Raw genomic sequence first — 496,276 nt, forward strand, 5'->3', positions numbered from 1 at the left:
GCCCCACGGTCCCACTCGCAACGGGGGGCAACCGGCAGCGGCAAGGCCCTCACAGCGTGGAGCAGGATGGCAACCCCCGTGGCAAGCCTGTCCCGAGGCGCTGCGGCGTGCTTCGCAAGGCGGCACGTTACTATAAACTCCGCTGCCCATTACAGTCTCTTTCTCCCTGTAATTATGACCACAGAAAGAACATAGTGTACAGCTGTATTGCAGTGGGGCGGGCGGGCGGGCTTGTGGGTATTTTTGGGCCGCAGATTTAGAGACAAAAAAATCAGTGGAAATGCACATTAGAGATAAAGTCCTTAACTATTCCTGAATGATGCTCAGGGACAGGACGTCGTCCCCTCGCAGAGAGCAAGCAAAGGGGATGACATTCTGAATCAGTATTTTCACAATCACAGGTGTGAAATCAAGTCAAAGTGGTCAAAGCATCCTTGGTGCCTATTAGCACACCACGGCAGACGCAATGCCAGCAGCGGAGCGGCAGTGTTGTAATGAAAGCATTTGGCAATTTCCTTGAAAGAAATGCTGATGCATCATTCAACTTAAATGTATTCTTTCAAACAGCCCACACTGGGCACGTTGACTATAGCAGCCCTGTCTGTTTGCTCGCCATCTGCCTGTAGGCCAACATATCGACGTGCCGCTAGCAGATTTGAGGCCAATTGCTGCATTAAAGCATAAGTTTGTTGAAGAACTAAACGTGCGTAATGCGGCTGTGCACGACAGGCAGAACTCCGCAGGCAGCAACAGCCCAGCCCAAGCCCCTCTGCGTGCCCAGCCCAGCCCCCCGCTCTCCCCTGGGCAGCATTTGGTAAATTCTGGCCCTCACGTCACCTTGGACAAAGTTAAGCCACAGTTTTGCTCCCCATTATAGCCTTCCTGCCTTACATAAATCCATCATTAGCCCTTTTGTTTGTGTTATTTCTCACAATCCCTCTTTATCTCTTCTCTAACCTTCGGGCTGTCCTTTGTCTCCTGCCACTTTCCACTTCCTTCCTGCTTCCCTGGTGAGAACTGGTGTGAAACTCCCGGCTGTTGTCTACCAAACGCCCTCTCTCTTGCTCCCTCTCTTAGATTCTTTGCTGAAATTAGTCCTACCCGCCTTGCTCGCCTCTGGTGAGTGCTCCAACCTGATGATTAATTTCCACTTGACAGAGACCTCTACCCAAAAATGATATGAAAATCTGGGTTTAGAAGTACAATATGGCTTGTAGTATTTGTGCAGGCATGTCTCATTATCTCTTTGCTACATGCTTTTATCACCACCTTTCATTGTCTTCCCTCCACTGAACCCTGCTGCTGGTAGAGTTTCTGCGGGTGCTCCAGTCCCACTTGCATCATTGCGGGCAGAGCTTCGTAAGCGATTCTTCCCTTGCTGCCGAAGGAGGCAGCGCATCTTTTCCCTATAAAGGCCTTGCAGGTCTAACAGAAGCAACAGCTGGTTTTGTCACTGATATTCACAGCAGATCTGTTGAGGGTGAAAACGCCACCAGGACCAGGCTACTTTTCAGAGTAGAACCAGATTTACAAGCCCCGAGTTCTTCATCACCAGCCTGATGACTGGTTCTGCAGAGACAGAAACTGTGCTCCAAGTGTCCCCTGCGGCCTCGTGCCCTGCTTCTGCTCCAGCCCTCCCCAAAGCACCGCACAGACGGGGCGTTTGTGCTATTGCTCTCTTGCAAGCAGGCTGTTACACCTTGCTCTTCTGCATGAAGCCACGTGGCAGAATAACTCCCAGGAATCAGGAAATTCAATGCCTTTGCGCAACCTGACTTTTAATAAACTAGAAACGCACATTCATCTTACCAGTAATAAAAAGTGAACAGGATCCCTTAAGAATAAATTCAATTTAAAAAAAAAAAAAAACAAAAACCAAAACACAACAAACACAAGGGACAATTAAATGCTATCAGTACAGCTGTCCTCTCCGACAGCCGTAGTCAAACCCCTGCAGCCAAATTCAGCAACCACAGACCTGAACATAAAAACCTTTCAAATGTCTATGTGCATGCAAAGGATGTTTTGTATTAAAAGGGAAGTGCAAGCATGAAGGGGGAAGAACTTCCTTTGTTTCAGCAAAGGAAATGCCATTGTACCCCAGAAGCATGGGGCTAATCCTGAGCTTTGCTCTCTGCATCCCACCCCCGCCCCCTCAAAACTCAGACTTGGGTCCATAATAGTAATTGCTATGAGTAATTACTAATAGTAATTGCCCCTGTCAGATGTGACACTCAGGAAAGGAAGAGAATGTTTAAAGCTGAGGCTCGAATTGACATGCTGGCTTGTTTCCTTTAGCTTTGTTTATGCTGGGGTCTCAGCTACAGGTGTGAAGCTGGCAGAGAAAAAAACAAAAAGATAACTCATCAGAGAACAGGATTTCCGGTCTGCAGGAAATAAACAGCTTCTTAAAATGTGCTTTCAGTCTGAATTGGACAAACTGACTCTTTTCAGAACTGTACATTCAGAGAAATTATCATTCAGAAAAACTCAGACACACAGGATCTTCTCCTTGAAATAATCCCCCGATGCTGCTGCGGGAATGCACATCCCCGCCACCTCCATGGCTGCGGGAACAGCCAGGCTCAGCACCTCACGCCACATCCGTGACGCCAGAGCCAACCTTCTGCATATACTTCCCAGCATTTTCAGGATCCAACTCCCAGCTCAGAAACCCCAGGAGCTCAGGGGAGCTCAGAAACCCCAAAGCTCAAGTTAGGCTCTCTGCTAGAGAGGTAGGAGGCAAAACCCCCTCTTTGAGCTTCTTGGTTCCCCCGCTCCCAGCTTCATGGCAGAGAGCTAGAGCCCGGCCCCTGCGTGCTGGCCTTCCCCAGGACTCCTCTCGGCAACGGCTCCCCAGCACTTGCTCAGAGTCAAACAGGATCCCTGTAAACACCAGCTTTCCTTGGCACCGAAACATCCCCAGAGAGATTTATTTTGCTAGAAGTTTTCTTACTTTCTGTAAGGAAACTGCATTCTGCCAGTGCCAGAGGTGCCCGATGGGACTGATGCAGGCTCTAATGCTCAGACATCAGCACCTTTCTCCCAGAATAAGAATCCTTTACAAAATTCCCCATGACTTCTGTTTTTTATATGAACTAGAGATTTTAGACATCTCTTCAGTGTTTCTTTAGGGCACAACCTTTAGCTGAGAGGCAGCCAAGTCACACAAAAGCCCATGAAATCTGCTTGTAACTACAGACTTCACCCTCCACTTCCAGAAGCTCTCTCTGGATTGCTCAAAGAGGAAGGCCAATCTTTTTGCCTAATGCTTTCAGAAACCATTTTGTCCTCATTTGGTTGCACCAGAACCAGAAGATTACCAGCTGTTAAAAGCTGATTACAGGAGAGTCAATGGGTGGCAATGGCCACCATGGTATTAAGCCCAACATTCATCCATGAGTAGGGTCTCTTGGCTGCTGCTTGGATTCATTGCCATTTACAGCATCATTCGGGAAGTGATTTATTGTTACTAATGGTTTTTATGAAGTCCTGGAGTACAAAAAAAATCTTGATTTATTAGGCCAGCCACTAACTTTAAAGTTGTCCCCTTCCATTTCCAATTATAGCATAGTTTAGTATCATGGGTGGCTTTGCTAGACTGCCAGCAACAAGATTACACATTAAAAAACTGTCTCGGATTGTATACCGCTTGGGTGTGTCTTCATGCTAGCTTGGTGGCAGTCACACAATGCCATGAGTACTATTTGATGAACACAGAAAAGTAGAGAATACTTTCATCAGGTCACACTTTGGAAAATACCGGTACAACTTAGCGCAGCTGCTGCAAAAATTCTTTGGGTTGCAGGGGAAAGATTTAAGTTTCAGGCTGTGGACACCCAGCTACTTATATTCCAATTTAGTTAAAAGATGCTAAAAGAGAGGAACTACCAACCCCTCCCCCAACCCAATCCACTTCATAACTTCAGTGTTTCTGTGACCCATCCCTGCAGTGCTTGGAAATCACAGTAAGATGTCTTTGTTTTCAGTGGATTGTTGGATCAGGCTCTGAATATTTCTCATGCTTTCTCCTATTTGAACTAAAGAAAATTCCTCTTCATTCCAAACACATCAGGGCTGGGCCAGAAAGTCATAGTTAAACGCAAATCTGTCTTCAGATTTGCACTTTGCAGAGGCTGCTGCATTAGGATTGAGAGACAGGGTTACCACCTCGAGTACACTGGGAATACGAGAAATCCAGACAAACAAACCAAAACAGTCATTTCTTGTACAATACTCAGTAGCACATACAGTAGTTTTCAGCTCTTTAAAAATCAAATAACTTTTTTCAGTTCCTGGCAGCCGTGCTAGTTCAGTTTCACAGGATATCCAAAATGAGACCAAACAGCTTCCTTCCCAAAGGATTCCTGAGCAGACAGGCAAGCTGGAAAAAGTGCCTCTCACTACTGTAATCACAGCCAGGATGTCCATCTCATTTCCCAGGGTAAAACTTAAAATATAGGTCTCCCACAAAACTTGCATTAGTCCGAATGCCGCTCACTGGGATTCTTGCAGAATTTTTTTTTTACTTTCCAATTGCACAAGAACGAGCCTGCCTGAGGAAAACGTCTCCCAGTACATTGCACAGAGAGAGCACGAGAAATCCTCTCCTTGCAGGACTGATAACCCTCTTTCACTGCATGACCCATGACTTCACAGCATTGTTTCAGCACAGCACTTCGGCGTTTCTCAAGTAAGAATGCTGCTGCTGGAAGTTTCCGTCAGGCCAGCACACATCCCTGCTACTCCTGACAACAGCCACACAATCACTTTCAGGGAGAAGAGTTGTCTTTTCTGGAATGATGATATTTTGCACTTCTGGCTCTTGGACTCCCAGTTCCAGCGCCAATTGAATCATCAATTGTGATTTTGTGCAGTAATATGCAAATCACACAGATAACCGTTTTCCTGGGTGAAAGCTATTTCTATTACATTGTCTCCCCATGAGAGTTTTTCCTACTCTGATTTTCTTTTCTTTCCTATGTCACCGGGTATTTAACTTTGACTGTACGCCTAGTACCTGAATACCAACACAGTATCTGCATGCTACGGTAATGCCATTGCACAAAGGCTGGCTGGTAGTTTTGCAAAATTAAGAGCAAGACGATTTATTTAAATAAATTGAACTCATAGATTTTGTATTACTGTTGTATATTACTGTTGTGCAGCCATCTGTCTAGCTATAAGTTCTTCCCTTCCCTCCCATCTCCTGCAAAGTTACTTCTTCATTCAAAGTGGCAACCATTTTAAACGCTTTGCAAGGAACAGTAGCTATATGTTACTAGGTCATCAGTTCCCAATAGGGTTTATGAATACCATAATGAATTTCAGCCCAACATCTGTCTGCTCTCTGAAACAGATGCAATTATGGGAAAAAATAGCTGCTGCCTCTTCACAGGCAGATTTCTCCATAAAAACCCCAAAATACAAAGAAAACTGACATAGCATAGTTTAATTGCTACCACATTAAATTTATCAGTCAAAATATCATGTGGTACATGCTTTTTTTGTGAAAACAAGACAAGCTGTGGTAACTTTTCTGGCAGAAAAGCAGAGGTTTTTTGACTTTTAGAAAATCTTGCAGGCATGGTTTTGGTTTTGCCAACCAAATGCTAACCTTGGATGACTCAGACCACAGTTCCGTTTTATCCAAACCACTGAAGTTTGGTGGTTAGCTAAGTAGGAACTGGTATCTGAATCACCTTTGGTTTGGAGGAATTGTCAGATAAAAGCCTTGGGCACAGGGTTTTGGGGGCAGGGTGTTTCTTGGGTTTTTTTGTTGCCTTCTTCCCCAAAGGAAACAAAAAAATTCAACAACTTTAAAAGCGGGGACACCTTTCAATGTACTTTAAAAAAAATTTTAAAAATCAACTTTATCCTATCTTTTTAACCTTTTCAATGTCATGTGTCAGTCTGGGTACATTCTCAGAAAATTAAACAGATTTTTTCAGTCGTGTTGCATGCCTAACCTGTGCCTCACAAAATTACACAATTTTAACCTTGTCTTGAGCTACAAGAAAAGCCTACCTCGTTGCTCAAGTCCCAGTTACATATCTGCAGTTCCCAGGCCCCCTGCTTCTCCTTTCCTTAGAGGAGGGGAAAAAAAGGCCAAAGAGGAACTACAATTTATGAGCCCCCATCCAGCCCTCTGGAACAAAACGTGCCCCCTGTGACCTATTAAACATCTTCAGGGAAGTCTCCTCTATTCTCACTCCAATTTCTATGTAGTTCCAAGTTGCTTTTCATCTCAGTAGTTTGTCAACTTCGGACATTTCAAACACACTTGGATGTCCCAGCGCAGTGCCTGAGCCTTTTAAATCCTCCTCTTTTCCTCAAGGGAAGCGTATCCTGTCTTTGGGATGTTGCCTAATTTGTGTGTGTGTGTGTGTGACTGCTGGATGGGAAAGGCAAGGGGAAGCTCATTTGAGCCTTGAGCAACAGAGTCCTCTTCCAACACTAACTCATGAATAAGTCTATGCCTTTTCCTGTATATCCTTGCCAGTCCTGTCTAAACATTCTCTATCTTTGTATATTAATAACCAGCATATAACTTCCAGCCAAGTTTCAATTATGTCTGTAACACCATGCTCAGTCTGTAACAGGCAACACGGCTCTCGTGAGGGTCTGTCAGTATTCTCACTGACTTTGCAGTGTATCTGGGAAAGCAGTGGGTAGGTGCACTCGCCTTGATGTTGCTGCTGCACAGTGCAGCTGTCAGCTGAGACTGTAAACATTTTAAAAATTAAATTTGACAAGTTGTTTAGTGGCTTGGGAAGAATGGGAAGTCTCTGTACATCCGCCAGTCATTCACCCATATTCAGTCATGGAAATTTTGTGGGCAAGGAATGTGTTTGTGCAGGTCCGAGGCAGGGTGTATTCACTGTTTTTACTGATAACCTGGAAACAAATACCAAATAAATCGCTGCTTCGTTCACAGAGGGCAGAAAGAAGCAGTGTGGCAAGTGGCACAGGGCTGCACTAGACAGCATGCATGGCTCAGTAACCTAAATCTATTTAAACAATATTCATCTTAATAGCAGCTCGTACCAGGTTACGTGCAAGCCCAGCTTGCATGCGGTGGGGTGGAAGGGCTGTGGCACAGACCCTCCTTCCCACGCCGGCCTGGCTGCGCTCAGCACAGCCTGGACACTGCCCAGAGCACTGAATCCCAGAGGCACTCGCAAACGGTATCAGACAGAGCAGATCTGTGGGAACATCTTGGTGCAATACTGTGGCAAAAGGGCCGACGGGATCATGGCTGCATAAGCAGAGAAGAAAGACTAGGGAAGGGACTTTACCTCGCATACAGCTTTGCTGAGATGGATGCTGGAACAGCAGCTCCAGCATCTTTCTAGTAATGTGCAGAGGAGAAATGAAGGCTTGGATTCAGTGCAAGGAAGTGGCACAAAAATTAACAACCGAGGACAAAATGGCTTACTGTGCCCACCTTGAATAGTTAAAACTCTTACCTTATTAAAAAGAGAAGTGACTTTATATTTTCTCCTAAGGAGAAAACAGTGGGCATTTTAATCAAAAAAGACATAATGAGAGCCAGTAGCTGAAGCAGAAACAAGACAATTAAAAACAAACAAACAAAACAAAACCCAGCAAAGTAGAAACAAAGGCACCACATGTTAACAGACCTGTTGGCTTCCATTTCTCATGAGTCTCTCACTTTCTGGTTCCTAGGGTACGTGAAGGAGTGCTCAGACCTCCCCAAATTACAGCTGCTTTCAGCAGCCTCTCAGACTGTTTCACTAGTCCAAAGTAACCGGTGAACAAGATGTCTGGACCATAGCAGCTTCTGTGCCACCCAGGAAATCCGTCCCCTCCAGAGGACTGCCTGGCTGCTTTACAGTAGCCGAGTCGCAGCCAAGCCCAGAACTGGCAGCCTACAGCACACTTGGGCTTAGCCTTCCAGCAGGGAGAACTGGGGATTTAAACCAGCTTCCCTTTTCACAGCAGCTTAAGTTCTTTAAGGAGTTTAGCTCCACAAACCAATTAAGCATCTTTAAGTCCTTGAGCTCTCATACCTTCTCCGAGCAGTTTGCATGCTTACATTGCTTTAAAGGCCGAAAGCTGATTTCGTCTAGCTGAGACCTGAGCATCTTACGAGGTCACGGGGCGAGCAATCCCAAGCAGAGTCAGTGAGTCTGGAATCCTCTGCAGCCCAAATCTGGGGTGCTGCACTCCCGTGGCCTTGTTTCTGCAAGCAAATTCTTACAGGTTTGGAAAAGGCCAACTTCACCTTTAATTCTCTGCTTTCCAGAAGTTCTAGGTTATAAAGTAATAGATGGCCCATGAGCTCATAAACTTTACATGCTAAGAGTGGGAGTAAAACAGCTATTATCTGCATTTACACATCCACTGTGGTAGTGTGGGCAGACACAACTGGTGTGTCACCCCCGCGAGTCCCATCCCAGCGCCTTATCTGCCCTTCCTGTCTTTTTCCTCTGGATTACTTAACACTAAAAGAAGGATAACACTAATACAGTCATTTGATATTTGAATATGAAAGTTTACAACCAAGTCTCTGAAGTACTGTTTTGGGCTTTTTTGTTTTTTTTTAAATAGACAAATCAGCAATATCTTGAAAGCCAGAAAACCACATCATAAAGTTTTATGTGAATCTATCACCAGCCCCCTTTGTCTCCTGTAGGACAAATCCCACGTAGCTAGATATATTTATATATAAAGTATATAGATTTGCATTATATATACATAAATAAAATTACTGCATATCTCCTAAATGCTGTAATTTTCATAGACACTCTTTTTAAGTTAGTTAATAACCATACATCATTATGTTATGTTAAAATACAGTTTTTAACTCCTGCACAGGAAAAGCAACATGCTGCAGTAACAATGTGATTCTGTAAACAGTTGTGGATTAACATGCAGTGACCACTCAATCTTCTGTGTGATTAAAAATCCCCACCAGCTGCCCAATCTGCTTTTGTCAGTAAACTCTGCGTCATTTTACAGCAATAAAAATACAGTTTGCCCACTCACTTGAGGTCAGTCATGTGCTTATGTCTGAAAAGGAGCATTTACACGAGCGTTATGTGAAGGGCAGACCTGCTCCATTGCTCTGGAGCTGCTACTGCTGTTGCTCGCTTACAAGGTCACCATCTCTGTTTCTTCTAAAACAGTGACAAATGATCCCAGAAAATGCCCCATCCATCAGCTCTGCCTGCTCAGCACCCAGGTAGTGCCCTCTGCATTGGGTTCCCCTGAGGAGGACGTGGCACTGGGGCACAGTCCCTGGACCCTGAAGCAGGTCTGGGGGTGCTGGATCTTTGCAGGGGCTTTCCAAGATGAGCCCTGTCCCTGTAAGGCATTTCATGCAATTCATCACCTGAACCCAGCTCATCAACAGGTCCAACGGCAGCTCTAACCATGGAATTTCCCAGCCTAACCCCCCCCCAAACAGGAGGCATCTCAGCAGTTCCTCCCTCCCTGCAAACACCAGTGTTTCCTGCGAACACAGATGGTATTTCAAAAACTTACTTCGCCTTTGATTCAAAATTCCCCAAGGCCACACGGCTCCTACTGAAGCATTTCCAGCATAACTGTACCTACCAGCTCAGACTGTGCACCCCTCATCACACAGCCGGCAGCACTTGCCCGATGCCTCGTGCCCCAGGAGTGGGAACATACAACCACCCACCCGCCCGAAGCTGAGCTCCCTCATCAGGCAGAGACCGAGCTGCCAGCAATCATGCCTGGTAGAAAAGCTGAACGCAAGTGTGGCTGGTTTGCACAGATTTTATATTCTGACTCTTTGATAAAACCTTTACACGGGCCCCTTCCTTGCAGAGACAAAGTGGGAGTGTCTTTGTACAACTTGGGGACCTACAGCAATTGCAGCTATTGCTTGCATTTTGCAATGTACCCCGCCTGCTGCAGCACAACAGGAGTCATGGCCTCGCACAGCAACGCCCTCCACCGTGGTCCATCACGCTTCCCTCAAAGCTTTCCACTCCATTAGTTTTCGGGCACCCCAGCTGTAACTCGGCGGACAGCCCTTGCCACACAGTTTCTCTTCCTCCGTGCGAGCACGCAGCTCCTGCACCCTGCCTACCCTGCGCAGGAGGCTTGTGCTCACCCTGAGCGACCAGAGCAGGAGTACAGCCCGAAGCGCTCCCAGCCTGCAGCCATGCTGCGCTCTGCTCGTGCTCTCGCTGTGTCACTAGTGCCCACGGGGAGCTGCCACAGCCCTGTGCCTTGCAGAGCCTGCCCTACACCATGGGCTGTCCACCTTCCTCCTCCACCCTCAGGCCACCACCACAGCTCCCATGGCCTTGTGTGTGGCAAGCTGTCCCCTGCACAGCCCTGGCCAGAGCCTTCACCCGCTTGCGTTTTGGAGCAGAGCACTGGCAAGGAGCCCGCATCAACACCTCATGTGCTCCCGACCCCCACGGGGATACATCCCTGCAGAGACAGGTCGTCGTGCAGCAGGCTGCGATGCAGCAGCGGGAGGGTAGTGACAAGTTATTTCACGGTTTTATCCAGCCCAGCACTGTTCCCCTCCGGCCTTGACCCTAGCTGTGCTGGGCCGTTTGGGACGCAGTGGAGGCTGGCTCACCAGCCTGGCGGCGCTGCAGGCTTCCCCTGGCGCAGATTAACACCCGTGCTCTGTGCATTTTCTCTTCTTTAATCTGCTCTCTAAAGCCAGAGATGTTCCTTGTGGTGACTGTGAATGACGCACGTGTGGTGACGTGGTGACGCGGTGATGCACGCGCTGTGGGTACTCACACGCCTCTTCTGAGCCGCATGCTTTATACCACCTCTTGCTTTGAAGCAGCAATAGCACTTCCATTTTTTTCCTAGGTGTTTTTTTCTTTAATTAAAAAAAACAAAACACCAGAAAAACTTTCAGTTTAATTCTGCGATACTTGAACCCTTTTATTCTTTTTGCTGGACTTAGGTTACCCCACAGAGATCAATTGTTTTCTTTCTTGTCCAGACATGTCTTCCTGCTCAGCCAGATAACAATTTGCTTTACTTTCGTGTGGCCATATGGGTTTGTGTTTTCCCTTGACATTTCTGTGACCAATGTAGCAAAGGTCGGTGTTGTGTATCCCCATTCCCTTTCTCTTCTTGGCTTATTTTGATGATTCTCCCATACTGATGCTAGCTGTTTTTCCAGTCATATTTTATCCCTTTTGTGGCCACCTCCACTTTTCCAATGCAGATGCTGGCATTAAATTGCCTGTTACCCTGTCCCAATTTCCATGTTACAGCTGCTGGGAGGATAATCAGAATTTATCTATCTTTTTCTTCTCTTTGCTCTGTCCCTTTGTATTGTTTATTCTTCATCTAGATTGGGAGGGCCTGCAAGTCCTTTCATGACTATTATTTTTTCCACATGTCCAAGCTCAAACTGAGAATTAGAAAGCTTCCAGGGCTGATCCTTACTTGGCCAGCATTTCTATCGCATTTTTCTTTTTAACCTTTTGAGAGCATTTTCTGCAGCTTCGCCTTCCCAGCTGATCAGACAGGGAACCAGAGGCAGCAGGGAGGGCTCGCCGGGGCCAGCCCCGGGGTGGCTCTGCACTGGAGATGTGCTGAGCCCTTCGCAGAGGCGCGGGCTAGGAGAAAGGAACTGAACTTTAGCTGAGATGAAACCCGATTGCCGTTGGGGTCAGGAGGGACAACTCTGGCCTCTGGGCAATGTTAACTTTATGCTGTGACTTTTGTGGTCTTTCACAGTACAGCTGACTCTGGGAGGGCTTGGTTGGTTTGAGTGGGGAGCGTGGTTTCAGCTCACTTCCTAAAATTTGGTGAAGTCCTTGATGTAAATGATGAAGTCCATGTAAAACTCGGGGGGGAAGGGGCATGGTTTTGTACTCCAGGTGGCAAACTGAAAATACTGCTGGTAACTCCCCTCCGTGTTAGAAGGAATCACAAGTTCTGTCAAGGCACATCACATTAACTAATCTAGTTACAAAAACACAGACCCTGTAACTCACAGGTTTTTTTTTCTCCTCGGTAGGAGCTGTTGGATCAACTGAAGCCAAATGCTCAGCGTTATTACAATCTTCCTTTTAAGCCACTCAGATTAATGGAACAAATTCTCATTCAGAGAAATCAGGTACAGATCCCTAGCAACTACACTGCTTTGACTCTGGCTTTTGAGTAGTACAAATTACAGCAGAATACTGTTATTAATTTCATCTGCCCTCTGTTCTGGCAAATTATCATTCATCTCCCAAAACGGGTATCTCAGCTGGAGACCTTTATTTCATCATCTTAGTGTAAAAAGTCCCCACTGCTTCCTCCCTCCAAATTAGCAGTCTATGATTTCCCTGGGGAAGTCTGTCTTGGGTGTAGTGCTATGACTTATGCTTGGCTAGTATCACCAAGACTAGACAGGGCACCAGCGCATTTTTACCTCCCAACACATACCTGAAATCTCTCACCAGGTCCATGACTGCCTGCTCAGGAGTTAGTCACTTCCTCCACAGCCTGTAGGGAAGACAGCAAAGTTAAAGAAATGTTGCTCTGTTCTAGCAAACCTTACCGTCAGTGGCTTACCACTCAGCCATACACTGAATTCATCTTACTCCGAACAAAAACTGCCCGGGCTGCAGGCTAGGGTCGGATCGTGGTGTCATTAGAGCCTTCGCCTGGTTTCTTGGTGTTACCTGGTAAGCTCCTGAATTAACCAAGTACCATAAAATGGAATTTCTAAATGTTACAGTGAGCCTCACTGCCCCAGCGCTGCGTTTCAAGCTGCCTGTAAGGAGCCTTTCCCTTCCCACAGCCAGGGAATCGTCTCGCACGGCTCAGTGCAAAGTATGAGTTAAACATGAAATCATCAGGAGAATGGTGTAGTGTCTGTGCAGGGTGGCTGGCGGGTCAGCAGTGATACCCCCAGTGCATGGCAAACCTGGGGAAAAGCAGAGCAGGCTGGGGCGAGGGAGGTCAGCCCGGGGGAGGCTTCATTCCCAGTGGTGCCAGGCAAAGCCGTATGGACACGCTGAGGCTGACGATTATCTGAGCTTGTTCTGCTTCAGCTATTTTGTGAAAACACGGCTTCCACATTACAATATTTAAGTACTGCTTAAGCAGCTAATAACTTGCTACAAGTTAAACTGGTCCTGACTAGGTTACCTGCTGATACTTTAGTCCCACTCTGACATTGTAGCTTTGCCACCAGCGCTACTCCTGTGGTGTTTGCTGGCTCAGGGGGAGTAAGTATTAGAAATCAGACACTTTGGTGAGGTTTCGGGGCCAGCGAGGCCTGGTGGACATGTGTACTGAAATGCTGTTGAAATGCTTGAGGAAGTGACAGTACTTGAACCCCTGTGACCTGGACGCTGGCCCCAGATGGGCATCCCTGGGCCATCCCTTGAACGCCGTACCCCTACCCTGCTGACACTGGACAATAATTCGGTCTTTGGGCTCGCTCTAGCCTCAGCCTGTTTGCCGAGCAAACAGAAAAGGCTGCCAAAGGAGAGGTCCAGGCCTGTCCACTAGAAACCGTCCCAAGATCAGCAACTAGCATGACAGAGAAGTGACCATCGGATGGCAGCAGCTTTGGGCAGTCAGCCCCTGGCAGGGTGCATTTTCCCATCATACAGAGGCTGCCAGCTCTGTCCCTGCAGGGCACAGTGTGAGACTAGTGTCAGCCATCCGTGTGGACACGCTGGTTTCTGCCCTTCTGCCCGCTCCCACCTCAACTTCTGTCACCGCCCCGCACAAGCCACCGCACTTTCCCCCAGCTCTTGGGGAGAGCTTGTGCTTTACAGTCTTACTGTAAAATAACAAGAATCAGGCTTCTAAAATCAGGAAATTTCTCTGACAGGCTTCTGTGCTTTTGCTATAATCGCTCCACATGCTCCTCTGACAATTTCTGTGACCTTATTTCTCAAAAAAAAAAAAGAAAGAAGAAAAGACAACTCCCATCATCCCTCAAGTCTCAGAAGAGCTCTCCACACACTAAAGGAGAAGCAGAGGCTGCCAGCTCTCTATCTGGAGCTCTTCTTACACATGTTTGTTAACCCTCAGGGTATAATGGATGCTGAGAATTACTCTTTCGTAACATTTGTTTGGCTGCCAAAAAGGAAAAATGATTAGCAGCTTGAAGGTTACGTTGCTGTATTTTGCAAGAGAAGCCCTTGTCATGGGCTGCTCTATTTTGCTGACTGTAGACGTGCCACCACGATGCTCGGCTGCCGGCGGGGTGCCGGGGTACTCTGCCCATCAGGCTGCGCTGCTCCAGCTCTCCGTCCCGGTGCTCATGGTGCAGTGCTGGAGATTTCCACCGCTGCCCTGCAGACTCACGTCCTCTCCTCCTCCCATGGACGGCAGCGCCCAGACCTTGCAAGTCGTGCCCAGCCCTTGGAAGCGGACACCTAAGGCCTCATCTCCCACTTAATCTGTATGACTGTGACCAGCTTTATACTGCACATAAACCACTCCCTAACACAGGCAATGCTATTTCTATACCCTCTCCAGGGGCTTCAGTATCTTAAAGACAAGAAAGATGATAAGCTTATAAGATATAGTTCATGGTTTAAGAAAGGGATTTAAAACAGATTGCTGAATTAGTGACTACTGTTATTGTTTCCTTTACTAGCCCCTTATTAGCCTGTTTCCTGGGGGCAGAGCTGTTTGGATAGGACTTACCTCTTACCTCCCTCTGGGGAGCTCAGGAATTGGGTACCATAAATAGTTTTGGTAGCCCCCTCGTGGACCTCAGAGCAAGCTGCAGTGACCACGAGAAGCTGAAGCCATTGTGTCCAAGCAGTGCCCATGCCCTGTGCATCCTCACCAGGTGCTGGCACGGGCATGTCTTCTAGGCAGGCGGTGGTGGGCTCCAGCCCCTCATGCACTCAGCTCCTGCCCCTCTCTACCCCGAATCGCCACCCGTAGCACCTCTTGGATACACTCACCCAGCCTGACTGCCACTGCCACGTCACTCTTCTTACAGGGCACTCGTGCTTCTATTTCACAGCTGGGGGAGTCTGCCAAGGACAAGCATCACGAACATCATGTTCATGAACATCCTCTTTTATTTTGCTGTCTCAGGCTCCTCTCTTTTGTTCCACAATAAAGGGACTGCTTTGAATAGCCTGTGCACTAAGATATACCTGTACCTGCATTGGTCTAGGCATTTTGCAAGGAGAAATTGTTCAGAAGGGTAACTGAAAACTTCTGGCCCTGGATTGAAGCCTTCCTCGCAGACTGGCGCTGTCATATCACAGATGCTTATTCTGTTCATTATGTTGATGGGTGTTAGCAATGAAGTTTGAACTTTGTTCAGATTTTCCCCGAGTTTGGCAGTATAAGAGCCAGAGCTCTGATCTGGGTTCAGGCTGGTTGTTAGGTACAAATTATCTGTTAGTCCAATTTTTTCCCCCGCTGTCTCCTTTTGCCAATAATTTGCTACAGCACAGAGATTTCCTGTCATCTCGTCAGTCTGCGTCCTTCCAAAGTCACTTCACTGCCAATGATTAGCTTCTGTCTTTTCACCTCTCTGCAGTGAGCTGCTGATCCCACAGGGAAGTGTCACGATTCGCTCCGGGAGAGCTCTCCCATGCCCCCCAAAACAGCCGTGGCACGACCCACTTAGGGGACATTCAGAGGTTGTTCACGCAGACCGGAACAATCTTTCTCTGTTGGTCAAGAGACGATGTGGCCCCAGAGCCAGGCCAGGGCAATCCGCTGTGAAGCTGTCAGCCTGGTCCAGGGAATGTTATCTGCTGGGCAGAGCTCCGGACTGGGAGGCTGTGGGCATGGCCCCAGCTCTGCCTTTGGTTTTTGGTAGGATCTTGGGCAAAATGGATCCTAACCCTGTTTTCCATTTGCTAAAAGGAGGATGAAAACATTTCCCCAGCAGAGTTAGGTGTTAGATTAATTGTTTCATGATCATAAAGCCTTTGATATCCTTTAATCAAAGAGCTGTTAAGAGTTTTAAAGGTTGTTATAATTTGTGGAATAGATGTTAATTTTCTGTGCGCAGTCTACACAGAATATGCACTCTCTTATGTTATTTGGGGACTAAGTATTAAATGCTCCCTCTTAGGTGCTGGCAGAAGTTACCTTTAAGCCACATACACACACTGATTAGAGTATATTGTGCTTTAAAAGCTTCTTCACATCTCATTAGACCTTCTCTTCTTGAGTCACCTCATAAGAAGCTAATTTAAGTCTAGGCCACGTCAGAGTCTGGGTTTCTCATGAAAATATGCCTCGGTAGTAAAAGCAAAGCCCCTCGTGCTCTCTGCATGAGAATCACTAATTCTCTCCTCCACATCATAAATCCCAGGGCATGCTCTGAATCCCAAATAATTTGGATTTAGAAAGAAATGAGGCGCACAGTTCTACCTCTGACAATTTTCATTTCCACCTTGGCTTGCCTACATTTCTCCATTAAAAGAGGGCACCAGAGATGTTGCAAATCCCTCTATACAGTATGAGCACAGTCTGAACTGGTGCTATATTCTCTAGGCATTGCCCAGCCAAACACTTGAGCCCACCCTGTCGTGGCTGAGCACGGTGCGTACCCCACTGCACTCAACCGTAGCCCCGTTGGTCTACTAGCTCCGACGGGTTCAGCAGTAGCTGCTGATGCTCTGACTCCAGCAAACCACTTTGCATGCCCATAGTGGAAACTTCCAGCCAGGAAAACATTTACCACCCACTGCTGTGTACAAAGGAATTATTTTACAGTCTTAAAAGAAATTGCAAAACTCATCTAGTATAAAATACATTGTTTTGTCTTTGTGTTTGTCCTGAAGAGAAGAAAGCTCTTAAAACCTTGTAAAGCCAATTACGCTCTATCAAAATGAATTAAGAGGAGCTTATAGAATACCTACTGTGAGAATCTGGCTCAGCTTGACAACTGTATTTTTATTAAAGAATTTATAAAATTAAAAAAATAAATAAAAAAATAAAATGAAAAAATTTATAAAAACCCTGTATTTTTATTATTATTATTTATTTGCTTTACTGCTTGGTCTGTAGCTGTACAATGATATTGCAATGAAGAGAAAATGCTGACAGGTCATGTTCTGCTTCTATTGGCAGTGCTACCGTTTTATATGTAAATGACAAATATCTTGGCAAAGCTCGGTAACTTTTATTTTATGTTTTCTCTTTTTTAGACATTGTTTTATACCTCTTTGGAGCAGCCCTATTAACCTCTGAATTTCTCCCGTGGCATTGAAATGATCAAATGGCTTCACGCAGTAAGCATTGCAAAGCTGTCCTTCCTTCACCATCACAAACACTTCATGTCATTTCTTTAGGGAAGCAAAGTACATTTCAGAACATTGTTCTTTGTGTTTGCAAGAATGTGACGCGCTGTTACTTTCCATTTTCAAATTTTGCTTTCCTCCTGTAACAAAGTATTCCAAAATCCTGTATTTTTAACATTTGCGGAAATGGAACTGTTTTAATCACTATTATTTATGACATTTCAAAACCTTGAATACTTTCAAGACCATGGAGGAAGGTACTTTTATGTATTTTTCATTATTTAAAAGCAAATAGACCAATATTGATTACATTAAATGAACATCATCGTAATGTTCAGGTACCCATTTTCCTCCTGACCTGCATGAGGAAGGGTCCGTTGGCTCACTGCCAGCTTGGTGTGGCTTTATTTCTCACAGTCCTAACTAACTAATGCTGGTAATACAAGAACTGAGGACCAGGACAAATTCACATGGACTTTTGCTAAGATCTGACTCCTCTGTGGCTTAATTGCTTTGGAAAAACAGGCTCTGGCTGTGATTGCACTGCTCAGCAGACCGCAAGAGTGAGACCCCCAGGGACGGCACCGATGCAAACTGATACAGCACCCAGCAACTACATGTTGCAAGAGCTGCAGAACTGCTGTCAGGACAGTCGTAAACAGTAATGTGTGGTACCCACTTCCCTCCTGACTCTGGACCACGCTTATTGGAAATGTACCTCTGGTAGAACGGGGCAACGGCAGAAGTGAGCAGTTTGGTTTGCTGAAATGCCAGAGCCAGAAGTTGTACTCTCCAGCGATGGGATCCACCGCACTGCAGAAGCCAGTTACCTCATCCACCTCACCAGAGCTGATCTAGTAACACTTCTGGCATTACGTGAGCGTTTCAAACCCACAGGACCAGCAGAAAGCGTGAGTTTTTACTTTGTGGGGTATTTCCAAAAATGTAAAGCAGCTGCTGTTTCTTTTTTCCTGTGGAAGAAATCAATAAAGTTTCCCATCCAACAGGAAACTGAAATTTAATTTTAAAATTATCAAGACAAGGGTTCTGAAGCAAGTGAGCTGGCAAGAGATGATATTTTTCTGGGGAACTTTGCCCAGCATCCATTGAATAGTGGACAAACATGATGCATTCATGCAAGAGCTGTCATTGTGCTATACTGCATCAGTGTTTCTGCCTGGAAAGCCTTTGGACTCTGAGTGCTCTCTTCTTCCTCTCCCTTCTTCACACTCTCCGCTTATCTCTTAGCGTCCCAGTAACTTTGCAGCCCCAGCATGAACCTCAAAGGGTCCACAAAAGAAGAAGGGTGCACAAGAGAAGATCCACAAAATGCTGCATGGAGGTAGAGGTTTCCTGCAGATAGTATTTGTAACCAAGTCATCCCATGGCCGCTGCCCATGGGGTAAGCTCCCAGTTGCCCGACTGGGACACAATGACAAAAGCCATTGTTCTCCCATCTACCACTGCGTTCCCAGGGAGATGTCACTGCCAGGCTAGCAAGCGTTGAATACTTTCTGTCTTTAACCAGGACAGTGAGACCTGACAGCTGTTCTGCCATAATACTCGCATCTATTCAGAGACCGAAATCGGAAAGCTGCTCTGAGGCTCTCCATAAGGGCACAATTCTAAAGGCTGCTAAATGCTGTGATTTCTGGCACTGAAACACTCTTCCAAGGCCCTGCTCAGTAAAGTATTTCTCACTGAATTAAGGAGAATTTAAGTATGTGCTTATGCATTTGGGTGAACAGAGAAAGCCTGTTGAATCAAATGAACTACTGAGAGCAGAGTAGAAGCCCTTAAAAGCCATGGGTTTTTTTTTTTCCTAAAAGTGTCTGTTATTTATTCCCAAGTCCTTATCTTGTTTATAACAAAGAATGAGCAAAATTCTTTTCCCAAGGCTGGACAGTCCTGGAGCATATCTGCACCAAACAGGGACAAAAACAAGCTTGATTTCAGGCAGATTAAATAAGCAAATGCTTCTTAGTCTCTTGACTTTCTCTCCCTTTTGTCTTTTTTATTCCTCTGTACACAGTAAACCTAAGGTTTTATGGCCTCATCCAAACTCTGCTGAATTTGATGGAACTCTTTCTGTTGGCTTGAATGGGTTTGGGAGCAGACCTATAGGCAGAGTATGACAATATCTTTATGCAGGTTTCTCATCCACTGTCTGGAGAAAGGAATATTAATTATTAAAACACTGGTCCAGCACACAGCCCCCAAGAAGTGTCAGAACTCACTCTACTTTGTTACTTAATTTAAAATTACCCTGTTTTCTCTCTGAACTTTCTTTAGGAACATAAAATCTGTAGAGGCTGAATAGGTTTCAAATTTCCAGCTCATTTTATATACAACCTTCAAACCATAATTGCCTCTGAAACACATTACACACAAAGGTAAGTATACAAACAGTAGTTTCCAAACATTATAATAAACCATCTTTAAAATGAACGTGCCCCAGATCAGAAGCCCCATGTGGTTGCAATAGGGATGTTTGCTGGGATTTTATCTGGGGAAGGCACAGCCTGACAAGCCGGGGGTGGCGAGGGCTGCACAGTCGCACAAGTGAGATGTAGCACCAAGCACTGTCAGGGTAGTGCCCTGGCCTCTTTGATAAATCCAGCTGAATAAGTACATGGCTTGGGTGAGACAGAGGAACGCAAAATGCCCTTATGCCCTTCTATTTCAGCTAATGAAGTTCACATGAATGAGCGAGAACATTTTTGCCACCAAGGCCCTGATCAGCTGCCGCTGCTGCCACGAGGGGCCCCGCTGGAGGGCTGCCACGGAGCTGATTTTCCCAGTGGGACAAGCTCCCGGTCTCTGTGCCACCCAAGTCCCACCGACAGATGCATTTCACTGTTTGACAGTATTTTTCCACACCCTTAAGTGCTACCTATGGAAACACTTGGCCTCTAGCATGTCGTACTGGTATTACATGAAACTGAGTCAACGAGACGCCTCCGGAGCTCAGGTCCCCACCCCCAAACTAAAAGCAGAGGGGTACAGGCGGTTCCGATTCATGTATATATTGTCGTCGTACTCAATACACACTTTGAAATCTTAAAGCAGATTGTGACTTGTCATCTATAACTAAAAGATATCGATACATAGACACACAATGTGCTTTTGCAAAATGACAGAAAAACTGTTCTTTTCATGTTACCTCAATGCAAACATGACTGCATTTTGCTTTTGAATAGCTACTGCTCTAACAGACATATTATCATCAGGTAAATGAATTTGCTACCCATATTTAGTCATTGTAAATAAAAGAAGCAGACCAACCTGCATATGGGCTTTTTTCTTTTTTTGGAGTTTGCATGCTTAATACAGAACTAGTAGGTGTAAAATCTCACTGAACATTCTATGTGAATTAACCAGATTCCAGAGTAATGTGGAAAGGAAAATAATGAAAAGTACAGCTTTTCATTTAAACATATGCAGCTCTTTTCATGCAGGGATTTCATTTAGGTTTTTTTTTTCCTTTTTTTCAATTACACTTTGCATTAAAGAACATAGCCAGTGTAAACACAGTCTGTAACACTTATAAAACAGTGCAAATTTTGTAAATTTCTGGGAGGAGGTTGAAATACATATATTTATAATGGAGGTAAAATCACTTTCTTTCCCAGTAGAAAAATACATATATTAAACACCTATATGTTTGGAACTTAACTTCACAAAAGAGCAAGTTATAGTCCTATACTGTGTAATAAATTAGTATCTTTCTAGATTTCCATTTTCGGTCTCAGTGGCAAATGCATAATAATGCTAGAAAAAACAAGAGAGATGTGTATTATTTAGAACCTAATGAAAATCTTACAGATAATAACTGGTGTAAGAGGGCACAGAATAAAGAACTGGGGAAAGAAGCAATGGAAAAATACCGACCTCTATGAATTATTGCACATTTGAGATCATTCTCATGGCCTTTGGGCCAATTCTGGATACTTTTAAGTCTTAGGTCAGTGTTTGTTTCCGTTTGACTGTAGGGTACAATTTAGGAACCACTGCAAAATGTCAAGGATTTACTGAACTTGTTTGCTGATGAAACCACAGGCAGCTGAGTGCAGAGTGCTAACTTTTATTCATGCAATCAAAGAGAACAACGCTAAAAACATACCGAAATACAGGCAAGGTTGCCTGCCATAAAAATATTTTTGGGAACTTGCTCCAGCAGATCTTATTGAGACAAAACTCTCACGTCTACTGTGTTTTCATTAAAGCCATGCCAAAAACTGCAAAACTGGCTTCTGTCTTCATCATGTAGAGCTTTTTCCTTGAATACTGTTGTCTCCATGGTCTGACTCTGCAACCCTTAATCAACTGAGTATGGAAATCTCCATGAAACATACTGGTCCGACAAAAACTCAACTCGCTGAGTAGTAAATGCCTGATGCTGAGTACCTGTATAACACTTCTCATCCACAAGCAGCAAGAATGCTTTCCATGAAAGACAAGTGACAGTACCCTATTGACTGATGGGAAGTGAGAAATGCAAGGCCTTACCAGCTGCTTAAAAATATTACTTCTTACTAGTTGCACAGCGAGCAGAAATATTCCTGCTTCAGCCATATTTAAAAGGTACATAAATTGACAGGTAGATAAACAGAGAGAGAACTGTCTCAGGTGATTATCACTGCAATTGAAGTCAGACTACTAGTAAACCTGAATAATTTAGCACTTCATCTCAGAATATTGCTGTAGTAATTATTTTCTATTGCTGATGTTCTCACAAAAAGGTTAATTTCAAATTAGAACTACTGATTTTGGAACAAAAATCCAATGTAAAATTACATTGCCTTTACTACAAATCTTAAAAGAGCTCAAGAGCTCTTAAGAAATTTCAAATTAATGAACTGACCGACAGACAGATAAATTTATACTTAAACTGGTTAAAAAAAGTCATTAAAAATCTGCAAAAAATTGTGAAATAATCTATAATCGACAGAAAAATTGTTTAAAATCCTCCTAAACATCTTCCAATATTCTGGTAAGTTGTTTAATAAAACCACATTGCTAACCATTGACTAGGAATACAACATGCCTCAATAATAAAATGAAGAGATGCTGATGTGAGCAGGTGATTTATTCTGCAGCAACTGTTACTATGCACTTTATTGATAAAGCTTCATCTGCATTGTTTCAGCTGGTCATCTTCTAAAATGCATTTGTGAGACAATGTTACCGGGAAGGTTTCCTCCTCCTTCCTTTTGAGAATGATTCACCCCTTGTGGTCTGTGCAGGAGATAATAATTTTCGTAGCGTGATTAGAATTTCAAACTGTACTGAAGTCTATATGAAAAACCCAACAACTTCCCTGTATTTCAAATACTGTTACTTAAATATGTATGGATGTTGGAGATCATATACAGTGACCTTTTAGCCATCCCAGATTGTAAACCTACTGTAAAATGATGGGATGTGTTTTTTCTATCCCCCCTCCTTTTTAAAGAAGCAATAAAACTGTACATTAAAAGACAGGAAGGACATTACTGACTTACAAAAGAATGCCCCCTTCGTCAATAATTTGTAAATGTAAACAAAAAAGTTCAAGTAGAAAAGCAAACAAGTGTGCTGCTGCTTCGAATATGTATTCTCACCCCATGGGGTTCGGGCAAAGTTCTTTAAAAACGTGTCTTCATGGCGGTCATGAAGCATCTCAAAAGACTCCTGATCTTCACTACCAAATATCACTGGTGAAGCTAAGCTCCTTTGCTGATAAAGGTAGCAATGGGTTGTTCCTGTGAAACTCTTGGGGATCCTTCATGGTATTGTTAAGAGGTAGCTGTCCATTTAGTAGTGTCAAAGGTATGTTACAGTATGTGTGATGGTTGCTTATGGAAGCTATTGGCAATGTTGCTGCCGACACATCGTATTCATATCCTCTGCAATAATGTCTCATTTGCACAGAGTCTGCTTGATGGTAATCAGTTAAATCAGCCCGCGATTCTACCAACGTGGCAGAAGTGCCTGTGACGGCAAGAGAGGGTACAGTCTGGAGGTCTCCAAAAAGGCCCTGCTCTGCAGAATCCAGGACCTGATGCCGAGACACCACCTCCTTTTTCTTCCCTGGCATTTCAAAGACTAGGCGCTTCCAAAACTTAGAATTCAGTTTGCTGCTTTTTGGTCCTTTCCACTTGACCACTGAGAGAAGTTTGATGGTGTGCTTTAAAGATTCCACTTCGTGATAATTCACTTTCCCTTTTAATTCAGTACACTCAATCAAAATAACTTTGATTTCTCCACTGACTAGCATGTTATGGAGTCTGTTTTCCATCTCAAAAATACTCCATCCTCTCCTGAGAACATAGTCTGGAGTTAACACGATAATGAGTCTTCTGCTTTGTTCAACACATCTTGTGAGATCTTCAATGTAGGCTACAAATTATAGAAAGAGAGAAAGAGTAAAGAATAAAGAAGTCTATTGTATCAAAACATCAGGCTTGCAATCAAGTATAACAAAATCCTACAGCTTACTGATCCACACCATTTAAGACAAGGGGCATTTCACAATATACTCCAACAAAAATAGGATTGTGTATCACAACATATTTCTATTTATGGAGTACATGTAGAAAACTCCTTAATATCACTCTCCATGCTTTGCTGTTTTTCCCTGTTCATCTCAACAGAATGACATTTACATAATATCCTCACTGTGTAGATGTATTAGTGACTAAAAATACGCAGTTCGCTTACTGAAAAAATATAGGTCAAGATCAATGTAATGTTTGTGTAAATTTTAACATTAACGCTGGTTAAGATTAACATCGCATTGAGGGAAGCACACTCTGGGAAGCAGTTCTTGTGTTTCAGATGCAAGGACATGAGGGTGCTGCAGGGTGTATGAACTGTAACTTGCAAGAGCTTAAAAAAAAATCAACCCTCATCACATGCAGAACTTGTGCTATTGCATAGAAGCATCATGGTAGCTCTTTCTTTAGGTATGGACCACAAACGCACAATAACATTCTTTGTGGCCCAATGGTCTGTTTTAATGTCACAAACCTGTGCTTCTATGTACCCCAAGGTATTAACAGAAACTTCACAAGTGACAGGAACAAATGGAAAATTTAAACATATTGGAGGTGTTTATTTGTTGAGACATCAGTGACAAAGAAAACAGTATTCTTCTTTTATTCATGCATGCCAAGTGTTGCAAACAATCAGTGTAAGCAGAAATGCCAGCCCCATCGTTAGCTCCATGATGTGGGCTTATTGAACTACAAAATATTCTTGAAGTTGGACTTGGATCCCTGAGTTTCACTTGTCCCAGGGATGGCAGGGAAGAGAAGCCAATCACACTGGTCTGACATGGAACAGGATGGGAAAGAGATCTACTTACAGACCTGATCCAAAACCCAATCAAATGAACAGACCTCAACAAATTTCAATGGGTTTTGGGTCAAGATCAGAAAAATGAAATCACTTGGAAAAAAACCACTAAGGTCAGAAAAGTGTTCATTGGTTGCATAGCATTGTGATTGCGAGCTTAGAGACAGGATATATATATATTTTTTTTTAAACTACGTGAACCTCTTGACCATGCTACTCAGAACGTGCCGCCTGACAACAGAGGAGAAGCATGTGTTAGAAATGAAGACTTGGACACAAGAGCTGCACAGAACAGATCTTTACTCAGCACAGGGCAGGGCCTCTCTTACACACACTGCCCTCTAGCAGGAACAACGATTACAAATAACATCATTAATCAACATCTGTTACTGCAAGACTCATTTTTATAGTCCCAGGCACCATACCACAGCATGCTTATTCACACCACTTCCAGTAAAGTAAATAGCTACAAAATAGGCCAACAGCAACATTCTAAAATAGCTTATTTTCATGAGACTGAAGGCATAGTTAGCATCAAATCTGCCTTTACCAATGTTTTATTTCACCACTTAGCAGCAAGAAGAATTTCTTTCACAAATAGAAAAAAGAGGCAATTGCAAACATCCCACAGACACACAAAAATTTAAGACATACACATACATTACAAATGTCTATGCAACAATCCTGACTTTTAGTAAATGTTTTATGACTCTTTAATCATGCAGCATTTACAGTTTGGGGTTTTTTTTCTTAAAATATTTCATGAGGAAAACCCCTACATTGCTCTGGGTAAAATAGTTACTCATTAATGAAAAAAATTCAACATTAAAATCCATGGGAGAGGCAGCGGAGAGGGGAGAGAGTCAGCAACAATGAGAAAATGATAAGCAGAACTGGTGAAACAAAACTTAAGGAAAGGTAGAAATGTTCAATACAATGGAAAGAGATTATCCCAATGTATCAACAGCTCAGACTCTTCATTTTCTTCCTTTCTTTCTGCTCCCAAAAAGAAAGAATTTAGGTGGGAAGCTTCATCATTAGAGGTTGAATCTGCAAGATAACAGTAAAACAACAAACTATCATGCATCTTTCCTGGGACATATTCATCCCTTCTTCAAACAACTCAGAACACGGCTATGTACAAGACAATTCTCTGCAGGACACAATACCGGTCAGTACCACATATCCAGGTTAGTGCTAAGCACAGCCATGCATGTACTATATGCATCCAATTTAAAACAAACAAACCAACCAACAAAACAAACAAAAAAATCACTCCACTTTTATCTCTTCAAATATCCAGCAGCAATAATTTCAATGGCAACAACCCAGCAATAATCCATTATACCATCTCAAGCAAAAACTCACCAGACTTTGATTTAGTCAAACAGGGAATGAGGTGGGAAGAAGACAGGAAAAATTCCCTGTTTTCTCAGATGGATACTTCTCCCCTCTGTGCCTCTCCCATACTTCGGCATGCCCACCTTACTTACTGGATATTGCAACAAGTTAGAGCTTTCTACAGACGACTACACAGACACCTTCACAAATGACCACTAGGTGCTCCTTCAAATTCCAAGTTTGCAGCTGGTTCACTGACAGACATGGCCAATGTACAGGGGGTTTGTTGGTGCACTGAGGATAAATACACTGTATTATAGGAAACTGGAAAGCCGAATGACAAGGCAAACACATTTTCCAGCCATCTGGTCCCTAAGTACTTGTACTCCCAATAACTTCAGCTTGGGACTACTACTAAAGGTAGGTGACAACTTCCCTGGAGCACATGGTTCCATTGGGTGCACTCCACAATACGTCCAACGTGCACAACATTTCTGCGAGGAAAAGCATGGGGGAATAGATTCCTGTCTGTGGAAATTCAAGCTTTATTTTTTCCAGTGGTACCAGACTGACTGCATAAACCTGTGAGTTGCTAAATCACCCACCCTCCTTTCCCTTCAGAATTTGAGACTGCTCAAAATACTGCAGGTTGAGTTCTCTGTCTGAAGTGTTCAGTCCATTAGAAGGTATTAAATCCAAGCAATCTATATTGCAATGTAGGATGGAGAAAGGGTTGTTTTCACCTTTCCAGTGAGCTAAGAAGTAATTGTCAGGCAATGGCTCTGTTTCAAGAAAAAAACTGAGCAGGGATTTCAGGAATGACATCACCAACTAGGATCAACTGTAAGATTCCAGACCAACATATTTCCATCAGATAAACATCATTTTGCTGAAACTTCACTTTTGCTGCAGGAGGTGTCAACTTCAATGACATTTCATTGTGAGGGGAGAAAAAAATCATCTTGACAAAATCAGTATGGAATTATTCGTTTTTAATTCCCAAAGATTGTATTTTATCATAAACTAGGATGTAAAAATAAAATGTCAGCATTAGATTTAACCCACTTGATTTTATTGAAAAGAACATTTTAAATTTTGACCCTTTTTTCCCCCTTGAAAGACCATTTTACAATATGGCACAAAAACCGTTCTCAAAATGTTAGCATTTCCCATAGGTCAAAAAAATTAGAATTATGAGTAGCTCTATTGGTAACTTACTTGCATCGTGTCCAATGCAATGCCCAAGCAGGCATGGACAGCAAGAACTTTTAGACCCATGAACATAGTTTTTGCATGGTTGCCCTTTAGTAATGAAGACAGATCACCTGACAGCAAATATGTGCTCACCAAACACTGTCAACATGTAACGATGCTGAACTGTAGTTTGAAGCACTGAAGAAGAGAAGTCCAAGACATGCATCCCATTTGCAGTTAAATAATGCATAACTGCCTATTGAATCTTGAATGAGCTACACTAACCACAGGCTGGAAGGAAATCCAGACAACCGAATATGCAAGCAGACTAAGAGCAAGGAAATTAATGATCACCACAGACAGAGTTGCTTACACAAGGAAATGGCTGACTAACCAGGTTCAGATGATTTGCAGAAGCAGTTGAGGGAGAAAACACCAGAAATCATATGAAGTCCTACAGATATTTTTGGGAAGCATGGTCTGCAGCACCGCAGGAACCAAACAGTATCTACCATCAACCCCATACTGGCTGGTTCCTAGCACTCTGAAAATAACCAGCCTTTCTGCGTTTGGCAATGTGACTATCACTTGAGAAAGTTATTTATAGAATAATAACTCGGTCCTGGTTTCCGAACTGAATAGTTCCCAAACCCTAACTCTGATTACTTTATTATAACAAAAACGATTGCATGTCTAGCTTTTCCTACTTATTAAATATCTGTTGCTTCTGTTAGCTCAGACCAGAACAGCAATGCAGTTGGAACTGCTGACACACAGAGCAGAGGGATGGCCCCTCCCCAGAGAGCGCCCAATCCCGGCATAAGCTAAGGGACGGCTGATGAGTTCAACATAAAGAAACAAAGAACACGGATCAGCATGACACACTGCCCTCGCAGCATGCCACTCTGAGCCACTGTCAGACTTTCTGTATCTGACATGGCAAAGGAAGGAGGGATTAAGAAGGAAAAGATGGCAGCTCTGGGGATGTCTCCTTGCAGATTGAAGTGTCTGAAGTGGGTGATTTTGGTGAGATTGGCAATAGATGTTCAAATCAAAATTCTGGATATTGAGAACCAAAGATTCATAGGCTCATACAGGTTAGAAGGGGGCTCTGGAGGTCTCCGGGTCAATACCCTACCCAAAGCAGGACCAGCTAAGATTGCTCAGGGCCTTGTCCCATACTGTTTTGAAGACCTCCAAGGTTGGACGTTTCTTCTCAGTGTTTCTGGGTTCTGTTCCAGTGTCTGACCACCCTCATGGTGAGGAAAATTTTCCAAATGTTTAAATGGAACTTTCAGTGTTGCAACTCATACCTGTGGCCTCTTGTTCAACAACTGTGCACCTGTGAGAAGAGGCTGTCTCCATCATTGTGCTTTCCACTGGAAAGACAGTAAGATTTCTCCTTGGCTTTGGTGGCCTTTTCTTCAAGAAACACAGTTCTTTTGGGGTCTCCTCTTGTACTGTGTGCTCCAGCTCCCTGAGCACCTCGGTGGCCTTTGGCGGACTGTTACAGGGTAGCCAGCCTTTCTGGCTTTTGTTCATATTTCTTCCACTTTCAACAGTCATTCCTCTGTATCCCTGCTACCCCCGCCCATGCCTGAATAAGATTCATACAGAGTAGGCAACCAGGGACTTCTGAAAGGAGTTTGTGGAGCTGGGTACTCTATTCCCATTCCACATAAATGGTGTCCCATACCTAATTAAGGCTCCTTGGGAACCCCAGGCACACAGTCCAACTGGGTTTTCTTCATCCAGGAACCCAGGAAGCTGCAGTTCACCAGGCAAAACCCACACAGATGGGCAGACAAAACTACAAAGTGCCAGAACTGCAATATTGACTGTTGGGTGCTCTTTATCACATGCCTTAGGTGCTCTCCTGTTGTGCTGACAACCTCTCATTTTTCAGGTAAAAGCAAAGATTTTTATTCCATCACTGTTGTTCTTTTCAGTGCCTGATCTCTATACCCTGGGCTGAGCTGGAGTGAATTGCTGGTGTTTTTTCAATCCTGTCAAGATCAAATGCACATATGCTTAGACAGCAACTAGATGATGCTCTAATAGATTTGTATTGCTAGTATTAAAAATCCAACTTGACAGTTTCGACCTCTTCACTTTCAGGATTTAAAATAATTTGCAGAAACCATGTGAGAAAAATATCTTCCTCTGATGTAGTCCCAATTTTAGAAGAGTCAAGTGCAAATAGATCTTTCTCTCTGTAGACACATCATCCTTAGCAAGACAGAAAATGGCCCAGGTAAAAACATAACTATTCCTATTTTCCCCCTCCAACTATTCAGTTTCCTCAGGTCTCCTAACACTGAATTAAAAAGCTCACAGGGCTTGAGAGTCTGCTTGCTGTGAGAAAGGGTTTGTTAAAAGAGCCCTGAAAACTAATAGGATGGAAAAAATGATAACTGCTAAGAAACTTTAGTAACAACTGCAACTGTATCTCAGGGCTCACAGTCTCCTTATACAGGCTAACATGTTCAATTATGCCTTAGGTACCTAGGCAGAAAGGTATATGTGCTGTCAGCTTTGACAGAATAAAGAACACTCACTCTGTTAAGACCAAAGAATATTCTTTAAGAAAGAATAGCTGCTATAGTACTTCCTGTAACATGCAACTCAAATCCTGGGTTACAAACTCGGTCTTGCTGCTTACACAGCTCAGTGCATGCCACGTCTCCCTGCCGCATTGCCCCTCTCATCTTCCAGCCCGCATGGCCACGTGGGCTTCTGCATGAGTGAGAGCAGAGCAGCGGTGGCTGCTTGAGCCCCGTTTCCACCTCGCCAGTTCAGGAAGCCAGGTCCGTCTGTACTCCTCTCAGGCGGCACCAAGAGTCACCGCAAAGGTCCTTGCTGGCCACCGCGAGGTGGGCATCACCGAGGCACCTGGCTTCCTTCAAGGTGGTTCTCCCACTAGGACAAAACATTCCACTGGGATAACATTTGTATCCTGGCAGGGCACAGAAACCAACACCTACTGCAAAACATGACTCGGCCCCATCTGACCTGAACTGTGGATGCCAGGAATCTGCTTCCCAACGGTGAAGAGGTGGCCTCAGTCCCCACAGCCATCACCTCTGTCCTCCTAGGGACAGCAACAGTGGCTCCATGGGCATCCCTGAAACAGACAGTCCTCAGCGCAGAGCCGAAACACAGAGCTCGGGTTTGCAGTGCAAAGGAGCTTGCTGCTGGGTGCGCACATCCTAGCTAAGGCACATCTGGCTGTAATCTCTCCCTCGGCTGCACAGCCTCGGTTGCAGAGCCTATCATAGCTTTTCCCCAGAGGTTAGAGGTGAACCAGCTGGACAAAAACATAATCAAACTTGTCCCTGAATTTTTCTGAAGTCAGCTTTTTAGTTTGTTCAGAGAAGCGTGCAAGAAAGTTAATGAAAAACTATTTAACAAATCTATTTTTTGCTTGCTCTCAAATCCAAGTAGCAGCTGTATGTATTGCTTCATGCCAGGAAGCAAGCACAATGATGCACACCCTCCTGTGGCAGCACCTTAAAATTGCAGAGATTATATGAAACAACCAGCCTTACAAAACACACCTTATTTGCTGTACTAGTGGAATGGCACACATGTAAGTACGTAAGATATAGAAGGAAACGCATCAGAATGGAGAGTGGGAAAGCATTACGTTACACTGGAAGTCATTTACACCAAAAGACTCGGAAATGCAGTACATGCGAGAAGAGATATTTACTAAAATAAAAAAGATAACTGTGATCAAACCCCCATTTTTCTATAGAAACCTACCCTGAAGAGCTATATATTTTGTTATATCTGCCACTTTTTGAGACAGTCACTCTAAAATATGTGATGTTTATCACTGAAGTTTCTAGCAGGTCCATACCACATCACACTGCTCTCTTCACTAGGCACTGCCAGTCCTTGTAAGACTGGTCAGCCCTAGGCAGAACACAGCCACGTTCCACTTCTCCAGCGCACACGGAGAGCTTACAAACACAGGAGTCTGAGTCCTGCCTCCTTCCCCATCACTTCTCCCTCCCTTTTCCCCCCCAAAATAAAGTGCCTTCTCCCATATCTTTTTCCAAGCTAAAGCATGCAAATCACACTTGTTTCAGTTCCACATTTTATTCTGCATTGTCATTATGTCTGATTAAGCGTTCTTGAAGCACCATGTGTTAGAATCAGGCCCTTTCATAATACTGAAGAAGTGAGTTTGAGAGGAAAAAAGAGGTATTAAATCTGTGAATGTTCATAAATGAGAACTGACATTTTCAGGTACCCTACATTTTCAGGAGAGGTTTAATGAATACCCAAAGCGATGACAAGTATTTGCTGAGTGTCTGACTGACAAAAATAGACAAAAATAAAATACCATGCTGGCTGGTACAGCAATTGGAAAGAAGAATCTAATTTCAGATTAATCTGTGCTTCAGTATAGTTAAATTCAGTATCATTAAAGGGCTAGCTTTAAGCTCTTTAATTCACTTGTATAATTGCTATGTATAACTCTGCTGTATTGTTGGATATGAAACAACTATTTACAACAGTTCTGCGATTTCTAGCACAAAAAGATGTATTTTCTCTTAATAATATCTAAAAATTCAGTACTACTTGCTTGTGCTGTCAGAAATAAGAAGGCTACGAGCCAAGGCCCCTTTCTGGAATATGTCACTAAGGGAGTAAAACTCACACCTTGCAGGGGCAGGGCAAAAGCAATAGGGGAAGCAGCTCTAACCTAGGAGCTGCAAATGCACATGATAAATTCAAGCCACTACATAGGACTTTGCACGATCTCTGACTAGGCTCTGACTCCTCTTTCCCAGTGCTACAGGATTCAGAGCTTTCTTTCCAGCTCCCTCAAATGTCAGAGAAGAAGCAGGCTCCAACTTCTGGGGAGGGCACTGGGATTTGGCAGCAGCAAGGCAGCAGTTTCAAGTCTTTTGGCAGGCAGGTTGTAATGCAGCCATGTTCTAGCTGTTTCATGTTTGGGGACATCTGCTCCAGCAGAGCCATTGCTTTGTTTTCTTGTTCATATTTCCTATACAGTAGCATATACAGAGATAAGTTCATATTCTCTTCTAATATTTTTCATGGAAGTGATTTGCAGACAGAATTCATAAAAAAAGCTTATTTTTCACAAGGGTAGCATTTCAAATAAATGCGATATTAAAGTGAACATACTGTGCATTCAAAATTCATCAACATGATGCATACGATTCATGGTATTTTTTGACTTGTCTAAAAATGAATCTGGAAGAAGAGATGCCATAACTACAGCTAGGGAGGCATTAACTGTTGGTACAGTCATCCAAAGGTGCTGCTGAATCTTCAGACAGGGCAGCAAAATTGATTTGAAATGGACAACTGTATTTCACCATCAGCATGGAAAACAGCATCGGATCACTGGGCTGTACATAGTCCTCTGAAGAATCAGTATTACTTACACAATACCAATTACACAATACCAACATTGCTCAGAAATGCAACACGTGGCCAAAACTCTAATGAAAAAATTGCACCTATACCATTAACGGGGAAACTACTGTGGCTATTTATGAGTTAGGGAAAACCTAACTCATAGGAAAACCTAACTCACCCTTGAATAGGGAAAACCTATTCAAAGTTAGGGAAAAAAACCAAAAGACAATGGGAAAGATGACTGTTACTTGTAAAGCTCCTGTAGACAAACAATTACCGGAAAAAAATAATAATCCCATTTTCAATGATAAAACAAAGACTACAAAACCTTTTTTGGAAGTTTCCTGCTTAGCTACCTGTGTCTGGTGTAGAGATTTTGGACTACAGTATTGCTTCCAGCACTGCAGCCTTCCCATAGGAAGGTCCAGCTCCTGCCTCCACTGAAATCGATGGCACTTCCCTCTGATTTCAGTAGTGCAGGAACAAGCTCTAACCTAGAGCTCAAATTTGCAGTACTGAGGAAACTCTTCCAGTCCTCACAACCAGTTCACAAAGAGAGGTTTCCCATATCTAGTACTTATCGCACAGTCCAGGCCTTCGTGACACATCAGAGAGAATTAAAACTGGAAGGTCAGAAATACTTACTTCCGCTAGGGATCAGGTCCCTATCCGGAATGAAGAGCTTATATCCATAGTGCTTTTCTAGAACATCCGGCAGAATTTCAAGTGCAAACTGCTCCTCTTCATTATTATCACAATCTAACGCATCAGGATCCACTTTGGTGTATGAAAGATACGCATCATATTCCTTGTTGTCTGCAAGGAAACAAATTCATGTTCAGCCTGCTGTTTGCAAGAGCACTATAAAGAATACAGGAAAGTACTAGGAAACTGTATTTTTCCTTGAAATGATCAAGCATTTCCCAACAAAATTGGGACTTTTCACAAGACCATATAATCTGGCTTCCACAGAGAAATTTTTCAGACCCAGACAAAGGACATCCTTTCAGTTGTCTTCTGCATGTTGAGCTAGTTAGTAACTCTGCTTCATGTGGTCAGCGTACACATTTAACATCTGAAAAGATCGTGGGCAAAATTTTGATACAAATACTAAAGCTGGAACTTTTTATTTTAATCCTTTACATATTGCTAATGGAAATCTTTCAACTCCTATGCCTCAAGAGTGCTATGATTATGTGAAAGTTTTGAGCTTGGAAAAGTTTTTGAGCCTGGAAAGTTTGGAAAGTTTTCAGCAAGAAAAACTTCCTTGCAGAAGTAATTGTGGAAAATACATGACTTAACTCAAATGAATATTGATTATCCAGAAAACAATGACAAATACAAACAGTCCAAAGCATTTTTTCAGAAAACCTTGGAGTTTTTAAAACCAATATGATAATTTTAGAGGTCACTTGATCCAGGACATTTTAAATACTTGGGGCTCACAGTATGAGAGAGAGAAATAACTCCAAGAGCGAATGGGGCACCGGGGGAGACTTGCCCCTCCGTTCTGTCTGCTCAGGGGTGGAGGCAAAGCCTTATCAAAAGGTGGAGGCAGGCAGTGGGTGACAGAGGGGACCCAGGCAATGCCACATGAGGACAGCGGGGCTGCAAAACAGTGGCTTGGCTAGAACAGGCCACACACCTCCTCCTCCTCCTGCACAGCACTGGGGCTTGTCTCCAGCTCTCTGCTGGAGGCTGTGCCAGGAACAGAAGTGGCACCGCTATCGAGCTTGGGATCCATGCTGGGATCAGACTGTCTTAGTGACATTTCTCTTCGCTATTCCTCTGCAGCAATGGAAAATTATATATTGAAAAAGTCAACCTTCAGCAATTCAGTCTCCAGGGAAGAGCACAGCTGCCATTATTTACAGAAAATGAAAAATCAAATAGTTAATGTTGTGAGGACAAAACTGCATGAATGGAGGATTGCTGAGTACCAATTATCTGTAAAGAATAGTGCATATGAAAGATAATTAAAGCAGTTAAAATCATCAATATATTCTGATAAAAAGAAAAAATAGCTAATCATAATACAATACATTCCTTGATGACCTTGAAATGATGGTTACTTTCTTATAATTCTTGACATAAAGCCAGACCCATGAGGGCCAGAGCTACAGACAAAGGATGTGAATAATTATACGTTTGTAAAAGGCAATTTGCCTAGTGTCACCATAGCTGTATGGGAGAATGTCCACCTGGCTTGCTGATATTTCTCTGAAATCAAAAGCATACAAAAATAGTAGTTACTGATGGAAAGATGACAGAAGAACAAAGAGCAAAGAAATAAAGGCCAGTCAGCTTTGGAGGCCTGTCCAAAACCTGCTCCCCTGTCTGTAATGAAGCCTGCCAAAACCTTTTAAGAGAAGCCAGCCACCTAGTGACCTGGGAGGCAAACATCCCTGCAAACTTTTGAGAGCTCTGCAAAGGCAGCAAAGCAAGCCCCAGAGCACTGACATGCCTGGTTATAAAGCAGTGTGAGAGCCACGCAGGGACTGTGTGCAAGCAGTCCCTGAGCTTCCTGCCCCTTCCAGCTGCGTGGGTACAACTGCCCTCTCCACTCACCTCTATTCACAATGCAAGCAAGCAAGGCATAGACAGAACCAGTTCCCTCGGGCTTCTGCGAGTCTGTACGCTTGTGTTACATCTCTACGGTCTCGACTCCCTCTTCACATACACAGGACATAGCAGAAGGACCTATCCATGCTTGCCCACCGCTTGCTCTGTGTGCTTTGGATGCAGCACTGTTTGGAGCCATTTTCTAAATGGCTTCCCTTAATCCTCAGTATCATTTTCTCTAAAAACAATGCGATGCACAACACAGGAAGTGAATGCATCCAACATTGCTTACATAGGATATTTTTAGAAATAGGAATAAAGCAAATCTGTTGAGTTCCAAATCTTCTGTTTTAAAGAAATACATGTAAAAATGGAAAATGACCCTGCAATTGCGTCTATACAGCTGACTGCTCATGGCAGCTCTGTATGTTCCCACTGTAGCCTACATAAGTAGAAACATCCCCATACATGCTTTGACTTCAGTAACATTCTACCTCCATCTTTCATTCTGCAGGATCAGAATGAGACACAAAGCTGCAATAGTTCTAAAATCACACACTGGAAAAATAAAAGGTTGTTTTCAGAATTAACACGCACACAAAATCCCCTATGTACTCATGGGGCTTCCTCTAAACAACTAGAAAATAATATTGTTTCATAAATTAAAAAGTGATTGAACCAAGGAATTGGCATGAATAAAAATGCAGCAGCTTCACACTGAAAACATGAGATAAATGAATCAAAGCAATCTGGAGGAAGTTACCGCTTTGGGTCACTTTTTGTTGGTGTGAACTAGGGATGTTACATTGGTATAATCCCAAGGTATCAGAGGTAAATTACTTCCAAAACCACATAATCTCACCCTTCACTTTCTCCTAGGTATCAGTATAAATATTGTGCAGTATTGTGTAGTATGAAAAAAGCATCTTTTTAGGTTTTCCCACTCACGCACGAAGATCGAGAAAGAGGAATTTTCCTGACCTCTATTCCTGCTATTTATCATTCCACATTCTAAAATCCCCTGGATGTCATTCCACCCGTTCTCTAAAACTCCTATGGTTTTCATTGTAGCAAAACATTTTCACACCATATCTACCCAGTGTTAAACAAAAATGCTTATTATTTTGATAACAGTAATGCTAAACTGCAGAAAGTAACAGGTCTGTGCAACTGCACATTGTTTTGGCACAGTAGGGGAAATATGTTCCGTGCTCTTTTTTCAAATACATTATTGTTCCTAGATATACCATTCCAGACTGCCGACGTGACTCATAAGTGTTGCAGTGGGCTACAAAAAGCACCTGTACTTGAATACTGTACTTCAGATCTTTAGCAGATACTAGTTATATGCATATTAATAACATATTAATTATGCTACAACAGAAGTGTTAAGAATATTATAATAATAGGATTTAAAGCACGTGGATTTAGTTTACCTGGGCTTACTCCAGCTTCATAGGAGCAGGAATGTTCTATATTCAGGAGAATTAAAGCTTCAATTTAAAAATACATGTTTAGCTTTAGGCACCAAACAGAATACATGCTAGTGAGAGGGAAGGGGGGGAAGAACACTGAAAACCAGCCTAGTTTATTCCTAAACATACTCCCCAGGCAAGCCGTACATTTTCCCTAAGTTGTTTACAGTCTCCCAATTAACTGAGGTAACTAGTTAGCCTCAATAACAATCGCCTCTCACTAGTTCCTGGAGTTAGTTGGAAGCCTAAAGACAATTCAATGGAAATGCTTAATGAAAAATACCTGGTGAAAGGGCTGCCCACATACCTGAGTATGGATCTCAGGAGAAGTGATCCTGGGCATATGTGGCACTGGGACACATGAACGTGAAGAGTTCTCCTGAGGAATCAGTTCTCAAATGACATTGAAGCCTCTATAACAGACTCACGAACAATTCTTCTGACTCCCATTTGCTTATGGCATGGCCCAGTGACGTTTCAGTGAAAAGGCTCATTGATTTCAGGGGGCTTTGGGAGAAAGTCTTAGGGCTTTACACTGTTGGGTGCTTAGTAGTCTGAACTTAAACTGGCAGCAGGTATCTTTTGGGATTCATTTCAGTCTAGAAGTTTCATCATTTTGGGTATCTGAAATATTTCCATTGCATATATTGAGTTTCCTGAGCAACTGCTTACCGTCAGCTGCTTCGTCTCCTCCAAAGTTCTGTCTGTAGAACAGCATTAACTCTATGTTGTAGCACTTATAGATGGTCACGAGCAAAATAAGCAGAAGAAGGATGGCTCCCAGTCCTCCAGCAAGCTCTATTTTGTAGATCAAATCTAAAATTAGCAAGGAAAGACAAAAAGGTTATGATCTTTCCGAGCTTTATTTGTTCTAATCCACTGTACAATTCCACATAAAATTGTGCGGCTTCCAATTATAACCACTGTAACATTAAGGATGCCTAACTTTTTTGTTCATTATCTATTACTTAACTTTACCCATTTACTCCATCTTCTGCCCATCTGAAATCGCCATCCAGAATGCATTTGAGGCTATAATCATAATTTTTCTACAAGGGAATTATGTAGTGATTTTACACGGAGGATTATCAACTTTTAATGAGCTTGTGGAGTTTGAAACTTCTGTATTGGCAGAGTGCATCAAATGCTGTATGCAGCATGTGAGAATAGATATACTAGACATATTGTACCCCATTTGGGTATACTAGACATATCATACCCCATTTGGGAGGCTCTAGTCCCCCAAATAATATTAAACTTTGGGTTTATATTTGTGAAGCCAGTGGATGAGCTGATGTGGCCTGCCAAGCCAGGACTTCAGCTGAATCACTGGAGAATGAATTGAGCATCCAGAATGCCCAAGATAATGTGAGAAGGCAGGAGCACACATCAGGCTGCTAAGGGCCCCTTTGTTTGAGTTGTGATGGCTACTAACCGAGTTCTCGCATGTTTGTTTACTACACATTATACTTTAATGGGAACTAGAGCTAGTTAAAATTTCCTACTGGGATGCTTTTGTTAGGAAACATCACAAGCAGTCTGCCTCAAAGAACTTCACAAATTCACCCAAATGCAATTATCCGTCTTTTACAGCTGGGGAAACAGAGGCATAGAAAAGTGAAGCAACATGTTCAAGGTCATTCAGCAAACCAGTGCCAGAATGGGATAAAAAAACCTTGAATACCAGTCCAGTGCTCTACCTGATGCAAGACAGACACTAACTTTAACAGCATTGTTCTTTAGCCTGAAGTGTCCTCTGAACACAGTATTGCTCATAACACCACTTGGCATACTACTTAGCCATAAAAGACAAAAGATGACAATTTGACAATAGCTACCTCTAACAGCCTATATTAGTTTAGATAAGACGTCATGAAGATATTTGCTGCTGTGACAAATACAACGTGAAGATGTAAAAACTGTAATACAGGCAAGACAAAGTTTTTGTGATCTTTACGCTTCTAAAACTTAGGTCAGAAAAAATTACTGGTATGTCATTTGTGTCATTTTCAAGATAAAAAGCACATTAGTTGTGTATCTTTCGGGGTTATTCTTGCCTCGCCATGCCTTGTATTTCAATAATTAACATCAGACGTCAAGCTATTCCCAGTTTACAGTATCTCTGATGTCTGTCTGGTAAGAAGTCATGGACTAATAGATGGAAAAAGTCTATTATAATAGCTATTTAATCTCTCTGAGAACACAGGGAATTCATGGGACTTTTATTATACTGCATGATAAAGTTAGCATACGCTCTGGGGATAAGTCTGGTCAAATGGAGAACAGAGTTGGTTAAAATCACTTTTCAGGGAAAAAACTATTTTTTTTTGTCGTACTGAATCTTTTTTACTAGGAAAGTGAGATGATGGCAAAGCTGCCAGCTTGGAAGGAGAGAAGATGCTAAGCCTTGATCACCTGCAGCCCACAAAGGAGTACAGACTTGTGTTCACCTGCTGGGGGAATGGCAGGGTATCGAGCAAAACCACAAACACCAGCTCAAAAGGCAGAATCGATCTGCTTTTGCATATCCTGTATTTATCCTACTGCCCCATAAACTCTCCTGGAGTCCAGATGTAAGGAGGCAGAAAGGCAAGGCTTTTGGGCTCCTTATTTCCATTCCAAGGTGGAGGCAATGGAGAAAAACCCAGAATGTTCAGTTTTCTCGCCTGCTCCAGCTCTTAGTCGCTGCCTCTGATTAGAGCTGTACTCCTCAAGAGGTCCTCACAGAGGTCAATAGGGAAGGCAGCACACCCAACATTAGGAAAGGAGTTGAATCAGGGCTTTGTGCTATAATAGTGACTGAAAACTAGTAAAGAATAATATTCTGATAGTTTCTAATGTAAAATAATGTAGAAGGACTTAGCCAGTATATATCACAGAGGATTATGGTCTTTAAAATACTAAAAGCCTCATAAACACCCAATAAATGAGACACAAACATATTTTAGAAGGTTCCTCATCATTTAGTACTATATCAGTACCAAACCCCCCCCAAAATTAGTTTCCTGCATGTCTTGAATAAAGGCAGCCTTCTTGAAATAAATGGTGAGCAAATATCATTATATTTACTTTTATCTAAATTCATTGCTTCTTTCCACTAAAAGCACAGCTTGATTTTGTTCTGCAGTTCCTGACACGTTATTCAGATTCCAGGACAGTTATATTATAGACTATGTAGACTTCAATCACTGAAATACTGGACTGTTTTCATATTCGTTTGAAGGGAATCCTGAACTATTTCTACAACTAGGGCACAAGTGCGTGTATATTGTGTTTCCACGTAATTTAGGCACCAAACATGCCAGGACAGCATGGAGAAAAAAAGAAAAGCAAACCCAGGATTGTCCAGAACTTATTTTTGGACTACTTGAAAGCAAATAAGAACGTGGTCTTGAATTAAGTCAGTAAAGAAGAATGGGATAGCAGAGAGTGGTATTCAGGTCTCAGGAGCACGCCTGATTCTGTCTTTGCATTGGTAGCTTTGGGTGTTTGAAACTGGATTTGGTTCTTTTTCAGTCAAAAAAAATTAAAAAAAATTTTCCTAAATGATGATGCATGCTCTGGGGCTATCAGTACACTGGTGCCGTACAGACAGCACTCTTGTATTCTCCAAAAGCATTTGTGAGGACTGTACCACTAATACAGCAAAAGAATTCAACATATTTTACCTTAAATATTTGAACAGTTCCTTTTTCTTCCTTAAAGCAAAGTATGTGCTTAAAAATAACCGCCTGATGTCAAAACAAGAACTAACTCTAGAAACTCTTATACTACAGCTATAACTTGTATTTGGGGTTTATTCCTGTTTTTTTATCCAAGCCTTCCTAGTTTAGCAGGACTCATGACTTATGCTAGCTTGCGTACACCTGATGCGCTGCAATCGCACCTTTGAACAGAGGGCAGACAAAACCTACAGCACTGTGACAATCTGGACACAAAACGGAGCTACAGGCACCTCTTGCCGAACAGGGACAACGCAGCCCTTAGCAGGTAAGACTTTGAAGGGAGCGGGATTTCTCTGAGAGATCTGTGCTTCCTCTTCGCCCTTCCCAAGTGCCCCAGCACCTGGAAAGCTGCAGCACGTTCCAATAGGAATCCACGATCCCCTCGGTGACATGCACAAAGGATGCTGCTCAACAGCTCTGCCCTAAAGCTTGTCACAGGTCAGTAAATACAGTAGTATTTCCTGGCTCATGAATATTCTACAGGCAAATCCAAGCTGGAGAAAGCTAGGATAAGTAATTATATCAAGTTGCAGAAAGGAAAAGTTTGGTCAAGTATTTGTAAGAACTTAATAAATAACAAACTGGACAATGGGACAGGCAGTCAAAGGACACAGTGAAAATACTGTGGTTATTTTAAATGACACTTTAGTAGCTTGAAAATCAACTATAGAGAATGCCTGAGGGGAATATAAGCTTTCTACAGCCACTGTGCAGAGAGAAATGAAATAGTAGCTGAGAAGTGATCCTTTCCACCTCCAAATTCTGTATTCAGCAGTGCTTCTTCCATAATTTCAGCAGAGCTCTGAAATGTCTGCATTTTCTTGTTATAAATAAACCTAGCTTGTTATTCTAATATATGCAACACAGCTGAACATTTAACAGTGTCAACATAGATATACTTACTATTAGTTGTGTATTTATTAGGTTCAGCGGATGGCAAAGGAGAACACTTTAAAGAGGCTAATCCTTCATCACGATGACCAGATTCCTTAAAGTTGTGACATCCTGTCAGTTTAGATGTTGAATATACATTCGTGTGCGTTCCACATCACAACTGTGGGCCCTTGTTTCTCAGAGTGGTTTGCACCTTCCATATTGTGTTTCTTTCTTATCACTTAGCGTAAAATATAACCTATGTTATGCCCTTCTTTCTGGGAGGACATAAAACTCTCACGTATAGAGGAAACTGTGTAAGTAGGACTTGATTCAAGTGATTTTAACAGGATTGCATACTGTACGTTCACACATATAACCTGTGGGTCACATAAACGAATAGCAAAAAAAGAGGACATTGACCCTAAAGTTTCCTCTCCCTAGTAGCCCTTTTTTGTCCCAATACCACCCCTCCCTCACCTTTCGTTTTATACAGATCATAGCCATGAAACACAGCACTTAGCGTCCAGCATGCCTTTAGGTGAACCGATGACTGTGGATGTTTTCCAGAACTGCGGTGCCCCATCTAGAGAGGCCTTGGCTGCTCTGCCTGTTCTTCCACCTGGCTCTTAGTTCATTTGTCCCATGGCGATTGCTACCCTAGGCTCAGAGATTAATCTGCAGCATGCTCAGGTACTAATAGTGTATTTAAACCTTCTCCAAATGGTGACACTGTTGTGGGATTTTGCTGCGAGTGTGACAATGGAGAGCACTGGCTTTTTTAACTGACACTAACGCTGCAACCCACAATCTGCTGAGAAGCACGTCCTTTGCCTTAGTGGGCTGAAAGCACATGAAGGACTGGAACCTCACTTGCAGGTATGCTTTGTGAAAACATTTCTTCTTCTCCTCTTTTGGTAAACTAATTTACAGCCAAGAATAATGGCAGAGATCTGGACAATGTATTAACTCTAGTCAATCTGTGCTGATGGCTCTGTGGTTTCACATTACGTCTTTATCCCAAGTGTGTAACCCAGTGTGTAACCTTCGTTTGCTTTCCCAACAGTTACTGTCTTACAGCTTTTGTACTACCTAATACACTGTATCTTAGAGAGATCACCATCGAATTTAAATGTCACCCTACTTATATATAGGAGAGGTGATTGAACAAACATAAGAACTGTAATGAGATACTGTTACGCTCCTTCTGATAATGACTTTTACAAAGAGCAGAGCATAGTAACACCTTTTAATGTGGAACATTCAAACCCAAATGGTTTCCTTTTTGCTACAAATAACTTGTCAGTAGTGGTATTCCCAATTCCAGGTACAGTACTGAGCAAAGCAACCATGATGGGGTAATTCTCCATTGATTTGTAGCTCCCATTGCAATGTCTTCATTCCCAATGCAGTTAGAAATCAAAATGCATGGCAACTGCTTAAAGCTTTCAATTTAAACAGCAAAGCCAGGAAGTGGAGAAATACGAGAACATCTGACCTCACTGCTGAGGTACCTATTCTAAGAAATGCACATTTTAACTCCATCACACAATCACCTCTGGTCGAGTCAGTCAACTCTGGGTCAAATTCATACGTTGTGTAGACCAAAATAGTTCCACTGATTATAGAACTTTATGGGTGACTGTATTCCAGGCAAGTGCATCACCTGCAAGGCTGATTCACTAGAGACTAAAGAACAATTCATGATTTTTTTTCCAAATGGTAAACTGAAGCTGTAACACAAACTTACTTCAGCTCCAAGTAGGCACACAGGAGTCCAGCCTGGCTCAGAGAGGTCAGCAGACCTTCGCTACTGGCTGACCTGCTGCTGCCGAGGCAGGCGAGAGTACAGATAATTAAATAGAGAGAATTACCTTTCTTGCGCAGAAGAACACTGGCATGTTTCCGACCATTTCTGTTTTCCACATGACACGTATAGTTAGCCAGGTCTGCCTCCTCTACAGCATCAAAGATCAGTGTCAATTCAACTTCTTTTTCTCCAAGATGTTCTCTGAGAAGTCTGAAAGGAAGGATGCAGTCTTTGCTTAACTGAATTAATATGGGTGGAAGATTCCAAAAAGAACCATAATTTGTCAGCACAAGATACACAGTGTTCCTGGTCTCCTTCACTCCTGGAGAAGGGCTTAGAAGGAGACTCGAGTTGCCTGAAAGAGACTTCACAGAGGCATCCTTCATGACAACCAAAAGCCTTTTTATCCCACCATGTCGGTAGCGAGGAGCTGAATCAAGTGCAGGAAGAGTGGCTACAAGCACAATGGTTGCACGCAGCTTGTTCACCTCGGCTCCACCAGAATTAAATGCTAAAAACAATGTTTCCTTTAAAAGAAGCAATAAATACTCACTTTCCAGAGAAGTAAATATGCACTACTAAGGCATCGCTGAGCAAATTATAAGGCAGTATTTTAAAGGCTGGGTATTGTGATACATTTTAATGGAGTCTGGAAAACCAATGAAAGGAGCTGTGCTACTCTGTGGAATTTTCCTCTATTTTTGGGGCTAGATCCTGACTTTAAAAGGGAACAGCGTCAAGAAGAAGAGCGCTCTGCTACTTTGAGAGGACAGAGGAGACATGCAAAATCCCCACAAAGGGAATAGAAAGTTCTAGCAGACTTTCAGGCCAGAGGTACAGTCTTTTCATGTCATTGTTCTAACATGAACATTAAAAAGAAAGCAAAGTAAACGCAAGTGTTTTCTAATGCTGACATTAAGCCTAAAAATACAATGCCCTATTTTCTCAAAAGGCTTCTTATCAGTTGCTCAAGAAAAAAGTTACCAGTCCTTCGAACAAGGAAATGTAATGTCAAGTAAAATCTACCAGATTCACTTGATCCTGTTCACGTACTGCTGCATAATGTGTACGGGGGTAAACATAAAACGTGTGATGCCCTCGCAGTCGCCCGTGAACTCACCATTGCACGTAGTACTTCAGTGAGCCTTTTCTCTGAAAATATAGTGTACAGCACTACGAGGTAAAGGTACAAATAAGATCCAGGTTCACCAAAAAAGAAATATTTCCTCTGGAGACTGGAGGGAGGCAACTGGGCACAAAGTAATTAACCAGAGCGCTCTTTGCCTGGCTGGAAACTGCTTCTGGAGAGCTTAAAATTTTTCAATAACACCACCAAACCCCAAACTTCTCTATTACAAACCAAAGTTGTTTTGGGGTTTCCAATGTGCACATACCTATTCTTCTGTACATAATTTCATATAACAAACATGGAACCCCAAATCTGAAAACAAATCATAAGTATGAAGGCATTGCACTAGATAATAAAAAATGCAAGCCTGACTGCTATAAACCACATATTTACAGTAAGATTTCATACAGCACATAGCCTTTAAAGGCTTGTGTGATCTGACAGAACTCAGAAGACGTACCAGAGCATCCGCAACAACTCAGCCTCTTTCACTAGGGCTGTGTAACTTGCAAAATAGCAAGTGAAAAAAGGTTAGTTTAAGAATAGGCATGTGTGCTGCCTTTGGAAACTTGGATTGCATGTTTTTTGCAAATTCGCTCTCATTTATTTTGTATTTTTGCATTTTTTAAATTCTGACCCTGAGTCCAAGTGCTGAAAATAATGCAAGAAAGGCTGAATTTGCATCATTTCTGGCCAGAAAAGAAACCTCCCAAGAGAGCCTGTTCTGTTTGCAGACTCAAATCAGTCTCAATCATTGGGGCTCAGACAAACCAATTCTCATTTACCTATTAATATTCCATATGTATACAGAGCAAAATATTTTAAACTCAGGAAAGTCTTTCTTCTCTCTTGGTAAACAATATCTTCCACAAATTTTGGCCTACAAATCATGCTGCAAGGAACAAATAAAATCATTAACAGAAAAGATAGCTGGGACACTAATCTGGAGCACTGTGTGAAAGTTCGGACTGTCTTCTGTTTACTATAATCAGCATATTTTACACAGAAAAAAATGAAGAAAGATTACAATGAAGATAAAATAAACTGTTATGCTGCATCTATTTAAGATAAAATAATTGACATTTAACCTAAATTTAAATAATACATGATCAGCTAAAAAGGAGCTTTCATAAAAAAGAATACGCGTTTGGACTCAGAATGTTTTTTCACTTATTTTCATGCTAATTGCAATCTTTAGGAAGAGAACTCTTTAGAACGGGATCTATCATGAAAATGCTGACAGACACTTAACCATTATGCTCGTAGCAAAGTGTAGAAAGCTCTTAGTGGTGTTGAACCTTTCATTCCGGCTTTCTTTTTCCTCTTTTTTTTCTTTTAGCCAGTACTCTACAGCTAATGAGTCATTATTGCCACAGAAATACACAGATGGTCACCTACATTTTTTTAATATGGGTGCAGCCTTTAATTGATTGCATTTTGTAGTTGGTTCAGAGAACATTGAGCACAATATTTTTGGGGAAGAAAAGGAATACAGTATCAAGAAGTAAGGTCTTAAAGCTGCAACAGTATTTGCTGCACACCCAGAAGATGAAGCTCTGTCTGTATCTGAGTTGGGGGAAACTTTGCCAGCAACACCGCCAACACATGCCAGCTCCCACAAGTTGAGAAAATAATGGCTCTTTTTTCTGGTTTGATGAAGAGTAATTACATCACTTAATACATAGGTAAATCAATGGTTCTTGACAACTCACAACAAACATGGAGGGAGGGAGAGAAGAGGTGGGTGAAGTAAAAAAAATACCCAGTGCTTTCTTTTTGTTCAAGCTTGCTTTCTTTTTGTTCAAGCTGAAGCATTTTATTTGATCTAAAACAAAACATTTTGTCTACTGATTATTTTTCAGTTAAGAAAATATGAATTAAGAACAAAAGTGTCATTTCAGAATACAATGTTTTCTTTGAAAAATATCCAACGTTTCAGATTTTTCAAATGTTTTGTCATGTTTTTCCAATGCATTTATGCACTAAGTTGAATCTGAAGTTCAAATACTTTTCCTTTGAAACCACATTTTCCTAAAATTTTCAGGCTTTGTATGATTACAGATGTAAAGGCCCTAAGAAAGCTTCAGCTGGGTCTCTTTGCAAGATTAAGGCATTAATTCCAAACCTTTACTAACCTGCATGTGAGTTGGAACTTATCAAAAAGGAAACTTTTATTCTTTATATAGTTGAAGATCTGGACTGTGAACAGGGATATGAACTCTAATCCCTTCTTTCTAGCCCTTAACAATAGTCTGTAGGTGAAAGGACAGATGTGTGTGTACAGAAGTACCTCTCCAAAGAAAAGTAGTTCAGCTAAGAACACAGCACAGCGATCTTCCTTCTCACTTTCCTGCACCATGTTTCTCATTCTCTGCCCAGAAATTCTCTACTTGAACAGTATAAGCTTTTCAGGAGAGGGCTGTCATTTCCATACTTCTCTGCAAAGTACCCAGCACATTAGCCAGGCAGGGATGGCAATTCTGCCTCCTTCCCTCAGCATCCCCCCCTAACAGAATACAACCTCCTCATCTTGTCTGAGCGTTTTGCAACCATCAGTTGACTTCTGTGGGTAAAAAGGAAGAATGTTAAATTAATCAGCAGGAAGAAATAAGGCTGCAGTTCAAGCTGTCTCCATTCACGTCTTTTCATGCCTCTAGAATGAGTTAAACTATTTCCACTTTAAAAATGGAGAAGAGAAAAAAAAGAGGACAAACATGATCTACAAGTTGAGCATTATGAGGCACCTGCAAACCGTTCTGCAGTGCTGCCCGAAGAAGGAAAAAGAAGCAACTCATGGGAGAGTGGCTTGGGAGAGTAAGATTTATGCCTGAAAATACTTTGTCGTGGCAGAGAGACGGTGTTGAAATTTGCTGTGGGCTCCTTTGATAATTAGGTACAACTGACAACTCTGCAGGCAGGCTTAAAGACTCTGATCCCTTCTTTAATAGCCCTGGTCCAATTTACAGGACATTTTTATTACTGCTGTGAAAAACCCACCTGGCAAGCAAAGTCCTTTTCCCCCTATGCATGTCTAACATTTGGGGATCTTAATTCAAGGGAAGGCAAGGAGGCAGGTTAGAGAGAGGGTCATCGTCCTGAGTCCTGCAATGCCGATTAGTTACTTTTTATTACGAGGCTCTGTAACAAGGTCTAATAAATAACAAGAAGCCCAGAGCTACATATATATTACTCATGGTGAAGTCTGCTTACCAAAAAAACTGTTCCATGGGCTTGATTTTAACAGAAATGCTCAAGTCACGTGCACCCTTATTTCAGTGCTTTCATAAAAGCGGACTAACTGACTGGTAACTCTGCACGCTAGAGGATGCAAACTAGGGATGGATGTTTTGTACTCCCACACTGCCTTGATCTGCAAACCTGAACTCTCATCATATACAGCGAATCCAGCGACACAATGGATGGGTACAGTCCAGGGTAAGGGCAAGCACCAAAAATTCAGAGTGCTACTAAATTTGTGAACTAATTTAAGATAGGGGATGCAGAGTTAAAATGTTAGATATTTGCCAAAGAAACAACCCATGGAGTATCCTGGTCTGGTTGTAACAATTCCCGATTACTTGTAGTTTCTCAATGTTAACAGAAACGTGCTGATAATACCACATAGAAGCAAACTGATGGGAAAAGCATCTAACCAGCAAGTTTACTGTGGCTCATCAAATTTGCAACATACATGACGTTTTTTGAAATACATCAATAAATACGACTGGGTGGAAGATGTGGGCTTGCTCAGGGCACTGACAGAACAGTTAGTGCTGCTTAGTTTCCCTGAAGCAGCATACCTGTAATGGGACACATAAACAAGAGCTGTTACTGTGAAAAAATCATCTGCAAAAAGTTACTACTGCCGTTGCCATAGCTACTTCTAAATGAAAAAAGGGATGGACTGTGGCACTGCTGGTAACGATGTAGTAGGTTTTGGTAAATGCTATGTTTTAATGCTGGCTATGATGCATAGAAGGTTAGGTATGTGATAAGTAGCTTTGTTGAAAAGAAGATTCACTGAACTGTGGTGGGTCTGTAAACTGAGTCAAAGCATTTTAACGGAGTGAGAAAAGGGAATTGTCACAAGACTAATTTGAAACATGAATGTGTAATGAGGTGGTACAATGAAGGACAAATACAGCTTTTTCAAACTCAATTTCACTAACAAATGCACAAAAAGCTGGAGTGCTCTTTAAATATAAACCTCAAATTGTCCTTCTGATGCACAGGAAGAACATGACCAAAGTCACTCTGTTCATATATATACACCAGAGAGGACACAATGTTGTGAAATGCTGATTACTTGCAATGGCAGAAGTTTCCAATAATTGTATTTTGTGGTCAGAAGCCCAAAAGAGGATTGTACACTCAAAGCCATCCTGGCAACATATGATAAATTTCATCTGTATGTTATTAGGGTGCAATGTTAGGTCAGTTATTTTAGTATATCTTAATAACTAGTGACTAAATGGCTGAACTTCAAATTATTGATCAAGTAATAAAGCAAAGGAATCTCACCCTCTCTCTGCTCTCCAAAATTACTTTTGCAAGGAACAAACAACTCAGAAATGAGTCAAAAAAAATATGCAATGGAAGGTGTAAAGACCTCAGCTTTCTTTATAATCTATATTCATTGTTTCTATAGGAGCTGGGACCACCTTGTCCATAGGATGACCGTAGCTTAGCCTTTGCTCAAAGAGCTATTAATCAGGTAATTATTAAACAAGAAAGACAAGAAGATGCTGTTAGGTGCAAATTCCATGAAAGTTAATGGAGATACAAGTGTTTGTTTTCTTTACAACTGGTACAGCAACTGATAACCAGCATCTGGAACAAGCCAAGCACAAGTTGGATATTGGACATCCCCACGCAGCAACTTCCTTGTCTCCCTTAAGTGTTAAACATGGAGGAACAAATGCTTTGAAAGCCCTGGTTAAGGCATACTGAGAGCTATATCACAGGCAAACAACACATTCAGTAGAAGAGAAAAAGTATGGTAACTTTGACAGGAGACCATTCATCTTTAAGATGAATACTGATGCTGAAATGAATGTCGTCTTGCCCAGGACTGCCACAAGGGGCAGCTGCAGTGGACAGCATCATTTCCACACAGGGCTAAAGTCAACCCCCAGAACACTCAGACGTTTCAGCTACCATCAGGGGAATTTGATAACAGATTTTCAGGCACATAGATAGCTACTATGTCTTTAGAGTTTATTTGCTAGAAAGGAGAGGAAGCAACTCACACTGCCCTGGTTCCAAGTCATTCATCACTCTTTAGACAGAAAACTATTTGCACTTCCAATTAAAAACCTGTTTAAAAAATGCAACAGGCTTTTGGGATATACCATGTTTTTAACAGTAAATACTCCAAAAAGTACCTGACTTCGCCTTCTCTAATGTGACCTTCTAATTCTTCTATGAATTTTTCCCCTTTCATCCAGTAGATCATGGGGCCTGATTCTCCACTGAATCCAAAGAAAGCTTTGCAGGCCACAGTCAGCGGGTTTCCTGAGGACAAGAAGAAAAGAGAGGGTTAGACACTTCGTCATGTCTACTAGTGAGAGCATGATCATGAGAAATCTCAACACCTCAGATAAACCTCCCCATTTAAAATTGGGGAGGGGGGAAGGAAGGAGAGAAGGAATAACTGTAAACCATAGGAAAAAGGGTAATGTTGATTTGCCTCTATAGGAAATAGCTGTGAAATGAAAATCCGAGGTTATCCATAATTTAATTTTTCCCAGAAAGACATTACATGAACAATGAGAAGGTATGGAAATGGTGGCAACATAAGGTGATGTCAGATTGGTTGTTAAAAAGAAAGAGATGACTTCTTTGTCAGACTCCTGGGATCTCTATCAGGACTGGGGAGTGTGCCCGAAGAGGCAGGTAAATCATTGAACTTGCTTACTGCCGCCTATCCACCCATAAAAAAGACACAGTAATAATTTCTTCCTCACTTAGATAGAAATCAAATGTTAATGAAGTCTTGGTAAGCTGTTCAGAGAGCTTTTAAAGATCCCCAAGTAATACATGATGCCAGTGAGCACCAACAACACTTATATTACTGTCAACAGGCTTTTGGCAAAGGACCAAACTTCAAAGCATTACTCAAGCAATAGAGTAAAGAACTCTCCCTTTCAGCTTTGCAAAAGTACTTCCAAAAGAAAGAAAATAGAAATTGTAAACTAATCAGATTTATTTTCTCTCCAATAATTCAGCATTTAGATGGGTTTTTGCTTGGCTGCAGCTTTAGCTGTACTAGCTAGTCCAGGACTGGCTTACACTGCCAGGACAGATGGTTGTCTGCCTGTAGAAGACAAAAAAAAAAGAACAAAAAAACCCCAAACAAGCCAGGAAATTCAGGAGAAGCATGCCCATTCCCTTAGTATGCAAATACAGCTGCTGCACCCACTTCTCTTTGCCTGTTTTACCCAGCATAGGTGGGCCAGGTTACAAAGCAGCTATAGAGTCAGCAGCTTACATGGGAGGACAGACCTCATTTAATGCCAGTGGAGACTCCTGCTGAATCTTCCAGGACTTGGATCAATTGTGGAAAGTCCAAATAATGCATTATACTATATTTGGAAGGAATGTTTTACTATGCCAGCCGTTTTCAGTGCCAGCAGGAGACTCTTCTGACGCAGAAATAGAACAAGCCTACACTTTTCAAAAAGGGCTAGTCATTTGGAGCACGTCACTTGGTTGAACATGGGCTAATGGTTTCACATGATTGACTTACTGTGCCATAATCAGCTACCTCTTGTCTGCTCAGCAGTGATAACTCGCTGTATGCATACTCAGAGCATATCAGAGCTGTGTGTTAAAACATCTTTGCCTAAACCCCCACAGAGCTGTCCTAAGTCAACTACTTGCACTTGTCTATCCATTATTTCAGTGCCCAATTTAAGACATGTCAAAAGAGTCTGATTAGTCAGGAAGTGCAGCATTTCCAGCCACTGAAAATCAGCCGCCTTTAAATTGTTTCCAAGTCAAGATCCAAAATTACAAGTCCTTTTGAAACATTAGGATACAGCAAGAAAAGGTTTAAAGACTGCACTTCAGTCTCTGTTTCTCAAATAGCAAAAGACAAAAATGGAAAATGTTTATCCTGAAAATGTTTTACAGAATCTTTCATTATCTCTGTATTCACTATGAACTCTGCTACCACAGCTGGCCACTGAACACGTACTGATGCTGAGAGATGATATACAACCAGTTCAAACATCTAAAATATAAGAAGGAGTGGATATTCAGTTATCTGTACATCCCACAACATTGACCACCATCATAAGAAAGTTCCAAACTTCATTAACTAATGAAGAGTCAGACACACTTCTAGGCAGACATTTAATTCCACTACAAGACAATATTGGAGCAGTCTGTCTCCTTCTGCTCCTAACCCATTCACCCAGCCCTGCGAGGTGCTGCATGCCCTCCACGGGTGGAGGGGAGAACTGGAGCCTCTGGCTGTACCCACCTCATGTTTTCCTTACATGCTGAATGCCTGTGTGGTGCCAGGCCTTTTGTGCCACTTGCCTCGGAGTCACGATACGCATCTATTTAAATACCACTTAGTGATTCCTAGCATGTGGCTGCTCAGCCCATGTTTGATTTTAATGGAAAAAGACAGTTGTAGCAATGTGAAAAAGAAAAGGGCTAGACGTGGCGTATCAGCATTGACAGTATATGCCCTTTTCCTGGCACACCATGCTGGACATTGAGTGTTACAGGCAAAATATATTACAGGGTGTGCTTTTCCTCAAACCAGCAGATTTTTACTTAAAAAACAAACCCTGAAGAAATGAAAATATTCCAAGGTGAGTCTAAGATTTCTATACATGCAGAGTAAATATCCTGAGGTAATACGTCTGGTCTGAAGAAATAAGAAGTTTTCTATACAAATAGGAAAACCTAAAAAAACTACCTGTTGGTACACAGCTGCTGTAATAAACAAACTCAATATAAAGCAGCCTTTACTGTGTCAGCCTGCATGCTTTGAACATGCCTGGGCAGATCTATTTCCCAGCTTTGCCACCAGGGAAAACCAGCAGAATAAACTAATACCGTCAATGGCAAACTTTAGAGCAAATTAGTATTTTCAGCTTAAAGTCTGGGACTGGCCACACCTGCAAAAACCCATGGTCCATCTCATCTGCAAGCCCATCACTGATCAGAGGGAGGTATAAGCAGCTGTTTCTCGTGGAACAACTACTTTTTATCTCAGTAGCAGAATGATGCACGTCTGGCTTGAGCTGATCTGTCCTGGGGTGGAAAGAGCTTGGGGCTTGATGACACTTCGAGGTCCTATCCAAACCCAAACTCTCACACTGTTCTACTCCTCAAGCTGGTAAGGACATCTCGCTCTTCTGTAGCTCTCGGAAGCAGCACTCTGGTTTATAACTCTCATCACTCCTTTGTGACGCTGGAAGCAAGACAAAGTCAGTAAAGGTAACATTGGCTCTTCCTTGCAAAAACACTTTACCTCCTCAAATAAGCCTCCATAAGGAAAGGAAGGGAGGTTTCCCCTCTCCTGCTACGTTAAGACACAGCTGGCCACAGCAGCAACCTGTTACTACTGGTTTTCAGGGAACTCCAACCAATTCCCACCCAGAAAAGAACATGGCATGTCTCACTGCATTTCCCCCAAGTACTGAGATCCTAAAACTGTAGCTGAATTCCCTGGTTCCTGAATGTACCCTTGAATATGAGGAGAAACAGGCACTAAGCATGGAAAGTGCCCTTTGCAGGTCCTGATTTTGGGGCTGGCTTCAAGCCACGTGGTATCACACTGAGTCACAGTTCCAGGCAGAAGGAACTAACAGGCAGTTTGTAACTGCAACAACTTATCTTGTTTAAGGCCCAAACGTTTGCTTATCGTTACTAACTGTTCCACTACTAACTGTTCTTATTAAGAAAAATTCCCCTTCCATCATTTAATTAACAACATCAAAGTTCCTAGAATGAATGGTATCCTAAAAGTTTTCCATTTATAAATGGTTTCTGTATAAATCAGATAGACATTTCAGTTGCATTTATAATTAATAAAATAATTTGCTGAGAAACAGAGAAAATGATTAGTGAGATTTCTAATGAATCAGCGCTTAAAAGAGAATGTTAAGAAACAAGGGAAGAAAGTAGAAAAGCCTGCTTGTAGACATCACTGAGTCTACTGCTTTGCTGGGGTCACCTTGTTACAGTAAAGCCTCAGGTTCCAGCAGAAGTCTCTGCTTTGGCTTTTTTCCCTACTCCGTCAATCAGGCAGGCTTGTTGCAAACTCCCAGCTGATAAGACACAACCGCTGGCAATAGGAATGACTTTTATTGCTAAATCTTACTGTACATTTTTCACCTGACCATTTTCACAATAAATCTGCGTGAACTCTACCATTTACCATTTTAGCAATTTCTTGCTAAAAATCTACCATCTACCATTCTATAAAATGATAGATTTTATTCTATAAAATAAAATCTACCATCTACCATTTTAGTAATTTTTTTCTGAAAATGAGAATTCCACAGAAATGCAATTATTCAAGCAAAATAGCTGCCTGATGGTGGTAGGAGTACTGGTTAAGGATGGAAAAAGGGTCTGCAAAAGAATTTAGCCAGGCGTGATTCTGAATGTGCTTACTGCAGGTCCGGCATGCTTTGAAAGAGAATGACAAATCCTGCAACACCGTCTCTCTTGAATGAGGCACACTCCAAGCATCAAGTAGATGAAGCTTAAAATAACTAGAAGTTGTTCAGTCTTTTAAAAACTTAAATGCCAAGGCTAGATGACTGACCAGCACAGAAGACAAAAGCTGTTCACAGATCATAAGATGTGGCTTATACCAAGGCATTTTTTCCGGGATTTTTTTGAAAATGTGGATTGATTATTTGTTCTTTTTCACTCATTTTGCACAAGTAGGTGTATTTTGTGGCTTTATTTGCGAGCATCTGTTCAAGGATGCAACACAGAGTCCATACTCTCTAATGTCCACATTCTGCTGGTTCTCTGTTCTTCCAGCAAATCAGGCTTTCACTCCCACAGCAAATCATCCCAGAGTAACCCCATCAAACAGCCAAAGTCATCTGTGAATCCTTGGGTGCTTCTTTTTTTTCCCTATGGCTTGAAACATTAGTGTTTTTTCCAATTCTTTCACATTTTTGTGCCAGATACAACACCACTCTCAACAAGCCTGAATTGAAGCAGATGATCCTTCCAAGCTAGTGGCAGAACCGACTGAAGGTGCCAAAAGAAGACCTCCTTTTGTACCAAGCAATGTCAAAAGTCAATCCTGCACACATTGCTAGCTGGATTTACATCTTCAGCTCCACCTGGGTGTTAATACTATTGACTGTAATATCATTGCTTTTATCTATTTCAGGGCTGGATGCTGTATATACATAGAAGGGAAGACAAGTGCACTGCTGCCACCAAAAAATCATTCCATCACCCCAAGTCTCTCTTATCGATGCATAGTATGCATCATGTAGCTCCTCTCTGATAACGGTGCCTGTGTTTCTTTCCCTATGAGACTGACAGAGAGAAGTGTTTGCAAAGGAGCAGCTTCCCACTCTTAACACATGCAGATGTTATGCAGGCACTTCATGGGCTCGGTTTCTTCAGTTTGCTGAGACAGAGGACGAGAAAGGCAGGTTACTTATCACATCTCAATAAGTGTATTCTACAGGCTGTCTGCAGAATCGAATCTGACTTTCCAGGCTGTGAGGTTTGCAAGGCAAATCAGCATGTCACTGACAAGAACATTATTGTTCTAATGTGCTTTACAAGTGCTAGAAACTGGCCAAAGAGCAGCAGAGTGATTTACATTCCCTTGGCAAGGCAGGCTGGATTGTATACAACCGTGAAGTAAAGAACACATTTTCTTTTCCTTCAGAAGAACATCCTGGATAAGAAGATATGGGAGACAGAGCTTATGCCTGCGATTTATCCACAAAACAAATGCCAGGGGCAACACAGACCTTGACTCAAGAAAAACAATCTCCGTGTGTGGTAGCTTCTATCTAGTTTGCAGAGAATGTCAATTTTCTCTAAGTCTGTTGCAAGGACGTCCTCTTAGCTGTTCTCCTATGCTCAGCAATAACGGGCAGAACCCAGAAGCACACTAAGGTGGTGCAGCCCAAGCCAAACTGTGGGTTTGGCTCAGCCGGCTGATGCTGAGCTGCTGCCTGGGATGCAAGGATGGCAACGGTAGCAAATGGTGCCCACTCAAGGTCACTTTTGCAATCTGAGAGCCAAATCCTGCAGCTGAGCTGCTGAGCCCTAGCCCTCTGCCTAGGGCTCATCTGCAATGGGATGACCTCCTAAAGAAGTCAGGAGGCATTTGGCAGAGGCAGCTGACGATATGCTTGGTTTTTGCTCATGTCACCCAGCAGAGCTGATCACCTGTGTTTCCCAGTCCTCTCTCAGCACAGATCTAGGGACTGCAGTACCACTTCACAACATCAGGGTCTTCAGCATCTGTTCCTATAATCTGCTAAGGCAGCACTGAAATTCTTCACAGATTATGAGCAAGTTTGCTGATGATACCAAACTAGGAGGTGCTGTTGAATCTCTTGAGGGACAAGAGGCTTTGCAGGGGCATCTAGATAGATTGGAGCATTGGGCTATGATTAGTGGGATGAAATTTAACAAGTCCAAATGCCAGATTCTGCACCTAGGACAGAATAACGCTGGGCACAAGTATAAACTGGGAGAGGAGTGGCTGGAGAGCAGCCCTACAGAAAGGGATCTGGGGGTGCTGGTTGACAGCAGGCTCAACAGGAGTCAGCAGTGTGCCCTGGCAGCCGAGAGGGCAAACCGCAACCTGGGTGCATCAAACACAGCATAACCAACCGGTCAGAAAAGGTGATTATCCCACTGTATTCAGCGCTGGTGTGGCCTCACCTTGAATACTGCATGCAGTTCTGGGACCCACAAGTTCAGAAGGATGTGAAGGTCCTTGAATGCGTCCAGAGGAGGGCAGCAAAGCTGGTGAAAGGGCTGGAAGGCATGTCCTATGAGGAGCGGCTAAGGACTTGTCTAGTTTGGAGAAGAGGTGGCTGATGGGCGACCTCATTGCTCTCTACAGCTTCCTGAGGAGGGGAAGTGGAGAGGGAGGTGCTGAGCTCTTCTCCCTGGTATCCAGTGACAGAACACGTGGGAATGGTTCAAAGCTGCACCAGGGGAGGTTTAGACTGGACATTAGGAAGCATTTCTTTACAGAGAGGGTGGTCAAACACTGCAACAGGCTTCCTAGAGAGGTGGTCGATGCCCTTTGGACAATGCCCTTAATAGCGTGCTTTAACTTGGTCAGTCCTGAAGTGGTCAGGCAGCTGGACTAGATGATCATTGTAGGTCCCTTCCAACTGAAATCGTCTATTCTATTCTATTCATCCACTACTGGATTTAGACAAAGCTACAAAACCCCACAAAAACCTCAGGTACATTATCACCTCCCTCCTTTATTTTTCCCTGGCGATTTTGCAGCATTACTTGATCAAAGGCTCCATGTTTTGTTTACTACAACAAGATTTGTAAAGTCAGTGCTAATTATTCCACCTGGGCTTCTTTTTCCTCCTCTTTTACTTGGCTGTTCTACAGAATACAAGCCTAGCTGTGTGCTAAACCGTGTTACCGCTATTTAGGCAAAAGTCTCATGGAGTTCAGTGATGAGTTTGAGCATTACTGGATCCAGGGAAAATAAAGCATACTCAAACCAAATTATTTTCTCTGACCAAAGGAAAAAAAAAATACAGAAAATCCTATAATGTTTCAAAACTCTGTTCCAGCAGCCAGTAGATTCATGACTGGATATGATCCTTCCAAACATTTGCATAATTAAAGATCAGCCAGGAATTAATGAACTGAAAGCATTTTAAATAAAATTAAGAAACCTGCTTTGGGTAGTGATAATAATTGCTTTAATAAGATAAATTTATAGTGAAATCCAACCTAACTAGCCTCCAGACATTTCAAATCAGTTTAAGAACATTTAAAAACACACACATACATATATATATATATTTTACTAGATTGTTCTAGTCTCCAATTTTCTACAAAGAAACAGACTAAAGGAGGTGCTCTTCCCCTAAGTGAAGCCCTGTGTTATGAACAGCATATGCTAGACACAAAAATAATATTCTGGTAGCTGTATTGATATGTAGGAAAAATAAATTGCGGCAGTACATGACATACATCAAGTTGGCTCTTCACTCATATAAGAACTTTTTGACTGAGGCAAGTCTTCGGCAATAAGAAAGAGCCCAGTAAAAACTTTGACAAGAAAAATGCAAAAGATCTTTAGGTCTTGTTTTGTCCTCTGTAGTTTATGATCTTAATTCTAACTTTCTTTCATGCTCTGCTCTTATTTCTTATGCCCTGAGACATCACAAAACACACGGCCATGAGATATTTGTGCTTTTCTGTCTCACTCAAGTGAGTAAATGGCATATATAAAAAGTAGCATAAAAATAACACTAACAGCAAGCAGCAAAACCCCAAACATGAAACAAAGCAACTAAGCCTCTAGATACTTTGTTGCCAAGAACACAAGTCAATGCATTTGCTGTCATTCTATACAGCCCCAACCATTCCTAATTTAAACAACACAGTCATGACCCACTGCAAGTGCTGCTTGTAGGTTTGGCTATTGACCGTGGCTCTCACAAAAAGAGAAAAACAAAACTAAAATACACACAAGGCTGAAATGTTGCTGATAAAAATTTATCGGCTGTTCCAAAAATTAATCAATCAAGGCAAAATCTCCTAGAGCAACTTTCTTCCAAAAATACAGCCAGAAAAACATCCCAGCCCGCCCCCCCCCCCCCCGCTCCCCCAAAGTAAACCTCACCTAAATCCTGTAAAATCCTTTATCCCATTTTCAGAACTGCCTTGGGGTCAGAATTTGAAGTCTCAGTCATTGAGAGCTCAGGTGTAACTGAAAGTCAAGGATTTTAGCTTTTCAGTTATTCACCTACAATGAAGACAGATGCTTAGTGGGATTTCCAGACGCAGCTTGACAGCTGCCTTGTGCTGACTTTAACTTGCGCTCAATGCTGAGGTCCTTCTGAAAAACTCGTTTCTGTGCATTTTGAGGCACAGAAATATTATTTAAGAGAAATGCCCTGTAGGTACTTAAAAAACGTCCCCTTGGTGGTAGGGTTCCAAGGGCTGGGGCAGCCCATCGGCAACAGAGCAGTGACATCCAGACTAAGGTGAACTGAACAGGGAATGAGATGGAACAGATCATCTCACTATGGCCAGGGCATGGGTATGGCCCCGTGCTGTCACAGCAATCATTTCTCTCTGTTCTGATACTGCTTTTTAGCATGGCCAAAATAGGTGGCAACACACAGGTGTGTTGCTCCAAGAGAAGAGCAGGAATGGAAAAATTATTCAGACGGACACTTGCTTTCTTAGATCACTTGCCCATGGTGAGAAGGGGAAACAGCCAACTGTTTGTTTGATCTACAAAGAGATGGACCACAAAGAGATGCTCCTGTCTCCTCCCAGCGATCTGCTGGCTCAAGGGGAAGGTAGGGTCCTGCCCCACATATTGCTGCTTCTTGCCAGCTTCAGGACTTTCCAACTCTCCAACTTGCCCCTGCATAAAATTTTCTACGGATATTCATGTCTTACATTTCAGTTTCTTGAGCAAGTACATCTTGGTCTTTTCTCTCAGGGGAGAAAGAGGATGAAATCCAGCTTCTCTTTCTAGAGAGTAACCTGGCTTCGTGTGAAGAAAGTGCATGGAGGGACCAACCTAACCAAGATCTGTGTTGTGGTTTAGCTCCAGTCGGCAATTAAGTACCACGCAGCCGCTCGCTCACCCTCCCCCCGGTGGGATGGGGGAGAGAATCCGAAGAGCAAAAGTAAGAAAACTCATGGGTTGAGATAAGAACAGTTTAATAATCAGAACACACACACACACACACAAATAATAATAAATTGTAATGGGAAGGAAAACAACAAGAGAGCGAGAGAGGAACAAAATCCAGGAAAAAAGCAAGGGATACAACCGCTCACCACCCGCTGACCGACGCCCAGCCAGGCCCCAAGCAGCGATCACTGCCCCCCGGCCAACTCCCCCATTTCTATACTGAGCATGGTGGAATAGCCCTTTGGCCAGTTTGGATCAACTGTCTTGGCTGTGCCCCCTCCCGGCTTCTTGTGCACCTGGCAGAGCATGGGAAGCTGAAAAGTCTTTGACCAGTGTAAACACTGCTTAGCAACAACTAACACATCAGTGTGCTATCAACATTATTCTCATACTAAATCCAAACTATACCAGCTACTGGGAAGAAAGTTAACTCTATCCCAGCCGAAACCAGGACAATCTACTACCATCAATGTGGCCAAATTCTGAACCTTACTATCATGAGTATGTAACGGGTATCCAGTCGTACGTCTTAGCGAGTTCCCACGTAGTACGCAGAGGGTATGTTCAAGGTTGCTAAGGAAACCAGCTGCAGGCTGCAAGAGACTGAAGAAATTACGCTAAACCTCTTCCAACTTCTGTGTTGATTTTTAAACAATGATAGAACTTCTTAAGACAACGACTATAGAATGGATAATTCTTCTTCACTTAGAAAGGACAAAGCAAACATGAACTTATGCTTCATGCTATGGATGTCCTGCTCTATAAACCAGGCGAGACTCTTTGAAATAAATGTATGCTTGAATCTAGGGAGTCAACTGGCGTATTTTCGTACTCAGTTTGTGACTGTTCGCTCAACTCCTGCTTAGATTTTGGCTAACCCAGCTCATGCTAAGGCCTGATGTGCGCTGGGAGCAGCACCATTAGGTCAAAGCGCGAGCACCACGTAGGCAGGCCCAGTGGCCAGACAGAGCCAAAGGGCCATTATGCACCATTATCACCTGCAAATTGCTGTCTCCAGCAGCCATTACCTTTTGTCTGGCAGTTTCCTCAGAATCCACTAACTTATGGAAATGGTAGAGACCAAACCTCCAAGCTGGAGGGTATAAAACATCCGTTTACCCAAAAAGCTTTTGAGGCATCCAACAGCAGTGGGACTGCTGAGGCTTTCATGCTTCCCGGTGTGAGACAGGGGACACCCGCGACTGGATGGAGGAGGAAGGATGAGCACTCTCACCATCGGCTAGGTAACTAATTCTTTTCTTTTGCTCATGATATTAAGAGTTATGGGTTATAAGTTCTGAAACCTTATGACTTGAATGGTGAATAATTGAATTCATATGATAGACTAGTCAGGGCAAAAGGGGATTGAGCCCGTTTGTCATGTTTGTTTATTATATTTCTTAATTAGCTCATGAAATAAAGTTCAAATCACAGAGTACATTGTCCTGTAAATTTGAAAGACCCGAACGGACTGTGACATCAGTTTTGTACAAAGATGTTAATGAAAAACCTAGTTCTCCCTGAACAGCTTGCTAATATCACCATAGTGCCCTGCAGCAGGCATGTAGGGCCAGAAATGTTAGTGTGGTTAAGAAGGTCCAGAATATCACCTTGATGCACGTATTTTGATGTTAGCGAAGTCCTTTTGTCTCTCTGCTGCCACGCTCCCGACGCAGTGCAGGAGAATGGGATGGGAGGGCTAAGAAAAGGGGGCAGACACAAGAGGCAGTAACTGCTGCAACCTCCTTATTTCTCCAGCTTTCCTAGCCTTCCTAAAATAAATCAAATGCAGTGCTGGGTCCTGGCCAGGGGGATGAAGAGACAGATATCAGTCACCTCTGATAATGAATGTAACCACAACTGTCACCTCACTTGGCCTCAGTTATGCAGGTGGCCTCGCATCCACAGGGGACAGGACTTGCCAGGGCTCCTGATAAGATGACGCAAGTTCCCACTTCCCCTGCACAAAGGGACCAACAGGGACAGAGCTACCGAGATCAGCTTGTACTCGAATGAGAATCTACAACTGATTGATGTGCTTGAAACTCAGCAAATGCTCAAACATTTTGCTGAATAGGGAGAGGGTTCCCTGTTGATTAAATTTAAGCATGTATTTAAGTGCTATGCTGAGTACAGGCAACAGTGAGTTCTAAGTAAAGACCATATTTACAAAAAAGATTCAAAAAGAAAAACAACAGCCACAGAGCAACATTTTCTCCAAGCTAACTCCAGTAAATAATTCCTATTTATTATTTACTTAAATTTAGAGATAACATTCAGAGAGAGTAGGAAAGTAAAACACAGTTCAATAAATACAACCTGTATTTTGCTTATTGAGTGAATCAATATTGTTCATCAGTTGTCCAATAAAGAATTTACAGGGAAGTTTAATCTCTTCTAATTTGTAAAAATTAAAGAAAACATCTTTATTTGCCCTTATTGTTAAAAAAAAAAAAGTCATGGTAAAAAAAAAAGTAACATTAAGGTCGATAGTATTTTAAAAAAAGTCAATCACACAGAAAACTCTCACTGTTTTATATATTTTTTTTAGTTTTGGGGTTTTTTTGTCTCCCCCCCCCCCCCCCCCCGCCCCCTTGGGTGAAGAACCTTTTAACCAAGACACAAGACCTAAAACAGGGACTTGTAACCTGGGTACAAGAATTTAGCAAGCACTTAAGGATGTAAGGATCATAAGAAATTTTATAAATTCAGACAACTTCTCAGAGTTAAAATTACTCCTTCCTAAAGAGATACAGTGGCATCCCCTTGTGCTCAGTAATTTGAGCCATAATCTCAGTTCAGGTAAGTGCCATGTTGAAAATGACTTTGGTTTTTTTTCTCTGACAGATGTGATTTACAGAAGTCAATAGACTAATTGCCCTAAACCTATTAGCAGTGAGGACTCAGATTTACCCTAAGCCTCTCGCCTTGCATTCAGTTGATAGCATTCACATTAACCACACATTAAATGTAATTTTAGTTGCACTGGAATCTAATAATCTCAATTTTCCCTAGGTGAGTGCCAAACCATGAAGTCTGTAACTCAGAACTCCTAAATTCTGCCTCATCACTTTTCTTCCCCTGAATCTTCACACACAGTGAAGGCACAGCTCATGGTTTCACCTTTCCCAAATCCACTTAATTCACTCTCATTCTCAACACTGCTGATTGACAATATTAAAAACACTCCAAAAATCAAAAAACACTTCACAGGCCCAAGCAGAAACTCCTGCAAAGGGGAACTACCCTGTTTAAATTCTTGGTGATGAGACATCTTTTCTTGCAGAAAAGAGTGGGAATTTCAAGACTTAGCAGGGAAATCATACAAGGATTGCGAAACTCCGCTGGGTAAACAGGGAAGGAAAGAGGTCTCTGCATGTACTAACACTGACCTTCTCCAAATCACAGCAGAGCACCCCTGAAGGAGGGTAACGTTGCCTCTGGCTCACAGCATCAGAGGAGCAGCCGTCAGCTTTTGTGGACTCCTGTTCCAGGCTTGAAAGGGGGCAACTGTCACCAGAGTTAGCTATGGATACAGACCTCTCTGAATCGTACCAGCTTTACCCGCCTTGCCACCAGCATGGGATGCAGCAAAGCCCACATCTCATGTGCCTGTGGGACTACACTAGGAAAGAGGGGAGCACGGATTCACCCTAAGGTGGTCCCATTGCCTTGGGGGTTTCCCAGGTGGCTACATGGCCTGGCTGTGGATTCCCCATGGCTAAGGCAAATGGCACAAACAGGTCATTCTATGAGAGGAAAACGGGCTCAGAGCAAGAGGTCCTCAGGCCTCAGTGTGATATGGAAAGCAAATGCAAGGATAAGAAACCTTTTTGAAAGAATAAAAACCACAAACCATAATAATAAGTAAATAAATAAAAGACCTGTCACCTCCAACACCCCCCCCCCCCCCCCTTGGGAAGGGGGATGTCATGTCTTCTCAAGACTTACAAGAAGATGTTATTTGAATCTGAAATATATTGAGAAGAGGGAAGCTATATTGCCCCGCTGTGGAGAACTCAGCGTGAACTCCTTCCATTTGGGAGAGCCATGTTATCAGGTCATTCAAAGCAACCTCCTGAGAATTTAGCGTGAACCTACGTGGTTGATCTTAAAAAGATCATTTGCTATTTGAAAATAAAGCGGAAGCAGGAAATAGGAGCCCTTCCTCTACCATGCGGGCAGGGCTGTCAGTCCTGTTACGTGGGCTACTGTCTGGCCCAGGTAAGAGCTCCAGCCCGCCCTTTCCTCCAGCACGCTGTGAGCAGCCGTGCAAGAGTATTCAGCACACAAAGCTGGCTCCCACAGAAAGCAACTTTGATTTCATACAGTCCTGGAGCCTCAGAATAAACCCCTTGTGTCTTGCCCACAGTGGTGTTTGGATATAAGGCAGTATCTCAGGAGCTCAGAGCAGGATCTTAAAAAAGCCCTCCTGAGAGAAAAGCTTTGCTCTTCATTATTGCTTATCTCTTTTCTTAGCTGTGCTAGTGCCAAGAAAGAAATTAAGCCGCTCCCTACAAGATCTAATGTGAAATCATGTCCACTTCAGTGTCAGGATTGTTATCTGAGCTTTTTCGAGTGCCAGAAACCTTTATGTGGCCTTCACCTCTGAATTAACCAGAGAAGGTTATAGACTTACTCTTCTCTCCCTTGGGAAAGCTCCTGCCACCATCCAAAATGAAGCAAGGACCCAGGTAATTGTGATCACCTGGAAGTGCGATGGTCTAACCACACACAGACATGCAGGAGCAAGACCAAAGGACTGGCCTTTGGAGATGTGCATCTGCTATCTCGCAGAGCACTAAAGCTGTGCCTGCAGCTGATAACAGGCTGAGGCAAACACCTGCCCCCAAAGTCTTGTGAATGTTTCTTTTAAGGATATTTAAAGGGATGCTGCATATGTTCTCGAAAGCTCATGTAGCAATACAAAATAGAGACAAACACAACAGAAAAAACCCCGGTGTAGTCCAGAATGGATTTTCAAATTCAGGAAAGCCACTATTGCTCCATGCACAGGGCGTCGTGACCATGGCAGCGCTTCGCTGTTATTTCCCACTCCAACACCCAGAGGAATACTGGCAGAGGGCACCCAGCGCTGGGTGATACCTGTGAAGAGTTGTTAGCTGCCCTGAGGGGCTGTTGCACTTTGAAGTCAGAGAGGTTTGTCTCTAGGTCTTTTTCTGCTGACTCTGCTGAGTATGAGACATGGAAAAGGCTGGGTAAAATTTTCCCTCTGTTTGGATAATTATCTTCTGTGCCACCTTGCTGAGAACCAAAGTGTCTGAACTAATTTCCTTCATTTACCTGCCAAAACCATAATTATTTCCTTAGCTGATTCATTCTTCCTTGGGCTAGGGCTCAGAAAAAGACACTAACAGGTCAGTTTGTCAGGAATCGTCTTGACTGAACCCTCTGCCCCTCAACCCTCAGCTCCAGTCAGCCTTCCTAAAGCCTGAATGTCCACCACTACATCTGCACTGACTTGGTGATGGATAGAAAGCTTCTTTTCTTGGCTATGGTTTATGCACTCTGTGATTTCACTGGAGGCCCCTAGTATTTTGCCTTATATGCTACTGCTGCTGCATTTCAGCCTAGTATTTCTCAGCAACATTTCCCTCTGGGGAGTTGTGCAGATAACGGGCAAGATGCACTTCTTGGGTCTGCCAGGTGGACTTGTCTCCAGTGGAAAGCCTGCCTGGAGGGAGACGGGGCTGGCTGTAGCATCTGAAAAATCCTTCCCACGTTGCAAAACTCAAACTGTGGGCAGGGCTGCCTGGAGAGCGGGGGAGTTGGGGCAGTGAGGAAGGAGGCTGAATCTTCACAGCTAAAGGAAGGGTGCTGTCGGCTCTGGTCATGGGGGACAGGGCTGACTTGAGGCTTGTTGAGGAGAGCCTCAAAGCAGCACTCCCTTGGGAAGGCCAGGACAGATTTGTGCTCTGTGCTACCTATACCTGTGTCATTTCTCATCTCCCCCTAAGGATAAGCTCACAGCCCGGCTCAGAGAACGAGCACAGATCCCTGCAGAACACTGTACTTCGTGCCTCGCAGTGTGCTGAAAAACAGGATCCCTTGGGTAGTTATCAGCCAAACAGACCAAATAATACTCACTATTCCCAAATGCCAAACAAATTAGCTACACAGACACTCCCATCCCCCTTCAGTCCCCCTAATGAAACCCACTTTAAAAGTCAGCTCCACACAGAAACATAGCTCTATTTGCTACCAAGTTGGGGTTTTTTTTCCTTTCTTTTCCAGTGAGTTGCTGAATGTTTCTCATTTTCCCAACAGACAGAAAAGACATTAAATACTTCTGTACTGACTCCTGTAGCACTAGTTTTTCATCCTTTTTAGATTACTGACCCCTACAAATTTTCTGTTGGAGCTGCTGACCTTCCCAGAGAGCCCTTGCCCCCACCGACATAAAGGTACAGCCTAACCCCCTTTCAGAGCCCTGAGGAGCAATCTCCCACACTCCAGAGTTACCAGCCACTGCCCTGTGAAGTTACTTGACAGCAGTACATATAGTGCTGTGTTCGCTGAGATTAGAGTGTGTGTAGCAGCTTACTGGGGATAGCTGTGGAAGGCAAAGAGCAATCTCCCTTTCAGAAGACTGCTTCAGAGAGACGGCTTCAAATGGGAGAGTAGTAAAAGGGCATTTCAATGAAAGGAGAAATTAAACCTCAGCATAGGCAAACGTTTCCCTTGTGTCTGGCACAGATACGCAAGGGGAGAGGGAATGAGCCTTTCAGGCAGTGAGAGACCCAGCTGGGAAAATAAAAGTGATAGGTTGTGGCTTCCCTAAAGATGTGACAGGAGGGCTCCTAGCGCGGCCGCCCCGGCACTATGCCTGCCGTGCCTGAAAGGCAGCGTTGCTGTTCCCAAGGTGCGGAGCTGGCACAGTGGAGGTCCTTGCCTGTGCTTCACCAAAACAGTCTCAAGTTCAGTTCCAGCAGTGCAAGGGGTAGTATTAACAGAGGCCAGGGTTCCCCAGAGAGGCTGGCTGAGGAGGGTTTCTCTTCAGCTGCTGGAGAAAGGTGACAGCAAAGTGTAGTTTTGTAGGAGAAAAAGAAAAGTAAAATCTGCCCCACTTGCCAATGGAAATGCAAACACACGGCTGGCAGCGCACTTGCTCTGTGCTGGGCCTGCAAAGGAAGATACAGCCAGGGGAACCCAATGTTGCTGCCTGGCAGGATTAGCCATGCAATGGCAGCAGCGTGCTTGCCCCCATGGGGCTGGCACCACCGTCTCTGCTGCCCACAAGCTCGGAGCAGCCTGAGGTGGTGGATGGTCCTCGGACCAGCCACCATCTCCTGCCTGCCATCTTCACAGCTAGCACTGCCCAGCCCAGGGACCCTGGGCTACCTGTGCTGCCACCACGCTTGGCAGGCACTCGAGCTAACGTGGCTTTTCTTAGGGGATTAAAGAAATCTCAGCCCCACTGTGCACAACCACTGCTAAAGTAGGCCTGCCCCACTGGGAGAAGGGGTCTGCAGGACCCACGAGGTCCCAACCAGCCTCGCTCCCTGATACTGCCTGGCCCACTTTTTTGGTTGGCTTTAGATGCAAAGGGGAGGACAATGTGACAGGCAGTTTGTGGGAGCTACTGATTGCTGGCACCCTGCACTTTGCTTGTGTCATGTCGAGTCATCTGCAAGCTGCTCAGACCCTACATGATGGTGCTTTTTGCTTGCTCAAATGGAAATGAAGTAAAAGCCAGGGTGACATGCACTACTGTGCAGAGACACAAATGCAGAGCCACAGAGCAGCACTTCCTCCTAATTTGAGGCCATGAGCTTCAGCAGTGCCTGGGGAAAGGCTATTTCACAGAAAGGAATTTCACTTTGGACTAAATGAAGACAAGGTTTATGTAACCTCAAACCCAAAAGCAATCAAAGGAGTGTGAATGGTCCCACAGAAGGTTGCTAGCCTGCTTCTGTCTGTGTTTTTCCTTCTTCAGTTCCTGGCCACTCTGAAGTGCTTCAGGGGGGTTGTTTACTACGCAGAGTTCACCAACCCTGACGGTCACCTGCCTTTTGTGTAAGCCAGCCCTGGTTCAGAGGCTCTGCTCATGTGCAGTGAAACCTGAGCATCTGGCCAGGTGTAAGCAGAGCTTATCTGCTGGGCTGACAGCTTTGCCAACAGCTGGCGGGCTGCAATGAAGCTGCACCCAGCTGCAGCGGGTACCGCAGACACCTGATGGTTTGTATCCATCCATACAGACATGCCCAGCCTCTCTCCCTCGGTCTCTTTCTTCATCTACCTCCATGTAAAGGGAAGGTGGCCTTTTGCACTGTTGTTTTAATACGTCCCTCACCCTGTGAAATCTGGGCTGCAGTAACTGAGAGAAACGCCAGAAGCACAAGGATACTACAAGTCACTCCAGAGCATGATGTGACCTATTTTAGATCAATCGAAAACATTGTAACTCCCCCACAGCCCCATAATCTTTTCATTTTCAATATGCTAAATTTCTGGAAAAGTCTAGTTTTTCAGTCATCACAAAGTATTTTCTTAATAAAATGAAAATACATGTTTACTCCCAAACAGCAAAATACATTGTTTGCACTTTGGGACCACAGCTTAACAGAAAGGAAGAGAAGCCTTATGAGGACAGTTGAGGCAACAAAGCTTTTGGTTGCAAACAGACTTTGAATGGTAAGATCTCAAAAGCATGATCACACTTTCAGTGAATTCGACTCCACATAAAAACCTGAGTAGTGAGACCTGCTGTGATTACAGGTGACAGATGGAACCACCATGAGTCATGCTAGCACTCCACTTCCCATGCGCAGACACATAGATGCAGTTGGCAGTTGATATTGGGTCCCTCCCAAATGAAAATATGCTCAGATGTCTCCATCTTGAAAAAGAGAATAGTAATAATCTCCCAAATACACTAATTTTAAACAGAAATGATTCAATTTTCTTTTGTTTTACACCAGATGTGCTCCAGACATGCCACCTTGGTCTCTAAAGACTTCCCTGCCTACTATGGTCTCCTCTTCTAACTACTCATCAAAGCACACTGGGTAAAAATTTCCTTCCTCCACATCACTAGTCACCAACGCAACCTTGTCATTTCAATTTCTCACACCTCTTATCTTCCCTTGCCCTATATCTCTGCAAAGTCTCATCTCCACAGCTTATTGCCATTGGCTACTAATGGTCAACAAAGCGCTCCCAATTTCAAACATAATGAAAAGAAAATTCAGTAACACAAAAGATAAAATTAACCAAGGAAACCACTCTCCAAGGGCTGGCCACGTTCTTTAGGTTCAACACCTGAATCTGCTTTACAGAAGCACACAGACTCCCCCGCTGCTGCTGTTCTTAATTTCCTCTGGAGTTTGTTCCATGGAATAATCTGCTCCCAAAGAGAGAGGAAGAGCACCGGGGCGGGTGCCAACCTGAGAGCCCCCCAGCACCCTCCTGAACAGCACAAAAGCACCGTTCTGCCCCCAAGATCTTCCTCGGGTACACACACAGGCACACATCTATATCACCCCAGCAGCCCAAGATCTGTTTTACAACAAGCAATGATTAGGGGACATGAATCATCCCCTCAATTTTTTTCTGTTACATGCACACGAGATGCACCTCTTTCCCCTGTTTCTGCTGGAACTCCAGCAAGCTGCTCCCATACCAGATTTTCACTTTAAAAAGCAATTTGTTGGCACAAATGATGCTTAAATTTTAAACGGTAGTGACTAGTGCTGGGATTTGGAATCTCAGTCCTGACCCAGCCAGACCAAATCAGGCTGCTGCCTTCTTGAATTGAGGGTTGCTAGCCAAAAGTCCACTTTGTGCTGATTGCTAGTATTTAAAATTTTAAAGTGTTAAAAATGGCATCTCAGGTTGTGGCTCTAAAGACACAGCCTGTGTTCAAGGGCACTTATGAAAGCACCAAAGCACACAACATCTGATTCATACCTACAGCCACTTGGCTATGGGACAGAGAAGGAAGACAAAAGCAAGCAGGCTTTCTTGTGGCACACTGTCTCTGCTTTACCCAATGTTTCCACATCTCCTCATTTTTCACCAGACCTTCCTCCTTCAAACTGTTGACGAAGATTTGGAAGGGCTCCCCACAGTGTCTCAGCAGGCAGGCATGGACTTGCTTACAAGCCACAGTCTGAGGAAATGATTATCAGAGAGGAGTTTAGGGAGGCATCCCAAACCTGTGAAAGAAGCAGCCTCCAAGGACAGGACATATCCAGGCTTGGAAGCACATGGTAAATGCTATTAACCATAAACCAAGAGGTGACGAAGACACTTAGGATCAGTGATTCTTGTTTAACAATTCTATCAAGCAAGAAGAAAGGAGGCTAAGGTACCGCAGAAAACGGTGACTTCAAGAGCTGTGGAAACAGTTCTTTAAGTCCCCGGAAACCAGAGAATCTCAAGCAAACTACTGAAGTGCCAGTGTATTGTCACCACTGCTGGTTCATCTTGTCATATTCCTTGATGGCCAATAGATGATCTGGCATGGACTTGCATGGCCAACTGTATCAGCAGTCCCACAGGGCTGCTCCTGACCCCTCATCCATGCAGGAGAGCAAAAAAGGGGAAAGCTCTGGGCTCTGCTTCAAAAAGAGAAGCAACTGCCTAGCTCCGTTGGTCCATGGACTGGTTCCAACAGCTGCTTTAAAAGGCAATGAGGAAAAGCAAGTTCCAGCAGCATTGTGGGAGGTTTTGCAACTATTATCTTTCCAAAGGAGTACCCACCTACTCTGAGAAATGTACTCTCTCCTTAGAGCAAGAGGTTCAGCCTCAGGGGACCTGGACTTGTACTTGTCTTAATCTTGCAGAACAATGCACCATTCCTTACTTCTGGTCCCAAGTAAACTCATGGTTTTATCCCAGAGCAGTACACAGTTAATAGATACAGCTAGTAAATCCCTCAATTCTTTAAATGATGCCTTGCAGAAAATTATCTTCTTATTAAAAAAAAGATAAAATTACATGAGAAAAGTCTCACTCCGGCTGATACTCATAAAGTAGACGCTACATACTTCAGAAGATTTGAAGATTACCTTCAAAGATTTGCAAGGCTTTCCACTTGACCCTGGCCCCAAGCCTACTATAGTAAATTTTGTATAGACCTTTTAAATGCGCACACACACACCTGCAACACACAAAAACATATACATGGGAGCTTGAAGAACATACTTGACAACTTGCTTTTGACTGTAGCCTTCCCTCAAAAAAGCTGTAGAATGGGGACTAGGCACAGTTAAATCTCCTTCAATAATGAGAACCCTTTTAATATTGCAGTGTACTGGTTTTGGCTGGGGTAGAGTTAATTTTCTTCCCAGTAGCTAGTATGGGGCTGTGTTTTGGATTTGTGCTGGAAACAGTGTCGATAACACAGGGATGTTTTCGTTACTGCTGAGCAGGGCTTACACAGGGTCAAGGCCTTTTCTCTTCTCACCCCACCCCACCAGCGAGGAGGCTGGGGGGGCACAAGGAGCTGGGAGGGGACACAGCCGGGACAGCTGACCCCAGCTGACCACAGGGACATCCCACACCGTATGGCGTCATGCTCAGCATAGAGAGCTGGGGAAGAAGAAGGAAGGGGGGATGTTGGGAGTGATGGCGTTTGTCTTCCCAAGTCACCGTTAGGCGTGATGGAGCCCTGCTTTCCTGGAGATGGCTGAACACCTGCCTGCCCATGGGGAGGAGTGAATGAATTCCTTGGTTTGCTTTGCTTGCCTCTGTGGCTTTTGCTTTACCTGTTAAACTGTCTTTATCTCAACCCACGAATTTTCTCACTTTTACCCTTCTGATTCTCTCCCCATTCCACTGGGGGGGAGGGAGAGAGCGGCTGGAGGGGGGGGGGCTTAGTTGCCGGCTGGGGTTAAACCATGACATGCAGGATGGCCCAAATACACAGTGAGCATCTGTCATTAACTAAATATATCTTCCAAGCAATTAATAAAGGTGACCCAATGTGTAAATGATTCAGAAAGTGCATTCCCAAGAATGTGTGTTCCCATTACAATCTCAATAATTATCAAGCACTTTCCTCTGTGCAGTTTAAGGCGAATACTCCAAATGCTAACACACATGAGCAGTTTGAAACACTGACCAAGTTAAGTACACATACATGCATTTGCCAGATTAGGGTGCTAGATACTATAGTGCTTTATGATTTTGAAAAAACACCTAGTGATTTATTTATTCACCTTGTATTTTGCAAGAAAACACAAATTTGAGCTTTATTTGTGCAGACACTGGGCTGTTCTGCACATTCCCAATGTCAGCGGTGCTAGGACACTCACTGATGTTGCACGTTGCCTTGCTTATTTCTTTAAACTGCAGATAGAGCAACCCTATTACTGCCGTGCCTTGTAAGACACTGACCTGAATTTTCCACACATTGTGGTGTAAAATGGGAATAATGGCGACAGTCTGTGAAATTACACAATGGGTAGAGAACAAGAACTGAGCATACTGATGCTCAGGTTGAGTCAAAAAAAGAGGTCTCGGAAACCTGCAGGAGTCTATCACATAGTATGCCGCCTCTCTAAGCCAGTATGATTCAAGCTGAAAACTGAACCTCTCTCCTGCTATTTAATGTGTTGTTTTACTAACAACCAGGATTTCACTTGTTTAATGCTAGTTTGCTTCTCTGTTAGCTGCATTGGGCTTTCTGCAGGCGTCATAGATTTTTAAGGGCAGAATGGGTCATCAAGACCATCTCTCCCCATCCCCGCTCATAATGGCGTTCTTACTGATCCTTACACTGTGCCCATTAACTTGTGCTCTGGTGAGAGCGCATTTGGAAAGAGGATGAGTATCTGTGTGCCTGGGAATGGGAAATGCTCTGCAATCTCTGATCCACTGCTCAGAAAAGCTGTGGTGTAAAACTGAAGACACAAAGGGAGCAGAGTGTTCCCTCAGCAGCTATCCCTCCTCCTCCTCCGTGGGCTAGCCTTGTGCACCCCTTGGCACTGCTACAGAGACTAGCACCTATTTTCAGCCCTACGACTCCTCATTTTAGGAACCTTGCAAGTAATGCATCTGTACCATCCTCTCCAGGGCTTGCAGATTTTTAAAGTGCTGGCTATGTACACACCCGATTTTTTAAAAGAAGAAAGACAACACCAGACTAATAAGGTAATCAAATGCAAACCTTCTAGCTTATTTTATCTGTTCCCAGAGAAAATACTTCCGTGACAAAGTTATATTTTCGAAGTAGTGATTAGGAAGGTATAAACCATCTGCAGTTCCTGTATTCTACAGTAAATATACTTTGGAAGAGAGGTACAGCTACATACTCGGACATCTAATATCACAAAGACCCTGTCCAGTCCCCAGCAGAGATTTGTAAATCTAGCAAATCTCAGCACAGCTGGCAGGCTCTGCTCAAGAGAGAACGTAGCGGTGACAGGAAGACTTCTGTCAGGATCAATTTACTTTGGCAAAATGTGTTTAAGAAGCCTTGCAGAAAATATTGTCCTGTTATAGATAGCTCTGGCTATGCCAGAAAGTCTCTTGCATGTAATTCCCCCAAAGGCAAGAAGGGTTTATGGCTTCTTTGTCCTCAGTAAGATAAAAGTCATACCCAACATCCTTTTCCTCTCTCCTCTCCTTTAGCACCCCCTCCTTCTGCACGCTACCCCTAACCCACCTTAAAAAAAACTTTGGCAGAGTCATCTATCACTTTGAATGTAAGAGCAGATATTTCATGAAACTTAATAAAAGTAATATTCATATTCTTCACCCAAACATAAAACGTGATAGATATGGATTGGTTGCCATTTTTTATGAATCTGCTTAGAGCGCTAGTGGATATAAATTATGGTAAAGGGCAAACTGCAAGTTCTACATGACTTGGCTTGTAGTAATGAGAAACCAATCCTGCACATAGCGTGTCACCAGAAGACATACTATTTTTCATAGTTATCGTTAGTATCCATTAACTTCTCGTTGGGGGAATTTTCCATGTATTTAGCTATTCCTGTTTGTCAGAGCCCTTGTTAAAAATTCAAGCTGTTATGGTTGTTCAGTCAAAATCGAAGGCCAGTGACCAGTTATAATGATCCTTGTTTTTTGAAACCTAATTTGCTTTTAAGGAAGGAAGGAAAAGGGGAAAAGAAAAGGTTCTTACTGCTTTTGCAGTGTGTCTGATTTCTGTCATTCTAGTATTTTCCAGAGGTAGGTCTTTAAGTCCAAGTAAGTTAGCTTTGTCTTTTTTGATGCATTCATGCCTTCTGTTACGTATGGCGGCAACAATTCTATCATAATGAGGCGTCAGAATGCCAGGCTCTGATTCTGTAACCAGGTGCTGGTGTGGGATGTGCAGAAGCCTAATACAACCTCGTCTAGGACTTAAAAAAAATAAAATAAAAAGGCAAGCAGAAAAAATATTCTCATTTAGAGAGAACGTGGCCTATGTGCAAATCACCACTGCTTTGAGAGTTCCTCCTCTTTGCATGAGATGGAGGAAAACAAGCTATTTCAGCATGTTTCGACCCACTTTAGTCTTACCTCCCTATCATGAGCACACGGCTGTTATTTAACCACTTCAGGAAGCTCTCAGAGAGTCAATGCATTGCTACCATGTTCTTCATAGCTGGTGCAAAATTTTCACATAGACTCTTCTCAGCAGGGACCTTCCACCGGGGGGGGCAGGTGGGGCATTTGCCATATCGGGCATTCAACCTCTATATTATAGGATTCTTTTCGGACCCAAATCTCCACAGTGCTGACCCCAAGAGGACAAGTGCAAGCGGTACACTGAGGTAAGCTAGACATGATTAAATCTGTTGGCTTCAGCAAGGTTATTCAAATGACAGAAGGGATTAAAAGGGATAGCAGCAGTCAGGCAATCAGGCAGTGGTAGTGAAGCGCAGGCTGCTGCTAAGGTTACTTTGTGACCGCAGGGAGCAGGAGGCTGCTCAGCATACAACTGCCTATCGCTTATCTTAATGATAGCAGCCAAAACCCACACTGCCTTTTGATATTTACTGCAAGAAAGACACAAGGCAGAAGAACTTCAAAGGGGACTGAAAAAAACAAGTGGAGTTCAAGAGCCAAGATCCTGTCCTCAGTGCACCCCAAAGCTTCCCTCTCAAACCAGAAGTTGTTTCTGCTACAAGAACAGCGTCTGATTGAGTTTATACTATAGTCTGTGATTAATAAGAGCATACAGGGCAGGCTGGAGTCACTTTTCCATTTGCAGATCTTATGGAACTTCTCCCATTAGTTGACAAACAAACCACAAGGGGAAGAGGCAGGCTGGGACAGCACCGTGCCTAGATCCTCCCTTAGCACTCCTGGGTACCTCAGACATGCAGCCTCTCCTTCACCCACCTTACCAACCCAGCCAGAGCCGGGGACAAGCTCAAGCTGAAGGGCAGAAACAACTTTGCTTTAAGTCATATTCTCTGCTGAGCAGCCGATGACGCTGAAGATTCAGAAGATGGGAAAGTGCCAATGCCAACTCTTGCAATTATATTGTGGGATTATAACCTGCTGTATAAGGTTTTGCATAGACTGATGCTCTAACGCTTTGCCTCCTTGCAGCATGGATCTGGAGGAGAATGCTGGATTTTATACTGATGTTTATAGAGAAAGCTGCACTTTAATGATCTAATTCAAGTATGATGAAGTGCCCAACAATGCCTGAAGACCATCCTGGCATTTATATATATTTTAAAACTATCTCATGTATTGTTGGAGCCTGACTTCTGTTTTCTTTTAACTCTTTGGGTTGGCCATAGGAGAAAAGAGTAATACATGTTTCAGCTCCCTTCAAGGAAGTATAATTGGCAGAGAATCAGATCAGGTGCTCTCAGCTTGGGGTTGGGGCATGGGTCTCAGGAAGGAATCGTGACTGATCCCTCTCTCTTCATTGCCAGACTGGATGGCTGAGGATGAAGAAGTCCTAGGAGGATTCATGCAAAGACAGTGTTGGTTGGGAAAATTACCACAAGCAACCCACACTGAAACGTAATGCAATTTACTATCTAATCCAAACTGGAACGTGTGTTTTTTTGAACATACTTCATTAGAATTCCCACCAAGCTGTTTTCCTAAAAGACTCTAGTTCTTAAATACAGGTGCTGCATTTCTTACAGGCCCAAGGGAAAGCAACAACTCTACAGGGACCAGAGGGATACATGTGAGGGGCAGAGAAGGCAAAGAGGGCTCTTCTTTCTGCGCTTTCAGAAAGGCTCCTGCAGTGCATCTGGCTGCTATGAGACATACAGCTTCTTCCAAGAGGTATCACTAAAGCACTATTTGGGAATGTATTGATCAGTGGACATGTACAATGTTGTCAGTCGCGGACAAGATGACCTAAGATCAATTATTATATTGGGTACTGCTTACAAATGTCAGGGGCATTACTCAGGAAATTGATCTTGACTTTATGCAATTTAAAGATCAATAGAAACCAGCAAACAATTAGCAGGCTATTAGTAAGGGTGCACTGATGCTCTTATCGACAGTTCCCTTGGAATTTATGCACTCACAGATACACATTCTGTGTTTACATACCTATCATCTACGGACTATCCGTACCCTCAACAGATGCACAAAGCTCGCACTGACTGGCACAGCTGCTCCAGAGTCTCATCCCTTCTGTGATTTGGACCCATCATTACTATTATTATCTCAGTACCATCATAAGCTTGTACATGTTCTCCTTGGGATACACAGGGATGCACTGGCAGCGCTCAGCAGCTGCCTTTCTTAACAAGTGCTTCAGGAGCCAATTTATTAAGAAAATTGATAAAGTCAATCACTAGGGGACAAAAGAAAAAGAGAATTCTGAATTGCTGTTTTTCCAAACACAAAATAATGTTTGTTTTAGTGTCCTGAAATAATCCTTCTGAAGTATAAAGAAGTCTAGGAAAGCACAGCATTTCTCATTCAATTGTGTTTGCATCTTCAGAACTGGCCTTTGCGATTAGAACCCTACCACCACCCATACGAAGGAAAATGGGGTTTTTTTGTCACACGACTTACAAGTGTCATTTTAAACCCCTGTTGCCTCCCTAGCAGGAAGGGTAAGCACAAAGCTGTCCATGAGACTACCTGTATTTTCTTCCAATCTGGCTACTTGTTAGATTGTAACTGCTTTCCTATTTCTAAACTGCCAGTACTTTGAAAATTCTGCATTTCATCAGGGTCTTACTCTAAGAATAGAATCCTCAAAAGGATTTAAGAATGTAGAAAATGTAGCTCGATTTCCTTTTCTTCTCTTAAAAAAAGACACTCATTAGCTAGCTTAGCTGCCAGCGTTTTGAAAGCAGATAATGACCGTCCAGTTGCAGGTGAACAGAAACCCGATATGCAAACCTCTCAACGATGTTTAGAACCCCTTGCTTCCATTTTGGGTGTTAAAACTCCACAAGTCCCAAGAGTGAGGAAAAAAATGAAAGGTCTCCTATGATTATTTATAGTTGTGTAAGTCACACCTGCTCAGTCACCCCATTCCCTCCCCATCTTCTTCCATGGAAGCTCTTCAGTTTTAGTCTGAATAGCCTGGAGGGGGGCTGCAGCATAGTGAACGCCCATGGATACTGAAGATCGTCAGAAATTCTGCCTGGGGTTTAATTGCAAGTGCTCTGCATCGCTAGCTTGAGAGTGGCTTGAAGTGACAGAGATAAGAAGGGATTTAGAAAATCTTCTTTATTGCCTTTCAGATCCAAAGCAGAATCACAGACAAGAAACCCCTCCATTAGGCCTATTCTCACTTTCAGGGTGGTGCTTTAGAGATATCAAAGAAAGCAAACAGAAATACAGGTGAGAAGCTCTACTTGGAGTCAAAAGAGGCTAAGGGGAGGAGCAGGGGTGCTTTTTTGGACAGAGTCTCTGAAAACCAAATGTCAAATCAAGTGACTGAAGCAAAAATACCACTGTTGCCTTACAGGCCATAGAGTCTTCCCATTTCCTTGCTGATTTGTCAGAAAAGCATTGATGTTGAAGGACATCAGGATCATCCTCTAATGTACACGACCCAAATACACAAAGTTGTTTTGGGGGTCTTCAGATGGGGGAAAACCCCATACTTCTTGGGGTAGAAGAGAGAACTTAAGATTCAAAACTCAACAAGGAGTTTGACTTTCTCACTTCCAACTTAGTTTTGCAAAACTACAGCCACTTATTCTCTTTCCTTGTCATTGACATTGCAACTGTCAAATGAATAAATAGTGATGTTTCAAAGGAACATCACACATTGGGAAGAGGACACCAAGGAAATTAGAACACTGAGCAGGAGCCCGACTGTCACAGGAGGCATGTCAAGAAATGACTTTGTAACTCTGCCTGTGAATGCAGCTGTGTGGTCAGTAAATACTGGCACAGCCTTTTCATTTTATTCCTACCGGCACAGCTGCCAAAGGAAGAGCTGCTAATTTAACAGATTCCTGCCAAGTACAGTAAGGGGAATAGCTCCATTTGTGGTGTCTGAGGATTTCGTTAGATGGCACCATGTTTTAAAGCCCCCAAAGATCTGCCTAATAATGAAGCCTACACACTCAGATGTTGGTATTGGCAAGTTCTTTGATTTAAGTGTACTTGCCCCTTTGTTGAGCTACAGTAAACAAGCTGTGCTTTTGCATTTTTGATGTGTGTGTAAAAGCAATGTGATATGACATCAAAGCAGCTCCCATAGCATTGCCCACAATCTCTCTTGCAAGAGGAGCAGAAGGCATTATCAGCACCTGGGAATAAATAAGAAAGAATCCTGCTGATGTGATCTACCCTGTGCCGAAAAAGTTAACTTTCCTAGAGATTAAGCACTCAATGATGTGACTCAGTGATTACATTTCAGCAAGTTGTGTGCAATTTCTTTGTATGCCAAATGTGGACTGGCTGACTGCAGCAAATTTAACTAAACTACTTGGCAGCATCCAGTGCTGAACAACACTTCTCTTTACTCTATGCCTGTGCAAAGGCACAGTCCAGCTCCCATCATATCCGATAGGAATTCAGTCAATGCTATTTTACCTATGTAGCCAAATCCTTGATTTACCATCTTTGGTCACAATTCTGTGAAAATTTCCTTAATTATGCAGCTAGTTCTGTTACAGTCACTGAGTCTGGAGATGTTGGTCTTGCCACCAGCTGAGAAAGGGATGCAGGCAGAACCCCTGGGAGGGCCAGGGAAAGGTCTTAGAGGAAGAATTCAAGTACCAATATGTTCCGTTTGTCAGTAAGAGGATTGAAAAGTGCCTGCATTACAGTGTACAAGGATTTCACTGGGAAGAAAAGCAAGACAGTGGAAGATTTCTTAGTACAGCAGAAAAGGCATTTCAAGAACTGAAAGGGGAAGCCAGAACAGTTTTAATTGCAAATAAAACACCAATTTGAAACAGTGAATCTAAACAGCAATCAGAAGAGGCGACTCTGGGAAACAGTGAATCCTCCAGCTCTCAGCACCTTGAGATCAAGGCAAGCTGTCTTCCTGAACTATACAATTTTTTAAAATACACTGTGTTGGGCTCAACACAGGGGGTGACTGAAAATTTAATTGCCCATAATGCACATGAGATGAAATCAGGTGAACTAACAATCCTGTCTCTTGAAGCTCTGTGAGTCTATGAAATGAAAAACTTGCATGAAAAATACCCAAATAAATGAGAATTTGCACGACTGGGTCAATTTCTAGTGAAAACTGCTCCCAACAGATATCATCTATGGGATATACTCCATGACAACAATGCAAGATGACCTACATCTTAATTTAGAGGAAAACAGTAAAACCCAGGGGACCTATGAAGACTTTTAGCAAAAAAGTTTGTGGTGTTGTCCCCCCCCCCCCATAATTTCTTAGTTGTTCAGGGTTTTTTTGTTTTCTGCAGACTTGACTACTGAAGTGCTGTTGTCCAAATCTAATCTCAGCACGTTTTTAATCTTTAGAATTTCACACATCTAATGAAATCTTCTTTCTCATGACTCTGCACACATTGTTTGATTTTTTTCCTGTTTTATGGATAGGAAGAAACTCTATTACCCCTTAAATGTAGAGGTCACTAATAGGATTTAGGGAAAGGTAATTTTAGCAATTTATCTGGAAGAAAAGTTATTCAAAATACAAAACATGAAATTCCTTAAATTAGTTTCAGGTTAAGAAGAGAAACAAACAAATACAAAAGCAGTCCCCAGGCTTAAACGAAAACCTGCTTATCTGTAAACTGGCCCTTTTTCAGAGTTCTCTTGGCAGTTTTGGCCTGAGGGAAGGTCTAGAATGATATGGCTGCTTTCTTAGTAGATGGGACAGATTCTCATTCACTGTATATAGACAATTCTCTGGGACTTACACTATCTGAGGGTCTAGCCCAACATAATTTCACAAATCTGGATTTCACATAGATGAACCAATTCTTAAAGGGGAAGGTTACTTTTTAAAGGCTCTGAGCAACCTGATCTAGTTGCAGATGTCCCTGCTCATTGCAGGGGCTTGGACTAGATTACCTTTACAGGTCCCTTCCAACCCAAACTATTCTATGATTCTACGATTTTGGCTGGTAATGCTAAAAATGGACATTTCCCCATCCTCCTCCTAGCAGCAGAAGGTAGTGGACATTTTGTGATTCATTTCTAATTCTGCAGTTCATCTGAGTCTGCTGTACTGCTCTGGGAATGTCAGCCCAAATTACACTGGCAATTATTTTGAACCAAGAGGACATCTTTAACGAGCCAGGACTCTATTGCTGACCTGTTTCCAAGTCATTAATGCTTTTAAAGTCTTTGCCATCTTTCACTTCCACATCAACTTCTTCACAGATGCGCTTACTAGTACACATGGCACTTTCCTAACAAATGATACAGCGCACAGTTCTCAGCCTGGAGAGATCTTACTCCAAAATTAAAGCCACACTTTAAAAGTGCATTTGGAGTGACAGTGAACTCCATCAGGTCTCGACTGCTTATTAAATCAGCAGCACCTCAGTCAAAACCTGTGCAGTAGTCTGAGTCTATTATCATTTTTCACTGATGCCATACTATTCTAAAGACTTTCTTCTTTGCTCTTGAATAATTAACAATATCCTTGCAACATAAAAACAGTCATACTGGATCAGGCCAGAAGTTCATCTGTCCTCCTACCTTTTCTCTGACAGTGACTGGGATGAACGCCAAAGGAAGACAACAATCCTTCCCCTGAAACACACTTCATCCTTTCAGCAATCAGCATTATAAGGATTTCCTGAGCTGCAGGTTGCATTGCATTTCACAGCTGCTGATGGTCATATACCCTACCAGCCTCTCTCCCAACCTGTTTTGACATGCTGAGCCTCCTCATAATAGCATCTAGGAGCAGAATGATTTTATCATCTGAGACTGTGACCAATCAATTGCACATAAACGCCAATAACAGCATATATTATCACACAATTGAAACTAGCTTTGAAAATGATCATTCTTCCTGCTTATATAATAGATGCATAATAATTACCAAAATACTTCTGATCTTGTCACACATAAAAGTCAGCTTGTGACAAGACAGAAATAAACTCTTCCTGGTGGTTTAAAATTTATTTACATACTAATCTCCCTTGTTATCATCTATTTAATTGTGCTAAAATTTATTAGACTGTAATTATTTGTACAGAGACTGAGTCATGCTTTCTCCAGAGTCTACATCCAGGTATCTTTGATACGTGTTTTGCTGCCTGAAAGAATACATAGTTTTGTTTCATATTTTTCCTGTATTTTGTAAAGTGGGTATCTTAAGCCTGCTGCAGGACAGGCAATCCTGGAGTTATGGGCTATTACGCAGCTAATCGCTCCTGGACTGAGTAAATAGTGATATACCGGCAGCACTGTTACACTGATGGGGCTGCTGAATTCCTGCAGTGCTGAGCCGGAGCTGCCAGAGCTCTGGCTCAGTATGAACCCAGGGGCTAGGTAAAAACCGCTTAGGCCTCATCCTCTGTAAATGTAGCTTTAAAGCTAAGGGTTTTTTCCTGCCTGAACACACAGTAGTGCCCTAGAAAAACACATCTCTCTTGAGGAATAGTTGGGATGGACATAGTGTCCCTTGCTGGGAGCTATGCCACACAGAGTACCTCCTCAGAGACTGACCTTGCACTGGGGAAGAATGGAGCATCCCAGGCAGCCTCAGAAGGGAAGGAGCTGGTTGAGGGCAAAATCCTGGGATGAAGGGTGGTTAGGTTATCCTGTGCGGGTCCTGTGGTTCCTCTAAGTCATGCCATGAATCTAGGACACGTTCCCTAACACGCCAAGGACGAGGGGAGTGAGTGCTGTTTCCCCTCGCCTCCCCTCCTGCTTCCTGCATGCCTGCTTGGAGGAGGGTGAGAGACAGGAGGGGCACGTGTGAGTGATGAGGGAATAAGAAGAGAAGCAGTTCTTCCCTACGACCTGAACAGATTATATGTAATCAGGGTGCTAAAGCTGTCACAAAGCAAATGTGCTGCATTGGTTAAGATGTAAATTGTCTGCGGAGAGTTACTTACAAATACAATAACAATAACTCACCAAGTAGGTGGGTGCAGTTGAAGGTGGAAACCATGCTAGCACCAAGGCTTGCCTGTCTCTCGGAGCTTTTACTGCCTGGATTTTGATGGTGTTCCTACGCTGACATGGCTGGTGCTCTACAATAGAGACGTGCTTTGTGAGAAGATTAATGGCATATTTATCCAAGAAGTGTCCTAGTAGCCATCAGTGGCGAGTCTCTCATTCATCATGCTGTCCCCTGTCGTACGGGGAAGTTCATCTGTCCCACAATATATTCCGATAACCTAGCAGTACTTTAAGCGCACACTCTACCTACTGGAAATCAACAGTGAAATACAGGTTTGTTGCCTCATACCTCCATCAGCAGAGAGCTGCCATCGCTTGCATTCAAGTTAATCTGCATGTCATTTGCAATACTCGGAGCCTAAGCAACCAAGGACAGAGCAGTTCCCGCAGAGAAACACGCTCCCGCTGCTCTCTCTGCAGGCTGACAGCTGCTATGTGTTTAGCTCTGCATTCTTGACACAGGACACACTGCTGTGTTAAAGTGGCATCTGTGGAGAGCCCATACAGTCCCAGGTGCTGTTCCTCGTTTTCTTCCTTGAAATGCAGGCCATTTATTATGTCTACACTAAGACCTAAAATTCTTAAATGATGTAGTGTCCCAAAACGAAGCCTTCCGTAGCCGCCTTCTATCAGATAGCAAGGACAGCACCCAGTTTGCACAAGGGCATAGTGCTATTCCATCTAAAAGCCCAAACACTCTGCTGAAGACCTTCCCAAGGCCAAATACAATCAAAAATCAGAAATGCCTTGGAAGTTGTAAATGCTTTTGCTGATACCTTCTGTTCAGGGTTTCACGTGATTTCTATTCCATGCAAGAACAGCTTCCCCTGAAATCCCTGTTCACCAGAGTGCTTAAAAGTATGTAAATTTAAGTGCCAACATCAATGGAGTACTTCCATGCTTAAAAGTCCTACTGAACAGAAGCCTTCGGCCATGCCTTACTGCAAAAACAGGTCTCTCTCTACATCAAGACTCCTGGGTCAGGGCACTTGCTTCAACAGAAATGCTGCTGGTGTTATGGTACAGGAATTCTCATGCTACTGTAACGAACAGAGGTCACCTTATTTCTGGACATAGGCTACACTGCAACTATCTGGATCAAGGTAAAAGCAAGCATCAACTATGGTGCAATTTTGCATGGACACTACTACAATAGGACAGTTCCCAGTTGTAGCAGGGTTGCAGCATATAGTTATTTCTTTTTGAGGTGAGAATGCCCCTCACCAGAGAAAGCAGACCAAGTAGCTAAAAACATCTGTCACTGATTTAACAAGGGAAGGAATGTGCCACAACCAAAAGTCTGACAAAAAGTTTCTCCTCCAGAAATAAAAAATAAGAAATTACATCAGTAGGGAATTTTACAGATCTCCTCTGTATTACAATAGAATAACAGACAGGTATAAAGTGAAGCAGCAGTGGGAAAGAGAGAAAACAGGGTAAGAAAGATGGGAGCTCCTCCCTTCCGATCAGAACGTAAAACTTCCCTTAAACTGTAGGTAGAGATGGATGAATTTTCCCCAAGGGAAAAATAAAGCTGAAACTATTAATGAAATCCACCTGAATTTACCAGTTAGTCATCACTTGAAATCTAAATAAAACAAACTTTATTTTCATTGGAATTCTGTAGGACAAAAGAAAGTCTTTTTATCAAAGAGCAAGGAATGCACATGGGGAGGAAGCACACCGTTCACCCTGCAAATCAGTATGGGAGAGCCATGGATGCTCGCGGAGGTTTCTGGTGCCTTTTCCCTTCCTTCATGAACCTAAAAAAATACAGCCACTGAATCTGAGCTGAAATTAATTCCTTTTATCTTTTGCTTTAACTACTAACCTTAAAAAAGGATAAAAATTATTTGGTCAATTATTTGTGGTGGACAGCATCTTCTTATGTATTTGGACAATACCTTTTGTAAATTGGATCTTGATTCATTATAGAAGAGCTTCCAGATACTCCCACAACACACACCAAACGCAGTCACAGAAAGCATCACCAAGAAACGAAGGGTGCAAAGTCAAGTGCTTGAAAGCTAGGCATTATCTGCAACCGTAATACAGCCTCCTTGTGCAGCTGCAGCACCAGACAGCCTAACTACATGGACACATCATATTTTTTCCACAGAGCCATTGCCTCATGCACTGCACAGGATGAATGCTGTCCATGTAAGGAGCAGCTATTCAATATTTTGTTTTCTCCCCTTTGCTCATTGTTTGGTCCCCTGCTTTATTTACTTCACATCATTCAAACACTACTCTGAAGACAGAATTATTAATTTCCTCCTCATCTTTTCTGTGGAGTTAATCTCTCTAGTTTCTAATGGCTTCACAAACAATAACAAATCTAATTTTCACAGCAACTCTGAGAAGCAGGGTGTGTGCGCCCTGAATTTGGTCCACATAAAATTACCATGCATTATGCAGAAGATCACTGCATGTTGGATTGAAAACTGCCTTAGGCAGTGACTTTTCCTTATGGTAAAGTGCCTTGTGTATCAATAAATCCATACAGAGCAGCTGTAACATTACAAGATGTCTTAGTTTTTCTGAACATCATGCCACAAAAAACTGCCTTAATGCCATTCAAAAAATACCTCATAGAAATGAGAAATTATTTCCTGTTACTTACATGGGTACAGACAAATCGATGGAGATGGGCTAGGTAGTAACGCGCAGCTGAGAAGGGCCAGGGCCAGATCCAAATTCCACTGAAGTGCAAGGAATGCCTACTCTCTGGAGGACTGACTGATCAGGCCATAAAAGCTAACAGTGTAGTTTTTGTTGAAAACAGGCAAACCCTTTTTCAAAGGCGTGTTTTCCACTAGTGGAGAGGTCTAGAGGCTTCTTTATGCAGGGTGGCCTGGTGTTCTCTGTTTTAAAATCTTTTTTGCAAGCCACGTAGAAGTGATGCTATAGATTGCCAGGGATTTATAAATATCAGTGGTGTTAGCACAGTTTTAATCACAGGATAAATGTGGTGCAAAATAGGATTCTTAGGTAACAGACTCTATTCTGGATGAATGTTACTGAAAAACTTCGCAGCAGGGTGATTTTGTAACCTCTTTGCAGAAACCATTTACAGTGTTTGATATATTTATATATGGTACCTCGGAGAACATTGCTTAGTGTCAGAGGAGAAAATCTTTTGAAGAGGGCTTGAGATACTGGTCAAACCTTGTTAATTAGTCAGGCTGTCAGCTTGTCAGATGAATTATACGGATTTGCAGGTAATAGCTCATTAGCAAGAAATAGCTACTGGTAATTATAAGGTCATGAAAGCAATATCATTCCAAATTTATGAAGGAATTAAAAATAATAAGGCAAGTGCCTTTTCATCTGAATGCAGATTAAATGAGTAGTAAATGTCTTTTCTCAGTATAAAGTAGTTAGTTCTGGTAGTTGAAGTTATAGCTAGGTATCTCTTTTACTGGAAGAGGAGATTAAATTAGAGAGGCCCCACTAATTTAACTTCACCCGTTATTTAACCATGCATATTGATTCACAACAAGCACTATTCAGCCCTTACCAGTTATCCTCTTAGTATTATTTTCTATGCCAAGACCTTTGTAAACAACCAATGTGTGCAATTACGGAATTTTGCTTTCCAGATTAGCTGGTAAATGGGTTTAACTGCCACAAAATATCATGTTTGTAATAAATTACTCTACCCTGCAATTTGGTTTAGCCTAAGGTAATGACAAATGTAACTTCTTTTGAACAAACAATTTACGATTTGCACTTAGACAAATGTTTGTATATTTAAATGCTCCTGGAAATTTCTGTTTGACATTCTGAAACTAGCAATATTGACTTAGCACAGAAAGGATGAAGCACTAGTATGGGTACACTCTGCTTTTTGGGGGATGGAAACAAAAGTCATTCCAGTCCCCCTTTCCTCCTGCACGACATGCTACTTTTGAATATTGTTGAAGTCCACTGCCTAACTCCTGTTCTCTTTTGCAGGACAAAATTTCCTGTGCATTAAATCCCACAGGAAATTTGCTACTGATTTCAGGAGGGCACAAAATTATAACAGCATAAACACATTTTATATCTTGCTGTGGGCAGAATCATAGATATCCTTCTAAAATCCACAACTCCTGGGCAGTTTAAGAGGTTACAGTCCCTAAATGTTTGCCTGGCCATCAGGCAGATGTTACTACCCTGGTAACAGAGATGACAGAATAGGTGGCAAGTCTGTGATTCTCCATCACATTTTACAGCCTGGCATATAACTTCATGTGCCACCAGCTTCCCTTTGCTTTAATAATACAGGCTGTGACTTGCACGAGCTGTTGTGTCCCCTCTTGCTGTGGCTCTGTCTCCAGCACTGGACAGCCTCGATCACCCAGCATCAACAGCCAAAACTCACAATTTGACAAAGAGAGCTCTAATTCTCACTCATGAACCAAGCAGCAAGCCATGCCCTGAACCATGCCTGCTGGCAGAAGAGAAGTAGGGCAGTGAAGTAGAAAGACTGATACACAGCAGAGAAAATTTTGGTCCCCAAAACAGTCACTGGCTTTTTTTCTACCAGACCTAACTGTGGGCAATGGTTTCTTCCTGGTGGCTAGTATGGGCAGAGACAAGTTGATAAAGCATTTTCAGGAGCAGTTTGTAATAGCGTGACAAATTCCAGCAGAATTAGCACAACAAAAGGCAGCTGTTATATGTATTTTCACTGCTGAACTTAATACAATATGAAGCAGCAAATTAGGACTTTCATATTGCCTCATGATTAAGGAAATTTCACTGCAATTCCTGTACCTGAAGGTCTTCCACTATATTGCCAAAACCCAAAGACAACACATTTCCTCTATGAAATGCAAACATAAAGCAGTTTAAAATCTGACCTGAAGTTCCAATCTGTAATATTTTTAACTGTCCCCACTGAACACAGAACGGTTTCCCTGCCAAGGAACTCTGCAGGGCAACAAAGCAAAAGAATAGCTTGTTTTGTATAAAAATAGTAACGTTTTTAGAATACGGAACCCTACTGGATAGTTTTCCATGAGGATTAAAATGTCTGTTTGGAACATACAAGCCTCTAAAATGTTTCTGACAGTAGTTGAGATAATTGTTCATTTCTGTTGCTTTGGTGGGAAGTATTCCCATTGAATTGAGTCTTAAATGCTAAGACAAAGAAAGCTGATAAGCACAATAGAAAAGCAGGCAGTGCGTGGACTTCAAAAACAAAAACAAAACTCACTTTACCTCTTAGGAAAAGCTTTGTAGAAATGTGCTTAGTGCGAGTTGCAAAAAATTACAACTACGCCAGCATTAGCAGCCAAGAAACCCTCGTTACTTTTAACGATGAAAAGGCAGAGCCAATTTCAAATTACACTTGTTGGGGTATAACGTATATAACAAATAAAGGAAAAGCAAGGGATTGAATTCATCCCTGGACACCACACATGGTGCACATTTCCAAGGTGCTTTTGCATGTACAGGACTCCTTTTATCCAGTCGCATTTCAGTTGTTTGAAAGGCTACCTGGTTTTGTAAGTTACTAAAATGGACAATGAGCACTGATGTTCTCTGCCAGTGATGATGATCTCCAGCGCAACTGAGCTCCCAAAACAAACTGGGAAAGTATTGTTCCTCCTGGTTATGCATCACGCTTCTTAAAGAAATTCAGTGCTTTACTTGCAAAACTTTGTTACATTTGAAGAACTATTATCTGGGTAACTTCTTCCACCACTACCTACCAAAAGAAGTTATGTAACCTGAAGCAATACCAATAAAATGAAAATACATGCTTTCTCTCTGCACTGCAGACCTACCACGGCGCATATCTTGTCCAAGTTGCACAAACTCCTCAAAGCATTATCACTTATTCTGCTTATGGATCTATCTGCATGATGACTGACAGACCACCACCGCTGAGGGCTAAATGTTCTCCAGGGCCAAACTGCCTTTTTTGTAAGTATCTCAAAGTTGAGGAGCTCAGCTTAAAGGAATTCACTGTCTGGATTTCACCCTACACTGCTGAACGCTGGAATCGCACTTCAGGCAAAACGCTGTGCGTTTTGGGTTGTGCAACCAACAGCCAAAAGGTAAAAAGAAATAGGGAACAATTTCTTTCAACATAAATATTTGAGGCTTTTCCATTTCCTTGAGTACCATCTTCTTGAGAGCAAATCACTTCTGCCAACCCACAGTTCACAAATGCCCTCCTGCATCCCCCAGTGCCCTCTCCCTGCCTGTGGTGGATCTTGCAATTTGCCTATAAAAGCAGAGCTCTGCTCCCAGCCAGAATCCCCCAAAAAGAGGCTTAAAGAAGAGAGGCTTTCTATATTGGAAGTCAGATTAGCAAAATGCTCTTAGTTTTTTATCTAGTCAGTTTTACAGTATAAATAGTAACATTTTTATCACTGCCTTTATCACAATCTGTCAAACTACCCCATACCTACTAAAAACTGCTGTAGCACGATGAAGTGGAATGAGCAGAAATAATTCCAGGCTTATTACTGAAGTGAGGGTTTTGTTTACACTTAAAGGCTCAGTCTCAATTTCGTAAAAGTCAGAAGCCTGAAGCCATCAAACATGCGGCAATTAAACATTTTTGGGAAAGAAGGCAAAGGTAAATCAGAGATTGAAGAAGACGTTTGTAGAAAACATGGTGAGTTCCTAAGGATTTCTATTTGCTCTGGAATTTTTCATCTCAGCAGGACTATAAGCACCAAAAGTTTTAATGAACATTAACAAACTATAATTCATGTCTCTATTTCATCTGCACAGCCCAACTTCACATGAGATTTGGCAACTGAGTCCCAGGCTTGGCACCAATCTATCGCGTGCTCTCTGCTCCGTGCACTGCTCACCATCTGTCCAAGCAACAGCCGGAAAAGCTCCCCTGTCACAGTCCTACAGCGCTCTGAATTATACATGCTGCTCGCAGCTGCCCCCGCCATGCTGGGACGAGGCAAGCGCAGGCCAGCGCTGACCCGAACCAAACAGTTGGCTGATCCATCTTGCACGTTTCCTACAAGAGTGTGGCTGGACCAAATAATGCTGCACTGCTGCATTATTGCTGGGAAGCCATGGCATTTTATTTAATGGCTGATTACTTAAAACATTAAATGTGATGAAAGGAGGACCTGTATACCCCAAAAGAGAAGTGGGACATATGACTTTCAGTGAAGTTATAATGAATATTCCCAGGACCATCTTGCCAATTTTAAGAAACCCCTCATTAAGCATTTAATTTCACAGCATTTTTTTTTCCTGGAAAATGCAACTCCAGTAAAGATATGATGTTTTCTTTAATTTATAACTTTATTTTGTACAGATACTACAGTGTGCTGGTATACCCACATAAACAGATGTACAATAGATTGTGTGGGTATACACGGATACTCAAGGGACGGGGGAAGGAAGGGAAACCCAATCATGAGAGTTACAACCAATTGCCAAAAGGACCACCAATGTATAAATGTAGACTAAATTAGTGATAAGGATTTATCTGAAATGGCTCTGCCTGTGAAAGGTAGTAATAGATAATACAAACACGTAAATATATATGTGTGTGTGTGTATGTTTTATCTGGGAAATTCACAATCCACTAACATTGGCGATTATTTTTCTCACTTAAGAAATGACAAAAGCAAAGCACAGAAGGATGATCAATGTGTCTCATGGCCTAATGGATAAAGCAAGGTAGAGTAATGGAAATCTGGGTTTTACTCCTAGCTCTGCCACCAGCCTGCTGCGTGTCCTTGGACAAGTCTGTGGGTGCCAGTTTCCCCATCTGTAGAGCACTGGGCGCCTTGGTAGCAAGCTTTGAGCTGGAGACACTGGAGCAGATTTGCCCTGAGCCAACCTATCTCTAGCACAGCTGGTGCCAAGCTGGAACTATGATGTCCATCTGGATTTTTCTTGCCCTTGCAGAATTGCCTGACTATCCCTGTGCCCTGCTCTGCAAGGCTCCCAGCAGAAGGCGCAGTATTTTGTGGGCTGAGCAATACAGAAATGCAGGACCAGCTTGAATCTGGTGCTGCTCCCAAGCTAGAAAGCTCTTCCGAGGCCTGGACGGTTGGGGAGCAAATACATTTACATCCAGATGGGCTTATTAGCTCTAACTCTGTATAGACCATCCCAAAATCTGCACTGCCCCCAGCAGAAGCATTCAGTGTGTCCACCCTAGCGTTCCCCAGGCTCTTCACTGAGGGACTGCAGCCCAGAAAAGCCCAGGCTGGCTCACCACGTGCCTCAGCTCTGTGCTGCACACAAGCAGTGAGACTGCATCCCACCCGGGCAAACCCGAGACCCAGCTCCATTTCTCTGCCTCCCTGCCACACAGATAAATGGCAGTGAATGTGTTACTATTTACCTCCTCCTGCTGAGCCCTACAAATGCCATCAGAGAGAAGATGTATAGGTTTGAATTATTGTATTGGGAGGAAGGAATCTGTTTTCAGTGCCTCAAAACCCGAGTACCGTACACTACATCCAAATGTACTCTGTCAAAGCCGTCTTGCTTATTCATACCAGCGGTCCCATTGAAATCAATAAGGCAGACAAGATTTGGCCTGCTGTTACTAAGCTAGAAGCAAAGAGAATGTCATTTTCAAGGACTACAACAAATTAGTCTCCAGTGAACCTGCGTACATTTGGGTATTTTGTTTTATTGATGGCTTTAGAAGTTGTTAAACACCTGGCTCTTGCTACCTAAAAAGATTTAAAACAGAATATTTATGGGAAAAAATAAATGATCATATGGATGAGTGGGGCCTTTGTGTGCTAACTAAGTAAAAATTTGAGCACTGCAGAACGCAGCTGCAAACTTCCTACTGACTTCAGGACTTAAATATGCAGGGATATGGCACAGAAACTCAACATGGCCTTACCAACCAAGTTTTTAATCTCTTAATTTCTTCTTCCTGTCTCCATAGTTCCCTTGACCAAATTTTCAGCTTATACTTTGTACGTGCGGAGTTCCCACTCTGCTTCAATCCTTAATGAATATCACTAACAAAAAGACTTACTATACCAATAAAAATGGAGATTTTAAAGAAAATTATAATATGTTCTCATTGATCAATTGATTTCTAACTGACTTATTTGGTTTATATTTAGGTGGACTCTCAAAACACATAAAGGGTAGCCAACCCTTCCTTAAAGATCACCATGATTTAGCATCGCATCTTTTAGATGCTTTGAAAGTCACACTTAATTCTTCATTTTAAATATTCAATAGCATGTATCTAGGAACATTTTTCACTCAGTTATATTAACATGCTCTGACAAGTGAATATAATAATGAGATTAACAGTCCAGCTGTGAAACAAAACTCAAATTCCGTAACCTCTGCCAGATGAGCAGTTATGTTTCATCAGGTTTGGTGAGCTGCTTTGGCTTGTCCGTTATCCACTCATCCTCCTGCAACAGGAATACGAGGAGTCTTCAAAAACCACAAGACATGTCTGTCTATTCAGGTCACTGTGAAGAGCCTGTGCCACCAAATCACAAGTCTCTGAGGATCTGGACTTTGACTATTTCCTCTCTTTCAGGAAAACGCAAAAGCTAAGAGCAAAACTTTGAATATGAAAGAACTCTTTACTGGTTTAAAACACGTAGACAGTTGCATAAATCATAGGGCAAGGGGACATCAACTATGGGCACGAATGCTTTGTCAGCTAGGACTGAGCCTTAAGAGTGGGTGCTCCATAGGAGGGGTTGCAAAGATGAGTACCCGTGCTACTCTAAGTTTTCATCAATGACCTGGAAGCAAACACAAGATCTCTTGCTGACATATTTGCAGGTGACAAATTGTGGCTCAGTGATACATCATGAGGAGGACAAGCCAGTGAAAATGAGGGGGATCATTGGCAAGCTGTGCCCAGTCAAATTAAGTACATTTTAATTTAGACAAATGCAAGGCCTTTAGAAACAAAAAATGCAAATCCACCTGCAGGAAGGGGGATGCTTCTGCGACTCCAGAAAAGATCTGCATTATTGTGAAGAACTATACACAGATATCTACACGTACACAACAGCTCCCAGTATTATCTTAGCTGTATGAAAACGCTAATTTATTCCTTAAATTTGAATACTGAAGGGCAACAAGAAGAAGTAGGGAAGTGTATACAGTACTTGTGAGACCTTGTGTTAGCACACAGTGTGTTCATGTCTTGTCTTAGAAAAAACTGGAGACAATATAGAAAACAGCCCCAAAAATTTGACTACTGGAGAAAATTCCATCTAGGGAGACTACAGAAATCTCAATACATTTCGTTTATAAAAAAGAAGATTGACAAGTGACTAGTTTATACAGTGTAAGCACTTTCCCAGGGAGAAAACAAACACTGTGTACTTACAGTCTCTCTTGTCTAGCAAGGAAATTACACAAGAAGAACTAATGGCTGGGAACTGAAGCCTGGCAAATTCATTTGGGAAACAAGGCATTACTTTTGAATGCTGAGCCAAGCAATATAGTGAGTTCTCCATTTCTTTACTTTGAAGTTGGAGGATGCCTTTGGAGAATAAGCATTGCACAGACACCAGTTCTTGGGCTCAGTCTGAGAGTACCAGGTAAGCTCACATACAGGGGATCAAATACAATCACCTTCCAGTTTCTTCTGACCTTAAAGTAAATAAATTTATCCGTGTACACAGACCTTTTGCAACTGTCAAAGAGATGTAATAGTTTCCTTCAATCATCAAACACCACAGTGCAGCGATGGGGACAAATTTGCTACTGACAGGTAGCGACACCTTTCACAATAACCAGACATGAAAATGGTCTGCTGTCGCTGCTGCTGAAGGGACAGGTTATATTAGTAAACTTTTAATATTATGCCGTGAAGGACAGCTCATTTAGTATTATTAGTTCCTCCCTGGTGATATTTCCCACAATATCTCATTGCAATTTCATGCTCTTCTCTAAACTGGATCTAGTTCTGCTTAGGAGTCCTTAAGGGGCTTCCCAAAGCTGTTCAGTTCACTTTCAGCACGCCAGAAGACCTGCAATACTACTATAGATTGGCTCCATTGTCAATCAACAACAGACACGATTCTGCCAAGTGTGGACAAAATCTACAGCATGCCACTGTAGAAAAGAAGGAAATCCCAAGCCTAAAAGCTCAAGAAATTATATTGGGAAAACCTGCTTCAGTACTTCAGGCTACTTGGGTAGCCTGTCTGTGACTAACACTATAAAAGATCCAAAAAGAAAGACTTGTGTCTGCACATATATTAGGTAGCACCTCACTGTGTTGGGAACGCTTTTAACTTGTATCCACGTTGCTTTTGTAAATCGTTAGGGATGTCCCTAAATTACCTCTCTTCAACAATTTTAATTTCTCCAATGAAACCCTTATGGACTTAAAGGTGATTTTACATGAGTGAAAAATCCAGGCAGATTTTGGAACAGGCCTTGAAATAGGAAACATCCACTTGTTTTTAAATGAGGCATTGCAAAAAGAGAAAAGAAATTAAATGAAACAGCATTGTCTCTGCAACATAAAACATGTTCTCATGTTCCAGCTCTGGCCATGTCTCCAAAGGCCTGGTAGCTGATTTCACTTGAATTAGCTCCATGTGAAAAAAAAAAAAGAAAGAAAACAAAAATCGTAACAAGCTGGCATGAGAGATCTGTAAGACAAGCTGAGAGTTTGCTTATTTATATTGCCTTATTATTAGGTATAAAACCTGAAGAATGGAGCTGCTCAAACATGCCTTAGACATTTCTCTGTCTACTCTGCCCTTATCAGCTGCTGGTAAGCAGAGTGACTGCAGTAACAGTGGTATGGCTTGCTTCCCCATCCCAGGATTACTGCAGCATGTTTTGCCATGAAATTCCTGAGGAGTGCTTACACTCCCCTGGGTGAAGTGCCTGAACAAAGCTTAACATGCCCCATGCCAAGTCCCCAAACTGCATTTCAATGATGCATGGGCTCTTGGCAGGTCAACAGCATGTGCCAGGTGGAAATCCCTCACACCTTATGTGCATAGGCAGGGTGTCACTGAGGACACCACCGTAGGACCTGACAGGGTTTGGCCTCTCACAACACACTTGTCATTGTAGCACCTGAGAGTGACACTGAAGAATTCCTCTGCTCCATGCAGCTCCTGAATCGTAAACTCTCGTGATCCTGATCCTCACTAACTAACTACTGGGACAACTGAATCAGATGACAAGAACCAGAATGATGGTGCTCTGTACTAATGTAACATTTCTTCCTCTCTCCCTCAAGCAGAGCAGAATTAGCCTTTTGTCACAGAAGCCAAAGCTATACTTTATTTAACTAAAGTAAGATAAAGAGCACTCTACAGCAAACATGACCTAGCACTCTAAATGGAGAGGTACTCCTTCAATACAAGGTACCATAGGCACCTGCAGACTCTCTCTGTCAAAGAAAACCTTAGCATGAGGTTTTGGAAAGCAGGAGGCTATGTATGTAAAAAGATAGGTTTCTAGTGAAATTGTATTTAAAAAAAGCCAAGTTTATTTTTATACAAATGGGTTTCCAAAGAAGAGGTTAGTCTGCAGTGCATGAAATGAATTAATAGATTTTTAAGTGCTGAAGCTAGCCATCACTATCCTCATCCAGTCTAGCCTCTGGTGTAACATAATGGTAGGATGTGGAAACGGAAAACACATAATCATTAGGGAAACTGCAACAAGAAAAGAGCTTCTCCATCTTTTGGGGGCTAAACCACAAGCAGTGGAAGCTCCTCTCGTATTGGGGAAGGTTGCAGCCCTGAAAACCTGTGGGTTTGGTTGGCTGATTGTGTCAGAAAGAGCTTTTGTTTCCATGAAGTTAACATGGGATTGCAAGGCCAGACTCTTCTTCCACAGGAAGTCCCTCCCTTGCGGGTGCACACACATCTCAGTCCCCCCCGGACCTCAACAATTACAGCCCACTGAAGGATTAGTAGCAGTAGGTGAAATCCTTACGGCGTCTCAAAGCCCTTGCTGGAGATGACCATGTTTTGTATCCGAGGCCTCAAATGAGCTCTCCAGCTCTATTTGGCAAGGCACAAACACGCAGGTAGCAACAGAAAGAAGCCCCAGATTTGATGCCTACCAGGGGATATAAGCACATGCTCAAGTATTTAGCAATGGACTTCAGCACAACCTTTGCCGAACTGAGCCCTAAAATTTCAACTTTTACTGACTCTGACATTACAGCAAAGAGCTAACAGATCACCTAATGCATCACACGCACCACCAGCAGTCTGCTCGCAGTCCCCCCTAGCTCTGCAGGCTCTGCCTGTAAACCCGCACAACTGTGTGATTCGAGGTAACTGGAAATTATGAGTGTCTGGTACTTGGGGAAGGGAGGGGGGGGAAGGGATTGGTTTTGAAAATACGTGATAATCAGAACTAGCACTCCAAGATGGTTTTACTAGAACAGAACAAGAGGATTTGACCTGAGCTGTTTCACTGGCACTAACTCACAGAGAGAGTAGATAAAACAACAGACGTCTGCAGGGCATCAAAATGACCGGTACTTCCACTACCCCCAAGCAATGATGGGATGCTGTTTTTCCTCTGGAGGAATTAGGGTGGCAAACCAGCACCCAGACAGTTAAAAAGGAGTTGGACTAAAGAAAGTGAGTTTCAGAAATTCCTGGAGTAGGCAGATAAATTTAGCAACTACAATTCAAACAGCCATTGATTTCAGCAGGACAAGAATTAAACTCCTGGCCACTGCCATCGTATTTTCCTCATCATTTTCACTGCCCTTGGAAAGCTGAATTTTGTGATGTGTGAAATGGCCAGGGCAATAGTGAAAAGTGGTTCAGTGCTGTGACCTCAGATGGTCCATTTTGGCAGTGGCAGGAAGGTAGAGCAGATATTTCTCTGACTTCTTTTCAAACGTGTCCCTAAAGCAGTATAATTCCTTTGGCTTCAGAGGTAGCAAAGGAAAACTATTTATTAGATCGACTGCTGCTATTTCATCTATTTAATGTTGCTGGTATAATGCCTCTACCCATTTTGTGACTTGAGTTCTTATTTATGCTTGTCAATCTGTGCTTAACATTTTACATTATTATAGAAATAAGCTTCTTTTAAATGTTCTGCTATTTTTTTAATTTATTTTTATTAGAACATGCAAATCTTCACTGCCTTAGTTTCCAAGTGAACACATCAACTCTCAACTCCTTTTTGCTTCTGAAATAATGGTTTTATTGTCTGTGGCATTTTGCAAGTTGTTTTTTTCTTACAGCCTGGTCTTTTTGGGCTACTTGTAATGTGCCATCTCAAACTCCCTTACCGGTCACTCAGGAAGATGAATTCAGCAATTACAGGATTTGTCATTAGTGGACTGAGGCACTTTTGAACCACCTCTTTAATTACATACCAGAGTTACCCAGGGCTCTGTCCTCTGCTAAGGCACCACATTCATGCAGAAGATGACAAACAACACCTGAATTCCTGTTCCTGCATCCTGTTGCAGGGAAAGTACTGCTGATGCCCAGCCACTGAGTTTACCTCGCCAGCCCTGTTCACATAAGCGTGGCACACGATTCCCCAACACGCTCTAGTCTGGAGCACACACAAAGATATCAGAAGAGCATAACCTGGCCCAACAGAATAATTGGTTTAAATTGGGTATGAGTTCCTCTCTAGCAGAAGGAAGCAAACACAGAATGACTAACTGCTCTGGCTACAGAATGTGGTCCTGCACCATGTAAAACAAGGGAAAGGGTTTATTTTAACTGCCATTAGGATCCGATCAAGCCTGCCATAGTCTGTCCTCTTTAGTCTGTCCATAGTCTGTCCAAGGTCACCTCCTGCTTTTACTTATCCCAAGAAGGGGTCAGTGCCTTATGTCCCAACAACAGCGGGATGTTAACAAACAAGTTCTTGAAAAACCCTACATCCAAAGCTATTCTTTTTCTTCTTTTCAGCAACTTCTGAATCAAACATGAGATTTTCAGTTCTCCCTTAAACTCTGGCAACAGGCTATATCCCTCAATCTCTATCTCCGAGGAAATTATTTTGTATAGCCTTAGTTCCCTTCTCCTTCCAGCCCTTTGAATAGCAAACCATAGTTAGTGTCTATAAAAGAAATATTTTTTCTAGCTGTTGAAGGCTGCAGCTCACCGTTTCTCTTTCTTAGGACTACTTATTTAGCAGCTCTCTTCCACCTACAGATTTCTTCTTTAAGATTATTCATATTTTTCTCTAGGGGGAATCATTTCAGAGGAGCTGTTCTTGACAGGAGAACAAATGTTTAAGACCTGAACCCATTACTTTCACATTCCTGGCAAGAATAAGAATTCAGTCACCTTTTGTAAAGTAGGAATTTAAATCTGACTTCCAAAAAGTAGAAAATATGTTAGAAAAGAAGAAAAAGCCAAGAAGGATGCTTTTTCCTCTTTAGTCTCTTTATTCATTTAACTACAGTGCATCTCAAAGCTTTTGAGCTAAATTTTGGCAGCATCAAAACTCAAGCTCCCAGAATCCCTAATTTGCAAAACAGTAATGCACGACATGGACAAACTGGAATTATGGAGTGCCACCAGCCAGCATGGTAGGAATTCATTTACATTACTCTAACATGAATTTAAATTAAGCAACACCTGATTATGCACATCCCAGTACACAATATTAATGCAGTGCTATTAATAACACCTAGAATCATAGAATCATGGAATCGTTTAGGTTGGAAAAGACCTTTAAGATCATCAAGTCCAACCGTTAACTTAGCACTGCCAAGGCCACCACTAAACCATGTCCCTAAGCACCACACCTACACATCTTTTAAATACCTCCAGGGATGGCGACTCAACCACTTCCCTGGGCAGCCTGTTCCAGTGCTTGACAACCCTTTCGGTCAAGTAAAATTTCCTAATATCCAGTCTAAACCTCCCCTGGTGCAACTTGAGGCCATTTCCTCCTGTCCTATCGCTTGTTACTTGGGAGAAGAGACGGACACCCACCTCGCTACAACCTCCTTTCAGGTAGTTGTAGGGAGTGATAAGGTCTCCCCTCAGCCTCCTTTTCCCCAGCCTAAACAACCCCAGTTCCCTCAGCCGCTCCTCATCAGCCTTGTACTCCAGACCCTTCACCAGCTTCGTTGCCCTTCTCTGGACACACTCCAGCACCTCAATGTCTCTCTTGTAGTGAGGGGCCCAAAACTGAACACAGTGTTCGAGGTGTGGCCTCACCAGTGCCGAGTACAGGGGCACAATCAATGCCCTAGTCCTGCTGGCCACGCTATTTCTGATACAAGCCAGGATGCTACTGGCCTTCTTGACCACCTGGGCACACCGCTGGCTCATATTCAGCCGGCTGTTGACCAACACCCCCAGGTCCTTTTCCGCCAGGCAGATTTCCAGCCACTCTTTCCCAAGCCTGTAGCGTTGCATGGGGTTGTTGTGACCCAAATGCAGGACCCGGCACTGAGCCCTGTTGAACCTCATACAATTGGCCTTGGCCCATCGATCCAGCCTGTCCAGATCCCTCTGCAGAGCCTTCCTACCCTCCAGCAGATCAACACTCCCACCCAACTTGGTGTTATCTGCAAACTTACTGAGGGTGCACTCAATCCCTTCGACCAGATCATTGATAAAGATATTAAACAGAACTGGCCCCAATACTGAGCCCTGGGGAACACCACCTGGGACTTATAAAGGTTTGGGCCAGCCTAATCCTAAGATTCATCATAACAAAACAGCATTTTGAACAACTCCAGGGTACATTTGTTAAAGTATCTAAGTGAATTAGTACTTGGTGTTCCACTGATTCTTCCAACAGATGTTTAAATCACTACTGTATATTGCCAAACACCATGTGGCTAACACATCCCAACACTGAGTAAAACACCAGGCACCCAGTTAGTCCTTTCAGTTCAAGCCGCCAAGAGTGCCTGATTCTAAATCTGTTTGAGGAGAGAAGTTAAACATGTGCTAACAACCTTTGCTGAGCAGGGAAGTACCTTCCTGACTGTCAGGGAGTGCCTCTGGATACATTAGAATGAACACATAAGATGGGAGGGAGGTCAAGGTCACACACGCAATCCCAAAGGAGGTGAAACAGTTAATTTGAGGGCACAGGGGTTTTATGGCATTTTGGTGAAATAACAATTTTATGATGTTTTAATATATCAACGCATACTCACTTGGGATTGTCTATGTTCTTATCCTCAAAATATGAACTGTGTCAGAAGGATGACTAATACTGGGTTGAGCATCTGGCTTGATATTTGAATGTCTTCCAAAACCAGAAATGAGGTGCCAGTTGCCTTCCCTGCTGATTCTGCACTACATAGTAGAGACAAAGGATACTCCACTACCTTCTCCAAGCTGTCGTGTCTTCTGGGAGCCTGAGCTGAACTGAGTGATGGGCTCTGCCTTGGGAGTACTTTGTGACTGCTGCCAGTCTTTTGTGATTACAGCTGCCGACAGGATATAATGGCAAATTCTTCTAGTGGAGATGCAACTTTTATTTGCAAGTGCCCAGTAGTAGAAGTATCCAGTATTTTCACATTAGAACCACGCAGAACCGATAAGCTACTCCATAACAGTAAAGGCGACTTTTCAGAATAATCAGACCTAGTTTAGGGCTTCCACTAGTACAAAAACATATTGCAATGTAGCAACTAATCAGTCACTTCTGCACCTCTTCCTCCACCAACCGTCAAAATTTAACTGTCAAAATTTTAATCGTCAAAATTTTTAGCACACGTCTGACTTACTCTGGGCAGCTTTTTTACATATTAGAAATCTGCTATGAGAGATCTCGGACTCAGTGCCTCTTTATTTTATTAGAGCAGTGGTGAGAGAGCCATCTAAAGCCTCTTCATATCAGCAGTTGTGTCAGTCTGTGTAGTTTTTATCTCCTCAGACAACTGCCACCGCTAGAAGAAGAGGCTCAGGAAAGATGACATTCATTCTTTAAAGCTGACAGCTGTAAAACAAGGTTCTTAGGACTGCAAAGAGAAAGACACCTCAAAGATTGGCGCACCCTAGTAATCAAGTGAGTTGCATTCTTTTTAATTCTCAGCTGTCTGTAGGCTTTTTCCTTTCCCAGCATCTCATCTGACAGCTGATTGATAGAGATTAGGTACCACTCACAATTAAAGCTGCAGGAAAACTATAAAGATCATGTTTCTTTTGACGTCTATCTCTTGCTCTCTGAGCTTGTAATCAAAAGCCCATTTAGTAGGTTACAAATATCTAGACAATTATGATAGCTTACCAAAAGCTTCACACTGTTGGGATTTAGCAGAAGACGAAAGCCTGCAAGTAAGAAGGTTCAGATCCTCCTCTATTGTACTCTACAAAATGCTTAAATGCCCTCTATGTACATGTGCCTCTTGACTCTGAGAGCCCATCTGGCCCGTTTGCTGTATGTTCTCCATGTCCTTGCCCTTTAAATGGTGACAAGGTATCAGGAGGACTGGGCAAAGAGATCCCACAGTGCCAGGCACCAGCCTGTGACTAAGATGACAGGGGCAAAGCCCGGACTGGTCTGATGGCCTTTCACTTCACCTTGAAACTTCAAGAGAGAACGGAGCTGGGATTCTGCAGACAGGCTGGGGAATGACAGTGTGGCAGGACAATGGGGCACTTCGGGGAGTTGGTGTGTGGAGGCTGAGCTGTGGAGAAGGAAGATCAAGTCAGGACTGGAGTTGCTGTTAAAGAGGGGGCACAAAACAGCTCTGGAGAACTGCAAGGGTATGGAAAGGGTACAGCTGTGCGCTTGCTCTTGCTACTCAGACAATGACAGCGGCAGTTGTGCCATTTCAATTGTTTTCCAGAGTCCTACAGCTCTGATTTGGAGTGGCGTCTGATCTCTCCCAAATCTCCACTGCAGCAGTTCCCACTTCAGCGTGCTACCGGGAAAGTTCAATCTTCACGTCAAAGTGGAGAGACGCTGTGAGGCTCAGATGCTCAAAATGCTACTGCAGAGGTGGAGACAGCCCTAAGGGCAGAATGAAGAGGAGCAAGGAGAGGGCAGAGACCTAGTCCGGACCTGTGCAAGCCAAGGGGAGCTTCTTCCATCAGCTTTCTCAAGAGCAGGCTCTGGCAGGGCAGATGAAGGACAGAGAGTTGTGAAATTGGCTTGAAAATTTCCTACTTGCACTATTTTCCTAATTGCACTGTTTTCAACTACTTTTTATTAGTCACCCTCGGATGACACATCCAAGTCTATTTTGTTTTATGATTCTCTTGGGATGACCTAATCGCATCAAAACCAGGGAGGTTGTTCATGTCTAATCAGATGGCTGTGTGATTAACTCATTCACAAGCATTTTAAAGGCAATTTTATAAATGCATGTAAAGGCCTTTGTCTCCAAACTTGAAAAGTCTATTTCAGTGTGTGTACACAGCCAGGCTGAGTCACTCCCTTTCTGCTAGTCAGCGAAAAGACATCCTATTATAGGACACTGAACTCTTATCTATTTGCTGGTTACATTTATAGTTCAGAAAGGCTCCGATTATTTATTTATTTTTGCCCGCCGCACAGATTTAGTGCCTGGGGACAAATGAGCTAGGTGACACCAGTGTCAGGCCCGCCCAGAAACTATTTTTAAAAACTAGGCTTTTAAGCCCAACTTCCTCCTGCATCGAGGAGGCAGCATTGCACAGTAATATCAAGAACTGGGGAGGCCTTGTTCCAAAGCGTAGCAGCTCAGGAAGAACAGATGCAGAGCCCGATCATGCCTTGTATCAAAAAACCTGTGCCCCTCCTCTAAAATGGAAGGGCAGCAGTTTCTCTGCCCTCGTCCACGTGTATGTGCCATACCCGGTGCACTGGCATCCCAGTCCTGCGTGAGGCTTTCAGGACACTGGAAGCACTACAATAGTTATTTGCACTATGGTAGTGCTTAGAGGTCCCATCCCACTGTAGAACAGTTAAATATTAAGAATGCTGCTTTAACACAGAAATGTCCTTTTTAAAAAAACTAGTAACATAATTCTTCCTCCAGAAGGAGAATGCATATAGCTATTCAACAGCTTTACACTAGGTTTTCCCCTGAGTTTTATAATGTGGCTGAGACTGTGGGTGAACGGCAGCATGCAGATTCCAAAGGGAAGGCTTATGAATCTGAGTAAAAAATAAGTTTGATTATGAGCAGAATGAAAGTGCTTCCTGAGTCAATAGCTCTGAGCTAAGTAAAGCAAATGTAAGGTATAATTCTGCCCGAGGTTATGATTAATTTTGTCGTAAGAACAAAGACAAAACTTACAGCCAGTGAGTGAAAGTACTATAACAAAACTTGACACTCAGCAGATTTAAAGTACAGATTTCCTAAATCCATTTTCCATGATTATTGTTGTTATTCTCTAGAAGCTGATTAGGCAATAGCAGATGTCACCACTGTACAAATCTAGATACACATGCACAAATATCATAATTAGAAGATTTCTTAGGTCTCACTAAAAGTTGTCTATTGACGAGTGAAAAAGAAGGTTTGCTCCAAATTTTTTTTCAACATTTAAACCAAAACCAAATCAACTTACTACCAGAATTAAACTGTAGCCCTCCACCACAGGGATTATCTGTAGCAAAAAATTCAAAAGGGCCTTGACTTGCAAACATTTTCGGTGCACAGGGGCATGCATACTCTGTGCAATGCAGCAGCGTACAGAGATCTGTGAAGCACCATGCGGATAGATCAGAACTGAATGCAGCACAGCTGTCACCACATGGTTTAATATCTCAGCTAATGCTGCTTCCCAAATTCAACCTCGCTTCTCTAGGTGGTGTTTGTATGACTCTGCCAGACTGTTCAGTGCTATCACAGAGCTGAGATAGCGCTGCTCTGCATAGTGACTGTAGTTATAGTATTAGGCATACTTCTGTATGGTGAACTACAACATAAGGGACCGCCTTGTGGTCCCAGAGCCCCATTTCAGCTGGGCAGAGGAGAGGTGGGACCAGAGCTCTTGCTCTGTTGAGTTGCTCTGCATAGGCACTTCTAGGGCACTCCTAGAGAAGACCAATTTTTAGATTAGCTGGGAGGAGATAGAACCTTGAAAGCACCACAGTTTGGGCTATTAACAACTTGCAAAAGATTGCTGAGGAAAACTAATCTTGACCCATTCTTTCCTCTCTGTATCTACGTTTCCTTGCAGCTCATCATCCCCCCGTGCATGCCTAGTTGAACTAATAAGGTCCTACAAAAAGCATCTGCTAACCAGACTGCCAGACAGCTCACTTCTTGTACAAGGTGCGCTTAATTTATGCTCAGCAAGCAGTGCTGCTGAAATCATATGGGGCAACTCAGTGTTTCAAGTGAAGCACGGGGGCCTAAATAAATAGGGCTTTACCATTAACCCTTCAAAGAGGCCGAGTCCAAACCCCACTGAGGTCAAAAGAAAGATCCTACGATTTTAACAGGACACGACAGTGAGTCACTGTCGTGGTTTAACCCCAGTTGGCAACTAAGTACCACACAGCCGCTCACTCACCTTCCGTGCCCGCCCCTCCCACCCCCTCCCGCCGGTGGGATGGGGGAGAGAATTGGGAAAAAAAAAAGTAAAACCCGTGGGTTGAGATAAAGACAGTTTAATAGGACAGCAAAAAAAAAAGAGAAAACAATAATAATGCTAAAAGAATATACAAAACAAGGGATGCACAATGCAATTGCTCACCACCCGCTGACCAACGCCCAGCAGCGATCGCTGCCCCCCGGCTAACTCCTCCCAGTTTCTATACTGGGCATGACGCCGTATGGTATGGAATAGCCCTTGGGCCAGTTTGGCTGTGCCCCCTCCCAGCTTCCTGTGCACCCGGCAGAGCATGGGGAGCTGAAAAGTCCTGGACCAGTGTAAGCACTGCTCAGCAACAACTAACACATCAGTGTGCTATCAACATTATTCTCATACTAAATCCAAAACACAGCACTAGACCAGCTACTAGGAGGAAAATTAACTCTATCCCAGCCGAAACCAGGACAGTCACCAAAAGTATTAGGCCATGTTAGCTACTGTCTCAGCACTTGTACGCTGGGGTATGCACAGCAGTAATAATACTATAATATACATTTCAGCTGTATTTGCACTAGTAGCATATCTATTTTGCGATAAAGGAACCTTCAACTTGTAAAAAGAAATTAGTAAGAAAAGTCAAAGCGTCTCCCCTCTGTTTAATAAATGTAAATTTATTTAGCACTAGTGAAATGCAGTTTGTACTATCAATCTGCATGTCTGACTAACACCAAAGGAACAATTTTTAAGACCTTTCCTTACATTATTAAATTGCAATAGACCTGGTAGAAGAAAACTGAAAACCAAGTCTCCTTATCTGGGGGTGGGGGGGAGGGATGAGTGAAATCCCAGAGTCACAGGATAACACAGAGGCCAACACCATACAGCTTGCAGGGAAGATGCTATTGTGTCCCATGTAAATGTCTTATAAGAGGATTTTCAAAAAGCACCTATACAATCTGAAGACTCGCTGGTTTCCATTGAAAAATCAGGGATATTTGTACTTCTACAGCAATTGAATTTACATTGAAAATCCCATCCCTCTTAGCCTGTGAGTTTCTCTGATAACAGTCTGTCCGATTTTTTCCCACTCCACAAGCCCTGTCTTTCCTTTTACTATCATTAGCTAAAACCAGTTCCTGCCGAGCAGTGTACTATCGCTGACTTCTGATACACGACCTGAATCAGCTCCTGGATGTCTACAGCCATTTTCTTTTTTAATTCCATTTCTCTTTTTGCTGAGCTGCTTCATGCTCTTATTGTTATTCCCTTCAACAATGGAGGCAGGACTCTCTGTATCAATGCATAATAGGTTTGTTGCGATAATAAACAGTCTTTTCAAGACATCCCAGCTTCATTCAAATGAAAAGTACCCACTTTGGAAAGACAAAACCCAAAGGTGATTATTACCTGACTTGAAAACAACAAAAAGATGAGAAACAAATTGCTCACATGGGATTCAACTAATATTTAGAAGGTAAAAATGCAGGAAAGATTGATGCCATTTAAAATTTTACTGGTTCTAAATGAAGTCTTAGACATTTAAATTAAATGATGCATTTGTACGCAGGAAATATCTAAGATTAATAACACGATGAAGACATCAGCTCTTGCCACAGCAATAAAATAAAGTTTCAAATGCAAACCACTGAATGACATTTAACTGTTGTGGAACTGATTTCAGCTTAAAAAGCTGGAGGAAGTCTATCTGCATAGCAAAAATCATCCTGAAGTTTACAGGCAACTCTGACCCAGGACAACGATCAGTGTTTACCAGGAAGGGAAAATGGACCGCTCTGCTCCCCACTGCCGGACAGTCTCCTCCCTGCCCTGGGAGGTGTTTCTAAACCAGCCGAGCCTGGGGTGCTGCGATCCCCGCAGTGGAGCAGAGCCAGGTTCACGATGCCACTGTGAGCAGCAGCCACAAAAAGAGTGCTTTTGAAAAAACAGATAATCCAGCTCAGGATTAACAACTGCTGTGTAGCTGTGGAATTTACTCAACTAAATAGAAGGTTGTCTGCCTTCAATCCAGCTTTTAAACAGTTTTTGGCTTTTGGCCCATTTCCACTTCAAGGCTATTTTTAAGACGATTTCTCTCTCCCTTAATGAAGACAAGCCCATTTCCTCATCATGAAAATTTTCTTTACATGGCCAGTGGGAACCCTCCACATACTTTCCTAGTGCTACAGAAGCATCCCAGAGACTAATGGGATTCGGCAAATTCACTCTGGCCAAGAAGGCAACATCCCCAAGTTTGTCCTTATCTGGGATCATCAGGTCTTTTTAAGAGGTATCTTGATTTGGCTCCAGACAGCAGATCCACTGGTGAGATAAATCACAACTAGCGCTAGCTGTTTTCTATCCTCTTCATAGGTCAGATGCTAGGATGAAGTACTTTTCTATAGACAGTGAAAGCAAAAGTGTAAGCCTGTTCTCTTACAGGTGACCTGCGGACCGGACTAACAGAGCTGTCTGTGCCCCAGACCACAGCCGGTCTCTGCCTGGCCAGCTGGGTCAGAGAGGTTGGACCCAACTGTGTTTGTCCACGTAGGCAAGCCCTAAATAATGACAGCAAACATAACACCTGTGGGAAGCTGGATGTTCATCTGCACTGTGAAGGCTTATAATTTGGTCAAATTGAAGATATTTTCTAGGGAATATCAAATGACACATTCCTGAAATCCATGTTAACTTCCCTCTCCAAACTAGCAAGTTTTTGTTTACAAAGCCCTAGTTAAACAGCATATTTTATTTTGCTTTGCTCCCAGATAGATCTGAGTTGCTTGGATCTAAATTAATTGTTTGTCTGGGGCACACTCCCTCACAATGGGAAATTTGAGTTCAAAGGTTACATTTTACCGAAATTAAATGAAGACAAATGAAAACAGTGTTTTATACTGGAGAGTGTCCAACAATCTTAATAAGACAATATGACCACTGCTTATAAAGCAGAAAGTCTACTACCACTTTTTAGCACCACGTAGTGAACAGCCACAAAGCTTACACCAAATATGCTGTAGTTGGAAAGAACTCGCAAGAAAAGTAGAAGATTTCATGTTGTTCATTCACATCTGAAAGAAAACAGTCCAGGACTTATTCCAGCTCTGGGGTAGGGGGCTGGGAGGATATTAATCATTTTGTCAGGTCATGCTGGACAGTCCTTGTGCTGTCAAATGAGCCAGGATACACTCCTGGTCCCAAGGCTGAGAGCCGAGTAAATGAGCCATGTTCCATAAAACTGGTTGTGCTGCCCTCGTAGACGGTAAACAAGTTTAACAAATTTAAAGTAATGAATTTGTCCTGGTTTGCAAATGCTAAATGTGGACTTAAAATCAGACAACTATGAATGTATGATATGCCTTCTTTGCTATCAGTGCAAATGTGTTGATAACATCAATTTTACACCAATTGTCTACACCACATTTGCGGATGCCAGAAAAAAACCAAAAAAACCCAAACCCAAACCACAGAACACGGGGGTTCATAGAAAACTGTGAAGTGATTGTCATTTCCATTAACAAAATTTGAACCCGGACCATAGGAATCACATAGAACTGGGTTTTAGCACACACAAAGAAATAGTTGTGAGGTGGGTAAGTCATGTTTTGGACTGTTACCTGACAGCACAAGCTATATTCCATTTGCAGTTTTCAGATAAAGGCAGATAATAAGTGATACAACACTGTATTCATGTGAACGTGAACTGAGCTAGTGTTCTGTGAGTAGAAATTAGGGTTCTGGATCAGGCAGCCTCAGTATTTCTGAACCGTGTCTTTGTCTTAAACTTTCAAGATCTGAAGATATTCTTCAGCTATAGCATTCCCAGTGATGTTGCAATATATGGAAATAATGTGCCTCTGTGGCATGGAGGTGTTTCAAAATGGGATTTCTAAATGCTCTTAAGCTTTAAATGTTCTGTCTGAATGAAGCACACCAATGTTTTCTGTAACAGTCCTGGCATCACCCACAAAGTACAAGAGATGCAGAAGAGGAGCTTCTGCTGCTCTATGTGAAAGCAGAAATACTGATTTCAGTGGACCCCAAGTTAGATCAGCTTTCCAAAAAAATCTACCCAGAGGCTCGATTTATCTACAGGACTCAGTCCTCAGGCATGCTTTCCAACATCAACCGTACATATCTCTGGGGTTTTTTTTTTGATTGAGAGTAAGCTCACATACTTACTGGTCAGATAATTATTGGTTCATCTATAAGCAGTGATTAGATTTGTAAATCTAACTTGCAGCATCTAAATCACTAGGGCAAATGATTTGAAAAACAAGCAGACTGTTAGTGCCGTAAAACACTGAGCTGACTGGCACATCCTGAAAGCATTTTGCATAACGCTAATTCTTTGAAAGCAGTCATTCCTGCAAGAAGCTACTACTTGGCACAATGTTAAACCCTTCTGCTTTGCCTTGGGCTGTTAGCTGACTAAATGATCATTAATTCTTTGAAAATAACAAATACCTCCGAGATTACCACTTTAATGTTGAAGGGAATCTATTTTGGTACAAGGAATGCAGAGAAATATGATGCCAGTTTTCTGTAGTGTATTAATATTTCTAATTTCCTTGAACACATATTTTAATGTGGTAGACATGGCCAGGATTTTAAAAAAATTAGTAATATCTATTTGGGTTGCAATATATCTACTTAAGCATCTGCTGTGGCTGAGGCGGCCTCTGAACTCAGGTCATTAGTTCTCACAATCTGCCACAGATCCAATGCCCCAGAGCTCACCCCACACACACTTTATGGGAAAAGATCCCATAAATTTCCATGAATGTGTTCATAAGTTGGGATGTTGGACCCTAGGTCTTTGGTGTGCTAGCTATAGCCATTACTAGAAAACGAAAGTCAAAACCTGCCTGCTCCACAAGGCCATGAGAAGCACGGAAGAGGAAGATCCCTCCTGCGGAGGAGGCAGAGGTCCTACATGAGGAGGATGGCTCATGAAGGCTAGGGGTGGTTATATACTCCACAGTGCACCATGCTGACTATTTGAAGAGAAGCACTTCCTCTTAGCCGCACACTATGTATATATAGGAGAGTTTTCATGGTTTCAAGTAGCCAAACCTTACTTCTGGAGAGGGACTTTTTACAAGGGCATGTAGGGATAGGACAAGGGGTAATGGCTTTAAACTGAAAGAGGGTAGATTTAGATTAGATATAGGGAAGAAATTCTTCACTATGAGGGTGGTGAGGCACTGGAACAGGTTGCCCAGAGAAGCTGTGGATGCCCCATCCCTGGAAGTGTTCAAGGCCAGGCTGGATGGGGCTTTGAGCAACCTGGTCTAGTGGAAGGTGTCTCTGCCCATGGCAGGGGGGTTGGAACTAGATGATCTTTAAGGTCCCCTCCAACCCAAACCATTCCATGATTCTTGAGTGTAGGATGCTACTTTAACTCGTAGGCTTTGTGCAGGGGTGATGGCATGGCAGAGTGCATAGGAAAAGACTGTCTTTCTCTCAGCCCCTCATTACAAGGAAGGTCAGGATTTAGCCTTTCTCAATTTGAATACAGTTCTCGAATACCTAAAACATCAAAATCTCTTTCTGGATTAAATCAAACAGAAATCGCTAGCTTTCTCAATTAATGATACTGATGACTTCCATAAATGTCACATTAAGATAAATACTTAAAGACACTATGATGTGTCTAATCTGCAAGCATTTTGCACCTTGTTAAAATGAGATCAAAGTGACACATCAGTAGTTTGCCTTTGTCTTTTCTCATTATAGCCAAAACTTTTTGTTACTTGTCACATCAGCTCACTGGAACATCGATGTCGTCAGTAGCTAATGGTTGATATAGTTGATTCCTTGAAAGTCATTCAGCATTCGTCAGCCTCCTTTGTTCCTTCAGGCTAATAAAATATGGCAGCTAAGACACAGGCATAATTATCCTGTGAGTTGGCTGCACTTCTAAATTCACATAGTCTTTTTGTGCCTTTTCCAAGAAGTCTTTGTCAGACATTGCAGATGATTCAAAGACAGTTTGAGAAAACTATCATCCTCTTCCCCAACAAATTTCATCGTCTGTGGATCTGGGCCCAGGTCCTTAGCAGGAACCTCAGCTCTACCACCACCTTCGGCAGCAAGGGCACAGCAGCAGTGGTGTAGCAGTTATGTCCTAGCTCCAATGAAATGCTATGAATATGGGTCCAAAGGTTTTCTCATCTTCTTATGGGCATCAAAAGTGGGTCCAAGTGAAGGAAACCACCACATCAGGACATGAGCTTTTGCTACCTGGAACAGCTGCTCAGCTGCCGGTGTTTTGCAGCTGACTGAAACTGGAGTTTCTTCAGAGTGGCCTCATCTCACTAACGCTGATACCATCAACGCTACTCTGTGACTTTAAAATGTATTTAGCATAAAAAGGAAAATAATCAGAGCCATGAAGTAACTGTCTGTCCTCCTCCCCCCCCAACAACTCCTTAGAGTTTGCAAAGGACTATTAGAAATTCAACTTGCATGAAACCTGCAGCAATTTTCTGTGAAAGCATAACAACTATTTTTACCAATGTCATAAACTATTCAAAACAATATGGATTACCACCAAATCCCTTTACAACTCTGCTCTCTGAAGTGCCAAATCTCCAAGGAGACACACATACCACATTATCTACCACTTTCATGCAAAACACTGGAAAATAGACGCCAGAGAAGAGAACAGGAACTATGTAATTAACAGTCACTGCGAAGTAAACGGGAGAAGAAGTTAAATGAGGGGTGGCAGCTGGGCGTGCTCAAAGTTTCCACTTAGTTTTGAAATGAAGAATAAGCTTTTTATTTATAGGACAGAATTCTGACTCATGTTGCAATAACCTGAGGGTTGACCTCAGTCCCACTGATGTGAAAGGGACTGTCTTTTCTTCAGTAAGTGGCCTGACTTGCAAAAATAGAGAGGTGCCCCAAGAGAAATACATCATGTCTGAGCAGGCAAGGCACCTAGCATGCACCAAAAATTGCTAACAGTTGGCAGACTCTTCCATATAGCCATGCATGCTGCACCCATCCACCCCTGAACCTACCTGCATTTTTTGGTACGTGCATGATCTTTGTAGGCATAATACTGTGGGATTCTGACAGAGTAATAGTGACAGAATCTGACTTACTACACGGCAAAGCAGGGAACTATGCTGTTTAAAAAAGAATGATGCAAACTAGGGTATCGCCAAATAACTAACACCCAAGATTTGCCCTAATAAATCCATGTATTACCAAACCCAGTAAACAGAAGCAAAACTCCATGTGTTCAACACCACTTTCCCATTATTGTCCAGAAAAATAACTTAGAAATGCAGTTTACTCTAAATTATGATGGTACGAGAGATAGCTCTCTTTCATGATCTGTCAGAGTGTAATATACATGACAAATGATATTGTGTCCGTTTGTAAAGGGCTTAGAAAAGAGTTAGTGGCTAAGATTATACTGAGGGATTCTAACTTCGGCCTTTATGGAGCATAACAGGGTTAGGCACCGTGGCATCTCAGCCAGTCATAACTATGACAGCGACACAATGTATGGGATGACATCAAACCGGAAGATTTTCAGATAGAATCAAACTGGGACAACTGAAACAAAGGCAAAAAATCAGCAAACACCTGCAGAAACGCTGCCTAACAGTATTCTAAACCACATGAAACAGACATGATGAGATTCAATTTTTAAAGTATTTGCAGGAAAGACTTCAACATTTAAAAACAATTAAAGTCTTTCATGCAGCAGCCTATAATAATTTCTCTTAGGCATGGAGGAAAGTATCTGCTGTAAGCATGAGTATTCACTAGTCCAGAAGAAGTAGCAGTACATATCTGTTTTCCAACCATTACCTGTAGCAAAGCCTTATTTTAAAAGACAACTATTTTTCTCATGCTGCTATAGTATTAAACTCAGTGATGCTGAGTTATGTAATGGGGGATTGAAAAAAAAAAGAAGTCTGTATCTAGAAATGCAGATAATCTATTTAGTACACATAATTTAAGGAGTAATAGTCCAATTCTCTAAATCCATGTCTCACAAGCATTAAAGACTTTCAAGAAAATAAAGCCAGTATCACTTTCTTCCAGCGGGATCTGTTCAAAGCATACTCGGATGGAGAGGGCATTCAGAGCAGAGTGCAATGATGTTTGCAAATTCCTCTCCTTTCTTCAGTATATTGATGTGCTGTGGCACAGATCATATGCCAATAGTTTTCCAAGGGTTTCTTTATAGCCAGACATTTACTTTTAAAAACCCCTGGCCTTTACAGCTGAGAGCTGTGTCCCTGCCCAGATCTGCCTCTGATGTGATGCCTGCAGGGGATGGGAAAGCGGGCAGCAGGGTGTGTGAGCTGATTTTGGCAGAAGCTTCCCCTGGGGTGCATGGATGGACTACGCCTTTTGGTTTAAAACGAAACAAGGGCCTCTGGTTAGGAGTCACCAACCCTGAAGGTCAAAAATGAGCAGACCAGATTTTGGAGGCTCTCCTCCTCCTTTCCCTTATGCTCTCCTCTGAACTATCAGCTGCTCTGGAATTACCTCTCTCCCTCAGAAAAACCTACCCATACAGCAAAACCCAAGCATACCAATACCCCCTTCCCCAAGCCTTTTGAAATCTCGCAGCTCAAAGCAGAATGGGAACCAGACATCCCAATGGACCTCTTTTCTCCACACCATCACATTTACAAAGGAAATTTAATAATCCTTTTCCAGAAAAGCTCGTGCAGCAGCAGCCCACCTTCAGCTTTGTTACTACACAGCTGAAATGGGGCAAATTGTCTCCAGAATTTTTCATTTCATTGAACATTAATATCATTTGAGAATAACCATGCACTCCTATTGTGTGATCCCTGCCCCTTATCTGAGTTGAAGTAAAAGCATTTGCACTTTCCACTTCTAGAGATCATGCAAGCTGGCTGGGGGGAAGCATGAAGGGGAACTTTCCGATTACTTCTGAGTGAGGATTATACAGATGAGACCATAAATAATATCAGAGCTATTGAAATGACCTGACAGGACAGTAAGATTTATTTCATAGTTTATCTGAACACTTTTGTGAGTGAGACGATAGAATGAAGCTTGAGCGTTCAATTTAATCCCTTCCTCCCTTTTTTATTGAGTCAGGAGATGTTTAAAGAAATTTATGTAGCTGTTTGAAAGTCAGAATTTTTAATAAGTGACACAGAAAAAGAGATTACAGTGAAGAAAAGACGCAGATAACACAATACTGTACATAAGAAAAAATGCCTTTGCAGTGACTTTCCCTATGAAGGCAGAGGGACAGAAGTTATTTTTTGTGATTTATCCATACAGTTTCGTTAACCACTATCTGCATTTGACTAAAGGAGGAAAAAAAAATATTAAAAAAATAAAAGGACAGGTCGGGAACCTTACTGTGGAAATACAATATATGGATGCAGAACTTTCCAGGGGCACAGCGTACATATATGAATATATGCATGTGCGACAGTGATCAGGAACAGTCAGGCCATGTATCGCTGACTTACTATCTGCCCAAAAGCAGAATCCTGTTGCTCAGCTGTCCATATGGATACATGGGCAGTGGAGTAAAATGTTGTTTCCATTAGTACCATCTTTATCCTTGACTTCTCCAGCGCCAATATTTCACCTTTAACATTGAATTCTCAGCCTAAATCAAGGTGAGGATAGCAGCTGAGAGAGTTTCATGAACTCTTACGCAAAATCTTTTCAGGGTTGTGGGCACCTCCACTTAGAAATGCATTTCTCACTCCGAATCTTTACTTTTTCTCCAGTTAAGAGGCTATTTTGAAATGGTTAAAAAGCCAAGTTCATAGTATCTCCCTCATTCACTTCAGATTTACTGTTGATAGCTAATTAAAAATTCATCTCGGATTTACACAAATGGAGAATAATTTAGATTTAAATCTCACGTAACTGTAGTTTTAAACACTTACTTGCAAGCTAAATATCATATATATGCAGAAATCTGTTTCCAACATTCTGCATGAAGCAGAAACAGCAATAATTCATCTCTAAAGGACAGCTAAAATATGCGCTGCTTTGAATTCTTTCAATATTGTGCACAAGGGATGGTGAAGAGAATCAAGTGCCTTATGCTGCTTGGTTGTACGTATCAGATGGATAACAACAAAATAGAAAACAAAATAATTTAGAACACTTTTAGGACCATATGCTCAACTTCACAGGCAATAATCAACGATAACTATAATCCTGCATGATTCAAGGCAAAGAACTGGAGAGATAATTCGTGCTCATTAGGAAGAGAGTTGCATAACCCAACCATATAAACTCTTGCTGCCCTACTTGTGGCACAGCTTTGTGCATTCTTGCAGATACGTATGTATGTGTAGACTCATCCTTTTACATACACTCAATACAGATTAATTCAGTCACACATACTTGCCAACAAATATGTAACAGAAGAGTCAAAGTCTGCTGTGAGTTTGAAAGTAATCCTGCCAGGTTTCAGGGAGTGGCAAGTATGGATGCCAGTGTTTGAATGTAATTGTAGGAAATTATTTAGACTTTAATAAAACATATACATCTGAGTAAATGGCTAGGAGAAGCGACATATCCTATTTACATACCTCATTTTTAGGACAGCTCTCCTGGGGCTGGATGCTAGGTAGAGACATTTCTTAATTCTCTCACTTTTTCTTTCCTTTCCTTTCTTTTTTTTTTTTTTTTAAAAAAGATGCTTTCTTCTCCCCCAGGACATTTTCATTTTGCTTTTCTTCTCACTGATAGCTGATGACTCTTTCTGTAGCCTTCTGTTTCCCTCCTCCTGTCTTTCTGCCATTTCTTTTTTTCTTTTTCCTCCAGACAGCTTTTTCCTTGCTTCTCTCCATCCCCTGCCCCACTTCTTATTGTATCTCCTCATATCCCTCTCTTTCTTTCTCTCCTGCTGTTACATCATTCTCATTTCACTACCTTTTATAGGCCATTCATCTCAGAATAGTTAAATTATACCAAAGAGACCCTGTGCAGAACCCTTCTTGGAGTCCCTGGAAAAGGAAAAATCCCCCAACCCCATCATTTTCACAACTTTTAAAACTTCATCATAATTTTTTGAGACATTTAGATGTTTTAACGCTAGCATTATCAATTCTTCATGCGAATCAAAGCGTACTTATTCTCTGAGTAGCCATGTGGAAACGCTGACAACTAATATAGGTAAACAGAGAGTGGCACTAAAAGAAGTGAACAGAACTACAGTTATGAAGGTCCCTGAAGAACATACGGTTGACTAGCCATTGTCTTTATGGTTGGAGCTGCAGGTTATATTTAAATGAAATCCCTTTCAAGACTGTTAAACATTTGATTGTACATAATTATTAAGCTTTAATTCCTCATCACTGGTTCTTCCTTTTTTGGGCTGGGAGAATTCCATTGAATCATACAATTCATGGCCAATACAGCAACGGATGTAGGATGTTCTGGGTCTACATAACAGCATAATTGCTCTAATTTATTCTTAATAATGACAACTTGGTCATAATGAATTACCCCTTTTGTCTGAGTACCCAATGACAGCACACTGCAGGCAAAGGGACAAGTTGTTTGAATAAGGCAATGGCTCTGCTGAAGTTTGCATTATTTTCTCCAATGGACGGTAATGTTGGGAAGTGGTAGAGGACTGGCTGGAAAAGCAGCAACTCACCTTGGGCAAAGTTCACCTGAAGCCAATAAAATTAGGTCATTAACAGCCCTGGATAAAATACCAGGTCCAGATTTAATGATTTCCCTGGCAGTTTGCCATACCTTTGAAAATTTGGCTCTTTACCTCTGAGAAATGGGGAAAAAGCATATTGCCTCCAGACACATGAAAGACTAACACTACTACATGTTAAAAAAAGCCACAGCCTAAAATGCAACAATTAAAAGTCAAGGAACTAAATGAGGAAAAAGCAGGTAAAAATCTATGAGCATCTGTTTTCATTTTATCAGGGTATCTCAGCACCTGAAGTTGCAGATGACAGTAAAACCATCAGGTACAATGAACACATCCATTCCCAGTACAGCTATTTATGAACTCATCTTTCAGGTAATACAGACCAAACTCGAGATTTACTAAATAGGATATGGCTTTATAGGCTCCTAGGCAAACCACAAGATTTATATATTACTTTTTTCTTGTAAGAGGCAGAATCAGACCATGCACCTCCACTTCCTTGGGAACAGCTCAAAAATTTTTCTTTTTAGACTCCTTCCTTCATAAAATACAGAACAGAGGAAAAAAGCAGGTTATTCTGAACACCAGAAACAGCTAACTTTCACAGTCTATTTTTCTCTCCTACATTAAAATGATTCAAAATGGAATTTGCTAGCAGAAAATCAGACCTAACTGCGTTACAACAACAACTTCTGGAATCGAATCCCTCTTTGCAGGCATTTAGGCATATGTAACTAGAGCTTAGCTCTTTATTTATAGAGAAATAAAAACAGAAATAGAGTCAGCACATAAAAAGCAAGCATAATCTGATATTTGTTTTGTGTAAACTCAGACCGTCAAAGGGGGTTATTAAAACGATATGTTACCTCAGAATCTTCACATACAAGCACAGACAATCAACACTAAGAACAAGAAACTATGTTGGAATATAAGATATCTTTATATTAGCATAACTATATAACACGGAGTGCACTGGCATAACTATTTGAATTAAAAAAAAAAACAAAACAAACTTATTAAATCACAACTTTGCCATGCAGGTGCACCTCCCAGATCTCCAGCTATTACAAGCTAGCTTGCAGCAAACAAAACTGGGGGTCTAGGAGATGTTTTGGGGTGGGAGTCCTATGGTATATGAGCCCTGTTTTGTTCTGGAGTAAGACAATCACTCAGCCTCTGAAATCTACATCTCAAACATACTCTGGTTTGACCAGTTAGTAGAAACAGGACATTTTAGCCTGAATTAGGCTATTTTCTCTCATGTACTGTTCCTCTACAGAGCGTACTTGTAAATAATGGAGCGTTCCCACAGAACTAACAATTTTAGACCAGAAATTTCACTCTGGCTATGTACCGAGGCCCAGATCCTGTTGACTTTGAAAGGGCTATGGGTGCTCAAAACATTTTGAAAATCAAGTCATTCATATAACTACAGGCTGAACAGCTTAACACTGGGCACCCAGCTTCTTTGGAGATGACAGAGGCAGAAGGGCCCACTGATCTCCCACTTTGAACTGTCTCATTAAATAAGCCACAGGATGAGTCCAGACTGCAGCATATCTTAAATTGGGCAAAGCCCAATTGTTGACCTAAGAATCAACACTGATGGAGAACCACAGGCTGATTAAATTGCTGTACTGCTTTATTACCTTCCCTGGTAAAAGCATGTGCTGTAAGTCTAGCATACACTCATCTAGCGTCAACACACAATAATCAGATCTTGTTATACACTTCAGCTTAATAGATACAAGAGCTCTCCATCACCAAATTTCAATTCCCTCTATATGTAATTCACAGACTAAGCTATTTGGCACTGTGTTGAACAAGGCCGCGTTCCTAGACCTTTTACTCTTCCCAGTTCTTTAGCCTTTCTTATGGGTCTCCCTTGATTGCTCTCCATGTACTCAGCTTCCTTGAAGTGCTAACAGCCAGACCTGGAAACTGTATTGCTGTAAGGATCCCATCAAGATGCCAGATACGGAAATATAATTTCTCCAGTCCTACATGAGTGTACTCCCTAGGGCTTGTATTAGTCCTTCTGGTCACAGTAGCACTCCCAAAGCGCTTCCCAAGCAGACTCCCTCATCCTTTTTCATGGCCTGTACTCTTATGCGCATGACTTACTTAGCTGTACTGAAATGCCTGTTGTCTGGTACCTCCGCGTTACTAAGTGATGTACTGTCTCCATTTCGGCGGTAACTCAGGAGCAAAGCCTTCTTCCCTATTGGCTTCTGAGGTTTTTACTAAAGTGTTCTCTAACTTTTCCCAATTCTTAGCCACAGTTTTTATGTGCTACAAACTGATTTGCCACATTGCTTTTGCCAACACTGAATGTGGCTCCTTTAAAGCCGCTAGTAGTCATCTTAATTTTGTCACAAGCAATACAACTAGAACTTTTCAACAAAATTGATATAAAAAAGAATTTCTCAATGCAACAACGCATCCCAGTGCTATTAACCGTTTGGATGACTACAGTTTCGGAAGAGCAGGGACTGGGGGCTCTCTCTTTGGTCTTTCTTGCATCCCCCACCCCTGACAATCTAACTTCTTGTCGTGGTTTAGCCCCAGCTGGCGACTAAGCACCACGCAGCCGCTCGCTCACTCCCCCCTGGTGGGATGGGGGAGAGAATCGGAAGAGCAAAAGTAAGAAAACTCGAGGGTTGAGATAAAAACAGTTTAATAGGTAAAGCAAAAGCCACGCACGCAAGCGAAGCAAAGCAAGGAATTCATTCACTCCTCCCCATGGGCAGGCAGGTGTTCAGCCATCTCCAGGAAAGCAGGGCTCCATCACGCCTAACGGTGACTTGGGAAGACAAACGCCATCACTCCCAACATCCCCCCTTCCTTCTTCTTCCCCAGCTTTATATACTGAGCATGACGCCATATGGTATGGAGTAGCCCTTTGGCCAGTTTGGATCAACTGTCCTGGCTGTGTCCCCTCCCAGCTTCTCCTGCACCTGGCAGAGCACGGGAAGCTGAAAAGTCCTTGACTAGTGCAGCAACAACTAAAACATCTCTGTATTATCAACACTGTTCTCAGCACAAATCCAAAACACAGCCCCATACCAGCCACTATAAAGAAAATTAACTCTATCTCAGCTGAAACCAGGACACTTCTCTTGGCAGAGCAGATAGAGTAAGCACAAAATACCACTGGATGCTTCTGTGGAGCTGAGATCCACAGGGAAGGGGAGCAGCAGCTACCGCAACAGAGCTGGTGATCGCTGACACCATCCAAATGTTGCATGACAATCAGACCAAACAATACTATGGAGACTTACCATAAATCAAGCTCTCTGGGCAATGGGAGTAGAGGGTTGGGTATGGCAGCAGAGACTATGGCATAAGATGAAACATAGGCATCACGATGTTATGACAGCATCAGTGACAAATAAAGCTGATATCATGCAGTACTTCTCATGTTTAGAAGGTTTTTTCAACCATTTGGGCTTTATATATATCATGTGGAAACAACATTGCCAAACCATAGGCCTTCTACATCTACTTAAACTCAACCAGCTTTTAGCGCTCTGGTCTATTTCTCTTGCCGCTTAGGATGAAGCTAACATATAAATCCCCTGGTAAGGATGTAGTACTTTAGGGGAATGTTTTATTGCTGACAAAGCGTGATTTCCAGCTTGCCGCAATGGGAATGAAATGCAACACAATGGAACAGTTCCCCCGGCCCTTAACTAGTAGGGAAAGGCTTCACAACAGGTCATCCTCTTCCCCACTGCAAAACCGCGGCCTGCAGACACCAGCCCGTTCCCCATCCTGCTCTTTCATGGCTACAGCACCAATCGATATGCATCCATCAGAAACTGCTTCTAGGTTCTCAGAAGCAGCAAATACCGCTTCTGACAGATGGCTCCTCCTCCCCTCATCTGCTCTTAAATAGGTTATAAACATGGATTTTAACACTCCCATCATGCAAGTCATTCCCACCAGATTTCTATTCTATAGACTAGGTTGAATTTAAGCCCATAAATGTGCCATTCTCTTTGTTGTTGTTTATTACCCAGGTTCCTTACATGGGTGTGTAAACATTAAAAAAAAAATTTAAAAAATCTTTACATCCCCTGATGGCTTGATTAATTTTCGTCTTGACATCTTGATTTTTTGCTAAATGAGTGCTCATTTGTTCCCTTTCCACCTTCCTTGTTTGTTGCTATTTTAATGCCTGCTAGACTACTTCAGTCATTCATCTTTGAATGGGGCTTATGAAGTCTCTGGATACGAAAAGCCCTCCGAGTCTCAAATTTCTACTGTTGTGAGGCTGAGCTTTGAAAAGAAGTCCCTGGAATCCATTTTCACAAGGAAAATGCACATCTTTGGAACACATTTACTACAGGGAACACAGAAGAGCCTCACAGAGACAGCTTTTCCTGATGTGCTCAAAGCGATCATCCCAGGACATACAGCAGGAGGACATAACCTCAGCTTTAAGCTGCTTGTAATTCAAAAGGCTGCAAGTTAGCATGCCTTAGGAAGTTACCCGCCTTAGCGGGACACAATAACTGGCAATATATGCACTTTCAGCTGTTTACAAATGTGATAGTTTATTTAAACTATCCTTAAGGAAAAAAACCCAAATAAAGCAAACAAAAAAAAACCACCCAAAAAATCACCAACAAAAAACCCAACACTGCAAGAGGAAAAACAAAGGTTTCTACTTACTAAAATTCACTATCTCCAGAAATGGCTCAGGGCACAGGTAGTCCCCATGCCCACAAAAAGGAAAAGGCCAAACCTACAAAGTGGTGCAGTCTTTTTTTTTTTTTTTTTAAAAGAAAAAACATATGGAATCACAAGACAGGCTGTGGAGTTCAAACACCCTTGCCGCACTGAAACCTGCCAGAGTCAGTAATACTAGAAGCCACAGAGCTGGGGGCGAGGGGGATCCAGACTGGGGAATATACAGGGACCACATCATGAAGGAATACTTGCAACTCCGGCCTGACTCTCTGGGCATCGGTCAATGTTTTATTAATTAAATTAATTAATTAATTAAATTCTCATTTAAAACACAACTGGACAACAAAAATCCATGAGGCTTTACGCACCATACCAAACGGTTTTATTTTCCCAAGGTTAAATGTACTAAGATTGGCTGATACACAGAACAAGAATGAATGAACATCAAGGAAATAAGTAAAAAGAAAAATCACTGAGTTTTTGATGGTGCAATTGTGTTTTCTCTTTGTGAACATCTGAGAGAAGCATTCATTCATATTCTGAATGGGAAAAGGCAACTGAAACAGGTGGTCTATTACTAGATCCATTAAACAAGAGATTTATGCATTACATATCCATCTTGAGGCAATTAGGCTGATCATTTTTTTCCTCTTTTATGGCTTCATTGAAAACTTCTGGCAATAAAGCAATTAAAAAGTAACTATCCAAGCATTTATCTATGATATCAAAGACAACGAGCCTTTCTTTTATCAGAAAAAAGCTGCTTCACTTTCCATCCTTAGAACGTACAAATTTAGAGGCAACATTCACTGTTAAGACAGTGACATAATGCTGCCATTGTCCAAAGTCTGAATGGTGAATGATGGGGTATGGACTTGCTAAATCATTGTTTGCTTTCTATTTTGGAAGATGATTCTTTTAAGTTTGACTTTAATCTCACGAGGCATGGGAAGAGCAAGCAGAGAAATGACGTTGCCATAAAATTAATCTTGAATTAACCTCCTTGCTGCACGTGCTGCAAGGGCACCTGCAGCTTTGGGTTTCTACAGGCACTGTCCTCATAGGTGAGCACAAAATCTGAAAGAAATTAGGATTTTCAAAACTCAGGTTGATGTGACATATGGAGTCAGTCAGACACTAAAACATAAAAGGATGTCTCCATCAATAAGGCGCAGGTGCCACAAAGCTGTCTTTTTGGAGGTGCTTCACATGCGTGGTGGAAGCCAGTCTGTGACGCAGGCCAGCAGGCCCCACAGCCTCCTCTCCCCCAAGAAGACGTGACGGAAAAGGGATTTGTGGACTGCAGTCCTCATAGTCCTCCACACAAAAAAAAAAAAAAAAAATTCTCAATTTGTAGATTCTTTCCTAAACTTAACCACTGAATAAGTCAAAGTTAGTTCTGTCTGTCAGTAATTTAGATAATCCAGACAGTGGGCACATGCTGATTGAGAGCAGACTACAGAGACTGATACAGTTGCTTCAGTTGTAAGTACCTGCCATGGCTGCAAGACTGTACCTGAGCATGGCCCAAAAGTGACTCTCTGGAAGTCATGGGACAAAATGGTTATTTCCTCATCCTCTGTAGCAACAACTCCATCTACTTTACAAAAGATAAAATGAGACTCTTCCGCACACAATGACTGCAGTGATTCAGGTGCTTGGTCAGATTCAGAGCAGGCACCCAGGGTGCCAAGTGGCTGTGCAAATCCTCATCTTTTCTTCTGCAAGCAAGATCTACAACTCAGTGACTTCTCTTCTCCAAAAGTGGCAAGCAAAGAAGGAAAAAGTGATGTTCAGAGAAGACTGAAACAAACATTAGCTTGTTTAAGTGAGCTTTTTCTGCTCCTAGGAGCTACCCTTCCCCTGCCCTCTTGCAGTATGACAAAAAGAAATGCTCTGTAATGCAGGAGCTCCAAAAAGCAGGCCAGAAACAGTCTGAGATGAACAGTCTGAATATCACAGTGACAGAAAGGTAAACTGTTTTCAGGCCTTTGGTTTGGTGCAGTTAAAAGCAACGTCAACATTGGGCTCAAGCAACAAATATGAACATCCAAACCAATGAACCCAACCAGCCATGTGCACCAGAAAGCCTTGCTCGTGCACAGGCACAGCTTTCTCTTTTAGGCCACTGAACAGTAGTTTTCTTCTGTTTGCTTTGTCCACCTCCTATGGATGATTGGAACTGCAATGTTGGAAATCCCAAGCATCTGAAGGGTTTGAAGCTCAAACACCAAGTCCCCAAAGCCAAACCCTATGATATCAGAAACTATACTTGCCACTTCTTGCAGTCTGGCTCATTCACTAGTAAAAGACAAATGCAAAATTACTTAAATCACCCAAATCCCACTGGCTCAAAGGTTGAAAAGTTCCCAGCCATATGTACATGTTTCATGATTTCCTTTTATTCCTTAGGGATCATAAACATTTACGGGACCTAAGGATGGAAGTCAAAAAAGCTTCAATGATTTTGGGTGCTGCAGATGATTACATCTGTCTGACCACACACACTGATACTTGCTAACAACAAAGATCAGAAGTGTACTTAAGAAGCAGACAAATGAAAGCTATTTTAATAATTTGATTATGGAATTTAAATTAACTGCAATTAAATGGTCTACAGAAAATAGGGAGAGAGAAGATGATTCATCAACATCTTGGGATTTTACCACAAGTCTCAACCTTTTTAAAATCTAAAATCATAACACAACAGATACTGAACCAGGAAGGGTCTTGAGAGATCAGCTCATCCATCCCTAGCTCCCAAGGCTGGTCAACTATTAGTAAGGTAGCAACACCCAGCTCCATTTTTCTACAGCCACTCTAAGTAAATGATTATACAGTCTGTTCTCTATTGTGTGGATAGTGAGAGGTGGGATGACCTGGAAAGCCAAAAATCCATTAACACGGGCACTACGGGATATACTGTGGGAAATGGAGAAGCTGGACAGTATTTTTCAAAGTGCAGTTCTAATGATGCTGTACAGGTAGAGTGCAATCTACAGTTACAAGAAACAAAAGGCAAAAACCCCCTTGAGTCTGATATGTAAGTCAGTCTTGTGATTTATAGATACTCAATTCATGACTTCTGAAAGCTGATAATTCTGTGTATCCTAAAAAGCAGTGTGCACAGCCACACTATATTCTATAGGACTCACCATGCTACTAGAACCAGCAATTACAAACCACCTTATCGCATTCAGTTCAGAGGTACAGTGATAGCAGAGCACACGTTGCAAACGGAGCTCTTCGTCTTGTTCCACCCTACATTAGATAAGTTCAGTAAGTTCTGGAAGTACTGCATCATGTTGTGAATGATGGATGAAATGAAAAATCTCTGCTCAGTGCACAGCGAGTAGCCAACTCCCTTCTGTGCTGCATCACTTGCTTTCAAGGTACTTAATATGCAACTTTGGTGAGAGACATTCAGAAAATCCCAGTGAGCCCAGATGTCTCAAAAATAAAAATAGAACATTGCAATTTTGTCCCAGGGCTTCAGTTGTTTTTATTCAATTTTAATTTTATTTTTGCCTAACTCTATCCAGTGACCTCCCTTGTCACAGTGCATTATGGACTCAAAACATAAACATCTACCACTGCTGGGTGCTCAGTTACAGAAGAGGTTTAAGGGTTTGGTTGCTTCATCTGTCACTAAGCAGACAGAGTTTGCACTGTACGAATACTTCTTTTTGAAAATGTAATGTAAGAATGAATAAGTGGTGAATAATCAGCTCCATTGCATTTTTTAATCAGGGGCTGCAGAAACACATTGTTTTCCTAGCACTTTGGGGTAAGTCGATGTCTATAAAACATAAATCAAACCACAAGCAGTTTGGATTGACTTCCACTGATCTGACTTACCATCAAATACAATCTGCTGGGCAGAATTACCATGGAGGATGAAAGATTTGGGAATTGTATCTTGTTAACAAGCAGCACAGGTTGGCTTACAAAAATTTACAGCAAGTTTTAAGTCATGGCTTCACTTTTGCTGGGTTGGAGATTTGCTTCTCCCTGACTCCATTATTATGCTGTTTCAGGTTATTGGATTGGGTAGATGGTCAGCTGCCTTATTGCTCCTGAAAGGTTAAAACTGCAAAAATCTTGCTATTTTTATTGCTTTGTCTCTCTAGTCACTCACTCCTGCCTGCTTGTTTGTATCATCAATTTATTATTACTTGTAATAACTGCATAGCAGACAATATGTTACTTATTACACGCATGGGCAGAGGTCAGAAGTTGCTTTATTCTTGTCTAAGTACAATGGCCTCTAGTTGTAACCCCATTAGGAATGTTTAATAAGAAAAGCAATAAAACAGTTTAATAACTGAATCCACTTCTGCTGCATCTCTATAGTTAATAGCGGGGCATGGAAGGAAGAGAAAAGGATTAGCTCTATCACCACTATTTCTCCCACTACACTGTTTCCTTCAAAGGAGAAGGCAGGATATTATTTAGAGATTACATAGAGTAATAGTTTTAGTTACTCCTTTATTGGCACCATAAGGCTGTACACACAGCAATAAGCCTTTATACACAGAATTTATTACTAGATCTGGAATTTCAATATAAAGATACAAAATTTTCCCGAGGAAGAACAGTGAGTGCAGTAAGTCTTTCCTGTTGCCCGTACGCCAGGCTCTCTTCAAAGCCCATAGGCAAACAGTGCAAGGCACATATTTAGTACACTGGAAATGTGTGATGCAAGGTTTGCATGGATCAGCTGTCCAGGCTCCTTTTAGCTGACAAGCTGGTGCTGAGTGCTAGGTGTCAGGAAGGTGTTTCTGTTTCTCCCTCACCGGCATCCAACCCCACTAAAAAGGTTTGGGCACTTTTCTGGAGCCAATATTAAAGTGATATCCACCGTGGGAATGCCCTGGGTGCTACACTGATCCATCACTATTTCCCATTCAGCCAATGTGGTATTTTAATAACACCCAGCTCTAAAAAATGTATTTATTTTTATGTACATATCAAAGCCCTGACTGCTTTATTTGCTTGGAAGGGAGGGCGGAACTGTTCCAGCAGACTTTCTATTTTCCACCCATTCCCTCAAGAAGGATATTAAGGGTAGAGAGCAGAGTGGGTAATTCCCATCTCTGGGTGGCAAATGAGTCAGACTAGTTATGCAATAGAGGCTTTCACTGATTAGGAAGGATGCTATATTCAGGTAGACAACCGGCCAGAAACAGATGCTCTTTGTAGGCATAACTGAGCATTAGCAAATTGGCTGTTTATTAAAACAGGTGTTTGTGGGGACTCACGTGTCTGACACTGCAGATGTGGTATTCTGCTGAGAGATCGTGTTAGAGAACATCGGTTTCCTTCTCAGTTACACTTACCCTTCAACTGAGTTGATGCAGGAACTAAATTAGATTCAATAGAGTCACCACTGGCTTTGAAAACTGGTTATTTCAATCGGGGATATAGCAAGAAAATACAAGTTTTTACTCATGCCAGCTGTTCTGTTGCCCACTTTTGATCTCATAATCATTCATTATTGTCTGTTTAAAAAACCTGTTTAAAAAAGTTTCTCTGGCTACCATTAAAACAACACCACCACCACCCACCAAGCAACTGCCTCACACTTCCAGAATTCCCAAAGATCTAGACAAAAAATACTCTATTCATACCATCAGAAACAGGAACACAAGGAAAGCAATGGCTTCACAGACTGAAATTTAGCTGGTGTCAGAGCAGGAACACTACATTGTCACTATGAGACCATGCATCCTTTCCTACAGGAGACATCATGCTTATCGATACTTGACTGCTAGGTCTGCTTAAAGTTTTCATCATTCTGACGACTTTAGCAGCAGGCTAGGTTGATCAGATATTCTGAGTTTAAATTACGTTCTGAGAATTGTTTTCTATTCTGAGTCAAAATGAAAAAATTCTTGAACTTCCAGTGACAAGAAGATGCCATGCCATTTTCCTGACTTGCTTCTACCCCAAATTAGTCTTAAAAAACCAACCAAACAAAGAATCTTCATTTTGGAAGTTTACATCATTGCATTATTTATTTATTTATTTATTTAAAAGACATGCCACAGTGGCAGTAGTGTATAATACCATGCCAAACATATCAGGTCATGTCATTTTTTGACACAACAACAGACAACAATTAATCTACATTTTTTTGTAAACATTAATCGTGGGTGCTTCTTCACAAGACCAAACGCACCTTCTCTAGAGAGAAGTACCTTTGGCTTGTCTTATAACAGAGCATTGTGAACTAGACTGGGCCTGGGTATCTCAATGCTGTTTTAGCATCTCTGTTCATAATGTAGACCCTCAGCTACTCCCATTTGTCACTTAATCCTTGCTGTGCCAAAAGTCAGTGTACACCAAACTTCTGATAACAGGTCCCTAAACATTTGAAGTGATGTTTCTGAATATGACGCACTTTTGAGATGGATCACAGTATCTCAATTAAAAAATACTAATTCCCGCAGAAATTCCCCAAAGCTCTCAATCAAGAGATTTTTGTAATTTTAATTAATGTGGTCTTAGAAACAAGATGAATGGAAACTCGGAAGGGGATTTCAGCACTTGAGACTGTAAGGTAAATAACTGTGGAACAGGAAACAAAACAATGGTATGCACCCATAGTTACAAGTTACTTATAGAGAAGCCTTACATCACACAGGAAAAAAAGAATCTGCAAGGTCAGGTTTGCAGAAACAGTGGTAAAACACCTCACTACACAGTTGGCACAGACTGTTGTACAAGGCAGGTGTGAACCAAGGACCTGATACAAAATTAGCACAGAAAACAAGATGCTTGCAAATTCTCAGGGAGGAATTCTTGACGTCTCTTCTTAAATAGATATTCTAAAATAATCTAAGACAACTATGCCTGTTATTATACACTACACGTTGTAATTCTCCTGTGGATTTCCTGTTTTTTTTTACAGGCAAAACTACGGCTCATAACCCCCAAACGCTTGCTGAAAATTTAGGTGTTTGAAATCACAAGTTTGTTTAAGAGTCTTCTGACTGAAGAGGCGTTTCATGAAAGAGAGGTCAGGCTGCGAAGGGAAGTGCTGGATCGTGAGATGCCGGGGTTTGAAATCCTGAAACTGAGAGAAGTAGCATGCTTGCCTGCATCTGAATAACTGCTCAAATGCAACAGATCCCTTCTCAGAGGCAACGTGCCCACAGTGTGAATAACAATTTGATATCTACATACCACTCGCTTTGCCAGATGATATTTAGAAAAGCTAAACCGCAATCCTAAATGAAAGCGCTTGGTCAGTGATCCTTAGTAAAGCAGATTTCTTATTGCATACAGTGCAGTCTCTACAACTTAGTTTCCAAAGTGAGTAAAGCATGGAAGGCAGATGAATTCAGATGAAATTAAACCACAAATATCCACTGCACTTACAAATGAAACTCTCTGCTTACTCTGTATGCATTCACTTCATTGGGGCAAATGCTCAAATGTTCCAGCAAAGCAGTTTTCTGCCTGCAATGTTTATTAATATCAACAATTTGAATGATAGGCTGCAGAATATTGTCTATAAATTTGATTTCAAATTCATCAATGCAGATCAGGAAATCATTAAAAAGAGTTAACAGTAATGTAATCAGGAAACAGAAAGCTTGATTTGATCAGCCTGCCCAATCAAAGCAGCTTTACTTTTCAAATCCTGCATATTCAGGGCTTAGCAACAAACTATTCAAAATAGTGTGTCAAGTCCAGAAGCATTTAGAGAATGTATCCGAGAAAAGATCCACATGGGCAATCTTTCCCTTCATAAAAAGAGACAAAATTCACAGAATACATTATTTGCTATTACTTACTCAGCTCACTAGCAGTGAAAAAGCACACTTAACACACCAGTTAAAAAAAAAAATTACTGCATCTGAAGTATTTAAATTCTCAATTCAAACCACTGAGCTTGATCAGAGAAATGTGGAAAACACTTCGAGTTTGCAAAGAATTACATAACACTTGACCAGTAAAGCATGTAGCACTATTTGCAAACTTCAGCACTGAGATTATAGCAGTGGCATATGCAGTTCACTTACATTTAGACTCTGCTAGATACAAAATGAAATTTACTTATGCCTTTTAATTAATGCAGTGTGCAAGACCGTCACTGAGATTTGTATTTGAGCAATATAAAGCATTGCTCGAAGAATTAAGTGTTTAATCCCATGCTCCTCTGAGCTGAAGTAACTGCACACCTGACTGCAGCAAAGAAATCTCAGTGGATGTTTTCATGACTAATCACATTCATTTGTTCATGGGACTAGGGCCAAGCATGTTAAAATTAATAAGCTTCCCATATAGTATAAGCAGATAACAAAAACATACTCAGTACTAGAAAATTACAGTCATCATGTACTGTGAGGCTGGTTTGTTAAACTAAAAATGTGTGGTAGAAAACAGTGTGCCTCTGCTGCCTTTCCACAGACTCCTGCTTTCTATATTTTTACTTTCCTGCTGATTAGGGCTACTGAGAAGTCATGTAACATGTGTCTTCAGTAGGTAATAAAGGTATCTTCATTTCAAGAGAAATCTTGCTTTGACTCTCCTTCATTTGGTCTTCACTGGACTGAAATGTCTAACATGAGTACAGTAAATCAACCTAGATTTAATGGTCAAAGTTCAATTACTTACTACAAGCTATTTGTTTCTGTAGGATAGAGACAAACGCAAGGGTATCGAGGATGAAGTTAAGAGCAACATTTATCAAACATGGATTAAATGAAGCAAAGATTTGGTGAGTAGAATTCCATCTCATTTCTTTTGAAGGACTACGACAGCTTTGATTTTGACGGCCTCTAAGATCATGACATTACAATGTTGAAATTTTAAGAAATAAAAATTATACCATCACTCTTCATTTTCTGCACTGTTGCCTTTGGAACAGATTACAAAGTACAATTTTCTATTATTTTTCAGTGAAGAAGGAAAAGTCATGAGAATGGCTAGTCTGGATTTTAATCTTCACTGCCCACTGAACAGTGGCACTGTGATGCATGACCCTGACCTTTCGCAGCCCGGTATATTTTGACTGTTTGCCCACTCGGCTCCATCCCTACATTTTAGTGAGGCCGTAAACAAGAGATGTGGAATGGCATGCCCAGCAAATCACAGAATGCTGAAAAGGTCAAAATAGTAGTGCCGAATGTTTCTACTCTGTAATTTACAGAATATATGAGGCATTCACAGCCTAATAACTCATTCATATGACAAACACTGTAGAGAGAATGTAAAATGGCAGAACATGAATTCCTTCCAGTGACAGTGTTTCTAACAAGCATGGAAAATGGTGCAAACTTTGCCCTGTGGTTCTCTTTTCTGGAACATTAATATTGCCTGACTTTCAATGCACAATAGCTTATGTCTGTGGACTGTGCAGTCAAATGTCTCTGTGTTTGCAGTCAGGCTCAGAACCCAAAAGGCAAGGTCCCTGAGGAAAAAATCCTGGTCAAAGCCTTCCCTACCTGTACTCCTTCTCACCCTTCTCAGAGCACTTCCCCAATACCAGGTGATTTTATTGTCACAACATTCCTTGAAACTAAAGAAGTACTATCCTCACTTTAAAAGAGGACATAGACTTCTGGCCAAGGTCAGGAGAACTATAGCAGAACAAAAAAACCCCACAGCTCTTATCAACAGCCCTAATCCCCTGCTCTCCGCTAAGACCATCTTTTCTACTTTCTGCTCCGTGGGCTGAACTTCATTTTTGCAGAAACAAACTTGTGCCTATTTCTCAGACACAAGTCAAATGCAGTAAATCTAGAAACCAAACGAGATCCTTTAGCCAAGTTCAGCGTAGCTGCATGTCTGTGGCAGTGGAAGTGATGGTTGTATTTGTTAATGACAGCTTAGTCCTAGTGAAGTGCTAAAGACGCATGCCCTGGACACCCCACACAATGGTCACCACCGTCAGAGAAAGTTTTACTGGTGCAAGGTGATTTGAGGCATTCCTCGATCATCACAAGTTAGCTAATGCCCTTGGATGAATGCTGTTGAACAACTGTAAGCCAGGACGTACTGGAGTGTTTCTTCTTTACTACTTTGTTGTAATAAAAAGAACACACCAGATTTATCTAAAGTGTTGCTATTTCAAACCCAACTGCAAGGGTATCTATCTGACATCAATTCATCAATTTTTTCTATAAAGACAGTGTCATTTTGTCCTCAGAGTATAGATAAAATTGATCTAACGACCACTAAAATCAACATAAGCAAAAAATAGTTTATAGAAGTACAAAAGAAAAATTTGGAAAGTGCTAAATCTTCCTTTCTGACATATCTGTGCCAATCCCACGGATCCCAATGGATGTAAAAACCATGGATCAGTAGCCAGAATTTGGCCTTATCTTTCTAAATCCATTAAAACGAAAGAACTGTGCGAACAAACTGTTCTCTGCTTCACAGATGTAAATCTGGATTAACCACACAAAAGGCAAAACAACTGTGGATTTACACCAGCTGAACAACAGATCCCAGCCGCAAGTCTCTGAAGTACAGCATTTCACCATTATCCCTGAGAGAAGCAGAGATATTAACAACGTACCAAATTAGCATCAAAGCATTAGCGGTAATACACTTAGGGTATTTAGGGAACTACTTCTAAACCTAAATGTCAGACAATTTGTCTCTAATATTCCCTGCAGATTAGTACAAAATGACTGTAATAGATGCAAATCCTGCCTCCTTTCATACAGGCACGTATGGCTGAAATAGCTGTGGAGCTGCATCCTTGTGCTGCAGAGGAAGGCAGGTCCTAAAGAAGATACCCCTGTTTCTCTTCATTCCCTAGGGAAAACTGCTCCTTCGTGTATTTCTGTGCAGGAACATGAAGCTTTTGGTATTACAGTCTGCACTGCTGGGAGGAAATGATTTTCCAGCACTGAGTCTGGGGTCATTTAGACAGCGAGTCTGTAACCTCTCGAAGGGAGGGGAACAGTGCATGAGGTTTGGCCTCCTGTGGGAAGAAAGGGGATCTCCCAGCTTATCTGTGGGAGGAGGTGGGTGCACTGGAGAGTCTTGGATGGCTGGAAGAAGGTGTGGAGGAGGCAACAGTGAGGGTACCAGCTTCCTCCTCTGGACAGCAACAGTGCATGGGGGACATGGCTGTGAGATGAAGGTGCAGCATGGGGAGAACTGGGGATGGAGGGGATCAAATTTTTGCTGGTGTTGGGGTGGAGGGGACACTAACCACGTGCCTTCTCTGCCTTTAGTCCCACCTCCCCCCTGCTCTGCCATTCAGTGCCCACAGACCCAGATGCCTGGTGTGGGGTTGGGGTTATTCCACCTGGACAGAATAAGGCAGTAGGATATGATTTGGGACAAGACTGTCACCCATCCCACACTCAGGCTTTGCATAAGGAAAGAGCAACTTAAGTCTCTACGGTCAACTTCCAGTCTCCTCTCTGTAGGGCACTCAGTGCACGATTTAACCGCTTGGATAGGGCACCATAAGCCACTACTCCACTGAAAGTACTATTACTTTTAATAATATTTACAGACTATTCTGACAGGAAAAGGAGTTGTATCTTGAAAAGTTGGATTCAACAGAAAAAAAAATGGTATTGCTGATTGTTATTGTATTTCCCAACCAGAAGAAATACAGTGTACATATAGGTAATATCATCTCCTATCAAGGCTGTTTTTTATAAGGCTCTAGTTTCATATGCTTATGACTTTGTACTGATTGATCTGTTAGGTGAAATCAAAGCTGAGATATTAGTTAATTATCTTAATTAGAGCTTTTTAATTTTGGAAGACAGGAAGAGGGAGGGATCTACATCAAAAATGTCAGGCATTCTCACAAAATGGGTGAAGAGAATGGGGAAAAAAGATATTTCCTTCCTTCTGTCCCCCTTCTTTTCACCCTAAGAGAAGGGACGCCCAATTTGATAGCCAATAGTCTCTATACAAGACATTCCCAGGAAAATCCTCCAGAGTCTAATCAGGCTTTAAGCTTTCAGAAGAGTTAGTCTGAACATCTTCTGTGGTGACTTGGGCATCAGCTGTAGAAGCCCAGCATGCTTCCGTGCCTACATCTTGCTCCCACTGGGCTCTGAGAACTCCTTGCAAATGTGTATGTGGGCTGCCAGCACATTTCATACAGAGTGACAAGAGCTACAAATCTCAACACGAAAAGCAGGGAGAAAAAAAATATATATAAAAAAAAAAATTGCAGCCCTGTCTCCTCCTTGCTCTCTAAGCTTTAATTTTATCTTCCTCAGACATCCCTTCTTGGTCTCAGCTTCACCTTTCTCCCAAGTCAGCCTCTTTGATCACTCAGGGCCCATTTGGGTCAGGTCACCTCTGATTCCTGAAGGCTTGTCTCTTCTGTGCTGCCCCAGCTGAGCAGAGGGAGCAGGAGCCGCACAGGGAGAGAGGGCTACTGCCCTCAGAGAGGTGCAAAGCTCTGGATTTGGCCCAGCTCACAGAGACCCAGGTCTCCATCTGAGACCCCCTGCTAAGCCCTAGGCTGAAGAATGCCCGGGGGGAGCTTAGGGAAAGAAAGGCAGAAGGGTAGCATGTAGCTACCAACATCTAAGATACCTGGTTTTCATACATGCCTGAGTAGTCATCATATGTGATCATTTAATCAGAGCAAATCGAAAGGCATGCGCACAACACTCGGAGGCCTGACCATAGAAGAGTATCAGTGCTCTTTTCACACTGCAAACACACTAATGAGCATTCCTTCCCAAGTTTGCTTTCACATCACTTGCTCTGTTTGAATTACTTTACAGTTCAAAATTTCTGTATTGTTTTTTGTCCAAGATCGCCACACTATTCAACTAAGATGTTTATCAAATACCTATATCTTTAAATATGAAGAAAGCATGATTTCATCAGCAAATCAGTAATGGCAGACACTGCTTGATTGTCTTGAATAGACAGGCTTGGTATGAAATTGATGTCTCCAAAAGGTCTTGCAGATTTTTTTTAAATCATTATTATTTATTTTTAAGAAGAGAAGCACGGTCTCAATGAAAATTAAGACTGTGGACAGTGTATGTAGACTGTGGACAGTGTATGTTAAAAATGTCAGCAAATGCATGGATTTTCACTTCCCGAATGACTCCTTCCACCCAGTGCTTCAAACAAAAAGGACCTTGTTTTTAAACTATTTTTATTCTATTCCCACACCTGTCAGCAGATGTAACTTTGTATATTCCCTTGCACTTGTTTTACAGTAGCTCTATTGATCTGCTTAATAACTAGTCCCAAGGAATTGCACTGTTAAATCTTCTAGGAACAAAATCTTTCTGAACAGGTCAGCTATTAGGAAAAATGAGAATCCTCATAAACTATGTGTTTTCTTTCCTCAGCATCTTTAGAAGCAGAGAAACTACCATGACAAAAGTGAGTTAAACCCCTTGACATTTTCCCTGTTCAGTAAATGAATTAACATAGATGTTTCTTGTTCTGTTTTCTAAGATTCCTACATTTCTTAAGTAAATGCCTGAAAACAAAACCAGTACATAGTTGAAAAGCAAATGGTACATAAATAATATATTCAATATAGACACAAACATGCAAACATTCATTCCAGTCTCAACTAACTCATTCATAAGGAAAAGACTAACTTAACATTGCAGTCACTGTAATACATGGTACAGAATTAACAGACAGACTTAGCTTCTATTTTGATACTGTATTTTTAACTTTTTTGATACTCTGTGGAATAAACAAGTGTAAAATAACAGCCACTGTGCAAGCTCGATGACTCTGGGAGCTGCTTATACATAGACTAGCTAGATACAGCTCCTACAAGATCTTTACAGAACCTTGTCCAGCCAAGAATCAGCAGAGCACAACTGTGCTTCCTTTCTTCCACAAATGCTTATGCCCCTGCCATGTTGCTTTTACACCAGCTGAGAGCTGGCAGTGCAGTAACTCACAGCTACCTACCTATCAGTCAGACTTTGGCTCCTTGGTGCTACCAGAACTGTGCAAAAGGAGCTACTCTGCAATCATGTAATCAAAACGCAAAGGATTGGTTATCTTTCTTTCTGTTCTCAAAGCACTAAGATGAACAAAGGTAGCTGGAAAAGAATTTAAAAAAATAAATTAAGAAATCAGCAGAGTGATGTACCAACAAGTTGTCTTAAGACTTACAGCACAGCATGCTCCACTTACTGTCAGAACAGCTGTATGTGAAAATAGATGAGAGATCTTTAAAACTTACTGCACCACAGCCTCAAGACTTCTGACTGGGGTTTTGATCTTTACTTTTCTAAATCACAGGAGGAGTTCTCTAACCTCAGGGATTTGGTATGAACAATCCATATACACACTTAGATTTGTATGGTCAATCAAAGCAACAGCAAGTTCCTGCTCTAAAAAAAGGGGTCTTTGAACAACTACTTTGAATCACACTGGCATAAGCTTTAATAAATTCACATTCAGAGCTTTACATGGGAGACAGTCACATTTTACAAGCACAGTTTGTAGGAATACAGAGTTATGGCACAAAACTCTTCAAAAGCAATCTTAAGGGCCTTCTGCCAAAGCCACACCATCTCCTGGGCAGAAGACCTGTATGTATTTTGGCTCATACTATCAAATTTGATTTTTGTCATGAAGACAACTCAGGGATATCTTTTTTCAGAAAGAACATGATATTATCAGATTAATGCCATATATTTGCAAAAACATATACTGTATAGTATGAGTAAACATTATTTGTTAAAACCAAGATACAATAAGATTAAGTGTGCTGCATACTATGCAATCAAGAACTATTACTACGCTGACCCCAATGCAAAGAGCTAAAAAACAAATAAAAAGGGGTGTTTTTTTGTTTTGTTTTTATGAAAAGGAGGCAGCAAATGAACAATTAAGAAAAATTCTGTCATTATTTTCTAGGTTGGCTCAGAGATGAAGTGATTAGCTGACCTGGTAAAGCAATCTGTGACAGTGAAATTGTTTTGGACTATTTCTCTAGTCCTCTGGGATGCTCTTTTGTCCTCCTGTCAACCCTCCTCTCTCTGGCTCTGTTTATCCAGCACAGGCATATACAGAAAACAAGAAAGAAGCAAATTCCAGTTTCTGCTTCTCTCTAACCTTGACGGGGTTGGTTTTGATCTGTCACATTCCAAAGGAAAAGGGAAAAGGCAAAAAGTACATTCATGCTCCTTAAGAAGAACAAGGCAGGCTCTGGGCCATGTCTGAAGCCTGAAGGAACTATTTTATCCACTGTCAATAAGAATTGTGCACACCTATTTTCATTTGAATCTTCTTATAAAAGCTGAAAGCCAAAAGGTGAATACTGAAGTCTGCAATCAGGTCAAGTAAGCTGCTGAACAGTTAGGCCACTGCCTAGAGTTCTAGGAAGATTTTGCATTGCATTGTGCTAATCATTAAGGATAAAGACAGTAAATAATTATTAATCTCCTCTGCTTATAGAGCAAAGACAGCTATTTCTTGAAAGATTAGTCTTCCAATAGAAATCTAAAATAATCTCTGCAGAACAAGTAGATGGATTAAACTCCATTTCTTTTGTAGTTTAGTGGCACGTTCATACTTGCACAACCACTGGAAAAGCAGGCATATTGGGTGATTTGACTCCATGGGCTAAAGGCCCTGTAAAACACAGAAACTTTGCTTTGATTTCTAATAAAATACTGAAGAATGTCACTTGTTCAAAACTCCTAGGAGCTTAACAAGATTTCAAAAAAGTATTCCAGCAGATGACCCTACATAAAACTTTCTCCTCCATTACTTTGCTGCAATCAAATGATTCGCTTTCCTGCAAAGCTCTAGTCCATAGTGAGGGTCTGCAGCATATTGCAGAGGTCAGCAGAACCTCCCAGCCCAAAGCTGCAGGTGGCCTCCACAAGATGAAGGTGCTCCCTGAGAATTTTCTAGCTCTATCTATTTGCCATTTAAAATCAAGAGGGAAAGCAATGAACTTCATTGTATGTCAAAGAAACAAGTTCAGGTTATTCTGTAAGCATTAATCTTTTACACATAATATGAATATGGTTTAGTGGCAATAACCAAACCCATTAACGTATCAGAAAAAAAGCACCACATGTAAATTCCCTGATCTTAGGGGACAACTAATGGATTACATTCCAGTATATAAAGATGCAAAATGTATATTTCCCTTTAGAGATATTCCAAAATCCTATTACTGAGCCATATCTCCAAGGAGAGGAGGAGGTTTGTCTGTTTTCTTCTTTTTTTTTAATCAAACCTCTTTTTAATCAGTCAGAACAAAATGTTTTCACGCAGGAAAAAAGTAGAAATTCAGTGCAAAAACAACAGAGTCCTGATGGAACAGGGGAACTTGGAAGAGAAAATGAAGATGGAATAAAAATGCAGGAAACAAAGACATGCACTCTTTGAGTGCCTTTATTACACAGATGTATGCAGGGACAGTTTGCTCCCAGAGGAAATCATTAGGAAGTTGACTTGTAAGAAGCTGGACCAGGAGACTCAATTCAGCCTTTTGGGCTGATCCAAACTTCGATGACTGTGTTTTGCTGTTAATTCTGCTGGGCTTTTGACTATGGCTTCAGACCCATTTTGTGTTTTCCCCTTTTAGGGCCAATTTCTGCTCAGCTACAGACACATGAGTCCTGGGAGGGAAACTTGAACATGCACATACGCAAATGTCTGCAGAATCCATCTGGCACTGGCTGCTTCAGAGATCCACTTCTCTCTTTCCTGTGCAAGCCCTTACAGACTCCTGAGTCAATTCAGGTATCTGAGAGAAAGCTAATCTTTAAGATTAGCTAAGGTCACAAATGATTCACATTCTCACCATGATTCAACAATCACATTCAAGAATTCAAGCCCCATTTTTAAATACTTCATAGAATTTTAAGTGATTCACTGAAATTGTTAGGCACCTGGTTTAAGAACAAGGATATGCCTTTGTACTCAGCTCAAGTAGAACCCTGTAGGGTTTCACCAAAACAAACAAACAGCTTTACTACAGTGTCATCAGCCCACTTAAAATGTTTCATTCTGACCCTGCTTGCCTTTACACACCATTCCACCACTGAATCCTAGCCAACTTTGGTATAAAAGGAAGAAGAGAGTCAAGCTCAAGATGGAGGAAAATGCCACAGCTTCAGCAGAGAGTGAATAATCCACATCTGCAACACATCGCTTGTAATCTAAGCTCATGGCACCACAGTCCTCAACAGCAACTCCAATTCTGCCTCTCAAAATCAGAAATCTATTTTCAAGTCACTGAAAAAAAACTCTTGAACTTCAAAGCTGAGCATCAAGATGCTCCACAGTTCCCCAAAGTTAGCAGAACTCTCTAACATTAGAGTTTCTCAACATGAGAGAAAATACAGGCTGCCAGCTGAGATTCGGACAGAGATGCGCATTCACAGAAGAATATATAACAGGAGTGAGAAAAGCATACAAACATTTTAGTCAAAAGCCCTATCTGGTAAGCATTCAGAACAACCTGAAAATGCACTGTTTGACATTAACTTTTAAAGGAATCAGCACTTCTTTTATGAGAATATTTGTCTTGGACAGGGTGAACATCAACTGATCAATACAGCACCAATGTAGACATATATTACTCTATCAATCATATATTAAAAAGAGCAGCAGCACTTCATATTTAATACCCAATGTAACCAATTAGTACTGCCGTCCCCTGATGTTACACAAGTTCATTCCCTTAAATTGCCATGGCAGTAAATTCTACAGTTATAAATGAGAAGCTGCAAATTGATTTGCATGTAATAGCAGTCCCACTAAACCTTTCTTACCACTTTCAATTTTTCCCATCTGCTACCAGAGTGGAAGTTTAGGATCTATTATTCCCAGAAGGGGACTTACCCAGCTGGACATCTATAACAGTTGGCTGGTTCTCCATGGGGAACAATGGCTTTGGAGGTTTGTCTGTGAGTAAAGCTAGAAAAGAAAATGAGAAAATGTAATGGAAAAATTGAGACCAATGACTGCAAAAGAAAAGCTCTGTCATGTAAGCACTCAAATGTTTGTACACCTGATGGCATGTAAACATTTATTACGTGATACGGCTGTTACACTGCCAATGTGTTACCACTTTCCTAGTGGCTGTGGTGGCCCACTGATTCAACAGAAATGAGCTATTTCAAGAACTATATTTTTAATACAAAACAGCAAAACAAACTCCATTTCTCACTTTTAATCTACATATAATAAGTAGGTCAAGCATTTTAGATCCTCACCTTGCAAAGTTAACACAATTAATTTGAAATGCCAACTAAATCTATTTCAGTGTGACCAGTCCCAGCATGTCTTTATGCTTGCCCAAAACAGTATTTAGATGCTCAAAGAAAACTTGCACAGAATTTTGTCTGATGAATCCCAGCAGCTTCACACCTAGCTTACATTCCCACCCAAGCGAGTGGGGCACCTGATGCTCTTCTCAAAGCCCAAGTGGAGACCCTGCCTTCTGCTCTACAGAAGTACCTCCATCCGAGAGCAGGAAACGTTACCCCAGCCTGGTCCTACCAGGTGACTGCTCCAGCCCGGTGACTAGGACAGACAGTCACAGATAATACTACTATTGAAAAGCACAGCTACAGGCGCAGGCTTCACGACCCGGTTTGAGAGCTTAGTGCCAGGCTGTGCAAATAGGTTTTGCAAGTTGGGGCTAGCTTGAAATAAATGACTGAGTATTCCTGGAGATGGGGAGAACAGCTTTTAATCAAATACTGCATCTTGTACTACATGAAATGAAACATTTCAAAACTACTTCAAAACTTTTCCAGTTAAAATTCATCACCTGAAATTATTTGATCTGAGTTTGTAAAATGAATTTGCATTTTTAAAAAAAAAGACTAAGGAAAAATTGTCCTGATCTACTCAGAAGCCTCAGCCCTTACTGATTTGATAGGAAACAAGTCTACCCAGCGGTTTGGTAGCTCAAGCTGAAAGTTGCCAGTGGCTGGGGCAGCAGGTCTCCCTGAACCAAGCAGAGTGAGCTTGAGCTCAGTAAGCTCCTGGCCTATGTGCCCAGCTCAGCCTGAGCTTCAGCATGAGTCAATGGTTCAACACACCTTCCCTAGGGCTTTAAAACAAGTCGGCTGAGTGGCTGAAGCAGAGGTGCAGCAGTCCCACGTTTCACTAATGTGGCCCTGACAACCAGCTATCAAGTAACAGCTGCATAAAATTGGAGGTAGCTGAATTATTCTGCTACCAAAAAAAAAAAAAAAAAAAGTCAACGTACAAAACAATCTACAGAAAATTACAAACTGTATTAAAGAAATTCCTGTCTGATTTTGCTTTACAGTTGACACTATTATTTTAAACTCCTTAAGAAGTGATTGTCAGCAGAATCCACTTCCCCAGTTCAATCTAAATGAAAATGGAGTTCCTTCCACTGATGCTACAGCCATCCTTTGCTTATCACAAAATAGGCATTTCGATAACAAGTCAGCAACCAACATTTCAGATCAAAATCATGTGTGTTTGTAAGAAGAACTCCTTGTACAGTTTACCCGCAAGGACAACACAGGAATCTCCGAAGCAATTTAAACAGCTTGTTATTAAGACTAAAACCACAAGCAGGACTCAGAATGAAAGATAAATGGGAAATTCGGTTAACAAGAATTCAGCAGTTCAAAAATGCTCATCCAATGCAAAGTCACAAGATTGACCCAGAAGCAACATCAAGGCTACCTGTACAATCGCATTATTTGGGGATTAGCCTGTGAGTAGAAAATTTCTGGCAGAAACAAATAATTAATTTGCTGTGCTAATGCACCTAAGTCATCTGAATGTCATTAGAGAATAAGAAGAAAGTACTGCCAAGCCTACACATGTAAGTACGGTCTAACTACTTACTTTTTAAGGAATTTCAATCCTAACTAAAGCTGAAAACTTCTAAGTAGGAGTTTTAGGCATCAGACCCAAGGGACTTCGGCAAACATTCCACTGATGATTTTTTAAGCAACGTATGCTTTTAAATTGCTAAAAGCTTTTGAGACACTCCTCCTCGTAAAATCCCATTGCATCCAAGGGGAGATGGACAACTATTTCTCCAGCTTCTCCACAAATCCCACCCTAATTCAAATAGTAAGTTTCTCATTTGAAGGTCACACGTGCTTCACGCAAAGCTCATTCCCACCACTCCAGGAAAAAAGTACATTCTCCAGGAAGTCCCAAGACACTGATAGCCAGAACATTTGGTAAGAGGGGACGTGAGAGTACAGTTTCAGTACTAACATTTTTCTGTTCAACATGTATAAGAGCTCTGCTTTTCTTATACTCTAATTCCTCACATGAAACCCCCCTGTCAATAAATAATAAGTTAGCAAGAAGCAAGAGCCATTAGACTAGAATTACATTAGTTGAACTGTAACCCGCTGCCAGCCGTAAGAAGGACCTCCTCACAGGTATTGCCTGCCACTTTCTCTCAACTCGTCACGGAAAAGCAGAGATAGTGTCGTCTGACCCTGGCTGAGGGGGAACCTCATCACTCGAGTCACAACCTGACAATATTGCTTTTCTGCAGTTTTGGTTTGGTTTCTTTATTGGTTTTTATACTGTCTAGGCAGACTTCCTCAGAGCACCTGCTGGAAGGAGGCAGGAAAAGGAAGTACTACAAAGGTATTAAAAATTTAACAATGTTCTTAACTGCCTCTGTGCAACTGAGGTCAGTAACTTCTTAAAAGAATGATCCAAAAATCCCTAGAAAATGCATTTTGGCCTAGGAACTGCACAATTCAGGCTTCTTAGGAATGTAACACGTTGGCCTGTATCTAAATGCAGGAGTGCCCCAGATGCTCAGCACAGAGAGAAGAGAACGGCTACTGCCAGAGACACGCAGCTATTTGCTGCAGCTTCCACACGGGCCTGCTGCAAAATGGGCTGGAGGGAGTGGAAAGGTCACAGTGGCTGCAAAGGGGTTTGGGGATTTAGCCCCAGTACTAACAGAATCAAGCCCTTTGTCCAGACTAGGTCAGAACAAGCAACACTCTCACCAACCCTTTACAGGACTCCTTCAAGAGACATTATGATGTGCTTAAAGCTCAGCACACACACAAGACCTCATAAGTAAAGCGAAGGCTGAAATGGAGAAAGAGATCAGGTTGAGAACGCAATTCTAAACAACTTGATATACCAGGTAAATCTTGTTTTGGGTAGAAATTTGATGGGAGGGGAAGCCCAAACCCCCCAAAACCTTGCATCCCAGTTGAGTGTGGTCCCTTGTACTTTGTGAGAGCATCAACAGAATTTCACTTTCTGGTATATTACCAACACTTTTTTCCTTAGTTTTTCAGGCTTTTGTTGCTACTTTTAGGCTTTTCTTGTACTATTATTTTTCATCTCTGGTACTAAATTGTACTCTGTGTGCATTGTAGGACGTGGAGAAAACTTGCTGGGGTAGCTGTGCCAGCATGCTCAGGCTTTCCTTACTTAATGTTCTTTTCATATCTCATTCCTACCTGCACCCCTTGCAACCCAGTCTGACCAGGGCTTCCCCCTGTTTCCCTTAGCATTTTTCACAGTCTTTGGATGTTTTCCAGATGTGCTCCTGTGTGTCACATTTTAAATGGTTATATTTTGCCATATTGTTCTTGGAGAGTAACCGTTATAATGAACTAGCAGCCTGTCAGAGCTCTTTACATGGGAACTGAAGTGGCCCAAAGGGATTTTGAGTCTAGAAGGGAATGAACTGCTGGCTCTTCAATGTCATATGAGTTTACAGAAAACAAAAGCCATTCTTATTTTAGAGGTCAGACATCAGATCACTTATTCACCCTACGAAATTCACTTTGGGTCCTTCTTAAACAGTAAGGCAGTACAAGATGTTCTCAGCTACAAGGGATTCTAATCTTTCGCGATCTCTGTACTTGACAGAAGTACACAAACAACCTTTATTCAAATGCCCATTCCTCTCAGAGAAGTTTCTTTAATTCTCGGAATAGTTTTATAGATGTGCAGCACTCTGATTTCCAGCCTTGCTAGAAGGGGAAGCAGAACAAAAAGTTAATGCTGTTACTGTATCAACATGTCTTTAATAAAGCTAACAGTATTATGCGTTCTTATCTAACTCTTACTTCACCTCCCAGAAAACCACTTTTAATTAAAACAACTAAATGCACTGCAAACACTCTTCCTATTATTAAAGGCACAGCAGTACTTCTGCAAAGAAATACGAATATACCTCATTAACTGTCACAGGAAGGGCTGGGATAGAGCTGTCTACTTTTTTTTTTTTTTCCAGACCCCTTGGAACATGCCATGCCCCCAGGCTGCTCTGAGCAGCAATACTTACATGGTGAAGCCACTAGAACAAGGATGATATTAGTTCTTCAAAGCAACAACTCCTGCAGCCAGACAGATAGACCTACCTTTGCAAGATACTAGGTCTGACAATGCAGCACGCTAAGGGGTTTCTTTGCCTTTACTTGCCATTCTAGGATTTCATCCCATGAACAGGCTAGGACAGCTTTGGCTGCATTTGTTTATGCAAGTGTCAGCTGATACAGTAGACTACTGAATTAAGACTGAGGAGGGCTCACACAGGGCTTCTGTGCTTTGTCCCAGGGTAACACCAGGCACGCTACCTGGGGCATTGCTTGAAGTCACAGGTACTGGATGACAAGCTGGAAAGACATTTCTTTACCCAGAGGCACCTGGCAAATGCATGTGCCTCCCATAAGAGCTTGGTGGACGTGAGCAGAGGCTGTTTAGCAGCCAGATTGCTAGGAGACTGCTTAAAGTGCTGTTTCCTCCTATGCTTATATTGGCCCCATTAGAAAGTAATACACAAACTTTAAAACAATAATCAAGTTGCTGTGATTTCAACAACACTTGTCATGTTTTTTTTCCATAGGAGATTTAAAGGCATGGTGTTGTACAAATCAATACTCTGATCTGATCCTCTGTAACTGTTCATCGAGGTGTATTTTCTTTCCCAGAACACAGGATACTTTTATTCTCTCTTTTTCATAGGCACAAGGAATATGCTGTCACAGAAGAAGCATCTCAGAAAAGCAGAGGAGAGACCTGCAAAAGATTTGATCTCTCCAATTAGTTACACAGTGCTCTTCAGCAGACAAGGGAGAGCATGACTTGCTGCACGGGGCAATGTCTACCTACCCACAGGACCAACAGAAGAAGACAACAGCCTTGAAGGAGCAGCTCCTGCTTCTAAGTGCCAGTGCAGCATAAGAGCCTAGAGGCTCATTTTTTCCCTACCACTGCCTTACTCTTTCAAAAATGTCTCATTCCATATTCAAACATATATCTGACACACTAATGAGTTCTCCTGAAAAAGCACAAAGCAGCTAAAAACATACAGCCTTAGGATATCATTACTTAGGGATAAGCAGTGATAACCAGTTAGAAAAACTACCAGGCATCTCAGTAAGCACCAGTTCCTTCACAGTTTGTTATTTTATTTAACACAGCTCTATTTCCCTATGCTATTTCCTACCTTCCCCCTGCAGCAGCCTGACAGTGCTCTCCCCACTCCAGTCAGACTTCTTTTACAGCAACCATGGTGAGAGACAGACAACCCAAGCTGTTGCTACAATGAACACAAGTCTCTTACTGCAGTTTTTGAGTGGCTCAGCTAAACACAAGTTCTGAATTTCACGCAGATCACCTTCCCCCTGGGCCATGCAAAGGCATGCTCTAAGTCAACGGGCATCGCCTGTGCTCCAAGGACCTGAATTGCTACCAGTGTGAAGCCAGTCAGCACCAGGGTCATGCGCTGAAATCCAGCTGCTTATGATTTGAAAGGCCTCTTTCTTGTGCCTCAGCACAGCTGGAGTGTTTTCCAGACCAGAACTCTTCTAAGGGAGATGAAGGCAGAAGGCTAAAAATGTTAATTCACATGTGACTAAGAACTGGTCAAATGCTGGGGAAGGCTTTTCTTCTTCTTCCTCAGGGTGGATAATGACTTTTCCTCTTCTTGTGATAAGCACCCAAAGTACATTTGCTGTTCTATAATTTTGCTATTGATGTACCTCCTGGACATTTGTTCATGTAATTTGCAATGATGAAAGGAACAATTATCCAAATATGAAGCAGAATGCAGGGAATCTAACGAAATAGTTTCAAATCTTCTATGAGACAATTACATGGCAACCTAGTTCCTTCAATCAAAGGATCTGGCATTTTCCCACCATTAATTAACACAGAGCCTCTAGTATCATTCAATCAAGAATCTGGCTAACCTTTTGACAGCAGAACCGATCTGTTTGAATAGCATCCTCTGGGGCAAATAACAGCATGCCAAATCCTTAATCTGAAACTAGCTCATACCCAAAGTTAAGCTTTTGTTGACTCCTAGTTCAAATACACATGCTTCCAGGCATGGCTTAGATCTACTCTGGCATCTAAAAATCTTGGCAGTGACATTGCAACTTTCACACCATAGATGAAGATGGAACTAACTGCATACAAAACGCTAAATCAATGTCAACCAGAGGGCACATGTTGTTAACAGAAGCTCAGCATACACCTTTTAAAAAATACGTACCTAACTCCCTTTGGCTCATCTGAAATCCCAGCTTGTGCCAACAGATTCCTCAATGGCTGACAGTAAAATGCTTCAGGCCTGACCTGCTACTGCTTTATCTTTTATGTTGCTGCTTACACCTAAGCAAATCCGTGAGCCAATTGTGCAGATGTAAATGTAAATGTGACAGCTATAGTCTTGGCTGCCAGGGACTGAACTGTGCACTTGCAGAGTTAAAAGCTTGTCTAAAGAGCCAAAGGTTCCCACCTGGACTTGTAATAAGTATACTTTGTGGACTGAGCCTCTAACACACATTCACAAGCAAGTCCCGCTACCAGATCAGAACGAATGCTTTTCATTTTCTTGGCACAGCAGTAAATTACCACACAAGGTGAAAAGCAGTGGAAAACCACATAAAGCAACTCATTCATAAAAATGCAGCTTTGTGAGGCTGTTTATATGGGGACACTGTTCCCTGATTAGCTGTATTGTAGTATGTTCTACCAGTCAGTCAAAACACACTTTTCCAGCATTCAGCTATTGTGCTGCCTTTCCTTTACTACAGTATCAAGCTGACAAAATGATTGCACCTCCATCCGTCATTTGCTGTAACAGAAATAAAGCCATTGCAACAAAATGTTGTCAATGTCTCCACCTTTGAAAATAAACACTGAACACTTACTCTCAATAAACTCAAACTCAATAAACTCAGAACTTGTGTGGAAGCCAGGAGTCATTAACCAGGGACAAAGAGTTTTTCTCTATTTATTACTATTCAAGCAGCAAACGCATCTTTTGGGACAATGGGGTGAAATGATACAGCAACTGGATGCCTCCCCCTCTGCCACCATCACCATGAATATCGCTTTTTGAAAACTCTACCTAGGATCAAGAGTGCCTTAATGCACTGTTTTGTCTGCCTCTGTGGGACAATTTTCTGCAAGAAGGAGTTTAGCATTTTTGTATTAGCAGTAAATAATTGGAATTCATCACATGAATTCTTTTTATGACATAGAAAGAAGGACAACACAATCACAGTTTTAAGGAAGATGCTGTGTCCATGCTGAAATGCAGCTCGCAAGGGAAATGAGTTTTGAGGCACTCGAATGCTCTTGGATCATTACTGGTGGTTTTGATTCTAACCCATTAAATCCTCAATGAGTTGGAATAGACCCGTGTTTGACAGGTCATACTACTGGCACCAAGAAGCTGGCCATGACTGTAGCCCCCTTGACTTTGAGAACAGTCAAAATCCTAACCAACTGGCTGTGTCTGTCCTGTTCTTGCCAGCTGCTCCAAACAGCTTCTGCTGCAGGCATGACCTTGCAGCCCATGGTAACTGTTTAAAACTAGTAACAGCAGCTGGCAATTCCAGGTGCGAAATCATCTCTGAACAAGAAGTCTTGCTGCCAGTCTTCTCACCTAAGATGTCTTCAGCTACTGCACACAGGATGCTATCAGAGTGCATGGAGATAGCCAAACTGCTTTGGAGAGAAGAGCAGGAGCATCAGGTAGTAGATGAACTCTGTTGAATTCATGGAAACGTTAAGAAGAGTAGAAATTAACTGGATTTTGGTTTTGGGATCTTCTAGTTTTCAGATTTGTGCAGGACCTTCTTCCCCCTTCTTACAAGGCAATCAAGTCATGCAGGGCTGTAGAAAATGAAATAGTGAGATCCTGGTAGAACTTATGCAACAGAATATGACTTAGGAGGACTCTGGTGAAGTGGAATAGAAACAATAGCATAGATCGCACATTACTGAAGCACAGATGGCAAAATCCCACAAGATGCCCATCGCAAAGTAATTACAACAGGGCTGAACACTTAACACTACTGCAATATACATGTTAAATGCCAGTGGCAGCTAACTGTTATGCCTCTCCTGATGTGAAACATTCAGTGACACTGATGGTGTGGGTTACTACCAGTGCTGTCACTAGAGTCATTGCAAGGTGGGTGCTGGAAAGTAGAAGAATTCTGTGTTAGCAGGGCTCTCACTGTACTGATGCTACTGAGTTTCCTTACTCCTACGGTTGCCAACACACCTTTCTTTTCACTGCTTTTCTAAATTTCACAGATTGGATTAGATTATGCATGATCATTTTATTCCTTTCCTAAATGTGGATCATGCAGCTTTCTTTTATGAAGCAAGCATGAGTTTCCTCCGAAGTAGAGAAAAAAGTGTAATAAATTGTTCCTAAATGTAAATTACATTTCCCTGCCATATAATTCAAGAAAATCTCAAATGGAGTGTGCTTTATTTAATGAACGGAGTGTATTTAACACAAAGGACACATCATTTAATCTGCACTCAAAATGTTTCTCTTGGACTCTGAGCAGAAATAAGATGCTTGAAATTACCCCCTATTTCAAGGAGATTTGCAAAGAACATTTTATGACATGTTATCTTTCGGGTTTTTTTAATTCTTTTTTCTTTCTGTCATATAAAAAAGTAAAGAAGTGGTGATGGATGAAGCCAGATCCCATCATCCATCTTGAAGGGACAGCTGGAGACTTTGCATGCAAATGAAAGCTATCATTCTTGTCAACCTGAAGCCAGAGTACCAAAAGCCTGCAGTCCACAACCAATTAATATTCCATGATCAATTTGACCACTCGTGCACAGTGAACTACTGCACCACAGCACAACCCCAGCAACATGAATTATCATGGAGTGGATTTTATGTGTTGTTTTAATAAAACTCAAAGCAATCCATTATTCTCTGAAACTAAAAACCTCATATTAAATATAGATAGTGTATCAAAAGGGAATTATTGTGGACGATGAATGCCACCTGAACTAAGTATTGAGCACCTATGGTACTATATCCAGGCAAAACAATGGGTGCTCTTTTTGGGGCTGCGAAAAGCCATCTCCAAGCTCAATAGCAGCCTCCAGCCAGTGCACACCACAATCTGGCGAAGGAGGAGCCGGTGCCATTTTGCCACCTCTCTTAGTTTGCTGTTTCAGGCAACTGCAAGGCTTCCCTGGGCCCTGAGATAGCCCTGAGTCAAAACCTTTGTTACAGACCAAACACTCCTCTGCAGTTTTTCAAAGAAGAGGACAGAGCTACTGAAGATCACATAAAAAATGTTTTTCACCTGAAGTCTCAAAGGCAGTAGAAACCATTTAAAACTTGTACTTTGGACATGATTAGATGTTGCACAGTGTAACAGCTTAGCCGGCTTTGATGTTCAGCAGGACCATTACAATTTCAAAGCTGCCACACCGCAAACAATTTTTAGATGGAATTTCCATTGTAAGTTTTTTAGATTAACGGCATTCACAAGTAAGAAACATGGAACTTCTGCTAAGTCATCTCTTGCCAATTGATTTCGCTCCATAGGGGGTTAATGAGTAGGTTTCACCCTGCCCCATCCAGCCCATTAATTCTGATGCATTCTTTGGATTAGCACCCTGGCTTCCAAAGCTTGCTGCAATGATGAAAAATGTTACTACACTTGACAAGGAAAACCTTTTCATAAAATGTTTATGCAATATTTATGTAGGTTTTTTGTCTCTAATTTGCCTTCTAAAGCTGCAAAATATATTCCACCAGGTTTTGCTATTATTTTTTCATTTTACTACTGAAGAAGTTTTGAATTGTATTATTCACTAAGCACATGTTGCATTGTTAAGATAAAATTGGGCCGAATCATGTCTATTGTTTGGATGAGCAGGAAAACGAATAAAAGCAGGCATCATATAGGCATGTAAAGAAATCATATATGCACTCACTACTGTTTATCCTGCCTCATCACCGAAGATCAAGAAAATGTAACTGTTCTGATGAAGGACAATGCTTTAAGAAATGAAGGAGATAGTTATCCCATGAAATTTGTCTTCTTATTTGAGACAACGGATTTAAAAGAATTAACAAAAAAAGTAGTATCCATAGAAACCTCTGGCGGGACGACCCATTTTCAGAGTCAGCGCTGCTGCCTTTCACCACTTGCATGAGAGTTTCTACCAGCTGATGGGAAGCAGAACAGCCCCCCGGTGATCAGCGTGGGACCCGAGACTTTCAGTATCAGCTGCTATCAAACACAGGGCAGTTTTCTGATCCGAGAATGCAATTTCTTTTTCACAAAAATACAAACATGTACAAAGCACTGCCTCAGAGAAAGATGCTATGGGAAACTTCACAGCTTTGATAAAACAAGCTCCAGATAAATGATTTGCATCCTAAGTCAGTGGGCACACTCTCATCCCCATGCATCAGGTTTACAGGAGGCAATGACTCAACAATAAACATGTAATATTTTAAGACTAACATATTACTTGAGAATGTTTAATGCTCAGTGGAGACACAAAGAATGGCAAGCAAACCTCCAAGGGGAACGTGACTAAAGGCTGCATAGAGAGCTATATGTACAAAAAGCACGAGGACAAATGCCATTCCAGTGCCCACTGGTGCATCTCTGCGCAGCACCGCTAACAAGCCCAGTGACACACAGCACAGTTGAGAGGAACAAATTAACTTCCCAGCGAAACAATTCAAAGACCTTGTGGCAACACTAAAAGCAATGAAAAAGGGTGATGCCATGGCCAAAAAAATGTCTTTGGGACTATACTTGTTTTGAATCTATGTGACCATTGCTAAGCAGGCTGTCAACACACCAGGAATTTATATCAAAGGAGCATAAAATAAACTTGACAGCAGAGTAAGCGATGGATTGTACCTGTCCCACAGGTCAATTTGGGCACAGGTTATACTGTATGCAGCAGAAACTGCAGGAGGGCCTAGCTTCCAAATCCCCTGAAATGTGAGATTAAACAGTCCCACAGGCACTCCAAATGGCTGCAGATAAGCATTTAATCCTTCAGTATATTTCCTCCACCCTTTATTAAAAGATGAAGATAATCTTTAAATCAGGAAAAAATTAGAAAGAAACAATGGAAAGAGCCAAAAAACATCAAGCAGAAAAAAAGGAGGAGAGGGAGAGGGAGAGGGAGAGGGAGAGGGAGAGGGAGAGGGAGAGGGAGAGGGAGAGGGAGAGGAACCCACCTTATTTTCATTACCAAATCAGTGCCAAGTTTCCCCTCAGCCAGGGCTATACACACCAAGTGCATGGGAAGGGGAACTCACTCCCCCCAGCCTTGGTGGAGAAGACAGTACAAGCTCTCTGTGAACAGTGCACGGACACGATACTGATGGACTGCCCAAATACCCAGATACTCTGCCTGCCTCTGCCTGAACTACTTGCACATATGCAGGCTCCTGGAGAGGGTTTTTCTGTTCTCCCACAATTTCTCCATCCAACTGCCGGGACAGAAATCACTGCTCCTACCCCTCAGCCACCGGGACACTGGTGGTGAAGGTTGGTGAAGCAGCTCAAAACAGAGATCACTTTCCTCAGCTTCTACATTTCTCTGCTGTTCTCAGAGGACACTTATTACCCAGCTTTTAGGTTTTCTGCTGCTTTTTTCCAGCAGCCAGATACAAGTTTTGCACCAGGAATGTAATTTCTGAGAAATTTTTCATGAAATTGTGTCAGCTTGTTGTAACGAACCTGCTTGACACTTCATTTTCCTGTTGAAAGTGTCTTCTGTTTGTCATGTGTTGAAGCAATTTAAGATTTTGCTTTGACATTTTCAACAAGAGAACAAGACGATTCAATCTGTTCTAGGTAGTAATTGCCATTACATTTAAACTACATCATTCAAATGAAACTCAACATACTATTTTAACTGCCATTTTATATCTTATCTATGATTATGTAGTACTACTGCCCCAGCTCATGGAATGTTCAAGCAACAAAGTAAGTAATTTAAAAAAGATCTCCCCCAAAATTTTCCATTACTGCCACCCTGAAACATCCATTTCTTTCTGAAACAGTATTCTCAAGTGGCATTCTTCAGATGTGCCTTTATGAGGAGAATTTTGAGAATTTTAGCTTTTGTTCCAATGTAGAATGAAAGCAAAATCTGAGGAGAAACCCCACAAATTTCCTCCCAAATAAAAAATATAAATTTCTAACCACCTATAATACTTCAGTCCCAAAGGATGGGATGACTGGCTGATGGAGAAACTGAGCACAAACTCAGTAGTGGCAGTGTAGGAAACGTTCATCATACGGTGAGTGTGATAACGTGCCCCGGGTACATGTGATTGTTTTACCTACCACCTACCCCCATTTGAAAATTGTTCTCCATTTTGTTGTCTGCTTTAAGATGTATTATGCACCATGTACAGTTCTCTCTCATTAACATATACATGTCCATCAACTCCTTCTGATGCACAATAGTTATCAACCATGTTTAATTTATTACAGGAAAAAAGATTATGTCTTGTTCATCATGTCTTTTACTTAAATTCTAAGGTCTGTTTTCTAGAAACGTAAGGCAACATTTTAAACTGCAAGATGTGAGATGCATAGCTAAAGAGCATGACAGTTTCTCAGGAGGTGAACAATATTTGGATTAATAATTACAGAGCAAAGTATTTTAACAGGGTAATATGGACATAATATAAATACAGGATTACAGGTGGGAAATATTATCACTTTCTCTCCCAGATTTTAATGAATAATTAAAGAAAATCTTTGTGTGTCAGCACACTTGTAAAATAGGCACTATATAAAGATCTATCACTTATCTACAAACTATATGATATCATTGCTTTTTACGGAACCAGTGGATTAAATAGAGAAAGGAAGGGCTGGGGGTTGTTTGGTTGTTGTTTGGGGTTTTTTTAGTACTAAAAGCATAGCGGCATCGTAAAAGGGTTGGATCACAGAAGCAAAACCACAGTGCAGCAGTAATGTTAGATACGCTTTTAAGGCAGAACGTCTGTCTTAATCTGTTATTATTCTCAGATTGTGTCTAAAGACTGCTTTTTGTACCATGCTTTTGTTGACTATTACCCGTCCAGAGATGGGTCCCTATACATGCATTACTGATCTCACAACAAAAGGGAGTATTCAAATGCAACTGCAGGATTGGGCTCCATTTCAGCTAATACACCAAAGTAAAAGTCAGAGACCTCTCCCAGCCCTTGGTATTATTCTGCAATGATGTGCTTCCTTACCAAGGTGCTGTAAAGGGATCTAATGTACCGTACTGTAAGGAGGCAATTTTGGCTGAACACATGGTAGCACTATTTTTTAACTGCTCCAGAGCTGACATTTAGGGAATTCTGAGTTGTGGCTGGAATGCTTTTTTTTCTCCTCCTACGTACTCTCAAGTTAGTATATCTCTTTCTGTTGGTAAATAAGCACCTTTGTGTTCAAAAGCAGTCTAATCTGGAGCTGCATAAAACAGTTAAACTATCATTAACACCATATACTGATCTTGCAAGGAGTTGAAAACTCCAACGCAGTTTCATATCAAAGCAATGGAGCCTTAAGCTTTTGCGTCTATGAATGATGAGCAACATTACTTCAAATGACATCTTTTGTCAGAGTTGCTTGAGCTAAAGACAGAGTGAATCCATTTGTATAAATTGTGGCTTCCCTGCTGAAAGATTACAAAAATATATGGTGCTATCCTTAAGTCTCAAACCATTAATATAGTTAAAATATGCCATCTTTTCCCAGGAAGAACTAGCAAGTCCTTAAAACGCTATCATCAATCACGACTAATTCACTAAATATACAATTCCAACAGCAATAGAAAAAGAAAATACAGTATAGTATATCAACTGTCACTACATGAAACATCTCTATTTTTCAATGGAAACTGCAAGTCAAGATTTCCAAGGTCTGTGATATAGATGTTCACAACTGAATTCCTGTTCCACTAGGATTAGCCCTTTGTTTTCCATTTGTCTGATAGATCCAAAGCTAGATATTTTTATTTGGAAAAGCAAACCAACATTAATTCCCCCCCCCCAAGAAAATATATGTCTGGATGCTATAGTTTAGTCATTGAAGTACTTTAAAAATTATCAGCAATCAAATGGATCTTATAAAAGATATTTTGGTTCCTCAAACCTACACATTAACTAATTTATTAGAATTATACAGATTTTATACTGACAGGGTGTCCAAAACCACTACAATGTGTGGGCCAGGAGTCCACTGTACTGCACAAAAAGTTCCTGCGCACAGGTACTATCTTGGTTGATTCAGATCATTGCTTTATCAGTTGTATTCTCATCATGTTATGTCATGGTTTGGACCAATAAGCGTTTCACTATGCAAGACTGAAGGTCACACTAAGGAAAAGGAACACTAATGGGGTGAAAATGAACATCGTGGGGACAGTAAATCATTCTTGGAATCCTATTTAATTGATCATTTTGTAGCTGACCTTGCTTCCGCGGAAGTCAATGGCAAAGTTTCCATTTCTGTGGATATGAACAGGATCAGGCCCTTTAAAGTATGGCATGTTTTATTAATGTTGAAGGTAGCATATTTTACACTAGAATTTTCTTTATTACTTCTCAACACAAAGACTTCACCAAGAGTGCCAAATTGCTGTATAAATGCACCCCATCATATGATACATTAATTTAATACATGATACATTTTCCTGCTAGTAATATTAAATATTGTCACTTTCAATACACAGATGTCTAACAGAGCAAAGTTTCTCCCCCGATCTTCCTCCCCAATATTTTCCTCCCAGATTTTACAAACATGTCTATCACAAACTACCATCTCTCCATCTTTGGCTGGCAGCCTGACATTTCCTTTAATAACATGCAAACTATCTCTGAGGCCATCAGAGCTCTCCCCGAGACCCAGTCCCCCGCAGCACAATGCCCACAGCACTATGACAGAGGACTTAGCAATGGGATTTATGCTTACTTGAAATGGAAACAAACCAACAAGGATTATTCTGCAGCCGTATTTTTTAGGCTAAAGAACCTGACTTAACAGACTCCGAGGCGAGTCATGAGAGAAGCAGGCAGCTTGGGGTCAGGAGTCTCTGTGCTCGCCTTGACCATGGTGGCTGAGGCAGATGCTCTTTACCGTGACCGAGCTGAGCTGGCCAGGGCAGGCAAACTGGCTTGGTAGGAGCTTAGGCTGCATCCGAGGAAACTTGCTCATTCTCATTCTCTCTCTCTCTCCTCACATTATCTTAACTCAAGAGATGTCACTGTCTCTTTTGTACACTGATCACTGTTAGTCATAACAAACAGGCTTTGATGAAGTCTTTTCAGAGGAACACGTGTTTCTGTCTGGTGCTTATCTCTGCTGTGTCAGCATGTTTGGAAAATCTGGACTGGGGCGAGTGGCACCCACCAGCGAATGCTCAAAACCTCCAAATCTGCACTACTGTGGGAGCAAACACCACAATGGAGTGTGCTCCTTCCATCTCTCTAACGGCACGCAAGCCCCCTTCCTCCTCCTTTCCATTTCCCTCTGCCTCTTAGAAAGATGATGTACCAATACCACACACTGAAATGTCTCCTTTGGGAAAGAAGCATGAGGGATCCGAGGTGGGAACAGGAGAGGCACGTACAGTACAAGTACAAGTACATGAGGACTGTCAGAGATGCACTGAGATAAGCATACAGATTTGGAGATGGAGCATTTCCTCGAGGGACTCTCTGTACAGGAAACTGAGACGTGAGATGTGGGCTTTGACAAGATGCCCTTACGGGAGCCTTTCCACCACCAATGAAGCCGTGCTTTCCTCATGCCCTCGGTAAAGGCCTAGTCTCGTATTAATTACTGCATTCTGGACTGCTGCACGGTTTTAAGAGCAGGGAAAAACCCTCGGATCAGGAAACTTTCCAGTGTGAATCCCTCCAGTGAAGTGAATTTCATCTGGAGATGTTTCCTTTGAGACATGAGGCTGCAGTCTCACAAGCAAGCACATTTAGGGCAAGCAGAATCTTTGGGCTGACTATCGTCATGCTGCTATTTATCTTGATCCTTTATGGTTTTAGACTCTCTCAGCTTTCTGTGGTGTGAGTGGGATGACTCTGCTGGCACAGCAGCCTGTCACACAGGAGAGTAAATTTGGCACCTGAATTCCAAGATCCCAAATTTTGGGGGTAATAGTTTGGCAGTAAGGTATCTGATTCTTAGTGTTCATTTTTGCTGATACTCTTGGCAAGCACATTTTTTTAATGAATAAATTTAATTACAAGTTTTGGGTGTATTACATCCTTTCTCAGATCTCACACCTCTCGGATTCTAATTCCTTTCTTTTTTCACTTCTACATATTGTTTGTTCTATTTAAAATATGATAGTAAGAAGAAGCAGAAACTAGGAGATTCCAATTACATTTTCACACTGAACACTGAGCAGTTCTCAAATATTCAAGGTAGGAGCCCAGTTAATTTTTTCAGACAAACGGTTTATGAAGGAAAAGAAATGTGTTATTGGTTGCCTGAAACTGTTTGTAAATTAATGTCAAATTCAGTTTTAGATGGAAAAAAAAAAGGCAAGAAAGAGTAATATACCTCTTCTCCCTAAATAGGAACACCTTGGTGTGACATTTTTCCTATAAGAAACATAGTTATATATTTTTCTTCAGAAAATTAAGACAATATCTTTGAAGCATATTTAATTTCCTCCAATCTAAAACAAATGTGTTGAGAAGGTTTGTAGGCAAAAAAAAAAGAAAAAAAAATCACATCACTTCTTTTCCCCAAAATATTATATTTAACTACTGTACTGAGAAAATTGCCATACAGCACTTCGCAAAGACTCATCTTCCCTTTCCAAGGCTCTTAAAACTCTACACAGCTGAGTTTCTACATAATCTCCCAAATGTGTCTTTTTATACCTTGCCATTAATTTGATTAATCTGAGTGTAGGGTTTCAGGATATTGAATTTCCCCTGGTTTTGCATAATTTCATATGATGCTTTCATTATTTCATTAAGCAACTGAATTGACTGAAATGTCTCTTACATTTTCAAGCTTCAGATTCAAGCAGATAAAACTTCCTAATTTAAACTCATGTTAGTTTTGAAAGCTTCTCTCACAGCTACAGCAGCTAGAGACTTAACTTTTACTTTTGTTTTTTTTAAAACCCCCTGAAATTCTGGAGGAATCTGGAGAAAACCAAGCTACTATCTGTATCTCATGTCACAGCTTTCAAAGGATGAATATCCCATCCCTCGAAGAACTCAGCTGTAGGTATTCTTTCTTAGGTGAACTGTCTGTTCCTGCACAAGTAGGCCTCCTTTGGGTTAGCAGACTGAGGCCTATAAGGCAACAGAAGAGCCATTCAAGATTTGATGTCTTGCAAGATATGATACTTATGTGAATGAGGTTCAAGAAAACTCAATGCTGAAATCCAAACCTATACAACAGACAAACAGATCTGAGGTATTGCCTGAACTGAAAGAGAAGATGGAAAAAATGCACCAAGAGATACAGTTTGAGAGTTCCTTGTTGACTTACCCAAACATACAACCTGTTTTATACCAAAATTTAAGGTAAATGGGTGAACTTCTGCTCCACTATGTGTTAAAGCTATGGCCAGGGGAAGCAGGAGTAAGACAACTGCAGTAGTATTTTGAGCCTGGAACAAAGAGGAGCACTTTCTATCTCTACTTAGTGATACCACTTAACAGATAATTTCTGCTCCTGAACACCACGGCACAGGGTTGCTCCACACTCATACCAGCTCGAATGAAATGACAGCTGCAACTGCAGCCTCCATGGACTTGGTATAGAAAATAAGCAACAAAACCAGCTTGTGAGCCAATGTCAGCCAAGACTGCCTGCCACGTAGCATTGTGCAGAACATGGTCTCTGTGAGAAAGGAGTCATCGGCACACACTGAAGGACAAAGCTCCAGCTCTGGCAAGAAAGTTTCTGATGGAAGCTCCAGAAGAATGGTCTATTTTCCTTTGGCAGCCCCTCCTCAGCCCCACTCCAACTAGAGCATTAGGCTTTGTCTGTGGCCTAACTCTATCCTACTCCTAAGACTAGTCTTCGGTTGAGCCTTAGCTCAAAGACCTGCAGCCATTGCATATGCTTGACATTTAGCGTGAGCATAAATCACTTCTCTGTTCTGCAAAGATCTGGCTGGGCTAGACAAGCACTTCATGTGCTGCTGAAATGTGTGGGGCACCCAAATGGTGACTCTCTTCGTTTCCTTTAATTCTTTTGCACATTTGAAATTTATAAATCACCAGCTTCCAAAATGTGAGCAAGCAAATGACTACTCCCAGGCTGAAATATGCATGTGCAAAATCCCAGGTCAAGCTATTGTAAATGGCACATTTATAATAAACCCATATGCAGGAGGAGTTTGACTCTGACACTAGCATGTCATACTAGCTATACCAGCATGACATACTAGCATGGCACGACTAAGGAAAAACAGACTCGCCATTCTCCTCTTCATTAGTGTTATTTCCCTTACAAGATCACACAAAAGTCATAAGGCCCATTTATATGGGGTAAAGGAGGCCATTACTTTGAACAGAACTAGACCCAACAATGCGGTACAACGCTTTGTCAAAGGATCTGGGGACAGGTAGGAAATTAACCCATCCTGGCTCTGCTGTAAATCTGGGTGACAGGTAGGAACACACAAGACAGGGTCATCAGAAAAGATCCACAATCTCTCCCCAATGTAAGCTATTACTTTCTGCTTGTTGATTCCTCTGTGAACCAAACAGAATGAGCAGAAGCAGAATGAAACGTCAGCTTGTGTCACTCATGAGCTATGAGCATGTCATAAACCATCTGTCCCTCTCTCACATGGAACTGTAAGGTCACAAGGATGGTCCAAATCACGTTCACCTTCACTAGGAAAGCTCAGCATTTTATTTAAATGTCTATGCCTATTTGCTAAAAGGACACATCTGTGGAACCCTTTTCCACTTGGATCTTGACAGAGGGATCCAAAATTCATCAGAGTGCCTGTCATCTCCAGCCTGCACTGGTTTGAATGCCTCTTGAGAAGTGGTATTCAGTCTTGGTGCTAGAAAGGATGGCAGGCAGGTACAAGGCCCGCACAGCTGATGAAAACTGCATAAATGTTCTCCCTACTGAGCGCTCCGGTCAGCAGCTCTCCATAGTCATCCCAGACACTGAACTACTGCAAGCTGGTTGAGGAATATTTTCAGTGCAATGCTCTTGACCCTGGTGGGCACCAGCTGTAATCAATGACACTGGCTTCTGTGCCTGGGGGCTGTGACGCCCTAAGTGGCAAATAATGATGATGGACAGGCTTGCAAATGATAAGTAAATATAATCCCACAGCCAGATGAAACATTTCCAGATGTCCCTTGTATGTTATGCATGCACAGAACCCAACATACCCTTAAATTGGTAACATCCCAAGCCTGGGCTTTGGATCTAGCGGATCTTCATTTTGAAGCCCAGTGCTTCTTGTTGAACACCATGGTAGGATGTTTGGCTCCTAAATAATCCAAGCTGGCCAGTTTGTATCGTGTACTTCCAGTATTCTCAGTTCATTACAATGACTTTTGCTGTGAATTTTTCTCCTCCTGCTGCTTTTTCTTTACAAACAAGGCCTCCTATTCTTCCACTTCCCAGTTAGCCCAAGACAATAGTTCATTCTCAGCCTCATCAGTACACACTGCCCACTTGTCAAGATCTTGCCCAACATTAAGCCCACTCCTCCAAGTCTCTCCAGCATTTTTAATTGTTACTACACAACTGAAAATTACCACATTTTCTAGCTATTCAAAAACCAGTGAAAATCATCACAACCCTAACTGCTAGGGAAGGCTTTCTAAAAGGTTTCCCCGGTGCCAATTATTGCTGCCTCAATGATCACTGATTCTTTGAAAAAATCATTACATATACACAAAGTCAACAGTCTGTTAGCACAGCAGAGTCAAAGAGCAGCAGCTGGCAAACACCAGTTACTTTGCACTCCTATACTAACAGCATTCCTCTTGTGTAAATGATCCACAATGAAGTCATGTTACATGTTTCTAATTTTGCTTCCTGAATGCAGACAAATCAAACAAGTACAACTTAGGAGACAATTGCCAGCTTCGCAGGTCAAAATCCTGACCCCAAGAAAGATGAACTTGGGCTGAATCGAGTGGTTGAGATGGTACTTTTGAGCTATTTCAAATGAAAATTACAGTTTTATATGTGAGAATTTGGGGTACCTGCCTATGGTTACAATCCTTTAATAGAACATACATAAAAACCAACAACCTGTAAATGTCTTCTTTAAAATGAATCATTTGGAAAACTGGACAAAATTTATACCATTGAATAGCAGAATGGGCAAAGATATCACCATTTTCTGAAATTCTTTTTATGGATATAAAATATGGCATAACTTCAAATTATTATTATCATCATCATCAAACCATCTAACTTTCCAGTGAGGGTGATCTCAAGACCCTAATGGATGGTCTTGGTGGTTTTGTTCTCTTCATGATTTTTTGTTTAAAAGGAAGGAAAGGCAATTTGGAAAATCTACAATCTGTCTGTCCAAACAAAATGGTTTATCCAAAACAGAAAATACATTACATTAACAGCTACTTTCTCCTCTTTAAGAGTGGGTAATCTCAGGTACAGTCACCCTGTCTCACAAAACACTTTTGTGTTAACATAATGCAGTATCACCAACCCCCCCACCCCAAAACAGCAGGAACAGGAAGAGGTGTAGTGCCTGACAATGTATGTTTATCCTCTTATAACCAAATTTAATTTACTGATCCAATATTCATCTTTTGGTTGGAAATCCTCCTGTATTCAAATTTCTGATTCTTCAGGACAGCAGCTTTCTAGACCTTGCTTTCAATAAAAGAATACAAATAACTCTGGGCACATTTCAGTCACCAAAGCCCTGATGACCTGCTGTTCTGACACTTATGCTGAACTGCTCTCATATAGCAGATGGAGGTTTCTGTCTTTTAACATAGCCTCATCAGATACCTGTGTGCAAGATCCAATATTTTCCCCAAATACACCATTATTCAATCAATTTACAAGAAAAACGTAGCTTTCTATCAACTGGTCTTCCAGCCAGCATAGTAAAAAGCCAACACACTCATACTATCTCCATGTAAGCGCACATTGAAGATGCCACACTGTCGGAGCTCAGGGGCTGGCACATGCTGATGCTCGTCTTCCCCCTCCAGCCAGGAGAGGCCAGGGGATGGGGACAGCACCGTCACATTCACCTAGACACTTCGCTCCAGTCGTGTGTCCTGTACGAACCTGTCTGGCTTCACTTGGCACCTTCTAGCTTCTGTTTTGTCTTTTTCAGTGACGGTCAGTGAGCCCTTCTATGTGAAAGCACCAAATACACCATCAGAAAGGCATCTTCCCAGTACTTTTATCGGTCGAGAAATTAAATTCTCTCAATATAAAGCTCTTTCCACAGGCTCTTCTCACCAGCCTCTTCCTGCCAACTGCCCTGGTCACGCACCCAGGAACCACTGTGGCTCCATCGGCACAGCACCACAACGTGCTCTCACCCCTGGGCCCCTGAAGGTGCTTCGGGTTTTCAGGATATACTTTGTACCTGTGCCTGGATCCCCTTCTTGCTGGGCACATCACTTTGTACCTGCTAGTGTTAAAACATATTCTGGTTTAATATATCCAGCTTGACAACTGATCTGGATAATGCTCTGAATTTTTAATAAGGCAAGGCCTGTTTTGATCAATAGGTGTCTTCTAAGAAAACAGGATCATAAATAAAACAAATTTAATTTTTAATAATAGAATTAACATCTAATGGAAACCCTAGCAAGGCAGGAGCAAAGCTATTATTATAACCCTTATTTTAAAGTCTTTATTGTCTTGGGAACTTTTAATAAATAATTCTTGCCTGTATAACAAATCTACTGCTTGCCCTTCGATTTTCACATGGTTTAACCTCCACTGTTTTGGGAGGGTGTTATAAAGACCCTGCAGTACCTTTGGAAAGCTGACAGTACATTTAATATTATTTACTTAACCACACAATGCCCTGACCCACTTTCAGATCCCCACTAAGGAAAGGGCTCCCCATACAGTGTCACACAATGGGAACATTTGTAAGGAAGGACTATGGCAACAAAATCCTATTTGGAAAGTCATCTTCATTTAAAAAAACAATGTTTCAGCTAAAGGACATTATTGGCACTGGAACAAGTGGCTATAATTGACCATGAATTCATTTAAGCTATGAAGAGGTATTTTAACCACCAGAAAAGCTAGCATTTAGAATAGGCTTTGACTAAAGAAAGCACGGGCAAAATACCTCAATTTCATTTAAAACAAGACTGACTAACTTATAATGGGAAATATTTGATGTGGTTATAAAGGAAATGACTGATACAGATGACCTGGGAAGTCCCTGCCAAATGCTGTTCTTGCTTATATCAATAAAGAGAAAAGAGTCTTGCTGTAGAAAAAGAAGGAATTTGCAAACACTGTAAAGCAGCATTTCATACCTTTACCATGTTGCTATTTGAAAGCAGACAAAACTTCTTGCTAAGTGGTAGAACCTCTTTTTCCATTAAAATGCTAATAGGAAGGTTAACTTCAGCTTAAAACCATTGCAAAAAAAGCAGCATAAGCAAAAGAGTTTAACTTGAGGTTATACTTTGGGAAAAAGAAAAGTTTAGGCTAAATAGTTTAGGCTAATAAGTTTCTTTCCACTGAGAAAGAAAACTCACTCAAACAGGAAAAAAACCCAAAAAACAAAGTGGGGAGCAATTCTAATACCTGCATTTGCTTATGTGACACAGCCACGAACTAACGTTTTCCTTTAACACACACAATTCTGTGGCAAAAACTAATGCCTCCTCAGTGGAAGTGTATCACACAGTAGCCTTGCCTTTTGGATACTGTAAAAATTACTAAAATATGTCACTCATCTATCCCTGTGCTGGAAAGAGAGCACTGCACAGTCCCTGTGCTGATTTACGTGGGCACGCAGAGAATGAGTCCTTAAGGTCTGTGCAGGAATCGGCAGCACAACGGTTTGCAGAAGCTTTTGTACATATTCTGCAGTATCTCAGAGATAAGGATCAAACTCCATAGTGATATGCCTGTGTGCGTGACGAATGCAAATCCGCCTTCACTCTTTCATCTGAGAATCGGGGCTCTTATTTCATGCTTGATTATGCTGATGTTTGTTCACCAGCACATGGGGAACATGCAGGTAAGTGAACATTTTGACTTAGCCAAAATTCAGCTGTGTCTACCAAATGGCCTCATCCTTCATGGGTGCAGATACAGACTTAGAAGCTCCTTTCATACAGATAGCTTCATCCATATTGAGCACATGCCCCTTCTTGCCCTTTTGACAAAGAACATTGCATGCAGTATAATAAGCGTCAGGCCATGGAGCTGGGAATCCCTAATTATATAGTGCACATGAGCTGCTGCAATATTCCAAACTAAATGCGAATTTCAGACCTGAACACAGTCAAGGGACAGAAGAAGGTAAAGGCGAAAGGAGGAAACATCTTAGCCCCAACAAATTTCCACTGTGCAGCCCTGAACTGTGCATCCATACTGGTCAGCAGGCAGTGGTTTCCATTTTCATTTCATGAGCAATTGCATCAAAGCTATGTGAAAACTTGTTTTTAAGCAAAGCCCAGCTAGCAGCCTCCAACATTCTTAGATTTACACAAAATCTGAACCCTGCTTGTAATGTGGCCTAAGTTCATTTCCATTTTACACTGAGGTCCCTTTTAGAATCTAGCTTTTATTCTGAGACTAACAAAATGAGTGGAGAAAGGATTCCTTCTGAGGACTGTAATCAGTATTTTTACTGTTTTCTACATCTGTCCAGGAACGGAGGTATCTGCATTCCCTGATATTAATTCTAGTCTGAGGAATCCAAATGGTAAAAGTTTTCTCAAGTTTGAAGACAAGATGCACTGATCTACACCAGAGTTCTATAAGCCTGAACCATAAGGAAGTTTTTATTTCAAGGATCTACCACAAAAGTGGGTGAGATAACCATGACATGTTCAAATCTTAGAAAGCAAACAACTGAGTCCAGGGCTGAGCAAATATTTTCTATAGCACAAGGATGCAATGCATTTCCTTGAGTTCAAAGTATTTCACACGCAGGAGGGAGGAAAATTGGCGTATTGTCAATATGAAGGCTACAAAACTGAAAAACTGAAGTGCATGTCCTGCTTTTCTTCCCATTTTTGTGCAACTGCTATGTGAAAGGCTTTCTCTTCATCTTGGTTTCTCACCGTTCCTCACTGTCAGCCTGAGGCTCCACAAACACAAGCACTCAGGAGGGAGGCATTCTCTCAAGCCATTTAGAACGGCAAAGTTCAGGTGCACATTGCAGTATGACAGCTAACCTCCCTGCAGACCAATGGAGAACGCAGCTACCTAAGGCAGAGTAAAACTATCCCATGAAAACAGTTTGAGTGGAGCCCACCCTTTCTGGTGGGCTCTTAGGCACACCATAGTACATGTTATAGCATGATATACAACATAATTTGTAGTTGGCTTAGATGCTCTTAAACCCCACAGATGAGAGATGTTACTTACTGAACTGAGGAAACTCACGTCATTCAAATGCATATATTTTAACTCAAAGCATAAGACAAACACGAATTCCCTCAATGGCTTTGTTTTAGATTGACAGAATAGGTGGAAGATTAAAGAAACGTAATATCCAATAACAGCCACCCTATTAGCTGTGACAGTGTGCAACTTTATGCCAATTTATAAAGTGACCTTTCCAATGGTTGGTGTAAATACAATATTACAAACCAGCATAAGACTAAAAATATCCAGAAGGTATCATTCTGCTATCTCTAACCATCTCTCACAGGCACAGGACAAAACTCAGAATGAAAAAACCTCACAATTTCAGAAGTGCCTTCCATAAGTGTTGCCTCCCCTAGTGAAACTGCAAATAAATAAACAAATGCCTCTTTAAATATTGTTTGACTTAAATTCTAAGAGACTATCCTGCATACTACTGTTAAACAATAACTTCCAAAAGATGATTAATGTGTTAGCCAGCCAAACTCGGACTCATAATCCTTTTGGGTTTGTTTTGAAGGTTCACACAGAGCCTGTCTATTTCCATGAACTTTTTAATATATCATGATTGTCTGCATGCAGGAGAACTGCAGCTGTAAATTTCATAAAATAGTTTCTCAGAGTCCAGAATCAAGACATTAATGTAACAGACAATGTTTTTGATTTTCTGCAATACTTTGGGTGCAGGGTCTTTCATACATTTTAAAATCTAATATTTCAAAATGTCATTTGCTTGCCTGAGGACAGTATGGAGAATGACGTTATTGACTCTCAACAAACTGTGCATTCGGATGTTATTCCTGTTAGTAAGATTTTTACAATAAAAAGGTACATCAATCTGCAACTTTTTCAAAGGGTCCCACTGTAAACAACTAACAGGACGTTCAAACTTCTAAGAACAAGGTACATCAAAATCAACTGTACAACTGTTGGTCACAATTCTAACTGCCAAATAACTGGGCAACTCAGTATACTGAGTATTATGACGAATTAAGTGAGACTGATGCGATCACAGATTGCACACACACACACACTGCCAAATCTTCATATATGGTGGAGTTCTCCTTGTGCTTCAGGGACCTTTAGTGCTTGAAAGGGTCTCAAGAGTAGAACTAATGACAGACAGAGAAATAAAAGCAGCTAGATATATTACCATTGCTACGTTTTACTGAGGGCCGACAAACCTCTTCGATAGAAAATGGCAAGGTACCCGTAAAGACCATCTTTACCATTCCCCTAATCCAAGGGAGGATCAGCTCCACCTTCAACAATCATCTACTACCACTGCTTTCCTGACAAGTGTTGATCCAACCTTTACTTCTTTATTACAATAAGATATTCAAGGTGACATGGAGCCACTGTCTGAAAGTGCTTTGGAAGCCTGTTCCATAATACTTCATACATTTTATACAAGCAAAGCTCAAGTATTCTCAAACTGAGCTCAGGTATTTAGCCCAAACTAAAGTACTCCCAGTGAGCTAGTGCAGGGTCAGAATCAGATAGTACACATATAGTTAATCAAAACCAAAAAAATCCTTAGGTCAACATTGATTCTCCCATAACAAGAACAAAGTCAGAATGGACATGCATTGCCTTCTTCCATTATCTTCTGACTTTACCCCTCCCAATGTATCTCGGTGTGTGGTTTGCCTTATTTGCAATCAAACACACCGCTGTCTCATTTTCAACTTGGCATCCACTGTAACCACCAGGCTCTTTCCAGCAGCCCTCTGTGCAGGAGTAAATTGCAGTCTCTGAGATTGTTCACACAAGGCTAAGCACTTTCAGCTCCCACTGGCATGAAACTACCTCAGTTTTTAGTGAGATGAGGGTATTGCATTCCTGTAAGTTTGGGTTCACTGCATGTCAAGTGTTCCCTACCTTCCCTTAGGCACCTCACTGAAACATCTTAATATTCTGAAATCTGTTTTCCCCCTCATATGCCACTAACAAACAACTGGGAATGGGTGGTTCCCAATTAAGTGTCTGTCTTCATTAGAAATGCTCGAGAACGGACTTTAACTGTATTTTTCCAACCATTTAGCCATGACGGGAAATAGCTGAAACTTTTCCAATTATTGAACTTCTAAAAAGTTATCTGAGGGATGGGAACTTGTAGCTACCTCATATGCAGTGATTAAGTACAATAGCTGGGTCAAATTACAATGGCAAAAGAGAAAGTTGGCTCGAGGCTTTCAAATCTCTGTTCTGTGGTCTTATGCCCAAGGCATATTTTTCAGGTCTTATTAAAAGAAATCCCCTGAAGTATTTCTTGGAGGGCTGCATCCTTATCTTATTCATGACAGTCTTCAGTTCAGGATTCATCATTTTTTAAATGACAGGTGCTAATGTATTCTTTTATAATCTTTTTTTATTATTATTTTACAAAACTGTGACTTTGTCCCGCACTGTGCTTAATTCTTTAGTTTCACTGTAAAAATGTTCTTAACTTGTTAGATAGGCAATCATTAAGATAAGGAGTCTTCCTTTGACAGGAGTTGTCCCTTGATGACACCTTTGCTTCAAATGTTAAACTATAATGCTCATTTTATGCACATACGTCCAAGTCCAGAACAGAAAAGAGACTCAGAAGGGATACAAAGGACCAGCCGTCTGCCCATTCTACAAGTTAATCTACTAATTAGCAGTCACTCCTGGATTAAGAGGATCTTTCGGTGACATTTTCTGTTAAACACTGCAGCAAGTTACACTCGTGCAGCAAGCACCAGCAAAAGAACAACATGCAGAGAACGGAGGCAGTACCCTATTCCAACCACTGCTTGGTTTGCCTCCACAGCATTTTCCATGTTTGGCTGAAGCTGCTCGGTGCCAGAGGTTTATCTCACTTTGAAAACCTGATTACTGAAGGTGTCTCACAGAAAGCTTCAAAGGAGAGCTTAAAAAGCACAGGTATTGTATATATTTCTCCAAAATACTGGCTACCCCACACTGATTTTCCTTTTTTTTTTTCTTTTTTCATTTTATTTGAAATTCTGTGCTCCAGCAGCAACAGCACTCACTAGAGCACACGCAACTGGAATATTCAGCACTGGAAAGAGTTAGTATGCCCACACCGGGTTGTATCTTCATTCAATTAGGGACTTCCAACTTGTAGCACAGAAATAATCTTTGAGAAATTGCCACAAATTGCCCTATTAATACAAAATTCAAGACCATAAGATTCACGACTTATTTATCACTATGGGCTAGAGAGTCAGCTTGAGCCAAGCAGCTTATCTCACTAGACTGTAATGGGAGCTACGCTGATTTTCACCAGCATGGTTTAAGATAATGAACTAAACACAACTATTCAGTTGAGAGCAGGAAGAGTACATGCATCTGCATATGTGTGAGCATTTGTGAGCGTCGTATCTTGCCACTCTGATTTATGAGTTCTTTTGCACTAATGGGAATAAATGCATTATTCTGACTACTGAGGATAAAGCTCATAACTCACAAACATTCAGTTTATGTCTTAAAAAATATTTCATTGTCAAAATACCTTATACACTATTTAAATCTGCATCACTTTGCATGCAGCATCTCAAAAGCAAAAAATAGTTTTGATGTGTACTGTGATTCTTCAGTAATTCAAATACCGAAACTATTTTAGACTTTGGTACATATCCTTGAGAAATAACACAGCATTATTTTGCAGATGAGTTCTGACCACCACACAGTAAAAGAGAATGCCCAGAGGTTAGCCTGTTTATAAGCTTGATTTCTTGTATTCCTATTTTTTAAAATCTGTTTGTTGTGAAATTATATTGCTCGAAAGAAATGGTAAAACTTACAAACTGTGATGTAAAGCTCCATGACCAGACCATGGTTCACACAGTATATTAGAGAGATTAGAGACGGAAAGATAAGCTGAAAGACTGATAAATTGGTACAAACCAGGTTATGTACTGTGCAGTGAAAGAACATAATTTTATGATTAAAGTTAGGATGGATTTTGTATCACAAGGCTCTACAGATTTGTACACAATGTGATCAATATCAATTGCAGGTACAGTGGATGCTTTTAAAAATGCTTTGCCATATGACCTAATAGCAAAGCTGTAGCACAGCCCATACTGCTGCCGACACACTTGCCTGCGGAGGGGTGTCAGCATCTGACTGGTACGTGTCCTCCCTCATGCAGGTACACACCGGATAAATGAGTGGAATTCAGGAATGGGAATACCGGAGCAACTGTACTGAAGCAAGCACACCCTGTGGATACCAAGAATGATTCCCATATGCCCGTCTTTGAATTTCAATATTTACTTAGATAAATCCTACTGTTTAGAGAACAAACAGCTAGGGGTCAATATGCAGAACTGAAGCTGCAGCCCCTTGAAAGGAAAAAGTCCCATAGGATTTTAGCAAGAGAGAGATCTGACCTTTCTGCAAAATTAGAAAGTCCAGCTATATAACTTAATAGAGTTAACCTGCTCCAGAATGCCCCTCCACCATTTCAAAGCAATCTTCAAAATAAATGTGATTCTGGGGAGAGTCACAATAATAATTTTTCTATGGGTGTTATTTGAACAGAAGAAATTTTCTGGTAGTTTTATAAAATTAATATACTGCTGGACAATAAAAAGCAAATCATAAAGTGGGGGGGGGGAGGGGGGGGGCATGTCTAGGGTCCATCCGTAATGTAAGGAAATAGAAAACAAGCAGTAAGCTAGCTAAACTACTAGCTTGGGACTAAAATAATTGACTGACTTTTCTGCTCTGCTCTGCAAAATGTCTGTTAAAGATACGCAAAACATTACAGTACTTGAGAGGAACATATAACCCAAGGATTTCTTAACCAAATATAGCTGAAACTGACATTTCTCTCTTACTTTTTTCAGGCTTTTTGCCCCACTTCTCTTTCATGTGGCAAACCACACTTAATATGTAAGACTACCCATACTACGCTCTCTCTGCTTCTTCCTTGGGAAAAGAAACATGTTAAATCAAAGCTCTCACCAAGATATGCATATCTCCCAGATCAGGATATCAAGAATATCCCCAACCCTTCTGCAAAGCAGTAATCTACATAATTATGAGGAGTCCTACTGAAATGAATGCACTATGCCAAGGCAGAGTGCTGCGAGAGGCTGTGCCTGGCTCCATCAGGGAGGTGCACGCAGGGAAATCCCACACTTCCACACAACCCTGCTGACTGTGATACAGCAGCAGGGACATTTGGCATCTCACTGAGCCCTGCGTGTTATCAAAACAAATAGATATAAGTATTTAGGCTACAAATAGACTAAAAACTCAGTTAGAGGTTACACATATATTCTCCCCCTCTGCTTGTTCCTGTTGCTTGGTTTAATGAGCGTACAAGAATAGTTGCCTTTCTCTATACAAACATACCAGGACAGCGAAGCCCTGCTGCAGAAGTGCCCGCTCTGGTCTGAGACAATTCTCCACTAGCGCTGGCCGAAAAACTGAGACTCAACTTCTCTACAGTTCAGTTCATCACTATACTCCCAAGGGCGTCTATATTCCCATTTTACAGAGGAGAAAGGAGCACTACCCAGGTCAGCGCATCAGAGCTGTAGCAGAGCGGGGTGGGAACACCAGTCTCAAAATGCTCCGTCTCCTAAGGTTTTGTTTGTTTTGATATGGATTAATGCTGTAAAGCATATGTCTGTCTCCCAGGAAAAGCACCGTGTCATACCAGAAAGTCAGGCAAAAAGCTTGGTTTGGGTTCAGCCTCATCTTCTGGGGTATGTCCCAGAGCCAGGCAAGCACAGAGGGGGTTTACTCCTTACACTCAGTTCCCATGGGTTCTCCCTCCTGAGCCAGGAGCAGCACCTGAGGTGAGCTGTGAGTGATACCACAACATGGGACCTTGGTCATCACCAGTGGGACCAGGTACAGAGCAATGACTTGGATTTTTGGTGAAATACAGGAGCATCCCCACTGATTTAAAGTAGTGCTACAACCTCACATCCCATTTCCTATTACCAGTTCTCCAGAAAACATTTCAGGTGTTAATGCTCTCCAAAGACCTTATAATATCCAATCCTATGACACAGCAAAAACCAGGACAGAATAAAGACAAGTGTGAAAAGCAATAAAAGTACTTTCTGCCATTTACAGAAGACAATTTTCTGAACAAAATAGCTCTCTAGCAACGAAGTAATGAAATCATAGAATGTAATATGGAAAGAAATATCTTGGAAAGGTAAGCTATGTTCAAACTAGTAACACAACTACAGGACAAAAAAAGAAGTCTTGTGAACAGCAGCTGGAAGAATCAAGAAGTACTGTAGTAAACACATACAAAACCACATAAAATATTAAAGTATCATCACTTATACTGACACGATTTCACGCTAAGAATTCCTTGGCAGCCAATTATTTATCATCAGAAATACAGCTCGCTTCTTGTGCTACAAATCTCAATTGACTCTAATAAGTAACTAATTAACAAAGATTAGCACCCTTTTTGTGTAACGAGCCACAAAGCCAATCAAGACAAGATAACAAGATGCAATCAAGAGGTATGAAAGACAACAAAATAGTGCCTAAGATTAGGGAGAAATATGCTGCAAGAAAAGAAATATCCAGCCATAGAGGAGTCTTCTTCCTAATTAATTGGTTGCTTCACATTTTTAAATATTCACTCAAAGTGTTGAAGAGAGGGCATGGTTTACTCTGATAATTGAGAACTGTGTTGAGTTACTGAGATTTCTGGACTCTGGTAAAATCTTTGTCCTGTTGTCATCCAACACCAGTAAGGGACTTGCTAATTCATTTTCCAGGGGACATAATACCCCTGCCCTGCACTACCATACACACAAGCTAGAGGACATACGCAACGGGCTCCTGTATCGGTTCCCAGGGCTACACTGCAATTCACAGCAGAAGGCATTTGTCCCTTTCCACATACCTCTGAGCTGTGTGGGGAGCAGCCAGCTCAGCCGTGCAGAGCGCTCAAAGATGCACCCGACCCAGAGCAGGGGTGGCACGAGGCAATTCCCCTTCCACTGCTGAGAGTGGATAATGAAACACTGCAATGGGGAGATGCTCATGATGTTAATCACCTGTGACAACAGCATTAAACAGAATGATTCTCAGACCTTGAAACAATTTAGGCTATGACACCAAGGGATACCCTAAGGGCTGTACAGCGTGATGTGTGTACAGCGTGCAAGCCGAGACTGAGAGTTTGGGTCAAACATAATTCATGTCCATTTTCCATTCTTTGCAATTGCAATGATTTAGGGATAATCAGAAAACAGCAATTCAATCTGGCAAGAAAGTAGGAGGAAACAGTTTTTTTCCAAAACTGCTTTTAATCTATAAGCAAATCCTGATCTTTCTTTCCCAAAACACTGAATAAACGTCAGAATAGGAGACAGCAAAACAGAGGCAGGAGTGGTCTGGTAGAAAGGGCAAATAGCTAATTGGAAATGAGAACTTCAGTCCCCCGAGGTGACTGCATGAATGATCAGCCTCCTGGCTGTTCCCGTAATGCACTCACTTTTGCCAATACCCTGCCATTTCCACCAGTATCCATGCATTTCCATGGGCAAGTCCACATTGATAAGACAGCATTTCACAAACCAAGAATAAAAGTTTTATGTGAAAGATTTTGATAGATTTTCTTGTCAATTAAATATGTATTTTTTAAAATTAGCTCTGTCTTTTAATCATGTTTAATTGTATGAGGCTGGGTCAAAACATAGCTGCTAATGTTAGGAGCTGAAACAATCTCAACTGTAAAGAGTTCTTGAGTAATACCTAAAGCTTCTATAAAAAGCAACATTTCCATTTTATTATAAATTTCTGTTAAAATGTAGATACAATAAAAAATAGGATATTTTCATACCTTGTCTGTGTGAAAATCTAAATCACCACAAAATAATTCACATTTGAATCTGAAAGTCATTTAATTACTTCTAAATGGAAATAAGATGGGAATTAAAAGGCACTGTATTCACTTAAAGGCCTGTGATCAGATCTGCTCTCAATAGAACATCTCAATCCTTCAAGTATTTGCCCTGTAATAGCATTAAGATTCAATTCACAGGACATACTTTATGAGCTTCCTTTGTTTCATCGAAAAGATGTTTCACATTTCCATTCCTCTATCAAAACCTGAATGCAGTAACAGCCTAGCTTCTGTAATGAATTCTACACCAATCTGCTTGCCAAACCTGCATTAAGACCCAAATGCAGAAAGATATGTCAGAGCTGAGATAAACCATACTGACTGCTAGAAAAATGCAGTGATCACTGACCCCTGCCGTACCCTCCTCCCTGCCCTACCTGATCTTGGTGGGGCAGAAACAGGCAGCGTGGAAGGCAACCCTGCAGCCATTTGCTAGGGAAGTGCAAAACCCCTGCTGGTGTAATATTTACCCGGGCTATTTTTAAGACAGATAAATTCTCTGATTGCATGGGATAGCAGAGCTGTTCCCCATCCTGTTCATGGCTGGGACCGAGGGGTTGGACAGCAGTGCCTTTTGCTGGTGCTGCACGCACCAAAGATGCAACAGCACTGGAAGGATCAGGCCAGCGACTGACCCACGTGCAGGAGTGCAAGGTGCCCGTGCACAGCAAGGTTGCACACTGCCTATGCACATCCTGCAGGCCTTCACACCCTCTGGCTAGAAAGAATTGCCCTAGTCTCTGCGTGCCATCTGTGCTGTCTGCCCAGGAGCCACCCGCTCTGGCCTCTTGTGCCCCGGCACTGATGTGACGCGCACTCTTGCCAGGCAATCACAGCCCCTCACCTGCTTTGTGGAACCTCCTGCTCAACCTTTAAAGTTAAAAAAAAGGTTTCCTAGAGAAAGAAGCAGCTGTGGATTTTATCATAGGCCTGTCTCAAAATAATAAATTACACAGTATAATTTCATAATTATGCATCCACCAAATTGCATAATGAGAGATCACTTCAGTAGTTCTGTAACTGCAGAGATAGCCAATGGTCAATGCAAGATAATTAAAATAAACTCACAGGATAAAAAGCACCTGAAGGGACCATAGTGCAAATGGGAACAGAGAGCCACTTACAGTCTAGAACACCTGTAGACCAGAATGAGAGCACAGCAGCCTTTCCTGGCATGCCACTGCATGCAAGAGCTCATTTTAAAAAGCATTATACCTGGGTTCAAAAGCCTCTATTCCTTATGGCAAATAATGAAGTTTTCTGTCTGAGTAAAGTTAGGCAGGTGCCAGAACATGTGTAGGCTGACAGCTTGTATCTGTGGAAATAGTTCCACTGTGGATGCCTGTTTCTGAGCCTGCAGTATTTAGTCATCGTGTTTTTGCATGCCTATGTCTGTGTGTCTGCCTGTACAGGTACATGAAGCATCCCCTCTAAGTCAATACTGGGGATGTAAAGAAATCATGCATTTACTCTCCTTGGTTACTCAATTGCAGAGAACATCTGGGGAAACGGAAAAAGCAAAACAAAATCCAGAACTGTGAAAAATGCCTGGAAAAAAAACATGGATTATATTGGTTGAGATCACTCATAAAGACAATGAAGAAAACATGCCCTCCTCTTTCTCTTTGCCTTGCCTCCCCTTGTCTGAGTGTGCTGGTTTTGGCTGGGATAGAGTTAATTTTCTTCCCAGTAGCTAGTATGGGGCTGTGTTTTGGATTTGTGCTGGAAACAGTGTTGATAACACAGGGATGTGTTTTGGATTTGTGCTGGAAACAGTGTTGATAACACAGGGATGTTTTCGTTACTGCTGAGCAGGGCTTACACAGGGTCAAGGCCTTTTCTCTTCTCACCCCACCCCACCAGCGAGGAGGCTGGGGGGGCACAAGGAGCTGGGAGGGGACACAGCCGGGACAGCTGACCCCAGCTGACCAAAGGGACATCCCACACCGTATGGCGTCATGCTCAGCATAGAGAGCTGGGGAAGAAGAAGGAAGGGGGGATGTTGGGAGTGATGGCGTTTGTCTTCCCAAGTCACCGTTAGGCGTGATGGAGCCCTGCTTTCCTGGAGATGGCTGAACACCTGCCTGCCCATGGGGAGGAGTGAATGAATTCCTTGGTTTGCTTTGCTTGCGTGTGTGGCTTTTGCTTTGCCTATTAAACTGTCTTTATCTCAACCCACGAATTTTCTCACTTTTACCCTTCCGATTCTCTCCCGCATCCCCCCAGGGGGGAGCAAGCGAGCAGCTGGGGGGAGCTTAGTTGCCAGCTGGGATTAAACCACAACACTGAAGCTGTGTGAAGTGCTCCCTGCCTCAGATTTTATCATGTATTTTCACTTCAGAGCTAGAAGTAGACTTGCTGGGATTCGCAGGCAAGCCGGCCTCCTCCAGCCACTGCCAAAACCTGCTGCTGCTCCTAATTCCTTATTTCTCCTTTTCCTCATCCCCCTCCCAGCCACAGGAAAGCTCTGTGACAGCTCTGCTCTAGGCAGACAAAGCTGCTGCCACAATAAGGCAGGATCATCTGAGGGTAAGCAGATTTCTGGCACTATAAATGAGCAGCGGCTCTGGTGAACTGCTCCTGCCACCAACACCCACATCTCCAGGCCTGGCCTCCCTGGTCTGTTTGACTGGACCAGCCTGTGTACAGAAGAAGCAGCAGCTTCCATGTCTTATTCCCAAGAAAATCAGGTTTAGGATTTAGACCTGCATGCACCTGTGATACCGTACCTTGCAAGCAGACAGCAAACATTACCTCTGTGCACACAACTAGAAGACAGACACACCCCAGAACACAGCACGTGGCACTGCGGAGAATAACAACTTCTTGTACGTTATGGACAGGCTGTTAGGACTGACAGGGAGTCTCTGGTTGAGCTACATGGTGAAGAACAAAAAAAATCTCGCAGTAACCAGAGAAGTACTGATGGGGAGGCTGCAAGATGGCAGGACCAGACTGCTGCCACTTCCAGCACTGAGGAGAGAGCAGCAACAAAAAGAATTTTCTTCACTAAAGACAGAAAAATTGCTTAATATAAAATCTAAAGGGCCAGAGGCAAATTTCATATTTCTTGCAGGTTGGGGAGGTAAGTACACTCTGCCCGGACAATAGCAAATAACAGTGAGTAAACAGTAGATATTACTTGGGAATGTCTCACCAAATGCAATAGCACTTTCATCAGGAGCAGAGAAAAAAAATTGGACTTCATTGAGTGCTTCATTGAGTCTCTACAAGCTTTGGCCTCTTAACTGCATCAAAGCAAGGAGAAACCTTTAATTTCACAGATCACCTTTAAGGAAACTATTCTCAATTCCTGTAAATGAAATTAATGCAAAAGTAACCCTAGGGGCAGGGAGACTCTGCAGAGATTTGGGATGTCTCTCTCTCATTTTGTGCAATCAAGATGAACGTCAGGTGTGTCCAAAACCAAGATGAAGAGAGATGCCAGATACAGTGCATGTCTCCAAGCCCTCTACAGTTCACTCCTGACAACTGGGTTAAGTCCATTTTTTACACAGTCCGATTCTCTTATAAATGGCATTTTTAAACACAGTTTTAAACGCACTCTTAATCTACAATCTGAAGCAAGCAGGCACAAGTGGGGCTTTGACACTGTCTCTTCCATTGAAAAGATGATAATCCAAATGTCTAAAAATCTACTAATATAAAAGCAGTTCTTGAAAAGGGGTGACTTCTCCTAGCAGCTACATTCCTGATATCTTTTCTATTATTTGAACCAGACTTCTTCTTGAAGCTAACAAGAAATAATCACAAAAACAGATAAAGAGCAAACCAATATGTTCCCCTCCTGTACACTACTGACCAGGGTTTTTTAGTAGCTAGAGTATATATAATCTCTGAGCTCATTTAGAGGAGTGGCAAGCTCTACACCAACTAAAGAATGAGCTCAACAGAAGCACAGTAGCCTTCATAGTTCTTCAGTGTTTCTGGCAAACTATACGAGCAAAATAACCCCCACACCTCCTCCTCCACCCCTCAAAGTACCACTTGCTATGCATCTACCGGGTAATGGATACACAAGCAGTAGGCAGCGTGGTACATAAAGAATAAACCATGCCAGACAAACTGATTGCTCTTTATAACAATTATAACAGTAAAGGCAGGCAGCAACACAGGTGATAAATTCAGATGTTAGCAAAGTACCTGATATTACACCTTATAAATTAATTATGAAAATGTACAGAATCATCCCAAGAAATGCATGCTGGCATGCAAGCTGAAATCCAGCTGTGAAGTTGGATGTAAAAGGGGAGTTACAAACTCTGCCGCCTGCCAGAACAAAGAACAGCCCCTTACAGAGATGGTGCGTGGAGTGGGGCATACACCATCAGAGAAGCAGGGCTCCTCCAAAGAGAAAAGTAGGGTTGTTTCTGTATTGGTTTTGTACTTCCTATGTCTGTAAGTAATTTCCAAAATGACAGCTCAGTCTGCCAGAGAATTGCCTGCAACCCAGTTGCTCAGGGAGGGCTTTCAGGGAGTAAACAAAAAGGGCAGGATTCTGCAGTCATGCTCATCCATCCCCACGGCACCATTCAGGGAAGGCGAATGAGCCTCCATCAGGTCGAAGGTTTGTCCAGTGAAACTGCCAGAGGAAAGAGCTCCCTGAACTAATCCCCAAAAACATAGCATGGCTATGTCCTGAGCAAAACATACTCCTTGCTCAGGAAGTTATTATGCCTTGAAAAGTGTGAATGTGGACACACAAATCTTTGGGATTGGATTTGCAAACTCTTACCAGGTGAGGTAAGCTCTAAAGCTTCTAAAAATGAGAAACCTGAGCCATATAAAATCTCCTCAAAAGACTATTTTTAAAGTATTTCCTATAAATTAATATTTTAACTCAGGAACTGCTTATGTGAGAATTATTTCTTATCTCATGGCCCTTCAGCGTGTCCGAATGGACAAATCCCTTTTGTCAGCTGAGCTCCATTACTCTCTTCTGAATGAATGCCTCTGGGATGGATATAATAGATATAATTTTTAACAGCATATCTAGTCTGCTAATAAAATGATGCCAGACACTGTCTGCACAGAGATTTAACACCAGTAGGACTCCCCAGCAAATTTTTGCTCCTGTTGTGGTGGATAACTTCCAAGTAGGCTTGAATCATATGGTTCTCATCCAGATCTTTTTATTCCCTAGGAAGAAAATAGCTAATATGGAACTACCTGAATAGAGCTGCCTTGCTAACAAAAGCGCTAATGTCACGGACACCACGATGAATAGATTCCTTGCTGTTATTTACCACAGTGTATATATATACCACAGCCCTGGGTTTTGTGTTACCACCCGAGAAGCTGGGGGAGTCCGAGATCAGGTGCTTTGCAGCATGGTACCTTTCATTTCTGAACCCGAAGTGACAGGCCAAAACTGGAAGGTCTGCACCAGTCCTCCTCACACTCCTGGGTAACTCATTTAACGTCTCTGAATCCATCACCATGTTTCTGATTTCAGGAGACACCTGAATTCAGTATGATCTGTCTTAGAAGTGTTTGGACGCAGGACAAACACTGTTAGACTTTACAGCAGTATAAGGCCACTATTCTTCCCCAGCTTCCATTTCTTAGGACTGGCATGAATCTAAGCTAGTCGAACACTGTCCTGCTGGCATATTAGCAATTATATAAGAGTTATCTGCTGGGGCATGGGCTTTCTTACAATCACCTCCACATTCCCAGCTAAAACACCCTCTGAGATTACATGATGACTTACCCAAACATGTGAAAACTTTTTAGCCAAAGCCAAGTGCAGGAAGAATTAGGAGCTACAGCCCCAGTAGATAACAACAACTATTATTTTTGCTTCTATCCTTCTACCTACAGAATATTGGAAGCATGAATTCACCAGTTATCCTACACTCTGCACAAACAGTATGTATGCTAGAGCTTTTTTTGGGAGGGGAAAAGGACATACTCCGAATTTAATAACTTGTTCAAAGCCATGAGTTGAATAGGGTGAGCAGCAGAGCTGAAGGTTTAAGTTTTGGCAGCTTCAGATCTTCATACAGAGACACATATCAATCACGGTAAGGGAGTACTGCTACCTGCAACCAGCTGTGATACATTTTTATCATCCTGGGTCAACCACTAGTGGGGGACAAAGACTCATTCTCCACCAGCGTGGATTACATCTGTTCCAATGTACTGATCACAAGCACCTCAGTAACAGATGAAGATTCATGTCCACTAAAACCAGAAGGACTTGCACCCTCTGGGAATGTTCATATTCTTTTTTTTCTTTTCTTGAAGTTATTTAAAGAATATTTAGGTAGACGCAGCGCTGGCTTTGTTACTGAAACAGGCCCTTGCATAGAAACTCAATATGTTTTTTCTAGCTCTGTTTTACAGCACCAAGTGTGTAAATCCTTCACAGCTTTCTGTAGAGTTTGGAATGCAGACTCCCAGCAAAGAAAAAATGTAATAAAATACACAACTGCTCCTATTTCTATGTCAAAAAGCAAAGCCAGCAAGTATGTATGTTAATTATAGGCTAAAAAGCTATATGGCTTTCTTCAGATCAACTAGAATCTTACATAATTGTTTTGAACAGATGATTATGTGTCTGCTGTTAAAGGAACTCTGTAAATGACATTATTATTTAGCAGTCAGCAAATTCACAGAAAGTTGCATGTGCTCTAAGAATACAACCAACATGGCATGGGAGCAGTGACAGACATTATGTACATATTTATATTAAATTTCTTTCTGCACTAATGCCAGAACTCAGAGTGCTTTGAATTTCAATGACCACTAGAAAAGTTTTATATTTCATTAAGCTATTTTGTATTTCACTAAAAATATCCCTCTTTAATTAAAGGCCATTGTTTTTCAAGGGCAACAGAACTAAAAATTTTCTTCCTCTTTCATCTGAATGTGAGCTGAGTTATAGCAGCCAGAAAGATTCTTGTTTGAAAGGAATTTTTGTTCTGCTCAGGTCATAATGGAAATAACCCCAAAATCGTACAAGTGAATGTGTAATTTTAATAAAAGTGAACAAAATATTTTCCCTGGGTTCCTTCCTTTGCAAACAGATACTGTGATTTTCCAGACTGAATTCTTCACTACTGGTTCATATCAAGGCATAATGGTTTCTACGATGACCTGTACTATTGCCTCCTCCTCTTCTGAGCATATTCTTTGGACAGAACTGGTGGTGTGCTTTAGAGAAAACCACACTTCCTCCTCTGAGCTCTCACAGGCACTCCTGTAAATTAACAAACTTCTAACTCTTAATTTCCTAGAGAGGAAGCATGCAACTGTCCCATCCTTACACTGAGATCTACTTGTGTAAAATCTCCAAAATCTGTACATGTGATTAGGTTTTATGTACTCACGCTAACCAACTCTTCCTCCCTCCTTTGCCTTACAGCAAATGACACAGCATCATGCAATGCTGAGGAACATGTCAGTGCTAAGGGAACCATCTCAGGTGATGGAGCCCAAGATCCAAATGCCCTTTTAACCTTACTTTGCATAATTACAACTGTGATTTGTAGTCAGAAAATTATTTCCTCCTCTTATTAACCTTGGTATTATCTTTAGCCAGCCAATTTCATACTGCACCTAAGCTTCTCATAAATCTTGTACCTAATACTTCCCAAACATCTCCCATACTTACAATGTGTTGTTTTATTTTCAATATCGAAAAAAGACTAATCCCAGTGATCTTGATTTTTACAATTGTCTTCTGAGAGCCATTATCTCCACGTCTTGTACAGAATTATGCAGTGTCATATTGCTCCCCTATTTTTCAAAACCAACAAAGCTAGTAAATAAAGTTTACTTTTTAACAGAAGGCTATTGATGGCAGAAAACAAGCGAAGAACTGCAGGAATATGCACAGGAGGAGTGTGAGTTACACTAGGGCACGCTCTGTATCTAATGCAACAGTGCTTTGCTCCCAAATTGTTGTCAGAGGGTACTACTGTACTGGATTGCCACTTCCATGCAGTTTGATAGCACTCCACTTGGCAAGGAGCTTTACAAAAGCTATTTCAAAAAGAAAGAAAAAAAAAGAGATACAGTAACCACAATCACAGAATCACAGAATCGTAGAATCATATAGGTTGGAAAAGACCTTTAAGATCATCAAGTCCAACCATAAACCTAACACTACCAAGACCACCACTACACCATGTCTATAAACACCACATTCAAATGTCTTTTAAATACCTCCAGGGATGGCGACTCAACCACTTCCCTGGGCAGCCTGTTCCAATGCTTGATAACCCTTTCAGTGAAGTAAAATTTCCTAATATCCAATCTAAACCTCCCCTGGCGCAACTTGAGGCCATTTCCTCTCATCCTATCACTTGTTACCTGGGAGAAGAGACCGACACCCACCTCCCTATACCCTTCTTTCAGGTAGTTGTAGAGAGCAATAAGATCTCCCCTCAGCCTCCTTTTCTCCAGGCTAAACAACCCCAGTTCCCTCAGCTGCTCCTCATAAGACCCTTCACCAGCTCTAGACCCTTTACCAGCTTTGTTGCCCTTCTCTGGACACGCTCCAGCCCCTCAATGTCTCTCTTGTAGTGAGGGGCCCAAAACTGAACACAGGATTGGAGGTGCAGCCTCACTAGTGCCGAGTACAGGGGCACGATCACTGCCCTAGTCCTGCTGGCCACACTATTTCTGATACAAGCCAGGATGCCATTGGCTTTCTTGGCCACCTGGGCACACTGCTGGCTCATATTCAGCCGGCTGTCGACCAACACCCCCAGGTCCTTCTCTGCTGGGCAGCTTTGCAGCCACTCTTCCCCAAGCCTGTAGCGTTGCACGGGGTTGTTGTGACCCAAGTGCAGGACACAGCACTGAGCCTTGTTGAACCTCATACAATTGGCCTCGGCCCATCGATCCAGCCTGTCCAGGTCCCTCTGCAGAGCCTTCCTACCCTCCAGCAGATCAACACTCCTGCCCAACTTGGTGTCATCTGCAAACTTACTGAGGGTGCACTCGATCCCTTCGTCCAGATCATTGATAAAGATATTAAACAGAACTGGCCCCAATACTGAGCCCGGGGGGACACCACTTGTGACCGGCCACCAACTGGAGTAAACTCCATTCACCACCACTCTTTGGGCCCAGCCATCCAGCCAGTTCTTTACCCAGCAAAGAGTACACCCGTCCAAGCCATGAGCAGCCAGTTTCTCCAGGAGAATGCTGTGGGAAACAGTGTCAAAGGCTTTACTGAAGTCTAGATAGACAACATCCACAGCCTTCCCCTCATCCATTAGGCAGGTCACCTTGTCGTAGAAGGAGATCAGGTTGGTCAAGCAGGACCTGCCTTTCCTAAACCCATGCTGGCTGGGCTTGATCCCTTGGTTATCCTCTACATGCCGTGTGATGGCACTCAAGATGATCTGCTCCATCAGCTTTCCTGGTACCGAGGTCCAAGCCATGCATGCCTGTGCAATGCATGCCTGTGCCAGAAGAATGAGAGAGAAGTGCATGAAGTCAGAGAGTCAGATTCTCTATCAGTCTCACTGTTAAAAACTTGAAGTTTTGAAGAAGTGAACAGGTGTTGGAAATCAGAAATAAGTTACACCAGAGCTGGGCAACGATTTACTTGTATACTATTTTGTTAAGATATCATCTCTTCTTTCAAATCCAATATCATATGCCTTACAATGATAGGAAACTCTTCCAAAATCTTTAGCTATTACATGCTCCCAGTGAAGAAAGTGTCTCAGCAGAAAGCAAAGTTGAAACTCATTCGATAGCCTTCGAATTCCACAGACAGTTGTGGGGCTTACTTTTCCCTTGTTCTTAACCTTGCAGAATTAATTTCTGACAAACTGAACCCACACTGTGTCCACATTATTAAGCAACACTTTTTCAAGCCGTAGAGATTTATTCATCAGGTGTCCCAATTAGGCACACCAAGTTAAAGGGCCAAGTATGTAACTGACTTTTATTGTTCTGTTCCTGTGTTTTGTTCCTGCTTTTCTCGTGAATCAATGGAAAAGTTCTGAGATAATCATGTTGTAGAAGTGATGGATGCCACCACTGTTAATTATTCCACCCATTACAAGACACAGTATAAATCACTTTTTGTCTGGTGACTGTCACACCAAATTTGTAGAGCACAAAAGACACTGCAGATCTGTGATATGGCTCTGTTCTTCTCATCTCATAAGAGATAAAGATATGCATACTTAATAAATACATTTATTTTAACGAGATGAAGACAGGCCTAATTCAAGTAGTAGCACTTTCTGAACAGCTTTTTTAATTATCATTATTGCTTGGTACACGAGTACAAGACAAGTTTTATTTTCAACATAGCCTTCACAACAGAGCATGTTTTTTGCCATTTATGTTTCTAGTAGCTGCAGCTAAAAATGCCATTCAGAGATGAAACTGCTGCACAAGTACACTTTGTTCAATACAAGAGCCAAACATTCACTTCCATCATCAGCTCTGTAAGAGAAGCTTCCTTCTTCATAAGGATTGATTCAGCATAAGTTTCCTATATACTTTCAAGTGTTTGGGATTAGAGGGCATTAGAGAAAGGGACTGGATGTTTTACAACAGTGGTAGTTGCAGTGCTGTCACAGCTGGACAAGCTGTGCTCTGACATGTGCCAGCCTCGTGTAGTCAAGCTGGAGGTGAACAGAGGCAGCCCTGGGAGACAGAAGGACCCTGTAAAGGTTTTCACATGCACCGCTTCTCTGAAAATCCATTCCTGTTCTGCCAAAGTCTTATACTATGTGACTGTCCTTAAGCATTGTGCTTAAACCTCATTGACTTCAACACTTGTTTATGTTTTGCTGAACAGCAACAGACAATTGGTTAAGGGATGGGCAACAGCCTCATGCTTAACATGGCTCCCACAGAAATCAATTAAGGCCAATGAGTACCCTCCTGACATTTCCAAGTAAGGGACTTAAGAGTCAGAATCAAGACCCGAAAGCTCAAGCAGCTCACGAAGTGTTTCTCCACACATGCAGCTAAACCATCAGGAAGATGAGGAGGTAGAGAATGAGGAGCTCTGAGTAAACTCATGCATGCAGTGTCATTTCCACAATACACAGCAAGATGTATGTGCATGCCTGCTCCTGGTATCAATGCATTCCCACCTCTACCTTTATTTTAAGGTCCTCGCATTTTTCTGCAGAGGTAAGAAGACAATCCAAAAATCGAGAGAATAAATTATTTTGCTGTTAAGAAACAACTGTTTCCTCCCTCCTCCTCTTTGTTTACCTTTTGAATGAACTGTTTAACATAAAATACATTTTTCATCTGTTAAATTCTTCAGGGGCATTTTTAAATGCCTGGGGATTTCACAACTGACTTGAATTTCAAAACTCGAAACTTGATTTGAACTTAGTCCTGGATGAAGGCCTTTGCTGTGATATGCTTCCAGAATCATAACTATGAAATGAAGCAGCAAAGTAATTTGAGACTAGTTTACTGCATGATAATTTTCACAGCTGGACCTGCATATGTTTCTTTTTAGAGGGGAACAAGGCATGGCTTGAAAAGCCTACTCTTCATGGCAAAGGAAGCTTAACACCCACCAAAAATTCACTCTCTTCCATAGAAATGGAAGCTCTTTTTTGCCTGCTCCCTTCACCTCTTACTTTTCTAACTCTTCAGCCTATGCATCCAAACAGCTGTTCTCCAGCATTGCCACGTATGTCTGCAACGGACCAAATGCTCAACTGTACACTGGTGGAAGACCACTAAGTATAACACAAGTTACTTTGATTAACATTAATAGAAGCCAGACTGTTTATTTCAGATGGTTTGCCCCTCCAGTGACACAGGGGAGTGAGTCTAGGAATGGCACACCCATCTAATTCCTATTAGATCAAAAAGACTACCCTAGATCAAAACAGCTTAATATACATGTTTGCTTTTGCATCCTACATTTTTGCTACTGATGTTAACTATCTAGAGCACAATCACCTTCATCTCAGGAAGCTGGCAAATACTCTTCTTTCACTTTCATGCTGCAGTGGATTTCTTGCAAACCATGTACTATTTACTCACTTGGTTGCTTTTCCATCTCCTACACTTCTCACATTACGTTTTGTCATCTTGAGTTTTCTTTGGTAGGCACAGGTTAGCCCTTGTTACAATAGTTACAGCTATACATAAAGTACACATACAAGGGTTGCACTTTCGTAAGAAGTCAGTGACTTACAAATCTTCCCCTTTCAGGCTGAAATTTCTCAGGCTTGATCAGAGGCCAGAGTTCATTTTGCTGTTGCCATTTTTGTTGCAAGAAAAATATCTGTTCAGATGCTCTTTTTCTCTTTTGAAGGTCAGAAACTCAAAACCAAGGTCAAATTTAGAAAAAATACTTTGAAAATATTCAAAGCGTAGCACCAGTTTCCCATGAATTTTATACCAATGTAACTATCAATTTCATTGACTTTGTTCTGCACACAAACCAATATAAAGGATACCTGCAGATCAGGTCTCAGCCTCCCACCTCTAATACAAATGACTGTCTTGAGAAAATCAAAATGAGGCTGTAAAAAACAACTTGCACTTACTTGTTTCATTTTAGCAGCTGCTCAGACAACAAGCACACTGTACGTGTGTCTACACAGTGAGATGGACCACAGAACAGAGAGCCTTCAGCAAGCAGTGCCTGCATTAGCAGCGCAGAAGCGCTCAGGCAGCCGGGGTGTGGGAGCTGTGCCAGCCAGCCCACCGCACAGTGCCCCAAGAATGCAGCACCATGTCAGCATGGTGGCATTTGCCCTTTCCCTTGGGACAGTCATCATGCCTTCTGACAGAGACAGAACAGAGCTACGTTCCTCCACCACTTTATATTACATGCGCATCTTGCCTCCAGGACAACCCTTGGAGTGATATACAGCACACATGACAACAACCCCATCACTACAGCAGTGCATCTGGTATGTTGACAAGTGAGCTTCATACAAGAAATAGCAGCCACGTGCTTTCAAGTGACTCCATCTCTCCCCCAGTTCTTGCTCTGGCTAAAAGGAAAATAGCATTTAGTATTTCAAAAGTGCTCCTGCTATGAAAGGGTTTATGACAAACACTTTAAATAATGATTGTAAATAGTAATTGGTACACTAGGTCTTCAGATGAGAGAAGAACAATCACTCTTGTTGTTACTTGTGTTATCTTGCAATGCCCTCTCCAGTGGCAAGGTCCTTGGCATATACGACAAGCTGCAAGCTGAATCTGAATGAACAGGAGCAACTTTTTAAACCCACATCCATAATAAGCAACTGAGAATTAAATATAAAGGCCCTCGGTCAGTATAAAGAAGCACTGTCTACTAGATTTTTACTGCTGATTTGTGCCAGTTGAGGCTCTGGATTGCTTTTAGGCACCTGTTTTAGCCTCCTCCTTCCGCGGCTCCACCGAGTCTTTGGACTACTGATGCTGGGTCACTGATTGCAGCTGCCCTTTGGAGACTCTCTCCTTCTCCCTCCACGACAACATAGCACAGCCTAGTTGTAAGTTCTCAGCTAGACACGAAAGCATGCATTAGAATGAAGGAGAACCTCAAACGCAAACATGGAAACAATCTCTGCTTGGGTTTAACTTTTATTTGGTTCAGGTTTAATGGACATAGCTATGTCATGGATTTGAGAATTCAAATTGCCACTTTCCATATTGCAGATGTTTCTCATGTCAGCTTCTGGGATTTGACTACGCCTTATATTTAGCAAACATAAGAACAACAAAAAGATTTGCTTTAATTTAGGCATCTTTTCTTGAAGATAAGGATCTGCATTTTCATTTCCTTTTCTTATTTTCATAATGTAAACCCATCAAGCTGTTATTCACCAAGCATGCTACCAACAGTGAAAGCAGAGAAACGCAAATGTCTGTGAATTAAAGCAGAATCAGAGCAGTACAAGCACCCTAAGCCAAAACCAATTCCTATTTAAAGGATAGAAACATGCCACGAGGTGTCCAAATATAATTGATAATATTCTTGAACTGTAGTATTTTTACCAAAATGAGCACTCCTCTGTTTTCCTTCATCGCCCAGAAATTCAAACAAAAGAACAGCCTGTAATGTTTAGATGAAAATGTATGCATTGCACAGTAACTTTTTTTTAACCTAGACTTTATTATCAATTTTTAAAATGTCATGTTTTAGCAATACTTTTCTATCCCACAGCTCAGCTCTTTTCAACCCGGATACTTCAAAAGAAATCCTAACAAGAGAGGTTGGTCTTTTTGTAATGTTAGGGGGGAAAAAAAAAAATCACAGTCTGTCATACTGGAAACATGAGAACAATTCAGAATCAAAGGAAAGGGATGTCATCAGAGGTCCTGGGAGATGATGAATAGCTTCAGGAAGGAAATGGGTTTTTTTAATGCACAGTTTAACATTGAGAATGAATGTAAATATCTAGCCTGGCTGTGCAGAGGGATGGAGGAGTTTGGGGAGAAGGAGAATGGGAGGAGATAGAACGTACACAGGAGGGTATACAGCAGTATACCGCAGATTGGGGGCTGAGTGTTTTCTTCCATGTTTTTCTTGAATTTTGACTGTCTGTCAAAGTAAACAGCCCCAATTATATTCAGCTGGATTGACACATAGAGAGCTGAAGGCTAGGGAGAAGAGTATTTCAATAAGCAGTTGAGTTACTGTAGGCATAAGGACATCAAGTTTTAGTCTTGCTTCCTCCTCCCCCTGACATTTTAAAATGTCAAGCTACTGTCCATATTGCTGCCTTATTTCCCACCTAATCTGCAAGTGAGCAAGGGAAAGTTACCTGTTTACTGCATAAAAGGAACCACAGTATCACTAGAGATTTTTAAAAGAGAAATATGCGACCAGAAAGTTGGGAGTAATGGCACAACTATAGGTCAGGAACTATAATGTGGTCAATTTAAAATTCTTATTTGAAAGGCATAAGTTTGCAAATAGCACAGTCCTGGGACAAATCGGTGCGGGCTCTGTGCTGGATGGGGTCTGTCACACAGCACGGCAAGCTCCTAGCTCCATCGATGGCTGCATTATGGTGTCAGGCAGCGCTTGCACCGCAGGGAGCTTCACTTGCATAGCGGGGCAAGTTACAAGCTCCTGTCACCTTCAGCTGAAACCCGCATGTCAGCAGCAGAGCCAGTGAGGAGCACCTCATCTTAACGAACAAAGCTCTTCTCTTACACCAGAAAAGCTGGTGCAGCAATGCAATATTTAAACTCTACAAAGTCCTTATTAAACGTGACAGCAACAGCTGTAGCAGCTAGAGCACTGGCAGAACAAGGAAAAGAATTAAAGCCCTTTCGAGGGCTAGAAAAAGAAAACAGGTACCATTTTAAATATTAAAATGAGGTCTGGGCTGATGAGGAATACAGATACGGTGGCAGATAGCCAGAGATCTTGGACGTGCTGAAAGCCATTGCTCTGACCCTCCCACAATTAATGAAAAGAAACCATCTTTAATTCTTTCCAGTCAATATCCTCTACATTAAACTAATATATATAATTTCTACACCTTATCTTCAGAGCATGATGGGTCACATTAACCTCTCCCCCACGTCATAAGCTCCAGCTGAAACAAACCTCAATATTTGCTTATGAAATACACAATTCCAGTTGCGATGCCAGAACAGTGGATAGTGGGGAATAGAATTATTCATGTTTGGAAAGTGAAGAAAAAGCAGAAATCAAAAATAAAACCCAAAAAAGGGACATTCTTCCCTACAGGTAGAACGATACAACATGTACATTTTAGATGTGCCCAGCTTCCATGACTGCTTTTCTGGAATTAATGCATTGATAACTACCCTTGAGGGAATGGAAAGGGAGGGGTTGGAAATACTTCCATGCTTTACTGTACTGCTTCAGTTGTGTTGGCATAATCTACAGGAGCTTGAATGGTCCTGTTTGGGAAGCCACTAACATGGAAGATAAATTTCTCTTTGATAAGTTTGTTTAAAACTAACAATCTCAAGTGAATTAACTTCAGTATATGAGTAAATTATGAAACATTTCTTTGCATAGGCTATATGAAACCTGTTAAAGATGAGGACATAACAGGCTTTGTCACTGCTGGAGGCGTAGGCACCACAATACTAACCCTTGAGCACCACCACCTTTCCAGACTGACCTCTCTACCATCTTTTCTTCCCACTCACAGACTGTGACCACAGTATTTCCTCTGAGTGCAGCATTGCCCAAAGCTCTAGTGCAGCTTCTTTGTCAAGTGATGGAAAAAGCCTTTTAGTTAGGAAAACAGTGACTTCTCTCCCTCTGGAGAACACCACAGAAAAGCTGCAGTTTATCACAGAATGGAATTTTTCCTACAAAAAGAAAAAAGTATTTCATAAGGGGGCAAATGCTATCATTCCTCTTTGACAAAACTCATTATTTTTTCAGAAAACTCACATTTCTTCATCAACCTGATGCTTTGGTTAGGTTTTTCACCAGTTTCAGACAGACTTTTATATCAGAAAACTCAACCAAGTACCAAAGGTCTTCCTCTCTGCCCATTCAGTCCTTCCCACGGTATTTCCGAGGCCCCTTCCTCTCATATTGTCATCCACACCATGCTGAAAAACTTACTGAGTACCTCTCATTCCTATTTTATTTACAAATTAAGTTGCCTGTATTTCTGCAACATCCTGTGTCCCAAGAGAAGCACAACTGAAATGACGTCTCTAAATCAGATCACTTTACTGCACAGTCACATGTACATACATATATTCAGATAACAATATTCTCCTTAAAAACATCTGCCTAAATACAGTTGCTACGGCCACTTAGAGGTTACAGAGCTGTCAGAGCCCTGGCAGGGTCACACCTCCCTTGTTCCAGATGCACCTCTTTTCCCATTTATGAAGAAAAAGCAGCATGTTAGTGTATTCCAGAGAAGTTGTAAGGGCATATACAGCTTATGGCAAATTGGTTCCTTCCCTGCCAGAAACTATAACCACTCATGGCCCAGGATGGGCAACTCAACTATCCACAACTACTAATGTGATATGTGCTCTATAAAGATGAAAAGCCATCTGGTGCTTGAATCTAGTCTGCTTCGATATAACCAGAGGCCTTTTATCATCTCAAGCCATTATGAAATTATCTCAGAGCAATTCCTGGCAGACAGGTACCCACACGAGAGAACCGGCACTAGTCAAGATAAAATAAAATCAGAGACCACACAGACCACACTGCCCTTTACTAGTAAAAACAGTCCTTTAGGTCCATAGCTGGGCTATACCAGAAAAAAATAGAGGATAAGAACCCAAGGCTGCCTTACAAATTTACAACTATATTGTTTATTAATTTTACTGTTAAATCATTTTGGTTTGCAATTCTGCGCTTTATAATTCCTGCGCTTTCTCAGAGTACTTCAGCCCACAGGGCTTGTCATAAACAATACCTTTGAGAGCTTTTCATTTTAACCCAAAGAAAAAGATGAAAAGTTAAATTACTTACTGTTCCCTTCCCATCGGTTGCAAATTGATTTTATTTACTGAAACATGCTTGCATTGCAAAACCCACTCAACACATACAGTAAATAAGTCACTACATGAAATTCTAATGTAACCTAGTAGCTACCTATCCCCTTTGAAATAGACTGGAGTCATAAACACCTACACACAAATTCAGTTGAACGCTTATTTTTCACCTGCTTACAAGAGGTCAATCAATACTATCAAAGACAAAAAATAGCTTGGTTGGTCCTGATAAAAATTAAGAACATATATTCCATGCTGCTCCATGGTATTAAAGATAGACAGGGTACTTAACACACCAACCATATTTTTGTATGTCCTTTCAACTTAAAAATTGCAAGGCACAGAACAAACATCGGTAAGTTATTAGCTTCAGTCTTCTGGTGAACTTCATAAGAGTAACATCAGAGCCTGAAGCAATACTACTACTGTCAGATCTCATAAGCTAAACAGGGTCAGGCCAAACAAGCACTTGAATAAGGCACCTTTGAGGCTCACATAAGTGCAGCAAGAAATAATGCTGACAATTCAGTAGTGAGCACTATTCCTTCCACAGCAGAACTTTTCATCTCAGATAGTCAGCCACAAGTGCTATGCAGTATAAACCAGCTCTGAAAGGCATCAACATAGTGCGGAGAAAACATAAGCCTAATCCCCAGCTAAAGTTTGCCTATTAAAATTTCTCCAGTCATTTCAAAGGAACTACATAGTCATTGCTTTCTATTCTGATGCTTTTGTTACAAGACAAAACATTAGTCAAGATTTGCAGTGTTTCTCTGGAAGGGTGGGAAGGCTGCATTTGTAGTGGGTAAAGCAATCTACTCACTCATGTGTATCTATTTTACCATTAGCAAAATGGTTTCAGGGGCAGCGTTACTCCGTGTCTGTGCATCTATCTGCCTATCTATTATTAATAAAGAAGAATGAGCATCCAGCCTACATTTTCATGATGAAGGAAGCCTCTTTTATATAGGAAATGAAAATGTACAGGTTTATTTCAGTGGCTGCGCTTTACCTCACTCTTGTGGGCAAAAAACCCACAATCCTATCATTTATACTAAATCACCTCCACTACTGAAATCACAATACACTTAGAGAATGTAGCTCAGCAGCTCCCAGAATAAAAGGCAATTCTTAAAGTGGGAGGTCATATCTGACATTTACAGTATATAGTAAGTGATTCAGCAAGCTACAGTTGCTGTGCACAATGACAGATCATTGGATAAATGAGCAACCGATAACAAGTGTGGAAGCCTTGGCTGTCCACATCAATAAATTATACAATACCTAATAATCAATGCTACAAACTGCAAACTGCTGATTTAAGGTTGAAGGAAAAAAATCTAGATGACGTTCAAGAACATGACAGAGAACTAGGGGGCATCACAGGTCAATAAAAACTAACGCTATTTGCCATTCTAATTACTTTGCATGTTCATGAGCTAGGAAGGCAGCTTGTGGAGCTGTAAGTAAAGCGCCAAGAGTACTGACACTATATATAATTCATAGACTGCAGCATATTGCTACATTTCTCATTGCCCTTAGAACTTGTACTTTCTCCAGGAAATATGGAGGTAATACTTAATGTTTATCTTCCAAACTCATTTTTCATGAGCCCTATATTAACAGGTCACTCTGGTGAATGGGAAAGTCATCAATCTGGATCATTTGAGGGACCGAAAATGAAGGAGCTTTTATCCTTGTGGATATATTGCGTTGTCACTTGAATGGCGACACAGTTCACACAGCAACCATGAATGGGCACGTGCATCCTTCAGATACTGTCCAGATCCTCAGCTTACTGACTTTGATGAGGTGCTCTTGAAACCAGCAAGTTGGGTCAATTTATCAAGACCTTGCTGGGTGGCAGGTGAAAAGGAGATGTTAAAAGACAGAACATGACTGGCTGAGTCACTTCTTCCAGGTGAATGGGCACCCCCATTGTACTGATACCTTGCTCCGGATTGAATTTTCCTGTTGACTCTTTGCAGACACAGAAGCTCCTGCAGATTAACGTTGGGATTTTTGCATGGGTGAACAAGGAACACTCTGAAAGAGGCAGAGAAATTGTTCCATTTTCCAAATGTGGTCAAAAGCAAATGACCACATTTCTCTTTCTGGATTGCATTGGGTTTGCCTGAGGTAGCTAGAAAAATTAAAGTCACTATAGAAATTAGTGGCTATTAAGTGTGCTTTGACCACAGAAGCATGCTTAGCTGTCTACAGCAGTTAATGGGACGCTGCTGACCAGACATGTAACAAGTCAGAATCCGAATTAGAGGTTTAAGATAAATACTTTACTGTAAGAAACAGAAACTTAATATTTACAAAACAAGGACCTTGATAAAAATTAATATAAATCACATAAAATATATATCAAAAGAAAACTCTAATTTTTGGCACTTCCTATAAGTAGCTTTAAATAGACAGTTATTTCGGCAATGGTTTGAGAACCCAGCTGTGAAATTCATTTCCTGGTCTTTTAGTACTGTATTTGTCAGCACTTAACCCGTTTCTGGTTTGGTTTCTGTCACAAAAAGGAAGGTTTCCTTTAGAAAATAAAAATACTAGACGATGCAATGCATCATTTATATGAAGATGCAGCAGAGGAAATGCTCAGAACGGTATCTCCTACTAAAGGTCTTTTAAAGTTTGGGACTCTCAGTAAAAACTTAATTTGGGCAGGTTTTTCTCTATCCTTTGCATTAATGAAAAAGTGATTCCCTGACTGTGTCAAGATATTGCAATCAGGGAGAAGAGACGAAGTCTTGCTATGGAAATGTGTATGTTATAGCAGAAAGAAAATGTCACTTCAGATATGACATAAATGTTATATACTTTAACATGTCAACATTGGAAGGGCACAGGAAGGATTTTCTGTTCCCAAACAATCTGTAGTGTCCCTCCCAGAAGTACAGAATTTCTGCAGATTTTATTTGTTCACGTTAAGATTTCTCTTCTGAATTAAAAAAGTATGTCCTTTTCACAGTCATTAGAACTGTAGTCACAAGCAAGCTGCTTTTCTGTTTGCCTTTTGTTTTTGTAAATATTTTCCCCCCAACAATAGGTTTCTCTAGATTTTTTTCATTTATTCTCTTTTGGACTCAAATATTGGTAAAAGTTATGTTACAAAAAAATGTTAAAAGGTGTAGTCCAGAAGGAAAGAAGGCCCTGCTGCCTCTACCACTATAAATACAGTCCATTGGCCAATGGCATGTACTAACACCATGAATTTAAAAGGAAATATAAGTCATTGCGAAAATCTTACCAGCTTATTATCCACCCTAACTGCTTACGCTATGTTTGATGAAAATCTGAGAATGCGTACTTTATTTTAAGCTCAGCAGCTCTGGTCGGTTAATCATTATATCTTACCTTGTGACACTATTAGAGAACGATGCCTAAAGCCCAATGCGGCACACAGGCAGACGTCAGGGAAGCCACGGAGTGAGCCCCCTTCTTCCTGCATCGTCCTGAGGCCGAGGCGTGAGATATGGCCTCACATCAGCCAAGGAAACAGGGTGCAAACATCTCTCACCCCCTTACTCCGGAAGCATGTTGCACAGTGATTCGCTGTCCGTATTACTAAGCACAGGAGGGAGCTACGGCTTAAGTATAAAATTGGACTCTAAAGTAGACAGTGCCAATGTTCTCTGCCTGCACCCCAGCAGCTCCCCCTGAAGTTACGGAGAGCACAAGTTGGGCCTTCAGCTGCAAACAGTATGTTTCCTGCCAAGACCAAGCTCTAGCTGGAGCACTCGCATGGGATACAGCGGGGGACAGGCACCCTAGGCCATATGTCGAGAGTGGAGAGGACTGCCAAGCACCGAGAGTGAACTGAACATTGTTCATGGTGGGGAAAGAAGGGCTAAAGCTGCCATGCCAGGAGAGAAGGGAAAGGAAAAGCGCGTTCCTGGGTCCAACAGCTGCTGACAGCTTCAACACCACTTTAGACGCAATACAATTCTGGTGAACCCTAAACAGGGGAAATTTTTCATTTGGAGATGTGGAGCTAAAGAAAGAGCTCTCTAGAAGGAGCAGCTGTTTCCAGGAAAAAGGAAACCGCTCCAAATGCAGCAAACACTTCCCATCCCCGTCAGCGCTGGCCATGCAAGTATGCGAGGAGGAGCAAACCCTGAAGGCCAGGCTAACTCCCACCACACACAAGTCACCACATTTTACCTTGGAGTGCTTTTCAGTCTGTTTCATCAGGAAAATTCACAGGCTGCTTTAGGCCTTCCTTGAAATGTTTTCTGCTTTATTTGAGACAACGGGCACTCTGACCCATGTTTGAAAATACAAATAAATAAGAGAGAGGGGAGCTAGCAGCTCTCACCAGATCTACTGGTCAAAATCAGCAATGAAAATATCCCTGCACTCCAAGCAATTCCCAGATCCCAGGGATTAGGTGAGATATCCAGTGCTGCCAGGAACTAGAGTCTTCATTTAGTGAAAATTCTGGCATTTGGTGAGAAATTTCCCGTGAAATATCAATTTAAAATTTTTTTTGAAATATCAATTTAAAAACATCTTTTAACAGGAACTGTCAAAACATCTAATTTCAGGAATGCTGAAAGATTCCAGTAATATACAGTAGTAGCTATATGTATTATTAAAAATTATACACCCACAAATCAAATTAAAATCTCTCGGCTCACAAAAAAGAAGTAATTTGACAAATTAAGAAATACAAAATGTTGCAATATGATCTTTGATGTTAAAATTACATAAACTGAAATGGATGTTATTTCCACGCAGTGCTCTAATTGACATGTTACTGACTTATTTGATGATAAAATGGTGGTAACAACAGCTATTTCATCCCACCCCCAACAAAAAGGCTCTGGAGCTTAGACTATGAAGCAATAACGGGAGGGTGAGAGCACGTCCAGCCTCCACCAGGACCCGGAGGCTCTGCCCTCTTTACAGAGCATAATGCCAGGCAGAGTTGTCAGAGTTACTTCGGGTACCAAAAGCCATGCAAACCTGTTAACTAGCTCTGCTGAAAAAGCTCCTTCAGAGTTAACTTAGGAATCCCTACAGACCAGAGCTTTGTGCGACAGGCATGTCCTTAGTATAGTACCTCTCGCTGCAGAAAACTGCTGAATACTTTCAGTTCATCTACTTTTATTCCTTAGCCACCTGCTTTTTTAACCTGTGTCTTATGTTGGCCCTGCTTTTATGTATATCCAATTCCCATCTGCACAATGATATTCAGAGCTCAGTGACCTTCTAGAGCTAAACTGTTTTTTTGGATAAGTAACTACTTAAGCAATACTGAAGCATTTCATAAATCCATTGCAGATTACTAAACTGGTTGTGCCAAAACATAATGCCGTTGGGATAGAATCATAATTAAATGTTTTCAGATTTTTAAGCAAATAGCAATTCTTATATTTTACATTATAAGAGTAAATCCCTTATAATCGTCTGAATTCCAAAGGTCATGTTTCAGTTCAGTTCAAAGAAGCTTTTAATTTATCTTAACATTTTTTGCTGTGGTTGTTCTGGAAACTGTCAACAGCCAAAAATGTTGTGAGTCAACACGTCATTTCTATGATTCTGTTGATAATACTTTATCTACTGTAAACTGATAAGACTTAGGGTGCATTTACAAATTACTGCAGGTATAAATTCATACTGATCAGCACCCATTGATTCCTGCCAATTTGTCACTAGGCTCCACTACAAATAATGTAAAATAGCATACCCAGTTTACAGAGGCTTAAAAATGTGCAGAAAAGCAACTACCCCCAAATAGTGCACGTACTTTTAGCTCACATCCTCACTTACTCTGTGGTAGCTTGTCTCTGTATGTCCCTAGAACTGCTGGAGAGTATGACTAATCGTTTGCATTTTTCAATCCAATTCACCCCCTTGGCTTAACAATAGCAAATCACCATCAATTGCTTGTGCTAATAAAGGGGTCCCAAACACACAAACAAAATCTAGCAACAGCAGCAGGTGTAATTTGAAAAGTGGGCAATGTAATGACACTGGAAGGAATTTAATTGAAAAACTATGAGCAAAGAGTGAATTCAGGCAGAATCATTCAATTCATGTAGCCATGTGGAATAATTTGTCATTTACGATGGTCAAAACAAATATTGCTGCATAAATGACTTTTAGGAACAGCTAGGCATTTTAGCAGCCTATGAAGAATATGACAGAGTAGAGGTTGAAGGAAACTGGGAGGACAGGGCTGCTGGACAGAGTGGTCCAGTAATGCCTCCATGTCTCTCCAATCCCTCACCAGCAGTTTATGAAGTTGGTCAGATGGCCACCTTCTGCTGTCAAAGTGGAAAATAATTCACCAGTACAAGTTCACAAATCACCTCTTTTCACTGGGAGCAGAAAGAACAAGGCAACCTCTCCCACTAGCATAGCTGTCCACGGAAAAGCACATCCCTGCAAGATAGGCCCATTTGCCAGGGGCCACCTGGGCCACCCCACGAGACTAGGGCTTGCTCCTTTCTCAGGGGGGTCACGCTTTCCCCAACCTCCAACGTACATCTGCTTACATCTTCTTCTAAACCTGTCTCCTTACAGACCAGTGTTCCAAAACAAAAAAAGAGTGCTGAAGCAGCAGGTAAACACAGCAGGTATTTTTCTCCATTGCACCTTTTCATCCCAAAAGCTATTGAAACATTGCTGTCTATCAAGACAGAGTGAACTGGTTGGTAGGGCCGGGGAAAGCAGGAGGTTGCCTAAATTGCCTTTCAAAAACAACATGACTTCTTATGATTGGGTTTTTCTTTTTATCTGAATAGTATAATTGTTTTTCAATAAACACTGGTATTTAACAATACTAATTAAAATGCTTATGATTTCTGATATTCCTGAATATCTGTAATTTTATTAAAAACTACTAAATTCTGATAATGTTGATTATCTGTAACTTTGTATTACTATGTTCATTTTTTCTATGTGGGTGCACTCTAATTTATTATCTAATTAAAAACTGAGTTTCTGTTACATTTTTAGGCTTTAGAACCCTGGATCACAGTTGCTAATCTCACTTGTTTGTCCACAACAAAACTACCAAGAAGCAAAGTGAAAACGTATATATATATATATTTTATTTTTTTTTTACATAGACTGAGGGGTTACATGTTACTTGCTACGAGATAACGCTGTTGTTGTGTTTCTTCAGAAAAAAAGGCTGACAAGACTTGTTTCACATCTGTCTGCATAATATAACAAACCCATGAAGAACTAGTGATGAAAAAGCTGTTTTGTTGACAATCTATTATTGTTAAATGCACCCAAACACCAAGATTTAGGCATTGCTCATTAGTGCTGTATTGTAGCTCAAGATTTTGTCCCTATAAATACTTTGTGTCAAAATATTTTTCGAATATATTCTAGGCTGAAAGTCTTTTCCTTACAACCCCAAAGAGCTATAGCCTCTGAAGTCTTTTATCATCTTAATCACACTCGCCCATGCCTGAAAGACTACAGGGAATCTAACCCAACCTCCTCTCTCTCCATGGCAGTGCAGCTCTCCTTGCTCAAGGGAGATGTGGAGTTTCCTGTTTCACTTTCAGAATAACACTTTACTCTAATAACAATTTCAGGTTACCATGGCTGCTAGCAGTGGCCAACAGGATCTTGCTGTTCAAAATCTGTATTGTTAGAGGAACTCAGGCATTTGCCTATAAATGCCAATTCAGGCATGTTAATAAGCAACAGCATTAGAAAGTTCCTGCAGAAGAAAACAGTAGGCAAGATCCTTTTCTCCACATCTGCATTGCAGGCTACCAGAGACAATTCTACCACAGCTTTGCTGGTAAGCCTTCAGCAGTATTTGCTAACAGTGATTTATAAAGACCAGCAGGTTCAGCAGTCTGAGCCCTGGTCCCACCCTAGCTCCTCCTGGTACAGTATTTTGATGAGAACTCAGTTTTCAGACAGGTGAATAATGTGGCCCAGTGCAACAGCAATCCCACTACAAGAAAGACATGGGCATACTGGAACGAGTCCGGTGAAGGGCCACGAAGATGATTAAGGGACTAGAGTATCTATCTTACAAGGAGAGGCTGAGAGAGCTGGGGTGGGTTGATCTGGAGAAAAGGCGGCTCATGGGGATCTTATCCATGCACATAAACACCTGGTAGGAAGGTGTAAAGAAGATGGATCCAGACTGTTCTCAGTGGTGCCCAGTGAAAGAATAAGAGGCAACGGGCACACAAACTGAAATAAAAGAAATTCTGTTTAAACATAAGAAAAATCTTTTTTACTGTGAGGGTGGTTGAACACTGTGGCAGCCTTGCCCAGAGAGGTATTCTCAGAGATAATCAAAACCCAACCGGGCATAGCCCTGGGCAGCCTGCTGTAGCTGATTCTGCTTGAGCTGGGGGTTGGGTGGGATGATCTCCAGAGGCACCTCCAACCTAGATCTGCACTAGCCCCAGGGAAAGCAAACTCTCAGGATGCGTGTCAACAACTACACCAGTATGTAGTATTCTTTCTGCCTCCCGTGAAACATATTCTTCAACAAAGTCCCTGAGTATGTCATGTACCTGCTCCCAGTCTGTGATCTGATCTGCCTCAGGACCCTCCACCTGACGTGGCCAGCCACACAACACAAGTAATCCTCTGCTGGTTGTTGTAGGAGTTTTCTTTGACCTCTCCCCCATAAAGATCTAAACCCACATGCATATAAAATCCACAAACTGAAACAAAACAGAAACAGCAGAAAGAAACTTGGTGAAGCACCGAGCTGTAAGATAATATGCTTTTATGGGTCTATGTATTACAGTCATAGTTCTAATCCATATTTTCAGGTCATCATCTACATAAACTTACTAGCCTGTTCCAGATATCTAGAGAGATTCAACCAGCAAACACATAATATCAGATATGTCTCCCAAACACTTAAATCTGGAAAAGGTGTTTACTAACATATCTGCTTTTATAAGCTAAAGGAAATTTAATTTAGTATTAATTTCACACCAAATTACAAGGGGAACAATCTCTTGGTTCTCAAGCATTTTGCAGGAGAACACTTGCATATTCCATATTTACATTTTTAATAATTCAGGTCATAAACATTTTAATAAAACAATTAACTTTAATACATACTATAGTTAGTTTAGGACAAATTAAATAAATTGTGAAGTATGAATATACCACACTGTTCAAATAATGAAGAGAATACATGAGTTCTAACAAGGTCATGATGAGAGGCAGAGCATAGAATATCTGTTATCTAAAGAATATCCATCATGGGGAATTTAATTAGATGCATCTCATTTTCACTTTGTCAAACTTAGTTCATATTCTGGTTGAAGACCAGCATGCTACCTAGGATAGCAACTATCTACAAGGCAGGTATTATATCTTCATTTGACAGGTCTGGGGTCAGGTAGGTCAAATCAATACTTTAGAGATCTGTCCATGGTCAAAAATGGACAATAAAGAATCACATGATATATGAATCTGGCACACAGGGAAAAGAACTCATTTAAAATGAGGAATAAGGATAAGAAAAGAAAAATTGATTTAACTCAAAATAAAGGAAAGAATTGTATTTCAAGAACACATTAGAAATATCATATGGACTAACTCAGTTTGATATAAGAAAGTAGAATTCTACTTATCACTGCTTTAAGTAGAACCCCATCTTAATCAGTACGTCAAAACACACAAGAAAATACCTAACCATTTGTTTATATGGTTTTGTGCGAAAGGCTGAAAAAAACTCAACTGTTTTCAGATACTTGCAAAGTTCCACAGACACTGAAGGCAAAATAATAATTATAGATGACATACTGTACAGTGGAATGGAAAGGGATCAGGAATATATTGGTAGGCAATAGTATTTTACCCATTCATTTTGGGTAGCTGACAAAAAGAGACAGAAAAATACTGTTGACTAGTAGATTACTAAGTGGACTCAGAAACATACAAAGTACGATCTCCTGATAAGCAGGTTACTTTCCCCTGACAGTCCAATGTTCCTAACTTCATTCTTGGAATAGGTTGTACAACACTCTTCACTATAGACAAACCCTAGACTAGAGAAGTTGATCATCATAAATTAAACCAAAGCTTAAAAATATGGAACAATCACTCAAAAAAATACTAAGGACTCAATAAGTCTCTTTTGGCTGTGTTTTGTTCTAGGACAAACCTCACCAAAAGCCTGTTTTACAGCTTCAGTTAACGTTCCCTCTGTTTAACATTGAAGACGAAACTGGAGTCTGAGTTACTTCCAGCATATAGGGAGGACTTAGGTCTGCTGGTCTGCTCTACCTTTTGCTTTATAACCAGCATTTCCAGGTTGTGTACAGAGCAAAAGATAGTAGTAGTCTTTTGTGGAATTTTATAAGATCTTGATATAAATTTCCCCTAGTTTGGGACTGCTTGGCTATTGGGATTTGGTTTGGACTTACTTCTATCAAATGGATTCACTGACATGTGAAAAACACTTTTTCTTATTATTTCAGAGCTTTATTTTTTCTATCAGCATAGAACAAAGATTCTTACCAGTAACCTTCAATTCAACTGTTCTTCGTATAAGTTTGCCTTCAAACTTCAGTTCACAGGTATAATTTCCTCCATCTTCTTCCTGGACCTCTTGTATTAAGAGAGTATTTCCCTTCTGAATTACAATGCTTCTCCACATTTTTGGCTTACATTCCTGCAGAAAAAAATCCATTCCCAAAATTACCCAGTTTGTATGACATAAGACAGTGTTGCCTGATCAGGTTTTTAGTATTATACATAAGTAAACAACCATCTCAATATATTTTGCAATTAAAATTCAAATATAATTTCCGAAAGCACAGAGATCTGAAACTGGAGTTAATCTGAAGACAGAAATTAAACACAAATGTTTTTAAGGTTCAGTAATTCCCACTGTATCACATGGGCCGTGTTTAATACATGGTGCCCTGCAGCAATGGTTAAGCATCTTCTCTTTTTCATGATGAACAACTGCCAAGACCTCAACTTTAGGATGGACCATTAAAACACATCTCTGTTTGAAGGGAGTAAGGGCAACATCTGTTAAGAGTTAGCCTGAAGGCAAACTTTACACGCAGTCTCAGGCTAGAACCATTTACCAACAGAAGAAAACAGGCAGAACAGCAGCAGTTTTGTGAGCAAGAGAATTCAGGAAGCCTGATTTCCTTATCGTCTTGTTTCTCATCACTGGCTTCTCTGGCACCTGATGAGCTCTGATTCAGCCTTTTCCCATCACTGGGCTCTTTGTAGCATCACCCCCATGTGCGTCCTCTGATGGAGTACACGGTACTGATGGCCTGCAACTCTCACTGACTTCACCAGCCAGACCTTAGCTGTTATTTAGCAGATATAGGTTCATCACTACAAATCATGGTCCTACTGGAAGAGCATTTGAGTCCTTCTGTACAGTGTGTGATACAATGAAAAAAGAGGCTCTCCCCTTCCTCACATACTGTACCCTTGCAGCCATATCAGACACCTTCCACGCTAACAGTACTCATGATTGAATGAGTACTGTTGGAATGCTCTGAACTAAAAGCAAAGGCACTATCTGATCATTGTCTCTTTAAAATAGCACCTTAAGATTATATATTCATTGTCTCTCAATAACTTTAACATCAAACCATCTGCCAGCAAACAAAATCACGCTTTTCTCAGTGCTCTAAAACAGTCAGTACTCCTGACAGTTCTGGAGGCTCTGGCTAATTCCGTACCCAGAGCACACAAAGCAACATAGGGCCCAAGTTCCTTTAATGCCCCTCTATTCCCTCTCTCAAGGTGGCAACATGGAATAAGCTCTCAGACTGCAGCTAACAATCTCACATCAGTTATATCAGGCTCAGCAACTTCAGAGATTCGCGTAAATAGCCCAGACCTATGCCCCATTTTCTGCTCATCTGCAACAGCAGTGTCAGAAATACAGCAAACAAAATAGAACAAAGCTTTATCTTAAAACAACCAAACAAGAAAATACATTGACATGCAAATATATTGCATGACAGCAAGAGATCAGAATGACACAAACATAATTTTTTCATGGGACTCCATACACATTCCAAATCCACAATGTCAGTTTCTAAATTAAAGGATAATAATAAAGAAATAAAAAGATGGGACAGCGAGCTTTTGGCCTTGCACTTGAAAATGGAGCACTGAAGCATTTATCCCTATCCCTAGTAGGCCAAATTCAGTTACAACGTGGTCAGATTTCAAACACTGAAACTGTGCAATTCCCCCACAGGTAACTGAGTGTTCAGGTTATCTTTCTGTTTCCAAAGTACAGATGTAAGGAAAGTGTAATCTTGTCTCGCATGTGAACTTTAGTTAACACTGATGACAGAGAATGATCAGAATCCAGATCCTATCTGCTGTGCTAAGGAGAATCACAGCTTATTTTTGTTACTAAATTACACTGATATCGCTTGAGACTCATACAGGACACAGATCTGAGCCAGAAAATGCCATTAAATCCTTTCTGATTTGCACGCAATTCTTTAGTCCTATTTAAAGGTGCATCAACCACCTACTTGGAGTAACTAAATCTGAACACTGGGCAAAGAATAAGATTCAGTTCTATTCAACCCTAATTTAGGAGGAATACAATTCCCAGAATACACAAGGTAAACATATTTCAGATATGCACCCTTTCAGTGCAGCACTAAAAGACCCTATCATACGTTACCAGTTTTATATTCTCTATTTTATTTTTAAAAGTATGGGAGCAAAGAGATCGAAGATACATTTTCATACGCTTTATATTTTTATATACTACATGTTTGTAATAAGAAGGGCGACATCTTTACTACTACAGATTAATGATTTAGCACAAACAATGTTTGTGCTATTGTGGTTTTACAGTGAGGAATTGTTCTGCTGGAATTGTACCATTAATTTCCTAATTGTTTTTCTGTATCTACTTAAAACACTTCATATTAAAAAGGATTTATAACCCTTTCTTTCCTAAATTTAGCTAATTAATTTTTCTTCTACTGATTATGCAGGCTAAACATATGTTGAAAATGCCTGTTTTATTCCGCCTGCTATATACAGACTAGTTCAAACCGCAAAACTAAAAGCAAAAAAGGGGAGAAGCTGGAAAATCATAACAATTTGTACTTTAAGCAACAAAAATGTCTGAGAAACAAACCAATTTAAAAAAAATCTAACTAGTCTTCATATTGTGGAAACAATCTATATTTTACTGTCAGAGGTCTGCTAATTTCTCTAAAAGGGTAAGTGCTCAATTGTATGACTGTTGCTTGTTTAACCAATTAATTGCTCTTTCCTGCTTTTGCACCATGTTTACCTGCTAGAAGAATCTGAAAGTTTCTTTTTCTAGCCTAATTATTCTCCTTAGACATCTTAAATATTTTGGGGCTTTTTCCTCCCAATAATTAAGTTGTGCACTATTATGCTTCTTTTTCTCTTCCCTGAAATTTAAGTGGCAGCACCTCAACAACTCTATTTTTTTCTAGGGTAGATAGATAACAACTACCTGTCCTTCACCTGACATTTTGATTGTTTCCACAGCCCTTCCTCCAAGTTTCCACGGCCCTTCCTCCAACCCAGTAGTACAAAAGAGATGGTGGAAATGCATTAAGACTCTGCATTCTAGATGTAATATACCTTTTTCCTCTGCCAGTTGATTTTTCATGAAACTGCTCTTACTGTTAAATCCCATTCATCCAATCATGCCTTGACATATACATTTATTTTAAAAAAATCCTTACACTACTTGTCAAAACAGTTCTAAGAGGCATAACAGAGCTGTGTGTATATCAATGGTATTAACTGTAGAAATCTTTAAAAATAAATATTTCATGCAGTGTAATTCCAGCTAGAAGTGAAGTTCATACTACTGTTAAAACAAATCCTCACAGCAAATGTTTTACTACTTATCTGGTGCATATGTGGAAATCTATTCAGGCATAATTATTTTAAGAGCGTGTTTAAATTACAGTTAACTCCCTGTAAATTGATGCAGTTATTGGCTCAGACTCATTAATCCCTCCACATAGAGAAGCCTTCTGGATGGCAGGGTGAGTCCTGCACACGGTGGGCTTGCACCATTACTGTCCTGTCTGATGGTATTTCATCGCTCACAAGTCCACTCCCCAACTACCAGCGAACTGGCAGGTTCTCATGAACACAAGGATTTCTCTTTTCAGCCAAAGGTACAAAGAAGGAACCTCGAGGACTTCTTCATATTTATGTATCTAGTGTTCTATTTTGGACAACTTATGCTCTCCCCCGGATGAAAATCTTCTCTAAAAATTCTCTAAATTTCACCATTGCTATTTCACCAATAGCATGGTGAAACGGAATTGCCCCCAGTGCCTCTGGAGCAGATTTACTCAAGAAGATGGCTGATTACACCTTCATGTACACATCAAACTCAATCACAACGGTAGAGGGGAAAAACTTGAGGATCCAGTCTGCCATGACTGGAAACAGATGCCTTCTTCAGAAAGTGAGGGTCAGATCCTAAAGTGGAATATCACTTTACACTGTTCTTTAGGAAAAAGGACTGACTTTTTGTTATACACATTGCCTTACACAGCATGATCTTAAGTCCCAGATTGCCGTTTGTAGGGGTTACCCCAGTACTCATCATATTATTTTGAAATCCAAGTAATTATATATTTTCTAGAAACTGGACTTACGCTCTTTTGAATAGGCAGACTTCTATTAACAGTTAGTACCACAATACCCTCTAGAATATTTTTCCAAAACCCCATTTCAGGAGTAAGTTTCAAGGGATAACGTGACATATATACCTTCTGCATAACATTAATATTGACATTTCACATTACTGAGCTTCCTGACTCGGGTCCAGATAATATAAATGTTGTCTAAGAACTGAACTGGTAGCACCTTATTGTTAATTATGGATAAGGAGGTATATGTAGTAGGTTATTCCATTAATGTCTCTTTTCATTATCAAGCCAGACTAAAGGTAGTCACCTTCAATTGTCTCACCATTATCATCCAACCACATCAATTCTGTTCAATTTCACCACGGTGATGACTTGTCAGTCAGCTGTCACACTCCAGCCTGGTGTCACACAACCTGTGTGTGCAACCCAGATAACACGTGCGGGTATATGGAAGAAAGACCCTTCCGTTCCCTTTCTTGGTCAGCACAAAGCATCATTGATGTGGGGTTGTACATGCATCTTCCTTAGACTGATTTCTGCTCCATGACAGCTGAAGATTATTCCTGCCAGACTATTTTTGCAGTGTGCTCTTGCAAAAAAATGAGATATTCAATGATCTGGTGTTCAGTAATACCTAGGTAGATAGGGTAAGAAACACCTTCTCTCTGGTACCCTCTTTTCTCCAAGATTTCAGTCTTAACTGAATACATATATTTTATGTATGAATAGTACTGAAGATATCCACCCATATGCTGAGAGAAACAGCTTCAATGGCTGAAAGAAAAACTTTGTTTATACTAACAGTGGGTTATGGCACACGTTTTGTTACTATAAAACAGAACATGTGAGATTTCTGTAAAAAATAGAAATAGATGACAACTTTTATAATTGCTCTTTTCTGATGCAACCTGCTAAGGAGGAAAAAAATCTGCAGCTCTACACATATTACTTATTTCACACAAAATAACTATCTTTAAAGAATGTTATTAAGGTTGGCAAATCAAGCACTCAAAATTTAGGATTTAACTAGTTTGTGTGTTTCTGTCTTCATTACCTGAAACAAGCTTGTCCTAAACTCATTCTGCCTTTATCCCTACAATCCAAACTCTATTTTCCACGGACCCCACTGAGCTCTTCCTCTTGCCCAACTATTTCTTGTTCCCTCTGACTCTCAGCTCTTTATTCTTCTGCATTGTTTCTTGCAGCAACTCGTACCCGAGGGCTTTTCAAATATCAGACTTTGGCCCAAGTCCAGAAAACAGGTAAAATTTGCCAGACCTTGCTACGGTCTTGGTACCTGATGTCTGCCTGACAACCCATAATTTAGCCATTCTCCTGTTTTCTTGGGGAGCTACAGAAACACGTCACCGATACATCTGCTGCTGAAAGTAGTGTGCGATACGTGACAGGCCTTGGAGAAGGTACAGCCAGCTGAGTTATCTGCCGAGTAGTAAAAGTATCTAACAGACCTCAGTTAAAACTAACAGACCTCAGTAAAATTACTCAATGAACCTCAGCAAAAGTAAATGCATCTCTGTGAAATTACCCAGCAGACTTTGGTAAAAATTAACAAGCCTTGGTGAAATTACCCAACAGACTTCATAAAAATTAATTGGGTAGTGCTACTGAAGCTGGTGGTGCTGATACACTTTTGGCTCCATTGTAGGTTGCCTCTCTTTGTTTCTACTACTGTATCAGGTAGGGAGACATCATACCAAGGTGGAAACTGGTACAGAGGCACAGTGGCTTGGGAAGGTGGTATTGCTGTTAGAAAAATCATGTGGCCTCCTGCACAGAACATCCTTATTGATGCTGATTTCTGTTGGACAACAACTATGCTGGGTAGTTTTGCCTGTACTTTAGTATTACTTCTGTAATACTAGGAGAGCATCCTCCAGACCAGTCACAAACCACTGCAGGCTCAGAAAAGGCCATCTCAGCCTCAGACAGAAAACAGTGGAAGTTTTGTATAGTTTCAGCACAATAGCAATAAGACAGCAATAGTTACCTTGTACCACACCACATCTGGCTCTTGACTGGCTGTTTTGTAATCCTCAATATCAGGACAGGAGATTGTCTTTCTCTTAGTGACTTCTGATTTTTCCAGATATCTGATCTTGCTGTTGTAGCAAAGCCCAGTTTCATTCTCAGCTACCGTCAAGGACATGGACACCTTCATGCAATACGTTGAGTTTCTGCAGGGACAGAAAGATGTTTTCATTTATCCTACCTCCTTTTTACCATGTTTGTTTCAGCACAGTAACTTTCTTTGTTAAGCTCTCATCTTCACAAACACTTCAGCGACACATTCAAATAGTGACTGTCCTGCTTTGCATTTCCAACACAGAGGAATTACTAGAAAATGTAAAGGCTCATTTCTGATTTACTATGAAGAGCCCTGTAGAAATTTTGTTGACAAGTGATCTAACCCAGCACAGCAGCTCTTTCAAGCTTGGAAGTCTACGAACACAGGAACCTGTTGGCATCTCAAACGCTGGTCAGGATACACTGTCCCATTTCCTCTGTGTGTCACGCACACTCCTCCTCTCCCTCTTTTTCTCCCATCTTCAGGAGATTTCACTCCAGTATGCAGTGCTATACATTTGAGAAGAAGGGTTACGTGCTGGATGTTAAAGCACATCATGCAGGAAGAATTCCTCCCCCTGAAGGAACTGCTATATAAAACCCTGCAGCATGTGATGTTGTGGTGGGTTGACCTGGACCAGCTGCCAGCCGCCCACCCAGCTGCTCTCTCACTCCCCCTCAACAGGATGGGAAGGAGAAAATAAGATGAAAAAGCTCATGGGTCGAGATAAAGACAAGAAGATCACTTACCAATTACCGTCATGGGCAAAACAGACTCGACTTGGAAAAAAATATTTTCATTAATTGCAAACTAAAATAGGTTTGGATGATGAGAAAGACAAAAAAGCTAAAACACATTCCCCTAACCTCCTTTTTTTACTCCTCTGCCTCTCCCTCCCCAGGTGGGATGGGGTGGGAATGGGGGGTTGTGGTCCGTCCGTAACGGCTCCTCCCTGCCGCCTCTCCCTCCTCACAGGTTCCCCTGCTCCCGCGTGGGCCCTCCATGGCTGCAGTTCCTGTCAGGAAGACCAGCTCCCCGGGCTCTCTCCACGGCCGCAGGGCAGGCTCTGCTCGGGGCCCGGAGCGTCTCCTCCCTCCTCCTGCCCGGCCCTTGGTGTCGCGGGGCTTTTCTCACACTTTTCCCCTCGCCGACCAGCAGCGTTTGGCCCTTCCTTAAACACTTTCTGCAAGGCACCGCCAGCCTCGCTGAGGGGCTCGGCTGTGCCCTGCGGTGGGGCCTGTGGAACCGGCCATGTCCGGCATGGGGCAGCCCCTCAGCTCTCCTCAGAGGGGACCCTGCAGCCCCGCTGCCAGCGCCTGCGCATGGGCACCCAGCACAGATACACAAGAAGTCAGACTGGTCAGACGCAGATACATTTTGGCCTTAAAATCTTGAAAAATGAAATCCCTTAGCACTTCAAACCATTGCCTGCTCTATCACCAAAGAACCCTGACAGAGCTAAATCCAGGAGAGAAGATTGCGGGCTACACCTAGTTTTTTGTAATATCGGGGTAGAACAAACACAACCAGCCCAGCTCCTGTGCCTCACAATCAAGAAAATGGGATTAAATTAAATTCCTTCAGACTTGCATCTTTAACAGAGCTAATCAGACACCCAATAAAAAACCCCCAAACCGGTGTTTGTCATGGTGTTACTGTGAAGCATTTGCGCTTTGCACAGGATCGTTGCAACCCAGACTGTCAGCTTCTGCCCTTCATTAGGTGTGACGGCAAACAGAGTCCTTTGAAAGCAAACTACAAAGTACAACCGACAATATAATGAGGCTCTTCCTCCCATCGTGCATCATTTTGTCATTTTAACTGACTGCACCACAACCAAAAAAGCCTGGAGTAAAACCGACGTGCTGGGGGGTTACTCCCATCAAAGGGAGCTGTGGAGAGCTCTTGCGGGAGATATTGCCACTTTGCCACTGCCTCTTCCATCGCAGCTCTGCTGCAAACTGGTTTAGCTGGGGCAAGAGGGTGGCACGGCAGACAAAAACTGCCCTGTTGTACCTGGGAAGTGGTCTGTCAGTGACAGCCTGACGCTAATGATACTGGCTGCTTACTCCGTCCAATTAGACTCATGACAATGCTTTTAATTTAAAAAAAAAAAAAAAATTCCAATACGCTCCATAACAAATCTTTTCTTATGCAATGTTTCAACATGTCACTCTGTCAAGTGAGCCTGTAGTTAGGAAGAAAATAAAAAGGTCTATAGGGACACTTCATCACGGCTCTAAGCTTCATGCGAAACAAGCGCTGACCAAACACTGTGCAAATGCTTCTTGTCAAAGGTGTGCCATGAGCAGGTATTTGCAGAAAGAGGTATTTGCAAGACAAATCAAGAGGCAATCTTCAGAAATCTCCCATTTTCAGCATTGTTAGTGTTACGTATTCAGCAGAACCACAGACTTCCCCCTTCCTACTCCCTTCTCTTCAAAATGCCCCCTGTACATTTATGTAATAAAATTGGTGGATATTTTCTCTGTCCCTCACCTCGGAGTGGAAAGGCTCACTTTGCACACCGCCACAATGTGTTTCAGTTGAGAGGCTATAAAAAAGTCTCATCTCACAAACTACACAAAACCTATTATTTTACCAGAAACAAAAGTTCTCTGGACTGAAAAAAATGCATCATTTTGGGTGGGCTTTTCAGAAATACGCATATGATTTAGGGAACACAAGTCAACTTTTTCCCAAGCTGCTTGCTTTTGAAAAGGGTTACCTTTTTTGTAGGAAGAAAACAAAACATATCCGGAAAGTTTCAATGCTTCCTAATACAGCACTGAAAATCCACAAAATATGGGTACAATCACCCAGTATAATCAATAGTCATTAATCAGCAATGATTATTTAACTTTCCTGAATGACTACAAGTAGTACTGAGTGCAAATAAGGTCACATGCGCTCAGTAATAATGATCCAGGCTAATCAAGAATAATGACTTTGAATAGTTGTCCATTACTTGGTGTTATTTAATAGTGCTGTATTTTCTGCTAACAATCTTGCATTATTTAGATTGTATTTTGAACAGCGCTGGAGGCTACTTCTATTTAAAATGCTTCCTGGAACCACAACCTAAAAATGTAGTATTCTTTTCATTAGTTACAATTAGAATTGAGTAGAATTGAGAAAACTAAGTGCCTGGTGAGCACTATCACTTTTGTCCACGCTCCACGACCGAGACAATAAATCTATTCAGGCTTATGATGAAGAAAGCCTTCACTAAGCCAACAGCAATCGACTTGAAAGCTTTATGAATGCTTCTTCACCAGCCACTCACATTAGTGCTACTGCTGGTAATTCAGAAAAGGGCAACTTCTGCAGGAATTCCAGTGAATGAAGCAGCAGCCTTCCTTTAATCAAGTCAGTTCGGGATAACAGTTTTAGTTCAGTCATGTGCAAAAGGAAACAGCAGTTTGATCAGCCTCACTGTTTTTCTCAATTTTGAGGCAGAAGTCTGGGAGCTGAAGTTTGTAGAAGAGGTGAGCCATTCCTCGCTGTGCTGGGCAAGCTGTTCCCCAGGATGGTATGCATTTCAGCAGTCAGTCCTCTGAGCAGGTGATGGCTCTGTGCTGACTTTTCCTTGGAGACTCCCATGCCTACCATTTTTCTGTCAGCTCAGAGGCTACGAGACAGAGCTTCCTAAAAAGATACATTCCTTTTGTTTTAACCAGAAGATTGCCATGGAATTGACCACGTTCATTTTATGCGGGAATTGTAGACAAACCAGTTAATTTTCCTACACAGAAAAAAACCTTGTAATTGGAACTGTAATTTGCAGAAACACGTGCATTTGGTTTCACTGGCACATGGGAACGTGCTGTCTTCCCTCCCTTATGGGGCCTGGGGCATAAAGAGACTCTGTAGAAGGTGACAGCTTGAGGGAAAACTCAGGAAGGGGATCACAAAGCAGTCAATGGCCACTACAGCATTGGTTTTACCACCTGGGTAAACAGACAGGAATATTATGGTGCCGGCCACCACGCAGGTCGCTGAGGTGATGGGAACTCACCTACGGAGGTCCCTCAGGAAGCCCATAGAGCTGCTATGCTGGGAGGGATCCAGTTCTTTTTTTCCAGTTGTTTTCAAGACCTCTGTGTCCTCAAGGGCTCTCCTTGATGAGCTGCATTTAAGTTGTTTATGTTAAGAGTCTTTTTAATTTATTTTTTTTTAAGGTGTGGAGACTGACTATCATGAATCCTACATTTATTGCTTTTCTTCTTTTAAAGCTAAACAGATGGCCTAGGAATTATAAAAAGGAGGATCCACTTTTGTTTTCAGTACATGGTCACGGAGCTTGGTGGGGGAGGTCAGTGCTCCCAGCAGTTTGCAGACTGGCAGGAAAGGTTATATGACCATATTTAATGAGGAAAGCTGGAACACAGGAAGAACTATAGATAACAATAGCAAAGCTGGTAACCTGGGTTTTGGTAACAGAATTGGTGGCTGAAAGCAATAAAAAGGAAGCATCTTCCAGGTGGATGAGGAAGATGCTGGAGGGCTTGCCGTGGTGATCTCAGTATTGTGAGGCCAGGTAAGAAGAGTTGTATATAAGTACAGAATATTGGAACGCAAATGAACCTGGCAGACTGCAGACAGCCAGTTTCCACATGTAAAGGAAATAAACCCATGAGTCTGAAAGTGGGTCTTTTAATAATTTGTCTTTTCTGAAAGGTTTCCAAGCCATTCATTTTCCAGGGGAGTTGATTTCCAATGGTTTCCATTTCTATAGATGGTAGCAGTGGTCATAAGGGGAACAGGAAGATGGAAGAAAAGAATCAGTCCATAGTACAAAGAAAAAGATTTAAGTGTCTTATGTTTTCACACTGAAACTAAGATTTGTAATTCCCTATTTCAAGGGAGTAGTTATAAACCAGGCCTACTCTCTCGACTGGAAATGTGAAGGGTTTAGCTTTGCCAGAGTTCACAAAGCAGTTTCCTTTGTTCTGGTGGCAAGGCTTTTGTAATCCCCAGGCCACCTGAAACTGGCTCTGAACCACAAACTGAAGCCAGCTCAGAATCCAATAGAAAACCACAGGGAAAACCAAGGAAGTTTAACAGGTCTAAAAACAAAAGCAAGCAAAATTGTGAGTTTGGCTTGATTTTGAAGCAAGGACAAGAGGGAAAAAGGAAGGATATAAAGAAATGGATAAGAAGGACATTTGAAATTGAAGTGTCAATCCCTAAATTATTTTTCATCTTGTTTTGGATTCAAGACAATTCATCAGCCCTAAGGCTGAATTCAAATTAGAGGAAATATTCACAACTTTGGAAAAAACTTTTTTCTTTGGCATTTCTGTTTCTGCTAGTGAAGGTGGTTTGTTAAAAGAGTCGAGTAAACCAGTTTTGTCTCTAGTATGCACGGAACCTTCCCCCTTGTTTATCGATTTTCTCAGAAAGAGGAAGGAGGCAGCAAAGTGATTGACTATATTATACCTATTAGATTGAAAAAATCTCTACATTTGAATTGCATCTTTATACAAGAGGATTTGTGATTTTTTTTTTTCTTGCAGGTTCATTTTTCATTAAGTGTTGAGGTTTTTATTACATTAAAGTTCTAAGACTTTGGTCTCAGAACTAAGACTATGGTGGTAGATCCAAAAGCTGGGAAGTGTTTTTATCAAAGCAGTGCTCAGGGAACAGCACAGCTCAGACTTACATCTCTCTCCATGTACCTAAACACTCTGGCTGTTTTAATGACATTTGCATTGGCTCACTGACATACTGATCGCAGGACTGTATAGGCCAACCCTTAAATTCATTGTTGCTTGTTCTGAGTTAAAGTAATAACAGCAATAACTACACCACCAACCATCTTTGTCCATCTGAAGGTCCACAGCAATTAATGCACTACCAGATCCACTACCAGCTGCTATAAGAATGTGCTATGTTATCAGCTTTCAGACTTAATTGAGCATTTGATTGTTTTCCTCTCTCTTCATGAGATTTTATAAATTTATTCTGATCTAAATTTCACACTTTGCATAACAGTTACCAAGCAGTTTCAATGGTATCTGAGCTTGTTTCGCTCAGATCAATGAGGTCATGGTTTAGTAATCTGCTTAAAGAAAAATGAGTTACTTATTATCATTGGTTTTTTCAGATCACACAAATGTAACATCTTTCCGAAAAACAAATGGATCATTACTCACTCTGTCAAGGTTTCATTCAAGTGCTAACTTATTTCTCGGTGACTACCACTGCTACATGGTTGGGGTCATTGTCTGGAAAAGATCAAATCCCTGCTTACGGTGTAAATCACTCTCGGAGATTACAAATCACAGATCCTTCAAAGTTTTTCGATTTTTTCTTCTTATCAATTTGTCAAGTGAGAGAGCAATGCCCAAAGAGGAACAATTCAACAGATGGCTGGCACTGCTGTAGTTGCTCCCTGAACCACAGGCCAAGAGGCACAGTGATTCTGCAGCTTGCGTGTGTGGTACCTGGCCTTGGCACAACTCCAAACATTCTTGTCTTGCATTTTGTTGCTCGTTGCTTTTATAACTGTAAATCTAATACCAACTCCTATGCATGATAAGGAGAAATCCTAATCCTGTGCTACCTCTCCTTTAATGTCTGACTGGTTTTCAAGATCCTACTAGTAAAAGAAAACAACATCATGGAAGTATGAACTCAGAAAGTGCTAAAACAGTACCATGTTACAAATCCAATGTTCTTGCTTTCTCTCTACTTCCTTTGATCCTCTAACAGAGACCTGCATTGTGAATCCAGATAGAGGTACCATTAAAGGCCCCATCACTCTTTAAGAATTTTTAGTCTTTCTATACTTTTCTCCTAAGATTTAATAGCTACACAAGACTCACTAGAAACAAGATGACAATTTGAGCTTGACTAAAACATACTAGATGCCCCAGAGGCCCCTGTTTTACAATGAAGAAAGGCTATACCATCACTATTCAAAAGAAACAACTTCTGAGCAAAGTCACTGAAAGGTAATTTTAAAAGGTTCACATTAATAACAGCTTGAAAAACAGATATCCAGGGATGTCTCCTCAAGTTAACCATCAGAATATAGTTCTCACCAGAGGGATGTAAAAGCAAGACCTGTACTCCTCACTGTGAGTTTAGCCCTGTTTAGGGAATTTTTAGGCTTTCTGGATACTGGGACAGAGAAGAAAAGGTGTTTGGCTCTGGCAGTTGGGTAGAGTTTCTCACAGTTGGGTCTCTCTCACCAAAGCTTAGATCTAAGTTTAAATTAAAGTTGGACTTCAGCTAACATCCTTATTAAGAGGAAAATATGACACAAAAATGTCAGGATGTGCCCAGCACAGTCAGTGATACAGCCTGTAACAGCAAGGCCATGATTTGAAAATTCAGGGATAATCTCTAGTATCATGTTTCTTAAGTCTCTCTGAGAATAGTAAGTGACAGCCAGACTGATTTGCACATGGTTAAGGGTCAGGAGGAGCTATTTCTTTTCTGGTTGCCTTCACACACACATGCACTGGTCCTGATGACCTCTGCATCATGACAGAAGCAATCAAAAACCAAACAAAACAGCAGTCAGTCATTCCAACAGGGACTACTCAGGCACAGAGGGAAAATCTCGTAGCATTTAAGTTGAATCACACAGGTCAACAGTGTTCCTTGGTTTTGGATATTTTTTTTTTTAAGTCTTAAAAAATGTTAGTTATTAGAAATGAATATATGAATATATAATACAGAACATAGAAGAAATGCAGAAGCCAAAAGAACACCAAGTTATCTCAGCATATCGCACCTAAGTTCATGAACTATATCTGGTCTCTATCAGCTTCAGCACATCCTGTTCCAGCAGAAGAAATCCTGTAATTGGCTGGGTTTGCTCTCAGGGAAAATTTCTTCCTTGCCCTTAAGAATTACAAGGCAGCAAGTTGCCCTGAAGTTTGCTACTGCAAATGCTACTGCCCTTTTCATTTATTTCCTAATAATTTTCTATTAGAACTCTGGATATTACTGTTAAATTATACTGTCTTACTGAAAAGCTCCTTTACAAATGACATAAATCTGAGGCACAGGGACAACTGCTCCCAGGAAAGTATTAAGAAATCCCCTTCCAATAATTTTGCATGTGCAATACCCTGTTTCTGAGAGCACTGAACACTTTCTTCTTTATTTCTTCCAACCCACGCAGTGGGTGAATTAGTGTATCTACTCTTCTATGCTTTTTTTTATTAGACATCTAGCACGCAAAACAAAAGTTGCGTTCAGGGTACCCATCAGACTTGTCTGCATTGCTGAACTTCACTGATTTTGTTGCCTCTGGGAAAAAAACCTGTGGAGCACATCCTTCTTCATGCATGTAAGTCCTATTTGTAGATGCAATGATGAAAGGCAAGCCCCCTCAGTTTGTATATGGGCGACTGAGCATGTAAACCACTAGATCAGTTATTATCTCATACGGTACGCAAGGAATGCTATCATGAAGAATCATGAAGTGAATGCCCTTATGCCAATTTGCAATGAGAGCTGTTTGAGTCCTGCAGCTGAGTCCTCCTGGCTGCGTCTTCCCTTACGGGTTTGCCAGAAAAGAAGAAATTCTCCTCCAGGATCACTTACCAAATACCAGCTTAACTCGCTGTGGTTCTGTCACCTTGGACTTTGAACATGATGGTTTCCTCAGGAAACCTTCCATTTGTCTGTCCACTCACAGGACGCATACAACATTGTCTACTGACGTGTTATAGTTACAGCTGGCTCAATGTGGGTTTCAACAGGAGCGGTACCTGGGTAAGCACATTCTCCTCTATTGTTATTTGGAGAACAGAAGGGAAATGAAAACTCCCTGACACGTCAGAGAGGAGATGGCTAAGGAGGGCTGAACAACATCTCGGCAATAGGTCTCCTGCATGCAAAACTGACTGTATGAGGAAGCAGACACTTCACTTTGCATCCTTTCTCTCCACCAGGCAAGGTTTGAAGCCCACCACGGAAGGCACTTCTTCCACGAGTGACAGTGAGCTGAAACGTTACTGATGCACTGCAGCACACGGAGCTTTCGCTATGACAATCTGTTGCGACTAGAAAATAATGTCAGTCAATTTAAAGGTATCTAAACCTGGGATTTTACTATTAGGAAAACTGAAGGATACAGAATATTCTCATTCCTGTGCGTGCTGCTGCAACAGGGAAGTCTCGGGATGCTCTCCAACCACAGAGCAACATGGGCATTTCTGCTTGAAGCCCTGACTGTTCCTACAGCTTCCCATCAACAGTAAACACTGGCTTTCAGAAAGACAGAGGATGCATATTTTCTCTTTCAAAGCTATGCAGAAGGAGGGTGAGTGAGCGGAAATATACATATCACCAGGGAAAAGAAACAAACCTTTGTTTTACTGCAAGTGTAAGTGTCAAAAGAACAAACAGAACTGATTTCTCTCAATAAAGACAATGTCATCAAAATGATTTGCAGGAGCACCATCAATTTTTACACAATTTTAGATAGAAAAGTAGAGGCATTCTGATTCTACTTTCCCCTGCATTTTGATAATGCCAAAACATTATATCTCAGTAAGTTAAATTTTATTTTATCATGAATCATACTGACTTTATATTGTATCCGCTCTAACACCATATTCAAGTATTGAATACCATATATCACAGGGATTCTGTTTATACAGAATCAGTCACTTTTAATGTGGGAAATGTCACACACTTCTAATATGTGACATTTAATGTTAGTGTCATACAGAGCCTGGGAAGACTATGCCACGCTGAATCCATGCACTTGCTCTAAGTGTGAAATTTAGCTGGCTTCTACAGACATGCCTGGGACAGTACAGCCGTGAAAGCTGATCACGTACCAGTGTGCAAGTCTGAGAGGTAACTATAAGATGTGTAATGTAAACTACTTAGATGTGCTCCTCTTGGACTTCTGATGATTTAAGACACTGGCCCACTCGAAAGTATCATCTTTGGATCTTTTCAGAGTAAGTCTACGAGAAAAAAAAAGCACTTGCCAGTGAAGCATATGGAAGGGGGTATTCTATGACTAACCTGGAAATACCACACTGCGTTCAAAGTGATTTGAGATACAAAATCACCTTTGTCATGAGCAGCTGAGCACTGAATAAAGCCAAAGCACCTGAACATGAAACATTCTGTAATGAGGATATCGCCACCAACAAAACGAATGACTGTATTAAAACACATATTGTAAGAACCATGAGAGATGGCTACAGAGAAAGCGACCCTACCCCTACACATTGTCACATCATGATTTAGTCCAACTCTCGTGTTTGGTCTCTGTTTGGACCTGAAAAAAACTCCTCTTTCTTTTCGCTTGGAAGCCAGACTTTCAGTGCTCAGAAAAGTGGTGCAACTTTTCCTGGGATGATGGGTGCATACTGCAGTCCAGGTTGTAGGCATTAGAAAAAAGTTCCTCAGTCCTCCTAACACACACTGAAGCGAGAGCACAAAGGTTATGCTGCAAATGAAGTTTTACTGACAGCCCCTCCAGGCTGTCTAAATCTGATTTCGATTTGCTGGTCATGCGCTTCACGGACATTCAGAAGCCTGAAGGCTTAAAATCTACTATCAGTCTGTTTTATTACTGCTCAGAAAGTAATATCTCAATATTTCACCAATGGCTCAGCAAAGGCTTGATTCTTCTGTGCATGTCCATAGCAATGCTGCTCTCCATTAAGAACTGTGCAGATAGGGACAAAGTAAGAGAAAAAGGATACGCAGATTTCCTAACTTGATTTGTTGGCAGTTCTCTGGCATCAAATGCTGGTATTAAAGATCTGCAGACTTATTGCCTCATAGGCATTCAAGGCACTCACTCCCTTCTTATTCTGCATCCTGTACAAAAATCGAGGCTTAGCTCCGTCAGCCAGGCTGGTGACCACAAACCTCCACCTCCTGCTTTCCCTGCACCCCTGCAAGGCACAGACTTTCTACCCTCTTGATTCACATCGTAGGAATTGTGTTATTTTATTTCATCAACAGCTAATTAACAGCAAATATGCACTCATGTTTTACTGATCTTGTTCATAAAGCATTTATTCAGTACTTGAGTTTATTTCAGAGCTGGGCCCAGTTAGGAGAAAGGGCTCCAGGAGTAGTCCCTTGCTGAGGGCAAACGTGTGGCTAAACTTTGCTGAGCTTTCTTCCCTAGCTCATCTTCTCCTCTTTCATCAGGCTACGAAGATCTAAGTAGGCCCAGTTCTTGTTCCCTCTTTAAAAAACAGGGGCTTTTAACACAGAAAAACAAATGTATTTGTTTAGAGAGCAAAAGCAGCACATGATCTGGCAAATGATTGTCTCACATACTCAGAACTTTAAGGTCACCCTGTGCATTTACATCTATTTTACTTTCCATGGTTCTGGTGTTCTCATCTCTGAACCCTTCAGTGAAGATGCTTCGATCCAGAGTGCTGATGCAAAAATCCCAGAACACCAAACCTCTGGAACAGAAATGCTGACAGCTTTATCTGAAAGTAGCACTGGCAGGTGCTGGAAGATTAATGGCATATCCAGGGCCTGTACTGCAGAGACCTCCAGAATGCAGCATTTCCATATTGGGCAGTAAAGTCACAGTACAAATGTCCCAGCATTTATCTGGGAACTGTAATGAAACACACATCTATCCATTAGTCAGGATCCCTTTTCGATGTTACTGGATCTTGCTGTAGTAATATCCTTGATTTGGCACAGAAAAGGCACGTGAGAACAAAGCAGATCCATGGAATTCACATGGATTAGCTAACACAGCTCAACTCTGCACTCTTTTAAAAGTCCCTGCAGAATCAGGACCCCTTAATATGTTACAACCATGCTTAACACTGGAGACAAATGCCACACTTTGGTTTGCATCTGAGTGTCAGCTCAATGTCAAAATGTATTGTGAGAAGAGAGAAGTAAGTTTTAATGTAACAATAATTTCCTCCTATTATACACACACCCCCACACCTACCTATGAACCAATGTCTAATTGGTTAATAAATTATGGTATCAGACCTCTTCAGCCTGGAGATACAATCTCTTTCATTAAGGCTGCTCTAAAATTCCTTAATTTTATTCAGTATTACGGGTTCATTTACAAAACACACATTATGATTATTGAAATGGCAATTCTGTCTAAGAAAGAATTCACTGGCACATTTAATTTTTACCCATCTCCAAATCACTGTCATATCAGCCTATCCTTCACCTGCTCATGCCCACCCTTTTCAAGCAGCTTCCAAAAAATTCCTTCCCATTGCTTCAAAGATACTCATGCCTTGATCCTACATGCACCAGAAAATGCAGCTTCTTGAAAAACAGATTTTTTTTTTAGAATTGTGAAGAACCTTTTCAACAAATAGGAAATTCAGTGAAATGTGGAGTTGTCATTTTCCCCATACAGTTTTCTTATTTGCCACGTTGTTTTGACTGGGGAAAAAAGTAACAAGTTGGGGGAGAGTGAATTAGCATAGCTCTCACTATTGCCTGTGACATCCTTTATGTATGACTTGCTAAAAACCCTTGGTGTTCAATTCCCTTCTATCAGAGAAGATCTTCCCAGCTTGAGAGTGTGTCCTTCCTTTAAAGTCATAAACTTCTGGGACAGGGACCTCTTGTCCCCACTTAGCCTTAGCACCACATCCAAGCATCTCACTCGCTTGCACCCTTTTGCATAGACAAGTATGGATTTCAGACAGAACGGTTCTAAGGCAAGAGACTTGAAGTGGTTGAATGCAGCACACCTTGGCCACTGGGACACGCAAATGTGGGGTTTCACCCTTCTGGCAGCACAGGGAATTGCACCAGGGCTTCCCACGTCCTTGGTGAGTGGCTAGAAAGACATCAATTTAGATTTGAATTGCTTCTGATTTTCTCTTAGAGAACCTAAATGAAAACTTCTTTGTTGAGAAAAAGTTCAAAAGTTTTACATTTATCTTGAATCAAAAGCATTTTCCTCCCCAATTTTTGTCATTCAGCTACCAAATCAAAAGACTCAATTATGCTTGCAACCCTAAACCCAGGGTTGCACACTGATAGACAGAGTCACCTCTTCATTTCCACTGCATTGAGTTCTCTCTACCAGTCTCTATTCATTCAGTCTACAAAAGAAGACATTTGTAACAGAAATCGTTAATGTTTCTAGAAAATAAAATCATATTCTAGAATTACTGCTCTCATTTGTGACCTCTTCTCACAAAGCAGGTGATCCTGGTTAATGACTAAAACGCAAACATCTGCTTATCCCCCTCCAAAAAAAAGGATTAATAAAGCTGAAATTACACAGTTAATGGTGTGGATAGTCTACCACAAAAGTGTGATCATATTTCAGAACATTACATCTAGCCCAATTTTAATGCAATTAAAATAAATTACTATTGCTATTTCCTCAGCTATTTTAAACCACCTATGATTTCATAAACAATAACAGCAAGGATACATTACCAAATTTTTGGAAGAAAAAATTAATTCAGTAAAGGAAGAAATATAGTCTTTTATGTGTAACCACTATATATAACATTCTGCACTCCAACATAAAATTTGAAAAAGGCAAAATTATATAAGAAAGTTCTAGCCAAAGCAGGAAAACATCGTAACTGGCAAGGAAGATCTTATTGCTGTGTAATGCCTTCCAAGAAGCATGCCATATAGTTTTCATCTGAAAATGAGGAGAATGCATGAATTATTTAAGAACTTTCCCATTTGTTACCAAAACTACTTTGTCATGTAAATGAACAGAGTTTTGAAATTTCCTGGAAGAAAGTAAGTTGCAGAATTTGATCCAAGATCAATTCTTCATTGTTCACATAAGATTCGCATTAAAATTTCCTGAGTATTAAACTTGATTATCACAACAGTGACTTCTTATGAAAAAAGTATAGCTCATTGAAACATGTAAATCACTGTCTTCCCTTAACATTTCAAAATCATGGAGTTCACATTACACCAAACCTGTGACAGAAGAGCTAATAAAAGAATAATTAACTCCAAAAGCTGCAACACAAACTTAATAGGGAGTTTGGCAGATGCATCTGATATTTAAACTGGACATTGGTCCCCAGTACAAACCGCCATGCACCACAGCACAATCTTTGACTTTAGTAGCATTCTTCAAGATCAAAATGGACTGAGGCAGCTGAGACAAGGCAGCAAGACTTAGCAGAGATGGAGAGAGAGCAAATTCTGGGCTCTGAACAATGCTCTTATTTTGCTGCAAATATTTGATATTAAATTCATCAAACTTGTGTATAATTTCAGTATGGAACAGCAGACAAGGATGAAGCAAGCTTCATTCTCTGAAACTAACTACTTTAAAACCGAATCATATAAAGTATCTGTAAACTCCTTTTAATTCAAAACTGCATCATTTAAGGGATATTTATGCATCCATTCTTAAAGAGTCCTCCTTTTTTATCTTCTCATTTTAGGCATAGAGCTGACATCAACATCCACATGATGGAAATCACGAGCTCCAGTACATGCTTAATTTAAGGCTCATCCAACAGTACCAAAATACATCTGAGACACGCATTTCAATGCCTTACCAAACAAGGTCTGCTTAAATTTATGACAAATCATAACTGTATATCAAAATAAACATTTCTTCAAAACCAGACAGAATTGTAACTCCCCATGGCCTAACCCTATCAGAATAATTCAAACTGTGTCTAACTCTTGAATAACTCAGAGGATTTTAAAAAGAGCATTACTTAAACAAAATAATTCATGATTTAAGAAGTATCCAGTTCTGAAGGTTTATGGCAAATTGAGAATTTGCAAATGTTGGACTTAAAAAAAACCCCACCATAATTAAGTGAAAGTGCATGTTTAATTATAGCTATTGGAAGAGGTAACTATAATTACTAGGGAAACTAATTTTGAGACAAAGCATTATGTGACATATATAATAATGAGAATAAAAATAATGAGTATATATTAACTGGAAGAATATCTTAATCCTGAGAGCTAAATTTAAACATTTTTTTTTAACCAAGACAATCTATACATTCTTAGTTATACTTTTAACACAATACCCACCTTAGAACACACGTGTAGAAACCACTGTCTTGCAACTCAACCGAGTGAAACCATATCGAATCTTCATCCTTGCTCATCCTAACTTCAGAAAATATAATGGGTTCTTCTAAATCTCCTTTGTTTTTGTACCACATAAGCCTAAGACCTGTGCTTTGGGCCATGCTATAATTAGTTCTGATATAGCTGTAGAAAAGGGCACATTTCACTCGGACTGGTTCACCTGCCAAAGCCATGTATGTCTTGAGATCCACTGACCAGTCAATGCAACCATCAACTGAAAGCAAAACAATAATAAAGAAATATTAGATACAAATATATTTTTTCAAGATAGCGAAAGGCAGCTTGTGAAATGCAATGCAATTAAGTAAAACAAAAGAAGCTTTGTTTCATAGCAATGTGAAAAACCTGAAGCAGCTATTGGCAATTAAAGGCTTTTATACACCTTTTTCAGTTACATGTAAATGCGAATGTGCAGGCAATAAGTAGAGCACATTGGGCCTGCTCAATTCCATTTCTTTAGAATATCATTACTTTCATCCCCAAAATGCTAATTCTTTAAGAAATAAACCAAGTGCTTTCACCTTAACTACTTGCCCCAGTAAACCAGTTTTGAATTGTTTAATTTCCTGTTGGAGGAAAATGTACACTGGCATCTGATCCCAATCTTATACCTTAAAACTTTTCCACCCACCTCTGCTAATTATGTTATGTAAAAAAAAAATAAATAACACATGTGACATTTATCATTTTCTTTTCAGGGCAGTTCCACATAGCTTTTTTTTTTCTACAGCCTACTCAAACTGTAGAGATATGTGTTATATACAACAGGATACAATTACAACATGCTGCCTATGCCATCAAGCTTAATACAGGAATTGTACAAGTATGAAAAGGGATCTTTTGATGTTCTGTTTAGCAAAAACTTTTGAAACAGTTTTCTTGATACTTCACTTTAAAAATGAACCTATGTCAGCCAGTTTAATAAAAGATTACTTCTCCTTACAATTTTTTCTCCCATTATTTTAAATCATCTTAGTTACAATATAATCCTAGAACATGCATACATATCAACATGTAACTCCCCCTCACACATCAGAGACCTTTTAATTCAATCTTTTTTATTGCGGGAAAAACTGTAAGCCTGAAAGTCAACCAAGAATATAACCAAAGAAAAAGACTGCAAAGGCAGATCATCAATAAGCAAATATAGTACCTAAAATTAATAGACTTGAGGAAATGTGTAGCTTTTAGAATTTGTTGATCATATCCAACTACATGTAAGTGGAAGATCTTTACCCTTGATGTAGCTACCTCAAATTCAACCAAGTAAGGTTCAGGTTGCCTCTTCTGCATTTACAGTATCAATTCTCAAACTCTGAGTGTTAGATATTCTCATACACTCTTCATTTCATATACATCTTCAACAGCATTCACTCCTTAAGTGATTTTTTTTTTCTACACATAGTGGAATATCAGATCTAGTCCTTTTGTTTTAGTGACTTTTACTGCCTCTAAATTATGTCTACCATTTTTTCAGGCTTTGCTTGAATCCTTCAAAACTAACCATGATAAATGGAAGGTTTTAATTTCCCCATTGCAGTAAATCAGCTTTAATTGTACTGCGACCACATGAACCATGCAACTGAACCATATTTTAAACCTCTTGACATTGTCCACTTTCATACATTTCTAATACATAAACTTCCATGTAACATCTTGTTGTAAAACAAACTTTACTTGTAAAACAAACCAACATAGGCTCAAGAGGAAAGGGAAACCCATTACTCAAAACTATACTTTTAATGTATCTACTGTCATGAGAGTATTGACAGGCAAAGGGAGATGGTGCAATACCTTCACCCCAAGTGGTGCGGATCAGGCTACCTGCTCCTGCCACCCACCCCACAGGCAGACCCAAACGCAGCAGCTGGTTGTGCCAGCTGACTTCTTTCTTCAACAAAAAAAGCCCCAAACCCAAAACATTCACCTGAAGTTAGGTACACACAATTTTGGTTAACTTCAACTTTAATTTCCATACTCATTTTGCTGAAAACATCCTGCTGATTTAAATTAAAATTCATTGCTTCTTGCTTTTAATGGCTACTGTTAATAACATAAAAAGAAAGGGCAGTAGCCATTTACTGACTTCCCTTTTTTTCACTGCTGCAGCATCACTTCTTCCTCTGTGTTCTCCCTCTCATAGCTTAGTGCCACACAGAACAGGACAAGTTTGGATAATCGTTACTTGAAAATCATGTACTGAAGTATTTGTTCTCAGTGCATCCCTTCCAGGTTTATAACAACCTTCACCATGACCAAAGCCGCACACTGTAACTCAAACATTCTCCTGCCAGGACCCCATGAAACACTGCATTCACCTCTCTCTGCTATGGTGTTATACAGACATGGGCAACCAGCAGCAGAGCTGGAAAAACAACCCATACCTCCCAGTCCTACAAACCCATCCAATCCACTTTTGCATGAAAGCCTGGTTCTGACATCATAAATTATTTTATATAGGTGGCTTTGAGGGCTTTTACATCGAGCGGGTACCAATGTACTCCATACAGAGCTTCCTCACAAAAGCTCTGCTTTTTTTAAGCCCTGCTCTTTAGGCTGATGTGAATTCACAGTTAAAGAGCAGTGCAGAGCTTACAGCTGCCTTCTCTCAGCAAGGGATGTGAAAGGCAACGCTGAGCTCTCCAGATGGCTCATCCCCATTCTCCAGGACATACAGGTATTCTCAAAGGCACCCTTCCTCCTGTGCTTTAGCAAAGACACAAAAGTCTAAGTAGGGGTGTAAGCTGAAGTGAATAGGGGTGCCCAGAACTGGAATTTAGATCCACACTAACTCAGCCAAACTAATTAATTCTGTCACTCTTCTGTCAATCTAACTCTGTCATGTCATCTAATGCTTTTGAACCTGTGCTGGTTCAGCAAAGTTAAACCACGGTAAAGAATAACTGACATTGACACATATGGAAAACTTGTGGGTCAAGCAGAAAGGTGCCAGTTTTTCATTTATTTCACAGAGCAGAGTTGCAATTAGGAAGACTTACGGAGTTACGTACTGACCCAATATGGAAATCCAGCTTTGGAAGCTAAAAATGCCTCTGCTTCCAATAAAATTTCTCCCACATCCACACCAAACAACTTGTCAAAGCACAGCTCAAACGAACACTAAGCATCCCTCAGTGTCATTCAATCTGCCTCATCTTCCACTTTCATTTGAAAATTTCTTCTCCCCTCTGGTGTGCACTCCCCTGCTATTTTATTTTCAAAATTACAACTGATGGAGTATATAAAGCACAGTGGAATAGGTGAAAGACATTTGAATGGTCATTTACAGCCAGGTCATTAGAGTGGCTAAAACCCATCTCCAGCTGCCCCCAGTGGAGAGCGAGACTGGGGCCGGTGCAGCGCTGGCCATTGCCAGCACTCCAGTGGAGGCACCCGGCACGGTGACCTGACCCCAGCCCAGCACCTGCATCTCAAAAGAAGAAAAGAAAGAAAAGGAGATTTACACTAGAGACCTTTTTCCCATTAACAGTATCCGAATGGAAGAATTTCAGCAGCCAGAGGCGAGGCGGACCCCAACACAGCGAGCGCGGTGGAGGGGGAAGGTGCAGGCAGGCTGCCTGCCCGTCACCCCTGCCTGCCCCAGCTGCTGCCCTGCAGCAGCTCACTCCCCGCAGCATGCCAGGAGGTGGTAATTACGGAGAGGAGAGCATCCAGGGAACGGAGGGACCATTCATTATAGGGTTGATGACATCTGCGGAGGGGAGAAGTCTCACAGAGCGCCTTGACTAAATCTTAATTATTGAAGAAAGACTAATCAAACAGGAGACGACTTTTTCCCCTTGCTCTTTTTTTCTTGTTAAATACACAGTCAAGAATGTTTTCTCTTATGAAGCTGTAGAGGCTAAAATCTAGGTCAGGCTCCCCGTGCTCACGTGGAAGCCGGAATTTTTCCTCTTGCCGCGCCATCAGTCACTGGAGCGTGAGCATTGTTAGATTCCTTCGGAGTATTCTCCAAGCTGTCATTACAAATGACTGGAGCTGCTTAGGTGAAGTTTAGCACTCCATTATCCAGAACAAAGTTTGCTGTCATTTTTGTTGGGCTGGGTCTCAATATGTAATATAATCAGGGTGGTAAGAAGAGGAAAAGAATGGCATTAGAGAGAGGCATTTATTATATAATAAATGTATATACATCTTTTTGCTGCTACCCAATAATCAGCCAATCCGTAATAAGTGCCTGATTGAAAGCCCAGTCAAATTAAATCCTATCTACTGTGGGTGTATTTTAGACACTTTCAATAAAGACAATTATTTGAAATATTTTCTAAAATTTGGAGCATTGAGAGGATATGGAAAATATTGTCCCATTTTTAGCCCAGCTTCCTAAGGAAAAGAGGTTTGCCCACCTATCTGTGAGTCCCCCCACCCAGTTAGCATAACTTCTGACCCAACTGACTAAATTCAATCCTATTTTGTAGAACATGAAAGTGTTCAGGTACACGAGAGCCCTACATGGGTGCAGGAGAGAGTCCCGATGTGTCCCCTGCAGGCAGGGAAACACAGCAGCAGTTAATCACGGTGGGGCCCCACTGGGCCCATCCCAGTTATCTACCCAGGCTAACGCAACCTGAGGAGACAGTGAATTGAAAATTAAGGTTTCAGAATTATTAAGCAAACTATAGATTAAGTTGGTTGACAGTAAGCTACTGTACTTTTATGTTGGCAATCACCCAAAGCATGTACTGCATCTCCTTCCCCAACATTTCCTGGTAATTTCCCATTATTCTTATTTTAAATAAATCTAGTTGTCTAGGGAGTCTAGCTGCATTTTAACATGAACCATAATAATTTATGAGCAATTATAGAAGAGCATGTACATAGTCTCTGAGTAATTTGTCTTTCTGCTTGCTGTCATATAAATAATTTTTTGCATTGCAAATCTGCCTGTAATAATTTTTGCAGGGATCTGTCACATACAGCAATTTATATCATGGCATTGTTAAATATGTTTGCCTACCTTGTTACCTGAAAATATCATTTTAAATTGAAATCATCGACAAATAAATAATTAAAAAAATAATATACTAGCTAATGTATTAAATTTATTGCTCCACAAAGCAAGCAATGCTTGTGACTGTAAATACATAGCCAGGAAAAAAAAATATTGCTCTGATACAGGAGTTATATTTTTATTTATATATTAGCCATTGAACAGCAGAGTCCAGAAACTGATACCCATCATGCTCGGGGTTTGCAGACATGTAGCAACAATAGATGTACTCCATTAAGGAAGTCCAAAAAGGGATGCAATTTTTTTAGACTCTTAAAGGGGAGAAATCAGTTACAGCCCATGAATTTTAGGCAACTTGGTATTTTCAGATCTTGATTCTGGAGAAAAGGGAACACACCCTACATTTGAGCGAACACAGTAATGCCTTTAATAGCTTTGGCTGGACGTGATTTTCACAAAGGGTCAGGGTGTTAGATCAGGCTCACCATTTATAATTGGTTGCACATCTCTGGCTTTCTGGCTGTGCTATGCTAACTCTGCTACGGCGCTTGCAGACCCCTGCCAGCATCTCATCACAGCCCAGCGCTGCCATATGAGACCTGCCCGTCAGCTGAGCCCAGTGCGTGGTCCCCTGCCACCCTGCCTCCTCTCTCCTACCAGAGCCCTTCCCTGCTCCCCACACCATGAGCCGAGTCAGGGAGCTGAGCCACATAAAAACTGACAGCAACCACCACCCCCTACCCCTATCTGTGATTCTCTAAATACTCCAATATTCAGAGACACATTTGCTGGTCAGAGAATACATTTCAAACCAAACAGTCTATTGACCATTTTGCGCACTCTTCAAAATCATGGATGTCACCTCCAAAGCAGGCAAGATCTTTGCTTGTAGAGCTCCCTCAGCTTAGCTGACCTACCAAACTGGATGGTTGAAGGACACTCTCATAACAATTAATAAAAATCCACTCTACCGAAAGGCATCTGAGCTGAGATCTCTGATGTGGGGACCAAGTTACCCAGTTTTACAGCGGAGAAGGAGAAGCCTACACTGGCGGTACTTCGGAAGGGAGCGGAGGGTGGTCTTCCCCAGCAGCCGGGGAGCTGATCTCAAACAGCAAGCAGGGAGGAAAGGAGAAGGAAGTTCAGGTAAAGTGTCTGTGATGTTTCTTTTCTGTGAGCTACAGTTTCACTCTTCTTTGAGTCAAGTGAACACTATTTTTTGACTCTGAATATGCTCATATTTTAAACTGCATTTTAGAAAAAAATCAAATAGTTGTCCCCTGAGGGATACAGTGAATCAGAAAAATGTATCTGTTAGAGGTGAAGACCACTTAGAAAACCACTTTCGATCTTGAGAAAAAAACAAGTTTATCATGATTCAAGCTGGGTGAATTCTCCAATGTTTCCCCTACTACCCTGTTAACAACTTTAACTAAATAATTCATTTCTATCACTGTAACATCTAGATTCAGCAATCATCAACCAAGACTATTTTGCTGTAGAAACACAACATCTAAGAAGAGGATCACTCACGGACTTTGTAGTTTCTCCACTCTGATCTCCATTTTCTGAATGTTTTCTAGCGAGATTTAGACCATTCAGACTTACTGGTGAAAAAGTTCGGGACTTTCAAGACATATAAAAGTGCAAATATTCCAAAATTCCTAAACCAAATAATGAGGAGTGCAAAAAAACTTCATTAGATTTAGCAACATGGAAATGTTTCTCCAAATCTGGCTCATAAATAAGGAAAAATACATTTACTTATCCTTATACATTGGCTGATTTTTTTCTACATTTTGATCAAAGCTTCAAATTTCTATAAGATGGGCTAAAAGGTTTTTAAGACTTTTATATGCTTCATTTTTTTTTGGCCAGCTTTTCTTATGAGCCACAGCTAAACAACCCAACTCAAATGTCAAATATTCCAGCCAAACACTAATAATTTCCTTTGATGTCAAACAAACTGTAAATATATACTGCCAGAGGTCCAAATAACAACGGATTGCTCTGTCCTGACTTACATATGCATATGGAGCCAGAAGCATTTTAGACTTATATTGAAATGCAAAAGAAAGAACATACTAGTAGATCACCAATCTGTAAAATTCTCTAGGGAGAGAAAAAAACAGCTTGGACCCTGAACAAATTCTCAGCTTCCAGGAGCAATGGCATATTAACGAGGTCGAGACTTAGAAATTATACTTTAAGAACAAAAATGCTAAAGTAGTGTCAGTAGAAGTTACTGGACAGAGGCATTTCATCCTGTAGCACTTGTCAGAGCCAGCTTTTCAGGTGGCACCTTATCACAGGGATTTTCGGGAATGCTTGCTGATGGAGAGAAGAGTAAATCGCAGCTGGCAGGTTAGATTTTGCTGGAGACAGGGATCTCTGAAACACATTCTGTGATGGAAAGGAAATCTCTGGTCTCATCAGATTCTTTGCTACCTCTTCCAAGTCAGATGTTCCTGGAGACAGATGGACCTGAACTGAAGTGTCCTTCTAAAGCTGTGCTCTTTTTGCTTTGAGCGGATTGCTCTGCTGAGCACAGAGAAAGAGAAGAGGAGGGGACTAAAGCAACTGTTTAAAATGCAGCATATTTACCCTAAAAATGAGTGTTTGGTGACCTTGATCTCCTAATCACTTCAATATCTGGCAGGTTTTTAAAGAGTTTGTGTTGAAGTAAACAGAACAGAAATTGGAACTTACAAAGCGGTCTGGTTTTAAATATTCAGTGTAATGCCTTGATTCTCCGTGGCTGTCACCACATTAGAAAACAATGTAAAAGGCACCTTGAAAACCAACAGCAGTACAGCCAGGACACGAACAATAAAGAAATCATACTTCATGGCTTTATGCTTTCATATATTTGGTGACGTCCCAGACATGGGTTCAAGGACTGTGCCCCAGCCTGTCCTGCCTTCTCAGCCCCTCCTGCAACACCTGGCCCCTGCCCTTCCTGCTGCGGTTCCCCTCCCGCAGGCAAATTTGGAAGAGTGGTGGGAAAGTGCATTTACAAAGCTCTTGCCTCTGCCCAGCCTCCGCCTTTCTTTTTATCCCACTAGCAAGGGAACATTGTTTTAAACAAAAAGTATGTTGCTCTAGGTTGGAGTGGCCAAAGGAGTTACATGACATTACATCTGCTTCTTGGACCAAACAAGTAACAAAACGTTCCTGTTAGATACTAAAATTTAAATTCCATAAACAAACAACTCGGGCACCCAACAACTCAGTGCAAACACAGGTATGAACTCAACAAAGACTGAAATTAGCTGTCCACCCAGCTCTGAAACCCATCTGAACCCCAATATTTTTTTCACATAATGCCCACAAAAACTAGTAAATAAAAATACTTCCACTTTCTAAGCTCCAGAAAGGATAAATTTTTTTTTCCTAACATCTTCCACAATGAATATTGCCATTTTTATTAGCTCTTTGGATTCCTGAGGAAGTCAATGAACGATGGAAAAGCACAAAGAGAGATTTCCCAGCGTCTCTGATACTTCTTTAGTGCACAGAACTACCTTTAGACAAATTAGATAGAAAAAGAAAACAAGAAGAATCAGTATCTATGAAAAGGGAGAATAATAACTGATTTAAGTAATGAGTAAAACAGACTGAAAATATTCCATTGCATTTATAAATACAAAATTTTATCCTAATATTTTGGATAAGGAGCAACAAACTGGAAATACGCTTTATACCCAAAGGTACATGCAATTAATATTTTAAGTGGTGTTGACTATACCCAAGCTCTTTAAGGACACTCTCTGAGACGGTTTTAATGTTCTCCAGCCAACCACATTAACCCACGGAGACTTTCACACATCTCTGTTTTCAAGTCTTTAGCACCGTGCAAACTTTGGGAACAAAGCTGAATTCGTTTCAATAATTGATGAGTCTCTTTTCATTAGTCCCTTTGAATAAAGTTACTGAAGGTAAAGTAAATGGAAACTAGATCCCAGATCAGGTAGTTGCAGTCTCAAGTAATCACGCAATTAGGAAACTGTATATCCACTGCTTGTTATTCCCAGGAGGGAATTGTAGGAAAGAGCTGTGAATAATAAGAATTTAAAATTAAAGAGAATGAAACTCTGTTAACTTGCTTGTCCCTGTGGGGCAGAGGGACTGGTGTACATGCACAAGATTATTTTATTTTTCATCTGTTTTTCAAGTATGTGGACAGTTTGAGTTGGCTAATCTGCTTTGAGGGCACAGTCCTCTTGAGTTTGGATTAGGTTAGGAAGACGGACTCCCTGTTGAATACACCAGGCTAAATTCATTTCTTCTACTGTCTGCAGAAGGGAATCCTTGAGTAACACAGGTCTGCTGTAAGGGCTCTTACTACATCTCACTTGCGGCACACGCAGACTGCTCGACAGAAGAAGAGAGCAAGGAGACTATCAGAAGAGCCTAGGGATAGTATCACACCCCACCACAAGAAGAAAGGACGACTCAGTTATTCCTGTGGATGAGCTACATGGTATTTGTGAAAGGTTTAAGCAATTATTCACTGGGACACCTCAGCAGGGACACTTCTGGTAGTCCAAATTCCCCATTTACCATGGACAACACATGCCTGACCAATGCGCCTGCCCTGCCCGCACAGCCGTCATGCAAGGCCTTTGAGCAGGAGCCCAGACTCCGGGCCTCCAGAGGCCTCTTCCAACCTACCTGACCCCAACGATTTGGTCCTACCACCGACACAGCCCTTGCTGGTCACAATTCGCAGACACATAAAGGAAGCCTTTTGGATGAATGCCCATATCTGGGTGTGCGCGCTCTCTACCCTACTCATTAATCATTTATTTTCTAGCTTACAAAGATGCAGTCAGTCCATCAGAAGATTACCAAATGCTTTACAAAACTCCTTCCCCATCATAAACACATTAGGTAGAATGAATGTTTTGGGCCTTGGACATTTGCAAACTATATGATGAACACATTGCAATGTTAAAAAAAATAAAAAGAAAAGAAAAGAGAGAATGCACAACTTTAAATCAGGATATGCTCATGAACCAAAAGGAACAAGTCAAGTTCATCTGAATTTACTTGCAACAAATAACCAGCTTTGGTAATTTGCTTTGTCTCTACACATTTACCTTTGGATATCTAGACATACTTCCCATTTTACAATTGCTATGCTTTCCTCCTGTTATCTGGCACAGATAATTTCAGCTGCATTGAGCCAATTACCATTTCCACTTGCATGACAGGTGGACCTCTGTTTCAAAAGGTTGTGACCCACACTCTAACCTAGGTTGTAATTCCTCCGCTCGTTTTAATTCATTAGCTGCACGTATGCAGGAGAATTTAAATAGGAAACTCTCCTGACTGCAGAACACACCAAATTTCATTTCAGTAAAATGAACACTCACAAATCAAAACAATATTTGCTTTTATAGGGCAACCATGAATAGAATTGTTAGAGGGTTGACTAAAATGTGCAACTGATGAATTATGAAGTGCTTTCAAAATGAGATATTTTTAAACAGTAAATGTTGTTCTTAAGACTTTTGTTTCTATCTAAAAGAAACAAACAGAGTTATCCTTATTGCAAGCTGTAATTACATGTAAGAAAAAAAAAAAGAAGGATGATTGAAAAATGAACCATTACAAGAGCTACCTGTGTTACAGACGTGTCTCTCTAGGTAAAGCAGCAAGCGGTAATGCAGTGCTGTGCTCCGTAACACAGCGTTGCACAGTCGTTTAGGTACACCTTTACCATTTACATATAAATTTTCTAAAACCTGCCTTTCGCAACGTCCTGCAGCACTGCATCCACCAGCAGCTCCACACATCCCAGTAATGTATCTCCAGTGAAAACAAGGGCCACGTTTATGGGACCACATGCACTTCAATTTCTCAAACACAGACTGTGAAAAGGGGGCTGTGATGGCAGCCCCCCCCATCTGCAAGATGCCCCAAAATCCCAACCTGCTTCCAGATCGGTTGTGAGCGGCAGCCCTGAGCAGGCCCTGTCACCAGCACCCCGACTCCTCTCGGTCCCCTCTTGGGCTCCCATTCCCGGGGCCTCGCTCTGCCCCAGCCCCAGCCCTGGTGACAGCCCCTCGGTGGGGCAGAGGGGCCATTTTGTCATCACTGGGCCTGCACCTCCCCACATGGGCATGATCACAAGGGACTTCATCCGCTTTCTGGTCGTTTTCCCAAGTCTTGACTCAGGAGACTCAGACAAGGACCAAGGGCCGACTGAAACCCCACAGAGACCAGCACTGCTTCGAGCTGACACAGAGCAGCAACTATTTATCTTTAAATAAGAACCACCATAAAGCAGACAGACCCCAAACCAGCCCAGTTACAGCCTTTTCCTCACACTTCCCTGTAACTTCACGAGCCAGAAACAAAACTGGTGGCAGGAACATTTCATTTATTAGTAAGCAAAAGCGACTAACTGCAAATACTTCATTACTAATGCATCATTTGCTCAGAATGGCACAAAACAAACAGGTCTGTGTTTTATTCATGGGCCTCCTGTCATCCTCAATGGCCCCAACTCACTCTCCAAAACACGCAGCTGCCGCGTGTTTCACCGAGCAGCGCCCAAGACGGGGACGGGAAGATGGAGAGATGTTTGAGCTCCGGGCTGAGGCCGGGCAAAGATGGGAGTTGGGATCCAGGATGCGGGAGGGGAGCCGGGGAGCCCTTGGCACCTGAGGCCTTTCTTTGGACGTCACCACGTCCTCCAGCTGGCACATGTCCTGCAGCCCCACCATCCATCAGCTCATCGTTACTAAATCATCACAGCTCAACGTTAAAAGACAACTCTGAAAAATCATCATAAAAGCCTCCACCTGAGCTACTGATAAACCAGAAAAATTTTATAACTGGAGTAACTTTTTAAATTAATGCCTCCCCCCTTGTACTGACTGGTTACTCAACACTCAGAAAGCAATGTGGAGACTGCTCATCTTCTGTCATGCTCTTGCTCACTCCCAGTTTCTTGACCTTATCTCCAGCCATCATTTACTTTCCCAGCCTTGGGAACTGACTGCCCTAAAAGTTTGAGGACAACTATTTAAGTAGTATTTTAAAACGATTAATACAACGAAGTGTTGAGGTGACTACACCTGGATTGGCTTCTGTAGAGATCACCTCAAAGAAAACCAATATGTTTTCCACTTCGGAAACCATGTTTTAAAATACGGAAAATCAGTACTTAAAACTCTTAAACAGAAAAAACTCACAGTGATTAGAGAAGACAGGACAGAAATATAAAGCTGGATACCTTATTTTTCCATCCACCTTCTTCAGAAAGAGGGTGCTCATTTCCAAGCCTGGCTGCAGTTATCTCAATGCGTTTGAGGGGCTCCAACTGCTCAACTCCAACTCCTGGGGACTCCCGTCCCTGCTCGGGGCGGGCAGGCTGTCCCCGCTCCTCTCGGCAGGCTTGGGGAGGGCTCCTGGCTCCCAGCGCAGGGCTGGGGCTGTCCTGCCCCCCGGTCCCCTGTCCTTCCCTCACCGTCCTTGCTAAATGCAAGTTGAATTCAGCAAATAGTGTTCAGTGGGGAAGCTGGGGATGGGGGGGAGGATTAATTTTGACAAACAGTGTTGTGAGTGGATGCATTCCAAGTTCAAAATGTTCTATTTAATTCAACCTAGTCAATTTTATTATTATTTTGACTTCATTATTTTTTCAGTTCATGATGACAGATTTTTCAGTTCAGATGACAGTTCTGTCATCTGTCCAGCTCTACATCTGAAGGAAAAGGAAAATGACCATTGCTGGCCAGAGGGGAAAAAGCATACAGGAGGCATGTGACCTCAGGCTAGGGATTTGGGGCTACAGACAGGGAAGGGAAGTGAGAGGTCTCTGACAGTATAACACCTATTCCCGGGGCACAAAAAAAGCACTTTGAATTGGCTGTCATCAAGGTTAAAAGAGAATTTGATGGCAACAAATCAGTCTTGTTTTCAAAAGATACAAGGTCCAGCCTTAGAGGTGTCGATGGCGTTCAAGTCCCACGGAGGACAGTGCGCCCTCCGCAACCTCTGCACCCTAGAGCACTGGGTGCCGATACAGCTGGGAGCACATCCCTACAGCAAACCTTCTCTGTGAAAGCGGAAGGAGGGTAAAACAGAGAGAGAGTGTGTTAGAACCAGGGGTATGAATCAGAAACAAAGAGATGAAGACGTCATACAAACTACGTTAAGGGAATTGCTGATAAAGAGAAGTTCTTCGAAGATGAAGACACTGTTGTATTTCTGTTAAAAATAAGAGTTTCACAAATGCAATCATATTTTTTCATGTGTCACTTGTGAAATAAATGATATTTCACTGTGAGGTTGACAGTGTAAGAAATGCAATTAGAATGATTTGCATATTAAAGACATTATTATGTCTTTATTGTAAATATTTCCATCATGATGACTTTGAATAGAATCTTTGCAAACAGAAATATAAATATCCTCATGCCAGATTTCACATAATCTGAAATCATGCTGTGTCAAGTTGTCAATTTTAAGAATTCTCCTAAGCCATTACAAATCTCATTTTAATCTCTCTAAAGACTCATCTGATTTTACATAATTGAAAATAACCACTGCTTGTAATGTCTTAATTTTGATGTGCAGTGAATAACACGGTGCCAGAACCCTTCCAGCCAACCACTGTTTTGAAAAGCTGTGCTAAGTTTTCCATCTCCAGACTGCCCAGGGCTGCATAAACCTTTACAATGCAATTTTTTGTTATTGTTTAATACAAAATATTCCAAAGTATGTCATCAAAATGATGAGAACTGCATTTTTTTTCCTCTTCCATGGGACTGATCAGTCTGTCTTCAGTATGAAAGATAAATAAATACAACCTCATTAATGAGCTACAAACTTGAGATAACAAAAAGCATCACTAATAGCCCAGTTGCTATTGGATTGCTCCTCTGTGTAGTAGCCTCCTGTTAGAAGAGACAAATATACTCAGCAGGCATAAAGGACCCTGCACTTCTTTGCTTCTATTTGCATATATTCAAAAATAGTCTTGGCACTCCATAGAGCACAGATAACACACTTGAAGGATGGGAGGAATGACAGCAGTGCCCCACTAGACCCAAACCAACAGACATGCAAACACCGGCATGGATAGAGGGGACGGAGGTTACAACCCTGAGTCTCAAGAATATTCACAAACTTTCACTGCACGTGCATGTACATAAATCAAAAGAATATGATCCGGGAAAGAGTGACTTTCAACCTGCTTTTGCAAACTTTACATTAATTAGGAAAGGATTTCTCAAACGCCCATGCATCTCCAAACTTTGTGCTGGGAAGACCATTTACTTCTAAATGACAAGTGTAGGCTGCTTGCAAAATATTCTGAATTTTTGGTTCTCTAAATTACTGTTAACCCAACATTATTCCTGCCTACCTTGGGTTTTTAAATGGAATTACATGTGGCCTGCAGCTTCAAATCTAAATGAAAAATGTAGCTCCAATTGAACCTTAGGAAAAAAAAGGCAGAAGTTAATGAGATTTAAATTAGTAACAGCCAAAGCTTTCCCTTAAAGAAAACATTATCGATTTTAAAGGGCTACCTAATGAAAAAGAATGGCACTCATTTAGACTTTGCATGAGCTACATTAGAGATTCATTTATAATAATAAATAAGGACGTGCTTTACAGTGCAATGAATCAGCAAAATTTATGTACATGTTTTTATGAGTTAACTACACATTCCTTAAGCCTTTAATCACAGTTTTGGGTGAATTGTTTATGGTAGTAAAGAAATTACAGTTTCTAAGGCCCAGACCATCAAAGGTAATTAAGTATCCACTCCCTATGGCTATGTGTATGTAAACCTACACAACTCTGGCGTTTATAATCTAGTCTTCATTTCTAAAATGGAAATGGATACTGTTTCCCTTTATTCTTTATTAAACAATGTTTCTATTTTAAGTTCAAGTAACTAAGTATTGGAAAAATTCTCCTCCTATGAATGTTCTGCAGTTTTTATATTGTAAGTAAAAAAAATGAGTATTGCCAGGAGAGGGTATATATATGCACTTTTTGTAAATTCCTTAAATAGGTAGGAAATTTGTCAAGCTGCTGGTTTTCATATATTTTCATTCAAACACAATTTTGTACAAGCGCAAGATACTTCATCATATCAGTACAGTTCAGGAATATAATATTGTGATCCTATAACATTTAAATATGGAACACTGGTGGCCGTGCACAGGTAATTATCTGGTTGCGTTTCGTCAGCTTACCAAATCCAGTTACTTCTCTGAGAACTGCTAAGAAAACAGATGAAGCCCAAGGTCCTCCAGGCAAGTTTCAAATTACTTTTAAAACTAAACTACTTATACAAAAAGTAAGCATGCCTGGACCCAGTCCAAACAGAATTTCACCTCATAATTAATTAAAGCTCCAGACAAAACCCATCACAACAAAAGGAACATTCCGTTCATTTGCTGAGATAACTGAAAGTGCTAAAACTTTAAACTTCATAAGTGGTCAAATTCCCTCTATCTCAGTTGCTGAAACCAAGCTTGCTTGGGGGAACCCAAGCCCCCAGCCTGGTTCTCCAGCTCCCACCCTGGTAGGTATCTGCTCAGATTCACTGCTTAAGCCACAGAGCTGCTTAGAAGCACCTCAAGGAGCTGTCACGGTGCTACATATGGGCAGACTGACCTTCATGTAGTACTGATGACAAAAGGTAGTGTGTAACTCCTCACAAACTCTACAGATGAAATTTCTCCCATGTACAGCAAAACCAGGGAGAAAGGTAACTACAGTTCTCTCATTAAAGCACGAAACACATTCTTATGTCTCAAACTAAGCTTGTGTATGCCAAGATAATAAAGAACATGTAAAGGTCCCCCATACAGTACCAACACGTACCACAATCCCAGTACAGCACTGTTGTTGCAACGCAGTTCACCAAGACATCATTTCACAGGGGAGATAACACGTCTGAAAGCATGTCTAAACAGTTGGACTTCATTTTTGCTTTGTTAAAGCAAAAGATAGAGTCGCAAAGAGATACATTTATTTTTAATAAAAAACACTAATACACATTAATTTCACCTGCCGCAAGACTGTGCCTTGAAGAGATTCTTTGAAGTAACTGAATAAAAGTTAATCCATCTGTTTCACAGAACTAAGAATTACACCTGCCTATTTGTGAGCTGATTTACAGATCCCTGTCAGTCCTGCTCCCCTACCTTCAACATCCTGCTGTTGTCCACCTTCACGTGATTTTGGTCATCTTACCCACATTATCATTACAATTCAGAGCAGTAGTGCAGCTTTGAATCAAATCCTACTGTTGTCCTCACTTACCTCCCTCAGTTCAATCCACAAAGTGGGTTTTGGTGTATAGAAACTACATTTCAACAGGAGGATATTACCTCAGAGGCTCCACTGCAGGTACACACACATGCACTCCCGCCCCGAATGGAGACAAACAGGTCCAAGTCAATGGCTGGTCTTCAGATCGCTCCAAAGCAGACATGAGGTTGGGAGACATTCAATCCCAGGGATCCCAGGAGTCAATCTGGTTTGAAGCAACCCCCCACAAACCACATATCGTTTAGATGGGGACGTTTTTGCCCCATATCCTTTGTTCTAATGATCTGCTCCTGCTGCACCGAATTACGTGCTAATATAGATCTAGCCCAGGGTGCCTTGAGATGGGACTTTCCATTCATTTTGAAAGTAGTATGCTTCAGACCTTGTGCATGAAAAGAAGAGCTCCCACAGGCAAGCCAACTCTCAAATACGTAATCTTTGGGGAGAACTTTTGGTGGAGAGAAGGAAATTGTAATTGAAGTACACTAGGCTGGTTTTGTACTTTGTTCTGCCTTTCTTTAACTATAAAGTAAATTAATAATCGTGAGCATTGTGTTTAACTGTGGTATTCCCTAAGGCATGACAAAAAAAATTGAAACTGCAGGAGTTGCATCCCTGAATGGATCTTAAGGGAAATAATTAATAAAATCTACTCTTATCATTGCTTGTTTCTCTAAACTATATATTCTAGTAATGTTCAATAAAATTCCTTGAAGATCCACATAAACCAGCCCTTTCTACCCCACCAAATGTGACCGGAGTACATTGTACATGGGCAAGATGCACCACAGAAGAACCACGATGGCTTAGGAGAGCGATGCGGATGGGAACGGTCACTTCTGTAAGCCAAGCTCTGCTTTAGATCTAAGCCGAAGGGACTAAGAATTACCAGTGGACAGAGGGCATCAATCAGCAGTTGAAACAGTCCTAAATTGAAGAATAACCTAAGCTAGGTCTGAGGGAAGCAATAAACAGCTGTTACTCTGCTACCATAGTGATTTTCACATCAAAATAAGCCTAAGTTTTAAAATGTTTCTCTTGCTTTTGTTTGATTCCACTTTATACTGCACTGTTGCTTTTCAGTCTTTTCATAGCTGATGCAGGGATCACTTTCTGATGTGTTATGGACCACAGCTCAAGAAACCCCGATTTAAAGCCTACTTCGCAGCAAACCAGTTTGTACACAGCTCAGCCTCCTTTGACAGTGTGCAGCCTTGTACTTCTTGTTAATATCCTCTAGATTTTAATTACCACTGCCTACATTCAAAGAAGAAAGCTTAGCACATCACCTCTGACTTCCAAACCTTTCACAAGTAACAGGCTTCCACAAGCTTTTTTTTTTTTTTTTTTTGCCTTTTTTTTTCCTTGTGTCTCCTACAGGTTGGGTTTTTTGCATTGTTTCAGCCTGCAGAGTTTAACTAGGCTCATATGCACTCTGTACACCAGTAAAAACTTCGAAACTTGGACATTTAAAGTTTGCCTTCCTCCCCAAGAGCCTTCAGATGAGTGTTTGCTCTGTTTTAAACATTCTAGTGGGAATTCGTACAAGCACCTTGCCCTTTCCTTTCTGCCTGCAGAAGCATTGCCGCTTTCGTTGCAGGGAGACAACAACTAAAAATATTCTGGCCATACACACCCAACCTTCCCTAGTGAAATGCTGTACAAGAGAGATGGTATTTCTTTGGGGATGGAAAAGACACTGTTCACAAGGAGGTGGCTGAATCATTCAACCATTCGTTATGTCTGTAACTTTAACAAGTCTCTTTTGAGCTTTGACAAAAGTTTCATAGTCAGGTGAGAGCAAGCACTGTGCTTTTTAAGTTTCAAGCTGCAAATGAAAGAAGACCTCTTACAAAAAGTATGTGAAGATAATTTCTTCCAGGTTTGCCAAGGCCAGGCTTTCTCCAGTCTTATATCTCCCCAAAAGGTGAAGGCTATCTTAGGACGGCCTTCTCGAGGAGACAAAGTCTGCCCACCATTCAGAGGCAAGATTAATATGCTAACAAAATCCCTTGGTCAGTGAAGATGCAGTTTCAACTCTGATTTTCTTTCATTAGAAAAAATTATCTAGTATAGACTTTGTCAAAAAAGATTTGTTAACACTAACACTTGTGAAACAACTATGCCAATACAACATTTTCCACCTGCTTGTTCTGTACTTTTATGCCACTTTTCAAGGAACTATAGCAATTCCCTCCCAACCCCTAATATTTGCCAATGTGAGCATGTGGGACGCCACTTTTTTATTACTTTTACTGTGATAATTTTTTGTCATTTATTACTTACATAGAGTAGACCTGCATTTTAAACCTGACTAAATTTGCCATCTGGCCAATAGCCTTGTTGACACGATGTTGGTTTATTAAAAATTGTTATTATACTAGTAAACTAGTACACTAGAAAAAACATTTGGGGAAAGCTCATTTCTACGCATGCAACATCTCCATGCTTTCATACAAAATATGCCCTGGCAGTCATTTGAGCACACAGAGCAGCTGTACCTCTTACTCATAGTCTCAGTTTAGAAACCTGAACGAAGCTGAAAAGGGAAAGTCTTGGGGACCTCTGGCAATTAAAAAAATAATATCTTGCTGGGACACCAGAACCACAATTAGCAAGGGGACAAAATGGCCATCCTCTCCTAAATAGCATTTTGAAGATGCACAAGAGTTTTCAAAAAGCCTCAATTCTGCAACTCAACCATACAAGGAAACTGGTACTTGTACAGCCACCCAGGTTTAGCCACACAGCACTTGGTCATCTCCTCTGTGTGATCGTTATGCACGCTCACCACTTAGTATGATGAATAAAAATCACAGGCCATGCCTAGCTGTTTATCAAACAGATAAAAATAGGCTTATCCCCAAGAATATACAAGCTTGATAAGAAAAGTAGATAAAAGGAAGTAATAATTATCCCTGCTTCCTAAAGAAAACAGAAATATTGAAGCTGCAAGGCAAGAAAACATTTTCATACACAGTAACTCTTTTTTAAAGACACTTTTCAGACAGTTCCTGATGAAGTAATGGTAGTGAAGGGATCTAAACACAAACCTGCAGTCCACTGCTTTCACTGCCTGAGCATCCTGCCCATGGCTTGCTCGGTCTCCAGGTTAAAAAAAAAAAAAAAAATCAAAATTAAACCCAGACTGAAATCATCAGCCTTCCACATTATTTTCACCTCAGAGTTGTCAGTCCAAGAGCAAAGGCCACAACTTATCCTTCCACCACAGATGTCTCTGCTAAGCCCTGAGCACTGAAGGACCCCCAAGTTGTGAGAGTCCCTTGCTGGAGCCCTCCTCAGAGGAGCTGTGTGCACCTAGCAGCACTCACGGGGCACCTCTCCCCACCAGCATCCCACACACACCACCCTCAAGCTCTCTGAAGTTGTGGGTTTGCTATGCGACGCACTTGCGATGATCCCTTAAAAGGTTGGTTGGTTTGTTTTTTTTTCCCATCTTGGCTCCCCACTTTTTCCCCAACAGCTTTTCTTTTTCAATCTACGAACAAGAGTATTCTAGCTGAACTTTCAACACCCCAGCCTGCTTCTGGAGACAGCTGGCTACACAAGTCTGCCTATATATAACTATTTTTAAAATACAGATGAAGAGAGAGGCATTTAGATTAGAGGGGCTGGCTAAGGACTTAAAGTGCACTGTTTTTAAAAAAAAAATAAAAATCCCCAAGAAGCTATAGCTAACCACCTCTGCATCATTTATCTGTTTGATTTCCTTAACAGCTACTGTGATTTCTGAATTTAGTTTTTCTTTTCATTTATAAAAGCCTGTTCCTGCTTGTACTCAAAATAACATTATTTTCTCCCTGGAAAGACCTGGTGCTACCTTTTTTGACTTGCAACTTCCTTTCCACTCAGCCCCAGCTTTTATACAATACCTGCCCCAACAGCTCAGCAAGGAGATCTTGAGCATTCCTATTTCTAAGGAGATGAGGTGAGGACTGCGTGGGGAAGTGATGTGACTCAAATACATGGCCCCAAACCATTCTGCAACGGACAGATGTCCGTAACATCATCACCAGAAGAGACACTGGTCTGCTGCGGGCTGGACTGAAGCTTCAACGGTGAGCCAGCCCATACAGAGATAACGGTGCTGTCACCCACGCGTGAGCCAGCAAGGAATGTTTAGTGCCATATGGCCACATCACATTGAGAGTGATGCTCATTAAGGCGACAGTGCAGCACTTGCTTTTATTCTCTGAACAGACAGAGCCCTAAAATCTCCAGGCTGTCAGTTCAGTAGCAAAGAAGAAACTTGCTTATTTGGCCAATTGCTTCACACTATGTTTTTTATTTGTATTTCAAAGCTTTCATCCCCACATTACATCAAAGGCCAAGCATCCCTGTCTGTCCCTTAAAAAAATAGTAACTGGATTCCACCTGCACCTGCAGTGCATTGTATCCATGAAGTTATAGCTCAAAAAAGGTGAAGTTTTTCTACAAGTGATATAAAAGATCCTTCACGCTACAGTGGAAAATCAGTGATGTGCACATTTCATGCAGCTAGTGGGTGAGTCAGCTGCAGTACAAGCCTTCCACAGAGCCGGGACGCTTTGCAGGACTCCAGACAACTGTTCATAGATCCCACAGAGCCAAGTTTATGGTTCAGGGCAGAGGTTGCCAAAAATTTTACTTGTGGCCACACTGAATGGGTGGTGTCTTCCAAACAGGCTGCTGTATCTCCGCATTTATCACGGTGGAGTTCAAGGGCTGCAAGCCAGGTCTTCACACGTCACAGCAAGCTATTTGCAAAACTTTGCTTTCATTTGAGAGCAGGAAGAAACCTAATAAGCATCACCAATTGCTCTCACTATCCTATCAGACCGTAGCACCAGGAGCATGAAGCGGTGGCTTGTCTCGGCTGTCAGCGGTTCCTCGCCATGCCCTGCAGCTTCACTGCTGCCCTCCACCGCTTGCTTCTCCTCCCACCTGCGCTGCCCTGCTTCAGAGCAGGCAAGGAAAAAAATGAGTCTTTTAAAAAAATCACTTTTTAAAAGAAAATGTATACCTGAAGTGATTAGTGGCCCTGATTAAAGTTTAATTGCCTTTTTTTCACCTTGGCTCAGTTAAAGTATACGACAGTGGTCATGCAGTGCCAGAAGCCAGTGTAAAGGGACACATAAAAGCCAGATTCCAGAATATTACGGTAACTGGCAAGATCTTTACTCTTACTCCTACTTTTCCCACTTTTTTTCTTTTACCTCCTGCAAGAACTACCTAAGAGCAGCAGCTGGGAGATCATTCCTTCCCCAGATGGGCAGCCGAGGGGCAGGGAGCCCTGGGCAAGTTCTTCTGCAACAGGCTGGCTGGGGGACACGTGTATATCCAAGTTGTGCAGGCGGTGAACCCCACTGGGCAGAGTGCCCCGACTGTGCTGTGCCTACCTCCACAGCGGGGCACTGTGTGGGCAAAAATCTTCCTCTGGAGGACCCACTCTCCCCAAAAGCACTTCAGAGCACTGGTGCTGCAAAGGGAACCATCAATGCAGACAACCCTCTCTAACTGCCTTCTTCCCAGCAGCAGGGTGCAGGTATGAGTAGGAGGGCACTCAGCAGGAGCTCAAAGCATCATCCCTACAAATGCATGCTGCCTCTTAGCTGAGCTGCCCGGGTCGCGCTGCACAGCCCCGGCAGCCTGTGGGCATGCACAGCAGCGAGGAGGCTGCATGCCCCCGAGCAACATCCCGAGGGAAGGAGCGGTCTCAAGGGAGACATGCAGATACTGAACCTTATAGGAGAGCACCAGGCCGCACACACATGTGTTTCAGATCTGCATTGCAAACTGTTAAACCTGCTGCAGCTCTGGCTCAAAATGCCCACGCTGCGCGTACAAAGAGCCAAGCCTGGGACTGCTGCCAAGGCATTGGGCTTCGGCAGGTCCGGTGCCGTCTGCACCACGTCCCCAAACACCTCGTCAGCATGGGCCCCACTAAGCAAGTGGGAAGGCTGAGTCTTCCCCTCCCCAGATGCAGAGCGATCTCCTTGCATGGGCTTGATGATTCACAGCTCGAGCGCCATGCAAGGCTGGTCTTGCATAGCGGCACTGACCCATGAGCAGCCAGTGGTTACATGGGCTCCTTCTGCTCGCCGAAGCAGAGAAAAGCCTCCAGGGACTCTGCTCACTAATCTCCCACAGCAGCCATCACAGGGTCTCTCCGCATGCTCTGATCAATATTTAAATGACAGTGACAGTATTAAGAGGCCCTCCCCCATGCACTGATACGGTACCTCCAGCCATCCCATCTGGCCAAGGTCTGAAGGAAAAAGAAAAGATGAGCCTGGTACCGTATCTTGAAGGTCAGTAGGTTCAGGCATGTTTGAAAGTTTAACTAAGGCTTTGTGGCAGGTCACGTCCCTATTTCCTGATGTGGAAAAAATTTTATTTAATACTTCATTGAAATAACAGACCATTGCATAATACCCCCGACAACAGTCTTCAGTGCAAATCTGCCGCCCCAGACAGGTAAAGCTCCACCGCAGCGTAATTAACAGACTATGAATGAAAAGCTCTGTAACGTCCACCCGAAGCTGAGATGCCCGTCCCTTCCCTTCCTGTGTCAATGCTGAAGCAAAGCAGCTGGACGCTGCACCGAGGTGCTGCCTGCTGCCCTGCCACGACCAGCCTGTGAACCCTCAAACCTGCAGCCTCCCGCAGAAAGCCTCAGCAGGTCACCCCAGGTGTGCACCTCTGCTCGCTCCCACTCACACTGCTTCAGCTATAGCTACTTAAAAGGCACAGGACGTTACCTATGACACTGCTAATGCAGTTTCCACTGTGAGGCTTTTGGAATATGGCTTTTCCAAGAGCGGAGGTGGGAAATTGCGTTATGATAAAATGTTACGCTAGCTGCTCCGAGACACTGCGGCTCTGAGGCTCCCCGAGTAATTACATTTGGGGTAAAGGGCCTTCCCCTCTCAACACACAACAAAAGGCAGCATCAAACACATACTGTGCTCTGCCCATCACTCCCCATTGCTGCAGGAGCACCACACCTCCCGTACCCCTTGAGCCTGTGACGCCCAGCATGCAGGCAAGTGGAAAGGATTATCCCATTCTGGTATTTAAAACAGGAACACGTTAGGAGGTTCCCCACTCCTAATTCTGACTTTCTTGCTGGTTCTCATTTACTGTCTTCTAATTTTCCTGATTTCTGAGGTAGCACTTGCTTACACACAGAGAACCTCTGTCACTTCTGCAAGAATGAGACCATCTGGGCTAAAGAGAAGGTCCCTGCTATGCCCCGGGGAGAGCACAGACACTCTGGGATACAGCAGGTGATGTCTATTCGTTCACCTTTCAGAAGAGGGGGCAGGAAAAGCAGAGAGAACACAAGTGAAAAATGTTTCCCAAACACGATTTTGTCCAATAAATCACAGCAGAAGATAAAAAAGAAAAAAAAACTGGCCACGCTTCATTCAAATTTCATTGCCTGAATTTCACCTTGGAACTGCTTTCAGCTTGAACACAGCCCTCAGTAAAAGCCCACAGTGTGCGGTGACTTGAAACATCCAACGTCGAGCTGCTGAAGACTTCGGAAAAACTCCTCTCCGAGACACCAAGAGCAGCGGGCAGGGAAGAGCGCGGCTCGGTGCGGCTGTCCCGGGACACCAGCCCTACAGCCAGCTGTGCTGCTTCTCCCCAGCAAAATCACTGGGGCTGGGCTACAGCACAAATGGCAAAGCCAAAGAGATGCTAAAAAGCAGCAGGGAAGGGAAGGGGAGGGGAGGGGAGGGAAGGACACTTCAGGAAGGCTCAGATTAAAGACTCAAGTTCTGTTTTAAAGGAGACTTTGAAGTAAGGCAGGTGCTAAAAATCTGTGGATGACTCAGAGTTTGTTTCTCGGAGAATGGCCACTTACCAGGATTCTCTGCCCACCAGACGCAGAGGCAGAACCCATCAGCCAGACAGGCAATACAAAATTAACTGAGAGAGTATTCTCAACCACATTTATATTTTTACTCTGCTCATCAAATAGAGTCAGAAATTAGATTTTCCCATCAAAGTATTCAACTACTACTTTTCTTATTCCAGGCCAGCAGAAAGTACGTATGAGGAGGCACATTATGTTTGTGTATCTTGATCAGTTGCGCTGACTGCAAAGAAGTAAGAGTTTGGTAAGTGTTTTCTATTTGATGGGCAGGCAGAAATTGGAGCCAGTCACTAACTACAGAGCAAGATCCACATTTTTAAGGTGGATGGCTCTAGCTTTAAAGAACTGGAGGGCGAGCAGCTCATGGGAAGCCCTGCAGATTCCTATCAGCTCGAGGCACAGCAGCATTGCCAGACATGAAGGCCAGACATGGATCTAAATGTCTCCAAAGATCAGATGTTTGCCTCCAGCTTTAACGCATGGGGTGGGTTTCAAGGTTCCCAGCAGTCTGACTACGCAGATGAAACTATTTTTTCCTAATCAGGAAGTCTAACTGCAGCTTGCCACTGGCAAGCAGGTCTTGCTGTCCTTCTGTAGGAACAATTATGACCTTCCAGATACTGCACTGATTCCAGCATTAACATTTTTCACACTTCCCTGTCACAACAAAAAAACATGCCTGCATTATCTGAATACAGACACTCGTGGGAGAGAGCATTAAGCAGACTTTCACAAGGTAACACAGATTCAAACAGATGGACAGACCCTGGTTTTTAAGCTGTACCATTCCACGGGGTTTCCTTTAGCGAATTTGATCACCTCCAAGGAAAGGAAGCTTTACACCTGATGCATCTGTGCTGAAAGACCCCCTGCCTTTAAAATGACTTTTCTGAGTGTTATTGGAAACAACAACATTAAGATAATGGCAAGACTGGCAGTGAGAAATTCACAGGGGATGCAAAATAAATGAAATCAATTAGTATTATAAATACAGGCTGAGTTTCACGTGTCTCACATGTCAATTATTCATACTGAACTTTTGAGACTTTATTATTAACAGGTTTGTTTTGGCAAAAGCCATAAAAAATGAACAGAAAAACCCAACAGTGCTATTTTAAACTTGTGCCATCACACTGCAGTTTACATAGCTGCAAATAAAATGGAATAATATTTTTATGAGCCATCAAACAGTTCAGCTAATACCAAGAGGCATTTACTGAAACAAAAATTTTGAACAAGCCTGCTTCACACCAAGCCCAATTTTGATTCTTCCAATTAAACGAAGAACAATTCGTACCCATATATGAAAGTGGATGAGCTCTGTTTAAGTATCAGCTCTGGTGGAACGCACATTAACCGAACGCATTGGTTTTGAGGTCAGCTGTCATTCTTTCCAAATTGCTCCCTGAGCAGATCACAGAGCAGATGGAAAAGGCCAGTTTGACATGACTCTTTGGCTTAATTATAGCATTACTAAGACAGCATATGGAGTTGGTATGTACTGTAGAATTTTATCCCATAACTTTATTTCTCATAAATTCAGTGATCACTTCATTTGCTTTTACATGATCTTCAGTATGTACATCCACTGCGATCGAATTATTTTTACCTGTGCATTACTAGGTCAAGCTTTCTTAGCAAGTACAAGAGCTGTAAATCCACACTAATGTTCAAAGAATCACAGAATTTAAATTCTATATCAAGTACAAGGTCCTTTCCAAAACATCAGTATTTAAACTGATTCACTGTTTTCAGCACTAATTGTGTCAGATCCCTTGAGTTATCCTGTGATTGCTCAGAGACGAGCAATGCCAGACTGGTCTAGTGACAAAAAGGCTTTGTATTACATAGACTAACACCCCCCAAAGAATCATCTCATGGCATATGCCTGCCCATATGCACAATGCACCCACAACACAGTGCTATGCAAAGGTAGCAAAAATAGGTCTAGCAGGAAGAGCAGAAGAGATAAAATACCTAACACAGTACCTAGAAGCACGGGCAGTTGAGCATCTTAGCATAGCACTACTCCATTTCGATATCCTTGGCTTACAGAAATCACTGCAGTGTTCAAATCTGCAAAGCAACCACCTATCAACAAGAGATTCAAATTCTTGACACTGATCTGTTGGAAATTTTTTAGGAAAGGTAAAAACCAAACAAAATTGAAAACTGTTGCTCTGGTCCTCTAAGTGCTGCAGTTACGTAGGTTTTTGTTAACAGTTACCCATGTCAACAGTTCCATTTGCAACACTGATAAACTGTTCAAGGTTCAGAAGGGGTATCAGGGTATGTTGTAGGTGCTGACATGATAAAATAAGAGAATCGCCTGCCCTCATGGAAAGGCATACTTTAACTGGACTGCAACTATCACTAAAATTCCTCCAAGGTCTATTATCACATAGAGGGTGCTTTGCAGCACTGGGTTGTACAGAATCCCATATCACTGCCAAATGGATCAAAACCAGGAAGCAGGAAAATCCAGATCCTACTAGATATTTTAATATCCTTCGCTTGTTTTCCTTAAAGGAGGAAATGGGAAAAGGACAGGGCTGTCAAATTGTGAGAGAAAGTGGTTCCTTTCCACTGCCCTCTTTCTAAACAGTTCAGCTTTTTCCTGCTGGGCAGGAATGGAAGGAGGCAGCTGTTGGAAATTAGGAAGGGGACAAAAAACCACCACCAACAAAGAAAACTGTTGGGTTTCTACGATTTCTAAATAGAACTTTCAGGAAAAAGCTTCATTTTGAAATTTCATAATGAAATTAAAAAGAAAACAAAGATTTTCTTGTAAAAATGTCACCTCTGAAAACCAATTTTCAAACAAGATGATGTCATTTTTAATCACCTCCCAGCTCTTAGCTGTAATACAAAAGACTCCTAATGCAGCAACTTGCCCTGACAAAGCAGACTGTCAAACCTCCCATTGAGAACCTCTTTCCAAAGCTGACTTAGGACCCACATAACATCTTTGACACCTTTTGTTCTTCACTTCACCTTTCTTAAAGACAAATCCAACTCAAATTAAAAATAAGGGTGGAAAAAGACAAAAGAACACAGGACCAAAAATGTAACAGTTTTGAAAAATTCTCACTGCCTAAAACATTAAAATGCCTGATTTAAGAGGCTGGTTTCTCACACTGCCACATTAACAAATGATCACCATCAACCTGCAGTTTAACTACTTACATTTATAATCCTAGTGAAAATAGATGGATGGTGGTTAATGGCTCTTCATTTGTTTCCTGGGCAAGGAACAGACCCTATTTCACCAACTGGCAAGGAGGTACAAGCTCCCTGAGGTGCCACGGAGTCTATCTGCAGATGCTCTCAAGTCCTTCTCAGTGTTTTCAGTGCACCTCACCTTAGGACCCACTGGAGACCAGACGGTGTGTGGCAAGTGATGGGATCTGAATCCACAGCAAGCACAGCCCTGCTGCTAAGAGCAACCAGGATCAAGTACCACTGACAGAAGAATATCAAACAGGGAAAGAAAATGAGGAACGAGTGAGGAGGAATAAAAAGGAATCAAATGAGTACTTATGGATGCTCCTCACAAGGCACTCTCTGTGTCTCACTTGCTTCTTGCTGCACTCAGCCTCAAATGCATGTAAGCCTGCAATTTAATATTTTCTCCAACCCTAGTAAGAAAAAAATAAATTCCTCCTGTATCCTTATAATTCAGAAACACAGAAATGTCCCCTCTTGATTTTTTTGACAAAGCAGAGGTCGATTTTGGCTGTTCCCTCTGCCTCTACTCTCGTATCCATGGAATCCGTGCATAATGCTGGAGTTACTATCCCACACAAAGAAAGCTGCAATTCTGCCTTAAAAGTGCGATGACCAAAGCTAACAGTTGCTTGTGGCAATCACAAACACCACGACCTCTGACTTCCATTCATTGTAGTTTCAAGACTTATGTTTTTGTTAGAGAGGGGATGTGGAGCTTCTGTCTTCTGGGTACCAGCAGAGTAGCCTTTGGATTCAAGATGACTGGTCCTATCTTAGCCACCATCTCAACCCCCAAATCTCATGACAGCAACAAATTCTCTGTAACTCCAGCCACCTGTGACCTGGTATTGAAACTCAAATCCAAAAATGCCCCAACTTTTGAAGGTACTACTTACTCTGTGTTGTAGCTTTGATGCATTTTTATGTTTCCACTAAGATTTACTTGACTTACATTAACATAGCTGGTGGGGGGGAGAAGAAATTGAGATATTTATGGCTGGGGTTTTTAAAAGATTTAGGCAACCAAATACCATTGGGAATTCTCAGCCTACAAAATCCAGTGCTATATACAGAGAGCTGCACTCCACCCTCACAAGATCATACATTTCAGCATCCTTAGTACATGCCTATTTTAGCTACATTTTTAACATCCAGTATTTAATGTTATAAAATTAATTTACTCTGTAATGCTTGTTGACATAAAAAAATGCAATGCTCATACGAGGGTTATCAAACTTTCATATACAAAACTTAGAAGGTTTCTCATTCACATTTGTCTTGGAATAATTTTAAATCAGCCTGTTTCTACCCAAATGGCTTTGCACAATAGCTGAAAGACAGACGACAGCCATGCATTAACAAAACACAACAGCAGTAAACCTTCAGTTAGCTGCAAGCACCACAAGTTACAAAACACACCTTCCAGAAGTGATCCCCCACACCATCACTCCCCAAGAGCAAATGGAAACTTGAAAGAGGTCTCCTGAGAGGTGCTTTTACAATCACAGCACAAAAGCACAAGTGAAAGGCAATTTTTCCCGCAGGTGCATCTCCCAAGAAAAAATAATTCCTCCTTCATCTTGGGAACACAGAACAGACTTTTAGATAACCTAAAATAGAAATTATTTGGGGCTATTTAAGCAAGAAAAATATATTGCTTCTACCTAACATCTAGCTGTTACATCTAGCGATTAGAAGCCAAACAGCATTTTCACTATGACAAACTTCCAAGGCAAAATTGGAATGTTTCAACTTGACAAATATAAAAAACCATAGAGGAAAGAAATGCCCACCTAGGTTTTAAATGATGTTTTAGATAACTCAGTTTGACACTTCAAAATACAGAATTTAGCTTGTGCTGCATCCTTCACAACAAGGAAGACAGGCTGCACAGGATATAAAAGATGAGGTTATCTGCTACTACAGGCAGGACCTCAGTCCTGTTACCTCCTTACATACGGCCTAAATTAAATTGTCCTACAATAAATTAGTTATTGGTATAAAAGGCAAAATCGACCCTTATCTCTCAATAGAAATATTTACCCAAGAACTGTGGTCAGCTCTCCAAACCAGGCCACTTTGCTTTTTGTGGAACAGCACAGAGTGGAGTCCCTGGCAGTGGTCTGCGGGCGAGCTCAGCAGTGCCCGGTCTGCTGCAGGGTCCCCTCACGGGGTGACCTGGGCAGCAGTGACAGAGGTAGCCCGGCAAACACAACCTGTGATGCCCAAGGTCTGCCTTATGGATGCAAGAATAAAGATGTTGCAACTCAGATACTACATGAGTGAAGACCATGCAAAAAAGACAGAGGAAAGATGCCAACGCGATGGTACGACTGAACATGCAACCAGTGGAGTCATACCAAGATTCTCCACTGAACCGTTAAATGCAATATCCCTGAAGTCTCTAACATTTTCAATGCCTATTTAAAAAGTAAATACGTAAACGAACAAACAAAAAAGCAGCAAGGTGGATTTAAACTGACATATAACAGAAGAGTCACTTTGTTCAGGTAACAAATTCCCAAAGTAATATTCTCAACTTAGAAAACCACACACAGTTCAATAAAACCCAAAGGTGTATTTTTAATGAGAAAAAATGTGTACTCAGTAGCCTCATCTTAAAAGAGTCTTTTCTGGGGTGGAGCAGGAAACAGAAAAGAAACTTTGGTCATCTCCAGCATTTGTCATAGAATCAGCTTAAACATAATTAATGGTTTTCCTGCAGGTACACTGTTGACAGACTAACCTGCTCCAGACTCCGAGGATAACAGAATTCCTGGGGAAAATGCAAAAAGAATTCTGTAACTGCAGCATTATCATGCATAAAGAAAAGTTCATGTATAGAGTAACTGTATTTCAGATATTTCTTTCTTATCATAAACTCCGGCTCACAGGCACTGGAACTCTACAAAGCTGCATCACAAGCAGCAACCGAGCTGCATGCTCCTGGGGAATTCAGAGAAACGGTTTTCTAAAACTATTTCCCCCTCTTTAGATATGACATTATATTCTCAGAGACTACCCACTAATCTATGCAACTGGGAAAGTAGCAAGCAGAGAAGCAGGACAAATAAATAAAATAACTCTCTTCAACTTTTTACATCTCTTCAGCAGAGATTAAAACCTTTCTAGACTAAGTTTATCAGAAAAAAATGCAGTTTCCTTTGAAGAGTTGTTAGGATAAAAATTAATTTCTGGATCTTAGTCCAGTCTCCACTGGGAACAGGAAGAATCTAAATAGTACAACAGAATTACTGCCAGTTAAAGCAACAGTTTAAATGTTAAACCTATCCCAAATACAGGCTCAGCTCCTTACTCAGAGTGACCTGACCTGATTAAGGAATATGCATGAGAACGCAGAGATGCCATCAGCTCACCTCATTCAACATCCATTGAACAGTTAATAAATCTCCCAGCGGCTCTTTAGAAAAAAGATCATAGTCAAAGCCTCCCAGTGAAAAAAGTAAGAATCTAGATAACTTAAATGTCCAATCATCAACTCCCTCACCTAATTTTCCACTCTACTCCCATGGAAGCCAAGGGGAGTTTGCTATTGCCACCAAGACAAGGCCTTGCCCAGGTTGGAGATGCTTTGGAGCTGTCAGCCCACACTCTGGCTCTCAGCTCTCTGTGTAGGTTACACAGAAGACAAGCACATTATTGAGGTTGGCTCAATATTAGCAAAAAACCTTCACAGCTGGAAGAAGTGTATTAAGAGAAAATCACCACAAACACGTTGGCATTACATGAATCTTTTGGATAAAGTTTGATTTTCCTCATTTTTACATTATGCAAATTATAGTCTGTGTAAATCTTAAGCCATGATAACCTAAAATGAATAACAATTTAGACACCTCTCCTAATTAAAATTACATGTCATCTGATTTCTGTCCATACTAAATCATTCAGTGAATCTTCCCTTCTCCCTATTACTCACAAACTGAGGGATGAAACTGTGCATCTGAGTTTGGTCCAGAGATGAAGTTGGGCAGATTACTTTGGAGATAAGGGGACAGTTGAAGATGGCTGAACTACCGGTCAAAAACTCCCACTCTCGGCACTTAACTGAAGATCTGAGGTCACAGAATTTCAAACTTTCCTGATCAAGCAAAGAAAAAGATTTTTTTTTTCTGCTCCCACTTACGACATGGGTCCTTCCTACCATGGAAAAGAAAAATCTAACAACAAAATACTGATGCAGAATTCAGTTTGAAAGAGTATATGATTGTATGCACAAAGTCACTAACCTCTGAAAAAAAACACACAGAGGAAAATGGTTAGCAGGTTAGCAAATGTGACGCCCATCTACAAGAAGGGCTGGAAGGAGGATCCGGGGAACTACAGGCCTGTCAGTCTGACCTCAGTGCTGGGGAAGGTTATGGAACATCTTGAGTGCCATCATGCGGCACATACAGGGCAACCAGGTGATCAGGCCCAGTCAGCATGGGTTTATGAAATGCACATCCTGCTTGACTAACCTGATCTCCTTCTACAACAAGGTGGCCCACTTAGTAGATGAGGAAAAGGCTGTGGATGATGTTTACCTGGACTTTAGTAAAGCCTTTGACACCGTTTCCCACAGCATTCTCCTGGAGAAACTGGCTGCTCATGGCTTGGACGGGTGTACTCTTTGCTGGGTAAAGAACTGGCTGGATGGCTGGGCCCAAAGAGTGGTGGTGAATGGAGTTTACCCCAGTTGGTGACCAGTCACAAGTGGTGTTCCCCAGGGCTCAGTATTGGGGCCAGTTCTGTTTAATATCTTTATCAATGATCTGGACGAAGGGATCGAGTGCACCCTCAGTAAGTTTGCAGATGACACCAAGTTGGGCAGGAGTGTTGATCTGCTGGAGGGTAGGAAGGCTCTGCAGAGGGACCTGGACAGGTTGGATCGATGGGCTGGGGCCAGTTGTATGAGGTTCAACAGGGCTCAGTGCAAGGTCCTGCACTTGGGCCACAGCAACCCCATGCAACGCTACAGGCTTGGGAAAGAGTGGCTGGAAAGCTGCCTGGTGGAAAAGGACCTGGGAGTGTTGGCTGACAGCCGCCTGAATATGAGCCAGCAGTGTGCCCAGGTGACCAAGAAGGCCAACGGGATCCTGGCTTGTATCAGAAATAGTGTGGCCAGCAGGACTAGGGCATTGATCGTGCCCCTGTACTCGGCACTGGTGAGGCTGCACCTCCAATACTGTGTTCAGTTTTGGGCCCCTCACTACAAGAGAGACATTGAGGGGCTGGAGCGTGTCCAGAGAAGGGCAACAAAGCTGGTGAAGGGTCTAGGGCACAAGTCTCATGAGGAGCGGCTGAGGGAACTGGGGTTGTTTACCCTGGAGAGAAGGAGGCTGAGGGGAGACCTTATTGCTCTCTACAACTGCCTGAAAGGAGGTTGTAGGGAGGTGGGGGCCAGTCTCCTCTCCCAAGTAACAAGCGATAGGACAAGAGGAAATGGCCTCAAGTTGCGCCAGCGGAGGTTTAGATTGGATATTAGGAAAAATTTCTTCCCTGAAAGGGTTGTCAAGCACTGGAACAGGCTGTCCAGGGAAGCGGTTGAGTCACCATCCCTGGAGGTATTTAAAAGATGTGTAGATGTGGTGCTTAGGGACATGGTTTAGTGGTGGACTTGGCAGTGTTAGGTTTATGGTTGGACTCGATGATCTTAAGGGTCTTTTCCAACCTAAGTGATTCTATGATTCCATGACAATAAGAGTACTGCTCTGCAAAAATCTAGCATTTTCCATCCCTGTTTTCTTTACAGGCACATTGTCATTTATTGTTGTTTTTAATCAAGAGCACAAAGTTTTCATATTACACAGTGCAGCCAAATAAAACCATCAGTATTTTTAAGTGGAGGAATTCACTCAACTTGGGTGGATTTTCAGCATTAATGTTAGATTAACAGTAATTGCCTAATTATCATGAAAGGATCACAAGGAAAACAATTCCGTAACAAAAGTTGTAATAGCTCATGTTAATAGGAAGACTATTGGAGATAAAAGTCATGTTTCAGGGTTTGATGCAGTCTGTAATGTTTACGGACCGGGGAGAGAGGGGGGATAATCAGCGCTGCTTCCTGTAAGATTTTTTGCTTGATCCTCCAAAAGATCTAATGCTGCTACTTGGGTCTCCAATTTGAGTTTTTGTACCCAAGCGTTTATCCAACCTTTCTAAAACTATTGCAGTGTTTAGATGCATGGCATAAGTTCATCCAGAGATTTGCCTGGTGAGGATGAAGGATGGTCTGCACCTCCCAGCTATTACTCATCTGCTACCAGTCTGATGGGGAACTCAGCTCTCCAAGAGCTTTTACACATCAAAACCCTATTCAGTGGTTTTTTGTAAACACATTTTTTGCTCAAGTTTTGGAAACCCTCACCCAAAACAAAACCAGGACTTCACTTTGGCAGAGTGAGTTGATATAGTGGTGATGAGTAAAGGGTGGGATGTGAAGTGTCAGGAGCAAAATCTCAGGCAGATGCTCATGCCCGGAAGGGTTCAAAAGCCCAGGTGGAAGAGGACCATTCCGGTGGACTCTCAGGACTGCAGTCAGAGCCCAACTCAGAGCGTCCCCATTTCAGTCCAAAAACAACTATGCCTGAACTACTGAGTTCAAAGCACTCCAGGTTCATTCTCACAAGTGATTTAAAGTGAATAATTTGATCATTGAAGATGTTCTGAGGTTAAGGAGCTACGTAACATCCATTACTTTTACTACTGTGTTGGGAACACAGTACCTGAAGCTAAAATAATTTTTCTCCACAGCAGTCGGAGTTCAGGGCAGGGAGGCTCATTACTGATGAGCACCTCCGTCATTCTGGACTATTTCTAATTTTCAGCTCCTGTTTAGACCCCTTCATTCACCCTGAACTATTGACAACTGGAGGATAATTAGTCCATCACTGTTTGGAAAAACTAGAAGGTTTTCTATATTTCTTTCCGATCACTTAAGCTGACACAGAGTAGTACCTTATACCACAATTTTGCACTTTGGTCTTATTAAGGTCTTTCACCTCCTGTTTCCTAACATTGAGATACTGAGCAATTCCTTGGCTTTGTTCTAAAATAAAAGTTACATCACATTTGAGCTGATGCCTTCCAGCCAACCTCTGCCAAATACAATTTGCTTAAAAACCTAAACCTATCTAGCTGGGGTTGGATAAGAAACTTGTGGCAAAAGCTGCTTTATAAATAAACCTCGTACTCTTGCACTTGAAAATAAAAGAATTTCACACAGGAACCAGAGAAATCCTGACTCCACATAACCAGAGGAGACATTCAACTGTATGACGCTCAGCCAAAAGGTTCTGCTAATTAAAACCAAATGACTCCTTACAAATGGAGCCGCAGTTTAGCTGGGTTTGAGTAGGCAGCATGTGACTCTCTGCTTTCAGTTCCTGAAAATGTGACAGACATAACAGACAGACGTTGAGTGAGAAGCCACTGCCTCCACAACGCGCTGAGGGCCAAACGTCAATTTCCTTGTAATGGCACTGTGATTCGGAAACAGAGTATGAATGGGTTGGAGGTTTTTCTCCCTGAATGTCCTGATAGCCATGTTAGAATTATTCTGACGGCCATCAAATGCAGTCTTCTGATGGAAGAAACCCTCCATTGGGCTTCTTTCAAAAGCTGCATTTGGACCGATCTAAAGAAAAACCGCAGGTTTTAAACTTGGTGCTACAAATCTATCTTAACACTGTCAGAAAGCACTGAATGTGTTTAGAAGTCTTTCAGAATATTTATCGTATGCACAAGGTGATCTTTTTGATGCCATGAATTATAAAGAAAAATCAGATCTCCCTTCCTCACACATGCTAGTCATATCTCTGAAACAATACTTGGTCCACCTAAAGCATAGGTGGTTAAAATACCACAAGGATGGCAATCACATGAACTAGAACAGATAGACTTAAAGTAGGGGCAATAATAACATCAGCTACTTATTAGGGTTACATTTTCATAAAAATGCTTGAAGTTCCTGTATAAATATCATTAACTTCTTAGACATCAAGCAAATTGTTTCAGACCAAAACTGTTCTCAAGTAATTACACCTCACTGGTGACCATCCCTAGCATAAATTTCAGGTATTCAGTGCCTCTCAATATGTGTTCTTTAATAAAGATGAGCTCTTGGTGTGCCCTGAAAGCTGTATTAGAAAATATATTAATAGTGACACAAATAGGAAATAAATTCCATATCCTCCAAGGTTTCAAAAAGAAAAAGGGAAGAAAGCCAGCTTTAAGAGAAAGCAAACTGAAAAATCCTTGAAAATTTAGGAGTTAGGATGAAAAAAACCAAAACTGCCTTTCATAAATAAAGTAATTCTTTATGAAAATTCCAGAGTCACTTAATTTTCTATGAATCCTTTCAGACACCATAACAACCAGTTGTTTAAAAAACAAGCAAACAAACAAAAACCAACCAAAACCACCATGAAATTGCACTTGCTAATTTATAAAGCTCCAGGTGATCATCACCAGTTCACTTCTGATCCTTACTAAACACTCAGCGTGTTAGATGCAGCATGCTTTTGTCTTGTCTACTATCAAGTAAAAAGCATCGTTATTTGCTATCATTAGAGGCCTGGCAGAGATGCTTTGAGAGGCTCGTTTCTGTTGATGGAAGCCAATTTGTTGGAAGATGGGAAATCTGGGCTCTTGAAGTTCATTGAGAAAGTTAAGTAGGCATCTATCTCACTACCTGGTGTATTTACAAAATGAGTTCATTTATCTATCATGTATAATTATAGTCTTTTGTGTGACTACAGAAAGGAAACAGGATAGCAAGGGTAGGAATTTACACCAGAAGTTTGATAATCAGCCAGTACTTGCTTTGCCTTCACAGGAGTCTCTGGAAAGCTCACAATACCAGCCCTCCTCCCAGAGAAGGGGGGTGAGCCTGGAGGTGACCCTGAGGAGTAACTCCCATGTGAAGGCTAGTTGTAAGCAGGCCAAACTACATGTGTATTTTGGTGGGTGAATATGCATGAATGTATGGGCTGAAGAGACTCTGTTTCCCAGGAATGACACCCGAGTCCCAGGGAAAACTGAAGAGATGGGAGCCTGCAGACTAGAGCAGGTTTCCAGTAGTAAGGACATGGCATTCCTGGCCCCCCCAGGCTGCTTCTTCAGCCTGTGACGTGGAGACGCACGAGTACTAGAGGGCTACGCAGACCAGAGGCAAGTCACACCGGCCAGTGCAGAGCATGCATGGGGCAACACTAGGGGAAAGAGGGCAGAGAGCCTCTGCCCGCACATGAGAAAGAAGCGGTTCCCAGCTTGCTGCTGAGCAGAGGGGCCAGCAAGCTGGGAACTGCTACCCATCACAGCCTGTGGCATCACCCCTGCAGATCCACAGCACCATGCCAGTCTTCTCAAGGGCTACAGGAAACAATTAACTTCCAAATTCAGAGAGGAAAATGGAGACAAGCACAAACGACACCAAAGCTGCAGAGCTTGGTCAACCTCTTGCACGGTGTCACATTCATAAGCAATAATCCTTCTGTACCAGACCAGCATACAGTAACGCCTCCTCATCAACAGGTTCTGCTGGGTGCTGAGCTCAATATTGTCTCCTTTTCACGACAAGCAAGTCTGCACAGTGTGATTTTCTATCTGCCAGTCCTTCATTCTGGTTGCATCAAATAAATAAAGCAAAAAACATACCAACAACAAAGACCAAGCTATAATTGAAAAACTGACAACTTCCCAAATCAGATGTGACTGTGACCCAAATCAGGAGGGAAGAAACAGTAATTCATTCTGGCATGCTAATTAATTATCACACAGATTGCTTATTGATTTTCTTGTGTTCACTCTGATACCTTATGAAGTACACTCATTTCATGCAAACTTCTCATAGAATGGCAGATGCTGGTGGATCAAAAGCAGATGCACATGCACAGGGAGGTCAGGTCTCCACTTCTGCAGAGGGGCAGGGCTGGGGCAAATCCATCCATCCATCCAACGGCACTGAATCTCAGCATCAAAAGACTCATCTCTAGTCCCACTCATAGAGGTTAAATTTTTCAGTAATGATCTCCCAGTGAAGCAAACCAGCCCTTGCTGATAAAAGTAGCCAAATTGCTAAGGTCGTCCCCGAGTCACTTCAGCTTCTTGAAGGCTTCCTGCACTGGACAATAGGCTGAGTTCCCAGAGAAGTTATCTAACAGGACATTTTCTAATTATAGAATTAATTACTGCCACAGAATAAACAGCAGAGGCATGTCAGGCTGGAGGTAATGACTTGTACAATTAGCTCTTTCACATCAAATAAACATTTACAGCTATTCTTGAACTGGGAATTCATAATATTAGGAGGTCCAACTGTCATCAACCCTGGAATATCCTGCCACTACAACAACCAAGTGAAAACTGTTTACATCTTATCTCTAAAATAGTATGAACACATGCCATTTAAGTTGCTAATTTTCTTTGGCATGTTCTGGGTACTAAGGAAGCATCCTCACTGCAAAGGTTTTCGTCTCCTTTGTCGTGTTTTGATTGGGTAACAAACTGGTTTCCCAAGCACAATCACAGAGAAACTGCCTGTTCTTAAGACGTGCCTACAGCAGATGTGTCGCAGTGATCAAGGAAAATTCTTGTGGACAGCATCTTGTTTGCTTGTGCACTGGGAAATGGCTACGGTCTCATTTCCAGCTCTTTGCACAGCCAGTACAACCGTCATCATTACGGTGATAAAAGCAGCCTCTGAAGATGTTTGTGTCTAGTGAAAGACCTGTCAAAGAGGAAACGCGAACAACCTCAGAAAGGGACTAGCATATGAAGGGCCTAATTTTGTGGTCTAAAACCAACCCTGAATGAGCCAGCAAAAGCACTTACAAAGTTGCATAGCTTTCAGCATGCAACTGCTTGCTAGATTCAGCTACAATTCAGCAAAACATTAACAGAACCTAAAATCAGGATTAGCCCCTGGTCTGTCATCATCCCTTCAAAACTGCCAGTGCCCCATGCTGTGCCATATTTCCCTCCAGATGCTCTGGATTCCCCTTTGGGACAGGAGAGCCACTGTCTGGCAGAGCCTACCGGGTCTGTCCAAAGTCACAGGCTGGGGGATCCTGTGATGGGCCATATTCTGCATAGCTCATAGGAAGGACTCAAACAGTGTCAAAATATGACCTTTTCCAGTTAACAAGGAAAACTTTTGAACGTTAGACAAGAGGTACCCAGTTTTCTTAATAGGTTGGCCAGGCTCCAGCACTACTCTGAATTTGCAGTCTCCTTTCAGCCAGCTCTGACTATGTCATCTCGACTCATATTTCCCCTCCTATCTGTATGTCACCATGAGGGTCATCCACAGCCTCTGCATTGAGCGTGAACCCTGTGCTCAGAGCCAGAGAGACCAGGGAGGTCTAGAGCCAGCTAATGGCGAGTGCGTGCGATGCAAGTGCTGCCGTACAATCCACAGCTAAAGGGCCCTCTTGCCTTGTGAGTACGTCAGGCTCCACCAAAGTCTTTCCTTCTTGTCCAGCAGCAGCAGCTCTGTAAATCTCGTAAAACCAGGCTTTCTTGTGAGATTACTAATAGCTGCTTCGGCAAGTGCAGAAACACAGCAAGGAGCTGCTGCATTTCAGCATCCCTGCAGGAAGCAGATCCCCCGCAACCCTGCACACCCGGAGCAAGAAACCAGGGTCAAGACCTCAATGTCACACACCCCTGAAAGGGACAATGCCAAAAGGTGCCAAGGTAACCTCTGAAATAAAAGATTATAATAATGACCAAAAATATGGAATACAGTCCAAACCCACTTATTTCTGCTCCAATTTGACTTGCAAGTGTTTCTTTCTAGAATGGGTTGCGAAGTCTGGGAAAAATTGGAAAATTTGACCAATTTACAAACATGTTGAGGCCTTTGAGCTACAATAAAACTGTGGATACATGTGAAAGGCAACAGTCTTACTCTGTACAAATGAATCAGTACAGACATATGCAAATTCTCCTAGCCATTTTTGCAACAACTTGCCTCAAAAGTTACCTTGACAACCTTATTGTCTCTGATGTTGCATAGCTGCCTGTTATAGAAAGGATGTGTCATCTTTGAATTGCTCACTTAAACAGACTGGCTTGTTGAGACAACATTACTATTTAAGGCTTACAGAACATGCACCACTGTACTGAGGACACTGACAGTTATTTACAGCTCTCTCTCTGACACAACAGCATTTGTAATGAGCGCAATTAAAAAATAGGTTTCTTTTGTCAAAAACCCCCACATTAGTCAAAGAAACTAATTGTTCTGGGACCAGCACTTCTACCAAATTCTGCTTTCTCCTGGATTTATTTCTTGTGGTTGGACTCCCTTGTGTTCCAGGATCAAGCTTGAATCAAAGCTTTCCATGTGGCTGGTGCATCCATAACCTCTCTCTCCTCCTGACTTGCAGAAGTCCAATAAACAAGCTTCTCCTTCAGCCTCCTCCATACCAGCCGATCATACCTGTACCTGGTACTCATTTTCATAAAATTGTAATTGCCTATAACACCTCCCTTGTCAAACTGGGGCAACGGTTCATAAGTTATTGGGAACAGGGGAAGACAGAGCAGCGAGCACGTGTGCACACACACACAAGGTGATCATGTTATCTTCATTTCCTTAAGCAAGCAGGCTAAAAATGGTCAGACAAACCAAACTGAAAATATATGAGCTCATACTTTGTAGCTTAGGCATTCTGCACAGTGGCAGGGCAGAAAACCAAGTCAACCCCCCGCAAAGTCAGGATATCTCACGTGAAACACTCTGGTGGAGAGCACAAGTTTTTCAGACCCAAAGCCCTCAGCAAGAACCTCCCAACAAGTGAAAAATACCGACACGCTCTGGGCCCAAACCACTCAGAGCCCAGGGAAGTCACCCATGCACTCAAAACCCCTGTGATGCAGCAATGCAAATACTGGAGCAGATGCCTGAGGAGCTTGCAGTGCCATGCTAAGCTCCCCCAGAGAACCTACAACAGCTTAACTGCTTACTTGCTATGAGCCTGGGAACAGCACCCCAAATCCCTCCCACAAACGGATCCTCTATGACAGAAGCATTAAATTAGGTACCCCAAATTAACCTACAAATCAACCATCAAGATGGGAATAACTAAGAAGTCCTGTCTCCTTTTTCTTTGAAATTATTTTGGACACAATGTCCTCGGACGCAAAGATGCAGGTTTCAGGGAAGCATGTCCCTGGAGGAAGTGGCTCGGTGCATTTCATGATGGATATCTGGATCAAACCAGGAGGTCTACCTGTGAAAAGTGATGAAGATTAGAGTGTGCTTTCCCTGTTCTAGAGGAAAACATAAGTAATCTACTTAAATGAAAATCAATTTTAGATGTTCCTTTATTACACTTTATGGACTGTGAAGTTCCTTTCTTTTCATGCTGTTACATGAATGGTATGTAATTCCTACACTGGTGATAGATTTTCCTTTAGAAAAGTAGTGAAGGTCTTAACTTTTTAATACAAATTATTCCTCGGGAATCCTTAGCTGCTATTCAAGCAGTTTAATTCAAAGAGTTATATCTCTCATTCAGAAAACTTTAACTGACACTAATCAGAGCCAGCTATTTTTATTATTAATGTACAACAATGCTAATCTGGTGTGACTAGAGCCTTTAGCCAGAGTATTAAGGGCTTCTTCTCCCTAAAGTGGTATTTAATAATAAAAAATTAACATTTTTGCATAATCTGCTTACGTGTGCTGCAACTGCTGAAGATTAGCTCCAGCGTTTTATTCTCTTTTCTGATCCTCAGCACAGGCATGCACATCCTAAAAATGCAATGATGCATGTTTGCGAGCTGATGGGAATCTGGTTTGGTGTGCTTGTCACAGATGCATCACGCATTACATGATCACACACAGCCCCTGTGATAATCCATGCACAAGCCTCAGCAGTTACACAATCATAAAACAGCCGACAACTTTCATGACACTTTATGTTTTGAAAGATCCAACAAGGCCTCCACATGGCAGGTATGATTCTTTTAAACCAGCTTCACATCACCTTACACAGGCAGGGCTGCACAAACACAGGATCTGGCCTCAGTCCGTAGTGGTTTAAGCAGAGGAGGCAGCCAGCACAGTAGGTGGATGCTTGCATGGAAGGCTGATATATCAATACATTGAATTAACCTAGGTATTTATTTTCTCAGTGACCAAAGTGTTACAAGTAGTAAACTTTAATCAGACATTCAATACAAATTGCAGTTCAAGCATACTGAAGAGCCTGAGGAGGCCCAGCCACAAAAACACTGAATTAGGTTATGGAATACCTTTACTCATCTTAACTGGGTGTTGTTGCTGAAGTATAACCAGACTCCTACAGTATCACCCACTCTACTCAAAAATAGGGCACAGAAATCCTACTCCCTTCACTGTTTGATTTTGACTAGTCAAAGGTAAGAAGCAGGCAACAGAGATCTTGTGATGTCTACAGGAATTATGCTTTTTGTACATAAGTTGTTCTCCCCTTACAAGATGCACTGATGTCTCTCTTTGTTTCTGATCCCTTTTTAGCACAGTTCAGAGCCGCTCACTTCCAAGGGCAGCGAGCAGCACAGCTGCCCGTCCCCCTCCGAGCCACGGCGAGGCACACAGTGAATCCTCTCTGCAGCTCTTGGAAACCAGCTGAATTGAAAGACAGACAAATGCATCACAGACCAGAAAGAGATCTTGGTCTCTGACATACGGCCTGACCTCAAATGAACTACATCAAGACCTATACTAAGAAACTCCTTAGAAAGCTCCTGGAAAGAGTATTTTTTCAAGTCTCCTTCCAGACCCTCACTTCAGACAAGTGCATCCCCTCACGGCAGCGCTGCACGCCTGCGGGTTAAGAGGAGCCTCCTTCCCAGACTCCTTTCCACACGCTCGCTGTGGGTAACACGGCACAGCTGATGTGGGAGATTAAGCAAGAGCTGGTGGAGGGCTTTCCTCACCGTGGCATTTCAAAAGAATTCACCATTTTGCAAAATCACCATTTCCTCCAGGAAAAAGCAAAACAAAACAAAAAACCCCCATGATAACAGCTTTCCTGTAACACCAGAGGCAGAGCAGGAGCAGGAGCAGGAGCAGAAGCAGGGCCAGCCAGGGGCTTGGCTCGCGCAGAGCCGTGCGGGGCAGCTGAAGGAAGTCGGGAGCTACTGGTTCCCAATGGGGGCAAATGAAGATCCCAGTCCCCAGTCTCAGCAATCAGCTCACAGGAGCTTCCACGCGACACATTAAGCAGCTTGCAAATTCTCTTCCACTTTGCCTGGAATCAACTTTTGCCTAGAAATCTTTCTGCCTTGGGTTTTAAGGGCTTCCCCCCCCCCCCAATTAATTTCAAACTTTTCTTTTTCGCTTTTTGTCCAGCTTCAAAATGTGTTTCATTAATGCAAAGCATCTCAGAGAAGAGAGCTTCTGAGCTAAAAATGAACAAGATTTCAGGTCACGGCATTAACATTGATAGCTTTAAAACAATAACTGTGCATCAGGTACAGGACAGGATATTTTGCTATGCAGCTAATACAGCATAATACCATGTCATTACCGCAAAATTTAATTCAAGTTTATAGGAAAAAACTAATTAATTTCATCCAAAGAGGCAAGAGATTTCTGTGTCTAAAATACACCGGAACACTGACTCACATTGCCAAGTGCCAGGCAGCTGGCCGCAGCCAGGAGCTGGCATCCCCAGCCAGCCAGGTGGTGGCAACTTCATTTGAAGTTGTGCTTCCCCTTCTACAAGCAGGTCACGCTGGCTAGCTTTTAAAAAGGTGGGGTGAAAGACCAGGCATGCCACGTAACCACAAGCAGTTTTCTGAGTGTAATTCAGCTCTGGCTTATATTACCCCAGGATGGATGAAGGGTTTGTTATTCCCAGCTGTCCTCCCTGCTCCACCTTAGCCCCTGTGTGACACTTGCTGAACCTCTGCAAACTACAGTCTGCTACAGTATGAAAAAAATTCATGCTGCCCTACGTTAACAAGTCAGGCTGTAAAATGACATGTCAGGAGCTGTAAATGATAACTACATTCCTACCTTGCACCTCATAAAGTTAAGGTGAACAGCGGTCCAAACCCTGACCGGGCTCCGAAGCCTACTGTCACTTGAGCTCCTCTGGTAAAGTCCTTTCTGCAGAGCATTAGCATCCTGTGTAAATGGAGCATGGCATTTCGTCTCACATCAACAAGCAGGACTCAGGGAGAAAACACTGGCTTTACGAGGAGAAGGCTTCCCAAGCTAATAAGATACAGCATTTGAAACACTGATACTTTTTCAATCATATTCTTTCAGTATTAATTTTGGCTAATACGGTGTGACAGTCTCTAATATGATCAGCCTTTCATACCCTACTGGTGACAACTAACACTAATTCAATACGATTCTTATGTGATAGGATGGGTGGAAAATTATTGATGTGGTAAAAGAGCAAAGATAAGTGCCTTCTAGTAGACTTTTCAAGGACCAGATTCAGGTCTACCAGTAATTTTCAAATTATCAGACAATATCTCCTCAAATAAATGAATACATACCCTGATCAAGACACCTCTAGTTTTGTTGTGTTTTTTTTCTTGTGCCAGATAAATACATCGAATACATAAAGGCAGCTTTATTCATTTGAAATTATTTTCATAATTCTTCCCAGTTCTTTTCAACCACCGGCATGGAACGTATTACAGTAATTGCTAGTACTGTATACAGCAAACAAGCTGCCTTTCCCTGCTTGGTATTTCAGTGCTTACATATTCATGCTATTCCTCTTAAACTCAGCTCTACATCTTGGGATCATGTTTAATAGGCTCTCCAACGTGAGCTCTACACCCTGTTCAGAGCTGCTGCTCTCCAGACACAGCCCTCCATCCAGTTAAGCAAAAGCTACATTCTTATTCCTAGATGCATCGCCTGATCTCCAAACTAGTTTAAAAGAAATGAATCCAGTTTACCATGTTGACTGACCTTGCATCAATCATTATTTACCACGTTGCCAACATCTAATCCTTCTACAAACTTAATCAGAAGACTTTTTTATTTTACTTTCACTGAAAAACTGAAGAGTGGTAGGATAAGCACAGATCCCTGCAGAATATCCCAGCTGATTGTTACTCCCCATTAACTCTTAGTCCACTTGGAGAAAAAGCAAAGCATTAGTACTTTTTTCATCTCTAAATCTTTTCACAAAGCTTGTGATCTGAAACATAGTCCTCCATTAATCTAAAGAATATATTTGAAAGAACTTTTAATTTGAACTTTGCAAATTAACCACAGCAAAGAATCCTTCACGCAGGACATCGCATCGGCAAAGAAGTCACATTACATTTAATTTAGTGAATACGCTGAAGCAAGACTTCAGTATTTCAACATGGTTTCATCAGAGCAGGATCACTTGTGAAGGTATTGATGTAACATTATTAATCCTGGGAGCATACACAGCACCGGATTAATAAACACAAGTATGCAAAGCTTCATATTTCTAACACTATCAAAACAATTATCTGGCATTGATATCTTATGTAGATAAAAAGCATGATCATAATAGCATTATCTTTCCTATTCCTTTTTTTGTTTTATGCCATAGCAAAGAAACAGAAAAAAAACCCCACCTAATACTAGTTATTCTCATAACTTGTTCGCAGCCTGGGAAGACAGCAAATACTAATTAGCAATGGGACTAATGTTTCTAAAGTAACAGGACCCTCCACTTCTGCAGATTACAGAATGTTATTTGATTTTTTTTTTTCTTGAATACAGCCCTTGCTGCATGAACAGAATCACTGTTTAGAAATCAACTGGACAAAACCTACATTGACCGTAATGAGCTTTGGCTCAAATCCTGTGTTGATCTGCTTTAGCCCACAATAAAATTGGGAAACACAAAGAACTCTTATATCTGTACATGTAACATTAAAGTCAGATTTGAAGCCTCAAGTTCAACTGCTAAAGCCGACGTATGCCTCAGTGCTGCGGACAGGAGATCTACTCATAGGTATAAACGCTGACAAACTCCTTTTGAACAGATACTACTGATTTCTGCCATAGATGAAAATGAACAACGCCTTGATAATACATTTATTAGGAAAGCTGCAAATCACAGCCATGTTTGCATTGCTCTTCAGGGAACAAAATCATACATCTATTGCGTTTACTTATGGAATATATAAATCTCTGCCTGACAGCAGAGAAATATCTTTCCTCTTGCTTACCAGACCCCCACCAGTGCAGACAGCATGGCCAGGACTGTATTTTTAAAGATTTGCAGTAATGAGCCAAATATACTGTCCACATGGTCCTCTGTCTTTATATATATATATATATGTAGTTTCCATTCTAAAATCTGACAGGCCATCACTCACCATGGTCAGTCTTATACTGAAACTTACTTCTACACATCAATGCCTTCATCTGAATTGATTTCATTCTACCTTGTACTTTCCCCCCTGACAGACAGAGACTTCACATTTGTCTCCACGCGTTGGCCTTGCAGGGCTGTATATGCCATTCAAAAATTCTTCCATGAATTTAACTGATTGTGAGCCATGGTAGAAGAACAGGAGCTTCAGATGACTGACTGATCAGGCAGGGGATGGCAGCCAGCAAAACAGAACTACTATTTTTATTATGAGAGCTCACAGAAGTGCCATGCAGGCACAGCCCAGCTGTGCTAGATCACAGCTGGGAAACTGGATGCATAACCACGTTCCTCTAGCAGGATGAGATTTAAACCTATCGTAGAGACCTTCAGAATAGGTATATGTAGGATGAGGGAAAGAAAAAGAGGTACAGAGAATGAAATAAGATAGGAAAGCAGCACATACGGGTGATCTCACAGGTCTCCAAACCAGACATGTCTCCAGGTCCCCTGCTTCTAGATAAAGGAAGTCTCATAGAAACTTCAGATGCTGAATTTTCCTAAATTAACCACAAAAAGCCAAGTTACATACTTCTTCAGGAGATCCTTTCAATGACACATCTGGGAACCAAGCAGTCCCATGATCTAGTCTTCTGGGTCTTTTTGCTCCCTCCTGCAGACTTAATAGCAGGAGTGAAGAGGTTTTTAGGGTGAAAAGCCTCTTGTCTGTATGGCTGCTTGCCCATGGCATAGGAGACCTGGTAAGAAAACTCACCCAGCATGACTACTCCTGATGGCCCAAGGAAGTAAAGGAAATAATATAAACCAGTAGGGAAAAAAAATGTCTTAAAAACAGGCATTAAGCATAAAAGCCTACATAAGAAAAGAGCTGAGACTGTCTGGGCAAGTTCTTTCACCATAAATTAATGTTAAAATATTGAATGTTCTGAAAAGCAACAAGTTTTCACTCTTGAGTTGATTTAACAGAATGTAACAACACATTAGCCACTCTCAGAAATGCTTTTTTCATGCTCTGAAAAAAGGTAATGAGAGAAAGATCCATTTTTTTGGATTTGTGCAGTTTCACTTAATTGTAATTTTTATTTGTCAACTCTAATTAGTGGGCTCACTGAGCATCTCTCTTAGTGTTCTCAAGCATTTGGTCTCTTTTCAAAGAATGCTCCAGTGGCACCCTGGGATAAAGGTGGCCCTTCAATGGGCATCTACAGAGAAGCATGTCCACCTTCAGAAGATGGCTGTTTTTCCCCACTTCAGTGGGAAACTTCAGACACAATTAAAAGAGGACAGAGCACCACGGTATGCTGGATATGGATTACACCAGGTCAAGCAGCTCAAAACAGGCATAGGTTGAAATATGAAGGATTTCAGAACAGAATTTTGCAGCCCCAAACAAGCACAACACACCCAGAACCTCTGGATGGTAGGAAGCCGCTCCTTGGCAAAGCACAAAATAAACTTCCTGGGAATACATACATGCGTTGTGACAATAAAGATAAGGGCTCCAAGACAGATCTGAAAACAGTGAGAGCTTTCACATTTTGGGGTAATGTCTTTACGTTGTCTATTTTAGCAGATGGCTGCATTCCTGAGCCAAGCTGAAGGTAGTAAGCAAACCCCATTTCTTCAGGCTTACCAAGACTGAAGAACTAAGATCTAGAATTAAGGATCTGATTTCCCAAATCTTACGAGCCTGGAAACGTGAAATCATTCATAAGAATGGGCAGATTGGCCTTTCACACCATTTCTAGAAGGCCTATAATTTGCTTGACAAGAAGATCACGTCTTTATTAAGACTTGTTGAAATAAGCTGGGAGATGAGCAACTGAAAGTAAGTCATTGCGTGAATTACTGACAGCTCAGAAATCATTACGCGGAGTTCAGCCAGTTGTACCCTTTTATACTCCACAGGCAGCGAAGGTCAGACTGCACGGGCCTTGGGCCACCTCCGGCTGGCAATGGCTCCTGGCAGAGCAGGTTTCAAGAACTCTGCAGGGGGCTAAGAGGGACTCAGCAGCCCGTAATTCTCACACCTTGAAACTATTTCTATGTGCAAGAGCACACTCAGCTGCATATTAAGGCCCTGGTGCTCAGCTCTCTCTTACAAAGATGCATTTCAAAGCTGTCCCAGCCAGTGAGCAGGTTCTCGCTGGGGTCAGAGGGTTCTGGATGAGGCCCCGCAGGAGAGAGGGCATCTTTGCAGGCGAGCAGGGAAGAGGGCTGCAAGCGCTAAAGCCAGGAGGCCTCACCGGGTCAGGCGTCTTCTGTGTTTGCAAACTGACTTTAAAGGTAGGTGTCTGCTGGCAGTGCCATCTGGCAGGTAATGCCAGTGGAGCGCGTGTCCGTAAGCGCTGCAGCCTCCAAAAAGTCCGTTCGACATCGCCTTCCAAAGTCTGTCAGTCCTAGAGCGTTTACAGCAGGTGGACTTCAGAGTTAACAGAATAAAATATAATGGCCTTCCTACAATGTATTTACAAATATTTGTTTCACCATTCTAAAAATAGTGTTTTCAATCACCACCACTAAGATCATAATCTCAGCTTTTAAAGATCAATAAAATATTTATTTCCTTAAGTTAATACATTCTCTGTGCAGACTGCCAGTGCTTCATTTCCAAGAGCTCCACGTGAATATTGATATTTGAAGTATACAGACATAACTTTATTTACTGTAGAAAAGTATATTAATACTGATTTATTTAAACACTTTACCAACATGGCAGTTCAGTTTAATCAAATACTGAAGTAATTGGGTTATGTTTGATTTTAAACTTTGAAAACCCAACTCTAAGATTTATCAAGGGTTGAATTTAGCAGAGTTATCATAATTAAAAATTGATATTATGTAGTGGGGCTACACCAGCTTCACTGGCACGTTGCCAAGCAGCAGACCTTTTAAAAGACTAATTGTCCACGCCCGCGTAATTCCCAAAGCACTCTGCACAGCGGGCCACTGGCTCACAAACACCAAGTCAAACAGTGCCAGAAGCACCAGGAGGAAAATATTCCTCTATTGCTGAATGGGGGAAACACACCGTTCTTTCATGGTACAAAACCTGCATGCACCCCAGACATTACGGCGATGCCAACAAGCACGGTGCCCTCCCTGCTCCTTCCAGTCCTCGCCCCAAAGGTCGGTTGCTTCCTGACGGGGGGAAGGAAAGAGGCAGCCAAATTCCTGCAGCAAAGCGCCTGCAGAGAGCTGCGGGGAAAACCCGTGACTCCGAGCAGCTGGCCGAGTCCCTGGTGTATTTACCAGCTTTGATTGCTGTGGGATTTAGCAAGGCGAGGGGTGCTCCCGCTCCTCCCTCCAGGAAAATGTGCAGAGGTCAATTATTTAAATGCTCTAAGCTCGAACATCTCAGCTCGACTGGAACGGGTTAGGCAGAGCTCCTGTGAGCAGCCCTTGGGGCAGGCGTGCAGGGACCAGCCGGGAGCCGGGCAGACCCTCAGGTGCATCGCCAGCCCCCAGCAGCAGGGTCCAACACCTCCGCCCATCCACACGGATGGCCCCAGGAAAGCCAAAGCATGGCAGAGAGTTGCAGTGCAGCTCAGGAGTCAGCATCGGCAGTGACATCTCACACTGGCGCTGACCACCTCTCGGCTGGGGGATGCACAATGATGGGGACAGAGCAGATGTGCCACCACCTACACGCTACCCGGGAGGCCTTGGAGCTCTGGGGGGAACAGTAGCAAAGTCCTACCGCAGAGGGGTAAAAAGGGTGGAGAAAATGGTTCCTGAGAATTTAAAGGAAATACTTCTTCTCAACTAACAATACTGCTACTGAAATTTCTATATTGTTTGCCCTTTGATTTCTGTTTTCCAAATCAGGAAACATTGAGATCACCTCAATGCTAAGCACCTGGCTTTACCGCTGTAGATCCTCCTCCCTGTTGCCTTACAGCTCCATGCCCATGGATACCTCCATCAGAGGTATTTTTGTTATGAGATATCACACCTCAATAGCTAGTAGCTACCCCAGGAAGCAGATTCCCCATGTGAGAATTATCAGCCTAAATCCGTTATCTTCATCAGGGCCATGGGTGACTTCCCTATGGTCTTGCTGTCAGACACCAGGTCAGGATTTATCCTTACATCTCCAAAGCAGCTGAAGAGATAGGTTGCACTACACATCTGACAACCCCATACGTGGCTCTGAAGACTATGTGGTCTACCTCTAATTATCAGCCCTCCTCTTTGCCTTTCCAAGCCATGCTCCAAAGGTGAGGACTGAATAATAATCGCCCAGTCCGTGACCCGTGGGGCACAACATAGTGCAGAGTCTGCGGTACAAACACGAGGAGCTGCCAAATTTAAATAAACAAAAGCTCTTGCTAGGAAAGGCTGATACAGATGCACTCACACTTAATTATTTTTAAAATCTTTTCTCAAGAGTGTAGGAACAAGAAAGCAGTGACAGCTGGAGGAAAACCACTACATCTAACTAAACATTCAAAATTATCTTCTGGAAGGAAATCTGTCCCATTGAACTGAATTTTTCTCATGTTAAAAAAAAAAAATCCTCTTGACAGAAGCAACCAAAATAGAAGACATCTAAAAAAGCTGAAATTCTTGTGACAGCTTGTCAAATTATTCTTCACCAATAAATGATCAGATTATTTGGGTTTATACAGAGAGGCAAGTTCCTACACCTATATAAGCTAATTTTTCCAGAATACACATTTTAAGTGATACACTGTCCAAAAAACATTTTTCCCAGAATGTCAACATTTTCCATAAGTAAAAACCTTGAAAAACATGAGTAAGGACATGTGGAAATTAAAAAATGCCTACTGTCTCAGCTGAAGCTGAGCATATCATTTCACAACATCAATTCAAAATGAAACACTTCCTCCCAACCATCCCCTCCAAGCGAGGAGCTGTGTTCACACTGCTGGCCCTGCGAGCAAACCCCCCGCAGGCGTCCAGCCGGCTGCTCGCAGCCGGCTCTGGGAAGAGGTTTGGTGAAGACATGATCTGAAGTTATATGGTAACCTTTTGCACCCGTGAACTGAGCTTTGCAGCACTCAGCCACCCCGCAGGAGGAACGTGCTGCCGCCTCGCAGGTCCCCCTTGCTCAGGACCTTGCTCTGGCAGGGACCAGGAGCAGGCGGACAAAGATTGATGCAGTCTTCTCCATTTCAGAAATAAGTAGCCTGGGACTCCCTGAAGTGGGAGCTGGATTCAGAGTACCATGTTTAACAGATTTTGACAGACCTACCCTCCGTTAACTTAGCCAATGAATTTTTAACCCCTCTATACATTTGGTCTTCATAACACACAGTGGCAATGAGTTACACAATTTAATTTCATGTCTTGTCTAAAACATTCTGCTTTTATTTATCTTAAATCTGTTGTCTCAGTCTTCATCAAGTGCCTTTAGTTTTTGTATCATGGGGAACAATAAATACTTGCTCTCTAGCCATCTTCTCAAGTCAAAGTTACTAGATCTAGGACAATAATTTAAAGCAAATAATATTTACAGTTTTTTAGTGTATGAACTACAGACTGCATGCTCATGACAGTGAAGCTAATGAGAATTTTGCTTGAGGAACTACAGATAAGACTACCAGATTTCTTGGCAGAATCAGTTTTGCCTTACTGAAACTTAATTTTAATGAAAAAGCCACATAAGCCCTGGGGAGGTTGTCAGATTGTAACCTGAAGTCCATGATTTGTGCCTACCTTTAATTAAACCTAATTAGCTTTCCTCTTGCAATATGGGTTCCACACCCTACCTTCTTAGGAGCTGTCTGTGCTGTCTAAGGGTACTGCAAATTTCATGAATCACTGATACCAGAAAACAGATTCCAACTATTCATTTGCAAATAATGATAGCCAGACAAAGATGCAAAATACCTGCTTAAAAATGCGCTCAACTGAGTATGTCAAATAGCTGAAGTCAAAAGTTTAAGACTATTGAAAGGGTTTTTAAATCTCATTAAAGTTGTAATGAATTTTTAAAATAGTATATATTTTACTTTCAGCAATTTTCCTAAAGTTTAGGGAACCCACTTCACATTGGCCTAGTTGTACTGGCAAGCTACATGAGCAATCTTCAGTTAATATTGGAAAAATACTTACAACTTCATGTAGAAAAGGATGACTTCTTTTTCCATGAAGTTTTAGTAAATGAACCTAAACTTACACAAATTTCTTTCTTTATTCTCCTGGCAAGCCCAGCCCAAAGCTGCGATAAGGCTCTTAAAATATCCCATTTGCAGAGATCGTCATCATTTCTCTTAGTAACACTATCTTGCAGTTTATCCAAAAGCACCACCTGACTCTAACCTAGCAGTGATCCCTCCCCAGCCCACTCCAGGCCCTTCACGCTCTATTACCCTAAAGAAGATTAGGGTATCTGCATTGTATTACCCTAAAGAAGGTTAGGGTATTTGCACTGTATTACCCTAACAAAGGCGTAAGCGGCAAGTGAGGGCTTTGCACACTCCCTCTGCTTCAAGGTGAATTTCAGCACAGATGAGTATCCTGACAGTTCACATTTAAGACACATTATTGACCTCAGCAATGCTCATCTCCCCGCAGGAACCATGGCCATTAATGCAGTAACTAAAATGAAGGAGAAAAAAGACTTTTGAAGATCATGTCTCATCTTGTAAACATGAATGGATTTCAGGAGCTTTTAAAGGGTGTAACTATTAAAGATCAGTTCTAGCAGCTTCAAACGATGCACCATAATGCATTTCATAAAAACCTTTCAAGACATTTTAAAGTTCCTCCTCTTCCATTGTTAGAGCCCGTTGCTCTAAGAGCACTGGAAGCTTGGTAGGCGGATTTTTGACAGAAGGTCAAAAACTTTTTATGACCAACTGTAGAGGTGATTCAAAAGCAAGTGAAATATCATTCTTTGAAAGTTAGCAACAGTGCCCTGCCCAGACATGCACTCAGCAGTGCTCTGCAGGAAGCTTGTTGTGGGGTCAGTTTTATTGCCCAATTCATTCTCACACACCACCACCCACGCCTCCCCCTCCAAAAAAAAAATCAGGATGATAAGTCCTCCCAAACACCTCTGCATAGCAGGGGATGGTCCAGCCCACAGTTGTGAGGGCATGAGCCATGTGTGGGTCTGCCCATGTGGCACCTCCACACTCTCTCTTCCTGTCCATAGTTACCAGTCCCCAGCTCCCTCTTCTACTGCCCTAGCAGAGTCAGCAGCCAGATTTTGGCTTCAAGAACCAGGTCACTGGCAGCTGGGGAGGAAGAAGAGAAGGAGGAGGGGATGGACCAAGCCCAGGGCTCACAGCTGAGTCTACGCAGCTCTGTCAGATAAAACCCAACACGTGGGTTCATGGCCTGGGTTATAGACCAGGAGCACTCTCAAACCCACTGTGCATCTTTGGACAAATGACTTTGTCTCTCCCCATTTGTTTCCCAACATTTCCCCTCTCCATGAGACACTGAGCACTGATGACCCATTGTGGAATAGTGCAGTGCATTAACTTTGAGTATAATAGTGCAATGTATTAACTCTGAGTATGAAAAGGCAAGTGTAAAATCCCTGCAAATCACTCCTTTTCCCTTGGAAGCGTGAAATTACAGGAACGGGAAATCCTTTCCTGAAATATCTCTGCACTCTGTTTGCTTTAATGATTCAATCTTTTGACCACCTTATGGTCCCCCAAATAAAATAAAAATAAATGGCCTCAAACTAAGTGCTGTGGGTTTTGTGTGCTAAGTTTAAAAATTATTTTAGCAGTTAGAAAGAAGGAAATCCCTCCTTAGAAGGGGGGATGATTTTAAAAAATGCTGACAGCACATCGATGATAATGACACAAATAACTGTGCTCTAATTGACAATTCATGAGGATTATGGAAAGGTATGGTATCCATAGCTCCTTTTCTTTTTTTAGTCCATTTCCTGCTCAAGCAGCTTCCAAAGTGTCGTGATACCTGCAAGCTGGGTTCTTACTGGCCTTGGAAAACAAAGAAAGCACCAAAATAAGGGCAGGTACAGGCATGGCATCCAGTTCTGATACTAAAACAGCAAGAAAATTTATTGCATTAATTCTTCAAAGTTTCTTGATTCAGCGGTTATCTTGAGCTCTTAGCTCTGCTGGAACACACACTAACACTACTCACATTCAATAACATTCAACATGCACAAAACCCATTAAATTAGGGCAGGAATATCAAAAACATGTAATGTTTCCTAGAACCACTCTGCACTGACACCAGGACACTGAATACTGGGCCAGTCACTTCAAAAGCCAAAGGAGTCAGGTGGTGGAGCATTGCTGAAACTTGCCTCCTTCCTTCCCTAGGTTGAAAATTTTACAAGGCTCAGCCTCGCTTTCAGAAACTATTTTCAACAACCAAACAATGCAGCAACTCCATAAAAATACACTCAGCCATAAACAGCTTGCTTACAATTAAACGAAATCTGTTGCAAATGCTTTGCACTCGCGTGCGAGAATCTCCCAGCGCTTTACAAACAGTACTGAAGACTGTAACTTCTGTACCCTTTGTTTTGCTTTGTTTTCCTTAGGCATCTATCACCAGGATATTTAAGCATCCAACAGTTACAGAAAACACTCAACAAGTTATAAAAGGGAAAACTGCGATAAGAAAAAACTAACCATTTGCCTGAGATTTCATAACAAGCACTAGGAATGAAATCTAGCAAGCTGATACTATGTGAATGGCTGTGCAAAACATCTCACATCGTGGTGCTGCTAAGCAGGGGAACTCTTGGTACCTGCCTTAGGGCTCTGAGATGTCTCCACCGCAAAACAAGGGGGCAATACTCCAAAGCAGATCTGTGTGGCTTTAAAGCAGGTCCTCTTGACTTGCTTTTACGAGTTACCATATTTTTCCCATTTTAAGACATAAAACTGAGTCTGCAGCCTACAGAACTAGTGCCAGGTCAGACAAGTCTGCCCTGTCCGTGCTGTGCTGCTGGCTTGGCCCAGGGAGTGCTGCCCGGCCTCAGCTGCCTTTGGCACTGAGCGGGACCGGAGCAGCATCCAGTGCCATGGCCCTGCCCCTCCTGTGTCCCACTGGCTCTGTTTGGCCTTTCTCTCTAGCTTAATGCAGCTAAACTGAGAGCTCAAGAGCTCAGGTAAAGCGTTTTTCAACAGCTGGAACACAGAGATGCAGTTGTGAGCTCCTGGGATAGCTCTCCTGCGAGCTCTCGTTCCAGCTTATGGATCCAGACAGCCCTTCCTTAGAGCTGTGCTTGACCAGCCCGTTCTCCGCTGGTAACAACTACAGACCCTCCAGCAATGAAAAGCAACTGCACAAGTACATTAAAGCGCCTCGTTCTGCAGGTAGCGGGACACACAAACCTATTGGAGAGATTAAAAAAAAAAGCCAGAACCTAGAAAACTTTGGTTTTTCCAAGCTAATGCTTGGAAAAACCAAAGAGCCCCAAAGTGCATCTTAATAAATCCCACAAAGCAGATGGGGACAGCTCAGCAGAGTCTTTCAAAACTGTCACCGGGGAGAGATTTCTCTGATGAGGGGAGAAAACCCTCAGGATCCAAAAAAGCAGATCTATGGGGCCACGTTCTCAGTTGCTGCAGACAAACTGTGTTTCTCAGAAAAGGCACTATAAAAGAGGCGTTTTATATTTAGTGCCATGACTTGGCATAGTGTGTGCTCGACTGCCAGCTGACCAGCAGAAAGAGGGTTTTTCTACCCCCCCTCCTGCAAAGCCAGCTCCAGCTCTTCCCCTTGCACGTACCAACACCAGGAATGAGGCTTTTGCAGCCTGCCTTTCTTAACACTTAGGGATACTTTGAAATGGAAGTAGCAACAGGACACTTCTGGCTCAGTGTAAATACCATGACGTCTTTTAAATACAGAACAGTGTTTTTCAAATTTTTTTTTTTTCGGTTCCCAGCTCCTAATACTTTTGAAGCATAGACTTCCACACACAATATACGGGAATGTATCATCTTTCACAGATCCTTTCCAAAGCTGCCTGTAAGACTACCCTATCGTGCTGAAAACAAGTGGTCAAAACAGTGTCAACCGTCCCTAGCAATGCTGTATTTACTGAGCACATTAGACCCCATGCCTCAAGCCACATGGCGGGATGGGGAGATGGCTGGCTGTGGGGACGGGGCAGATGGCAGCACCAGAGACGCGTGACCCCGCGAAGGCTCCTCAGTGGCCGTGAGCCTCACAGCCCCACTGCCGCAGCCTCTGGGAGCCAGATGTGCCCCCTCCACAACATCTGGGCAGCACCTCCCGGACTCATCCTGGCACAGCATGGGTAAGTCAGTCCATGAAGCTGCTCTGTGGCGACCCACAAGCAAAAAGTCCTCAACGGAGGGTGGAGCTGAATGGTACCAACAGTTTAGGTTTCCGTGACAGACTATGTGTCAGAGGCTGGACTGGCACATCTCTTGCCAGCACTGCCACAGCCAGAGACCGCTGTTAATTTCGCTCCTCACTCTTCCCTTCACTTGCAGTGAGACATTTGGCTGCTGCTCCTAAATCAAATGGTTCCATTTTAAATGGGGAAGAGGGGAGAGTGATGGTGGTTCGTAAGAGGAATGTGCAATTAACACATTCAGAAAAAATAGTTATTAAAAGTGTCTAGAAAATGATTCATATTTATTGACTACTTTGATCATTTAGACTTTGGTCAGCCTTCTGAATATGCACTTGATTTTAACACTACTATCAGTACTTTTTAAAATTGCTAAATTGCTAAGAAAAAATGAAAAGCTTGGAATGAAAAGCTTGTAAATTAAACATGCAGCCATCTAACCCCCCCCAGCAAATGTATATAATTTAATATAATAGCACTGAAATAGCATTTCCTTCACTCAAGTTGGTACTTGCAAATCTAGATGGGTATAAAGGTTTCATTATCTAAATGATATGCTAACACTTTCTGAATTTCACAAATTACAAGTTAGCGGTAGCTTCTATTGTACTGCGACTCATTTCAGTATGAAATCACCTTGTACAGAAACCAGCAGTGGGATTTCAATTATTTCTGGGAAACATTATGTATTTCCTAGAGTATGATTAAGTTTAATTTGATGCATTAAAAATAATCAATATTTAATTTTTGCCTGGTACTTCACAAGTGTTCTTCCTGGGGGTTTTCCAAAGAATTTTCATTAGCTAACGAGGCAATTCTACCACAAGAACGTTAGTCATTAGAGTGGTTTAAGTAGTAAAGAAGTATCTAAATTCGTACAGATCTTAATAGTTATTTCTGTCAAACAGATGGTCTATTGTTCATGTCTACACTTCCCTGACTTCTTAATTGCTAATGTACATGCTACAACTAATTGTACAGTACTAGTAACCTCTGTACAGTAATAAATAGGTCAAAGCTTCTTTCAGACCTTAACAGTTTTGGTTCTTATGGTTGCAGGTTAATGAATCATCTACCAGCCACAGCACAGCTTTATATTAGACAACAGATGACGGTGAGTGGAGAAGCAATTTCTTTGTCCTAACATACAAAAAGGCACAACACTCAGTTCTGCAAGGAGGGAGGCTTGCACTTGTCTGAGCTCTGAACAGGACCCTGTGCGGGCAGCAGGAGGTGGTCAGTATGCCACTTCAGCTGAAGTTTGGGTTTTTCAGGTCCTACATTTTGTTTCTTTGCTCCTCCACGGTGGCAGAGAGGGCTTGTGGCCATACATGTCTTCTCCTGCTGTGTTACAGGGGCTGACTGGCCATCATCTTATCTTCTCACGACACAAAAAGAAAATGAGTTTGTTGGACATTAAGGACTCATACTTGAAAAGATTATTGAGCTGGTACTTTATTTAAACCTTTAACATTTGTAAACCAAGCATCGGAAGAAAAAGCAGTTAAAAGGCTTCCCTGAGAAGATCAGGAAGAGAATAGAAGCAGCAAAAGAAATAGATGCTAAAAGCAACAAGTCCATAGGCTACTCCAGCACATGGGCACTTAACCAGAAATGCCCTTCGCAGTGAATTTTCCTACCTGAGCCACGTCTGGTCGCTTAGCGCAGTACTCTACAGCTGTGCACAGTCATCCACCAGTGTTGGGCTGCTGCCAGAATAACTCAGTGGAGTCATTGTTTGCACTGCGCCAGAGCAGCAGTGCTAGGTTTAAAAATGTGAGGTAACTTTCAGAGACACATACATTTGCAATTCATGACTTCTTTTCACAGGCTTGGCTGCTTTTCAAAGAGGTTTAAAAACCAGATGTGGAAAATAAGATTGCTAAAATCATTTGGCAACTTAATAAAGGGGTGCTGCATGTTCCCAGGGTAGATTTTCAACAACAGAGCACAACAAACACATGAGAAAATGCTTTCAGGGCAAGGGCGAAAGGCTTTGAAAATTTAGCATTATAGGAGAATGAAATATAATGTTTTGTTTATGTGATTTGGTTTTTCCATAAAGTATTTTTGTCTATCTTCATGTAAACATTTTTGAGAAGTTTAAATTCTTATTTTCTGGGGGGGAAAGGATCAATCTCAATTGCATGTGATTTCAGTTGTGAGTCCTGTTCATGTTCTCGTCTCATTCCTAGAAGATTAGGCACCATAATATAGATTCACAATAGTACAAATAAGAACAATATGAAAAACACAATTACTATTAATATAAAACTAATTTGTAAACCAGGAGTAAAATGGGAACAACAATGCAACAATCAAGAACAGAAAAAAAACTCAGACACCACTTGCTCTCAAACAAAATGCAAAATCCTACTTGTCCAGGCCACCAGGTAACAGTGATTCAAGTACCATGAGATGCACCCTAGATTCAACCGACTCTGTTTGTGTGGACAAGACACGGCACACTTCTCTGCCTCTATTTGCCATCCCAGTACTTTGTTATTTTTCTTTCTCTCGATGTTCTTCCTGAAAGATCAAACACAACGTGGAAACGCATTCTACAACATGAAACAAAAAATAATGGTAAGACAGCTGGTGAAGAGCCTGAAAGGTTCCTGAGGGCTAGGCAATCTCCTGACATATGCAACTACAAGGCACACTCAGCCCAAGGCAGCAGCTAAGAATGGGCCTTACTTAGGCTCTGGGTATGGGAAAAGCAGAGAGAGATGAGAGCTGCACCCATACGGCTGGTCAAAACTCCGAGCTGTTAGAGCCCGTAAGAAGCTGTATTTCTGGAGCCCTCAACCAAGGGGAGAGGTGACAGCAGTGGAGCCACAGCTTGGGCTCTCCTCCTCTTGGGAAGGGATCCAGCTGAGTACGAGGACGGACCCACAGCCAGCCCAGGGAAGGGTGCAGGAGCTGCCTGCTCCCTGCTCAGTGCCTACGGGGATGCTGAGCACCCTCTGTGGGCACAGCTGCTTTCCAGTGCCCTTCCTGAGATCAGAAGAGAAAAAGCATCGGCTCCTTTGAGCAGTTCCCAGCCCATGGCTGAACACACTGACTCTAAAAAACAAAAAGATATTATTACAGGTGGCACTCAGGACAAAAGAACATCATTGACTGGGAAAAACGAAAGCAAACCAACCAGAAAGCCAAACCCAAGTTGTTGCTCACAGCCAAGCTACAGACAGTGGCGGAGATCCCGTTACCTGCATTACGTACAACAAGAATGGAAGTCACACTCGAAAACGCAGCGTATGAAATAATCAATCCCGCTCAGCAAAGTAGAGGGCTCAGCCCTCAGTGGGTATAAATTGGCAGAGCATCACTGCCACCCCTGCGGCCCCATCTGTTCACACAGAACTGACAACAGAAAAGCATGAAAGCAAACACAAACACACGAAAAACGCAAGAGAGAAGAAACAAAATCTGCGTACTGCTGGAGGAGGGCTGCGGTGACCCCATCAGAGAGCTGGCTTGCCTTGAACTTCATGGGCAAGGTATAAACACTTGGTATTTAGAGAACACCCTGAGATGGTAATGCTCTCTAGAGGTATTTTGTGTGCCAATTAAATATTCTAAGTTTATATCAAGATTATTGTCACCTATTTAATGGCTCATTGATTTTAGAAGCCATACCAATTTTCTCTTTCCTTTCCGTCGAGTTAGTTACAGTAATGACTAACCATAAAAATTAGATAACATGCTGAGATGTGATTTAAAAACATCTGTGCATTCGATATCTCTACTTTTAAGTGAGACACGAGTTAACATCCCCCTGGCCTTACCCCACATCACCACCTTTGGCTATGTGGCTCCAAAGACAGAGCAAGACAAATTGAATTACACTGAGCATGATTTAAAAATAAAAAAATAATTAAAAAAAAAAAAATCCTAGAAACTCTCAGCCATTTCTTCTATGGTCCTTTGAAGCAGCATGTAAATACACAATCAAAGAGTCCAGTGTTTTTTCTAGCTGAAGAGTTGGCTCCCGGGGAAAGCTCCAGCCTTCTCTGGAACCACTTCTGAAAGATGCCTCAGAAACATGCATGCTCTAAACCATCTCCGTGCCTGTCTCCACACCCCTTCTTCAGAACAGGTCAAAAATCACTCTACAGTAATATTTTCCATCAGATGAACAAATGCACAACATCTGATTTTTGCAGCATCGCATCCACTTTCACATTTTTATTTAGAAAAAATGGAAAATATCTGGAAAATGCAAACAAAGCACCACTTCTCTGCATTTACCTAGCAGTAGGTTTCAATTTTTCATTTCAAGTAGACATTATTCAATCCACTAAACTTCTAAATGAAATATTTTAAAGAAAAATGAGAGAAATAAAAATCTGAAGAACACACTGGAAGTTTACTCAATCAAATATTCCAATAGAGAAAATAATAGATTTTATTTAGCAAAGAAAGTTCTTACTGGTTTTTAATCTTATGCAGGGTACAAAAACTGTTAAAAAACTTAAAAAACATTTTTCCCCATAATAGAAAAAATGTCTTTTCAAACCAAATTTCACCCCCTTGATTCCCATTTTCCCTTGATCTTGCTATTGCTTCTACCTGCCTTATGGAATCATTGTTTCCAAGTATTTGATTCAAGAATAATTCAGGTTTTGTGGGCCATGCAGAGGTATCCTACCTCTAATTCTTCATGGCATTGTCTATCTACCCTCTCCCTGACCCAGTAGGATTGCATAGGCTCATGTTTGCAGTGAATGTTCACTTCAGGTTTTCAGCTACATTTCTAGCTACTGTAGAAAACCCCCAAAAATTCAGTTGCAGCTGACCAGAAGAGAGATCACCAGCATTTCTGAGTTGCTGAAACCACAGTTTCACTTTTTGCCTGTTAGAAGGCATTCCTTTTCTTTTGAAATATGGCATAACTTTCTCTCAGAAAGAGTGCAGAGAACACTGCGTGTAACTTCTCACCCAGCAAACAGATCCATTCCCCAGTGGTCACGGGAAACTCCACACCAGTAACCCACCAGAACTTTACCATTCACTTTTTTGCATACAGTTATCTCACATTACTGCTTTCACTCTGCAATAATCTCAATATTTATTCCTTAAAAATAAGCATCTTTTTGTCCTTGGTTACTTTTTGCATATATTTGTTCACATCTTTGTTCACCTTTTTCTTTAACTCCCAACATTTTTATTGCTAGGTAACGTGGGTGACCTTTGGGCATCTGTTCAAATATCTTTGAACACTTTTCCAATTCCCACCTGCATCCTTTGTGGTGCTCTCTCATTTGATTTCATGTAATTCTTTTCACAACTTCATCTGTCCCACAAAAATTTATTTGTAAAATTTCATTTTAGCAGCAACTAGTAGATCCAAGTGATTATTAAAAAATGCTCCATGGGTCTCCCTTGTTTTGCTGCGCCTCCTCTCAGTACCCCAGGGCTGCAAATCACCCGCACATGACTTCTCTGAAACAAAGTGCGAGTAGTTTTGCGGAGCGTCATCAGATCAGAGCACTGAACATCTCATACGCCATCTCTGACTGTAACATATCAGCCACTGACAACACAAACCCTTCACAACCTACACATGCCCCATCACAGACTTACACAAAACCCATTTACAAATGAGCTACTGCCCAAAAGCTACTCATTAAAATAATTTGGCAAATGCTCTTGAATGAAACTTAGAAGAATACAGCTCCATGCTGTCAGGCGTTTCACATGCCCCCCAACCAAATCCATTTGATAAATGACTAATTATCCTAAGCTGCATTAAAATTCAATCTTGATTGTGATTATTACTGATTAAGTACTACTCGAACGCTACACTTCAATTCGGTACAGTATCTGTGATTCAGAAGACGAGTAGAGTGCCCATTGCCCATGGCAGCATTAACGCACATTCCAGCCACGGCAACAAAAGTAGGTTCTAACTTGACACATACAGTTTTTCAAGCAACTGGGCTTCATTACTCTCACAAAATTGTTCAGCGATATTCACAATTTCAAAATTATTTTTGAGCCTCTCTCAGCCACTCTTTAGTTCTGTCCCTTCTACAGCAGTGAGCCAGTTTCTACCCCGTCTTTACGTTCTCCATACACACACCTCAGTTCTCCCGTTCCCAGGCTCAGGGCTGAAAACATTTTGATGCTTTCTTTACCCTTCCTTTATCCCTCTGCTGTGACCGGTATGTTCTAACTCCCGGCACTAATCTGAGTTTTAAATCACTGGAGCTACCAGCAGGGAAACCTATGACTTGCAATCTCCAAAACGTCTGGAAGGCCAAGGACTGACAACTCCACATAACTGAGGAACTTCACTGCCGCCAAAAGAGCTGACACCACTGCAAAAGAGCACTTATAAAATGTAAAAACAAAACAATGGCAAAATTCACAGCAAATAAAAGCAGAGGATGTGGTCCCCAGCCCTGCACACAAGCCCATGCTCCACGTTGGCCAAGGGCTGCGAAGGCTCACAAGGGACACAGAATCACAGAATGGTTGAGGTTGGAAGGAATCTCTGGAGGTCATCTGGTCTAACCCCCCTGGCTCAAGCAGGGCCACCTAGAGCAGATTGCCCACGACCATGCCCAGATGGCTTTTGAGTATCTCCAAAGATGGAGACTCCACAACCTCTCTGGGCAGCCTGTGCCAGTGCTCAGTCACCCTCACACTAAAAAAGCGTTTCCTGATGTTCAGAGGGAACCTCCTGTGTTTCAGTTCATGCCCGCTGCCTCCAGTGCTGTCACTGGGCACCACTAGAAAGAGCCTGGCTCCGTCCTCTTTGCACCTTCCCTTCAGGTATTTGTATACTTTGATAAGGTCTCCCTGAGCCTCCTCTTCTCCAGGCTAAACTGTCCCAGCTCCCTCAGCCTTTCCTCATGTGAGATGCTCCAGTCCCTTCAACATCTTTGTGGCCCTTTGTTGGACTCTCTCCAGTATGTCCATGTCTCTCTTGCACTGGGGAGCCCAGAACTGGGCACAGTACTCCACGTGTGGCCTGACCAGTGCTGAGTGGAGGGAAAGGATCGCCTCCCTCGACCTGCTGGCAATGCTTCTCCTAATGCAGCCCAGGATAACATTGGCCTTCTTTGTGGCCAGGGCACATTTGCTGGCTCATGGTCAACTTGGTGTCCACCCGGACCTCCAGGCCCTTTTCTGCAAAGCTGCTTTCCAGCTGGGCAGCATAAAGTGATGGATGATTAAGGCTGAGCTCAAGGCTTTCACACATGAAAGGGTACATACTCTGCATGCTGCAAACGAGCGTTTAGTTCAAAAGCAAGTATGTCATTTTGCTCATAGCCTCTGACCCAGATGGTCTGGGTAAGAATGGTCCCAGTTTACTGAATCACTTGCAACTTTGGTAAGACTTGTAGTAAGGTCTTTATTAGCCACTGTTTGCCTGCCTTTAAAATGTATATGTGGCCAAAATACTTGTTCATGTTGAAGAATGAATCCACCTACTGTATTTGTTGAATATTGGTCTTTCATTACCTGTTGTACATCATGTAGATAAAATTAAATCTCTGTGAACAAACTTCTTTGCAAATGTGAAATCAAAGCAAACAACATTAAGTTGAAACACAGCTGATAATGCAACATTAATTTCATTGCAAGGAAGAGGTTCAATTCTTGGTATTTGATTTTCTCTGAATAATACATAGTACCTATTTACTAGACCTAGGAGTAAATCATTTTTCCAATTCTCTACTGGTAAAACACAGTAGCACATAACAGCACAATTTTGCTGTATTATTAAAAAGAGGGTCAGTATTTCAGTAACATTCTTGTTATCAATAAGGTTACTCAGCAGTCATGAAGCATAAGCTGAACATCCTGTGACTCTGAAATGTTAAAACATATCACTCCAATCATTTTTCCACTCCTTGCTAAGTACCGCTGCAACTCAGATTGCAGTGTCAGCTGCCTAGATAAGGATTATATAACCCAGGGAAAAAATAGCGTGAACATCTAACTGCAAGTCAGCATGAAAATAAGTGACTCAAACATGGAAGAATTCAGATTTTGAGACTGGCACCGCAGGTCACGTCTGGGCCCATTTCTGTGCAAAAAATACATGTTTAGTACCAAATGAAAAAAAATATTGGCATATTATAAATATTAGCTTCTGCAAAGAACCGATATATTTCATTGAAATATTCAGCTCCCAGGCTGTGGTGTCATCCAAGAAATAGTAGGAATATTATCAACAGAGAATAGAGTTTTGGTAGCTCATAACAAAATTACAGTCCATACAGTTTGTCCAAAAAATAACTCTGTGTAGAAGGAAAGCAGTCAAGGAACAGCCAACACAAGAAATAAAAGTTGGAAATCCTGCAGTATGAAGTTTTAAAAAACGGAGACAAATTTGTTTTGAGAGGAAATTGTTCACAAATGACATGAGACATACTCAAGCCACAGTATAGAAAAGATGATGAACATGGTTGTTTCCTCTGTCATAAAATACTAGATGTTTTCAAATGCATATAAAAAGCAAATTTCAGAATGAAACAGGAAGCTGCTTCAAAAGCCCCAAACCATTAGGATTAACCTGTGAAGCTGGTTATCAATATTGTTGAAAGCTCCAGAACAAAACTTAGGGCAGGGTAGTTAGTTGCACTGAAAATAAGATCCTGGGCTCCGCAGAGCAATTAAGTGCTACTGTCACGAGTGATTTCAACATTTAGTCTTTGACTCATCAAAAAACAGTTCAATTTTGCCTCCTCAGTAAATAGATCACTTTTAAGAAGGGAAGGTAGGGCTCCTTGGAAATGTTACCATTGGTCCCAATCTTGTTATCACTTTAGAAATCACTCAAGATTTCTTTCTCATGGAAACTATGCCATTAAGCAATACACTTGTCAGTCAAAGTACCACTGGTATTTATGTGTTTTCAGAACTGGAGGTTCTAGAGAACAACTGTATCTGTAACTATATTGTTCTGAGCCAGGTGGGCATCACTGCTGAACCTTCCCAACAGCAGCAGTGTACTCCAAAGCAACAAAGTGGCTGGCAATGGAGATCTACAGGAAGGTTGAAAGAGGGAGAGAAGAAAACCTCAAAACCTCTTTGCCAGGAGCTGCATAAAGGAAAAAAAAAAAAGGGACAAGGAAGATGAGATTAAGGTACTGAAATTTAAACAGAGGTGTGGATGGATGGAGAGACTGAAAAGTGCCACCTTTTTGTGGCAATATTTGTTCAGGGAAACACAAAGTGTTTAGAGAAAGTCTAATGGGTATTTAGTATTTGGATTAACCTTGTCCCCTAGAACAGTTTGATGTTCATATCCAAACCCATTGAGTTAGACTAAGTAGCTATGCGGAGCTGTAAGCTGGATGGGTAAGCAGGGGTTAACAGGCAGGAGGGGAGAGCGAAGTGGAAAGCAGAGACTTGAGGTGGAGCCTAACGGGACCAGGGATGCAGTAAATGGATTTGAGCAAGATGTTCAAGTCTTCAACTTCGTTATGAGCTAATGAAAATGTAATGTCGGGTAGCTCACTGACAGCAATGTAAATCCTTCCAAGAATGAGGGAGAAACAGAGAAAGAATAATTTGTTCTGAGTTTTAAATCAGTGGGGAGTTTTCTTTTTCATCTACTGGTGTATTGGGAAATGTCCTGCTCTTCTGATCACTGCAGCTGAGTGACAGCTCCCTCGGAGGACATTAGGGACCTGGGGACTTCCCAACTACAGGTAGAGGGACTAGGCTTTTCAAGAGCTTATGGAGTGTATGGAGAGACAAGAAAGGCAAAGGCATATTTAGGGAGCAACAATAAAGGAAATTACCTGAGTGAAGCTCAGACTACTAGCACTTTAGAGGCCTAAATGACATGTAACGCTAAATACATTAAGAGCCCCTCAGAGAACTGGCAGGCACTGCTCTGAAGGGCAAATAGGAGCACAAGAGCTGGCTAATCTTCAGGGATTACCTCCATGGAGCACAAGCACAGCCCATCCCGAAGTGCAGAAGCCAGCATGGCTGAACAGAGAACTCCAAACTGAGCTGGAAAGCAAAAAACAGCAAGGTCAGGGCAGGGATGGGCTGTCCAGGAGGAGCACAGAGGCATCGCCCAGGCAGGCAAGGAGGGAATTAGAAAAGCCAAAGTCTCACGTTCCTTCCTAAACTCTGGGATTGCTTTCCATGGGAGTGTGCTGAAAGTCTAAAAAAGTTCAAAAAGAGACTGGACAAATTCATGGAAGAAGAGATGCCATAAGGACTGTTACATACATAGGCAACCCTTCTGATTTGGGAAGTCTCTAATGCACAAGTTGCTTGTGCCTAGGAGAATAGTCTGGAAAAACTGCCAGCCATGCCATCTGCCTTCTCACCCTCATTCACGTCCATCCATTATTGGCCACTGTCATGGGCAGGATACTGGGCAAGTGCGACCCGTGATCTGGCATGGTATAGTCATCCTTATGTTCTCTGGTCTGTGCTCCACTGTGCTGTACCTGTACACACTAGATTTGTATTTACTCACATTTGGAGGTGAGCCCCACCTTCCAGCATGAATATTTTTTTAAAAAAAGATGACAGGAATTAGCACAGAAGGGAAAACATCTCTGTTCTCATATTGAAAAAACATCAAGATCTCCTAAGATAGAGTAGCGTGCCATCTGAAAGTTTTTCCTCTGAAGCTGTTGACCTACTTTGTTAGCTATACAATTTCTTACAAATTTACTATATTATAACAGCTGTGTTCATGCTGTCATAGTGTCAGCACTTCTATTCTAAACCCCATTTTTTACACACTTCCGTAATAACTCAATTATAAAACTTGGGTAAAATGTGTCTCTCCACAAGCATTTTCTACTCCAAAGTATATTTGACCATCCGCAAAAATGCACCATTGCAAAATGCCAAATTGCTCACTTGGGGTCTGATTTGTCCCCCAGAGTGTGGCGGGACTCTGCCTGAGGGTGGCTGGTGAAGACATCTGAGCCCACCCACCCGTGTGAAATGGGTCTGTTTTCATGTGAAAACAGAGATCTGCTCTTGTCATTGACAGGCTGATGGCAGACATGCGGTGTGTGGCCCTGCACTGCTTTTTTGTGTTCCCTGGGTGGGTTTGCACAGAGCCCCAGCACTGCACAGGGCAGCACGGAGCTGGCGAGGAGTGCTGCTCTGCAGTCAGGTACCCCACAGTGGCCTGACAAAATCATGGGGTATAGTAAAAAGGGAGATCTTGGAAGTGCGTAGTGCTGAATGAAGGGGAGGTTTGGGCCGGAAAGGAGCCACGGAGGAGAAACCAGTGTAGGGAGGGAAAGAACAAAAGGAGAAGAGAGGACAGTTTGGCTTCCTATGAAGAGCCAGTACACTGTGAGTAGTGTCCTCGCAGCACAGCAGCTGTGAATGAGGGAGAGGGACCTGACAGCTGTACAGACAAAATGGCAAGAAGAAATCTATCTCCCCAATTCAACTATAGCCAAGCTTTGGCTTTTCTAATTCCCTCCCTGCCTGCCTGGTTGATGTCTCTGTGCTCCTCCTGGACAGCCCACCCCTGCCCCAACCCCGCTCGTGGCCCTTCCATAAGTTTTCCCTATTCTATTCTATTCTTTCTGATAAAAAGGCACCAAAACCACACGAGACATTCAAGGTGCTGGAGCAGCACAGATCTATATGGTGACACAACAATGTTTCTCCAGTTTGTTCCCTATTTCTCTCCTAATAACCCGTAATGTTCTGTTTGCTTTTCTGTCTGCTACTGAGTCTAGCACCCACGTTTTCACAGAGCTGTCTGCTATAGACCCAAGTCTTACTCCTGTATAGTAACTGTTTGCTTAGACATGTCAATGATGGGTAGCACAGACTCTCAGATGCTGCATCCACACAGCCATACCAGCGAGGTCCTGGAAGCAATGCTATCATAAATGAATATCCACTCTCCCTTCTAGGAGGGCTCTCAGAGCTGCTCACGTCCCCGCACTAGAGCACAGCTGCTGCTGGTTCCTCATGGGTCGCAACCCTCCCTAGTGCAGGGCCTCCGTCATACAGTCCATGGTGCTGGCTGGACACGTCCTGAACAGGACACAACAACCAGGCAGGGGCTCCAAGTGCACTTTGTCCCCAGAACGCTTTCTCTAGCAATGCCCCCACCTGCCAGCACTGAACCCCAAAGGTGCTAAGCTCCAAAACTTCACCAAGGCTGAAATAAAATCTTCCCTCAGTACATCCATTCCCATCCATCTTCTTTCCCCGCTTAAGTGTAATATACAAGGTAGTCCCCACACCGGAGAGTCTCTTCTAGATACAGGACTGCTGCCACTGTTAAAGGCTTATGACTTTTCAGCCTAGACTGTATTTTTCCCTTTCTGGACTCACTTCTGGAAGTCTCCAAACAGCCACTGGGCTCCAAACAGCAGCAGCTTTTTAGTAAAACCATCAGAAAATCTTAATTCAGGAAATGGGCAATACTAAGTAATTACCATCTTTCATATAAAATACATCTTGAAAACTTTTTCTGTAAAAAGATTTGAGTTTTATGCACAAGTGATGTCCTACTAAAATAAATGAAATTCTGTGTATGCAAAATTAGGCATGACCATGTCTGGCAGGATTGTGCATTACAGTGATTCTCTTTGACTTCTTACAGTAAGGAATCTTGCTGTATATTAATGTTGATAAATTACAGAAGTTAGATTAAATTCTACAGTTCATTTTAAAACCCCAAAAACTTTTCATCTGTTCCTACCTTCTTCAGATGCAGTGACCAAGTGAAAGAATTCAGCTTTAGTCCATCAGTGGATCTTCCCAATTGCTACCTAAGCACGTATGTGACAGCTGTCAATTCAGAAATCATTTATCACAACAGAAAGATGACAGGAAAACACTGAGTTGATATGACAGCAATGGCAAAAATTTGTTAAAGCAGGCATCCCTGTAGGAAATCTTTCCGCACTACAACAGATGGCCAGTAGTTAGAGGAAACCATTAAAGCTTGAATTGTGGAAATTGGTTAAATTTTTCACAGCAAAGGATAGGAGATAAAAATAAACAAACTTCACTAACCTTCCAGGGAGAGCCAGTCCTTTTATAGAGTGCAGGTACCTATCAATAGCGCAGGAAAGGCACTAGATTTTACAGGCACACTGCTATACTGTATAATGATTTTATAATCATTGTATCATTTCCATATACCACACAGACAATACAGCCACTCAAGTGTCATAATTACATAATTACTACATTAATACACGCAGGCAGCAATTACGCAAATACTACAGCTCTGAGCTCCAGGAGGGGAACCCCCTGAGGGCGCAGCCCGCGGGGCTGGCGGCCGGTGCGCCGCAGCCCCCGAGCACTGCCCAGCCCCACAGCCCACCCCTGCCGCCAGCACGTCGGCTGCGGATCTGCCATGGAGCCCAGGAAGGTGATGGGTGCATGAAGGGTAGGATTTTCCTCCTCTAATGCTTTAACAGGAACTGGAGAGACTTTGTACTTTCAGCTATTCTGGAATACACCAATTCACCTGAGATAAGGTGTAACCCATATGAAGATACAGACTTTCCTCTATATTTGGGAATTTTCAATGTCTCAAGAGAGACGCTGGCAACATATACAAATATTGTATATACATAATATCAGCAAAGACTGACTCTTAAACTGACCACCCCCAAAGTTCATATCCTTTCAGATCAGTCCTTTATCCAGATAGCATTCATCAGGTCTGCTTTTTCACATTACTAAAATATATTTCAGCACTGGGCAAAGAAAATGAAGATTTCCTAAGAAAACCTAAAGCTAGGAGAAATTCAAGGTGTATAAGCATTGTAGCACGTCTGGGCTGCATTCCAAATGACAAGGGCTAAGACAGGGAATTTTAAAAAGGCAAAATTTCACTGAGCTTTCTTTTGGGAGCCATTTAAATGTAAAACTCAGGGACTGTTAACCTGTGGGAACCAGGGAACAGATGCCCAAGTCATTCCCACTTCTGAAGGCCTTTTTTTTTTTAAAAAAAAAAGAAAAACAAAATAAAACCACACCAAAACAGCTCTTGGGAATCCACAACAATACTTGTCTGAGTGAGAGCATTTCTGCAGCTGCATGCCTGACTGCTGCACAAGGCTGACTTGAGCACAGCTTGCCTCACTCGCACAGTCCAGGGGGTACGCTTGTTATAATAAATGCTGCCCATCTATGTATATTAAAACTTTCCTGTCTTTAAGCAGAAAACAGAAGAAAGGATGAAGTAGCAATCGTCCTAATGACCCTAGTGTATACAGCAGCCAAGCAGCGGACATCACGAGCTGATGGCACTGAAAAGCTAACTCGGTACCAGCTCTGAAGGTGATTTGAGAAGTCCTTCTGATCACTGATAAGAAATAAGGAAACTTCTCAGCCCCTGAAATACAATTCCTATTCTTTCCCCTGAAATACAATTCCTATTTTAAGACTGAACAGATCTTTAAAAAGCACAAAAGCTGTTTCTTGAGCCTTACCATATCTTCCTGTGAAGTGCGTATTATAAGCAAGAGCACCTAACTTCATAACACTGCAGTGGGATTTCAAGGGAAAGAAAAACAAACAAACAAACAACATTGTTATGTGAAGATACATAGTTTTTCATAAGATCTCTGCTGTCTGGCTGAGGATAACCATGCTTCCAGCACACTGTTCTCACTCATTTAATAACGGGATACAATTTTGGATTGTGTATATGTTGACAGAAAGCAGAAGTGACAGAAAGCTCAGGAAGCTTTGCTTTCAGTATTTGCCTGTTGGAATGGAAATACTTGAAGAGAACCTCTAGGCTGATAAAATCTGTCACTTGAACATCAAATAAAAATAAATAAAACCAACTTTATCAGCCACTAGAAAAAACCCATTTATTTCCATTGTGAATTGCAATAATATCTGATTTAGGCCTTTTCTGTTTCAGACATTTCACGAGTTCCCTTCTGCTTTGGGGATCCAAATACTCTGAACCTGACAAGTAATATAGCAGCATTACCTCAAAGTTGTGTCAAGCCACCTGCACAGCTGGAGTTTGAAGTCCAGAACCTGAAAACAAGGCATAAGCAGAATTTGATGCCGAGAGGCATGAAAACCCCAGCCAAAGACCAACCCACGAAGACACAGACCAGGGTCAATGTGGGCTCTCCTGACCATGGGCTTTGCTATGGCAATACTCAGCTGATCTGGAGACATCTCTGCTGTTTCTCCTATAAAACTTGTTTCATCTCCAAGATCAGCACCAACTCTTAAAGCTGCAGGAAGATCCATCCATCTGATGAAACACGACGGATTAATAAGGTTTAAAAACTAAATTCCTTATGCACTGAAACATGCTCTGTTTTTTAAAGCCCTACAATCATAATAGTTAATTCTGACAAACACAGGCTATTTAAGTGCTTAACTTCGATCATCTTGGCTTTCTAAACTTAATTCCATGAATACACAAATATGTATGTAGCTTTTAGACAGAGGCAGTAATTACAGCTGACAGCTGTGAGAGCATTTTACAGGTTTCAGTAATAAACCTATCTATCCCTATTAAATATTAATACACCATCTCTTCCTATTACCTATTATGTCATCAGTCACATCATTTTTAGGAAGAAGGTCAGCAAAAACAAGATAACAAGATTTTTGTCATTTTTTTTAAATACAGACTGAGCAGTTGATAGATGTTAATAAAACCCCTGACAAGAAAAGCACTATTTATTAACAGGACTGATATATGAGCAGGAAAAAATAAATAGAACATTTTCCTGCCTTAAATTTGTTTATCTATTGTATAAATATCAGAGGTCATATTTCAGCCAGGGTAGGAAGGACATGGAAAGGAAGGTGAAATGAAAATATACCCTGGTCCTTCTCCATGCTGCTACGTCCCAGCCTCTCCATGGGGACTTGGAGAAGCCGGCACTGAAAGCTGGTGCCACTCTGGGGGGCAGGACACTCGGGAGCCAGGTGGGGCTGCTTGGGTAGGAGAGTGTCAGGACAAGGACTTGGATACAAACTGCGATGCCATGGTTCTCCCCATCTGTGGTTGAGAAGATACGCAAGAGGTAGCCTTCCAGATCTGCCATAAACTCAAGTATCTTCAGCTGTCATGTTTCTCTTAACCTCACCAATTATTTTCATGTTTTCCTAATCGAGAAGGATGACTCTGGCAAGTGTAAGCGCATACAATACCCACAGACACTGCTGATCATTTGCAATTATTATTTCCATTTTTTGACTTAATAATACAGTCTGGCACAAGTTCAGAAGCTGACTCAACATTCAGACTTTTCTACTGAAAAAAATGCTGATTTGATAAAAATCAAAAAGTTTCAGAGGAATATACTTCCCACAAATTACTTCCCAACAGTTAAAGTGAAATGTGTCTTTTATGTTTGAAAGTTTTGAACTATCTGTACAAATTTCAAGAAAACTCATACAATTAAGGACACTTCCGTTTCCTTTTCACCAATTGTTTTCACCCACATAACTTTCATATCATTCTTTTGAAAGGTTAAAAAAACACATGTTTTCAAGTTTCTTTTTGCGGGAATTTTAACTTTTCACTCCCATTTGGTTGAAAACAAGAAGTTGGGAAACTTGGACTTGTTACTGGAATATGAGTTTTTTTGTTAAAACCTAACCATTGAGGAAACAACTGTTCATTTTTGGTTGCCAAATTTTATTGCTAGTCACAATTTTTTTCTCCACTTCAGTCTCTCCTCTGCCTCCCTGCCCTCCCCAACAGCCCTCTGAACCTGGGGAAAGGGCAGGCAGCCAAAAGTGGGATTATTTTAGGTGCCAGACAAAGAATAGGGAAGGCTGAAATTCTCCAGTCGTCTGTTAAACGCATTTTCAATCTGGGGAAGGGGAAAAACAAATGCATCAACAGGTACTGCTTAAAAATGGAACTTCACCACTGCTACCCACAAACACACCAGCTAATCTTTTTCATTAGCTGATTAAGCTCAGCCTTACAACTAGTTGCTTTCTACTTTCACTGCTTCTGGTATAAAACTCCTCCAGAACCTCCCACCTAAGTAATTACAAATTTTCTTTTAGTTTGTGCATAACCAAGTTACAGCCTGTTGTTCTTACAGCAACCCCGCCCTTTTTCCCAAAATAGGTCTCTCACTCCCAGATGTTAACTCCCCTAAGTATTATCAATGGCAATTAAATCTTGCAGGCTTCATTTTGCTGTAAAGATGATTGTTCTGTCTCATCTCAATGGTAAGGCCTCCCACTGCCCTGATGATCCAATTAACCCTTCTCTGCCTTCTGAGTTTTAAGGCATCTTTCTTGAACTTGATAACCAGCAGCATGCTTGAGGCTCCAGAGTATAGAGAGCTCCACAGTTTTCAGACTTCTCCATTAACCCTGGCTTCTCTTCAGCCAGAATTGCCTTTGCTGACAGACTTTGCAGCCCACAGTGTCTTCTCTTATTGCGAGATCTGCAGATCATTACCTATGCTATACTATCCCTTATTTTATAGGGCTTTCTCAGATCACACCTAAATTTGTCTGCTCTCTCTGCTTAGTGCTCTGAAGTTTCCTTAGCACTTCCAATGCCTCAAAGTGATCTTCAGATTTCTTCCATATCTCCTTTAAACTCCAGAGATGAACAGAGGATTTCACCTTCAACCCCACCATTTCAGGCACACGGTATCTGCCCATACCTTCCACTGATTGATTAGTAGGTTAGGATTACAGGACCTACTTGTTTTGGTGCTTATCAATTGCTATTTTTTTTTCCCTCCTGTGATAACTCCTGCAAAGCACAAAAGAATCCTTTAAATCATAAAGCCAAAACCTACGGGGAAGTTCCTCTCTCAGAAATATGCCTATTTTTGAATATACACACACATATATATATTGTCCACACCACTTTTTTCTTTTTTTTTTCGTAATTCAAAAACAGTTTTGACAACAAATTTTGAGTCAGCTTCAGTGCTTATTACTGGCTTCAATTTTCTTTTACTAGGGGATATAGTTCCATTAAATCTGTGTCTGCAAGACTGGAGTGCAGGAGAATTCCATCCTATTTCATGCTTCATTATGAAAGATTCATATAGCCCTACTCATCATGTTTCTACAGGCATCTACATCAACTTTAGCATAGTAAAATGTTGCACCGCACTAAGTGACACATTGAAATGATCAGTCAAGTTCACTGGGCTTAACCACTCTGACAATGATATGTAATCTTACTTTGGTTAGGGATAAAAAGACATCCTAATCAGCATACAAAAGCAATCTTTATTGTGGTAATTAGCATTTACCAAATTGCACCATTAAGCTCAAAATGTTGAAAAGTGCCCTAGAGGCACAAGTACAGGAGAGAGATTACCTACAGGCCACCAAGAATGGAAGCTGCCTTTGTGCTGAAGAAGCCCTGCAGTGATGTGAGCAATACATGCCTGAGCTTGTTTTCTACAGGGAACGGTGGCAATAGGATTAGTTTCTACAACATGACATGTTAATGAACTGTCTCTCACAAACACACACACCTCCTCCTCAAGAAAAAAAAAAACAAGTCATTCCAGTGCAAGACAGACTGAATTATTTAATCAATGTAAGAGGTACCTGGAAAGCAACACTCGAGCAGAGTTAAACATTTGAACTTCTTGGTCAAGTACAAGCTGGTATTTTATTTTACCTTGTTTTTCCATCGCATGTAAGATACCAACTGAGAAACATAAAACAGGACTGGAACTAGAAGATAACCAGAGTACTAGCCAAAGTCTGTCAAACCAGGGTTGTGTCATCAAATTCTTGATCTTTGTTTAACATTGTACAGCTGAACAAACTGTGTGTGGATGTGTGTATATGCACAGGGGAGGTTTAGATTGGATATTAGGAAAAATTTCTTCACCGAAAGGGTTATCAAGCACTGGAACAGGCTGCCCAGGGAAGCGGTTGAGTCACCATCCCTGGAGGTATTTAAAAGACGTGTAGATGTGGCACTTAGGGACATGGTTTAGTGGTGGACTTGGCCGTGCTAGGTTTACAGTTGGACTCAATGATCTTAAGAGTCTTTTCCAACCTAAATGATTCTATGATTCTATATGTGCATGTGTTAGTGTTTTAACCAAGTCTGAGTCAGAAATCATTAGACTGAAGGAAGTACAGGTGCCACGAAGTCGAACTCCCAAAGCCAATGTAAATTCCTTCAGCCGCTTTCCATGACACAGATCGGTTCAGGCTTCTGAGAAAACCACTCGCAAGCTACAAATTGCCAGAACAGTGTGGGGTTGTACAGCTGTGGTTTGGTTGTTTTTTTAAAATCTTCATTCTGTCATCTTGTCTACTAGAGACTACCTGGGGTGGTTCCTACAGCAGATAACTCTACATAGTAATGACACAGTAATGACATCAGATACCTAAATATTCAAGTATTCTAGGAACATTCAGTTTCTTACTAGGTTGATACCATTAGAGAAAGCAGATTGTTTACCTACCATGACTACTACTTTTATCACTCATGCTATTTCCTGTTCCTGACTTTGTTACCTTCCAGTGATCTACATTTTCATTTGTACATTTGTGCCATTATTTTACTAGGAGAAAAACTCCAAGAGACCTTACTGGGGCTTCATTTGCATTTGATGATTCCGTTTAATAGCCCTGTGGGCTAAAAGCCAACTGATGAAAATTTCTAATTCATGATGGCAGAGGAGGATGTTAACCCCATTAGCATCAAAAAGAAATGACCAAGTGTCAAGACAGTTTTCACAGTTATATTCCTGTCCTTTCAGACCAGTTAAAGCTCACAGAATTAGGTTAGTCAATGGTGCAGACTAGTTCCTTGGTTAACGTGTCCGATGGTGCTGTCGGACACTATGCACTGACTGCATCAGTCATGCTGCTGGATCTCGTTACTGGAAATTTAAAAAACAAGCAAACCAAAAGATACACAATGAATTCTTTACACTTAAAAGCTCTTAATGAAAAAAGAGAAATTCTGTCTTTATCTTTTTTCCATTTAAAAACCAGTGCACCGAAATAAAATGGATGAGATGGGGAGGGTAAGTATTTCTGTACTGTATCATTTGTCCTTCTCACTATCATGACACAGGAAAATTAAAGCAGCTTTGTAGCATTCTCAAACTTGACTAGATAAATCACAGGGTAAGCACAGGGTTTTATGATACTCCTCAGAGATCAGTCCCACAAGTCTGGCTGGATCCTCATCTCCTCCTCAGTCTCATTTTGACAAAGCCTCCCTGCTGAACAAGGAGTCGTTCCAGGCTGGCAGACTCACTGTTGCTGGTGTTAGTAAGACTTTACTTTTTAGTTCTTTCTAAATATCTACTGTTCTTCACTTTTCTCTATTAACTTCAATGATATGATAAACCCCCACAAATAGTACAGCCAACCGGCATTCAAAAAAGGTCAGCTGAGGACCTCCGCAGAACATGCTTCAACATGAAGTGCAAGCAAGTAACTAGAAACACAGCAAAATCAGGTACATTTTGCAAGATTGATCTTGCAAGGCATTGACTGTCCAGTTCTACAAGCTCTGCATTCTGCAGGGGACTCAATCTTTTAACTCAAGTGGTGGAGGTTCTTGCTTTGGAAAAAGAATAAGCCGTGTCAGTGGCCAACCATGGCTAGTTCCAAACACAAAACACAGAGGAAATAAGAGAATTCTAACTCTGACTTATTCTTTTATTCATTAAGAAGCTAGAACAGTATTTTTGCCAGTCCTCTTGTATGTATTTGCTGTAGCCAGTAAGGACAGTTAGGCTCTAAATAGAAATATGAAAGAGAAGAGAAATTATGAACAGTCCTCCTTCACTCCCCAAAATAACTGAAATCCATTTCAAAACAACAACAGAATCCTCAAAAATGTGGGTCAAAGAAAATACATTTTAAAAGTTTCACTTAACAACAGCATTTTCCCTTCCAACCAAATTCCCGGCTTTCGTTAGGCAATCTTAGACTCTTCACTCTATTAATAGCTTAATGCATGATAAATAATACATTATTCCAAAGGAACTTGTACTTTCACATTTGGTACAATACTTGCAAGCTTCTGGCACTGTCTTCCACTTGATTTCAAGTGACATGCCCAAAGTCTTTGCAAGGAAAAATAAATCTGCCCATTCAAAACAGATACTGTCTCTGCCCAGCTGAATGCATCTTTTTCTTGCAACCAAAGAAAGAAGAAATACTAAGTTCAAAATGTACTTCAAAGGGGAGGAGAGCACATAAAAAAGGATGAGGTGTCCTATTCAATTCAGGTCACACCACTTCCAAAAGGAGGTAGCAGAATTATGAAAGTTTCAAAGACGGGCAATAAAAATGATTAAAGTCATGCTGATTCTTCCGTATCAGTAGAGATTGAAGATGCTGGGACTTCTTAGATCAGAGAAGCAAAAGCAAAGGTAGAGACGACATGAAAATAAAGACGACAATATGATAAAAGGTACAGCAAAGATAAATCAAGGTCTACTATTCAGTCTCTTTCATAAAGCAAGATCAAGGATACATTCAACACTATCAGAAGGTTGCAAAATTGACACAACGCGTTATCCATCTGTGGAACTTAAGAGTACGTGATATCATCCATGTCAAGAGTTCAGGCTGAATAAAAAAGCCAGACAGGTTATGCATGCACAGGTTCCAATGGCATTTTCACATTTTTTTAATTAATGTTCTGTTCTGTGCAAATGAAACCCTTTTCTTAGTCTTTTAGAAGAGAAATTCCCTGGAATCCAATTTTCATAGCGTCAAGAATACTTCATTTTCAGTTTATTGGGTGGCCAAAACACTTCACTTTTTATACAGTCATAAATCACAATACAACAGAAATTGAAACAAAACATTCTGATTTTACTGGTGTCAGTAATTCCGTGACAAAATATCTGTATCTCATAGTGAACTTTTAAATGTCTTTGTGGTCTACATTGGAGGAAAATAAGTTTATAAATATTGGAATTTCAGAAGTGAAGCTTCCCGTTTCAGCTAGCACCTTTCCATAAATATTGTAAATATCAATACTTTCAATGTGCCTTTAATATGAAAATAACCCACATTGCCAAGAACATAGACTGAAATAGTATCAAACATGAATTAACTGCAAACATAAACAAGAAAACGAAAAGGTGCATACTAACAGCACCTGTTTTGGCAATGCATCTCTATTACAAAGCTAACAAGGCCTTCGTGAGATCACAGAATCAGAATATCTCAAGCTGGAAGGGACCCAGCAGGATCAAGATACTGGGCGTTCATTCATTCCTGAAGCAAATATAATACACCTCAAGGTGCAAGCCAATTTTAAACAATGTATGGGAGTAAACTTTTTCTATCTTCCACTCTTCTCAGTTTACTGGGGAGTTCAGCACAGTTGTCGCCAGGAAGAGAAAGCGCCTCATGCCCATGCCGGCAGGGGCAGACTCAGCCTGCAGCTACTTACACGCTGCATTGACCGAGCTCCTCTCAGGTCTGGAAACAACAGCTTGTTCGGTTAGTGAGGCTGCAGGCACCATGCCGTGGTGAAGCAGCTTCAGAAACCAGAGGCACACAGAGACGTGTGACGATTCTGCAGTAGCTCTGAGCTAGAGAGCCTTTGAACAGGTGAGAAGATACTTGACGGCTGCAGAGAGGAAGAGAAAGTCTATCCACAGGAGAAGACAGCAGGAATGTCACTGATATATCACTTAACATCTGTGTTGCTATTTTCTTGTTGCTATGAGAATACAAGAGAAAGTGGTTACCATTTTGTATTCAAAGACCCAGGTAAAGTCTAGGTGTGAACAGTATCATTTGTTTGCAGCCTATAATTTTCTCTTCTAAGCAGTGTTAAATAGTTTTGTCTGGGGGGAGGGTAAGGGTATTAATAATATTCTCTTCTCTATTCACATGTTAAAATTAGCTAACCTTCTACCTGCTCTGGAGAACATCCAAGAAAATCTAAAGCACTGACAAGCACTAACTTATCAGGGTAAAACAGATCTTTTTTTCCATATAATTAAAATTAACGTACTAACTGGAATACTCTTCATAGAGCTGATGTTATCTTGCTTTTTATGACGAGGCCATCTACAAAATTAATTCCATCATATTTAACTTGAGTGTCAAGAACCAGGCTTCAAAGCACTTTAGAGGAAATAGCTTTGAAAATTTTAGCAATGATTACAGGGGCAATCCTTCCTTACCCTAATTAAACAACGTTGCCTGCATTCTCTGAGACAGGATCAGCAATGGAAGTCAACAGAGGCAAATACTGGGATTTTGTTGTTGTTGTTGTTGTATCAACACAGAAGAGGAGAAGAAAACACACAGGATACACTGGGCTGTGTTTGTATACTCATGTGACGACTCCTCATTTCAACCTGAAAGAAAATATGATTTCTCACATTTACTCCAACAATCATTGGCAGGAACAAGCAGGTCTTGAAGAACAGGCTCAGCACCGTGAAGGTGCAACCAACACTTTATTTTTGTATTTCAATATATTGTTTGATGTTCTGCCTCAAGACATAAATCATGCAGGAATAAGTGCGCATACCTAGCTAGTGATTGTATTGCTGCTCGCTTATCTTCAAAATTTAAACTCCTCCTCAATATTCTCAGAGCTACACCCTGTGAGGTTCAATAATGCAGTCAGTCCCTGTTCAGAGTGTGTTTTCTATACAGTTTATGTACAACAACGACAAAACAAAGTAACATACAAAATGAAGAAAATTCCAATTTTCAGTCTCTAGGCTATTTTCACTGAGATGTGAATAAAAGTTTGAAACTCAAGCTACGTATCAACTGGAGACAGTTTCATGGCATCAGGGAAGAGCCGTACAGAAAGGTTCAAACTAGCAGGTTTCCCAGAGTAACTACTTAGTTACAAATTCTGAATTATTTCTCCCAAGCTGCAAGGGCCATTACAGTAATTTCTCCCAGAAATCTTGGCAGGGTTCAACCACATTCAAAGAGAATTAGCGTTCAGACTGATAGGAGTGTGGATAGGGAGTCACTTAGTGTGCTCCCACTTCTATCAATCTTACTCAAGGCTCACAGAGATCAACTGAAAGAGTCCACCTGACCTCAAAAATTTCTGATTCAGCCCCCTTAATGCCTGTTAACAACACTCCAAAGATGCAGTTTATGTTGAGAATGGATTACTCAAAAGTAAATATATAAAGCTCTAAGTAGGCATATAAATGTATTGGAGGGATGCTAAAGGAAAAGGCTATTTCCCCAGAAAGCCAGAGAAAGAACTCTTAACAAAAGGCCACTTCAAAACCAAAAATATGTTAGTTCAGTACCATATTATCTTAGCAAAGATCATTAAGTATTTTTCGAGATGAGTGAAACGGAGAGGGGCAAACATGTGTCCCATATTTAGATGAAGAGTGGTGCTACTTGCAGGAGAAGGAGCTGGAGGTATTTGATACAGCACCAAAACCTGTAGCAGCAGTTAGAAAGGGCTGATTAAAATTCAGATGCTGTAACCAGAGTGTGTGAAATGTAGAGCTACATAATTCATAAATAGAAAGCTACATTAAATAGCATTAAAGATCCTGCTTATGCAAAAGCAAAGACATACAGAATGGGTGCTAGCACACTCAGCATACATACCAAGTCCTGGCTTCCCCTCGCAGGCGCAGGTATGCACTTCCAGCGCACAGCACACACTGTACTTCATTGCAAACATTATTCGCCTGCTTCAGCAGCACGAGAAGGAGAGGAGCCCTCTCACAGCAGCAAGAACAAGGAAGCATCAGCTGGAGGATACCATGCGATTAACAATTAAACACTGTGGGGAGCCTGGAGTTGCTACGGGTGGGGAGAAATTAATTCTTCAGGTTTAGCAGCAGATTCTGCTTCTGAAGGCTGCATACATCCGAGAGCACAGGGGTCAGCTCGGCACTAAGACAGCTGGTGTTGTACACACTTTTGAACTTGGCAAGTCATCCATTGCCATATAATCGTTATCGCCAGGCATTTAATTTGGGATTAATGGGGAAAAAAATGGGTGCTCAATCAGATCCAACACTGTATTATAAAGAAATAACAGGCCAAGTTCTCTATTGCAGTGACTCACCTTCCCTGAGGTCAATGAAACTGCATCAGCAGGAAATTTTGTCCCATTACAAGGATCTAAGCAAATAATTCATACTGAATCATTTATCTAATTCATCTCAATTTTTCAGCATGAATGCTAACAGGCTTCAAATTCCTCTCTCATTTTTATTTGCAGTTATTCACTGAATAACCCTTGCCCATGACACTGCTGTGAGGTGTCCACAGAAGGATGGGAGAATTTCTGACCTGTCCTCAAGGTTACATAGCATGGTTCTGTCCACCAGGAACACACAATTTGGAAAGCAAAAGTTGTTTCCCACCATTATTCTGTGCCATTTGCTGGAAGGTCAATGCTATTGTTTAAAAAATTTTGCCAGTGAATTGACTTAGTAAAGCACTCGAAAAAAACGAACACTACAAATTCCTTGAAAGAACACAAAACAAAGATCATTTACCACTGTTCCTCTATTGCTCATATTAAAAAACAACTAGGAGAAATAATCCCTTTTGGTTTTCCCTCTCTTAAAATAAGTGCAGGGGGTTTGTATGGATATGAATAATTGAATAACCCAGTGATTTATAGCTATTATATATTTATATGTTCTCCCTCTCTGTTTTTTTTTAATCAAAAGAGTCTGCAGAGATGAACTATTCCATGGATCTCCCCGCCAAGCCCAAGGCTCATTTTTTGCCCAACACACCATATATAAGCAGCTTATTCATTACAGCCATTGTTTTAAGGATGCCCTTTCAGTGCTCCCTTTGTTGACTGGGGGGTCCCTTGTTAAAAATCTTGAGAGCAGGTTCTCTTCATTTCCCTAGACATCTGTTTTTGTTCAATCCCTTATGCTACTACACATTAGTACTTAACATTTGTACAGAGTTCATGTTTAAAGGCCCAGCTATGGCTGACACCACTCTGCCAGAAACTACGCAGATTAGAAAGCTCATCCCCATCCCAACCGTGATCACCATGTAGAAAAGACACAGTAAACACCGCACAACACAGTCGAGGATGGAGCATGCCGCAACAGAACCAGGATGGGGCAAGCCTTAGTCTCGCAGGGGCATTTTGCCACACGGGGCATTTATCAAAGGTAGTGCTCAAAAGCTGCTGGGTGGCTTGTTCTGGAGTAACCAGAGTAACTGCGCTCTCCTCCTGCGCAGTCATTAACTCGGGAAGGTGCTTCAATCCTTTCTGAATTAAAAGGTGCAACAAAAAAATACAATGTCATTAGGGAGGGCTGGATCAAGAAGTGAAAAACATCTCGCTATTTTTTCTGGCTGCCAGTTGTCCGCAAAAGCATTTCAAGAGATGTTGCTAAATGCTTCTCAAAACATTAATGTCACTAACAAAAATTGCTTAGAGTCGAGCACATGGTCACAAGTGTGCATTATCTGTCATTTGCTCATTTTCAAACCATCATATTTACGCTCTGCAATACTCAAAGCACTTCTGGTTTGTCACAACTGTCCTCTCCCAGTGAATTATCCTGCATTCACTGGGGCCCAGGCAGCAGGAGCTGAAGGATTTCTTCACAAATATTTTGTGTTCTGAAAAAGTACAGCCCTTCTCCCTCTTTCATTTTAACAACAACTTGTTGACTGGAAGAAAACAAAAGAATTAACGGCTCTCATGCTTCCAATTAAATGCTTTGGCCTTCTCTACCTTGCTTTTTAATCAGTGGCTCAGGGGCCCATTCCTTGTATACACTAGCGAATTTAATATTAGCTCTTAATGAACCAGTTACTGACAGCCAGGAATGAAAGCTGCAGAGAATAGAGGAAATTACTATAGAAACATAATTTGCCTTTAAAATTGCATGTAAAAATAATGACAATGGCACGCCAGTTTGTTTATTTATGTATGTTTTACCTATCTTCACTGATTATTACATAAGCCGCTGCTATGTGTTACAAGGCCTGCTGTTTCTAAAGTATAAAGATCACTCTGCTAGGGTCAAACATCTTATTTTAAGCTGTTGATGTTACTGCATTTAGCTCCAGAAGCCCTGCTTCCCACTTCCTACTTACTGACCCAAGAGGTCATCAACCACAAATGTCAAGTCCAACATCGAAAAAATCCCACCAGCCGTGCCAAGTACAGTCAAAGAAAACTAATGTTTGTATTTTTTCTTTCAGCATCAGAAGCCAACCCCTGTGATGGTTTCTTGCTTCATCACTTCCTGGGGTTTTGAAGGCTGTCATTAGGACTGACGTAGAAACTGCAGTGTTTCCCATCACCTCCAACTTTGCTTAACGGAGCACTCAGACTCATAAGCCCCGCACTCTTTTGAACAGGAAGAATTGAGGGCTAAGGAACAGCTGTCCTAGAGTAACCTTCATCAGCAACCATGGCATTTGAATCACTCTGGAGACTTATTAAATGAAGAAGTGCATAAGGAAGACAAAACCATCAAGAACAAACTTACTTTTTTTTCCCCTCCCTTTACTCAGACAGAGAGGAATTCCAACAGTACCACATCAGACATATCTCACGACGCTTTCTTAATTGGCATTAACCAGTATTTCAGGAGGTAACATTTCACTAATTAAAAGAAAATCAGACACAACTTATTATAGTCAGCTTACAGTAACAGTACCCTTCAGATTTTAGCAGTAATGAAGATAAAGCAATAATGCACTCAAATAATTGTTCCCCACAATTCTGAATCACTTGGATAGCTATCAGCCTAAAGCACAATCACGGCTCATTAGGACACTCCAAATAATAACTTAGAACAAAAGAGAGAAAGACTCCTCATACACAAACTCACATAGTTTGTCCAAATCACTGAAGTACTTGAATGAGATTAGAGTTGTGGCAAACATTACAGGTTTAAATGATTTAAGCCAAAAAAGAAACTTTCAGATTCTGTTCATGCTGTGTCCTGCTACATCTCCCCTCTCCCTTCTATAACCTCTCCTTTTCCCCCAGCCTCTGCTCGCAGTTTTGCTTTTTATTTCTCCAACACTCCCATTATTCTTTCAGTGCCCTCTCAGAGGGAAAGCAACAGAGGAAGATGGACATGAAACAAATGTCAAGCAGCTCCAGACAAAAGGATGAAGGAAGCAGGTGAGGGAGGCAGGAACAAGGAGCACGGTAGGGCTGTACGAGGATGAGAAAGTCTCGCATCAATACTCCTCTTCCTTTCCAAGAAGCAGCATATCTAAGGAAGTAGACAGATACCTTCTTGCAGGCAGAGCAGCAACGTTAGTGTTGCTAGTGGGACAAAACCTTTCAATGTGCTGCAGAAGCCCAAAGCAAACAGCAGGATCATTAGCCTGGTTATTCCCAGTGCTAAAGATTGAGTACTGCAGGATACAACAATTGTTGGAAGCAAATTAAAAAGGTAAAGTGAATGTCCAGCTTCATCAAGTCAGGCTACAATCATTAACTCCCAGGACCTAACAGAGATTATACCGATGGGTATCTCTGTAAACCTACAAGAAACAGAGAATACCCTTCCCAGTGGATCAGCAGTAAACCCAGCAGAATATTGTCCAAGGGTGATCATCCCATATCCCACACAATTTGCCTGCATCCCACCTTGGGAAGCTGCTGTCCTTTCTCTCTATTTGGTGGACAGACAGAGCCTCAGACTGATTAATTCCTTCCATTGAGGATGTGAAAAATTAGAGACATTGATTGTCCCGGAGGGACTGAATATAAAAGAAACTCTGAATGGACTAAAAACGTAAGTCAAGAAAAGTACCCTTAATACCAAATCTGGCTGGGCTGTGCCATCTAACAACTCATATTTTTCATCCAGCTCTAACAGAAACAAAGGCAGGAAAGTTTTGGCTCATTGAGGCAGAAAAGCTTATAGCGGAGAACACCAGAACAGTTTAAAAAATTTAATAGACCCTTTCGTAACCAAAATCAGAATGATGCCTGGGGGTCTGTGAAATCAGGAGGGTTGAGCAAAGAACAAAAGCAATACTGTGGGCTGAAAGTCAGAGACCTGCGTTTCACTCCCAGCTCTGATACAGTCTTCCTATGTGATCATGAGCAAAAAAACTTGACCTGTCTGGGTCTCTGGGTCTCAGCTGCTCTTTCTCTACTTGCCCTGCAAGGACCGCAGCAGAGGTTCTCTCTGTTTGCCCAGCACACGGCCCAGCTCGTGATCTCAATCGGGGTATTTACACTGGAATGTAATAACAACAATTAACAAGTGACTGACTAATGCCAGCACTTTAATAAATTGGTCAACCAGTGTATAAAGAAATGAAACCTTCCTTTTCAGAAAACACAGGGACCTTCAGCCACTAAGAAAGAGAATTCATGTGAAGGGGCTCACACACAGACAAATCCAGAACAAATACTATGATTAAGATTCTCCCAGTACGGTCTTGGCAAAAATTGATAAAAATGACAGATACACATGTCAAAACAGATAAAGAATTGCTGCACAAAAATCCACACCAGTTAATGTGTCAGAGCAAACAAAACTACCTGGAGTCATGTCGGATAAAGACATAGATAAAACACTGTCAACACAAAAACAGCAATACAAAATGTTTGGCTGGTGAACAAAAAAATATAGTTGGATTGGGAACACATCAGTAGTCAAAACTGACTGGTATATAGATGTATGCCACACCGGCTCTGCTCAGGACACCCAATTTGTGCCCCATCAACTCTCAAAGAAGGGCTGCAGGAAAACCATTTCCATAGCAGGATTTTTTCACTCACGCTTTGATCACTCGACATTAGACTACTGGAAGAGGGATGATAAACTGTAAAAGTGCAGTAACCTGACTGATGTGACTGAAGCTATGCCAGAGACCTCTCTTCTCCTGGCGAAAGTGGTAATGAAAAGGCAGATTGATGAATCTTTGGGGAACCTTCTTCCACTATGCTGGAACTGACTGCCACCAACTGCAGCCCACAACAGAGGACAGATGCAAAACAGTGCTACCCTGCCCACCTCTTCTATCAACAGAAGATGAAGCCACTAACACCAATTAAGGCCACTGTTTTATTCTCCTATATGTCAGACCAATGGATGTAAGTAATTTTTATTCCTAGTTTACAGCGTGAGACCCAGATTACCCCTGTGTCTGCTATTACACTAAGGTAAAGGAGGACATATGGGTGTAAAAAACTGCAAAACTGACCTTCTGCATGGTCAAAATTCTGACCATGAGATACCAAAAGGCTAGGGAGGGGTATGTTATAGTACTGCTGAACAATAGAAATGAGTACAGATAGAAGACCGTCATCTACCATAGGACACTGAATTTGTATACAAGTTACATTTCTGCAAAAATACTTGTGACTATGTACAGGAATATTTTAAAGCAGCCACCACTTTTAGCATGATTTTAAATTCCCATTTCCCCCAACTATCAAGGACAAGGAAACCCCGCAGTAGTTATTTAAACAAAAACAAATATAGAGGCTGACACATTTCTCTTTCCAGTCAACAGGTGAAATCTTATTGACTGCTTTGAAAGCCAGGATGTCAACCCAAACATTTTACTCTTTTTAAGGGAAACAGGAAATTGAAGGTAGAATTTTATCAAGTACAACTTCTGCAAAACACCCTCTCCTTGCAGGGAAAGATGCAATGGAAAGGAAAACTAAAAAGGTCACATAAGCAAAATAAACACGTGTCCCTATGGAGGAGTACAGAAGAGATCATCTTGTACTCGCTGAGAGGCTGATAGGATTGTGGAAAAGGAAGAGCTGAGTTTCGCTGTATTCTTCCTTGCTAAAGGCTATGTTGCATGCTTATCTTCAATTATGTCCTTCGCATGACCTTACGGGGCAGAAAAAAAGCCACCTAATACATCTGCCTCATTTATTTTAAATTTATTTACACACAGTACTTGTGTTTTAATGAATCTATTTTGACATTCTAGCCATCAGAGATAGCACTAGTGGCGATAAAAGGAGTATGGAAGTGTTGCAGACTGTTAAAGGAGTTAATATTCAGGATGATAATAAGACATTTGACCCATACCAAGAAGCAGCTAACTCCCATCATATATCAATGAGTAACATACTTGCTCTTTACTTGGTTGCAATTGTAATTGAGTCAAATGGTCTCTCTACTACTAATAAAAAGAAAATTATAAAGATTCACAATTCATACAGATTATTTTGTGCCTGTGATCCTACACTTCTGGTGTAAGCATTTGATACCCTAAAAATGAATGAGGTACTGAGTGCTGAAGCACAGGCTTGAGATGAAATGTTTTTGTCTGCATAGTATAATTAGCTTGATGCAGTCACTTCCTAACAGCAGAACCTCTTTCCATCGGAAAAGAATAAATTCCTTACAGCAATTTGGTCTTTAATTAAAATCAGCTACCAAGATGTGTCTTAATTTGGGTCCTGTTCCTATGTTAAGCATCAAATAGACTAGACACCCTTGACTGTATGGGAGGTCAAGCACAGGGACTCATCCAGCATGCCCCACTGCACGGGTTTACTTTCCCAAAAAAAAAAAAAAAAAAGGAGGGGGGGGTTGTTTGAAAACAAAACAAAACAAAATTTTGTTTGAAAACTAAAAAGTAACATTAAAACAACTGTTGGAAACAACTGAGCTCCCAAGGAAGCTGCAGGGTTCGTACCTGTGCAGAACCTGACTAGGAAAAAAGCTAAAACCAAGGAGGGACGCGATCCGCAGCGCCAACCCCTCACACCCCTGCATAAAGAATAAATTCAAAGCCAGATCTGTAAAGCTCTTCAGGTGCCTAATTCCCATCAATTTCATTCAACTGAGAAGTCAATGGGAGTTAGACACCTAAATAGCTCTCAGAAGAGATCTGAGAGATTTCTCAACATATTATGCTGTTAGAAAATCAAGTAAGCAATGGATTTGCTTTTCTTAACCTGACACAGACAGTATCTTTAAGGACAATACTTCCTATTTAGAGAAATCTATAGGCTGGTTCTCGGTCCCAAGGAAGTAAACTATGTTTGATCTAGACAAGAAGCTGCTGCACCTTGTACCTTTCTCTTTGGTATCATTTCCCACCACACTCAATAAAAAAAGTACTCTCAAGAGTTTGTAGTTTGTTTCTTTGTAAGAATTAATAATCTCTCAGGATTTCTTTTCCACTCAGTTTCCTTGTCCTACACCTTATTTATACAAACTCTTTCAAAACGAAAACAGAATTTTAGCTAAATATTAAAATAGTAAGCAAATGCAGTTTCATGTCAAAAACTTTACAGACTTCTTTAATGGTTATTTCATGAAAGAGTCTCTCTGTCAACTCACATAGTGGAGCAGGTGTGTACGTACAAGGAAAACAAACTTTAAAGAAAAACATAAGAAAAAAGGCAGGGTGGGAGAGAAAAGAACTATTTTACAGCTACTTCTGTCACACAGAAGAAAGTTGATTATCACTCTTTGATAAGGAAGAAGAAAGCTGTCTAATGCTTCTAAAGCAAAGCTGGTATATAATTTCCCTTTAAGTTCTTTGACTTCCCCCCCCCGAGCCTTTCTTGTGCAAGGTTATGCACGTAGACAGCAAGGAATTGGGTTTCTGGCTCTTTTCAAAGCACATATTAGGATCTCTAAACCCCTGCGAGTGTCCTAAAGCAGACATCATATGAGAAAGCTTGCTAATCATCACTGTTTCCTTGTAAAGGGGAAAATAGTCAAAGCAAAGAACAAGGAAGGGAGGCCTTCAATGAAACAGAGTGGTCTGGGAAGGTACACAGTTCTAATGGAGAGGGGTTCACCACCTATTTATTTTCAAAATCCCTCACATAGGCTGACATGACTATTCTCAATTCCAGCAGGACATTTACAAACACACCATTCCCAGTGAGATTCCCACGGAGCTGCCCAGGGGAACAAAGATGCGTGTGTGTAAAGACTGAAAATACCGTGCTTCAGTCAGCAGGATCTGACTGTTTTTATCTCAACGCCCCATTCTCTCCTTATTTTACAGGTAATTAGTAAATGCTGTGCAAAACAAATTCCCCTTCCATCTGAAACTCAAGCTCTACATACTCCAGCTGTTTTGTGAGTGCTGTTTCCCTTAACAATATGCCAGAGCACTGATATACACACAGGTTTTGTTCCACAGCTCGTGGCTTTCTATTTTCCCATGAAGTCCATGCCAGGTTCAGCACTGTAGCACAATTGCTAATCTTCAATGACCTTCTACTCCCCTAGCCCTCTACTCCTGCGATTAAAATTGATTTTTCTCCTTCTTACCATATAAGAATTTCATGTGCTGTCCTTGCTTTACTATTAGACAATGTAAAGTTGCACCCAGAGCAGAACATGTGAAATCAGGCTTTTGTATAGCCCTGAAAGCAGTCTCAGCAGCCAGCAAGGAAGCAATACGAAGGCAGCATGCAGCTATCTGTCTCTATCCAAAATGCCCTGAAACAGTCTGCTTTCAACTTACAGCAGCATACAAAGCATGAGGACCTGCCCAGTGGCTGTGAAACACAAAGGCAGTAACTGGTATTAACCGGAGTCAGGAGCATGAAGTCAGTTTTAATAATTAATCCGACAAGAAGCAAAGATTAAAGAACTATTAAGAACAGAAAAAGCTATTAGTAGCCTATTGAAGGTACATTTTTCACACTCAAACAGTCTGATTATCAGAAGGGACATGGGTCCTTTTCCTTAGATGATGAAGAAATCACAAGCAAGTACTTTCCAAGATCTACATGACTTTGTATGGCATGTTCTATAACCAGCTACACCAAGAGATAGCAACAGCAAATACAAGCATTCCACCTATGCAGAGGACATGGTGTTCAAGCAGACTTTGGTGGACACAGAAGGGAAGACGCTGCTGTCCTCAGAGTCCAGCCTGCGAACAGCAAGCTTCTTCCATTACCTCCAAGGACGTCCCACGACACCGGGGTGAAGAACCCCCTCAGCTCTCACGTCTGACCTCCTCTCCAGACCTCTGCAACTGGCCACTGCCCAGATCCCCAGCTTTTCCCATTTCCCAGATATTTCATTAACTGTCTGAGGCTCATGCAGCTCTGCTCCTAAGCAGCTCTCCATGCCTGAACAGGCAGTCTCCTACTTCTGAGTTGAGACAAAGCATTAACCTCTCTTCTCTGCAGCACAGGATTTTATATTCTTGTTACAAGAATGTTTTTTGCTTTGTTTTGAGATAATTATATCTACAAATCAATACAGTCCTCTCCAAACAGCTATTACAACTGAAGAAAGATGGCTATCGGTAATAGGGAAAGCCATTCAAGTAGTGGCTGTTACCTTGAAGGCAGTTTGTCACATTTTCAAGCATAGATATTAAATAACGCTGGTTTTCCTTGTCTTGTTAGAAGGCCCCATGTCCACAGAGAGAAAACACAATTCAATACTCTGTTACACAAAGAGGTAACAGGCTCAGGAGCAGAGCCTTGAAAGCAAGTAGTGCTTGTGAGAGAAATGTAGCATGGGGAAGGAGGAATAGAGATTAAGCAGAATTAAGAGGGTTGGTCAGTCTACCGAAGTCATTCTGCTTCCTCCTGTAGACCAGTAAGAGTGTTATGATAGCTGGTGCGTTGATCTGTGTTAGGGAAATAAATTAATTCTTTCATCATAATCTATGTTTCTCACACCCTCATGGCCCTGGATGTTAATATGAGGAGGTGTGTATAAAAGAATCGAAATACAAACAACATTCATAATTTAGGATTTTTTTTTAAAGCCTGAAAAAATCATCATATATGTTTTGGAAGCACTAAGCTGTGTGTCTGGAGGGCTTATATTTCAGCTGGAAGCAAAATTAAACATGGTAGAAGTTGAGAAATCTTTTCCATCTTCTTAATAGAAAAGAAATTGAAAGCAAGATACACTAAATAAATTGTACTACAGTAAAGCAGGAGGAATTAAGGGGGATTCTACCTGTCCCCAAGTGACCAAGATGTTTCTAAGCACATGCAATCTAGTTTCACCCAGGGACGGTATCACTTCTGTGTGCTGTTTGCATTTCCAGAGCATCCGACACGAGCAGTGCTCGACAGTTCCTACATCACATCTATTAATTCATGCTTGATCCAAAACGTCTTTAAAAGAAGACATCTCAATTTGGAGATTCTGGCTGTCAGAGCATTGATCTTCTTGTTGCACTGTTTTAACAGTGAATTACCCCCCCACCGTTCCCCAGAGAAGTTGCAGCACACTTGCAGCTGCCAATATCAGACAAGGTAGTAGGATCCATTACTGGGCTTTGCTGGTCATCAACAAATTGCATAGGAGCCCTACAGGACAGCATGAAATTCAAGTACAAAATTCAGATTTTTAAACGTTCTGAAAATCTTGCCTTGAACAAGCTCTAATATGTGGTCAGTCCCTCCAGAACTTTACAGATTTCTGATGGGTCTTTTACAAACAATTGAATTACCTCTGAAAGAAAATAATTAGATGAGAACAGAATATCCTCAGGGATAAGAGATAATTTTGCTCACATACTGGAGTACCTGCAGTTACAGCTTATTTTAACAATGGTTACCAAACAGGAACTATTTATGAAAAAAAGAAGTCAATTGCAACACTGTGGTTTTCATTTTGACAAAAAGACAAGGGGAGCATTCAAACCTCTTACTTCACTGCTTGTTTTGTTCCTGATTTAATATAAAACCCTTCCTTGGATTTGGGAACTCGCTTCCACAGTGTCTTGTTCTGCTTTTATGACTCCATTAAGGTCATGACTATCTCTGCTTCACTCACCGAATGATCTCTTCTCTTCTCCCCTTGGCTAAAGTGTCACTCCAGTGGGGCTGACCTTCAAAGCTTTCAGCTTTAAAATAACTCGCTCAAAGTGGCAGTTTCATTTCCCATTTCATTTCCCATTGACTGAGTAAAAGAAGTTTCTGGGAGCAGGTTCTCCGATCCATTACCTTCCTTCACAAACACTGAACTCAGACTCAAAAGATCAAAGCCAGGTGGTCTTTTACAGTTGCACATACATGGTCTACAGATGTTCACTCCACTACACCCTTTTTTTTTTTCCCTTCACCCACTCCCACCAGGAGCTCAGGGGCTCATTTACCTTCAGGCAGGTTCACCACAGCTAAATAAGTGAAGAGCCCAGAAGCACCATATATTGTGAGCCTTTCTTAACCTCTTTTCACCATATCAGCAACCTGTTCTTTTCGAAGCTTTACACTTAAGCTGAAAATTAAGATGGCTCACCCTACAACACACAGAGGCAGATGATAATTTTGGATGCACTGACCGTGCCGGTGTCCTCCCGTGGGCACTGGACCCTGCCTGTTGTCAGACAAGAGAGAGCCACAGGAGAGTTTGGCTCTGGCACTGGAGCCGCACAGACCCATCTTCATCCACGGCTCAAACAGACCTCAGCTTTACGCTCAAGCCTCTCAGCCTGCCAATCACCCAGGCAGATGCCGCTACCCTTATGTAATTATCATAGTTATAAGCGAAACAGCATACAAGAACAAAGACTTCATTACTAGCTCTAATTAGCTTTAAGCTAAAGGGGATTTAACATAATTTTCTCCTCCAATATGGATGTCAAAGGGGAAAAAAAGCTTTTTGTAACCATTTACCTAGTTTCAAGACAAGAAAATTTTGTAAATAGCCAGGGTTGAAGGAAAAGGGAGGCCTAAGATCCAAAAATATCTAAAGCTATTTTTAAGTTTATTGGTAAACAATTCTTCAAATAGTTTACATTAGTTAAGATTTCTTTTTGAACAAAGACCTTTATGACAGGCTTCAGCATCTACTAGAGCACCTCTCAAACATTCACAACTATTTTTCCCCTAACAAAAGATGTGGTAGCAGATGCTTCAAAAATAACTCATGCTTCTTCCTTCTTGATATTTTGGGGTTTCACAGTTTATGGTTGTTTTTGTGCCAGTTTGTTTTACTGTTCTGTGGTGTGAAAATGTGAATGTGCCCAGGCTTGAACTTACAGACACCAAATGAATCAATGAGGAAGGCAGCAAAGACACGATGCAGCTATGTATAAGCTTATGACTTGGGCAGATAAAAGTACAGAGGCTTCTCCACTGCAGGACCTCCAAGATTGGCCACACCATGACTCAACCGAAACCGCAGACCGCCAGGCAAGGTAAGCAGGCAAAGTATTTCTACTTTTTAGAAAGTCTCAATACATTCTGCCTTCTCAAGCACTTCAGTGACTCTGAGGAAAAAATGATGATACGCTATGTAAGAAAAAAAATCCAAGGGAAGATTATAGCGTTGATCAGATTTTAATTCTTTGGGTGGGTATTACAAGTTACGTTCTCTTTAAAAAGCTGGACAGACTGAGCTACTTGAATTTCTGACTGTTTAGTTCCATGATGGATTTTTAGGCCATGTACGTTGCATGTGTGCACATAGTGAGATTATGTGACCCCTGTTTTCCTAGAAAAAAGGAAAATAGCAGGTTTTCTAGTAGATCTATATATTTAGAATACTCAGTACTAAGCATTATTTTTATATCCAATTTCCTTTTATAAAATTATTTTGATATTCCTTCAGGGAAAACAGAATGGACTCAGATACCCTTCCAATGTGTGAAGAATACAGATTTTCAGTGTTACTTCATATAAATGTTTATGTTTGCTGTCAACATATGGACATGTGTAAAATTTGTAGTTTGCTAAATATCAAATATTTCACCCATGAAAATGGTAAAAAGCTAAATTTCTAGACTACAGCTTTGAAAAGTGACTGGACTCATTTAAGAACAAATTGATTTTCAGATCCTGGTTGGTCCACAGACTCTGCGAGCTGCGTCCTTTGAATCAGTCTATGCTTAGCACCCGCAAAATGAAGCATCTCCCCTAAAAATTAGTAACAAGTTGCTCCAAAATATATTGTTCCCAGGACTATAAACTGGCCTGAGATTAAACTTCCATTTGTCACTAATTTTCTTTATTTTGCATTGCCTGAGACTTGTGAAAAACTGCTGGCTCAAAATATTCCCCGGTCTCCAGCATGGCAGATTACAATATACCCACATATAATCAAGGAAGACATGATGAGGGTTGCTGAGTTCCATAACATCGATAATCTCTTTTCATAATGTAGACTTCACATTATAATGTCACTGAAAAACTCCCTAGCCAGGAGGTGCTCAAAATTTCAGACAGCGTTTAAACCCCCGATTCCCTCACTGAACACCTCTGCATACAAACAGCACACTGATTAGCACCATCGCGGATGCTCGCAGAGACGCTCATTTCTTTTTTGTCAGCAGCTTAAGCAAACAAAGCCATGCACAAAGCATGGCCTGCTTTTCAGATTGGCCCCAGATTTTAATGGCCCAATTTGAAATCATTTCATTTTTGGAAGCTCTGTGCACACTTTCAACCTAGTAAAGTCAAAAGGAGCTTTCAAAGTCAAAATAAGAGCATTTCTCCGAGTTTCCCTTGCCCTTGCCTTTCCCCTACGCTTTGTAACTGGACTCTGCTTTTCTTTGAGGGCACACGGAAGTCTTTGCAAAGTCTCCGGCAAAATCACCTTTATCCATACAAAGCCCATTTTGTGCAACTTGCTCTCTGTTCATCTTTTTTCCCTCTTTCTCTCAGTGCTTTTCTTGATAAAGAGTCAAATTAAAGTTCACTCGAGCAAAGATGCGGCAGAGACGGCTGCTAGCCTGAGGCCAGTTTCCACTCCTGAGATTTACAAGGCAGCCACTTGGAGCTGATTATACACTTTCAATAACACATTTCTGACTTGACATTGGGTCGCATAAGAGTTCTAAATTTAAACCCCGCTGTGTTATAGTGCAAGCGATGTCTGCCTTGCACGGACCCACTGCCCCTTCCCTACCTACAGCCACCTCTGGCCTTCCCCCACCTTCCCGGGCATCTCCAGAGCTGCAGCACTCTGTCCCTTCGTCCCTAGAGCCTCACAGGTGCCTCAGACCCATGCCATGTGTGTCATACACTATAATTAAAACTCCCCTGCCTAGAAGAAAAGCATGCTGTGGGTATAAATACAACATATTAATTCATACTATTACCTTACGCTTCGTCCCAGCAGGCCATACTATTTTTAAACCCTCTATAGCTCTGATTATAGCTTGCCTAACAATAGTACATAAATAATCCACACTCAGCATTTCCATAGCAGACACATACAGGTTCCTCCTTCGTCATCCCAAGTCCATTAGAAACCCAACCTCTGTTGAGATGCTGAACAGTTACCAAACTTTAAGCACTCTAGTCTTTCCATAAGATATTTCTTCCAGTTTATACAGACAGCTTAAACATTAATCCACCCATTTCTACCACCCAGGGCAGAACCCAGCCTTTAACACCAGCCCTCCTCCTCAGTCATGCAGACAGCCTCGACGTGCCCATTGCGCAGCCCTGGCACCCAGGCAGTCCTGCATGGGCAGCCCAGCCCGAACCGTGGGGGAGCCCTGGGACGGAGCAGCCCCACGATTCGCACCAAGCCCTGTGTTCCTGGTTTGAACCCTGGGGCAGAGCAGCACCGTGAGCCGCTGGCGATTCTTGGCCAATACAGCAGGACGGCAGGACCGCCTGCTACATACCCTATTGTATCCCTAGCTACTCTGGCTACTGCTTCAGGCTGCAGCAACACCTGTGACAGTATTAATCAATATTCATTATCTCCTATCAAAATGGAGTGTAATCATCTGGCCAAGTTCATTCCTCGTATGAACAGACACAGCTTCAGTGAATTCAACACCGGTTACATCTGTTGATTGAAATTGGCATAGCATGTCTGATCCTGCTTTACCTCACATCAGACTTCTCCTTCTTTTTAAAAAGATCTGCCAAAATAAGTGTTGCAAGCTTACTTTTATTTTCTGGATTTGGGGGGAGGGGATTGGGTGTTGTTTTTTTTTAAACCATGCATATAGAGGAGAAAGGTCTGAAGAAATTGTGGGCTCTAAACCCAACCAATTATGGAGGATTGTTCGCTATTTTGTTTCCATTGTGGCAGCTGACTGATCATTTGGTAACATCGCTTCTATTTTACAAACAAGCTGGTTCTTGACTGAAGTTAAGCATCAAATTCAATGGTAGCTTTGAAAGATGCTTGTCTTCTCAAATTTAACAGTCTGAAATCCAGTAGAAAAATAAGTTCTTTACTATTGTGTCAATTAAACTGTGTTAAACCTGAAAAATAAACTGTTCCTACTGCACTCATGTACCTGTGGAATCAAAGTGTGACTGCATTCAGGCCACAGAAGAGATGCCGAAAACAAACTGCATACACACGTATGCCCCAGTCACCTCACTGCTTTTAGGAACTGAGGTCTCAATGTCAAACCTGAGTTAAACTGGACTCAAACAGGAGCATGGCTGTGATCACCCAGAGGATTTGGGTTTGTTCATAATCAAATTACTGGCTGTTTATCCTGCAAATATTAACTATATATAACCTCCAGTTCACTTGCATATTTAGCTCCAAGAAACATAACTCATTTTAAATTACCTAGGTTACCCAAGCCAATTGAGATTAACCATATTCTTTACTTAATAGAATATTTGTCTCATCAGAAGCAATTACATTTTTATCATGGCTTTTGGTGACTCCACTAAACATTGTGGCATGTTAATTTTTAAAAGTCTTCAGTATTGCAGGCTGCCAGCCTGTTGTTTTCACGTTAAATTTTTAAACATCCTAGTCCACAGCTTTACTGCTTTACTTTACTGCAGTCAAAGATTTTTCCAAATTTAAGCCCACAGCATCCACTTCTACCTTCCTCCCCACTGCTACAAACCTGCTACCTTGAAATTCCTATTCAGCAATGTTTGTGTTGAACAAAAGGCACCACCTACAAGCAGGGTCTCCGGCAGGAGCTGGTTTGTTGGGTTCCTGCAGAACAACGGAAGACTACACAGTAAATTACAGAGCAACACATTTTCAAATCACTGGGGTGGTTTCCTTCGCTGTTTCATTGCCAAGAGCCCGCTTTCAGGTTGTGCAGGGGACGTGGGCATGGGGCTTGCACGGACTCCCTCCCTGGCCCAGGTGCAGGGAGTTCAGGCTCGCTGCACACGAAGGCAGAGGCAGGCTGCACAAGCCCACTGCCTGCACTGACAGCACGTGCCCGCACTGCTGCATGGCAAGTCTGGGGCTGGGAGGGGTGTTTTTTGAGCTGAGGCCCCAGACCTCACTCTTAGCACAGATCCCACTCCTGGTCTGGGTATGACTTGCCTGCAGACACCGTTCTCCCACGTGTACAAGCCCAGTGGGCTCAGACACAGAAGGGGATAGCGCTCAGCAGCCCTGACCATTTCCATATGAAGCTTCCAGATGAAACACAGAGAGGCTGCCTAGGAGCACAAAGGGGCTCCAGCAGCAAAAGACAACTATGCTATGTTTGACCCCTCTGCTGTAAGAGCTGACCAGTGCAGTTTAAAATCCAAAGACAAAAAAAGAACAGCTCTTGCTTGATGGCATACGGAGGTTACTTCTGGCAACACACAGAGGTACAAAAAACAAATCCTGCTCCAGCCTCCTCAGGATTTCTGACCTTGCCACCACAGCCTGATGAGCCAGACAGTTCATCCCCACCAGCAACCACTTTTCCTTTCCTAGCCCTTGTGCTTGAGCCCAGGGCTGCACAGAAAGTCAAAGCTCAGGTTCAGCTTGCTGCTGCTGCTCATGGGCTCACCACATGGGTCTGAGAGAGCCAGGGATGAGCAGGGCTCAGGTCAGAAAGGCAGATCGTGGTGGAAGAAGGGGCCTGAGGCACTGGGTTAAGAGCAAGCAGCACAGATGACGGAGCAGGGCACTGGTGCACTGCCTGGTCACGCTGCTCCCACCCCTCTGAACTCCCCATCCAGACACCCATCCAACCCCTTCCAGAGAGAGGGAAACAACGATGTAGACATCTCTCTGTCACTCAACCCTGTTTTCATAACCGTAAGTTACACTGCACATACCCAGTGCTACAGGCTCACTGGGATAAACCCCGCTGTCTTCACCAAACTACAACAGGCAAAAAATGGGCACCCCAAATTTCCAGTGTGTCATGCCCTGCACAAACTGAGCCAGGACACACTTGACAATCAAATGATTATGAAGCCCAGCTAGGTTTCAAAAACTCAAAAGCTGGCATTGTACCTTTGCAGTGTAAGATAGCATGTTCTACAAGTGAACTATCAGGCGTTAACTCTGCCGAAATCCTGACACACCTGGCACCTGTGTCACACAGGTCAATGCACATTTTTTTGGCACTATCGTCACTCCCCAAAGCGATAAGAATCTCACCGTAAAACTACTCATTTTTTTCACCAGGCAGGAGAAGTCAGTTCTTCAGTGAAATACTCTGTGCTCTGTACTTAAATGGAGAAGCAGATGATTAATGCCTGTGCAAGAAATAGCGGGGTGAAAAATTGAAGAACATTTTGGAAACGTGGTTTTGTTTTTAAGCTGTGATTACAAGAAATATATTAAAGATGAGTTTTCTGAAGGGATTGCAGCCCACTCCTGAACTAGGCAATTTCCATTTTGGTAAACAGACAGAAATCTCCTCTGGAGTTAATACCCCGGAGGTCGACCCCTTAAACACTAAAACAAACGGATAGCATGGCTGAACAGGCTGAATCCAGACACGCTGTGCTGAACATAACTCCAATCAAACCAGAGTTAAGTGCTTTACACCAGCTCCTAGTTGGGCAATCCGACCTCCGAATCCTTGTGCATAAGCTGAGGCACGAGTTCTGCCCCACCGCCCTGATGTCACCTACAATACCCCCTTTGCGGAGGCGTTTCTCCCATGCTGCCTGCCAATCTCCAGCTACATAAAACCTCTACTAGAACGTCGATGGGAGGGACAGGAGCAGCAACAATCTCCCATGCTAATGAAAATGAGAGTGTATCCTAAAGCCATAGAGAAACTAACTCTTGTGAGCCAAGAGCAGCAAACATAGCCAAGTATAATCTTGCTCACACGTGCCAACAAAGAAAAGTGAGAGTTGTAACTTTACATGTATTACCATAAATGCAGGCAGAAAGCTGTTTGTCTCTGGCCTGGGATTTCAGTCTGCACCTCACGTACCCAGGGACAAGCTGAAGCCTCTGTAGCAAAATCTCACAAATTCCAGCTTGCTGCATTAGTGCTTCATTTGCTTCATTTAAATTAAGAACATAGTTTTTAATTATTTTTTTTTTAAACTTAATTTAACCTGAATCTCAACGAGGCCATCAGCATGGCTCCTCTTCACTTTTATTTGCAATAATTGCAAGGAAGAGCTGAACAGGAAGACATGCAATGGATTGTAAGAGTCCAGCAGCATCTCTGCTCAAGTCCAGCTTCTGCAGATGAAGGAGGCCAGGTCCTCCTTGGTAGCTGGGTCTCCAAACAGCGACCTCGCTGTCCCATGGTGCTTCCATCAGCCCCTACACCTGGCACAGCTCGCCCTCCTGGTGCTAGAAAAAGCTGTGGGTTCAGCTGGTTTTCCAGCTAAAGGGCCTGAAGCAGTGGTGTGCTGGGTGAGTAGCCTCTCAGTCAAATATAATGTCCCTTTTGGCCTTTGCTTGCACAGTCCCAGTGCATGAAATTCCCTCATCCCCTTAAAAAACATTTAGCTGCCAGAACTGCATGTTTTCTACTACCAGGGAGCACCTTGGGGCTGCCTCACACAGCTTTATAGGGGGATACCTGTAAGGTACTGACACTCCCAAGCCAAGAGCAGGTTAATGCAAGTCACCCGTGCTGCCCAGACCTGTAGGAGTGACTCAAGGACCAGCTCCCAACCCCAAGCCTCCGAAGCCAAGAACTAGGGGTCTGTTGCAATTAGCAGTTTGGGTCCGGGGTGGCCCCAAAGGGCCTGGTTCGAGGGCTGGAGGAATCTAAGCCAGTTCGTATTTCAGGCCCCAGGCTGGCTGATTACCCTTGCATGTCAAGGGGGAGCTGAAGGGGGCCACTCAGGCAATAACAATTTACATTTTGTTCACATAAGTGCACCGCTGCCTTGCACGTGAGTCGGGCTCATGGAAGATGCTTCAGAATTGGTCTAACGAACAAGCTGCTATGCAGAGGATATCAAAACCGAGAGCAACCTTCTGAATATGCAACCTTTGACAGAGAGCCATAAGAAAAATATTCAGCAGCAATAAACTGCATGTTAAATAAATACCAGTAAAGCTTATAACAGAATTACAGACAAGCAATTCAGCTTCTCTCAAGAGTCTTGCATACTTCAAGGAAAATATCTCCCAATTATCATAAAAAGCTATCTCCAATTTTCACAGTTCATCTATAATATGCTGATTGAGAATGTAAAATGTATGGCTCAGGTATTTTTGTATAATCAGCTGTAACCATATCCTCAAGTGTAATGACAAGCAATTGGAATAGCAAGACTAATACTTTAGCTATTTAAATTCAGATTGCCTGGTGTTTATACTAGTATTCCCAACAGAGAAAGGAAACAAAATGTTTGAAACAAACAAGTATCTTCTCTGTAATATTAATCTTCTCTCATAACAGAGCCCTAGTGGAAAAACAGATTAATCAACACCAGAACAGAAACAGACAGCAATGCAATTCTCTACATCGCATTTTCAAGAATAAGCAGAAGGCCAGTGTGTGCAAGGAACAAATATTTCACATCTCTGGAAAAAAACAGCCCTAACCTCATTAAAGGGTCACTACAGACCCAACGAACTAAGAAGGATTCGGTCAATGAGCGAACGCAATGATTTGGGAGGAAGCTGTGGGCAAAAGAGAAGTGCCCATTGGATGGGCCCAAAGCAGCGCCCTTAGTCGGCCCGCTGTGCTTCAGGGAGCCAGCCATGCCCCAGGGGCCAGCCGTGCTCAGGGGACCAGCCATGCCCCAGGGCCACCTCCTTGCTTGCACAAATCTGACAGGTCCAGAGAAGGCCGTGGGATGTATGTTGCCTTACATGTGTTAATGTGTCTTTATAACGGAGCTGCCCCAGGAACAAAGAAGAAACGAGACTTTCCAGATATGGTACTTTCAGGTCTGCACCAAAAAATAGCTAGGGATAGCCAGAGAACCGGCACATGCAGGATCAGCTGTGTTTCAACGCATGATTGTAAAAACCCAAATGGCCTCAACATGCCAAAGCCAACTCCTATATAAGCAGGCACTTTTATTCATGGAGATGATATGGCTGCTTAATAGAGTAGAAAATCTGGCAGAAGATTGCTGCATTCCCTAACAACCACGTCTGTGAAAAGATCAGGTTGAAATCAGCCTCTTAGCAAACTATCAACCATTCTCATGACAAGGAGGTTGTACAAGTGAAATGACCATTATAAAACAATAACATTTAAAAAAAGAATATCAGCAAATAACAAATGACTGTTTAAACACCAACACTCCCCAGCAGCCACAGGAAGAGTTTTGGGAGCAACCCCGTATTCACACACCGCAGGTCTGCAGAAAACCAAGGGTATTCCCTGGTTTCGGCTCTCTGCTACTTGTCGTCTGTAAAACAGTAAAGAGCCAAAAGACATGCAAGACTGCACACAGGTATAATGTAAAAGTGAAAAAACGTCAGCGTAAATTAAACATCGATGTCAGGAGGTTTCACAGTTCAGCAGGCCCCCAGATGTTACTGTGTGCACACAGCTGCCTTCAGTAATGTCAAAAAGCAAATAATGTTGAAAAGCACATGAACAGAGATGTTAAGGAGGCCTATTCCCAAATACAGTGACGTTCCATGGCGGAATGAACCCAGTAACAGCAAAGTGAATAAGAAAGGGTAAAGAAAAGAAAAGAAAAACCAAAGATGCGATGTGAAGAGACATGGAGTGTATTTTTGTAACCAGGGGGGCGGATACAGTGACCCAGGCTGTGGATCTGGCTCCCCAGTTTCAATGGGGAGGGGCTGAGCCACTCGAGAGCAGGGCTGGGCAGTTTACAGGGTCAAGATTCAAATTTTCCTCTAAAAATTCAACTGCTTCAGGAGAAAAACCTGGTTTAAAGGGAGAGGATATCAGACGTCTGTTTGATTATTCATTTCATGGCTTGGATGCTTTAATTTCTTGCTAGGAAGTCATTTCTTGTTTGATTTTCTGCATGTTTCCAGGTGCTTGTACACTGGGTAAAATATCTTTCTGTTTTCCACCCATCGTTTCTGTCCCTTTGCATTGCACTACATCTCCTCTCAGACTCACACCGTACCAGCCTGTACACGAACTCTGGAAAAGGCAACAATTTTGCTTCTGGAGTAATCACAAACAATTTCCCTAAGAAGTAACCACATTTCATCCTGTTCAAAAGTCCAGTGTCTCAGCAGCATACTACTACTTCTAAATGGCAAAAAAAAGCAGCATTCAAACACTGCCAAAAATTGATATTTTATGCCAACATACTCAGAAAGAAACTCACCATTTTTCAAAGAGAAATTTTAGAGAAAAAAAAAGTTAGAGGTTATTTGCACTTGTGCGATGACTTTGTTCCATCCTGTGCCTCTCTAAATATGCAAGTCAAGGAAAAGAAAAGATAAACTACATCATTTTCTCTTGAAGAGAAGTTTTCCCCCTAGAGATGAAGCTTCTTCCTACTTCTTTGTGTTTTGTCAGCTGGTGTGGGAGGCATATTATCCAGGAGTTAGGCACACATTTCCAAAAGGGAGCGAAAACAGACAGAGTAGACAGTCCATCAAGAAAGGAGATGCTTAAAGTTTCAAATCTATGAGACACACCAGATAGAAGAATCACTTTCCTTTAGTCCTGCTGAGTGTTTCTCTCCCTGCCCCTCCTCAGCAGCCCCATTTCATATTTGTTTATTTTTGAGAGAACAATTGCCTCAGAAATCAGTGGGAGTAATTCTAATCCTAAAGTTAAACCTGTGCTGAAGTACTTCTCTGAAGTCAGCCCTTTGCCGATGAGAGGGGTGAGAGGGCTCCTTACACTCAGCACAGAAGAATTGCTGGGGCACACAGAAAAGGAGAGGAGGAACCAACATATTTTGCCACTGAGATTTCTGACACAGTGCCGCTCGTCCTTCACATTCACACCACCTTCCGCAGCCCAGCACAGAGCCGCCAGCCGCTTCTGTGCCCAGCACAGATACTCCCATTGCAGACTTGCAGAATGTGGGGACATGCCCATGGCAGAACCACCTAAACGCGGACACACACACCACGTTTAAACTGCCTTCTGTGCAACCTGAAGTCTAACAATATTAAATACCTGTAATAAATTGTCAGCCTGATCCTTACAGACCACTATATTAATGAACAAAACATGCAGCACTGTACCAAACTGCAGAAAGGCAAAGTAAAAACTATGGAAAATATTTCTCTTTGTTCCCTACACAAGAGCATTCATTTGATAATTCTTTAAAAATGGAACATAGCTGGCATAATCAAATAAATTATTAGAAGGCATATAAATCATTACCACCTAATATGACTGCAACAAGATTCAATGCAATTTACAGATAAGTATGAGGAATGACTACTGCATTTTACTGAATTAAAACTGGCAAAAGTTCTAAGAAGACAAATGATGTAAGATGACCCTACATTCATTTGCAAACTAAAAAGGCAGAAGGAAAGCAGCAGACAGATAAGTCTTACTTTTTCAACTCTTTTGCAGCTTGCCCTGAAAACAAGGATTAATCATAAAGTGGAAATTCTTTCATTTAATTAGAGATTGAGTGGGTGGGAATCTGGAGATAGACTAAAACTGTATGGAAATTCTTAACACTTTTGGAAATGAGGTGTCCTGAACTGAGACAAGGATGCAGCCTTTCGTGAAGTCCAAATCCAGACTGCTGTCTGGATTGCTTGTGCTGGCCCTCATAATGTACTATTTACTCCCAGAAGGACATTTCCTTACAGAATACACCTTCTCTGCTCCCACAGTTGGTCTAGATATCAAAGAGTTGTTTGCATGACCCCTGCTTCGCTTCCTGCAGGGGCTGGGAGAAAATACGAGCAAAATCTGCTGCCAAAGAAGGGAACCGGAACAAGTGAGCAGCTCACCCCTTCACCAACACAGGCAGCTGAGCACAGCCTGGGAGAACTGGCTTCTATCCTTTTCTTTGCCCCTGGGCTTCTTCATGACGCTATTTAAGATCCTTAAACCAAGACTTTCACAGATACCCACTCACCTTCTGGGTGTTCCTAACGCACAAGCTCTGTTTGCGACCACAGGGCCCCGTCTGCCATCTCCAACAATCCCATCAGCACTGGCTGCAGGAAGGTAACAACAGATACTCTGGAACTCAACCTCCCCAGCCTCTGCTTTCCTCATTAGGATGGGAAAGGGCGAATTGCAGCAGAGTATTCTCAGGCTGCCAAAGAGCTAAGAAGAAGTTAATCACCACTTACGCAGCATTAGCCCAGTTACTGGGATTAACACCTTGGAAAATCTTTGAGAAAATTGTTAATTCTTCCTAAGAGCACACACTGAACAGTGTGCACAGTCCCACATCAAGCAATAAGAATCCATAAAACCCATAAGCTGCTTATTACATCCAGATTAGTGCACTTTGCATCTATGGGATCTCTGTTTCTCTACTCCTCGCCACCTCTGACATGCCCTTTCTTATAGTTCAGATCTTGGAAGACCTTCTGCAGTGCTAAGCACGAATTCAGAATAAATGCAAATCCCAATGCTCTTCTGCAAGTCTCTGGCCATTATTTCCTGCTCATCTCACCAAAGCATTAGTCCTTTGCACTGAAAATCTGAATAGCCTTGAGCACTTTCCTCATTTTGCTTCAGGTCCATAGTCAAAAAGAGTAGGACAAGACCAGAGGATGTGTGAGATGAGAGTCTTCAGTTTTTTCAGTCCAAATCTCCTCTTTGGGGTTTATTATTGCTCTTTAGTTCATTTTGACACTGTCAAAAAGCAATCTCAGCTTCTAAACCAGGTTCAATATGGACTACTCACATGCTTAAAAGCAAAGCACACATTTACCTGCTAGGGCAAGTGACAGCATTTCTCATCAGCTGATCTGAGGGTTTTCCTCTAAGAAGGTGACACGGCCGACAGCCCAGCAGAAGTGCCTCTACACCAATGCACTCAGCATGGACAACAAACAGGAGAAGCTGGAAGTCACCATGCTGCTAGAAAGCTACGAACTGGTTGCCATTACAAACTTGGTGGGATGAATCCCATGACTGGAGTGTGGCTATCGATGGCTACAGGCTGTTCAGAAGGGTCAGGCGAGGAAGGAGGGGTGGAGGCATTGGCCTCTACATCAAGAAATAGATAAGTGTGAAGAGCTGCCTCTGAAGAATAGCCACAAACAGGTTGAAAGCTTATAGGTAAGAATTAGAGACCAAGGCAACAAAGGGAACCTTGTGGTTGGTGTCTACTACAGGTCGCCCAATCAAGGGGAGCCTACTGACAAAGCCTTCTTACTCCAGCTACAGGAGGCATCGTGCTTGCAGGCTCTTGTCCTGCTGGGGGACTTCAACCACCCCGACACCTGCTGGAAAAGTAGCACAGCAAGCTGTAGGCAATCCAGGAGACTCCTGGAGTGCATGGAGGATAACTTCTTAAGTCAGGTAGTAGACAACCCTACTAGAGGGGATGCAATACTGGACCTGATGGTCACCAACGCAAGCAAGCTAATCGATGACATCAAGAGTGGAGGCAGCCTGGGCTGCAGTGATCATGCACTCATGGAGCTTGCAGTCTGAGGGATATGGGTCAGGCAAAGAGTAAAGTCAGGACCTTGAATTTTAGGAAAGAAAACTTCCCACAGAGCGCAAGAGCTCTCGATCCCGAGGTGTAAGACATCAGGAAAGGAAGGCAAGAGACTGCCACGGCTGAGTCGAGACCTGCTGGTCAAACTAAAGAGCAAGAAGGAAATGCACAGGCAGTGGAAGCAGGGACAGGTATCCTGGGAAGAGTACAGGGACATTGCCCACTTGTGTAGGGATGCGGTCAGGAAGGCCAAGGTGCAGCTGGAGCTGAACTTGGCAAGGGATGCAAAGAACAATAAGGGGGGCTTCTACAGGTATGGCAGCCAGAAAAGGAAGGTCAAAGAAAGTGTATCCCCCCGATGAGCAAGACTAGCAAACTCGTAACAACAGACGAGGAGAGGGCTGAGATATTCAACTTTTTTGCCTGTCATCACTGGCAGCCTCTCCTCCCACACCTCTCGAGTGGATGGACTGCAAGACAGGGACTGGAAGAGCAAAGTTCCTCCCACTGGAAGAGAAGATCAGGTTCGTGACCGCCTGAGGAACCTGAACATACATAAGTCTATGGGACCTGACAAGATGCATCCCAGAGTCCTGAGGGAACTGGCTGATGTAGTTGCCAAGCCACTCTCCATGATATCTGAAAACTCATGGCAGTCAGGTGAAGTCCCCGGTGACTGGAAAAAGGGAAACACTGCACCCATTTTTAAAAAGGGTAGAAAGGAGGAACCTGGGAACTACCAACCTGTCAGCCTCACCTCTGTGCCTCTGGAGATCATGGAACAGATCCTCCCAGAAGCTATGCTAAGGCACATGGAGGACAGGGAGGTGATTCGAGACAGCCAGCATGGCTTCACCAAGGATGAGTCTTGCCTGACCAACCTAGTGGCCTTCTATGATGGAGTGACTACATCAGTGGACAAGCAAAGAGCTACGGATGTCTTCTGTCTGGACTTCTGTAAGGCCTTTGACACGGTCCCCCACAACACTCTTCTCTCTAAATTGGAGAGATATGGGTTTGATGGGTGGACTGTTCGGTGGATAAGGAATTGGCTGGACGGTCACATCCAGAGGGTAGTGGTCAACGGCTCAATGTCCAGATCGGAGATCGGTGACAAGCGGTGTCCCTCAGGGGTCCGTATTAGGACCAGTACTATTTAATGTCTTCATCAATAACATAGACAGTGGGATCAAGTGCGCCCTCAGCAAGTTTGCAGACAACACCAAGCTGAGTGGTGCGGTTGACACACCTGAGGGACAGGACGCCATCCAGAGGGACCTGGACAAGCTCAAGAAGTGGGCCTGTGTGAACCTCATGAGGTTCAACGAGGCCAAATGCAGCGTTCTGCACCTGGGTTGAGGCAACCCCCAGTACCAATACAGGCTGGGGGATGAAGGGATTGAGAGCAGCCCTGCAGAGAAGGACTTGGGGTACTGGTAAAAAGCTGGACATGAGCCAGCAACGTGCACTCGCAGCCCAGAAAGCCAACCGTATCCTGGGCTGCATGAAAAGAAGCGTGGCCAGCAGGTCGAGGGAGGTGATTCTGCCCCTCTACTCCGCTCTGGTGAGACCCCACCTGCAGTACTGCATCCAGCTCTGGAGCCCTCAGCACAGGAAAGACATGGACCTGTTGGAGCAGGTCCAGAGGAGGGCCACAAAAATGATCAGAGGGATGGAGCACCTCTCCTATGAGGAAAGGCTCAGAGAGTTGGGGTTGTTCAGCCTGGAGAAGAGAAGGCTGCGGGGAGACCTTACTGTGGCCTTTCAGTACTTAAAGGGGGCTTATAAGAAAGATGGGGACAAACTTTTTAGCAGGGCCTGTAGTGATAGGACAAGGGGCAATGGTTTTAAACTAAAAGAGGGTAGACTGAGACTAGATAGAAGGAAGAAGTTTTTAATGAGGGTGGTGAAACACTGGAACAGGTTGCCCAGAGAGGTGGTAGATGCCCCATCCCTGGAAACATTCAAGGTCAGGTTGGACGGGGCTCTGAGCAACCTGATCTAGTTGAAGATATCCCTGTTCATTGCAGGGGGGTTGGACTAGATGACCTTTAAACGTCCCTTCCAACACGAACTATTCCATGATTCTATAAATTCTCCCGGGAATTGTGACCTTACCATAAACCCTAATCCCTTCCACTTCAAAGTCCCCTTAGATCCAGTCTCCTCTAATAACAGATACACCTGCACTGATGCTGCCACACCAAAACAGAGCAGCAAAGCTGACCAAAACACTCTGCTCCAACCCTCCTCCTCGAGAAGGAATCAAGGAAAAACAGACTAATATAAAACAGGTAGTGGCCATAGTGCTTGCTACAGAAATAAAAGGCACTCCTACATCATGGCAACGAGCCATCTGTAAAACCTAGACAGAACAGAGGAGATCAATACTTGTCTTAGGGACAATGAATGGCACACATGCTGCATATTTATTTTAAGGACATGCATACATACACATATAACCACATGCAATATCTTGTACAAAGAATAAGACAACGTACTTTCCTCTTAAATACGAAAAAGATGTATTAACCCATCAGCATGGCTTGTTGCCCACACAATGTGTAGTAAACTGTCATGATACACATCTCTCTTACTGGAGCCCTGCCATTCTCTTATCAGAGTCCTCCAGCTCTGTTCATATTCAAAGGCCTTAAAAGTTTTATACAATTTTGCATGATCTAATCATGAGTTTGCAAACACTCCCAAAAATTTGGCAGTTACCATCACCACCTTTAACTGAAGGGCTGTCTTTTTGGCTCCATTGTTTTAGTTTTACAGTTTATTTCCAGTTCTTTGACTTTATGCCTTACCTGCCATCCCCAATTAAAATACAGGGGAAGACTACCAAGAGACAAGCATATAATTTCAAACAAAGTTTAAAGCCAAGAGCTGACAGGGGCTAGAGGTAGGGGGCTGGGAGCGGCGGAGAGAGGAGATAATTGTTTCTTTTCCCCTGGTTGCAGCCCCTCAGTTTCAAAAGCCCCTCGGTTTCAAAGCAGGGATGCAATCTTTTAAGTGCCTGTGCTGCTGCGCTGCCTTCCTCTGTTTGTGACATGTGCAGTCACGGTATTTTAATGGAGCCCAAAGCCCAGTTTTTAATGCAGACACTTGAGCTGGGGTCTGGATTTCTGCAGCTGACATGACTCTAGGGAACAGCTTTCATTTCAAATAAAAGCCAGAAAAATGTTTCTTCCCTGCAATGGATTTTGTACCATTGTAGCACAGCACATGCAAATAACTGAGACATAGCTATGAACTAGAAATCATAACAGGTTGATTACAGATTTAAGTGATGTATAGACACCTGCTGTAGGCTCACTCTCCTGCTATTGCTTCACAGATTACAACAAACTTTTTTTAGTGGTAGTGTAATTAACTTCACCTTGACAGCTCTTTGGGGAGGAAAGGGTTTATGTACATCTATAACCTGAGCTCCTAAATAACCAAGCTCCAGAGTGTGCCTCTTGCTGCTACTCCATATCATGGAAGCCCTGGACTAAGCATTTCAGAAAGCAGAATCCAAATCACTGTCAATCCTCTGCCATCCCACAAGAACAAAACTGACAGAGAGGACAGCAGCAATTTGAGATGCCTTTCATGAAAACTTAAGGCACTGGTACAAACATCTGGGGGCACAGCACATCCCAGGTGCTGGGAGAAGGATGGTATCTGAGGAGCAAAGCCCTCCCCAGATCATGATTCTCATGTACAGGCAGAGTTTGTATTCACACTCACTCCGAACAAGCCCCAAAATCAGCAGATAAAATGGACCCATTTCCATCTGCCTTTGTTGAGGCCAGGGGAGGATCAACCAAGTACATATTATTCATCTGTATTTTTACAGCGCTTGCTATGTGATTCTTAAACAGTGAGTAAAACAGTGAGTAAACAGTGAGTAAAACTTCAGTTTATATGTACCTTCCTCCTTACCACTGGCTCACTCCATCTGTGTGGAGCTGACATGCCCACCGTGCCTTATGCTCACCTTGCCACTCACTCACATGCTCCAACAGGAAATTCCCCAGGGAGGCTAGTGCAGCCAGCACTGCTGCACCAGACAAATCAGCAGTAGAAGGATGGACTCCCATCTCAGCAGATAAAAAAAGGATTAAAAAAATCTGGCCAACTCATGGTAGTTAGCCATGGAGATCTTCCAGATAAACATTTTGACATCATGAGCTACAGCAGCATGGCAAATCAATGTTAGCAAAGGCAGCAACTTCTTGCAAACTGTGTGCTTTACTAACTTCTGGTTCCATTTGAATGCCCTACCTTCTTCAAGTCGCACATAAACAGCAGCCAGTAGGCTGTCTTAATTTCTATGCAGCAAAACAACACTTCTGAGCAGCAAGAGTCCTGAAGACTTAATTGAGAAACCAGGTGTTCAGTGACATTGTGCCTCATCCTCCCCTCCCATACTGCCAATGGAGACAGAGGCTCCCAACTAGGTGAGGAGCAGCAGACAACAGTGAGGAACCATGAGCTAGAAACAGCTCAGATCTACTAGGTTAACAGACCCAGTAAAAGTCATCCAGACAGACAGCTTGAAAACATTCAGCCCAAATGCATCCTTCCCAAAGCCTGCGGTGCCCCATTGGGGACCAAAAAGAGTAATTCAGACCTGACTCCATGCTACAAACATTCCCAGCACAATTTGCCTGGTTTCATTTCAGGGAATTCAACATAACATCTCAACAACTAATTCCCAAACAGAATGTTTTTAAAACGTGGGTGATCTCAAATGTGTGGAATCTTCCGAGAACTTCACAACATCCATATGTCAGATTTTTATATATAGGTGCTCCATACGGCATATGGATTGCATCACTCTTCACAGCTGCTGATAATAGTATAAGAAGAGAAAAAAAAAAAGTAAAGAAAGCCTGGCCTTCCTACAGCTGAAGTACAAGGGCCATTTTTAAAATGCCCATCAAGAGCCTACAGACCAGTATCATAAACAAATTACCCTCTAAGGGCCCCAGCTCACACTATGACTGAGGCACTTCAGCAGCTTGGGAGTATTTTTAAATTTTCTCCAAAGTCCCCAAGACAAAACCCTGGACTACAGCAAGGGGCAGCGATTCTCATCACCTCACTGAGCAGGGCAGGGAAGCAACCCAGAAGTTACCATCAGTCACAGTCTCTCATCTTCATCCTCTTCCACCCCAGCTGCACTTCAGTGGGCCACAGCCAGGCATACCCCTGTTCTCTAGCTCTGCCTTTCCTGAACAGCCTCGAGAAAAGAGCAAGTCCTTACTCCTCCTTGCACCTTCTCGCCCTGGCAAACAGGGTCTTCTCTCAGAACTACAACAAAGACCCTGGCCTCTCCCACATGGCCGGGCACATTTTTCTAGCACTGTCTTCTTCCACATTTCTGCTGATAGATCACTAACCTGGCACCAGCATCCCTGGCTCGCTCCCTTGCTGTTTTGAGCTCAGAACTATTTAATCAACAGGAATTGAACATACGTAAGGTTCTACGCCTGGAGAGAATTTTATTTTTATTATACACCAAAAAGGCATGTTTCTGGTTTGTCAGGCAGGTTTCATTTACACAGGCTTGCAGCACTTGCACACAGCTCATTTTATTCTCAGCTTGCCTCCAGAGCGGCTGTAGGAGTACATCCATATGGTCAGGGCTTTACAGCTAAACTGGAAGTACCAAAACAGAGATGCAGCTTTCATGCAATTATATGCACTGCTTCACTTTCTACATTGGGAAGCACACACCATCTCACTCCCCCTGCATCCGCAGAGAAACACGTGGTAGCAAAGAGATCCATGGCAAAGCGTCTCCTCTGCCTGTGAGAGACAGGAGCTGCTGCTGCTCTGCAGCTCGCACCGCACCGGCCTCGTGGGACTCCGCAGGTGACACAATCTTAACAGAGCTCCCTCAGCCATCACACCCAGAACTGCCAGAGAAATACTATCACCTTCTTTCAGCAACCTAACGTACACAGGGCAAAATTAAAGATAGGGAGTCCCTATGACTTTCTGTCTCTTGAACCTCAGTAAGTGGGCATTGAAACTCTGCTGACCATGCCTCTCCAATGATGGGTCCTGGGGGAGAAGGAAGAGACCCTGGTTCAGTCATCAGGGTCACCTGTGCAGATGCCCACAGCACCCAGCTGTGAGACTCTCCCAGACCAGGATTGATAGGACTCTCCTGTGAGCAGATAATGGGACCAGGCATAGACGACGCTGGAAGTGTCCTGTGCTGAAATGGCAGGAATGCATTGGTCTGGCTTCAATCTCTGCGCTGGATCCCACCTGCAGAGCTCAATTTCTCTGAGTGCTCTGAAAGCAATAAAAGCTTTCCAATTTTTTAATAAGCTTGCATTTTAAATCACTTCATACATATATATGTATGTGTGTGTGTACATATATATCTCAAAACATAAAACCAATTGAATTTCTCAGTGAAGATTAAAAAATGGAAATACCTAAGACTATATACCCACATCACAAGCCAGTTCATCTCCTCAGAACTTGAAGTTCAAAAATTCACAGCAAGGAGTCTGATAAGCAAATTTAATGACTTTGCACAGACGTATCCACCTCCTTTTATACCACTTGTGATCAGATGACAGGCACTCACTCCTTGCTAGACTTTTTATGTACTTGCTCATTTGCATGCACTCCAGAATCACCCATTAAAGGCTGCCTTTTCTCGACAAATTTTTGCCTCTGATAAATGGCCAACTCTGCTGGCCTGACTTCATGACAGTCCTTGGTCCTGACAGCTCAACTTAATTAATCTATATAATTTATTGATCAAGCCCATGGCAATGGAGTATACCCCATTAAATAGGATTTTTATCATCCTGATTTATATGACTAAAGGCCTTCCTAAAATCTGAAATTTAGTTAGCAGCTGACATGCTGTCCATCCAAAAAGTCACTCATGAAGAGGAAGAGTTGGAGATTAAAAATGACTTGATGATTTTAAATAATGACCAGCAGGTTAGGCTATAAGTTGAACTATAGCCCAGTTGCCTATTTCACAAAAAAATGCATTGCAAAGCTATAATAAATGCTTGAAAACCTATTCGGAAGATAGTCTCTACCATTGGACTATGCTCCATTACATTTGTGTCACTTGTAGCAAACCAGACAGTTCTATTTGTGCAAACCGTGACAATTATTTCACTGGGAAAGTGCAGGTTATTTAACACTACAATACTTCTTGGATGACTTATTAATATGGATGTAAAACCTTGCAGTTAAAAATAAAACATACAAGGAAGCAAACTACAGGCTTAAGCAGATAAATAAAAGACCAGCATAGTCTTTAAATCTAAAATGAACAAATCACGTCCAGATGAAGGACATTCAGGTAAGTCAACTCCCCTGCTGCCTAAGCCCCAAAGTGCTCACCTTCCCCTTTACAATCAAATAACCAGAAGCTGTTATAAACTGGCAGGAAATTATAAGCCTAACCAGCCAGACCAGAAAGCTGACATATCACATACCCTACACGTTATCCTTACTGTCTGTGATACGACAGCTCTCTGTACATCCACATCTGTTTGCAGAAAGATGCAAATGAGGCTTAACTCTTGCAGTAGTCTAGCCACTGGAGCATATTTAGAATAAATACTGTTTCTGTGCTAATTACTATTTGTGTCTTTGCTATAAAACTAATTTGTTCAGGGAAGCTTGACTGAACAGGTAGGGACCGCTAGACTGGACAAAGGATAAATGGTCTCATCATAATTGCATACAGTTTGATTTCTAGATATGAAATAGAAATCCTCTTTTTATGGGATGACGGTCATATCGTTTTAGCATTAATACACTGGATACTTTACAAATGTCGCTTCATTTCCTTGCTAATATATTTTTAAACTGGTGACAAGCAGGATGAAAACATTTTATATAAATCTGACCAGCATCTGAAATCACTTTAGTTCCGTGAGCAGCAAGTTGGGGGAGAGACATCAATTGGTCAATGTGTGTATTTTCAGGACGTCTTCCCTCAGCATGCTTGGATCTGCATCTCTGTTCACTCCAGAAGGGCATCTGTATTCCCGCAGGACCCCTTATCGGTGGTCATACCCCCTCCTCGAGGCAGGGAGTGCAGCTGCAGTCGCTCTTCTTCGGCCCCCGGAGACAACAGTCTGCAGGCGAACTGAGCAGTCTCATCCAGATGGAAAAATCAGATGACAATCTTTTTTTATCCCAGTCTTGAGTCTGTCTCTCTCTGGCAGGTAGCAGTCTAGGCTAACACATTATTATGCTTAATTTCTCTTGCAGAGCGGAAACCAACTGTTACTATTTACCCTCACAGTGCAAGTTTTTCGAAGGACAGGTCCAGAGCCACGTGGCATTTCCTTCCATCTCCCACGGCTCAGACACCCTCCAACCCTTCGGCTGCTGCACACGCGCCCGCACTGCGCAGGGAGAGCTTTGCAGTCCTGAGGGCATGGCGCTTCCCCCCCAAAAAGGGCTCACTGGTGCCACGGCCCTCAGCTCCGCAATTTTCATTACAGACCACAGTGGTGGAGTTGCTTGCCCCAACTACGTCACCGCCAACAAAAGACAACCAGTCCCCAGCACCAGCAGGGACGCAGGGGGATCCTTCAATAGAAGGATCCTGCACCTTCGGCCACCCCTAACCCAAGCCCTCAGTGCTGAGGCTCCACAGCTCCACCAAGCCCTGGCCTCATGGAGAGAGACAGAGCTGGAGCTCCTGCTCACCGTGAGCGTGTGTGCTCACAAGCACGTTTAAGAAAAAGGACTGCATGTGCATACTGCAAGCAGTTCTCTTTTCAATTTTTCGCCTCTGAACAGCTTTAACTTTATCTCCTAATTAAAACCCACACTGTTTTTAGTCTACAGATTCAGATAAAGAGAGGGAGGGGTCTGGAAGCTGTCTGTTGCTTTGTAATGAGATTTTAAACACATTGCAAATCACAGCACAAACATCCAAAAGTGCATTTGATTGTCTGTGGGGGGTTTCAGCCCTTCGAGGCCACCAAATTACTTGTGACAACAAAGAATATTCTGAAATTAACTTTGAAAGGTGTCTCTATTTTATTATGACAGAGGAAGCAAAAGGGACAGGTCATGCTTCTTTGAAGCATTTCTGTACCTGAGCAATGGAGGATGGATTCCTGCAAGACATTTGCACAACTCCAGCACGGTGCAGGAGCCTGGAATCGGACACTGCCTCTTTTAAGGTAATTACATTTAAAGGTAGAGGTAGCAGGGCTTGATCTGTGACAAATGCACAAGCCTAAAAACTGGATGCGATCATATGAGAATCCACAGGACGTTGCTTTTCTGAAGAGACAAAATTAATTGTTCCTCTCCTCTCCACCCCACCCCATTTCCCCCAACCTTTGCTGAAGCAGCTCTGCGTGGACACAAATTATTCAGCAGTAAGTGCACCTATGTTAGCACACGGCTGACAACAGTCACCAAAACACTGCATCGTGCTGTTATTCCAGTGGAACCACAATGAATACGCAGTGACAGACCCTGGCCCACATCTACACTGAAAAAACCTGCCCTGCTCCTCCTCTCAGCACACACTTGTACGTTCCCATGCCTGCTTTCTTTAGATACTCCTGCCCAGCAGCAAGAGGTTGGTATTAGATGCAGAGGGGACTTTGTCTTTCACTACAGGCTCCCTCCTCAGAGCCAGGAGGAAGTTTGCTTGCCTTGTGGCAATTTAGCGAAGTGGGAAAACAGCATCTCTGTTATTACAGCACATACAAAGCACAAGTCACTAATTGCCGCTACTCATGCTGCTGTAAACATTGGCAATAACCCAGAATTCAAAGGCCTCACTGTTACATGGAGCTCAAAGTGATTTGCAAGACCTGAAGCTGTCCCACGGCCAAGGCTTCAGCTTCGACCACAGCCTGCAAGTGCTCCTGCAGCAGAACCGATTTCTGGTACCAGCTGCAACATGGGCACATGTTTACATCTGTGAGGAGGGAGGGTTGGACGAATTTTCCGTTGCAAGTTTCTCCTACAGTATACAAAGCTCACTTATACACACGAGAACATAAAATAACCCAGACCTAGGAATCAGGGAGATGTGTCACTTCTTTGATGTTAATAAATGAGATATAAAAATAAAAAGAGGTAAACAGCTGTAGTCCTGATTCTGCCTCATTGTGTCAAGGGCAAGTCTGGGGTAAAGACTACATACCATCACCACCTGCATCATATATGAAAATGGGAGACTTTTCTTGTATGAAAACTTCTAACCCAAGGAAAAGGACAAAGGTGCCATCTTTATATCATTATTTCGTAATCTTCTCATTCATAGCCCAAGCTGCCCAAATGTAGGTGTTTTTGTTAAGCAGTTCAAAGCTTGGTCCATCTCCAGTTCTCACAGTGGAGTCTGCTTTCTGCTCACAGGCAGCATAAGCAATACTTTTGTACCCCAGTGGTATTTAAAAGCTACCTAGATCCCTATATAACTCAAGTATATACTAAGTCAGTCACGTGTCGCTCAGCTATCAGAAACTCCCCCATTATTTCAGCTACTCAAGATACTTTTGCAAGAGTATTATGAGTTGTTCAAACTTTTGTTATCCTGAATTCACAGTAGTGCAGCATACATAAAATTATTATTTTTAATTAGGATGATAAAACATTCTGAAGCAAGAGAAACATCCAATTTTTGTAATTAAAGTGATGCAGAAAAAATTGCCTAAATGATTCCAGAACTAAATTTCACAATGGTTATGCCATTTAAAAGTTGCAGAGCTTGGAAACTAGGTTGCACTTTTAAGAGACTCTTTAATAATTCAAGACCTTTCAAGGTCAGAGAGAAAGCAGTGATACAGTGATTTCTCTTGAAATTTAAGAGCTGTGCTCAGTTCTCTCCTATGCATGCATATATATTCCAAGGGTTACCACGGGATCTGCGACAGTCAGGGTCAACATGTCAAGTCAGTGTATACAGCCCACTACTGTGTACCCGCAGCTTGACTTCAAAGCATCACTTCTTTTAATACTCAGTTTGGTGCACCCTTGACAACAGGGCCAGGTAAGCTCTTCCCCCTCAAATTCAAGGCAATGCATTATCCAGAAGTAGTTGGAATGACCAATAATTTTCTTCCTGGCTCCTCTGAAATGGGTATTCAGAACTAGTTTTCTCAAGATTTCTTTTTCACTGTAAAAGTGTAACTTAGCTCTAAAGTTTATGGAACAGGAACCCTCTTTTTCAATATGCCTAGATGTCATTTAGCATAGGAGGGACCTGATCTCTAACTGAAGCCTTTAAGCGCTACTCCAAGAAAAACAGTAATAGTACCTATTAGCTGTAGAAAAACAGAAATAACTCCCAATTAACTGCCACTGAAGCACAGCTCTAGTTTGAGATTTGGTGGATTGAGTACCTGCATGGGAGTGTTCAACTCCCAAGCAATCAAGCAGACCATTGCAAAAGTCATTCAGAACAAGTAAGAAAACTTTTGGGAATTACAGAGCAAGCAACTGCACTAGTAAGTATGAGCATGAAAAAAAAGTTTCTAATGCTTCATGGAGAGATACAGAACAAAGTATTGCTCCTTACAATAGTGGGTTAAAATAAAATGGACAGGTGGGCTACAGAAATTAAAATTAAGATTGACACTTTCACAGAAGTGTTGGGCAAAGAAATGGGTGAGTGAAACCCTTCCTTATCTTGCCACACATTGCAACATCTGCTTTGACAACTGGGTTTTGATGAAACCTTTCTTCCTTCTGCACTAATATACCTTGGCTGATCCCTGTTAGAAAAGGATCACTTTGAAAACAGTTTCTTAGAGTCCAAACATCCAAGCTGACATTTATGCAATCAAAAAACAATCCTTCAGCTGTGTGTCGACACAGACAATAAAAAGTGCTGGCATGTCCAAAAGCAAGTTCATATTCAAATTTAGACACATATTGATGGCAAATTATTGACACAACACCTTGCTCAACAAGGGAGATCACACTGTGCCTTCAAGCAGTTTCCTGCGTAGTTGGATTCTCTGTTCTGCCTCCAAAGAGCTGAAAAACGGGTTCCCCCCGCCTCTACCTCAGGTTAGGAAAAGCCCACTCCCTTTAAAGAGAGAACAACTAGAAAGCAATAGCACCAGGTACATAAAATCAGTGCAAATACAAGAGGCACAATTCCAGCAACTCCCTCTTTCCTGTCTTTTATCACAGAATTAAGAATACTGTCTGTGAGCTCTCTGTTAGTTAATTCGGTGTCCTTATACATTTTTAAAATGTAATTTCTGGTAGGTTTGTTTTTGCACTGATCTGTCAGTGTGTTGTACATAAAATGACAATTCAAGTCTCAAGCTATCAGCCTTTTTCTGCCAAGTAACAAATAGCGGATGCTTAAAAAAGTCTTGTGGCATTCCAGAGAGCTAAAGGATAATGAACCACAGTCTCAGAAAAACTTAAAATCCTTTTTTCTTTCCCCACTTCCCTTTTTTCTTCTCTCACCCTCTCCCCGGTCACTCACGGGAGGAGGTTAGGTCACTGGGCTCAAGAAAAGAGAACTTTCATTTTTGAGTTTTAGCATAGGGTTTTCAAGCACCAGCAAAACCTCATTTTCACTTTGCACATCACATGGGGCTTTGTCATTAATTTGGACAAGATGTCAAAAGAGTAGAAAACAGAAGAAAAAGAAAGCTGTAACACCCTTCACCAAGCTACTCTTTGCTGTTAGATTGAAGAGGCCAGGTTAACAAAGGTGCTAATAAAACGTTAGCTGTGTTCCCCTTCTCTGTGTAAAACAAACTTGCTTGTTTTCCTTAAGCACTATTAAGTTTTTAGAAGAATTATATCAAGCCTATGTGTTAAGCTTTATTCCTTGTTTTTAACTACTTCTTTTGCCACATTCATTTTTAAAAGGTCTTTTTCAATTTAGGAGTCCTCTCCAATGCTTGGGACAATATGCAGGGAGAAACCATAACAAATCCTACTATAACCAACCTTGAGAAAACAAGTAGCATGTTGCACCTTCAGATAGTCTCTAGAAGAGCAGAAAGAATGAAACATCTGGCAGATGTTTATCACATCTCTAAGGCGCTGAAGTCTGAAGTACTGAGACGATGCAGATTAATACTGGAAGCGGAACAAAAAAGCAAAACAAAAACAGCACAGCAATCTCCCATATGTTAATAATAATAAAAAAATCCTCCTTGTCATTCTGTCCTGGCAGCTATTTTTACTGTCATTGTGCTCATCACCAATGCACTCAAACAAAAAGTTAGGCAGCATCCTTTGTGGGATTTTACCATAGAGCATTTCCAAACCACAGCCTTTTCTATGCCTCACCAAATCCCTCATGCTTCACAACAGCAGCATCTTCAGCTGGAACAAAACCCCTAAGTGCTCCAGCTCCGCCTCTTCCCCGGCGCCCAGCCAGCCCAGGGGTCTCGTCTGTGTCCTCTGGTCAGCCTATGTCGGGGACAGGCAGGAGGGCCTGCAAGGAAGCCTGAAGTCCAGCATTGTGAATAGACTAAGTCCACTGAAGCAATGGACATCTTCCCACTTATGATGACAAGTTTTAAATCCAGCCCTGTATTTTCATCTATTTGACCTTGCTAGAACAAATAAATAATTCATCCAGTTACTGAGATGGGACATCTTTGTCTTTTGAAGTCTGTGCACAGTTACATCCAGCTCTTAGAGCCCAGTTCAGGAAAAAAAAAAATCCTTAATTGGGACTGAATATAAACATCAACTTATCAGTCAAATGTTGTCCTAAAAAAGGGTACATGTAATCAGATGCTTAAGTGATTCTTTCATCAACCTTACAAGACCAAAGAACATGTGATGAAGAACGATGACAGACAAGCCACAGAAGTGCCCCAAATACCTGAGACATTGCCTCACCACATAAAATAAAGGCAGTCAGTTATTATCTGGCATCCCTAATGGCTTCTGCCCCTGCTGAAGAAGTGGTCTTGAGAGGAGCAGTTTGCAAACCTCATTTTAGCAATGAAATTCCTGACAGACACGAGAAGGTAAATGTCGCACAGCCAGCCAGACTGCTAAAGACCCCTTCCCTTGATGCTTTGAATAAATACATCCTCACTGCTGCTACTTTTTCATAGGAAGGATATAAAATTCTGAAGCAGGGAAAGCCTCCACTGCTAGGACATGTTAGCAGGCTGTGCTCCAGGCAGGCAGCTTGCCACAGATGCAGGCAGGAGACCGGGGCCCCACGGCAGCAGCAGCTGAGAGCATTTCAAAGCAGACATAATCTATTGGGACACGGGGTGGCTCGTCCCATCGCTTCACTGCAGAGCTGGCTACTGAGCCAGCTCAGGCACTGGTGTCCAAAGAACCCGCTGACCTGCTAAGGAAACAACAGAAGAAAGGCTGAAACCACCACAGGAAGGACAGGAACGATTTCTATTTTTGTTTGAATCGCCAACTTCATCAGTGGGACAAGTGCCCCGGGCTGGATGGAGCATATTTAAGTGCTTGCTCACACAGGTATCAAGCAGAATGAGAGAGAAAGTAACAGAAAGGGAAATGCTCAGGGTGCATGTGCTGGCGGCTGCAGGGAAGCAGGTTCCTGGCCCCTCACCGGCATAACACGTATCAGCACGTACACAGGGATGTGCGTGAATCAGCCAGGGAACCACATGCAAGCAGTGTCCAACCAGCAAGCACTTATCCTATAAGGAACACAACACCCGGCACACAGAAAACAGGTTTTTATCATACAACTGTCGCTTGCAAGCATGCTGGTAATTAGTCATAACAGCACAGCCCCAGATGGACCAAGACTGAAATGGGAAAGCTCACCTTTCCTTCAGCACTTGCATACCACATCATCGTTGCCCCACTCCAGTGTGCTTCTCTCATACTGCCTGAGCTTTCCTTGATGTTGCTCAGTCTCCTGATGTTAATGAAAGAATCTGTATATTAATTAAAGCTACCTTATGAGAACCAGGGTCCTGATGCACATGTTTGAGTCAGGGGAGTTACAGGTGAGGATAAAAACCACTTCACATTTCACAGCTAACTAAGCATCTAACAAGTGGTCAGCACAGCACTTCGGTCACTCAGCTAACAGCTTAATATTGACAGTCTTGCTTTTAAGGCACTTCACCTCAAGAGGTTTGGCAGCACAGAACAGCAGCATGGCAGCACTCTGTTCCCTACAGGCTTTTGCCCTTCGCATTACAACAGTATGAAATGGAGCACTAAAAACAACAAAGAAAGGAAAGAATATGCAGATCACACAGTGTCTGGGTTTAGAAAAAAACAGGTGTTGTACAATAAAACCTCTGAGACAGCAAATAATTCAGGTATGATCAAAAAAATACTCCAAGTGTCTACGCCAATGTGGGTGAAAGCTAGCAGCAGCAGCAACGGAACATTAGCACCTACTCACAGCAGCACCTGTACCGCTCCGAGGGAGCCCAACTGCACCAGGTCCCTGCCTCCCCGCAGAAGGGGCTGCTACTGCACAAGCACGTTTTGCCACGTGCTCTGTAAAACTGTCTGTGCTCCGTGTACGATCTTCAAACTCCATGCTGAAGGGCAGATATTTTACAGAAATCACCTTTCCTAAAAGAACAACAGAAATTCTCCTTCATCTCCTACTGAGGACTCCGAAGGGTGACTTGCACCCAAATCTGCGAGCTCTCCAGAAAACTCCTCTGCAGATTTTGTCAGTCACCTTCCAGGAGAGTGGGAAAACCTGGTCTGAAGTGGCTGTTGCCAATGTGAAACAGAGAGATCTCTTCCTCATGTAAGCTGAGGTGTGTTTTCTGTTTTAAAATTATTAATTCATACAATCACAGAGCATTGATTCAAGACTACACCTTAGCCACCATGAACGACCGCAGCAGGTTAGCTATGACCCAGGAGCAGTCTACCAGGACGTATGCAGCATCCAGTTCTGCAGGCGGGAATTCACAGCCTGCCAGACCCCAGCCCACGGGGCTGAGCCAGGGCTGCCTGGAGCCCACAGAGCTTCCCACCATTACCTCTAAGTCAGGATTTGGGGCCCTCCTACATCCAACTCAGAAAAGAAAAAAGTAGTGAGATGACAGAGTGCCTGGATACAGGGGAGAAAAGTGCTGAGAAATTCAAGAGGGAAAAGAAATTAGATCAAGGGAGGGGGAGAAAAAGAGAAAAAAAGGTTATTGCTGGCAATTTCATTGCAAATGTAGAGGCCAAAAATGTTTTCTTCATCGTTTCAAAAAACATCAAATTCTGTTGTACTTGAACTTTATGATGAATAAAATATTAGCAGTTAACAACGGATGAATCTGTTTAGGAGGGAAGCATAACCTAAGGATTCTTACAATAATAAATTACTGTGATGGGTTCAAATTTTCTGGAACTGGTTCCTTAAATGAATACACCGTACGCACATGTACTCAGCAGAGAAACTGAATCCCTAACCTTTTGAAAATTGAAGTTTCTAAATGGAAATTGTTTTTACTAGTTAGATACAAACAAAAAAGGGAGACGACGAAAAATTCAAGGGAGTCAAATTAACCTTTTTTGATCAATGACTCGTTTGTAGGGACAGGCACATTTTTAAGTTGTGAAATTTCTGATGTATGCAAGCCACCAAGGCTGGAATCAATAAAAAGTGAAAATGAAGTGTTTTTGTGTAGACTGATTTTTAAAGCAAAATTATGCATTATTCATACAGAAATCTGCCTATAATGACTGGAAGGCAGATTGCAAAGTCTAAAGGGTTAGACCCGGTTGAAAATTTAAGACAAATCACATTATTAAAATGAGCTTTGATTAGTTCTGCAGAATACAGAAATCCAGTCTCACTCATCTATAGATGAATTTCTAATGTGCTCATTTCTAGGTCGCAACGTACACAGAAGTAACAAGAGACTCTTAGACCAAGACAGACCAAAGTTTCAGAGAAGGAAAAAGCTGGACTTCACAGGAAAAAGAACAAATTAACTCCACAAGTAATTGAGATGTTAAACATTTACAGCACACATTTTTTTGTACAAAGGTACCTTCTCAGACATTCATAACAGCTGCTTTCAATAGCCAGACTCCTACTTACCAAAACAGGTAGGGTGCTGCAAGTGGTTAGAAGACTTTTCTCAGCACAGCACGCCTCACATCTGGGATGGGATTTCCAGAAGACTGAAACATTGGTTCTCTATTTATCCCAGTGGTAAAGCAAAGTCCATGACTTCAATGGAACAAATTACCAAACTGCAGCTTGGTCTTCATGACCAAGCAGTACAGTGCGACAGGGCAGGTCTAAGGAGCGAAACAGCGGGTGCTGAGGACCAAACCCCGCATTTTATGCATTCTGACCATTATCATTCAGATCAGCGCTAATCTGGTCATGCAGACTGAACACCTGCTAGCAGTTAGTGTGAATCAGGCAAGCAATGGGAGCCCATCTTCACGTTTATCTTCATTGGAAAGGAAGTCAGCCCATGCACCGTGAGACCACCCTGCAGTACAGACCAAGCCTGGCAAGCAGGGACACACGAGATTCACTTAAAAACACACTCCTGATCCAAACTAAAAATGCCGACAGAAAGAATGTATTTTTACTAAACACTAGTTTCTAAAGACTACTTCACTATAACAACCAGGCCACGTTCAGTATTTCCCCATAAGCTTAAATATGAAGCATTTATTACTCTTTCCTCTTGAACCATACTTTGCCAGAAGACCAGCTGATCCAGCTCCGTACAACAAAGTCAACTCGCTTTGCTCCAACAGAATTTGGTTGTCAATTACTACACTCGCATTTTCTCAATCTCTATTTAAGGAGCAAAACAAAAAAAGCAACCCAGATTAGAAAAAAATCTTCAAAACCTGCAGATAATACAAGATTTCATAGGGAAGAGGAAAAGAGCGAGAGGAAGCTGGAATATTAAAAATGTCAAGAAGAGAGCTTGTACAATTTCAACAACATCCAGCTGCAATTCAACCCCTGCTTCAGCTGTAATCTCTAAATCAATCCAGATCTGCTTAGAAATGTTTGATTAGCTATATGGGCCTATAGTTATATATGACAAGTACAGACAATAGCAGTTTCTCTCTCTTTACCATTACTGTGGTTCAACTTTTAAACTTATTTACCTTGAAAGTACTTAAGGGATTGCAGTATTAATTATTTTTAAAGGACACTCAATGCAATTGGTGGCCCAGAATTGATGAGTATATAAAAAAAAATTAAATAAAGAAGGAGAACTAATTGGGGATCTTGGGACCTTATTAAAATCTATTCTTGATTGAAAGTTCTTTGACTTTCTACTGCTAAACTTCTCTTGATGAGGTAGCTGCGTTTTTACTTTAAGAGTACCATTTGGTGGAGAAAAATGACCAAAGTTTAAAAAAGTATACAAACACACTTGCAATACAAATCAGCAGTTTTCCAAGGAAAAGGATTAGTAAGACTGAAAGCCTTTACACCTAACACTGAAACAGGATCTGGTTCTTGTATGTCTTGGAGGCAAACCTCTCAGTGTCACACTTAGCAACGAATCTTGGGAGGCAAAGAGTATGTTCACAAGGCTGCATTCCCGACAGAAGCATCAAATTGGCCAGGACAATGGAAACCTGCACCCTTGCAGGTAATTTTGCAGTACTACCCATCTCTCAGATCATGCACAACGTGCAAGAAAGGAGGAAAACCTCACTAGTCCAAACAGCCTTGTCCAGGTTCAAACAGCCTTGTCCCCATGGTAAAAAAACTGCTCCCAGGCTGGACGCAAGCTACAGGGAGGCTTAACATGGTGCCAAAGCTCAGCTTCTTCTCCTACAACGAGCAGAGATGGACATGAGTAGAGGCACACTGAACAAGACATTCCTTCCAGAGACAGGTGCAGGCGCTATATGGGCCCACAGCTGGTCCATAGAGGTGACGTCTTCACAGTACCTACCTCAAATCTGAGTAAGCTTTTAAAAGCATGCGCCAATCCTACCATCTTCAAATAGCAAAACTCAGCGGGCAAAAGAAATGGGAAAATCTTCAACAGCACTGTGGAAAAACAGCTTTGACTGCAAACATGAGCAAGAGCTTTCTATTTCATCACCAGCCAACTTCAACAGTTGTTTGTCCGCAAAGTTCCAAGTGCCTTCTCAGTTTCTCAACATTAAAGGCCCTGTCCGTATGTCACTTAATGTTTAGGTTTATTGGGTTTTTCTTCCTCCCCACTGGTGCCACACGATGAACTTCATTAGTTTCACAGCACGGCAAAACATTTATCAAAACCACCCCTTACTACCACTTCTTCCATACTTTGTGTTATTTCCAAGGCCTCTGACTTTGACTACACCAAATCACCTTGCTCCTTTGTGGAAATCTGAATTACGCGGCACACACCAAGTGCAGTAAGCAGAAGACCAAAGAATCAGGAAATGCAAACAGCCATGCCTGCCCATGAGGGGAGGAGGGCAGGCTTCACCAGTGGCACCACAGGCTTTTTGATACCATTACTGGTTTTGACAGCTTCTTTGAACAAACCTCTGGTCTTTTATGGAAGGGAGAAAGCACCCCCCCCGTTCTCAGCTAAACTCTAACCTCCTCAGTCTCTGCAGTTTTATTAAGAAACGCTGGCCATTTTGCTTGCTTCGACTACTGGGTATCTCTTTATAGGAGTTAAGATAGCTCTTTTAACAGTAAAAATCTGAAATTAAATCAAAAGTCTAGAGCCCTGCTGCTTGCTGAGAAACTCCTCAGACCCCCGTCACAGGTCAGGGCTCCCATCTCTCACAACACTCACACAGCTTTATCGTAGGGGTTTTCTGAGTCTCACCATCCTCTGCTCCAGGACCTCTCTACTCCCCTGAGGAAACACTTCACACATTCCCCAGGATTTCTTCCTCACAGTCTTTTTCCTAGTATTCATTCCTCTCCCTTCAACATCAACTAAGTCAGATCCCCATGTCAGCAGCCACCTGTTTGTCCATCCTCTCCTCCGTCCTCGGTGCAACTGCAGAACACATGGCATCAGCCTCTTATGGCCTTCCACGTCCTTGTGCTTGGGCTGACAGAAATGCAGGAAATCTCAGTTTCCTCAAGGCACTCCTCTGTTCCTGCCATTCCCTGGTAACAGCTGAGTAGACTTTTCACAGCCTTCATTTAAAACCCTCATACACTCCCCAGCAATTTGTCCCTTTCGCTTTCAATGCAAATTATTCCCAGAACACTTCTCTTAAGTGAACAACCTATCTTCACCACATCTTTGTCTTCTCTTCTTTTAACCTTTTCCTCCAAATATAGGCAATACGTTTGCTGTCATTTTTCACAGTGATGAGAAAATCTCCTTTAATATCTCCAGAGATAATATCCTTTCGGAAGTCTCCCTACATTTCCCACCTACCGCTAGAAAGAGGGGCAAGAACAGTGGCTCCCTGACAGTGGACCTATAAAAGGTGCAAGGGTCTTTTTTCCTTTCACTGTATTCACAATAGGAATAAAACACTTGTAAAGTCCCTGAAAGCAGAGTGTACATTTCATAAGCAAAATATTTCTGCCCTGGATTAATGCCAAAGGGTAACAGGGGAAGCTGAATAATTTACCCTCAGCTGCTCAAAAAGCTTTTTTTCTAACAAAAGATTTAGCTGAATTCTTTCTCTTGCTCAGTCTTCAAATCTGTTTCAAGTTTTCACCCTTCCCAACAGCTTTTTTTTGTTTTCTTTTAATAAGATGACTCTTACAGACAGCAAAGGTAGATAATTCATGACGAGACACACTGGGCAAGCTTTTTTTTTTTTTTAATATAGAGACATAAGATGGGGCTGGGTTGATGGAGAACCCCACACCTCCAGGCCAGATTTAAAGCACACATTTCTAAAGCAGACAACAGCTGGAACCCATCGCCCACCAGAGACTCAGCTGATGCCTCGTATAAAGTTGCCTTTCTTGAGTACATTAAATAAAGCCTTCCCTTGCAGCTGCTGCTGAGGAGCCTTTCTTTTCTCCTGCTGCTTGTCTTCTGCCAGGGAGGAAAGGCTACACAGCAAGGCAAGAGCTGCCCTTCACCAAAATTTTCCTGAATGTTTTAACAGGAAAACAAAGTCCTTGAAATACCCGGGGCTAAAATAGGTTGGTTGAAAAGAAAAAAAAAAATACAACACTTCCATTTTGATCAAAAAACAAAGCTTAAGTTTTGCCTAGATTTTACATGGGAGACAGACCAAAAACCCAATCATTTTCTTACAGCACTAAGAGAGTCTACCAGAGCTGAATAGCTTCAACAAACACACATTGCATCTGCTTAGAACGAGACCATATTCCAGCAGGCTCCTTCCCCTGAGACCAGCCTCGTGTTTTAACTTGAGCTAGAGTTACATTTTAAACTGTGAAGGAAGCAAGCAGAGACCATCCTCCAAAACCCCTGCTAAGGGAAAGGGGGGCAAAGGGAGATAAATCAGGATGAAGGTAAAGAGGGAAATAAGAAACTGAGTTGCCCTCTGGGAAATACATGATTATGTCCCTGAGTTCCTCTTCTAAGCATAGACCCGAGGCAGACAGTTCAGCCAAAGCATTTGTAGCTTCCACACAAGTTAGGCAGCTAACCCAAAAGTTTTCAGATTTAGCACTGGCAAAAAAAAGTCTGGGATAGGGGCACGTGGAGAAGAAGAAGAAGAAGAAAGCCAACCCCGCTGCAGCAGCACTCCCCTCAGGATCTCCATGAGGCCAAAGGGTTGGCAGCATTTATAGCAGACCTCAAGGAAAGATAATCGCACTGCTCCCTCAGACCACGCAATAGCAACAGAGGAAGGACGGGATGGGAGCAGAACTGATATCAGGCACTTCAGCCTGGATGGTCACCAAGAGCAGTAGGAGGAGAACCTGCTCAGAGAGAAGACAAATCTCCCTGGGCTTGCAGGGGCAGGAACTGCTAAAATTGAAGACTTGCTCCAGAGAAGCTGCACCTGAGACTAAGGAAATACCCAAAGAAGGGACGGAAGTACGGCTAAAGCACACACGCTGCAGCCAAGCAAAGGCAGCAATCCTTCTGACTCTGGGTCTTTGCCAGTCTGACACAAGGCTTCACCTTGGGGTACGCTCAGCCCCCAGCTTTCACAGCAAAGTGACCAACACCAACCATGCGCCACTGAGATTCTAGTCGGCAAGTCCCCCACAGATCCGTAACCCAGCTTCACAGCTTCTTCATGTCAACCACTGGCTATTCACCCATCCTGAATGAGTAGGCAACACTGGCTTGGCCACAATGCTCAGGCAAGGGGATATAGCCCAGCTCTTCAGATTGGCTCCACCAGCTCCCATCATGGCAGCACCAGACTAAATAAAAGCAACCTGACCCAGGAAAAGAGTCCCTGCAGAACACGACCACCAAAATAGTATCGGAGGGCCAACGGGGCAGACATGGACAACTGAGGGATTTGTACAGCCATGCCCCAGGCAGCACCATTCGCCAACGTGCAGCAGAGCCCTTGGACTGCTGAGAATATCACAGTGGTAAGTAAAATGAGAGCAAGCAAAGGAGTTCGTCTTGCTTTAACTTCAGATCCTCATTTTAACTTGAGAAAATTCAATTAGTTTCTACCCAGAAGCAGTTTAGCTGCCATTGTTGGCAATCAATGGTCCCTAAATGCTGAGAAACTGGCAACTGTTCAATGTGCTGGCAGAGAGGCTTTCCTAATTAAAGATGTCACTTTTCCAGCTAATTTAAGTCTGCCATCTCTTTAAAGTACCAATTGCCACAACAAAATATGAATAGGAAATTGACTTTCTGTGCATCTGTTTTTGCAAAATACTTCCTCCGAGTCATATGTTTCAGCTTAAATGGTTTAGGTCACTTGCTGGGAGGCGATAGCAGAGCTTTGTTCTGTCTCCCGAATACCTCTTAAATAAAGAAAAAATAAGCGGGGGTTCATTTGTCTGTGGGAATGAAAAAGGTATTTGTTGGCTTTCCCATCTTCAGTGAGTTGTACTATATTCTTTCTGATCCTGATTTTGTTAGGATAAAAGAACAACAAAGAAATCCCCACTGAATTGGTCTGCTTATCTAAACAGCTTCCACTACACTACGTACTTATCCTCACAACAACCCTGGGGATAGGGAAGTGCTGTTATTCCTGCTGGAAGGAAATGTGGAGGCATAAAGCTGAGACACAAAGATTTTTAGATGTCTAACTTCCACTAAAGTAAAATTTCTGATTCACGCTATTTAGCTCCTTTCCATAATAGCTAAATAGCATACCATTTTTTTCTGAATCCAGCTATCCCAAGACCTTAGCCAACAGCACAATGTTAAGACTATTCATGCTCTTTGGCAACAAATGGAAAGCTACACCTATGAAACTGTGAATAGAATTCCTCAGTTCAATAATGAAGCAGTATCATAACTTCAGCACAGAATCTAATGCAATCCCAGCTACGCTCACTCCAGTCCTTTCTGCCATGGCCCCAAACTCCACAGCCCCTTAATCAACACCATTCTGGGACAGCCAAGGGAGGGAGCACAACGAGTCCCAGCAGAGCTGTCTTCATCAAAACAGCTTTTGACTCCCCTCACTCTTCCTAATCTCTTCTTATTTTATGGTCCATTTGTGAATCTGCATGGAGCAAACCATACTATATACACTGCTAATTTGGAGAGAGCAATAGAATCCATGTCTAAACTAGTTTCCTTTATTCCCCAAACCTCTGACCAACAAAGAAGTTAAAAGCAGGACGTGAAATCTTCCCCTTCCCTCCCATCCAAAGAACAGGAAGAGCACTGAATTTTGGTTTTGCAGAATGCCTCATACAGCTAGATAAGAGCCATCCTCTACTGAGTGCTAAGAGCAATAAAACCCTGACCTTCGACTGGGACTTCAGGTCTTACTATTGTACACTAAAGTTAAATTCAACATGGACAAGACACATTCAACAACCAAGGCGGTTACTCACATGAGTATTACCGGCATGACGCTGTGCTTCATAAGCTTGGAAATACTGGCTGGCTAGCTAGAGTTGCTTAAACAGAAGCAAGTCATACATTATTTATAATTTATTAGAATTTATTTTAAACAATTCCTCTCCCACACCATCATTTGATCAGCTCTGTTTACAGTCTACAACTGTGGAGCAGAGGCGTGTAGCATTAAGCCACTGGGCTCTCCCACCCCCAGGTATGACAGAACAGACCCACACTTCCTGAAATGGAAACTTCCTAACATCGGGTAGGAAGGGGGGAATGTTTCATACTTAGATGTTTTCTCTCTGCCAATGCAAAGTCAGTTATTCCATTGCAGTATGCCCCTCCGTCTCTTCCCAGAGCTCAGGAAGGACTTCTGGCAGAGTGACAAAGTGTCTGGGAGCTGAAATAAGGGACTCCGTGCCACACTATGGAAAGAGCATGGACATATCCCTTCCTCACATCTAGTTCCCCAGAAGGGAATTTCCTTGGACTCTGCCTCCTCTTCTAACCTCAAAATGTGTTGGTTAAATTCCGTAACACCAGGAGAGAATCACAGAATGGTTTGGGTTGGAAGGGACCTTTAAAGATCATCTAGTTACAACACCCCTGCCATGGGCAGGGACATCTTCCACTAGACGAAGTTGCTCAAAGCCCCATCCAACCTGACCTCGAACACTTCCAGGGTGCAACTGCAAAGCCAACCGCACATTATTTGCAAATAGTTCCTCTAGACTGTGAGAACGGTAAGATTTTCCAAGCCCAGTTCAGCAATGTTGCCATTGTGCCCAGCTCCAGCCCTGGGGCTGGATGTGAACTCCGTACCCCACAACCAAGGTCAATGAGGCTTTCTTTTTTTAAAATTAAGTCACAGAGCACTGGAATGAACGCTATGCAGAACTAATTTGTAAGCCCAGCCACAGTGTCTTTCTGTCTGCATATTTGTTGGTGAATTCCCTCGCCCCCGGTCCATGTCCTCCCATCCTGTACAGGCACATCATGGCTGGAGTCAATACGTGGACTGTCTGCCCCTACTCTGCCCCCTCCGAAGGAACAGTGCACTTTCCACTTTCTACCCTCCCTCCAGAAACACATAATTATTCTCATGAGTCAATGCGTAATCGCAAAGTCATGCCGAGAGAGGAACAGAGTCGCCATCACACTGGGGCACCCCCAGCCCTCGTCCCCGGTACCTATAGCTGCTGCTCAAGCCTGCATCCACTGTTTACCTCCCCAGAGGGCCGAGGCGAAGGGCAGAGCTCGTGCACACCCTTACAGGTGGCACAGACCCAATGTGGGACACGCACAGCAGCTCTAGTGGCACCTCACGATCACGCACAAGGCTGCGGTGCAGGAAGAATAAATCAGGGGGTGGCCTATAGCTCCTGCAGCCTCTGTCTTCCCCAGAGCTGCACAGGACAGCGGTCACAGCCTGCATGCACCCATTGGGAAATGATACTGCTGTCTGCAGGCATCCAAACTGACAAACAAAAACAATCCCATGAGCAGCTTGGTGCAGGACAACATCCAAAGGTAAAGCCTTTCCCAAGCTCTCTGAGAAGGTTGCTCTGCAGAGGAGGAGCCCGAGAGCGCTGCTCAGCACACTGCTCCAGGGCAGAGCACTAACATCCTCAGGTGCGAGGCAAAAGGAGGGCTGGAAATCAGGAATACAGCTATAAAAAAATAGAAAATCAGGAATCTCAGCTCCTTATCAGACCTCCTAATTACTCAGTCTAGTAACACAAACACAATATGGAAACATTCACCACGAAGAAAATAAAAAAATCTTTACAACTTTATATACATACACACATATGCACACATACAGTTTACTCTACAAAAATACATGTTTAACTGTATATTTTACATAAGCACATTTCATTTTAACTCAGGGATATATCATACTTATTCCAAGTTATTTTATGTACACAACAGCTGTGCACCAACACCTCCATGAGGAAACCTGCAGGGTACTGCTGCCTCCATCTACCTAAGCGCTAATGGAAAAATAACCTGCACAAATACATCTGTCAACAGACAGGAAAAAAACTTTATTCCTTGAGGCAATAACCACATTGCGTTTGGCTTTCCATGAACACATACAACCCTTCTCCACTAGAAAGACTCCCTCTGTGTAGGGCCGCACTTGAGACAGTAACACGTCCAAACACGTGTGCATCCATGCCTGTTCCTCGCTTCACGGGCAAAGCAACACACACTCACTGGTTCTCGTTGTTCCCTTCCATTTTTTTCCACACACTGGCACAGGTCTTGCCCTCACAAATCTGCTCTCCTAGTTCCCGTCGGGTGGAAAGAGTCTGAGCTATGTCTTTTTTAATGCTGTCTTATGACAGTCCAAAGCCTTGTGCCATGACAATATCTGGGGAAGGAAAGGGGGGGTCTGTGCAGTTGCTGGACAGATTAAAGTAACCTCCACACTTTTATACTTGCCAGGGATTCTATAAAATATGACAACAATAAAAAGCAGCAAGAACAACATCCACAACCGCACGGACAACCCCAAAGGATCTGACGTGCCATTGCTCAGAGCAGAGCTGCTCCATGTTCTCTGGATAAAGGGAAAAACCAGAGCTTCCCTCCTTTGACAAAACGCTGCTTGGCTTTGCTGCTGTCACAGTACATGCCCAGAGAGCACGCACACATGCAGACCCCAGGAAGAAGTGGGAGGGATCAGATTATTTCTGTTTAAACTATTCCCGGTTTAAAACTGTGGTTTGAAAGAGAGGGAAAAAAAAAAAAAAAAACACACAAACACACACCAACACAAAAACCCCAGCGTGGCTGCTGAGGGTGGCTTGTTCTCCAACCATCTGTGCTCCTGGCAGGAGCCGCTCTGCTCCTACACACCCTTCAGCGCCTTCTGCTCCCTGAAGTGTTACACAACTGTACAGAGAAAGAAAATCAACAGAATTAACAAGTGGCCAAGTACAGAATTACCAGTGGGGCTGAGCACACCCGTTGGTCTCCCCTCACCTTTGCCCAGTGCAGGGTGTTTGCTCCTCAGCACATGATGCAGGAGAACCCAAACACAGTCTCCCTTCTTCCTCTCCTTTCTCCTACCTCTCTTCCCCACCAAAATTACAATTCGGCCTCCAGAGCCATAACTAACTCATTCTCATGACCAGAATAACTGAGCCGCAACTCCAGAGACTCAAGAAGCAGCACCGCACTCCTGTCCTCTCCCTGGCTGTGCTGCAGCTCTCCTCCATCCTGCCAGCTGCAGCGGCCAAGCCGAGCTGGCTGCCCAACCGCAGTCAATTACCAGTGTGCTGCACAACCTCAGGCAAATGACTTGACTTTGTTACATCTTCCTTGCTCCTTCACCCTTTGATCTTTTGTATGAAGACTGCAAACTCTAGGAAATAAGAGTTGATCTCAGCTGTAGCCTATGGCTACTAATCTAATAAATAATTACTAATTACTTAGGAGAGCAGTGAAGAACAGCATAAAATTGATACTGTTGCTCCTAGCTCCCTCTCATTTCTACAGCTTATTTTCTGAGGTTTCACAGTGTCTTCCACTGCACTAACACCAGTGACCATCATTTCAGCCATTCTCCATTCTTGTGGATGAGCTTCTCTCCATCACTGGTTTGGGGTTTTTTGTTGTGCAAAGCTCATTGTAAACCCAAGTATGGATCCATAATTTCCGTATGTTCCACCATTTGGATTCAGGATCTAAAATTACCTTGGTTGCCGCAAAAATAGGAGCTTACAATTCCCCTTTGCCTTGCAATTAGGTCTCTAAATCACTTAGTTGTGGGAGCCAGATTTTCTAGCGGAGCTCATTCATAAGCAGAGTGAGCCAGCTGCAAAATATTTATCACTGTCCAAATTCTCTCAAATTTTCAGCATTTGGATCACAGGATTCTATTCTGATCCAGGTCTAGGAGTAATGGCAGAAAAATCATAGGAGGCCAGATAAATCAGAAATCATTTTCATCAGAAAGCACTGCTTCTCCTTCAGGAACTGTTATACTCCACCAATTCTTGCACTGAAACTGTAATTTAATCCTTTAAACTTCTTTGCTGTTCTGCAAATTGCAAGACTTGATATTGAAGGATGCTGAACAATTATTTTAACAATGAATTATCCTTTTTTTGCTGATTAGTTAGCTGAAAATTTCATTAGCATGAAATTTATCAGTCTGATCATTTAAGCACCTTCTTTAAAAGTCGAAAATTAGGAGCGCCTTCTGTAGAAACTCTCTAATATGCCAATTATATCAGTTCTATCACAAAACACGTGTACACAACTGCAGAGTAAAATAGCCTCAAAATACTGTAGAACCAGGAATATTTGATGTAAATTACTTTTTTCCCCTATATTCACTAATCTCAATAGTAATTTACAGTAATTAAAATTACAAGCCAGCAAAGCATCACCAGGAGTAGGTACCTCATGACAGGTGCTCAACAAGTACTAAAATAAGCAGTTCTGTACTATGCTAAGTGCTTACATTGTAAACAGTGCTCTTTTAATAAATGGTTGCATTTGTTATGCTTTCTTAAATAATTATTTGCTAGAAGATCATAAACATCTAATAAAAATGTGTTTGTTTTTGAACTGGACCTAATTATCAGTTTTAAAAGCTAGTGACAACATATGTACTGGAATCCATTAGCGAGTTCTGCATAGAAAAGGTGACAGGGTAAAATATCAAAAATTACTTCACTGATTTAGGAGATAATGTTCCACAGGAAATCAATAGGATTTAAGTGCTCAAAACCTAACTCTTTTCAAAGTGATATTCGTATAATTTTTTTTTTTTTAAATTATTGGGATACCACAATGAACACTGCAATCAACCCAACAAATCCCTCTTGCACTTGTGACAAAGCTTTTTTTCCTCTCTTCACATGCAGAAGATACAAGTTAATAACCTGAAATACATTCCAGATTTCAGCAGCTCCAAATACTACAGTGAATTTCTGGGCAGGTGCAGAAACCAAACTGTGCACATTGCACTGCAGGGCAGAGAAAGAGAACAATTATTTTTACTCGCAGATCACAATCTGCTAGTCTACCCGAAGGATCAAGGATTTTTAGGATCAACTCCTAGTCATCAGCACCAACTTCTATTTCATCAATGTGTGTCAGAGATTTAACATCTTTTAAACATAATTTCTTTGTATTTATGACTGAATTACAGTTCAATAAGGAAACCCACTGGATCATCACACTTCCTCAGGATAAAAATTCTGCAAGTTAACAGCATCTCCCTCCCCAAACATCCTTCAGGCAGCAATGAAAAATGAAGGAGGTGGCAGTGTGCTTATCGTGGTAACATGAGTTACCTCTCTGAATAGTTCTCAGTGCAAAGCAGGACAAGAGTCACAAGAGTCTTGCAGAGAAAAAAAAAAAGGGAGAAAAAAAAAGGAGAAATGACAATTTATGTGTAATGCACAGTAATGACTTGCTTGGCTGTGTCAAAGAAATCATCTAAGCTTCCAAGTATCAATATCCATAGCAATAAAAAATAACTTCAGAAGACAAGGGAAACCTTGATTCACAGAATAGTATTTGGAGGCTTTCAAAGACTTTGTGTGTAACTGAACATTTGCTTTAAATTAATAATCCTTTTTCAACTGCATAGCAGATCAGTTTCTGGCTACACAACACAGCTTTCCAAAAATGCTGGTTATTGTAGTATCAAGAAATTAATATGCTAGCTGGTATTAGAAATCATAGGAGCATTATTTACCTCTATTGAATACTGATCTAGATGCTTAGCAAATAGAATGCAGCTTAATTAAGTGATTTTATCTAAGGAACTTTGATTTGATAATAAGTAGTTTAAATATCAGCTAGTATTTTCTTATTTCATGCATTTCAATTATTATTAACAATAGAATGGGTGTTATTGCAATAGCGATTTCTCATGCCAGTGGAAAGGACTTTTAATATAAATTCATAATGACACCATTGTATGGACCTGATTCTAATCTGGAAAGCATGCCGTGCATCTGAAATTGGTGCTCATGAATCACAACCTGGCTTCCTACTGTGGATACTGTTCCTGTTTCTGACATTTCTTCCAAAAGCAACCAGTACTGCTAACTGCACACTGCCATCAGAGCTAGCAGTACACAAGTGCAAGGGCCGAAGTTTAAGCACTTTCATTTGTTCCATTAAGAGGTGGATCTATTCACTCATTTATGTGCTTTGCTAGATCAAAGTCCATCTCTCCGGCAATGGAAATCACACATCTTCTGTGAGTTACATTGAAGACAAATGTGGGACTACAGGCAATATATGTGTATAACACACTGCCAGTGAGTCCTGCAAAGCCAGACCCTTACGGGGGTCAGCACTGGAACCTCCCGTGCACACTGTTTTCACCTACTGGTATGTGACTGACCACTGGAGCAAGCCAGGACAGGACTACAGCTTAATTCAGAATAGTAACTGCTACACTTTGGACCCATGCTTGGAACGCATGCTGGGTGAATTCCTCAGGAAGTATTTAGCCAAAAGTACAGAGTGGTATGTCCTATATCCACACCACAGCTGATGGGGGAAACACAGATGGCTGCTCAAAACACAGAGGAGCTGGAGGAGGAACATTTGTATTCACAGTTTCACCACTGGAGATGGCAAGCAAGGGAGGAACTCTGGCCAACAACACTCCCCTTGACTCTGGTGAAGCTTCACAAATAGCTCCTCTCCTAGAAAAAGGCCACGCACAGTGGTGCCTGCAGGACTTCTAAACCTCCCCGGGGTTCAATGCTTCGCAGAAAAGGTGTCTGCACATGGGAGGCAGGAGTAGGTTGTGTAGGTGCTGGATGCCGTAGATTGAGAAATTTTCTGTTGCCTTCTGCACCAATGAGTCACCAAGCAGCTCTTCACAGCTATTTTCAAATCATAAATCTGCAGGGTAGACCCCCTTTGGCTAACAACCCAACTAACAGGGAAAAAAACCCCCACACCTGTCTCGTCCTGAGTGTTGAAGTAGCAAATGCTCTCTGAGTTTTATTTGCAGAAATGGGACAATCATGGCAGCTCTTCTAGCTTTAGAACAAAATTTCCATCTAAAAATAGCATGGCAAATCACCACTGCAGTATCTCTGCTTTCCCAGACACACAGCCATCCCAGAGCACCTGTCTAGAGAGCTGCCCCAGCATGTTCCAGGGTTTAGCCCATAGTCTGCAAATGAAAATTATTCTGCATGTTGAATATATACATTCTGTGTGTGTGTGTGCCTAGGCACATGCATATTTCCATGCTGGTACATCTGTATAATCCATCTTTTCTACATGAATTAAGCCAAACGGTGATCACAACGTGTTATTTAAATATCACCAGGGATTAGAAGGTTCAGAAAGACTCCAAACCCCATAAAGTGATGCTAAGCAGGATTACTTCCTGGCAGCGTGTGGATACAAGTGTAAGCTGATTATATATTTTCATGACCTACATCGGCACATGAGGAAGAGCCACGGTCCTCCCCCTCCTCAAACAGAATCAAATCAAATTGTATACTTCCCAGTGATGGATTCCAACTCACCTTCTTCCTTCCTTTCTCTTTAATGAACAGAAAGGAGAGAAAGATGACAGAGAGACTTCAGCAGCTGAAACAAGGTAGAACTGCTGAGCTATAGGAATAACCACAGTGTTGAGTCAATGGCATTCAAAGCACTAACAGCAGGGATCAATTGGAAAAAAAAAGGTAGTAAGGAGTGTGAATCTCAAGGTAGATACAAGGTCAAAGCAGCTGGTGGGAGAAAGCTGAGTGATGGCGGGGGGGGGGGGGGGGGTGGAACCCACCAGGGACTATTCACATTCCTAACATTCCTAGAGTATTTGGTATGCTCCTACCTACTTACTGCTAATTTATATTATACCACTTACAACTAAAAAAGGAAAGAAACACTGCTAATTATAACAAGGTGCTACATACACAGAGCAATGCCATTGCTATTCCTTACAGGTCAAGGGCAGCATCCTGTATTATGCTGCTCAGAAGAGGCTAAATAATGCAGTAACTCTGTCTGCAAAATCATACAAGCAAAACAAATGTCATTTTTCATGCACAGAGCAGTTACATTTCTTCACGCATATAATCTTCAATTATTAAAGAAACTGTGATGTCAGAAATAAAGCTGCCAAAACAATAAGGGGCTGAAGACAGCTTCTATATTCAGACTCATAACTCCTGTTTTACATGGAGGTTGTAATACAGGAATGCAGCACAAGAGCAGAAAGCAACATTAAGTGACCTGTGTGCTATACCCAGGTTACATAGACAAAGACCTTCAATTAGTGCCAGTGCGAGTTTTCAGACTCAGGTATGCTTTGGAGTGACAGAAACCACTACCTCCAGCATTTACAGGGTTATGGGGGTTTTTAGTGTTAGAGACGGAGCTGGTGTTGGACTATTTGTAACACAATGTCCAACCCTGCCAAAAAGGGTTCTAACACTAAAGGCAAGGGATAAAACCTGCTGGTTGCAGCATGTTTTCCTCTGCCCAGATTAAGAGCTGTTCAATAGAAGCATAACAGAATCTGTAAATCTACTCTGACTCAAGAGCAGTGTATCTGACATTGAAGATACAGAGCTGTCATAGTGGAGATAATTTGCACAGTGAACAGTAGGCATCTAGGTATGGGTAATGCATCACCTGATAGCATTAAAGTTTAAAAAAAAAATTAAACCAAAATAAAATAAAAAATGGTCATACCATAGACTACCTTAAGCTTTACATTAAATAGGCATTGGTGTGTATTATCTGCTCCTTCTTTAAAAGCATGCTATAAACAATTTGTTTTAAAATTCTAATGTGTAATTAACACTCTCAGCCAGTGCCTGGCACACAAGCCCATTGCCTCGGCAGTCGCACTGGTATATGCAGGGAACGGCTCCTGCTGCTGGCATGCCAGCAAAGACCCCAACTCACTATACAGAGGGTTTTTGCAGTGCACAGCCCTGCATCTGTGAATTGCCACATGCTGCTGCTCCTGCTGGACGAGATGCAATAACTGCGTGAATCCTAAATTTTTCAAGGTTTTTCTTTTGCTTCAGTGAGTCTGCAAAAACATCCCAGGAGGAGGATTTGGGGCTTTACACCTTTTCTCTCTAGAAAAGCCTCCAAGACCGTTCTGTATATCCCCTCTCAACCCTGATACTTTCCACTGAAACACAGTTCCTCACACTCCGGAGTCACCACTCCTGCACCTCATCAGGGGCTCTCACCCTGTTTCCTCTGGCAAAAGAGCTGGCCTTCCTCCAAAGCTGAAGCCCCCCCAAAAATAGCACCCCCTGCGTTTGAGCAGCTGCTGGGTATCTCCACAACATCAAAAGGTTTCCCCTCCTCTACGACCTTGTCCTACCACTGCAGTTGAGTACCCCAGATGTTTTAGGGCCAGATCCTGCAATCTTAAATGCAGGCAAGACTACTGTTACTGTTCAGGCAAGTTTTACATTGCTAAGAAATGAGCCCCATGGGGATTTGAATTTCAGCAATGCAGACGGACTCCAGAACCCTTCCCTCAGTTACCTCCTTATGGTACTGACCATTTCTACGCTCGGACAAGTCAGAGAAACAGAAATGAAGATATAACTCCAGCACAAAGCATGGTAACACAGAACCAGACCCAGTCCTGCAACTCCTTCCAAATTCGGGCAAAGAACAGCCAGCATGGACATGCTGAGAAAAATCAATAGAAGAGAAGAAATCAGCCAGAAAATGCAATGGGCCAATACAGGAAGAGGCTAAAATTTCAGAGCACCAGTAGTCCAGACCTGAAAACCCTCCACATACAAAAACCTACAGCCAGGTTTCATCACTAAATATGATGTGACTGCAAGTAATTAGTACCTCAATTTTTATAGCTCCTTCAGCAGTCCCATCCTATTCAGCATTAGCTGCAGGTTCATTAAAACAGACTGTTACAGGTCTAACTTTTGCGGTGCCTTGCAGAAGGAAAAGGTAGATATTTGAGCTGATTAAGACAGCATTTAACCCAGTAACTGTAGTGTAAAAAGGGACTGAAGGTTTGATCAACTGAATTAACAACTTCACTTTTGATCTAGCAGAGAGAAACCCACAAACATCAAAAGCAGGTTTTATTTAGCCCCTTAGTATCGGCAACTTGCCCCAAGGTGTCAGCTCTTCTCCCATTTATTGGACATGAATCACAGATCCTGTGATTACGCCTGCCAAGACTCCTCAGAAGAGGAGTAGGATTTCCTCCCCCCCACACCTCTTTTCTAGGGAAAGATGGTTCCTGCTGAATACACATATCAGAACAAATCAGCAAGGTACAGACCTGTTTGGATGTCAAGTCATTAGTACAAATAGAAAACTTCAGAAGCATTAGAGAAAGAAAGAAAAAGATGCTTTGCAATAAAGGCAAGAATGATCTGCATCTTAAAAGGTCACACTCTTGTCAGAACAAGAAAATTTATGGAATACATGTAAGTGGCAGGATCTTCGGATGCATCTCAAGCATAAACAGGGTAAGATGTTTTCAAACAACACTTAAAGTGGCAGGGGAAAATGCTGAGGGTCCCACCAAGAGGAAGGGATCAGCCAGGGAGGAATGGAGCACCAGGGCCTCACCAGCAGACTGACCGTCCGCACAACGCCAGGGCAGAGGCAGAAGCTGACTCACACCCAACTGGTCAGGCCGACCTCTGCCGTCAGGGCACCGTCGCTGGCATGCCTCGTTACCGGCTGAAAAAGCCACAAAAAACGATGATTGCCAAGGCGTCAGCAACCGCACAGCACTGCCAGCCGTGGCGGCGGCTTGACAGCATTCGCGGAGGTAGTAATTGGCAACCGCGGGGCCTGCTGGATGGACAGATAGATCTCGCTGGAAACCAAACCCTCAGTTAGCTAATTTAGGAGACAGGCAGGTGTACTCTGACAAATACCTCCCCCACCACAACCACGAGCGCGCGTGCACACACACACTCCACAGATCTCAAGATGTGCGTGCAAAACACTGCTTTTCCCAGGATTTCTATTGTTTTAGCTTTGTAAAATTATTGCTTAAAGTTAGTTACAGCCTGCCAGTTGGCTGCATTTTGGAGCTATTCCAGCCCACACGGCTAGATTTTTTTTAAGGCACAAAAAACGGTGGGGAAAAAAAAATTCTAAACAACGCCATAATCTTGATGAAAGCTAAATAATCCCAATCCTTTTCTATTAGGAAAGAACTGGTACGCTAATCCCACCATTCTAAGAGCTGGCAAATTTTGAAGGGAGATTTCAAGATGCCTCTTCCTTAACCTCTTACCCTTAACCTCTTACCCTTCCTCTTACCCTTAACCTCTTTTATGCAACTTGAGCGTTTGCCAGACTGGCACAAGCAGTCACTACCCTTTTTTTCATCACAAGGCTGGTTTCCCCAAACCACTTTTCCCTCTCCAGTCCTTCAGCTACAACTCTGACCCTCTGCCAACTAAACAGAAGGTCAATCTATTTTTGCAGTTGAGATATGGGAAGAAGATACCACGACAACCACTTTGCAAGGAAGGGAAGCACAGTTCAGAACAGTAACACTGATGTTACAAGTGGCAGAACCTAATCCTCTCCCGTGCATGACCTATGGTTCATCAACCCTTCAAGACAAGAAGAGATTAATCAAAAGCGCTAACACTTGAACGTGGCCATCAAACACCAAGCACCTGCATGCACACAGCACACGCTGTTACCAGACAACGCCACTGCCCCCAGAAGGTTACAACACACACAAGGCAAAAGTTACCTCCTCTTAAAAATGGCCCAGCACAGACATACAAGCTCTTTGTCGCAGGTGAAAAACCCGTGTGCTGCATCTTCAACACCAGAGTAGCCTGACCATGGCCCAGCTGAAAAACACGATCCGCAGGGTGCCCAGTGGGGGCGAGACTCTTCCCCTGTGTCTGACCTATGCTAAGATCAGTCACAAAACCCAGGGGACAACAGCAGCTCCAGCCCCTCTTCTGACACAATTTGCCCTACCTGACCCGATCTCTTCCATTTAATAACATTCCTCTTGCTAAGTAGAGGAAATTGGATTAAATCCTCCCCCCACCCCCCAGTTTTCTCCTTCCTGACCATCTCAACATCTTCCAGGACAGAGGAAGATTCTCCCAGCCACCACCTCAGACCCAATACTTGCTGCTCCCTGACTCACACCTTGGCTCCAACACCTAATGGGATCCGATCCCCTCTTGGCTCAAGGCAATCCCAGACTCCCACACTCCTACCACCACACACCTCCATAGCACAGTTTGATGCTCAGTGCCTGCCTTGCTTAAAACCCTGTTTCCAAGTCAAACTAACTGAAAATAGAAGCAACAAGCAGAGATGGTGTTCAGATAGGCAGCCTGTGCAGAGCATCACCGTCATCCTCCTCCTGGGTCTGACCACGTCACTGCCCCTGGATTTGCACTGGATCTGCTCGCTGAGACCTGTGCAATGCAAAGCCCTCCTGGTAACTCTGGCATCCCTTGGAGGCAATCCACAGTCCCCTGAGCCCACTTAGTCCCAGCTTAGCTAACTGCTGGCAGGTCTTAGCATGTGCACCTAGAGGGGAAGCACCTCCAGCTGTGACAGACTTCTGTCTGTCAAGCATTGCTAAGCAGCAGGCAAAGGCTCCCCCCCTTCATCCCTCATTCCTTCCCATCCTTCTCAGTAACACATCTGATACTCTAAGCATTGGCTCCCGCTAGCCTAGGCAGGCATTGTGAACATAAACCCTCCAGCCAACACCGCCAGACTCAAGCTCTCAACCCGCCCCTCTCCCCGGCACGATGGCCAGCACGGCAGAGCAGGTTCATTGTGGTGCTTGGTGAGCAGAGCTCTGCGTGCCCGTTCCTCTCCACTGCGCGTCGAAGCTGTTATCACAGGGGCTTGAGATAACGTTGTCAAAACTTTATCTTTGTGTCTGCAATGAAGTGCAGGCTCTTACTCACCTCTCTTTTTATTAAATAAAAATCCTTTCAAAACTGGCAAATTAATGGATATATGCCAGGCTTAGGGCTCTACAGACAGGAGTAGAAATCCTAACAGGGTTTGTTCCAAATTTCCTTTGCTAGTAATAACAGTAAAGAAACAGCCAAATGAACACAAATGCCATATTTTATTCCTACTGTGGATTTTTACTTTTCTTTTTTATTTTATTGTAGGATATTTAGTTTCTAATGAAATATGAAATTCAGTGACAGGGAAGATTTTTAAAACATATAGCAGTAACAGATCTCAAACTAACTTTTTATGGAGTATTTTTAGAACCCTCTCCAAAACAACAGATCTCCAGCTCCCATGGTTGCCATTAAATGTCAGCATTTGACAGTTTCCATACAGTTATCTCTCAGACAACAGTTTCTGTCTGTAATTAGGACAACAACTGTTGTAAATCTGAAGTGGCTGTTGGTAAACAGTGGCATTTAAAAGGCAGGTTACTGAACAGACAGAGGTCTGGAAGAGCAAGGTTTGGGGGTGTCCTCCCAGATCTGTTCAAAACCAGAACACTGTGGTGAAGTCTAGCCGCCTTTTTTATTAAAAAAAAAAAAAAACACCAGAAATAGGAAATTGGTGAAATAGATTCACAATCAAAGCCAGATTTTTATTTGTATCATTTATACAAGGCAAATTTTCCCAAAAGATTATTTACCCATCTAAGTTACTTTTTTGCGAAGGAATCCCACAGACCCAAATGAAGATATTTCTCTTTTCTTGCAGAAGTTGGCAGTTGGTCACCTATTTCCTCAGCAGCATTCATGGAGGAGCAAAGTCAGAGGAATCATGGGGTTTTTCCTGCTCCATCCTTTCTCCTTTTCTGGTCATTTATTCCAAGATTGGAATAATCCCAATAAATTCTCATCAGCAGACATATTTCTTAGCCTGCAAAATCTTGAAATTTCAGTGTGCTACCATTTCTCATTGGAACAAAAAGGAATACACTTTTTTCCTGTCCCAGCAAGGAATAAACGTACACCCGCATATGAGCGTGAGCCAGCAGACAAGACAACTGATACGAGACGTGTGGGAAAGGACATACAGCCTTTGATCTTACCACTGCCCAGCTGCTCTCCAGCATCCCAGGAAAGTCTCCAGTCATCTCTAGTAGGGAAAACTGTCTCAGTATATTCACGTAGACCTGTATACACAGACATATGCAAACCTGAAACTGTATGCCCCTCACATTTTGTTCTTTCCTCCTCAGATACAGCCTTCATCCAGGTAGCCAGATCGCAGTCTAGGCTGGCTCTTATTCAGAAGTGGAAAGGTGGTAGAAATCAGATGTTGGTAAACTAAATGAAATCCTACCTAAAGTTTAACATGTAAATATCCCCCATCATCCACCTACAAGCTTCTCAAGCCTTGCCTGAAAGACAAATTGAGGGCCAACACCTGTCCTTTGGTATAAGCTCCAAGTCTCAAGAGCTTTGCAGAGGTACCTTTAATGTTTTTGGTGTACTTCAATAGGATTTTGTACTTGCACTTGTGACACCACAACTGAATTCAAATATACCAACAGAGCAGCAGCTAGGGCAAGCAATTTCTTCTGATGCTCAGAAAGCAAAGGTATTTTCAATATAAGAACCAAGTCCCAATTTAATGACACCTCGGTGTTCCTAAAAGAATTGCAATTTTGAGAATGTATAAAAGAAAATACGCTGGACATGCTAATTGCATCTTCTGTCCTCAAAGACCAAAAGGGAAACCAATTATCACATACACTCAACAGGCTACAGCACCAAAATACCCATCAGCATAAGGCAGCAGCTCTGGCAGCACATCAGCTCATGTCTGTTGTCTTCGTGCAATCAGCAGTTGAAAAAAGTTTGCTTGAAGAGATAACACAGGAGGGAAAATGCAAGTGAATACAGCTGGCATTTCAACCAGAGTTCATCATATACTGCAGCTGAGGACAGGATTTTATTTTTCTTTTTTTTTTTTTTTTTTTTTTAAGAAAAACACAAGAGGAAAAAGAAAGTTTTCTATTCCTGAGCTATGCCCTATACCTGCAGACCACAAACCCATTCAAGGACTTCTCTGAGTCATGGCCTGAATGTGCACTTTCCCAGAGCAATCACATTAAAGTGGAGCCAGAAGAGACAACTAGCTTTTTCACGTGCTTCAATGGCCAACAGCACTTTCATTTCCATTTGGCCACCTGGTATTCAGCCCAACTCCTCTCCTGAAAATGTCTAGAAAAATTAAAAGGGAGGAACAGCACACTTTTGTGAGAAAGCGAGAACAAGGGATTGCAGTCTTGCACAGATTCTAGTAAAGTCCCTTTTGAATGTGGTTGTGCTTCACAAGATATAGCAATTAAGCAGCACTTGCAGAGCACCTCCTTCTCCAGCCCACACCAGCACCAGGGAGGGGCAGCAGCTGCCACATCGCCCCTGCTCAAGGTCTCCAGCCATGCAGGCAAAATTGAATTTTGCTGCCCATGGATCAAGCCTGGGTTGCTCCAGCTGGTGGGAGACACATGAGGAGTCAGACTTGCTGTTCCTGCTACCAGGGATGGGATAGCAGAGAGACAGTCAACAACAACTGGTGCTGGATGGTCTAAGCAAAATAAAGACATCAGAGAGGCTTCTCCAACAGGCTCTGACAAAGACCATCTTTGCAACCAGGTAGTACTTCTCAGCACAAACATCTTTATGTACATTCTTTATTTACATCAACAAGAAGTTTCATCAAAATTAATAGGTTTCTCTTAAGAACAGCAAAAGCAGTTCCACATTGTAGAAAGGGCCCTGGGTAGGACACAAACGTGAAGGTTTACACTTTCCTATCTGGCAGACAGATTTGGAGGATTACCTTTTACCTGAAGGGTAATTTTTCAAGATAAAGCTACCTCTTTCATTTTTTGATCACAGAAGAGATGCTAAATTGCCACAGATGGTCATTTGTTTTCATTTTGTGTGTTTCACACAGCATACTTTATAGATTATAATAGTTAATTAAATGTAGCAAATAAAATTAATTTCAAATTCAAATGTTGAGCCTGCTTAATCTTCACAACACACCATTACTGTTGGGGTAGCACAGTTTGAATATAATAGGGGGAACATGGTCCTTTGGCAGCCCCATCACAGACCAGCTGCTGACTGGCAAGTCGCTTTATGACTTGAAATTCAGAGGAGCTGTCTGCCACCAATGTACAGCGTGCTCAACATCAGATAATATCAGGCCTCGGATTCTTTACAGTAAGAATAGTATTGCCTATTTATTTTTACAAGGGCTTTTTCAGAATTGTTCATATTCGTGTATTGTTCTCTTCTTCCTGAGCTGTATTTGCAGATTCTGTTATTCAAATGTACTTTCATGAAGGTGAAAGATAACAAATAGAGCCAGGCATGTGGTACTTCACAGGATAGAAATACAATTCACCTCACTATGAGAGGACTGCAATAACATTTAAAAATGCACGATTTGCAGAGTCAGCAAAACTGTAGTTCTAAAGAAAACTTTAAAAACGAGCACTTAACCCACTCCCCCCCCAAGAGTGTTACTTGAGGGAAATAATGGAAATAAACAGAAAATAAAAATGCTACCCACAATGTACTGCACTACATATTTCAGTTAGTGCTCTCCATATGCACATCTCTGATCCTGTTTAATCTCAGAACTCAGTAATATTTCCAAGCACTATTCCAACAACCAAGTTGGGTTTTAGACCTGCCACAATGCTTTTTGTAGAGGCTGTGGCAGGGGTGGAATATAGGACGTTAGGAGTGCAGAAAAGAGTGGGGGGAAACACAACTGGGATATCTTCTGCTGCTGGACAGCTGCGCAAGCCCAGACTGCTATAAGCGATCCTGCTGCTATAGGCGATCCTGCAGCATTACCTAAAATCCAGGACTGCAACAACTCAGAATCTTTTTTTTTTCCCCCTCAGGTGGAAAAAGATAAAAAAATACAGGGAAGGTTTTTTTTAAACATTAGGAAAGCAGTTTGTACATTATTAGAAAGCAAGAAGTAACAAAAAAATATTAAAAAAACCCCAACCTAGCTAACATACTTGTCTGTCTCCCCACTGTGAATGAATAAATTTCAAGATGAACGTGCATTAAGTAGGAAAGAAATGTTGAAGGCACCACCCCTCAACCAACTGGAACTAACCTCGCCTTTTGCATCTTCCCAGAAATTAATGAGTACTGATGGAAGGTGATGACAAACACTGTATCTTCAGTAATGCACAGAGATATCTCTACCAGGCTAAGATGAAATAATTTACCATCCAAGATTTAAAATCCATACTTGCCTACTCCTCACTAACATGCCCTTTTTCCCTTAATACAATCATTACCGGTGTGACCTTTCAAGTTCCCCATACAATCTGTTGTTAATTCCTCTGAGCACTTCATGTCTTAATGTATCTTTTTTAAATGTCCTACAGTTAAACCTTTTGCTATAGAGCTGCTTTGTCTATATATTAAAATAAAACTCTACACCTTTCATTAATGTTATTATTATATACATGAACTCTTAGCAAGGTTTATAAAACACAGTGGGTTCCTCTAGGAGAAGGTTAGAAAGGGTTTTGTAAACTGATGGATTGCTGGCATTTGGAAGCTGATATTTGAAAAAAATAGCTGGGGGGGGGGGGGGGGCAGTCTGTGCTTGTTTGTTTGTTCTTGTCTGTTGTATAATTTTTCCACCAGACTAAAAGCTCAACAGCCCACAGGTTTTAGGGTACTATTTTGTTTTCAACAGGAGTAGAGCAAACAATGAAGGAAGAGCTTTATGAAGCTAGACCTATCCATTTGCCCAGGCGTTCCAATACTTCACTTTGACTGCAGATCCTGAACTTCGAACATCTCAACAGAGACTTTCAGAAAAAATGAGCCCAAGCCCCTTAGCTACTTTTAAAAAGCTTCAACCCAGAAGTTTCCCCGTCCCAGAAAAGCCACATTCCCACTGGTGAGCGAAGCAGTCCCAGGCCCCACCAGCACTTGGACAAACATAGGAAGAACATGAACATGTTTGTAGAGAAGAGGGGAGCACCACCAAGGCAAGATTCAGCCTGGATTGTGTTCAAGTTCTGGAGCAAAAGAGGAGTGAGCACTTTAACCACACCATTATGACCTTCCATGGATGCAGCATCACCATGGTCTTACATTTTTCTCTTTCTTCACAGGAAGAAGATGCATACATGCAGAAAGCCAGCCTTCTTAAAATGGTATTATGTGCAACACCACTGGTGGACTGCTACAAAGGTGACCATGAGTTCCTCATATGTGCCTTTCTCAAGATTATTCAACAGCCATTAAGGTATGTGGGACAATGAGCCTGCTTCTGAAGCTGCCCCTTACCAGTTTCATCACACCTTACTCATTCCTGCAACCTTTACAGTCAGCTGGACTTTCAAAATAACCTGTTGTGAATTTTATTTTCCACTGAACAAATACTTACATAATATTTGATGAGTATTTTTTCCTTATTCATTAATCGTGATGAACACTTGAAATTCTCTAATGTATTCATTATTCAATATTATTCAAACATTTTGTCAGCAAATAATTCTTGGTTTATAGGTCATTCGAATTGCAAATTGTAACTATTATAGTCATAGTTTGCCATTTATTTTTTAACATATGTAATTTATTTAACTTAAGTAATGCATACAGCCAATTTAATCAATGTGCAGTGAATTTCAATGCGTGCATTTGGCTTTAATATTCTTAGTTACATAAATCATGCACTCAGGAAACTCAGGAAATAATATGGGACTTAAGTGAATAATTGGAACCACATGAACTAGTTCCACGGAAAACATGAAAATAGTCACATATACAAGCAAATCTAAATTCACTTTCCAAATCATATGAACATTTGCAACTCTTTTTTCCCTTTCTAATTCACTCTGATACAGTTAATTTGTAACAAAACCATGCCAGCAGCTACAGCAGACATTGCCAGATTGCTTTCCACTTCCTCCTCTGTATCCTTATTTAGGATATTAAATAACCCTGGTCGCTATTAACTTTTCTTCATGCAGTATCTCAGAAGATATCTGACCACCACATATAGCAAAAGACCTTCAACTTCCACAGCATTTGGGAGGCAAACTGCAATTAGTGGTTACCTGAATCGATCATAAATAGCTTAGGACAGCTCTAGTTACTTAATGCTTTTGATTTTATTATAAGACCAGAGATAAAACTATAATGAGGTTCAGTGATAATAGGAAGTTGGTCCTCTGAGACTTAAAATTGAAGTAAGTAGGCAGAAATTAAATGTTTATCTAGCAGATTCCTGTTTGTTCATGCTTTAATGTATACTTCCACCCATGCTTCTACTGCAATTAGGGAACAGCCCGAATTAGTCTGATCATCCTCCTTCAAGAAGGAATAAAAAATAAAGAAAGAAGAAATAAAGAAAAAAAAAATGAAGCTGACAGTCAATATCTATTACCAGCATGACTTTTCCTAGTGAAAAGACCTTACTTGGAACTGGCAATGGACAAAAACTGCACTACCTCCCCAGCTCTGAGACTTCCTTCGTTAACTGAATCCAAGGCAGAAAACACAGCACAACTACGCACAAGCAATCTGGAATAAGCTTATATGTGCTCACCCGTATCAATACGTTGTACGGTCTACAAATGAGCAGATGATCTGGAAGCAAGAGCAAAGATATGCTGTGTTATATCACTGAACTTAGGTTCTAACAAAAAACACAGCCCTCGCCCTCTGTAGGCAAGTCTAGAAAGGGGTTTCAGACACACAAAATTGGTGCTGAGATTCAAAGAGCTGGGTAAATCATGAGAAAAGAATCAGCCACAGAAAGTCTAGATCAAAAAACTTGCATTCCCTCCCCTCTTCTCAAGCTGTGGAGCTGTTCAGACATGCAGGGTTTTGCTTCAGGCTGCTCTCCAGTTATTAGAGGATGCATGTTTCACAGATGTCGCATCATATCCCAGACAGACCAACAAGTGAAAAACTGTAACCACCACTGAACTTTTGAACCAGCATTTTACATGGACAGAATTGTGGTTATGCATATGAATCAAAATGGGCTTTTTAGAGTGAAGAGGCAAAATAAAAGCAACTTCTGCAGTCAGGTTTTGTGCAGATTCATACAGATGCTGTTGTGTCTTGTGACGGTGCCAAACAGTAATGACATAAGACTTTCACACTGGTGTAGAATATACAAATGGTCAGTTCCAGAAGCAACATCCATTAGAAAGACTGATCCTCATGGACAAGTTCTTCTGATGGCAATTACAGAAGAGAAAACAGACTTTGGAGGTTGCCCTGACTTTGGGATTTTGGGTCTGAGGAGAAAGGCAAAGTAGGGAAGTTGAATGGCCCTTCCAAGGAATTACAGGGGCAGTCAAGCCTGAAGAGGATTAGATGGGAAATGGCATGATCTAAGTACTCTGCTGATCTGGGTGATAAACTAGAGTTCTTCAAAGGGTTCCAGGCTACTACATCCAGGGTAGATTCACCTAAATGGTAACCCACCCAGGCATCCAAACCTACTGCGTGAATGAGTTAGGTACACCATTGCATAGCATGAACTCCACTGCAAGGGGATACAGAACTCACTAAACTCATTGCTAGATTTCAGCACCCTAAATTTCTACCCCTTTTCCAGGTGGTAGCATCAATCTGCTTAGCTCATGCAGGTGGGTGAATGTCAAGCTGAGAAACACAGCCTGCACCTATCAATTCTCACCCACAGCGCCCTGTTTGCAAGACAGGGAAGGAAGAACACAAGCTTTTGTGAGTTGTTTGCACAAGCGGTTTCACATGAGAGCCCAGAAAGCCTTCAGCACATGCCATTTTGTGCAGCAATGGCCTGTTGTACTGACAAAACCAAACTGGCCCTGCCTAATTCCCTCCACCAAATTCTCTAGTAATGTAGCCCCATTGTAAAGGCAGGCAGACAGGTGGCACAAAGGCAACACAAGTGGAACCACCCTTTCTTCTCACTGTGCAACTGGACTTTAAACTGCAGTCCCTGCAAGCCTCTCCAAGGGTGATGCTAGCCTACACTGCTGTACAAAAAAAATGTTCATTACAAAGTCTTTCTTCCTTTTCCACTTGAATCTTTCTCCTCATTCTACATGACAAAATCTGAAATCCTTACTAAATGCCATGACACACTGAGTTGTTATTAACAAGCTTATTAGAGCTGTGAAACAGGATTTCCATTACATAAATCTCTTACTTTCCCCATAGTACAATAGGATACCATCCTAAGTACCTTACAATGCCCAGTGACCTACCTATTGCCTTGTAACAGAAGCAATCATATCTGATTTGCCCTTTATGAGTTCTCCAGCTGTCTTGATTCATTAACATACTGTTAAGTGTTCCTTGTCTAGCAGTGAAAATGTCCTGCTCTTCCATCTCATAACTAGCCTCTCTCCATTCAGCTCCTTGTTTAATCAATGCTAATTACATAGTCCTGTGATCATCTCCTGAAATTAGCACAAATGGTAACAAGTTCTTTGATTGCCAATGTTTTTGTAAATGTTATATTAAAAAACAGCACTAAAATAACAGCATAGACAAAATTTGTATTAGAACCATGCGTGCTGTTTCAAAATTCACAACAAGGATGGCATGCAAAGTGGGAGCCCACTGCCATTCGCTTCAACTGGTTCAATTAAACCACACAAAGAAACCCACCTACTTCCAGTTTGGAAAAGCACTGGTGAGGAAAAACACAATCTGCAGTGAGTATTAGCAATAAGATAACATGATATTACAGCTGCAAATTCTCAATGTGTCATTTTTAAAGGCCAAAAAAAAAGATTTAGTTATAACCTCATTAATTTAGCAATATTTGGGGATGGGGAAGGGAAAAAAAACAGTGTAAGCAAATTGCAGAATGTTGTTCAGAGATTGCTCAAAACCAAGGCATTTGATGAAGATTGCTTCACATTACTAACTGTGCAGCATCATGTAGCGCCAGTTCCTGCACAACACAAAAGCCATTACCAAATGGCTCCTGTGAGAACTTACAAAAAAGACTGGAACATGCCTGTTTGGTACTAAGAGTCAAACCTCTACAAACTCCCATTACCTAACAGGAGCTAAATAACCAGAAAAATATAGGACAGGTCATTTTGATATACAATGAGATGTGAATAAATGACTATCCAAGATACTAAGAAAAATGAATGAGGAATGAATTGTGTAACTGGGTATGCTGGTTTTGGCTGGGATAGAGCTAATTTTCTTCCCAGTAGCTAGTATGGGGCTGTGTTTTGGATTTGTGCTGGAAACAGTGTTGACAGTACAAAGATGTTTTAGTTGTTGCTAAGTAGTGCTTACACTAAATCAAGGACTTTTCAGCTTCCCATGCTCTGCCAGGTGCACAAGGAGCTGGGAGGGGACACAGCCGGGACAGCTGACCCCAGCTGACCAAAGGGACATCCCACACCGTATGGCGTCATGCTCAGCATAGAAAGCTGGGGAAGAAGAAGGAAGGGGGGATGTTGGGAGTGATGGCGTTTGTCTTCCCAAGTCACCGTTAGGCGTGATGGAGCCCTGCTTTCCTGGAGATGGCTGAACACCTGCCTGCCCATGGGAAGCAGTGAATGAATTCCTTGTTTTGCTTTGCTTGCATGTGCGGCTTTTGCTTTACCTGTTAAACTGTCTTTAACTCAACCCATGAGTTTTCTCACTTTTACCCTTCCGATTCTCTCCCCCATCCCACCAGGGGGAGTGAGCGAGCAGCTGTGTGGTAAACCACGACACTGGATCAAGCCATTAATTCTGAAAAGAACTGGGAGCATGGTGGATAATTTAGAGTGATTGTCCAAGGCAAGAAGCAGCTTATTGGAGAAAGTTTTTATGAAACTGATGTCTTAAATATTTTGTTGTGAAATAATAAAACAAATTCCTGGAGGATGACCAGCTCCATCAAATATAGGGCCACTGAGATGAGCAATTAACACACCTCAACCAAAGGCCCTACAGGATCCTACTATGACCAGGTGGAAAAAAACAAAAAAGGATGAAATCTCAATGCCTCTGAAGTGAGAGGCAAAATCCTGATTGGCTTCACTCTAGCCCAGTTCGCACCAACCGTCTAGTCAGATGTTTCCAGTTTCCTCAGCCAAGTGCCCTGCTGCGGACTAGTTCAGAGTAATAACACCATTACAATTATCCTCGATGGGATATGGATGGAAATTCATGACAAATTGATTCAGTTTCCTAATTTGACACTGGCCACCATTTCTGTATGGTCACTCTTCTACTCATTGCAGGAGTTAAGAAAATAATATGCCCTTTCTCCCATCAGCTCTTATTTTTCTTTAATTTCCCTGTAAAGCTCTGAGATGGGAAACATCTTTAGCAGACACGCCGAAGACCAAACACTATGAACCTTCAGTCTAGTTTGGGTCCTTCATTTGTTATGATAGCACACTTGCACATTTCTTATACACATGGCCTTACTTTTGTTCCATTTTCAAAAGGAATACAGAACACTTTTAGAACACAAAATACTGCAGTGCCAGAAAGCAGACCTAAAACCAAGCAATCATCCTCATCTTCACAACATTATTTTGCAGCACACGTGACTGACATTCAACATTAGAAATCCCTCTGCAAGGACACTGAAACATCAGAGGAGTACAGGTTATCTAAAACTAAGGAATTTGTTCTTAATTTTTTTTAAGAACAAGTTGGATTACCTTCTGTTAATACTTCTGTTTACAGGACCAAGTAATACTTGTTCACCAGCTCACCTGAGGACCATTCTTTCTACCCTATGGTTTCCATAAAGGTTTTTCCGAATGCTCAATTATTCTGGATAAAACGCAGGAACCTGAAGACTCATTACTGTCAACAGAACTTCAGAAGTGTGCTGTTACAAATACATATAGTCAGAGATTAAAAAAAACAACACTGACCAAATGTGCTTCTGAATTGGGTACAAAGCTTCGTTGTCTCCACAGATTATCCAACAGAAAGGCCAATCAATGGTTACGGCCGTACTACCCCATTTCATTTCTATCTGCAACATTATTATAAGCGAAAGCAAAAGCCTCAGGAAGGCCCGTTGCTCCATCAGACTGCAGCACAGCAAAGAACTTCTGGAAGCTTTAAGCTCCTCATCTGCACTCCAACCACCTACCAGAGCTTCCAGATGTCCTGGTGAGCCAATCACACACAGCAGTGCCAACGGCACACACAAAGCAGTTGCCATGTGCAAATGACATCCGAAGGCTCTTTCTTTTAGTTCCCTACTCTTCCGAAACAAGATCAAGACAGACAGAGGCAAATATCATTTAACTAGAGAAACTGCCAGTGAGCAAGAGGTTACTTGTTGTTCAGCAAGAACTGGCATGTGAATTTTAAACAGATGTAATGGTTAATTAATGCTTAATATTCCCTCACAGCATTGGAGATGTGAACTAGTAACAATTCTGACCTCTTGTAGAGGACAATTCAGTGTCCAACACAATCATTTTAAAAGAAACTCAATTACAAACCACCTTGAAGCTCTTGTTAAAGGGAAGTGTATCCTTGGCCACTTGGCCACATGTCCACTACAAGACTTCATGCATTCATGGGACATGACAAGCTGATGGGAGGAAGGCTCCACAGAACTGCACAGTTCCAGTCACCCATGACTGAGAAATTCACATTGAAAGGAGTGCTGAGAAGGATGATCTAAGAGACCAGGCAAACAGATTCAATTTTACAAGATGAAGGTAGCAAAATAATTGACTCCTAAGTACATTGGGGGAAAGCACCAGGGAGGCAGAAATGTTGTTTACACAGCCCCAAGTAACCATGGGTACCTTTGGGGTGGGAACGAGAAGAAGGTTTCCAGCCATCAGAGCCCAGTGGTTCTGAGGGAGCAGCGGTACTGGGAGCCAGGATCCAACTGCTTTCGCAACACATCTTGATAAAATTGAGGGGAGTATGTGACATGTTTGCCCACTATAGCAGAGGACTTTATCTAAAAGCATCCCCATCGCTCCACACATCCAGGCATCTGAGTGTGTAATACTCTGAATCTCCCCATTTCAATTAATTGATTGCACTCCACTATTTCTGAAAAGTATCAGCCTTTAAAGCCTCAGGAAGTATCTACAGAAACAATTCTGTCATACTCTCAACACATGAATGTTTCTATGGTGACTTTCTAGCACTTCATTGGATTCCCTTTCCTAAACGCTCTGGGTACTCCCACACCACCCTGCAACCCCAAACCCTAGGTAAACCAAAATGGAAAACTCAGTTTTTCTATACCCAAATGTAAAGTCAAGCTCTAAATACACATTTGCTGTATACCCACGCATCACACCTCCATGGCCTGAACATGTTCTAGGGCAATGCCGGATGATGCCACATCATCCAACCAGTGGCAGTGACACAGTCAAAGCTATCTTTTGCTATATATACACCATGAGCTCACTTGAGCCTGGAATATCAGAGTATTTTGTCTTGAAATACCACCTTCTCCCAGAGCATTTATACTCACAGGCTGTTCGCAGATACTAGAGCACAGAGTCCACCTAAATACAGAATAACTACAAAAAAGACAAGCCTTCTCACTGCCTTCTCCCCTTTTTTTTTTCCCCCCAGTATACTTTCTCCCCCTTTTCTATTAAGAAACCCCTCCATCCTCCTCAAGGGCTCATTAACCTCTCTAAAATATCATTCTGACGCTAGCAAATGCCTTCTGAATGGGCCAGTGCTGTCAGAGCAATCTGAGACCCCACAAACATTCCCAGAATATTGACCTCTCAGAAGCCTATTCACCTACAACACTTGCACATCCTCATTTGTCTGCTTTCAAGTCATTTAGTAATTTGTTGATAAGCAATTATCAGATTTTCCAGGGCCTGTGGAACAACTTATCCTTGTCTTCAGCTCACTATTAGCTCTGAGACCTTGTGGATGATAGTGCAGGATAAAACCCTTTCCCATCTGCCTGATCAAACAGTTGATAACCAAGATTTACCATTGGTAAAGCCAGCACTATGCATGCTAGTGTACAAATAGGTTAGGTGGTTCCCTCACTGTCTATTATTTTCTTAAGGACCTAGAACATGAAGATATTTCTTGGAAACTCAGTACAGCCCCAAGACTCACAAAGGCTTCACAGATGCTTATGAGCACTGCCAAATCAGGCCATCCTTTCTTCCTACAACCCCTCTTTTTGCACATTAAAGATTAATACCTTATTTGCTACAGAATTCTGTTATTCTGTCTCCTTCCATCCTGGCACCAATGCAGCTTCCTGTTGAGTTGAACACACTGCTACAGATACTTTATTTTCAGTTTTGAATATTTTCTGGCAAAGGTAACATTAACAGAACAAAGGTTCTTGCAAGCAGCAGCTGTCGTGAGCAGCATATATTCTGTGTAACTGCTTAAAGGAAATAATATGGACTGTTTCCTCTGGGAAATACGTATAAATGGAGAGGTCTCGGATGTGTAACTTCAACAGGAACCTGAACCTAAGGCTCCCCTTACAGTCACTTGAGGACATTCTTATTAAACAAGGGTAGACTCTGCCTAGCAAGGCTCCAATCACAAGCTCTCTCTCAGCACACGCAGCTTTCAACAAGCACAGAGGTCATTACGGCAAATAACCCTAGTCACTCCTCCTACACAACACTCCACTTTGAGCCGTCTGTACAAGACACTTTTTAAGCAGTTTACCTTTTCAAGGGCTTGTTCATTTGTATACAAAACCACTCCTCTGTTTAAAACACCACCAGGGTTATGGGCCAGCCTCACAATGTCACAGCCACTCAGAGGAAATCTGGATGCTCCGTGATTAACCCACGCCACGGTGCTGGTCGTTCTTGTATCTACTAATGCACAGGACAGAGTGTCAACTTTAATTTTGAAATTCTGTGATGCTGTCACTTTGTGTCACAGTGTTAAGTGTTTTTGATTATTTGATGTCAGCTCGGTTTACTTAAAGCATTCCCACTACTTGCATTTGCTTTCCATCAAAGTGTGTCAGAAACCTCTTAGTAAGAACCATTCTTAACCCAAAGGGGTTAGCAGGCCCCAGCTGCAACTGCTGGTGGTCACAACTTGCAACGTTTACTTGGTAGATTCTCTGAGAACGGCTGTCCTCATCACAGCATCATTCCCACTGGAACGAGCCTGGTCCTCCAGAAACCCATTCTGGATAGCTTTTACATGGAAGCGTTTCCAATGGCCAGGGCTGCCCGCACTGTGCACGAGGCAGGTAAGCTGGCCATGTTGCTGGCTGCCCAGGCCTCCTCAGCCAGGAGGAGAGTTTACTTTCCCAGCACTGTACCCTTTACAAGGGAAATACTTCACTTCAGTGTGTGACAAAACCTCACTCAAGCATTGCCAGCTTTTCAGTACAGTAATGGTACCAGGCAGCAATACTTTCCATTCACTTGCTTCATTATAAAAGTGACATGGGTTTTTTTGTGAAGATGGGTACTACAAGAGCTGGAGTCTCCTCTCAGATACGTGCCCTAAGAAAGAGAAGCAAGTGATGGTAATTGACTTTCAGCTTTTCTTCTCATTACTCATTCACTTCTACAACACGAATTCACTCTCCTCTGCTCAACCATGGAACATTAACAGCCTTCTCAGAGCATCCTGGAAGCAAGAAGCATCAGGTAAAATGCACTCCCACTGACATCCAACTTTCCTGGACCATGAAAACTTTCACAGCCAAGTGACATGCTCTAGACTGAACTTGAACACAAGCTGCAGGGTTCGATGAACGAATCACTGAACAACACCAAAATTATTATGAAAATGAGTAATAACGTGTTCTTTAAAGCTCTCCTGACTTTAAGTCCTGACCTCCCAGAGCACTGTTAGCGTTGATAAAGTTTCCTTTCTGTCAAGGAAACTACATTCACTGTAAACCGATTCATGCATGATCAGAATCAATCATCTGTGTTTTCAGGGTGATCCTGGACATGAACTGAGTGCCATTAGAACAGGATATCAAAAGGAAGTAACTATGAAAGGTCTGCAGAAAGTAGGACTTATTTTTTTTTTTAGTAAAGTCAAAGGTAATTAAAGAATAACAGTGTTCTTAAATTACTGAAAGATTTAATTTATTCCGGAAACACCTGAATCATCATTAAAACTATAAGGATCTCTTTGCATTAAGTCATACCCAAATTCAAGGCTGTGCATTTTGTTAAACTTCTTTCTTCCTGTTCATATTTGTACCCGATTAAACTTCAGTACAGGTGCATACGGGTTAGTAATCACATTTTTATATTTTGCATGCAGATTAGTCCTATTCGAATCTGCATAAATTTGTTATGCATCACTGCAAAAGTGAATGCTCAAGCAACTTTTATTTTTATCTAATCAAATCACTGTCTAATGAAAAATGAGCAACTGTGCACAAAGGTGCACTCGGGCAGACTCCAGGGAACCCTGGGAACAGGAACATTTACTAGGCAGTAGAATTACCAGGTGCAGGTCTCTCCAGCCTCATGGTCAAAGCCTGACCAGGATCAGCCACACCCAAAATGCCAGTGCTACCTTCTGCAGAAAGATTAAATCAAGGTTTCCACCACAGCATGGACCCAGAAGGGGCTTCTACAGAGCTCCTCACCTAAACCTTAGCGTAGTCAGTTGAGGCTTGGTAGACTGTGATCGAAATCCCTCCTCCAATATGGAAATGACAAGTCTCTTGGCTGCCCTATACCTGAATTTTCTGGCTGTGCAACAAGCACCACATCTTTTATTCTAAGGTGAATAGCTGCAACAAGACGAGTTGAACCTCAGGCAGAAAAACAGTTCATTTAATTAAACCGCCAGCAGTCACATTACACAGTGATAGGTAATATAAAGCAGTTTACTCTGGAAGTAACAAGACAAAGCACACACCTTCCACTGCTGAAATTGTATTAAACCGTTTTAAAAAGAGACTCTGCAATGAAATAAATATGCACAAACTGGCATAACTTCTTAGTACCATTGGCAGGATCTACTCCAGAAACAAGTCTGCTGGTGCAGACAAAGGGATTTTTTTTAAAGCAAAATGTAAAAAACACAACCACTTGGAAATGTCATCCTGAAGTAGGCAACAGCGTCCAGATGACTTATACTCCACCTACTCCCTCACGTGTGCTCCTGTCCATGCCCTCACCCGTCAGCGAGCACAGATGTCAGAGTAGCTGATAGGTACAGCCCCAGCTCAAAAAGCACCACGGACAATAGTGAGAAAGCAATAATGGTGACAAGCAGTTAAATTTGTGCAAAGTGATTTCAGACCTAAACTTGAACAGAAGGCTTGATCACCTCCAGAGTCCACTCCTCCACACAGCAAAGGTCAGCAGCTGAGGAAGGAGATGGATGCAGAGCACTTGAGAAGTCCCTGGAGGGAACAAGGCACTCCACTCACCCATCCCACCCCCAGCTATCGTGCCATACCAGGCCACCTCACAGCTTTAGGTAAGTCTACCTTTTCTCATCCCAGGACCTAAAGGAACATGCATATTGGGAGCTGCAAAACCTGTGTAAATTACCATGGGGCTGGAGTAAAGAAATCATAGTGCATTCACCTAAAGAGCTGCAGCAGAACCAACAAAGGCTTGCATGGATATGGATACTATATCACATGCAGATCATTTTAACATCTGCCTCACCATGTAAAAGAACATTGTGCACCGATCTCATCTTCAAACTCACAAATTTTTACGGCCATGCTGCCATCTCAGAAGCACGCTCTGCTCATTTCCTATTCTGCAGCACAAACGGGGAGGCAGAGCGACTGCACCCTATTTCAAGTTCAAATCAGCAAGAGAGATGCTTAAGTAAAATAACTACAGCAAAATTAACACGCAGCTACACTTTCCATTCAGCTCCACTACTGGTATCTCCTTTCTATGAAAGGAAAGGAAAGGAGGTCCCCGCAGACCCAGTCTCCTGCAGCAGCAGGACAGGGTCCATAGGGCTTCCTTACAGGAGCGAAGCCCTGAGGACATCCCTGCTCACAGGGCTCCCTCCTCCTCTATACCCCTTCCTGCATTAATTGCCATTTCTCCTTGTTCCACATTAATTTGTTTAAGGGATTTTGAAAAGAGAAATTTGAAAGGAATTAAATTAAGGCTGAGGAACAAGCAGCAACTGTCAATAAACAAGTTTCCCAAAGTGTGAGAGTTTGTCCTCCACACTCGCAGCACATTTCAAGGTCAATTACACTCCCTAACGAACCGCTTAGCCACAGCCAGGCTGTGGGAGTTACACCAGGCTGAAGAAAAGCACAGATAGCTCGCATTCATGCTTCTGCCAGGCTGAAATCAAAACTCATTCCTCTCCAGCAAGGAAGGCTCTGGACCCACAATGGAAGCTAAAACTCTGCAGCTCAGCCCTTGTCTCGACAGCATAGCCAACCTGCTTCACCCAAGAGATCCTTCCAGAAACACTTTTTCCCTTTCATTTTTATTTTTTAATTATGTTTCTATTCACATTTCATTTAAAAAGCATACCACAACCCTCTCCTGACTTTCCCATCTGCCACCCCCCTCCTACCCACATCCTCCCAAGAAACACAAATATCACCACCAACTTTCCTAAAAAATCCATACATTGAGGTAAGAGAACACCAAATACTTTGTATTAAAATATTTATGGAATTTGGTCAAGAATAAAAAATGAAAAAGCATTTTAGATACTTCTCTTAACTGATCTCTTTTCAGAGAATGCATGCAGTTTTTCAGCCTGATTTTTACTCTCCATAGACTTGAACAAACAGACACATTGGTAACCTAAATTGGTCATTTGCCCATCTGCACACAGTGACTGTCTTATCTACCCACCACAGAGCAGACAACTTTTTTCACTTTCATCATAGAAAATAATCTGTTTCAGAAATCAAATCCATGTGACTAGATATTTAAAACAGAATAAAAATAATAATTTTTAAAAAGCTCTACATCACCACCACCAAATAATACAAACGTATTTATTTTTCTGTGGGTCAGACACTACACCCTGTCCGTGGGCTGTGGAAACACAACACTTAAGTGGCTGTACCTGCCACCCCAGGATACAATTTCTTCCTCCAGACTCTTAGCACCTCATCAAGATTTATTACATGCTGCTGGGCCTTTAAAAACAGATAATTTTTATCAGAAATCCCAGCATTTAACTGCTATACTTAATCTGTTAATCTCTAATACATTTTAGAACAGTTTTCTTGCTGAGTTACATAAAAGGACTCACATGGGTAAGAATCAGTTTTAGACCAACACATTACCTGAATCATTTACCAAGACAAAACATTTTTACTAATCATCACACTGCTATTCAATAGCAAAATTACTGCACATGTTTGAAAGCATTCTGCTTCAGGGAAAACAGACCAGTATTAACACAAATGCATAAGTCTAATTTTCATTATTGGGGTTGAATATAATGCCAAAAATGCATATAAACAACTTCAACAGCTCTGGTAAGCAATATTTGTTTAAAAAAATAATAATAATCATTTAAAGGACATTTATTAACCACAGAATGAAATTAGCTTTTCCTTTTCTTTTTTCTTTTTTTAATGAGGGTATGGCTTTCAAATTATCAGTTTATCTTCACCTGCAATTTACACAGCACCTAGATGAAGAGCGTCAAGTCTCTAAACACTGGAAACATTAGACATTTAAATTTTGTAGTTAGCTCCATTGTTTCCAGCTACTGTAAGATCGCAGGTTACTAGGAGCCACCTCCTCCTCATTGACAAACATTTGCATACAAAAATTTGACAGAAAAAAGCAAAATAAAACCAAAACACCCAAACACCAGAATACAAAGTATGCTGTGAGGCAGCCAGAGCCGGCAAAGTGACAGGGTAAGCGTGCTCCAGCACTCCAATCTTGCCCTACCAAAGCCAGGGAGTTTTGCTGCTGACTTAATCGAGGCCAGGATTTCAACCTACAGCATTTTCTTCTGTAATTTGAGGGATACTCTGATTAACTACAAATAATTAGCTCATTTTAAAATGGCATAATCTTCTTTGTGCACGATGCACATTCTAAAAATGGATTAGTACAGGGTCTAATGCTGGAGCCTCTCTAGCATTAAAGGATTACAGGACATCAATCTGAACTCACAGCTAATTGGGATGGCTGCATCCCCTCAGCCAAATCCACTTGTTCTGCCTGTGCGGCAGGACCTGCAGGAGGGTCTGTGCAGGGGCACGCGCCTGCCCACCGTGTGTGCAAATTGAATGGCTTTTGTTGCAGCTAAAGCAATCGCTTTCTGCGGTGCTGATTTTTGGAAAGCCAGGCACAAGGGCATTCGACTGGACATCGCTTTTAATAACCTCGGAGTCACAACTGCAGATGTCTACATTAACGTGAGGTTTGAGAGAGTAGCAGATGGTTAGGAAGCTCTTACTGTGAGGGCCCTAACAATTTCCAAAGGTAAAATAGCAAGTAGCTTTTATGTATAAATGATACTCACCATATGGTAAGCATGATTGAAATTTTAAACAAAAAAATTAAGTTATTACAGTTAGATTGAATAGAACCAAAACCAAAAGTAAAGCTGAGCTTTACTATAAAGATTAGAAACAGTTTATATCAATAACATTAATGCTGCCAGAAAGGGGAGCAGGGCACACACCAGAAGAGTAGTGTTCTTAAGTGCTAGACACAAATCCCATTAAAATTCAGCTTGCTCCTTCGAAGATACACCCAAAGATGACGCTGGCATTTCTAGGCACCAAAATCAATAAACAGACATACAATCAATAGAAATATCATATTTCGTTGATGTTAATAAATTAATTAATCTATTAATTTATTGATTGTGATTACAGGCCATGATTACAGCCTGATTACAGGCTGTGAATAGGTACTTCTTTATATACATAAGCATTCCACAAAAATAAATAACAAATGACATGTGCACTTCTCCAGTTGATCAGAGCACCTATACACGCATATGAAGGCAGGAAATTACCAGGTGTTCTTAATAAAAAATAAAAATCACATTTGCTGGTTTTCAGTAAGAAACCTGGGCACATCCTCACCATCACTTTTGCTAAAGCAGGGAGCTTTTGGTCACACAAACGAAGATCCCTGGAAGCCTGAGGCTGCCCCATCCTGACAGGCACCCACAGCACCCTGCCAGCCGGCCAAGAGCTGGGAAGGCTCCTGCCAGCACCCCAGCACTGCCACCCCCCCACTTCTGCATGCGGTGAGGGGGCTACCAGGCAAACCCCAGGTCCTGCCCCCTCCAGAAAGGGCCTCACAGCTAATGTGATGGCTCAGGACGAGTCATCCTACATCATGCATGGTCAAGCCAAAAGACTAAATGCCTCTGACCGGTGAGGTGACATCTACTGCTCTGTATCGCTTCTAGCATCGAAAGAAACACTGCTCAGTTTGGTGGAGTCAAGCACATATTCAACTTCACACAGTAAAATCAAAATAGCCACCTGTGGATTATTAGATTATCTGCTGCCTCTTAACATAATAAGCAGTTATATTACATGGCATCCCTCAGTTCATTAAATTAAGCCCACTCAGGGGTATGCAGTCTGTCTCTCACAAATCTGGTAGTTTACTGAATCCTGTCAGTCATTCTTTACTTTGTCACAGGCCTGTAATGAAAAACCACCTAAAATTCTGGTTTTACCAAAGTCAATCTCAAATTTCCATAGACTTTAAGGTAGCTGGACTTTTGCTGGATGTTACATGAGATAGTCAGAGTAAAAACCCAGAGCTAAGCACAATTCTGGTCCAGTACCATGACAAGCTCCCAGTTCTGCAGAGGATTGTCAACAAGTCTTTGTATCTTCAGCAGGTCCAGTGTGAGTTGCGAGTGAACCTTGTGCATGTGATATGGAGCCTTTGCAGATAAATTTTGCTTTGATCTTTCATGTTCACTAGAAACCACAGCGAAACTCAAGAGATGCATATTAAATCCAGGGGAAAAGATCTTTGCACGCATGCACACACATAGAGCGCCCAGCCTTTCTTCCCTTCCTTGTTTTGTCCCTATGCCAACTCCCCAAATGCCCAACTCCAGCTCACATGGGTACACTGCCCAGTGATAATACAGGATTTAGAGGAAAACTCTACAAGGTTCCACCGGGCTGTTCATTATACCGTCAAACACGGTCCCACTCCATGAAACACCAGCCCTGGAGAGGCTCTTTGCTATGGACCCAGGCCCCTTCCCACGGCATAATTCCACTAATCCCATGCTCTGAAATAGGGTTTCCAGGCAATGCTGGAAACATCAGTCTAGGTAGGCAGTCCAGCACTGATGGGCAATGTGTTTTCCCTCTCCCAGTACCAGAGCAGATCACCCATTCTCTACCCCTGTTCTGCACTGTCTGGGAGGGAGGCAGGACCACCCGGCTGGCCAGGTGAGATCCATGGCACAAGTATTTAGGGAGACTGAAGCACCTGCATTTGGCACAGGCAACTAGAGGACTTTCAGGTGCCTCCAAAATACTTCCTCCGTAAGGTTTGCAGGGCGCAGGAACTGAACTCACTGTCTTGCTGTAGATGGGAGAGGGAATGGGATTACAAACCATCCTCTGGGGAAGATGGGGAGAAGCCAAAGTATGTTTTATTGATTCTTTCATTTTTCAATGTAAGTGGATAAGTGATTTCAGCCTCCAGCCATTTCTTAGTTACTGTTGACTTTTACATATTCTTTCAGGGATCAGAAAGTTCATTGTTTCCTTCTTTCCCCCTGATACATGGGAATAATGAGAGATAAGGAGCACTCAGAGGGCAAGCATCTAGCAACAAGCCACAGTCAGGCCCAGGGCTGCTCTAAGAAATTTTTGTTGCTTTCATATTAGTCCACACTCCATTCATAGGAGAGGCTATTCCCACAAAAATAGAGGTCATTGGGATAAACATTTTGCAGCAGACTAGGGCTGAAGCAGAACATTAGGAAGACAAGTGTGTACATCTCTGGGGTGTGACAGATGGGGCACACTCAGTGTTACTAAATCCCATTCCCTTCCTTTCAAACAACCTGCAGTGAGTCACTGTCACACTATGCCATGCCACCCCATCACAGTGTAAAAAACCTCTCTGTAGTAACACTGGCTACAAGTCACGCACCCTTCTCTCCATGTAAGTACTGCGTGGCAGAAGTATGCAGACAAACATTAAATCAGCTTTCCTTTCTGGGTAGGAGACTATCATCCTTTGCTGCAAGCCACTGTGGTAACCTAGAAGCAACTCTGACACCTGAAGTGCTTCATTCTGATGGTGACAAGCCTAGGACAAGTCACCACCGCTCAGGCTGCTCATAATACTCCTGAAGAATTTCTAATTTCTCTCCCAAATTGCCTCATTTGAAGGACTTAATACATTAATTACAGACTTTCCCATCAGCCCAGTTACAACCCCACCAGCCACTCCATGGTTCCCAAATTGTTAATTACTAGTCCATACTTTTGTAAAGACTGTGGTTTTCCCCACCAGCAGGTAGACACATCATGGCGAAATGCACAGGATGCTCCCAAAGACAGGCTCAATCCTCTGCACAGGACATAGGACTGAGCAGACCTGAGCCACCACGCTTACCGATGAATTGTTCCCCCACTACTGAGGCAAGACACCCACTGTCAGAGCCCAGCTCCAAGATGCTGCTGTTCTTATTCCTCCATCCTGATTTATAGAGAGCAGAGATGAGTACTAAAGAAAACATGCCATGAGGATCTTATACTTTTAATTATTTTATCACAGCCTTCACGTACCCTTTTTTGGATATTATTACCCTGGGGAGTATGCTAACAACCTTCAGTTGCTGACTAATTAAGTTTTGGTATACTCCAAAGCCAGTTTTTGCACACTAATTAAATTTACAGGCAGTTAGATTTGACAGGTACTACAGTATCTGCCAACGTGCCTTCATAATCAGTTAAATTATTACTTCTGAGGCAGCAGGCAATCCCCAGGCAGGCAGGGAAGCACTGCAGCAGCGGAGCAGCCCCAGGAGAGCAGCAGCCAGCAACCCTGTGCCACAAGGAGCTGGGGACACATGGCTGCTCTCTCCCTAGGAGAAGGCGATGAGCTGCAGTGTTGGGGAGCCATTTGAATTTCCACCCAGATCTGGCCCGTAAGGGATGGCAGAGGCCAGGCAGCAGACAGGCATGGGGTGCCTCACTTACCCCTCCTGCTCCCCCAGTGATGGGCAGCAAAACCCCCCAGAGGCACGACCGCCTTGGACCACAGACAGCGTCCCTCAGCCCCGGCTCTGGAGACTTGCACCTCAGGGTAATTTCGAAAGGCAGGGCAAGCAGCGGGGGCCCCATCAGATACCAGTCCCCAAAAGCCCTCTCCAGAGCGCTGGGCGGGTGGGCACAGCCCGCACCGTCGGAGCTGCCATTGCTGCGCTGCTGTTTGAGATAACAGCAGCCAGACAAATCCCCCAATGCCGCTCCGGCGCTATCACACCTCAGGCCCTCTGCAGACAAAACATTCATTTAGCAATCTATATGATTCGCAATGTCAAACGCCTCTCTGATAGTTCCCTTAGGACAGCTGCTCTTGCTATTTCATCTGTTAAATATTTCCAGAACCCAAAAGTCCTCAGGGAGAAAAGCAGTTATTTTGACTAACTGCTCCTCCTCCTCAACTAGTTACTGTGTTAGCTTCCTCCCACTCAAACACCAGGAGTTGATTAAGACATATGGATTATCTCAACACTACCAAGAATTCCAATTTAGAAAGTGAAATATTGACATTCTTAATATCACATTCCTCTTTCACTCGGGAGCCCGTCCTTGCATTGACACCAATTCCCGCTGAAACACGGCAGCATCACACAGGCTGCGATTCGAGGGCCAGGCAGGCAGCTTTTTTACATGGTTTTTGGTTGAAGTTGCTGATGGAGTCAACCCATCACGTTTTTCTTAATTCTACTGAGAAAACTACTTGCAAGTGACTCTTATTTATGGAAGTCTTTGGGTCATAAAAAGAACTATTCATCTCCACATTAAATTTAGAATTTTGTTTTATGGTCTTCCTCCTTGTTTAAAAGATTATTTTGTAGCACGTTGGGCTTCTTTTCAATATAACATAAAAACAACACACACAAAAGAAAAGCCATAAAGGAAGATTCTACACTTGGAAATCCCTCATTTGGAAATCCTTCAGGAATACATCAGTCTTTAAAGTAAAATCTTATTTCCCATATGTAAAAGCTTTGAAAGCTTTGTTTTGTTCTAAGTAGAGGAAAGGTGAGGTTTTGTTTTGAACTGGAACAGAAACTAAATTTAAAGTGTGCAAAGTTTCCTATTAAACAGAAATCCTGAGTTTGGACTGGCCCTGCTGGGATCCTACAAGCTCCCATAAAGCAGAACCACCAGTACCCCCATCCACTCTTGCTGGCATCTCATTTCACCAAGTTTCTATTTAAGACTCATGGCCTTAAGCTGCAGTTATGTATTTAACCAAGTCAAGAAGAAAATCAGAGGGAACCTCAATGACCTTTTATATCTCAAAGTACTGGGCAGATGTATTTAAGTTAACTAAGTGTGAACTCATGTGAAATATCTCAAAAAACCACAAACTCTCAGACTCAGATGCTACCCTACATTTAGATGAGCATTCTGTGACATAGCAGCACTTTTAAAGGAAAAACATGGGAAGTGCAGTTGTGCCATTATGCGCTTAATACATCACAACATGCATTTACCAGTATCTGTAAAACTCAAAATTTCAGGACTTTAAGGAGGTGTAGGACAGGACAGGCTGCTTGGCTGACCTGGTAAGAGGACTCGCATAAAGCACAAGAAAGTGGAAGGAAATTGTTGTGGTTTAGCTTCAGTCGGCAACTAAGCACCACACAGCCGCTTGCTCACCCTCCCCTCTCCCCTCTCCCCCCCCCAGTGGGATGAGCAAAAGTAAGAAAACTTGTGGGTTGAGATAAGAACAGTTTAATAATTGAAATAAAATAATAAGAATAAATCGTAATGAAAAGGAAAACAACAAGAGAGAGAGAGGAACAAAACCCAGGAAAAAACAAGTGATACAACCGCTCACCACCCACTGACTGATGCCCAGCCAGTCCCCAAGCAGTGATCGCTGCCCCCTGGCCAACTCCCCCCAGTTTCTATACTGGGCATGACGCCGTATGGTATGGAATAGCCCTTGGGCCAGTTTGGCTGTGCCCCCTCCCAGCTTCCTGTGCACCCGGCAGAGCATGGGGAGCTGAAAAGTCCTTGACCAGTGTAAGCACTGCTCAGCAACAACTAAGACATCAGTGTGCTATCAGCATTATTCTCATACTAAATCCAAAACACAGCACTAGACCAGCTACTAGGAGGAAAATTAACTCTATCCCAGCCGAAACCAGGACAGAAATGGAATATAATTTTATGCTTTTGACAAATCATAAATAAGTAACCACCAGGCAAAGGCATTATTTCAGGCAAGAGACAATAAGGTTTTGCAAACCTCTGAAAACACGTGGTCTCAACCAGGATGATAGCAGGTGGGGAAAGGCTGCTATCTTTACTGGTAACCCTCAGCATCCTAGACTTAAGGTCTTCGGAGATAGGAAGAAAAAAATATGTTTATATCATGACAGCTACAGAATTTTGGAACAGAGACGTTCTGACCAAGCACTAATTTAAATGCACTGACATATAAAACAAGCCATGGTCCAAAATGGGTTGTGCAACAGCCACTCCTGAATACTCCACATGATTCAAGAGGATTATTAATGGGATTACTTTGGGGGAGGGAGATAACCCCAGAGACTCTCTGTTCATCAAGCAATCCCCCTCATTCCTTAACACTGTGAGACCTCCCTCAGTTTAAGCAGTTTTAGTGAAGCCTGTTTCTCAGTAGTTCCTAAAGCAATGCCAACCTCATCTTTGTTTTTAATCAAACCTGTGAGAAGAACCTCCTATTTATTCTATACAAATACCCCAAAACCCCAAGGGATATACACCCCTTTTTCAGAAACCAGAGTGACAGACAGTAAAAGGGTCAAGTCCAGGAGATAACCTTACTTCAAAATAGTTGCAGCCACCACCACGGTCTCATGCACTCAGGAGAACAAACTCATCCTACTGCCAAAGCTTTTTTACAGCTCTACCCCAACAAAGAGAGCTGTAGGCCCCAGAACTGCTTGTAGCTGACATTTCTAGTGCTTGGAGCCACCATTTCTGAGGCAGTCACACATGAAAGAGGCAAAAGTGATTGCGAGGCTTTATGTATTGATGCCAGCCATTGGTTTGGAGCCAGTGAACCAAGAGAAATACACATTGAGATGTACTGAAACAAACAAACTAGAAACAAGCCTGAGGCAAAGAAAAGAGGCTTTTATATATTAATTATACTCTGGTTTTAGTTTCTGCCTTGAATAGCAGCTATATAATGAAATTCAGCAAGCACTCATCTCAGGTATTGCAGAAATGTGCAAGTCAGTCAAATGACCTCCCAGCATCAGGCTCAAAGTCTTCAAACACGAGGGAAGCTTGCTCGAGGCAAAGAACCAGTGTTCATCCTTGCTTTGCTGATGCAAATCCTCTTTACCTTAAGAGCAGTCCCTCAGCTTCGGCAGTGCTGCCTGTGAGAGCAACGTGGCAAGACCTTTGCTCTCAAGTGCTGCCAACCCACCTCCACCATGGCTCTGCCTGGCACCCATCACAGGATGATGATCAGACACCCCTGGCAGCATGTTACACCCATCCCTGCCCAGCAGCAAAATGACCCCTCTCAAGGGCAGGCAGCAAAGACTTGGAGCCAGAGCTGCCAACTCAAACTTCAGGAGTTCAGCCCTGCTTTGAGGCAAGTTGGAGATGACAGAGAGCAAAGTCCAACAAAGCTGCACTCCAGAAAGGGCTTTGCTTTTCGTATTCAGTTCATTTCACTGAGACAAAACTGGCACTAGGCTGACAGGAGTATGACCCAGAGAGCCTCTTTAGCTACATTACAACAACCCTGTGCATTTTTAATTGTAATCAGCCCCTTATTTGTGTTTGCTGACAGCCCGAGGGGGGCATACAACATTGCTCACAAAGGCAGGTGGGGATTCTCGAGCATCCTAAGCTCTGCGGGCACCACAGCATCTTTCAATTGGAGAAGTTCTGCCCCGATGCCCCCTGCAGCCTACATGCACACTGCAAAGCCTGCAACCTGAGGTTTCCCCTTGAACATGCTGACCCAAGTCCCTGCTTCTGCAGAGTAAAAAAGAAAAAAAAAAACAAAATGGTCTGAATGTAGGCTAGAAACACAGGAGGAATTCAGTTGCTTTCCCAGCCCCCTTTTATATTTAGAAAAGAGCTTTCTCTGCCCGACTGCTTGACATTTTCACTTCTAATCTCCTCAGTATGTCTTTGCTCTTCATTGAGTAAGCCCATTTCTCTGCACAAGTACCCCCCCTTGGTCCACCAAGCCCAGCTTTTCCCTCCACCTCTCACCAGTGCAGAGTTTGGAAGTACAAAAGTTTTACAAGTCCCATTGGCATCCAATTCACAGGAGTTCCCAGGGGTTATATGGGCTGTTGTAAGCCCCAAAAGCTGCCAGAGTCCCCCAGTAAAAACCAGAGCCCTGTACACAGTGGGAGGACAACTGTGGCAGCCCCAGTTTGCTGTGCCTAGACAAAGAGAGGCTGGCTCTGCAGCCATCGAGGCCTCCATAAGTTTCAAGGGAATTTGGTCATAGCTTGACAATTTTGCCATATAAGCTTTTTTCCCCAACTCTACTTATTTATCTTGTTCTGCAGTTCTCCACGAAGTTTTTCAGGAAAAAAGAAAAAAAAGAGTACTCAGCCAAGGCTCCAGGCTAGCTGGGAGCTGTTTGTTTACCTTGGTTAGCACTGTGCTCAGCCAAAGCTCCCGTGATCCCAGAGGCAAGCTCCCCTCCTCTCACAAGGCATCATGAGGACACAGCCCAAGATTCAAATCCAGGCTGTAAGGAACAGCACACTGAGTGAACAACCCACTCTCACAAATGCAGCAGCACTCTTCTATCCAGCTTCTGAGTCCTGGCAAAACTAGTGGCTTTGCAAAACTTTTCACTTTCCTCTCCTCCTCCTTCCTTCCCTCATCCATCACGCAAACACATTCTTGCAAAGAACCTCAGCTCCATTCTTTTATATAGTTTATAACATGCCTATTTTTTTTGCTATGCATTGGTTAATCTTTTCAATAGTTGCAGTGAAGTTAATCTACACTCCCAAAGCTCAGTGAGTATGTGCAGAAGCCCAGGAAACCTTACTTCCTGAGAAAGAGCTTACAGCACAGAGAGAAGCAGGCTGTGAATGAGCCAGGTGCAGCTCTAAGCATGCACACAGGTCCTGCAAAGCTCTTATATTCCACTTGTTACGGTATCAGCCTTTCAACATAAGCAGTATTACATCCTGGTACATATGGCATACTTAGTCTTTTTTTTCCATTTAGTACTGCAATTAAAGAAGAAACACACCTCATTAAAAGTTCAAACCTCTAATTCTGAACACACACACATGCCACTGTCTCTTTTAAAGAAGTCATCCTACTGATTTTTTTTTTTTTTTTACTTAGTTACTCCAGTATGCAACACTTCAAGTTTTAGCATCCTCCAGCATCGAGAAACTACAATGGTTTAATAAAGCCCTATATATTATGGTGCATTTTATTATTCGAAAGCTTATGAACACAGATCAGCAAATGAGGAGGTACAACCTGCTAATTTAATTAGGACAAGACCTTCCATCCTGGGTAATTCTTCTTGCCCAGAAAAACAGCACATTAGTTTCCTCCCCAGAGAAAAAAAAATAATCCCTCTTGTTAACAATAAGCTACAGCAATCAGTAAACAAATCCGAACTCGCAGCCAGCAGCAGCTATCAGTGCATTATAAACAGTGCTCACTTTCTAGGCTGCCCATCCCATCACAGGACAGGGGAGAGGGGGCACATGTGGGTTCAGGGACCGTGAAAGGGCTTCCAGGTAACCCTTCGGTACCTGCTCTCAGAGGAGATCCCCAGCTCTGCTCTCAGAAGGTGACACCACCAGAACCAAAGAGATGAAGAGAAACTTCTCTTCATTTAGGTGCTGGAATTTTAAGTAAAGCTCCCAAAACTCCCCAAGGCGTATTGTTGCTTCCATCAAAGGAAGCTAGCGAGCGTGACTGATAGTTTGATTTTCAGTGGTGCTTAGGTTCTGCAGCTCTCATCAATTGCAGTGCAAGTTGTAGGTACTCAAGGCCAAATTTTTTTTAAAGGGTAGGTATTTTAAAATGTATTGCAGTCAACAAGAATTGGGAGCTACAGTTCTTTGAAGGGTACGAAGGCCTTCAGCACTTCTCAGAAGTCACATTGTGAATTTTTTCTCCTTTTCTCCCTAATGTTTTGCTTTCCAGTTCAGAAAACATGACAGGAACACTGGAGACCCCCCTTTCATTACAGAAATTAAAAAGAGAAGATATAAGAAAATATGTCCTTGGAGAGGAACACAAATAGTGCAGGGAGCCTCCGGAAAATGTACAAAACACAGGAAAAACCCACCATCTCTCTGGAATGTCCATTCATTTGCTTCTGTTTCCCACAGGAGAAGGGAACCCACACCACCATTTCGAAACCCCAATTTATCCCTTCTCTCAAGAATCAGTTTAGTTAGAAGCAGACTTCTTTTTTTATTACTGCTAGAGAGCTCTCACAATAAACTCCTCTCGTTGTCAGTACTGCGGAATTAAATAGTAAAACTGCATTATCCATTAAGAGGTTTTGATGTCTATTTGTTTACACAACAAGAATTACTTTTACATTTCTAATTAGGTAGCTATTAACTAACATACAGGGAAATCACACCAGCATATGAAGTTTTGCTATCAGCACACTTATTAAAAGGAGAGCTTAAGTTTTTGCTAAGAACAACAAATTAATCATGATAATGTGTTTCTAAATCATCAAATGCAGAAGTCAAGGGGGGGCTTTTTAAAAGTTCTTTAAATCAACATATTTTCTGTGTTGATGTCAGAGTTTTAACACAGGCTTCAGTAAGAGAAAAGCTTTTTCAAATTCTTCTGGCATTATTCTATATAAGAAAATCTATGAGGTACACTAAATTAAGTTAAAATTACATTATGCATAGTCATTCTTCCACTATTACACAGGGAAAACAACTGCTCTAGTATTCAGAAGCTGCCAGAAAGTCTTTAACCCCTTCTGAGTGAACACAGCAGAGTAGATGCTTGCTGAGGTGTAACAGGTCAGAGACCCCAAATCCAAGGAGACCTCAAGTGCTTTATCATCATTCTGTGATCCCACATCAGATTTTCTGATACAGTTTACCAATACAGTGCACCACCAGAGAATTCCACTTTGACATTTAAAAATCAGCTGCATTAAACATATGCACTTTTTTTGACCCTTTTTTTCTGGTTAGACATGCGGCTTGACAGACTGTTGTCAGTATGGAGAGACATAAAAGTTAACAGACCAAAGGAGCATGTTAGTGATGCTTTTGGAATAGCACTTGAGAGTAGTAATGTGTGACTGTGCCATCAAAGACTATGGCAGAAAGCAGCCATAATTTAGACTCGCCCAGGGACTTAATTAATCCTTCCTGATTTTGGGGTCCTTTACTATCTGTAGCAGGCTGCCATATTTTATTTTGCCAGCTAGCAACACAAACTACAGGGACTTGGAGTCAAACTGTGAAAGTTGTAGCCAAATGCAGACTAGATGACTAAATGCAGGAAGATAATTTATAACAGAAAATAACAGAAAATTATGTTTCTGTAATTCCAGAAAGCATGAACCTGAATTTCCCACATCCTATTAAAAACCCTCTGCTCCCATGACTATTCCATGTAGATCAAACAAAACAGCTTGAACAAGGTAATGAACCTGGGATGGAGCAAACTTGGGTTCCAGAAGACACTTCTGCAGCCTCAGTCTCAGTGGGTGCTCTGAGGAAGACAGCTGGCAAAGAGCTGTTGGTGACCTTCATTGGCCACAATGATGATGCGAGACGATGGAAATCTTCAGCCTGTTATTCCCCCCAACAACTCAGACGAACAGCTTTTTTGGCAGAGGCATCCTTCACACACCCATGTTTGAGCATGATGAATTTGCCTGAGACAAAACCAATTTGTTCTAGCTACTTAAGAGTGTTCCTGCTTTTGCCTTATACAAGGAGATGGAGATTCTGCTACCATTTTAGCAGCATCCAACCATAATGCTCCAAGAACTAATGCACAAACAGTCATTACACAGCACTGGGTCTTTCCATCCCAACAAACTGTTTCTCTCAGAGAAGTACCTTTATATATATATATATTAAAAATATACATATTTGCTGCTGCAAACTGAACAGGACTGAGATGGCCACTAAACAGGTGGTCAGGCAATCCCGTACCTTTTCTTGCAGAAAGAAGTTCATTTGTGCGTTCAGTCAGGCAAATGCTGGAGAATGGTACATGACTCACAGCAGAAGAATTATCAAGCAATCTTGATCCACGGTGTAGTCCTTAGCCACTCAAATCAGCGTAAGTCCATTCAAAGTTAATCACCAATAATATCAGTAAAAAAGCTGCTTCTGAATTTTAAAAATATAGCCCTGCCAGGAATTGCAGCATTTCTGCTCTTCTGTACAAAGTGATCCCAATGTCTAGAAGTAATCTTAATTAACGTTCTGAGAGATTAATATTTTATCATTATTACTGTAAGTTCAAATGAGCACTTCAGGACAGGCCATGGCCCTCTAATTAGCACTACTAAAGTATTCCTGGTCCTTCACAGAGCTGAAGCACTCAAGAGCTCCAGTCAAATAGAGAAGAGAGATGATGCCAGTCCATGAGAACTTACAGTTTAAATGAGTCGACATTTCCAACCTCAGAGGTAATTTTATCACCACATGTACTTGACAAAAGATAGCTGCTTACTGATATAGTCAAGTTCTGTTTTACAATTTCATTTAGCTTTCCAGTTGCAAAGGCAGTTTCACGGGCAAAGCTCAGCTGGAGACCACTACAGCTTTGTTTCTTTATATCATAGCTAATTGAGAAGTTTCCAAGGATAATCGTTGTTGAGAAAAGTATTGATTTGCTTCTGAGAATCTTAAAGATGCTTGAGGAATTGCAATTGGAATCCCCCCAAAGGATTTGTCTTTGAAATAACAGTAGTGATGTATTACTTTTCTCTTGTGGGCTACAAAACTTCAATTAAAATTCAGATTTTGTATTTGGAAATAATACTGTGGTATCCAAATGGATTAGCATTAATGGGCCTTTTCAAGTAGATGCACAGAAGGAATCTACACAACATGCCTGAATTCAGCATGCACTAAAGTATTTGCTGATTGTTTAGTCAAACTACAGCCAAGGTATCTTTTTAGGGGAATCTGCTGCTACAGCTACCATATTGACAGGCTTAACTTTTATTTTAATGAAGAGCCAGGTCCCTACAAAATCCACTGCAGTGCAATTTTCATCACGATACTACCTAGAAAAGGCAAAGATTCTTCCTGGGGATTTACTGCAATACGTTTATACTTCTCTCTCCACTTATCCATTGCAATACCTGAGGTAGAAGCAGGAGAGGGAGCTGTCAGAGTCTAGTTTCACTGATAACTTGGTTTCCTCCCGCTTGTGTTCTTACCTCAGCAATTTGTGGCACACATCAAATTAGACCGGCAGGGAAATTTCAGCCTCAAAATGCTTCAAATTTACAGAGTACAAACATCCATTAAGTACTCATTACTTAAATGATAATTGCTGTCCATTTGCATGCACAATAGTCACAGTCTAGAGGCAGGATACGTGCGTGGGGACCTGCTCTGCAGCCATCTCGCAAGCAGGGTCAATGGGAGGTTCCCTGCAGCAACTGCCAACACAACTGGGCACCATAATAAGAACTGTGTTGTTATAGGCTAAATAAGCAGCTCTGCTGCTTGATCCTGTGGGTTAGAGGTAATTAGCTTCTGAATAACTGAAATCAATAGATGTTTTTGCAGAATCACACCAAATAAGCAGAAGCTTGGCACAAAGAAGGGAGAAACAGTCCCATTGCTACACAGTCATATTTGTTAATTCCTAGTTTAATTCTACCAACTTCAATAGCTTTACAGCAGGAGAAAAAAAAACACAGCCTAGTGTTACCAGTAAACCCTATCAAATTACCCTGCAATTTGAAAGCTAAAATGAAGTACTGCTCTTCCTTCTTCGACACCTTCACTTAAAAGCCCTCCTCGCTTCCAGGGCTGCATACCCTGCCACCTTTGAACAGTTTATGGAATCCCACTGCCACCAATCTCCTGAAATTTCCTTGGAAATCACGTCACTTGGTGATTTCCTGTCCTTGTAAACTTCAAACCCACCCTACTTCATCAAGCCAAATCCATAATCAAGTAAACATTTTAAAGAGTTTTCTTCTAAAGCCTTAGTCTTTTACATACATCCTTGCAAAAAGCCTTCCCAGTTCCCTCTGCATGACATCTATCCCATCCTCTCATCTCTCAATACACCGCTAAGTTGCATTTCTACTTGCAGCCATCCTTAAATGACCTTGGAAACATTGAATCCCATTGCCCCAGAGCAGTAAGTACATTCCACTGCTTCTTCAAGTTCTTCAAGTTCAAATATTTGAGTTCCACAAAATAAACCTTGTTTTATGACAGTTCTGCTCCCTCCAGAGCAGGCTGTGGAAACCACACACACTACCAAGGATTGAACCTGAGCCCAAAGCAGGACTTAAACTGAACAGTACTCTACCTCAGAGAGGATCAGCATCATTCGAAACACTTGTGTATCACTAAAGCAACATGGTAACTATTAAAATATTCTTCACAGACTACATCTGCGCCTGAGTTACCTAGTCCAAGCTAGTATTTTTAAAATATACTCCACAAAAACAAACGTTCACTCAAAAAGATCTACCAAAATGGCACTGTAATTTGCACATACACAACAACACAGAGATTAATCAAGCGGAAGTGGAACCATTCTTTTCAACAACAGCATACACTCAAATAAAAGAAATCCAATCTATCAGAAAGGAAAAACAGAGTGAAGCAACAATGTAAATTACATACACTGAAAATGCAACAAACAGCTCTGTTGAGGCCTTGGTGAAAAAACATGCACCAGAAGGGTGTAACTAGCAGCCCTGTATAAACCACCCCCCCCGCCCCCAGGAAGGTGTGAAATGCACCAAGTTTGCAGAGAATCAACATGGGAAACATTAAATTCTTTCATTAGAAAGAGTTTATCACAGTTCACGACAAAGACATGCAAGCACTGATGGGAAAAGTAGCTCTAAACAAGGTGTAACTAGATAGGAGACCAAACTCTGACTGTTTGGGGAAGAATGATTATCTGAGGGAGCCCAATTTCTTCCCCAGCCCAGTCTTAATGATGAAAGTCTCTTAAACAGGAAAGCCAATATGCTTGTGAATTCACAGATGGGGTGAGGAAAGAAAGCCTCACTGCTCACAGTCAAGTGCACTAATGGACAACAGTAATTATAAGATGGGCTCAGACCCTGCTCAGGCAAAAAAGAGTGCCCGAAGGAGCGATGGAGCAGTTCTCCATTCAATGAGACACATGGGATGCAGAGCAGAGGGAGAGTCTGTCATTTGAAAATGAAGCCGTGATTATTATCGCCTCTGAATTTAGCCTACAGCTTTGAAGTCGGGAGACCCAGGGCAGTACCTCTCCTCAGCTGCACTGGCAGGTTTGTTAGGAAGGAAGCCAGCAGTGCCACTGCTCCGCCCCTGCTCACCCGCTGCAGGGGGGCTCCTTCCTCCCAGCAGTGCTGAGGGCTCCAGGCTCTTTCTGTCTTCTCTGGTGGGTGATTTCTTATTTTGCTATCTACTAGCATTTGCAGAAGGAACTCAACTCATTCAGAAAAAAGTCTTATTTTGAATAAGCTGTTAACAAACTGCATGCAGAAAAACATCATAAGAACAAACAAAATGCAAAAAACTATATGTATTCCAAATAAAAATTAGGTTCAGAGCACATCTCTCCCTCTAGGCAATTATATGGACAAATTAGGTACTGAACAAATTAAATAGTTATTGTAAGTCCGTTCTTGCAATATAATTTTTCCAGAAACAGTAAATTACTCTGAGTATTTATCATAATCTGTTATCTGCAGAAAAATGTGAAAACTAGATAAATTTATGGAAATGCATTTACCTAATAATATTTACTAAATGACACTGTTCCCTCTGCTGCTGGTAGCAAACTCAGTCATGGAAACTAAGGACAGGTTTGCCTTATTAATACAGCTCTCTGCCTGTGTATTTTAAATACCTTAGAGCACAGTACCATCTGTGTGTATTCTACTAATGAGCTACTTCTTAGACTGAGGAAGGCCAGCCAGCCAACACCGATTACTCAGATGGAGACTGCCTAATTTTTAAGCAATTAATGAGCTCCTCTCTCACTCTACATAGAAGCTTCCTCTGGTTAATTCTCCTGGCATATTACAGCACATCCTATTCTAAAAAAATTTCTCAAAGAAGAAAATAAAAAAGAGGAACATGACACAGCCCAGTCCAATTCCTTAGAGCAAAGCCCAAACCCCATGTGTGGGACACACAAGCTTGAGAAATCGCTGCTGGGACCACCCTGAGCAGGGGCTGCACCACCGCTTCCCAACGAAGCCAAGATGGGGAACAGCATCCTGCAAAGGGAGTAGCTCAGCCCTCTCCCTCACTCTAGACTGTCTGGCGCACTAAGATACCTTTAATAACACCTCGAAGGATGGACTGGAAGAGACAGTACCATGCTTACACAAGACTTTTGATGGTTTTATTCCCTCTCACCTCCCAGTCATTTGGAAAAATCTGACACTATCACCAAATGCTGCACAGCTCCACAGCTGGGGTCACCAGCCATGGATGCTGCATGCTCAAGAATCACTGCACACTTAGCAAGATGACTGACTGCTCCCATCTCATCCCTTATCCGACTGATGTGATTTTAAAAGGTGAGCCTTAAGGGGCTATTAGATTATGCAAAAATAGAATTCCCTCTTCTGCCACTAAAAAATATTTCTTAATAACCTAAACAAAGTTTAAGGAGATCAAAATTATCTTTTACAGCTCCTGTTGGAAAGCGCTGTAGTAAAGCACAGAATGAGTATTAAATTATCTCAGTAATTACATTGATAATGCACAACTTTCATGTGCACAATAAAACCATTAAAGGAGATCTGATTTTACAAGTATATTACACATCATGATTCTGAAAGGGCAACCCCTATGTGCAGGAAAGGATGCGCTTGTCTTGCACAAACCTGAAAAACATGCCAACTCCAATCATAGCAGTGAAACTATTATAGAGGAGAGCTTTTACCCAGCAGCTCCCAGCAAGCAAAACACTTGCTTCCCTTGAGGATGCTCATATTTACACACCGATAAGAGACTTAATGCAACATTTCAACTTGGTTTGACATTACCAAGCCATTCTACAACCACATTGTGGAATTTGTATTTTTTAAGTTCTCATGACCAAGGTACCCAGCATTTCACTGGGGGGGGGAGGGCAGTACGCGGAAATTGTTCCAAAAGACAACAACTAATTACTATAGAACATCAAGGGTCTTCCTCACTACAAGATGAAGCAAGTTGGTGACACATTCTGCAAGAGACTTCACACAAGAGCATGCTGGACAACCAACTGTTCGCATGGGATCAGTATCCTTCAGAGAAAGCCATCAATTACAGCTCTTTATGAAGGATGGCAAATGGAACAGTTCATTTGTAGACATTTCTAAAACAGGATTTAATAAATATCCTTTCTTCATCGGTTGAGCTTTACACTTTCCCTGTGTAAGGTCCACAACAGTTGCAGCCAGGCATCCCAGGTGGCTGGATTTAGGTTTCATCTCTCATGCACGAAGTCAGAGGCACATTTTGCAGTTGGAACAAAACCATTTGCACTAAACACTTAATGGTAAAGAGCAAATTTAATCACCCAATCCAGATGAAAAAATCATAATGCTGTAAATAATATGATGTAAAGTCATAGCGAATAAGAATTATGTTGACCTACATCAGAAGTCAGCCAAAAAGCTTTAGCTTTCAATCTGCTCCAATAAAGCTGACACACTCCACTCCTAAGTGCAGTTTCGACTGTAGTCCCCTGATTTGCCTAAAATTACAGATGTCATTTTGAATGGAAATATTACATCCAAAATGTCATTAGTGATACACATCCTAATTTCTTTCCTTATTTTTGATTGTCTAAAACCACACCATTATTCACACCTCTCCGGCTTTATACAATGGGACAAGATTTTCAAGGTCACATCAAAAGTAATAGATTCAAGGGCTCAAATCTACAATAATTATTTTCTTGGCTTGAGTTTCACATTTGCTTTTCTAAACCACAAGTACCAGAACAGGTTGCAGAAATACTTTAAAAATGGTTTATTTTCACAACAAAACATACTCTGCAATAGGAGCCTGCAACTAGAGAGGAAGAAGCAGGTCGAGAAGGTGGTTCCCCTTCACCAGGGAGGTCTGCCAGAGAGCAGTGCTGATGGCCGCAGATCCACCTCCAACCTGGGAGCCTAGGAAGCCTGCAGGATGACCTGGCTCCACCAAACCGCTTTCACTTTCTCAGTTTTCAGATCTCCTCTGCAGGCAACTCCAGAGATTTGACACGGCTAACTGCTTCCCAGCAGGGAATCCCAGAAACAGTAGGGTCCTGACCACTATGTGCTCAAAGTCTTCCAGCTTCTTCATCCAACATCCATACCAAGGACCTCAGAAGTCCTAGCATTCAGCTGCGATTCTTGAATGCCCGAGAGATACAAAGCCTGGGAGTAATCCTGCCTTTGATTCATGTTCCAGCAGTTTTCCATTGCTTATTAAATGTATCCATCTCAGGGAATTTACTGTTCAAAATGAAGTTGTGTCACTGAAAAATAAATTCTGATGAGCCCTATTCTGTAGAATGTGATTATATTTCTGCATTTTACCATTAGCTGAAAGACACCAGAATGATTATATCTCACATTACTCTTTCCCTTCCAGGCCCATCCACATATATGTTTTGCTGAACTTGTAAGACAGCAAAAGCATGCATGACGTGGCTCTGCACATTGATCCAAATGACCTTAGGATCACAGAGTGCATCAGCAAAACAAAAACATAATGCTTAAATCCAAGAACAAACAACTCCTGTTGTCTTGTGAAAAATCTGATCTGCTACATGAACATCAGTCTTCACAAATATTAAGTCACTTTTATCTTCAAAATACCAGACAATATCCATTAACTCTCAAATAATAATAAAAATTTTTTTTAAAAAAAGAAAAGTCTGTGAAACAACTTTGCACTCAAATTTTTATATGTATTTGTACAGTGGGATGAAAGGACCAGCATTTCTTTAAACAAACATGAACATCTATACACTGAGGTGTCCTTGGATAAAGCTGTTTTAAGCTATTCACACATCTGATGACAGAACTCCAGTTCCTGGTATTGCTAAAAATCTAAAGGCAGCTACTAGGTAAGCACAGATGGAGGCCAGAGTGGCTCAAATGCAGCCAACTGCCTGCAGAGTCGCTGCAGTTTATGATCAAGAAATGTTCTTTAGGTCAGAGGAGTAAGTATATACACAGGTTTCTATAAACTTGGTCACCCAAGAGAATTGATTGGCATCTCCAAGGCTCATGGTCCCTTAGGTATTCCATATGCCATTTTACAGTCGTAAGTGTTTTTTCCTTCTGTGTCCCCCACTATACACTGGGAGGACTGCTTATAGCCTATACACACAACAGACTTGTAACATTCAAAGGCAAAAGCTCTTAGCCTAAAACTAGTGCACAAAACTTGGTATAGTAGAATCTCTCTCCTCTTCCTCCTCCATTTCTAGCAGACAGATCTTATTATCTTCTACTGAAAAATAACAGAAATTACAAACACTTTTCCCTAGCACGTGTATCCAAGGACATAAAAGCACATTCTACACACATGCTTATTTTAGCCTCAAAACTTCTCTAGGAGACAGTACTGGTTTCCTCGTCCTTGCCTAAGGCGTTAGCAACATAACAGAACAGAGGGAAACATTTTGTGTTATTCCTCTACATCACCTTTAGTGTGCCGAGTACCTTCGCCTCTGGATGATTTTCTACCATCTGTAAAATGGGAATAGCTATGATTCAAACATTAGAGACAAAAAGCACTTGTATTAAATATCATGGTAGCAGATGTTTACTAAAAGCATCAAATAGTCCCACAAAACTCTAAAAAAAAAAAAAAACCCTGCCAAGGTAACAAAGCACAATTAGAATACTGAAAGTCCAAAAAATAATACTACCGTCATGCTCCAAGGCCTCTACTACACAGCCTTAACAAATGTTTAAACTGTACGTATGGTTACTGGATGCCTAAACAGCAGTATGTCCCCCAGACACAAGCAAGAGTGACATACAAAATACTGTACTTTAAACATTAGAAAGGAATTTGGGAACTTCAGGCTTTCCCTTTTGCTCTCTTTCAGGCCTGTTCACTGAAAGGGCAGCTGAACTCCTCGGGGGCTTGCCCTGACATGTACCACTTTCCCTGATGCCTCCTGCCCCAGAGGGGCTGGTAGGTCAGGTGAGCAGTCAGGGTCTGATGCAGGTTCCCTTTCCTCCCACTTCATTACAACAACAGAAATGAGATAGCCAGATACAAAAGGCTCATGCCAGGTACTGCTATCGCCTCCAGTTTCTTTATTAAAAACCAGTGAACAACACTTAAAGCTGCATGGATCAAACGGTCTCCTACTTATTCAATTACTATGTAATTTCCTATCTGGAGTAATGGATGCAGAAATCTTAGTAGATAGCTTTTTCAAGGAATACTGATCCCTCAAAGATGTAAACCAACTGCACCTGTCCTAAACTGAAGTGTCAAAATACCTTCCTCAAAAAAAAGAAGTGACTGGGATTGAGTTCCCATAGGTCATATGCAGCACAACAGGGCTACAGTTTTGTGAATCTCAAAGGTAGAGGGGTTTAAAAGTCAAGCTAACAGAAAACCCTCACGCTGCCTCCCTTCCTGCCTCGAATGAGGAACCACACAGGGAGGGCAAGTGAGAAGGAACTGATGGCAGAGGCTGGCTAGCACAGGCAGGCTGGTTACCATGTCTCAGAACAGCAAAGTGCTAAGGTCAGAAGCTTAACTTTTATCTAAGTCTCTGTCTGCAGCGGCGGAGCACTGTATGTTTTCATATCAGTATTATTATAAGTACTAATCATGCTTCTTGTAGGAAAGAATCAATTGGATTTGAAAGGGTTAGAGATTAATAAAGTGATAAAGTGTATACTCTAGAGGTGACACTGCATCTCAGATCAATTTTGCTTTCAGCTCCTAGATAGGCAATCATTTCTACTTTAGCGAGTTAGAACAGTACCACAACAATCTCACACAGGTCTATATACTAACATTTGCACATACATGCACTGCACTAAAAAGAATTCCTTCCTCCTTCCACAGGTCAACAACTTGAAATACTTAACTCTGCAAGTCCTGAAAAGGGAAACCTCTGATGTTTCATTTATTATTTGTAAAACCAACTTCTCCAAACTTAAATGCCAAAAAATAACCAAAAATGCATCTTAATTCTCCTTTCTCTCGCTATTTCCCATAGTGATCCCAACATCTCCTACCTCACAATTTTACTGCTTGCCGCTTTCACAGCTACATTCATGGCAAAAACAAGTAAAAAAAGTTTCTGATACAATGTGTCACAGGGACTAGCAGTTTAAAACTGAAATGCACTTCAAACAACAAGCAAGGTTCTGAAAGTAAAGTAGAAAAAGTTCTTTAAATTCAGTGGACAGAGATATGAGAATGTGTATTAATATTCATACCTAGTTCAATCTAAGGAGCCTTATTTATGTTCCTCCTTCAAACATATACAGCAGTCTGGAAAACCTGCCTTAAACATGTATTGAGGTTATGAAAACCCAAGCACACTTCAGAACTGTTCTTGGTCAGGAGTTGACCCAAAGCTAAGCCATTACATCACAGATTACCTACAGCTCCTATAGGTCAATATCCCCCTAAGTTACCTCCGAGCCTCTGTGTCACCAACAGATGTCCCAAACTGAGCATTCATCTATCTCTAGGACTAGTGAACATGCTGAGCTTGAAGACTGTGTTCCGGGCAAGTTTATGGCTGTATTGTTTATACTTTCATTTGAACATTAGGTAAGACAGACCTTCCAAAAATATCTTCATGAACAAGATGAAAAACAAAACATGCCAGAACAACTTTCCCTGTCCCTCAGGACAGCCAGTTTCAGAGTAAGGACACGAACCTAGAACACACACCCTCAAAGTGAGCATACTAGAAATACTAGAAATAGATTTTAAGAAGATCTCTTAAAATTTCTATTTAGGATCTTAAAGAAAACAAAGCAAAGACACCTTGGTACATTAGTTTTTTCATTTTAAAAGGCCCCATTTTGGGGAGGAAAAAAGTATCATCCAGTTAAAGGCACAGAGCTGGAAGATTTCTCAGTCATGACTGTATGTCTACTAGAGGTTCAGATATTATTAATAAACTCTTACATGCTGCAGCTAGATGTAGAACAGATATCCAAACAGCTGACATGATGCCCACTGCAAAAGTGGAAGATTATAGATTTTTAACTGAGGAAATGACATTTCTTTCATGCTTTGCTTATTTCCCCCTATGCCTAAAGATCCTACCTTTGTGATTTACTGCAGCTTGGAACAATTTAATTGTGTTCATTTATTTTATTCAGATACAGCTGCGGTTTCCCTTTTGGGAAAAGAGTCTAGCTTTAATATTTAAGTATTGGGTCAATATTTTAATTGTTTTAATTATACATGAACTCATTTTAAATGAGTGTAATAGCTAAAAATTTGAGTGTTTAAATAAGTTCAATATTTAAACCCTGTCAGGTTGAGGTCACTAAAAAAACCCCAAACCTCTAGCAGATTATTTCCTTTCTGGTTCTTTGCTATGCATCTCCCTTCCTCCCCACCACCAAACAGAATGTTTAAATGCTGCCAGCTGTCTCCCAGATAGGTCTGCCTAGCTGCAACACCGCTTTCTGTCTAGAGGAGAGGAAACAAAGGCTGAGACTCCCGTAATGAAGTGCACAGACTACCGGTGCTTCACAGCTTACTTGCTGGTAGCCCCCCTGAGACCTGAGTGCAGGAGCCTGGCTCCTCGCTTCCCACTGATCCAAACTGAACAGATGGAGAGCAGCCGTGAACCCGTGAGCAGACACAACCGTATGCAAGAGGGACTGTACATTCCTGCACTGATGACAGCTTAGAACAGTGATCTCAACTTTTTTTGTTTGCTGGAGCTGCGAATAACTTAACATCTTCTAGGAAAAGTAAGAGATCAGTGTACGCTGATTAGTGTTGCCAGGCTCCCATTTCCTCTACGTCTGCATGTTATTTGCAGAAATTAAAAGCTGAAAGCCTCTTTTGCATCACTCATATCTCAGAAATTGGGAGGGCTCACAGCCAGGGCCGGAAGCCAGCTCTTCAGGCAGATGCAATTGCAAACAAAAAGCAAATGGCAACTGTGAGCGCTCAACCTGCAGCTCCTCTAGGAGCCCACCCCAGCAGGAGCAATGGACTCTTAAGAGTTAGGCTCCTCTAGGATATCCCACTCCAGGCACAATCCATGAGTCACCTCTGAAGTACAAACACCTCCACTTCCATGTATGTCACGGTCTTCATGGCCAAAGTGATCAGGAAACAGTACAGGAAGATTGAGCGTCATAGAAGGGAGCAGCAGGAAATCCTAGGCTAGAGCAGTGACAACTAGTAGGAAAGGGAAGGCTTCCTGAAACATCTACAGCAGACAACAGTAAGTTGTTGCATGACATTTAAAAGGCATGAAATATCAAGCCAATAGGTTTTAAATAAATGTGTTCAAAGCACTATGTCCCAACCACTGCAACATCAATGAGAGAATTTAAGACAATTTGGCTATGCCCATACGCAGCAAGGCATGATGCTAAGTCAAGCCCTCTCTCTCCCAAGCCATTGATGACAAAGTTGAATGCAGGTGGAGGGTGATGGGGTGGGTGAGGGATCAGAGACACACTTGCTCCTCTGGCATATGACTGCCTTTTGGGTGGTCCCATGATAAAGAGGAGGAGAAGGAAAGCCAGAATCCCAGGGCACATCCATCTGACACACTACAGAGGAGAAGACACAAAACTCTGGCTCTGTAGCTTGGAGGACATACTGGCGCCAGGCCTGAGCCAATTAAGCCCTGTTAACCTGCAGAAAAACTACTACCAGCTCTGCAGCCAGCAGCCTCATAGAAACCTTGGGAATGTCTGCCCATACTCCTCCACACAAGGCTGGCATGCCCTCTGGAGCTCTAGCATGCTGAGACAGGATATTTCAGCTCAGCAAATATACAGCAACAATAAATGGCATCAATTATTCTAATGGAATTATGTCTAGTAAGTCAAATAATCTATAATCTGAAAAATCTTTTGCTCAAAAAAATGCAATGATTTTTTAATTGGTTTTATATTCCCTGCTATGATTATTCAAAGCACTATACACAAAGGGCTTGGGAAAAGAAGTCACTTAATCAGATTAAAAGGAAATCACCTACCAGCTGAGAACCTAGCAGCTCCCACATCCTCAATTTATTTGTATAACCTCCACCTGTAAAATACATCTTCTAGGGGATTGCTAAGGCTGCAGTCCCAGCATTAGCTGTTTTCTCAGTTTTACTTCTGAGCAGGCAAAAGGACAACATGCAGCTTTCAAAAAAGCTTCTTAATATTAAGAAATGCTTGTGAAACTTAAGTCAACATTACATTCACACAAATGCTTGAGGCAAACTGTTCTGTTCCCACCACAAACAGCAATTGTTGCTCTGTAGACATGACAGATTTCTTCTGGAGCATCTGGAAGTTGCTGCCTGTAACGAAGAATCTGACTAGCATAATTAAATTAGCTCACCCATTTTAATTCTTTTGGCACCATACCTGAAGTGAGAAGCAGCCAAACAAATTTGTCTTGCTACAAGTTTCTCTGTTATTTTTGCAGCATTGCAAGTTACTCTAAAACCTATCATGTAGCCCTCACGTACATTCCTGCTCATCTTCTCCAAATGGAAATATGGACACCTGAATCCATAACAAAGGGCAAGCAAAGGACATGAGACAAATCTCTTTCAGTTCTGTTTTTCTCTCCCCTTCCATGAGGACTGTTTCTTCAGCAAACTTTAATTCTATGCTTGCAACTGGAGCACCATTTCATCACCTTCTGTTTGACATCCTAGATTCTCCACTCCTGACCTCTCTAACGACTCTTGCCTGTTGTCCAGCCCCCATGTACTGTCTGCATTTGCTGTCTGGAGTGCTCATCCTCAACTTTCTCCCCTTGGGTTTCCATTCCTTGGCTTCGAAGGAATATCTTCCCACCAGCCTCTGAAGATGCCTTCCTAGCCAAACCCCTGTTCTCTTTAAGGCAAGTTTCAGTTTCACTGATAACGACCTTCTGGACATTCTGCCCCCCTTTTGACTGCCTCAGTTTTAGTGATGCCTTTGCATTACCTGAAGACAACACCACACCTTCCCATTGCTCCACCCCAAGTCCTCTTCAAGTCAGCTCTCTTTAGATTCTCCCTACCCCTTAAACAAGATATATTCTATTATGTGATATTACACACAGGCTAGTCAACTTCATAATTGCTCTTGTACTTAACATTAATCACAATTCTGGCCATTCATGCAGTAATTCTACATATTGCTTGGAAAAATGCCAGTGTACATAAGTCAGCAAAGACACCAATACCCTGATTTTGCTGGTTTGTTGCCCTAGTAGCCCAAATCTGTCTTTATCATCAGTGTCAGCATTTTCCGTGCACTGCTTCACACAGCTCTACATAACTGTCTGCACAATTTCCCTTCCCCTTTTAAGGATGCTCACCAGCTTAGACATCCCCGTACCAATAGCCAGCAAGACCCAAGACTACAACATCCATCCAGACCACTGCTGCAGAGATCCTGTCCACAGGGTATCATTTGGGCACCCCATCCACTCCCCTCCTCGCTCTCATCTGCAGCTAAAACAGTCTTCCTGCTTTCAGACATCCTGCTGTTTACACTGCAGTGCAGCTGCCCACAAATAACCATTAAATTACTTTCCCCTTCCCACTCTCCTTTATCAAGACACCAGAAAAAAAAAGACCCTGAACTACAGCACCAGCACGCTACAGTTACTGTCAGCCTATCAAGCAACATGGTCTCATTGTTTCTTCGTGCATTTGCCTGGCTACATCCATCCACTATTTCTGATCTTCAGCTTAAACAACAATACAAATAGTTAAAGTTCAGAAGCCTCTGGAGCATCTGTCCCTTCACAACACATAACATTTAGTGAAGCCTAAAGCAATCAAACAACAGTCCTTCATATCTAAAGACCCCTTTCAGAAAGGGAGTCAAATTATCAATTTTGCTCCAAGTGCTGAAATCACAGAAACAGAAAATGTATTTCACATCATGTAGTGGAAAAATAAACAGGAAAAAAAGAAATCAATAGTTTGCTCCACACAGCAACCTAAAAATCAGCACGTATGACAGAATGAATATTGAAGGTGAAAACCAACTACATGATCGTGTACTTGCAAAGAAACTATAATTTTACTTTACGTGCATTTTTTCCCTTCATCTTATACTCAACATATACCAACTCAATCAAATGAAAAGAAGAACCACCAGCTATTCACTAGTGGGTTATATTTAGCAATAGGCAGCCTAACATATTAAAGCATTTTTCCCACCAGTACTCAACCTGAATTGATAGTCAACAGCTGCCAATAACACAAGACATTCTGCAGAGTCAAAGAAAGCAGATTAAAAAAACACAACACTAAAATATAATTAAAGGTAAACTACCAGCTGAATGATGGTAGTTTACCACAGGCATGTTACTTCTACAGATGTGTATTTCAGATAAAGGAAATGCAAAGGCCCTTCCTTGCAGCCAGGTAGTGTTGCCTGGCATCAGTGAATCAAGGCTCAATTATACAGATTATGGATCTCACAGGGGTTCCCAACCAGGCCAGTAAGAGCAGTTTTGAAAAACAGGAACACCATCGCCCTTAGCAGAGTTTAGATCAAGCTCCACTGTAGCCAAATCCTACAATATCCATGACTGCTCTCACAGGGCAAACAGGACTCACGGTACAATAACCACAACAAAAGGCTGTAGACTAGTTCAATTTAGCAATATCCATTTATACTTTCTAGCCCAGGAGAAGGAATTCAGCCTAGCACCTGGTGGTTCCCAGAGTAACACTTCCTAGCCTGGGATGTGACATCTAATTCCTTATAACAGATGGACCAATAACTTTTCTCCTCCATTCTCAAGAAATGCAGAAATTAAATTTAAAACTGGCCACACCAACTAAAGTCAGTAATTTCTGTTTGTACCTGCATTGCTAGAAGTGTTGGCTGAAGACACTGAGGACCGTAAGATCAATGGAAGCCCTCACACTTGTATGTATAGCACACAACTAGTGGGAAAAAATGAGTAAGTTAACATGCATGTTTAAAAGTACATTTATCCTGGATCAGTTACCTGCCCACATACACAAGGCTCTAGCAGACTAACAACACTAAGCAACACTGCAGCTAACCTACTTGTCTGCCCAAAGTCCTTCCAAAATCACAGCTTACTTGAGAAAGGCAAACAGTCTCATGAAGTCATTCCCTTTGAGGAGGGAGAGCTGCATGGACTAGAAGTCTCTTCAGGCTCTAATACAGATGAAACATTATCCAGATCAGCTGTCTATCCTGGAAGGAGATGCTCTAATACTTCTTTGAAGTGTTCTGTTACTATTAGTGAGTTTCAAAAGCAGATGTAAACATAAACCCACTCCCTTCCACTGCCAGAATAATCAGAGATTATCTGCCCAGGAAAGCTCTTCCCAGTTAACCCTATATATGATCACACATATGGTTGGCATGACTTTTTGGAAGATGCCCTTCCAATGTACAAAAAAATCATCCGGACTTAAAAGTCACCACAAACCACATCCAGTTAAGAAAATCCCTTAGTATGTGTAAAAGCTGGGATGTTAAAATAATGCCAAAGTCATTATTATCTTTGTGGGTTTTCAATCAGATCAACCTTCTCTTTTTCTTTTTTTTTAATTTTTTTTTTTAATAAAAGAAAACATAAGGACACTTTCAAATAGCTTAAAGTCACACCAACAGAACATTATAGTGAGAAAATTAATCCTGTAACATCTGGTAAGCAAACCACATTGGTCATGACTTTTTTTTTCCAGAAGAGAACAAGAAGTATATACACAAAACAAAAAGCAGCCATCTAAAATGCTTGATTGCATGAGCACTAGGTCCAGATTCAAAAGTAAAAATATTTTTCTGTGACTTACCAGAATTTCTCTTTGACACGAGCTTCAAATTCATGCTGACTACAGTACAGATCACAAGAACCAAGAGAACAAGAGGCTTCATCTTTCACTTTCTGTGACAGCTGAAATGCAAACATAGTATGAAGTCTGAATCACAGCTCTTCACTACAACAAAGCAGCAGCTACAGTTAAACATTTCTCAAAGAACCATTACAGGGCAATGGCTTCATCTAGTGACTTCTGGGGTTATTTTTATGCAGAGGTAGGAAAACATAGTGGTTCAAAGTAACTGTCTATGAATAATTTATCTCTGACTATCACACAAAAGGGTTGGGGTTTTTTAAATGACACTTTGAAAATACCATTTTGCTTAAAAGAAACACAAGACTTAACTGTTTATTTGAAATAGTATGGGTCTAATCTGGCAGATTTTTGTATGTTATTTAAGGGGGAGACCCTAATGGTCATGGTTAGTTTTGTCTCATACAAACAAGCCACACGCTTAAAAAAACTTCACATTGTTCAGGAAAAGATAAAGAGTAGGTTATTCGTGCAATTTCTCTTAGCAACCTTATTTTCCCACTGGTGACCTTGTAAAAGCTCCTACAATGAATTAATGCTATTCCAGAGATTTCTCCTATAAAACCAAGTAAAAACAGGTGAACAAAATTCAGAAATCAATGAATGCAGGTCTCGGGATTCTTATTAAAAAGACAAAATTAGTCTCTCCTGTGAACTTTACTACCTACTTTATATTACATACATTAAAAAGAAAATAAAAATCTAGTTTAAAATTGTATTTTTAATTTTATACAATTACTGGAACTAAATCTGTTTTCATTTACAAGTACAAGGTCATTCAAGAAAACATAGCAAGAGCAAACTGAGACTCCTTATCTGCACTTAAAAAACAGGTAGAACCAATCTGAACTCAAAGCCCATCTCTCTCTCTCTCTCTCTAAATGAGGGGGGGGAGGGGGTATGCTGAATTATATGCTAGAGTCCTCAAATATATGCTTAGCTTGAAGTCACAGGCCTTTAAAAGTGGCTTTTATTTAGGCTCCAGGAATTCATCTCCATATCAGATACAGACTTTAGATCAGGACCCTTATTCTCAGATAAAGAGGACAGTTATCTAAATCAGTATGAAATGATTATTTGCACCAAAAGATTCAGCAAACATTTTATAGCAGTTTCTTTTAAACAGAAATGCACAAAACTACCTACATTAGTAGTCAAAACAAAGGCCAACGAAACAGAATCACTCCTTAAACACTGTACCACATCTGCCCACCCAGCCCGCTCAGAGACACTCTCAACCTTGGGACCAGCCCAGACCCCTGCAGCTCTGAACATTTGTTCAGTGTGATAAACCAGCAAGAGGGTGCGATGTCCTCCAGTTCGCTGAAAATGATTCAGTTTCACTTGAGTCTATTACATCAAATATTCTCTCCTTGTAATTTTACTACCAGCCTATTATTGTGTGAAGAAAATGTAAGGAACCATGTATAATCTTTTACACGATGGCAATTATGCTGCTATTCAGTTATTTCAAAATTACCACTTACAACTGAAGTTTTCCCCCTCTCACCTTACCATCCTGCAAGCTATAAATAGGCAGTGGATTTTTTCCCCCCTGAATTCTATGTTCCCGTGGGCACTTTATGCCTATTGATTCCCCACAGTAACGATGCTAAAGGAGTTTTCAAGGAATAATATGTGCTGAAGGCTGTCTGACAGTGGTTAATGGCAGAATTAGTATTCATTCTTCCTTAACCTCTCCTTGGAGTACCAAAATCCTGAAACAAGCAAGGCCATCTTGACAAGAGAGCCTAAAAAAAAGTAATTGAACTAAATCTTTTGACAGATAATTGTAATGATGATGTTATGCTAGAATGATTTTCAAGTGTAGTTTTGCAAATTACTTTCTCCACTTTCCTCTCTTCAGTTGTTACAGCTGAAGTATGTAACTCCTAGGTCTTTTTTCATGTGGGTCCCTCCATCCCCACCCCAAATGAGCTATGCTGCATTAAATACACTTAAAAATTCAAAGCAAGTTCTGCCAGCCAACATTCATGCTACAGATAGGGGAAAATTCTTGGTTCCATCAGCATTGATAGGAGTTTTGCTTTTTGAAGCCCTAGCCTCACCAAGGCAGTCAGTCTCTGTACCTGCAAAAATCAGGAAAATACAGCAGGAAAAGGGCAAGAAATTACTTCACCACCCAGTTATTCACAGCCTAGGCCAGAGCCTCAGCTTGTCACATCTGACACAACCCCACTGAAGCTGGCATGAAAATACACGTCCAAGTTTGAGGCATCATCTTCACTGTCCTAGACATCCAACCAGAAGGTGGCAGGATCAGTCAGACCAGTGTGACCAGTGGGTCAGCTGGTTACTGTCCTGAGACAGCAGACAGCTATAGACAACAAGGCTGTTCAAACTGCCATATCATAGATTATTTTTTTTAAACATACAATTTGACAAAGAACACAAGGTACAGTATAAGATGTATTTCCCCCAGAAGAATGTAAAGCAGCCAGAAGAGGGAAGGTTGCACGTGTCCAGGACAAAGTCTCTAAATTTGCTCAGGAGGAGACTTCTGGAGCTGAGCCTGCCAAGACTCCCATCATGTCTCCCAGTGGGACCAGTCTCACAGCTCCCTCCTCTGGGCTATTCGCTCACCTGGGCAGTGGGATGGACTACAGACTCAAGACAATCCGGTGCTAGACCTACTAGCACTTCTGGAAATAAATGAGTGGGAGAGTGTCTATGATCTGATGAAGAACATGAATAAAACTGTCCTAGCTTGAAGAGATATGAGATGGGATAAACCAGTTAACATTCGATACCATTTTTCTATAATTGAGGCATTTTCCTCCATGCAGGGCTGATTTTGTCATTTGACAAACTTTCCCCTCAGAGGCACTGAGCAGCATTTCCCTGAGGAGCTGCTTACCCTGATGCTGCCAACTCCAAGCAGCTGTGAGTAGGGGCTCACAGCTGTAACAAGAACCTAGTACTCTACTGGATACACCTCCCAAAAGGGGGACCAAGTTTAGGACCATTCCCAGAAGAGTGAAGACCACCTCTTACTTAATAAGGATATAGAAATACCAATTACAGCTAACTTGCTGTAATCACTGAGAGGAGGGAAGAGAGACATAGAATAAAGTGCTTGTTGAGAAGGTTGAAAGAATCGCTAAACGAGTTAATCCAGCCCTTGTTGTGACCTGCCAGGTTGCATTTGTATCGAGATAAGTAAAGGGAGGTTGCTACCATCAGAGGGAGAAATATAGGAGAAGCAAGGTGTGACAACTTTATTCTCAATCATTCCACTGCTAACAAGGCCACCCCTTCCCTCGTCATACCGTTTGATGCTACAGACCACAGACTTCAGGCAGCTTTCCCAGTCTGCTGTAAGCACCCAGCCACTACAAGGAGAGCAGGCTGCAATGCAGCACAAATTCTGTTCTAACAAAAACCCTGACTCCCATATGCTGCCTAATGCCCTTCACCTGTGTTGACAAACTTAGCTCTTTCTTCTGAGTCCTCAGAAAACAGGGTTTGGGAAATTGTGTCCCATTTTCTTCACGTACTGCTTGCTATCCTTCCAGCACCCACTTCAGCTCGCATAGCTTCCCAGACTCAAAAGAATTTCAAGTTATAAGGTCAGAAGAAAGCACTTAGAAACAAGAAGGAAACTGGAGCATTAATATTCTGCACAAAACCCAGCACGGAGATGCCCAAGTTCCCGCTATAAATATAATTTAGTTTTACTCTAATTTCTACCACAAGCTTTGTTTATACAGCATTCCTTTTTAAGAGAAAGCAAGAAAGAAAAGTGGTGCACGTGTGCATTCAGGCACACGTCTGCACAGACTGAGATTTGCTGACACACCATGAGGCTCTGTAGGTTCTGGTTTCTCCACAGAAGCTGCGATGCAGAAGGTGCTCATTAAAAACAGCAGCCCACCTCTTTAGTGGTTTCCAATTGTCAGGTTTTGTTGCTCAGAAATCTCATGGAAATAAATTACGGTTTTCACCCCACACACAAAGGATGAAATGGCAACAGTAGTTCTTTCATTGTCTTTACAGTATTCTAGATGGTGACTTCTGTTTGTTTCTTTTCAAACCATTTCCCCACTTCACTTTTTAAGGCTTTGAATTTTAATATGAACTCTCTCTCGGGTCTTCTCTTCCTTTGCCAACACACCATACTTTGAGCTGTTTATTACTGAAAGATTTTCAGTCTATGTAATATGCTGGATGGAAGCAATCCACAATGGGCACCAGTTCCTTTTTGTTGATACCTCAAACACAAACAAAAAAAATCTTTAAGATCAGAGATGCGTGCTAGTTCAAATAACGTATCTTCAGCTCTACTTGATATGGGTCATGCAGTGTTCTTCACTCTGTTGCTCAATGAACATCAAAGAATATTTAATTTTGCCTAATTCACTGTGCATCTTCATCACCATAACCAGCCACTTAAGTTGTCTAAATACACAATGAACATTAATTCTGCAAGGCAGTGTGCATTCAGCATTTGTCTTGCTGGATTTGAGCCTTCATTGGGCTCAGGTCCTTAACTAAGTTCACATCTGGCTAATTCTCCTTGTTCAGCTGAAATTCTACAAGAAATTTAAAACTGAGGTAAGCATGGAGGGAACCTGGCAGTGCTTGTGTTGTGTGAACTGAAAGTAACCAGCAACAATGAGACAACATCTAAAATGTCTGGGATTATTACTGGCTCAACAGTGCATCAGCTGCATGATAGCAATACAACAAGGAAAGACCAAGGTAGTGTCCTGAGGAAGCAAACTGATACAAAGGAAGCAAAGTAAATACACAGACCACCTGACAAGGTCACAACACCAATCTGTAATGATTCCTCCAAAGGCTGCACATCTGGGTGTGAAAGAAAAGGAACAAACTGTAAAACTCACAGATCTTTTGTGATGTGAAGGGGGTAAACTCAGAATCTTCTCAGTTATTTCAGAATAAACAACAGCACCACCCCTTAGGTGTTAACGCTGAGGCTTTGCTTGAAAGATTGTAATGCTTCCATTAAAAAGTTAAATACCTTCCAAATGGCAACCATAGAAGATACCAAGAGCAGCATCTTAAAGCTTCAAAAGGCATCTTACAGTATAACATCAAAACAAAAAATGGGTTTTGGTGGCAGGCACAAAAGAAAAATACTGTGGATGGCCTCCACACAATAAGTTCTCCCATCAACATTTCTGGCTGCAAAGAGTAGAAGTGATTTTAGTCATGTTAAAGTGGCAATCAGACTCAAGACTATAAGCAAACTGCTGGTTTGCTCTATAGAGAGAAAACCCTATGAGCATTAACACAAGAACCTTTTCCTGCGAGAACTTTCCGATCCAATAGATGCCTAAAATAGTGCTCATTTATGGCAAAAAAATAAAGAGCAGGAAATGGAAAAATACCCTGAAATATTCCAAATACAGATAAAGATTCCAATATCTACAGAATCAATATGCTAACCAGAGGGGTTAGTGATGAGCATACAATATAGGCACTCATCTAAATCTCTACTAAGAAAATTCAACAAAAACCTGAGCAGCCCATCTTAACAGATTCGTGAACCAAAAGAACTAGAACTATTCAGCACTGATTAGCAGATCAAGTACTATCAGCTCACACCACACACTGACCTCAATTCCCTAAGCAACTCACTCACACAGAATTCAAGTTCATTATATCTTCAAATTGGATTTTAAATCCCTGAATCATACTCTGCCCTTATTGCAGCAACTCCTGCACTTGGAAACACAGAAAGCAACTGTAAGGAGGAACAACAAGAACAACAAAGGAGTGGGAAAGTTAGCTATTATTTTTTAAGCCTCATGCCCAGCTGCACCATCAATGATGTACTGATTCAGCACTACTCTGGATTCTACAGAGAACTATTGTTCCACCTTTAACTTTGCAATATTCTAACTACACACCCCAGGATATATGGATATGCTCATCCAGTATCACAGCTTTTAAACTTGAGTAGTCCAGGCCTTTTATAGACATTCAAAGTAAAATACGTGTTGTGGGAGGAGGATTACAGCTGTACTTCAAGCCCTCATGGTTTATGAGGTCAACATAATGGATCTATTAATTTACAGCCTTTCTTTCCCCTAGAGTAGGAGCTATTAATATTCTATATATATTTACTTCTGCAGATTGTGGTTTAATCAATACAGTACTTTGGGCAACATGAAGTACCATAGGCAACATAAAGACTGTCAGACCCTGAGAGTTTAGGTTTACAGAGAGGGGCTTAGCCTCTTACCACTTTGCAGAAGTACTTAGAAGATTACAGAAAAACCAGCTGGGGGAGAGAAGAAAACGTGAAGATGGTCTACACTTGGAAAGCTAAACATGTACACTAGTACTGGGGAAAGAGGAGTGATTTTAAGAATCAGCTTAAATCAGCCTAAATCCTAGAGCTGATGCAGTTACAGCAAGACAGTTCCCAAAGCAGAGTAAGCCTCAGCAGTAACCACAGGCACCCACGGGGAAAGAGAAGCCCCAGCCGCGGGTGACCACATAAGCTTCCCAACGCCTAGAAGGCTGCTGGGCACTGTCCCAGGAGGGCAGACCTTCTGGGCTGAGAGGAACTCAGAGGCTACTATCTCAGATCCAGCCCAGCCCAGCCAGCCTGCCCTAGGCTGCAGAGAAGTTCCACTCAGGAAAAAAAGGACTCTGAACCCTGCTTTTCAGCTCTTCGGGGGAAAAAAAGCAAGTTGCTGATGAGAACTCTTAGGCTTCAGAGTCACTGATAAACCCTGTGAACACCAGAAAACCCATGGCTTCACCTGACTCTGGCTCTTCAGCTGCTGACACCCAGAGCAAACACCACGACTCAGGTCATGCCCTTTCCTCCTAAGTGCTTTAAATGATCTTCCCAGTGATCACAGGTCTCCTCTACAGAGTCTCAACCACAAAAGGAGAAGACATTAAAAGAGATGAGAAAAGTCCATTCTCACCCACACCAATTTCAAAACTCACTCACCGCTCTTACATCAATAAGGAAGTCTGTCCAATTCGCAGCAGCCTACGCAAGAGCATTATTAAGCCAAACGATTAGATGCTTTGCTTCTTTCGTACTCATACCAACCTTACTCCCCAAGCAGCTTTTGTAGAAAAGCTATTAAAAATGGAGAGAGAGACAGTTCAAAGAGAGGTCTCAATCCTGAAAGATAGCATATCCTTTTGCTCCCCCCCCCACCCCGCTTCTCTCATTCCCCTTGTGTTCCTCAAGGCTCATTACTGAGGTGCTCAGCACAAAACAAAACTAGATTTTAGACTGGGCTGCCATCTGCATGCTGAAACGTTCCCTGCTTTTACAGAGAAACTGCTTTTACAGCGTCTTAAAACAGTCCTCTTTCCGAGACCACATAGAAGATGGACTGCAGTTGTTACATGTGTCAGCCGTATTGACTTTATATCTGCTCCTATATACATTGATACCTCTGCAACATTTACACAATAACAATATTTGCACTATTCATGGCAAACCTGGTCTACATTCACTCCTGCACATTAATGAAACAAGTGCCGAGAGAACACGACTCTGCTTGTGATGTGCTTAGAATTTCACTCCTTGATCTCATTCATGGCCACATGCTTCCCTAACTAATACATAATGCTCAAAGAAGACAGAATTAACAGAAAAAGATGACATACCAGCTGTTATGCCTCTTATAAAACACTCTTCCACAGTTTTCCACTTATAAAACACAAAACACAGTTCCAGAGAAGCGAGACAGGGCACTTTGCTCTGCTGTCAGCAAAGGCAAGTTGCTTTCAGTGTACTCAGCACCATCTCATAGTACCTTAAAGTGATAAACATATTCTTGATGAGGATTTTTTCCCCTTACATAATCAGAGGCTAGCCTTTACCTATATGTATTTTGCCAGATTTGTCTGGGTGAAAATAAGAATTTAATTAAGCAAGCAAACAAACAAACCCCCCAGAATTTGAGAATCATGAGAAACTGCTTATAGAACATTACTTCCAGATATTTTGTGTAAATCTCGTAAACAATGGGGGTTTGCTCTGATGCAGGCCAAAATCAAATTAAAATATGTATTTTATGTGCTCTGGAATTGCTCTACCAAATAGACATCCTTGTTAATTTAAATGTTACATAAAGCAGTGAGAAGAGGGGTGGAAGGAACTCTCTTCCTGTAGTGTTTTTGGGGTGGAAAAGGGCTGGAAAGGAAAAGATGAGCCAAACAACCACTACAGAAGTTTCTAACACACAGTCTCTCTCTCACCAGCTTTGTCACTGAACACAACACAACCCTTGGTCCTCCACCAATTCCAAGGGGGGCTTACCTAGGTCAAGTACCAGATGCCAGAGGAAATTCTGACCATCAAAGCTAGCAAAAAGATTCTCATTATTTTCAGCAAGGACAAGATCTCTTCCCTTCGTCTTCTTTTCAAGGCTGTTTAAAGGAAGACTTATTTTTAGTTGGACACCCTGAAAAGCAAATGGCCTCTTAAAGTGCCTCCTTATTTTGTGATACAGTTTAAATGTTCACTTCCCTTTCCAGCACTAAAGACCTCCTGATAAATAGCTCAGACTCACATTGTTTGAGGAAGGCTTAGAAATGGAGAGCAGACACGGTTTCCCATACAGCCCTTTAAGGCTGTTTAATAGCTGTTCATGATTTAGCATCCCTTGATATTTCCAGCTTGAGCCTCAGTTTAAAGTGAGACATTACTTAGAGCCCAAATGTTTTGGAGAGCAGGAAAAGTCCATACATTATAAATGCTTTATTTGTACTTCTTATTGTGAGTACAAATTCTCAGCCCTTTCCCTCAGACACACAGGTCAATGCCACTAGCCCCAGCCATCCCTGGCAGCTTCCCACCTCAGCCAGCCCCCAGCCAGCAGGGATGACCAACTGCACAAGGCACAGACATGCTCTTTGAAACTTTTCCTACACCTCTGGTCCCACAAGGGCATCTCAACCCAGGACACACAAAATTTGGACCAAACAGCCTCTCTCTTCCAAATGCCACACAGAAGACACTGTCCTCTGTAGCTTTAACTGGGTAATTCTAACATGTACCCTTCTCTCCCCAGGAAACAGCTGCGGACAGTCAGGGAACAAATTACCCTGCCTATGCAAACAAACCATCCCAGCCAGAGAGCCTCATCTGGATGCTCCTGTCATCTCCAAGCAGGCAGAGCATCCCAAGGGGTATAGGCCTCACATGTTGTCCCCATTTCCTCCCTTTTGCTCTCCAGCAGCCTACCTGCATCTCTGCTGGACTCCTCGCACACACTGCCTCCGTACACAAGCTGCCCGTTACTTCCGCAGGGAACTGAAGCCAGCAGCTGCCCTACACCTCCAAACACACACACTCTTAAACCCTCCATGGCTCAAGCTTATTGAATGGTGGCAAGGCACAACACCCATGAGATCCCGAGCCCAGCAAGTGCGCTCCTACCTGCCTCCGCTGCCTCACTCCTCTGCAGCCTCCTCTGGACTTAAGGCTGTGGAGTCCAGCTTCTTCTGAGGCCCAGACCTCCAGCCTCCACCAAACCAGGAAACCTCCTCCTCCTCCCTCTCCCACACCGCCGGTCCCTGCCTGATCAGAAGTGATCTGTGCCACGAGAACAGCCCTTCTGCTGAGCTCACGTTCTCCCCGTCAGCCTATGAATCCTCCTGATCCTCTCAGGCTCTTTTTTGATCTGACTTCTGTTTGGAGAGTGGCCAGTCCCCACACTGGTTTCCAACAGCTCTGGCTACTGCACTGCTTCAAAGTGCAGCCACTAGACTGGCAGCTCTGGAGATTAAAAGGCTTTCCATCACTCTGCTCTGTGAGATACGAAGCAGTTCAGACAAAGCTGGCTGATGCCACATATGCACAGGGGCTCCAGCAATTGTGTGGCATCCACTAAAATTGACTAAAGTTGGCTAAGTGCATTAATGTGGCACACCTGGTCTTCTTCCTTACCTCTCGTGCAAGCAAATCTTCCTCCCTTCTCTGTCCCCCCCCCCCCATTTTACTGCTAAAGCATCAATCACTAAACAATTTAAAGACAAACCTCCTACGAGCTCCCAGGTACTGTGAAAGTAAAAGGGTGGTCTGCAGAGAACTCTTGAGCCTTACAAATGGAACAACCAAAGATTCATCCCTCTCTCCTGTGCTCACTTGCAGCCCAAGCAGGGGGGTGAGTATAAGGAAATCTTGCTATCAGCTAACATCCCTGAATGTTCCCAACTGACCACCCCTCCCCAGTACCCAGGAGCAGGCCAGAAGTGCATGCACACCCACGGACACAGGATACGTGCTTTCCGACATCCTTGGTCACCAGCGAGAAAGCTTTAGTTCAGTAGAAGAAGGTCTCCCCTCACAGACTCAGATCTGGAGCACACTGGAGGTGCAAGCTGCTGCCTAGCAACACAAGCGCTCTGCAGGGAGGTCGGAGCATGCCCCTGTCCTCCCACTGCAAGAGGTCTTCTATGCACAGAGAAACACCCTCAGAAGGATGCGATCCTTAGTAATTTCTTGGAAAGCCATCCTGCACATCACCAATTACAACCCCTGCTTAACCACTGACTCACCAAATCCTGAGGAGCACTGCCTGTGCCTTGGTGAACTGACAGAAGTCTTCACTTCTCACGTTCGTTGCATGTGCGTTACACCCCACTGGCTTATGGAGCCCAAGACCCTAAATCCCAGCCTGTCCCTCCATCTCTTTCTCAGCCACTTCTCTATTGCAAAGCAAGAACTTGACTCACTGTCAGACAGCTTCCACCCCAGACTTACCTCCTGCCTCGGGTCTAGCATAAGCAAAGCTTTTCAAGCCACCATGTGCTCACCAAAGCTGGCCCGCTCCTACTCTAGAGGGAAGCCCCTTCCCACGCACTATGCAGAAGCAGGGCAGGCAGTCATCTGCTCTTACAGCTGAGATATCTGACGGATATCACAGACTGCCAGGCAGCTGCACAGTTTTATCCCTCCTGAAAAATAACATCCCCTTTTAAGCACCAACAGCAAGCATTTGGGGTGAGTGCCTCTCTCGGGCATGAATGCAACCACACTCACACAACACCAGGGCACCCTGAAACAGCCCTTCCTCTCCACCCTTCCCGGCTCCTGTGCAGGCAGCAGCTCACCTCGCCTCGCACTGACCTCTAACAATTCTCCGAAAAACCTCAAAACTACATGCACTCTGATAGCAGTATCATAATAGCCACGAATGCCACACACACTCTAAAAATACAATTTTTAAAAAAATAATCGGGATAAAAACAAGAGAATATAAACACTGCAGAGGAGCACGAGAAAGTGCCAGTTCCTGCCAGGATGGGTTTTTCCGCATGGCACAAGCCTAAGTTTGGGTGTTAACCCAACAGGAGCAGAGGTTGCCCAAAGCACACAGACCTTACCGTAACTTTGATAAACTGCATCTTACAGCATTTTCCATGAGAAACTTTAGATTCTTTGAATCTTAGCAAAGACAGCAGTCCAGGGACAGGCTCTTCAAAAACAGCCATTTAATCAAGCGCTCGAGAGAGGTTTCGTCCCCTTTAGCAGGTTTCCATCGGACCCAAACGAAACTAGAGAAGCCTTATTACCACAAAACTTTCAGAGGCAGCTAGAGATTTCTGAGTTGCCCAACGTTCAGGACACCACCACGGTACCTCAGAGCAGCCGAGCCTCCAAAGAACAGGCACCTTTTCAAGAGGCTCCACCAAGCCGCAACATCCCAAAAAACAAGTCCTTGCGAGTTTTTATTTTAAATCCCCGGCAGTAACACTCTTCCCGGGAAGCCCCACGCGCGTTCGCGGCGCTGAGCGAGAGCCCCTCGATACTAACCAAGACCTCCCTTCGCGGAGAGAAAACACTTTTGGCGCCTCCACAGCCGCAGGGCCCGATCCGGGAGAACAGCGAAATCGCCGCGCCAACACGGACGGCTCCGGCCCCAAGCAGCCGCTCTTTGAGGAGACCGGCGGGCACCGCGGGAGGAGCGCGACCCGGGCGGCGGCGGGGCGGCCCCCGGAGGGCGCGGGGGCGGCCGCCCGCCCGGGACGGAGAGCCGAAGCTGCGGACGGGTCCCTGCCGGGAGCCCCTCGGAAGCGCCCCGGCAGCAGCGGGGCCCCCAGGCTCCCTCCGCCAGCCCCGGCTCCGCGCCACACCGCCGCCCCGGGGCTGAGGGAGGGACACGGCAGCAGCCGCCCCTCAGCCCCGTCCCGCGCACGGCGAGGGCGGCACCGAGGGGATACTCGTTACACCCAAACTTTTCTTTTTTTGAGAGAAGATTTTTTTTTTTTTAAAAAAAGCAAATTGCCGCGGGAAGCGCTGCGCGGCAGGGCTTACCTCCTCGGCGGCTCTCCTCTAGGTCTCCATGCCGGCACGGCCCCGTCCGAGGCCGGCGGGCTGCGGGTGTGCCCCTGCCGCGGAGGCAGCGGAAGCTGCGGCCGGCAGTGCCGCTGCGGGCCGCCCGTCTGCGCGGAGCGCGGCTTCCCGCCGCCGCGGAGGAGCGGCCGCTGTCCCCCGTCGAGTTACGGCAGAGCAGCTGGGGGCTGTCGGGCGGCGGAGCCGCTGTGAGGGGAGCGGAGCGGGACGGCGCTGCCCCCGCGCCGCCGCCGACGGCCCCGCACGCGGCAGGTGCGCCCGCCCGCCCCGCGCAGAGAGACGCCGCAGCGCCCCCTGGCGGCCGCGCCGCGCCGCTGCCCGCCCGCCCACCGCCCCGGCCCCGATGCCCCCGGCCCCGATGCCCCCGGCCCCGATGCCCCCGGCCCCGATGCCCCCGGCCCCGATGCCCCCGGCCCCGATGCCCCCGGCCCCGATGCCCCCGGCCGGGAACCGCCGCGGGCCCCGGGGCCTCCCCACCTCCCCGCACCGGCGGCGAGCGCTAGGCTTCCAGCCCCCACCGGCCCCGCTCTGCACCGGGCCCTGGGGTGGCAAAATGCCGCCGCCAAAGCCCCTAATGCCCCGTAAAGCCCAGACGGGGAAGGGGCTGTCGGCACCAGCGAGGGGCCCGTGGGGCCACGCACGTCGGCCTGCTCTCGGCAGAAGAAACGTCCGGAGAAACAGAGGGAGAGTCAGCAAAGGGCTGTAGAGGTATAAGGAGGAGTCAGTACCTTCAAACCTGGTCTTGCAAGGCTCAGATCAGAAAAGGCGGCATGGAAACCGCCCCAAGCTGGTGCCAGTGTGCTGTGCCAGCGTATACCCACCACGCTCGGGGCCAGGGCACCTGAGGGGAACAAACGAACACACCTCTTGGAGCACAACCCCAACTCCGGTGGCCTTTCTCCCGCTCCTCTGACAGTTCCCAAACGCTGCTCTGGCCTCAGGCTGCCTGCACAATTTGCATCAGTTTAATTTCAGTGGAGAGAGGTGCAGCTCGTCCCAGGGGTTACAGCATTTGCACTAAACTGGGAGAAGCCGCTTTCAAGCCCACCGCACATTTTCGTACCATCATTAGCACCAATTTAACCAGAGTGCCTTGAACTGGACCAGGTTAAGTTTCTGTTCCCTAACTCTGCTTCTGACATGGCACATCCATGCTTTCTACAGCATGGTAGTGTTATTTTTAGTTTCCCTGTGCTGCTTTTTATTCGCTTTTAAATATCTTAGAATAGCTCTATGCAGAATATAATCTACTTCTGCATTTTGCTCAGATTCATAGGAGGACCCTGTCTTGTTAGGCAACTGCGATACAGGGAAAAAAATCATGGGCCAAATTTCTGTAAGTGCACTTCACACTCATGTAAGCAACAGGACTTTACAGTGCCATTGCTTGGACTGACTCGTGCTGTGGACAGGGTGTGCGATCGTCACTCCTGCACGTGACCTCTGCGAGACTACAAACACCACAACACAGAGGCGAGAAGCTCATAACCCAAACACGCGAGCAGTGTCCAGCCAGTCACAGGACACATCTCCCTCAGGGGACCCTCACCATAGAAGTCAGTGTCCCCTCAGCATCTTCCCTCCAAGCCAGGGCAGCTGAGAAGAGCCAGATCCTGCTCAGTCACACAGGGCCCACCTCAGCTACGCATCAGTGTCAGCATCTTTGCAATTATTGATGTCAAAGCCAAGGAAGCACTTGGCTCTGCTTTCAGGTCTTTATCGCATATGCAGAGCTGACGATTAGAAACATTGTCTTGTTACCTATAAACAAAGCAAATCTGAAGTAGATGTCATACAGGGACAACAAAAATAGCATCATTTTTAATCATTTCCCTGAGTATAACCATCCTTTAAAACCTCTTTTGACTTGAGGAGGTGCTGGGGACGAAGAGCGTACAGCCGCTTTGTTCTGCAAGGTGAGGCCAAGAACAACCAAATGCGACGACTTTTCACAGTCCCAGCCATGGAGGGGGCTCAGGGACACACAAGGTATTCTTACATACAGTAAATGAGCAAAACTATTGTAGTGCAGGAATGTGACAAAAATCAATAAACTAGCCCATTTTTACTGCCTGTATAAATCTTTGAACTAATTAGAAAGAGTCAATATGTTGCCAGGAGACCTTGCTTCTCCGTGTGACATAGACTTCTTCACCAAGATGCTAATACCTTTGCTGCAATTTATAACCTCTGACACTCCAGCTACTCTTTCATTTCTCCTGGCATGATTACAGTGTAAAAGTGCTATTTTTTAAATTATTTATCAAGTCACTTACTAAAGTCACTTTTTAGCTGAATTAAAAGATTAAAAGCCTAGAAATAAAACATCCCATGGACTTTGAAATATACAGTTAGGTGAAGCTGTATTTAATGACACCTTGCGTTTATATTTGAACTTTAAATGAATAGATAAAGCAGTATCATTAGACATACTTCAGCATTTTATAATAAGTCAAAAAAACCTTAATTATTATGCTACACTATATGAACGTATATACTGTTCATAAAAAATAGGGGACTATACCACTGACTGAATTTTTTTAAAAAACTAATTTCATTTCCCTTATTCTGATCTCATCTCAGCCCATTGTGGAAAATAATCCATTTCACAGACAAGAGTAATATGATATACAGCTGTCAGTCTTTAGGTAGGCTCAATAGGAATGAAAAAAGGAACATGGTATTAACGGACTTGAATACAGAGCAGAAGAGATCAGCCTTCAGAGGAACTCTAGGAACAGCCTGCCATGCACCAAGCCTTACACTAATTTCTGATGTACCACTAAAGAAGTAACGAGACCTGTTTTGGCCTTTGTTTCTGACCTTTTTTTTTTAATATGTGTGATAAAGCAGGCTAGGGGCCCCAGGTAAGACATCCCAGGTGCACTGTGTGTTGTAGACACACACAGAAAGAAGAGACAATAATGCAGTTGACACTAATAAAAATGGGAGAGAGAGAAATTATTCACAGTCATACCTGTCCATACTAGGAAGCGATGTCCAAAGAGACTGATGAACTTGGGCAATGTCAAGCAGTAAGTCTGTGGAGAGCCAGGAACTGAATGCATCACCTCGAATCCCATTTAGTTCTCCAATCCTTGATTTGTTAAATCTCTCAATTCTTTCCCAATTATTCCATGATGGGGTATTCTAGGGTTTTCATCCAATGCCAGAGAATTCAGTGAAAAAGACTCTTTTCCACCGACTTCAGTTAGCTTTGCAAGAGTCCCCAGATACACTTCCTTAATCAATTTTAATCAATCTATCCATGGACTCACCCACATCCCTTACAATTAGATTGTGGCCAAACATCCTCTTCTGACTGCCACCAGCGGAGGTTGTCCTCCCAGCTGCTCTTTTCTCGCCTGCCAAGGATCAATGGATCTGCCGGTTGAGTACCTTGCGCTCTGTCCTGCTTCAGTCAAATAAGATAGGCTTGTTTTGACTTTAAATAGCAGAAATTAAAGAGCTCCCACCTGAGCAGTTTGCTTGTCAGAGCTGGGGTACAAAGTGAGCAGCCTCCAGCATGAATAGGGTAAATTGGGGGGGCATAAATTGCCCTAATTAATCCTACCACTAACACAGCTAGTTCCAGAAGGGGTCATCATCCGTGGACGTGATCAGGAGACCCCCAGTCTTGCCATGAACCTCTGCTTCTGAATCTACATGATTCTCACATCTTTCTTACCTGAATGGGAACATGCCAGGATGAGAGAATTTACAGCTGTGTAAAGTCCCACTTATTGACTTTATGTCTAGTCTTTTGTATATAACAGCACAGATTCAGGTCTGATCTTTGGGAAATATGGCCACGCATGGAAACTATGCATGTGTGTGTGTATGCTCCTGCTCAGAAGAGACCCTGCAATGACCACCTTAAGCAAGAGGAAATAAGGCTGAAAGCTAAGTCCATCTCTCTGAAAACACCATCAACCCTTCCCAGCAATTAATTTCAGCAGGCAGTGATGCAAAGCTGGTAGATAACCCCGTTGCAGCCAGGCACAAGCATCCAGCCTCCCTAAAACCAGGTGACAATGACAGACCTGCAGGTCTGCAAACCTGCAGATGCTGTAGAGCATCACCCACCCCCATGCTGTGTCCACCATCTCCAGCCCCACTGCGTCCTGCTGCCCAGGGCCCCATGCTTTCCGCAGGCTGCTCTGCCAGCAGCACCCACATTGCTGGAGCAGAGAGAGGCGGAAGCGCTGATCCGCAAGGGTGTGAGATGCTGATGCTGCAACAGCAGAGCATGGAAGGGAGCTCATCACAGAAAGACTTGGCAGGGCTGCGTTTACATGGGACAAAAGCCAAAGCAAAGAGAGCCTGTTGTGAAAGGAATGAGGAGGACATCGGCGGCCGGATAACACCGGATGAAGGATTAGCTACAGGAAGGAATAAACTGACAAGGAGAGAATCCTGTCTGGCTGGTAGCAGCCATGATTCTGATCACCACTTGTCAGCAGATAAACACAGAGCTGCATAGTAACATATTTCCAGTTCAGCTCTGCAAAGAGGGAGTTTTAATAGGGTGTCAATTCCCTTCAGTTGGAGGGACTCGCACAGTAATGTCACTGCTGTTGACTGAAGTTGCACACAGACAGTATAAAGCAGCAGTAAATGCCAAGATTTCAAAAATCATTTTGCATCTGACATTCTCCTGGGTTATTTCAAGTGAAAGATAAATGCACTATCTTCCAAGCAGTAATCTTGTTTGATACCAACAACATACACAAGTAGTTAAGTTTGGAATAGGGTAACTTTCTCGCTTTTATGCTTGAAAGCTGAAGATAAAATTATTAAGCATTTTGCATGTACAGAGTGTAAGAGGAGTGACTGCTTTGCATAAGTATATGGATTGGAAAATAAGAATTCCCTTCCCCAAAGAATAACACGACAGGCTTACAGCAGAGGTAACATCTTCATGCAGTAGGCATTATATTTCTGTAAAAGAGTAAAAAGGTACAGCATATTGACTATTTACCTGTCTCTCTTGACTGGCCAACAGCAGAAATGGAAGCACTGTTTGGGATTAATTAAAATAAAACACAAATCCTAACTTTGCCTTAATCCAGCAAACAGCTATGAAGCTTGTTAGGGAAACTGCTCAAATGGAGAGCTTTTTTTCATGTGCAGAATAGTTTGTGGAGCAGGAATGTAAAATCCACTAACAGATAGTGGAAATATGCTTCCACTTCCCATTGGGAATTTCTCAGACAAGACTAAGACAAATGCTGCCTTTGACTGTTTATTTCACTTTTGGTGGGAGAACCAATAATCAGCTAGAAAAAGGCAGGGGGGGGGAAATAATTAGCGCACAAACACAGAAACTCTCGTACTGGTGATTTCTGTCCTCTGGATGGAACATAGCTACACAAACAATCGATCCAGCACTTCTGAGACCTCTGGTGAGCACCAACAAACATCCTAAAGCAGATCAGCCCCTAATAATAGAAAAGCCCTCCATCAGCCCCTCATTTCTCCTCCCTTCATCCCCTTTCAGTTGTGCGGTATCTCCCAGCAAAACTGGGGTTGGCAGAGACACAGAGACAAAAGATGAAATGCAAGTTGTGCTTCTTCTAACCTCTTCTGGGATTTAGAGAAGCTTATCAACGTTGGATTCACTTGTATTCCACAGATCATTTTTGTTTGGCAGTATCTAATCATAATTGCAGAAATCCCACTGCAATACAGAGTTTGGCAAACTGATCTTGGAACAGCTCATTTGGTGAAAACTTAGATTATATTTTAACTTCAATGATAAGAAATTACTGAAAAGATGACAAGCACAGTTAGTTTTAGATGCCACAAGCTGAGGAAGAAGAGGTAAGTTACCTAAAATGATCTCATCATATTTTGTAACTTTGTCCTCATAAAATGCAAATTTCTGCAAGTGGATGGTTTGAAAAAACTAGTTTAAAAAGTAAAAGGAAATAAAACTTAGAAATCAACAAATACTGATGTTGATCTTATATGTTTTTCTATTACAGATTTCTTTTCCCCTCTCCATTTTTTGCTGGTGCTTCTAGAAAAGAAGAAATCAATACAGCACTTTGTTTACTTGTGTTTGTAGCAAGCAATAGAAGTTTTAAATCTGATTGTAAAAATCATCCTATTTTGCATTTCTGTTCTGCTCAGATTATCGTATTTCAGGCCACAGAACAGAGCAAATCATAACAATGAAGGGAAGAGTACAACAAATGGTCTGAAACTCTGGACTGATGGCAAAAAAATGCAAATTACTTTTCTGGACAGAAGCTACACATATTTGGGGTAGCTTAGATTTAGTTGAATAATGGATTTTCCAGGTCAGTTGGCAAAAGGAAAAGAAAAATGTTGTTTCAGATGAAAATGAAATGGAGTTTCAGGGCAGTGGAGAAATGTGGTAAAAATAATAATAATCAACTTTAAATGTTGTTTCATGTCCTTGTTCACAGATAGATAAATCGTGTATTAAACCTACATACCTGGATCATACTGTAAACAAGTGTCTCTTTTTCAAGTTGACCAGCACCATTACTAAAATGTAAAGTTCAAGGTTAAATTCTAGAGTCTGATTCTTTTGCTTCCCAAAAAGATAACTGGGCTTCAACTCCAGTTGAAGCACCGGGCTAGCCTGACATGCAGAAAAGGAGAATTTCGCTGTTCCCACTTATGTCTGCACAAGGGTCCTCCCTGGCTCTGCACACTCACATGCTGCAGTTGCTGATGGGCCTGCCAGAGAGCGTAGAAAGAGCCAAGCGTGTTAAATGACCCACGCTGCGTAGCCGCAGCAGCACAGCTCCCAGCTAGGGCAGCCCACGCCGAGCCCCAGGTGGGGAGGGCTGGAGAGGAGAGCTGCAGGAGTCTGGCTTGGCTCCTCTGAGCACAGCCCTAGAGGCCAGAGGCATGGCGAAGAGGCTCACGTGCCAAGACCCTTCCTCAAGACCTCGCTTCACCTCGAGTGCAAACGTAGGCATAAAGATCCTCTAGCTTTTATGCAACATAGTATTTAGCAGAAAAGAGGTTCCTTCGTTTTTCTGAAGTATACATCATGAAATACATTTGGCAAGAAAAAGGTACTCCACACTTACACACCTGCACATCCACCCGTTCACCTGGCAGGCTGTTCCAGCGTGACCTGTTTGAGTAGTCCTCTAATTTATCACATCAGTAATTCAATTCTGATGTCAATATTTCAAGGTCTCTTTAAGCATCAGTGACCATATCCTATGAATGAGATGAGAAAAAAAAAAGCAGTCAAACATACTGGCAGCAGTCAACAAAGAAAAGCTATGCTAAAATACTTTTTCCAGCCTTACCTGTTTTAATGCCTGGTAATAAACACTTTTCAGGACATTTGTTTTCAGGCTTTGTCATCCTCTGTTGTCCATGCATTCTAAAGCACTGAATTCCCCTCTCCCAGTACATCTGCAAAGAGAAACATTTATGGAAATAAAGGGATATTATTTAATCTCACATTCAAAGACTGAACAGTGGCTTTAGATACAGCAGTGTGCTGGTTTTGGCTGGGGTAGAGTTAATTTTCTTCCCAGGAGCTAGTACGGGGCTGTGTTTTGGATTTGTGCTGGAAACAGTGTTGATAACACAGGGATGTTTTCGTTACTGCTGAGCAGGGCTTACACAGGGTCAAGGCCTTTTCTCTTCTCACCCCACCCCACCAGCGAGGAGGCTGGGGGGGCACAAGGAGCTGGGAGGGGGCACAGCCGGGACAGCTGACCCCAGCTGACCACAGGGACATCCCACACCGTATGGCGTCATGCTCAGCATAGAGAGCTGGGGAAGAAGAAGGAAGGGGGGATGTTGGGAGTGATGGCGTTTGTCTTCCCAAGTCACCGTTAGGCGTGATGGAGCCCTGCTTTCCTGGAGATGGCTGAACACCTGCCTGCCCGTGGGGAGGAGTGAATGAATTCCTTGTTTTGCTTTGCTTGTGCACGCAGCTTTTGCTTTACCTGTTAAACTGTCTTTAACTCAACCCATCAGTTTTCTCACTTTTACCCTTCCGATTCTCTCCCCCATCCCACTGGGGGGGAGTGACAAAGCGGCTGTGTCGTGCTTAGTTGCTGGCTGGGGTTAAACCACGACAAGCATTTTGAGTTCTTTTCACTATGCCTAGGCCAGTCCTGCCCTCCAAGCTGTCAGTGAGTTCATTTCCTCAAAAGCAATGAGTGTTATCAAAGACAAAAAACCAAAACAAGTCAGTGGAACTGGAGCTAACGGCTTCAAAAACACCTTTGATTGCCAATACTTTTGGCTTGTGATAACACGGTAATATTCTAAAATTGGCTTGAATTTCTGTAAGAAGCTGTTTAGTGTGTTTCAGACTTGAAGGTTTCTTACCTATGTAAAAATGCCAGTACTTGGAAATGTCAAGCACACTAGAGTTATACCCTGTCTTAAAGGAAACAGAACATGCATGTGGAAACTACTTGTATTAATATTCCCTGACAGAAAACAGGTGGAAGACAAGTGCATAGGTATGTCTGCTCCATGCAGGCACATACTGCCCATGCTCTCCAGCCTCCACCTCCATCAAACCTCCAGTGTGCAGCTTCCGTCGAACTGCTTAGGGCCAGAGGCACCTCTTTTACTTCCAAAATAAAGAAGCCACTATTTGGAAACCAATGTACAGCACCAGTCGCCTGAGCAGAGCAGACATGTCAGTTGCCTTGGAATTTAAATAACCACAGCTTTGGAGCGGGCACATCAGAGACAGCCTTAGCTCAAGTAGCAGAATCACAGCATTGACTTCAAGCACTTCATAAGATCCAAAGAAACCCCCTTTGTGGTGTAAACCCTACGGACCGAAACCTTCTGAGAGGGGGACACGTCCCAAGACTCAAGAAAAGGGCAGGGGTTGGGAAACAGGGAGCTCTTTGCTGAGCTAGGGAACAGCATGGAGAGGAGTCAAAGCAGCTGTGTGAAATGGTGGGGTGATGGGGACATGATAAAAACAACTGAGAAGTGGAGCACAGAGTGCATACTGGTGGAGAAACCCCGGTCAGCATCTCTCATGACCATGAGAGGGGAAGTGGAAGCAAATTAGGTGTAAAATTGGGTGAAAATCATGCTTTTTGGGAGGATTCTGGTGATCAGCATATCTGGAGAGCCCCAGAGAAGTTGTTCATTAAAAGCCCTCCGGTTGCAGGAGCTGCTCAAACCCCCCGCCCCATGCAACAAACCCAGTAACACTTCTCTGGAGGCATGAAGACAGTCTTGGTCAAACACGGAACTCTGCAAACACCAAGGGAAACACAGAGACTGCGTCTGGGGGCAGATGGGAACAGGGGCAGGAAAAGGGTTATAGGAAGCACCATAATTTTACTAGAGATGCGGTGAGGAAGACTCAGTTTAAAGACTACTGCAACAATACATTCAAGAGCAACAGTCTGACTTGAAAGCTACAGACCATTGATTGACAGCTTTCTGAAGTACATTTCAAGTCCAGTTCCCTTCCTAAATCCTTGTGTTAAATCCCTGGACTCAGTGCTTCAGAATGGCAATGCTTTGCCTATTGAGGGTACCCTGGAGGTCACTGTCATTTCCCCATTCCTGCGAGAGGGACTAACACGGTGTCATGGTCTCTGCAGGGATCTGAGATCACTGAATCATGTCCTCCCTGGAGTAATCAGAACCAGGAGAAATATCAGAAATAACGCTTTCGACAGTGAAAAGGGAAGGCAATTCTTAAGCAGTCCTCAAATTTACAGGAGTGACTTTTCCACTGCTCCTCTGATAGAGCTTGCCATTCCTTCCCCTGCCTTATTGTCACCACAAATCTGGCACAACTCAGACAGCAGAAGTAATCCACTAAAGGTGATGAACGCAATATAACTTCTCAAAAGTTCTCAGATCAAGGTTTATTAAAAATAAAAATTGTAGAGCAAGAATCAACGTTCAAGAGCAGTCAATCAGATGTCTGAATTATGTTCTGCCCTTAAAATATACAGTGGATAACAGTTTTTAAATGGTCCCTGTAAAAGCTACTATGTGTACTGTACCTTGACATTAAGTCCACAGTAAAGTACTTACCTTCAGGATCCTCCCCATTTATAGGTCTTTTATTCTGCTTCAAACTAATCAGAGCAGCTGCTCCAGAATGTAAAAAGAAAAAAAGCAAACGTATGATTTACTGCCAGACTCCCAGTGAGCAAAAGGGCACACACCCATCACTGCAGGCAAGCAACAAGCAAGCAAAAGAAAAATGATTCAGAGCAACAGAGGGGAGGCAAGAGGAAAGAGGCTGTGGGCTGGGCAGGGAGTTAGTATGCGATAGCTCATTAATGTGTGTACAAGGCCAGGCCGACATCAGGGAGGTTGTTACAGGATTGCAGTGGGATTATGGCATATATACACAGACAAAAGAGGCCATCAGCTTCAAAGAACCACTTACTTATCCCTTTCAGTGAAAAGCAGTGGGCCCCAGGCTCACAAAGCACAGAGGCACATTGCCCAGCTTTGTCCGTCGGCGGATCCAGACCAAAGTGTCCGAGCCCACCGACCCTGCCGGGAGGCAGCAAGGTCTCCTGCGCAGGGGAGACCCCTCCCTACAGGCTCTTCACCCAGACACCAGTGCCCGAGAGCAGGCTACTCAGTTACCACAGCCAGGATGCTGAAAACAGCACTTGATCCTGCACAAACTGGGAAGGAGAGACTGAGTATCTCCTGTCACTTGCCGGAGCAGCAGAATACCTTGGGGATATTCATCCAGCTTGGTGTCCTTGCTACAAGACAACCACCTCAAAAAACAGTACTAGTTTCTTCTACTTCCAAAGATTTTCCTTATGACTGCCTCAGGACTTACATCAGAGCTCAATTTTCACTGACCCATTCCTTTATGAAATTCTCCACTTACCTGCCATTCTGCACACCCAGAGCTGAGGCTATTCCCTCTCCTCTCTTCTCATTTGTGGGCAGGCTGAAAACAGTTTGCTTTTTCCTGTTACATGAAGATCTGTTGTGGTTTAACCCCAGCCAGCAACTAAGCCCCACCCAGCCACTCGCTCCCCCCCACCTCCCCCGTGGGATGGGGGAGAGAATCAGAAGAGTAAAAGTGAGAAAACTCATGGGTTGAGTTAAAGACAGTTTAACAGGTAAAGCAAAAGCTGCGTGCACAAGCAAAGCAAAACAAGGAATTCATTCACTCCTCCCCATGGGCAGGCAGGTGTTCAGCCATCTCCAGGAAAGCAGGGCTCCATCACGCCTAACGGTGACTTGGGAAGACAAACGCCATCACTCCCAACATCCCCCCTTCCTTCTTCTTCCCCAGCTCTCTATGCTGAGCATGACGCCATACGGTGTGGGATGTCCCTTTGGTCAGCTGGGGTCAGCTGTCCCGGCTGTGTCCCCTCCCAGCTCCTTGTGCCCCCCCAGCCTCCTCGCTGGTGGGGTGGGGTGAGAAGAGAAAAGGCCTTGACCCTGTGTAAGCCCTGCTCAGCAGTAACGAAAACATCCCTGTGTTATCAACACTGTTTCCAGCACAAATCCAAAACACAGCCCCATACTAGCTACTGGGAAGAAAATTAACTCTATCCCAGCCAAAACCAGCACAAGACCTCTTTGAGTTCTTCTTAGGAAGTTCACTCCCGGCAGATTCTTCACTTCTTGGCTGAACCTGACAGCTGATCACTAGCCCGTTTTGAATATGTGGCCAGTGCAGAGCTGGGCCGTTTCTGAATAAAATTGTCTCTGGGAACCATAGAGATCCCTTAGCAAATAGCAGCATAGCAGTACCTTTAGGCCTTACCTGTGCTGCCGTAGGTCAAAAGTAACTATTCAGGTTAGGGGTTGCACCTTGGTTATTTATAAAAGTGAAGATTTGAGCCACTAGGTCAACAGTGAACAAAGTAGGAAAAAAGAAATCTGACTACAGAAAAGCATCTGGGAGCCACATCAATGCAGCTGTGAGCCCAGCTCAGGCAGGGCGTGAAATTCCTGGAGCACCATTTCACACTGCCCAGGGACAACGCCATGGCTTCACCGTGTCCTGTGGATGTGCATTTGCCTTCCAGCACATCCAGCCTGCAGCGAACTTGAAGGACATGAAGGGTCACCCAGGCACTGCTGAGGGTAGGGGCCTCTCCGGTTACTCCTCCAGTCTCTTCCAGTGCAACTTGTTCACCCCCTGCTCACTGTCCAGCCCAAGCTGAGATGGCTACAAACACGGCTGTGCCCCTGCTCTGGAGACGTCTCCTCCAACACTGGCAGTTCAGCCTTGTAAGGGAAAGCAGATTTGGCCCCTTAGCATGTCATCTCATGTTTTCCAGTAGGAAATTTAGATTGCACATGTCTAATTAATGGAAAACAGGGATAAACAAGCAGATTGCTTACTTCAATTATGTGCACAGTGCCTGCAGGGTTACCATTTAAAAATCACAAAGAAAGAAAACAGTCAAGATGGGTAAAAAGACGCAGACAGGAGTATACAATCTGCAGCTTACCTTGATGACAACTGAAAACACCTCTCTGCCAAGAGTGAAAAGAGGGAGGTTATTCTTGGCAAATTAGTATAATCCAAAATTTTTCACCCATCTGTAAATAATATTTACCTGGAACAGCTTTACATAATTAAATGACTTCCTTATGAGTGTTGCACACACCCATCTGTGTAGAGAGGGAATAACTTGCTCAAAATAAAGACAGAGAAGGAAAGAAATCAGAAGCTCTCCATTAATTTATTTAAATTTCTCCCAGAGGCAATTTCTCCAGAATCCCCCAAATTCCGTGAAGTCAAGCAGCTGCTTTCTTTGCAGCTTAACTTACTGAAAGAAGCATTACCTGGACAAACAATCCTCTCTCTAAGCAGCTTAACAAGTTTGTGTAAATGTTAGAGCTGCTGTAAAGAGGCAAGAAAGTCATTCCATATCCTATTTAGAAAGGTAAACAATTTTCTTGTTATTTTGAGTCCCTCAACTATTTGCACTACCAGATGGGTTAGATGATACTCCGTGGGATGGCTATTTTGGGTGACGTGACTCACGTGTAGCAAAAGATTCAAAACTGGGAGTGAAAAGGGGTTTCCAATACAGTGATTTTAATAATTAGATGCAAACCCAAGTCCTTTGAATGACTTGATTCGTATTTAGTAAGAATGTTAGTGAGACTGATGATCAAAATTGATTGTTCAGCTGCATTTGAAAATTAAAATGGCCAACAATGCCAGCGCACTGAATTCCCCTGCTGGTCCTCTGTGTAAACTAGCTGATTGTAAAACAAACACCAGAGTTATTTCTGTTGCCTTCTGTATTCAATAGATGCCCGTGTTCGGTACTAAGCAGGACTGGTTGAGACATTTGGCATTTCACCTTTCCTGCTCTTCTTCTGGTTCTTGTTTTATTTTCCTAAGCACCTGTGGGAATATTTCCCCCTTACAAAAAAAAAAAAAAGCTACAAAAAATACAATAACTTTCTGTTCAAAGGTCTCTATGGGACTGAAGGAGTCTCATTGACCAAAATTTAGCTCTACAATAGCTTTAGAAGGAAGCACTGCACTAGCATTGCAGCTAGAGTTCCTCACTCAGAATAAACTGGAAGACCAGGTTCTTTACTGGTTTACACACGGATTTCAGTGATTGCATCAGAAATCTCCAGAGACGGACAGGATTCAGTTTTATTGCATCCATCCAAACCCTGTCAGAGAAAATAAACTTTTTACCTTATCAAATGCCCAGGCATTCCTGTGAAGCTGTGCAGTGATCAGTGATCGTCATCTCAGATTTAATTGTATTAATGGGATGAAGCTAAATAAACTGCTAGCTTACAGTGAATATCTCTGGATCATTATTTGCATCTTCTCAGCCACAAAGGTGTTACATGACTGGAAAAAATTTAGTATCAACCACTCCAGGGAAAAATTCACCAGATGTGTTAATGGTTCTGACCCCCAGCATAAGATGCAACCCAGGAAGAAGATTTAGGAATAAGGCTTATGCAACATATGGTCAGGATGTACAGCCTTTCTTCTTACACACTAGCTGGTGTTTTAGTGACACCACAGATATGAGACCAGAGACTTTTGAGATGTAAGCAGCTCACACCAAGCTACAAATGCCAAAGATCCTCCGGACAGGGATGGATTCCTGCCCTCCACCGAGCACAGCCTGGCCCACTGTGACACAGACTCCCCAGGGGTTGCAGACCCTACAGGAATGTAAATTGCTTAGGACCATAGGACAATTCAGGCTAGAAGTGACTTCAGGAGGTCTCTAGTCCAACCCCCTGCTCAAATCAGGGTCAGCCATGAGATCAGACAAGTTCACTCAGGGCTTTCAAGGTCCCATTGGGTCTTGACAAACTCCAAGGAGAGTGCAGAACGTCCCTGGGCCCCTGAAGCTGTTTCACAGCTTCACTGTCTTCATGGGGAAAAAAAGCTTCCCTTATATCCACTCTTATTTGAAGTTATGACCACTGTCTCTCATCCTTCCACCACACACCACTGTGAAGAGCCTGGCTCTGTCTCCTTGATGCTTCCTCATAGGTACCGAGAGGCTGCTATCGGGTCTCCCCAAAGCCATCTCTTTTCAGGTTGAACAAGCCTGGCTCCCTCAGCCTTTCACTCTAGGGCAAGTGCTCCAGCTCCCAGCCATCTTGGGGACCCTCTGCTAAACTCACTACAGTTTATTGACGTCTTTCTTGAATCGGAGGGCCCAAAACTGGACACAGTATTCAAAATGCCATCCAACAAGTGCTGAGCAGAAAAGGATAATCACTTCCCTCGAACTACTGGCTATGCTCCTGGCAAGTCAGATCCTCCACGTATAAGAAGAGAGCCATCAATTATGCTTTTCAGTGCAATGAGGAATTGCCTATCAACATTATCAAACCTCAAAGGTACCTTTAGAAATGGCCAGGTTCAGAGCTCAGTTGCATTGCTAGAGTGCTATTGATACAGGAGGGCTTTGAATCAGACTGTAGTCCAGATTTGCCAACAGTGGCAGTCCGAAGTGGTATGTTCACAATATCCCACATGGGACACAGCGAATGCATGCAGCACAGTTATCTGAGCTACAGATTTGCTTAACATGCACAGTGGCCATCTGTCCAGGATGTCTCATGTCTGGTAGTCCAGTATCCAAATCTGGTAATCATCATCCAAATCAACAGGCAAAAGGCAGCAACAGTTTTTGCCTGCCTAAATGAATACACCTGGTAGGCCTGGCTATTTCCTCGGTAACTATTGAGTGGAGTCAGTGCTAATGTAACCGAGATCAGAATCTAGCCCTGGGTTTGTAGGAGTCAATGCACACTGCATCAAGCAGCTCATCCTACTTTTCTCCATCTATATGGAATTCATCCTTACTCTGCCGAGTTAGCACTAAACCTATTCAATTCTCTCAGGTTCCAGAGTCGCAGGTGCGACTCAGTGCCATAAGGTAACTAAATTATATGCGTGACTGAAATCCCCCCAGATAATATGAAGCATGCAAAAGAGATGTAATCAATTTTACAACAAAGTAAAATCTGCAGTCACTTATCCTACTTCCACTAATATCTAAAGATAAATAATGTCATGCATTAAATATTTCCATCACTTTTGTTCCAGTGGTGAGAATCTTCTAGCGAGTACTAGAAAGCAAAAATAAACATCAAGTGCAACAACAAAAAATAAAAGCAATAAAAGCAAAAAAAAAACCCCACCTAGTACAGTATGTTTGCATTCAGCACAGATTTTCTAGTCAGCTCCCTTTCCAACGGGGGAAAGGGTGAGTTTTGGCAACTCCATCAAGTGAGCAGAACTAGAGGAAAGGCAGGTTCCTTTTGCCTCGGGAATCAGAATTTCATCATCTGTATCCGAAATACAAAGTAAAGTACGCTCTCCTTTAGATAGGCACAATCTCCTCTGATAAAGGGAAAACTCTGATAAAAAACTCTGATAAAACTCTGATAAAAAAACTCTGATAAAACACTTGCTATATCAGAACAAAACAGGGAGCTTGCTTTCTTAAGCTAGCTGATTCCAAGGAAAGTATAAAAAACAATTGCAAATTCAGTATTCCTGAGCCTGCACAGTCTTTTCAGAGCACATGGTCTAAAATAAGCCTCATCAACCTTTACTCTGCTTAGCACCTCTTGGCAGACATAAGGGAAAGACATATAGTTTTGAAAGCTAAATGTTGTTCTTGGTATAGTCTTCACTTTATGTTTTATGAGACTTTTGAAGGAAGTTGCCTGCTTGTGAAACACAGCCTCCTCTGATTTCTAGCTAAAACATTAAATTGCTTTTAAATGAACTGAATAGATCTAATAAGTGTGGCATGTAAAATCCTTACCAGCTTTGTACCTAAGTATATCTCATAACAACGCAGGATCTTGTGGAATTGAGATCTACAGGTTAAGTTTTGCACAGTATAAAAAAAAAATAATTTATCCATTTCAAGCTTGTCACCTTTGAGTTTCATTGAGCATCCCTTTTGTATACTGCAAACACACAGTGAGGAATAACCCTGCTGACCCTCTCTGTGCCATTCGTTATTATACATCCTTCTGTCACACTCCTGTTTATTAGTCTGCTCTTAGAATTAAGTGGGGTTTATCGTGCCTCATATTGTCTCAAATGAAAGTCCCCTTATGCCTGTAATTATTTCAGCTGCCCTTTTTGTCCCCCTTTCACTTTCAGCTCTAGCCTTATTTGAAAGGAGAAGATGATTTTGCATCCATTTCTCCAGCTGCAAAGGAGCAGTAATAAGAAGGTCTGAAACAGGAATATAGTAAGCAGGGAAGCTCCCGTGTTATTAATATTTATTTCATGCTGGTATCTAGAGGCATCAGCCAAGCCAGAGTCCTATTGTGATAAGCTACACAGCCGTGTAGTACATGGCAGTCCTTGCTCAAAGGACTGCATCATGAGGGATACAGGGATCTCGGAGAGGGAGAATTCATATTGCAAGTTTACTTGTCTAATGCAAACTCATTGCCTTTCAACTTCCCAGCAGATGCAGCCTGTGCTCGGTGCGAGCGTGGTGCATGTTTGACAACGAGAGCACTTACATTTCATCCCCCACAAAGGGAGCTGGTCCCTGCTGTCACAGAACCCTGTGCAACCTTTACCATGAAGCTACAAACATACCCTTCACAGCATCTACATCTGCATGTGGTCAAAAAACAGCACTAGGCCATCACATACCAAAGACCTACAGTGCTGGCAGTAGCAAGGGGCAGAAAAGCTTGGGACTCTAGGGAGGAACCTGCCTGCTGAGCCATCAAGGAGAAGACAAGCACAGACCCATATTCACCTGTAGCAATCACTTTAAAGCACGAAGCATTTCAGTGACCAAAATCACTCCAATCCAGGCCCTGGGAAGAATGTATTAGGTATTAAATGGCCTGTTTCCAGAAAATGCCCATATTGGTAACGTCATCAGGGAGAGAACATTTCAGAAGCATCAAGCAGATAAATAAAAAGTCTAAATCTCACTTAGAAGGTAAAAATCAAAGCACCTAAATGACTGGGACACAACAGCCTGGTCCTCACCACCTCTGCTGCTTTCTGCTCACACCAGCTGTGTACGAGTGCCAGGACAAGCCATTTCAGTGCCTGAGCTCATCCCTCTCCTCCCACCTGGCAGAGGATTCCTGCTCTGCATCCTCCCAGCCACCTCCTCCTAAACGAGCCCCTCTGCCCTGTGCCGCAGGGGCTGCCTCCTGCTCACCTCCCTGCTCTAAGCTGGAGAGTCTGTGAGAGCCCCTGGAAATGGACAGGCATATTTGTTTGCCTGCATTTCTCTGTTGGGAACAGTTTGCTGTGAAATGTCCCTGTTACCACAGGAAAAGGCAGGATGTTGGCTATATAGGCATAAAGGTGGCTCTGCAACAGCTCTGCTCACTGTGTATGTGACCTTTTTAGCAGGGGAAACAGGGCAAGGTCAAAAGGAGCACTTGGAAGTAGACAAGCAGTCCAGTCCCACGAGCACTCTCACCCTTTGAGTACACTTGGGAGAACATAAAAGCAGCCAGAGTAAAAGAGCAAAAAACAGTGATGGAGGAGTTCCTTAAGGCATTAGAGGACTGCAGCCAGGCCTTGATTGTTCTTCTTTGATTAAGGGCATAACATTAGAACTAGTCACTTATCCAAGACGCAGGCAAGAGCATTTTTACCAGTTCCCACAAGCTCAGATCTGACACCTGATTTCCTGTAATGATTCAGGAAAAGGTTTTATCTCCCTTGCTAGTAGGTCAGCTGTCCACAATGATTGCGGTGGTGATGATGCCCAGGTTGTTCAAGGATCCTTCTCTTTCCCCCTGCCCATCCCTTTCTAATTCTCTTTCTGATTTTGGGCAGGTCAGTCTCCTTCACCTGCCTGTATTATACCACAGGTATATTTTAAAATGTGAAATAGCATGTGGGTTCCTAATACGCAACTAGAAATGGAACACAGGTGACTGCAAAGCTGCAGGTCATAATTCCTGCAATGTTTCAGGGTGAACAGAGCTTAATATGGTTTTAATACAATTACCCAATTATAAATTTGTCTGATTCTTGGCCTTGCACTTGCATTTCACATGACACAGCCAAATCAACCAGACACATCATCAAAAGCAGTAGTAGGGGGTATATTTATCAGACATTCTGAAATGGATCATCAACTTTAAAAATCCCAACTTACTGTAGACTTTGAGAAAGGACAGAGAAACTGCAGAATAGAAACAGTGTTTGTGCCATGAATAAGACATGGCACTGCAGTTAATTGTTTTAGAACAAATGCATTAAACATTTATTACACCAAATGTTAGTTTAAAACAATCATTAAAATCAGTTTTCTCTCTGTCCACTGGAGATCAGTTATTCATTTAAAGTTGATGAAGCTTTCCTAATTTCAACATCATTATTTCTATGCACATATAACAGGAGCCATTATATTTTAGATTCATATAGTAATGTTGCTCGATTTATTTCTCATGCCTTCTCTCTCTTGTTGCAAACCTTTATACTGATCACATATATTTCATTTAAAAATGAGTCTCTTAATGACCATCTTCTGGAAATACATGTATAGCATGTACGAGGGGGAAAAGTCAGCTTAGAGTAATACACACAGATTGATTATCTCTGAGACGGATCATTTCTGCTCTTTTCTTTTTCTTCAGACTTTGTTTAACTAGTCATTCATCATAAGTTTTTTGTACTTCATTATTTGCCAAGATGTTTACTTCCCTTCCTAGCTGAAGGCAAGGATGTGGGCCCAGATGTTTTCCCACACCTGCGTTATCCCCAAAGTACAACCCCAAAGGAGCTGGTGCCTGGTGGCACCACTGATGGCTGAGAGCCCAGGGGCCAGCTCGGCTGGCTGTTGGTCCCACGCTGCCTCGCCAGCACGGAGGCTGAGGCAGCGAGCATCCCTGGTGCTGGCTGGGCTTTTCAGAAGACAAGCACAGGACGGGAAGGCTCAGGCACCGGTCTCTGCTGTTGCCCAGCACTGGACTAACTGGAGGACAGCAGGGATGACATCTTAGTTAATAATGACTGCTGAAAAGGGCAACTGAAGCCTTCACCTTTTAAAATACATTAATTTACAATCATTAACATAGAGATCTTATCAGATTAGGACTAAGAAAATTGCTGCCACCTACTGCTGGAAATAAATATGTGAATACTGAAAGCCTCTTCCAAAAACAAATTATGAACTACAATTACCTTGAGGAAGTTTATTTCAAGTGTGAGCCTAGATCTGAAAAGCGGGGTTGTCACACACAAGCAAGAGGGACGTGACCCTGCAGTTTGTGGTCAGGGTATCAGGCTGGTCAGACAGTCAGAGTGCTCCTCTTGTTCTGTAAGCAAACATTTCTCATTAATAGAGGAAGAGAAATAGTAAGGCTAGCAGGCCTCTTTCACACTACACTGTGCAGAGCTGTACTGTAAATACATCCCCTGGTGCCTGAACAACTCCTAGTTGTGACTTCCCATCAAAGGAATAATGGCTTAAACCTTGGGGAAATCTTTTCCTTTGGATTCCCCATTTGCTTAAAAATTTAGGAGGTATTTTTCTCTCTCCTCCAAGTTCAGCTTTACTCATTTATAACAACTCAAATGAGTTGGAGGGGATGAGGCAGTCTCCCATATGTCACTGCTGGTTTGGGGGAGGTTAATCCAGTAAAGATGCTACATTGTCAGGGATTCATAGATAAACTCTATACTGGTCTGCAGGCACGTATTCCTCATGAGAAAGGCAGAGAGACAAGACAGGTCTTACAAGGGGAGGGCATAAGAGTCTAGAATAAGTTTATATTAATTCAAAGTTTTGGGGGTGGAGGAAGAGTCCGCAAACTGGAATTCCCATGTCCTGTTCCCAGTCCCTGTGCCCATCAGGTGTCCTTGTGCTTCCTCTTAGCTGTGGTCACTCTCAAACCCATACTGATGTTTTGCACCAACAGTGTATTTTCTCTCCAAAGCATTTGCTTCAACAGCCTCTTAGTCCCCACAGCACCAGTGCCTCTGGGGATTTTATTTCCTTGTACTCATGAAAGCAATATGACTCCATCGACCTCCCTCACTCGCCCTAGCATGCTGCTTCTTTAAAGGCTACTTTTTCCACTTTGTTTTCAAGCATGATATTGTCTTCGCCGCACGCACCCAGCAGCCTCAGGAATCCTGCCTCCTCTGCTCAGTCAAATGCCCCCTGCCTAATTCTGTGCGCTTCACCCCTGCTTGTGCTTTTGCTCAAAGATCACCATTTCGGCACTTCCTCCCCCTCTCTGCACCAACTAACAAAACATTATGAGAGAGGACAGAGAAATATCTTTGTTATACAATGAGATCCATGCAGTGGGTCCAATTCCTTTAAGCAGGCCATGGTTTTGTCTGCTTTTCCAGGAAATTGCTCCTCCAGGGTGTGTTACTTTTGCCTTAGGTGAGCTCCACTGGCTTTAACGTTTGCCCAATTTCCTCACACTATTCTTTCTCCGTGGTGTGAGAGCAAGCAGCATGTTTTAACTTTCCCCTGGGGAAACCACTACCTTCGCTGAGCTCCAGGACACATGGCCGAGGCAGAGCACCTTTGGCAGCAGTTTTCACCAAGTCACACCCAAGTCTTTGTCCTACAGAAAAAAACCCAATGTCAGATTTGCTCAGTCCCGCTCTGCAGCCATCTCCCCAGAGCAGCCACTGCTGTTCAGCTCCGTTGTGAGAGCAGAGATGCCACCACCCCTCCGCATGCGTGACCACTGGGAGTTCACAAGGAGGGGACAGACTGACAGAAAGGAATGAGACCAAATTAGACCTGTCTGAACTACATATCATTTTCCATTTCCTCTTAATTCTCAGAACCGTTTTACTCTGTCCTGGACACAAAGCAGCTAAGAAACAGCACTTAGACCTCAGAGCAGCAGTAATTAAGAGGGTGAAAAGCAGTAATTTTCTTGAGTAGCTCTCTCTTTCTCCTGTATGCACATCATGTGCAGCACATTGACTCATGCCAGCAATTAAGGCCTACTCTTTAATCTCAAACACTTTCATTATATAGCTGATAGTCAAAAGTATCTGAAATGCCCAAAGCAGTCTCTCCGTTCCCCACCCCCCGTGGCAAAAAAGGGTTGGAAGAGAAGAATTAAAAAAAAAAACAAAACACCTTCTGAAATATATTTCTACAAGTTCAGACAAAACCAGGCTCAGAAACAAGCATCAGAGACGGCAGCCACCAGGCACAGGCACGCTGCCCTGGACCAACCTGCTCTTCTGGGCCCCTCTCCTCCTGGCTCCCATGGGGCTTGACACAAGGCAACTAAGTCAGCCGCAGTTCATGGGTAGAGAGAGAGACAGGTAACCACCCCCCACCCAGAAATACAGTGTTTACACAGGGGCACCACAGAATAAACAGACATTTGCCATCTGCAGCTTCCTCCAGACACTCCTAAGCGTGGGGCCTTAGGGCTGGGCACTGCAGCCCCATCCAGCTGCAGCTGGGGACAGAAAATAGGAAGGTTTACGACATGGCAAGGTTTGGCTTTCTGTCTGTCCCCCACCACAGATGCTCCAGAAGGTGATGTTTCCCCCAGATAACTTGCTGGGGATGATTCAGTGCAAGGCAGCTGTTTCCAGGAAAAAGTCCACCCAGCCGTGTCAGCTGAACCACGGCTCTGGCAGCGAACCGTTCCAGCCGGCTCGGAAATCTGCCACTTCACTTGCGAACTTGTACTCGCAGCACTAAAGAAACTGGTTAGCTGAGCAATCCCTGCTGCGCAGCTAGTCAACAGATGAGCAGGTAAGAGTCTGACCCTGTAAATACAGCCAGATTTAAGCATACGTTTAAAAGCTTTTCTGAACCAAGACTCTGATGCATTTGAAGGGGAAAAAAAAGCATTTTTATTTGTATTTTCCTGACAGAACCATGTGCCTGAATAATGTTTTCCCAGTAGGAGGAAACCACAGAAGGCTTTTTTTCCTCCTAGGAAACGAGTCAACAGTCTTTCAGTGACACAGAAATCAGCCTAACAGAAGCACTTATGTCAGGTTATCCTACAAGGAGCATTTCAGCTGTATTATCCAGAGAAGAACACCTGTACAATATTTACCTGCCAGGAAAAAAGTCTCTACTGCATTTTCCCAAAAGAAAAATTTTGATAACCTTTTGCTGACAGGGAAGTAATAATTATCCACATAGGAGCATACCATTAGAGTTCCCTTGACAAAGATTTATTTATTTATATATATTTACCGTGGAAGAAAAAAAACCCATGATGAATGAAGTGCTGGTAGATTTCTTTTGCTAACAGAGCTACAGGGGAAGAAAAAAAAAAATCCAAGTCACAGCGCAAATAGAGCACCTGAGAGCACAAATATCACAGCAAAGCAAACAGCCACAGGACAACAGAGCTGCTGCCAGGGACTTAGCAGGCCCAAACAAGGCTGTGTGCAACTGCAGCACTGAGGGGAGCACCTCGCACCACAGTGCGACCCACTCATAAAGCACGTGGCTGGCATTGCCTCGAGTTTAACAGTGCTGTGCCTCCTTTGCCAGCCAGGATTCTTGCAGGAGTGCGTGAAGGTTGGAGGAGAAGAAAAACAAGAGAGACACTTGCAAAGTCATTTTCCAAGCTCTGCTGTGGCATTCTTCCCACTGATCTCCTTTTCAAGTGATCTTAAGAAGCTGACATGCTGCCAGAAATTATATACGAAAGACAGTTTAACATACTCATCAGTCTGAAAACAGGAGAACGTCACAACTAATCGCAAGGCTACCACTGTGGTGAGAGGAAAGCAAACACTGATCTTTCTTAAAATTTTTTGTTTGTTTGCTTCCTTGTCTAGTTATTGTCATATGAGTCTCACTATGTGAATCAAGACCTCCAGTCCCATAGCTCTTCTATAAAAACACAGTGTTACAGTGTTAGATCTCTTAGTTAATCCTCTTAGTTAATCCTCTTGGATGAACATCACTCTTCGTTTTTTCAGCTTCCCCATGGATGTGTTTCTCCTGGCCTTCGTTGGCTCTGTTAGATGTGCTTGCTGGTCAGGGGCTGGGTGGATGGGAGAATAATTTATATCACTGTGGCGTCTTCATGGGCTTCACAGAAAATTGTTAAAACCAACTACTTTCAAGCCCCTGGGTAGAGAAGCCACCACGGGAACTTCTGTCAATGTACACAGAGGTGCTAGACATTGTCTTCCTGCCTGTGCAATGTTGTGTCTTGCCTGTGCTTTCATTCTCAGTACCCAGAGAGACAATTCACTAACTTTGTTGGTGTAATGAAAGTGATCAATATCCTGGCACTGGTTCTGTCACTGGGGAGTAAAGCATGACGTGCAACTCCAGTGCTACCGCCCCAATAGCCAGCCAAGCAAGCAAGGCCATGTCAGGGTTACACCTCATGATTTATCCAAGGCCATGGCTAACCTATGGGTACTTCTTTGCTGATCTTGGCACCCAGCTTCTTTCAGAAGCTGAAAGAAGGAGATTCCCAGAGCGCTGGATACCGTGGAGACACAGGTACCTCCTCACCATGGTCAAAAAGTTTCAGCATCTTGGTAGTGTCCCTTGGTTTGGGGTCTCCTTCAGGTACTCAGCTAGAAGAAGCAAGAGATGGTTTTCAGTCCCTGTTTCAAGAACCATTGGACACAAAATAGTCAATGATACAAAAGCCTGAGGTCAGGGACATACCACGGCTCTGTCCTAGGAGTGCTCTGATTATCAGGCTTTAGGAGCACAACCTCTTTTTCTTGGGCCCAGTGACTCCTGAATTCTGCTGTGCAGCACCCCAGCTTGGGGCTGTGCCAGCTCCCTCCTGGAGGGCTGGGGACCACAGGGGCTCCTTGTGATGAAACAGGAGGTGTAGGTTTATTGCTGCAAAGGAAGGAAGGGATGGAAGGAGAGAGGGAAGCTGAGTCTCCTCTCACCCATCTCTAGGCTAGGTATAAGGTGACATTTCCCAGCCTGTGAGGCACACCTTGGCAGCCAAGCACTACAAAGTGCAAATGCGGGTGCCCACATACTACTACAAATAATTAATTCACTGAAGCAAAACATAGGCTAAGAAAAGGACAAGAGAGACCTGTGTCCAGCTCTAGAAGATATAGGCAAGGACAGCTAAGTGCTGAGGCACTAGCCCTTCCTATGGCGGAAGGCCAGGCTCTTGAGGTCCTTGCTGCTATACAGTCCTGAGCCCTGATCCTGGCATCTTTATTGAGCACTGCCTTATTCATGACAACAACATCTGATGGGAGCATTGCCTAAATAAGGACTGTAGAATCAGGCTTGAAATTTCCATAAGAACATGATCATAACACTTGGCAGAATGTCTCACAGCTCCACTAGATTATTTATATCTTTGATTCCTGCCAACGGTCTTGCCAAATGAGTATAGATTTATTATTTTAATTATCTCAAGCTTGTAGAGATTTAAACATCTGTTATAGGTGTTCAATAAGTATTAGAACAGCAATCAATTTTGTCTTAAACAGGGGAGTGATTCATGGTGCTCTGTGAATAGATAGACTCACTATAGTCAGTACCAGAAAGATAGTTCGAAAAAAAGCAGGAGGCTCTTTTAATTAGCTTCTAATTAATTCTATTTAGGAAGTCTAGATGAAACATAACATTTAGAAACGCTAAAAGTCATTTAATTACAGGATTTGGTGTGTTATCCTCAGATCTTTCGTTGCCAAAGCAGCAGTGTTTTCTGTTCTGTTTCCCAGCAGGACAGTGTTTATGGATTATCTATACAACTTATGTTGAACATCCTCTGTCCCACATGGCTTTCCTGCTTATGTCATAGATTTATCAGTTAGCAGTGATGGACCGTCGGAAGAATTCAGCTCAGAGCTTTGCTTGATGTGATTTGAATCCCCCTCAGGCATTACTTAACATTGGTAAAAATCAAAAAGGAGCAGACTTCCAGGTTTGACTTGGCACAAAGGGCTCCATTAACACCACATGTCTTGTGGAGACCACAGATAGGTCTTGGAGTACCAGCCTTTATGTATAGCATCTGTCCTGAGGTGAATAAAACAACAAATGCTCATCCCTAGAGTAACAGCTATTCCTGTGCAAAGTTATGGGACTTCATTCTCTGAGTAACTTCTCTGAAGTTGGTGACAGTATAGAAGGGTCAAAGCAGTGGGCAACGGGAGTCCAAGACATGATGAGTGTCTTGGTACTACATTTCTCAACTACCAGTCCATTCATAATGGTAGAGCTGGTCTTGGATCAACACTTCCCAAGGACTTGTATAGACTTAGATTTCAGGTCCTTGGGCAGAGCTGCTAGCTCAGCTCCTGAGCCTCTGATGCACCTTCAGCCCAGGGAGCAAGACCCACTGGTGCTCCAAAATCCCCTGAGCCCCATCGCCCCGCTCAGGGTCTTAACAGGAGCACTGCAGAGATAGCACTGAGAAGCCTAATGCTGGCCCTGGGGCAGGTGGGGGGACCAGCAAACAGTACTTGCTGAGTGGGTGCTGAACAGGTTTCTCAGGCTCAGCCCAAAAGACAGCCGGGAGCTCACCAAACTCTCCAGTACAGAGCTCCCCGTGTGCTGCCACTGGGGGCAAAGCCACTGAAGCCTCAGAGCTGTGACAGGCCACAGGAGGATGGGTAGATGGCACGTCTCTGCCTGTGCCTGTACTCTGCCTAGGTAGCCTTAGCTCAGCCACCATCACCTGGAGCTTCTCAGCTTGGGGCAGCCCAGGTGTGTGCACCCCCACAGTGCCTTTTAACGTCTCCCCCATTCCCGACTCTCCCACACAGCAACATTTCCATCCCGTTTGGACCTCATCTATTCGGGATCTAGCCCAAAACAAAAAAAGAAGGAAACTGAAGGCAGAGAAGACTACTGAACTCCTGCTGCTACCTCCCAGCTCTATCCTGTCATCCATTATTGCCACTTTAGTGGCAGGCATTTTTACAGATGCTACTGAGGACCGGTGCAGAGCTGACATCCTGTCCCAAATGTGGAATGCAACAAAACTTTAAGAGGAATCTCACTGCACTGCATGCTACCGGCACAGCACAGATATAGTTAAACAGAAAAATGATCCTCTTGATATATTTTGAGCCACTGCCCTGGAAAGGAAAGTGAACAGGTCTTTGAAGGTAGCAAGGCTTCCTTTCATGCAGAACAATAAAGTACCACAACAATAATAGATGCTTATCCATTCTTCCCCAGTCTGTCCTTGAAGAATTTTAAAGAATTAGAGAAGTGGAAATTGAGCCAACTAAGAAAGTGCAGAATGCATTGAAGACTGCAAGGATAATAATGGTCCTTTTTTCAAGTTTTATAAGAGAAAGAGACCTGCCTCAATATGTGTATGAGAGAGAGAAATATTCCTGCAATCTTCACAGTAAAATCTTGCCCTTATGAATTGGTAAATGGTAAAATTCAGCTTTAATTTTGAAAAATAAAGGAATTTATTCTAATTGTCGTAGATTTCAAATCCATCAGACAAAAGACACAAGTGATCTAAAAACCCTAGGACATTAAGAGTTCTTTTATGCCAGCCCTTGATGTTGCCTACCTGTAAGAGACAGCATCTCAGCACAGCGGTTTTACCTTTCCAAAGTCAAACCTGACTCAAGGTTCCAAAAATTTAAGCCCATGATTAAATCTGCAAGCTGAGGAGCTAATACAAAGATTGTTATTACTTTGCTTATAGTGGGCAGTCTTAAATGAATCTTCAGGTGAGATTTAAGCTAGGAAGGAGTAGAAATTTGTAGAGAAGCATGCATCCTATGGAAAGGAGGCAGCAGGAAAATGAGAGAGTGAGCTGTTTATGGGAGAAACAGATGAATGGAGCATCGAGGCTCATCGAGTTAATGAGACAAAGCCAGATGTCTAAACAGAGAAGGGTTTTACTAGGATATGTGAAAGATGCAGTGAGCAAAAATAAATACCATAGATCTGATTGCTGCCCTCCAACAGAAACCAGACAGCTCTTAGCTCAAATTATCCCCAAAGGCAGTGATAGGAATATTGTTCTCTCCTGTACAACAAATTTTATCAGTTCCCAAACCACAAAGTCAACCCCTCCTGCAATCAACAGACAAAGCCAATATTTTTAGGAATGAGAATACAAGATTCAAAAACAAAGGCCAGCTACCAGTCTTAATAAATTCACCATCAGTTCCAAGAAAGCCTTTGGCTATGTATTGAACGGATGAAAATTAATACACAGGATTTGTCAATTGGTAGAAGTTTAATACTGGATGTAAACCCCAAATCTGTTCATTGTACAGAGTTACTGATACAACGCAAGCGCCAGTTTCACACCCCACCACATCAGTGACATTCCCATGGGCTTCAGAGACTTTGGATGAAACCAGATGTACTATAGTACTCTGGAAAAAAAGAGTGAGGAAAAAGCTTGCTTCCTGTCATTCTTGAGATTCATTCCACAACTGTAGCCAGGACTCAGTGTGTTTCTAGTGCCAAACCTTGGTCGTATTTTCCAAATAAACAAATTGCTAGAATTTGGTCCAGAAGAAAAAGCATGGCTCTCAGGAAAAAATATAAAACAAAAGACATGTTTTCAGTGCTAGAAGCATGAGATAGAGCAAAAAATCCCCTTCTTTCCACTTCCACCAGTTCTTCCTGATTATGTATGATGCTCTGAGCACAGGAGCACAGAAACTTCATTTTTTAAAACCTGAGGCTAAGTTTGCAGGACCAGCAGTTTTGAAAAATATTACAAGACTGAGCAAATGTAACAGCACTCATTGACGAAAAAAAAAAAAGGTGGACTACTGTGGTATCATTTTTCTATTGCCTTTTTTTAAAAGAACTGCACACAGTTGTTTTCTTTTGGGGGTGTTTTTTTGGGTTTTTTTGCAACTGAATCTAATTCTTCTAATTCTGGATCATAAAATCTAGTGGAAAAAAGAATCCTAAATTACCAAAGGCAAGAAACAAACTTTATACTTAGCTGTACTGGTTATAGCAATTTCCATAGTAATTATGTTATGCACATCATCTAATACCTTGTCTAAAGTGAATTCTCTACTTCATTTTAGTACCATCCTAGGAACACATATTTAAGAAGTTGTATGAAGGAAACAATTGCCTTGGGGAGTCACACTTGCTACTGTGTTCTAAATTCTAAAACAATACTTCTAAGAAAGCAGATTTTCTTTTATGAGCAACATTATTAATTGAGAGTAGCAAACAAAATATGAAATTTTTTATTAGTCTCATCTGCTAAGAAGAGGCAGGCACTGTTTGTGCCCTCTGTCCACCCACACCCAGGAATTACTGAACTTGTTGACCAGTTTAATTTAAATTCAGCAAAAAGTGAGACATTCAAAAAGATACTAAGTTCCTACAAGTTTGGCAAGAGCAAACGTATACAGGAGACAGAGTCATACTAAGGCACACAAAGAAAAAAGGAAAGCACCACAAACTTTACTTAATAAGAGAAGATAATATATTTGGGGAGCAAAAAACCTCCTATTCCTGTACTATGCAGATCTGTATTGCTTATGTAATTCGGATAAGAAGTCGGTCAACCCTACACAAAAATTTGTTCACTATATCCATCTTGGCACCTGGTAAAGAATACAGAAAACACAGGTTAAAGATGATCCATGCTCTCAAGCTTATAATCTAGGACAGTGATTTACTAAAGGCAGTGTCATGAACCTTTTCCTTTCCCTAGCAATGCATGGGCCAAATGTGCATGGCTTCTGCCTTGCGTTGTGGTGTTCTGTTCTTGAATTAGCCATCATTGCTTTCGGTCAGCAATTCCAAATATCAATGACCGTGTGGGATGTAAAGCAGTATCTTGGTGATTTCCATAGGAGCTGAGTTTACTTAGTGCCTCCCAAGGGCTTGTCTGCAGTGCCTGCAATGGGACCTTCAGTGGCGAAGCCTTTTCCTGCTCTGCCCAATGAATGAGGCATTGAATCAATTAAGTTGTACTGAAATGCAACCTAATTAGTAATGAATTAAGTTTGTGATCTCCAACTGTTGCATAGCACCTCTTAATTTCAATGCACTTTCACAGATTTGTCAACACTTTCTCCATTTCTGGGGGAAAAAAATCCTCAAATAAAGTAAAAAATTTGTAGCCTCATGAGGAAACAAAGCTAGTCAAAGGGCACAAAGAGCTAAAGTTCCACCTCACTACACACTGCTGAGAAATATTTTACTATGTTATTGAAACATACATTGATGCATTACCTACATAAACATGCAGCTGCCTGACATTTTAAATTATTAGCAGAAAGGACTTGCAGTGACATAAGGCTCAATCCTGCATTTTTGACAGATTTCCAGATCTCCCTGTGACATTAAAAGGTACTGGAGCTGCATAAGGAATGCAAGATCAAGGGAGCACTAGCTTTGTCTTTCAGATCTCAAGTCACATTATACACAACTACGTCTGAGATTGAGTGCATACCATGTGATAAAAGCATCACCGGACTATTTGTGCTGATCACTTATCTGCTTTCCCAAGTCCTTTTTGTCTTCAATCTCTGTTCTCTGAAACAGAAAAGAGAAACATGTCTCTAAAGACTGGTGGGAAAGAATCACAGCTATGAAACCCAAGTGAGAAACGTTTCCACTATGAACACCATGTACCTATGCAGCAGTTGTTCTGTGTTTCTGCTTTTTGCTATGAAAAACAGAAAACAGATCAGCATCCAAGATGCTTATTTGAAGTGTTGGACTCCCAACCTGAAGCCCATCATGGCAGAGACTCAGACCTGAACCTGCCACCTTCCAGCCAAGTGCCACAGGTTCACTGGCTGCTCAGAGATGGACTTAGCTCTCTCCAAGAATCATGCCGTGGCCTTGAATAATCTTCCCCATCAAGTGCCTGTAAAAGATCTTAACACCTATGCATTTGTCCAAAGCAGGCCATCAGATCCAGAACGTGGTGCCTGACTACATCCTGCATTCCCAAACTCCTTCCACTGGAAGCAGGGATGGGACCAACTGCTTTTCTGTGACCCTTTGGAATATTACAGAGCTTGACTCATCCCCAAATCAACGTGACTCAAGGTTGGCATTTCTTCAGCGTCAGATATCATTACTGAACCTAAGAAATCTTTCAATAAGAAGCAAAGCCCCGTTCTGTCAGGTGCTGTGCAAATACAGAGGACAGCACCTACAGAGGGAAGTCAGCAATCTCAGCAGATGCAGCAGACAAGAGCCATGAGGAGAAATAACAGCATAAGGGTGAGTAACGTCCTTAGTAGAGAAGCTGGATACAGAACCCAGGTGTCCTGGCTCCCAGCCCTATGCTTACAGCACCACATCACTACGCCAGTCACACAGATGCTGCAGTTTTAAGCCTATCAGTCTTCATGTCAGGTGTTACCTCAACTAACATGAAGTAAAGATGCCATGGTAACTTCTCCCAAATTTCTCTACTTTTCTTTGGCTTTGCTAGTCTCGTTAGAAAGCAGTCCACAAACACTGGTGCACTGGGACCTTTCTGTTTGCTCCTTTTCTCAGAGTTTTTGCCTCATCTTGTTTTACTGCATATAAACAAACCTCATCCAATTACAGGTGAATGTAAAAACACACACACATAGCAGTTTTGGAGGGTGTTACACCTCCCCCATCACTCCCAGCCTGGGGCTATCCATCAAGGATCATGCTAGATTGTTTCACACTCAGATAATTTAATTTAGTTCAAAACAGTCCTCACAGCAAAACATGACTTTGAAAAACCAGTCAGCACACTGTTGTCAGGAAGCTTACCCTAAGTAACTTCTACTTCCAGGCTGCGTCCAAAAGTCCCTCTTGCCTCTGACAGCCAGCTGTGCGTAAGGGGAAACCAGCAGCCAGAGAACACAGCTGAAAACAGGGAGGAAGTCTAAGAGGAAAAACAGCAGGAAAAAAAGGTCACAGTTTAACATCCTAGTCTTCAAAGGCACTGCTGAGTTACAGGACGTCTATAAACGCTCTTAGATGCTCTGAGAGAATAGGTCACTGGGAGGTTAGGAGAGGAAGAAAACCTGATGAAAGATCAGCAAAATGAAGGAGGGCTGTAATTTCATCTAAAAGAGGAGCTCTGAATTTGATGGAGCTGCTGGGACAGACACTACCACCCATCAAAACTTTTCTCCTTCCTTGTGGAGAACAAGCAGATTTGTAAAAGCTCCACAATCTTCAAAAATCATCTCATAATAAGGCACAACAATTTCTGCTGCACAGCCAAGGAAGCAAGAGTTAAGGTTGCCACAGTAACCTCCTTCTGAGATGTTATGGCAGGGATTTTTCACAGGAGCTTGAAAGAGGAAGGGGCCCAAATCGCACAGATAAAAAGCAACAGGAACTGAGTGCCTCACACCTCCCAGCTTTCCTTGCGGGAGGAATCCAATTAGCCATCCATAATAGGTCCATCTGGCCTTAGTCTATGAAGAGCCTCAGCCAACTATGTCTTGGCCTGAATCCTGCAAGGACTCTCCTGGTGGAGGCAGCAGCTGAGGGTGCTCTGAAATCTGTATGCGTTTTCCTTCTGCTCCAGACTTCGCAAGCTTGGACTGCAAAATTATGTACCTTCAAAAAATGAACACAGCCCAAACTCTCTGGTGGGGGTATGGCACGGGGCCACCACTGAAGGAGGCCTGTAATTCTTCAATACTTTAGGATCTTTAGAAAGACCATGATTATCTTATGACCAGACACAAGACTCACCAAAGGCTCGGCTTCTTCCTCTCTTCACTGGCTACTGTATGGCTGACCCTTTAATCAGGATCTTAATGAACTACAGAAACTCATTCCATCCCTCTTTCTCTAGAAATTCGCTATACAATAAAGTAAGTAGAAATCCAATGTAATTAACTCTTCTTCCCACCCTACTATTGCTTCTTTCTCACTCATTTCTCAGTCCTTTTTGTTTTAATTAAGCATTTCTGATGTAGAAAATGAGGGTGAGGCTGGCAGAGAGGGATTGTGATGGAAACATGCTCAGGGGAGCTCTCTGAGACTCTTCTGCACTCCACTAGAAGGCAAAAATACAACGCAGACACCTACATGCTCCATATATTCCCAGGCTGAGACCTGCAGAGTACAAACTCCCTCCCCGCTGGCTTTGTGGAGGTGAGATACCACAGGGACTACTTACACTGCCTTGGCCCCACTTGAATTCTCCTTACCAGAGGAGACCTCTAACTGGCCAAGGTAAGCCCTAAAGCCTGAGCTCTACAGAAGGGCAAACAGCTGAAAACTTAACCTGGCACATAATATTTCATAACATTCATTTATCCCTCACTCTGGGTGTCAATCTGCATACAGCAGCTCAGGCAAGAAGCCAAGGGTTTATTTCAGGTGTATTCAGTGGTCTATGAAGACTTTGTTTCTTACTGCTTCGTGGGCCCCCAGGGACCTCCCACCATCACACTACGCTTTATACACGGGCAAGAGGGAGGTAAGACTCCAGAAACAGTGGGAACAAGATGCAAGATCAGGACTTAAGCAGTGACAATAAAAGCTAAATGAGGTGAATGTGCCAGTGCAAAGAACATTTGCTTTACTCCAAGGCTGCAGTTCAGTACCTTCACAACAGCACTGCATTAAGTTACTGTGGCCAACATTAAAACAAATTCAAATACAATTTTTTTTGACAAAATACTATTACCACACTTCACTACACAAAGACCAAACTGTACATCCCCTAGACCTCTCCATACTCAAGAGGTCTGGATACAAATGAGGGCTTATGGTAAAGTCCCACACATCTACACAGGCACCACCATTTGAAGAAGTGATTCTCTGTTTTGATATTCTAACAAATGTTCTTCCCCTAAAGTGCAGGGAAGACACATGGTGAGGAACTTGTATAGAGCATATGGTGCTGAAATAGCAAGCTGATAAGTCTTTAACAGCTTTTGACAGTGGTAAAAGATCAATTATTGCACCATAAATATTAAAAAGTTCCTCCAGCCTCTCGCTGGAATGAATGTATATTTAAACATCAGTGTTTCCCTTTAATAGCAGCCAATTTGCCTCAGAATCTGAAAGTTATGCAGCCCCACAAAGTTAAATTAAATGCTCGATTGCTGTATGTTTACATCTCCAGCTGCTAAAGAACAGGCCTAGCGTTTGCAGCACAAACTCCTGAAGCCACTGAAGCTGCAGGCAACCTGAAAATGGCCCTTGACCCTTTGTTAAAACTAAAGGGTAAAATGGAATTGCCATTGCTTTCCTTTCCCTTCCCTGGGATTACAAGGGTTTACAGCAAACATAACCAAAGATGCCCCTGGAAAGTATTAGGCAAGAGGGGCTGATCTCCCAGATGGACTACTGTGCCAGCTGAGATGCATAAGTGCAATGGGTTTTATTCTCTGAATTTCTTGTCCCATGAGATTTCTGCCTTGGATTAATATACAAATGTGTATATACATACATGTGTGTGTGTGTGCGTGCGTGCATATACAGACTCACACTCTTACTAGCCTTGATTTTAATCATGCAGCAAATTGGCAGCCCCCTTTCAACAGTTCTCTGTGGAAAGTTACTGAGGTTAAACAATTATGATATAGGTTTGCTACTAAAATTAATACTATACATGGCATTTTTATGGAGATTTGATGACAGAACCACACGTCACGACCCTGGGGTCCAGTTCAAAGCAGCACTAAATGGAAATTGACACTGAGCTGCACATCTTGGGTTTGGATCCAGAGCTAAACTATCCTGTTATGGTTCTGAAATTATTCAAGTGGATCCACTGTTATTACTTAAGGGCAACATACTCCAGTAGCACATCAACTTCTTGCTCTGGAAAGCTTCCCATCTAAGGAAAGGTGTCTTAGCATGCTTTGGGCTTTAAAAAAGTGCCTCTCTGCTGACTGCTGTAGGTAGGGCTGTTAAAAACTGTATGCATTATTTATACCAGCGGGATCACACAGCAATAGCAGTGAAGGTCAAGGCTCTTTTGTGCACCAATGGACAGACACTTGTTGTGTGAACAGACAAAACCAACAGAGAGAGGGAAAAGGATGCAAAGGGTAATGAATTCATGAGTCCCAGCACAGCACTGCTGAAAAGCAGAGTAGAGTTTCCTTGCTCCCAGGCCAGCGCATCACCTGCCAGGCCAAATCACTGCTCTGCTTCTCACATGTTTTAACACCTGCGCATATTTGACTTTATATGATCCAGATTCCCAATGTGCCCTGAGGGCATGGCCAACCCTACACACAGCAAACCACCTCATGCACAGGTATTGTTTTCAGTGGAACATTTCTATCTACTTTAGTGCTCTATATATGGCCAAAAAAGTGCTATAGTTTAATTAAAGCCAAGTAGGCCAATTAAAAATATTGTATTAAGAATAAAGAAAAAAGGCTTAGGTCAAATCTAGCATGGAAAGGTGTGAAACTGCACCTCCATATATAAAATGCCATGTGTGTCACTGACCCACACCTCTCCCACATGGGAATCGCCTATTTTCCTCTCTTGACTGTTCTAGTTGGAAAGACACACCTTGTCTTCAGGTCTTGTCCCCTCTCCCTTTTCCACCCATACCTTCCCACTTTACACGAAGTGACGTTCTTCAGCCTACCTCATTTTGTGCCACATCCAAGGTGCAGTGCTCAGGGTGGCCACCGTTGTCAATCAGATGGATTGTCTTATCTTGGATCTATAAATTTAGATCCCCTTTTCTCTGTACCATTTTGAGTACAGATCATTAGATAGCACAAGCACAATAGCTGTTGTTGGCCTTTGCATCTTATCACCTAATGGCAGCCTTGTCCAGCAGTCTTAAGTGTTCTCCTTTCTCAGCAGTCGTACTTATCTTAGTTGGAAAAGCCACTCTCAAGTTAGATCCATCTGCTCCTAAGCATCCTTAGCTCTGCAGCCTTCTGTTCTTACCTTCAGGTCAGACCTGAGCCAAGGTTCAGATATGTCCTAGCAGACTGTGATGATAGCAATTTCACTATTTTTGAATAACTTCAGCCAAACCTGCCAGGGAAATTAGCCTGCAGGGCAAAGTCAGAGAGCACATGGTTAAACACAGAACTACAGCAATCAGTAGCAGGTGGGGTAAGCTAAACAAAAAAGGAACTTATGAAGAGGAGTTAAAAATCATAGTGGTGCCCTTGGGAATACAGTGGCATGTAAGCAGAGCTTACGTCCTCCTTCCACATCCAACACATGTTGTCTTGCATTAAATGACCCCTTCATTGCACAAGGGGCAATGCATGCCAGAAAGGACACCATCTGACTGATGGGCAGGTCATCAGAGAGAACAGAATCAAGCCAGTGACTATCAACCTGCTCCAATCTGGGATGACCTTCTCCAGGAAGGGACTACTCACAGCTGGTTAGGATTCAGCCAACCCAAAGATGAGAAGGGTGTTTGTAGCTAGCCTTCAGCAAATGACTGCTTGCAGCAGCTATGGCGAGCTATAAAAGAAGCCCTCCCCTAGTTACCAAACAAAGCAAGAAACTGAATATCGTAGGGGAGGAGGAAGAGAGGAGAAGTCCCCAACCACATTCAGAACAGTACAAGAGGCAGCCTGGAGGCAGGGAGCAAACATGGTATCTGTGAAGCTGCCTGGGACCATGCCTGGCTGAGCCTAAGTGTGTTCTCAGAGACCCTTAAGACAAATTCTCATTTCTTCAAAACTAGGGACTTTTTCCCCTTCTCTAACATTTCTGTCATTTTAAAAAATGTTTATGCTTGTCTAACTCTGGGTAATTTATTTCTGCAATTTGCCTCTGCCTCAGTCCTAAGGGTATTTTTTTGTTTGTTTGGGATTTTTAAAGAGGATTTTGTGCTCACAAAATATCCCAGATCAACAACTCCAGGAAATGAAAGCTCCCATTGAGCAGAGTGCCTGTGTCAGTCATGACAAGGCCAGTACCCTGCTCCGTCTCCCCTCTGCTTCCCAACGTGAGCCACAACAAGCAGCAGAGCAGCAGGCCATGCTGTTTTCTGGTGTAGCAGACTATGCTTCACTAGTGTGAGCCAGGTCTACAAAGCGGATAGCAGTCCCAAGGAAACCAAATGGAAACCACTCACTGGGAACTGACATCCCAACCAGCAGACATGCTAACTGGCAACTGTGATCCCAAAAACCCAGAGGTGGAAAACATCTCACAAGTTTTGATGTAAATCAGACAGATCCTGTGTTGATTAATCGCTTGCTACACTGATTAAACCTCGACGTAGTTCAGCTTCCTTCATAGTTCGCCACAATGCAGTGGAAAGGGAACAGAAGAGCTCACAGAGAAGGACAGATTCAGGGCTTACAAAACACCAAAGTCCCAGTTTTAATGGATTACAGGAATTTACCAAACATCAAACTCAACAGACAAAACAGACCACAGACTTATTAATTATGAATACACTTTAGTCAGTGTTAGCCAACAGGCTTGGTAAGATTAGCCAAGAAGGAGAGAGAAAGACAACATCAGTTCAGGAACAATATTTCTTCCTTGCCCAAACGTTAACCTCCATTGAGTTTTATACCCTAATACTCTCATTCTATTTCATTTCACTTCACACTGCTGTAATTTTCTTTTATGTTCATTTTCTTTACCATTTTGGATACCTTATTTATTACAATGTCTTCTACACATTGTTCCAGAGAAGCAGCTCACTCCTTATAAAAACATAGCTATAATCTGAATCCCTCTGATTCTGTAGTTTTGTTTCACACACAAGCATCTGCTTTAAAAGATGCATATTTCATGCCTTAATTTCAACAACAACAATACCACATGTATGCACTCTCTTTGTGGTTTATTAATCACAGGCTAGTGCTTCCAATCCAAAGCTTATCACAAATCATGTGACACCTGCACACAGGTCTATAAAATAATGGAACTTCTAACAAGTTCATCTGTGATTATATCTGTTGCTAAACTTGGCTGCTATTCAGGCTCACTATTAAATGCTTCTGTCTGCACTGTATCTGTTTTTATTGCTATGTGTTTTTATTGTATGTGTTTTTATTGCTCTTTTAAAACAGCATAGCCCAGGGAGGGGAGCAACTTCTCAAAAAGATGAGCCACAAGAACGAGGTCAATACCTTAAATCCCACCCACAGAACTCTAGACAAGTAACATAGCTCATGGGCCATTAGCGTTGCATCAACCCAGCAGCACTGTTACCTATGCAGGTACTAATCTAGGTTAGATACCTGTGTTAACTCAGGACCTGGATGCAAAGCAGCAGCTCTCTGATCAGCACAAGCCCAGAGACACTGAGCGTCGCAAGAGCCCCCACTCACGTACATCTTCAAATGAAAACAAGATTGGGGGGGGGGTGTTGTTGGTTTTCTTGGTTGTTTTGGGGGTTGTTTTTTTAAGGCTGACTCCAGCAAAAGTACGCCCACTATAGTGTTTAGAAGAGCAGGCAGCTTACTAATGCAGTGCCACACTGGTACTGGCTTCAGTTTCTGGACTAATTTAGGCTGCAGACCAAGAAGTGAATGCAGCAGCAGCATCTCCAATGAATGAAAACACAAATTATAGCAAGGAGCACATCCAAGGACGTGGCTGCAAACTCCTGCACAGATCGAGCAACACCTGCTTAGCAAGAGCTACCACAACTCCACACAGCAAATTGTCATGTCCTGTGGCAAGTGTCCATCCTTCATGGCAGGGCAGAGAGAAATCTTGCCATTTCTACTCTTTTCCCCAGCCTCCCAGCTACATTGCAGGATTATCTACATGAACCTCCAGCCAGCTAGCTCTTACACCTTGCACGCTGCCAACCTCTGGCATTGGTTTAAACAAAGATGAAACAGAGCTGAAGTAATCAGTCTTCTAGTGACTCGAAAGTGTTCTGTGCAGCTATGTAACTTCCTAGAAATACTCAGTGCTGAAACTATTGGAAGGGGTTTTTTTGTTGAAAAACACTACTGTTATCAAGATCATTTATGATCATTTATTTTTTTCAACTGTGGCATAACTACCAACTTTAGCAAACTGGAAAAAAATTCACAAATCCCCCTTTTTATTTGGAAAAATCAATTCCCCATTTCATATAATTTACAGTACTCACAAAGTCATCACTTCCAGAATATGAGGCGTCATATTATAGTAAATGAAATATTTTGATTTCACGCCTTAAATCAGCAGCAGCAATTTTGAAACACCTTATCAAGATTACAGTGTCTCCTCCTGGGAAGAGACTGACACAATTAGTGAAGCATTAACAGTGACTATTACTAATGTGTCAGGCAACATTGTCTAACAAATAACAAAACAAAAAAGGAAAACAGAATAACATGCAAAATAATATTTTATAACTCCCTTTCAATTATAATTTTCTTTTTTAGTGATGAGTTAGTGCCTTTGGCATACATTGCAGGCCAGGCAGTTGATGGTGCATGGTGGCAGTTGGGGATGGGGAGCGTGACTTGAGGTTGGCACTGGAATTCTTCAGTAACTTATGAGAATTTATGCCATTATCTGCCAACCTGTGAACAGTTTCCCTGCTTTTCGTCATTGGCAGGGATGTCTCTCATTAAAGATTGAAGATTGTAATTTGCAGATTCCAAACCACCCAGCCAATGTAATTAACATTGCATGAGCCAAAAGCAATCAAGCAACACTTTAGGATGTTTTCTGGGTGTTTTTTTTGTTTTGGGTCGGTTTGGGGGCGTTTGTTTTGTTTTGTTTTTTCTAAGATAAGCTGTGCAAGCATGTCCAGGAAAGTAAGGAATTAGTATCTCTGTCTTGAACTAGTCAGGGGAAGTGCAGCACCTGTCTGTTCAGACGTTTCAGTCTCAACTGCAGGGCTACAGTTCCTGACCTTGCCTTTAGCTCCAGCTGCAATATGTGCCAGACTGCACATTTCAGATGGGCACAAGTGGAGACGATAATGTCACGGAAATCAGACTTTGCAGGTCACCTAGCAAGGTCAGGGAAACCCCTACATTAATGAAAGCAGAACTGGTGTACCACAATCCTTAATTCTTAAAGGAGTCTAAAATGTCAGTGGAAACATCCAAGCAAATAATACAAAGCACAGAAGATGAACCTGAGGCTGAGATGAGGAGGGATTTCAAGGGACAAGGTCCACAGGAAAGACAGTTTCCCAAAAGTAGAGTAGGTTTGAAAGCATTACTAATACTAATCCTAGAAATGGCACACAATGAGGTAGACAGAAACTTCCTGTAGAAACCAATTTCATCCAAAATACTCGCTATCAATGAAGTCAAAAGACATTTTTCAAACCAGGTTTGACTGACTTTGGAGAACCCAAAGAGAAGATCCGGTGATTAAAGCTAGGCTACGATTAAGTACAGAGGTACGAGGAACTTCCTCAGTGTACTTGAGCAAGTCGGGGCCACAGAAACCAAGGACCGTGGCAAGCCAAGGTGACAATGAGTGTGTATGCAGAGGATGGGCCTGCATTCAGGAAACCAGGACTCCTTACCACAAAAAGGGGTCCTGAATGACAAACAGGCAAGACCAGAGCCAGCAAGAGCAGCGACCTGGGTATACAAGGGGAGGAAGGGTAGCAGGGGAGGAGACGGCACAGGGCAGCCTCAGCCACCAGTGGCACTGCCTTCACACTTGCCTGGCAGACACCAAGGAGTCTGCGGGGCCCGCGGCTCAGAGCACGTTGCGCAGAACAAGCCCCAGATCACCAGACCCCCAACTACCCCTGCCTCTTTCATGGCTTCTGTCAGCAGCGGTGATACTGAAAGAGAGAAATGCATTTTGCCCAAAAACAGCGTGGGCCAAGGGGAGTAAATTTACAATGATGTATTTCAGCATTTCCAAAATGATATTTTGCCGGGATATCCAGTTCACAGGAAGTGTCAAAATATTTGGTAGCAGTCTGATTCAAACTGACACAAGATATAATTAAAAAAAAAAAAAGTTGTTTTACAACATGGAAAATCTGCCTTTTGGCCAGCTCTAACTGATAGCCCAGTGTCAGCTCAAAAAAACTAGGCATGTGTTACTTCCTTCTATTTTTCCCTTATCACATTGCACAACCGTAAGAACAAGGCGGTAGCTTGCCTGTTAGATTTCATCGGGCTAATATGAATCTGTCCCCCATTTTCAATCAGCAGAATTAGCAGTCAATCAGTCAAGTTCTTTTCCAATATCATTGCAGAAAATGCAAAAGGTTTGCATTTATTTTTTAGTTTCACAGCAACTAGGCTACCTTTAGAGATTTATGTCTTGCTTTCATGCTTTACAGCACTCCTTGAAACATTAGTAATATCATCTAGGCAGGAGCAATAAAACACCAGGATCCTTTACCACATGCAACTCTGTCTGACACCCAGTCAAGTTTCTCAAGTGAAATATAGATTCAAGAAAGAAGTGGCGTGAGGAGCGGAATCAAATTCATCTCAGTTATACTCATGCCACTGATGTCAATATATTACATCCCTACCAGGCTAAACCAAGTGTTTCTTCTGAAAGATACAAGCGTAGAAGTACAGCTTGGGATCTGAAACTAGACTGACACAGGGGTCTGCATCTATTTTTAACATTACATAGTTTTATACTTTCTAACTCTGAATCGGCCTCTTTTTTTTTAAAATAATAATTTCTATCCTTTCTGTTCAAAGCCATCTAAAAGAAGATTTAATAAGATTGTAGGAAATGTGTACAGAGGAGGAATAACAGACTGATTTTAATCCTACTATTAGTCAATGAAAAGATTCTAGATGAAAGACTGCAGATAACTTAATAGTCTTTTCAGTCTCTGTCTCCGATTCCCCGGATCTTGTGGAAAAATTAAATGTGAATTACAGCCACAGTCTGGTGATCACACTAGATATTTATTTCCCAGACACTGTTGAAAAGAAACATTTACTTCAGCAGAATTTACTTCTGTGGACTTCTGAGCACCAAGTTGCACCAAGAAAAGACCTTCTCCTCACTCAAACTAAGACACTTCATGTCATTCTGACAATACTAAGAGCACTTCACATGAATATACTTTGTAGCCTCTGACATGCTGTCAAAGAAGGGGAAAATAGTTTAGTGCAACTGAGAATTGAATTCACAGTGTATTAAAACAAACAAGAATGAAATCAAACTGCCATCAGAAGAATTACTTACTTACATAAAATGCCTAACGGACAGAACTCAAACATTACTCAGGGTGCTGTTTGAGGGCCATGACGTACGTGCCAATCTCCATCCTTCAGGATGGACCAGTAGCACAATATTTACCATGATGCCCCTCTTGAAGATTTCTGCTTATTGCCCAGCAGAATTTTAAGGCTGTTCCCTGTTATGCTGTCCCTGACAGCTGTCAAATAGGAGCCACCTCCTGCCAATAAGGCTGTCCAAAAGGACACGCTGGTCAAAGCGTTTTGTCCTTAGCTCACACTGCCACTTACTGCCTAATGCTGTCCAGTTACTTGCTCTTGTAAGCCCCTCTTCATACTCAAAAGTTAAATCACTTCTTCCTTAACACACAGAAGTCCAGGGGGACCAGAGCTCAGCATGCCTCCAAACAAATGCATTTATTAAGACATTATTACTTCATTAACACCTAAGTTAAGAATTGCTGGTTATCTATAGCCAAAAATGTCATGGAAATGGGGCCCCAACCTTCCAGGAACAGTGCCTTCCAAATACTGAAATGATGACTTTATAATGCAGAATGAGGTCTGAAACACAAAAACTCCTGTCCCTAAGAGGCTCTGCTGTGCCCCAGCTGTAGGGCTGATGAACAGATCCAACACGTTGCACATGTTGTGTGGCCAACCATGAGTCCCTGGCTCCAGGGAGGTGTGCTTTGGTATTTAGTAAGGCTCACAACTGCACGTTCTCCCCCAGCCCAGAATATCTGACCAAAAGCCTGCCTTTCACACGTCCAGCTGCCACTGTCCCGTCACATTGATCAAGTGATAATGAGCAACAGCACTCGGTTGTTGATGGAGGCACCTTCTAGGTGGGCTATGGCGTGCCCACCCCTTGCGTGGCTAAGGCATCATATCACACGTGCAGCACAGGGTAGAGGACGTTAGTGTTTAGGAAGAGAGATGCTGGCTGCCGTGTGGGAGTACCCCCGTGTGATGAACTGCAGCCACCAGGCAGGCTCCACAGCACATTTTCCCCACTGGACAGGCTGAGCCTGGCCCCGCACGCTGCCTTATGGCCAAGCCTTTCTGCAAACTGAGAAACTCACCCAGAAGTGAGCACTTCTGATGCTTGGGGCAAGGACTGACCATGCAGACTACTCCCAAGAGACTTCATTTTGAACCCATGCATATCTAGAAATTATGTTTTGCCTGCTCTCTGGGCAGTGAAGATTAAGAGATCACAGTCAGCATGCATTGCTTTTTAGAGATCATCAGTGACAGTGATTTATGCTTTAATAGCGAATTCCCCATGAGTGCTTAATAATACAGATTAAGCCCTAATAAATGTGTTTCCTGCAGGTTTAAGTGACTAACTCTATGATCTATTAGACTTGTCTCATAATACATACAATTTTTCTTGGTAACCATGGAAATTTCTAAAGAATTGGCAGCATCTGTGCCTGGAGTATTAAAGAAATCTATTTTTTACTGGAGGAATTTTGTACAAATTAATTCCAGCCTTGGATATAAAATGCTACATTTTATATTCTCTGTGAATATCTATTAGAAATATTGAGAACAAACACTTATAATCATTAAGAAAATTAAACTGTTAAATACTCCTCAAACATTATAACGAATATTTTATTTTCTAGCTATTTTATCTGTTTCAGTTATACATTCACAGCACATAATATATTCCGTGTTATTCCTCCTGGTTCCTAATACTTTTATGTGTTGATCACTAAAGGAAAGTTTTAACATACGGCTGCTTTTAGTTAGCATCTGTCAGAAACCCAAAAGATTCATGAATTTGGTGCTGAGTAGCAGGTCCAAACTTCACAAAGCTCCACTAATGTTTTGATCAGTCTGGAGCAAAAGGGTATTTAGGAATCTCTCTGACAGCTAGAGGGAGGGAAATAATCACTTTGAATGAAAAATCCAAATTCACTCAACTGGTAATGAAATTGCACTGAATATTGATTCAGGGCTCTAATAAGCTCAGAAGTTCAAAGCAAGCACTGGAAGGCAAATATTCCCTCCTCTTCCTTCAGACCGATCTGTAGTACTACCACAAGGTAGGATTTCACTTCAGTCTAAATATATAGGATTATAAAAGAGTTCTGAAAGCAGTCCTGCAATCTCTCTCTCTCTCTCTTCCCCCTCCTCTCCCCCCCCCCTCCATTTTTAAGCTGACAAATTTAACATCAACTAAATTTCAACCCAGAGCAGCACTTTAAAGTGATTTACATCTAAATTAATAGGTTTCTGTCTCCCTTTGGTTTTCAGAAATTATGCAATTGCGTTTTTTTTTTTACTAAACCAGACTAATCTGAGATTAATGTTCAGCTAAAGCTCATCCTTCATTCCTCCCAACCATGCCAGAGACATTAGTGACAATGTTAGGAGTCGGCTTTGCAGAGGATTTCAGATACCACAGCACTGGAGGACAGTTACTCATGAACAGTAGAAAGGGACTTCTTCATACTTGTGTAAATCACTTACCAAATTATCGTTCCACAGCAGATGGTGGGACAGGCTACACTAAGAAAGGGAAGGAAGAAAGTCTTTTGGTGAGAGTTTTGCCTAATTAAGGAGTTGCACATACAACATAATGATCAGAGGAGGATTTCTAGTGGTTTGCTCTCCAGGCTGTAACTCACAAGAGATGCGAGAGCGCAATGCCTCTCTCCGCGTTAACTCTGGAGACTTCCTGGGGGCAGCAAGGAGGCTGCCCCTCCATCTGCTCAGACAGCTGTGATTGTTGTGTGCAGCCTCACATTCTGCACGCTGGATAACACAAGAGGACTCCTTGCACTTAAAACGGAACTGACCACCTATTAGCAGTGCTGCCAATGGGAAGTGCATGGGGCTGGCTCTGGGAAGGTCAAGGCTGTAATCTTGGCTGTGTTGGTGACCGGGCAAGGCACCTCGCTGTTTGATATTTTAATTATCTGCCTGTAAAGTCGGCATGAAGTCCATTGCAAAGCACTGCTGAAACCACTAGGCACCACCTTGGAGTCTTCATTTGCAGTCAAGTGCCACACTGACAGCTCACAGGCTGATTTCAGGCTGCCTCAGCTTTATACAGCCTGTGCTTCTCTCCCCCACACCCTGGTCATCATACGGGGGGACTTTATGCTGCTTTAGATCTGCTGCTTTTTTAGTAAAGTGTGCATTTCAGACCATCGCTGCTTGAAGTCCAACTATCCTTATCTTTTACCAACAGCACCCACTCCCATCCCTCTGGTCATTTGTGACAGATACCAGCCTCAACCTCCCCATCCTCCCCAGAAGGCACACACATCTCTCTTCATACCACCTAGAAGCTGCCACTCTCCCTGAAGAGCAGGGCACTTGCTTTCTCCTCTTTGAGACCCCAACTCTGCATACAAACCCCTCATCCTGCCCTGTCAGGGTGATGACCTGCCACTACTCAGATCTGCTCCCCCAACTCTGACGTCTAAAACACCATTGAGGAAGAGCCTAGAGGCAGGGTGTGAGAAGCACAGGTACCACTTGGTAAGCAACAAAGCATGATGGAGCTCTTCGTATCAGTCAGGTCTCCAGCCACTAGGTGTCAAACAAATAAGAGCAACAATGCGTGCTTCTAGCACCCTCCTTTCCTCACACTCTCATGCCCTGTGAGGTTGTCTGCATCTATCATCCAACCAGAAAGTCAGTGTCCTGGAAAAGACCAGCTGGAGATTGAAGTGCACAGTGAGACCGTCCCTGACGACACTGAATGCGCGTCTCAGAATGAAGCCTCAGAAATGACTTCTCAGAATATACCAGGTAATTGACAGGCAATTTAAAGCTTTTGCCCCCATATCTTGCTTACTCTGGTGTAAAAGCTCTACGTGCTCACAATTTCCTCATTATTCTCTCTCACAAAGAAAAAAAAACCCTAAAGATTTCAAAGGGAAAACAAGTCCTCTTGTTACAGCTCTGCCCAGTCCAGCCAGGTGTGACAAGGCCAGTATTTCAGCAGATCATCTGAGCATTGCAGAATTGCTGACTGTTGTCAGAATGCCTTTTTCTCCACTGTGCCTCCCTTTCTCTCCTGCAGTAAAAAGTCTGATTGTTTTCAATTGGCAAAATACTAAAACCTGCAGCTCGATCTCTATGGGAGAATCATTATGGCTGTCATTAGATGGTCTTTGATCTTCAGGAAAGAAAGAGGAGAGCAGAAAATATCTGGACTTACGTGCTTGTCATTAGAGCATCTTTGTTGCATGTTACCAAAAAGGAGGTCAGATTGGCTCTATTATTCTCTTCAGTTGAAATTCAGAAAACAAAACCACACTAAGTGTGAATAAATGCCCCTTCTTCTGTTCTTTAAGGGACTGTACCCATGCACAAAAATGCTCATTCTTAACCTAGATCTCTCAAATGTGTCCTTCAAACACCTCAAGGTAATGACCCTCACAGGTGATCACTTCCAATTTTCCCTTATCTGAACATCATATTGATCACTTGCTGGTGTACAAGTGCAGGTCTGTATCCATATCTACACACACTTCAAAAAAGAAGGGAGAAGAAAGCACACATGATGGGACAGCATTAAGATTTCGTTGGTACGCACTCAGGAGAGTCACATTATTTATAGGCAGCAGACCTGAGTGAATTCTCAGGAAATCTTTATAACGTGCAACACCCTTACGTATTCTGCATTTGCTTCGGTGTTGGGAAGAAGATGCATGAGTGATGCTTCATACCAGTGCAGACAACCATGTCCCATGAATGTTCCCTTGCAGGGTTAAATTTACTAATACAGATAGAGATACTGTGGAGGGGCCACTGGCACCAGCGGAGCTGGAAGAAGGAAGCAGTAACTCGGTGAACTGCTGCACTAGTACAACTGTGAAATCTCAGCAGCTCTGCCCAGAATACAACTTAGTAGAGGATCTGGGCTTGGGAGCAGCAAGTACATCTCTGAGTGCATCTAAACTTTGTTCACATGGATGAAAAGTCTCTTCCTCTCCACCAACTTTTTATATGACAACTGATCTGATTCCAAAAGCACTCAAAACTTCATGACTAGCATATAGATCAGACCCTCTTCAGGAAAGTTTTGTTATTTGCTGCTAAGAGCTGGCCTGAGGTTCTTTGCAAAACATCTATTTAAACTCTGCCTAGCTGTAGCAGGACTATCAGGTTTCATGGTCACTAAGCTCATTCACCTGTGTCTGGTAGGCACATTGACTACTTTGCCGTCTGTGTGCAGAGCTGGGTGCTTTAACAAAACATTCAACTACAAAAAAAAAATCCAACTATTTCTTACCAGACCACAATCAGCAGAAATATCAGCAGCAGATGGTTAAAGATCCTCTGTCCCAAAGGATTTGGAACTGGGAATTTGGTTTGGCCAATGTTTGTGACTCTGGGCTGGAGAGGGGAAAGCACTTTCCCGCCATGGCATCCTTACTGTCTGGGAAGCTTTAGAGCTGACATGCGTGTCCCACTCCTGCTACCTTCTGTCCTCTCCTGGTAGTCACCATGTTTCACACTGCAGACTTCAGGCAGACTCTGGTGATGCAGTGCAGTCACACCTTGAACTCCAGCAAGTGTCAAGCTTGACTCTGGCTGCCAGCATCTCCCTCGTTGCACAGCATGACATACCTCGCAGTCCAGGAAATGATTCCCAATATGTCTATTGTTATAAGTCACAGCCCTTTGTGCATCAAGGATGTCACAGGATAGGGCAAGCGAGGAGAACAGGCTATTGAATTATGTCTTATGTCATGCACTGAAACAGGATATTAATTATTGTAGAAGACACGGCAGGGACTGGGATAAAGGACTGCAAGGGACAGTTGGGTTATTGTGACCCATTCCCTGCTGCTACCACTACCTTGTCACAGCTCTTCATCTGAACAAGCTCTATCTCAAGAGTCTCTGGGAGGCACTGAGACATTTTTTGGGTGCATTGGCCCAAATCCACCAATATTGCATAGCACTGCCACGGCAAATTGACATCTATGGATGTGCCTTGGACCTGGTAAACAGCAAGGCACACAGCATGCTGCCAACTGCATATGCTTTCTCCATATAGATCAATACAGTCATTGGGAAAAAATGCTTGCCAAATCCCTGGATGCAGCATGAATATCAGGGTAAAAATGAGAGGGAAGCACTACCCACATAAACCAGGCAGAAAGCATCCCCCTACATGTCTGTTAATAGAGAAAAAAAAAAAAAGTTACTGCAAGAACTATCACAGCTTAAACCCTACATGTACCTCGGACAATGACTGCGTCTTCAAGAGTTAGATGTTGTCTGGACAAACACAGACCTTGCTTTCTAATGCCCGCTTTGCTCTTTCTCGCAGTCTAGTTAGCTTCAGGATCCAGCTTCAGGCTTGAACTTCACAATCAGCAGTTTCCAGTCTAAGTATCCTAGTAAACATTATGGTGCATGGAGTTTAGAGGAGGAAAAGGCATATGTGGGCAGAGCCCAGGAACCAAACAATCCTGAAGCTCAGTCTCAGCTCAGATTCATTTTCAGATTTTCCTTTACAATGCCTCATCTGCTATATATGATGAGGGGTGGAGGAATCAATTTATACAAGGCCCAGGATATGGATTAACTGCTCTCTGATGACAGGCAGCATCTGGCATTTAAAGAACAGTAGCTCTACCTACCAATTTGTAAAGCCCTGATTGAAAGGATACTATCTGAAACAAAAACTAAGCCATGGTGTTAACAGTTGGGCTCAGGAGGCAGAGATGTATGTCTTTGCCATAGCAGGGGTTTTAATTTTAACTTCTTGAACAGTTCATTCTTTGTTACTGCCTTGCTTGAGACAACCACTTTCCTCTCTGTTTGTCCATCTGCAATTTTGCAGAGAAAGAAAAACGATCAGCAGCTTTTCTTTCATCACATACTTCGCATGAAGCTAACTTCTCTGAATTCTCCTAGCACATACAATGTCCCTGCTGCTGCAAGATAAAATGTGTCACTGCTCCATCTGCTACTCATTTGTTGATGAGTCTGTATGGCAACATGCTGCTGAGCAGAATATTCCAAAAAAGAAGAAACTGTGCAGCCCAACAGACCTGGCTTTGACAGAGCTAGGGCCAGGTCTCATTAATCATTTTGCTGTGCTGCTTACAGTACCTGGTGGAACATTAGGACTGCCTCCCCGATTCAATATTTCATGGTACCGTCATACAGTAGTTAGACAACTCTTCATTTGGTGCAGGAATGGAGAAACAGAGGCAGCAGGAGGTTCTCAATGCTAAATGATTCCTTATTTCAGTACTGCTCTGATATTCATAGGCAAAAGTCCTTAGTTTTGGGGCAAGGAGGGATGACAATCCAGGTGCAGAATGTACCCAGTTGTCACCCTCCTCCATACTGTGTTAAAGCCATATTGGAAGATGCTGAAATTGTAAGACGCACGGTACTGAGGCATTGCCAGCTACTTTGGGTTCCTGCCCAGTGCCTGCTTACCAAAGGGAAGTCTTACCCCATGTTTTGGAGGAAGAAACTGCCCCTCAGAGGAAGAGGAGGGGCAGAAGGAGGGAGGAGGAAGAAACTGCCCCTGAGAAATCAGCCATGGGGCAAAATTCAGAGGAACATGGCAAGAGATGTGCAACCTCTGGCCACACTCATGGAGGCTTCCCACCACGCACAGAGATTGTGCAGGAGACTGGATGGATCTACCACTATTCTAGCAACAGCCAGGGAAATCTCCGGGGGACCGGCTCTGCCCCCGAGGGGAAATGCCTGCTTTCTTCTCTGGGCTTGCCCTGCTGGTGGCCGATTCACTAACGGAGGTAGGTAAACCTAAAGAAGCTGGGGTGTCCCATCATCTCTCAGTCAGGTACACAGGCCCCATTAACATCACCTGGAATGTGAAACATCCCACATCACCCTAAATGGTCCCCACTGAAATCAGCCCCATCAATGTCCCAGTGGCTCGGATTAAAAAAAAAATGACTACGACACTTGCATCTCCTCCCCTCTCCCTTCTCACACGCTGCTCAGCACCGGGGAGATGCGGGGTCCTGCTCTCCTCCAGCAGCCCAGCTCACTGCCCAGCTGTTCTCTTCTCCATCCTCCTTGTTCTCACCACAGCACCCCTCATCCTCACAGCCCCACCACCCCTGGGTGTCCTGAGATGTCTGAACCTACAGAGCCCTTACTCAGCCCCAAGCAGTGTAAGAAAATCTCCTTCTCCTCAGAGGGCAGATTGGAGAAGCAAAACAAATAGCTTTTCCATTCAGGTCATTCAGGTCTGACTGACTCTCCAGCCAGCTGCATCTGAGTAAAGACTGCTCCATTACTTAGGGCCTGGGGAGGCCTCTGGTATCGCAAGAGCTCTTAACCTGTTTTTCCCCACAGAGGCAGCGGTACACCCAGGACTGTGACCTCTTTGTATCAAAATAACTGGAAGCCACACATTCGGAAAAAAAGTTTCCTAATAGCCATGTCTGTTTAAGTATATTTTTAAGATTTAAAAACAAAAAAGTCAATCTCTAAAACATAAATGTTATTCTGTGTTTCAAAATAATTGAGGGGAAGAAATGATTATTATTTGCACTTCATTTTCATTTTTCAAACCAGCCGCAATCAAAGAAATGCCTGATCTCTATTGAATTACAATCTGCCTTTGAACTCTTAATGTACAGCTCTTTCCTGTACTTTACATAAATAATGTTGTTATAGTACATGCCCAGTCACAAAGATACACAGACAGACAGATACAAGAAAAGTGAAGAATCTGAAAGCAAGGTGATAAGATTTTCAAGGCGGCAACACATTTTTCTACTTAACCACTGCCTAAGGATAGCACTATTTGAAGCACAAAGACATGCAGCTTCTCATGTTTGATGAAAACATTACTAAAAAAGAAGAGAAGAAGAAATTATGACATTTCCCCCCACTCTTTCTGATTTGAGTCAGAGAAGAAACCAAACATGCCTAAAGGGGAAGGAAGGCAGCTGCCTTAAGATACTTTCTGAAATTCAAGTTTTTGCTGAAAAACTATGTGGTGAAGTTATAGTCCAGGTTGAAGTTGACAACACAGGATCCTTAAATTTAAAAAGCCAGGTTTCTAAGATACCTGGTAAAGAAGAGCCCTAAAGGGGAATTGTCAAAGAGAAGCTATTACAGTATACTACAATTTCATTACAAACCTGACGATCTGACAAAGGCAAACATCCCTCACCAATAGAGAAGTGTGAATAACTGGTCTTTTTAGATCAGTGGTTCAGCTGGGGAGAGAAAAAATACTTTAGGTAGACCTAAAGCAATTTATTTTAAAAAATATATTATTTTTATATATATATAAATGTGTATGTGTATATATATATTCAGTAAATGGTAACAATTTGTTTTGGCTTGAACTACTCATTTCAACCCCAAATGATTTCGTTTCACTTTGCAGTGTTTCAAATAACAGCAAAGAGTAGAAGTTGCCAGCTGCACACTATCACAAAACCAGCAAGACATCGTATCTGCTAATTCAGCTAGGGAAAGAAAAATCAAGAGAGAAAAGAAAAATCTGGAGAGATATCCTTTTTCTACCCAGCTCAGAAGAGGGTTTCACATCTGTTTATCAGGATAGTTTTTTAAGCACCAAGATCTCTCTGGACCAACCCAGTTCTGTTGAAATTGGTCCACTTCGTAATCAATACTGGAAATTACTCCTCAAGTCTGCAACATTATTTTTAATCAAAAATCAGGCATTATATACCTGATTATATGCAATCTCCTATTGTAGTTGTTCTTCTCTGTATGAAATATTTACGTGCTTCTTAGAGGTAGGGTATATGGTGACTTATTAGCTCAGAGGTTCAAGTATTCACATGGCATACAAGAACCATCTGCGGTATTTTACCACAGCTATAGTAAATATACCAGGCTTGAAAAACTGGGCCTAATTCTAATCAGAACTTCCCAGCCTGAAAATTCCCTTTAGTTAAATTTAACTTGATTCAAAGCAAAATATCTATGTATAAATCCCAACCTTTTGAAATGGCCCCACTGCTGTCACTGTACATGGAGTTGCTGCAGGACAAACAAAGGAATCTCCATCTTGATCCAGAATCAGGACCACAGGATCAAGCCTGTTTTGCAGGGCCTTGCCATCCTAAAAGCAACCTTGGCCACAGCTGGAAGTTTAGCTACACCCTCCAGTGAGGACTAATACCATAAAGTTAGTCTCCTTGTCCTAGATCTCATGACTGCCTCACTATGCTGCTTCCAGCTCTTCTACAGCCACACTGTGATTTAACAGGCTCCTCCAAACCCTCCAAGGCAGCAAAAATCTAGCAGCCACTACCCGAAAACTTCAAGACCCCATAACAAGGCAGGAGAGAAGGCTAACCCTGGTGCATTGAACAAACCAGGGCAAACAAATAAAGCTGCTCTGCAAGTCCTAATTGCTCATTACCAAGATGCAAAGGAGAGCAAATTTGGATGGCTGTAAGCAGCAATCTCTTGTTACTATTCCTCCAAGCAATCACCCTTAGTTTTACCCATGGTCAGCAATTACCACACCAGCCTCACCCCCTGTGACACTCCCCTGGGAACTCATGTACTCACCACGCTTTCAGCCACTTCTTAAAAACTGCAGATGGCAGCGAATTTTGTTGGCTGGCCACTTAGTGGTTTTTTACAGAGAAGGGATATTTTGTAAAAGGAAGTCTTTCAAAAGAAGGAGAAATGAAGGGTATTTATAAAAATAACCAGAATCCTTCCACAAGGCACTCTGAATAAGACATTCCCAACAGCCTTAAGGTTCAATGTCAGCAATGCAAGGGTCGATGAAGCATTGAAAAGGCACACCCCTCTCCATAATTAAAGGGTAGCTTCATTTCTGATGACTTCACTGGAGTGACAGTGAGTACGTGATTAACTCAATATCCAGAGAACTACACACACTCATAACACCCCAGGAGAATCAAGCACTTACAAGGTGGAATGAAGGTGAAGGAATTTCAACCAAATGTTGAAAGGATGGAAAAGTTACCGACGATTGGAAGCAGATTTATACAGTGAGAAAAGCTGGGCAACAGTAAAAATCAGTGATAATACTAACTTGCCAGTACATCTAAAAGCATTTTAGGTTGGGTGTGTGTTCTTGCACCAGCTAGTGAATCCCTTGGTCTGTATACTGCTTCCCCCACATTCAGTATGTGCTATTTGTTTCTTCTCCCCATCCTCAGCCACAAATAATTTCTGGAGAAAGGCCTAATCTGTCCCTGCTGTCTTTCAAAACCCAGTGACAGCTACAGACATCGCAATGGTTGGGATTTATAGCAAAGAAACACCTCACAAAGAACAAGATGGGCTTCTAAGGAATAAGGCTGAGACACCATGCTTTAGTTTAACAGATTTTTTGAGAACCATATACAACATACAGTAGCCCCAGCATGAATCTGAGGCCAGCTGCATGGGTTATTATTGGTATCAGGAGCACTTCACTCACTTTATCAGGACCCAGGCATAAATTTGGGAGACCTCTCAAAAAAAAACCTGGTGAACAGCTGTTTTCACTCTGGAAGTTAGTGGTGGAGTCTTTTTGTACTCAGCTGATGAGCTATCCCATCCAAGAACTTCCTCCAGAAAAAGACAACTTATGTCTGCAGTGAAGGTTTTATTCACTCAGACCTTACAAGCCTGGGACAGTGAGAGTTCACCTCCATGGAGCCTGAGAACATACCCCGCCTGACAGTGCTTAGGATCCTGTTTGCTTGCCTGCAAAGGGCCCATCAACATCCCAGCCTCTGCCAGAGCTGGGCTGGGGAAAATCATTTCACAGGTGATGGACCCAACCAGCTCTGCGGCCGTGTCCTTGAGGACTTCCTGCCCCAGCAGTGAAAAATCTGTCTCCTAGGAGCAGTACTGCATTCACAGAAAACTCTTTCTTTTCCCACGAGTCTTTCTAAAAGTTCAAATTCTCATCTAGTCCTCAGTCAGAGCTGTAAGAGCTTTACAAATCCAAGAGATAAACTCTTGCTTTTATACCTAATACAGTTGGCTTGCAAACCTTACAAGCCCACTCACAAGTCTATTTGTTCCTCATCCTCCCCAGCTGGGATACATTGATCTGCTAATCTTTCAAGCTTGCAGCAGCCAAGGCAACACAACCGTACTTCTACCTAAATTATCATGCTCCTTTTGCCTTGGCCATAGCTTACATCAGCTTTCTTGCTTCCTTCCTGCTCTGTCCCTTGGGTCCTTGAGCCATCCTACAGGGTCTCATTAGCTTAATAGGTTTATAGCAAAAGGATTCTGTTCTTGCAGGTTTTGCTGGAGTCTCCCCGGTTACACACAGACCTCTGTGAAAACCTGGACTCACAGAGGAAATCCCAGTCATGACATGGAGCTTCAGCTTAAATCAAGGAGAACAGCCAGTTGAATTAGTAACATGTTCTTTCCATACTAAACACTTTTGTCCAGGGCATCACACATTGCAGCTTTCCAGCAGGAATAGCTGTAGTTTATGTCTGGATTTCAACCCCAGAAAGATCTCCAGCTCAGCTGCCACACGTCCACACGTTCCTGCCAGAGCCACTGAGCCACGTGCTAAGCTGTGCAGAGTGCCCAAAGGCTTCCCAGCCTTTTGAGAAGCCTCAGCTTGCCCTCTCGGGCGACCACACATGCACATTGACAGCTCAGACAGCCCTGTGCCTGCAGTACATGAGCTGACCAATTACTCTGCCCTTGCATGTCAGTAAGTCTGTCAGGCCTCAAATTTTGCCTGCTGTGCCTGCGGAGGATCTCTGTTCAAGAGAAATGCCTGCATGCTGATGCTACATGAAAATGCCACATGTGCTGTAACACAACCCACAGGCTCTGGAGAGCCAGGGTCCCCTTGCCACTGTGGGCTGAAAGGGCCAGTGCTCCACCAGGAGCTTTGTGCAACAGAGCAGGCAGAGTGGTCACCCTCTGCTCTGCTTGCTTCCTGCCGCAGGCAACTGCACGTTGTGCCCATGCCTGGGGCCAGACCTTAGCAAGACCCTTCCAGGTCTGGTTCTATTCCTCCCTTCTCACAGACTTGTGAAGAAGTGAAATCTCAGCTGTCGGGGGGTTGGCGAGAGGAGCAGGGTTTCTAGGTGAGAAGAACAGGCCAAATGCTCTCTTTCTATCACCCTCCAGTGTGCCAGCTTCACAAACCTGCTGACAGTCCTTGAGAGCTGATGACATTTTTCAAAACATTGACAAAAATAGACAAGTACTTCCCCCCCCGCCATTGAAAAAACTCATCAACTATTTCCACAAAGCCCTTCTGCTCTCCACTCTTTCTTTGACCACCTTCACAGCCACCTCTTCTCTATCAAAACATTTACGTAGACTCACCCCATTCCATAGTAAAAAAAACCTGTCTTCTAGGGAGCAGCTGACCCCCAACCCATTAAGAGACGCTAACATTTTAATGGCAACTCCCGTATGTTGTAAATTCTGGTCCTGTCCCCTTACATAAGAAGAACTCCTAGTGACTCCCCATGAAAAGATTTGCTTGAGTGAGAGCTTAATGTAATGATTTAACATAATGTAAATGAAGCCATTAGTACCTGTAACTAACACTGGAAATAAAGTGCTCATTGGGCTCATAATTTCAAAATAAAAGGAAAAACAAACACGTTTTTAAAAACATAATTCATAACTCATTGTTTATATCTTGGCTTGCTGTTAAAATACTTTTGTGTTTTTACATCCATTTCAGTTTAGCAACACTAATAAATCAATTTATTTCTGTAACCTGAGTACATACACTTGCTATATATACAGTGTCCTTTGGCAATATGCAATAAATTGAACTAAGTGTAATACCATTAATTTTTTTTTTTTAAAGATATATTTATTTCCGTACTTCTTGTACTGATCCTTTAAAACCTATAATTAAGCCTTTGTTGGACGTAAATATACCAAGATATTTATTCTAGAGGAACAATCCAAATACTTTACATAAGCAGGGATTAATATGCCCATTATGAGCCATTAGTTGGCCTAGGAATAAACTTGCAAGATGGGAAGCATTTTGGCTCTTACTCAACTTGAACTTAATATACTTACATTCAGCATACTCCTAAGTCCCCTGCAGAACTAGAACCAAAGTTGTTGACCAGATTAGGGGCATGAAATCCACCATCCTGGAGGATCAAACTCTCACAGAGAAATGATGTTCTCGTGGCAAGTACTGTGATATGTGTGAATAATCAGGTATTACAAGCAGAGTAAAACCACACAGTTCTACTAGAACCCAAAATCCGAAGCAATTGAGATTGAACTCTTACAGGCGCTAGGTCTATTTATGGGATACAGGCCTTCTTCCTAAGCTCCTCAGAACTTAGCTTTGCTTTGTGTGGCTGAGATTTTGAAGAATTCCTCCTGTTTCTTATGTCCCTCCATATCCAAGTAGCTCTTCTCAGGCAAGACATAAGTAGTGTGAGACACGCTCACTCCTTGTTCCCTTTGCTAACTAAAAGCTCAGCATGCTAAGCCAGAGCCGTACAGAGCATAATTCTGTAAAGTTCATTCAACACACATGAATTCTGCTTTCCAACTGAGGCAAATGAAGCTTTGGAAGCCTCCAAAGAACTCATGTGCAAGCAAAGGATGAAGTCAGCACTGCAAGAGTTACAGTTGAACTGCAATTCTGCAACCTGATAGTCTTTGCATTTCTAGGATTAGCTGTATGTACTACCTAGCCTGCTCCAACAAGTCCAAGAACATATGTAAATCATTCACAGTGTTATCTGTCTTTAAAATAAAAGGTCACAAACAAAAGCTATGCATGCTGCAAGCTCACAAACCTGAATTCATTTTTCAACTCCACATGAGCTGGTACCATATTCTGGCACTAGGGAAAATAAGGAAAGTCACATTAGTGACTGAACAGCTATGAAGCTAGGTAGTCAAAGAGAGCCAGGAATACACCAAGATTGTCTTTTGGGCTAGAGAGCACTGGCTCCATTGAGATTCAGCTCTCAGTGCTTTATTTGGTTTTATTGATATATTGATAGGTTCCTCAATATCATTGTATTCAGCCTATGTTGAACCATATCTGCTATCGCTCCCTGTTTGATTCATCTACAACTGAGCAAGAGACTCAGAAGAAAGGAAAGAATAAAATGAGAGAGTTGTGATGTTGGAACATTATGATGTACAAAGTGTAATCATATAATTATTATAATAAATACTTGTAAAAAACACTAAGTTAATATAAAGATTTTCTTAGTTGGAAAGAAACAGCATGAAGTTAACACCTGGTCTCATTAATGTGCATGTCAACTTGCTTTAAAGATAAATAACAGCTTTCATGTAAACCATTTAATATAAAAGCAATCATACAGAGACATACACGGTCCAATTGATGCCGAGGTTTTAATTTAATGTTTAGATCACAATTTCAGCTGTTCAAATTGAGCATCAAAGATAAATAATAACCAAACATAAATGCTTACTTTAGATTTGGTTTAATCTTCAAGAGATATACAGCCTAGCAGTGGTGGTCAACAATTTGGGACTCATGGCAAAAATACCCCCAAAATCCAGAGGTTCTGTAATTTGAAGAATTGTCTCCAGTTCATGGGAAACTAGATTATGGCTTCCACTTCTTCCCTCTTTATACCAAGACTAACTATATTTGTGTGAATTTCTTAAACTTCCAGGATTAAGAAACTCTAAATATTCTTAGAAGTGGTCCCCCAGGAGGAAAATTCAGAAAACTCGAGATAAATCCAAAAAGAGGTCCCAGGTCTCAATCAAATAAAAGCTTCAGACATCCTCCACTGTTCAGTTTGGACTGACATTCAGAGTATTAAGACCATAGTCAAGATGGACACAGGAGTATAATGTAAGGCTTAGTCTGCCCTCAGCCGAGCAAGGACAGGCATGTACAAGAAAGGAGACACTCCATCACTGGGACGGGGCTTGCACCATTCTTTGATTTCATCTATAGATCTTATTGTTCCATCCTCAGGTAAATGCTGAGCATCAAGAACTGCCAGAAAATCCAGGTGAGACCTAGAGCTATGGGCTTTGTCTTCAGGTCCGTGGTAGTTCAGCCCTCCATTCAAAGAGGAATAATTTAATCAACCCAGTGGGCAGCCAGTGGGATGGGAGAGACAAGTGCTTCTGACTACTCGTGATATTCTGACCCAAGCAGAAGGGAAGCACTGCACGTGTCAGGCATCCCTCCATTCCTGAGTCCTATCATAATATGGCCTAAAACCACAGAGGATGGCAGTGACAGTGAATCGGGTAGACCCACTCCCTGCTTATATTCCTCCTCGTTACCTTCTTCAGGGATGCTACGTTCAGCATCATCTTACCCCTCCTAGAGACTTTTCCATGGGAAGGATGACCACTCAATAAAAAAGTAAACAGAATACAGGTTACCTCAGCATTTACCTCCAGAAAGGCTATTCCTACTCCTACTCCTAGTCTCATCTCATCTCTCAGACTCCCATCTCCAGTGATAACACCCTGATAGCTTCCTTTGTCTCCTCCTTTGGTCCTTCTTTGAGAATAATCCCTATTTCCTGTAACTACATTGTTATTTCAACAGAGTAGAAATGAGTCTGCTTTCCATCTAGTCCCTCTGCTTCTGCTATGAGCTTTAGCTCACTCCAGCTTGAGACAACATCAGCCATATTCCAGTACAAAAAACGATCATCTCCAACCTTTGGTTTTCTCATTTACTGTTTTCACTACATCTGCTTGGATTTCTATGATAGAGTCAGTGAAGAGATCCAGGAAAAGTCACAGCAGATATTATTCATATCATACTTAGCAGTTCTTTATTATTAAAATTCTATATTCAAAAAAGTCTCCCACCTTATAGTTTTATCAGAGAACAGATTTTATTTGCCTCCCCAAAGGCACCTTGAATGTTTGTTTACAAATTCTGACTTTTCAACAAAACACGCTTCTCCCTAAAAAAAAAAAAAAAACCAAACCAACAACAAACCTCTCTCATATAAATAAAGTTTATTTTCAGTGTTTTTGTGTTAAGTAACCTCAAATTAATGACTTGTATACTGGCATAACACTTAACTGTATCCTGCTTCTACACACCCTGGCTCTAATATTTCTATCCTGATGCTTACCATAAAATTCATCTCTCCAGTTGAATAACTCAACAAATTGCTGTGATGTACATAACACAGGTAATAAAGAGCTGGCAAACTTCACATTCACATTAAGGTAGCCAGCTACCTCGTAATCTTTTGTTTAGCAATGATTGATAGACCGTTATTAACAAGCAGAAAAAGATGCTGTAGCAAGTCATTTAGTCCAATTCCACTCATTGCTTATATACATTGAGGAAAGATGAAGATCCATGGAGCACAGCTTGTCCATAAATAAGACTGCTTATATGAGATTAGAAAGCCCTCATTAACGCAAAGCAAGCAATGTAATTCTAAAATGAGCAATCAGAAGAGAAAATTCTGTGTGTGTGTTCTTGCACCGGAATGTTTGCAAATGGAATGAAAATCATCCTTGAAACCTCAGCTCACCCAAAAAGAGTCATAACTCACCACCTCCATGGAATATTTTTTTTACAACTGTCCAGTTAGGCAAGATGTAAGGCCTAGTCAATAAAAGTCAATAATAAGGCCAGTCAATAAAAGCTGCCATGACAACAAATGGCTGAACCCATTCAGAAAGTTTGGGTAGCTCTTCAAACATTTTTATCAATTTTGTTTGATTAGCAAATGTATCACTTCCCCCTATTGACAAACTTGGCCTGTGCATGCTACCAATCTGCACCGGGCAAAACACCCCCATCTCCATGCAGAGGTGGCATGCAGCAAGCTGGAGATAATACTAACAGCACCAGCAGTAACTTAGAGGGGCCAGCCTGCCAGAGGCACAAGTGGCTGTGCATCCAGTCTTCTCAGGGCTCCTAATTCTCCTGCCATACTGTGCCTCATCGTCACTAAGCATCAAACACAGTCCTTGTATAAACACGTCTCATGTAGGATCAGAGGCAAATGGTCTGAATTTGCACATTGGGGCTTTATTTTATTTTCCAGTTCCTTCACACCTCATTTCAGTACCACTTGTGTATTTCTGTTACTGCTCTTGGAGCTACATTGTCCCTGCGTGATGCTACAGCATCTAAGAATGATCTGTTTGCTCAGCCTCAGGCCCTTAACTTTGGGAAACAGTCAGATCCATTTGATGTGCTAGCTAAACATTGTACTTCTGAAGTCTGCATTAAAAAAATTTATGGAAATCCCATTACATTGGGTAGCTCAGAGTACTGCAATGTATTCAGTGCCAAGCACTTATACACAGAAGAACAAGCAGATATTGGCCTAATTCTTGGCATGCTGAAAGCTGAGATACTCATACATTCTGAGCCCATGACACTGTGGATTTAGCTAGGGAGGAACAGCTCAGGAATAAGCTCGTGAATTTAGGTCTTTTGCCTGGTCACAGTCATGGTCAGGCACTATATTTCACTCTGCACAAATGAGTCCTTATTTGCTCACCCAGAAACTTGAAGGGAAAGTTTACTATGCTGGATATTTCAGCCTATTTGACTAAAGCAGATTCATAGATTTCAGATGAGCAGGAATCTTCTGTATTGGCTCTTTCTTACCAGTCTGTACTTGATTTGTGATGTGGACTGCACAGAATTTTCACTGTTCTCACTATTTTTTCCTTCAAAATCGCAAGTTTTCAGGAAAGATACAACATGAGAAAGGAAGTTTCCAGTAAATTTTTTATCTAATTTTCAGCCCATTCTGTATCCCACCCAAAACATATCCAAACATAGTGCCAGAAAATAGTTGGAAAACGTTATATGCTCACTGCTGAGAGAAGCTCAGAATTGTCTTGTGTAAGAGCACATCTTTATGTAGCAGACAGATGGATCTTGCCTCGCCCTTGAGTGTGCTACCAGCCCAGCAGCTGGAAAGCCTCAGGAGACAACGTAGGAAAACAGAGGAAGGCAAAAGAGAGCTCTGACAGGTGGCTGCCTTCTTCATGTCTCCTGTCAAAATCTTTAACTACTGTGTTACACCACAGACAAGCTCTTTGTTCAAGACTGCTAATACAGTCTGTAATCCATGGGCTAGGGCAGTCAGGTTAAAGACTGTGGCAGAGCTAAGGATGTATCCAGACCACTAGTTCACATTAAAACTGCAACACCTTAATTTTTGCTAGAATTTTACCTTGGGTTAACAGTGTAAAACATCCCAGTTTTCCTCAAAAAAGTAAGGCTGTGAGGAAAGGTTCTCTCATCTAAGCTGTTCACAGTGATTCTTCAGGGAGAGAAATGCCTAGAAAGGGAGAACTAGAGAACAGCTGGTCCTTTTACTCGAAGGCATGGAATCAAAACTACTGCAGCCGTGGCTGAGGAAGCAATACTAGAGGGGAGTGATCCTACCCTCTTTTGTGTGTACCTCCCAGCTAAGCACCTTATTGTTATGCCAGGACGGTTGGCCATAGATCCAGCCCCCTGCGCTCTTTACAGCTTTCTGCATCTCCACTGCCTAGGGACAGGACAGTCCCGGCTTCGCCCAGAGAACAGAGCCTGCAATTCTCTGTGCATAAATGGGACAAGGGAGAGCTGCCCTGTTTACTGCGGGCTAACAGAACCAGGCTGATGCTGGCCCTACTCTCACAGGCTGCCTTACCTGTATAGATAGTCAAGCCCTCAGAAGATGCCCACTATTACTGAGTCTGGAGAGCAGTGAATTTTAGTCAGTAGCAGAGCTTTTAAAACAGAAATTCTCCATCAGCCAACCCTTCATTGCTGGAAGATAACACCTCTTTCACCTGAAAGACAGACTTACATAGTTGTGTCTTTCTGGTGACACTAATGAGTTACTGCTCCGGGGATAGTTCGCTCAGATCCCTCTAGCTGCCTTGCTTTAAGCTGCCAACTGCTGGCTGCACCATAACTCCCTACTACTGAGTTAAATCCTCCAGGGTAGCACATTCTCTATGCACAACGCTTCCTCTATCTGCTTCCCCTCTCCTCAGATCTTAACTTTATTCTCTAAATTTAGACCCACCACAGATCAGGCCATGAAGTGTCAGAGAGATCCTTAAATATGAATTCATTCTCTTCCTCCCACATAAACCTCACCTGCCATCACCTCCCTGAATATAGTCACCTTCACTCTGTCTTCTCAATCCTTTACTCACACTTTGGTCTTTTACAGGCTTAGTAAGATGAAGATCTACTTTGAAATGTGGGTCCTGAAATTTTTCATAAGATTCCATGCTTATTGTCTCTGAGTGACTCCGGATCAGACATGTTCAGTTCATAAGGGAGGTGAGAGGAAGAGAACCAACCTCAGCAAAGTTTCTGTCAGCTCAAGAGTTTGGCTGCTATCCTGCCTTCCTCAAAAGGTTCTGCAGGATGAAGTGTGCATTTCGAACAGCCCCCTGCAGAAAAAGTACCACTGTTCTCTAACCTTGTCCCCAGGACTAGCAGGGCCAAAATCCAATCCAAATTGAGTGCCTCACTAAAGCCATTGGATCTGATTCCATAGGCACAGAGAACAGATCCAGTGCAAATAATAGTCATGCATTTACCAAAGTCCTCATGCTTTAAATTCACAGGATCTAAGCCTTCTGTTTCACTCTCACCCTGAGACTAGCTCCTAATCCCATCCATCTTCCTGCTCTTTCAATGATGTTACCAAAACCAGTGCTGATATTAAAAGCTGTCTATAGATAAACTCCGCTCTCGCTTCCGTATCTGGTATCTACCTCTTCCTCAGCCTGCTCCTTTCTCTCCTCTTCCTTATCTCCTGTGTGTTGTCTTCCATCAGAGGAGGCTACTGTTTTAGTGGTGGCGCCTGCTAAACTGCCTTCCAAGTCATTGAGCAAAGCTGTAGAAGAGCAGCAAATGTACAAAGCTTTCATGGATCTTTCATGTGAAAACTTAGCTCTTTTTTCTTTTGAGTAATTGTCAAGACTTGGACATTGCATTTTTGCAATGCTAAGGGGTCAGTGGGCCATTCTGAACACGAGATCATGATCTCGTGAGATGCAAGTTCTTCATATTGCTAAGCTGAAAACAGTTTTCCTAGCCACTGAGAACTAACCAAATGGGATGGAAACAAGAACTGCACAAGACTCTCAGGGCAGACAGAGACAAGTGGCTTGCAGGTTCTGTGGTGTGCAACTATGTGCAAGGACTGGTTTGGGCTCAATGGTAAGGACATGATTCACTAAGTGAGCTTTCCTTGGGCATAAAAGAAAGACAATACAGACTGATACAAAGCTATGAAGAGCTCTAGAGGTATATGGACACTAAAACATCAGGCACTGATATGACTGGCAAGATTGAAGTTATCAGCTGTGAACAAATTAGAAGAAAAGCAAAGGGGTAAAATAAATAAAAGATAATGCAAGATGTTCAGACAAATAATAATAAAAAATTCAAGTCCAGAAGGCACATGGGGTGCTATGAGTGAAGCAGCCTGAATGGCTCAGAGGGATACAGCAGCCAGGCTAATTTATCAAGATAGCAAAATGACATTTTCTAAAACAAGCTAAATTAATTATTTGCCTCAGCGCTCCCAAAGGAGAAAAGAAGCTGACAGAAAATGACATGTCATATAATTCTCAGGGTGACAAGGAGGGGAACTAGCAGAGATGCAAGGGTTGAGGCCTACATATCCCTCCTGTGCTACTTGGTTGCCTAGGGCAAACCCTTTAGTTGATGAATGCAGACAACATACCAATGACATGCCAGCAGTCCTCTGCGATGGGGAAGGGTTCTGTCTGATCATTTTCATGAAGCTCAAGACCATCTCTAGGTCTGACTCTCCTTTGCCACAGCCTTCATGCCTTCATTTCTGCCTGCACAAAGTGACTATGAAATTCTTTCAAATAAGAATTCTCATTTTTTCTTGGTGGCAGCTCAACACTCCCTGTTCACAGGTATAAATGTCTAGACAGGGTGCAAAGACAAAATTCAGGCATGAACTCATGTCACTATTCACAAGGGAAACAGGTCAGAAGCCTTTTCCAAAGTCATGTGAAATTAACAGTGGGGAGACCTGGCCTTTATCAAGCTAGGTGCAGCCCCTGTGAGCTCTTGCTGCCTTGCCGCAGGGTGAAGGGGTTGCTGGCTTCCTGATACCAAAGGGACCTCAATGTAAGATAGATTTCCAGAAAAAATAAAATTTAGATCATAGTCGGTTTTTCTCTCAGCATCAATGTTAGCTCCATTTTTTCGTTTTCATAACTCACTTCTGTTACAGAATAGCTCCCCTTAGTGACTGAGGGTACCCATGCATGTATCCTGTGCAACGTGTTATAACCGCTCTCTGTTACACAAATGCCTAGAGATTAGCGACTGCCTCCAAGGGCCTCACTCCATCCCCCAGCCTCCAACCAAGTCAACAGCAATACTCCCATTGCAGGAAATTGCACCTGCAAGGACATGATATTAGAGGATTTACTTAAGTATAACCAACTTACCAGAGCTAAAACTGGGGTAAATAAACTCATTTTGATTAAGAAAGAGAGACACACAACCCACAAAAAGCAGAATGGAAAATTCTTTGCCATGCTTTTCCAGATTTTAAGAACTACATTAATGTTCAAAGCTAGAGATAAAAAACAGTAAAACGAGACCTGCATATACACTTGGCATTACTGTTGTTTTATTTTCCATAAGCATAGAAAGACTTTTTGATGCCATGGTACATAGATAATGAGATTGCAAGGTGTAATGTTATTTAGAGTCATTAAGAAGTGGAATTACAGACAAGCCTTATCAAGATCTGTTTAATCGCATAGATAGAGAAATCTTGAAGAAGTGATAACATACTTGCAGTGCAGCTCTTGGAAGCTGTAATAATCCAGTAATTGGCTGTTCTTCTTGCAAAGTCTGACCAATTCATTTGTCAGCTGCACATTTTCTGCCTACAGTGAAGAAAACCACATTGCATAGTATTATCATCATACACAATGCAAGCAGGCATAGTTGGATATAGATAGATGAACTTAAGGGTGGCGGTAGGGGAGGAGCGGAATAACAGATAAGCTACAAAATTCCATAAATATATTTAAGCAAAAGAGCCTGAAATGAGGCTGTTTGAATCCCCTCTTTTTAGATGTCAGTGAGTTGGAAGATCATGGCAATTGCTCACTTTAGACACACTCGAGAAGGTAATCAATAGACAAGAGAGAGTAATAATGCAATTTAATTTAATATAAATAGACTAGGATAATAAATCTCTCTCTAAACTAAGAGATAAGTCCTTTCCCATTATGTTTCATTCTATGCTTCTATAACAGCATGTGTGTGTCTCTGATGAGATATGAAAAGTGCAAAACTAAGCTACAGAGCTATGTGTAGAATTACATGTGAAATGCTATAACTAAGCAAGAGGTCATGCAAGACATGGATGAATTTTTCCTTTTGACATTTTATAGATGTTCTTTTAGCTTTGCAGAAACTGAACTACACTACAAGCTTCACACAGCAACTGACACACCTGAATCTGTGATATCTTAGAACGATGCATTTTGGGGCATCCGTAGCAAACTGGTAGGAGATGAGGACGTTGTTGTAATTCCAAATGACTGGAAACAACCTAGATCAAAGCACTCATGTCAGCATGTAAATAATTACATACTCTGGCTTAGTTCAAAGCCTGTTGTCTTCACTGGAGGACCCTTGTTGAATCACATGTTCTGTGAGTATCAACACAATTTCTAAATTCCTATCCCAACATATCAAACACAAGTAACATTTTCTGGGCATGGTCTCTATTAATTATGCTGAAGTTCTGGTCAGGAATAAACAAAGGGCGAATCATTTTAGTGCAATGCAGAAAAATCTGCACCTATTGCTTGGGAAATAGGAAAAAGGAAACAAAGTATATCTTCAGTAGCCACAGGTTCCAAAATCCCAAAGTCATAAGTAACAAAAAATGTTTATATACATATTACATTTCAGATCCGTGCCTACACCAGAGGCAAGTGAAGCTGACTCCAATCCATGTCAGAAGTTCGCAGGTATAGGAAGGTATGGTAATCTCTAAAAAGAGATTACTCTAGGGCAGGCTAAGGAAGCAAAGAAGCCACGCTTCAACTGCACTACGTACAATGTAAATCATTCCAATACAAAAGGATCATTCAGGGATGAAGAAAGTACAAGAGACAGCTGGGACATAATACAGGAACATTGAATTTATTGTTGTTTTAGAAGGTTTTGGGAAATAATAAATTAAAATTCTACTCCAAAGAGATGCCAGGCCATCCTGGGGTCCAAGACATCCAGATACCCTACAAGATCAGCAAAGCTTTGCATCCTCCAGGCTGCTGCAGATGGCACAAAAAATCGGTGTCCAGGGAAGTGAGGTGACTCTTGTTCACAAAGAGCAAGAAGACTCTCTGAATTGATGTTTGTGCACAAAAATAGCTCTCAACACAAGATCAGCTGGACCCTAGGCTAATCAATAATTTCAGGATGGCAGTATGTAAGGGCACATTGTGCTGGAGAGAAGAGTTGATCAATGCTTCGTTATACTCTGGCACTCGATATCGGATGCTGCAGGATGCTCCTAGCTGCACACATTAGAGTGTGGTGCTTTTTGCCACAACATAAAACTCTCAGTAAAAAGCCAAGAGGAAACAGGGTCCATGGGTAACCTACTGGTCTGTCAATGATTCTTGTCTCTGACATCTTCTCCAAGCCCTGTTGCTGTTTCAACTGTGCTAACAGTTGTGGCAAACCAACTCCCTAAAAACACACAGTGACAAATTCTGCTTCTAGTTGTCCCTTCCAGCTCCATCTTGTGGATGAGGCAATGGAAGGGATCATAGAATCATAGAATGGTTTGGGTTGGAAGGGACCTTTACAGGTCATCTAGTCCAACCCCCCTGCAATGAACAGGGACATCTTCAACTAGATCAGGTTGCTCAGAGCCCCGTCCAACCTGACCTTGAATGTTTCCAGGGATGGGGGATTAACCACCTCTCTGGGCAACCTGTTCCAGCGTTTCACCACCCTCGTCGTAAAAAACTTCTTCCTTCTATCTAGTCTCAGTCTACCCTCTTTTAGTTTAAAACCATCATCCCTTGTCCTATCACTACAGGCCCTGCTAAAAAAGTTTGTCCCCATCTTTCTTATAAGCCCCCTTTAAGTACTGAAAGGCCACAGTAAGGTCTCCCCGCAGCCTTCTCTTCTCCAGGCTGAACAACCCCAACTCTCTGAGCCTTTCCTCATAGGAGAGGTGCTCCATCCCTCTGATCATTTTTGTGGCCCTCCTCTGGACCAGCTCCAACAGGTCCATGTCTTTCCTGTGCTGAGGGCTCCAGAGCTGGATGCAGTACTGCAGGTGGGGTCTCACCAGAGCGGAGTAGAGGGGCAGAATCACCTCCCTCGACCTGCTGGCCACGCTTCTTTTCATGCAGCCCAGGATACGGTTGGCTTTCTGGGCTGCGAGTGCACATTGGCAGCTCATGTGCAGCTTTTTATCCACCAGTACCCCAAGTCCTTCTCTGCAGGGCTGCTCTCAATCCCTTCATCCCCCAGCCGGTATTGGTACCGGGGGTTGCCCTGACCCAGGTGCAAGACCCTGCACTTGGCCTTGTTGAACCTCATAACATGGAAATGCCATGACTGATCCTGTTGTCTTGCACCTGATGGGCTCAAGACACAAACTACAGGACAAGTAAACTGAGGCAGTAAAAAGTGACCATCTTTTGTATCTTCTTTGCCTTGAACACACAGGAATTAGGTTCTAGGTTCAGTCTTAATCTCAGGTCCCCTAGAATTTTTGTAGCTTTTTCTCCAAAGCTCTCCCAGAGACCTGGCTGAGCAGCAGGCTGAGAGGAGTTTCCGACAATGCACACTGGAAATGGGCACAGGAAAAAAAGAGCCAAAAAGCTGTAGTGAGTTTTACATACATCTCTGAGACTATGACCATCCCAGGAGAATCTTACTTCACCCAAGAGCAGAGAGAATCCCAATTCCCAGATGAGATGATGTAGTGATAATTCACTGCTATCTTGACCCTCACTCTGGGATTCCCCCTCACGGAAACATCTTGGGCCACACGTTAAACACTTCTCTGCACCTTTCTAGTGAAGTGCCTGGTTCTGACCTGAAACCAGTGCTGCAGGATCGCTACTGGATCAGACAGTCTGTCTCTGTTTTGCCTGACGTTTGTCCAGCTTCACATCCACGGATCATAAAGATAACACAGAGATGAGGAGAACCTGGACCTGTGGCTAATGGTGCAGGGAACAGCATGCAAACCAGCTGTCTCTTCCACAGCTGGGTTAGCTATGCAGTGTGGGCTCATTTTAGCAAGCCAGAGAAACATATGGGGTGCAATTGTCCATAAACTGGTGCCAGTTTCCTGCAGGTAGGGCACAAGCTCTTTTCTCATAGCCACTTCTCGGGCCATCACTGAATTTGGAGGACATTTCCTTCATTCCCTTAAGGCATTGGCACTGATGGAAAGTGTTTATAATCCTTCTCGCCAATCTTCCATTATTATCCCACAGCTTATTAGCAACTTCATTATCCAGGATGAAACAGGAACCCACTTGAAATGGCAGCTCCCAGCCACATTGGTAGGAGAGCAAAATGATGGATAGTTAGCCAGGGGACTAGACGGTCCACCAAGGGAACCAGCACACAAGCACTGGTTTGTAAAGCACTGCCAGACTATGGAGGGCAATGAAATAGGCAAAGTGAGGCCTCGCACAAAGAAAAACCACATTGTTCAGCATCCTGTCCGACAGTTACTTCCCACTTAGTACAAGGTCAGTTTCCCTGAGCTGTGTGCCAAAACGCAACTGGAGTGCCAAACTACTCCAACTTCATTATTCCTGTCCTTTCCACTCCTCCTTGCTTGTCAAATCTACTTCACTTTCACTAGACAGAAGTGTTTGCACACCATGACACTACCTAAAGTCTCGCTGTAAACATAACCCACGGCCTGCAGTGGCAAAGGGTGTGAACCCTGGCAGGAAGGAAGGTATAGTTCCTAATTCCGGGCTCTACATCAGTCCAGCTCTCTGCCTAGAATCCCCACCTGGAAGGGAAGATAGTGCATCTGCCATACACCTGAGGGAGACTGCAAGATTTGATGTCTGACAAGAAGAAAGGCAGTTCCCAGCACAAAGTGCTGTTTCAAAAGCGTGCAGTGCACGTCATCAGATTACCTTTTGCAGCTGCCTTGCAGACAGCCAACTCAGTGCCAACAGTGGCAAATTGCAAGTTAAGAGAATTGCAGTAGAGCATTGGATTGCATCCTACTGTACCTTGGTCATAGCCAAGGACTCTCTTAGCAGAGTTCCTTAGGCTAAAGGGCCCAAATTTCTGATGACAGAAGGAAAACAAGCCTGCTAACTAGAACAGAAGGCAAGCAACTTTTGCTGGGGTCCCCAAATCCATCCCAAGTGCTGAAAACAAAGGAAACCACTCACTAGTTTGTGTTAATTTAACACTGTCAGGGAACAGCAACTCTTCTGCCATCTTGTTCTCCAGGGTTACCTTGCTGTTTTGCCTACAGAAAGGGAGAAATACCTTCTATTGGCAAGTTCAGCTACAGAAATCTTCCACAGAAGCTGCTCTCCATGCGATAGGAGCAGTTGCTCAGTGGAGCAAACAAGGAGTAAAACAGATTTCTGTTTTGTTCTAACCATCAATGAGGAGGCACCAAGTTAAAACCTCAGGTTTCTTTCTGATACAAATTTAGGGCTCTGATTCACGAGCACTTTCAGGCTGAGTTGCGGCAGCTGAAGAGGTCAGGTATAAACCAGCAAGAAAGGTTATCTCTTCAGCTGTTGCAGCCAGTTCCACACAGGTTGTGAATTGGAGGCTTTGGCCACTGCACCTCCCAGCGTAGCATGCTCACAGGCTGGAATCAGTGGTGGTTTAAGTTACAAAATAGAGCTGTGAACTGGGAGGGCTCAGGAACTGAACCATTGCCTGCTCTGCTACAGGTGATGCAATCTCTGCAGAGGAGCAAGGGCTGGCTGGAAGTATTACCTCACACCAGCCAGCACAAATTGCTGGGGTCATGCGTCCTCAGCATCCTGGATTCCTGCAGCAAGTCAAAAGGATGCCAAGGCCTTGACTACTCAGTCACTTTTGAAAATAAGTAGTGTCCTGGAATGCACGGAGATTTTTGAAAATGGATTTGATACACATGCAAAGCCTCTTGTGCTATCTACAGCCAGATGCTTCTGGGATTCAGAAGTTATTTCCTGCCCTTTCTGTCTGTTTGGCTGGATGCCCAATGGGTTCACTCTCAGTGTGAGGTGTCACCTCTATAAGAGCTATTCATACGGTCCTGTTGAATTTTCTGTAAGATTCTCACCTGGATCCTACTAGACCAGTTATTTTTGCCTTTTTCCTCCTTGGACTTTCTGTAGAAACCAGATACAACGTAGTGTTCATACAGACTGAGTAACAGTTGTTTAGATAGGGAAGAAAACAGAAGTTCCCTTCTTGCCCTCTGTCCATTTACTCTTGTTTTTTCTTCGCTACTACCTGATGTCTGAAACGAGTTGATTGCAGCTGCTTTCCTGGGATGCTGCAGAAAACAACAAAGCTCTTGGAGGTGACGAAAGCTCCTGCAATCACAAAAAAGGCAGGTGGGCAGCAGCAGCAGCAGCAGCAGCAGCAGCGATGATGTTTTTAACGCTGCTGAACTACAAACCTCCATGCGGAGCACCGCCAGCTCCGCGCTCACACGGGCTCTACGGGTAACGGGCCCGGCACACAGCGGCCCCGTCTGTCGCACGCAGCGGCGGCGGCGCGGCCGGCGGGGACAGACAGACAGACAGCCCGCGGCCGGCGGGGACAGACAGACACCCTGCGGCCGGCGGGGACAGCCAGCCAGCCCGCCCGCAGCCGGCCCGGCCCGGCCCCGCTCCCCCGCGGCCGGGGCAGGAGCCGACGCTCCGGCGGGGCCGGGCCGGGGCTGCGCTGGCGGCCGGCGGGGCAGGGGGAGAGAGGCGGGTGCTTCCCAGAGCTAGCGACCTGCCTCGTCAGAAGCAACGGTGGGAGCCTGGGCTTTCTGAGGTCTCCATCGCCGGTCTGCTGTCGCCACGAAGCCGAGAGCAGCGCGGGACTAATTCACGGGGAAATCCACAATGAGCCTTCATTATCCATCCAAGCCCTGGTACCAACTTAAGATCTTACAGCTCACTAATACCGGCATGGCATTAGCGAGCTACAGAAAGCAATCACTTGTGAGCACGGGGCATGTTTTACGGAGAACCTCGCTCCATCCCTCCAGCCAGCGTGACTCTCGCCCTCTCACTCAACAGTGCCTCCTTATCTCCCTCCCTCTCACAGTTTCTCTGAGCACCACTCATGTTATCAGAAGAAAAGTTACCCAGCCTGGAAGTTAAAACAATTAAGAACTTCAATTGCCCCATGATATTAAAAAAGTGGACTCTGATTTATTGCAACCTGTTCTCTGCCAGGCCAACAAATGACCCGACTCATCAAGGACCTCTTCAGGCCAACAATATTTAACAGTATTTCTTCCTTTCCTTCCCCTTCTCCCATTACAGGAGACTTGGGCTCTGCACTTGTATGGCTGTTCAACAACTACAGGTAGCTGATCTGTGGCCATTACCTTGGAAGTAAGATCTTCCAAGCCAGTCCTTGACTTTGTGCACCCTAAGGTTTACCCTGCACAAAGTTTGTTGTATGCAGGCTGTTAAACCCAGTCAGCTGCATTCAGCTGATCTCTCCCTTTACTGATGAACAAAAAACATCCCCATATTCAACATTTTCATTAAATGCAATGGAATTCTCTAAGTTCAACTCCCCTTTCTATGCACTTTCACTGTCTCACAAACAGTGCTGGTCTCAACCAGACGCAGGCAGTGTTACTAATGTATCAGAGATCTGTTGTGTCTCCAGTAAACTTCTTAGGGCTTCCCTGAAACAGGAACCCTGCCCCAGACAAACCTGATTGAGTCCTCCAGACCAGGACAACTACTAGCAAGCCCAGGAGAATCACAGTGTAACAAGACTGGGCAGAGCAGGACAAGGGCCAAGAGGAATGAAGGGCTTCAGGCAATTGTGGGCAGCTGCCCAAGCAAGAGGGAGAGGGGCTGTGGAGCCTGGGGAAGGGAGAAACCCTGCTCAAGTCCACGTGGAGCTCTCATCTGAAGGTGAAAGGTGTCCCATTCACTCCACGGAACAGTGCTAAAGCATTGTCAGACCGAGGACAAAGGAGCTTTACAACAGTGTGGTTGTGCTTCTTTAGCTGAAGATAGAGAGGCACTGGCACTACCTGCAACATGCACGCCTAATCATGACAAGGGGGCAGGACAGAAGGCAAAGGAAGCTGGAATGCAGGCTGCGTTTGAATTGGGTTAGCTCAAAGCCTGTAACTACATCAAGGAAAAGCCACACTGAAAATTCAACTGCATCCCTAAAATAAAAGATGAGAACTGCTGGAGTCTAACTCCCATTGCTGAACTTCAAAGCAAGGGGATTTCCATCTTGTTTTAAGTGAAAAGTTCAATAGGCTCAATCCAGCCACTTCCATAAACCAAGCAGTGCCTTAACCCATCTCAGAGTGATGGATAAAGCTGGCTTCTAATGGATCATTGTCCAGTGATCAACTGTCACCAAAGTAGTTCAGACAGTAAATCAAAAGGAGAAAGTTTAAACACATCTTATATTTTTATCAGCCAGAGGTTCAGCAAAATTTCTTCAGTGACATTTAAAAGTGAGATCTTTGTCATCCCATCAGGGGCTGCGTAAAAGTGCAAAGGCAGGTAATTCCCTGGGCACAGAGGCATGTGCCACCAACTGAGCAGGAAACGCCTGGCTCCCCTTAGGGTCCGTACACTACATCTGCAAGGCAAGGACCAGCCCTGCCCACATCTCCCAAGGAGGCATCAGGGAACTAGGAAAACCCACCGGTGAGACACACCCCATTTTCAGGGACTTCTTACTGGAGCAGCGAGCTTTCCTTCTCCTGTACTATATATCCTGGGCAGGGCTGGGCTGTCAGGAAGTATTTTGACTTTGGGGTGGTTACGTTTATGCCACACACATCTCAGTGGTCACTCAGCTGGCAAAGGATGGCAGACCCCTGGCTACCCATCTCTGTAATGCACCTGGACTCAAGACACAATGCTCGATAGAGGCAGCCTGGCTAGCAGATCGACTCCACTCCACTCACCAGGGGTGCAGGATAGGCATACGCAGGTGGGTTTCAGCCAGAAGCAAGTCATCTCTCTCAAGACATTCACTGTAACATTTACATGTGCAGATGTTGTTCCAGCTCTCTGCCACTCCGTCCCTCCACCTCCCGGACCTCCCCTGCACCCAAGCACAACTAATCTGCTCAATGTCACTGTGAGTCAATAGGACGGGGCAGCTGAGCACATGTTGCTGCTGCCATCTCACAGCCCTTTGTGGGAATCTGTCAGCATCAGTACAGGTTTGGGGAATCGCTGTGTGCTGGCTTGCTTTCCTCCCAAACATCGTTCCTATTCAGAGGAGTGGGTATGTTTTTGATGGGGGGATATAGTTGGATTCTCTCTTAAAATGCTTTTCTGTGCAGGAATTCATTCACCTTACCAATCTTGCAGAATAAAGTAGCCTCTGCAACTCTTGCACCCATCTTATCAGTTGGCTCAAATAAAGAAAGTAAGCTTCAAGAACTTAAGCCCTTAATCATGGGGAACCCAAATGGCTTTTCAGGAAAATTCATTTTCTTGTCTATTTTGACAGAAAGTCTTCACATAACTGAAGTGACACATCTGTTTGATGGATGCTGCCACAACACTCGGCCTTTTCACACTGAAGACTGATGGCTCCTAGAAATAGGTAAGTATAATTCACCTAAGAATTGGGATCCCAGCTTCAACGGAATAAACAGACCTTCCCTGCACCTACTAACCGCTGAAGCATTTTCTGGGCACAACAGACTCCATCAGTGCCAAAGAGAGAAGGTCACTGCACAACGAGAGTCTCAGAGCAGCAGTGGGTACTAGCGGTAGCCAGCTTTGCTCATGGAAGTAAAATGACACCTCCTAGAGAGAATCCCTTTAATTCCCCCAGGTCTGGGATGGGTTTTAATTCAGGAGAATGGAACAATGTTTATAAAACCATCACAGCATTGAAATTAACAGGCTTGCTCCTACACGCAGCAGATTTGCAGAATCAGAACCATAATCAGTGTCTTATTTGGAGAGAGTTCTGAAAGGGGCAGGTTATTTTTCTTAGTGCCTGTCTCTCTGTTGTTACCTGCCCCTCGTGTCTCAGCACTACTTCTGCATTCATCAGCAAGGCCAGTTAAAAATCGCGTGAACTGCCGTTTGACCAAGTGCTTATCTGCAAAACTGCACAACCCATACCATCAGTTAGGGAAAAACAATTTCCCCTGGCTACTAGAGACAGCCTAATTACCTAATCTGACAGGTTATTAATGGTTCGAGTCAACAAAAAGTATAATGGATGTTGATAAGCACAAGCTGCCTGGACATTTGGCACATACAACCCAGCTAGAAATCACCGCTGTGAAAAGCTGCCACTGGCCACAGGACCAAATTGTCTGATCTCTCAGGGTTTCATTTAACAGGTCTATCAACATGATAAAGAGACAAACTAGCAAGTTTAGTCCATTAATGAGGATTGTGAAACAGCCTAACAGGATAAAAGATATTTATGTTGCAAGTTAATGTAAAAATAAATCTCTGCTTCATTTCTCTATAATTACAACACCCTCCTCTTTTACAGGGCTACTTTGGGGACAAAAATCATGTTATTGTCCATACTAGGAAGGAGAGCAGTATACATAAGGGTTCATGAGGAAATGGGCAGCAAGAGTCAAGACAGAGCCATTTTTTAAAGCATTGTCAGCCCTCCCATAACTCACGACAAGTGCTGCACTATTTCATGGGTCTGTTCTAAAGACCCAGTTTCTAGGCGCACATGATCCTATCAGAATCTCAGGTTTTCATTTTAAAGAGGAAAAAGAGACATATCCCTTGCAGTTACTGAGAGCAGTGCGCGTATGTGTATCCTGAACAGCTCCAAGCCAGAAAGCATACAAAAAGGAACTCATGCTATCAGTTATTTGTTGTAATCTCAGGGTTTTCCAGGCCACTCTTGTAACCATTTGGCACCTTTCTTCTGAGGTATAAATGTCTGGAGCTAGCAGCATTGAGGCCATTTAAGGATGAAGAGAAAGCAACAGATTTGTCCCACAGGCATCAACTTCTAGTTAGCACATTCCGACACCGACCATCGCTGGAACGACTCCACCACAATGGCAAACAGCAGCTCGCACCTCCAGCGCCCATGAGACAGGTTTTTCACAGATAACTATTTAACTTTAATGTGGTTCATTGGCTTTTTTATTTTTTTTAAATTAAGCAGAACATTTTTCATTGTGTTTTGTTGCTCCAATTCCCTGTGAGATCTTTCGTCCACCACTTCTGCATGTAGTCCGCTTCTCAGAGTAAGCATCCATCCTCTATTGCTCTATTAAGGGGGCTACTTGAGCAATCAATACTCCAGTAGATCTTATGTGTGTTTTGAGACATGCCCCATCATTAAGCAAAACTTTACACCACTGAAATATTTATCTCTGTATCTCTGCAGATCCCCAGCAACATGACAGCAACACCTTGGAAAAATATGAGAGGAGACACCTACCCACTTAAGTGCACCCTGGATAACATGTTTGACTGACAGGTAACATGAAGATATTTCAGTTCAGGATGTTCCACATTTACAACAGCTTGTAATCCCTGAAAATAAAAGTCCTGGTGGATCACTCAATGCTTGCATTGCTTAGAGCACTTTAGGTCTAAAGCCCAGCTTCTAATCCAGACAATGCAACAATTGATTTCCTTGGCTTTTTTTTTTCCTATGCCAGCAGTAAAACTACAGATATCTATACACTCATTCTGCAGCAAAATCAA

At 42.4% G+C, this 496,276-nt stretch overlaps 1 protein-coding gene and 1 long non-coding RNA gene across 2 annotated transcripts; both read right to left on the reverse strand.

Moving 5' to 3' along the window:
• Nucleotides 1-22,893: 22,893 nt before the first annotated feature.
• IL1RAPL2 (interleukin 1 receptor accessory protein like 2) lies at nt 22,894-408,720 on the reverse strand. Its single transcript, XM_072877189.1, has 10 exons — nt 408,639-408,720; nt 218,971-219,244; nt 203,905-204,091; nt 197,761-197,914; nt 136,966-137,040; nt 49,439-49,568; nt 42,990-43,135; nt 37,190-37,333; nt 33,126-33,296; nt 22,894-23,591 (listed from the first exon to the last, which is right to left on the reverse strand). Exons 1-10 carry the CDS (start codon nt 408,718-408,720, stop codon nt 22,894-22,896), a joined length of 2,061 nt encoding a protein of 686 aa, XP_072733290.1.
• A 19,409-nt stretch (nt 408,721-428,129) lies between these two features.
• LOC140658484 (uncharacterized) lies at nt 428,130-440,779 on the reverse strand. The gene is made up of 3 exons (XR_012044746.1): nt 440,651-440,779; nt 428,322-428,430; nt 428,130-428,229 (listed from the first exon to the last, which is right to left on the reverse strand). It is a non-coding gene; the product is annotated as an uncharacterized lncRNA (long non-coding RNA).
• Between the last annotated feature and the right edge of the window lie 55,497 nt (nt 440,780-496,276).

The sequence above is a fragment of the Ciconia boyciana genome, chromosome 12 (assembly GCF_034638445.1).
Source record: "Ciconia boyciana chromosome 12, ASM3463844v1, whole genome shotgun sequence".
Classification (NCBI taxonomy): Eukaryota; Metazoa; Chordata; class Aves; order Ciconiiformes; family Ciconiidae; genus Ciconia; species Ciconia boyciana.

Excerpts from the sequence above, each read along its gene's own strand:
- IL1RAPL2 (XM_072877189.1), bottom strand. The coding sequence starts at position 408,720 with ATGAAGCCTCTTGTTCTCTTGGTTCTTGTGATCTGTACTGTAGTCAGC. Across the intron at positions 204,092-218,970 it reads TTCTACACGTGTGTTCTAAG|AAACTCAACGTATTGCATGA; the intron begins GTGGGTATTGTG and ends CTGTCCCTGCAG. Across the intron at positions 197,915-203,904 it reads CAGATGTGGTGTGGTACAAG|GAATGTAAGCCAAAAATGTG; the intron begins GTAACTATTGCT and ends TTTTTTCTGCAG.